This window comes from Alligator mississippiensis, chromosome 12 (genome assembly GCF_030867095.1).
Source record: "Alligator mississippiensis isolate rAllMis1 chromosome 12, rAllMis1, whole genome shotgun sequence".
In the NCBI taxonomy this organism is placed as follows: Eukaryota; Metazoa; Chordata; order Crocodylia; family Alligatoridae; genus Alligator; species Alligator mississippiensis.
The window spans coordinates 64,422,359-64,924,547 of record NC_081835.1 but is presented as its reverse complement, the minus strand read 5'-3'; the positions used below and the strand labels follow the sequence as shown (position 1 = coordinate 64,924,547).

Genomic DNA, 502,189 nt, shown 5'->3' with positions numbered 1-502,189 from the left:
GGCCAGGGGGGCAGCTGCCAGGCCAGGGATCCCCACGGCGCTGCCCCGAGGAGCAGCGGAGGGATGCAGGGGTTTGTACCTGAGTTCAGTGGCCCCACGCAGCCAGATGTGGGTGCTGAAACGCCTTGGCATTGGGCAGCTCGGGGAAGCTTTCACCTAGGAGAAGCATCACGAGAGCTACTTCCTGGGCACAGGAAAAGCAAAGGACTCCTTTCGAGGGAGGCGGAACGCGTCTCCTCCGTGGAGTGGACGAAAGTTACCCGGCAACTTTTACCTCTGTTACACAAAGGAAACTTTCCTCCTTTTTGTCAGAGATGCTCACTCCATTGAAATGATTGGCATACTGGAGAGCTGAGAAACTAAATTGTTTATACACTAATGAATAGAAGCTTGATTGCAAGATCCTGTTTGGAAAATTATAGTGCTGAATTGAAGCTGTACAATTACATCCAAAATGCTGCATATTCATTTCATCTGCTTTGCATAGAGATTAACAAGCGAGCCCTGAAGCAGACTCTGAAATTAAAGCTAACACCAGATTTAGTCACAGGTTACAAACTAAATGGCATTGTTTGATGGATATGAATCTTTACCACCTGCCTGCCTGATGATTGCTGCAGCTTACCAGACAGCAAAGGGAAAAAAAGTTTCTTCCCATAAAGGAAGCACAATAAAAATGCTGGATTGTAACCGCGTCCCCCCAGCCCTGAACGCGTTCACTTCTGCAGCGTGGCCCCTACAGCCAGCTGTCTTCCAGAAGGCTTGTCACCTACATTTCTACAGGCCTTCTCCATCAGGAGAATGGAAGGGACAGTATTTTCTACGTGCTTGAATAAGAGACCTGCCCCCCTTCCATGGAGCCGTACAATATGGTCTCAAAATCCAGCTGGAAGGGTATCGAGACAACCAGTTCGATCGGAGCCATTTCCCGTGTGTCCTTTCTAAAGACCCCACTCGGTCTGATCCCCGTGAAGTTCGGCAGGACTTCCTCGCAGGGCAGCGCGATGAGCTGGAGATGGATTCAGACCGTTCCTAGAGCGTGAGTTTGCATTGGTCCCAGATGCTCGTCCGTGCCTGCAGATCAGGGACGAGCCCTGACTTGGGGGCAGGCTCCTGGTCTGCCCACACGACACTGCCCAGCTAGCAGGCGCGGCGCTCGGGGGCAGCTGGAGGGCAGGAAGCAGGATCCAGGTTCATAGGCCCATTCTGCACTTGTCCCCCCTCCTGAGACTGTCGGTGGCACAAGGGCTCAATAGTGCCACCTGGGACATGGGCGCACGTAGTACTTGCGATCCTTTGCTATCAGCCACCAAGCAGCCAAGAGATGGGAACTGCTTGAAACTGTGGCCTGGGCTGGGCAGTGCAGGGGGAAATAATCGTGGGGGGGGCTCTACCAGGTCCCCCGGTAGAGCTTGATCCAGAGCCCATTGAAGTCAATGGAAGGACTCTGGACAGCCCTTATGCTTGACATAAACGTGCATGCACATGCATGTCTGCACATGTGTGCACCTTGCTTCCCAGGTGTGAGACCGGGGGTTCCTGCGGCAGCCTCCCTCCTGTAGCCCCCCATCAACATCTGCAGGGTGTGAAACCCACCCGGTGCTTTTGAGCCAGGCAGCGTGTGACAGAGCGGGTCTAGGGTGTGTGGTATCCTGGGAAAGGGGTGGGGGTTTGTGCCAGCTCGGCCCCATCCTCATCCACCTCCTGTGTGCCCAGCTGGTGCACAAGGCCCTCTCCGCTCACCCTGGAGCCGGACCAGCTTGTCTGCTGTCCGGCTTTGCCCTCGTTCTGTGCTGGCCCCCGTGTCGCAGGGAGGGGTGCCTTGCTGCAGGGCACACTGCTGCCTATGCCATGCCGTAGCGTCACCTTGGCTTTTGTGGCGGCTGCCCCAGGAGGCCTGCGGCGTGGGTGCCCATCAGCACCGCAGCTCTGGGCGGAGAACGCGGCCCCTCTCAGGCCGGGCGCTCCAGGGCATCGTTGGGTTTGTGAGCACGGGCCGCGGTGCTGAGAGCAAGCACCTGCAGCCTTGGCTCTAGGCCAGGGAGCAGGATGGGCTTGGGTGGGCCGGGGCTCGGCAGGGAAGCCGGCGCACCCATGCTCTCGTGCCCAGGAAAGTGCCCTCCGTAAGACTTGATACTCGCAGGGGTTGAGGTGGGGATTTGGGGCCCGTTCTGCGGGGAGCTTGTGCACCTTCCTCCTGCCAGGCAGGGAGAGCGAGGAGGGCAACAGGGGCTTATTGTGGGGCTTCATTTCCACTGCCTTGTGTCCGTCCTGCGAGCCCCTCTCTGCACTGGCCAGGTGCAGCCCGCCACGTGTCATGTCCCCATCCCCGGGGCCAGACTCCAGGGCCGCGCCGCGGGAGGGAACGTCCATCCTGCAGCTGTTGAAGGAAACCCACAGCCTGCTTCCCACGGGGAGGCTGCCTGGGGCTGGCGTGGGCAGGACGCTCGCTCTCTCGGCCTCGCCACGTGGGTGGTGGCGTTTGCTGCTGAGCCAGTGGCTTGCTCGGGAGAGGGGGCACGTGGAGGCTTGCACAGATGGCCTGGGGGGCTGCCCCAGCACAGACTGTTGGCTAGCCTGAGCGCTCCACACGTGCACCGAGCTAGCCGGGAAAGTGGAGCAGGGCTGACCCCTAGCGGCCCCGTCCTGGAAGCCTCCACGTGGCCATCAAGTGGCACGAGCCACGCTGGTTCCCAGGCAAAGTGTGGATGCAGATAACTCTCTGGGACCTGATATGGGGCAGGGAGCTCGGCTGCCAAGGGTGGGATTTTGGGGGTGGCCCAAAATGCTCTGGTGTGAATCGGAGCAGTTGTCTGCTTCCAGCCCCTGTGGCCACGAGCAGAGCAGAGGTGCAGAGCCTGGCACCCGGTCCTGGCCAGGCAGGGTGATGTGGGAAGCAGGCAGCATCGTGCCCGGCAGGCCCATGGCAGGCGGTCAGCCTGATGCCCGCAGGCACTGGCCTGGCCTGGACGCTCGGCTGCAGTTAGCAGGCGCTGAGCGCAAGCGGGAGGGTGCCCGGGCAAGGGGCAGCTCTGAGTCGGTGTCTTGCTGGCAGCACGTTCGGCATCTCTCCTCCAGTCCGCTGGTGCCAGCTGCAGTCGCAGCTCGTCAGTGACATCCCATTAACAGTGGGGAGAAGGCGGGAGCCAGCGTGGGCTGGACAGGCCCTTTCTGCAGCCAAAGCAAACCCTGATCCTGGAGTGGCCGGGGCTGCGGCCATATGCCCTTGAGAGCCGAAATGGAGGTGGAGGCAGCATCATAAACCCCCCCAATGCCCTGGGCTCATGCTGGACTCGAGCTCGGTGCCATGCTGCAGCTACAGCTGGAACGGTCTTGGATGGAAACAGCCCCGGTCCAGGACAGCCGTGCTGAAAGGGGCCCTGGCGAAATCGAGGTGAGCGTCTGAGGCTGCAGCAGCTTGCAGGCCTGTGGCAGGTGCTGCCTCTGTGACGGGCTGGCTGGCACTGCCCGCAGGCCAGGCGAGCTCCTGCCTCTTGGTGCATTTGGCCGACATTGCTCCCACCTGGGTCCTGTCCCCGTGCTCCCTTGCAGGGGGACCCAAAGCGCAGAAGCAGCACCGGCTGCGGGCACCAGAGCACTGGCTGCAGGAGCAGCACAGATGCAGCTTCTAGGGCAAGGTCCAGCGGGTAACAAGCAGAGACGTGGCGGGAAGGGCGATGGCTTTGCCCTGCAGCGTTTGTTCCTGCAAACATCAAACACCTCTGGGTCTGCCTGTCATCACCCACTGGGAGAGAAAGGGCCAGGGCTGCCTTGTGTACGACCCTCCCCGCTCCTGTCTGCACCATGCTAGCGATGCCCCGCTACCAGCCGCGCTGTGCTGGGCAGTTCTGCTGACAACGACCCCGGGAACAGCCCTGCTCCATCACTTGAGTTGCAGGGAGGGGGCCAGACCCCTTCCTGCAGGCATGCGGGCAGGTGCAATGCTGGCTGCCACCACGAGAGAGCAGGCTGTGCCCAGGCTTTCCCTGTGCATGTGGTGGTGCAGCTGGCCTGCCCCGCTCCCCTTGGACCCGCCACCAATGTCAAGGTCGGGGCGCATCTAAGCAGCCCCCATGTCGCTGTGGGATGGAGCGGTGGCTTGCGGGTCCCCTCCCAGCAGCTGAAGCACAGGGTTTGATGCAGTCCCAGCCCCAGCGACTGGCACGCAGCAAAAACCACCTTTTCCCCACGGAAGTTGGACACGTTTATTTCCCGGAGAGGTCTGTTAACGGGCTGGAAATGCACCTTTCCTGTCTGGTGTCCGGCAGACTGCAGCACACCCCAGCTGGGGGCTGGCGAGTCCGCGGGTCAGCACGGCTCTCCGGTCCGGCCCTGCCTCGATAGGGACTGCCTGCGAGGCTGGGACTTCCCGCCCAGGCTTCCAGGTGTGAGACGGCAGGTGGACCACCATGAGCCGATGATGGTCTGGTCGCTCTGGGCCTTGTGGAGCTGCCAGCCCCGAGCTGTGCTGCTTTCTGGCTCCCGATACCATTGCTGCCCATCTCCATCGCCCGCCAAAGCCTTCCCAACCTGAACCTCCAGCACATTCACTGACCCACCTAGAGCAGCCGTCCCGGGGCTGGGACACAACTCTTGGTCCCCGCCAGCCTGCAGCAGGAGCAGTGTTGGCTGCCCCGCAGCCCACCACATCCATGGGGCAAGCTGCGGCAGAGACGCGGCAGGTGACATAAAACACACTGACAATGCAGCTTTGCTCTTAATAATAATCTACAAGTGGGGGCAGTGGGAGAGGCTGGTACCACCCCGGGGAAGGCTGAACGGAGCCGCGTGTGCAGCTGGCTCTGGCGCACACTGGGGAAGTCTGGGCTTGGAGGGGCCGAGAGGCCTCTGCTTCCCAGCTCGCCGAGCTCTGCACCCACCCGCCTGCCCTGCTCAGTCTGCAACCAGCGCCGAAGCCCGTGACAGTGACGGGGAAAATGCTTGGAGACTGGCTTCCAGTGACCTGGAAAATGCTGGTCACCGAGGCCTGCAGCACGCGGCACAGGGCACTGCCAGTCTGGAGTCCCCGCATCTCGTTGCCTAGGGGTGCGTCCCGGGGGCTGCGCTGGGCTGGTGTTAGCCCCACGAGGGGCTGCGGCAGTACGTTTGGGCCTTGGCAGTCAGCTGGCCCAGGTGTCCAGGGTGCCCGATGGCATCTGCTTGTCCTTTGGTATGTGGCAAGGACCCAGCCAGGTCGCTGCAAGCCTGGGATGGGAGCTGTGATGGCAGCTCCTTTGCCTGGCAGCCCAGCTCGGCCACAGCTCCTGGGGGAAGCTGGTGCAGACAGCGCAGGGGCGCTGCATGGGGACAGCCGGCCCTGCTGCCCTGAGCAGAGCACTTCCCGGGTTGGGCTGGCCCCGGGGCCACACGTGAGCCACCCCGTGCCACGCCAGGCTAGGCAGGGACCCTCCTGGGCCCCGGGGCCTCATCCGGCTCGTTCTCCAGCAGCTCGTCCTCCGAGAAGCTGATGTGCAGGCAGGTCTCGTTGCCCACGGAGAACGACGGCGTGTTGTCCGCGGCACCACCTGCACTGCCGCAGTCTGTCCCTGGGCTCCCAGGTCCGGGCCCGCCCGCGGGCTGTCGGCACAGGCCAGGCGCTGGGGATGCACGCCCGTTTTGCCCCACCCGGTCCTTGCTCGGGCCCCCCTGCAAAGGGAGCTGCTCCGTGCCGGGCACCGGCGTCCGGGTCTCGGCGCCGAGCTCGGAGCCGCGGGGGCTGGCGGGCACGGTGCTCTCGGGCTTGGCCTCCACCTCCAGGCTCGGCGAGGTCTTGCTGGACCGCTTGCGCAGGACGGGAGGGGGCGGGTTGATCTTGGGGATGGGCTGCTGTGGCCTGGGGAGACACTTGAAGCTGAGAACGGGGGACTCCCAGCCCGGCTCCCCCAGGACCTCTGCAGCCTCCCGGGGGACATTGGATGCTGTGCGGCGGAGGCATCCCCCGTCTTGCTCCAGCCTCTGGCTGCGGGGGTGGCTACCCGGCCCCCTCTTGCTGCCCACCCCGTCCCCACGTGCTCAGAGCCGCCCCCACGCAGGAAGCACGGCCCCGGTGCCCTGCCATACCTGTCGTCTGTCCTGCCACCGGGATCCTCCGCTCTCTGCCTGCCCGTCCCGTTGGGCAGCACGCCGGCGCTGACCTCTGAGCCCTCCACGCTCCGGCCCAGCCCGTCCTGCCCTGCCAGGCCCTCATCCCCGTCCTGGGGGTTTGGGCGCTGCCGGCCCTTGTCCAGGCTTAGGAGGTTGAGGTAGGACTCGCCGGTGCCCAGTGAGCTGGGGGCCACTGGGCTGCCCAGGATGCTGGCAGGGGTGGAGGTGGAGGGCAGGGTCATCTCCAGGCTGTAGTGGTTCTTCAGGTTCAGGGACAGGTTCTGCAGGGACCGGTCGACTGCCGACACACAAGGGGAAGCCTCTGGGGTTAGCGGCTACGTGCCCCACAGTGCCAGCGCTCCGGGCCGTGCCCTTGTGGGGCTGCCCCGCATCTCACCTGGGTGCCGGTGCCGCACCTGGACCTCCAGCTCCTTCAGCTGCTTCACCAGCAGCGAGACGTGCTGCAGCAGGTCCCGGTTGGTCAGCAGCAGCTGCCGGACCCTGGCCTGCGCCTCGATGCGGGCGGCCGTCTCGGCGGCCAGCTGGTCTTTCAGCAGCTGCACCTGGCGGGGCAGAGAGGCGGCTGCGTCCCTTCCCCCCGGCTGCTCGAGGGGCTCCACGAGCCTCCCCTTTACGACAGCTCCCGGCGAGGGCCTGGCCTGGAGCAGGAGGCTCGAGGTACCTGAGCACCGAGCTGGGGATCCCCAGGGCAGAGGTGGGGGGGACGCAGGGGTCTGTACCTGGGCCACGGCCACCTGGGTCTGCTGCTGCTGCTGGAGGAGCTGGTGCTGCAGCAGCTGCAGGCAGTGCTGCGAGGCCAGGGGGGTCGCGGAGGCGGAGGAGCAGGGGCTGCCAGGGCTGCGTAGCTGCTGGGAGACCGACGGGCACACGGAGCAGCTCTCAGCGTCCTAGGCACAGAGATGCCCTTACCAACGGCTCTGGCCACTCCCGGCTCCCACCTGGAGCCTGGTGAGATTTAGGCCTGGGGCCGGGCGGTGCCGCACGGGGGAGCTGGAACGGGGAGTCGATGCCGGGACAGGCCACTGGGCTGAGCCCCGGGACGTGCCGGCCATTCAAGCCCCTGCAACAAATCCCGCTGAACCCAGGCGCTGTCAGCCCGGCGCAGCAAGGGAGGGGATTTTTCTGAGCAGGGAGAGGCCAGCTCTCAGCCAGGGCCACGTTGCCCTACCTTCACCGCCCCGTGCGGGAGCTGTGCTCTGGGTGATCGGCGGGGCTATCGGAGCACGTGGCGCTGCCCGGCTCCGTGCAAGCTGGGGCTGTCGAGTGTGGGGTGATGCTGAGGAAGTGTGGCCGCCCTGCCTGCCTTTGCTACGGGCTCTCCAGGCAGCGGGGCAGGGGGGGAAGCAGGTGGCCGTGGGTCTGGTACCCTGTGGAGCTGCAGGAGCAGCACTCGGAGCACGGCCCCCACTCCCGCACCGTGTTACCTGGCCGTTGTGGTCCATGAGAGCCAGCCCAGGCTTTGCCAGTCCCAGCTCCTCCCGGGTGGGCAGCAGCTCACCGGGGCCCCGGTCGGAGAGGCAGATGCCGTCAGAGTCCACATCAGCATCATCCACCTCTGCCATCTTGGCACCCTGCATCTGCAGAGCTTCGAGCGAGGGAAGAAAGCACATAAGAGCGTCACGATGCCCGGGGGCCACGCAGACGGGCTGGGAGCGGGGCTGGCGGGTGAAGGCAGTGTCTCCTGGAGGACCCACCTCCAGCTGCGGCAAGCATCTCCAGGTCTGGTCTAGTGACCAGCTCTGCCTCAGGGATCGAGGCTGCAGGGGTTTCTGCCACCAACTCCCCGCGCAGCCTCGGGTGGGCTCCTTTGCCCCCCGAGGCTCAGCTGCAACCGGTGACCCCCTGCGATGTTTGCACAGCGCTCTTACAGGTGCAAGCATCCGGGGCAGCCTGGCCTGCAGCCTGTGTCCCCAAGGCCCCCGTCCCAACCCCCAGCCCCTCTGCCCTGGTCTAGGAGAGCCGCGTGCAGGGCCGAGAGAGAGGCAGCTCACCTTCCAGCGGCTGCTCCTCTGACTTGTCGCTGGCGCCGTCCGCCTGGCCGTCGGCGCTCTGGAGCGTGTGCTGCAGGCTCAGCTTGTGGCACACCTCGAAAGCCTGGCCCACCGTCCGCACCACCCGCATGGCCTGGCTCTGCAGGGCGAGACCAGAGGGCAGATGTCTGTGGGGCAGGGCTGGCATGGGGTCCTCTCCCATCCATCTTGCCATGGAGGAGACACTGGCAGGCAGCAGTCTGATGTGCATTGCCTCATGCAGCTGCTGCCCCGCGGCCTGCTGATGGCTGGGAGGAGGCGTGCTGGGCTGTGGACACCAGCCGGACTCCCCAGCTGCTTGCTCTCCCTGGGGGGGACGGGGTCTAGACTATGCCTCCATCTCTGGGCAGTCAGGACGAGTCATAGTTTCATAGTTGGTCGGGTCGGAAGGGACCTGAGCAGATCATCAAGTCTGACCCCCTGCCATGGCAGGAAGAAGTACTGGGGTCAAATGACCCTGGCAAGATGTTCGTCTAACCTCTTAAAGACCCCATGGTAGGAGCCAGCACCACTTTGCTTGGAAGTTGGTTCCAGATCCTAGCCGCCCTGACTGTGAAGTAGCGCCTCCTGATGTCTAGTCCTCGGCAGACTTCTCCCCTTAGCTCTGCCCCGTGCTGCTTTGGGGCAGGGGACCCTCTCCTGCACCCTGCCCACGGGCCCGTACCCCTAACAAGCTCCTGGCAACACACACCTTCTTCTTGGACTTGAAGACGTTGCACCTGAAGGAGTTGTTGGCACTGTCCCTTGCGATGTAGCTGAAGATCTTCAGGTCCTGCGAGTCGTGCGACACGTAGAAGATCCTAGGAGAGACGGGCACAGCACGAATGAGCAAGAACCCACTGGAAAAGCTCATTGAACCAGTGAGGGCTGCGGTGGCTCTGATTGCAGGACACGCAGGCGTCTCGTGGCATCCCAGGGGACGGGAGGCTGCATGCTGCTCTCCTGACCACGGGCAGAAATGCCCGGCTCATCTAATCTTCGCAGTCCCGAGCACCTAGCCATTCCCCTGCTTGTCTCGGTCCCCTGCTCTGCCGGGCCAAGGATAAGGCAGCCAGATCTGAGAGCAGCAGCCTATCCACTGCACGGCTGGATGGGGCAGAGTCCAGGGAAAGGACCCCCTGCCTCAGGGGCAGCTTGGCAGAGGGGCTTTCCAAGCACCCTCGCGAGGGCATGGAGAGCTGCGTTTGCAGAGCGAGTTGATTTCTATCCTAGCTCGAGACGCAGCGAAGAGCAGAGAGAAGCAGCCTGTAGCACAGGCCCATTATCATCAGCGCCAGGCAGATGGTGCAGCACAAAAGGCAGCTTCCCTCTGCTACATCAACCGAGGCGGGTGAATTGGCTCCATGGCCCATCCACGGCTCAAAAGATTTTCATCCTCCCCAGGGGCCTGGCTCCGCTGCACAGATCTTTTCTTTTCTTTTTTACCTTTTATTCCAGGCAGCTTGTTTTATATGGTGGAAAATGGGCCGGTGCCTTTCCGCTCCGCATGCGGAGGGAACCGGAGGCACAGATTTGCATCTTTACCTTTCTTTCCTCTGCCTCCGCACATCATTTTGAAATTTCAATCGGGACAATTATCAAAAGCACTTCCCTGGATCCTGTCACAAGCGCCTCTTCCGCGGTGATTATTTTAGGAACAATCCAGCGTGTTGCTAGAGAATCTAGTGAAATTACTCTCTTTGCCTGGCAAACAGCCCGGAAGCGCTGAAGAGCGCCGGGAGAGAGGTAAAAACACAGCAGCGTGTTCCCTCGGGACCTCTTCCCGGGCTGAAAACGTAGGGCATCCTGCCTCGTGCTTTTGCAATTCCCGGCTAGCAGATCTATCGGCCCGGACCACCTCAGAGCCCTCAGAAAGGAGGTCTGCTTGGTGGTTTGCCACCCATTTCTGGGCACTAAACCCTGCTGTTCCCTCGCTCCTCCCCTCCATCCTCCCTGCTGGCACCAGACTGCTGCGGTGCCCCAAACACCTTCCTTACAGACCGCCAGCCCCAAAACCTCTCGGCTTTGCCTGGCTGCGCTTAGGGGCAGGGTGCTAGATGTGGGGCTCACAGCTGCAGGGTGCCGGGAGCGCGTGGATGCCCACCGGGCAAGGGCAGCGCGGTCTGGGAGCTCGAGATGGGTCAGCACCTTGTGCCCGCAGAGCCCTGCTACAGGTCCCGCTAGGAAGGAGAGCAGCTGCGTCTTTCTCCAGGTGGACAAGATAAAGGGCGGGCGAGTCTGGGCTGGGAGGCAACCAGTGAAGGAGTTTTCTCCTGGATATCGGTGCCTTGATGCGCTGCCCCTAGCAGGGAAGGCCAGTGGTTTTCACCTCTCAGCCCAGTCCCACCCCCTCGCCCCCAGTTGCTCCTCGCCTGCACTTATAACGGGGGACTTGTTTTCAGGTAGGCTGTGCTAGGTGATGCGACGGGGCCTTTAGGAAGCAGGAATTCAGCAGCGGTGTTTGTGTCGTCCAGGCCTGCCAGGCAGGCGGCACATCAGCCTGCAGGAGCCAGGCTGCAGGCGGTCGGAGATGTGGTTAATTGCCTCGGGTGCGGACCCTGGGCCACGTACCTGTAAACAGGGTCGTGCATCACCAGCATCTTACTCTCGTCCCAGCTCCATTCCTTCCTCTGCAAAGAAGAGGAGAGGGGGCATAAAGCACTGCAAAAGCTGGATGCCAACCCCTGCTGACCAGCAGGCAAAACCCAGGTCCTGGTTTGACTGTCGGGGACGAGCGCGGAGCTGAGCGACCGCAGGCACGAGGCCTCGGCAGCATGGGGAAAGGGCTGGGGTTGCAGGCACGGGATCGGGACCCAGGCCTGGCTCTGGTCATGGAGGACCTCCCCGCAGCATGTGCTGCTGGACACGGGCAGACACGGCACAGGGTTGCGTGGACCCCCAGGTCCTCCCAGCCCACTCCCTGGGAGGCGCGCGGAGTCCTACCTTCTGCTTCTTGCGCAGAATCACCTTCACCCCGTCCACGGAGACGATGAGGCTGACTTTTTTCTTCTTGATGTTCTTTGCTTTGAATTCATACTACGAAGAAGGGGAGGGGAGAGAGACCGGGGTGAGCAGAGATGGGAAGTCCTGGGGAGAGACCCCCACCCCGCTCCTGCTGACGGGCAGCTCTAGTCAGCGCCAGGTTTACGAACCCGTCTTTTTGTCTGGTCCCGCGCTCGCCGCTCCACCCCGCTGCGCACAGCGTGTGCAACTGGCACGCCGCCAAAGCCGCGGGAGTCTGGGGTTTCATTCAAAGTGACCCTTTTAGCGGGGAGAGGCTGAGCTCAGTGTTGTGGGCCGCTTTGATGGAAAGGGCCAGGTTTTTTGTCTGCTCTTCGTGGGCGCTCCGTGCTCGGAGGCAAAGCAAGCTGGACAGCAGCCCTGGGTGCGACTGCCCCAACGGCATGACTGCAGGGCAGGGGAGCATGTTGGCAGAGGCTGCGGTGCAGGGTACCTGGGTGCTGGGCAATGCTAGGTGGACAGCCAGGGACACACGTGGGCCTTTCAGGCAGGTGGAGACAGCCCAGGCTGCCTGGCTGGTGCTTGCAACCTCGCAGAAGGGGAGCAGCCGCCAGACTCTGCCGGCATTTGGAAGTGCCCATATGCAGCCCTTCAAAAGTGCCGGCAGGCCTTGACCCTCCGCCAGAAGCGCTGGCAGGACAAGCTAGAAACCTATGGCTTGTGGCAACTCCTGCGTCCTTGTGCTGCAGCACGCGGGGAAGACAGGAGTGGTTTCCCTTTGGAGGGAAGACTGCGATGCAATTATCCCGGCCATTTCTGCAATCGCATCGACCTCGAGGGCCTCTTTGCCCCCGGGGGAGTCCAGCCCCATGTCTGCAGGTGCCTCCCGCTCCCAATCCCATCACAGCGAGGAGTCCTTGCCTTTGATACAGCCAGCAGAAACAGCCACGAGACCTCACGGCTTTGTGTATGGACCCAATCCTTTAGTCGCCTCTGAGGCTTCGTTTTGAAACACAAGTCTCGTGCCCAATATTGAGTTTTCCTCACTCAGAAACTGGCCTCCCTTGGCCAGATCTTTGACCGGCTTAAGTCAACCGGGCCCCGTCAGAGCCAGTATTGCTGTCGTGATCTCCTCTAGCTAAACAAAAACGCTTTGGCTTGCCTTGATGTAGAAGTTACCGCAGCTTGAAAGCAGGGATTATAAATCCCCATTTTAATAGCCTAATAACATAAACTGCGCTGTAACGGAGCTGGGGGAATCAGCAAGGGAGCCATTGCTGGGACGGCCTGATAGCTCCATCCCTGCAACCAGCAGCGCGGAGGCTACCGATGTCCACGTTACGTGGGCTGCCACGCGGCTCAGCTCCTCTCCTGAGCCTCAGCAACACAGGAGGCCTGTCGGTCTCCATCGCAAGCCTCAGCCCAGAGGCTTGCGCTGCCTTCAAAGGCAATTTTCACAGCTCAGCGGCTGTGAAAGCCTCTCCTGGCTCAGAGAGAGGATGGCTTGCAGCTCGTTACAGATTCAAATCACTACTCGTTTTGAAAGGGGCTACATTTAAAACAGGATTAAAAAATAAAAAAGACCCAGGGATTTGCTGCCTGTGGTTGCTCATTTGCACCTTCAGAGAGGCACCACGTGTGCGAGGCCAGGGGAGCGTTTTCTTTGCCTGGGCGGCAGCTGGAACAACCTGGGCTGGACATTTTTGCTTCTAAAACTCCCAGAGTGCCCCCATGTCTTGTCTGGGAGATCAACTTTCTATCCCCGAACAAGCCCAGGGGCTTCATCCGCCTGGTGTCCTGTCTAGAGCAGAGGCGCAGGCGGCTGCTGCGTAAGAGGAACGTGGCTCGCCCTTCTCCTCTCCAAGCGTCTGCCCCCGGATGTTGGCAGGGGGCTGCCCTCACGGTGGCTGGTGCTTTCCTGATGCGTGTGGATTCACACAGGCGTCTCCCCCATCAGCATCACCCCCAAACCAGACTCTGCTGCAAGGCGTGGGGTACGGTGATGCATGACTCTCACCCCTGGGCTCCGCGCTTTGCCCTGGGGCTGGGCAGGGTGAGGGGCACTGTCTGGTGGGAAGGGACTGTCTAGGGGTGCTTAGGCACTGGCAGGGATAGCGTCACGGCCATCGCTGCTCCTAAACCTCCAGCGCTCCAGCAGGCCCACGGTGTCGGGCACCACCCCGATTCAGCAGCAACCTTTTGATCTCCCATGAATTACTGCTGGGAGACCAGCTGTTTAAAAGTCTATCTATAGCCCCGGCACGTGTGAATCTGCAGCTAAATTTGCGAGACACGTTCTGCTGCGAGTGCAGGAGTGAATGCTAATGGCTGCGGGGGCGCGGGGCCACAGTGGTGGCGCGGTTTGAAGTCCTGGGAGACCGCGTGAACTTCTCGCACGCTCAGGCGGTGGTTGTCATCAGCTGCATCACGCCCTCGTGCGCTGCGGCCGCACCCAGCCCCTCGCTCCTGACCCGCCGCCTGCTCCCTTGTCCCAGGCTCAGGTGACTGTACAAGTCTCCGATGGGGCCTGCGGCCACAGCACAAATCCTGCTTCATTCCCATCGTTGCAAGCAAGGTGCAGATGCAGAAGGGGAGAGTGAGCCCATGCTGCAGAGCGACTGGGCTCAGGGACCGGAGCACCGCAGCAGCAAGCGGGGAGTGCAAAGATGTGGCAGGAAATGCATGCTGCATCTGGGCCCTGTGCATGTGTCTGGAGGGGAGACAGCCTCCCCTGGGGCAAATGCCCTGTTCGGTGCCACCCCCCGCCCTAGCAGCAGTCGGGTCCTGAGCAGGCCTGGGACAGGGGTCCTGCATGGAAAGGGTCCTGGCCAAGAGCGATTTTGGCAGCACCTAGGGGGTGCTGAGACTCTGCCAAACCACGTGGCAGGCCTGATCCTGCACCAGCCGGAGCCGGCGTCCCCTGGTTCCTCCTTATCCACCGCCTGCCTTGCCCCCTCAGCCATGCAGCCCAGACCCGCCTGCCACGGAGGCACTGGAGCTTCACTCTTCACCTGCGCTTGGAGCCTGCTCACGACCTGTGAACATCGATCTGAGCAGGATGGACCGGGGCTGGGACTTGCCAGGTCTTCAGCTGGAAGCAAGATGGGACAGGGCAGGACAGTAGTTGACCTGGCATCCAAGCGGCTGAAGCTCTTTGCATCCTGAAATGCAGCTGCAAGGCATCGAACCCTCCCGGTCCGGGGTGGCAGCACTTTGCAGGGGCCCCACAGTCCTGAGGGGCAGCTCCAGTTCAGCCTGAGAGGCCCACGGTCTCAGGGCACGTCAAGGGGTGCCCGCAGCGCCGCACTGGGGAGCTGCATCAGCTCAGGCCAATGCTTCCTGCTCCATCTCTGCCCGCAGAAGCAGGCAGGATCCAGCATCAGTCACTTGGTTGCTTTCTTTCAAGTGAGAGCTTCTAGGACTACCTTTGAAGTGCCTGTAGCTCCCTGGGTTTATACGACACAAACTGCTCCAAAATGGGCTCAAGCTAGTCAGCGTTATCCCCTGCAATGGCAAATGTGCACTGGTGTAGGGGACACAGGGCATTCATGGGTTAACTTGATCCTGGCTCTTTGGGCTTCTTTGTCCCTTGGCTATTTTCCCCTGTTATTGAAATGATATATGAGTTTCTTCTACATCTGTCAAGGTTACCGAGGATCAAATGCCCTTTGGCCATGTTCAGTTTCCTTGCCAGCTCCAGGAGCTCCAGAGCTGTTCTTCTGGACCAGGCAGGAGCTAAAACCGTGTTTGGACACTAGACTAGCATTTGGAGAGGCCAATAGGCACGAGTAGGGGTCTGTAGAGAGAGGTTTGTCCAAGCTCAAGAGACTAGCTGGGGGATATTATAAGGATGAAAGCCAGAAAGGGGAACTGCCTTGTCTTTAATTTTGCAGCTTCATTAATCTCCAGTGCTGCTCTGTTCTAGAGGAAGCCAAACCTCTAGAAACCCTTCTGCATTCATCTGTGTGTAATGCGCTGCCTTTCCCGTGGCCCCACGCGCTGTTAGTGTGCAATATTAACGGACCTGAGAGCCAAGAGCTGCACGAGTAAAAATGGTAATGGAGCTGGGTGATGCATATTTCATCGGCTAATTCCACCCAAGCAGATATAAATTACACATGTGTCTGCCAGTGAAAGAGAGCGGACTAATGCGCATTCGAAATGACATGCGGTAGCTAGCCCCAGGAATATCTTCCAGGAATAGGAAGCAATGCTTAAGGTGATTAATTATGTCAGTGGGGCCTTCGTTATGGAAAGGAGAATATCATCATAAATGGAAAGGCCTGTGGGGCTTGGGAGGTGCCCCTGCCCTTCGGGGCTAGTCTGTGGGGAATCACCATAGCCGCTGGCACCCAACCCAGCACGTTGCAATCGTCAGGCAGGTGATGTTTTTAAAGCAGAGCCAGGGACGTACCAGAGCCTGCTTGGACCTCCGCACAGAGGCTGGGTCACCTCTTCTGAGCCAGCAGCTCCGCAGCATTTTAGCTGAATGGGCAACAAAAATCTTAGTAGGGTTCACTGAATCATAAAAAACGAGGGTTGAAGGGACCTCAGGAGGTCCAACGCCCGAAGTTGGAGTGTTGTAGCTGTGATGGTCCAGATCCATGCAGGAAGCAAGGGGGATTCCTGATAGTAGCTTTTATTGGACAAACTGAATACACGGGAGAGATGTCAGATGAGCTTTCAGGCACTTTGCTGAGGATTTAGCTTTCAAGGGACCTAGGGACAGAAAGGAAGAGCTGGCCTGGTGCTGCGCCAGACATCAGCGGCTTCGCGACGAGAAGCGTCCTGCTGACGGACACGCTATTTTCTTCCAGAAGACTGAGCCTCCACCCCGTCCCCAAACGTGCCAGCTAGACGGCCCCAGGAGGTAGGTGGCAAGGAGGGGCAGACCTGTGCGGTTCTGCCCCGTTCGGGGAAGGGCTGTCCCCAATCCCCGGAGCTTGCTGGAAACCTATTTGTGCTCCTGCACCTAAGTGGGCACCTTGTTGTGCTGCAGCAAGTAGCTTATTTAAGCAATGTGAAAAGAAGCCTCTCCCTCCCACGGCCACTGCAGGCAGGAGCCTCAGGGGCCAAGGGGTGGCTGTAGATGCTAACAATGCAGAGACGCCTAAAGCATTGACATTAATGGAAAGTTCCCCGTTCTGAACCAGGTTCCCGCGGTTGTACACGAACCTGGAGCTACCCTGCAAGCAACGGGTGCCGGTAGCACCAGCTCTTGGCTCTCATGTTAGAGAAGCTTCAGCTCCAAGGGTTTGAATGGGATAGTTTTTAATCCCATTAGTTTCCCCCACATCTTTGAAAGGAGCAGACGGCTGGAGCCGGGTGATCTTACCAGCTCTGCCAAGTAGCTAAGGGCTTTCATTCCCCCACCCTGCAGCACATCGAGCTGCCCAGGTCCTCTGTCCTGGGAACACGGAGCGAAGGTCGTTAAGGCATCACGAGGAGCCGGCGTGTCATAGTCGGAGCTGGTGCTCGCAGTCACTGGGCAACGTGCAAACAGACCCTCCTGAGCATGCAGCAGAGCACAGGAGCGCGCCTCCCATCCGGCGGGGAGGGAGGATTTATGAGCCTTGGAAACATAAAGCTGTCCAGCAGAGAGCAGAAAGCCAGCTTGGAGCACAATGGACGCGGGGAGCGCTGGGCAAAACCTGAATAAGCCCTTTCTTCTTGTTCAAATCAGCCCCTTCCACTCCTTGAATTATTACAGCTCCTGCAACTCGCTCCCTGCACAAAAGCTGCCTACCGGGACCACGGCCTTCTGTGGGGCGAGGCTAGCACGTCCCTTCCTCTGGTCCCTCCAGAGACACCCGGCCTCGTGCCAGCTTCATGCCTTCACCTGTCCCAGCGCAGGAGCCTGTGATTCTCCCACACTTCAACTGGGCCCAGCAGGGCTGGAGGACTGGGCCCTTTTCCAGCAGGTCCTTCTCGGTGACCTGGGGGGGCGTACAGCGATGAAACAGCCTCTCCAAACTGAAGCACCGCTTGCTTTAGGGAGAGGAAGAATGCACTGGAGGGAAAGTAGTTGTAATGATGCCCGTGTAGCTTAGCTAAAGCATTCCCACCTGGCGGTGGAGACCCATGCACCTGGCTTCTCCAGCCGTCCCAGCCAGGTCCCATGTCTGTCTAGCAGTTTCCCCTCCCAAAATGACGCCCCTTGTCTTCAGAAGGAGGTGATAAATCCTGCCCGAGCTCCTCTGTTGTTCTGTGCTCGCAGGTCTTTTCCTGTCCTGGCTTCCACCAGCTTTGTAGTTGGCCAAGTAAGAGGCAAAGGCTAATCGTCCTAAAGATCGCTTGCTGTTCGGGGCCTTATCTCAGGCCTTTCTTTTCCTTCCTGCCTGTTTTTCCAGACAGGCCTCGTCTGCATGAACCCTGTATTCCCAAAGAAAACATCTCGCCACCCTTGCTGACAAGTGGTGTTCCTGTGTTCGTACAGAACAACTCCCACATCCATCATGCTTGCCAGGTGCTCCGCCGGTGGGAGAGCAGAGTCCCTTTGCCTCCTTTACCGAGTCTGCCCTTCTCCCCAGCGAAACGGGGGCCGGGTTTCACGAGGCAGGCAGCGCGGCCAGGCACAGCAGTGTCGCGAGGACGACCTGGCCGCAGGTGTCGTAACTGCAGTGTCACCTCCATCCACCCAGAGCCTGCGTCCGGCTCTGCTGATGCTGGGGTGAAGCTACGGTCCTCGAGCAACGGGGCATAGACGCAGCCTCGTGTGCATGCAACAAGCCCAGAAATGCGCTGGCTCATCTCATGCGAGGCAGGAGGGTCGAATCCTGCTCTGAGATGGGGCGGGGAAGCCCTGGGAGACTACAGTCATGTCCAGCAGCTGGGGAGTGGAAGTGACAGCAAGCGAGTCGGAGCTGGGACCGGGACTCCTTGGCTGGACAGTGTGCGCCCGTCTCTGCCAGCATCCCTACCAAAGTCCCAGCACAGCATTTCTGATGCAGACATCTGCCCTGACGGGCTGGACTGAAGCCACCGCCTTGCTCCAGGTTGGCTGCTGAGCGTGATCAGATGGAGGGAGGCTTGGGCTGCTCATCTACGCTGAATTAGATTGGGCGAGCGGGAAGTGACCGGCAGTGTGGCTCTGCACCAGCCCTGGGCCTGCTGGACACTGCTGGGTGCTTCCAAGTGCCCGTTACGCCTGTGGACGCGTGTGCGAGGAGGGCGCTAGGCTGCAGCACACACAACCTCATGGGGTTGCAGAGACCCCCGCTGGTGCTTGCTCCTCCAGTCTGGAAGCCACAAGCCAGCGGGAGCCAGACCAGCTTTCTGGACCCAGCTCTTCCTGCAGCAGCTTCATGGGTGGATGTTGGGGCACTGCCAGCCTGGGTTGCTACAGCCCCTTCCAGTCAGGGAAAGCATTGGCTGGGATGCTGCACATCACGGGCAAAGCCTCCCCAGGGGCTGATGGCCGAGGGAGGCTGAGGTCCCCAGGAAGCCCATGTTTGTATGGTAGGAGGTCAGCAGGAGATGCACGCTGGAAAACCCCCTCCTTCCGGGAAGTGGCTTGCACAGCTCATCACCCCTGCCAGGGCCTGTGCCGCCTGCTCCCATTAACACACACCTTGGACAGGAGCAGCATCCAGCCGTGGCGACTCCACCTGCTTCCCCAAAAAAGGGCCTTCTGCAAAGCTCATCCTTCCTGGCATTTCTGTGAGTGGGGAAGGCATGACCCCATCTTACAGCCCAGATCATTGAGGCACGGGGCGGCTGAATGACGCGTGAAGCTTGTGCATGCGGGGGCACTGCCCTGAGCGCTGCTTCCTCCAGGGCCTGGCACTTCATTCCAGCTGCTGGTCCTCAGGGGACCCTGGACAGTGCCTTCCCTGTCCCAGCTGGGTAACTGGGGCAGCCCCCCCGACGCTCGAAGCACCGGAGAGGCTCTGCAGCTGCTTGGAGGGAAGGAGGAGACGTGGGCTGCGCGAGAGCCAGGGACCGCATTTGTGGCAGGAGGACGGACTCTGCCGAGGTGAACGACCTGGTCTCCTCCGCAGGGTGCGGCGCTGCCCGAGAACAAAGGGTTCCCGGAGGCGTCGGGAAGGGAGGCGCTGGGCTTGGGCGCTGTCTTGCGCAGCAAAGGGAAACTCCTCTAGGTTTCTAAACTGACTAAACCGGAGCCAGCCCGACTGGCTGGTCAGTGCCGGCCGGCCCTTCAGTTTGGGCACGTTCAGCTGAAAGGCAGCGACAAAATCCTCTTTAAACGGCCTCCCTCTGCCTCCACTCCCAAGACAAGTCCTGGAGAAGGCAAGCGTGACCTCTGTGAAGGAGCGCGGGCACAGCTGTGTCTGCAGCCACCCCCTTTGCCCCAAGGAGACAGCAAGGTGTGCGTGGTCCCAGCAAGGGGGGAAGGCCGTGAGGTCCTGGACGAGGGCCGCACCCCTTCCTCTGCGCCCCTTTCAGGAAGGCTGGGCTGACAGCAGCCTTTTTGTTGCTGCAATGCTGCCAGCTCCCTCGGAGAGCCCCACGCGAGGGGTATCATCTGGCCTTTTGTGCCTCTTCGACAAAAGTCCTTTTGTGGGACCATCGCTCCCAGGAACCCCCTGGTCTAATAAGGACCCACACGCAGCCGGGTGGTAATACCGCCTCACCGGGACCATTTCACTTGCGGGGGAAGGATCTGGCTATCACGTCCCCCCTACTCATCTATGGGGACATCTGGTAGAGCGGGGGTGGAAGCAATGGCTGGGGGTGAATCATTCATGTCTACAGCCTCAGTTCAGGGTGCCCAGCACCTTCGTTTTCCATCTGATGGCTGCACAGCGCCTTGCACGAATGAATCCAGCCTGAGCCAAGCTCCTGGTGGATATGCCCCTATGGTAGACATACCTCAGGCTTGTACCCTTTCACACTCCTCTAGGCTGGCACTTGTACAGCCCCTGGCACAACAGGGCCCTGATTGCAGCTGTATCCTCCGAGTGTTCCTGCAATGTGCAGAAATATGCAGGAGCTGATCTGGGGTCTAGGAAGCCGTCGCTCCTCCCAGAGCTCCCCCTGTGCATCTGGGGACTTCCCTGCCCCCCCCGATCACAGTGACCCCCTTGTCAGCCAGGCATGCAAGCCTCAGGGGAAGTTCCTGGGGAAGGGACAGCGGGTAGCTAACGAGCTCACTAACACCGGCTCTGGCTGGAGCGGTCAAGATGCAGCGAGAATCCTTGATGCTGCCGTCACGTGGCGGTGCGGAGCACGCTAAATAATGCAGCACCTGCATGCATGGGTGCAAGGCTGCTCTTTTAGGCCTCATCTTCCAGGCAAGGCCTGGAACGGCAATGCCAGCAGGTCCGGCCCTTGACCTCTGGCTGCGGACTTGGCACGCAGCAGTGGTGGGGAACAGAGCGTACTCTGTTCAGGGGGCCGGGTGGGCGCTGAGAAAGCCAGGGCTGAGGTTAGGGACTGTGCAGCCTGGCAGGGGCTGGCCTGTCTGGTCACATCAGGTCAGGCATGATTTCATAGACATTAGGGGCTGGAAGGGACCTCGCAAGATCATCGGGTCCAGCTCCCTTGCCATAGGCAGGAAGTCTGCTGGGGTCAAATGACCCCAGCAAGATAGATGCAGGCAAGGAGAAGAGCAAGCCTCCCCGGAAAGGCACATGGGGGGCAGGAGAGGTGTCAGGTGAGTGCCAGGCCTGGCAGTCAGGCGGTTTTGTGCTGGCTTGTTAGCCTGGGACAGGCAGGGTGTTGGGGCGCCTGGACGGTGGGATGCTGGAGAGGCAGAAGGTTTCTCATGCAGGGCCAAGGGCCGGCCTCTTGTTGAGCCGGAGCCAGGACAGCTGAAGAGCACCACATGGACACGTTCTCCGCCGTGGGATTTCGCTCTCCCCCAGGGTCCCCGCCAACATCGCTCCTTGGCTCTCTGCAGCAACAGCGGCGCAAGCCAGAACATCTCAGGCAGCATGTGTGTGGGCGTCACGAACTTGGACAGGACAGCGCGCAGCTGCCTGGAGCGGTGCATCAGGCTGGGCGCTGTGGGGCCTTCAGCTGAAGAGTCCATCCTGCCCCCTTGCGTGACTGCTGCAAACGTTGGGGTCCATGCCCCGCTCCATTTCCAGCTGCAGCGATGCAAACTTGCTGGAGGGAAAGAGCCGGCTGCGTCCTGTGCTCTCCTTTCAGCAGTGCCTCGTGGCTTCTGCAACCGTGGCAGGGACCTGTATTCACTGTGTAAATGATGCACGTATCCCTGCCCCATCGTGAGCCATGATGGTGTCCTTAGATGACCTCAGGTTAGGCCTGCTTGGCATCTGAGGCTGCTTTGCTGTGGCCCCTTTCCACTCCCGCTAATTGCTCCTGACCTCCGAGGCCTCTTTACCACGTGGCTGATGTGTCGGGCCGTTACCCCTTCCCCGGGAATGCTAATGACACGGGACGGCAGCACCACCCGGTCACCCAGGAATGATTAACTCCAGCCTGCATTTCCCAGCTCCTCGGCCCTGAGCTTAGGTGCAGGGAAGCGAGACAGGCAAGAGGCTGGTGTGTCCCCAGAGGCGGCAGCAACGCGAGCGAGTAAAGGACTCCATGGCTGGGAGCCCTTGCCCCCGGGCACTAGCCACACCAGGATTTGGGTTCTGCTGTAGGGAGGGGACAGCGATGGAGAGAGCCTGATCCACACGGCCACCCCGTGGTATCACGAAAGGGCTCTTCCCCTCGCACGCCAAAGCAAAAGCCCTGCTTTCCCGTCACCCCATTGCTCCTTCCAGGGGGCACAGCCCAGCTCCTGGCTTGTCTTCCCTGATGAAGGCCTGCTGAGTTCACCAGGACAGAGGGCTTGTGTTGCATGGACTCAGCTATTCCCTGTAGCAATGGGTTGCACGTGCCCTGACCTGCACCAGTGCTGGGCACCCCGGCCCCAGCCCTGGGCAGTTGCCCGCTCATCCAAAGAGCCCATCTGGCCTGGGAAAGGCTGTTGTGAGAGCGCATTATAGCCACAGCAACAGGGGACAAGAACTCATTTCGTGCCTTTTCGGAGTCCCTGCATCCCCACCAATGCTATTTCCGCCCCCGCTGCCCCCCTTGCCGCTGAGAAGCGTTACTGAGCGGCTTTATCAGCGGCATTTGCTGCAGACCTGAAGGAGGTTGTCGGGCATCTGTGCAAAACAGAGCAAAAGCAGGAGGGAGAAAGCAAGCACAGGTCGAAGCCCTGTTCTGTTAATGGCCAGCGTCCTTTGCGGCCACTTTCCCATGGGACCCACGCAGAAGGAATCGGACACACGGGGCCCGAGGCAGAAATCGCATCTACAAAGGTGCCTGTCCCCAGAGCAGCAGGACCAGCATCTTCCAGGCGCAGGGCGCAGACTCGCTCGCAGACAGGAAGGAAGAAGGCTCCTAGCTGACTCTGGGTGGGACAGACTGAAGGAAAACCTATTTAAAAGCAACCCTCGCTCGCATCCACCAGCTTCCCCCTCCGTGCCTGGATCCTGGCCAGTTGCTCTGGAGTTTGCAGGCCCCAGGCGACAACCTCAGCCAAGGAGGCTAGGAGCCAGGGCCACGCTGGCAGGAGAGATGGGATGAAGGCCGCCCACATACACAGGCTTTGCTCACCTGAGCCCGCTGCCAGCGCGACTGTCCCTCGGACGCAGGGGCCTGCTCGTTCGTGCATTAACCAAACACACTTGCTATAAGTCTGGTTGCCACCTCAATTACATTTTTCCAACACACAGACAGAAGCCGGTTTGAGCCAAGATTGACCGTTCCACACTAATGTCATTTGAAAGCCATGATATTCCATCCTCCTGTGCCTCTGCAGCCTAGAAATATTAGTGTTGGAAAAGCCACTTTATTTCAAACCAGCTGGAAGGTCTAGAAGAGGTCTTCTCCACCCCGTCCGTGAATCCAGGTGCTCCTGCACCCTGTAAGATGATTGCAGTGCTAAGGCTACTTTGCTTTACAATCCAAAAGTACCTGCCTCGTTGCATTTACCAGTTTTAACGCTGACTGAAAAGCCCTCCCTTGTTCAGTTTGGTGCTAACAGTTTAATTTAACTTTTATATGTTTAACTGCTCTGTGTATTAGCCTTCAGCTAACCCCGATCCATCAAGACTTCCATGCAAAACAATGTTAGCATGCGTGACGAGTTCCACCCCCTCACTTAAGAAGCCATCCGGTTTTCAGCAATGCAAGGAAGACATTAAAAGGTCACTGTTGCTTAGAGATTACACATTTCACTGGCTGATCCCTCCATCCATCTGTTATCGATGACATGCAGCCTCCTCTCTGAATAGGAGCTCAGGATTGAGACATCCAAAATGACCAAAAAATTTAGGTTTGTGGGATGTGGCCACACAGAAGGGCCTACACTCCTCTGTCACAGCGGTGTATATCCCCCACCCCCAAATCCAGCGTTAAACAGAGGGCTGGGTGAACAGAAACAAGCCCAAGGGTTTTACACTCATAGAGCAAAGCGTCGAGAGAATCGGTATTCATGTTCAGCAGCAAAGGGTCTGTAGAGCTGCCCCGTCTTGGGCAGGAGCAAAAACAGGGGGCGAACAGAAATGATCAGTCAAGCGAATGAAAGAGGGATGCGAAAGCAGAGAGCAAGACGCCGCTTTGCAGCGAAGCGAGGATGGACTCTAGGCTGAGCGTCAGGACCCTCCAACTGGGCTCTAACAAAGTGCTTGCAGAGGCTCCCTTTAGCACCAAGGAATTCTGGGAGACGTAGTCCCGAGAGGGATTGTGGGAGTTGCAGGATGCTGCAAGGCATGCTGGGAAAGAACAGGTAGGACTATATAAAGCAACTGCCTGTGGCTCAGTGGAGGAAGGACCAAGGGATGCAAAGGATGGTCTTCTCCATGGGAGCAGGAGCAGAGCAAGTTGCACAGACCGTGAAGAGGAAGGCAGATTCTCCTGTCTGCGTGTGCCCAGCCACTCGGCCAAGGAACAGGTCTGGGGAATGGGCCCATGGCAATGGTGGCTGTATGGCTTTGGTTAATAGCCCCAGTGGCTGACTGGGAGGAAGCCTTGTGGACCCCATCCTCTGGGCATGGGGAAGGCAACGGGACTTCTCCCAGAGCCTCTCTCCCCTGAGATGACCTCTGTGTCCGGTGTAGGATGTTCTGTCCACACCTGGTTTCCCCTCCTACCAAGGGGCGGCAGGGAGCTACAGTGCTGACAAAGGAAGGGAAAACAAACTAATGAGGGATTGGGGCTAAAACTGACTGCAATTAACACTTAATTAAGGTCTTAAAATGCAATGATTGACTCTACCTTTGAGGGACCTGGCTCAAGCAATTAGCCTAATCATATGTGACAGCTTGAAACCGCATGAAATCCCTATTGCCACACATCTGACGGGCCTTGAACTGCAGCGGAGCGGCATGCAAAGGTCTGCGCCCTGTGCTGGTGGCAGACCAGGTGACGGGACCAGACGCGCTGCCCGGGAGCTGGGTTACCGCATCGCCTCCCTCCTCTCTGTGCCGGTGGCTCGCCGATGCCCCGTTGGCTTCCCCTGCCGGTCCGTCTGGGTGACTAATTGTCCTTTTCCGACGCTGCAGCTCTGCTCTGTCTGGCAGGACATTGATTGATAGCGCTGATCAATATTCTCACCAGACGGAGCAGATGGCAGCCAGCGTAGCGCAGACAACGTGCCCGCCTGAGGTGTCTCGTCCACGGGGGATGAAGGTGAAAGGACAAGTGGAGCCAGGGAAGGCATGTGGGTGCAGCTGGCGGGGGAGAGAGTAGCAGGGAGGTGGTGGATGAATGGAGACCCCATCAGTGAATTGCTGCAAAACCCCCTTTCCTGCCCCTCAAGTGATGCAGGCTGCTTGCTAAGAAACAGCAGCATCTCCGTGGCTCTTCCCTTGGTGCCCGTCCTGTCTCCAGACAGGTACGACGGCTACGTTGGCACCTAGACGCTCGGCAAATCTTCCAAGTCCACGTAACCTGCTAGCACTGCCTTAAACCGAAGCTGGCTGCCTGTCAGGAGCATGTAGCATCAGATGCTAAACTACCCAGCCAGACACCTTCTCAGAAACCAGCACGCCTCTCGCCTGCGTTAGCCGGATTAGTGCCGGTGCTATGGCTGGATCAGTGCAGTTCTCCGATGCTTAGCCATCGTCTCGCTGAGGGGAGAGCAGGGGAGCAGCCAAACTTAGATTCATAGATGCTAGGGTCGGAAGGGACCTCAATAGATCATGGAGTCCGACCCCCAACTTGAGACACTGGGTTTGTTAAAAGGCGATGGGAGGAGAAACGTGGGAAGGAAGTCAGCAAGTCACTGCTCTTGTAAACAGGAGTGGCTAAACGGCCCTGGCTCTACTTGACAGCACGGCTCTAAGAGCGCCAAAATGTCACAGAAGTCGTTGACTCGGGTTTGAGGTCTGTGGGACCACAGGTTTTTAAATCCCAAACGAACCTGAGTGCCCCGAGAGAGGAACAGCAAAGCCTGGAGAGCTCTTGGCAAGAGGCCTAGGCAGTGGGGGTGTGATGGATCCTCCTCGGGGCCAGGTGTTTTTGGTCCGCTCTCCATGGCCTCTTCAGCAGGAGACCGTGGTGGATGCGCTGCTCGTGGCTGGGAGAGTTTGATGCTCCGAGTGCCTCGGTTTTGTGCAGGGGATCGTGCCTCCTGCACAGCTGGAATCTGGGCTGCGCCAGCTGAGCCCCTACTTCTGCCCCAAGCCACAGGTGGAGCCCACGTGGCTCCATCTTCCATCCCGTCCCCTTGGAAGGGAGCAGGTGGCTGGTCCCCACGCCGTACCTGCCTGGCCACGGCACTGCCTGCAGAGGCACTGGAGATGCTACCACCTGTGCTTGGGAAGGGAGGGCTTTGCACCTCCCAGGTCTTTGAGCGCCTACAGGTGCGGTCCAGCCTCTTCCCAGCTCCGAGCCTGCACCTGCTTGGAGAAGCTGCCTCGTGACTAGTGTTTGCTCCACGTGCGTCCCTGTGCTCCCCCCACTTGGCCTGGGACCTGCAGAGCCCTATGCGCAAAGGGCAGAATCCTGCCCACTAGCTACTACCTAGAAAGCATCGGGGAGCAGAGATGACCCAATGCCCCTCCCCAAAGACTTGCTGTACCTCGGACTTCCCCTTGCACAAGCCAGGGTATCTCTCAGAAAGAAACAGAGGGCCTGCAACTGCAGGGAGGGCTGGGCGATGCCATTTCTATGCAGATGAACCCACTCTGCATCCAAGAGCCAGCTCTCGAAGGGCATCACTGCCCTGGCATGCAGAAAGGGCTAGAGCGCGAGTGTTCCCAGACGCTTAGCCCTGGATCACCTCGGGCAAGAGAGGAGAAATTGTGCAGCGACTGTGACATTCATCCTCTGGAATCCAGGTTTCCTACAAAGCCATTAGTGCAAGTGCACTTCCCGATCAGGCCGTCTGAGCTGTGTTGTGGACTGGACTCCACGAATAACCCGCAGCTGGAACCACAGCGGCCTGCCGGCACCATCTTTCAGGTCTTGCTGTTCTGATACCAACCTCATTTCATCACCCCTCTTGTCACGGGGAAAGGGAGCAGGGGACCGCTGGGAACTCGGAGGCTCATATAATGACATGGCAACTGCATGCAGCTAATAATCCACGGAGAGGATTAGCAGATTCGGATGTGTGTGTAGCTCTGCATAATGGGGGACTTGCAGAGAGCATCGGTTTCCCCTGCTCTACCCATTGTATTTGCACTCTTTTTCCTTTCGCTGAAGGGAGCGTGATCGGCAACAAGGGTTTCCAGCTTGTGTTGCCCGCGGGCTCTGACTGAACATGCACAAATGGCTTTGCTGAATCGCGCTGCAAGAATTTGTGGGATGGGAGCAGGATCTCTCTTTGGCTATTTTGCAATGGTGTCCTCAAGCCCCTGCTGCACAGAACAGCCTGTCGCTGTAACAGCAATGTCGCTGTCCCAGGATGCAAGAATTGATGGCTCTGGGACCTGGTTCCTGGAAGCAGGCGGCCCGTTGAGCTGGGAGGGTGCCCCCGTGCCCTGGCACTTCTGTCTGCCGCAGGAGCAGGGCGCGAGTCACGTAAAGCTGGGAAGGAACAGACTGGGCAGTGGGCTGTGCAAGTGGCTGTGTCCTTCATTTGCTCACCCGTGCTAATTTAAAGGGAGGAGCGTGGGGGGAATGCTCAGGAGTGGGTGGCCGGATGTCTTTTCCCACATGGTGACAGTATGTACTTAGCCACCGACTGAAGACATGGGATTAGACATGGGAGTGAGCTCTGAACCTGCACTTATTGCTTCCTCTGAGCAACAAAGGACTGGAGCAACCAGCTCTGCCAGAGCCTAGGAAACCAGCTGGGGTGGAGCGGGCTGGCTCCGGGCACTGGGACAGAGTCTGTGTAATGCAGGGTGGTGGCAGCTAAGTCAGCACGGCGTCTCCTGTGATCCAGTGGGCAGGCACCCAGGAGAGCAGGCTCGCCGGTAATCCTGGTGACCGCTCCAAAGACTGGAGGGAAGAGGTCACACAGCACAAGCTTCTTTATGCCACCCAGTTTGCTGGGTGCTGCAGTGGCGGTGACTGGCTGATGCTCCAATAAGGCAGTAAGAAAAGGCGAGTGGTATCAGTGGCCTGTGCACCCCTGCCCTGGGTTTCCCCCTGCTTGTAGCTGGGCCAGCTCGGAGTTTAAGACAAGAAGTCTAGCGCAGGCAGGGCCTCTGCGTGCAGACTAGCACTACACTGCCCACATCCTGTGCCCTGCCTGACTGTCTCGACAAAGATCTCCTACTTCATCCTTTATCACCTAGGTTTTATTGCCAATGAACTGGTTTTGAGACGGTAGCATCTTCTGTTCAACACAGCCAGGAGGTGTCTGAATGAGACCCTGCAGCACAATCCATATGATATGGAAAGGCATGCCATGCCCGTTAAAGAAAGACTCAGGAGGCCTGATGTAAAATAGTGTGATAAGATTAATGGATAACCAGCCCCTCCTGGTTTTGCGGGTGCTGCATGCTCCACGTACAGCCCCAGCCCACTCCTGCACTGCCAAGATTTGAGGCTAGAGATCAAGTCATTCATCATCCCAGCAGCAGTGCTGAAGCAGCCATTGTCAACAGTTGCTAGGAATTGCTATTAAACACCTTTTATCTTTTGCTTAAGAGTGTTATCCACTTGAGGACCAGAAAAGAGCCTCTCTAGCAAAGCTATTTTGAGGCTGACGAGCCAAAAATGCAATGCAATCAAAAATACACTAATGATCATCACAGCATCTTAGCCACCCCAGCAACCATCATCCATTGCCTCTTGCCTATTCACTTCCACCTTTTAGGATAGTTGGACCATTGAGACTGCTTCTGCACTATGTCCTTTGAGCAGGGTCTAAGCTTTTAGTCTCTGGGCAGGCGGGGGCTGGGGAAATCTCATTTCTGCACATGGCTGGAGATGAATACATCGGCTCTCCGGCTGATTACAGGCAAAGTTTTAAAAAAAGCACCGTTCTCCATGAAATTAGGTGTTTAAACACCGAGGAAAATGAGGGTAATCCCTTCTGAAGGCTTTAAATTCAGGACTCCAAAATCTGCTTTGGCTGATGTTGGAGACACTTCACGAACAGGCTCAGAACTAAGACCCGCAGGATTTCAGCTAGGTTAGAAAACAACAGACCTCAGCCTGGCCTCCGGGCTGAGGCTCGGATGCAACAAAGCTGCACTTGAGAAATCAAAGCTAGTTTAAGCTACAATGCTAATAATCACTCCAGGACTCTTCCCCCAGCCCTGCTGCACAACTAGGGGTGGAAATGTGCTCGTACTAGTCATTTCCGGTACTAAGAACTGCAAGCTGGGAGCTGGGGTGGAGAGGGGTGGTTGTACTCGGAGAGAAACCAACATCTTGAAGAAGGTAAAGGAGACGGGACTGGTCTCCCTAGCTCTGCCTCCGAAAGGACAGGGCTTGACGCAGGGTGTCTGGAGCTTGGCTAGAAAGCAGCAAAGAGTGTGGAGCAAATTGCAGGAGCCAGAACCAGAGGGGCTGGAGGCACAAAATGGCTCCATCGACATGCAAATATAATGCGGCCTCCCCTTGCAATGGGGACCAGTGCTGTCGGACTCACCCGAATCCTTCTCATGGCTGCAACGATCTCCACACGGCTGTTGGGCCTCGGCACGTCCAAGCTGCCGATGTACTGAAAAACACAACCACGAGATGGGTCTAGAACATGCAGAACAGGAGGCAAAGTGGCCCTGGCATCTTCAGAATAAGCAGCAACTTTTGAGTAAGCTAGTCCCTGGGCGGCTGGGTTTCTCTCTCTCCCGGTGATAATGCTATCAGTGCTGACAGTCCTTCTAGACTTGGGATTGCAAAAGCCAGCTCCTTCCACGAAAGCACATCTTGGTTCCTCTGAGTTGTCAGGGCTGATGGGAGTCCTATGTAGGAGTTTAGATTATGGATTGCATGGGATGATTTGGACAGGGCTGATCCTGCCTCAGGCAGGGGTTGGACTAGATGACCTCTGGAGGGCCCTTCCTGCCCTACCTCCCTATGATTTCTTTGACCTCCCTGCTGCCTTTCTGCTTGCCTAGCTGAGTGGAGCTCCCCTCTTGATCCCAGAGGGCAGGCCAGAATCTGTATCCTGCACCGCTCCCTCTTGAACCAAGAGCAGCTTCCACCTGCAACACCAAGTGCCCAGCTGAGCTTGCACGGGCATCTGTGGCCTGCCTGGGTGCTAAAACAGACTACATTTCATTGCAGCTCCTTAAGCAGGGGTGCTGACACTCATGGCAGATGGAGGCCTGATGACAGCAAGCTAGTGTGCGTGTCCAGCCATACCTTGGCTGCCTCCACAGCATCTAGTATTGAGCTGCATGCTGGATGCCCCGGGCTGGCAGGAGACCTAGTTCTTGCCCTACGCTCCCTATGGCGAGAGCGCTGCCACCTCACGTGCCATCACAATCTGCTCATGCACGTGTGCCAGGCTGGCTGAGCGGGGTGATGGGAGCAGTGATGCGGAGGAGCTGGCCTGTGCCACGAGGTTTCAGCTGCGCCACAGCGGGCACTGCGAACCACGCGCAGCAAACCCGCGGAGCGAGAGCTGCCAGGTACCAGCAGCAAGCGCCGCAGTAGGAAGCACAAGCGGCTCATGGCTTGGGGAGATCCCATGGATGGAGGAATAATCTGCGTGGGGCAAAGGGCCAGGGGCTGATTTCACACCTCCCGTACACGCTCTCCTCCTGCAACGAGGAAGCGGGCTGGGGAGAGCAGGGAGCCGTCCTCCAGACCCTGCGACTTGCCTTGGCAGGGGAATAGCCGAAGCAAAAATGTCGGTTCCCAAAGCCCTTCCCATGTGTCCTGTCATTACTTCACTGCTGCTGCGTGCAGCCCATCTTTCCACACGGCTACAGCAGGCAGCCTGCCTTCCTCCTCCACGTGAGTCGGAGGCGGTGGCTTGAAAAATGCTTAGTTTCTGCTGTATAAGAGTACCTGGCTCATGAGTCAGAAGGAGTTGCTGTAGGGTGTGGGGCGGTGTATGCTGTTGGACTTCTTTTGTCAGCAAGTCAGGGAAACCCTGGAGAAACCTGACCTGTCCTCCTGGCTGAAACAAGTGCTGCTTAATAGGCAGCTCTAGTGCTCTCCTTGTGCACATTCAAGTCTGCAGGTTTTGCAGCACTGGGAAACCCTCAACTGGAAGGAGCAAGGGACCTGGTGTGGCGTCTGCTCTGCAAACCCAGGTGTGACAGCTTCTCACACCAGTAAGTGCTCTGTTCCCTGGTTTTTTGGCTGCATATTTAGTACTTTCACCTGTCTAAAAACAAAATGAGCACGGACAGCAATTTGAAAGATCATCTGGGTTCACTAGAGCATCCTTTTTAAATGCCTCTACCTCCTCTACAAAAGCCCTTGTCTGGATAGCCCGGTGACCTACTCTCATGGCTCAGGAAGGACTTTCTGAGCAAACAGGGAGGAAAGGATGGGACTGGATCTCCCAGGATGGGGAAGGCACTTGCCAGGATCCATGTCAGCTGGCATCGGGCCCCAGCTGCAGAAGGATACAGCCTGCAGGGTTGCAGACGGGGCATGGGGGATTCGATGTAGGGAGGTAGGCTGATGCCTGGGAACCCTCCCACCCGTCAGCAATGGTGAGGAGTCTGCACCACCTACAGCACAGACCCATGGCAGGGAGAAGAGCCAGTGAGAGCGGGGACCTTGCTCTCAAACACCTTCCCACAGCCCCACCTGTGACCGCGGCTGGGTCCCCTGCAAAGCCCCGTTGATTTCTGCGGGCTCCGCAAAGGTAGAAGAGTCCACCCACGTTCACCTTGCTTGGCTGAGGTCTTTAGGGACAAACATCTACTGCTCTTAAGCTCAAGGCAGCGCGGCCCAGTCCTGACCCTGGAAAAATCAGCTTGAAACGCTGGCAGCAAGCAAATGTCACTTAACAAGCAAGCCACATACTAAATGGCTCTGTCGTCCTAAAGGTTGCTGCCTGAATGGCATACCCACAGGAGTCTGTGATGGGGAAGAGAAGCCCATAGCAGAACTAAGTAAAAAGGTTTATTAAGGTAATCTCTCTCCTAAGGTCTCTCTCTAGCAAAAGAGGCAGCCGTCCAGCACGGAAAAAGCAGCTAGAGAATTACACTCGAGCGAGCCAAGCCCGTAGTTCTTCCACAATCTCCACGTATTAAAAGCACAACCTCATTTTAGTTGCTTTTCTTTTCTGGTGCGTGTTTCCCTAACCGCGCCAGCGCCCAGCGCAGCAGATGCAATGTTTGTAAGCATTCAGACCCCCCTCCTCCCCGAAGAGCTAGATTTGGGGGAGAGATTTAATTGCTCGTCTCCCCCATCCTAGAGAAGCACACAGCTCCTTCAGCAGGAGAAGGAAACGGCACAAGACCCCCACGTTCACGCCGCCGCTGTCCCCGCAGCCTGGGGGAGGGGGGTTAAGACTCCCACTTCTAATCTGCGTCAGGCCACCTGCGAGGGGGCGAGAGCTCTCCTCTCCGCCAGGCTAGAGGCCGGCCCCGCAACCCGCCCCGACGCGGTGAGGCCTGGCTGCTTTCTGCGTGAAGTCCCCCCGGCGCCGGCTCGGGTAGCCAGCCTGCTTTTCCAGGAGCCACGCGCCTCCCCGTGAGCACCTGGCCTGGGGGGCTTGTCCGGGGCAAGGCGCGGGCGCGCATCCTGGTGCAGCGCCCGTGCCCGCGTCCCTGCCACCCGATGTGGACCACTCGGCAGGCAAGCAGCCGGGGCCCGACCCCAAGCGCAGGGAAGCCGGGCCGGGCTGGGATGCTCGGGGCCCCGCAGACCTGTTGCGGGCGCGGGGCTGACCTTGGCCTGGAAGGCGATGCCGTGCTGGAAGGCTTCCTCGCTGTGCAGCGGCACCCGCGCGTCGCAGCCATCGTCCACCGGGCTGTAGCGGCTCCGCGCGGGCATCCTCCCGGGGCCGCGCCGGCTGCATCCCGCACCGCGCCGCCGCGCCCGCTCCATTGGCCCCGGCCCGCTCCATGTGATGCGGGGGCGGCGCCGGCTGCCCCGGGGGAGGAGCGCGGGGCTGCCCCGTGCCGCGCGCCGTGTGCTTGCCTGCGCGCGTGTGTGTGCGCGTGCACCGGGGGCAGCTCCCGGCCCTGCCGCCCCGCGTGCAAAGCGCCCGCAGCTCCGGGGGCTCCCTGGGAGAGGCGGCTGCGTGCCAGGGGCTGGGTGTGACTGTCAGTGTCGCGGTCACTACCTGTTTCACACAGGGCGTGGGGCATCCGTGTCTGCACTGGTGTGGTGGCTGCGTGTGTCCTGCATCACTGGGTGTGACTGTCAGTGCCGCGGTCACTACCTGTTTCACACAGGGCGTGGGGCATCCGTGTCTGCACTGGTGTGGTGGCTGCGTGTGTCCTGCATCACTGGGTGTGACTGTCGGTGCCGCGGTGACTACCTGTTTCACACAGGGCGTGGGGCATCCGTGTCTGCACTGACGTGGTGGCTGCGTGTGTCCTGCATCACTGGGTGTGACTGTCGGTGCCGCGGTGACTACCTGTTTCACACAGGGCGTGGGGCATCCGTGTCTGCACTGGTGTGGTGGCTGCGTGTGTCCTGCATCACTGGGTGTGACTGTCGGTGCCGCGGTGACTACCTGTTTCGGGCAGGGCGTGGAGCATCCGTGTCTGCACTGACGTGGTGGCTGCGTGTGTCCTGCATCACTGGGTGTGACTGTCGGTGCCGCGGTCACTACCTGTTTCGGGCAGGGCGTGGGGCATCCGTGTCTGCACTGGTGTGGTGGCTGCGTGTGTCCTGCATCACTGGGTGTGACTGTCGGTGCCGCGGTGACTACCTGTTTCACACAGGGCGTGGGGCATCCGTGTCTGCACTGGTGTGGTGGCTGCGTGTGTCCTGCATCACTGGGTGTGACTGTCGGTGCCGCGGTGACTACCTGTTTCGGGCAGGGCGTGGAGCATCCGTGTCTGCACTGGTGTGGTGGCTGCGTGTGTCCTGCATCACTGGGTGTGACTGTCAGTGCCGCGGTCACTACCTGTTTCACACAGGGCGTGGGGCATCCGTGTCTGCACTGGTGTGGTGGCTGCGTGTGTCCTGCATCACTGGGTGTGACTGTCGGTGCCGCGGTGACTACCTGTTTCACACAGGGCGTGGGGCATCCGTGTCTGCACTGACGTGGTGGCTGCGTGTGTCCTGCATCACTGGGTGTGACTGTCGGTGCCGCGGTGACTACCTGTTTCACACAGGGCGTGGGGCATCCGTGTCTGCACTGGTGTGGTGGCTGCGTGTGTCCTGCATCACTGGGTGTGACTGTCGGTGCCGCGGTGACTACCTGTTTCGGGCAGGGCGTGGAGCATCCGTGTCTGCACTGACGTGGTGGCTGCGTGTGTCCTGCATCACTGGGTGTGACTGTCGGTGCCGCGGTCACTACCTGTTTCGGGCAGGGCGTGGGGCATCCGTGTCTGCACTGGTGTGGTGGCTGCGTGTGTCCTGCATCACTGGGTGTGACTGTCGGTGCCGCGGTGACTACCTGTTTCACACAGGGCGTGGGGCATCCGTGTCTGCACTGGTGTGGTGGCTGCGTGTGTCCTGCATCACTGGGTGTGACTGTCGGTGCCGCGGTGACTACCTGTTTCGGGCAGGGCGTGGAGCATCCGTGTCTGCACTGACGTGGTGGCTGCGTGTGTCCTGCATCACTGGGTGTGACTGTCGGTGCCGCGGTCACTACCTGTTTCGGGCAGGGCGTGGGGCATCCGTGTCTGCACTGGTGTGGTGGCTGAGTGTGTCCTGCATCACTGGGTGTGACTGTCGGTGCCGCGGTGACTACCTGTTTCGGGCAGGGCGTGGGGCATCCGTGTCTGCACTGGTGTGGTGGCTGCGTGTGTCCTGCATCACTGGGTGTGACTGTCAGTGCCGCGGTGACTACCTGTTTCACACAGGGCGTGGGGCATCCGTGTCTGCACTGGTGTGGTGGCTGCGTGTGTCCTGCATCACTGGGTGTGACTGTCGGTGCCGCGGTGACTACCTGTTTCGGGCAGGGCGTGGAGCATCCGTGTCTGCACTGACGTGGTGGCTGCGTGTGTCCTGCATCACTGGGTGTGACTGTCGGTGCCGCGGTCACTACCTGTTTCGGGCAGGGCGTGGGGCATCCGTGTCTGCACTGGTGTGGTGGCTGAGTGTGTCCTGCATCACTGGGTGTGACTGTCGGTGCCGCGGTGACTACCTGTTTCGGGCAGGGCGTGGAGCATCCGTGTCTGCACTGACGTGGTGGCTGCGTGTGTCCTGCATCGCTGGCTGTGACTGTCGGTGCCGCGGTGACTACCTGTTTCGGGCAGGGCGTGGAGCATCCGTGTCTGCACTGACGTGGTGGCTGCGTGTGTCCTGCATCACTGGGTGTGACTGTCGGTGCCGCGGTCACTACCTGTTTCGGGCAGGGCGTGGGGCATCCGTGTCTGCACTGGTGTGGTGGCTGCGTGTGTCCTGCATCACTGGGTGTGACTGTCGGTGCCGCGGTGACTACCTGTTTCGGGCAGGGCGTGGAGCATCCGTGTCTGCACTGACGTGGTGGCTGCGTGTGTCCTGCATCGCTGGCTGTGACTGTCGGTGCCGCGGTGACTACCTGTTTCGGGCAGGGCGTGGAGCATCCGTGTCTGCACTGACGTGGTGGCTGCGTGTGTCCTGCATCGCTGGCTGTGACTGTCGGTGCTGCGGTGACTACCTGTTTCGGGCAGGGCGTGGAGCATCCGTGTCTGCACTGGTGTGGTGGCTGCGTGTGTCCTGCATCACTGGGTGTGACTGTCGGTGCCGCGGTGACTACCTGTTTCGGGCAGGGCGTGGAGCATCCGTGTCTGCACTGACGTGGTGGCTGCGTGTGTCCTGCATCGCTGGCTGTGACTGTCGGTGCCGTGGTGACTACCTGTTTCGGGCAGGGCGTGGGGCATCCGTGTCTGCACTGGTGTGGTGGCTGCGTGTGTCCTGCATCACTGGGTGTGACTGTCAGTGCCGCGGTGACTACCTGTTTCACACAGGGCGTGGGGCATCCGTGTCTGCACTGACGTGGTGGCTGCGTGTGTCCTGCATCACTGGGTGTGACTGTCAGTGCCGCGGTGACTACCTGTTTCACACAGGGCGTGGGGCATCCGTGTCTGCACTGACGTGGTGGCTGCGTGTGTCCTGCATCGCTGGCTGTGACTGTCGGTGCCGTGGTGACTACCTGTTTCAGGCAGGGCATGGGGCATCCGTGTCTGCACTGGTGTGGTGGCTGCATGCCAGGGACTGGATAGTCAGTATGACTGTCGGTGTTGCTGTAACTACCCGTCTTGGACGTGGCCTTCAGGCTTGGGTCGCCAGCCCATGCAGGCAGCCGTGCTGTGCTTGGCCAGCCTCTGCATGCTTGCTCCCGTGCATTACTTCCGTGTGGCGCCCAAGCCCCAGTCCCTGCGTCCCAGTCCTCCCAACTTCATCCGAGCTTGGACAGTCAATGGGCGGATGGTGGCGGCCCTGAACCCTGGCCCACGATAGAGGTTTCTTGTTTAAGGCAGGGAGCAGCAGCTTAAAGAGCTCGTGTTGTTTCAGCGTTGGCGTTCAGGCACCGAGGTTACTAGCACTTCTGGTGGGCAGCAGGACTAGGTCGGCACAGTGATCTGGTCGGCCGGCCTCTTCTCTTTGCTGTGCTTTTCCATCTGTCTCGTCCAAGCTCCTCCTCGGTTATAACCCCGCATTGCATCTCCTGCCGCAAGGCATGCAGATTGCTCATCCTCCTCTTATTCACCGGCTCCAAGGTGGGTTCTGTTTCATGTATGAAAATAAGCTCTCCTCGCCAGTGGATTCCTGGGGATCGGTCTCGTCTCGTGATTGCTTTTCACACGCTTGTTTGCTGACTGCGCAAGACGTTTCTGCTAATTATGAAAATATGGAAACAAAGTCTTACCAAGCTGCACAACCCCCCAGGAAAATGTTCCGAGTGATGTGGGACACATGGGAAGAGATTAAGTTCTCTGGCATCCTTCAGCCAAAGCCAAACCAAGTGGCTGCTGTTTAGTCTACCCAAGTGCTTTGGCCTTAGCAGCAGTGCTCAGCTGGCAGGGGAAGAGAGACTAGTGTAGCTGCAACTCATGACTTGCCATGGTGGTTCCCAACACCCTGCCTTTGGCTTCCCTTCAATGCGGTGCATCCGCTCCGTGCAGCTTGGGCTGCTGAAACATCGGGTCCCTTGCCTTTCTACAGTCACTAGCACACGCGTGCGGGAATGCGAGGGACCGGGCGTTGTCTGGAACAGCTGGTACCTTTAGTCTGATGGGGCTGGTCCTCTCCTGAAGAGGACAAGCCAAAAGCCCCGCTGTTCCCCAGTGAGATGCAGACTGGAAAATGTTTTTGGAGCAGTGGGGAAGTGGAGGGTGAATTTTGTGGGGATGCTGAAAAACTAAAACTGGGGTGATTATGAGTTCAGAGTCTGCAGCTCCAGGATATTTTCCATTACAACTGAAATGAGGTGTGTAATTCCCTGTGTTCATTAACTTTCCAGGACTTTTCATCAGGCTCAGCTGCTCTAAGGTTAATGGTTATGTCTGTCTTTGGGACTAGTTTTCTGATGGCTAAATCTAAAACATCTGTTTGCTGAAAAAAATAAGACCCTGGCTTCAGCGTAAGGGAGAGAGCTGCAGGCCTTCCCCTCCAGAGACCGAAGGTGGGAGAACAGCAGGAGCTGAGAGCAGGCGACAGTCCATGCAGACAAAACCATCCTCGCGTTCCCCTTTGTGACCCGAGCGAGACGCTTGTGTCAGGAGGAGACGGCGGTGCTGGGGTCAGGTGGATGACGCAGTCCTGTTCGTTCACAAAGCATGCACGTAAAGCCTTGTTCCTCAACACGGGAGGGGGCAGAGAGGAAGAGATGATTTTCTTGCTTGCGGTTCTGAGCCTCTTTCCAGCCAGTGCTTTATCCAAAAAGCATTCCCTCTTCTGGCTCTTTCTCAGGATCATCCTGCCTGGGCTTCTCGGGCCACGTCTGGGGCTTCTTTTCTGTGCGCTCCTGAAATGCTCTTGCCTTTTCTTCCTCTCTCTCACACAGGTGCAGTGCATTGAACCTGCCGGTCCTGTAGTCTTTGGGTAGATGTGGTATCTTTAATTAGACCAACTATAGTTGGAAAAATTGTTCTTTGCAAGCTTTCGGGCACAAACGCCCTTCTTCAGGCATAGGGAGTCTGCCTCAGCTGGGTATCTCCAAACCCATCATTGCTGCAGGGACCTGCACAGTGGCCTTTGGTGCCTCCCAAGGGCGCTGCAAGCTTTGAATGGAAGCCAGGTTTGGAGTCAGGATTTCCCCCCCGCCTCCTCCTGGTAACCTTTTATCCCTGTCAGACACATTACTAGATTCTGCACTGCAGAACTACATAGATTAAAACAATAAATAAGACAGGGCTTAGCAAGAACAAGACAAGCAAGGGGCATTACTAGGGAAAATCTTTATTGCAGCACTCTGGCACATTCGACTTGGACAATCTGAAAAGTCTCAAAGTTTTTACGCTCATCCTAGCATATCAGGCTCCTTCGGCTTTGTCACAGCAGTTTCAGAAGCACCTGCTAGCGCACCCCGTCTCCAGTGTAGATCTGTAGTGAGGAATCGGTGCTGGACAGCCCTTAGACAGGTGATGGCACTTGCCGTTAGCGATGAAATGGGCATTTTCAGAGCAGTGCCTTGCACCGTGTGTCTGGTCAGAGCATGCAAGCAAGCACAGTGGTCCCTCTTTAAGGCTGCAGGTTGGCAGAGGGGTGGGTGCAATGGAAAGGGATAGACCACTAAGTTACAGGCTAAAGCGCAGCAGTTTTATAGCAGAGAGGGAATAATAAAGTGAAGTATCGGGCTTGATTGGAGTCTTTCACTGACTTTGAGTTTGAATCAGGTCGCTCGTTAGAACAGTAATTAAAAGCTTGGGGGGAGTTGTTAGTTTTTTCCAATCTGGTAACAGAGCCAATGTTTAAAGCCCTTTCCCACTGCAGAGCACAAGGGATTGAAGGACGTGAGAGAGGAAAAGGACCTACCACCCCCATGGACTTAGCATTTTGAGACTGGACGTTAAAACCCCCCAAAACATGTCCTGGTTGTATTCTCAGAGCTTGGGACAGCTCCAGTTGGTGAATGTCTTTTTTTTTTATTTCCAATTAAATACTTTACTCAAGACGTTAGTGAAACAAAAGTAAGCAGTGCTGTTGAGAGAGAGAATCTGTCAGCCCCTGGATGTAATCAGGCGGTGATCTTGGACCTGGGGGACGCATTCACAAGACACATGCACTAGCATTTCCAGCCAGCTGCTTGTACCTTGGACGCCCTCCTCAGCCATCACGCAAAGCCAGAGGATGAGGTATAGGTCCCCTGCCTCGCCGCTGTGCTTCCTACCCCTAGTAGACGGAGCAGAGAGCTGGAAGCAAGGAGGGCCCTGAGCTTCTCTCCCTGACCTTGGTCAAATGAATCGACCTTGTGCTTGAATGAAGCCGGAGCACTGCCCACAGCTGAGTCCAAGCTTTTCTGCGGGCGTAAATCACCAGCATAAAGACAGGTGAACTAGTTCCCAAAGGGGCTAAATGTTTTGACCCTGGGCGGTTCCTGTTTCACGTCGGATAACTCCCTTCTCCGATTTCCAGGATGGTCAGATGAGAGAGGAGGATCTCGGTTAATCCTGGGAGCACCCAGCACGTCTTGTAAATACTGCGGTGCAGCTGCACTGAGATGGCACCGCTCCACGCTGGATTGGGTTGGGTTACAACAGGACAGACGCATGTCTTGAGCTGCGCCGGGGAGTGAACTGTGGAACAGGCTCCCACGGCGTGAGGGTTTCATCCCTGCCAGCCCCCCTCGGTCCATGCCCGGCGTGCGCTCAGCATGCCGAGGTTCCCTTTGGTTAGGCGGTCGCGCCAGATGTGTGGTGCTCGAGGAGAAACAGAAGCCGAATGTCCCGAAGGTTGGGATTTCTAGCGCAGCCAGAAAATCTGCCCATTACAATCACAAGCCTCTTTCATGCATGGCTGGGTCCAAAGTTCTGTACAAGAGGATTTAGGAATGAAAAATGTCATCTGCAATTATGCATATTTTCATCATCTTCTATCATGCAAATGTTTTTCAGAAGTATGCAGCAAACGTTTTGTTGGAATATGTAGGTCAACCACAAATCTTGAACAGCCTAACATAAACACTGCGAGCATAGGTTTATGTAAACCAATTTAAACCCAGCCTGGGAAGCCTAATTACAACAGAGATGTTTCCCAAAGAGAGACTGTGTTTACCAAACAAGTTTTCCTCTGACTTCTCATTTTATAAAACACTGTTTTCCTGTTGATCAGGAAAGGTACAATTGGAAAACACGCCCGTCGTGATTACAGGAGGTATTTACTTCAGAGCCGAGTGGCTAGTTCTCTGCAGATAACTCGATACAGTGGGTCTTTGTCCACGTTCACGAATTTGCCGTGAAGGCCTCTTGGTTGTAACTTTAGTCCTTGTTAAACATGATTTACTGAATACTTGATGCAATAATTCTCATTCGTAGCTTGGAGGAGGTTACTTGTGTGTGGCTGTTTTGATATAACTCATGACTTTGATTGCACGTTTTACGATGCTTTTAAATAACCAGCTTCTGGAGTCCTGTGATTACCTGATAATCTCAGCTTCCCTGCTGTCTAGGGCATGGGTGGCATGAGGCAGAGACTGGAATCGCCGCCTGCCTGTTATTGCCCCATGCCCCGAGCCTGGCAGCTGGCTGACTTGGCATCCCTGTTTTACAGGTGCAAAGACTGTTAAAGTGGGACTGAAACGCAGGCTTCTTCCTGGGCAGATTTCTTTTTCATTAGGTAAGTTAATGGGACAGCTCTCTTGCTTCAGGGCATGGGATGCTGTACTGACAAGTGCATGTGGGTACCCGTGCGCTCCGCTGTGTCAAACCTTGTCTCGCTTATCAGGCTGTCCCCCCACCTACAAGAGCCGTTGCAGCTACTGCTGCCCTGAAGAGATTCTTTGGGTAAAAACAGTTCAGAAGTATTTTTCCCTCTGTATACTCTGTGCATGTGCCAGCATATAACCCTGGCTAGACCAAGATTGCTTTCTGCATCCATCCGAAGGTGGGAGTCTCCGGGATGCTTAGGAACACACAGACATGGGCGAAGCAAGCAGCTGCCTGGACAGAAAGGGGGCCCCAAATGGTCATTTCCCCCCCCGCATTGTCCGATAATTATTATCATTATCTCTAGCAAAGGGGGCCAGGTACTAAAAGTTTGCCCGGGGCTGCCAGGAGTCTAGGTGCGGTACTAGGAGCACATGGTAACTTTCGGTTTCCCTTGGACTTGCCAGAGAGAGGGCTTTAAAATGAATGCTCTGCTTCCTGCCGCTGGATCTAACCTGCAGGATATAGCAGGATGCACGCTGCTCCTGCCACTCCGTTGCTACCGCCTAACTAGGCCACCTCCACTTTACCCCTTACCTTGCACAGCATGAACACTATGTACAGGCTGACTTCCTGCAGCACAGTGCCTACCATCCCCTTTTATCTCAACAGGAAATAATGGTTTCATCCATGCAGACTAATGCAAACCAGGTATCTGGTGTATCGCCGTAGTAGATCATTAACTCCTTGGAAAAATTGATTTCTACAAATTATATATACACAGATCCTCCTTCCCTGCAATCATTTTGTTGGATGTTTCCATTGCTCATGAGACTTGTTGGCTTTCCCATGGTTTTCCTTCATTATTGCTGGTGTTTATGGTGGTGAAGTGCTAGCATGTGTTGCAGAGGACTGGCCAGGAGGGCAGGCAATAAAATAAGGAGCCTTTCATTTGTAGATTGGCTGTTTAAATGTGGCCCTTGCTAGCAGTCTCAGCAGTTGCTTCCGTCTGGTGGCTACTCGGTGACTGGTGTGAAAGGCATTGGTGAGCCAGAGCTGTGTCCTGACAGGTGTTTGCAGACAGACGCCCTCACTAAAAACACCTATCCTCCCCATCAGTGCAAGTGGTGGTGGACAGCCTTTTGGGCAGTGTCAGCAGAGTGGTCAAAGACTGACTGGACCTCAAGGAACTGAATCCCTCTCTTCTTAGAAGGGATCCACCAGGAAAGGGCTGGGATGAATGGTTATTAGTTTAGGATGCTAACCCTGTGTCGGCTGTGTTTGATGGATAAAAGATGCCAGTCCCTGGGTATGATAGAAGGTGTTGGACAAACACTGCTGAAGTTTTCATAGATTCATAGATGTTAGGGGCTGGAAGGGACCTCAGAAGATCATCGGGTCCAGCCCCCTGCACCAAGCAGGAAAGACAACTGGGGTCAGGTGCCCCCAGCAAGGTGACCGTCCAGTCTCCTGGACAGTTGCACAGGTCAAGAGCATCCTTCTGATAGCACTTCCTGAAAGGACCAAAGGATAGGAAGAAAAACGTGGGGAGACCATCCGTGCCCTAGGTCTTTTCCATACCCCTGACTTTTCCATACAGTCTTTTCCATACCCCTGACTCGGGTCCGGCTCAGGGCTGCGGCAGAAAAGTCAGGATCTTTGAGGAATCTGTGAGATTTACATGAAGCGCATGTACTGTTGTAAAGCGACTAGCATGCAATCAGTTGTGGCTGCTGACTGTGACAGAAGGGACCGGGACCTTTCCCTGCCTGGTCGTTTCTCCTTGCGACACCAGGTGGGACGCACTATAAGGCCGTTTTCAGTTTGTAGTCGGAGCTCTGCAGGCTGCTGCGATGAGACATTACCAGGCTGACGAAGCCTCGTACTTTCAGCTGCGCTGGCCATCTGCGGGGAAGGGTCTTTCTTCTTCCGGTGTGGGCAGCATCACGCGCTTAGTGGGAACGCTGTCTCTTCTCTCCCTCTTCCCCGCATCAGGCAGCAGAGTCAGATGAGGGTGGGAGGGCAATCCCGCGGCTCCCGTGGTCTGATCTCACGGGCTAACTCCGATCGCTGTCTGCTCGGACCCCAACAGGCGGGATCTTGATTTTCCTGGAACTGTTTGTCCTTTTCTTTCCCCTTCTAATCACTGCCTGAGCACTTACCCCATCTTTTTGTTACGTTTATTAAAATAATTCCTCCTCATTTCACGTTTCAGCCGTGTCCCCGTAGCACGGAGCAATTCCTGTTACAGGTGCTATGTCCCAAATTCTGATTAGTTTTATATAGATCCTTCTTTCTGACAAAATGTGATGGATTTTAGCAGGAGGCTGTGTTCTGCTTTCTGTACGAGCACATTTCACAGATTGCAGCACCACCTGCCGGCTACGTGACACAGGGCACTCGGCATTTGCTGTTTTTGTATTGAATGTACTATCCCTAAAGGGTACATATTTTTGTTACCATTAAAAGTTGTTCTTGTGGGACCATCAGGTGTTTGTCAGATTTCCCCCGCTTCACTAATATTTTGACAGATTTAACGTAGTTGCACATGGGACAAAATCTCGTGGTGTTGAGTCATTTGTTTTTATTATAAAAGCCCCTTTTCTATTTCCTTGGCATACTTCTGACCCCCTGAGGTTGTTCATAATACTATTTTAAAGCGATGGTAGAAGTACTAGAAAAAGCTGGTCTTGTGCAATTCCTAATAAAAACACAATGTTTAAAACACACAATTTTGAATAGTTTTATTTTTTCATTTCGGCTTTTTGCGTAAATACCATCATTCCTTTTGAACATGTGTATCCTGCTTCTGCAGCTCCTTGAACCACCGTACCCACGCACCAACTTCTTGATTTCAACTCTCAGAGCCATATGCACCGGTTCTTCATATACTGCTACGACCGCGTACCTCTGCTTGGGCTGCATCTATACAAACACGGCTGACTTACTGCTGAGACCTGGTGAATTCCTGTTTTGTGAAGTGCCTTGACAACCTTGGAGAAAAGCGCTAGTCCATTATTTGAATTGCACCGTAGATTACATCTGTCTGCTCGTATACAGGAGTAAAGCAACTTGTCTGCCCGCACTAAATTTTGCTATTGCAGGGCTCCAGAAAAGTCAGGTAAGGCAGAGAGAGGGAGTGCCCTGGCTCTCCTCTAGTATCTACCTCCTAGTCGTGACAGCATCCTGTCTCTCTTCATCTGTTTTTATCAGCGTGTAAAAGCTCAGCTCCATGGTGCCTGGAGGCATTTTTTTAACGTCATCAAAATATACAGCGGATGGCTCTCCGTCACCCAACATCAATCCACAGCAGCACATAAAATAACTCCCTTTACAACCGTAGGACCTCGTAGGTAGGAACTCAGAGGCCTGGGAGAAAAGGTGGGCTTGCACTGTGCTTGAAAGTACTCCAGCCCAGGGAGCAGGGCAAATGCCAAAGCCCAAGACCCTGCTTGAGACCACCATGCTGCCAGCCCCCGTCCACACACAAGCGGACTCCCTCTGTTTCATGATACAGCTGGTGCAACAAGGCACCATCACACCCTTTTCTAAAGGGTCTTTCTGCTCCTACAACTTCCTACTCGATTTAGCGCGTGGGCTGTCTGCTCACTGCCCAAAGGGACCCCTTGGAGCCAGACAGGTACATCCTCAAAACAGCCAGATCTGTCTCATTAGGTGCTTATTAAGGCTAGGCAACAGCCAGCTCATTTCCCAAGCGACTGTAGACAGCTATTATCATGTAATCCAAGAAAGCCAAGTCCAGTCAGCTATTTTAAGCGACAGTTAATATGGAAATAGCTAAAACTCGGTTAAATAGGGGAAGTGAGCCGTTCAGAGGAGATTTTTATAAGAGCCTAAGAAACTTCAGAGCCCTTCGAACTCGACGTCTCTGAATATTTACTTCTCTTGTGGGATGGGGTCACGCAGGACATTATTCCTCAGTAAACCCAGAGAACCGCACCGCTTTGGGATTTTGCACCTTCCAGAATTATTATTTTTAAGCAGGCAAAGAACATGTCTGGCTGCGAGCAGAGGCTGTTAGTGCAGGATGCGTCGTTTCCCTACATCGTTCAGTTCTGTGAAAAGGAAAAAGAAAGCCGTGCATTCAGATGATGTGCCCCAGGCGCAGCTGCACTTGCTCTGCCTTTGCTTTAGACTAATGGACTGTGTTGAGGCTTGTCCAAAACCAGCCTGGAGTGGCTCATGAGAAAGCACTCTTCTTTTCCTATGTTACCCTCCCCTTCCCCATCTCTTCTCCTTTGTGGACCATCTTTCAAAGCCGGAGAGCACAGGTGCATTACTCTGAAATCTGTCAGGGGGCGGTAATCGGGGCATGGGGCTTTACGTCTTTTGGGAGCATCTAGATTTTTAAATCGGACCCTCAAAGCAAGAGCTTTTAAGAATCTGCATCTGGGGTGAATCCTCCTTGGCCGGTAGGCAGCCCCGTACCTAGACTTCGGGCAAACTTTTAGTATCAGGCCCCCCCTTGCCAGAGATAAGGATAATAATAATCAGACAATGGAAAAAAATAAATAAATTTCGGGCCCCCTTTCTGGCCCCCCGGTTTGCCCATGCCTGTGTCCGGCTCTGCTTCTAGGGACCGCTTTATTAGGAGATTGCCCCTCCCTTGAATGCAGCTGTTCACGGCAAACCGTCAATTTGTAGGAAGTGAAGTATCAATGGCGTGCGATAGGGTAGGGGGAAGCCTCCGTTCCTTGCATCCTCCGAGCTGAACACTTCCCCACGTGAGCCCTCCCACCAAAGTGATAAAAATGAAAAAGCACCTTCCTGTGACTCAAGTAATTATTTCTACGCAGCTAAAGAGATCCTGCTTGAAGTGGAGCGCAGGTCCTCAGAGCCCCTTTAACAGCTTGTTTTCAATTAGATGTGACAAGTGGATGGTGGCAGCGCACCGCTGAAGTTGCCCATTAGGCCTAGTTTCAAGGCAATTTTGTTCACGTTTGGCTAAGAACTTGTAAAATCCTCAGTATTTAGAGTTCTGTGAGCATTTAGTGTGCTCATTCCCGAGCTGCTGACACCCCACTGGGGACGAACATCTACTTAACTGAGCCGCTGCTCGCTTTCTTCGGCGTTTTAACTTCCCATTTCCAGGGGACCAAAAGTTGTTGTAATGTGAAAGGGTAAAGGCAACTCTCCATCAACCGATCCAGAAAGCGTCTGGAGAGATCACATGTAGTGCCTTGCCAGAGTTCCCCCTCCCTTGTTTTTAGTCATTATTTAATTGTCACTGATGTCAAACTGAATCGCCATGGTTAGAAGAAAACAATGAAAAATAAGACAATAAAATCTGTGCAGCTCATGTTAGGTGGGCAATGCTGCACGGGTCCATTGCTTGTGCTATGGAGAACCCTGCTTAGACGTGATGGCTGGTCGCCGTGTGACAGCCGGGAACGTTTCCCGGCATCAAATTCACATTTCCGCAAAGGTCTAGGAGCAAAGCGCTGCCCCTTTTTTTTCCAGGGCCCCACTTTCCAGTCCCTGTGCACAGCTGCCTGTCCCGGAGTGATAGGGCTGGTGTTTGTTTGTTGAGGGAGGCTGTTGCAGGTGGCGGCCAAAGCTTTTCATGCATTGTGTTTTGCGTGCATCCTGGTGTGCATGTGTTGTGTTTTGCGTGCATCCTGGTTTGCATGTGTTGTGTTTTGCGTGCATCCTGGTTTGCATGCATCACACAACTTTTCCCATGCCATGGCAAAGCAAAAGAGCTGGTTTGTGTGTAATGGGCCCTGATGTGAAGCCGATCTCACGCAAGCTGGGGGAGCTCCTGGGACAGGCAGTGCCCACAGCATGTTCCCACGGGGATGACTGGAAAAGGGCCAATGTGGTCCCCATCTTCAAGAAGGGGAGGAAGGAGGACCCAGGCAACTATAGGCCAGTCAGTCTCACCTCCATCCTTGGCAAAATCTTTGAAAAAATTATCAAGGCTCATATTTGCGAGAGCCCAGCAGGACAAATTATGCTGAGGGGAAACCAGCACGGGTTCGTGGCAGGCAGATCGTGCCTGACCAATCTAGTCTCTTTTTATGACCAGGTTACAAAATGCCTGGACACAGGAGGGGAGGGGTGGATGTCGTATACTTAGACTTCAGGAAAGCCTTCAATACGGTATCCCACCCCATACTGGTGAACAAGTTAAGAGGCTGTGACGTGGATGACTACACAGTCCGGTGGGTGGCGAATTGGCTGGAGGGTCGCACTCAGAGAGTCGTGGTGGATGGGTCGGTCTCGACCTGGAAGGGTGTGGGCAGTGGGGTCCCGCAGGGCTCGGTCCTTGGACTGATACTCTTTAATGTCTTCATCAGTGACTTGGACGAGGGAGTGAAGTGTACTCTGTCCAAGTTTGCAGATGACACAAAGCTATGGGGAGAAGTGGACACGCCGGAGGGCAGGGAACAGCTGCAGGCAGACCTGGCCAGGTTGGACAAGCGGGCAGAAAACAACAGGATGCAGTTCAACAAGGAGAAATGCAAAGTGCTGCACCTAAGGAGGAAAAATGTCCAGCACACCTACAGCCTAGGGAATGACCTGCTGGGTGGCACAGAGGTGGAAAGGGATCTTGGAGTCCTAGTGGACTCCAAGATGAACATGAGTCGGCAGTGTGACGAAGCCATCAGAAAAACCAATGGCACTTTCGTCATGCATCTGCTGATGCACGATAACAGATCCAAGGAGGTGATGCTTCCCCTCTATCGGGCGCTGGTCAGACCGCAGTTGGAGTACTGCGTGCAATTCTGGGTGCCGCAATTCAAGAAGGATGCGGATAACCTGGAGAGGGTCCAGAGAAGGGCAACTCGTATGGTCAAGGGCCTGCAGACCAAGCCCTACGAGGAGAGACTAGAGAACCTGGACCTTTTCAGCCTCCGCAAGAGAAGGCTGAGAGGCGACCTTGTGGCTGCCTATAAGTTCATCACGGGGGCACAGAAGGGAATAGGTGAGGATTTATTCACCAAGGCGCCCCCGGGGGTTACAAGAAACAATGGCCACAAGCTAACAGACAGCAGATTTAGACTGGACATTAGGAAGAACTTCTTCCCAGTTCGAGTGGCCATGGTCTGGAACGGGCTCCCAAGGGAGGTGGTGCTCTCCCCTACCCTGGGGGTCTTCAAGAGGAGGTTAGACGAGTATCTAGCTGGGGTCATCTAGACCCAGCACTCTTTCCTGCTTATGCAGGGGGTCGGACTCGATGATCTATTGAGGTCCCTTCCGACCCTAACATCTATGAATCTATGAATGACAGGTCCGTTGGAGCCGTCCCTCCAACTCCCCTGGGCTCAGGGATGCAGCACCCCAGGGTGCCTTGAGCTCCTTCCAGGGGTGCCACGCTGCGTTAGCCACGCGGCAGTGCTGGATTGCGACATGCTGAGGACCTACCATAAACGATGTCCAGCTTTAGAGGCCCCATACGATAAAAATAATCCATGAAAAATGGATTTCGGTGAAATTTTAAGAGGAATGATTGTTATTTCTGCACAGATTTATGAACTCAAGATGAATAATAAGTGTGGAGTCACGTCTGTGTCTATTTTTGTCATCTTAGAGTGAAAACGCCCAGGTTTTTTTTCTTCTTCTCTCGTATTGGGAGGCCCTAAACCGTAGCTTAATCCTAAACCGGGCGCTGCGGTGAAGGGTGCAAACGTGATTCGCTAGAGACTTCCAACAGCGCTCCAAAGCTGGGGCCTCTCTCAGTGCTTTGCAACAGGAACAGCCCAACCAAACCCTGCTCTGTCACTTTTTTGTAGGCAACTCCCCCCCAGGGGCAGCTCAGGGCTGGCATCCTACACACAGCCCCCAGCTTCCAGCCACAGCGGCCTTTGCCCGCTTCCAAGATGGCTGCGGCTCCTACCCTCCGCCTTATGGAACGTGGGAATCTCCGAGGGCCCTGCCCGCTCCCAAGATGGCGCCCATCACGTGGGCCTGGCGCCCGGGGTTTCCCCGAGGGGCGCGCGGGGCCGTCAGCGCCTTGTGACTGTGCTTGGCCCCGCGCGGCCGCCGTCGCAGCCGTTGCTAAGCAGGCCGCGGGGCCCGCATGGCAACGGGCGAGGAGGCGGCGGCCTGCGCGGGCCCCGCCGCCGCCGCCGCCCCCCAGTGATGGAGCCGCCGGGCTCCCCCGCCGCGGCCCTGCCCCCGCGGCCTCGGGGCGCGCCCAAGCGGGGCCGGGGTCGGGGCCGGGCCGCCCGGCGCCCGCACGTTACCGTGGACAGCTCCAAGGCCAAGACCTCCCTGGAGGCGCTCAAGATCAGCCTGCGGCAGCTGCGCTGGAGGGAGGTGAGCCCCCGGTCGCGCAGGCTCTGTCACGCGTTACCTTTATGGCGCGTTGCACCCCAGGGGGGGCATGCACCGGGGTCTGGAGGCTCCCCCGGCACAGCTTCGGGGCTGGGATCGATGGCTGAGGGGTGCACGGGCTCTGTCACACGTCACCTTTATGGCGTGGCGTGCCCTAGGAGGCCGCGCACTGGGGTCTAGACACGCCCTCCCCCCAAGGGTTGGGTTTAATGGCTGAAGGGTGCACAGGCATTGTCATACGTTACCGTTATGGCGCATTGCGCCCCAGGGGAGGCATGCACCGGGGTCCGGAGACCCCTCCCGGCACAGTTTTGGGGCTGGGATCAGTGGTTGAGGGGTGCACGGGCTCTGTCACACATCACCCTTATGGCATGGCGTGCCCTAGGAGGCCGCACACTGGGGTCCGGACATGCCCTCCCCCCAAGGGTTGGGATTAATGGCTGAGGGGTGCACAGGCTCTGTCAAACGTCACCTTTATGGCGTGGCGTGCCCTAGAAGGCCGCACACTGGGGTCCGGACACACCCTCCCCCCAAGGGATGGGATTAATGGCTGAGGGGTGCGCAGGCATTGTCACACATCACCTTTATGGCGTATTGCACCCCAGGGGGGCGTGCACCAGGGTCTGGAGACCCCTCCCAGGCGCAGCTTTAGGGCTGGGATTGATGGGTGAGGGGCTCATGGGCTTTGTCACACATTACCTTTATAGTGCGCTGTGCCCCAGGGGGACGTGCATCTACTCCCCTTCCTCCCCCCAGCCCACGGCTTCAGGGCTGGGATCTATGGCTGAGGGGCGCGCAGGCTGTCGCACGTTACCTTTATGGCACACATGTAGCTAGGCCCCCCCCCACGTGGTCACGCCATAAAAACGGCTCTAAAAAGAGCCCGGCGGGGAGCCTGGCTGCGAAAAGCGTGGTGTGGTGTGGGAGAGCCTCCGCTCATCACCAGCGGGCACGGCGCAATAAAAGGCACACGTTCAGATGAAAGCGGGGCACAAACCGGCGCGACGTGCAATTTCAAGCACAAACTTCTTAGCGGCAGAGTCGTTTGGATCGTGCAATCGTTGCTTTGTGCTTTGGTCTCCATTTATTGCGCGATTCATCCGTTTGTCATGTGAGAATTACTCGGCATGGGCGGTCTGTCCGAGTTTATTGCGCGATTTACTCATCCGTTATGTGATGATTACTCTGCATGGGTAGGCGGTCTAAATTTATTGCGCGATTCGCCACTGAATCGCGTCGGATGGGTAACGTGGAGCGGGGCCTTTGGTGACTGTGCCCGGAAGGGATGTGTCTGTATCAGTCGCCCCGTACCGGGGCTGTAGAGGAGGGGGGATCGCGGTGAGCGGGGGACGTTAAACGAGCGGACGCGGGTCAGAATGAAGATCATGTTTAAAAACGCGCTGTGATAAACGTGGCAAGGGGGTTCGGAAATGTTCCCCGTTGCACGAATTGCTGTATTGTGAAGATGCTGGACACACTCCCAGCCCCAGTGGCTTCGTGGTTCAGGCCACCGGAGCTGTGAGTGTAGCCAGTAACTTCCTTAAAAAAGGAAAAGGGTAGGGTCGGAGGAAACGGAGCGGCACAGGGATGTCATCAAGTGGGGGGACGATTCGTATTTCTTTGCAGAGCTGGAGTGTAGAGCCCCACTTTTCAGCTCTGCGTGCTCTTCCTCGGCCCGCTGCCTTCCTCCCATGGGGCGACGGCAGCATCCCGCTAGCTCTGTGGAGGCAGTGGTCTCCTCCAAGCACCTCTTCCCTTCCTACGCGGGAGTCATTTCACACGTGGATCTGCGGAGTACCATCCGTTCCATGCTCCTCCTAATAGAGGGGTGTATTCATAACCTCCAGAAATCTTATTTGGGAGTGTCTGATTTGTCCACTGGTTTTTAATGCACCTAGTAATGCAGACAGACTTTCCCTCTCTCTCATGAATAGTGCAGGTCTCCTTTAGTTTAATTGTACGTACAAATACTTTTGGAACGAGCTGTATTCTCCAACATAATGTTGCTCTTCTGATTCGCATTGTATTGTTGCCCAGCTGTAAATGCATTTTTAGGACGTTTTAGAAATGACATCTCATGAATAGGCCGGTGGTGTGTTAACTGGAAGAGGTCTGAATGCTTCTGATAACCTTTTTGTTTAACGCTTTTTATATATATATTTATTTACGGGAACATTGCATAACACGGATTTGTTTCTGACAACTGCCTGACTGTTCCTGCGTTTATATTCATTTTCTCCCTACAGTACTATGCTGTTTATAGTTGTTTTGCCTGGTATGCGTGACTGATAACACCAGTTAGAAAAGCTGTATTGTATTTGAAGATTCAGAATCTGCTGTCCTAGGAAGTAGGAAATTATTTTGTTTAGATTTCAAGATGAATGAAACATTTCAAGTACGGATGGTGGTAAACCGCATGTGCCAGCTCCTGCTATCATGATGGGGACCAAGAGTGAAATACTTCCCTATTGATTTCAGTGGGAGTTTAGCCAAGCCCGGATTTCAGCTTATGTAGGGAGAGGAATAAATGGAAAGAGGTCTCCCCAATTTTAGAGGTGAAAGAGACTGAGTGTGAAATTGGCTGGGGGAGTAAACGGCAGTCTGTGTGCTGGATGCTGAAACTCCCATTATCAATAGACTTGACGGGTGGCACTGGACCCATAGCACTTTTCCCAAGTGTTTTATTGCAGCCTTTCATTATTTAAATCCTGTTGCAGAATGTCAGATTCTCATTAAAGCTCCAGTTTTCTACTTGTGCCCATGCTGCAAAATAGCAACAAAAGCTAACCGTGTACAGTTATATCCTGATATACTTGTTCATTCTGACACCAACACCTAAGTACACCTGCCGAGTGTTCATCAGCAAGCTCTCTCAAGTCTTTTTTTTTTTTGTAGGAAAAGTGTGGGACAGGTCTGACAGTTTCTTTTCTGTGCTTTCGTGGTTAAGGTTTGTACGCTTGCAGATGTTTCTGTAATGGGCACTTCTGAAATTCTAGTAACTTATTACAATTAATCCTGCAAATGACACTTGTAATCAGCCAAATTTACTAGCTAATTTTAGGTCTTCTGCTTCTTGATGTTTGCCCTGTTCTGTGCCTGGGTCCCCTGGTTGCTCTCCATTATGTATTCTGTCCCAGAAATGGAACTGTTTCACACACCCTGGTTCTCCCCGTGAACACAAACATTATTATCAGCATTCTCCTTCCAGCTCTATAACCTACAATAACAATCACTTCAGTTCCTCTTAATCTTTATTTGTTTACTGTCTCTCTCCATATCCTTTCCTCTCCACCCATTAATTTTGTCAATATTTTGTATCTAGTCTGCCTTGCTTCCCCTGTGGGCTTCTTTCTTTTTTTCTTAATAAAGGCCGTTCAGCCAAATAGTGAATCTTAACACATTTGGCTGTTACACTTATAGTCCATCATAATTCATTCTGCTCAAGCAAGTCCTCATAATGAATTTCTACAGGTTTACAAGCCGTTACATTGAAGAAGGATAGCTATATTAACGTGTAACATTGTCTTTTGTCTAGGTTGTTCTCCTAAGGATCTTCTGCACACAAATTGCTTTGTGCTTGAAATAAGCTTACAAAATGACCTGCTGTTTTAAGATTACAGATGATTTGTGCCTACTTTGCATGATGTTCTTCCACAGTGTTACTTCTTTCTCGGATGCTATTACTTCTAAGTGACTGACTGGACTTTATGAGCCCAGGGGCTCTATTAGAGAACGCAGGAATCTGCAGGGATTGTTAGACATTTACTAGATTAGCCAGAGGCATTTGTGATCTTCTGTTGGAACTTCAGCATGGGAATAAGATTTAATGTGATGGAATCATGTTAAATGAAGCAGACACCCAAAATGTGTGTATGTGGGGTTGGGGGAGGAGAATAATGCATGAAAAATACAAACCCTGTAGTGTAAGAAAAGCTTGAGTGAGGGGGATTTGCTACTCTGGAATGCCAGCGAGTTAGTTAAGTGAAGTGATCATTATCTGAGGGTGACCAAAGATGGTAATTACGTTATAGGTAATCCCCAAGTAAAACGGTGTTGAAATAGTTTTTGACCAATCCACTTGATCCCTACCCCCAGCCTGGGCCAACCATATAAATACCAAGAATGTAATTTTAAACTTTTAAAAACATTTTTTTTAGGTAACTTAAATGTCATTATCAACTATATGACCACGTACTCAACACTGGATAGACAATAGGGAAGAACTGCCTAACTATGCAAACTCTTCCGTTCGAGCATGTAGGAGAAATCTTCCTCTTCAGAACTAAGAAGAGGCTGTTGTACAAGCTGGGGATTTCAGCTGCTTAGATCTGGGAAGGCAAAGGAATTTGTTTGAAAAATGTTGGAGGAGAAAAATTTCAAACTGATAAAATGCATGTTGTAATTTCCACCAAATTCTTTATGTTGCGCCCACATTAAAATCAGTCTAACAGTGAGATTCTCTCTGGGAAATATCAGGGAAATGCTTTGGTTTTGAGGAGCTGGAAGCTGGCTGCAACCTTAACTATGGAGCAACTAACAGATACCAATGGGCATTTTTACACACACTCCGGGAGTGGGGGGGATGCTTTAATTGGAGCACCTCGAAGAGCCACTCTAATTAAAGCACCTGGAGCATTTCATGCATCAGCTTCTCCATGCTTCAAGATGGTGGCGGGGGTGCTGTATCTAAAGCTTGTTGAAGGAGCTTTAGATAAAACACCTCTGCTGCAATTTTGAAGCATGGGGATGCTGATACACGAGACATGGAGGCTGGCTGGAGTGCAGTAATTTTTCACGCTTCAGCAGACTTGATTAGTTGTTGTAATTGCAGTGTGTCGGAACAGCCTCCTGGCTCGTGTACAAGGCACCCTATGAAAATTGCTGGGATAGCGCAGCAGGCCTTTGCACTGGACCTTTGAATAGCAGCATGGATCATATTTAATTGCTTCCTCTTTAAGGATCAGATTCTAGTCTCTAAATACTCAATGAACTTCATCGCGTATCTTCAAGAAATTGGTCCTGTTGCTAGGCAGATTAAAACTGGTTCCATAGCATAGAGAGATTAGTTCATTAACTCCCGTGTTACATTTATGATGCTGATGCTAGTATTAGCGTGCTAGCTTTAGTGTTGACCGTGCGATAGTTCATGGAGCTCTATAACGGGTCTAGAATTAAGTGGCAGCTGTTAGCAGCGTGGTTGAGTTTTACCTTAAGCATGGGCTGTCAGCTTCTCTAAGAAATGAATGTAGCGTATGTGTTTCTGATCTTTTGTGTAATCAGCCATGAAGAAATTTTCTAGCACTCTGTTCCTGGTCCATCTTGATGGTGACAGTTCTCCTTAAAGGGAGATGGAGTGTGATATAAACTAGTGGTCTGATATTTCTAGTGCAGGAGCAAGTGCATGTCTAATGTAAAGAGACAAGAGTGTTTACATCTACAAGATTGGAAGCCTTATTTTTTGCAACATTTCCTTTGCATTAGTAACGTTCTCTGTCCAGAACTCTCTATTTTTGCTAACGAGTGCCAAACGCCATTCACTAACCCGCATCCAGCACCACTAGTTCAGCAATATGTCACTCTCCACTGCCTCTCAGTTCCTCTAAAAATAACTCCAAAACCTGGCAGTTTTTTCTTCATTATAAGTAATTTTTAGGCCTTCGTGTCAAGTGATATAGAGGGCAATCTCTAAAGTGGCAGAGCTTTTTGACACAGAAGGTTGTTGCTAGTGGAGAGAGTGAAAACATTCCTCCGGAGAGTCTTGGTTCAAGGAGAGCTGATTCTTTGAGTGTTGCTGTGCAAGCTTACCCAGCAGCGTTTCAGCCAAGCATAAAGGAATATTTACAGAAGCTGTACTGAAAGTAGGTAACTTATCTAAGTGTTCGCAGTGTCTATATCAAGGCCCTTGTGATAGTAAAATAAACATGAGCTAAAGAAATGTTAAACATGAGCAAAGAAAACTCCAGGAACCCAGATGCAAGCACCTTATCAAAAGGACAGTTTGGGACAGGGGAGCGGTGCAGACCGCTGACTCTCTTGTGGGCTATTGAAGGATATGGGGGGCCTGGGACAAGATGGAAGTGGAACTAACTCCCTTGGCCCCAACCCAATCTGCAGGGCCCGGCATTGTACTCTCACCTACGTGTTTCTGACCCCCTCTACCACCTGGTGTCCTCTGTTTCTCTTTCTCTTTGCGCTTTTCTTCAACTACCCCCTATTTCTTACAACCTCCCTTTGTTTCTGTTCCCTGTTTCTTTTGCTCCCTCAATCCCCTATGTTCCTTACAAGGCCCAAGCTTCTTGTTTTGTTTTGGCACAACATCTCCCCGGTCCATCTCTGCCGGTGCCGGGAGTCAGCCAAATCTGCCATTCCTGATGCATTTATAAAAACCAACTCTGCTGTTGAACAGTCCAGGACAGTTGTCCTCTGCTGCCTACCTCTGCAATAGTGGTTTAGACAGGGACGTCTACATTTTATGGGATCATCCTGGCACTACACTGTAGCTGGTGTTATTTCCATTTATATGTTTCTCCTAGCCCGTTAATCCTTTTAGTCCCTGTTAGTCTTCTCCACTGGACTGCAGCTCTGTTAAGTACTCTGAGTGCTTCCCTTTTCTGGCTTCAGTGCCTCGCGGTATTTGCTTTAGCTTTATTCTTCCAAATTCTGCGTAGATCTGAGAACTAACTTTCTTGAGAGCTGCAGAGCTTAGGGGCTATGTGGTGTTGAAGCTCGTGGTTATCCAAGCCCGCAGTTTTTATGAAGGATTGGGATATCTCCTGAGATCTCTGTAAGATGAGGTTTACCTGTATTGATCAGAATATATTGCACTGTGTTTTCAGTTATCATTTGCTTAAACCTTTGCCAGTCTTTGAGAGTTTCTCATATTGATTTCAGACTGACTGTTACATAGGTTCCTCAGATGATCAGAAGCCTCTCTTTTATTAACCTCGTAGGCATCAGAAGTCTTCCTTCATGTTTTGTGCCATCTTGGTTGTGTGGAGCGGCGTTGTCCCCTGTCAAGGAACACTGTCTCAAAGGGTGGGAGCACAGGCTTATGACGCACAGTGAGGTCTACTTCACATGGCTGCCTTTTGTTCATGGTCCACAATGGGAATGTTTGGGGGCTAGACACATCCTATTGATCCTCAGGGATCTGCTGGCAGGGGGAGTTAGCAGCCAAGTGGGAAGAAATGCCTTTGTTTGTGCCTGATCCACTTAGAACCTGCTCCATTGACTTCCATGCCCATATCCCCTAATCCTCAAAGTGGTGCGGGTGGTAAGTGGTAGTTGGTGCCGCTGTGCTGTGCAAATGAGTGTTGTTGCGTAGCAAGTTGCAGCCTGCAGTTGCCCCTTACACTTCCAGCAAGGCCAGGTCTGTCTCGGTACAAACTTTTGCTGACACAGCTATGCCAACTGGGGGGGAGTGGTGGAGGTGATCCCTCTGCCAACAAAACCAACTAATGTAGATACAGTTACACCAGCAAAATCGTGCTTTTTTTTTTTTGGTGGTGGAGCTTATTTCATGGTGGAGTGGAGAAAAGAGGTCAAAATAGGCTGTGCTGGTGAAAGGTCAGTTTTGCTGGTATAACAGGGTGTGCAAGGAGTACTTTGAGAGTAGAGTGTTACTAACCAGTAAAGCACTCCTGATCTAGACTTGGGCCAAGATTTAAAGTATCAATCTTAAGTGTTTTATAGTAGTTCAGATTCGCATACTTTTATTCTAGCTCCCACAGTTTCCGTTGGATGCCATATTTTTCATTCCTGGTCTTAAATGGAGCTTTAAAGTCCTTTTGGCATCAAAAGTGCTACTTAAATCTAAGATTGTTACCTTATAAAGTATCTGGCAGGTGTAATCAACCTTGTGGACAGTTGCATTGTTTATATCTGAAACTTCATTGAAAAATAAGAGACACAAATCTCTGTTGCCCACATATAAATGCTCCTGCTGACGATGAAAAACTGCAAAGAAATACAACTTAATGCTTCCTGCTTTGTTTTGGCATCTAAAATTTGTGTTGTCATCAACCGTTGCAAGGAAGGGTTTAGCAGAGACATAAAAGATGAATTGATTTAAAAAAAAAAAAATGCCTTGCAGAACTTTGAAAAGATTCCCCTTTCTCTGTTTAGGTTCCCACACAGCACTGGGCTGGTAACTGTAGTCAGGCGGACTTGTGTACAGAAGCTTTGCCGTGTAGGATTAGTTGCCCTTTGGGCAAACAAAGCCAGGGAAGGGATTGTTGTTAATCCAGTGTCAATAAAACAAGAGGGGGAAGATGTATGTAGCTATTTCACTAGTTATTTAAGAAGCACTTGGAGGTAGAAGACTTTATTAAGTATTGGCACTTTTCTCTGACTTGTTTCATCTTGTTTTGAAGTATTTATGAAGAGTCAAGGTCAAATCAAGATATGTGGGAGTGTAATGCCCTCCTTGTATTTCTGATTGAACTTGTTGCACATATTAACTGCATTGCAGCTGTTTGAATCTCAGCCTAGGTTCCATTTCTCTTAAAAAAACCTGATGATATAATTGTTACTGAAGACTTGGCAGGTCCCATCCTCATTGTTTATACACAGTACACAGAACACAAATCATTGTGCTCTGCTTCAATGGCTTCTGTAGAGCTTATATTTTCTGCTATTTAAATGGCACCTGATGAAAAGCTTATTCTTGCTTTGAGAGCTTTGAGTTGTGCAGGTTGAATTTATGTATACCTTGGCTCAATTTTTTTTACAATTGAGTATGATTTAGAAATCCATATTGTTTGCGCAGATGTAGGTCCAAAAAGGAACGAAGGGAAGACAATTTAAGGTAAAAAGGAACATTCTCTCCAGGTTTAAATGCTTTCTTTTGTGTCTGGATTTCCTGCTTTTTACATGCAAGCATTAGGGTATAGGTCTAGAGGATGTATACTCCCATTTTCCTCACTCCACGATCATTTTTCTTGATTGCGTAATGACTTTGAACCTTCTCCTATTTGGGCTTGCCTTTTATTATGTATTGGGAAGCTAATTTGGCAATCTTAGTACTTCCATGTAGGGCATTTGCAGCTTGCTATTTATCCCAGAACATTTTTCCTGTGAACTTGTACTTCTGCATTCAGTTAATTTGAATGTCTTCAGGGTGCAGACAGTAGCCCTTGACGATAATCTCTCTTCTCTGCTTGTGCATTGCCCAACACCTCTCTCCTGCCTTGAACCATTGGGCACTATCAGAATACATTTAGCGGAATAATCACTTGTTGGGGTGAAAAAGAGAAAGATCCTACAGACTGTCCTACTCTTAGTAATAATGCCTCAGTCGGTAAAGAGAGGATTGTTTGGTTTTTTTCTGCCACCTTTCTCTTCTATTGAGCAGGAACTGCAAATGGAGTTTGAACACCAACAGAACGAGCTATGGGCTGTTCTGGGAGGTGTATTCTTCATCTAGTGCAGTTCCTTGCCAGAATCATCCCTGTGTAAAACATTCCTGCCGTGTGTTTGTCTAACTTGCCCCTCAAGACTTCCAGTGATGGAGAGTCCACAGCCTTCCTAGGTAATCTGTTCCCATGCTTAATAATCCTCACAATTTAAGAAGAGCTTGCTAATATTCAAACTAAGTTTCCCTTGTTGCAGTTTAAGTCTGTTACTGGGCTACTGTGGGCACAGAGAACAATTGATTGGCATCTTTTCTTTTCTTCCTTTTTTTTAATAATGGTCTCTTTTGTATTTGAAGACTGTCATCAAATCTACTCCAGTCCTCTCTTCTCCAGATTAAATAGTTTCCAGTTCTTCCAACCTTTCCTGGTATGTGCTGTTTTCCAGACCTTGGATTCTTTCTGTTGCTTGCTGCTGGATTCATTCCATGTTGGCCAGACTTTTTTTTTTTTAAATATTGCCCAAATTTGGGCAGGGAGAGAAGCAGGATGGCCAGTACAGCTCTCCATATTTCCTCCATTGTAGCACAGAAAATCAGCTTCCCCACTTAAGACATGCACTCCAATTTTGGAGGGCTGATTTTTGGGAGAGAGGTCCATGTGGTAGGTGAGTATATATGGAAACTTAAAAAATTCTTGGCAAAAGGAGTTCAGTGTACATTAATACCATTAATTCTGAGGTTATTTCTTCCTCCAGAATATAACACTTTATAGCTTGCTCTTTAGCTTACTTTCTTGTCCACATTTTTAATTTTTTTTCCCCCTAGCCTCCTCCATCCTTTCATTATGTTGCTATTACAGTATTTGATTGAGGGTGTTTTGTATTAGTTTTAAGTGATTACGACACATTAGTAGCCCAGTCTCTGAAGTAGGTTCTTATTTACTGAAAATTTACCTTTCTGACAGGAAGCAGTATAACATATGCTTTTTTTGGTCCAAGCCTTGGATTCTGAAATCTGGTTGCCATAGTTACAGTGACATTTGAAAATGGTTTTGTTTCAATGGTATTGCTGCACCATTATACAAATGCCTAAACTGCACCAACCCGATGCTCTAAAGATTTGTGTGCACTGGGAATTTGCTTAGGAAACCCATGTACCCTGAGCGCAGGAACTGAACTGTATAGGCCTACATAAGAACTGTTTTTAAACAGTGAAATGAACACTAGAAAAGTAGAGAAAATTCACACAGTGACCTTCAGTTTCACATATTCATAAGAAGAGATTTTTTCATCTGAAATTTTAGAAATTAACTTGGTTTCTGCAGTGCCCTTTCCAGGAAGATTAGGGTCCCCTGTAAGTAAAGTTGCTGGGCTTTTAGCCAGATATCGCTGACCATTGTCAGTTGTTCTTAATTATATCTCCATTATGTTCCACTAAATATTTGTTGTAAACCTAAAGATGAGCTGAAAAGTTTGTTTTGAGGGGGAGAATACAGTTTAGGCTCCCAAATCATAGTAGCCATAGATATTAGAATGTATTCAATTGTTATTCCAAAATAAACAGCCAAATTATTATTACTTGCTTGCATATTCCAAAATTAAAGTAGTCTTTTGCTTGTCACAGTTGGGATTCTTGCCCACTTCCTGATGCAGGGCTTTCTCTTGTACTCTGTCCTCTGTTAGAGGATTTTGTCAGCACTTCTGTAAAGAACACAGAGCCCTGTTTTAAGCAGCTTTCCAGTTGACCTCAATGCTTGAGGCCTGCTCGAAGCACAGAAGTGGGCCAGTTTAACTGGATGCGATATTGCAGTCAGCCAGCTAAGCTAGTGCAGTTTTGCACGTGGATGTCCACTTTCCTGTTGTTTAACATATGTAAAAGTGTCACCATGCAAAATTGCATTGGGTTAGTTGAACTGATGCAATGTCACATCTTTAGGTAAGCTGGGGGAGCTTATGTGGATGGACCTTCATCTGCATGAGCTTCTTGCTGCCTCTGGGTGGAAGCACAAAGGAATGTATGAAAAGAGGACTAGATACTTGTCTGGATGAGGTGGAGATTTTTACTGATAAGAAATTTAAAGCCTGTTAAGGTTGCATCTTCTAGTGAGGAAGTGTGTTGAAGCTTTTTCTCCTGTGGGTTTTCATCAATGCAGTTATGCTCATCTAGACATACTCAGTTCTTCCTTGATTCTCCAGTAACCTTGGGAGGAGAAGCTTCTCTCTCTTTTACTATGAGTTGCCTTTTTGGGGGCTGTCAGCCATCTCAGCACTGGGCTTCTGGGAATAAAGCAAAAAAACTCTAACAATGCTTGGTGAGGCTGGTAACTCGGATTACACACTGCAGGGATCTAACAGATCCCAAGCAACCATAGTCAGAAGAATAATGGCAGAAGAACCAATGTCAGAGCCCGCATTAGTGAGATGTTTCCCAAGGGCACAGGTAACCTAGCACCTCTTTGCTTCTTTAAAATTGCAGGTCTGTTGTGTGTGGCTGTGAATGGTCAAGAAAGAGTGCTACTGGGTTCTGGAAAGGCTGTAGTGGCATGACCAACAGAAATACAGATCTGTGACTAATGCTAGAGTCCTTTGAGCCTGATTTTGTTTTTATTTTGACTGTAAAAGATAAAAATCAGACATTTTCTGAAGTTCTTGTGCTATGTGTCCATAGAGCTCCACTATCTCTCCTCCTTTCTGTCACATAAATCAATAAAAGCAATTTACGAAAGAAACAGAAAATGTGATTAGACTGTGATATTGGGCAAATTTCACCCCTTGCGGAGCTGCATGGAAGTCATTGGAGTTGCATTAAGGATCTGTTTGCCGTCTTGTGCATTCTCATGTTGCATGTAGGAAAGCTGCATTTCCTCCTTTTGCAATTACTTTAGAACTAATTGTATCTGGGGCAGGCTGATTTGTCATGATGTAGGAAAGAGTCAGCTGAATGTCAGTATAGTTGGTGTTTTTGTATCTTCTTCTTTTTTGCTGCTGTCCAAATATAGATATAAGGACTTAAGCCTTTTCTGCAGTGCTAGTCTATGCTTAAAGTTGCAGCTAATTTTCACTATGAGGTTCTCTTTCAGCTCTAACACTAACTTCCCTCAAAACAAATCACCACATGATCAGTCAAATTTCACAACAAAAAGTGGCTTTATCATTCCAGCTCCATTAATAAAATAGTCTCGGGCTTCAACACACTGTGATGGGAATTCCAAAACTCTAATGTATCATGGATCCGTAGACCTTTAAAATGAGCTGTTAAGATTTTTACTAAATGATATATATCAAGAGCAATCAGTATGCATTCAATGGCATATTTTCACTTTGGAGCAAGTAATGGATTAGTATTCAGTTCTGGTGAGTACTGCAAATAGGATGGGATGGTAAAGAGTGATTATGACAGCAGGGAACTAGGCAGATCTTTCACTGTTAATTTCTAGTAATTTTTTTTCCCTCAAAGATGCATACACGTTTTATACTAGAAAGATATTTTTGGGGTGTACATTGGGGATAGTAGAGGACGATTGGCTGAAATGCTTTCAACCTGTCATCAATTTGATTAATTATTACTTTTTAAATGATTTGGGAATAATTTTACCCTTCAGTGGATTCCAAAAGATCATTATGTTGTATGTCATCCACGAATGTGATGTAATGATAAGATAAATATGGACAAATTGATTGTAGGGAAAGAGCTTTTCTTGTAACAATGTGCAATACCAGCATGATCTGTGAGAGACCAACTTATTGTTTTTGCCACGTATGGTAGTTGTCAGCAGGGATCCGGTTCTCTCCTGTTTAAAATGAAATAGCACTATCTATATCTATTAGTGGCGTTTCATTTTAAATCGCAGAAAAATGTGGATTTGGGGTTACTTTTTTAAATCTGAAAATTGGGGATTTTTTTTAATCACGGAAAAGTGTGGATTTGAGATTAAAATGAAATGCCACTGTATATAGATATACCTATAGAGACATATATTGACATAGTAGCAGCATTTCATTTTAATCGCAGAAAATGTGGATTTGGGGTTACTCTTTTAAATCCAAAAATTGGGGATTTTTTTGAAATAGGAGAGAACCAGGATCCCTAATCAGGGGAAGAGACTGTCTGCTAGTTTTATCTGTGTTTGGTTAAAGTTGGTTTTATTTATAGAGGCAAATTCATTACTGACCAGAGAGAACAATACCATGTGTGGAGATGATGCTAAGATTGGTACATCAAGAAGTTGCAAAAGAAAATGGGTAATGGGCACGTTCAACTTTTTTATTATCAGATGCAGCAAATGCAAACAATGTTACTTAACTTCAGTTTTATTCTAAATTCCTGTATCGACCGTAATAGTTACATCCTGGATGTTGTGCAGGGGTGGGGCTAGCAAAACACGTAGCAGAATTAGTGCAGACCAGTGAAGTCCTCTTAATGTCATTAGAGTGGGCTATTTGGTGTAGGCTTTGTCTACACAGTAAACTGACTGCATGATGTCTTTAAACAGGCTGTGCCTCGTTGCGCCAGCTGTTTCCTAAATCAGAAGCAGCGTAGACACATGTGTATGGCATCGCACATGAGCTGCTCTCCTGCGTGTAGAAATATGCCTTTCACCATAGGGAGCAGCCTGGTTGGAACAGCACTGCGTGCTTGAGTGCTGCTGCGGAGCACGGTGCGTTCATGGTGTAGGCATGGCCTTAGTGGATCAGATTATTGAAATGAATCTGATATGCCAAATGAAATAGCAGATATAAATTAAGCCTCTGCCCTTGAGTTTATTCATCTTTCTATAAATCAGCCCATCTAGATGCAAACACTTGATCAGCAGGAAAAAAAGAAGCCACGTACGTCTGAGACAACATATCCAAGCATTGAATATTTTGTTTGTCTAACTATTCAGTAGAGGCAGATAGGCATAGAAATAATTTGAAATTTTATGCTAGGAAACTCTGACTAGAAGCCAAGAACATTTAACTTGTCCTGTATCAGGATGGAACAGACTGATGTGATCTGTGAAACGGAGTTTCAGTTATTGCCTTCCAATCAAGGAGGAGAAATAGGGCAGCTTGACTGTGATTGATAAAGTTTGTCAAAATTGTGAAAACAAATCTGCTCACTCAGTGCCCTCTCTTGTGGTTTTGTTCAGGCAAAGATCTCTTTATTTAGACTTGGGAGGCATATAAGAAATGTCTTGAAGAGTTGAGATTAATTAAGGACAGGCTTGAAGTTGTTTTGAACTGAAAAACCTAGACTGGCTCCTCTGTGCCTGTTGCATGTCCTTGGCACAGGAGCAGAAGAAGAGGCAATAGTGACTTTAGGTCACTTCTGTGGCTCCTAAATTCTGTGAGCTGGTGGTGAGCCCCAGAACAGTGCTTGGTTTCACACGGGGTAGATCTGGGGCTGCTTTCTCTTCCACCAGCCAACTGTAGGTACAGTGCCACAATTGTCTCCTTTCCTCCGTTCCTTGGCATTAGGAGCTGGGAGTGGATAGAGGAGCAGATAAAGTGGCTTCATTGCCCAGCGTACAGGGGCTCCTGAAGGGATTAGTTTAAGCCAGGTTTATATCTGTCTTGCCCTGCTAGGCTGGGCCCAAAGTTTGACCTTTTGCTTATTTATATTCTTATATAAAATTAAGGTGCACACCTTGAAGAAGTTGCACTTCATTCAGAAGCGTAGGGGTGTCCTTCCCACTCTTGGTGAAACCTAGTTGTTGAGTTGCTTAATTACTCCCTGATTTGCCAAGAACAGCGACGTCCCTTTCCCTTGTGAACCGTTGAGTACCTTTCCGTTGTAAAATGGCTGCGGTGTTCCAGCCCGGAGGTGCTTACACTTCATCTGTTGTGAAATGATTTCTGTGCAATGTTTGTAAAGTGCTTTGCATTCCTATGCAGATGAAAGGTGCTATATAAATGCAAATTTCATTCACTTCATTTCAATTTCATTTAATAAATAAATAAATTGCTCAAGTTTTTAGTGGGAAGGGCAATCTGAGACCCATCGCTGAATCTATATTCTTGGATATACCTGTGGAGAAAGGGGTTAAGGCCACTGATTGTCTTTCGGAGCCTAACGGAATTAATTTTCACACATACTAAAAACACATTTTTTTTCATTGCAGACAGAATAATAATGAAATGAGTCAAGAATCCTCTAGCTCTGTTTATGTTGTGCATGTCACCCCCATGAATTAGGAAAAGGAGAAAATATGCAGTCCTAAATTAGCGTTTTAATTAATTTTCAAAGCTATTTACTGAATAAACTGAAATTTTAATTAAAGTTGCAAATAAAGGAACCAGTTCACTTGAAAACTTTATCAAGTTTTTTTCCTTTTGCCTAAAAGCGTTCGGTGCTAATAAGGATTTCTTTCAGAGAGTGAAATTAAACTTAACAGTAAACAATGAGAAACTGTTGCAGAATATAAGAGATTATTAAGGCCTTCATTTGCTGTAAAGTTTCCTTTTAATAGTTAAATTGTTAGAGGAATTGCAAGTAGAGAATACCAAAATGTTACTGGATAGCATCTGAAAACTGATGTAACGGGAAGCAAAATCATAGCACATTTGTTTTTTGCAATGATTTCATCTTATATTCCTGCCATAATACAGCCTACTTTTGTGAATTTGTTACAATACTTATTCAGTCATGGGGAAAAATTAAAATTTTGAATGGGTAAGAAATATTGTGTGGCCCTCTTTGCTCCCCCCCCAACAACAGCGGCCCTAAGGCAGGTCTTTAAAAAAATACTGCATGCATTTTGTCTAAACAATATATTTACTTCACTTACTATATATATGAGAGAGTGAAATGTTGAGGATCATCGTTCCCTTTTTGATAGGAGGAATTGGATGGAATGGAGGAGCCTTACCCTGTTTTGATCCCCTGCTTAACTTTTTGAATGACCTAGCTTTTGATAATGAGCACCAGCATTGCAGAGTAGATAATGATGGAGGAATTACTTTCTCGCAAGAAAAGGGCTTCTTAAGTATGCCTAATGCTGTAGGGATAATTACGCTTCTCCCTAAGTGAGAGAGATTTAGTAAACTTATGATTGGTCAATTTGCAAGATTCTCTTCTTAACTTCAGTTAAATTTTTTCTGTTTTTTTTTTTTTTTTTTTTAAGAGACCATTAACTTCTGGAAGCGATGAACAACAATGGATTTCTTGTTTCTTCTTTATACTCCAAGCTAAAACTCTGTCTGTTTGCTTTTAACAAAGCTATGAATTATCATGAATTATATGTGGCACGTGATTTGTATAGCTAATCTCTCTTTTTAACACTCCTGTTGCATCTTTTTTCCAGTGTCCATTTGGTCGGCGCTTACCTTGTGATATCTATTGGCATGGAGTATCGTTTCATGATAATGATATATTCTCAGGTCAAGTCAACAAGTTTCCAGGTAATTGTCCTTGCGTTATTAGTTAAACAGTTGCTTTTAAAAGATGATCATTTAACTGTTATGTGTACCACAAATGACATGGGCAGCCTCCGTGTGTGGCATGCAGCAGATTGGGCAGGGAGCTGAAAGAAGAGTAGTGGATCGGGCAGAGGAAGGGGATCGGAGTGGCATTCAGGGAGGGTCCGGAGCTAAGAGTCTTCATTAATCAGAAAGTAGATTGAATTTTATTAGTAGATGTTTAGAATTGTGAATCCAAAATGATGACAAAGCCAGAAGGGAAATGCAGATCACCTGTATTACATGAGAACCAGATCCAGGGCTTTTTATATCTGGACTCCAGTGTCCAACTAACTGATGTCCAGATCTAAAAAAAAAAAAGCATCAGATCAAATCCTAGTCCCAAAGAAGGGAATGGCACGACTCATTGCTGTCACCAGGACTAGGATTTGCCCCATTGTACTATATTCTTGATGTTTGGCAAGCCATATATTGGAAAAGGTTCTTAAATTGTGGATCATACCTTATAAATCAATAATAACTAAATCTCTTCCTAATATGTGGTATGAATGCCAGAATGGATCAAGGTTTTAAGCGGACACTAAGGCTGCTTGAAGAGTGGAGTAGTAGATGTATGCATACATTAATTAAAAAAACTCGAACATTAGATTATGATGAAAATGAAATGGAGAAACAGTTCTTGTGCATTCTGTAACATCAATACAAATGTTGCCTCTGCGGGTTCTTTGGCTTTTGTTTTGCTTTTTTATGGTGGAAACAATCAATTTTATATTGAACTCTGGTCTGTTTCTGGGAAGAGCTCAGAGCACAGTTCTTTAGATGGATTTTTTAATATTGAAGAGTTCATGTCAGCTCTCATTTTATTATGACTATTCTACTTTTTTAAGCCCCCTTATTTCTCATTTAATCCCAGTCTAGATCCCACTAAATAAGAGCTAAGAGCTTAGGGTATTGACTTATCTAAGCCCTTCACTTCAGATTTATTGCAGCGGTTAGTATGCTGAATGAGAAACTCCAGATATAGAACTTTATGCTCCACTGACACTGACTTTTTTTCCTGCTTGTGGACAATGCACCTACAGCTTGTAAAGTGCTGTAGTTTTCTGGTTGTTTAAATCTCTTGTCATGTGCAGTATCTACCTGAGCTATATCCTGTGTTCATGTGGTAAGCAAGAAGAAATGAACCGATCAGCGAGGTTAGAGAGATACGGAAGTCCTTCCATAATGCATTGTAACTCCCAGGAATGTTAACAGGACCCAGTCCTGTGATCTTTTCAGCACTTTGTGCAATTTTTCTTGCCACTTGCAACTTCCAGTTATTTTCTTCCATGGGAGTCTAAGGCAATTGGAAGGATGGAGGCGATTGAACAAAATAGACTTCAAAGCTGCTTATATAAAAGGAAACGTTTTTATCTCTAACATAATTGTTGCAATGATGGTAAATAATTAGAGATAATTCCAGTGTCTGGATCAAGTGTTGTCTCCTGTTTCTGGCATGTCAGCAAAATAAGGTAAAAATTCCTGGCTGAAGCAGTATGTTAATCATTGTTTGGACAAGAATATTCCTTTCTTTATTTCCTGTGGCAGTTTGGACAGCTAGCTTACAGCTTTCCCAAACATACAGTGCTGAGTGCAATGCAAATAAATCCCCAAGGAAAACTTGCCCAAGGAAAATCTTCCATTACCACGACTAACTAAAAATGTGCCGCTTATTTTGAAAACAACGCCCATGCTTAAATGTATGGTAAGTAACAACATACCAGCTTGCTTTACTGTGCAGAGCAAGGCCTAAGTGAATAGTTTTCAGTGCTTCTAAGCACCATATTTTATTTTCCCCAGGTATGACAGAAATGGTGCGTAAAATTACCCTGAGCCGGGCAGTGCGAACAATGCAGGATCTGTTTCCTGAAGAGTACAACTTCTATCCCCGCTCCTGGATTCTGCCAGAAGAGTTTCCTCTCTTTGTTGCTGAGGTATATCACTTTTCATCGTGCTCTCTGAACAATGTTGCCGGTAGGCTATTGTGGCCTTGTCATTCCTTATTACCTTTTGCTTTCATTTATCTGTTAGATTATTTAAAAAAAATGGTGATGTTGATTCTGGGGAATATATCTTTTTCCATTTGCCTCAGATCAGGTAGGCTTGGTGAGCTGCCTTTGCTATGCTGTAGAAACAATAGCAAAAACACTACATCTCCCCCTTGACAACAAACGTCGTGTTTGAAATTAAAGCCAGCAGAAATGCAAGCCCCTTTTTTCCTATGTATTTTACTGGGCTAAGAATGAAAGAGTATCGGGAGGTCTGTGGAATGTGACATCTCACCAACTTCATTATCACTGAAGTCTTTTTAGTTCATCCAGGCTGTTGTATATGAACCCTTCAAAGCTGAGTTTCTTAACCTGTATATTTTATATTATATATTCATGTCTTCCTGCATGTGGAATGAGTGTCTGAGTGACCTGCCAGACTGTATGTTTCTTTTTTAAATATTCCAAATGTAATAAAACTTTTCATAAAACTCCAAACTAATTAAACTAGAAGTTGTATAGCAGTTTCTGGTTCTGTTATAAAATACTGTATATGTTTATTTTAACTCTGTCTGGGTTACCCACTGCATCCTTGCATTCTGCAGTATCCTCCACTTGGAAAAGTGAGCGGAAAAAGGTACGGATTTTATTAGCTGTCTACAGTGTGTATGTCACTTTACTGCCAATGAGGTTATTGTATTAGAGAGAAACCAGAGGTCACCACCTAATACGTACTCCTCAGACATTTGGGATGATTTGACTGAAACTGTATTAATGACCATGAAACTAAATGAATTTTGTACAGTGTCTTTAGCTTTGTTACTTCAGATACAAGGTAGCTTGGTTAAAAAAAAAAAGGGTATAAACTGCAGTCAAATTGGGGATTCTAAGAGCTGAGCAAAGAGAGCTTTGGGCTAAACTTCCGAGTGCTGCACTGTGCTTCCAACTAGGATTCCTGTGGGAATTCTGCTGATTTTTAATTATAATGCAGTAATTTTTTTTAGGGGGAGCAGCACTGCAAATGTCTCCTAGCACAGTTCAGTTTATAAGAGCAATGTCCATGCTGTCAGCAGGTGGCACTGTACAAAAACAAATAACACAATAAGCTCTCATTGCAGTGGAGAGGGTTTTTGGTTTCCATTCCAAGAACAGCAGATGTCCAATAACACATTCCTTGGAGTTTCCTTTGCATATGTTCTTCCATCTGTATTTGAGAAAAGTATAGTTCTTGTTATCAAACATTATATTTTTATGCCGTAAGAGTTTATGTTCTACTTAAAAACACAAGAGCACAGAATTGAATAAAACTCTGCCACTGTGTAGGTCTTTGGGATGAGATTGGGGGTCCTAGTCCCTCAGAAGTTCCAAGAGGAGTTCTCTAAGCTTTGCTTATTTAACTGTTGTATTTAAAAAAATAAAAAAGCCTGCTGGAGATTGAAGTCTTCTTCCTATCTATTAGTAGGTATAGCACAATATATTCAGTGTCTGCATTGTAGGCAGACCTTTGGAGACTGGTGTGGGGAAGGTTGTATAGTTGCACCTGTAATTTATAGCCTGTGTAAACTCACCCGAGATGGCTTATGCTAACTCATGCTAACACCAGTGAAGATGTGGTGGCATGGAATTCACCCAGCATTTCAGTCAGATTTGTACAAGCTATCCTTCAATGACTTCACTGATATCAGTGGCTTGGGAGTGTCTTGTCTATACTTGTTCACTCTGCAACTAGGAGTTGTAATTATAACATGTCCTAGGAGTGAGAGGTGAACTCATCGCCATTCATATTGAGTTTAGTAGTGAGGGAACTTGTCTCAAAGAGCTAGACTGAGACTGGGTGAGATGCTGCTTATCTCTATTTTAATAGATAACCTAAAAGTGAAATCTGTGAACTGTTTGGTGACGTTGCTCCTCCTTGCTGAGTTACTATGCGCTGCCAAAATAAAATTACCTCTAGTATGTCTTAATACTTATCGAGTTCTACAAACAGGAGGCTAATGCTTATCTATCTATCTATCTCTCACTTTCTCTGAACCAGCCAGGGGCTACCAACTTTTTTCCATTCTGTCTTCCCTCAACTCAATTCCTACTTAGCGTGGATATTCATTTTCCAACCCCCAGTTTTAAAAACAATCAATGAGAGAGCTGCCATCTTGCTAACTTGATGTACATGGGTCTCTGGCTAGGAAATACAAGCTACATTGTGATTGTATGAGCATCATTTATATGAACCCAAACTGGTGGCAGGTATTTCTGACAATGGTTTTAAAATTTACTTTATTCTATCGATATATATTTAGCTTTCTCAAAATAATATAGCTGCCCAATACAATTTGTAATTTCTCAGATGGCAGCCACCTCAAGGAAGAAGTGCCATTCTGTTTGTTCCCATATAGCTAGGTCTATAGACTTTTGTCTTGAAGCTACATAGAGGTTTAGAACTTCATTTTCATATTTATTTCAAATGGTGCTATCTTTCACAGACTTTGTACCTTGAAAAGGCTTGTTTAGGTATTTTAAATGGGTAATGCTACTTTCATTCACAGAACTCCTTTGTAAGGTTTTCACAGTTTATAAGTCTCTCAGAAGTTTTTTGCCATAAATCTTTCATATGTGATTGCTGCTGTACCTCAAAACGTGGACTGCCAGTATCTCAAAGTATCAGAAAAGGAGGAACAGATAAAGAAATCTTTTGGGGATTATGCAAAAAACTATTGCTAAGTACTAAGAAATAATCTGTTCAAACCACAGAGCCAATGGTAAATTCTCTTTTTAATAGGAATGTCTTATTCAAAAGTTTGTAGGCTGGGATTCAAACCAGGACCTTGATTACTTTCCTGCTGTCTTGTACTGCCTCTGAGCATGATGAATAGGCAGAATTTGATTAATTTTAATAAGAACCTAATTTAAACATTCCAATTTTTCAGGCAGAGCTTAATTTTGGTGGTTTAATCTGTTCTTTTGCTGTTAGAGACCTCATATATGTGTTGGCATGAATGTTATAGTCTTTGTACATTCAAATCTGCCACATCTTTTTAAGTTTTCTTTCCAAATCATCCAGTAAAGATAACCTATGTTTTTCTGTCAAAACCTGTATAAATGTGGCTTCTCAACTTATACTCAAGATAACGGTGTCCACAAATCTGTCTATGCAGCTTTTTCCTGGAGAATCTAGATGTCCAACTATGAGTGAAAGAGAATATCAAATATTGTAGCCCTTTTTGTGGTCTCTCTCTCTCTCTCAAAATATTGGATACCCTTTCAGATTCTGAGACACTTTCATTTTAGGGACTGGTACAGACATACAGTGGTTACTTTTCAAAGGTAACCTAATTTCATTTCTGTAGTGCACCTGTGTCCTCCCTTAAATCATTTTTATTCTGCATCAATTTTGTAGGAACCTGCACTCTGAAGGGGCTTGAGGTATGTAAAGATACCACTAAGACTCTGAGTCAAGGTACTTTACTGCATTAGTCAAATAGAAGATGTTAAGATCAGTCTGGACAAAGCTGCTGCCACACTCTTTTTTTCCCAAATAACCTGGAATACAATTTACAATGTGGTTGGAATATAATATCCAGCTTCATACTTTGGTTTCTGTGGATTTTGGAGTAACACATTACAAAGTTTTGTCATGTTCTCACCTATTCTGGTTTGCTTTGGAAGCAGTGTCATGAGAGCGACATTTTATTTGCACTTTTGCTCAAGAGAACATGGCTGGTATTTAAACCAGAGCGAATCAGTTCTTGAATGAGCATTATTACAGAATGAAAGCTGTCTGCCCCACCCCCGGATACACACACTCTCCTTTCTAAACGACTGATTGCTGTGTCAGTATAGTGCTTCAGGCTCTGGTTAGTCTTAAGTACCCTACTCTTCCCACTGTCTTGACCCTTAGGCTAATATGTTTTTTAACACCATTTACTCCATCCACACTAGGTAGAAAGCTGTGCTAAAATTGTATTACATTGTTTTTCAGACATAATGCATAAACCTTCTAATGGTGTGGGGGCTGACCAAAAATGCCCATGTACTTTATGCTGTATGTTTATGCTAGTTTTGGAGAAGCCCTTCAGGCATTTCCTTCAAGACCACAAATCTGCTTTCTTGAGGCCGATCCGTCCGGTGAAAGACCAGGCAGATTGTTCCCAGATTAGATCCCTGATTTCAAGATTTATTTTTTCCTTGGTTGGCACATATTAGTACCGAGGGACTGGAAGGCCAAATAAGAGAGTGCAGGGCGGAAAGTAAGGCTTTGAAGCATGCCTGGAAATGTGGTAAAATACTTTACTGGATTTGAAAGGCAAACGGTTGAGAGCATGTATAAACCCCAACATCTGTCCGCTTCAGTAGGCTTGGCGGCATGTCCACGTTGGTAGAAAAATGAGGTCCTTTCCAGGGCAAGTGAATGGATTATGGAAGGAGTTAATGGGATTGTTGATCTTTAATAACGCAGCAAACCAAATTACCGTATTTGGCTGCGGATTAGTACTTATAGCAAAAGTGCTAAATTGAGTCCTTGGACCTGGTTTTCCATAGAGGAACTAGTCTGACTATGTGGGTAGGATTCTTTTCTCATTCTAAAGTCTGTCCCGATATTTTTTTTCAGTCATCACATTTTCATATTATTCAAAAAGTCTTTTTTAAAGAAGGGAGAGGTGGTTTATGTGGTTGACTGTGTTGCATCTCGTCTCAGACAAAATGGGTTGAAATGTGATTCATCTGCCTGTCTAGGAGGACTGTTCATGTCTTCACTGGCTAGGGAAATAACTGATTGCGTTTGATTTTTGGAGCGTGTCAGAGAGAAGCTCTTTGCTGAGCTCTGAAACTAGCAGGTTTGGAGCACCTGGCTTAATGGTGCTACAATTCCCTGGTCTGTCTGCAGTAAGCAGGTGCTTTGTTCTGGACTTGAACAGCAGTTGAAGTGATTGTTAAAATACAGTATTGCAAAGCAGGTTGCCATTGCAGTTGTCCCCAGAAAGTACTATTCTCCTTCAGCAGAGAGCTGCTGCAGCTGAACAGAAAGAGCCCAAGGCAGGAGCAGCAGAAATGGGGAATGGGAGGCATATTGTCCCTGTGCTTCTAATGCAGCAAAGCCCTTTGTTCACTGCCCTAGTAAGCCATGATTTGCACTGTGTGTGTGTCTAGGAACATAGCAGGGCATGAATGTGAAGGCTTATCAAATATCCCTTTCCTAACATTAACTTTGTCCAGGGTGAATTAGAAGGTTGGTGTCTCCTACAGAAACCTTTTTTGTCGTTTGGGGGGTAAAACCATCAGTGGCCAAATCTTGCTTTCCTTACTCATGCAACAAGTCCCATTTAATCTTATTTTTCCATACCCTTTAGTATAGGGTCAAGTCACTATCTGATGCTGTCTTGTGCCTCAAAGTGACCTGCCATTCCATTAATATTATCAGTTGTCCATGTGCAAATCCTAACTCTAAATAATTACATTTTAATTCACACTACAGCAAATGGGAAGGTTGAATGGTGGGACTCCCAGTAGAGGAAAACCCTCGTTACACTCTGGAAATCTCACAGGTGGGATAACAGCATGGACCAGCATAGATGGATTTTCTGATGTAGCCGTTAGAAGGCCATAGTCAGCCCTGAGAATCCCAGCGGTCTTCGTGGAAGTCTGCGTTCCTCGCGGTCTAGTTTTTTCCCACCTGGCAGTATCAGGACTCATTGTGGCAATCCATTGATTTGACTGGTGCCTCAGAATACAAACTATCAAGGAAAAACAATTTCCCACGCTACTTTTGTGAACTTGTATAAAGCAATAGCAGCAGCCACTCCCTGCTTATTGCTAGATGATTTTAGGGAGTGTAGCCCTGGCAATTTACTTCTTTCTCTTCCATTTTCAGATGTGTGAGTTCAGAGTGTGTCCCAATTGTCAGTGGGATTTCAGTAACGTGCTGGGCGGTGCATTGGTTTTTGGCCAGAGAAAAGTGGTTTCAGACTCCTGTGCATGGAGAATACTGTGGCCAGCTGCAGGACCTCCTGGACTTTCCTGGCTGGCCCTCCATGTTTAGGCTCCTGTGGCTGAATTTCTCAGCTTCGTCTCTCAGCAGTCATTCTCTTTTCATGGGAACTGGCATTGTAGACTTCTTTTCTGAATAGTGCAGCATGTGCCCGAGTGTGTTTGTTATTTTTCCCTCCCAAGTAAAATTATGTGCGACTGTAATGTTCATGAAGTTTGCTGGATTTATAGTCTTGGAGACCCTAGTACTGTAGCCATAGTACTAATACAGCACCGAGAAGAACAAAACTTTGTACAGTTGTACTTTGAGCTGGATGTAAAGGGTGACATGATGGCCCATTCTTTGTCGCCTGTTCAGTTCTTGGTTTCACTGCTAAGACTACCAGCAAGGTTGCCAGTGGATGCCAAACTTATTTTTTGCCATTCCTGACATGTATGTTAACAGCTGGCCTGCTAAGGACACTTTCCAGTCACCAACAAGCTTCACATGGCAACAGCTTTTGAGCAGTAGTGGGCGCGTCTGCACAAGACGCTAAAAGCCCAGCAGACTAATTCTGCTGCACATGAGTGCATCACGGTGAAAGCTGTGCTAACGCGCAGTAGAATTAGGCTACTGTGCATTGGCATCACGTAAAAAACATGCGTTGGCGCTACTGCGCAGGAGTGCCAATTACAGCTCATGAATGCACGTGTAGACATGCCCAGTGATGCTGCTTTTGAATGGACTGCACGTGTTCAAGACTCCCAAGGCATCTAGTCCCCCAAGATGGCTCGACTTATCTTTGGCAAACTTAATACCTTTGAGGCATGTCAACTTTGGTAACTTAAAAATATGCCTATGTTCTTTCCTTCCCTTGCAATGTGTTTGTAAAGCATGTCATATTTTATGATTCACTTTTATTTTGGATTGCTCTGAATCTTTCCTGATCCTTTGCTCAGAATATTCTCTGTCCTTATTGAGGCTTCTTACTAAAAACTCAAACTATAGAGACTTATTACTTGTGTACAAACAAGTAAAACTTAGGTAGTAGCAGTTATTCATGTAACATGAGGGATCCATATATCCAGCAGATACTGTCAGGTGCTCACAATGACCCAGTTACTACTTTTTTTTTTCTTTTCTCTTTGTTGGTCCTACCGCTCAGAAATAAAGTTGAAGCTTGTAAGACTTTACTTTGTTTCTTGGGTATGTCATAATGTAAGCAATTTAGTTGGGGTGATTGTTCTCTTCTCTGATGTAAAAAATAATTTATATTGTCTTTGAAAGTGTTGATAGAAGATATGCAGCCTACAAACATGCAGATTTGTGCCCAGAGATTAGTTATCAGTGTCCTGTTAAATTCTGATTCACTGTGTCCAATTGGGAATGATGTTAGCCTCCCAACACTTCTTGCTAAATGAATATATCAATTAACAAGTGGTGTTCAAAGGCTAAGTAACCCTATTACAATAATTATATTTGGTCCTGCCAAGTATTAATGCAGTTCTTTCCAAGTGGAATGATCTAATTTTCTTACAGATAAGATAGCTGGTTCTTTAGGGAATTAAAACTGGCCAGATCTATCTATCTATCTATCTCTTCTCATGTCAATATGCAAAAATCACTAATGGGCCTGGTAGAAACTCCAGATTCAAATACCTTCAAATTTTGAGGGCTAGCTGGATCCTGTTCAGAATTTTGCGATTCCCATTTGTTTCTCACTCCTGATGTTTTATGCTTGTATGTGAATAGACATGTCTGCAATTCTCACTTGTTCCGTTTATGGTTTTGAGTTTGAGGCCAGGTTTGGAAACCGGTAAGGCTCCGAGTGCTTACAGACATTGATAGGCCACAGGTGGAGATTTGGGTGGAACTGCTTCCTGTATTTACTGAGAGGGTCTAGGACCTAGCACTTAAGCCATTGTGCCAAGAAAATGGCCACGTCACGGGGTACTGGGGAAACAAGGACCACGAGTAATAAAGGCTCACACTGCAAAAATGCGTTGCAGCATAGACAAAAGGGCATCTGCTCCACCATAAGGAGTACGCAAAGCGGCCACCTGGTTCTGAAGCAACGCTCTTGGTACATGTTAGGCAGAGGACTTGCTTTCATCAGCAGCAGCCTCCTCTCTGGGAAGGCATGGCAAGCTGCAGTGTCAAAATGGATTGGTGTTTGAAGCATCAGCTTTTTAAGGGAGACCTTATTTTCTTGTTATACTTTTCTCCCCTAACCTTGCTACCTCGGTGACTTGCTGCTTCATGCTGGCTTATTGAGAGATGCCATGTGACAGGATAGAAAATTTCTTATCTAATAATTTCCTTTCTAGTAAGGGCATCTCCCTTTTAACCATCAGGATAATCAATTCAATTGTCAAGATGCATTTTTTGCAATGAAAAATTGTGGAATATACACAGTCCTTTCCTGGAGGCAATCCATTATCACCCATTAACAGTGAAAAGCACTTGACATAATTCTTAAGAAATCCACACCATGCAGATGCAAATTAGAAGCATTTATCTTGAGATACAAAGTTATCCGTGGAAGAATTAGCATTTATTCTGTGTAGCTATTTCTCTAAGCATTTTTCCCATTTAAATCTGGATTTGTTGCTTGTTGTTTGTTTCGAATCCCCACCATTGTTTGCAATCATCCACTAGGGGGCAACGCGCATCGTACCGAGCCAGTGCAATAAGGAGACATCGGGGAAGTAAATTGAAAATCTAAGAGCTGTGCTAACTGGGGAAAGATACAAGGCTAGGCATGTAATGCATTTGAGATTCAACCAAAGGTTTTGATACAGTATTAAATACCATCAAACTCCGGACTTACTTTCCTCACCTTGCTTATTTCACACTATGTATGCTCAGAGAAAACATATGAATTGTAATCTGCTAGCAACAGATTTCCTTAATGCGGAGCAAAACCACTGCCAGCAGTTGCTGAAATGAGTGGAAAGAATTTTTCTTTGTTCATGTTGATCAGAAGACTAGTAGTGAAATGCCAGGCTGTAATGTACCTTTGGTGTAATTTCCAGGAAGTAATCAGCTCCAAATGGAAGAACAGAGGCAACTGGTCACTGGAGATGCACATGGTATAGTCTGTTCAAAGAAAGAAAATGTAGGTTTTGGTGATGTATTTGATTGTTAGTGTCTCCTAGCTTATGCAGTATTGTCTCTCTGGTAACAAATCACTCATTGGTGGAAAATGTACCCTTCTCATTTCCTGCCGTGATTGGTCCCAGCAGATACATGCCTCCTATAAAGTTGTAAATGGGTATCTCAGGAAGGAGTGATAGTGGGAAGGCTTAAGTCACTGTGTGCATAACACTCCCTATGCCTGGAGAAGGGTGTCTGTGCCCGAAAGCTTGCAAAGAACAATTTTTCCAACTACTTAGTTGGTCTAATAAAAGAAATCACATTTACCCGAACAACCTTGTAACCCCATGAATGTGCTCTAAAGTCCATGCCACATAACTGATGGTACTGAGTCTTGATAGTCTGCAGAGGAAGTGAAGTTGTGGCAGCAGAAAATGCTTGCAGACTTGACATGTGCTTGGCAGGTGATGAAGAAGATGGAGGTTTCCTATAATCATGAAGAAAAGATAGAGATAGGGGGACACGCCTCTTGATGCAGAAGCCTGTGTTCCACTCTGCATGATGCTGAAGCATTGCACGAAGAGAGATCACTATCTGTCTTCAGTGAGTAGAGGGTCCTTCCTGTGCCAGCCCTCCTTGCAAATTAGGAGTTTGCCTGACAGTCTGAAGTGCCCATCTTTCTTAGCCTCAACATTATGCTGAGGGTACGCTTTCAGATTCCCAGCTTTTAAAGCTGTGTCTTTTTCAAATGTTGAAGCGCTGAGCTCCATTTCAGGAAAATAAGTTATGACACCAGTCTCACTGCTGCTGTACCCAGGCTATGCGGTATTAAAAGCCCAAATGAGTATCAGAATTATTGTCTGATGGGAAGAATGGGGCAGATGCATCTCGTATTGTTTAAAGATTTCTGCCAACTTAGGCAGTCGCTTTTGCATCTGTTGTGCTTATTTCATGTTTTGAAGATTTTTTTTCTTTGTTACCATTATAGCAATTCACTAGATTCACGGCTCTGTGTTGTGCCCCAGCTAGCTTTGGAAACACAGCTTAAGAAAAGGCCATTTATGTTAATGTTTTTCAAGTCTGGAAATGAACCGACTTCCTTCTGCAGTGCTTACAAGCAAAACAACTGGAGTTACTTTCATTAGGGCTGGAAACGTGCTTTCATCCTTTAATACCACATTGCTGTTGCTAGGGAAGGTAAGCACTTGGCAAGAAAGTCTAGTGCATGTCTTCTGATTAAAACATTGGTTTGCACAAGTCTTTTTGAATAAAGGCACAACACAGACTTGTGTTTTACACGTTAACTTTATGGACTGGATCTAGGTAAGTGTTGGGAAGAGACTTTTTTCATGCCATTGTGGAATGATCTGACAATCAGACTGGAAGACAGTCTGGGCTCTTGCTGGTGGGAGTGTTGGATAACAGTGGATGCACAGTGTCTTCAGGATGACAGAGGATGTAACCCCATACCCAGGGGATGTAACCTGGTGTAACCCAAATTGAATAAAAATCTCTGCCAGGCAGCTTCCTTTCTCTCAGGATTGTTTGTGTACAAGGCTGCTTGTTCAGGCTTCATGAGCCTCTCCTCCTGAGTAAGTATCAGATGCTGCACAAAAGCCTCGTCTCCAAACTAGATCTGTATTGGTGAGTCATGTCCACAATAGCAATCCTCATTAATAAGAAGTGTTTCAAACAGAAGCGTCACACTGTGCTGGAGGGAGGCTTTTGGGATCCTGTATACAACAAGGTTTTCTCTAGCTCGGTATCTCCCCATTCACCTTATTTGTCTGGTCTTGTGTATTTGTCAACATAAGTATCTTCCACTCTTACCTGCATTATACTTACCGCTCCTTGCTGTCGACGCGTAGTTTTTGCATGGGCTGCTTGTAAGTAGGATTTCTTTTGAGATGTCATAGCACTGAAGTTTTTCTTTCTGCAATAACCAAAGAATTCTTTCCCTGTATTTCATGGCCCTTGTTAACATAATTATCTTCTTCCTTCCTTTGTAGGTTCGCATGATGAAAGAAAATGACCCAGCTTGGAAGCCCACGTTCATTGTGAAACCTGACGGAGGATGTCAGGGGGATGGAATCTACCTCATTAAAGATCCCAGTGACATTAGATTGGCTGGAAACCTACAGAGCAGGCCAGCTGTTGTCCAGGAATACATCTGTAAACCACTGCTGATTGACAAGCTGAAATTTGATATCCGTCTCTATGTGTTACTGAAATCTTTAGAACCTTTAGAAATTTACATAGCCAAAGACGGACTCTCTAGATTTTGTACAGAGCCCTATCAAGAACCTACCCTCAAAAATTTGCACCAGGTATTTATGCACTTGACAAACTATTCACTGAATATTCACAGTGGGAACTTCATCCATTCAGACAGTGTAAACACTGGCAGCAAAAGGACTTTTTCAAGCATCCTCTACAGATTGTCTTCCAAAGGGGTTGACATCAAGAAAGTGTGGTCAGATATCATTTCACTGGTGATTAAAACGATTGTTGCACTAACTCCAGAACTGAAAGTTTATTACCAGTCTGATATACCAACAGGAAAACCTGGGCCAACTTGCTTCCAGGTAGGTTAGGAATTTTGATTTAGATGGTGCATTCCCATGAGAGTGCATCACTTTCTTTGCTGTTTTCCTTTCTATAATGAAATTGGAGTTCAGTTATTTTTGCACATGGATTAATTTTCTGTATGTTAAGTTCTTTTCATTAAAGCTTTCTTGTCATTCTGTTGTTGATTGGTAGTGGGGAAAGTAGCTTTATGCTGAACAGTGCCCCTTAAACATTCACAATCTAGAGTGCCACTAGAGGCACCTTACCCCTACTCTGAAACAGCTGCCCTGGGGGCTTCTGTGGGTTTTCAATCAATTGTAGCTGTGTTCACTTCACTAGGAAGCTTCCAGGTGGTTGTGCTGAGCAGATTCAATGCAACACTGATGCTACTAATTTCAAATCTTGTTTTATCAAAGGATGATTATAGTATGTATATTTAGATAGAAGCATTCTGAAGGTCACTGATGACCAAAAGGTACGTGCTGACAGGAAGGGCCTACCATTTATTTAGCACATTTCCTAGTGCTATTTTTCTGGTTTCTTCCTGCCAGATTTTAGGATCTGGGTGACCGTCTGTATTGTGCACATGAAAGACTAACACTGGTTATTGCCACTCCCAGAAGTTAGGTGGTCTGTCACACTATGGTTTCTAACTGACCCATTCGTTTAAGTGCTTTTATGTCTACTCTGAACATCTCATTAAGTTAGGGAAAATGTCCTCCCTCTGCTTGGGATTTTTGCTGTTGGTTTTTGGTTTTTTTTTCCTTTTAAGAGAAAAGGAAGAAAGTTGATTTGCATGAAATGTCCAACATCACAAGTGACCTTCCAGAACTGTAATTTGGGCAGGTCTTGCCAGAAAAATAGGCACAGGCTATGATTATATTAGCAAACTCTATCATTACAGTGAGAATAACCACTGAAGCAGCAATTTACCAATTAGTGTCTACATCTACAATAAAATGCTTTGCTGATAAATACATCTCAGACTTTTTTTTTTCCTTCCCCACAGCAAAGAGCCACTAAACAGCAACAAACATGTATCCTAGTCGCACATAATAACTAGATGAATCCAGTGGTTTCCTCTGTAGAAGAGTAGTGGGTTTTCATACATGCTCATGGTCCCTTCCAGTTTGTTAATAGCCTCCAAAAGGCAGCGTTCAAGGAGCCATGTGCCATGCAAATCATTGTGTTTGCTGAAAAAGTATTGTTATGGGCAAAACAAGAGAGATTGTGAAAATACAGGCAGTTTAATTTCCTTTCCCTTCTCCCCCACCCCCATCAGCTGCATAGGAGTGGCAGGTGCGTGTTACTGAATAATCTGGTGAACTGGAGACTGTGGTAGTCCCAGGTTACCCTCTTTTCCACAGTCAATATTCTGAACAAGATCAGCTAAAACACCAAGTTGCATCAACCAGTTAAGGGCAAGCAGGTGGTGTGTCCAGTGAGATTCTTTCAGCGGGGGACCCTCTGTTTCAGAGGTCAACTTGAAACTATTTATTATGCCCAGAGGATGCTTAGATGGCTCAGCAAGGCCAGGTGGCCATACCAAAGAAACCCTTGAAGAAATCAGGGCCCTGTCATGGGAGGTGCTGTATAGATATGCTGAGAGAGTCCCTATTTCAAAGAGCTTATTATCTAAGTATCTAAGCAGACAAAAAGTGTAAGAGATGGGTGAGGAAGTAAGGCATGGATCAGGTCAAACAGGAAGTCTGGGGCAGAGCCAAGAAATGACCCCAGGTCTTTGTCTTAAGGAAAGAATGAGAAGAATGAGTATTTCACCATTAAGTGTGGCAGCCTGCCCACAAGTAGTTAAAGTTGTTTATTAAGACTTTGAGTGGGAATGGGGTTTTGGCCTGCCTCTTCTGCGGATGCACCACCTCAAGTGTGGGGGTGAAAAACAAAGAATGTAGGTAATCTTCCTGGGCTGTCCTGTGCCATCGATCAGGTAGGAAAACAGTCCTTTTGGATGGATACAGCATCTACATAGTGCATAGCAGGAAGCAGATTCTCTAAGAGGCACTGGAGAGGGCGAAAGTAATGTTGTATTGTTTGTTATGCACAGATTTTAGGGTTTGACATTCTCCTAATGAAAAACTTGAAGCCTATGTTACTCGAAGTAAATGCAAACCCCAGCATGAGAATAGAACATGAACAAGAGGTAAGACCTTTCAGCTTGACAATGACTTTGGAATATAATTTTTTAAGTTTGGCTTTTTTGGTGTGTTTTTTTGAAAGATGAAAGCTGTCTGCTAATATGAAACTGGTAAGGTTCTTTGTAATTTTTTGCTTTGCAGTCACTGCTAATCTTATACTCTTGAAACATGACTTATTGGAATTGTGAAAGCTCTCCATCATCTCTGTCATAAATATATTTATTCAACATCCCTTGCAGTTGAATTTAATTATATTTAGGGAAATGCTAACCATTTCTTGTTTTGTTTTTGTACTTAATATAAATGGTAAAAGTGGTGGCTATGATCTTTTTCTCCCATTTTTTTTTTTTTAGGGGGCTTGACTAAACTTGTCATGTCATCTTGAGTGTATTAAAAGATCATTTTTATTAAAGTATTCTGTCATTTGTCACTGTATATTTAAAACCTGTGGGCTATGATTAAGACTTCAGCAGCTATATAATAAATAAGCAGCAGTTCTGCACTGAACACTTGTATCCTTTTGCAAATTAAAGCTTTCTCCAGGGGTGTTTGAAAATGTTCCAAGCCCTGTTGATGAGGAAGTGAAAGTAGCTGTGATCAGAGATACTCTTCGTCTAATGGATCCATACAAAAAGAAGAAAAAAGATAACCTGTAAGTATTTGGACTTCCTTTTCATTTTGTCAGCATGATCTAACCATAATCCTAATAATGAAACAAATCTTTGGGATTTTACAGCCTCCCTTTTAAACTTTTTCAGTCTTTAGCAAAGTAGTAGAATGTGGTATAGGAGGTACAGATCTAATTAAGTCTCCATGGCTTCTTTTTCACACTTACTATGGTAGTATTTGATGACTTTGTTATTTTAATAACTTGAACTGATATTCGAGCAAATAATCTACTAATCCACACTAGTTAGTTTATAGATTTGGTTCCCAGGCATCATCACTGATTCAGTCTTGAGACATATGTTTGCATATTCATATGTTTTTGAGTCGCGTGGTATGCTGATAAATGACTCGCCATATCTGAGCTGAAATATGTGAAAATTTTATGTAAAATTGCTCCTTTGTAATGAATGGATACAGGGTTTTTAAAAACAGTTTACTGTATTCATTGGTCAGTAAGTGGAATACAAGCCTTGCAATGGACTAAAACAAGGGCGCAGCTACACATTGCTGTATGGCGCCAGTGCTACGATGCCTTTTGGAAGTACTAAAGCATGGTGCAGTATGGGCAGTTACATGATTAGCAGGCCACTATGGCGACGTAGCTGGTGATCACATGGAGACCCACAGGATCACTAAGTTGCTGTAGCACACTGTAAGGCAACACAGCACATCGCTACATCTTCATAGGGTGGCGACGTAGAGACATGCCCGGGGAGCCTTTCTGAAATGAGTTGCATCCCATACAAACGTACTAGGTGTCACTGGGTATTTATCTTCACTATGTTGTTTTTTGTGTATATATCTATATAGATATATCTATATCTATATCTATAGTGAAGATGTATGCTTCTGCAGTTAGGTTGACAGTCAACCACAGGGAGGGGAGGAGAAATAGGTCATGGGATCCTGAGTGTCCACGCAGCCATCACTTTGGGAAGCCTCCTATTTTGGCTGGCCTTGTCATAGAACGAGGTAGGAGATTCCTTGTCAGTATAAAGAGAATCTTCTTTGCTTTTTCCAGCTGTATGTAATAGTCTGCCCTCAAGATACCGTATAATAGTTTCTCTTCACTATTTTAAAGTAAGAATTTGCCTGGTAATGGGATTTTGTATTGGAGCAAAAGTGATGCAGCTTGCACAGAAGTGTTTATGGTGGGGCAAGATTAAGAGGAAAGCACAGTAATGCTTTCTGTTTCAGTGAAACCCTCGTTTTAAGCAATTCCTCAGATTCATGTAAGAGGGAGTGGTTTTTCACTTTTTTCACTTGCCTGTAGGCTCGTTTCTACTTTACAATATCTGTCTTGTCCTCTTCATGTCACTTAGCAGGAGCTTAAACATGTAATTCATATTCTATGATGATTTCAAGGACAGTCTTACTATCCTGGTATTGAAAGAAGTAGCAGAAAAAGTAGAGTTGATATGAAGGTACCTTTTGTACAGCTGGTAAACTCATAATATTTGACTTTCCAAGGAGCCATGTGATTTTGAGGAAGCCTTTCTTTAAAGTATAGTGTTTTTATGCTCATTTAGTTGCTGTGCTCAGTAGTCATGCTGACATCAGGAAGCAGTCTTTCTCTGGTTTTGGCTATATCAAATGTTAACCCTTAATATTAAGTATATTTCAGGACTCTGGGCTGAAAAATGGATCTTGTTCTTTATGTAGCCAGCTGTATCCTCTTTTGTTTAATCACTGGTTATTCCAAACATTTTATAACTATATTTAAGTATAGGATAAGAGATTAAATGTACAGTTACAAATAACTCAGTCAGCGGAGAACTGCAATATGTGCTTCGGATGTTTGCCCAAATGAGAAATCTTTTTACAGCACATTTTGACTGCAAAATAATTTATAACAGGATTATCCTGTGATGAGATAAATTATTGTCTCTTCACAGCATGAATTCATCATTTCTGAGGATAATCTGGTTACAGATGATGTTGTTACTGGGTATCTAGGTATCCTTGCCCCAAGACATTTACATTCATTGCTTCCCAGAGAGATTTTTTTTCATATCTGATCTGTGTTCATAGCATGTTTAACTTTTCATCTTGATGAATAGGAATTCAGGTAAACAGCTCTCTTTGCATCTAGAAAACATTTCTCCTTTATCTTTATGTACTGTATCTTGATCTGATAATTGCATATCCCTGCTAGAATGTCTTTTCCAGAAGGATTTCAATTGAGGATCAAGACGTTTTCATTGAAAACGTCAATTGACGGTAAGCTTGTGTTCGGAGTTTATACGAGTTTCTGGACTCAGGTGCTAGGATATCAGTACAATATGGTTGAAAAAATCCATTGCCCGGTGGAGACGGGCATTCAAAGGTTGAACAGAACTGTCTTAGAGACATTGCCGGTGTTTCAGGGTGGCTGATTTAGGTGGGGTTTCTTGTGAGAGGAGTGGCTCTTTGTGCAAGCTTCCGACTCTGGGGCCTCATTTGGATCACATACACAAGGTTTAAGCCAACTGAAAAACACTGGTCTAAAACACTTGTGGGAAAGGAATCGAGCACCAAATGCCTTTGTGCTGTTGTTAATAGCAAACAGTTTGCTGTTTTCCTTTTTGTCTCTCCCTTTCTGCCCATTTCAATACATTTCAATTGGTTCTAAAAATGTGCCTCCATTCCCTTTTTCTGCACATCCCTACCAGTTGCTACGAAAAGCTGACATTTGTGTTAGGGGGCAGTTTGAGGATTAGGGCAAAATAAAGTATGAGACCCAGGGGATTAAGCAACATTGTCTATTCTTTGCAGTATCATTGCTAGTCCAGTTCCTGTTGACTGCATGTTTGTAACTGAGAGCAGAATTTGGCCCCTTCAAGCCAGACAAATGACACGCACAAGCCTGTTTTGAAAGCCACCCATTCATCAAACACCCTGGAGTTTAGTTTTAGTGATAAGTTGTTAATGGACATTGATTTAAATAAAGTTTAGCATGGGATGTAACGCCCAGTTTGAACACTTGGGGAAAAATTGAGAAAGAAATCACTAGCTGCAAATGAGCTGCATCTTAGACAGGTGAATATTCTGCTGTGGGGATGGATTTGATTTCCCTCTAATTATTTCCTAGATTAAAATAAATGAAGCATCAAAATGAAAGTGAGTTTTAGAAATCATCCCAAAGCACTTCATTATCAGGAAAAATTAATAGGTCAGAAATATTCTGTAGTTTAATTTCTTTTTTTGGTTTGATGGAGCTTTTTTTTTCTATGAAGCGATATACTACATTGAAACTGTGAGTTATGCAGAATCAAAGCAGTGCATTTATTAAGCTGTACATCCTTACTGAATTTCTCTGGCAACATTCAGACTTCAGATCCACTAAGAGCCAATTATTACCTTCACATTGCCAATAATTAGCAATTGAAAATGTACAGCCATCCAGATGGGGTTCAAGTAACTATACTTAAATACTTCTGCTAACTATGGTTACAGTGTGTGTACTGAATTTAAAACTTGCTTAGTGTTACGGTTCTTCACTTTTTCAGTTGAGAACACGTTCGCTCTGTTGGGTCGGACCAAAGGGCCACCTAGGCCAGTATCCCTGTCTCTGACAGCAGCAAGTAGGAGGTTCTTTAGTGTAAGAAACAGGGCTAGTGATCCCTCTTCTGCTGTACCTCCTGAGTTAGCAGCAGTGAATCTGCAAACACGTATGCTTACAATTCAAGCACATATCCTGTGTAAATACGTATCTAAAATTGCACAGGTGATTATGTGACTGGGGGTCCATGTCGTATCAAGCGACAGAGTAGATTTCTTTGTCCTCTCAAAGCGGTGCCACTTGTTCCTGTATGCCATAAAAAATCCAGGGACTCAAAACAGAGTAAAAAGTAACATAATCTGAAAGGAAGGAGCAGAACCACTATGGCATGCTCCTTCCCTTTCTCCTGAGCCCTGAAAGCCTTGCATGCAGACACCCTGGAGCTAGGTACCGAGTATACTGGAGATGCATCCTGAGCTGGAGGAGAGACCTGGGGTGGGCAGTGCCCGCAGCATGTTCTGTTTAATCCTGGCAGAAATCCTCGTGGAAGTAGCTGCTCTGCTTTGTTGCACTCCGGTCCCTTTGTTAAAGGATGGTTACAGAAAAGTTTCTGGAAGAGCTATGCAGATGGGAGAGGAAGGAGCTAATATACTGCTTTGAGATCCCAACCTACAGGTTTGGAATTTCTCTTCCTGTGGATCCCCAGACAGCTTGATTAGGAATTTATGCATGTAGACCCGAGCTTCAAAATCTCCTTGCTCCCGAGAAGAAAAGCGGGTTGCAGCACCATAAAACTTCCCTCAGAATACTCTATAATGCTAGCCAGTATGTGCTATTTGACTGTGACTAGGGAACAAAACCCCCCCCAAAAAACAAGGGAAAGTCTTATCACAATTAATGCAGATGGCTGCTAATCAAATGCATGTTTTTGTTGCTGATTTCTCTCCTTTTACTCTCTCTCTTTTGAAAAAAACAAAAATGTGTCTAACTAAAAAGATAACGGTAAAGGGTATGGAGAAATGCTCTTGTTAGGAATTTGCAAATAAATTCTCAAGAGCCAAAGAATCAGGTTTTCATTTTGCCCTAGCTTTGGTTTCCAGGCCTAATCCTCTTTTCTGTAGGCATCCTTAATTCAAAACCAGTGTTTCCCTCACAATTAGTAGAAATAAATAAATTAAATAAAGCACTAATGAAGCTACTAATCCGTTAGTTTCATTTTGTGCGGCAGTATTGTTGTCATTGATTTTAAGGTCTGAAGGGACCATTGTAATCGTCTAGGCTGACCTCCTGCATAAAACCAGCCATAGAGCCCCACGCGCTGGGTGCATCTACACGAAACGTTTACTGCAGTCGGCTAATTAGCTGCACAGTAAGTGTCTCAGCATCTACACATGCGCCTCTATTAGGCTGGAGTAAACTAATTTACTCCGCAGCAGGATAATACTTACTTATAAATGCAAGTACTATCCTGCTGCGGAGTGAAACTCCACAGCAGTGCACGTGTCGATGCTGGAGGGGCTGGTTGGGGCACGAGGGTGCTTCAGCATGGAGGCTGCTTGCCTGCTAGCCCTGCTCTGGAGCACCCTCAAGCCCTAGCCAGCCCCTCTGCAGCACAATGACCCAGGGCCAGCAGCTCTGGGCTGGCAGGCTAACCTCCAGGGTCCTCTACCAGCCGGGGCTGCTTTGATCTGTCTTCACATGCTATGCATATATAAACTGCAGAGCTTATTGCTCCAGAGTTAATTGCTCCCAGGCACATGTTCAAACGGTGTTCCCAGGAGCAATAAACTGCAGAGCAATTAGCTCTGCTATTTATTCATGTGCAGTAATATCACGTGTAGATGCGCCCACTGATTCCTAAATTGAGCCAAATAACCTGTGGCCAAGAACCTGAATTTGGAACTCATCACTTATGGCATTTACAGATTTATCAAAACCTTTCATTATTTTCTTGTGGGATGATATTTACTGAGTGAATGGCCAGCAAACATCCTGTACTATTGATTTCTGGTTGTAGAACCACTACATGCTTCCAATTCCAGAATTGCAATTTAAGTAATGTGTTTTCTAGGTTTTGTTTAGTGGCCAAACTTAAGATATACTGAAAACATTGGTCTCGCACCAACTTGAATAGGTCAAAAAAGGAATTAGATTAACGTATTGAAGATAGATCCATCTGGAGCTATTAAACATAAAGGTGAAGGGTGTAAGCGTGGGTGTCTAAGGGTGTCGTCTTGGGACATCCCTAAACATACAGCTGGGAGGAGCTGACGTAGGATTCATCACTCTACACATACCCTGTTTCTTATTCTCTCACCTAAAGCATCTGCTGCTTTGCTGCCATTGGAGACACGATATTGAGCTGGATGAATCTGCAGCCTGATCCTTATGTTCTTGTACAATATTTTCACAAAGCCATCAGCGTGTTCTGCTGTACAAGATTGAATGTAGAGTCCGGTGTAAAACAGTGACAAAATATGTATTTTGGTTGTCATATTTGGGCTATACATGGCATCACTTAGACTTTTAGCCTCGTAGCGTGTACGATTACTCTTCTGTATCTTGTAATATTAGTATGATGTGATTTATAAAGTTCCCTACAGGTCAATTTTATTTTGGTTCAGGTACATTTCATAACCTATTTGAAGTGAAAAAAAATGACTTGATCTAATGGAAATTTACACAACTAAATAGATGGTCTAATGATGCTAAGCCATGCTGAAGTAAATCAACTTTGCTCATGTAAACAGCAGTTTAATTAAGATAATCATTGATGCAAATCACTGTTCAAATTGTGCCTCCAATTGAAAATCCATTTCAAAAGGTTTCGCAAACTTTTCCTTTTTTGGTACCTAATTTTAAGCCTCCGTAGCGGCAATAGTAAAAGGTTTAAATTAAAATGTGTAATAACCATTGCTTAATTGCAAGCAATTTATTCCTCTTCAAAAATGCATTGGTTTTGAAGACAAGAGTGTAGTCTTTTAGCAAACTTAAATGTGAATAGCACATTTTGCATATTCTCCATCAGATGTTAGAGGCAGATTGTTTGACTGGTTTTTAATTGGGAGCCATGTATATCATTTAGAGTGTGTACACTTTAAACATCTTTTGAAGATCATTCATATTAGCCTTAGCTTCTTCCTTCCAGCACTAATGATTTGCTTCCCCGTTGTGTCAAAAGGAAATATTTGCGTCATAGTTTATTAATGCTAATTAGCCCAGAGAAAATAAAAGATTTGTTCTTCATAAAGTTGTGCTGTTATAGTAATCCATATTTATAGTTACTGTTTAAATCTTGGTGCTTATTCTGGTTGCCATTTACGATCATTTGGATTTATATCCTGACATAGGAATATGCTGAATATTTTTCTATGGAGCTGAAAGCGTTCTCTTCTAACACGGGAAACATGCATAGTGTAATGACACATTCATTATTATCGAAGATATGAACAGGTCATGGAATAATACCTGCCTTTCACTTAATAAAAATGATGAAGGTGCAGATCCACAAGTGTCATAATGCCTTTTATTCAGCACTAAAGTAACCAGTGATGATAACAGAAATGAAATGCTTTAGAAACCAAGTGGAGTTTAATCTGTGGCTGTTACAAAGATGATCAATGCACTATGCCCATAAAAATGAGTGTTCATTATGTGGTGTGATCCTGCTGTTGTACTGTTAGTCTGTATTACTTCTTGAGCGCTCATTGTCTGAAGAGACTACTGCCATGCTTTTCTGTTTTGAATGCAACCTTGAAATAAATTTATGCTATTGCGGTTAATTTTGTGTTCTCCAAAGATGCCTGATACATGACGCTCCAGCCCTGTTCTTTGGATGCTATCACTCTGGCAAATGTCACATACGAGTGACTCTCTTGGAACAGGAAGGGCCACAACGGGAGATGTTTCAAGCTTTTTGGTGAGATTGATATGCAAACATTAGTTGAAACCACACTGTTCAGAGAGACGCGTTACAATACTGATGTGCATCAGGTGTCCCTTCCCATTCCCCCCTCCAAGCCAATATGTAGTTAGGAAGGAAATTTCAGTTAAGGATTTGTTGATCTTTCTGCACAGAAAAATCAGAAAATAAGTGGCGTTCCCACCCCCCAGAGGGACAAAATTGCTTCTCTTGCTGTGGGACAGCTTTGTTGGCCTCTGGGGGAGGAAAGATATACTCTGGATTGGTTGAGTCTGGAGAAATGAATTTTTGTTCTTTATTTGTGAACGCTGTACTAAAGGTGGATATCATGACAACCTCCCTGAGCGGCTGCTGTGGAAATAACTTAACTTATCTCAAGCTTGGGGGTTGTCAGATGGTAAGTCAGTTTTCCTCTGTTTGTGACTGACGGGCCTTGTTCTGCCCCTGAGCTGTGAGCCACTGTGATGGATCTGTGGGCCTTTCTACTGAAAAAGACATTTCTAAATTTCTAGACACATTTTTTCTGTTGGGGTTATTTAAATTACCTTGTTCCACATCTTGCTAGTATAGTTAATGCCATGATGCTGAGAATTTATATGGCCTCTGATATTTGCATACTGTATTTGCATTTACCTTTTCAAAAAGCAATAAATCACCTAGGCTGTTGCATTTGTTTTATTTTTCAGATAATTTTCAGTCAGTTTCACAAATTTTCCCCTCCTGATGCTTGAGTAATGTTTAAAGGAAACGGAAATAAGGACTGCAGAAAGGCATCTCTGTGGGATAATTATCCTCGATTTTGATGAAAATAAACACAGTAGTCGCTGCCAAGAATTATTTTATCTCACTGTCCATATTTCTGAGATTCAGAATTTAATCAGTCTTCAAAGATGAAATGCTAGTGTACGTACTCATTTCACTGCCTTCTACCCCTCATTTTTCATTTTAAAGGTTTATTTAAACAGATTTGTTTTTTGTTACGAAGTATGCATTTTGGCTGTTGCAGTATACCATGTTTCGGCAGTCACCCAGATATTTCTACTCGTTGCATTGCTAGCTTCTGTAGAGGACAGTCTACCAGTCAGTAAGGAAAGAGGAATATGAATTAATTTAAAAACTGTGCTGTTATCACGGCAGCCAGCTTTCCAAAACGTAACCGATTTTGTATCTACACAACTGGAAGCTGTCACAAATCTCTATGCAGACATCACAAGATGAGCACTCAGTAAATTAATTTATGGGGAGAAGTCATTAATAGAAATACAACATAAGCCTGCAGCATCCCCAAGCAAATGCTGTGCTGTCAATCTGTAAGGGCAGCTGTACTTATTCAAGACAATAAAACCCTAGACCAGTGCACTTTGCTTAATGCTTTCCTTTTCCCTTTAGAGGCTATGAACCCTAGTGCACTAGTATGATGGTTTGTGTGAAAGTAGCACTTTCTCTGCTTTGAGCCGGGTTTTCTTTGGCCTGAGCTGGCTTTAACTACAAGCATGACTCTTAGTATCCCTGCCTGCTCCTTTGAGCTGGCAGTCACTCATTTCTGCTTTGTGCTCCCGACACACAGACCACATTCACTGACCAGTTTTGTGACCATCCTAGGGGATCAGTCTGCAGGGAGCTGCTAGACCAAAATCTTATTTTGACCAAAATTTATAGCACAGAAGATTTGTAGCCTTGTATTACTTAGTTTTTAAGTTGACCCCAGTAAAACCCACAATGCTAGAATCATTCTTGCCATTAACATCTCTAAACTGTTTCCAGGAGGTCAGGTTCATCTGCTAAAAACTCCCTCCTTGCTTAAGGAAGTCAAAGAGTCCTCAACAAGCCACTCGTCTCTGCTGTCAGAGCCATTTTTTACCCCCAGTTAATGCTCCTTTTTTTTCCCTTCAAGGAATAGTCCACTTCATCTCGAAAGAAAATAAATCTGCCGGGATAAATGGGTTTTACAGTTAGAGAGCTGAGCATGATATGGAAACCATGCTGTGAACACAATGGAATGAAACGAGAGAGAGAAAATTAGCAGTCATTTTGTACATTGGAGATCATTTAACACCAAAATCCCCTGGAGCCCATAGTATGACACCATGGTGTGCTACGACATCCTGTTCATCCTTGTTGCTATGCTAGATTTAGAAATAGGTGCAATACACATTTAAGGTATTGAATCTATGTAAAATAAGGAAGTAAAGGCATGAATTAGAAGTAATGGGGCTGGTCATCACTGCAGTGTTTCTTGCGACTCCATTAGATGCAGCAGTGAATTAATCCAGTATTCAAAAGGTAGACCTTCTGGTGCCCTTTACAGGACTAATTAACAAACTGTTAAATAGTCCATTTGGTTTAAAGAACTGGGGCTTAAGATAGTTGAGATTTTTCTCTCTGTTGCTTAACACTTTTATGTTAAACAACTTCCACCTTTATATGCCCAGAACTATTCTCAGCTATTGTATTGGAAGCAAATGAGTGTCTAGAAGTCCTTTAGGTCTGTGTTCTGCTTGGGTCCTTCAGCAGGACACAGGCAACATTTTTGGGTATCTGGTTCTTCTAACTTAATGACTCTCCTGAATGGCCTTTTTGAGCCACAGATTAATGCTTCAATCTGTTCTGATCCTCATGAAAATCTTTGTTCCTTTGCTGTCCTGTAGAAGTTGGGTCAGGTTTCCAGCTTCTAAAAAAATCCCTATCCATCAGCTCTTCATTCTACAACATATTTTTTAAGTGCAAAAATACTGTCCATGCTACTCTATTGACACTGCTCATTCTTACCCCATTCATTCTGGCAAGCAACTTCATAGGTGAGTGGGCCATATGGAGGAAAGCATTCGATATCAACCTTTTGTCTCAGTATCGTTTCAAGTTGACGCGCAGAGACTGTGATGATGGGTAACGTTCACAAACTACGTCCATTAAGTCTTGAGAAGCACTGATCTGAGTGCGGTCTCTGCAGTCTTGCTCTTCCATTCCAACTCCTGCTTGTCACTCCCTCTTCCCTTGATGTTTACAGGTTTTTCAAATAGCTCCCCTCTTCTGACCTCCTGCAAATTAATTCGTGTGAAGTGGAGGAGGAACAGTAGGTGCTAGTGGTAGGGGGTCGTTTCACAATGGCGTTGAAAACCATTTAGTGGTAAGTGCCCCGCAAGTTGCTTACTGCTTCAACAATTCATATGGTATTCAGGCAAAAAGTACAGCAGATAATTTGCTGCACACGCCTGGCAGCAATTGAATGATGATGACATTAGAGACGAGATCTGCTAATTGAGAGAGTGGGATATGGACAAACATACATTTTAGCTACTTTAAAAAAAGGGAAGGGCTGCCACTGAGGAAAGCAAATGACCTGATAATATCTAAATGTTTGCAGAAGCTTGGAGCTTGTAGTGATGCAAGTGAAAAACCGCCTCAATTTGACCTGGAATGGGGTTAAACTTAGTGTGGTTTTGCCACACTTGTATCCCTACCTGAGTGTGTAGGTACACTAACTGGTGCAACATAACAGCTTGTATCCGTTTTTGTTATTGATCATAATTGTTAGGTCTGTTTATGCCCAGGGATTGTTTTGTTTAATGGTCTTGCTTCATATTTAATCTGTTAATTTTTTAATGACCTAAGAATTTACTCTTCAGGTGCACACATTGAGGCAGCAATGTATTTTCTTAAAAAAAAAAACAAAAAATCAGATGTGGCACATGTATACTAGAAATGTATTCAGCAATCCATATGAACACTTTTTTTCTTTATCAAACCGTCAGGTTATTTTGTGATTAACCTTGAACTAAGACTCGGTAGATGCAGGTTAAGTTCCTGCCGCAGACTTTTTCTGTGACCCTGAGCATGTCACTTAATATACTCTGTCTCCGTGCTCCATCTGTGACATGGAGAAGGTCCGTCTTGTCTAGTTAAATGGTAAGCCTTTCAGAGGAGGGGCTCTGTATTACTGTATCAGGGCCTGTTCTGCTGTGCACTGCACTTTATAGACATATGTGCGGTGTGCAGCAGAACAGGCCCTGACACAGGTGCTGCTATGGTACAAATACTAATTATTAATAACCGTGGGCTGCATGTACTAATCTTGTGGTAAAACTTAATTTTCTGAAAAAGAAAACCTGAGATAAGATGGCATACTTCGCTTGGCTTCCAGGACTGCTACTGATCCTTCTCAGAAGCCTTTTTTTTTTTGCCATCTTGGAAGTGGTTATCGCTTTGCTTATGCTTTTACACCCTTTCTTTTTTCAGTAATTACCGCACAACATACTTACGGGTATTGCCTGCACAACACCTTACGTTGTAACCTTGCATGCCATGTTGAGCAAAGGTTCTTTTGGACATTACAATTAAAAAAAAATAAAATAAAAGGATTATCTCTTCAGTCCACACTTGGTGAGGTTATTTTCAGAAATTCATTCTCTACTTGACAGTTCTTTGCTCTTAATTAAGCAAATCGAGGGACTCCTGGAATGTCACTAGAGCTCATGAAATCTGTGCTTGGCAACAGATTCATTTGTGATTATTGCTATCTAAATTTTCACTGTTGTGTAGGAGTGCTGCTACCCTCAGTCCATTTTTCTGCAGTTTATTGTGTGCACTGACTTCTGTACAGTGTCCTAAACATTTATTTATTTTTTTTACATAAACTCTCTCTATAAACTCCTCCTCCTACAGAGAGAGTACATTTAGTTTTATTTTAAATCTCTCAAATGACCCCATATTGAGGGACAGCTGGAAGTGCCTAGAACGCACCCAGAAAACAACACGATGACAGGCCCAGTTCATTTAAAAATTTTAATGGACAAGAATTGATGTGGGTTGCAGAATTTTAAAAGGTTTAGTTTTCAGCACTGAAATTAATTGGCCTAAAAATGTAGCATGCTTTTTCAGTAATTGGTATGCAGCAGTGCCCCTAGCTCTCGCATTCACCTCAGTCTGTTTTTATGTTATCAGATTGCAAATGGAGACCTGTTGTCCAATTAGGGTTGAATCATAATGTTTTGAGAAACAGCTAATCTAATTAATTTTTTATTGGCATCTGTTTTCCTTCCCCCCCCCACTTTTTTACTCTAGTTCTTACTAAATATTAAGGGTTGAAAATGAACTATAGACTGTTACCTTTTAAAAATGAAAAATGTACTTGTGTAATCTAAAATGATCAAAATATAGTGGCATTTAAATCACTTAGCTATTCATACACTTATTAGATTTTGAGTTAATCATTAAGAAGCCTTTTGTCTTCCTCTTCTTTCCCTTTAATTCTCAGAAGGAAAGCAACCCCAACTACCTGCCTCTCTTCCGCTTGCCTCCTGTACCCTTGCCACAAGTATCATCTGTAATCCATGAACGGTGCAGAAACTGGGGTGTGACCAAGAATAAATAAGAGAAGAGAACCAGGGCACCCACTTGAAAGTGCATAGAAAGTCAGTGGGGCCGCAGGTGTCTAAATGAAGGCAGAAGATAGTTTAGTGTGTATAGTAAATTGAGTGTAGGATTCCTTTACTTTGTGTCTTTAATGCTGAGTCTGAAGCAACTATGCAGTTTTTCAAGTCCTTATAACCAGGCGTGGTGCTTAGTAACTTAACTAGTCCTAGTAACTTCAGTGTTCCTGTAGTAATAAGCTTGGCTAGGGAGGGCTTGTGGTATTGGGTGGTGTTTAACTTTTGAGGCCATGAATGGAAGTTGTAGACATTATTTTTCAGAAGCTTTTGTTCTGAAGTTGGTTGAATCTTAGGGGAGCTGTTCGTTTTCCTCTGCCAGATACGAACTGGAAAGCAAGGATACTGGAGCAGTCAAATATTCAATACCAAAATATTTAAGGGTAGAAGTGCTGACACTGCAAAGTGTCTGTGCCTCCTTCTGCACTGCGCTTTCCTATTATTTAGTAGCCTATTATAAAGTATTTAAATTAAACTACCAATATTTTTCATTTAAAGCTGGATTTCTCATTAGAATTCATCAGCTGTTTGCAAAGGATTTCTTTCACAGCCCTGTGATTGAATATAGGTTTTGGGTTTGTTTTTTTTTTTCAAATGTTAATAATAATTTTAAATTCAGTATCAATAAATGCTGATGTTGCCCGATCTAGGCACCACAGGATAATCCTGCTGTCTTTACTCAAGCTTCAATACAGCAAAGTACTTAAGTCCATGCTTAGGTGCACTGCTGAATAGAGACGGTTAGTTAACTGCAGGCTCAGCCTGAACTGATGGAAGCTTCCACTGAAGCAGGTGGACTTTCTAACTAAATAATGTCAGGAATCTGGCTGTGTGATATTTGTTTTCTTACCTGGTTTTATGATGAAAGCAATAAACTGTGTTTAGGCTTACCATTGCAGAACTGTCATCTTGGGGCATTTGAGAGAGAGAAATCACTGCTGTCCTTAGGGTCCTTTAGTCTTCGCTTCTCATCCAAAGAAGGGTTTGCTTACCTAACGCAAGAGACAAACCTTCAACGCTGAGAAGCGTCAGGGCTCTGGCTTTGCAGACTCAACACCAACGTCTCTTCCGTTGGAGGAGGGTTAGCGTCTCTGGATTTAACAGTGGTTTAATTTCTAACTAATATTCAGTTTTATCTCTGGTTGTTTCTGGTGTCTCTGCCCCACTGGCCTGGGCATCCAACTGTAAAACAATATGTTTTGCCAAAGTGGGTTAATTTGGAAAAACTGAAAATGTTCAAACTGCATTTAAAATTTAGACTGTATTTAAATCTACACTGGGGGTGTCAAATACATCAGGTCCAGTCTGCAGGCCAGATCAAGCCCACAGACCGGCCCCATGTGCTAGATCCACTTACAAGCTCCCTGGACCAGCCCTGTGTGCTGAGAGCCGTGTGTGGCTTTAGCCCAAGACCTATGGACAACATAGCAGGCTGGATGATGGGGCTTCACAGGGCAGATCCAGCCCATGGGCTGTATCTTTGACAGCATGACTTAGACTGGACCCAAACTGAACCCAGTCATGCTTTGTGAAGCCCCATTGAAGATGTTGGCATCCCTTCAGGGAGAATTGTAGCCCAGCATGCTTGTTCTACAAGGAATCTGAGTAGCCTGTTGGGAAAGTAACTTTCTACCTATGAAAGTTATTCAATTAAAATGTAATTTGTCCCTGTTACTGAGAAGAAATCATTCCTTTTCTTCCGCACATATTCTGCAAATGCCATCTCATCTCTTTCTCAGCCATAATGTATTAATCACGGCCTGTCTGGTGTCCAAAAGGAGAAGAAAAATGAACAGATGTTTTCTCTGTTAAGGGAGCTGCTCCATCTTTATTTTTTAATTTCATACATTTTTAAGACTGAATGCTGTGTCTTCTTTTCAGGCTCTGGCATAATTTACTCCTTAGTTTTCAGCATAGAAAGGTTGCAGCATTTTGAAGTTAATGAAGCATGTTGCCTTGTGCCTTCAAACTTCAAGTGTGAGCCAAAGACTACTGCTTTACTTGCAAAAATAGGCCCATTGATATTCTTTTAAATGGATTCCTTACATGAGGAAGGTGAATAGAGTTTAGCTCTGCGTGTCAATGCATTGAACCCGGCCAACTCTCCAGAGCTGCAGATTCTTTCAACGTGAGATTCTGCGATCAGCAAAAGGGGATCTTGGCTTCTGCTTACCACCATCATCTGCTCTAGCTTGCTAGGTCAATTATTTGATTTCTTTGGACGAGATCTCCAGTGGTATGAAATGGATGTAGGTCCCTCGACTTATACAAGCTGAAGATGCAGCCCGTCAACTGCACTTCCTGGCAGGTAGCTCTTACGACTTCTGGGGTCTGACAAGTCGTATTATAAACCGCCAGTGTAAAATAGGTTCATGAGTGAAAGTTGGTTTACAGAATCTCATCTTAGAAGCATTATCTAAAATTATGCATAGGGCTAATGACACTGTCCGAGCGAGGTTGTCTGGTGCAGGACTTGGTTTTTCAGTGATTTGTAGCAGTGCCATACTTGCAACTGTTTGGGCTAAAATTTTCCATGCCTTTGCTGAATTGTGCGTGTGTGATATTTATTTATTTATTTTTTAATTTAATTTAATTTAATTTATTTATTTATTTTTGGAACATTTCAGTCAAAATATTTCAGCCGTTTTTAAGACTGGGGGGATATGTGTTTGGCTCACATTAAAGAATTCAGGTGATGCTTGAAGTTCTGTTACCTCTGTGCTTTGGAGCAGGACTTGACATTTGCCAGAAAGGTGACCTTTGTGCCAGGGATAAATGTCTTTTGCCGTGATGAGGAAAATATACTCATATTTGACAGTTTTTATAAGATGTTGAAAGAAGTGCAGTATGGACCTGTTCAGTAAAAACCCAATAGTTTTTCATTTAAAAGTTCCTGTAAGATTCCATCTTAATTGCATTAGCTTTAACCCAGAGGTGAGCAGGATTTTCTTTGCTGTTGTAACTCTGGGTTAGACCCAGGCCCTGGAACTGGGAATAAAGAGTTTTCTTTTCTGCTGTGCTCTCCGTGCCCCTGCTGCTTGCTCATTCAGCTGAAGCAGTATGGAGGAGGAAGCTGCCTGATTTGAGTGAAGAAGGAATTATGCAGCTAGACAGGGGGACGGGTTCTGCTTGGGGGACCAATGGCCTTGGAGGCTGGAAGAGGAAAACTGGGACTGGGAGTAGGGGACAAATAGATGGGGAATGAGCAATGGGGAGGCAGGCACTGGCTGGGCAAGGGGCTGGTGGTGGGTACCGGCAGCTCAGCGGTAAGCAGTGCGGTAAGGTGAGACAAGTCTAACAGCCTGGCTGGACAAGGAGACTGATACTGGGAACAAGGTGGAGGAGAGACTAGGACTAACTTGAGCAGTTTGAATGGGTGAGATTATCTTCTCGCCCAGCGAGCTCTGAGAAGAGCTGGGTTGGAGACTGGCCCAGGATGGGCATGGGCTGGGTAGCTTTCCATTATGTGGGCCATGTCCATTCCGTTCATTAAATGAGGCAGGGGCCATATGGGGGGAAAAAAAGGTTTCTCTAATTCTGGCATTTCTCTTTGAGTGTTCAACTTTGCAGCCATAACAGTTTTATGTGGGTTGCTGCGTGTGCTTTTTGGCTCAGATCATGCATATACATGTGTGTGGCTGTGTGTAACAACACTGGGGCGAGGGGTGTTGTGGAGTACATATAGGAATGAACATATAGGCAATTCAGATGTCCTTTTGTTTTTATTCTTGAATGTCAGTTTGTGTTACTTGGAAACAGCTTTTACAATCTGTGATCAACACATGTGATCACAGATTGCTAAGGCCATTTCCAAGTAACACAAACTGATATTCAGGGATGGGGGGGTGGAAAGGAAGGGTGGGAGGGAGAGGGAGAAAGCACAGTTTTTGAGCTCGTAGCTGTAAATAGGCAGTGCAGAGGGGAGGGGGCGGATAAGCCCTTTCGATCAGCAGCTGTGTGTCCTTGGACAGGAAGCACCAGGTGAAGGATGCAGCAGCAGGATCTGACTAACTCCCCCACTGAGTGGTGCTCTGGACTGTGTAACGCGGTGCTTGTTGTACATAAGGCTGTGCCGTCGTTTGCACACTTGACTTGACCATGCCCACAGCAGCGTTGTTGGCTTTGACTGATGGCAGCGCCAACTTGGAAACTGCTCTGCTTTTAAACTAAGTGGTGCAAATAGTCCATAATGTAGTCTAGGTCTTAATTGTTTGAATTGTCAGCAGTTTCTGGTATATGTAATGATTTCCCTTTAATATGCATGTACAATATGCATATCTAGTTTATCTTGCAATACTTTTGCCTAGTCAATCAGTATCAAAGATGGTATGAGTGAGGCTTTATTCTTGGAAAAACCGAGAATGATTTAGATAGAAACCTTTTAAAATCCTTTGCTTTTTGCTGGCTTCCTAACAGCATCGTGTCTTCCTATCAGCCTCTTGCAATGGTGTTAATATGACAGGCTGTCACACAGTTGGGAGTTGGAAGAAAACCTAACAGTGGTCCAAGATGGCCTTATTGAAGATGTGAAACTGGGCCTGGTGAGTCTCATCAGTCTAAAGTCAATAGTTCAGTGGAAGAAAAACGCAGAACACTCCCTGCTTCATTTAACACTGGAATCTTTGAATGAAAACTGTTAGTTTTATTCTTTAAAAAGATTAGTTGGGGGATTCTGATCTTACTAAGGGAAAGCTGTGAATTGTTTAAAATCAGTGGAATATAGTACTATCACAATACATTTCATAAAGGGCTTCAAAAAAGAATTGAATTGGAGAGGCAAATACAATGTTTTACTGTAAGGCTGATTAACTGTTAAATATGAATATTCAAGTATATGAGTTGTAGTACAGTAATGAAGAAAATTACATTTACTTTGAAAAGGTTAAACATTTAAGCGATGCCTGTTCACACTATAATGTTATCTTACCAGCCTGTCTTTGTTACCCTTGAGTCCTGATGGCAATTATAGATCTCGAAACTGCCTTAATATGTTGAATACAGTTGCATTTTATGATTTTTTGTATGCAAAGGGAATGTTTTAGTCATTGCATCTGCCATAAATAAATGTATATTTTTATAGTAGTGTTACGTAATGTCGTAGCCACGATAGTCCAGGAAATATGTGAGAGGCAAGAATTTTTGTGGGTGATCTTTTTATTGAACCAACTTTTTATCAGTCTTTTAATGAACCAGTTGCATGGTTAGGATAGACCATGCAGTTGGTTCAGTAAAGGATATGACCCCCCAAATCCTTTCCTCTCGTTATATATGTCTTGGAACTGCTTGCCGAATGATCTTATTTCAGGTAGTTACAGTATGGATTAGGCTGGAGTCTGCGTCTGTTTGCCCACTGTTCTGGATAAGGAGAGAATGCTTTTTTTTATATATGATAAAGCAGTGTGGTATTATACATACATAACCAACTAAAAAAGATTAGTTGGTTATGAAAATAAAACAGCCTGTGGTAAAATCGGATAAGAATCTGTGCTACATCTATAAAGCAGACATGATACAAGCCATTGGTAATTCTCTACTGTGGGTTTATCAGACTTCCTGACACTTAAATAACCGAACAGAAGACATAGAGATTGTAGGGGACTTGTGGCCCAGGTTGCTAAGATCAACTAGAGTGCCAATTTAATTTCCGATATGTCTTTCTCCATAGAACAGTCTTGCAGTTACAGGAGAGGAGTTTCTGTGATCTAGTAGATATTTTTCCTCTTTTCCTTTTGCACTGACCTTTATGTCCTCTACCTGCATTTTTAGCTTCTATTTGTGGTCTTTTTGCTTCAGATTAGGGCCCTGTGTTTCCCCAAGTTAAGAGCCTTCCTTTGCTGGGAATAGCAAAGTCTGCTAGAAATAATTCTTTTCAAGTATAATGCCTGTGAGCAAAAGGCCAGGACCCTGTCTTACAAAAACATAGGCCTTTTTTATATCTTGGGTCCCTGCCTCCCATCACTGAAAACAGCCTCTGTTTGTCTCGTGCACCTGAGGCTGGTTTTGACTCTGGAGTTTCGGTTACATGAAGTGTGAAACTCTTGACCGTGGCCTTGAATCTAGGTTGTTAGTCTACAGGTGTCTTCAGAAACTCTTAATATGGCTGTGGAAACGCAACATATCCATTTTGTTCCCACAAGAATGGCACAGTTCATAGACACACTTATTTTAAAAATATGGCTGCTGTAACCTAGACAATGTTATGATTAATAGATCAGCCAGGTGCAGGGCTAAGATGTATCACCTCACATATGAGTAAAGGCTACAAATCATTTCCATAGAATAGGGCTCCTGGGCCATATGCTATTGCCTTATTAATGCTGGAATAAAATGGAATGAATTAATGAACGGGCAGGTATTATATACATAAGCCCCACTACAATGTTTTTTGAATACAAATGTTCTGTAAGAATTGGCTATTTGTAATGTATTAAGATGTTGGGTTTAAGAGTGGGACTGTGTTTATTGTCATAGCAAATAATTTCTCAATCTTGGTGAAGTTGCGAGTTACAGAGCGAGTTTAATGATATTATAATCGCCCCATGTAGTTATAAGAAATAACGCTCTTCAATTTTGTATTTTCATTTGATGCAAGTTATTAATTTACTGTACTGAGCATAAAAATGCCAACTCTTTGATATTGTTAACTCTCAGCAAAGAACACTCCATCTTTTGCACGACGGGCTGGAAACGGTGCCTCTTGTTGATTGTATCACAGAGTAAAGGGACTCGGCTGCATGTCTTGGGAAAAGACCCAGACATGTTCAAGAGCCCTCTCATCTCTGCCATTAATTGGAATTTAAGTAGAAGTAGGTGCATCTTTTCTTAATGAGTTTTGGCTATTTCTGAACATCATCAAAGCAGGTTGCACTGTTTTCAGGAGATCCTCATTATTCTGGAGAGTTTCTATGTACGTATCTATTAGTAGGCCCTCCCACTATGGTCCTTCTGATGCTAAAGACCAGGAAGGGCTGTAGAAAGTATTACATGCATAACCTTAATTCTGCTGACTTCCAGTTGCAGTGATTCAGGGGGATAGGTTGTAGCCATGTTGGTCTAAGGACATAGGCAGACAAGGTTCTTTGGGTAAATCCGATATCTTTTTATCTCTGTTTTTTATTATCTTTTATCTTTAAAAGAGATATCGAATTTACCCAAAGGACCTTGTCTGTCAGTTGCAATGATTAGTTCTTTTGCCGTCACCGGAGGAACTGACAAATCTTTCAATCTCCCACGTCATTAAAAGCTTTGTTTAAACTGATATTTGTTCTGTGATCTAAAGATCTCCCAAATTCTCCATGTAAAAATATGCCTGGGACTCTGGCGGAGAGGGAACTCTGCCCATGCTGTGCCGCAGTCGGATGGCTCGGGCTGCAGCAGAGTCCTAGTGCCCGCTTGCCTCTGACCCGAGGTGAGTCATTCCAGCCCCCATGCCAGAAAACATTGCTAACCCCTGCTCTAAGCCATCACATGGGAACACATACTGCAAGCTGTACATCTGTTGATGTCTCTTGGAGAAGAAGGGGTTGAAAGGGAAGAAGCGGAGGCAGAATTAAGACCAGATAAAAACTTACAGGTGAATTCTGGTAGAATTGAGGAATACTTTGGTTTCATGGCATTGCATGAACTTGCTACTCTGCTGCAGGCTGCTACTTCTACTCATACCAGGGTTAGTGGAGAACAGTTTTGAATTCAAGTCCTTGTCCTGTAAAAACTGCATGGCAGTTTTGACATACTTGGGTAGAGTGCTTCCACTTCCTACAGCAGCTGAGGGGAGATTGGGACTGCAAGTTTGGGTATGATGTGGGTCCAGAAAGACTGTTTTAAATGAAGACATCCTTTCCGTCAGTCTTCGCCGTGATGAGTTTAGCAGAGAGCTATTGCAGCAGACTTGTCTGAAGGGAGGGTGAGCGAGCTGATCTGATTTTCAGTGTACTGTACTGCTGCTTCAAAAGGAAAAATGAATGGCCCTCAATTTGTTTTATTGCAGAGAACAAGCAATGGCTTAGACTCCCAATTTAGTACCAAGGTGCTTCCAGCAAATCACAGCTTTTTCTAGTACTTAAGGTGTTTATAGGCTTGAGGAAATGATAGCTATGAACTTTAGACATTGTTACAAAACACTCTTTATGGTATTTGCTTGGAAAACGTTTCTGCACTCCTTTGAGATGTGCATAATATTCTCAGTAAGAAAATGCTTGTCATTCCAGAAGAGAGTTTTTTGGGCAGTATTCTGGGCATTATCCTCTTGTTTCTCAAAAAGAAACATCCCATTTGAGTCACTTAAACCCCCATTCTCAAAGCAGGATGCAGGGTTTTTTGCCACTTGACTTTCATTGACTCTGAGTCTTTGCTGGAATTCTGCATTGCCCTGGACTTCTGGAGATCTCTGTCTGGCGTATGATTACACTGAATGACTACTTTGGTAATCACCTTTGATGGCTTTTTCCCCACTCTGAAGGCTGGCTTCACTTTAAATCAATATGGACATCCATGGTAGCTGAAAAAGAGCACTTTTCTCCACATAACTTTCCTTTAGCTTACGGGAGTATAATATGAATTTTTGGGTCAAGAAGTTGAAAGCCAAATAGTGCTAATATTCTGGTAAAAGACCTATTTTATCAAGACTATATTTTTTTCTGTGTCTAACAGAGATAATGCAAGTACTTATTTTGTTAGCTCTTGGCTTTAAATGTATGTGAAATGAATTAGAGTGGGAATGAAGAGATCTTTTTTCTGATTTTGCAAAACTTTATTATTCTTATCAGCTCCAGGCCATCAAAAAGTTGGTCATTCTCAGATACCACACATAATGAGTTTGAATATTAGGCCATAACCATGTCTGGGAAATGTTTACTTTTTCCCCCATTTATATTCACATCATAATGTAAAGGGACTGCAAAGTAGGATTTTAAGGGACAGCAAAATTAAGTGCTTGGGATTTTGGCTTGACTTAAGCACAAGAACTGAGCAGAAAAATAAAGTTTCCCCTCTTACAAATATCCTTCAGGTGTCAGTTCTGCAGTATCCTGGTTTTATTACATCAATCACAAGCAGCTTAAGGCTTCCAAAAACATAGTCACAGACAGATGTTGAGCCTGTCTGGGGATTAGAAATATCCTCTTCCATTAAGTATAAATTAACTTAATCACCAGGTATGAAAGATAAGCAGCACAAACAGCATTCCCTGAAGCTTTCATTAAAATTAAAATTCTATTTAAAACTGGGCTCGTATTTTCTATGACTTGATCCCCCTTCAAAGAGATTATATCTGCTGTAAATTTTTACAGTGACAGAGTGACAGAAATTAATGTATTGGGGGCAGTGAAGTACTATATAATTTAACTTCTATTGCTAGTCTTATTTTAGCAAGAGGACTGATTTTTGGTCTGTTTTTGTTTTTCTGTATTGAAGTAATAGTTGGTCTCTACTTCCCATGCAGCCTCCTCAAACAAAAGGTGTAAAGCTATGTGATTAGCAGTGCAGTGCGTGTAGCATACATAAAGGGCACCCTTTTAGTGGAGGGTGTACTGTTGGGAAATGCAGTTGCCATGTTTCCCGTGCCACTGAAGAGCATTATAAAGCTTTTGTGCTGCAACATGGAAATGATTCCTCTCCAAAAATAATCCTTGTGTGGAGGAAGTGTTGTCTTTCTCTACCTAGGTGGTGAGCTAATTTAGCATCAGTGTAATTTTAAAGCATGGTAAGACAGTTGAATTGCTATTGGGGCGTCCTGTGTTTTGACTTTAAAGCCTGTTATTAATATAGAGACGAAAGGAGTTGTGCAGAAATGACAAGTTGCATAAAAACAGAAAGATAGAAAGCACAGCAGTGCATATAATTTAAGATATCAGTCCCATACTAACAGAAACACTTCTAATAAGATCATCTATCTAATGAGGAAAAATGCAAGTTCTGGGGACCAAATTACATCTTCCTTGTTCGAAAATGCATGTTTATTACAGCAAAATAGACTCTTTAAATGCATTCCCTCCCATATCATATTATTTACTTACTTCCACAGGTTCCAGAAACATGCTAAGCAATGTTGCCTTAAGCACGCAATGCAGCTATTTCATTGCTAGTAATAAGCCTTTAGCTAGTATTCATTCTGTTCTCATTACCTTTTTAAATAAGAAAGTTAAAGAAGTCATGAATGTCATTTTGGTAGTAGCAATAAGACCCTGCTTTTCTTTAGAAAAGGAGTAAGCAACCTTTTCTGGCAGCAGGTCGGAGGCGCGTGGGCGCTGGGGTCTGCCTGCTGCCGCTTGCCTCCGAGATGGCATCAGGAGCATGCCCACAGCCAAAGCCTCCTGCCGCTCCGTGCTGCCAAAGCCGCACGTCTGCGGGCCAGGTCTGGCCTGTGGGCTGCAGGTTGCTGAGCCCTGCTTTACAATATTGCATCTGAGTATTTCCAACTGGATTTCACACATTAATTAATTAAACCTTCCGTTAGGCTGCGAAGGGAAACCGGCAGCAACTCAGCGCTGAGTCGGAAATAGATCCTAGATTGCTGCTTTTTTTGTTTTGTGCTTTTAAACCACCGCTCGAGCCTTACACTTCTCCGTCTCTGTGTTTGGGGTGCTGTTGTACTGATGTCTGTCAAGTCACCACAATTGCTCTCCTGAGGCTTTCTTAATTAATTAGAACCATTCAAAGTGTTTGGATATACTCTTATCCAGTCAGACTCATTCTCTGTGCCATTGGGGATGGCTTAGCACTCCAAGAATTGGGTTTGAGCTTCTGTAACTGTCTAGAAGTTCAGGTTCAGGTCTCTGGAGAGTCAGCTCAGCCTGTCATGCGTGCATAATAGATGCATTGACATCTAGACATCGTTTTGTGCATGTGTCTTAAATGGACCTTAAAATAGGTCCTGTTTTCTCTGTTAGACGTTAAACCTCCAAGCAACTTAGCTGCCCAGGACAGGATGGATTTGCTCCGCTGTCCTTGACTGAGTGTATTAATCACACTTAGTCTGGCAGTGCCAACCAAGAATGAGGTCCCTTGGTGGTGGGTGTTGTACAGTGCCTGGTGTGCTGTGTTGGAAAGCGCATCTGCTAGGTAGAAAGAAAGGTGAAGGAAAAAGAGATGTTGCAGGGAAGGGAGAGAGAAGGGTGGGATGGGGGGAAGCAGGTCACCTGCAGAGTGTGCTTTGCTGTTGGTATGTAAGGAATAGTGTTTTTCCGGGTAGCACTTGCTGGTGATTTGCAACATATACATTCCTTCATCGTGTGGATGCCTGACACGCTTCTTAGCTGCGAACTATGTCCCTTTGCAGACAAGGGGTGCAGGACAGCAGGTGAGCTTGTCACAGATTTGATAGAGAAGCCCTGTTGTTCTTGCATAGTGGGAATTGGCTGTAATGCTTTCACCCCTCACCTCGCCCCCCTGGTGCAGCACAGGTCAGGGTTTCAGTCCTTTAACGTTGTAAACACTCATAAATGACATTTTAGGAAAGCAAACTTTCGCAGCCTTTTGTTTTCTTCCAAGCGCTTATTTAATCTTTAATGAGAGTGGTCTTTATTTCTGTAATAAATTCAGCCTATCTGGAGAGGCAGCGGAGCATCGCTTCCAGAAAGGGGACACAATGTTCGTGGATCCTGTGGAGTGTGGTGCGTAGTAAACAAGTAATACCCCTGGGATGGAGAATGGAGAGCCTGTAACGAGCAGACACTGTGCATTAAAGCAGCTTTGAATGTTGATGCACTCTGCAGGAGCCCCCACTCACTTTTGCTTTTTAAAGTTTCATAAATTGTTTAATATAAAGAAAGTGGCAAGAGCATGGGGCAAATTTGAATATATTTGGGTCCACCTAAAATGTATTTATGATGGGTGACCCATGGAAACAAACTCAGTGGTCTGCTTTTCTTTGTTTTAATGTGTGCACACAACCACACACACGGCGGCATCCTCTCTTGTGGTTTGTGTAACGGTAATGCCCAGATGCCTAAAGGCTGAATTAGTTATAGCGATGTGCAGCGTGACAGTGCCCACATGTGTAAAGCAGCTCTGTGCTGTATAAAACCAGTTAGACATGGTCCAAGCCCCGAAGCATTTGCAGTCGAAATAAATGGGGCTGCTTTATTTCTGGAGTCGGGCAAGACCTGAAAGGTAGGGATTTGAATATATTTGAGTGCTTTACTTTCTTTTGGGAAATTGCATCTCTCTGTTCCGTATGGGTGCGGCAATAGCATTTGCAGTGCAATCTCCCGTCACTCCAAACACACTTCCATTTTCCATTCGCTTTTCTAGTCCAGGCCCTTCTCTAACTGTTGCCCCCACACTGCCCCCTACACCCTTTTTTTTGTCCTCACCCTCCTTTCAAAACAATATGACCATTTTTAAAGCACTCCTGACTCAGTCTCATACAGGAGAGGCTGCTACCTACCTAATGTTTCCACTGTATTATGTCTCTGAATAATAGAAGTAACAGAGCTACGGGAATCAATCAGAGAAATGCATTAAAATTTAAAGCACCAGCCCTGTTATCTTCCTGATTTACTCTTGTGCTAGATTGCCCTGGACGCAGTTAACACGTGTTCTTTTGTTGAAAGATGTGAACTAGGAACGGATCTGTTGGCTTCTCCCTCTCCCTCCCCAAACACCCAGTGTACACAGCATTGCTCCATAGTGTAATAGTCTAATGGGGAAACGTTGTGGAAGTTTCATCCACCAGCTATTCAGGAAATTGGCTGTTTGGACAAGAAGAGATAAGATCTCAAATCATAGAATAATTCTTTCAAATGGGTAAGGACAGCACAATGATTGAACAGAGTAACTGCAGGGATAGGCTCTTAGCACCCTATAGAAACCATCCAATGTGATCTCTGAGCATCTGAGGCATAAATGAGGGGGAAATATCGTAGGCGTCTTCAACAATTCTAGGTATAAAAGCGTTTCTAAACCCAGATAGAAATGGACAACTAATATTTCATGTTTGGGGAGAGGGAGAATATGGACCAGCACCTCAGCTAGTATAAACAGAGCCCAGTTTTGTATTGAAAAGCTTGTAATACTTTGTTTAGGTGCTTGTTCGTATTTGGATATTAATTGGGAACGCTAAGCAGCTACTCCGCAAAAAGATAACTAGGTAGGTCTCGCAGGAGAAACACGAAGGACATCTGAGGCCCTGCCTGAGCGGGAAGGGAAGCGTTTGAGCAGAAAGCAATGGGACTGGCTAAAAGAGGCAGAGAAGCAGAGGTGTGAAAGCTGAAATACATCTGTGAGAGACGAGGCAGTTTGAAACCAAAGAGGGATTTATTTTCCCCCCCAAAATGTTTTGGTTTTTTTTTTTAAACGTCAGTTAAGGAACATATAGTTGTGCAGAGGATTAGTTCAGTGAGTTGATTTTAATTGTTCTTCCTTTATGTTTGTCAACACAACAGCTAATCCTAGAGCTCTGCCTGCGTCCAGTTTTATAGCAGCTGTAAGGTATTCCATGAAATGTGTAAGAAATATTTTGTTTCTACCCAAGCATTGAAGAGGCTTCTGATGAGCAGAAGACAAGTGTCTCATTACCAGTCATGCAAAGGGGAAGAGAAACGCAGTATTTTAATGCCAAGTAATGTCCTCCGTGGACAGATGCATCCTGGGGTACCTTACCATGAAAGAGATTTTGTCACAGGGGAAAAGTGAAGAGAAAGGTGAGGTTTGTTTCTGCTGTATTTTCCACATTATCTTTGACTCAGCCTGGGCCTCCTGTAGGAAGGCAGGGCTACCTGATCCTCCGACTGGACTTGTAGGAGTAGGTGCTGGCTCCCCTGCATAGTCCCTCTAAAGACTCCTGCATTTGGCCTTTTGATTTGAACATCTAAATATTTTATTCAGAGTGATTATGCTCTCTGCACCCAGATTCAATTAGAAAATACATTGTAAACCCGCTTCCAAGTTGTTCTGAAGTACAGCAAGGATGGGTTATTGTGAATGAGTGCAACCCTCAAAGCACGTTAGAGCAGAAGTGAGGAACATTTAGAAAAAAAAATACAGCCATCAAGAGGAGAAAGCAAAAATCTAGGAAACTGCAAGACTTTAGAAATTGGTCTAAAACAGCTTTTGAAACTAGCACACAGCTTTTGTTTTGGATGGAAATTAAAGATGCGGAGAGCCTAATGTTGAAAAGTCTTAAAATCCAGTTTGAGCTGTTGGAGCTCTGTGCTGCTAAGATCTGATGTTTACTCAAGTAAGTACGTGACAATGAAAAGGTAATTTTTTTTTCTAAAGGAATTGGCTCCTGGTTTCTGTTTCCGGCTCTGCCACTGGTTTAACTTGGTGACCAAGGCCAAAATAGTGGGAGCCTGACTTTCATATGTGAAGAGCACGTACAAATTCCTGGTAGTAGTAGCAGAAGTTCAAACTTTTCAGCATCTCTGGAAATCAAGCCATTTGCATGCCACTCCCCCAGTCCTTTCCCCCCCCAGGTCTGGAACATACTCTTTTTTTAAAAGGTGGCAGTAATTACTTCCTCCAAAAGGCTGGTGTTAAACTTGATTTAATATTTATAAATTCTTTGAGATCCTTCGATGGAAGTGCTATGTCATAATGAATTATTTCTGCTGGTGCAGTTCCTGGGAGCTCTAGTCTCAGAGTTGGCCTTCAATTTGCAAGTGCTGTACAGTACAGATCTGGGATGGGCCTCGCCCTCACGGACCCTACGGTTTAAAACAAGACAATAGGTGGAGTAAGGCAGTATGGATCACCAGATAGGGAGTGCTCTCTGCACACAAGCTGCCTAGCCATTGTTGAGCTTCTTGGAAGCATGAATTGCATATATGTTGAACCTGCGTCCTGTAAATACTGATGCCTTCTTCCAAGATAGCAGGATTGATAACGGGTACATGCAGGATACATTTCCTACCAGTGGAAGATTGCACGAGCTGAAGCTCGGTAATCATTCTGCTTGGCGAACCAGGAATCCTGTATTACAATTATTTGATTTAGAAGCACCAAAGGTACGAGCGAGCATCATAACATTCCCTCGGTAGGCTCCAGCGTGAGCACATGCGATAGCCTGCTGTGTTGTCTTCCAGCTGCCACACACACACACAGTATGCAGGCAGGACAGAGAGGGAGTTCCCTCAGGTAAAAACAAACCTTGCCTGTCCTTTCTTTCCATCCATTCTGTTTTGGTTTCCAAGTTCTCTGTGTTGCCAGAGAAACAAGCAACAAAGGTTGGAGGTGAGAATTGGTGCCACCCTGTTTAAAGGCTAGGCTTCAGTCTCATTGCTTAGTTTATGCAGTGTTTTCCCAGAACCATCTCGAGTCCAGACCAGTTACTGCTGGTGAAGTGTTGGGGATCATGCGGGTGGCCTCCTCTGGACCCTCTCCATGCTGGCCACATCTCTCCTGAAGTGCGGCGCCCAGAACTGGACATAGTACTCCAACTGCGGCCTGATCAGTGCCGCATCGAGGGGAAGGATCACCTCCTTGGACCCGCTCGTGATGCATCTGTAGATGCATGACAAGATGCGGTTAGTCTTCCTGACCACGTCCCCACATTGGCAGCCCATGTTCATTTTGGAATCGATGATGACTCCAAGATCTCTTTCTGCACTGACGAGAAGGGAGTTCCCCAGCCTGTAGGTCTGCTGCTGGTTCTTCCTCCCCAGGTGCAGCACCTTGCACTTGTCAGTGTTGAAACCCATCCTGTTCTCATCTGCCCACCCCTGTAACCTGTCCAGGTCCAGCTGTATCCTGTCCCTCCCTTCTAGTGTGCCCACCTCACCCCAAATCTTGGTGTCGTCAGTGAATTTGAACAGGGTGCTTTTCCCCCCTCGTCCAAGTCGCTAATAAAGAGATTGAACAGTGCGTGCCTGAGGACCGAGCCCTGGGGGACCCCACTGCCCACATCTCTCCAGGTCAAATAAGACCCATCCACCACCATTCTCTGGGTGCGGCCCTCCAGCCAGTTTGCGACCCATCTGACTGTGTAGGCATCAGTGTCACAGCCCCCTAGCTTTTTAATGAGAATGGGGTGGGAGCCAGTGTCAAAGGCCTTCCTGAAGTCCAGAAAGACTACGTCCACCGCGACACCTGCGTCCAAGGATTATGTGACCTGATTGTAGAAGGCCGCCAGGTTGGTCTGACAGGACCTGCCCCTAATGATCCCATGCTGGTTGCCCTTGAACATCGTCCCCCCCCCCATGGAGAATGCTTTGCATTCGAAAGCTTGTCAAAGTCCATCCCAACCAAGCAGTTGGTCTAATAAAAGCTATCACCCACACAAATCCTTACTCCTCACGTAATTCCTGGTCCATCATGGCTACAGCATCACTGCAACACCAAGAAAACATGTTTAGCTTCAGATCAACGTTCAATTTGTTCTTAACACGACCGGTGGCAAAAGCGATCCCACGCCACACCTCTGCAGTTCTTAGCTATCTGTCCCGTGCTGCGTGCTGTAAGATACTCGGATGCTACAATGACAGGTCCTGTATATAAATAAATATACAAATGTCAGCCTTTTGTGGATGCTACAAATAACTTGAATTGCTGATTCCCAACAAGTAAGTGTTCTACCCAAACTCACAGAAATGTAAATACACCAGTAAATCCCAAATAAATTAAATTCTGATGGATAATGTGGTTTTCAAACAAAACTGACAATTTTTTTCTCTCTGAAATGCTGCCGGTAAAATTGTTTTCTTACTGAACAAACACTCCTGTCTTCTATGGTTGGTTTAATTATTTTATCTAGATGCTGCTATCAGTAAACATGTCAGGGAACTTCTCGTTTTAATGAGACCATAATATTTTGTTCTTAGACCTTTGCTATTTATTTTTATCAATTACTAGCAGTAGATGCATTCACTAATATCAAAAGGCTGAAAGACTTTGTGGAGACATCTGCGCAAAGGCTATCTGAAATATAAAAAGGAAAAACTTAGAGTATTTTAGGTCACTGAATTATTTCTTATGCTCAGAAGATAAATGCATTGTGGGGAGAGATGAAATGATTTGGATATAAATTGATAAAAGATAGCATATGAACAACATTGCTATCTCTGAAAACGTTCTACTATTATGAGATGGCTTTAAAGACTGGGCTCTGATTCGGAGCCAGTTGTCTGTCAGTGGTGCTGTGATTGTAAATTTTTAGTGTACGATTTAGCTTGGCTCCTTGAAGAACAGGACCATGTCTAATTCTGCGCTTTGTACAGCAGAATATTCTTGAGGTACTTAAATAATAGTATTTCATACCAAATATCAAAGGCACTAACTATGGATATGGTAAAACATTGCATCTCTGACTTAGTAATCATTTTTTCTTCATGCAGATATTGATTTTTGGTTACTTTTAAGGGTGAAATCCTGGTCCTGCTCAAGGCAAAGACAAATTTCATGTTAGTTTAGCTTCAGTGGGTTTCTGAAACCATGCTCCATCTGGATCTGTTTTCTGGTGACCTGTCTCTGACTCTGTGTTTCCTTTTCACCTTTTACTTCTGATTTTGACTGACCTGATTTATGGGCGTTATCCTTACCTCTCTTCAGTAAAATATAACATTATATTAAGAATCAGGAGAGGTTGTTAAGGGGTTTCAATGTCTTTAATACGTAAATAGCTACAGTGAAAACGAGCATCTAGGTTTAACACGCATATGATCAACCTTTGTGCAAGTTTTTAAAAATAAAATTGAAATTCCCCACTGCTTTGCATGACCAAGTCACCCAGCCGCTTTGCTCTCTCTCCCTCTATCTGCTGCCTTTCCGCTGTACGCAGAGTTCATTTCAAGTTATCTGGCCTAATGTTCAAAGCTTTCCATGGATTGCCCCTGGATACCTGGGAGATTGTCTATCGCTCCTTGGCCATGATCTCCTTTGGCAGCTACTTCCGTTAGGATAGTGAAACGTAGCCAGATTGGGGAAGACTCTGTGAATGAAGGAAGCAAAATGTTCACTGGGGTAAATCTAACCTGTGGAACTTGCTCCCTAAGAGATGAGAACGACCACAAACTTTGCCACTTTTAAAATTCAATGCCAGGGCAATCTCTAATTTTTGTTTTCCCTAAACAAGTTATCTCTGTGCAAGAATAGGTGTGCGCACGTCTATGCATGCATCCCTGCTCTAGTTGTCTAACCACTGAGAAGGAAACTAATATTTCTCTTTTTTTTTAAATTTTATCTCTTGGGAAGCACTCATCTACTGCATTTATGTCAGAGAATAAATAGATTCTTTGTGCAAAATCCCCAGTATTTTTAACTGACTTAGTATAGTCATTGCTTCGAGAATAGAGGCTCAACAGAGGGAGTAATTATAATTTAGAGTTCAGAACACCGTATTTCCTTTTATTGGCTAAGTGAGTCCACTGATACAAAAAAATGCTTAATTTTAACTTCTAGCAATGCCCCAAATATTAAATATACTAAGTGAGTATGCTTGCATATATTAATATAGATACTCTTACCCAGTTCTCCTCTGAACTTGACAGCTAAATTTTTAGATACTGGTATACAAAATGTTGTGAATGTTGAAGCCTTTAATTAGTAGTTGCAAATTTGTTTGTCCGTTAGCAACTGGTATTTGCATAAAGATTAAGGCCAGTCAGAATGGAGAGGGTATAATATAGATGGGAAACATTAATAAATTAGTAATCATGTATAAAAGATAAGTAGTCTTGGATGTCATTTCCATAAGCTTTATTAAAATTGAAATTCTTTTTTTTTTTTTAAGATGTGGTTAATATTTCCTCCACTGTTGATCCTTTCTAAAGTGAGATCTGCCATGAGCTGCAGAATTAGAGAAATTAATGTATTGAGGTCAGACATTAGTATGTAAATTAAACTTTGCTTTCATTCAGTGGGGCACCACAAGCATTACATTTATATTTGACCTTTCGTGCGTTTAGCCTGACTCGGCTATGTCACTTAAACAATGAAGTCTAAGTAAGGTCTCTGCAAAAGGGCTCTAGTACCGCACCCAGCTGCTTGCAGGACAGCCCGTGGCGGAAGGGAGTCTGTCTTCTTGGAGGCTTGCTCCATTGGTATGAAAGTTCTCCGTGTGTTTCCTGGCACAGTGTTGTACCTAAATATGATCTCGTAGCAACTTTTTGTGTTTTTTAAGATTAAAACATCAGTCTAGGAGCAAACTATTCAGTGCCCCATCAGGTATCTTAGCTGGCTGTTATTTCTATTGTGATAGCACGACGAAACCTCTACTCCCCAAGTACTGCACAGACATACAAGACAGAACGACTGACTTCCCTGAAGTGCTGATGGGTTTAAGATGAGAGAAAACAGGTGGCTACAATAGACAGATGGGGAACAACAGGGAAACAATGAAGTGACACCAATCAGCATAATAAGCAGTGGACACAGCACACCAGCTGCCTAGCCACTGTCAGGCGTTTTATGTGTTGTGGTAGAGGGAAGCACTGAAGGGGACAATGCATTGGCTTTGTAGATATTTCCGGGAGCTCATTCCATGCGTTAGGGTCAGTAAAGGGCAAAGGAGACAGACAATGAAAGCTAGCATCTTTTGCAAATTGGAATCAGGGGTTGATGTCTAGTACTGTATAGGAAATGTATAGAGAAGGGTCAACGTACCAAATGCCAAGACATGGCCCTTTGAAGGAAAACAACTCTTCTAGCCCACCCCGTCCATCTAGGCAAATCATGGGCACCCTGTTGATTCCCAGATGTGGGAAATACTTGCCTTGAAACAGGGCAAGGAAGGGGCCCTAGGTTGGCAGCCGAGAACGAGGACACAGCGGTTCAAGTTGCTTGGTGGAAATGCATTCATTAGTGTTGTGGGAACGAGAGCGAAGTCGCTGGCTTCAGGAAGATGATTCCTCAAGTAGCAGCCAGTAAAGATTAGAAATTATTTGGTTTTCTACCATTTTTTATTTCTACATTGCCGTAGCAAAATCTTGCAAATGAGACAGCACTATCCTGAGGTCAGGATTTGCAAACCCCTAAGGCTGAAGATAAATTCTCAAAGTCTTGGAAAAAATGAACATAGTTAACAACCTCTTGTTTTCTCATCAGGGGGCAGAAAAATGTTTTCCTGGTTTCAGTAATAGGATAATATTGAAATAACTTGGTGTGTTATAAGGTACTTAAAGCATATTGTGCCCTTTTGTTATTCACATAGTGTTCGGCATGAAACATAACTGCAAGGGTGTTTGAACACATTTTTAGGGCATCAGTTCCAGGAATATATATTATTAATCACTGCTTGGAGGAGACTGATCTGTAAGCTGTAGGTATATATCCACCCACAAGACAAAGTAAGCTGCTGCTTTCATGATATACCCAAAGGTTGGAACCACAGCATGAATATGTTCAATTTTCCTCTGCAGGTTTTTAAATTAAAAAGTTTGCACTTTTTAGTGACAGTTTGTTCTGCAGCCTGCTCTTGTCATGGCAAAGATGGTAAGTGAGCCATGAACAGACTTGGAGGGAAATCCTCATGGATAGCCCCCAGCAACAATTCACCACGGGCAATTGAAAACGCCAGGTAGGATCCATAAAGGTCTCTACATGATTCGTTTCCCCGCATTTTGGAAGTGGCCTCCCCTTGTCCAATATCTGTCCATTCCTTTTCAGTTTAATTATGACACTCTCTCTAACCAGGGAGTATTAGGGATGTGGAGCTCTGGAGTTTATTCCAGACTTTGGTGCAACAGAGCGGCTCTGAACTTGAGGATGTGAAAGCACAGCTTGGCTCTTAGTTGGGTCTTGGCCCAGAGTGAGGGTCTGTGCAATTTAGGAAGTTTTAGGGCTGGGAAGTTCTGGTTTTGGTTGATTTGCCAATACTGGGACTTATCCATTTGCATTATAATAAACTTCATGTTCTCACAATGGCTGTAATTTTATATGAGAGTGATTCTCTAGGCTGGGCCAGGCAGAGTGCAGGTATGCATTACCCCACAACCTGGTTCAAGGTTAAATAATGGTGAACAAAACAAACTTTTGGGGGACTCAATGATTACATGCATTTATGAGAGCACTGTTTTTGCTGTTACAAGGTTCCTCCTAACTAGCAGCAGAAATAAGCCTGCACCACAGAACAAGGAGAGTATTTGGCTCCATGGGTGAGATCCTGGCTGCATTCATGTCAGTGATTAAATTCCCCTTGTCCTTGGATGGTCGGGATTTCATTCCACGTCTCTACAGATATGCGCATTCTCCATTCCCACACCTTTGTTACGTGGCATTGGAGCAGATAAGCAGGGAACTTGAAACTTGCCTGCATTGCCTAGAAGTATGGCTAGCGTTTAATCCTATGCCAGTCTTTAGCACCCAGTTATGGGTGTCCTTGAGTACAGCAGCCTTTTGCATTGTACAAGGCCTTCCCAGTTCAGGGCCTGACTGAGGTTAGTCCTTGGGTGCTTGCTTGGAAGATACTTTCAGGAACAGGTAAAATGGTGGAAAATGTCATTGGGAGCCTTGATTTATGAGGTTTTGGCCCTGGGTTTCTTTTTTTTTTTTTCAGTGAAATATTCTGCTATTGCTCAGTTAATTCATGAATTAATGCCTTAAATGGAGATAGGAATCCTACCATAAATTGTTGGTCTCTTGTGCTTCTCGAGCTTGCAGTATTAACACCTTCTCTCCTCTAATGGGCAGGTCCTTACAGTGCTTTTTGCCATTCTTGGACTGGATGACCCTTTGAGAGTTATGTCCTTCAGTTTACCCTTGTGCATAAATGGCAGATGGCAGCTGAAGCACAGAGAAAATGCAATGGTGCATTGCAAGCAAGTGCAATTCATCTAGCAGGAGGGCAGAAAAGTGTGTTGTGCACTGTTCCCTTACAAAAAAATTTGCAGATCACAGTGAAACTCTGTCTTTATCGACTGTATGTCTAGCTCCAACATACTTAGCTAGGCAGTTTTTCTTAATTAGCTGCGATGAAACCACCTTTTTAAATCCACCTGAAATTTATACACTTGGGTGGTATAAATCTTCATGAAATAAACCTGGACCAATTTTAGTATCTGTGGCAGCAGCTGAAAATGGAACGTCTGGTGTAGATGTTCATCGGTAGGGTGAGTATGTAAAACAGGCAACTTCATTGACTAAACCTCACAGGTATGAATGAAAACGCTCATGCTCATTGCTTGCAAATACAAACCTTTAGTTTCTAGACCTGCCTGGTGTGTTTTTATACGTAGCATTTGTTGAACTGTTTGAAATTCCAGATCTTGGATATCATCACCACCACTGCCACTTTAATTAGAGTTGTACTACTTAGGAAGTCATTGGGCGCATCTATGTGGGCACATCTACTGCGCGCTATTGTGGGGGAAAATACGTGCAGTGTCAAGACTGCACAGTAACAACTGCATGTTCCCCTCCACCCCGTGCTACTGCACAGTAGTGTCAGCACCTGCTGCCGCTACGTCACCATAGTAATGAGCTACGGCGATATAGTGTCACATGTAGACACGTCCTCTGCTAACATAATATACTGGGTATTCACCAGTACACCCAAGAAAGCTGTAACAAAGAGCCAATTCAGAAGTTATTAAACCTTAGCTTTACTATCCCATAGAAATAACCAATGAAAGAGAATTAAAAACAGTTTCACACCTTTTTATTTGATGTGCAAGATGTGTCAACGAAGGGTCGGATTAAGTGTCATTGTTCAGAACAGTGCATTAGGAAAGTCTATAAAGAATATAAGGATTTAATACTAACAATGAGACATTCAGCAGTGTCTGCAAAAATAAATGGGTGTTTATATAGTTTTAAAATAATAACAAGTGTTTAACAGCTACTCTAGTGCAAGTGTCAAGCAGTGCATTGGTTCTCAGATATTTAGCTCGGAGGAAGTTTGTGGGTTACAGGCAGGGCATCTAGAAGACAGAGGAAACTCCTAAGTGACAGCTACATTGAACTCAATAGCAATGCCTCTATTCTATCATGATTTAATAATGATAAAATTATAAAATAATGATAAAATCATAATACAGCCTCTTTGTTTCAGTTTAATATATGAAATGCCCCATCTCTGGAGATTGCTAGCGTGCTGTTTCAGGGCAGTGGACTCTTCTGGGTATTACTGGGCATGTCTACATGAGACGCTTAATGCGCGTAGACTGGTTCTACCGCGCATCAGCGTGTAACGGCAAAAACCGTGCTAATGCGCAGTAGAATGAGTCTACTGCGCATTAAGCGCCATTGCTACTGCACATTAGTGCCAGCTACTGTGCATTTATGTAGTACCTCATATTAGAGGTGCTAAACTTAATGCTCTGTAGCAATAGAGCATTAATGCACATGTAGATGTGCCCACAGTCTGCAACAATTGTAATCCTGTTTGTGGGAACAAGCAGACTAAATGAGGAAGAAATTTTGGTAGTTTGAGTGATGTGCGTGAGTGATGTAAGCATGATGGTCCAGAAAATACGAGGCAAGGAATTTTGTGGGTGATATCTTTTATTGGACCGACTGCATGGCTGGGATGGACTTGGACAAGGTTTAAGATGCAGTGCATTTGACCTAAAGAATGCACTCCATTCGAAAACTTGTCTCCGTGTATCCAGACTATGTGGTTGCTCAATAAAAGGTGTCACCTATAGAAATCTTTGCTTCTCACACATAAGACACCTTTTGTTTCGAGTTGTGGCCACATAGAAACCACTACTTTCTCGATCACCGATACAGATATTAAATAGCTTCTTGAAGGTAGAATCTTTACAATGGTCTGAAAAGCAACCATAAATCACTACATGCTTGCTTGCTTGCAGGTATGTATAACCATCACTGCCTTTAGTGCACTTCGAACCATGTGTGGTATTAATAATCAGATTGACAAAAAGAAAATGCATTTTCAGTGGTTGTGTTGATCGCAGAAATGTTACATAGATCAAATGGCGTCCTCAGACAGAGGGCAGTCTGCCATTGTGACCCCCAATGTTGCAAAGTTTGGGCACTTCTAAAAAGCAATTATTTGCATTTGATGTCTCAATAGACTCTCTGTGCTTTTTAATTTCAGCTTTCCAGATATCTATATGGACACAAAGCAAAGATTTCCTTCAATTTCAGGCAGCTTCCCACGATCAAGTCTTCGGTTTTCAAAATATGCAGTAGACAGGTATTGCATTGATGAGGAGCTGTGGTTATCTTTAGAGGGCTAAGTCTGTGCAAGACAACTACTAGTAAAATGGTGGTTTTGGGGCTACAATTTGTTAGTGGCCAGCTAGTGTATCTTGTAACACGGGGGCAGAATAGGGCAAAGATCATCATCGAAGTATGGCCACCAGAGGTTGTAATACAAAGAGTAAGAGTGTCACTTGACGGATCCCTATGATGGAATAACATTTGACCAGTAAGAAAATTACCAACTTTAAACTGTCTCCTTAGCACAAAAGCTTTTAGGGTGGTCATTTCAGCAACAGTTTGTGGTCCTTTCAGCCACTTTGCTGTTTGGATACAGAGCTCTTCTACAGTACAAATTCACTGCTTTATGAAAGAAAATAAGTTGAAATGGGATGTCAGCTAATTCTCAGATGCAAGCTGTAGCTCACAGGGTTGTACAAACTTGCAAGCCAAACCTAATTTTCATGAAACAGTGCATGGTAGATGTCATCTTTAATAAGGAAGTATGGACTTGCAAATCAGGATTGCATGTTGTGAGCTGTAGACTTGGCAGGCCACTCTTTCTTAATGATGTGGATGCTGTTGGTAATACTTCAGCCCGCCCGTATGAGTGAGCCAGACTTGGAAACTAGTAAGCATTAATACCTACTTGAATTGCCACCAAGTTGATCACTCTAACAAATTACTTCCAAAGCTTCTAAAATTAAATAATTTAAGAGCTAGCAGCAAGCATAGACTGCCATCAAACAAGGCTTTAATATTGTTAGACTGAAAGTATCTTTGGCTAAAATGGATGATTCATGGTGTTACTGGGCAAAATAGTCGTGACTGCTGTTAACAAGGGTTTCCTGAACAGCAGCAGTTCACCAGAAATCGTACAGGCCTAGCTCAAATGAAGGATAAGCTATGACCTTTATAAAGCAATTCACAGTTGAGGGAGGCAGGTGCAACAAAATCCAAGTTTGGGATTCTTAAATTCCTGAGGAAACCTTCTAAAAAGAAAGATGAGCAGTATGTATATCAAGATCTAATCTGCTTCTTGGGTATATTTATGCCTTCTCTTTGGCAGCTTCCGAGTACTCCGTGTACTGTGGAACCACCACCAGATCTTGCATGTGAAAAACAAAGCAAGTGATAATTTATTCAGTTTTTTTGCTTTACTTAACTAAAAACAAATGTAAAATTATCCTTATCTGCTGTGCCATTTGCTGGACAGAGGCAGCAGCATCTTCTGCCAGCCATCTCTCCAGTGCCAGCCTGAAATTAAAGCTCTGTTTTCATTATTATTTTTTATTATTTAAATTTTATTCATTTACTTTTGTGTGGTTTTGGAAATCACTGTGAAGAACAAATCCTCCAAGTTATGCCAGCAATTTAGAAATGCAGCCTGGTGGGAGTTTTGGAAATATCTTTAGTTTTTTTCTTTTAAAATGGAAATCTTTTAGCTAGTGCAGGAAGATCTGAGTGTATTTTGTCCTTTGTCCAATCTCTTGATGAGCAATGAGCTTACATACCATACAGACTGTTGAAAAATAGCAATTACATTTGAGACCGTCAGTGAAATCACCTTCTTGACAAGCTTGTATCTTTGGATTTCTTCTTTGATGGATCTCCCTATTCTTACTTCAATCTATTTGCTTATAGCTATTTACAAGACCGTATATAAGATCTGGTTGTTTAACACAGTACGTTGCCCTTACATACATGCTGTTGCGAAATGTATTCTTGCCTTTTATATCATAGCTTCCTTTCTATTTAGTAATCCGCAGCATGGAAGCTATATACAAAAGAGGGGTGTGCACCTGAATACAGTTTCAAGTCAAACTTACAGTAACCACCAGTTGATTAAGTTGGTGATGAGCGTGCAGGTTACAAGCCAGCAGATGGGAAGATCCATATGTATGAAGTCTTGAAAAGCAACTCCCTTGCCATATTAAGCATAACCTTTACAGGCACCAGTTTCAGGGAACAATTTAATCACTTTTGCTTCCAGATATTACAGACGGGGCTTTGTTTCAGAGCAGTTACAGTAAGAGGAACATAATAGGAGCACCTCTGTACAACGTATTTGGTTTAGAGTCTTCCATTTCTTAAGAAATTGGTCACATCTCGAACTATTCAGCTTCAGTGAACGCATCATGGCTGTGTATACAAAAACATACCATTATCTCAAGCATTTTTCTGAAACAACAGTCTTGTTCCAAGAATAGATGCTTTGTGAAACCCAGCATGACAGTCTCATCAGAGCAGGCAATGGCCTGGCATTTACAATTACGAGGTGCTCAAAGAGGCTCGACGCAAATGTTTGATATGGAGAACTATTGTGAACTCATCTAAAGTACAAAGAACACTCTATATACTTTTACTCATTGCTGTCAGATAGTTTCTTCTTCAAGTTCGCATGGACAAAGTAGAAGAAAAATACCACGAGCCAGCGTTACGTTTCTTGATCAGGGCAAATTTTCTGACTCGGCTCCACGTGCCAAGCAGTTGCATCTATGGTTGCAGCAGACTGCACTGTCTCAAAAGTATTCATGCAGCCATTCATCTTCTGCAGTTGGGTGCCATCTTTTGCAGGTGTAGGTACTTGCGTGTGTAAAAGTGAATCTATAAATTTAGACTTCAGCTTCAAGCTGGGCTAAACATTTGGCCCTGAAAATGCTTGCCTAGCAATTAACATAATGATCTTAGTAACTGGGTTTTCTTTCCTTTCTATTTTTCTATAAAGGAAGGACTGCAGCTGATTTTTCTGCAGGGTTTCTTTTATTCCATAGCAGTTGTCATAAGTGTGGAGTAAAGACATTAATCATTAGGAGCAAAAAAATTGTTATCCTGCCATTTAGCTCCACAGTTTTCGTTTTGGCAACACCGTGGGCCCATCATTACACCTAACATCCATTATCCAGTTCCCATCCTTATGTTTGTTGATATTGCTTTGGCACATGGACTATAAAGGTGTGAGAGTATAATATTACCTCACTTGTGTATTCTACTCTAGGGGGCATGATCATGCTATTCTGTAATCTGCACAAATGTGCTGTGCTTTTATGAAGGCATTTCATCCTCCTTCATACACGTGTAATGGCTTGGAGTTGCCTCATTTCACTACAGATTTAAAATGTGCATGTCTGCTGTTCATCTACAGCGGGTATTTCATCTTTGCCATCTGACGTTTCTGCGACACTTGGAGAAAAAACCTGCAGACTGCAGCATTGAAATCTCTTTTGATTATGCCTGGGGGTCATGTTGATAGCAGCGTGGTCTAGTGGACTGAGAACAAGCCTAGCGCAGGAAAAGGCTCAGCTTTAATCAGCTCTGTTGCTGGCCCACCCAGCTGAGTAGGGCCAGCCACTTGACTCGTTCTTGGCCTCGCTACTTGCTCTGAAAGCTGTGGAAGCGTACAGATTGACTTAATTCACGCGGGTGTTTTGCCCAGTGTTTAAATTGGGTAGCACTTTCAAGATTATGTCACATGTTAGGGACTCGAGGGACCCATTCCTAAATGCCTGAATTGCTCTTGAAGATGGGATTTGGGAAACTAGGCCATTTACGTCTTTTGAAATTGTTCAAACAGCACTTCCAATGCAGTGCTTTTCTGTTGTGTCCCTTGCTTTCCGTAGGGTTGTAACCGTGTTCCACTTTGTGTGACTTGTAGCACTGTACTTTGTGTAGCACGGCAGCCACAGTGACATTACCAGGGACCTTGAAGGAGCCTAAAATGGAAAAGCAGCTCAGTAAAAGCGGGTAAAATATAACAGCAGAAAGGGAAAATTAAATTGTAGGGAAGGAAATCTTGTATCTGTTAAGCATGGTCATGAAATGGTTGCAACAGGGCTAGACGAATCTGTTCCATCTCAGAAACTGCTTGAATAAGTCAAAAGATACAGATTTACAGTATATTTGACTTTAATTTTTATGGTACTGTAGGTGTGTAATGGCTGTGTTGATTGTTATTCTCTGCTTGAACTGAACTTTATGAGGAGCACTAAATCTAGTCAGGAACACAAAAGATCAATGTAATAAAAGCAGTAATTTCTTACTACCCTAGTGTGAATTATACTTATCCTTGATGATGGGCACTTATAAAACTATTGGAAGGAAGATGAAAACTTGAATATGCTTAGTGGATGCCAAATAATTATGAGCACTGTTCAGACTTCCTGAATTTAGGATGAGTGTAGCCTTCAATTATATGTATATAAAAAAAAAAAAACTTAAAAGACCCCCCCCCCCCCCAAAAAAAAATGTTTTGTGCTGCATTTGTTGGAGAACATCATTATCTGTCTCAGCTTTTGCTGTACAAAGGATGTCAAGCAAAAAAAATACCATAGCTGCCCTGATGTGGTTTTTTAAATGGTATTGGGGGTATTTTCATGTTTGTATACGTGAGTGTCTTCTGAGGTTGTATATTCTTTGCAACTAGCACTGGTATGGCTTGTATTTCCCTTAGGTCATGACTTCATTGAAGCTTCTGGGCATTATCCTAATATATAAGGGCCTAATGACTCTATGTTAAGCTCTTGAAACACGTCCCATGGTGGTATTTGTTTTTACAGCGATGCAGGTTGGATTGCACCAGCTTGTACACGGATGAACTTGGCCCAGCCAAGCAGGGAGCTTATAATGAGGCTCAGGTTTGACCATTCTGCAATTGGGGTTTTTTTGGAAATTTCTGTCTGTTGGATTATGGGTTTTGCAGGACAAGGTGTTTTAAGGGCAGATTCAAAGGGCTTGTCCACTTGTAAGAAGAAAAACTGTTTAAAGAGAGCTATTGGGGGGGGGAGGAGGCGTGCAGGAATCTTGAAACATGTCATGGTCCTTAATACAAAAATACCTACCCATATCACTTGTATAGTTATAATGAGCAGCATTAATGAGATGATATCTCTTATAATGAGGAGTATGTGCTTTGTAAGTTTGCAGTGTTTTGCATTTTAATTCTGTCCCTGACTGTGCATGTAAAATTACCCCAGATACACAGGTGACGTTTTTGAGGGTCCATTATAAAAGCAGACGTAGACCTCAGTCTGGTCTGGGGCAGGCTCCTAGCAGAGCTCTCGTTTGTCTCGCACGTTTGTGGGGGGAGATTTGCCACCGAGGGGTGCAGAGTTCCTAGATTTCTTTTGCTCACTTGCATGGTCCGTCTTCTGTTGCTTGTGCTCATATGTCTACTCCCCTGGTTTTCTCCCAATGTCTAGGGCAGAAGCTGGGTGAATTGCATGGCCATATCTCAAAAACGTCAGGGTCTCAAGTGGCTGTCACTCCATGTGTGCCCTGTATGGACAGGTGGGCTACGAGGGGACTCGGATGTATAATGTGTTGGTTGGAAAGGCAGAAACAATCCCCATTCTGGGGGGCAGTGAGATTGCATTTGCAAATTCTTAGTTAAAGTTTCTTGTAGCTTTTTTAGGAAACCACACTGAGATGAAATGTCTGGTGCCTTGTTTCTCTGCCTAAGCAAGAGTTTTTTTTGTTTTTGTTTTTTGGGGGGGTTCCCGTTTTAACTTGAATGGAGAATTTTTTCCTTTTTAAGAACCCTTTTTAGTTCCTTGATTTGCCTTCCACAAAGGTTTTGTCTTTTGGAACTGGAACCTCGATCGCATAAGTTAGCCTTCAGGGTCTTGTCCGAGAATTTTAGGGCGTTCTTCCGCGTCGGCCCGTCAAGCACCATCAAAAGCACCGTTATAGATTTGACTAGCTTTGAGGCCTGTTTTGAGCAAGGTCACATGGCATGATGGTAAAAATGCTGCCCTGGTGCTAAACAGGTGGTGAGAGGATGTCCCAAAATGTACATTGCACTTACATCTAGGAAGGAATGGGTTTGCTGAGATGGAAAAAAATGGTTGAGAAGTGAAACAATAAATAAATGCGGAAACCAGTCTATTGTGCACATGGCAGCTCGGTTACCTTGCTTTTAGGTACGGTCTGAGCAGCTAGCTAGCTAGCCTTCAGCATTTATGTAGTGATTTACATTTGCAAAACGTTAGTCCAATAATTAATTAATCCTCACAACACCCCTTTGAGGGATGTAATTAAGTATTATCATTCCTTACCTACCTTTTTCTTTCCAGAAGAGGAGTGTTGGACCAAGAGGTTAAACAATTTGCTGAATGCCACACAGAAGGTCATTAGCAGAGACCAATTAGAATTTGAGAGGTGCTGGTTCCCAGCTCTCTTCTATTAGTCCATTAGCCCATGGTACTCGGTAATTGCCCTTAGCGATTTTAAATGCATGCAGACATATAAGCAAATTAAAACAAACATATTGTGTTTGTGAGATTATTCCAGTAACGACACAACTGTAACTTGGCGAAATTGCGTGCAACTTCTTCCCGTGTGCCTTGGCATGTAGGGTCTGTCTGGAAAATTAAATATAAACCCCTCTAGTTTCCAGGGTTCCCTACGCACATGCAGGGGCGGGAGTGGGGGGGAGCGCCACTGACAGCTGCTGGCTGAGAGCCACATCTAGTGAAGCAATACTGCAAGATAAAATATGGTTAACCGCATGCAGCAGCATTTTTGAAGTTTGTAACAATCGCTGGTAAATCACTGCCTGACGTTTAAAATAACAAAGCCAAGTTATTTTAGGTACCTGATTTATTTTTAAGGAAATGAGCTGGTTCCCTCTTGTAAATCGATGAACATTACTGTATACAAACCTACCATATAGATTAAACAAAACTTGATACGCATTCAACTGTTAAGGAATTTAAAAGTTATCCAATCTGCAGGCAGTACGTTTCTTATGTTTGCCAAAACTGGAAAAGAATGTAGCAGGCAGTCTTTTTAATAACTCAGTCTGATATCTGGTAGGTAAGGATATCGTAATCATAAGCAAATGATTTGGAAAGTTAGGGCAGGGATGCTCAACCAAGGTGTCACAAGATCCTTTGAAGAGTGCTGCGCATTATTAGCACGGTTAGGCATGCAAATGCCTATACATGATTCACAAGATGAACGCAGAGATGTCAAACGAATCCAGAGGGTCAAACCGTATCGGTCTTTCTGAGGTCTTTGCAACAGAAGAGTTGTTTTTTATTATTTTTCTGTAAGCAAAAACCAAGTGAAAGTTGAGGCCTGGCATTTACCAAAAGGTGTCTTGAGTCTACAGAGGTGGTGAGCCATGGAGCTAAGGTACGTAGAGAGATCATTCAGTAACGTTTCTGCAGTCACAAAATGATCGAATGTAATTTGTAAATCATATTTGATCCTGCCTATAAGTAAGGAAAACTGAAGTAGAGAACATGCTAAGTAAGGGACAAGCCAAATTGTTCATCCTACGAACGTTAATTCATGTAGAGCTCACACATGGCTTAGAAGATTTTCATCTCAAACTTCACTGATACAGTAGAGGTTTAATTTCTTGTGGAGATTTCTAATGTAATTATTCTGTATTCCCTATCCAATTAAGCACTTTCGCCTAATAATTAGCTAGATACATCTTCCGAGCTGTTAGAATAAATATAAACAAGTCGAAAGGAAGGCAGAAATAAGCCAGAAGGGTTGTGGGACTTGATAGCTCATGGAATTTTTATCAGGATACAAAGCCTTTTATCCTCTAGGTCTCAGGTTCAGATTCCCTCTAGATGGGTATTGAGCAAAAATTGTTACTTTTCTGATTGATCCTGGTGCTCTGCGTGAATTCGTCGATCTCAAGTGAGTCATTAGTGAGCACTGGTTCACCTTACAGATATCATCACAAATAGGTCCTGTTTGAGTGGCCCGCTGATGCTAAGCAAATAAGGAGCAATACTATAACTCCTTGCAGCCTGAAGGCCTCTGCAAACATCACACAGAAATAATTAACATAAAAATGCATTAAAAGATCATGCTTTAATAAGTGTACCGGAGTTTGCACAAAACTTTGGGCCCAAGCTACTCCCCTCCCTAAGAACAGAAAGGCTCACAAGTCTAGAAGTGAAACACAGCTTTTCTTTCAAAATAGTTTTGGAAATAGCTTTTTTCCAAAGTCGCTCTTTCCAAAATACGTCGGCAAGGAATGCTGTGCTGCTGTCACTAGTGGTACTTGTGGAGAACGGTCGAGTGTAGAGGTGCTTGTCCGTAGAAAGAAATTTCTAAATAAGCATTTGGAATTGGAAAGCTGAAGCAAATGTCAGATGTCAGCATTGCAAAAAGACCCCTCCTCTGTGTTTAAAACACGTAAAGACAGCAGAGAGCTTGGCAGCAGGATACTTTTGGTTCATTTGTTAGCTCTCTCTCCTGCGGGGCCATAAGATCACGGGTCCAAGTTCCACTGAAGGATTTCAGTGCACGTGTATGCAGAAAACTCGCGCACTGGACTACAGGTGCTAGCAGTGTAAGAAGTCTCGTCCTTCGCATGCAGTGCTAAAGTGAGGTCCCTTTTGTACATCTTGCTGGATTATCCAGGGAATGCAAAAGTCTTTCGAAGAAGATATGGGAAACCCTCTCATTGGAGACGCTTCGAATTAGGTGGAATAGTGCACCTGAGCTTGTAGCGCGGGACTGTACCTCACTGGCTGTGGATGGGCTCAGTGGCTGACTGGAAGTTGAAGAAAAACCAAAGATCCAGGGTTGGAGCAAGCCTTTGTATCCTGGCCAGTCTCCCTTGACTTAAGATCCCCGGATAGCCCCTCTCCTCCCTCTTCATAAGCAAATGGCGGAGAAAGAAGTCTGCGTCTGTGAGTGGGTTTCACTGGTTCTGACGTCTGGCTTTTCTTTCTGTTGGGACACAGCTCACGTGCCATGACTATAACACGCAGTACACAACCGTTGTCTCTGCATTCAGATTTTAGCTGTGGTTCTTAAGTTAATTTTTGCTGCTGGGGGCCCCCCCCCCCATATCACAGTAAAGTCTTTTTATGTTGATTTAGTCAAATATGATATGACTCTGGAGCAGGATATCCTTGCCAGTATAACAACAAAGATCCTTAGCCTCATCCTTAATCCCCATTAGATTACAGTTGAGCAATAAGAGAAGTCGAGTTATTTCTAAACGGTAGCTTTTGACTGTCCTTATAACGGGTGCCCCTCCACCTCCATCCCGACAAAGGCAATCTCCTGGAAAGCGGGTGGGTGAAGAGTGATGCAGGTACAGTGATGATTTGTGTATCAGTAACCGAGCAACAGGCAGTGCTCATTTACTTGGGGATGATATCATGTTGTTGTTGTGCTGGAAACGAGGGAGCCGGGCACTAATCGCCTGCCCTTGGCTCGATGATTATTGACCTTGTGCTCCCTGTGGCCCCGGTCTGAGTTGTGATTTGATTTCTCCCCCCCTTAAAAGAAGTGAGTATGAAGTTTTGCGATCTGGAATCGGAATCGCTTAGCTGTGACGTGGCTCTGTGCTGCTCACACCTGTGTTTTGAACCAATGCCTTTTGATTTTCTGGGGGCAACTCTGCGTTATGTTCGCTCTAAACTAATAACTTGCTGCGATAGACTGAAGGAAACGAGGCCACAACGAGAGATTTCCCCCACACACGTGCACAACATGAGTGGCAGATGGCACTGGTATGGTGACAGTGGTGGGGCTGCTAATGCAGGATGAAATGAAGTCCTTTCTCCAACCGGTCAGGTAGTGACAACGATATGATTTTGAAGCAGTCGAGAGAGATCACGCATGTGTTCTTCTCAGGTTTCAATCGTCTCCTCCCTAAATAATAATAATCGTGGATGCGAAAGGTAATAGAGTTGTGTTCTTTGCAGCTTGTGAACCTTGGTAGCCAAAATGCATGTTGACAGTGGAGAATTATCCGTATACAGCTCCTTTCACCCTATAACACTTTTGTGTTTTGTCAGACTATGCAAAGGGATTGATTCGCCCACCTCCAGAGTGAAAAGGTAGCAGGTGTTTAACAGCTCACAGCAGTCTGCAAACCAGTTTAAAAGGAAGAAGAATATAGTATCTGTTCGAAATGGCAGGAGCAATTTAGGGAGGCAGGATCTGTCTGAGCAAAATGGGACCCGTCCAGGATACCCAGGCTAATATAACCATTCTGTATATAGAAAAGTCTGGCCATCTTTGCCTTTGCCATTTTTAAAGTATGAGCTGAGACCATATTGCTTGATAGTGAAATGAAGACATGATAGAGCTGAATAAAAGCCCTCCTTCAAGAAATACTTTGTTTTTCTAATAGAAAAAAAAAGACATGAATAATAATTTTGATTTCAGTGCACAGTGCGGGTTTGGGATTGACTAGCGTATGGTCACAAAGCTCTTTGCAAGCAGTTGTGGGATTTGTCTTCTGTAATAGCAAAAAACAAAGCCGTTAGACTTGCAGATCTGTGGGAAGTTGTGTGCGCGTTGAGTTTGAAAGGCACGTGGCTGTGAGAGCACTGAAACCACACACAACCGTGTACACGTCTGCTCTGTCGCTGGGCAGCATTGCAAATCTGCGCCTTGGCAAAAGTCCTTGATTTGACCTAAACCCCTAAATTAACACAATTTCTAAATAACTCTGTTTGTGATTACTTGTGTATCTGGTAAGTCTGATAATGAGGGATAATCTTCTGGCACTCGCATTGCAGATACAATTCCTCTATCTTGTTCACATTCTCCACGTCACCTCTGAGTCTATTTGGTATTCCTGCTCTGTCTGGAAATGCATTTTCCCATTCATATCTAATAGCTTGAATCACTTGTTGAGTGCAGTTCGTGGGGATTGAGAAGGCATTTATATTTGCAAGCTGTGCACTGAGAAAGGGGAGGAGGAATAGAGGTAGCAGCTGGTGTCATGACCGAGGACCGGTTAAGAATTGGGAACAAGGTGGCAGACCAGGCTTGCGGCTCTCAGAGCATGTATGGGGCACAGCTGCCAAGGGTTAGCCATCTTCTCTGCTTTTCCTGCTGACCTGAATCTTTCCAGCTACACCAGAAATGCACGCGTCTGCCCCACAGATCATTAGAAATCTCGATCCTTCTATTTTGGAGGGGAGACATTTTCTTTTAAATGGAGGCAAGCAGCTGCTTATTTCAGTTTACTTTATTCGATTCAAAGACTTGCCTAAAATTCCCAAATTCAGCCCCAGAAAAATCTTTTAACAAGCCATGAGTAAGTGAGTGGTTGTCTGGAAAACCTCCCTGATTTCCAGAACATACTGAGCATTTTACTCATTGGCATGTTAAATTTTAAAGCCTGACTCTGCTTGTGGAAGGGGGCTGGCAAATGGCTCCAGCTGTGACTAGCTGGTGCCCAGGTGGAAGGGATTAACACCCCCAGGCAACCAGATGGGCTGCAGAGCCAGCAGAGCCCTGGAAAGGGAAGCAGGCAGCAGAAGAGGGTGAGCTGCTCAATATTTCAGGAGCCTCCTGCCATGCTTTGTCTTTGGCTGCCTGGGCTGTTGCTGCTTGGAAGTTATTTGCCCCTTTTTGCCATCTGGAAGGTAAGAGGAGTGTATGTTCCCTGTTGTCCCAGCTGTCTTCCAGGCACTTGGGTGTCTTTCCTCCCACTTGCAGAATGTGGTATAGCGATGCTCCCCATTCGTCCATGCAGCACAGTCTTCCTTATGCAAGCTCTGGTCCCACCCTGCTTTCTGCCTTTTCCTCCAAAAAAAATCACAGGACCCGTCCAGTGCCAGCTGCCCTTGTTCTGGCTAGTCCTCTTTGCTACGTAGCCCTAAAGCCACGGGCTCCTGATCTCCTTGGCAGTGGATTTTGGATCCCTGTCCAGCTTGGTTTTGGCCTTAAGCATGCCAGTGGATAAGTCACTCACCTCACTCTGGCTCCTCTTCTGAGCTGGGGGGTACTTATTGTAATGGTTGCTCCCAGCACGCCCGTGCCCCTGTTCTTGCAACCTGCTGCTGTGACTCTGAGCTTTGCTATTTGAAGGCACCTGTTGTTTTTGAACTGCTGATTCACCTTGGGGATTATCAGTGGGAGTAACTCTTCTGCCCTGCCCAAAAAGCTTCATGCCTGTGAGTGGCTGCATCCCTTCAGGGTTGATTTCTGGAGGGAACGTGCCCCTGGGACGATGCAGTAGCAAGCCCTGGTGGTCCTGTTTGAATGTCCTGCACAAAACTGGATTTAAAATGTTTGATTTGATTTCTGTAATTTCTTTAAATTTGCCTTCTCTTTTGGTTTTTAACTGTCCTTTTTGTTAACTCAGTGTTGGAGGACTTCTTTCTGCGTCCTACTCTTATTTAAATGTTACCGAAAATGTTGCTAAGAAGGGGCAGGGAGGCCTGGGAGGAAACGCATCCAGGGGAAAAAAGAAATGAAATGTAGTAGTGTCCTAGTGTGATGGACCTAATAAAGCAGGTTGGTTTCCAGGCCTCTGTATTTTTCTGGCAGGTACATTTTTACTAGCCCTGCTAAGCTGCATTGTTGAGTAGTATGCAACTAGATCTTGACCAACAGTTTGGAAAGTGACTGTGATGTGGGATGCCTCCGCTTTCGGATGTGTGACGTGAGGGATCTTTCAAGAACCTGACTTTTGGAAGGTGCCTGCACGTCCGCCTGAAAATCAAGTTCCTTTTCAGATGTCTGTTGAGCACCCAATAATCACTGCTCGGTTTTGAATATCTTGGCTCTTGCAGTTTGGCATTTGGATTGGTAACTACATCTCTGATTGTCGCTAAGAAATTGCTGTGGGATGGGATCTTTTCCATCTGATTCACCAGGTTGAATAAGGCAGGAAGTAGCTAGGAATTATTGCCTTCCAAGATCTACTTGGTGAATTGATGACTTCTGCCTAGCAGGTGATAAAGACCCATATGATCCAAAAAAATCATCACTGGTGCTATCTTTGATAGTTTATACTGGATGGGATGAGTGTGGACTGCGAGTGACCAGTTCGCTGTAGAGGTGGGCTCTCCTAGTCACGGAGAGAACTCGCTCGGCCTTTTACCTTCTCGGGGCCATTGGACTGAAATTTAAAAAAAAATAAAATTAAAAATTAAAAACCCAAACTTCAAACCCTTTGGAGAAGTTGCATGTTTCTCAGGTGCTGAAAACCGCAGACTCCTGTTCACTTCAGGAAGATTTATGGGTGCTCAGGACTGGGCATTTTATATTTGTGCTGAAATATGAATTAAGGGTCCTTATTTTGGGCAGCCGAGTTTGAAAACTGGGTCCTGTGTATCTTTTCCCTCTTGTACAACGAGTATGAGTATAAAGATTTCTTAAGCCAGGTATCACTTTCTTGTTCTTGAAACTTTTATAGACAAGTGAACAGTTTGGTTTTTTTTTCCCCCCTGATTTTGTATAAAATTGCTTGCACGGCTTCTTCCTGCTTAGAGCAGCTTTTTTTCTTCCAAGTTACTGTATAAATCTCTGAAAATATGATTTTATGATAAAAATTGCTGACAGAACCATAGTGAATTGATATAATGTTTTACAGTAATACCCTTATCACCAGGTACAATTACTTTGTGCTACAGATCTCAACCTTCTGAACCTGCATCGGAAAAGAAAGAACAGCTATCGGAAGGAGGATCAACAGACAAATTGGAGCACGATAGCAGCAAAAATCCAGAAGCCAGCTTACCTTCCCCTTGTCTTAAGCAAGTGTTTCCGAAGTATGCCAAGCAGTTCAACTACCTGCGACTGGTGGAGAGGGTAGCTGCCTTGTTCATCCGCTTCCTGGGAGTGAAGGGGACGACGAGGTTGGGGCCAACAGGTTTCCGAACGTTTGTAAGGTGAGAGACTTGAGATTTGCCCCAGAGAATTAATTGCCTGAAGCAATAACGCCCAGTCTTTTTGGGTCAATGGGTCACTGCCAGCCCTTAAAATGTCTTGCACCATTAGCAATCGGGACTTGTGGTAGAGGTGATATCTTTTACTAGACCAACTAGATTTTTTTTGTCCCCCAAAAATAAAATAAATCTTTAATTTGAAAAAAAAAATAAAAAAATTTAAACAATAAAAAAAAAAAAAGAATTTTTTTTCCCCCAAAAAATCTAGTTGGGTTAATAAAAGATATTACCTCTACCACGAGTCCTGATTTCTATACAGCTGCTACCTGGATACCTTGCACCATTAGCACATTTTCATTAAAAATGAGGAGGAGCCTGTTGTGATCTGCAGACCATTCACTCTGGCTTGGAAACTGCTAGCATAACATGTCTCACAGGATTTTAAGACCTCAAGGCCCCAGGAGATTGTGCTGCTTTTATGATATGGCAGCTCTCTGATAGATATGGAGCCAGTACTGAAACACTTTGTTCCAATAAGGTCAGTAGATTTGTCCAAAGAGAGAATTTCCTTCCTAAGTCTCCTTGAACTCGTGAATGCTCTTGTGATGGGTAATTACTGAGATAAGTATGTGTACAGGCTTCTCCTGTAATTAGTCTGCTGCCCTCCTTGACTCCTCATTGTCCAGTATTAAAGTACGCAATTGCACGCGGGAGGGAGCTGGCTGCCGTCAGTGCGGGATGGTACAGCATCCCTCGCTGAACTGGAAAGGAGAAAGCTCCAATTTTTCACACAGTTTGCCTCGGTACTTCTCAAGGAAGGGAAAGGAAATGACAAATGGGCGACATTGCCTTTGGCAGCTGTAGAAATTGTCGTGGCTCCACAGAATGAAAACTGTCTCTCTCGCAGAATAAGTAGCTTGAGAAGTTCTCAGAAAAGGGGTGGGGGAAAGCACCTCAAAATGCCCTTTGAAGCCATGGATGAAGAAGCAGGAAAAATACCTGAGAAACGGATAGACTTGTCACTGAGAAGTGTTTTTCAAAACTTGCCAGTCTGTATCCACAGCTCTTCAAAATGAAAAGACTGTGTCTTCCTGTGCTTATCTTCCCATGCCAATTGATTGGGCTGTTTTTAAAGCTATTTGGTTGGTGAATTTAGTGTTTTGCAGTTAATCTTCCTTACAAGACTCTCTCTGTAGACAATTTTGCTTTAAATTTCTGCCTTATTATAAACTAATAGTTTGATCCTAGGCCTTTCTCTGAAAATACAGCATATGTAACCGGCATGAGCAATGGAGGGATTAACATAGAAGTACTAATGTGAAATACCCTTGCAAAACTGAACTGTCCTCTATTGTGTACCTCCCAGAAAAAGGGGAATGAGGAAATAAAGATAGCGTGCCCAGTCTTAACTCACTTTCATGGTGTCCATCTCTTGAAATGCGCTGCAAGAGTCAGCCATTGGCGTGAATTGTGCTAATATCTAGCCAGCCTTGTGGTGTTTTCCTACCTGTGAAATATGGACTATCCTAAGTATGTTTACTTCATTTCCTTAACTATATAAGCCGGATACTCCTAAATCACTATCTCAATAGGTACATGCAGGCAATATGAAGTATCAATATCTAGTAAGCACCGTTTTCTTAAGTTGGCTCGAGGTGCGCTAACTGACCCTGGCCCTTTTGGAAGTTTATGATGCCGCCCATACTGTACCATATGCACGGCGCACAGTTACTTTTAGCTGCTACTTTGCCATAGCGGTGTGCTATAATGTGGGAGTGTGCTGCTACGGCAAAGTAGCTGCCGGTCCGGTCATGTGGAGATGCACAGCCCGTTGGTCATGTGTAGATGTGCCCATTGGATTATCCGTTCAGATGGGAAACATCCAGTAAATGCAGAAGGGCAAAAAAGAACAAAGCATCTTTTGGTGACGTATGAACTGGCTGCCCAAAATGGTTAAACAGAAGTCCAGGGAGTTTATTCAGAGCTGACACTTCAGTGTGTTTTTCTTGAGAGCACCCACCCAGTTTTAGCTTAACTTCTCCCCCACTACAGCTTTTTCCAGCTCGTTGATGTACTGTTTGAGTAACTGAGACTCCTTTTTTGTGTTGAAAGAGCAGGTGTCAGTAGCGGAGGTATGCCTTAACTTAGGGGAATGTCTAACCCTTCTGTTGATGTTTGCCCATCCTCTCGTACCTTTGGGACATGTATGTACCTGGGACATGCATACAAAGCCTGTGGCTTTGGAGAGTTCTGTACCAAGATAAAAAAAGTTGAGCATCTTCTTTCACGGCTTTCAAAACATTGTGCGAAATGTCAGTCTGGTTCTGCTCTTTGTTTATGTAGCCTACAGTCCTGAACTGTTTCGGGTTGTTGCTCAGTTGTGGGTTTTGTCTGCTGGCTATATAGGCATCCTAGAAAAGTTATTATTCCTTCCCATATTTGTATGTAGAAAAGCAAGTCCTGGGACACCATAGCATGCATTATTCAGATATCACAAATGAGGAAAGTAATAGCATTGGAGAGGAAGATGATTTCCTTTTGCAGTTCTTGTTATTTAGGTACGTGTCTAGCTTTAAGGAAGGCAACAGATGGGCATCAACTGACCCACAGCTTACAACTGTATTCAGAAAGTACGCTTATGCCTTTATTCCACGGCAGATCTATGACGTGGAACAACTGTTCATTGCTTCCGTGGTCCAGATTAACTTGTTTTATCTCTAGTAGACCATAGGATTGGGAGTGAGGTTGTGTTGCAAAATTAGGGAAAACAGACTATTGAGGTCCGATGACTTAGATCTGCTCTTAGATGTGTCTGCATGCCCTGCTGCTGTCGGCTAGGAGAGAGGCTTTCCGAATGCCAGTCACTGATGCATTGTGCACTAATGATTTTCATTGGGAAATTGCAGCGTGCAGGGGCACGGAATTCAATTTATTTTTTCATATACTTTTTTATTTGTCATTTTCATTGGGGTTTTTTATGGATATGCATGTTCCATCATGATAGCAGTATCCTATCTTCTGTCTGTCACCAACTATGACAAAAGGAATAAACAGCGGGAGCAGATGCTCTCTTGAAGTACAGAGATCCTGTTTCCATGCAGGCACCTTCAGCATTCAAGAATGAATGAATGAAGAGAAACAAATAGAATTATACAAATTACAGAGGGAAAATATGTTGGGGCATCTGCTCCATCCACAGGCCAGTGCCTCACTGTTCCCTGCTGTGCTTTTTCTGCTAGGTAGCCAAGTTTTGAAGTGATCCAAGCTTTGCCTCCACCACCATTGGTGCCTTAGATACCTTGGTGATGAAAATACTGATAATATAAAACTCAGGATGGATAGACAGACTCACTGAAAGAACTCGTTCTTTTCTGGCCTTTGATGTTTCTTCATTTCCTCCTTTTTCAGAAAAACCTTGACTTTTTTTTTTTTTAAGATCTATATTGCATATTTGCTCCCCTCCCACACTCTTTTTCTTTTCCAAGAATCCTCCAGTAAATGTGTAAGACATTCTGCCCTTGTTACCCACTTCAGAAGCAAGACAAGAGGTACATCCTCAAGGGAGCAATGGGACATCAGTGTCTCCTATACATGAGAGTAGGTGGCTTCAGACCCGTTCATACTAGTTGTAGCTGATCCAACTGAATCCTTACCTAGTGGTTGCAGCACGTTTAGCAGGCCGTTGGATATGCCATGCAGATGTATGCTGGCACTTCCAGCGGATCAGCAAGCTTCATTTGGGGATGGACTTGTAAGAATAATCCCTGGAGAAAGCTGTTTGTGACAACTGGTCAAGCCGTATTTTAATTGAAATTGTTGAATGTTTTAATCCCTTTTTATTTCCTTTTCTTTTCTCTAGTAAAACCCAGCTAATTGAAAATCATGTGCGGTAGATAGCTAATCCTTAATCTGACCTGGTGCCTCTTGTTCTCGGCATATTGTCGTGTAATTGAATGCATTGAATTTTCAACTGATTTAGATGCATGGCAATAGCCAGAGCACTCTTTTTTTTTTTTTTTTGCTTAGCTCCTTCTAGAAGTGCCGTTGTCTGGAAGCTGTGTGCCAGGCATGGGCAACCTGTGGTACAGGTGTCACAAGTGACACGGGCAGACTGGGAAGGTGACAAAGGGTGGAGGGCTAATTTGTGGCACGCCTGCCAAAAAGGTTGGCCCCCCCACTGCTCTACACAAATGCAAAGGTGAGTTGTGTGTGTGACAGGTTTTATAACTGAGAACATGCAGAGCTTTCTCTGTTGTACCCTTACGTGTGTATGAAATAAGCACTTGATTGACTGGTGCCTGGACTTCGATAGCCTTGTCCCAAGCTCTGCATGTCTTCGTGCTTGCTCATCTCCCTCCCCTTAGCCTTGGAAGTAATCGGAGTGTTTCTCTTCCTCTTTGTTTTGTGTCCATTTCACAGGAACTGTAAGCTGAGTAACAGCAACTTCTCCATGGCCACAGTCGATATTCTCTACATTGATATCACAAGAAGGTGGAACAGCATGGGGATGGACCACAAAGAATCAGGTAATACCATTTTGTATTGAGGATGTAAGTGTTCCTTTTGATGTAGGCTTTGCTCACAAGTGCACACCATGTTTCTAGTAAAATCTGTGGAAACAGACCACGTGCATCTCGGTGGAGAATTCGGGCTGGTTATATCATGGCTTTCCTCTGGCTGGAAGATGGAAGCGCTAGTCAGACCTGGCTTTCTGTAGCCCTCCAGACTTGTACTGGCCATTTTGCAGGTGTAGTTTTGGGTTGTGAAGGGACGCTTCCTATCACTTGCTCCTGGAGTCATCTGGTGGCTGAAGAATTTTGTCTTCTAGTTATGTGCTGAACCCCTGGCATGCATCAGTAACCTCCTTAATACACATTAGAGTACCTTGTATCTATATTTACAGAAGCTGATGTTGTGAAACCTCACCCAGGCCCTCCAAATCCATAGTTCCTTTAAAAACATTCCCCGTGAGTTCTCAAGTCTATTGATTACAGCGTAATTAGGTGTTGTCCTGCATTATGTACTAACTTGCACAGTCTAACAAACAAGAGGCTCATTCAGGTGCTCTGAGTACACATATTTAGTTGGTTTGTTGGTTAGGTCTTGTTCCCAAATTGAGTTATTTTCAAACAAATCCATTATGTGGTTTTAGCCAACTTTCACATATTGAGTTTGACACAAGACTCCTCATTCTCCTTACCTTTGGCTTCATAAGTGAGGGAGGTACAGTATGTTCTAGCAGAAACTTGCACTACAGCTCAGCTGTTAAATTGACTCCAAACTTAAATGATTTGATAAAAAGATTTTTTTTTTTTTTTAATCGAAAGAGAAACTCATTAAATAATAAAATTCATTGGAGCAGCAAGGTGGGTGTTCTATCAAGGTGCTGCAGACAGCAGCTAACTTACTGCAGCTTTGTTGGCAGGAGAGAGAGGCTTAAATCCAAACCTTTGAGGGTAAGTGTGCATCTTAATTATCATTTTAAGGTCTAAGAGTTCTCCTGCTCTAAACCACAGCTGAAATTTTGCTGATGAATGAGTAAATTAATACTAAAAAACCAGCCCCCCCTCTAAAGCTGAATATGTATGGTAGCAGAAACATGCATTTTTGATTAAATTATTAAATAGGGAAATTGATCAGTGGTAGAGTAGGAAGCTATTTTTCAAGTTTATTGCTTCAGACTAGCATTACCATCTGGCCTATTGTTAATTCTGGATTAGCTTTTCATGTTTTGTTTGCATCTTAAATTGCTATGTATAAGCAAAAGCTGTACAAACTGCTCCTGTAATGTTGCTAGCACTGTTTTTTTTTCTTTTTGGTTTGTATGTTTATTAGTGTTTCTCTGTTTTGCTGACCAGAACATGATGATGCAAGAAATTTATTTTGCTCCCCGCTGCTTCTCCCAGACCTACCCTTCCTTGTCTTACCCATGCAAACTGTATGCTTAGGTTCCACTTTTGGTCTTGCTCTCCCTTCTTACGCAGCCAATTTTGTGTTTCGTTGTATTGCATCTCACTCTTTCTGCTCTACTGCTTCTGCCAGCCTCAGCCCCACTGTCTTCACTGTTTCCCTCGGGACAACCCCTGCATGGCACCGGTCTAAGAAAAGCCATGCTTTTGTGCCCCAAATGCCTTTTCTTGATGCCTTCATGTAATCAGCAGTGTTCAGTGGTTGGACTGACAGCTTCTGGGCAAAGTTCCTAATTATTTCTACAATTAAGAAGCGAACCCCCCACCCTTTACTGAAAGATGGTGGATACATGAAACCGTTAGAACAGTTGCCTGACTCTTTTAATTCAGTGTAATTTATTAAATCTGTCCGTAACCTCAGGTGGATCACTCGGTGGTTCCCAAACCAACCTTGCGTAGAACCATATCTGCGATAGCTAGTGATCTGGAGAGCCCAACTTTGGACAGACTAGGGGTTTTGCTGTTTTGGAAAGTCATGAACTAGTTAAACACCCCAAAATCATAAGCCGCACTTGGTAATTGTGGTCATTTGGTACCTCTCTCCCACAAAATGCATTGAGACTTCTTTTCATGTTGTGGGGGTTTTGTTTCCCATTCTGCTGAAGTATTAGTATCAGTGGAAGTATTTAGTATGATCTATTTATACTGCAAGACTGGAGCTTGATTGTGCAAAGTGCTACACGCAGTAACAGTCTCTGCTTCACAGAGCTTATGATCTAACAATACCATTCATTTCAGCTTTGCACAGGCAGAAAAATGGGCCCTAAAAATGTCCCACATTTAAAATGCTACCTTTATTCACACCGCTTTCAACTTTATATACTGTTCAACTCTAGGTACCAGTATGTGACACACATCTGTAATGAAGCTGTAATGGGATCACTTCTCTTTATGCATGCACAGAATTTCCAATAAAGTTAATGAAAGTTATGTGCATACATCTAGGGAAGAATAAACCCCTAATGCCTGATACTTGTATGAATGAAGATAAACCTGTGCTGAGAGGCACTGGAGCTAAACAGACTCCCATCTAGGACTTGTAAAGCAGGAAAGAATTTTAAAGACAAATTAAAATCTCCATTTTCTAAAAATGATTACATTTATTTTAAAAGTAACTTCTTTTTCTCTGTTGGATTTTTAATACGTACTCTGGACCCCAATGAAACTGAATGCATAGCTCTAAATACGCTCGCTGTTGTTCTTGTTGCAATTTAATTGTCACTTCTATTAAAAATGTTAAAAGCTGGGGTTTTAATATCCACATGTAAATGTTGTATTAGGAAGGAGAAATGTGAATTGGTAGCTTGCGAACCAGAGGGGCTTGGAACCCCTACCTACACACGGGCAAATAAAGAAAACAAATGCCGAGGAGCGAGTCATGCAGAGGCAGTTATTAGATGCGCGCTCTCCCCATCAGTCATTGCTCTTCTGGTGGTTTTCCTGCAGACTCTGGTAAGGAGCAGAAGCGCAGAGCGGGAGGCCTGCCCTTCGCACTTTTGTGCAGAGAACGTGCACCCTTGGCAGCCCCGAGCGCGGGCTGGGTCGAAGGGGGAAGGTGCCTAGGGGGTCGCTACACACATACACTAATCCTTCAATGGGTATAAATGGCAAAGCAAAGAAGACCTCAACCACTCCAGTGAGTGGGGGAGAATGGCTGAGTCTAGATCAGGGTGTGATGGTGAAAAAGGAAGAGTAGAAACTTTGTTTTCCTGCATTGCTGTCATGCCTCCCACCCTTCTGTCCTAGTACTACCCTTTGACTGCTCTCTCCTTAAGTTCCACTGGTTCCCATGTGGCATGCACACAACAATACCAACTAGAGAAATGAGCTGTAAACTCCTTTCTCTGGCACTCCTGCTGCATCGCGTGCTGCTGTTGCTGTCCCACTACAGACAGACACAATCTCAGTGTTCGTGCTCTGTAAAGCACTGACCTCTGTGTCGGCACGTAAGAAATAACAGCAGTGATAAGCGGAGGTGGTGAGCTGATTTTTATTGTAGGCTCTCCAGGTAGCTGCATTTTTATTTATTTATTTATTTTTGCTACCCCCCCGGGGAAAGCTGCACTACTTTTGAATACCTAATGACTGCCGTCAGTCCAAGTTATGTTGATTTGTCATTACAGCTCATTTTACAATCTCTCTACATCCAACTTACGAGTTTAAAGCACTGCATATGTAAGTCCTTAATGCTCCTGAGAAGCTTTCGTGAGACTTGCACCCACTTCCGCCAGGGGGAAATTTAGCCCAATGACTTCCCAGCAGCAATCAGCTCGAGTCAGCTTAAGGGAAGGGTTATTAGTATGGCCACGCTAGACTGAAGATGGGAAAGGACCTGCAATAACCATGTTTACAGGCTCCTGCTTTCCTAATAGGAAAGAGCATTGATCCACGAGAGACTGGGAAGAGAACCCGCTGCGAGAGGGCTCAGGCTTGACGCAGCAAAGATCTTGGTGTGACACATGCCTGAGCATTACTGCACCTCGCCTCCCAGCAAATGGGCTGTTTTTCGGCAGGTGAAGAATTGCACCCCTGCCTTGTTTGTGTTTGCATGGGAAACAGTTGTTTAAGTTGAAATCTGGCAGTGAAAAGGGTGTCCAAGCAGTGTGAGATTAGGTACACTTATTTCTGCCTCCCCCAGTGACTCGCGTGTATCCTGGACGAGTCCCTTGGCCTGTTTCTGCACCAGTCGATTGGCCTGTTACAGGCACGTGAATACTGCCCTGGGGTATGGCAAGGCTCAGTTCTTTCCTTGGCCCATTGCAAGAAATCTGTCAAAATGCAAGGACCAGGGTAGTGGCAGTTGGTGTAAATTCCCCCACCTTTTAAGTGGTGCTGCAGTTTCTGTCCCCATTTTTTGGGGGTGGATTCTGTCTTCTGCAAGTTTGCACATGGCCTTGAACAACAGGGCCCTGGTGCTGAGTGGGGCTTGGGTGGAAGCGCTCCAGCAATATAAATAATAAATAACTGTGATTGGGTTTTAGGTGCTGTGGGAGGCTCCAGGAAAAGGTGCAGAATACAAATCAAGGCAGGAGCAAATTCAGCAAAAGTTTTGTCTTTCGGGCTCAGGGTATTTTTACGTGTTCCCTCTTCAAATGTTCTGGGGGGAGAAAATGTATATGTAATATTCCAAACAATCCTGTATTAGCACACTCGATACATTATGGACTTAATATTTTTGTGGCTTCACACGGAGACGTTGAAAGCAGTTTTATCTCTGTAGAGCGGTCTCCGATAGACTACGCAGACATCTGCAGTATAAATCATTGTTCCACCTGGAAAACAGACTGCTGTATTTAGCTGACTTGTTCCCACTCTAAAGGTTGCTCTGCGTTCATTCCCTCTCCCTACCCAACAGTGTTTTCATAAATTCCTTTCGGAGGAAAACAAGGCAACTGAAATCTCAGCGTTTTCCTCTTTCCTGAGTGTGACGCTTATCTTTTGCTCCCACTAAAGAGTAGGCATTCTTTTATGTAATTACTTTTTCCCTGGGGTGAGAAAGTAATCATGGATTTGAGTACACGCTGATAACCTATGAGACCCTAAGTTGAGTGCACGTGCACAAATCACTGGGATAACATTGGTTTTATTATTTGCTATACTTAAACTTACAGGAGGGTGTTCTTCCTCCAAAATCTCTGCAAATCTAGTTTTTGGGGGTTTTCTTTTTCTAATTTGTTTTAATTTGAAATGTTATACTCAATGTTCATCAGATGACTGCTGTACTAATAAGAGGCTTTTCAATATTGGATAGTGAAGAGACCACTTTGGCCACATTTTCTGCTACTTAACACAAATTGCATTATGCATTTCCCTGAGGTCACTAAAAGGAAAATTATTTGCTTATAAGAAGCTATGGTTACTGAAGATGGACCCTAGTTTTCTCCTATTAATTATCTTCTACATTTTAGGCCTGTAAAATAAGCAACAAAGCTGCTCGCTCTTGTATCGTTCCAAAGTATTATTACTATAAATGTTGTCCTGGTATGCATCCCTTGGAGCGATTTGTTGAGGCTCAAGTGGAAAAATTAAATGTACCCCAGTTCTCTTAAATTTCTATTCCTTTGCTGCTGCCGTTAAAATAGCTGGCGCACCTTCCGTGCACCAGAGCTGTAAAATTCAGGCTTCTTGAACAGCCACGTGATATTTTCCAAACATTTCTAGTATAATTCTCTTGCTGGCCCCAAATCCCTACATGTGCATCTGCATAGGAGTTGGAAGTGGTGCCTGTAGACTTGCTGCATGGAGTTTGGGATTTGTCAGGTAGGGAGCTGTATTAAGAAAGGAAATGCAGATTTAATTCGTCACACAACACGAAATGGAAACGAAATAATGAAGGCTTTGCTACATCGTGGAGATGAATCTCACTTATTTCTCATGCTGTAGGGTCTTATTTTTGGACCTGATGCTTTGTAGCAGTCACTTTTTTACCTTTGGGGGAAAACAGATCTGTGACTACTTTAGTTTATCGGTATATTTGTATCATCGTGTTGATGGTGACATAATACAGACTAATGCAGATTGGCACAAATGAAACATTTAGTGATATAGAATTAATTGTAACCATTGGTCCCCAATTCATTAAGGCGTCCCTGTGCTTAAACGCTTGATCTGACACTAGATTTCTAGTGCTGACCACATACAACACCGGGAGCTGTTGATATTCTGCATTTTTGGGAATTAGCCAGGTTGTCTCAACCTGGACGCCAGAATATGGAAGTCCTCCCCTCCCAAATTGGTGACCGCTCTATAAAAGGTGGCCAGGTACAAATTCAAATGGCCACTTAGGAGAAAGACAATACAATGTGGCTTATAGCCTGGGTTTTATGCCTGTCAGTATTTTAGCTAGCTTCTGGATGATGTAGCCAAAGAAATGTTTTGTGTTTGCAAAAAGGGTGGGAGACTGTTAGCAAATAATAAGAGTTTTTTAAAACTATTTTAAGAGTATTTAGAGTCTTATCTTCTATATTTCAAAATATCGAGATAGGATTACCTGTTAACAGGCTCCTGCTCTTTTTATTGGAGTATGGCAAGGGCTTCTTTCTTCCAGTAAATAATGAAGAACGCGGCAAAATGTGTCACTTGCTAAAGAAATCACTTCTGCATAATGCGTTCTCAAAACGTGCCTTATGAGCAGTTGCATATTCTACACATCTGAAGTTTCATGAGGCGATTACAATGACTGATTAGCTGGTGCTGGGACATCATCAGATTAACAGAAATACAATTTGTCTCTATATCTGGAGAAATAGAAATAGGAAGCTTAATGGGAGCCCAAACCGACCTTTCGTTCTGGACTAGCCTCAGTTTGCTAATCACCATCCTTGGCGAGCCGGCTCGTCTGTCATTTGATGAAATGAAGAAAGGGCACTACTGGCCGAGAGTTATTTGTTAGCATGGGATTTAGTGCATAATGATCTGCCTACCTGCTCTGTTCACCTCCTTAGGCCCGAGACGCATTAAATTGTCAAGATAGCAGAGTTCAGAGGTTAGTTGTTTTTTTTTTCCAGTAATGGTTTAAATATTTAACTTGTAATGTAACTTAAGCTCTACAATTACTATCATATTCAATATAAAAATGAGGCCATCTGTTCCTGACAGTTGTTCAGTAGCTTTTATGAAAAGAAACATCAGTTTCTTACTGGACGGTTGTTCCCATATCGAAAAATACTGTTGCCCTTTGGCACGTCTACACATGCATTAACGCACCATGGTTATTGTGCATTAAGTTTTTAGTACCTGTAATAACTAAATGTGCACTAGTAATGCCAGCGCACCCCTCTTAAGTGATGTTAATGAGTAGACTAATTTTACTGGGCACTAAGCACGTTAGCACGGGTTTTGCCACGAAGCGATAATGCGCAGTAGAATTGGTCTACCGCACGTTTAATATCTCGTGTGGGGTCCCGTTGGCACCCTTGTTAGCAGCGAAAAAAGGATTGGAAGGGCTGGTTAGGATTAATGCCCTCATACGGATAAAGGCATCCTGTCCAGGTCAGGAGCATGCCACAGTGGGAGGTTGTAGGAATCGGCTTCCCCCTGTCTCGGGGGTCAGTCCTTGCTCTATACAAGAAGCTAGCGTATTGGCTAACAGAGCTGTCCAGCTGGTGTCTTCAGCTCTTCAACCTAGTTCAAAATGTATTTTTCTTTAATGATGATGATAATGTTGGTGAAGATGATGATGCTACATTGTCCCTGCGTGTACATGTTCCTTCTGTAAAGGATAAAGCTGTGCAGTCTCCATCCTTGGGACTTTTCAGGAGCTGGCTGGACAGACCCTTGGCCGGGAGGTTTGCGTTAGGGATGCTTTGAGCTGGGGGCTGGCCTAGATCACCTTGTGAGGTCTTTTTTCCAGCTCTACTGCCCTAGGGTCCATGATATGGTTGTATTTTATTTCTAAAGTAGCCCTTTATCTCTTTCCTGCTTAAGCACCAAGTGTCTCAGTGATTCACAATCACACTAGAAGGTGGCCAGGTATCACACCTGTACAAGTACTTGTATATTTCTGAAGATTTAAAAGTGCCTCACAAATGTTAATGAAGCCTTTCCCCCTGTGAAACAGGCAAGTATTATTTTATCTAACTTAGAGGTAGGTAAGGTATAATATGCAGTGGCTCTATACATAAAAGATAAGATGTAGATCAGGCATGAGAGCAATACATAAAATATATTGCTCAAAAGACTGATGGAGGCAACATGTCTAGGACTAATATTAGAAGAGGAAAAAATTGAATGTATGCTACAAAGGAAATAAGTAATCATACACTTGATTATGTCCACCTTGCTGCACTCTCCTCGGTCCAGCTCTGCTGTGGTCTCCTTTGCAGACAGACCAGGTTTGCAGGTGCTCTGGGTACTGGTGGACAGGGTTTGTTTTTTCCATGCATGAATCATGTGGAAAATTTGCAGACTTGCTTTTAGAAGCGGTTCATTTTCAATTAGCTGACAGAGCTTTGTTAGCAAAAGCAGGTGAGTTGAACAGGCAGGTGACTCTTCAACCCCAGCATTTCCAGATTCAGGAATTACTGGATTTGCTTAAAGCCTCAGTGAACCAGATGGCTTCTGGAAAAAAAAAAAAAAATAGAGTTTAGTATTTCCATACATAATCACCTCCCTGAGACGTCTGTGGTGATGTGGCCTTGAGCTTGGCCTGCCTCCAGTGGTAAGCCACGCAGCAACTGTTATTCTCGTTGTAAAACAGCAGCATCCAACTTTTTTTCATTAAATGCTCTGCATGAGTGTCACTTATGGGGAGGTAATATATATGCTACCAAATTGGCCCTGTTTCTCATGTTATAGCACACCATGACTGATAAAATAATTTACTGAGCCGGCAGCTGCTGCTCTTAGATAACCCAATAATTTCTTTGCAAGCTGTTTCACCGTAGAGCTTGTAACTGACCCCAGTTGCTGTCTCAGTTGAGAGGAAATGATATTTTGGACTGTAATTGTAATGTTGCAGGAAAAAAAAGTTTCTTTTTTAAAATCAATAAACTTAAATTAAGTGTGTTTTGTTTTGTTTTTAAAACCTTAACTGCTTCACCTAGTTAGTGCACACACTTAAAACACAAGTTGGATATAATGGTTCCTTGTTGCTGGCATTCCTCAAAGATACAGCAGGGCCTGGGTCCTTAATTAAGGATTAAAGGTGGTATTGCCGCACGATTCTAAAATGCCGGAATTAGCGCGAGCGTGCAGGCACTGTGTCGTGCTGTTAACGAAGCGCAATCAGAGAGCGCTGTAGGAATCTTGTTTCTGCAGCATGTGGCTATCGGAGGCTGGCTGCTCGTCGGGGCAGCAGAAAGGCTAATCTTTGCAGGGAATCTTTGGCCGTAGTCCGCTTGCCTTTACTGCATGCTTCAAGAGCTTAGGTTTCATGCCATTAAAACAACCCCACTGCGTTTCAGTTCTGCTCAGGTTAAGCAGAATATTTTTCCTGATGCCAGTGAAATCGCACTCTCATCTGGGGGATATGAAAAAAGGGAGTTCAGCTGTCCTCCGCACAAGTAAATCTGGCCTGCTCTATTCGAGGGGCACGTGGGGTATTTAGCTCCTTCAGATTCAGTGCACCGGAGATTAGAAGTCTTCTGTTGGCTACATCCCTCTTACCATGAGAGATGGACCACTCTTCGGATAAGAGGAGCAGGAGGTTAGGGGTTGTGCTTGGGTAGCAGGGCTGGCAGAAGCCTTAAGTTTGTAGGCAGCGATGCAGGGGAGGGCTCTGGGCCTCGGGTCAGCATCCCGCAGCCTTTTGGATGGAGGAAACCTCTTCTGGTTATAAAAGATGTTGGGCATTTCTCATCAAAGGAGGGACGTTTAACCCTGGTGTTCAGCTAATGTGGTCTTAGCTCGGGAGGGATGAAGAACAGCGGAGGAGCTGGGGAAAGGTCTCTTCTTATTGACTCGTCTCGAGTCCCCTAAGGCACGACACTCGAGTCAAAGTCCCAGTCTTTAGAGTTATAAGCGTTAGTGCAGCCAATCTCTAATAAATGCAAAACCACTGCAGCAACAGCAGCTTTCAGAGGAGCCAAAGAGAGGATCTGCAGAAAAGCCAGAGCACGCTGGCTGCCGAAAACCCTGTTCCAGTGCTTGGCATCCCCGTTCCTTACGTGCCAAGAGCAGAATAGTCTTTGCATGTTGACAGCGCAGGTTCCCGTCCTTGAACTCGGCCTGCGGACAAGGACTGTGCGCTAAGCCCAAGCCCCTGCCTCCCGTGTGTGGTCTCCCTTAGCTGGGAAAGAAAAGCAGCAGCAGGAGCGAAGGATTAAGACACCGAAAGCTGTGCCCTTGCACTTGCAACAACTCAGGGTGTTCACAAAAAGCGCAAAGGGAGTGTTGGCAAAATGCAGATCCCTTTGCTTTTGACGTGTTCGTTCCCATCCAGTAAAGGGCTGTAAAGGTGTTTGTCTGGCCTGCGTGAAATTCCAGTTCCTGGTGGAGAAGCGTCATTATAGCCAAAGCCGCTGCCATGACTGATGCTAATTAGTTGCCTTTTCAGAGCCTTGGCAAAAAGGCTAGAGGGGATGCATGGTTTAGGAGAACTCGCTTCTGCTTTAGTCAGGGCACTCATTAATGGGGAAGCTGTACAGAGCCACAAACTGAAACAACCCTCTTGTTTGGGGACTGTTGATACAGGTCCAGCTCTAAAAGTCCGAGTTTTGAAATGACACTTGAGTTGCACGTATGACTAGTTTTTCCCTTGGGCAGATTATATTCCCTGAAGCTCAGCATGTTGGTATGTGTCAGACTCGGTTTCAATTTAATATTTGAGGCGACAAGAATTGGGGCTGATCTTATGTCAATTCAATTTTGCAACCCTTTAGAATCAGCAGTTGCTATAGCAATTTACCTCTCGATGGTAGGCTCTGGGGTCAGGCTGATGCCTGTATATCCTTGTGAGCATCTTCGATGCTCAGGAGCATCGCCTGTCTATAACTCACCTTGGGCGCGTTGGCTTTTCTGGTGCACTTTAAAAAAAACAACAACTTTGTGCTATTTGATTGATCTATCCAATACAAAGAAAATGTCATCTTTTGGTCTTAAAGGACAGGCAGAAGGGTGTTTTGTTAGCGAAGGTTCGAGGCAGCCACAGCTTGAATTAAAAAAAGGAGCTGACTAACATAGTTGTGTCTGTATATCCGCAATCGCCCACATGCCCAGCCGCGGAGATGACAGGTGCTAGAGAACGGGACACGTTAGACTGAAAGGACGCGGGATGGGAGAAGTCTGCCCCTGATTCTCATGTCAATTCTCTCCTTATTTGAAGGGATGTGCTTGCAAGCCTTTGTGGAAGCTTTCTTTTGCCTGGCTCAAAAAAGATACAAGTCACTCCCATTACATGAGCAGGTGGCCACACTGATTGATTTCTGCGAATACCAGCTCGTCACCCTGGATGAAAGGCGCCTCGTTTGCAGCCGAGGAATAACGGAGCGGCGACCGGCACTCGTCACCTGCCAGCCAGATGGACTTCACCTCACCCCCGCTCATCACGCGCCTCTCCTCAACCGCACGGCCGCCACCAATAAACTTGCAGATTATAGGAGTCACCGGTTGTGAGGGAGCCGCTCCGTCGAGTTGCAAACGAACGTCAGGGCGAGAAACAAATCCCCGTATGCGTGTGCTGCAGGAGGCAAAACACGGGTTCCTGGGTTCTTCCTTCTGCTCATCATGATTATTTATTGCAGCTTTCCCTGATTTATGCTTTTCGGAAAGGATGGCTGCAAGCTCCCCTTTCCTGGTAATGACCCTCAGCAGCAATGGCCATTATTTATTATTTCCCCAGTGAGCATACAATATAGCTGAAATGACATACTGCACCTTTTATTCTGAGTTTATGGGAAATCATTTATGAAGACAAAGGGGCAAAGATATAATGCTACAGTAACCAGCATCATGGGATTGATAGCACGGACTGGGAGGCGCAGCCTCGTCAAAGGCGTTTCACCTTCACTCGCGTCCAGGAGAAGCCACTCTTTGAGACCAGAACAACACACTTTGGAGTTACAACGCGTGCCGTTGTGAAACCAAGTGGGGAGGTGTAAACTGTCAAATTGTGTGTGTTGGAAAACCCAGAGCTCAAATTATGCATTTAATCAAATTTTAGGCTTTGCTTCTATGTTGTGTGGATTTCATTTGAATTCTTGTTCATGCAGGTATTGATTTTTTTTTTTTTGTACGTGGCAGGGCAGGCCAGCAATTATACTGGAGAGAAATGTATTTATTTGAAAGTTAATTTTAAAACACAGAAGCCCTAAATACTTTAGGGTCTTTTTACACAACTTTTGTCACCCCCACTGCTGTTTTACTTAAAGGCAAGTGGTTTCAAGGGACCCGGTGCTGCTCACCCTCGCACGGAAACAGCCCCGTGCTGATTTGAATGTGCTGACATGGGCAGTGCTGAGCGCACACCTTGCAGAGAGAGCGGTGCAGGTGCACACCTTCCCTTTCCTTGACTCAAGGGGTGTCTGTGTCAGGCCGCTGGTGAGTAAAGATGGGCTGGATCAGACTCCGAGCTGCTGGGTTTGCTCTTTGCAGCTGGCAGTGGTTTAGGACCTTTCCACTAACATTTCCCATTTGCATAGGCCCCACTCACATGCATGGAGATAGTGTAATTTGCTCTATAATTTTTGGGGTCTCATCCCTTGGCATGAACATTGGGGCGCTCTGCTGAAAGCCTCAATGGTCACAGGCAAGGAGGTCTCAGGACTGAGAAACACAGCACCAGTAGATCCCCTGGCACTTGGCACCTGGCTTTTCCACCAGGTATCTTGCGGAGTTAAGCCCAGAGCTCCTGATGCGGAGATAAGTGAAGTCAGTGGAAAATTTCCATTCATTTCAGAGGGCTTTAGATCATGTCCTTTCTGAGGCCTTTTTCTCAATATTATGGCAGACCTTTACTTAATTAAGTTGGCTGAAGACCTCTAGAGCGGCATCTCTCAACCCGTGGGTCATGACCCAAGTGGGTTGCAAGAATATATGAAAGGGTCACGAACAAACTTTAAAAATGGATTCTCCTTTAAAGGAGGAAAACATGGGAAACTGTTTTTTCCTTTGCAGGCAGGCAGAGTTTCAGCCTGCGAGGGGCTGCTTGGGGCTCTCCCATGCCCCACACATTGTGGGGCTGGAGCACGGGGACACGGGGCAACAGGTCGGGAGTGAGGGGCACGGGGTTGGGACTGGCCAATGATGTTTATTAAAACAAAAAAAAGGTTGAGAACTGCTGCTCTAGAGCAGATCCCCAACTGGTGTCAAGTGATCCAGCTCCAACGGGGAGCTTTCCAGGAGTAAGGAGGAAAAGTTAATCCCCCACTTGGCCCCTTGGGGTAAGAGAAACTAATGCAGTTCTTCCTTGCAGCATAGTACTTTATTCATTACGTGTGCGCTGGTTCTCCACTTCACTTCCTGTTACCTCATAGCCGGGCATTGCAGATAAGGACAGCATCGCTTTTAAATCTTTATATTAATAAATATTTAATGGCCACTATATGGCTCTTCCTTCAGAGCCTGTTTTGGCCAGCATTCAGCAATGTAATTAATATTCTTTCCCAGTGCTGCACTGAACAGTGCAGGGTTACTTTTTCAAGTGTCAGGTACTGTAACTAATGGATTTAACGGTGAGAGGCTAAACTAATTGCTTTTTCGGGGGTTTTGCTATCACATTTGAACCAAGAGAACTTAGAGCTGAATCCGCATCTCTGTGTAACAGTGCGGGCTGTCCCTTTAAGGGGGAACAGCCTGTCCTTGGCTAAGAGGGGAGTTAGAAAAGAGAAAGCAAGTGAAAGAAGCAGGCTCTGAAGGGAAGAGCTTGTGCAAGGACAAGCCAGGATGCTGTGTTGGGGCTAGAGCAAAAAGGGACTCTTCTCCTTGTGTCTGGGAGAGGACAGAGGATTTGGTTTTGTTATTAGCTTGCTGAATTTGCTTTGGAGAACTTGCTGAGGAGCTCATAAGGGAGCAAAGTCTCCTGTAGAAGCCAGCAGGATAAATGCCCTGCTTCCGCTCTTCCTCTTAATGCCCTTAACTTTGTTTTAAAAAAATCTGAATATTAGCACAACAGCGTGTAGCAGAATAATTGGCCTTTTTTTAAAGCATAGCTATAATGCATGAATGCTGGACAATATTAATTGCACATAGGACTAGAAAGGGCATCCTAGCCCATCATAGTCAGTCCCCGGGTCTGCAGCCTATCCTTGAGCTTCTTGCTAAGCACAGTTATGCAGTTCACTTCTATCCTTACAATAAGGCACCATGAGTCTTTCTAGTCTGTGGTCTCATTGTTGGGAGAGCAACCTGAGCATGCATTTGAGTACCTTTAAAACTTCAGTACTGTTGATCAAGGAACTTCATGGTATCACTGCTATTGTAGGAATGCACTTCATCATCTTACTGCAAAAACTTGTTTCTTTATTTTATTCTTTAGAACGCAAGAATGAGTGCTAAATCTAAAATTCACCATGCTGCAAACAAAGTAGGATGGCTCCAGGATGTGTGAAGGCTGCCCAGTAGTTGGGGATCAGCCTTACCCTTGGAAAACTTGGGTTCAGTTCCCTGCTCTGTCCTGGTCTTGGAGAGAGCTGGGGCAGGTTAGTTAAGTCTCTCCCTATCTCATGGAAATGGCAGCACTGTCCCATTTTTGAAGGGTGTTTTGAAGATCAAGCAAAGTTTGCTTTGCATTCATATACTATGATGATGCGGGGGCAGGAGGGGAGGAAGGAGCACCTGAGAGAGGATGTGATGGGCCATATTCTGTCTGGAATTACACTTCTGCAACCAGCTTCATGCATATTTCATGCAAGTTTACCAGAATAGTAGCAATTATTTTCTGGATTTCATTGATCAAAATTGTTGCTATTTGCAAAATGAGAAATCCTAATGTTTTTTTTCTTCTCCGAATGCTGTGTGTGTGTGTGTGTGTATCATTTGTGATCCCCTCCATAACCAGAACTAACTAATCTTTGGGCTCCAAATTCATTTAGGAACTAAAATACCCGAACAGGTCCATCTTGTCCAGCATATACTGTCTGATCGCAGTAAAGCTGAATGAGTCCAGACGAGTTGCACATGATGAAAGAAATCATATTCCTGACCCCCCCAGGGGGGTGATCTTTTTTTTATTGATTTCCATGGTTTGTGGACTGGTGCTTGATATTTTCATTCTGGATAATGTAACGGCGGATGATTTCCTTGCCATATGGAGAGCTAGCTAACCTTGTTGTGGTGGTGTTGCTGTTGTTATGCTACTATTATTATCATGCCTGTTGCTTACTGCAGCGCGTTTCACAAATGAAATGTTGCATAAAAATTTCCTTTATTCATTGTCGTTTTGTTGCCTTTTCTTTTCAGAATACGTCCTCTTGTCCTTGGGCTGTGGGGAAAAATAATTGGCATCAAGCTCTGTCGCTCTAGTAGGCTAAGCAAGACCTTCTCTATGCCATCGATTGTTGTTAATTTTGCTAGTGTATATTTTCTCTCACTTCCTTTTTCAGGTTTAAATTAGTCCCATTTTTTTGGGGTCTCCTTTCAAAGAAACTCATCTACGCGGCCCTTCTAATCAGCAGTGTTACCTTTTTACGGACCTCTCCTACTCTTGTTACAGATTTGAATCCGTTCTGTTTGAATCTGTTATCTGAGGTGAGCTCATCCCAACACTCGATCTGTAAATCAATTGTCATACTATTTCTGTGTTCTGCTTTTCCCTCTTTATCTTGTGGTGAAATAGTTCAATAGTTTTCATGGGCCACGTTACCTGCACCTGCCGAACCTTGCTGCCGAGGCTGCTCTTCACCTGTCAGTGCTGCAAAACAGCAGAAGCTGGTTGGTCTGTTTTGACCCTGTCGATGACCGTCTTGTCTCCTTGTAGACATATGAACGGTCACAGCCAAACACCTGTGGCTTGATTGCGAGCATAGCTTTGACCTCCTGCTGATTTGGCCTGTCACTGTGCCTAATCACATCAGTCCTCCTATGGTACTGCTGAGATTTGTGCTGGGGTCTCCAACCATACGTTAACAAATGGAATAACTTGTGTGCGGCCTGGGATCCTGCAAGCTCTGACTATGTTGTAAACCCAGAGAGACTTATTGTAGAGCAGCCCCCACACAATGAGAGATGGTCTTCACCTTACCCGTAGTAGGTAACGCAGTAGATGTGGAGTAAGAGGACATGAACCCCCTCCGTAATATCTCACGTGTCATATCTCCTCTGAACGCGACTTCTAGGGAGGTACGTTTCCAGTGCAATGAAGGATGTAGCAGCTTGACATTCATTTAATGTCATACACTAAGTCCACACACAGTGCTGCCCATCTCCCCATCCAGGCAAAATTTAGAGTTGATGCTCTTGATTGGAGAGAGAGCTGTTTGCAGCTTGTAACTACCTACATATGGCAATCGGTGGTGGGGCACATACAGGGCAGAGAGAAGACAAACGGAGCCAGTTAGAAACGGTAAGAACCAAACTATGTAGCAGCACTTTCATCTTCTTGCCTGCCTGTCTCTTTTTGGGACAATCTTTTTCTCCTCGACAGCCAGGCAGCTGGAAATATTTTGTGTCTTGTGCATGTAAGAGAATAGTTTTAGGCTGATACCACCACCCTCAGCCTTGTTTAAGTTTCATAAAGATTATTGCAGCATGAAGATAAAATGCCAAGCTCCAAGTTTTGGCATCTGTCAAAACAGATGAAGCTGAAAGCATCGTTTTTTCCTACTTTCATTGTAATATATTTGAAGACATTCACAAGTTGAAAAATGGTTACTTCTCATTTTGTGGCATCTGGCATTTGTCTTGCGATTGGCAGTGTGTTACTAGAAAATAGCTTTACAGTTTCTCTCATCTTGTGATTGATGTCTTATAAAGACAGTCTTATATAAGAGTTGGACTTGAAATGTTATGAATGTGAATGCTTTTTCGTAGGTCTTTCAAGTGGTACAATCCATGCCCGGAAATAACAGTTTTTCCCTATCATAGGAGCTGTTCCTCTCTCTAGGTGAGATAAATTAACTACGGTACATAATAAACTCAAATGAGGTGTCTCTGTATTTTCCCAATCTTTATTTGCTCTGATGGGCACAATGTAGACTTTCATACATTATAGATATTTCTTGCACATGCAGTGTACCTGTTTTACCTGTGCTTTCAAAGGACAAAAATTGTTTGCAGAATACGCCGAACATCAGATAACCTATCACTAGTAACTAGTGTTCATATATTTATGAAACGGCAAAACTGTGCGCCATGTTATTCTCTGGAAAGAGTACCTAGAGCAAAGCTTTTCTTTGGAGGCTTTGTGAGAAAGTTGCATTCCTCCTCCCTCTCCTGTTCCTTGATGCCTCCATCTGTGGACAACCCATCCAAATGTTGTTCAGTGTTCAAAGCAAAATGAATTGGACATAGTCCTTGGGTTATTGTAGCCAGCTTAAAAACCTGACCAGTGGGCCGGGGGTGTTAATTCAGGACATGAAAGTTAACATGCTGATGTTGATCACCAAGTCCCGATGTGCTGTCCTACGGTACAAAAGCAATTTGACTGCTGTTTACCAGTGAAAGCTGCAGGCCTAATGAGCATAACATAAAGATAAATGAAGCCTGAGTTCATCACTGCAGCCTGGATTTAAGTAGTAAAAGCAGGACTTGGATCTGACTTGCAACCCAAGATCCCTCCTTAGCTACGAGCCCACTCCCCTGCCCCACAGGGGAGCTCTGAGCCCTGTCTGGCCCCTCCAAGTAGCTGTCCCCAGCGCCCCCGTGCCCATGCTGGGCAGTGCCCAAGCCCTACCCCAGCCCGGACCACCAGACTCAGTGAGCAGCTGCCTCCAAGTGTGTGCACCTGCATGGATGGGGCTGCCCTGGGTGCAGCCTGAGCATGGCACCCCCAGCCCTGCTGCCCCAGGCAGGGGGCTGGGCGTGGGGCAAATCTGCCCTTCCCCTGGGGCAGAGGGACTTGTCAAGGGCTGGGGGGCTCCGGCCGCTGCCAGCCCCAGGGCTCATCTTGGTTGCATGTTGTAGCCAAAGAGCATTGGGGAACATGAGCTGGGGAGCATACCAGTGCCCTTGGGGCAGCCTGTGCCCCAGGCACCGAAGTAGCGCTGGGATCCCATGGACATTCACAGCCCAGCAACTGGGTGCACGGCGAGAGCGTGTGCTGGGACAGGGCTGAGCCACTGGGCCTCGCTGTCCTGGCTTGACCCAGAAGGTGGGAACCAGCCACGTGGGTGCCTTGGAGAGGCTGGGAATAAAGATGTGGGAGGGAACGTATCTGAATGTGCCTTTTAGATGGGTTCAAATCGTGTCGTTAGCCAGTGAGTTTGTGCGTGTTAATGGTTGCAGGGGTGCTTTCCTCTTTGTACAACACACTAAAACGCTGCAGAAGCGGGATTTGAACTCGCATTAGTGTCTGGCAGAGGGAGGTCTCTGACCCAAGCTATGTGCTTGTCCTTTTTTGTGCTCTCAGGGTGCGGGTGGGCCGTCTTCCTCCACCTGAGACTTAGGCTGGTTCTGTCCATGCCGTATGTGCTGTATCTTTGAATTCCCAGGCTCTTCTGGTTGCCTTAATGTGAAGAAAGCAGAATAAGAACGCCTGGGTCTGTAAAGCAGGTTGCAAGCACCGGTTCAGGGAGCCTTATAGAAACGCAGAACGTAACCAGCCGATCGCAATGAACCGATCACGCTGGTGCTCCTGCAGCTGGCTATTTGGGGGGCTTTTACGTGGAACTTAAGTCGGCGTGCGGCGCAAGCGCACCAGAGACCCCCTGTACGAGCTCTCGGCTTCCCCCATGGACCTTAATGGTTTCTTGGCAGCCGTCAAGGCCCGTTGTGTAAATATCTATTTTAAAACGGGGAGTGTTTTTAAATCCAACGGATTGCACTTAACAAAAAGCTTTTATGTCTTAACTAGCAAATCTGCAGCTAATGACACTGCAGAAGGTGGAGCGGACTTCCCTCCAGTCTCTCCCGGACTCATCCCTGGGTCTGGGGACCTGGCAGTCTGCCTAATTAGCTTCTCCAAGGTCACGTGAAATCGGGTAGAGCCAGCACTGGGGGCCATTCCTCTCAACGCACAAATTTGCCTTAATGAACAGAGGACCCAAAAGAGCCTGATTCTGCCTGATATGTACACAGCACGCACTGAAGTCGGCCTACCAGCCAGTGGGGGTTGTGGAGGAAATTACTGGTGAATGCACACGAGAGACAGCACGTCCTCGATGCCCGACCTGTGTCCCTCGTGTTCGGGGGGCTCTCTGCACAGGGCGATCCTCAGCCATTTGGCAGCGTAGGAGCTGGGCTCAAGTAAGACTCTTTAGAACAACTGCTGTATTGTAATACCATGGGTACGTGCAACATGATGATCTCGCGAGGTCCCTTCCAGCCCTAACGTCTAAAACGTGCGGTAGAGATTTGTATTCTTTCAGGACTACTCGCCCGGCACCGTTACCGGACACATGCAGCTTGTGGATCCAGTGGTATCGAAGAGCTCCCTAATATCAGATTAGTATTTACTTGTAGCTGAGCTTTGTCAGTTTGTAGTCTTGAATTAATCAACCTTTTTCCTAATGATCATTCTCGCTGTTCATCGGCGAGGAAGGAATAGGCTGGAGTAGCCCCATTTGGCTTTTGACATTATTAACGGCTGTCTGACAGCTCTGCGAGCTCGCAAACGTGCTACTGCACAGATCATTAGCTCGGAACAGAAAGACGTTTTTGAAGAGACTGGCACATCTGTTCTGCCCTGTTTCCTGTTCTGATCTCCATCATCTACATTAGTTGATCAAAGTCTCATAAAACGTGGTGCTGTCTGCTTATCTGATTAACACTATGAGATTATGAAAGTTGCAGGGATGGTGTGATGTCACGGATTAGCGCGGCATCCTCCCAGAGGAGATGCTTCCGACTTTGTGCGTCGGATGTGAATTCTTGGGAACACTTGAAATTAGGGCTGTATTTACAGTTGGCTTTATTAATGTTGTTAGAGTGATCGTTAAATTAGAGCCAAGGTCACTAGTGACTTGCAAATATTGTCAGAAGACGCATTTGTAATAAACCCCTGACAAATGATGCTGTAAAAGTTTGTGCAGCAGCTGGGACTGAAGTATAGGGCCCTTTCCTCTGGAGGACCTGAGGAGCGGAAGAGAGGGAGGGGAGAGGTCACAGCTGTAAAAAGGCAAATACAACTGGGTAGAAAAAGGTTTTGAAGATGTGCTGCTCTCCCTACCCCCTCCAAAAAAAAAAATTACACAAGCTTTTGGGATGTGAAATTTTTGCATCTTTTGGTTTTGGCATCAGGACTTCTTCCTCTCTTCTTCCCCTTTATCTGTCTTTTCTCCTATCCCCATTTTGTTCACGGACCCAGACCATCCCTCTAGCAGAGGGCTGGGCTAGTAGTGGAGATGCTGTTTGCCTTCAGCTTCTGTTGTTGGTCCATTGGCTGGCACCGCTAACGCGTGGGGCTGAACTGTGGCGGTAGCGTGACTGGGGAAACCGCCGACCTCCGGGCCCCCACCGGACAGGCGTGTAAGGTAGGGACTCTTCCCAGACTGCGGGGCAGCAGGCATGTTCACTGCCAACGCAGTCGTTGGACTTCCACAGACCCGGCTGCTGCGGGTGTGCAAGCAGACCCACGTTCCCTTTGCACGCCGGTCCCCAGGGCTCCTGCCTTCCCAGAACAGTGCTTGGAAAAACTCGGTGCTGGAAAGAGGTGAAACGGTAAAGCAACAACACGGTGAGTGCCAGCCACCTGCTCAGCAGTGCCAAGGGCCAGCGGGACCAACTAGCTGCTTTCCGCGCCCCTGACAGCACCCGCCGTCTCCGTCTCCCCCTTCCCTGCGCCTCCCCTGCATCTCGGCAGCGCGCGCTGGATCCCGTGGGAGGCGAGCCATGAGCACCGGTGCTGCCAGATGTGGCCCCATAAATCCCGGGGTGGTGCTGAGGCAGTCCCGTGGCATTTCAAGGAGTTTCCTTTCAACTTTATTTATTGCCATCTACTTTTTCTGTCATGGCCCTTGTCCAATCTTGCCTCTGCTCCTGAATGACGCGGGAAGAGAAGCTGCCTCCAGCTTTGACGACTGGAGTGCAGTGAAGAACGCGCTGTCGGGCCACGGTTTACCAGAAGTCCCAGCTGAGGACCCCCTTGCATCTCCCCACCTGAGATGATGGGGACAGGACCTGGTAAATGGTGCATCCAGCCTTCGAGCTGCCTCCGATGAGCTCGTGGGCTTGACTCTGGTTCTGCAGAGGACGTGACCGCGGGGGGATTGGCAGCGGTGCCTTACTGAGCGCAGCAAACACTTCAGCACTGGTTGCATGATTTCCCTTTGGAGTCTGCCCTGTTGTTTGGGCACTTAGTCCCATTAACTTTTTCCTCTTACTGCAAGCCTCTGCTGAGGGAGAGCGCACAGCCAGGAATAATCTGTGGGAAGAGGTGCAGGTGGGTGGAAATGAAGGTCCCTTGGCATTGCACCTTGGCTTGGGGGCTCAAAATGGTGGCAGGCCCTGGGACCCCAGTGCACAGCGCCGTGGGGAGGAGGGTCCCCAAACCTGGGCCGTGGTGTGACCTGTTGGTGCTTGAGCACAGGGAAGCCCTGCAAACCCAAGCACTGAATACTTGTTGTGACCCCAGTAGCTGTCACCCCAGATCTGTTTTGCTCAACTCCCGGGGCCAGTGGAAATGCCAAGGGACCTGTGTGTTGTTGCCAAAAATGTTTTTTTTTTTTCCTATGAAAATGCTGCTTGGGGGAAAAGCTGCATTATTCCACCAACCCCCCCGTGGCACACTCCTCCTTCGAGCCTAGACCCACGTGCAGAGGAGGCCCAGGAAGGAATAGCCTGAACCCATCAGCATGGCACGCTGCACCCCCTGCACGTGCACCAGAGGCCCTTTCACCTCGCACCTGTTTAGAGTCCATGGAGATTATGGACTGGGGACAAGGCAAAAGGGATCGCCGAGCTGGCCCTGCAGCAGCTGAGTGCTCCGCCTCGACGAACGTGGCTGTTAGCGTTGCTGATTCCCAACTGTGAAACATTGCGGTTGAAATACGAATAATGGCAGGTATAACAGAAGAGCAGCTGCAGACTGACCTAGGAACGTCACCTGAGCATGAGAGGCTAAAACAGATGCTAGATTTCTTCTGGGAAGAGCTTTTTATTCTGGGAATCTATAAAGAGAGTACCTGTGAAGTACTGAGAACACCTCACCCCCTTTCCCGCCTGATAATTGGGGCTGATTAGAGTTAATTGCCATTCAAGCTGGGTATGTAAGTGACTGCCCCGAGCCTGTGGGGCCATCAGAGCCAGGACAAACCTGGAGAAGGTTTCTGATGCTCGGGAGAAGCAGAGTGCTGCTCGCACGTGCCGCTCTGCTCCTGCGCTGTTACTGATGGCCATGCCGGTGCTGGAGGGGTTGCTTCTCCGGGAGGCAAAAGTCGACTAGATATTGCTCTTTGCCAACTGCTTGGGCTGTAGCCCGCTGCACACATCCTGCTGCTGTCTAGCAAAGCGTCCTGAGCATGAGCCGTGTGAACCCAAGCACACGCACCTTGCCCCGTCCTGTTGTGGCACGTGCTGCGGGTGCCTTTCTGCCTGCCCTGCTTCCCGCTGGCCTTCAGCACACTGGCAAAAAAAAGGAGAAAACCCAAAACTTGGCAGTGCCCAGATAAATGCATCTGGTCTCCTTCTCGGCTTCATTTCCCTTCCCTTGGAAGAGATTGCCTCACATGGTACTCAGCTGAAACCTATTACCTTGCATGCCCAAGCATATCATATTGAATTACCTGGATCCCTAGGCCTGGAGTGTTTGCTAATAGCTAATGGCATCTTTTCAGTTTGAGGTGATTTATTAGAATGCCCTTTTCTTCCTTGGTGCAGCAGGGGTTGTGTGCTTGTTCTTAAGCAGAGCTCAGCGAGGGCTGCGGGGACGAGGGCCGGCGTGCTACGGCGTAGCCGGCTCCGTGCCTATCCAGCAGCAGAGCGAAAGGCCCGTAGGAAGCGTGGGCTTCCTCCCTCTGCTCCCTGCCCCACACCTGACTCATCTCACCCGCATCTCCCATCCTCTGTCTGCTCATGGGCCCTGCGACTGCAAATGTGGGAGCCCAAGGGGTTGGAAAGCACCTGGCGCACAGAGCAAACCTGTCCTTGCGAGGAAGGGGTCTGGGCAGCTTCTGTCCTGGGTGGTTCTCGTGGGGCAGGCAGATTCTCCGCAGCCACTGCTGATGTGACATCTGCCCGGCGCAGCGTGAAAATGGTGCGAAATTGCTTCACCGGCCACTGTCAAAGACGCATTACAGCGCCCTCCCCGCAATCCCGACATCCTAAAAGCCTGTCTGCAAGTCTCTGCAGTGCTGCTAGCAGGCCGGTCCCTGATCTGTTCCCGGTCAGGGCTGAGGGGAGAGGTTGCAGCGGGGACTGGACAGTCGAGCGGGTATGCAGGCAGTTCTGGGGCTTTATTTCTTAATTGCAGGGACTGGTTTGGGCCAGACGCGAGGGCAGTCTCCTCCTTGCTCTCTTCTTGCTGTAACCCCCACGTCTCTGCTCGAGCTGCTCTGCCGCTGGCGGCCAGGAGGCAGGAGGTTGGATTTGCATGGATGTGGGTCTGGGACCCTCCGTCCCGTGGCTTTACAACCTGAGACCAGGAACCTGGGAGCCGATTTGCCGTGCTCAGTCGCTGCAGGAAGGGCTCAGGATGTCGCTGTGTAATCGTCTGGTGTCACGGCAGTAATAGGCAGCGGAGGGCAGGGCTAATCGTGTCCACGCCACCCAGCTCCTGGCTCCGTCTTCGAGGCCGGGTCATTAGTATGGCATCTTCCTTCTCTGCAGCCCGGGCCCGCAAGGCACCTCGCGCTCTCCGAGCAATTCTCGCTCATAACAATGAGGGGGGAATATGGATTCCAGGCGGAAAAATATGTCACTGTAATAAATCAAAGTCAATCAACATGGGACCTCCGCCGTTCAGGTTTCATTCCTCCAAGATGTGGCACAAAAATCAAATGGCTGCGGTTATTCAATTACAGCTCATACCAGCAATGGGAAAATCCAATAATGTAAAGGGCCTGCATCAATATTGTCTGTGCCCACCATCAGATGGGAGCAGAAAGAGAAATCATTGCAGGTGTCCAAGTCTCCCCCTCCCCCCGCTTCTTTAATATCCAAATAACCCAATCTGGCGCTTCTCTCAGATCAATAACAGCACCGGGCACCTAATGACAAACTGGAAAACATTTTCTCCCCCAGTGAAGAGAGAGCGTCTCGAAACCCAACTTGAGATTGGCTTTGATCTTAATTGACTTGGACACCAGTGGCCTGGCACGTCGCATGAAAGCAGCATGCGGCCGTCTCCCCTCCTGTCTCTGCGCCGCGCTGGTCCAGCCTCTGTTATCGCTGCTCTCCCTAACGAGAGCCTAAAAATGCTGCATTTGCACCTGGAGCAGCCTTTCACGTGCAGCAGTGTCGTGATGGGTGTCGTTCTGATGTGGGTGTACAGCACCGGGCCCGAGCCCATACCCTTTGGCTTCAGCAGGGTCTGGTAGGGATGTTGGGGTGTACAGCTGACCTCATGGGATAGTCCATCTAGAACCGGGCAGCACTGCCCGTGTGCCAGGCATGTTCCAGATGGGGTGAGCGCCAGCCCCCTCAATCGGGCCAGCGCAGAGCTAGCTGCAACCTCCTTCAGCAAGGAAGAGCGGGAAGCTGCTCCGCTGCTCCTGCACCCGCGGAGATGCACAAATTCTTCCTCATTTCCAAATAATCTAGAGCTAGACCACCTATTGTTGCTTGCACTGTAGCTTGTGTCCTGAGCTTCCCGGTTCCCCCATAGGGAGGTGCATCTGCTGGCCTCCGCTTGGTGCGCGAATGCGGCCCTGAAGAGCTCCCAGTGCCGAAGGGGTGAACGCACCTCCTGAAGGCATGTGACTTAGCTGTGGCCACCTTGGCTGGTGCAAGAGGGAGCTGACAAGGCCGTTCGAAGGGAGGAAGGGCTCTCCAGTGCCGCACGCAACACTTGGCCCTTCCTTACAGGGTAGCACTGATGACCACCTGGGTTAGGACCTCATCTCCCCGAGCCTGTTCCCGGCATCGTCTCTTGCCTGCTGCAAAACACTTCCTCGGCCAGGGTCCCCATCCCGCTCGGGTCAGCTGCTCGCGCTCCTCTGCCGCTACCAGCCCAGCTGCTGCCATAGCCGTCTCCTGCCCCTTTGTCAGCGATGGGGCCTGGTGCGCCTTCCTCCAGGTCTCGGCTCATGCACGAAGAAAGCTCTCTGTGCTGGAGGACGCTCTCGCCCAGCTTGGGGATGAACGAAACCATAAAGCCCGTGACCTTTCCCCACGCCTGTGAGGAGCTGAGGTGGGGTGGCGTACGCAGCTGTCCGCACCCACGTGCCCTGCGGGATGCAGTGGGACGCAGAGCCGAGCCAGGGCCACGATCCTGGGAGCACGCGCCCCGCCGCTGTGCGTTAAACGCGCAGGACGAGGGAGCAGGGAGCCACGAGATGGAGGGGTAGAAGAACGTCCTGCGTCTGGAGGAGCTGCAACGGCAACATCAAGAGCAGTTCCCAGATAATCACCTAATTAGAGCAAACGGCGAGCTTCTACTAATGACTGTTTCTCCTCTCTCAGCCCCCTTCCTTCCCGCTCGCCCGTCATTATTGACTCCTCTGGCGGCGCACGGCTGTATTTTCCGTCGTCTCCAGGGCCGGGGCTTTGGAGGTTCATTTACCGACTGGCTGCAGAATTGCGTCTCGGCGAGGATGTTTGCGCTGGGATTTATCCCAGCCGAGTTTGGGTTGCCGCGCACGTGGGACGCAGGCTGCATTCAGACGAGGAAGGGAGAGGTGGAGAGGGAGCAGAGCCAGACGGCTGGCAAGCAGTTGTCACCTGCTGGGTTTAAACGTGCCACGTAGGCATGAAAGACACGTGCCATCGGTCTGCGCGCGAAGGGGCTGAGGGCTTCGGGAGTGCTGGCAAACATGCTGGAGTCACATCAGGGTGGGAGCAGATTATCCCATGAGAGTCTGGAGAAGATGAACTTCAGGCCACATGAATAAGCCCAAGCATTGCCGGCCCTGCAAAAGACGGGGTGTCCTGTGACTGTCATTTTAGGACCTGGCGCCTGTCCGTGGGGGCCCTAAGCTCTCCGCTCCAATACAGATGTGTAATCCCTGCTGTGCAGCCACCTTGCCACGCTGCTGGGAAGAGCCCTCCTGTCCTTCCTCGGGGACGAGGAGCGAGAGCTGCCAGGAAAAGATCAATTGGGACCTGGCAGGAAATCGCTCCGTGTCAGAGGCGAGGTGGAAACTCACTTAGAGGCTTGTTCCAGGCGGCTGGCTCTGGAGAAAGCTGCCCTGCCGGCCCTGCAGAGAGCGATAAGGCTGCTGCGTGTGCCCCTGGCTGGCTCTGCTTTCTATCCCGCGCTGCCGAGATCAGAAATACAATTAGAGGTTATTGAAACCTGGACAGCTGGGGCGGGAATGGCTGAGCAGCAACTCTGGGCAGCGCCATCGAGAAACATCTGTCTTAGCCGCAGGACAGGCCCCGCAGCACGTGCCCGTGGGAAATGCCCATTGCAGGCCTTGCTGGGAGTCTTGGCATGCCGGGCTGGGGGGCGAGGACACGAGCAGAGCCCTGCTCGGAAAGCACGGTGTCCCCCAAACAGCCACGTCCGGGGGCTTTTCCTGGCTCTCCGGAAACCCGCACAGGGTCACAGGACTCCAGGACCTGCAGCTTTACGGAGACCCCTAGGCACGGCGCTGCTCACATCCCTTTGCAGGAGCCGGCCACCGTGTCCGTGCCCCGCGTGCCCTCTGCCGGGGGCAGTGCTCTGCATGTCCTCCCCGCCAAGTCCAGCAGCCTGGCTCGCTGGCATCGGCTGGGCTGGGCCGGTCACAGCCGTGCCGCTTTGTCAGGGGCGTTCGGCGCTGCCCCGGCCTCTCCCCAGCACCCCTTCTTCCTGGAGCAGGCAGCCCTGCTTCTTGTGCAGACCGGCGCAAGGGGCCGGGGAAGAGCGCTGCATCGCTGCCATCCTCGGCTGTAATGGCTCTTTCTCTTGCATACGAAATTGGCTGCAAATCCTGTAAGGGTTTAATTACTAGAACATTATTAACACTGATGAAGTTGGGGCTGGAGTTGCTCTCCAGATTAAAAAACCAAGCCTGCTGCCCCCTCCTCTGCCTCTCCCTCTGGCCCGTTTGCAATTCGCAGTCTCATTTCTCCCAGCCTTGCCCTTCTGACAGCCAGCGACCACGCCGCAAGCCTGCCGGGGCGCCAACACCGCTCGCTTCCAGCCGCCTCGCGTGCCGAAAGCTGTCAGATGTGCAGAGATGCTCTGGGTACGTTCAGCGGAGGATTCAGCTCGGCTCTAATGAAGCTATAACTCAGACCTCTGAAGGATTTTTATTCAAAGCAAGGTGCGCCTGACTCATCGCTGTTCGAAGCAGGCTGGCGAAGCTCCGCGCTCCTGGGCTGGCTTCCTCTCCTGCAAATAGTTCCCCTGCTCTAGCGTCTCTCTCTCTCAACCTTCAAAAGCAAAGGCGAGAGGGGAGATGCCGTGATGATGGTTTCAGCCCAGGTGGTTTCATGGACCTGGCAGGGGAGATGCCATCTTCTCAGCCTTGAATGGACTCGGGTGTAGTTGGAGGCTTGCGCTGCGGCAGGCTGACCCCTGAGAGAGTCCAAAACACCTCCAGTGCAAGGGTCTGGGCTACACAGTTTATGGCAATGGGGGATTGATCTTGGGCTCTCCCTCGAGCTTGCTTCTTCGGCCTTTTGGCTCAGGGCAGGTGAGACTAGGGAGCATCTGAACGGCACCTGGCCTCCGCGTGCCGTGGCAAGGAGCAGCCGGGCCAAGCGAGCCCGGCTCCGGCATGCCCCGTCCTAGCGGGGAGCAGCCACCTCCGCTCCGAGCGCGGCAGCGTAGCCAGAGGCGCGCGCCGCGTCGCCAAGCAGCTCGAACCAGCCAGGCTGTCTCCCTGTGCTCTCCAAGGAGCTAATTACAGGGATGTTAATGAGGCGCAGGTGCTAACGCTTCCTAGGATTTTAATGACTCGCCTGCAATTCTTCAGCCAGCTCTTGCGGCGCGGCCAAAGCGAGGGAGCTGTTCGGAAGGGGAGGGGAGCGCCCACCTTAGGGCAGCTCCACGTGGGTAGGATCGGGCCCCACTTGGGCTTCAGTCCGGGGAAAGGGGGTGATCCTGCCTTGCTCCACAGGACCCCCACTCTGTTCCTCGGCGGATGCAGCCCGGAGAGCTGATGTGTGGGGAGCGGGTGGGCGCACCTGGCACGCATCGCCCTGTCCTTTCCTTTCCCCCAAAGCACCCGTGGACGGTCCTCCACCGCTCGCTGCACCCTGGTGCACGGCTCTGTGGCAGTGGGATCTGGCGTGGGCCACTCTCAGGGAGGGTTTTCCAGCTCTTGCTTCTCCCCAAGAGCGGCTGGAGGTGCAGGAAGGCCGTGGGCTGGCGTCTGGGCTTGAAACGCCATTGCCTGGGCTCCACTGGGTTTCTGCCCGAGCCAGTGCATTAACAGCGCCAGCGTTACAGCAGCACGCCTCGCAGCCAAGCAAGCCTTTTTTTGGGGGCTGGTTTTCCGCTTTTGGATGCTTATCTCACTGGGGTGATCTGACCCCAGCCGGCTTCCTGCCCCTGGGACAGGGGGCTGGACCCGACAATCTCACGAGGTCCCTTCAGCCCTAATATCTATGAAATCCTTCTTTCCGGTTTCTTTCCCAGGCCCCGGGTCGCTCTTGCGTCTCCCGGGTGGGCGTCTGGGCAGCTGCAGAGCACCGAGGTGTCGGGCACTGCCCCGAGCTGGAGGCACGGCACGTTTTCGGTGCATTCCTGCGAAGTCCCTGGCCGCTGGGAAGCGTACGTCTTCGCAGGGTTACAAAGCACTTGCAGCTGCTGCGTGCCCACTGGCTTGACCTGCCCAGGTGTCCCCTGCACCGAGGGTGACCCACGTGCCTGTCCACGGCCACGTGACCCCTGTGATGCCGGGGTCTGGTGGGGGCAGCGGGTGGGCTATGTCCCAACCTCTGCGCTGTGTCCAGCAACCTGCAGGCACAGACCGGATGGATGCTGAGCCCCTGCCATTAACCCTCTAGTCTCCCAGCACCAGGCCGCTTTCCCAGTCCTCACTGGTTTCCAGCTGGAACATATCAGGCAGCGTCTGCCGAGGCACCGAGCTAACAATAGGCATTTATTTCTTATGATTGGGACATTGAGCAAGGAAGCTGTGAGCCTGGCGCGGGGAGAAGAGGATGCTAGATTTGGAGAGAGCAATCGGGGATGGGGGCGGCATTGTGAGATGCCAGTTCGGAGCTTGGGCTGCAGCCTCCAAACAGTTGGATGAAAATAGCTTGGTTGCAATACAAGAGAGGAAGCGGGATTATCTGCAGCACGAGGCTGAGGCGTTGTGCGAGAGCGCTGCAGCTGTGTGGGAGCACGGAGCCAAGGCTAACGCCGCCCGCTGCCAGCCCAGGCTCCCACATGCTCTCCACGGCACCTGGGGGGTGAGCCGGCGCCTCTGGACCCACCGCTCACTCGCCTACGCAAGCTCCTTGGGGACCGGGCAGTGGGATAAGCCCATCGGCCCCAACCAGCGGACCCAGGTGTGGTGCTTCGTGCCTGGATATAGGGGACTTATAATGAAGTTAAGAAGCAGCAAGTGCAGCTCTGCCGGGGAAGTTCTCCATCGCAGCACGCGGTGAACTGGGGAACTCACTGCCACAAGCTGCTGTGGACACTTGGAGCGAGAGCCTGTTCAGAAGGGGAGGATTAGCTCGGTGCCTGCAGGAAAGTACCAGCCGCAGGGCTTTGGCGTGGTGGATAGGAGTGCATCCTCTGAACCTGAGCTCCCAAAACCTCAGCCTGCTGCCCTGGGAGTGGAGCAGCGGAGGGGACTTCTGCACGTCCTCTTCGCCCGACCCCAACCACCCAGTCTCTGCCCTGGTGTGAGCCAGGCTGTTGGGGTGGCTGGGCCTACAGGTGGGCCAAGTGCATGGCCGTTTTGATGGCCATCTGCCTGTTTTAGGGTCTGGGGGTAACAGGTCAGCACTCTTCCCTTGCCCCCCGAATGCAGCTGCCTTCTCAGATGCAAGCTGACCCCCTGCTTCCCCACTCGCAGCTCTCTGGGGGCCACAGCTCTGGCTACAGCAGAGGCAGGGGGTTTGGGGAAGCCTGCTTTGCTGCAGGGTTTCCCTGGCTGCCCCGGGGGCAGCCACGGAACAGCCCCTGCCCCGGGCACTGTCCCTAGACCCCGTTGGGCACGAAGGCCAGCTGTGCTCTGGGTGCCACCCGCACTGTCCCTGCTGTGAAGGCTGGTGCAGGGCTGAGGGCCGCGACCCTAGAGAGTCGCTGGGCTCGTGGGGGCATAGCTCACTAAAGATAGGCTGCTGCTTCTCTGGGGTGAGTTTTCCCTTTACTGCAATAGGGGGTGAGTAAAGCTGGAGGCTTAACCCCGTGCACGTGTGTTTAGCACTGCCTGCAGGCTTGCATCTGGCTGCATGGCTCATAGCAGCCCAACCCAGGAGCAAAGGCCGGATCCGTCAAGGCTGTTCTTGACCCCCCAACTCCCCCAGCAAAGTCCAAGGGGCTGGAGGGAAGTCTGGAAACAGCCTGGTTGAAAAAGCAAAGGGCCTGGGGAAGGCACCCGGGCTCCGGAGCGAGCACAGCCGCCTGTGTCTGCAGAGTGAAATATTGCTGCTGCTCTTTTATGTGTAAATTGGTTTGGGTTCATCCATTATTTAAATAGCGACTCTTCTGTATTCAGGAGGAGCCGTAGAATTTCACGGCAGCTGGTTATTCATCATTACCAAGGCTTTTGTTTTTACAAAGTGATGCTATGTGAAATGCGGCGTTGCGGGGAGCAGGGCTGGGGCAGGAGCTAAGCCAGGCCTTGCTTGGGCAGGTGGCGCCAGGGCAGTGAATGGCAGGGTTACCGGCCTGGTACTTGCATCCAGCTTGCATACACTTGCAGGGCGTGCATAGGGCAATACAGGGCAGCTGTCAGGTTGGGGGTGATTAGCTGGGGGCCAGACAACTGGTAAGGGCTTGTTCGGTGCCAAGGGGTCTGTGCTGGGGGCAGAGGTGTGCTCTGGTGGGTGCACCTGAAGGCTCTGCCCACGTTTTGATGCGTGAACACCTGACACCACCAACCGGACTGGTTTTCCAATGCAGGAGAACCGTAGTCTGCCACCCGGGTGTCTCTCTAAGCGTTTATCCAGCTGAAGCATTGCTCCCGCTCTTCCTCTTGTGTGTGACCGCCTGCTGTGTCACTGCGTTCCTACGCTGCTGCTTCCCCTGATGAAATGCACTGGCAGCAGTTGTGTGTGTGTGCACGTGCATGCATGCATTTGTGGCCACACGTGCATACACCCGTCTGGGTGCAGTTCTGGGTCCCTTGGCGATGCACGACCTGTTAGCCCTGGGCAAGCGGCTGGCTGGGCAAGGCGGGGAGGCAGCAGCAAGCGCCGTGCTGACGCTGCACGTAAAGCACGTCCTAGGCCTCCGGTGCCTGGCGAGGCGGCCGCGTGCTGATGTGCTGCACTGGCCCCCCACTGCAGCGCAGTGAAGCACCCACGCCGGCACAGCAGCGCCGTGTCGCCTGGCTCCCCTCGGTGCTGCTGTAACGAGCTCCCCTGCGGTGCCAGTTCTGGCCCATGCATGGGGCGACAAGGCTCGTGGTTCTCCTGGTTTAATTGTGAAGATGTTTTAAAGCACCTGTCAGCACGAGGGGAGTGGGGCGGCATGAGAGCGCTGTGTGCTTGGAGCAGGAGCTCCTGCCCTAGGCTTGGGGGCAGGCATTAGCATCCGTGCCCCCGCAGGGCTACCGTCTCTGGGCTTTATCTTGGGCAGAGGTTTTGAAAGCCTTGCGTGGGATGAGATAGTTGGAGCTGGTGCTGTTTGGAGCAGGGGGTTGGAGCAGATGATCCTGAGGTCCCTTCTGGCCCTCATTGCCTATGATGCTACGCTGAATGCAGCTCGGCACCCGCGCTGCCTCGGCGAGCTCGGGAGCGGGATGGGACAAAGCGGGTGCGTCACGGAGCTGGTTTGGGGATGGCGCTTCGCCGCCCCACCTCCCAGGGAGCACCTCGATCCTGTAGTGGACAAGAGAAGCCGGCGAAGGCTGGCACTGGCCGGGACAGCGCCGTAACCCAGTGAGGAAATATACTGGCACGCGTCAATAAAATAGCTAAATAAATCTTTAATATTTCTAATTGCAAATGTACATAAATTGCACAGCCACATCATGTCTTCGAACACCAACGACTTTCTCTGTACATTATTACATAGTTTAAAAGACGCTGAAGGAGGTTCAGCAAACACTTCCACTGCTCTTGGTTTTGTTCTGGGTTTTTTGTCGTTTTTTTTTTTTAAACATACTTACAAAAAAAAAGGGTTTCATTTCTTTTTTTTTGTTTTGTTTTCTTTATAAGAGGGATATAAAACATAGCGACTGCTTATCAGGAACAAGGATCAGCCTAAGCAGACAGACAGAGAGAGAGGTATATCTTAAGACACAGTGATGTATGGGAAAGGAATATGTGACCATGGAGACTGCACTTCGGGGTACCGGTAATTGATGCAGAACCACATAAAATTTACAGCGATGTCACAGCTCACGTTGCCTGTGAAAGTCAATTGGTGAGACTGAAACCCTCTTCCAGCACACGCGCGTGTTAGGAGCCTTGTGTAGCGTCCTCTCGGACCGGATTTGGTTGGGAAAGCCTGTGCTCAGCATGTTTTTGATAGGTTTACGTCTTCCCCTCCTCACCCCAACCCAGCCGGGCTCCGCGCCGGCGCCCAGCCAAGAGGCAGGACGACAGCTCGGCGATGGGCGCGGCGGGTACGCTCGGCTGATGCTTGAGGTCAGGCCGCGGCTACAGACATGAGTTGTGTGGCCGACGCTGCCCTTCCTCATGGGGCACGTGGACCAGTCCTAGAGCCTGGCAGAATGGGACCCCCCTTAGCTTGAGGCAGCTTAAGGACACTAGGCACCCAAGTGACGTGTCTGCGGGCGGAGGTGGCCTGGGATACAAGCCCCGAGGGACAGAGGATGGGCGAGGCCTAGCCCATGGTCTGCGGGGAGCTCCCCCCACCCCAGGGCCACGGCAGGGGTGCTGCTGGGCTCGGGCTGCCTCGCGGGGCAAAGCCAGCGGCTACGAGGGAGCCGGGCTTGGGGGAGTGGACGACGCGACTGTCCTCTGGGCAGAGCACTGCCCTGGTCCTGCGGCATGCGGCTGCCTGTCAGCGAGCATCCCCACCTCTGCTTCTCCGGCCTGACCTCCCCGTTAGGGCTCGCGGTGCGCCCACAGGCCTCGGCAGCGTCAGAGCCGCGCTCAGCCACGGCGGCAGAGAACTGCCTCTCTCCAGAGGAACTCGGTGATGGGATAAGGCCACTGGCCCCTCTCCCTGCCAAAACAGAGCGAGTCCTTGTGGCTTAGGTTTTAAAGCAGGGAATTGGTTGCATGAGCAGATGCTGTGATGCTTTGTGGGGCCCCGGCATATCCAGTCCCTTTGCAAAATTCCCAGGGAGGCTGCCAGCCCGTGGCTCCCTGCACAGCCACGTGTGTCCAGCATCACATGCAAACTTATACAGGTAAGTCCAAAAACCAGGGGGTGGGAAGGGGAGGGGTATGACTGGCAGTGCAAGCAGGTGCTATAAAAACACCCCTTCCCCCTGTCTAAAGACAAGGCTACAGCCCAACTGCAGAGTTCCCTGCTCTCTTTTAGGTGGAGCCTAACGTTTCTGTGCAACACGGAAGTGACTGCTGGGAGTGGCTGTTCCCAAAATGGGACTGCGGGGACCAGGCTAGCCCTGGGTCTTTGGGCACAGAGCCTGGCCCGTCTGCTCTTATTAGACCAGAAAGCGGCCCTGACCCCACCGCCTCCCTCGTGCTCTCTCTAAGCCCCAAAAAGCAGCCCTGGGCCCTGGAGATGGACCAGCCCCCACATCCTGGAGCCAGATCAGGCTCTTCCCCCACCAGATGGCTGAGATCCCCGATCTGGGTCCGACCTGGCTGGGCTGAGCCTACCGCCGGCATAAACAGCAGTACAATACAGTCACGGCCCTGCGCCTACAAGCAGCACGCGCCTCTGCACAGCTGGTAGGTAAGGCTGGCACGCCACCGGCAAACACCCAGCGCGGTCACAGGGGCATCGCCAGGCTGGCATCACGCTCCGTGCTGCACGCGCTCCCCGGTGCCCGCAGACCCCGAGCACCAGCGTGAAGCGTGCAGGTCATGGGGTAGCTGGGTCATGCTCTGCTACTGCATGCACCTCCCCAAACTGGCTCCAGGATGATAGGACCCCTGTGAGGTGCGGGGCTTGGCCAGATCTCATGGGGCACAGCCGGAGGCATGCACCCCGGGCCTGGGCATGGCGAACACATGCTTTGGAGCAACAGTAGACATGGGCTGGAAGCAAAGCCTCGGTGAGCAGCGCTCGGGGCTTTGAGGTGGGTGGTTTCAGACCTGGATCCAAGCATTGCTGGGGGGAGGTGGTTTCTTTGCTAAAGAGAGATTTCCTCTGGACTGGGGAGGGGGCGCGTTGCACTGGCTCAAGAAACTAAACAGCTTCAGCAGTGGGTGCTGGGTTTGGCCCTTCTGCGGGTCTGGGGGCTCATCGGGAAGGCCTGATGGATGGCTGTCTGCTTTCCAAAAAAGCAACGCTGGGCTCTAATTTGGGAGCCTGGTGTTACCCAGGAATTAACCTAGTCACTGAGAAGCCAGGAGAGCGGTGCCTGGGCTTGTCGGGGAACCATGGGGTAAGAGGACCTGTACTTCGCTTCAGCACTCGGCAGTTGTTTTGTGGCTTTTGCATCCTCCCCACCCCCCTTTAATTCTTACGGACCACGCTCCTTTTGCAGCCAAAAAGTTTCCTAGCATGTCCACGTACGAATGGAAACCAGTTCCTGCCTCCGCCCCCTGCTAGCATTGTCATCCTTGCATCCTATTTGTGTGCGTCTCTCTCTCGAGAGCTTCCATCTCACAGAGGACGAATATTTCAGTACTGGAAAAAAAAAATAGCCGGGTTTAAAAAAATACATCTCAGGGCAACAGCTGTTTAAAGTCATCTTTTTGCAGGGTTGGCGGAAGGTATTTGACACCGAGACAATGGTGGATAAAAGTGCACATACCAAATTGTTCACAGTACCCTGTATGGTCCTAACGTGTGTGGGTCTTTCTCCGCAGTAATTCTGAGTGTCAGTTTTGTGAGCTTCTTCAAAGCCATCTCTGCTAATGCTCCAATATGCAGTGGTGACCTTACTTGGCATAAATATTTAGTTATTACTTTCCTCTGAGGAGTTTCTTTTTTTATGTTGGCGCCAAGCTGTGAATTTAAATCAGGAGATGGGCCGGCATTCCTGATGTGTGCAGACCTCTGTGCGCAGCCACGTTGTTCAGGTATCCAAGGACCGGAGCTGCCGCGGGTGCAGCCACCTCTGGCCCGGGCCGGGGTTTCCGGGGGATAGAGAAGCTCTTTTGGAAAAAAAGAAGCTTTAGGCTTTAAAACAATTGCTTCTGACATAATTCTTTTTTTTTTTTTTTTTTATGAGCCTGAGAGTTGCGGGACAGCATGGAAACACAGGTTTTGAGTGGCAAACTGCAGCTGCTAGCACGATGTAGGAACTGTGAAGCTGGAGGTGGTAGCTACGCTAGGCAGAATTCAGTGAGTGTCCTAGTCCCTTCTGACTGTACATTTAAACATGGCACTGGGGGGATCAGGACAAGCATACAGTAAGCATATTACGCGCTTGGTGGAGGAGAGGCAGATGTCCTGTACACTGTACATCACATGTCTCAGTGAAATCATCTCTCTGGGTCTCGGTAGGAAAGACCTGCTCTGAGACCGGGATTCACAAAAGAACTAACTTAAAAAAAACCAAAAAAGAACAACAACGAACCTGCACTGGCAGCAGGTCGGTGGCATAATCCCCCGTTAAGGAGGTGACCCCTCCGCTGAGCAACGCGCATCTGCATGTGCCGAATCTGCTTGTTTCAGCAGTTAGGAAAGTCTAATCCTGGCTTATGTCTGCACAGTGCTTCCTGACATGGGGGTTTGCGGTGGCTGCTGCGGTTCCTTATGACCATGTTTTACATTCTTCGAGGCGGGGAATTTCCATGCAGTGCTCACTCCCAATTTAAAGAGGACAGTATTCCAGAAAATGGGCTGATTTTTTTTCTAATGCATACTGTGAAAGAAAAGAAATACAATTACCAATCTTTATGGTTCTTCAGGGTCCTTGTTTTCTGTTTTGTTTTTTCTCCTGAATTATTAGCACAAATCTTTGCACAGAACAGACATCCCCACAAATAACCCTTTCCTCTTCCAAACCAGCAGCCACACCCTACGCAAACGGGTTCCTGCTTCCCCTGAGTCCTACGGGGGCTCTTTGCTTGAGCGGTTTGCAGGTGGCCCTTTGCTCGCAGCCCTGCAGCTCAGGACCTCGGGGAGGTGAGCCGGGGAGGGGTTTGCTCTGCCCCCTCGCAGGAAGCCTAGCGAGATGCTGCTCCCTTGCAGTGCAGGCCGTTGCCCTCCATGCTTCATGCAGGTGGTTTTAAAGGAAAGGGAGAGGAGAAGCTGCACCTAGCGAGCCCCCTCCCCAGGAGCCCCCGCTGCCCCGCAGCTGCAGGCCGGGCCGCCCTGCCTTCGCTTGGCTTGTAATGGGTGGTCAAAGGAGACGGCAACGGGAAGGACCCGCGGTCCAGCTGCCGCGCAGCCCCCCTAGGTGTGATACGCGTGGGCTGAGCCTGGGAGCGCGCGGGCCCGCAGAGGGAAAGCCTGGAAAGGACTCTGCGCCACCTCGTCACGCTCTAAGGCACCTCGAAGTGCTCTCTCCGGCTCTACCTCGCCGGGTAGGCAGCTCCCCGGCCCTCCAGAGACGTTCGGGCTCTCTGCAAACGCTAGTTCTCGTGGGCGGAGGTTTTGTCATCTGCTGCGCACTAACGGGCGGGAGAGGGGCTCAGCACTTTTCCCAACCAGCCGCTAGCTTTCCCACCAGCAACCTACCTATTTAACACACTTTAACTAGCCTGATTGGGGCCAGGTGCCTGGCGCAGGCTTGGCCCCGGGCCCTTTTATTTCGCTTACTGGAATGACCAGGCCTTTATTACTTGCCGGGAAGAACTGTGAGGCGTGTCCTTTGGGCAGTTTGAGAAGGAAAAGGTTACTTTGCTTAAACATTAAACACTGACTTAAATCCAACAGTGACAGCAATTCGCAAATATACGGGGATTTCCTTATGCCACACATTTCACACAGCTCGGTCTCGCCGTCCCCTCGGTGCGCCGGCGTTGCGACTCCCGCAGAGGATCAGTCAAGTGCGCCGTCCGCAAGGAGCTGGTGTCTTGGAGGGGGGGCGAGCAGCGGTTCCCAGACGCGCGGCAGCTCGCGCCCGCTGCTGCGCGGTCTCTCCGGCCAGGCCTCCTCTCCTGCAGCAGCGCCCGCCGCGGTCAGCAATTGCTGCTGTTTCTGAATTCTCCGTTCTCTGTAATCTGCAATTTAGTTGGGTTTGTGGGGGAGATCCCGTTACGTGTCTGCATGCTGTACCTCTCTTTCAGCTGAGTAAGGGCACTCATTAACCGTGCGTTGGCCGCATCCAGTGAAGCAATGCGTTTCTCCTGCGAGCAAACAGAAAGGGGGGAGCTTTCAGTGCAAGCGCCGGCACCCGCTGCGTCCCTGCCACCGCGCGGCTTGGCAGAGCGGGGCAAAGCCGCGGCCCGGTGCCGATTCAGCGAGCCCAGGAGGGGTGTAGCTCCAGACACCGGTTCAAGGGGAGACTGAGCAAATGGGGCCAGTTCAGGCCAAACACCTCTCCTCCCTGCACTAGTGTGACAAGCCATCGGTGCCAGTGCTAAACACGTGGCCTCGGGGACTGATGCGCTGAGCTTCTAACCGGGGAGCCCCGTCTCCGCCCTGCTCTCGAGACACCTGCTGGCTCCTGCCATCGCTATGGTGCCACTGGGACTTGCACGGGCTACCTGAAGGCTGCCTGTAGCACAGAGACATCCTTCATCGCCCTCATTCTGTGGTGCTGGACTGAGCCAAGGGCCGTCGGCCCCTCTGCCCCTGGCACGGGCGACTGCAGCCCTCTCCAGCCTCTGCCCATGTCCCGGGAAGCGGTCTGTAGCAAAGCTGACTCCTGCAGTTAGTTGGCTTGTTTTGTTGGGTGCACCTTGTGACGGATGGGCATCCCCTGGCCTGGTGACAGACCGTGGCAGTGAAAACCTTGCCTGCAGGCCTCAGCACTGGCCTGGAAGAGGGAGCTCAGTGCCACTAAATGGTCTATCAGGTGCGTCTGTCCCATCACGACCCTCAATGGAAACCAAGCAGCCGTGATGGCTGGGCTACTGCAGGGCCTCGCTGGGGCTGCCAAGCTCCCTGCTTGCCCTCCTAGGGTGAGTGGGTTCCTCTCCCGGCCCCTTGGCCAGCCCCTAAAGCCCCATGGGGGCTCATTCATTATGTGCTAGCTGACCCCGAACCGAGCAGATAAAGCCGTTTCTACCATTCTTCCACTATGCAGAAAGGCACCGACCGAGCAGTCGTGAGTCCCCCAAAGAGCAGCAGTCATGGCAAGGACACGATGCATGCTCCGAAACCCAGTTCTTCCCCTTGCATGCAAACGGCAGCGCCAAACTGTTCTTTTTTTCCTTGCAAGTAGCTCATTAAAATAAACTCGGCCACCTCCCAGGGCAAGAGGGGTGCCAGGTGTGTGGCTCTCACCAACTGCAGAGGTACATGCTGGCTTTAGGACCCTGCAAAGGTATGACAAGGACTCGTGGCTGGCACTGCAGCGCTGGCCCTGTCTACCACAGGCGGGTTACTTTCCTTTCCTGTCTCAGTTTCCCCCTCTGCAGAATGGGGATAAAAATCTAGCTCAAGCACATGCTGAGCAGACACAAAAATACTGTTCATAAAGAGATTCAAACGCCTTATTTCCTGCGCACAGGCCATGTCTGGTTTGCTCTGCAGGGACCCCAGTAGGTTAGAGACACAGGGACTTGCTTTGCCAGCACAGCAGACGCTCGCCCTTTCCGGGCTGGCTTCACTCTGCTGCACTCACCCCCTTGGTTGCCCAGGGGTTCGGATAGCCTTTTGGCCTGCCTCGGTAGGGGTTTACATTTCACTTGCCAAAGCTGGCGTCCCACAGCCCCCCACAGCTGGGCCTGTTTTCCACTTGTGAGTCTGGGGCACCACGTTCGGGGTTTCTGAAGGCAGAGTGACACGAGGCTCTGTGGCAACCGCTGTCACTTTAACCATCACCGCTTGTCAAGGTAAGACGGCGATTCTGCCGTGGGTCTGACCCAGGGCCGAGCACGGGCCGTGGATCCGTTTCACATCCGCACGCAGCTCGCTAAAACTGCAAGAAAGGACCCCGTCGGATGGGGCCTTGCTGACTCGCATCTTTCCTCCCCGAATTCTGCGGGTCGCACCAACACTTTGACATCTCCCCACGCCTTCCTGGCCTGCTCCGTCACGGGCTGCCATCTGTCTGAGGCACCCAAAGGCACCTCTGTCAGCAGTCCTGCAGCACAGTGCCACGGCCAGCCGGAGCAGAGCAAGGCGCTCGTTGCTGGAGGAGCTTGCCCGGAGTTCGGGAGGGCTAAGCAACATGCCTATGCAGCCTCAGAAACAGCCGACCACAAGCAGACCTGCTGCCCACGTGGCCCGGGAGGAAGCCAGCGCTCTCACTTCCCTGGTCAGGCTCCAGGACTGAGTCCTGCGGCAGCTAGCACTGCTCTCATACCTCCTTCCCTTGCCCTGCTAGTCTCTCCTGACCCTGATAACCAAGAAGCAGAGGCTTTTTCCAGACCGTGTCAGTCTGATCTGCCTGCACATCTCCTGCCTAAAAAAAGCCTCAGCTGTCGAGTGAAGGTTTGCAATACTGAGCAAGGTTAGCACTGGGCTTTGCATGCAGCATCTCTATCGGTACCTCGAAGTACGAAGTACAGACTTAGTCCCAGTCTGACGAAGCTAGGCCCAGCCCTACGCTCAGTCCTCCACCCTGGCCCATGCACTAGACCACCCTACCTCAGCCCATCAGACGCAGGCAAGCGGCTGGTTTGCAGGCTGCAGCCGACACATCTGTGCCAGCTGTGAGCAGACTCCCCGCTCTGTTCGCACACTGGCCGTACACACTGATTTACAAGTGCTGAACAAACCACTCTAGTGACTGCTTCCTTCTTACAGCTCTTCCTGCTGTCGCCTTTTCCATGAGTTGCACAATACGGCCGTCAGGAATGGCGACTGAGCCGCTCAGCTACAACACTGGCACCTGGGTGCACACTGTGCGAGGCCAAGGGGACCCTGATCACGGCTTGTGCGACCTGCGGATTCAGGCCAGATTCAGCCTCCGTTTCTCTGCTTTACAGATTCAGCCTCCTCCTGCTTGTTCGCAGCAATAAGTAATGATGCACAAGGGGGGCTACACAGCTGGAAGCTGAGTGCCGTGTCAGCTAGAGAACTAACTTCTAACATTTGTGCCTGGGAGAGGATTTGCTGCCAACAAATTGTATTTGCTGCCAACGAATGGGAGCCATGTAGCTGCCCCGAAGGTGCTTGGGTAAGAGCCCCATGCTGGCAGATTTTCCCCACAGTCCATTGGGAAGTCTCTGCACACAGCTGGATCCCACACCCGGCCCGCTAAGGGAACCGCCTGCCTTTAGCCTCATCCAGAGCCTTGCCCTTACACCCATCTCCCTCTGCTCCAGATGTGCACCCACAACGAGACTGAATGGAGAGGGAACATGGAGGAACCATCTGGACCATAGTCTTCCTCTACACAGGTACTCTAGGGCCACCAATTTTTTAAAGGGTGCCTTGGTACACAGATGGAAGAACTGACTTTTAATGCCCCTGCGATTTCTCCTGCAGAGAGATCTGTCTGCATCTGCCGCTGGGCTTTGATTATACTAACATCTGAGAGTCGGGGCAGCAGTGCCATCTTGTCTGCACACAAGGGAGGATCAGGAGGAGACGGGCTTTCAGCACTAATACTCAGTGCTGTTGCTTTGGTGGGTTTAAATCCTATCTGTCTAAGGTTACGGCAATGCTGAGATGCTCCTCTAATCCTCTAGATCCATTTCGGCCTGTGGTGTCAGAGAGGGGGTGGGAGCATCACTGCTAACAAGACAGTAATCCTGGCGCGACCATAAAAACCCCACAGCCGAGCCCCTTTGTACTCGGGGGAATGCGAAAGCAACCACGTCCCCTGGGCTGCAACGCAGCGTGTGTGCGGAGCCCCCCCGTCTTCCCTCCAGCCCCCCCGAGCTGGGCAGGAAGCGCAGACTGGGCACATCTCACCTTGTCTGGGCCTGGACAAGCTGGGTTTTCCTGAGCGGGAGGATGTGTCGGTGGCTTCGGAGGAGAAACCCAGCAAAGATGCTGGTGCCCTGAGGGCTGGGACGGGTTTGAGCAGACTGCTGGAGCCTCGGGGAAAACTCAGTTTGCGGGTGACTGCTTCAGGGTGGATGCTGAACCAGAAGCCACAGAGAAGGAGCCCACACGCGTGCGGGCATCCCTGCTGGGAAGCAGGGCTTCGTGGCTGTCAAGCCCAGGTCCCTGTTCCCTCCTCAGTGGACTCTGTCCCACCCCCCAGATCCCGTGCCCTGGTCCCCTGCCTGCCACCTGTCCCTGACACAGAGGAGATTCAGGCAGGACACCAGGAAAGCCTCCCTGCCCGTGTAGCTGGACTAGCTCACCGAGGGAGGTGGGGATCTCCATCCCATGTGGACGGTAATAGCAGGAAGCTGGGTGTAGCTGAATCCTGTCCTTGAGGGGGGTCACAGACCAAATGACCTCTCATGATCCCTTCCAGTCCCATGCCATCTTTTCCACTCCCCCCTTGCATGACCCGCTCTCCTGTCCCTCTTAGATCTATTTCCCTTCTGCCCCCCACTTCCCATCCTTTCTGTCTCTCTTTCACAGCCCTGTGTGAAAGCAAATCCAGCATGATGATCAGTGCATCGTGCTGCAATCCACCCCGGGGTCAGCTCGAGCACCAGTGTAGCACAGCGCAGCCACAGCCATGGCCTGGGCAGAGCGTGGCCCCCTCTGGTTAGCGACCGGGGGCTCGTACGTGGAGGACACGCGTGCTGTGGCGTGGTGCTGGGGGCAGCACGTACCTGTGCATCGATAATCTTCTGCTTGGAGTCCACGGCTGCCTGCATTTCTGCATGATCTTTCTTTAGTTCCTCCTCCACCGACATCAATCTGGCAACAGGAGAAAGGCGCGAGCTGTCAGCGTCCGCGGGGCAGGCAGCGAGCAGAGCTCCCCGCTGCAGCTTGGGCCAGACAAGGAGCCCTGGAGGCCGAAACATCCCCTTTGCCCCAAATCAAGCAAAACCCGGATGGCAGCAGCACCACTGCCACCAGCATGACCTGCGCCTGCCTCGGGGGACAGGTCAGCCAGCTCAGGCTCCTTTCCCTCTGGCAGCATCTGCAATACAGCTGTGGGTCTACCAGAAACCAGGCTCAGCCCCACCAGCTCAACTCACAGGCCCCTCAGCTGTCAGCTGGTACTGGCTTCATCTTACCGTCATCCCAGGCTGGGGTTGAGCTATGAAGCCCCGGCCCCGCAGGTAATGGCTGTAGCAGCACAGCACTGGGCTTTGCTCGCCCCCATCTCAGTGGCACGGTGCATGTTACACCTAGCACACGCTAAATGCACTTAAAATGTGAGCAGGAAGACGCGTGCCAAGTGTGCTCATGTTGTAAAGCGGGGCTGTTAGTCCGGTACAACCATAAACCAGCCTCCTGGGGTGAAGGGTATATATTACTTCCTTGCTCAACACCAAAGGAAGCAAATCTCTACCTGGAAAACAGGCGGTGTGCAAGGCTGAGACAGGGCAGGGGAGGGCCGCTGTGCTGCACCTCCCTCCCCAAGGGGGTAGAGCTGCCCAACGCTTTCCTTGGGCATCACAAAGCACCAGAGACCCAGGGAACCTGGACCTGCACCTTTCTGGTCGGGGAAGGACAGGCACAACCGCCTGCCCGGGGATGCTTGCTAGCTAAAACAAGCAACAGATGCACCCAGCCATTTCAACGCTGCCGTCTCCTGTTCTGCTCTGACTGGTCAAGAGGGCCGGGGGGGGAGGGAGAGTCAAAGCGACTGACTGCAAGAGCAGAGCTGGTCAAGCTGCTCCAGTGCCTGGCACCAGGATGCTGGTGCCCATGTACCTGTGGGCTGGGGACATGCGGGAGGCAGACAGGCTATTTATGGTGTCGTCAGGGAGCTTGCAGGGGACAGCAGTGGTGAGCGGCCCGCAAAACGCTGACTACGAGGACAAGAGCTAGTGGTGTCACTCAGGCTACTGAAAGTGTGCCCGGGCAAACAGCAGAAGACTGTACTGCCATGGCCCCCGGGGAGCTCGGCTGTCTCCAGCTTCGAGTACTATTCAATGGTCCATGAGATCTGCTGATGTCTTTGTCCCACCAGCGGGTGCCCAGAGCAGCACCCTGCGAGTCTGCAGCCTGGGAAGCCCAGACGGGCCTGGGGACCAGACCAAGGGGGCTCTGATCCAGTGCTCGGGGCACGCTCCAGCATCTCTGAAATGCACCCCGGAGCTGGCATGCAGCACGTGCAGCTCACACCCTTCCCTGCTTATTCTTTCCTGGCTCCTCGGCTCAGGGCCCGCTGCTCCTCCCTGGACAAGAAAGGTCCTAGGTGCTGCACCGGGGATGGGAGGGCGCAGCGGGGAGCTGCAGGGCGCTGCATCTCCTCCCCGGGAATGCGGCTGCGTTGCTTGGAAAAGGGCCGGGACGGGTTTGTAATAAACCACGTCACGCGGCACTTTGCAGCCGGCCTCCGCCGAGGGCTGGCTCCACCTTGGCCAGGGGCTTTGCCACGAACGGAGGATACCAGCCTACTGCTGCTACCAGCCGAGAGTCCATCCTTCAGCCCAACAGGCCGGTGCTGACGGCGCTTGCACGATTAGGCTTTGTTCAGGAGAGCCCCACCTCAACGGTGACACTGGCCCTGAGGGGACCCGGGCTCCCAGCCCCAGGGAAGCGGCTGCAGCCATACCCCACCCCGCACACCGGGTTCAGCAGCCCCAAATGAACACTACCCCCCTGCCCGCCTCATACCTGCTGATGATCCCCTTCATCTGGATCTCTTTATCCTCCTGCTGCCGGCGGAGCCGCTCCTCGCTCTCCTCCAGCCGGGCCTGGTACTCCAGCACCAGCTTCTGCGTCGTCTCCTCCTGGCACTTGAAGCGGCTCTCGTACTCCTCCAGTTTCTTGTTGGAGATGCGGAGCTTGTCCTGCAGCACTACCAGGTCCTGCTGGTACTGCGGCGCCCGGGGAGAGAACACAAGGCACGTTACCCACCGGGCTCTGCCTGGCCGAGGCGCTCCGGCAGCCCCGCCTCGCCCCTCTCCTCGCCTTAAGACTAGCCGCAAACCCGCTAAGAGCAACCCTGCGTGTCTGCTCGACACCTCCTCCTCTTCCGTCTTCTCCGAGCCGCGCTAGGAGCGGTGCCGCGCTTCCGCGGGGAGGCCGGGTCACTGGCAGGTGCAGAGAATGGACGTTAGAGCAGTGGGATGGCAAAGGTGGGCAGGGGACGGACAGCGCGGGGTTAGACGCAGCCGGGGAGGCAGCACCAGGGGCCCGTGGCTTCATGCACCGGCTCTTCCAGTCCGTGGCAATAACTGTGTTACTCTCGGCCTCCGGCAGACACTTCCATGCACGTTCAACCCAAGCGCTCATCCGGCTGGCAGGCTAGGATGCATCGGCCCCCCACCGGTTAAAGGCAGGGGGATCTGCACGAGTTGCAGTGGCCTGAGCCCGGGGAACGTTTCTGCTCGTCCACTCTCAAGCGAGCCAGGCCGGGGGAGCACTCCCATCCTGGCCAGGCACTGATTTTCCATCCCGCCGGCGGGATCAGAATTGCCCGGTCTCAGCAGAAGAAGGTCTGGTGCATGAAGCCAAAACCGCACCCACTGGGCTGTACAGACGCACGGACGGAAGGGGTTTTATCAAGGTAAACGGCAGCAAAAGAATCACACAACATCAATGAACGGGGTTAGGGAAACAGGCTTTTTAGACTCAACAGAAATGCGCTCAGCTGCTGTCGCAGTTCAGCGTTCAGTCGAGCTTGCTTGGATAAAGGAAAACTCCAGTGTATAAATATTCAATGGAAAAAAAAGATTTTAATTTCAAAGAGGCGGGGGGGACTTCATGAATTGCTTAAAAGTGCACTAACGACGATAGATTTAGAATAAATAGCACGCGAATGGGAAGCTGCCATCATGACAAGTTTGCAATATAGAAAAATAGCTCAATTTGAACTTCTGTTTGCATAAAGGCCGAAGGTTTTCGGTGCTGATATATGTAAAGCTCTTTGGATACGTGGTGTTAGGTTGATTTTACATGGGCCTGGTCGAGCGGAGCAGCTGTCCTGCAAGTTTAACCCTAAAAAAAAGCCCTGAAGAGCTAGGATTTGCTTTTCGGTCGCTGTGGGCATCGCCTGTCTCGGGGAGACGCTCCAACAGAAGCAGGTTTCCCCCAGGTTAATCCCCATCCCCAGTGTTAAACTTGGGGAGCATCACTCAAATGGCAGCTCTCACAAGAGGGAAAAGCCCGCCCTGTGCTAACCAGCCCATCACCGCGTCCTGAAGTAACTGTGACCCAGGCGGCTTGGAAATTTATGACGGGCTTGCTTTTACCGAGCCATAAAAGCGTTAGCATGGCGGCAGGTAGCGAGGGGAGCGATTCATTCGATCCTCCTGCCGGGGCGGACGCCGGGCGTCACAAATCACTGTGGTTTTCCTTTAACAAGGCCTTTGCGGGGGCACGGAGACGACACAGATCACACACGTGCCCCGGAGGGGCGGGGGAGACGCAGACGCCCGCGCGGTGCACGCGGCCGAGGAAGTCAGACAGAGGAGGGTGGCTCGAACAGGAAAGATTGAATACCTACCCTAGGCTTAAAATAGGAGCAGCGTAAGTGAGCTCAAATGATAGCAGGAGAGGCCTCGGGAGAGCGGGGGAGTCGCTCCTGTCTCTAGAACACTTGTCTCATTCTCGGTTACCATTCAAGGCTTACAGTCGTGGGGAGAGAGATTATGCTAATGAAGATCTTTAATGCCAGTGACTGATATGACAAGAAAGTAACAAAGGATGCTGCATGGGAATGAGGCACCCCGCTCCGGGGTGGGTTTTGGCAGGGAGCGGGGTTTACGGCAATGCTGCCGGACGTCTTAATCCTGCCCCGGTCTGCGGGCGCCGGGTGGGGGGGCCCGCAGCATCCAGCCTCTCCGGCCGGCGCGGGGAGCAGACTCCACCTGAGGGGCCCCCTGTTAAAAGTTGAGCCCATTTCACTGGGGAGGTTTGCAGGGAGCGGGCGGTTAGTGAGGTGCAGCGGTCAGTGGCATGCAGTCTCTCCTGAGCACGGCGTGGTCTGCCTGTGGATCGGTGCTCGCCGGCACGGCCTTCCCGCGCTGCGCCCTGCTTCCCTGCCCTGCCCTGCCCTGCCGCGGCTCAGCCAGGCCCCCTTCCCGCCACGCGGTGTTAGCCGCTCCGTCGCTAGCCGCGGGGCCTGCCGGGATCTCCGCTCCCCTCTCGTCACCGTTTACGTGCATCGAGAAGAAGCGCGCTAGGTGTCCACCTCTTCCCACGCTCTCTGATCGGACCGGCCACCGCCGCCCAGGTCTGTCCGTGCAGAAAGAGACCCAAGGGGGAGAAAGGCACCGCTAACATGGGTCACGTTCTCCAAGGCAGCCCCACGTTCATCTTCCTCTGGAAGACGGGAGACGTCTCTTTGGGCCTCCCTGTCCCTGCCGCAGAAAGCCCTGGCGCTTGGCTTGCACTGGAGAGCTGACAAGGCAGCCCAGAGAAGGACGCCGCTCCAGGGACAGCAGCAGGTCGGCGTGATGAGACCAGAGCATGGCCCCAGCCGGGGGGTCCCACAGAGGCTGGGGTGAGCCTGGTGACGGTGCGACCCGGTCTGGGGGCGTGAGACAGAGCCGGCTGCTGGGAGAGCTTGCAAAGACCTCCCGCCACCTACTGCAATTAGCACGGCTGGGCCGGGAGACTGCCGACAGGCGGTCCTAGCTCCGGGCGCAGCATCAGCGCTGCCCATCCGGAGACTGCTACAGGCGGCATCTTCCTTACCCTGTGCCCGAGACATCTGGACTCCTAACCCCGCTCCCTCTGCTCCAGCCAGGCCCACGCCGGCCTCCTCCCTGCTGCGCTCTCCTCGGGCTCGTCTGAGGGCACAGGCAATGCCTCGCGCTGCCTGCAGCCATGGCAGCCGACCTCCCTGGATCAGCGCGCTCACGCTCAGCTTGTGGGCTAATCTCTGAGCTTGGCTCCACGGGCACGAACCTGAAGCCTCATGACCTCCAGGGCAGTCGCATCAGACTTGCGCCACTGCAACCGAGACAGGGCTCTGGCCCCAGCCCTTGGAGCAAGCTGACGGCTGCTGCAAGCTCGGAGATGGCAGCTCTCCCTGGCCCCCGTGCTCCTAGCGAGCTGGGAGGACCGTGTTTCCTAAAGGAATAAAGCCCAGCTTTGTGGGTCCTCCTCCCTGCTGCGGGGTGAGAGGGAGGGGAGCGGCGCGGGGCAGCAACAGGCTCCCGCATGACCTTGCACACTAACTTCACCAGCCCATTCCTGCCCCTTGTCCCCGCGCGGAGCCCCGCCGCGCCCTGTCCCCTGCGGGCGGGCAGCAAGGCGCCCGGAGACCCCGGTCCCTCCGTCAGGAAACTCTCTATGGAGACACTTGCTTCCATCCAGTCGGGTTTTACCTTTTCTGCTTGGCTGAGCTCGTGCTTATCCCTGTGCTTGGAATCTGGGTCAATGCTCTCATCTTCTACAAACTGCATATTCAAAAGCCAAGCAGCAGTGCGGTCCAGGGCATTGGGGTTCACAGGAGAAGGGGCCTACAATGAGACATACAACCACGACAGAAGAAAAACGGTAACAAAAATGGACATGAAGCCATAGAGAAGAGAAGAGAGCGAGCGTGCGTGCGGGTTCCCTTCCAGCCGTGGCCCCCGCCGGGGAGGGAAGGGTGCCAGCTCCCCGAGCGGTCTGGGACCAAGCGTTGTCACGTCCCTCCAGCTGTTTTCACCTGTTCCCGAGGGGCCTTTTCAGGCAAAGCTCCCCCTCGGAAGCCCCCATCCAGCCGACAGACCTCCGTGGCTGGGGGGGGGGTCTCGCGGTGAGAATTAACCTACTGCCAGCAAACGAAAGACACACCTGCCAGCTCTCCTTCCAGCCCCCCACCCCCTCGAGCCTGGGCAGGGTCTCCGTGCCTCCAACGCCCAGCAGTCATCCAGGTGTTTTCCACGCACATTGCAAACTCCAGCTGCAGTAGGGGAATCTCCTGCTTTCCCTCTACCCGCTTGTCCTGGCTCCCTGCCATCTGTGATGGATGCACCTGGCCAGGAGGGGTGCAGGATGCTGTCCCGCTTGGTGCTGTGCGAAGGACGCTGGGATTTCTCAAGCCTTGGCAGTGCCAATAACGCGGGAGTTGGCCCCTCACGTCCTGCCATGTTTTTTTCCTCTGATCTCAGACAGCGCCCCAGCTCGGCGCAGCTCAGACTCAGATTCAGCGAGAGAAATCATGCAAAAAGCTGGCCGTGCGAGCTTCCAGCAGGGACTCGGGCCTTCTAATGAAACGGCCACTTGACAGGATTTGTTTGCTGTCAAACAGTGTTAAACACGGCTGAATAGGAACAAGCAGTTTCATTCTGACTTATGTGCCCTGGTCACACACGCAGAACATGCAGACTGAAGCTGGGAAAGGCATCTTGTGGGGGGGAAACTTTGGGGAGAGTGGGGAGAAGGATTTGCAAACACAGTGCCTGGAGCTTTCCTGGGAGTCCCTGGGCATTCGTTCGGCTCAGCAGAAACACTGTGCAACGGGCCCCATTGCTAAACAGGCCCTGGCGCTTCGTAAAGCCCAACGCCCTCCCCACGTTACGAGCACTGGACCTGATTACACAGACACCTGTACGCGGCACGCTTGTGCATGCCTGCACTCACGGATCAATACACCGGACACAGAACCGCTCCCAAGCAGATGGCTAAAATGGCCTGTAGCGGGCAGCCCCGGTAGAGGGCTCCACGGGTGCCTTGGAAGAGAGGAGTGGTTACGCCCGTCCGGTTCAGCAGTGCCTGGACCTAGAGGCACCTTTGTGCTGCGCTGCGAGTTACCCCCGTTCTTTACACGTGCATTATTTCAAAACATCTCTGGTTGAGGTACCCTCATCCTTGTGTAACTCATCTTTCTACGGGAGCAGTTTGAAACCCGGCCCCCCGTATCAGCCTAGGAAACCAGGTCCTACGTCTGGGGACAGAGGGGAGACTGAACAGAGACAAACACGTCTTCCGGCTTCACAGGGACCCCGAGTGCTACCAAGTGCCTTTGCTTCTCCCTGCTCCTCCACCTCACCCGTCCCAGACTGCATCTGCCGGGGAGGCTCGAGGACACGACTGACAAGAGGGGGAGTTTCCGGGAATGCCACAGATCGGGCGAAGCGGTCGCAACGGGACAGAGACTCCGACACGGCGGAGGTCCCGGTCCTTGTCCATGAGATGGAGTCGGGTTGACGGTGGCATGGGATGAGCAGCTTGCACACGGATAGGCAAAGCAGTGACGGGATGGCGGGGCAGAGCAGAAGGGCAGCGCGGGCCGTCAGCACCCTAGGGTCGTGGCTGAATTCACAGCCCTGAGACAGCCGCGCGCTGGCGGACAATACGGACGCAGCCCGTGCTGTGGGGTGACAGGAACTTCGCTGCTCTCCTCTGGGGACGGCCTGTGTCTCCAGGTGGACAGAGCATCATGGCAGAGCCAGCCCCCCGGCCATGCGTGGTGCTGAAGGGGGGACTCGAATGCCAATCCTCCCTCGCTCCAGAGCTCGCCCCCAGCTCCCCTGCCCGCCCCCAGCTCTCCGCGCTCAGCGGGACCCCCGGGACTCACCTGCTTGTGCATGGTGCGCTGCTTCATCTCGGGGCTGTCGCCCTTGGAGGAGGAGGACTGCTGCCGCAGACGGGCCCCGCTACCCGGCCAGTCGGGCGAGGAGGACATCATGCTCCCACTGGACGGGCGCTGGTACTGGACCGTGTTGAGCAGCGAGGGCGGCGTCCTGCCCCTGGTGACGGGCGGTGGGGGCGGAGGCGGCTGGTCTATCCGTCTCTGTGGCCCGGCGCTGTTCTGCCGGGGCATGGTGGGCTGCCCGCCCTTCTCCGTCAGCGAGAGCTGCCGGCGGGCCAGCTCCCCCGTCCGCCGGGCAAAGTCCTCGGCTGCCGCAGGTGCGACGAAGCCGTGCTTGTTGGCCGTCAGCTCCTCGCTGTTGCTGTGGGAGCTGAGCGAGCTGTGGCACTCCGAGCCCGAGTCCGCCAGGCCGCGGGGCGACAGCGGCAGCCCGGCAGCCATCTGGTACACCGGGTTTTGGAAGGACAGCGGTGCCAGGAGTTGGGGCCGGCCAGGAGCGCTCTCGGCATTGGGGGTGGTGGGGGTCTGGCCGACCCGGCGCACCGTGGCCATGCCCGCCACATTGTTCTGCTGAGTTCGTGTGGTCCATACGCCCTGTAACTGCCCGATGGACAACTGACTGTCATTGAGAGAGTCAGCAGTCCCGGGCGCGTTGGCCCCGCCGTCCAAGACGCGATTGTCCTGCAAGTCCACCATGGACAAACTCTTGCTGCCATTGGACATCTGCACGTCAGGCTCATTGGCCTCCGAATAGCTGGAGCTGCGGGCAGGGGAGGGCTGGGCCCCAGCAGACCTTGTGACAAAAAACAAGTCCTTGTTTTCAGGGGTGGGAGACGGTAACCGGGTGAAATCTATCAGACTGCAGGGAGACAAAGGCACAAGGGGAAGGGGGAAGAAGAGAGAAGATCCGTGAATGCTACACTGCAGCAGCAGACCGCTGGGGAAAACGGCGTTGCCAGTTGGGTAGACACAAGCCAGCATGCGGGGGCTCTGCCTTGCTCCATCGGGGAAGAAAAGTCTGGGTAGAGGAGGGGGCAACACGCCTGGAAGTACCCGTGCGCTGCTGGGCTGTCCTCCGTGCGAGCGGGGAGGCATGGGCACCAGGGCTCTGGCGTGAGAGGGCATGGTGAAGAGCAGGAGGACACAAGGGTCTAGCCGGGTGCAGGACAGAGGCCCTGTCGGGACGTGCTCCATCAGACACTACAACCGGTGTCAGTCATCCCACCCAACACCGGCCCTTTGCTCAGGTCCAGGCAGACGGGCAGGCGGCTGGGGAAATCCACAGGAAGAGAGCAAGCGAGCGGACTCTTACATTGCAAGCGCTCGGGGGCAACGATTCCCTTTGTGTACTGTGGCGTTAGCGTCCCACACAACGGCAGGCACCCCGGCAGACTAGGCACCTATGTGCTACCACACTGCAAACAGCAAACAGCCCCCGTGGCGGCTGCTCTCCGCAAAAAGGCAGACAGCTCAGACAGCTGAGGACCAGTCCCCCGCTCCTCCTGCCGCCCCAGGTGGCTGCATCGATTTGCAGTGGCTAACACAGAGAGGGCTTTGCAGCAGCTTAACGCAAATGCGCCTCTGATCAAAGACGGTGCGTTGGCGAGGCAGCGTCGGGACCGGCGCGCGCCGTTCTTAGGAGCTCTCCCTGGCTCAGCATGGAAACAGCTGTACCCCACGCTGGGATGCATTAGAGATGAAAGCTCTGAGTGGAGCCAGTCCGGCTGCCTCGCGCCATCTTTCATCCATAATTAAATTGTTAAATAATGGGTGTTGCCATTTGAGATCCGCTCTGCATCTGTGTGGGCTCTGATTCACCCTCCACCAGCACAGGGACAACTCCCCAGATAGGTCTGCAATGGAGTCCGCGCCCCCCACAAATGCTATTCCTCCCATCATGAGCCCAGCTGGCATGCATTAGGGGACTGCACCGGTGTGTTATTTCTTGGGGAAAATAGCTAGGGGTTTGGTGCATCAGTTCTGATATAACACAGGCAGGGCAGGAGGAAATCCCTGACCCGCAAGCTCCTTGCAGAGGGGGTTCAGGTAGCAGCCAGGGATTTAGATGTGACACCAGTTCAGTGCCCCGTGAGCTGGACAGGCCCAGCCTCGCAAACCTTTCGCGGCCTGGAGCTCCCAGGGAAGGTGAAGGCCACTGCATGCACTGTGTATGCTCGCAGGACGGCCCTCTCCAGTGCTCACAAGAAGAGCCGGGGGAGCGCCAAGCTGTGACCGCAGGCTGAGCGGACAGGAGAGCAGTCCTGGATCCCAGGCTCCTTTTGCTCAGCACCTCACCCTCCTTGGCGGGCAGCACCAAGAGAGCGGGTCCACACCCAGGACCTAGTGCTCAGTCTCCTGGAGGCTTTCCTCCCGACGCGGCGCAGCCTCAGGCTCTCTCGCACATGCTCTTACCCAGATAAGTCATTCTCTATCACCATTTTCTGCAGCCCCGCAGAGATGCTGTTGCCAGCGCTGGGCGTGGACGCGGTGTGGTCGGCCGTGACCGAGACCTGCACGCATGCCGGGTTATTGAGCGCCGTGTTGACGTCCCTCAGAATCCGAGGCAGAGGCCCCAGTTTCGTTGCCATTGCCTGGAGAGGAACAGGAAGAGGAGTGTTTGCTGCTGCTTTTCCATGTAAAGGGAAACCTGGGCCCTCAGCTGTTCATCCACACCCGTGTGTGGGCCTGGGGCTGCCTTGGGACGAGGGGGCAGGGTGCCTGGAGGAGGCACGTGCTCCCTTGTGTGTTTTGAACAGCACCGAGCAGGCTCACGGAGGATCCAAGTGCAGCCCGGGCGCTCTCGACCTCTGCAGCAAAAGCTGCCATGAGGAGGCACATCCAGGCCCTTCCAAGGGCAGTTTGCTCCCTGAGGCAATAGCAAGGCCTAGTGCTCAGAGCAGGGGACTGGATGGCTGTGGTTTCCAAACCCTCATCCCTGCCTTGATTTCACCACAGTGCAAAGGATTTGCTTAGACCTGCTTGCATCACAGAGGCTGCACGGCACGAGCCGTGCTGGCAGCAGGCACGGAGGCTGCAGAAGTGCAAAGCGCTAATGGCTGGAGCTGGCACTACCAACACACGCCTTCCGGGGAGCCAGTACTGGCCACTCCTGCAAGCAGTTTGTGTGCCGAAGCCGGGCGGTATGGTGCGCACGAACCCCCGGTGACTGCCCGGGCTGGCCCCACGCGCACCCGCAGAAGGTACCTGTTCAAGCTGAGAAATGACCTCCCAGAGCAGAGAGTGCAACGTGGACAGTTCTCGGCCAAGGTCGATGTAGCCTTCAAAGCCAGCTGTATTGGAGATGGTCTCGGGATTGGAAATTTCCAGGAGGAATCGCTGCATGTTCGTCCATTCGTGCTCCAGAAACTGGTTCATAAAGGACATATATTCCTCTTTGCTGCCAAATCTATGAATGAAGACGGGTACATGGATCTTAGACAGAGCCTGTGATCATTGAACAACCCATAAGGGAACATCCCGTACAGGAGCAGGTCTAAGCCTTGCTTCCAAAGTCCTCTTCTCTTGCTGAGCCTTTAGGATATCCAGTGATCGAACACACTGCTCAGGACCCAGGATCATTTAGGGCCTAGGAAAACACTCATTCAAGTGGGATCTGGACCTTGGAAATCAACATGAAAGCTTGACAGCAAAGCTGTGTTTGACAGAGGAGCACATCTCACCCCGTGCTGAGGACATGTCCCTGATAGCCAGTGAATGCTATTGCTCGCTTTCAGTTAAGGAGCCCATCACACTAACTGTCACCCCGGGAATGGCCCGGAGGTGAATGAAGATGAGCCAGGAACCCTACAATGCCTCATCTCCATCTTTGATATCTGGGATGAAGAGGGGCTCAGAGAGGGCTCACCCTCTGGTTTTGCAGACCAGAGGTGCCTGAGCCCATAATCCAAATGCCCCTGAGCTCTGGAGCATCTCCTGCAGCTGGAGGCTGGTTCTGCTTTTGAGTCAGCTCTGTGTCAATGCCAAACACAATAAAGAAACAGAAGCTTTACTTGGGTTTTTTGGACTCAAGCAAGCACCTAAGATCCTGTGACCATTAGGACCTAGCACTGGGGCTGGCTTGAGCAGCCATTGCAAATGCACAGACTTCTCATTCCCAGCGTGTTGCTGACCAGCGCTGGAGCGCACCTGCCTGTCCCAGCCTCTGCCACGGGCAAAGCGACAGTCCGCAGCTGAGCGCCGGGATGCTGCAGCCACCCCGGGGCACCAGCAAACGTCACTGCTCACAGCCCTCCTGCCAGAGCAGGCGAGCCGCGTCTCCGCTGTCTGCACGAGAGAGACAGCGTCTGTTCCCGAGTGTGAAAGCTGGGAAGGGGCGGATGTGCCTGGCATGCGAACGCCTTGAGAGTCAAGCTCCGAATACACTTACTGCCAGGTAAGGAGAACTCGAAATGGAGATTTGAGGGTCTCGCCGCCCTTTTCTTGGGAGACTTTGTGCTCAAAAGCTCATCTCAGATCTCCCCCATCTATGCAGCTGGTCCAATAGAAGATATCACCCCCTTAAATGCCCCTGCCCCTTGCATGCTGCCTGGACTATCCCTGCTGCAGCATCGCTCCCACACTGCCTTGTCAAGTCAAGCATGCTTGGCTCTTGGGCAGAGACATGTCATCACGGTCCCTGTTACAGTAAGAGCAAAGCCAAGATGCTTCAAATGGCTCCAGAAGAGTCGGGGGCGCCTTCCTGCTTTAGAGCGGAGGGCAGGCACTGGGCTGAATTCACAAGCACTTTCTCTCTCAGGTGTAGACTTGTTACGAGTCACAAGCCAAGCGAATGCGGTGTCTCGGCCAGGCCTTGAGCTCAAACCCAACAACAGGGCATGGCTAGCGGCTCAGGTGCATGGACCGCTTGGCAGAGCCCGGGGTACCGCTGAGAGTGGCTGTGGGCACTGACGGAGCAGGCTGCACCCGGGACAAAGCAAAAGCAAGCCAGGCTGAAGGCAGGGCAGGCCAAGACTGGGGTGTCCGGGCATGCGCTCCACGCACAGCCTAGCTATGGCCAGCTGAGCCTTGCTGCCTCTGCGTTTGTAAGCACTTGAAGCCAAGTAACACGAAGCACCACTTTGCAATCGGGCACAGGATGCCCCATCCCTTTGTCACGGACCCCATCCTCCTGCAGGGCTGGATTCTTCTCTTAGACTCGAAACCTGAAAACCTTTGAGTAAGGGGCAGGGCAGATGCACAGAGAGTGCCTGTCAGCCGGTGTAACACGCTTGCATGTCTCCTTCCATGTGCGTGCATGTGTGCCCGCGTGGCTGGCCGCCAGGCTGCACATTCGACCCGTCTCCACGTCTAAGAAGCTTTAGACTGGAATTGTCCGTGCCCGTTTCCGAGAGCGCATTGGTTTGTTATCAGAGCTCAGGATAAGGAGCTCAGAGCGTCTACCAGAGCCGGTGGAAAGATTTTCAGAAATCTCTTGCTTTGTTTCCACCAAACCCCTGCGCTTAGCTAGAAATTGATAGCTTCCCCAGCTCCTTTTCATAGCCTCTGAGTTCAGAGAAGCTCATTTCAATAACTACGGGGGTCACTGAGCTCAGTCCAGGGAGAAAAACCTTCCCTACATGTAGGTCCACTGACACTGGCGGTATCTAGGGTTTGGTCAGAGCGGTGCCTCCAGCGAGACAGCTAAAATCCACATGCCTTTGCTCATGTCAAGTGAGGCGCCTTCTCTACCAAGCCCAGCCAATTTAGAAACCAGGCATTTCAATGACGGCCAATCTGCCGCTCTGGGGTGAGAACAGACCGTTGCCCATTGTTTTGGAAACTAATGGGCGTGTGGCTGCAGGGCACCGACCTTGCAGAAGCAGCACACGTGTCTGTGCAAGCCCCCCTACCTAGGGCTTGGCCGAAGCCGGCAGCCTGGCATCCAGCTACCCCGGCTACGGACTGTCCCGCAGCGGGAATTCAAGCGGCCCCTCAGTCTCTGCGCAGCGGTTTCCCACCTGTGGCTGTTCCTCGGTGCAGTGCAACAAGCAGCTCTCAGCCCGGCCCCCACATGTGGCACTAACTGCCCCCCCAGCTGCTCATTTTGGCAATCCCAGGGACCCCCGTCTCACCCCACCCTGGTCCTGCTTCCCTTCAGGTCCCTGCCCATATCTCCCGACTTCAGGGAGAGCGGGGTCCCCACGGCTCAGGCTGCGGTATGCTGGCAGCGTGGCACAGGGATGCCTGCTCCGTGCTGCCACACAGGACAGAGGCCTTCAAGGTGTGCGAGCCCAGCACCGAGCACGGCCTTCAAAACCGACGAGGCTGCAAGTCCGCCTTCCCTTCGCGCTCTCCCAGCTCAGCCCTCGGCCCCCCAAACTCACTTTGCAAAGTTGGCGAGGTTCTGCGTGACCTTGGCAATGAGGGTCAAAGTGCGTGCAGTGCGGTCGTCGGGGTACTCCTGGAGGAGATTGAAGAGGGAAGGGGACATGATGGCTGGACAGAGGAACCGGAGGAACAAGGAGGCACTGATGAGGCGCTCGCTGATATCCGGGCGGCCGCGGTTGCTGCACTCTTGTCTCCACGAAGCAAAGACCTCTTTGAGCTCCCTGGGGAAGACGCTGCCAAGAGAAGCCGGGGCTCGTCAGTTCAGGACTAGGCACCTCGGGCTGCTCTTGGCAAGGAGCCGCTGGGTGCTCTGCCGGCCAAGAGGAAGGATTCACCTACCCAAACCCCTTTCCCTCTGGCACGAACTCTGGCTCTTCACCACCAGAAGCCTCCATCTCTACATCTAAGGGAGGAGCTCATCTAACGGACAGCAGTAGTAGGTCCCTACCCTCTGGGGGAGTACCCAGGGGACCGTATGGGAAGATTTCCGGCTGCTAAAAAAGCAGACGGGGAACTGGGTTTGGGACTTGAGGCCCATTCATGCCCATTCCCGGCCAGCTCCCTGGGCCGGGTGTTTGGCCTTAGCATTAAAGACCTGCTGTCTTGCGCCCGCCCCGCTGCCATCTTCCCACCTGTGCTGCTGATCTGCTGGATACACCCACCCTGAAGGGACGCTGGACAATGGATCCCACCGTGCCACGGCCAGTTGCTGGCACAGGACCGGCACTCCCAGGAAGCCAGCTGGCCCCACGTTTGAAAAGCAAAACGATTTAACTACAGCACCCCGTGGAAAGAAACAAGCCCAGGACGGAGAGGGATGGGGGTTTCTGCCCACAGCTCACCCGAGAGCAGTCAGTTTAGCCGACAGCAGCAGCCCCGCTCTCTGCAGGGCCCAGAGGGAAAATGCACGGAGCGTGCTGCGTGTCCTGCCTGGCATGGGCAGACAACACCACACAGGCTACACCCGGCCTGGGACGCTGGTCTGCCCCTCCAGACAGCCCCGGGCCCAGGACAGTGCCACCCATCAGCCAGGGGCTCTGACCTGGAGCGTGGCTGGGGACAGCTCTCCGGCTCCGTGTGCTGCTCCCGGGCTCCAGCAGAGCCAGGTCTCGGGGTGCTAACAAGCAAGTATCCCTCCCAGCACTAGCACTCGGGGGCGAGACCAGCGCTGCCCAGGGCAGAGGCCATAGGTTTGTCAGGCTCGGCTGCACCTGAGCTCGGGACCGCTGGGTTTCATGTCCCCTCCCGGTTGCGTGTACCCTGCATCCGAGCACCACGCTACAGGTCCTCGGCCACTGAGTGACCCAGCAGGCGAGAGCTCCCTGCCCCTCGGCCAGCAGCGCGCTCCGAATCCGCGTCCTCGCTAGCTCCTGCCCATCTGCTTCTGCCTGCTCACAAATGTTCCTCCTCCGTCTGCTCCGTCTCTGCCCATCTTGGGCAGCCCAGGGCTCTTCCCACTTGAGACAGCAAAGGCTAGTCTTAGGCACGTAGACTGGATGGAGCCTGCTCGCTTGAGAAAAGGAGCGGTCTCAGCCAAAAGCCCAGTGTAGCTGGGATCTGCTGCCAGCACTGCCCATGCAAACCCAGACCCCCCTGCCCCGAACCCCCTTGCTGCAGTAGACCTCACACGGTGGCTGGATAAATCCAGCTGCCTGCCTACAAAGGAGCCGAGCCCCAGTGCTTTGTCTCTCTTGCCCAGCAACGCTGGCAGATTTCAAGCCCGAATGCTCTGGACGGGTCGAACGGCTACTGCAGAGCAAACCTCCACCCCACGGGCGCCCGCAGTCACGTGCAGCCCCGGTGGCTCTCGCAGGCTGGGAGCCTGGAGCCACTAAACTGCGCGGCGACGGATGGGATGTGGTTCGCAGCGAGGGCCTTCATCAATCACTACCAGCTTCCCTGTAACAAGCTTCCACACGCCAAATTTCTGCTTACACTGAAACTCTCCAGATGTCCAAATCATGTCGTAATTATAACAATTTTCAGTTATTGTAGACCTCTTTCCTCTCTCTCCCCTGCGGATGAATCTGCAGACTCTATTTAAAGCAAGATCTTTAAGTACGAGGGTACCTTGGCCAATCCCAGATGCCTGTCACCCAATTAAGTCCTCGAGAATCACTGAGAACAGCATCCCGGTTACTTCACCCTTTTTCTCAAGGAATGGCTGAAGAGGCCAATTCCCTGACACATCCTTCACTCCCCCTGCGTCACTTGTTGAGCCTCTATTTAGACTGACTTCCTAGAGCCCCCTCAGTTATTTTTAGCTAGTTATTAATCAAACAGGAAATAATCTGGATCTCTGGCTCCTTTTCATCTCGCACGTGCCAGCAACTGCGTCTCAAGCACACACGTGCCCGTTCGCCGCCTCGGCGCCCCCAGGTTTGCAGAGACACTGACCAGTAGGAGTTGATGATTTTGCAGAAGGCCAGCTCGCAGCACATTTTCAGGTTGCTCTGATGTTCGGGAAGGTCCGAGGACGAGCACTTGCTGGGATCCACCTCGCAGTTTTCATCGGACTCGTACAGCGCTTTGATAAACTCCCCTGCAACACAGACAGAGGTGGCCTCTGGTGACAAGGCAGAGAGGGATGCTGCAAGGCCACGGGTGTAAGGGTTTCACCCAGCTCCTGGCACACGGGTGACTAAGGATGGGGACTGCAGGGTAGGAGGACGTGGCTGGGCCCGTCCTCCTCCAGCCAGCTGGAGAGCTGTCTGGCAAGCATAGCCCGCTGTAGCTTGGCTGGGTTTGGAGCCCTGCTTTATGGATCGATACAAGAAGCCCCAGCGGGAGGCCTGGCTTCCCCAGCACTACTCCACGTTGGACAGGGTGACACGAGCATGTGGGCTGCACCCCTGCATGGTCACTCTGCCATCGGCTCGTGGCATGCGGAGGCTGGAGACGGGGCCAGCCAGCCCCAGGACCCTGGGATGGGCTGCTGCGCCCCGTGGGAGCTGCGTGCAGCTGAAGGAGAGACCCCAGAGGTAGGCGTGCTGGTCGGCTAGTACGACAGCATCACACCAACGTGGTGCCCAGGCTGCCCTCTCCAACGCCCCCGCACGGAAGGACTCGGGCAGGGCTTGGCTCCTTCCCTGCCTGGTGCACAGTGAGGACAAGGCACCTCCCTGCTCAGCCCAAGCACTTTGCCCGGCTCCCAGGGAGCCTTGGCCTTCCCCTTCCCACGCACACCCCACGGTTCGCCTACATATTTGCTCCCTTCTGTCGCCCGGAACCGATTTTAATTATTCACCAGCGAGCCCGTCCAAAGTATCTGCAGCTCGAGCAGGGAGCTTGGAGCCTCTCTGCCTGCCTGCCTGCCTGGAGGTGATGCCTGCTGTTATTATCCTGCCCTATTACACGGTTTACAGGGAAGCACCATGCGCTGCTGTATTACCCGGTGACACCAAGATGAATCGCTTCCTGATAAGAGACCTACGAACAATCATCGCCCCAAACAGCCAGCAACCCCTGCCACCACCTCCCGTGCCAGCCGAAGGCAGCTGGGGAATAGGCACTTCTTGCCCTGGCAGGGGACTAGCCTGACAGCCTGGCCCTTCATTAATCTCCAGATTTTTTAGCATTTTGTAAAGGTAATCTCCTCGCAAGCCAGCCGTCAGCTGCAAATCATTAGACAGCAGGAACAAATCGCATCCCTCTCTCCCCTCGGGGGCTTGGACTGAATCTGTTTGCGGATCCTTCCATCCATCTCCAGACCTAAGATTTTTACCCCGGCCCTTCCAGCGTTTCGGCACGAATCACCCCACCAACCCACTACGAGGACCCCGGCACTCAGCCAGCACCACAAGAGGAATTAGTGGCCAGCCAGACAGGGAGGGTCACACGTGCGTGCACCAGGCTGGACCCCTGTCCCGGGGACCCTCCGGCCAAGCCTAGGAGACTGGCTTCCATGGGAGACACCCCTCCTCCTTGACGTGCAGTGCCGTCCGTGCATGGGGAACTCCTTCCCACCCTGCCCCAAAGCAGGAGGTCTGATCTGGGGCTGCAGGTGCAGAAAGGCTGCCCAGAGGCAGCCGTGTTTAAACACCAGCATGGGGTCTTCTGACAACTCGGAAAGCAACAGCCGTCACGCTAAACAGAGCAATCTCATCTGCACCCAGCAGGGACTGCGGGTCAGGGATGTGACAAGCCGTGGGTCAGCACTGTGGGGCGGCTGGATGCTAAGGCAGAAAACCTGGTGCACAAATGACCCCTTAATGCACCAATTTGCTGCCGCCTCTGCAAGCAGGCTGAAGATCCTGCTGTAGAGAACCGAACACGGACTTCACCCCAACCCCGCACAGATGTGCAACGGCGACCCGGCCGCCTGCACGCCAGAGCATGCGGCGCTCCAGCTGGAGCCACGTGGTTTGGCTGCGTGGCCTGCTGGGAGGCATAGTCCCGAGGCAGATACTGGGGCCCTGCAATCTGCTCCACATCATGCCTATCTCTTGTAGGCTGCAGGCTCCTGGCATCCTGACAGGGCTGCTGTGATGCCCCTGGCAGCACTGAGGCCAGACTTCAACACCCTCCCCTGACACCAGGGAAGGTGACAGACGGCCTCTCGCAGACCAGACCCAGCCTCCCACCCCAGCTCCCGCGTGCACGTACCTAAGGCATCCTGCAAGTATTTCTGCCCCACGAGCTTCAGGTACTCCTCGATGGCTTTGGTGGCCAGCGTGTTCTCCCGGAAGATGAGGTGCTCGTTCTCCCCGCAGCGGTCCACCTCAGACATCATGAGGTCGGTCAAGAAATCCTGAAACGGAAAGCCCGTGGTAGGTCACCGCGCGCTGTCACCGGTCCTCCGCTCTGCTCTGCACAACGGTGCCTGGCAGGGTGCGGATGCACGAGAGCTGCTGCTCTGCACAGAAAAAACACTGCGGCTCCCCCTGCCCCTTCCCCAGCTCCCCCCACATCCCCGTGGGAGAGACACGCCGTCTACGTGCACCATTGCTTAGCCCCTGGAAAAGCGACCCACCCAGTGATGGCAAGTCATTAGCACAACCACTACTGTCACTTAGGCCCTGGTTTTAAGGGTGTCTCCTGCTAGGCTCCCTGCTTGTGGGTGCAAATGTCTCCACCATCTTCTGCAGCTGCATTCAGAGAGCTGACCGCACCGGAGGGGGGTTTCAGTGCCTAGGGCTGCACCGGTGAATGGCTAAAAAGAGAGCCCTGAAATGCACTCAAGTGCTAACAGATCTTAGGTGATGCAGAGTCCAAAACTGAATAAATCCCCACGGGAGAACCCTTCAAATCCAATCCTACCCAAACGCCTGCTGCCCGCCACCCCAGGGAGGACCGGCTTGCTCTCAGCAGCGGCACTGCGATGAGGTATGTCTGAGAGTTGGTTTTCCGTGAAGACAACGTGTAGTTTCTGGAGGCGCTTTTCGGAGCTGGTCTACACGCGCATCGTCCCTGATGAACTTCGCGTGCAAACGCTCTCATCTGAAAGCGGCTTAAAGCAAACAGAAACAAATGGCTCTTACTGCGGTATAAAAGCATTCGCACGCAGAGACGGCGAGGAGTAGGCAGTCGGGAAGCCGTCCGCGGGCAGGGAACGGTTCCCGCGCTCCGAGCTCAGGCTGTCAGAGGCTGACACTTGATGGCTGCAGTCCAGGGAGTTTGGCATCTCAGGATGAATGCGGGAAGTCTCCGGAGAGGGTGGACATTTGGTCTGAGCTTGTATCCAAAGGCCCTTTCCAAGCAGACTGCCGGTGAGCAGATTGGGGAAGGAGGAGGCACCTCCAAGTGAGCCAAGTGGTTGAGCAGTGCCAGATTGACTGCCCTGGAGACCGTCGTCCTCTGTCCGCAGGGCGCTGACAGCGCTCCCCGGGCTTGGGCCCGAGATAAAGGGGGCACCGTCAGGCTGTCTTCAAGGGAGACAGCCAGCTCCAGTCACGGTGGGGCATTTTGCCTGTGGACACCTGCTCACCCAGGTGCGCTCCAACCGGAGCCAAATTCCTACAGACCTAGAGAGCGGCCCAGCCCGACCCTGAGCTGCTTTAATCCGCCGAGGTGCTGCACTTCTGGGCCCCGTTCTCCAGACAGCACACGGGGATATTTATTGTGGGAAAACACAGAAAGATTGATAGCGGCTCTGCAGTCCCGAGATATCCAATTGCTCACACGCAGACTGACAGCTGTAGTGCAGCTCATTGACCGCCGTGATTGATAGCCAGCACTTTGCTTTCCCCTCGTTAGGGAGATTAGACATATTTACAGGACATGGAAATCAAATGTTATTCAGTGATACCTTAACATGCACCTCCATCTTCCCCGACACCCTGTCTAAAGGCCGGGCTCTCCGAGCAACTGGCTGCGTGCGGATTCAGACCAAAATCAGTTCGTGGAGGCTCCTTTCACCGTCAGGTCTGTGAAGGATGCAGCCAGGAGACCTGAACACACGTGCACGGGATTCAGCAGAGAGCAAGACCTTCCCTGCAAAACCGGGAGCCCGGAGCAAGGACTGAAACGCCAGGTGACCCCAGGGAGGGCCGAGGGGACAGGAAGATATTGGGGTGCGTTGCAGGTCCGTTCACCATCCCGATGGGGATGTGCAGTGCTGCCGCACAGCTGGGCCCTGCCCCGCTCCTGCGCTCACAGGAAAGATGAGCTTTTTACAATCAGTATCCTTGGGAGGATCTCTTTTGACAGACGCGCTCGCTGCCCGGCAAGCTCTTGGAGCCGGAGCTCGCTCTCTCCTTCCCTCGGCTATTTTCTCTGCGTTTCACCCCCTTTATCAGCCGAGCTGGGATGAAACATTAAGCCCCTCTCCAATCCCGGGAGCTGCTATCTGTGTAACACCATCGCCTTTATCTGCCCGGGTCTCTCCCGGGCTATGTTTCAATTCCAAGCCTGACACAAGGTGCTGATTCTTAATTAGCAGCTGCTGACCTTGGCTTTCGCCTGATTCTCTTTCCTGCCACTTTCCCAACATACTAATTATCTCAGGAACGGGGAGTTTTAGCGCTCCGCTCAGCCAAGGGTTTGCTTTTTTATTTTGTCAGTCGAGGACCTGGTTGGGAGCAGGGACGCCTGGGGCCCGCGCTGCCGGAGCCCCGGGGCTGTAAAAGCTCCGTCGACCACGGAGCTAACGCAGAGCCAGGCGACGAGGCCCAAGCCACGGCTGCCCTTGGAGCGCGAATACAAAGACAAGCCCCGGGTCCTCTCAGGGACGGCCCAGGCCAAGTTCCAGCCTGAAGCCACGAGAAATTCGGTGACTTCAAAAGCTGAGAATCCAAAAACTGAAACAAAAGACCCAAAAGACACCAGAGCTGAGAAGACAGCTGGGAACTCCTTGCATGGACGTCACCTGGTACCGACCACGGCCTGCTTGGAGACTCGTGGCAGCCTGTTTCTGGGAGATCACCCAGCCTTTGAGAGCCCTGGGTGCTGTCTTCTGCAAGCTGGCCCTGTCCCCATTCCCAAATCAGAGCAAGCAGGCATGAGATCCAGACCCGAACGTACCCGCGGGGCCTGCGACGCGATGGAAAGCTGTCCCTCGCCTCGCTCCTGGGCGGGCTCCTAGGGTATCCTGCCACGTCACGCTGCGTGCCATCCTCCCGGGCCCGGCCTCCCAGGACAGGCACGAGCCGGATCAGCTGTGGGTCACTCCGCCGGACCTCACCTTCCAACCTGCCAGCAGCTGGCACGCGGCAGCCAGAAACAGCAGGCACGCGGCTGCAGAATCCCTCCCCGGGCCTCCCTCACTCGTACCGGAGGCTGGATAAATGCTATAACAAGAGCAATAAGGCTCCCTGGTTCGGGAGGAGGGGGCTGGTTTCATTTGGGCTCCTGACTATGGAAGGAAATAATACACTTGATTTCACTGCAGTGGAGTGCGGAGGGAAGGGGGAGGCCAGCAAGGAGAGTCAGAGGCTGCTTAATAAACGATTAAGGGATTTGCTTCAGCCTGGACCCAGCCGAACCTGTGCAGCCCCTGGCACGGTGCACACCCAGAGACGACGAAGGCTGGAGGCTCGGCCGAATAGATTGAGAGCACGCTGGTGTACTGCAGGGCTGGCTCCCCCCGGCCTTTCAGAGCAGCCACGGGGCCCCCGCACAGGCCAGCTGTGGCACACGCGCCGGTGCTTCCAAAACAGACCTCCAAAGAAATCATACAATCATACGGAAGTGCATGCAGTTATTAAACGGCCTCAGTGGCAATGAGGCCCTCTGGGACGTCTCCTCCTGATCAGCTGTGATGGGCGCTCGATACGGTCCACGAATGGCAGTAACGCACCTCCGCGTTCCCAAGGTTGTGACGTGACAGGTCAGTCAGGAGGCAACCACCTTTCCAGAGCACCTCACCGAGAGCATCCCCGAGGCTGACGGCCTCCCCCCAACCCACCCCTGAATCCCACCGCTGTGGACTGAGTCAGCGGCTGCCCCAGCCAGTGCTGAGCTAGTGCCCAAGATGCACAACGCGCACCCACGCAACGTGAGAGGAAGGGCACACTCAGCTCCCCATGCTCACCTGAAGGGAGCTGGGACAGCCCGAGATAAACCCCACCCACGCCTCAGTCCCTGGATGATGCCTGGCCCCGCAGCCACGGAGGCTGGTGTCACATGTGCAGCTTAACGCTCGCTAAGTGCAGTCAGGACATGAGCAGATGCACGGTCGAGCCGTCCAGCACGTGTCCGGGGGGTTGCAAAGCCGGTCCCTTGCAGGCGAGGGCTGTCTCCAAACCTGTGCCAACTTTAACTGGTCACCCTGAGACGAGGCCCCGAGCTCACAAGCAGCTGCAAGAACGCCCCCCTCCAACCCGTGGGGGTGGGGGCACACGTGCTTGCACGCACATCCAGGTACGCTCCCGCACCTGAGAAAGATGCCGGGAGACGAGCAGTGGGATCCCACAGACATTTCCTCGAGACCCTACTGATTTGAGCAGAAAACAGGAGGCCTGCCCGTGGGTTTCTGGAGCCACCCTGCAGGGAGCGGTCCAGGTCTAGGGGTTGCTCCCATCCCAGCCCACACGCGATGTCCCGCGGGCCTGCGCACACAGCGAGGACGCTCTCGCCGTGCTTGCCGCAGCAACGCGGAGCTGTCCCCAGCCGGCTGGCTCTGCCATCGGGAAATTGCAGCACCTGAGCTCACCTGTGCTGAGCTGCAGCAGCGTTTCCCGGGAAGGAAGGGCTGCTCTGGAGGCACCATCGGGAGCCAAGGCCTGGGAAGATGCAGCCGGCGGAGATCGCACTTTTTAGGATTTTAGAAGCCTGCCCCCTCCTGGGGAATAATCGAGGCAGCTTCCTTGCCTTTTGGGGATATGTTCGTAGCTGGATGCACGAGAGGTTTAAATAGTCATTAACGCTAATGAGTCCTATGACCCCTGCGCGCCCGGCTTCAGAAATGCACCCCCTTCCGCGTTGGAGTTTATTGTCTTAATATCATAACGGACCGATGGGCAGATTGACTTTGAAATAATAAGGTTCTCGGCATCACGAGCCTGATTAATAGGATTGACTTAACCTTAAGAGGATTGAAGCGATAATGGTAATAAGCTTGCCAGTTATTTCAAATAGTGGGCCCCGAGTCCAGTGGGGACGGCAGCGTGGGAGTGAGGGGAGTGTCACGACTGCAGTTAGGAGCGGATAGGACTGGAGATTACACGTGTAGTAATGCCAGGAGGTGTCCGAACGTCAGTGTTTTAATGGTAAGAAAACAAGATGCCCTTTTGCGGCACGTGCCTGCTGTCGGGGAGAAGCAATGGCCACCCAGGCTGCGGCCAAATAGAAATGTGGGGACCGGGGATGCCACGGCCTGGTTTCCTGCTTCGTTTGGTATGCGGCTATTGCACAGGACAGGCTGTGCGGGCAGAGCGGTGGCTGCCATACCTGTGCCATTGGGGCCAGCCCCTCCCAGGGCAAGTCTCAGGGCTGGGCCCTGGCCCCCGCTGTCCTCGCCAGCTGTGCCAGGGGTCCCTCCCTTTCTCTGGCCCAGGCCATCCTTTGCACAAGGAAGCCAACACTGGGGGACATATCTTCAAAGTAAGCAGTGTGGAGCCCGTGGCTAAGGAGCAACCCAGCACATGCTCCGGACACTCGTGGCCAGTCAGATTCAGGCCTGATGCAATTATAAGCCAAATTTGGAGATGAAAAATCCTTAACCCCCCTCTGCAAACTAAAGCAGCCGCCTGGGGCTGTGAACACTAAGTGTGTCCAGGACAAAGACCACGGGAGATGCTCTGGGAGCAGCTGGGCTCAGGAGCAAAGAGCAGCCCTGGGAGCACAAGTAAGTTGAGTCTCGATTCCTCTCGCGGCAGCCGGCATTCCTTTGTCAAGGCCCCACGCCTGCCACAAGCATGACAGGATGGCACGCGGTGTGGCAGGAGCCTACCTGAGGCAGGTGTCTCCCCCTGACCCTGCCGCAGCGACACGGGCTTCCGAAACGGCCCTCCAGATATGCCCCTCCCATTCCTAGATATGAAATGGGATCCAGATGGCAAAGGAGGCATCTACTCTGCCTCTTGCCCCAACACAGGCAGGGTAAAACTGAAGCCCAAATGGCAGCCCGGTCACAGCGTGCATCCCCCAAGCTGGACAGACCTGCACAGTCCACAACCCAAAGCAGGGCCTCGGAGTCAGGACCTGCTGGTCCTCACCCCTGGCCGCCTACTGCCCATCAGCTGTGGGCCCACTCGCCTGCCACGCCGCTAGCCCAGCCCTGAGACTGGGGCGTGGCAGACTGTACAGGGCTATCACGCAAGCTGTGCAGTGACCCAGGACGGGCATGCTTACGTGCGGTGGTGACAGGGAGCGAGAGGTGGTGGGATGCCGCATGGCCAAAACCGTGCAGAAAGGGGACACGGGTGCAAGAACACAGACGCCCAACCTTCAGTCCTAGCCACTGCATCACGCATCCTGGGATGTGCACGGAGCAGTCCCTTCCCCAGTGGGCCATGCGACTAGCCCCATTGCCTTCGACAGTTCAGAGAGTTTGTCCACCGGTCTCTTTAAAACCAGAGACAACACTTACGGCTTCTCTTGGGGATAGGGAAAGCAGTGATGAACAGGATAATGTGGAGGCATCTAGAGCAGTGACCTTGCTTATGGCATTAAAGAGCTAATTGAAGGACTGAAACATTAATACATCAAATTAATGTCCACTAAATCCACATGCGCTGGCTGCGTCCAACATTACGAAAACAATCCCCCCAAGCTGGCGGCAATGGTCCCTGAATACAAAGCGCTGATAAGGAAGGAATGGTCCAGAAATGCCTACGCGTGTACCGCACAACGCCAAATGAAATAACACTTATCTCTGGAGCTGCCACTCACCCTATCTCTTCCCTTTTCAACCCACATAATTATTGGCTGTAAAAGGGGAAGAAGGGGGGGGATTTTTTGTGCTTATAAAACTGATTAAAGGCATAATTAGCTTGATGACGGCTGCTATAAAATATTATCAGATAGATAAACTCTTTGTGGTGGAAACGCCACAGCTGCTGCCAGTTATATACATGCCAGGGGACAGCCATGCTCTTGGGCTCAGACCTGCGCCGCGGCTTCTCCGAGTTAACCACCCTTCCTAGCAAGAGGGGCCATCCAAGAGAAACAGCCGACTCGGGGGGTTATATCGCCCTTCTCAAGCTGTGCCCCTGCTCGTCGGGCCTCTGCCCTCTGCTCCTAGCAAGTCCTTGGCCTGTTGAGATGCATTTCTGAGAGCGCTGTGTCAAGCACTCGGGCTGCTGACGTCCTCCACGTCTTCATTCTCCACATTCAAGCAGCATCGCAGCCCAACCCGTGCTCTGGCCAGGTCCCCACAGAGCCGCAGAGGCGACCAAGTGGCCTCCGAGTTGCGGTCTGCTTTGTGCCCCCGGCATTTCCTCGGAGAATAATGGAAAAGGAGAAAGCAAGTTGCTTCCAGAAGGCTGGCTGGATAGAAGACTAAATCCTGAAGCCCAAGGGAGGCAAATCTTCCCGGCACAAACAAATAAGGACGCAACTTCATTCCTCATTTCCATGCACAACACGGGAAATATTTATTACAACTAAACAGCCAGCTTAGCTGGAGCTTTGTCGGCTGGGCCGCCCGCTCCGCCAGCCACTGTGGGAAGGGAGTTTTTATATGTTCACGTTCCTCAAAATGGTTCCAGTATTATTAAGATCCAGGCAGGGACAATCTGGTGATGCTCATTTAAAAAGAAACATGGACCACGACAGCAATGTCGCTGGTCATAACAAGGCTCCTTTCAGCTGGGCACGTTGCAGGGATCTCAGGATTAAATAAACTGCAGGAGCTCCGGGAAGAAATATTATATCAGCTTTGGCGGCGAGGAGCGGAGCAAAGCAGCAGCAGAGCCAAGAACAGCCCCAGCAGCCCCGGTCCCCCTCCGAGCCACCAGACCACGCGCTCGCCTCCAAGCGCAACAGTGCTATTTTCAGGCCAGTCTTTTCCCCAGCATCGAAAGAGCAGAGGCGGCTGCACCCACGGCAGGAGCCGGCTCCATATGGGTCCTTTCCAGGCATTCCTGCGCGGGGGCAGCTCCCTGGCCCCGGGCTGCTTGTGCTTTCGGCTTCAGCACAATGCCCTGCCCTTTTCTCCCCACCTATTTGCCTTGGCCACTTGTCAGGGCTTGCAAACCTCCTCCTGATATGCACTGAAGCCTCCCGTCACCCTGCGGAGGGGGCACCTTCTCTCCTCCGCACGCAGCGATCACAAAAAACACCGCATTTTTTTTAGGCACTGGCATTTTCCATCTCCAGACCTGCGAGAGGATTTGACTCTGAGAAAGCCGAGCTCCGAGGAAAGGGAAGAAAGGCAAGAGGGAGAGAAGGGGAATCATCGCCACCTGCGCTCATGCAGCACTTCTCAGGGCCTCAGCATTAATGGTCCTGCCTTCACCCCCTCCTTGTAAACCAGACAGCCGGGCCAGGATGCTACGGCTGCCATGCTGACGCTCCCTGGCGCCCGCTTCCCTGCCCTGACCCACACCCAGCGAGGTCTCCATCAGGGTTGAGCAGCTGCTCATCGTGCCCCCGAGATCTGAAAGGCCCCATGCGACTCCTTGCATCCCCGCCACGCTCCTCCTGGCTCCACGGTTTCATCCGCAGCTTTTACAAAAATGGGGGAAACTGAAGCACAGTGCAGCAAAGTGACTTGAACAAGTCCACACAGCGAGTCAGTAGCGGAGCAGGGAAAAGCACCCCGGATGCTGTGCGCAGGCACAGGCAACCTTGCGCAGGCCTGAAGGAGGAAAGCAGCCCCACACGGCCATGGGGGAATGTGGCCGCCCTGCACCAGATGGGCACAGGGACCTGAACGCCGCCTGCTTCAGGAAAGGATTAAGCCATATTTACAGCAAAATCAGCGCTGGACACGGCGGCCTGAAACAGCGCAGGAGCAATTAGCAGCTAACGAGTCTGCACGGATAGCTGATAACCGCTGGACGTTTAGTGCTCACTCTGTTTTTAATTGCGGCTTTGCAGCCAACAGCCAACAAAAAGACCTTGATCAGCAACATTAACTGCTGGTCATTTATTACCGCGGCAGTGCTCGCTTGCGGAGCGCCAGTGCGGGCACCACCTCTGTGCGAGGAGGCTCCCGCCAGCCTGGGCTGCGTGCCCATGGGGGCAAACGCAGCACGAACCCCCGAGCAATCCAGCTCGGACACCAGAGAGCAAACTCTCCCCTGCCCTGTGGACGGATCACAGGGGCTTTCATTGGCTCCAGCTCCATGAGCAGAGAGGGCCCTGCGTGTCTGCGGTGCTGGGCGGACGTGTCCCAGGCTAGCGCCACGTGGTATCAGCGCGGGTTACTCTGCACAGAAAGGCACCAGCGCGCCCTCCGTGCCCCAAACACGGCACGGCTCTGCAAGCGCCCCTCAGGGAAATGCAAACAGCCGCCCAAGCCACGAGACAAAACGGAGTCAACGAAGCTGTTCCTGCTGCGGGCCGGGGAGGAGGGAAACAAGAGACTGCCGTTGAGCACAAGCGAGAGCTCAGCTACTGCCCTGCTACAGCTGCTGCACACTGAACCACCCCCCAGCTCCATGTCACAGAGGAACTAGATCCACACGCACCCTGGCAGAGCCGCACGGGAAATGAGATACGTCATCTGGACCAACTCCGACGAGGCTCCAGGAGCTGCCAAGGGAGGGAGGGTGCTGGAAGCAGCCATCGCCCTGCCGGACAACGGGCGGACATTGGGGAGCTCCACCCCGGCCCAAAGCAGCCCCCAGGCTCTGCCCCGCCAGCAGCCAGACTACGGAGGCCTGGGACTTGTGGGGTCACAGATGAAGCCCCCTCCAGCCCGAGCGGCCTGCCCTCCTCTGGGCAAGGAGTTGGAGCCACGAGCTCTGTGAGGTCCTGGCAAGGGGCTGCCCCCTCGGGCAATGGTGCGAGGCTTCAACCCCTGCTCCCAGGGTCTCTGGACCCGTCGTGGTGGGGGGCATGCACTTGGCTCTGCCAGGTCCCCACGGCCTCCCGGCACAGGACACACATGATCTCGCTCCTCTGCCGGCTGGCCACGTCTCCTTCCTCCATCAGCTGCTCACGAGGCCCCGCCAGCCAGCTCTGGCGTGCGCCGAGCGGGGCGTTCTCTCCCCTCCGCTCTCCTTCCTCCTCTGCTGATGCTTGCCCATCTTCTCTACAAAGGCTCCCATGCTCCAATAACTCCCGCTTCTCTGACAACTCTCTGAAGCCCGTGCTAAATGCCGATGGCAGATGACAGGCAGCGGAAGCAGCAGCTCCACTTAGGGGGAGATTTATCAAGTCTGTTCGCTTCCCCCGCGGAGAGGCTCTGGGGGCGACACAGCGACGCAGATGCCCGGGTGGGAACGCGCTCCCCTGCTTCCCGAGCTCCCAGGGCCTTGCCCCCAGCAAACTGCAGAGCTCCCTCTGTCCTTTCCTCGCTCCCGCTCTCTCCTCTTCCACACGCACGCCGAGTCCCCGCTGACGGGGCTGGTGCCTCCCTTTGTGCCGGTACAGCAATGCTGGCTGGCAGCGGGGCGCGAAGATATCGGTATACCAGTGCGAGCCCCGTGCAGCGGTGGTGATAGCTGTCACCAGCCATGCTTGCTTGGCCTGGGGCTCCGGCACACGGACAGGCCTCTGGGCTAGCAAGCCATTTCAGTGTGGACGAGGCCCTGGCCAGCGATCACAAGTACAGCATGCCCACGCTGCGACACACGGCGGCTCTTCCTCTCAGGTGTGGCGTTCTGCCTAGTGCCACCACTGACCACGAGCCTTTTACACGCGGCACGGGGACAGTGACGGCAAGGACTCTCCTGCATGGGACAGAGGGAGCTGGTCTGCACAGCTTGTACCTTGGGGGCACCAGCAACCCGGCCGGCTCCTGCCCAGCTGTCCCAGCGCTCCCTGTTCTGAACGGGCGCTTGCCAGACACTGCATGTGCTCCAAGACAGCCTCAGTCAGCAACACCTTCCCTCGCCAAAGACAGGAGTTGTGGGCCCCCGGGACGCTCTTCTATGACAGCCCAGTTATAATGGGGTGCTTGAGGATGGCCCTGAGCTACAACGTGCACGCCCGGGTGTGAATTTCCAGCACCCCGAAACGGGACGCAGGGGCACCCCTCAGGCCTCCTGCCAAGGGCAACGCGCAGCTGGCCCGGGGCTCTTACCTTGGCCTTCCCGGTGCTCTGCAGGATGTGAACCAAGGCCGAAGCCATCTCCTCTTTGTTCTTCACGCTCAGCGCAGGCTCCAGCACAGAGCACAGCACCATGTAGTTGTTGGTGATGTACTCGGCGAACTCCTTGTACATCTCCATGGGGAGGATGCTCATGGTCTGGTAACGGGACTTGATGCGGATCATGGGCCCTGCAGACTTGCCTTTGCTGGGGTTGGGGCTGACCACGGGGTACCATTTCTCCACAAACTGCCGGCCCGTGACAGAGCCCACGGGGATGTTCACCTGCCCGATGAAGTTGGTCTTGTCTTTCTTCTTCTTCTTGTCGGTCTCTTTGTACAAGTGCACGGTAATGTTCTTGAGTGATGGGAGGTTATTAAATTCAAAGTGCTCCCCCCAAAAGACATTGTCAGTTTTCAATTTACAGGTAGTTCGTGCGTAAAGAACGTCATCCAGGCATAATTCACACAAGTACTTTTTCTTGGCTGGCAGGTCCTTGGCTTCAATAATCCATAACTTTAACATATTCTCTACCCTTCTGCTGTTGTCCTGGAAAAGACACATACAGAAAAAAGGTCAAGTGAAAAAGAAAACAGCAAAGGCATAAACAACAAAAGCTGAGAAACGAGCTAATTATTTCCGATGTGCTAAACAAGCAGAGGCTTAATTACATTTTATTTTAAGGAAATACTAGCTCTTTGGAATTTGCATAATAATGCTGCTTATGTCAATTTTGCAAATATCACAGTGCTCTCCATGTCTACCGGTGCCAATTAATATAAGGAACAAGGTAGATAAAACCCCTCCAAATTAAAAATGCACCACTGCCAACTCTACTGCCAGGGGGCTCGCAACGAGAAAAACCAAAAGCCCAGGAAGGAGCCTTATCAATAATTAAAGCCTCTTGCAAAACAGACGCTGTATTACAGGTGTTTCCTCCCTTCTGCTCTGCCATTGTCCTGTACTGCCACTACATTTCCTCCTCCGCGGGAGCGACAGAGGAACCCTAAAGTGCATGCAAGGGTCGCTTTACTCCTGAGTGGAAAATCACCACCTCTGGGGTGGAAACGAGCAGCTGCTGCCGCTCCGTTCACTATTTTAGGGTAAGAGTAGAGAGTCTAACTGAAACAGCTGGAGGAACTGAGACAGAACGAGCCACATGGGAACCCAGCATTGCTGTTCTTATTCAGTTGGAGAAATTTGGCCAGGACCAGCTTAACCCCATTATAGTGAAAGATGATATGGATCTTTAACGATCCTGTTTCTAAGCCTCATCCAAGGGAGGGAGCTCTACAAGAAGCAGTTCTTGGACTTGTTAGACTCGAGGCACCCCTCCTCAGGTTCAAGGCGCCCCTCAAACCCCCTCTGCGACTTCTGCAAATTGAGCAGCACCCCATTTGTTACAGCGCTTACCTCCGTGCAGAAGGGCTGGGCAGTGGGCATGAGGGAATGGCCTGGTAGGGAGAGCCTGAGCCTGCCCCGTTACCCTGGTCAAGAGGCACTGCTTTATGGTTTCAGTGCCAAAGGGCAGAGCTCCGCTACCGAGTCTGTACCACCCTGTGTTTTACTTAGAGGTCTCCCGTTACAGCAGCAACTTGGCTTGACCCTGCTCAGCGTCAGGGCACGGACAAGAGCGACAGTGGCCGGAAGCTCACAGAGGGGTGTGTGGGTTCGGGCAGGAACTTACACAACAGCCCCAAAGTCCAGGACAAAAATATCAAATCAGATACGGAGAGTTTGCGTCAGTGAACGCGGCATCAGCGAACAAAAGAAGGAAAGCCTGCAGAGTCAGCAGGCAGCGGCAGCCGAGATGGGGGCACGTTTCCAAATGCAAGCTGGCGTAGCAGAGGTGCAGAGTTCCTCCCTGCCTAGTTGCTGCTCTAGCAACACCAGTGGGAAATGCAGTCACCCCCATCTTTAAATCTCTTTGCAGGCTGCTAGTTTTGGTCTCGAAGCAAGGGCACCTGTGGGGCTGCTCTACAGGTACCGAAGCAATTTGAAAGGCAGATGTTGGCGCCTCCGCTTGGTCTGGTCGCTGACCGCGAGGGCTGTGTGAGCAGCATCCTAGGGCCCCAGCCTTACGTGGCGGTGTCTGTGCCCACGGCTACGTGCCCCCATGAACAGGAGGGAAAGCACCCGGCCCGTTCGTGTGTCTGATATGTCTGCTCAACAGAACCCGGCTTGATGATGAAGCCACGGCAGTGGCAAAACCTTGCGCTTGATCAGCTTTGTCCAGACCCTTGTTCAGCAGGAAAGAGGCAGTGGTGGACTTGATTTGAGGATGACTTTACCCTCAGTGGGAGCTGAGGATGCATTTCGGGCATCCCGGTGTCAGCTAAAAGAGAGGATCTTGCTGCTGCTGCTGCCTGAAGTTCAGATACCGGCAGGAAGTGTTTGGCCTCCGAGCCTGCCCGCTGGAACGGACCATGCACTAAGCCCATGTTCCTCTGCAAACTCAGAGCACACATGAAGACTCTGCAACTCTGGTTCTGCATCTTGACAACCAGCATTGCAAACCCCAGCAGTGCCAGGAGAGGGGGCTGTGAGGATTAATTAATTAGGGCAGTGTCCTGTCCTGCAGCTCTGGTGACAGCCACCCCTGACAGCACCCTTGGTCCCACACGCTCCGAGCGTGGAAATCACTACACAAAAGGCAAGCACCATTAGCAGTGTCATCGGTGGTAGGACGAGCACAAAGGTTCTCATGGTTTGATTGCTGTTCGGTGACCGACCAGGAGGCACGTATGGGATGGTTGGAGGGGGGGGAAGAGGGCAAGAAATAATTGGCACTTTCCTGTAAATATAATTGGGGAAGAAAGTAATGCAGAGAAAAGCTGACCCACAATGACACTTCGTCACTAAGATGACAATGCGTCCCCTGCTGCTCCTATGCACTGGGTTATAAAATGTAATAACGAGGAGCAAACCCATTACAGAGGCCATTCCTCAAAGCTGCTACCTTATTGGGGTGCACAGCACGCCGCAGGTTCTCCATCCATTTATCTCGCTCTGCGGCAGAACGACAGGAGAAGCACTTGCTTCCTGATGAAGTCGTCACCTGCGTGGAAAGGAACAGGGTTATTTCTTGCCTGATGCATTAGGGACCTTGCTTCGGGCCTGGGCTTTGAAAACAAACAAAAAAAAAGCGCCAGGGAGCAGCCTCAAAGGCCGGTGGGCAAGCGGGGCAGCTCTGAGCGGCTCAAGGGGTTGATGACAGATGCTAACTGCACCTTCCTCCCCGCTTCTACCTCTGTGGCAGCCGGGGGAGATGCCACAGGAGTGACTGGAGCTTTCCCAGTGACCGGCAATCCCTCTGCGTCTGACATCCCGTAGGCCACCCAGTTTTGCAACCACTGAGTGAGAGAACAGCCCCGAGGCAGGTCCCTGGAGAGATGGATCAGCATCAGTGTCAACAACCAGCATCCCCCTGGGTCCAGCCCAGCATCTGCCATTAAAAGAATTCCTCACCTGTCCCTGCCCAGGGCATCCTGGCCTTGAATTATTCCTCCTCCCCACCCTCCCTCTCCTCTGGATGGGCTACCAATGCGGGTCCCGATGAGGCCCAGAAGGATGGTCTAGAGCAGCGGTTCTCAACCTTTTGGGCTCAAGGCCCCCTCCACCATTCCTGGGAATTGAGCAGCTTCCCATTTCAAAACCTGGCTGATTTCGAAGGAGGGCAGTGAAAATGGTTCAGGGGCTGGGGCACACGACTGGTGAGGAGAGGCTGAGGAGCTGGGCCAATTTAGTCTGCAGACGAGAAGACCGAGGGGGATTCAATAGCAGCCTTCACCTCCCTGCAGGGGGGCTGCAAAGAGGATGGAGCTGGACTGGTTTCAGTGGGGGCAGATGGCAGGACAAGGAGCAATGGGCTCCAGTTGCAGCAAGGGAAGCTGAGGTTGGGTATTAAGAAAAACTCTCATGAGGAGGGTGGTGAAGCACTGGGACCGGCAACTCCGCGAGGTGGTAGATGCTCCATCCTCGGAGGCGTTTAAGACCCAGGTAGACAAAGCCTTGTCTGGATGATGTAGTTGGGGCTCGTCCTGCTTGGAGCAGGGGGTTGGGCTGGATGTGACCTCCCGAGGTCCCTTCCCACCCTCATGCTCTATGCGTCTATGATGCATTACTGTGCTTAACTCCTTGCAGTGGGGCTGGGCAGTGGGAGCAAGGAAACAGCCGGCAGGGACAAGTCTGAGCCTGTACTTACCTGCTTATCTCCTCACCCCTCGTATCACCCTTCAAAGGAAATCGTGGCACCCCCAGGTGCTCCAACCCCTGGTTGAGAATCACTGCTCTAGAGGAGCAAGGGGCAGGGACAGAGGTAGCATGCCCAGCCCAGGGCTGAAAGCAGAGAGGCTGTGCCCAGAAGTGCGATGCATGGCCCGTCTCCAGGAGGGGCTCCTGCCTCTGCTGTCCTGCTTATGTCCCCAGCTTGGATCTCCTGCAGGTGCCAGGTAAAGGTATCTCCAAGCTTTCAGGCGCCTCCTCCTTCACCCAACCCTCCTGCAGCAATTGCACCACGTAAGAAACAGTCTAATAAAGAGTTACACAGCTTCATCTGGCCCTCAAGGCCTTAACATATTGTAATTGAGAACTAGAGTCATTTCCACTGTGGTCCAGGAGCTCTGGCAGTTTTTCCATCCCTTGCTCCCAGCCGACGGACATCCAAGCCTTGTGGGAGCTCATCTTTGCAGGCAGAGATGCGAAGGACACTATCACGCTTTGCACTAATTACCGCACTTTGCGTGAATGACTGCGCTGGGTCCGCGAGGGCCAGTCATGCACCCAGGCAGCCTCTGCCCAGCAAGCTGCAGCTTTAAAATAGCAAACGCCAATGCAATATGCATGGTCCAGCTCTCGCCTTCAAGCCCTGCTGGCAAATCAGCTGGCTAGGACTGTGGTCTTAGGGGTTCCAGATGGCCGATAAAAACATCGCTTAGCTGCCCTGACCTTCTTTGCATCTCTCCAAATCCAGCCATGCTCTTCCTGAACATCCTTGTTTGCAGGCCAAAGGTCCCGCGCTTCGCCACGTCCAGTAACTCCCCTCTTCCCGCTGCTCCCTCCATTGCCACGCTGCAGGATTCCTCACCCTTCCTCCTCCCCGCCTTGCCGCGTTTGCTGTCCTAAGCGGCTGCCTGGGTCAGCTGCATCAGGGAGACACGAGCTGCCCTGGCTTTGCACGTCCTCCAGGAGGTCCATTTTGCTCCTCAGTCTGCAGTCGGCATCAGGCCAAGACTCTGCCCCAGCCCAGCTCATGACCGGAGGTCCCAGGTACCGTCCGGGTGGAACAAAAGTGAAGAGAAGAAGCTGGCGTGCCTTCACCAGAAGGATGCAGCAGCTCTTGATATTCCAGTTGGTTTCTGGGGCATCCACTTCGCCACCGCTGGACCAGAACCAACGCTTTCCCTCATGCTGCCACTCATTCATGCTGCACAGCGTCAGTCTGAAGAGCCCTCTGGCACGGCTGTCTTCTGCTGCCAAAAAGGGGCCTCCAATATGCACAGGCTTTGTTGCATTGCCCTGCCCTGCTTTCTCACCAGGATGCACCCGCGCTTCCCAAAGCTGGTGCTCCTCAGCATCCTCCTGCAAGAAACCTGGTCTGCTTCAGCCTCCAGTTGCCTAACCCCAGTGTCCAGCCCTTCGGGGGCCCTGAGCAGTCTTGGCCCTGTGCAATCACATTCCTGTTGCCCGAGGCAGAGGCGGAGGCAGCTTTGCTGAGTCTGTTGGGATTGCTCCCAGAAAAGTCCCAGAGGCTGCGTTCTGGGCTGGTGTAAGGCCCACGTGTGGCCTGACGGGAACTGCAGAGCTGCACCACGTTCTCACGGAGAAGTCAGGACAACCGCTGAGTTACAAGCGCACGGACTGCAGGACCACCCATTAATTACACAGTTACTTAACAAGAGGGTTTAGACTTAAATAACAGGGAAGAACTAGCAATCAAGCATCCCTGCCAATTGCTCGGTAATTGCTGGAGAGCGGGGCGTAGCTACGAGTTTGGACAGGGCTTCAGGGACCTCTTCTCGTTCTACCCCTTTAATTAGACTTTGGGAAATCCAAAGTGACTGCCAGGAAATGCAGCCCATACACCAACGGAGAGGACCAGGCACTACCGATACAACCACATCACTGCATGGCACTTGCCGGGGCCAATGCTGCAGCCTTCGAGGAAGCAAAACTCCCCCGACGTTCCTGGGAATTCTGATTAAAGGCTGGATTTGCACCCGTGCAAATGAAGAAAAATTTAGTCCTCATCCTATCTTGTCTGTTAATTAGGGGCCAATCATTTACCAGCTGCTTAACAGGATGTATATCCACTGTATTTTATGGCCACATAGAAATACACGTCGGCATTGATTTAACATGTAACAAATACCTTATTCAATTGCAAGTCAATGCCACGCTGGCTAATTAGTCAAAGGGCAATTAAAAAAATAAATGCTAGCCTTTCCTCTTGGAGTGATCACGCTTACCTGGGGGATTCTTCAGTGTCAAGACCAAAAGGCCTGCAGCCCTATTTGGAGTTGAAGGTCGTGCCTCCCGCGTCTGACTGCAAATATAATTTTCCCTAGATCTGCCATAATGCCTGGGCTCGGACCCGAGACCTAAATATCACGTGGCATTAACGATCTTCAGGGGCTAGTCATTATTTGCACATAGAGCATTCTGTCCATCTCAAGACTCGCAGAGTTGGTTAAAATGATATTAATTTACACGGCCAAACTGAATTAATATAACTGATTTGTATTCATTACTCCCATCCCTTGGATGGGCGGCTCCTCGAGTTAGACGAAAGGATTTGGTGGATTTTGTTCGCACCTGAAAAACAACACTGGGTTTCTTAAAGCACATCTGAAATGCGGTAGCCTGGCTGTAACGACAGTTCATAGCTCTGCAGTTAATTTGGCCGTTTCAGCTTTAATTGGCTTTAGGACCAGAAGCTGCAGCTCCCAGCGCAGGCCAGGGGGTGGGTATTATCATGCCCATGTCACAGACGGACAAGCCAAGGCACGCCGAAGTGAAGCGACTTGAATCCTAACCCGACTGTCCAGCTCCTGGTCGTGGCTGGCGTGTGGGGACCCTGGATGGCCACGAAAGGGGCTGGGGAAGGACTGACCCTGCAGCACGTGCTGCCTCCTTAGCAGATCATGCTGGCTGGGAAACGGTTCCTCCGTTAGCTGAGGAGGAGGAAGCAGCTCTTCAACAAGTGATTTGAAAATCTGACCGCAAACAAAGGCTCTGCACGGCTGGCGGCACGAAGAGGAAAGTCTGCTGCACTAAATCAATGAGAAGAAGAGCCAGGTTCGGACACAGTCAAAGCAGGTGCGTTTCCGCTCATTCCAGTGCGCTGGCATCGACGTACCCTCAGCCCAAGCCCGGCCCTCCTGAAGGCGCCGATAACTAGGCAATCGGCTGCCGAATGTCTTAATAAGCAAGAGTTCGGTTCACCGGGAGAAAAAATGCCCTGTGCCTTTAAACAGCCAGCTGCTTCCCATGGAGTCTGCTGGGTTTTTTCCACTGCAGATGGCCCTGGCTCCTCTCGCTTGGCTTGGCTCCGCTGCCCGGTCTGTTCCCATCCTCAAGTCTCCAGCGTGACTCCATCTGCAGCTGCGGCGAGCCCTGCTGTTCTGCTCTTTGGAGCCGCGCAGTTGCTGCCTTCGTGGCTCAGCATTGGGGGGCTGCCGCGTGCGGCGTCCCGGGTCACATGCGCCAGGCAGGCAGGAGCGCTATCAGCTTCTGGAGGAGCAGCCATCCACGGCGGCAGACGAGAAGCCCCAAGTGGGAACACTCTCAGCCCTTCGGGCCACTTCAGCCACCACTGCTCCCGGGAGGCTGCTAACCGGGCCCGGGCCAGCTGTGACGGGGGTTGCGTGCGGGACCCTGCCCGCTCCCCGGATGCAGCAGTGAGAGGGGAGGATGATGAAGAGGAACAATCCAGGCAGGGAAGCCCTGGCTTCATCTCCCAAGGCAGCATCTGGCTTCTCAGTCCAGGTGAACAAAACTGTCCGGCCCCAGAGACCCTCTCCCTCCCCTCCTCACGGCCAAGCCTTATCCACTTGCAGCGCCTCCATCACTCAGTGGACAAGACCACCGTGGTTCCCCCTGTCTGGGTGTTTTTGGCAGCCCCTTCTCACCTGCCATCGTTCACACTGAGCTTGTGACACAGGTCCGTATGCCCCAAAGTGCCACGTCTCTCAATTCCTCTCCGCCGCCAGCGCTCTTGTCCAACGGCGCCTCGGCAGCGTGGGCTGCCCTGTGCTGAGCTCTCACCAAGCGAAGCCGACGGGCCACATGCGGGGACTCTGTCTTTCCCACGACTGAACCCCGATACGTATGCGTGCCTGAATAACAAATAACCAGACCCAACACTAAGAGGCCAGAGCGGTGGACACTCGTGTACAAGATTACTTCCTGGTTTCCACCCCAGCAGCAAGACGGATGCTTGCAACTAAATGCGTGCTGCTGTTCTCTAACTGCGTGCGGGACTTCAGGGGTGGACTCTGCCGTGCGTCTCAGCCACGAGTCTGCTCCCACGTCTCCAAGCCTCACTCGCTGCTCTTCCTCGTCTGCCCTGCGCTGTCCCAGCTCCTCCTAAGCCTTTGTCTCTGCCGGTCACGTGGAATTAGGTGGCGGGTTTGGGATGCGGACGGCATCCATTAGGGATGAGACTGAGACCTGCACGCTCGCTTCGCTTGTGACCTGACGCAGGGCTTGAATGGGGATCTCAAGAGATGCGGGAGCGGTGCATTAACACATCCTGCCACGAGCTGTCATCTTAAGTGCTTCCCGCTGGAACATGGCTGACGATCGGTGATAGTCGGATGTCTGCTGCGTTTCCTGACACCGTTTCTTCCCACCGCAGGATCCTCAGAACAGCAATTAACATGCTCTTTTCTTCCCGTGTGCCTCTTCTTTATCAGACTCACTTAAAAATAAAGCACTCTTTCTCCTCACAAGTGCATGATTTGTGTAATTCCCCTCTCCGTCGACTTTCCACAAGTACCGCTCGCATCCCTTGCTCTGCTCTTGTGTGCCGAGCCGAATTGGTAAACAACTCTTACGTTATGGACGTCACATCTATTTTCCATCTAACTTCATTTTATCTTTCTTGAGTGGGATGCAATAGAGGCTGCCTAATTTATAAACCACTGCTCCTCCTGACCTGCCGCGCTTGCTCAACTCCAGGGCGAGCAAAAGGCACGGGAAGATGTCTTCTACCGACTTAGGGACTACGGTGGCGGCTCCGCTTGTTGTCAAAACATTTCCCGTGTCCCCTGCTCACGTTTTAAGAAATACCTTTTATTCATTTCAATCTGCTGCTAATTTGGACAATGCAGGAGTCGTCGGCCAATTTCTGCTGCCCGATTCTTCGCTAATTGACAGACACGAGGCTGTTTTCTTGCAATGCAAACTGTCACGGGAGCGTACCTGTTCCTGTCGCTGCCTGCTCAGGCATGACCTGATGCCTCCCATGGTTTTGCCTTCCACCCCTAAACAGAAATAGGACTCCTGTTCTTCACAGCGGCAGGGATGATCACCTGTGGCTGTGAAGAGGCGGCTTCCCTGTTCCCTAGACAGGCACAGTGCTACGCGATATAGCACATTGCTTTTTCCAGTGCGAGACAGCCGAGTCCTATATAACAACATGCTGCATAATCATCTGGTGTGCGGGGCTGTGCGGGCACCACTGCTCTCTGCAAGAGTCCTGCTCAGGCCGTTACGCTGGCCCCTGAGAGAGGCAGCAGAGGAGGAGGCTGCAAATCCTGAAAGACCAAAGCTCACAGAGACTTTCCTTTCATTCAAGCCACAGAAACCAGAGGTTTTTGGATGACAAGGTCCTGATTTCCGTTCATACGGCCAGGGGGGTATGATTTCCATGTGACCACAACACAGAAACGTAGGATGTCAACATGGCAAGCAGCAGATCAAATATCTGCTGATGCTCTTTCAGTGCTTGGGACCCACTGCCCACGGGGACATGCTCTGCTGCTACTAGGACGTTGGGGCCCCAGCTCTCGTTTGGTTGGCATACCCTTATACGATACAGTATAAAAACCAAATCAAACAGCAGAACCCCCTGCCAACAGCAATTCCCACCACAGTGTTTCCTGGGCAGGACACGTACCCACGCCCTGCTCATCACATTGCTACGCCCCGATGCCATGTGTCAGGAGCAGACTCCGGAGTGAATGCAAGAGCTTCTTACCTCAAAGCAATAGTCCTGTCCCAAAATGCTACTGTGGACTGGTTTGATGACCACCTCCTCCTCCATGCTGAGATCCAGAGCCTCGACAGCACTACTGGGACTGAGCAGAGACTCGTGGGAGCGCGATTCTTTCAGTCTCGGCATTAGATGGGATCTAGAGGAAGAACACGAAGACGTCAGTGGATACTCTCGGGTCCCTCCCAGGTGCACCGTTTCTGCAAATTACGGGCACGGAAACAAATGGAAGGTCGTTCCCATACGTGTGAACTGCAGTACGGTCCTGTCTGCACCTTAGCAAAGGGGCTGGACTATAAAGGGGGCTGCACTAAAAATGCCGAGCGCAGCCTGCAGTCGGGTACGTCTCCAAACGTGCACGCAACAGGTGTCCTTGCAAAGGATGCTGTGTCTTTTTGCAAGGATTGAACACTGTAGCTCTACCTCCTCGCACTGCGATCATGGTAGTTAAACAGGGTTGGGTCTCGTTCATGGATGGGAAGTGCTCCTAGCTTTAGCTTATGGTACTGCCACCGAAAGGAGAGAGTTTTCATGAATGCTGAGGGGGGAAAAAAATGAATGGGCCTGTTTTCTGTTGGACTTTATATCCCAGTTGGGCCTCCCAGTCTGGACACAGAGCTGAGGCTGGTGAGCTGCAGGGAAATGCCAGCGCACATGGCGCACCACGCACCGTGCCACTGAGGTGCTGCGCGTTGTGCGAGCACCATCGGCCCCACGTTCGCGTCATGGGGGAGCCGCGGCTGGACGAGCGCGCTGGGACTGTAATTACTCTGTGAGCTGGAGCACTCGCTCCATCTATTATGGACACAGCGCTGAGAAGGGGAGAGCAGGGAGACAAGGACCATGATAACTCTATTGATCCATCTAAATGCTCTGGAAGCCCACCGACAGCACTTAGCAGCAGGGGAGCCTGCAGACAGCGAGGAGTACACCGTTTTCATGCAAGGCGATGGCACGGGGAGTGTTAAGGGAAGTCAGGAGGCACGGGGATACAGGCAGCCCAGCACCAGCCGGGAAAACAAAACTCAAATACCAAAGGGCAGGGGAAAAAACTGAGAGCGAGAGAAACCATCCCTTTATCAACAGTCTGCACAGCACCGAACGCGGCTGGTGACGCCGGATCTCAACCGCTGCGACTCCAGTAACTCTGACCTTTCAAAGCCCTGGCAAGAGGCTCCGAGCTCCTCAGAGAGGCCGTGCGTCTGTCTGGACAGGGCGGCATTTAATCTGCTTCCAAGGAGCACGCGGCAAACCGCAGCCTGCGCCGCGAGCACTGCCTCGCACGCACACGGCAGTGAAGTTCACAGCACGTCGCGTCCGACTGCTGCCTGCGACTGCACTGAGTTTCCTCGTCCTTGGGAACAAAGCTGACCAAAAACACACTGAGAAATGTCAGCGCGGCATGAAAAATTCATAGCTCCGAGTCAGTCAGATGCCAAGCGGAGCCTCAAAAACAGCCAACAGCGGAGCCTGACAAAAACAGGTGCTTTCTGAACTCAGCCATAAGGGTCCATGGCATCAATGGGCCCCAAGGTAATAAAGGTTCAGACTCCAGCTGGTTCATCCACTTGAAAGGGCCGGATCGGCAGCCCCGCAGCTGGGAGCCTCTGGTTCTCTGCAGAAGGGACGCAGCGCAGACCGGCACCGGGCAGCACTACCTAAGGGTTAAAGCCGAACTCAGCCGCCAGGGCCGACGCAGTGCTTTGTGCTTGCCGTCGGGGCTGACAGCCGGTGCCGATTGTGGCGGTATCTGTTAATGCGTCTGCTCGAGAGCCAGGCTAAGGCACCAGCCTCGTTTCGCACAGGGCAACTAGCAGAAGTCGAAAACCTCCTGTCAATACTGACCCGTACGGGATGAGAACCAGAGCCTGGGAAGCAAAAGGCTCTCCAGCCCATTAGCAAGTCTTCGAGCTGTCCACTCACCCCGAAGTGCCGGCGCGAAAGAAATTGATCTTCGAGAGCCGAGCACTATCCCGCTGTCATTTCCCCCGTACTTTGTGGCAATTTAATACTATTTTCAGAGAAAAGGAGCTCGCATCCTTATTCCCTAAATGAGACTGCGGAGCAGCTCTGATGGGGGAAGAGAGAGCTAGTTAACCCTGGGTGCTGCACAGCCCGGCGAGATGTGTCTGGCAGGTGCGGAGCTGACAGCAGAAACCAGTCACCGGGCACTACTGAATTCACATGCAGGACTTTTACATGGAGTCTTCATTTTTATAATATAGGGAATTTTAACCGATTTGTACTGGTGTTTGTGTGTGTGTGCACCCATGTGTAAGAAGTACTAATAACACGAACCTTGCACGCAGCAAGCATCCCGTGATATATATATATACACATACACACACACACACACACACACACACACACATACATACACACACATACACACCACCGAGGCTGGACTCTGTTTTGTCGGTCTTTAAATCAAGCAAAAATGACAAGATAAAAGGAGACGATTTCCTGCGTAGATGGTCCAGGTGCAGACGAGAGTGTGGGAATGCACATGTCCGGGGGCCACCTGGCAGGGAGAACTAACTCTTCATGCCACAGCGTTAACTAACGCCGGTGTGTGTCCGAACGCAGTTTAAAACCGCCACGCTATAAAGGCAACCAAAATATGTCCTTACCCAGTCCAGCAGAATGCATTTCAGCCTGGGCATCCAGAAATTTGGGGTTTTACTGAGATGGGAATTTATCCTAACACTTCAAACTGCTGGGGTACTGGATTACTCGGGGAACCAGGTCCTAAGCCGTTCCGGCGTTATAAAGCCCTCCGCACATAGGTAGCGGGTCAAATCCAGCTGGTTGTGCGGGGTGTGGAACGAGTCCAGTGGGCCTCAGCCCGGCATCCACCAGACAAAAGGTACGGATAAAGATGTCATTAATCAGCATCATGCGTTCACAATCTCAGAGATGATGAGAAAAACACCAGGCATGAGTGTTGACTATGTGGGCTCTTTTGACACAGGTCACCAACTTGTGAACTCTCTAGATAAGTATCCTAGTCTATGAAAGTGTGCGTCCACCCCGCTGTCTGGTGGTTCACCAGCACCAGCACCACCTGTGCCTTGTGTGAAGGCAATGAACTCCCCGGGGCGATGCATCAATCCAGCGACAGCTGGCAGCGCCCAAAGTGCCGGCTATGGGGAACGACCCGCCGTGGAGTGCGTGGGTCTGTGCTGGATGTCACGAGGTTGCAAGGAGCATGGCTCCTGTTCACATTCATGCCCAGCCCCAGGAGAGGAAAACTGTCTCGTGTCCTTTAACTGGCAGCTCCACGTCTGCTGCAGGGACCGGCTTACTGGAAGACGCTGCTCAGCCCTGTCTCGGTTCCCGCAGACTCCCCTTTTGTATTCACAGGCATCAGAAATTCCTGCTAATGCTGTGATCTGCTTGAGTGACTCATATGGCAAGGGCCTTATTATTCTTACTGAAATGATAACTCAGCCTTCCTGGCCATTTGGGGAGAGAGAATAAAAGCCAGCAACGTGCGCGTTACAGAGGAGGCAGCCGAGAGCACCAGTACTCCTAGATCCAGCTCTCAAGAGCATAAAGGAGCTGGCCTGAACCCGCTCTGACGGACGGGGGCAAGGGCAGCTTGAGAGCAGAAGGAGATACGTGAGCAGAGTCCGGGTTGGTGCAGAGCGAAGGCCCCGCTAACATGGGGCACTGGCACACCCTTCCTCCACCGAGCGCTGTGGCAGGGCTGGAAGGAGGGACTTGCCCCCGTCCCTACAGGTGACTTTGGGGAGATGGAGACCTTCGCAGTACAAGGTCCACCAAACCCACCTCCCAAAGCGAGCACGGCTCTGCAAGGCTGCAGCCGGCTCAGAGGCAGAAACCCCGTGGCCCGTATCCCTAGTGCTGCCCCGACACCGATGCAGAGCAGTGACATTGTCTTCTCGCCACAATGCCTGCGAACCGACCTCTCCCCGGCATCCTCCCGCGGCCGCCCCAGACCCTGGCGACCCAGACGCTTCAGAGAGCATCTGCAGACCACAAGTCGCTTCCTCAGCCCGACGAAGGGCATTTGTACCCGAAAGCTTGCTCAGAAGAATTTTTCCAACTATCTGAGTTGGTCTAATAAAAGAGATCAGATTTACCCAAAGGACCTTGTCTGCCTGAGGTGTCCTCTTCCCCCTCCCCAGCCACATCTGAGCCCAGCCAGGGCTGCCCTTTCACAGCCTGCCGTGTTCCCGTCCCCACCGGGGATCTCGGGAGCAAACCCAAGGAGGCTGCGAGGTTTCTGCAACCGCAGCACATAACTCACCAGCTTGGAGACCGCCCCGACTCCCCAGACCGCACGTTTGGTTTGTCTGGCCACGTGCCCTACTGGAATACCCCCTTCTCCATCTCTCCAAGGCTCAGTTTAAATGGAGGGGGAAAAAAAACCTCTCAGAAGCTATCACGTCAGCTCCAGAGAGAACTAATAGCATTGCTGCTCCTGGCACAGACTCGGATGTCCTACAGAGAGGCAGCCAGCTTATTAGCTATTAGAGGAGGTTTACCACCCGAGAGCAGGGAGAGAGACTGGGTCCCCAAGCGTAGTAGAAGCGATGGGACATTTTGGTGCAAAGCAGTTCGAGCCCACGGGGCAGGACGGGCAGAAGCAGCCCGCCTGACCAGCGCCCAATCTTCCGGCCAGGTTGTGAAACCTCGGGAAGGGGCACTTGGAGCTGCGGAGGTTTTAACACCAAGGTCCCTGCTGCCTCTTTGTACGAGGCGTAAGGGGCAAAAGGCGCAGGATGTTCAGCCCCAGGGCCTGGCACAGCTCAGACACTGGCATGTCCACCCAGGAGGTCAGCCTCAAAGCTTATTCAAGAAGTGGACCCCTCTGCCGAGGCCACGGCAATACGAATGTTGAAAGCGGGCAGCTCCACGAGCATGCACGGGAGCAGCTACTCCACCTTGAATTCACACCCCGCCTTACTGCAGCTCAATTCCTGTGTCCGGACAAGCCCTCCGAGAGGCAGCACGGTGCCCGCCGGGTGACTCTGGTGGTTTTACGGCCATCATTCGCCTGGTTTTGAAAGCATTTCCTTGTTGCTGCGTGAAGCGCACACACACGGGAACTAACTGGCTATGGGCAGAGGGGACTAGATGCCAGGTGCTATCCAAACGCATGAAGCAAAACTGAAATGCTGAGGGAAACCACCGTCCCCAATCTCCGCGCCCCTTGGGAGAACGGCACAAGAGCGGTTCTGCGAGAAGAGCGACTTCGGAGCCGAAGGGGTGCTTTTAATGCCAGCGGCAGCACCGGCCTTTGCAACGCGAGCACCTCTCTGCTGAGAGCAAGGCCAAACTTCGCATCCCATTATCAGTCTCAGGCCTGCCGAGCTACAGATTTTAGCCGTAGCGCATTTCCTGGTCGGGGAAGCGGTAGCCCCAGAAACACGCAACACGCACATGCCAAGCCACCTGTCGCGGGCTAGCGATTCTCCCCCTCCCGGCCATCCGGGGGGAGCGCCAGGGTATTCTGCCGTCTCCTACGTGCATGCTGCCTCTGCGGGGCGCCTCGCACGCAAAAAAGCTGCAGACCAAACCAGGGAGCAGAGCGGGGAAAAGAATTTGGCTCTGGCGATCTCCAGGCAGGGGATCGGGGAACGTTTGTTACGACCGAGCGCGAAGCGGACAGCTCCGCGGTACCGATCCGGAGGAGGATTTCACCAGTTGCAGCAGGGAATAAATCAAATGTTATCCTCTTAAGTCGTCACCGGCTCCGCACGCGCCCCCTCCTTCTGCGGCTCGGGGAGAATCACCTTTATCTGTAGCAGAACGGGACTTACGTCCTCCACACGCAGCTCCAGCTAGCAGCAGGTGGGGCGATCACGTTCCAGCTAGTAGCGCACGCACCACCCATCCTGCGCGCAGCCTTCCCACGGCCGAGCACCGCTGGCCGGGCGAGATCGCATCGCTTCTGGCTGGCTTCCGGTTTGCTTCCTGAACCCTGCGTGGAGCACTCATCCACCGCATCCCCACTGCCTCACCAGGCCGAGCATGTTGCTTGCGCTTAACAAATAAATAAATCATATTAAACCGATGTTACGGGAACATCTGAGACAGCCGCAGCACGAATGAACCTGCTTTCTGGAGATGAAAAATGGCTTTCTGTGGACAGGCTGCTATTTTACGGGCTAGACCTGCGTGCACATGAAACAGCATAATAAGGCTTGCTAGCGTCCTTCGCCCCAATGCCCCTCTCCTTGCCGCTGGCCACATCCTGCCCCGTAGAAGAGGCTGTGTGTCAGAGGCACCGAGAAAGTCTTTCGGGCTCTATCGGGATGAAAGGCACTGCTGCGTTAATGGGCGATGCTATTTCTAATTGTTCACTTTAATCAGCGGCTTGCTTTAGAAGCTGGTCACCCTCACCTACACGCAGCACCTTTGCGATGCAACCCGCCGGGGGGGGGAATGAAACACGGCAATTCCTCCTGCCTGGCGGGGCTGCCCTCGGCCTCACCAAGACGGGGGAATACTTCCATACAAAGGACCCGGGCCGCTCCACGAGGGCTCCCGGGCTTGATCCTGCACAAGACGAGCTTTCCCTAGCCCCGAGGGCTGGCTCTGGATTTTTAATCTGTTGCATTCCCTTGGAAACGGCTGTTTATTGGCTTCACAATTGGCGAGGTCCGTCAGCGAGAGCCTGCCGGGGAAACGCGCTCCCCCCAGCAGCGAAGCTGCCTTGATTGATTTGTCATGGGCAAGGTGAGAGAAATCACGCCAAGCAAACGAAGCGATTCGGGAGCAGGAAGCAAAAGGGAATTCAAACATGTCTTTCACTGTCAGTACTCCGAACATTACCGGTAACCGGAGAAAACCAAAGGCTATTTTTATTATTATTGCTTGTACAATACGGGGTTTTGACGCTGGCATTATCCCTCGTTATAACCTCCTTATCAATAGAGACGGGTTTTTCTAAGCAGCAGCAGGCCTCAGTCTAGGAGCCCATCCCACGAGGCTGGCAGCAGCAATACCCCGGGTACCGCTACTGTGCGCGGGGGAAGCCTCAGACCCGCCGTCCCTTGGGTTAAACACACGGGATCCTACGCGCCGGCCTTTCTCCAGCCGCCAGAAGTGTCTGAACCAGATTCAGAACAGAGGCAGCAGCACAACCGGGAGACGCGCCAGGGAAGCCAAAGCAGCTGCACGGTTGTGAGAGCAAAGGGGGGTGATCTGGGCATCTGCCCGGCAGGGGTTATGCGCAGCCCCCTTGGCACCGGGCGCAAAGGCGAGCCAGGATTTCCTCCTTGCTCATGAACATCATTTCACTGCAGCCGGGCTCAAGAGGCAGCAGCAGGGGAGGTAGAAAAAGCAAGCCGGGATCTGCTTTATGGACTGCCGGGGAGGAAAGAAGTTGGCAAGCCACGCTTCCCTCCAGCGCCACAGCGCCGGCTCCAGATGCCTGAACACGGCCTGCTGCTTAAGACAACGATGATGCTTTAATAATGAATAGGAAGCCCTGAAACAGAGGGGGTCGCCGAGGAGACTCCGCTAAAAATAAGCAGTGTCACGGGGAGACGCCGGCTGCCATCGGTGCGCCGGGAGCTTCCCCAAAAGCCGCGCCTGGTGCTGGCAGATCCGCCCGAGGTAGCTGGAGCTCCCCGTGCCCGGGCAGGGCTGCCGAGGGATGACGGGTCAAGCTGCTGCTCCATTTGTACCTCACCTGTGCACGGCAAGCCAGCGGCATGCAGCTGTCCTTGGCGGATGCTGATCCCCCCACAGCCCTCCTTGCTCTGGAAAGCCTCTCCCTTGGGTGCTGCAGACCCCCGGGAGAGCACAGCGTCCTAAAGCCCTCGCCAGCCTGGGCCTGGTCCTCTGGGGGCTCTCCCGCAGCCCCCACGCCAGGCCCTAGCAGAAGATCCCTCCCGCTGTCCAGCATGCAGGGATGCCAGTGCTCTCGGTCCTTACCCAAAGGGCCAGGCTGGCAGCTCCTCTGCCCCGCTCCGGCCGGCTCCCACATGCCAGCTGTCTCTTCTCGCAGGAGCCGTATCAAAATCCGGCGTCCTCGCCTCCCTCGGGAGGTTTCCCGCTGCCCCTCTCCCTCCTCCTCCGGCACAGCCGAACGAGAGATGCAAAAGCAGCTCCGGCTTCAGCTCAGCTCCTGGCGCTGTCGGATTGGCTGCCGTGTAGCTGGGTAGGAGAGCTACAATCACCGTAAATGTCAACACGAGCACGGCTCCCGTTGAGCGCTGCTGCGCCGGCCTGACACGCCGGTCCCCACGACACAACCGGAGCGGCGCGGCACGGCGCGGCACAGCGCTCCTCCTGGGGAAGCAATTAAGCCGCGGGGGAGCGGACCTGCCTTTGCCTTCCTCGGCTGCATTCGGTTCTGCTCACGGGCAACGCTGGAACAGCCGCAGCCCAGGAGCAGGGCCAGCGCGCGGGGAAGGTGGAGGTAGCTGCACCCCAGGTATCACCGAAGCAGCTCTGGCTCCTACCCAGCGGTGCCGCTGCTCAGGGCAGAGGTGGCCGCGAGATCCACGGCGCCTGTTTCGAGGGGGAGCTGTGGTGGGTGGCAGGAAGGGACAGCGGCGCATTTTCCACCCCACTCACATCAGCTTCACGGAGCTGTGATGCAGCCGAGCCAGACGCAGCCCAGCACGCTGAAGCGAGGCAGCATCGTGGCACAGGCCAGGCGTCCAGAAAATGCCCAGGCAGGTCCCTGGAGCAGCCCCCGAAAGCCAGAGCACGTGACTACATAATCAGCGGTTGGAAAACTGTGAAGGCTGCTTGACCCCAGCTCGGAGCCCACCCTCCGCGCTTTCCCCGGGCTGCTCGTGCCAAGACTGTCCCGGTGACCGGGACGGGCATCACCCACTGCCCTTTCTAGATAAAGCATCTCTAGCAGGCCTCTCCCTGTGGCACGGGGCACCATAATCTCCTGCGCCCCAGACCCACACCCGTGTCCTGTGCCAGGATTCACAACCCCTCGGCGGAGAACGCCGGGCGGTTCATTTGGGTTGCTACAGCCCTCCCGAGGATGCTTCGGTTCACACCCCGGTTGGCAAGAGCCTCTATTTTTGCAAAACCTCCCGTCTCCCGGCAGCCATCTCCTGCACAGTCTGCCCGAGATGAAGCTAACAGCCGGGAGAAGGGGAAAGGAGCAGCTGACTCCCCAAGGATGAGGCTAATGACTGCCTCCCCACCCCAGGGAACGCTGCAGCTTTCCTTGCTCCCCCGGGAAGCCGAGCTACTGACCTTGGCACGGGCCCTGCCTGCGCTCGCCGGATGCAGAGCGCAGTCAGGACAGAGCCCGCGGTGCCCACCTAGTGCAACAAGTCCTTTTGCAGGAGGTGCCCACGGGCAGCCAGCCGCGGCTGTGCCCAGCTGCAGTGGATGAGGACAAACTCCCTCACCACGTGGGCAGCTTGGAAAACAGCAGGCGAGGAGAGGGCAAGAGAGAGCTGGAGAAAGAGGGAGAGATGGCAGAGAAGGGGAAAGGCCACCCAGCTCGATGCACCCCCCTGGCTCCCATCCCCACGGCGCACGCTGACACACTCCTGGAGCCAGACGGCTGCCGCTAGAGCAGCACGTTCGCATCCCTGGATTACTCATCGAGAACAAAGTCTGAGTCTCCCGTCACCGAGGAGCCGCCGCGCAGCGCTGTCCCCCGAGCAGTATTTATGGCTGTTTCCTTTCCCACTTCTCCAAGGCCCCCGCCCGTGTCTGCAGCAAGCTATAAATCCCCTGGCGAGCAGCAAGGCTGCCCTCCATCGGGAGAAGCCTCGTGGCTCGCCGATGCCACAGGAAGGCCGAGCGCGGGGCTGAGAGCCGAGGATCACACCTTGCCCCACCAGCTCGCGCAGCTCCACCTGCCCCGGAGCACAAGCAGCCAGGTCACACCCATCCGCTCCTGTGGCGAGCAAACACGCCAGGTCCATGCGTCTAGAGGAGGAAGCAGACACGCTAAGGGCCGCGGCTGTGACCGAGGACTAGGTCTGCTGCTAACCGAGCACGCGATAGCAGGCAGGTCGCACTCCGGTACCCCTCAGCTCCAGCTGCTGGGGGTGCTGCGAGCTTCAATCAGCGTGGCTCAGGGCTGGGGAAAGGGGCGCGCAAAGGCTGGAGGACTTGCACCAAAGGCCCCCTCCTCCTCCCGGCTCTGCTAGGTCCTGGAGGGGCCCGTCCTCCCTTCTGCCGGCCCGTCCTGGGGTGAAGAGCTGGCGGGGCTTGGGCTCTTCCCTCTCCCTCCCGGGGCAGTTCCTCACCCTTTGCAGGCAGCCCCAGGGCTCAGAGGCAAGCTGGACGTCCTCGCTCTGCTCCTGGCTCCCACGAAGTAGGGCACCAGCATGAGCCGTGCCTCGAGCTTCTGATACATTGCTCCGGCAGCCCAAACCGATCAGCACTGGCTTGACCGACCAACCTCCTCGCTCCCAAACCCCCAGGTGCCGAGGAGGGGTCCTTCGCGAGAGAGCCCGCAGGGACCGCGCATGCCAGGCTGGGCCTGGGAGATCCCCGGCGGCGGTGGAGCAGCTCCTGCTGGGAAGATGACCGCTCAAAAGGGAGCCCCCGTCTCCGGGACCCCACTCTTGCCGCAGCCAGGCGCGTGGGCTCGCCGGGGACTGCCAGTGCCTTGCTCTCTTGCTTCTTATCTCCCTGGCCACAGCAGACTGCTAAGGGCAAGTTACAGTTTGACTAAACACTTTTATCTTCCTGGCAAGGCACCGAGACGCACAACCTGGACTTTGGAACGAGTCCCCGCGCCCTTGGGGAGCAGCGCGCCAAGGCAGCCCGGGCCGGTGGAGACAGGTGCCAGTCCGCCCCGTGCCAGCACTGCGCCTCTTGCACAACCGCGTGTGTTGTGAGGATGCTCAGGAAAGCAGCCCTGGGCACGGACGCGATTCTGGCCCTGCTCCGCGGCAGGAAGCCAGGCACGTGGGCGTACCTTTGGTCATCCCATTTCCAAGCACAGCGGGTGCAAACAAGCCCAGCTCTGAGAAAGCTCTGCTGATTTCTGCCCCCAGGTATTAGAGCTGGAAGAAAACCAGGCAGGCGCCAAGTAATCCACCCCGTCTGCTCACGTGGGATTGTCCCTGGCATTTCATAAAATATCAAACGCCAGGGACCGTCCAGTCACGAGCCCGGGGGTTTCCACGGGTCCGGCAGGAGGGCAGACTTCAGGGAACTACGGTTTCCAGTTAAAGCACGACTAACGCACCCCGTCCGGAGAGACCTGCCCTGAGCTGCACGTGCATGTGTGCATGCGAGGGGGAGGAGGAGCTGGCCGCCGGGCTGGTCTCCGTGTCGAGGGAGCTCCTGCCAAGCGCTGCTTTGAAGAAACCGTGCTCTGTGGACTCAGTGCTTAGACTGTGCAGCAATGGGCTTTATAGCAAATCCTGCTTCAATCTGTTAGTCATAAAGTTCCTAGCACAACTTTATGAAGAGCCAGGGCTTGTCACGGTGTCCTTAAGCCAAATCTTCACCTCCCTTCTCAGCTGTGCGCTGTGATATGTGCTGGCACATGGTCTTTCCACTCCCCAGAGGCCAGTGCATTTCTGTGGTGTTATATGAAGCTGTAAAACACATTGGGGCTTGGTGCTATTACTATTCCTCTTATACCTGCCTCGGAGCACCGTCATCAATCCTCACCTTCCGTTTCTGCACTTTCCAGTTACTCACAGGTTTCTTTTATTCACCCATTCAGCTCCCCGGTATTATTTAAAAGCACCGTTGCAAAAAGAGATCCCCCGTGCCCCTCGGACCCCGAGCAGGGGAGAGGAGATTTTTGGCTGGTGCGAAGCCAAAGTTTGCTCTTGTTCCCAATCGACAGGCTTTTCTCAGCCTTATCCAGAACACTATTTCCTCCCTGGCTCTGGGCACTTTCTCTTTCCACGACTAATTCGTACTTGGGTTACTCCGCATGTCTCAAAGCAGCCAGGGGCGGATGGCAGGATAAGTCAGTCCCTCTCGCCAGCTGGGAAATTACCTTTTCAGTCACTGCCGTGTTGACTTTTTCCTCGGGTGTTAAAGCCCGAGCGCATTCACTTCTATTGGCAGCGATGCCTGGGCTTTACAATCACACCCTCGATTAATAAAGGAAGTGCAATCAGCTGACCCGAGAGGTTGGAGCGGGAGGGTGGGGAGATCCACCCTCCAAAGAGCCAGGACTCAACTCTGGTTTGGGAGCCAGAAAAAAAAAAAAAAAAAAAAATCTAATCCATTTTTATATATATATATATATATATATATATATATATATATATATATATAAAAGCTCAAACAAGCCCAGGTTTCTCAGTAAAATTAAAAATGAGGGGGTTGTTGTGGCCCGTGGGGGGTTTGCTCCTGCTCTTGGAGCGCCAGGGCTGTACAGGCATCGCCGGCCGCGGGCATCCTGGCACCTGGCTCACCAGGTCTGGGCTCCAGAGCTGGAGTACGACGGGGGGGGGGGTCTCCTGAAGCGTAGGGCTGAAGACGTGGGTTTGCTGTTGCGGGGTACCCCCGGGTCCGGGGCTCCTGTTTCTGCCTCGAATCTGCCTGCCTCAGTCCTGGCAAAATCAAGCAAAGCTCCACGCGAGCGCAGCTGGGGGAAGGACTTTGTCACCGGTTTTGGGGCTGGGGTGACAGGGCACAGCTGGGGCTTTTCTATGAGCCTCCCGGGGAGTTAACAAGACGGCCGGGGCAGAAAGAGAAAGAGTGGGAGACCCCCGCCCAGCCCTCACCAGCCGTCTCATTGAGTCACCGTCAGCTCGGCTCATCTAATTACCCGGGACGTCTTCTCCCACCCTACTCAAGGTGGTGTCGGGCCGCACAAACCCCTCGCTTTGCCTCTCACAACTCAGGACACGTGCCTGAAGGGCTGCCAGAAGAAAAACCACCTCTGCTCCCCCCGGCGCAGTCACATAACGGGGACGCCCTCCCCACCTGCCACTGGGTTGGGCAGCGAGACGCCCAGCGTCCCACGGTCTCAGGACCGGTGAACAGCAAACGCCCTTGACTGTGCCGCGCTTGTTTATTTTTTCCTCCAATTCATTTCTAGTTAAATAGTTAATCCAGAGGTGAAGGGCACAGAAACCACCCAGGTCCTGGAGATTAGAGAAACAATAGCGAGATACAAATAATGGATTAGGGGAAAAAAAAGATTGCTTTGCCAATGTTTTTAAAAATCTGCCTGGTTTTCACAGAGGCAGGGCGGCACAGGTTTAACACCGGGCAGTTGGTGCTTCTGGAAACTGGACGGTGCATCAGTGAATAGGAAAACTCAAAAACTCAACCTCGTTCAGGCCAACAGCTCTTCATCACTGGCTGCACTCTCGGGCTCTCACGCGAGGGATGAAAACACACGTCAGGGGAACGAGTCCAGCAGGAGCCGCTACCCGCAAAGGTCAGGGGTGCAACCTCGGCCTCTGAACACCCTTATCCCTACGACAGCCGGTGAGTAGAGAGAGCATCACGGGACCGGTCACGCTACACAAGCCTCTATCGCATCCGCTACCTGCCACCGTCAGAGACCACACCCAGCTCTGCCCCGGCGCAGCAGCTCGTACGTTATCGAGCTGTTGTGTTCGGGGTGCCAGCGACGGGTGGGAAAGGAAAGTTAAGAAACTGCTTTTCACGATGATGTATTTCTAAATCAGGAACTCTTTTCTCGGGACCAGGGCTGGCAAATCTCCTTTTTCTCAGAGCCCAGACCCAGGCCTGCCTGAACCTAGTGCTAGGATCACCACCATTGCCTCAGCGGCGCGACCCAGGATAGCAAAGCAGAGCTCACACTAACAAACACTTGCTGGATCTGTTCGGCCTAAACTACCCGCTGGTGCCCATTTAAAAACACGCAGTCTTAAGGACAACAAACCCAAATGAGCTTATTAGCATCTAAATGGCATTTTGCATTGGTTTGTCTTCCCTAATAAAAAATATTTGCATATGCAAAACCCAGGGTTTTACAGATGGTGGCTGAACTTGGAGAGCGTCCCAAGAAATTCAATGTGTTGTCCCTCCCTTTGCTCTAGGTGAAAATGATAAGAAAGAAAGAAATGTCTTTAAAAACCAGAATAAAAAGTAAAAAGCAACATGTGAATGGTCATACACGATGCTCGTGACAGCTTCCTTACGAGGGACGAGTGTTTGTTTCATGCACAAGCTGCTATCTCAGATAAGAAATATATGATTTCATCGGGGAGGTGGCAATCAGGCCTTGGCAATGGCGTTGCACAGCGCTGGGACTACGATACTCGTGTTTTCTTATACCCACTTCTGCTTTTCCTCGTTTGTTTTTTTTAAAGGAAAACCACCTCTCAGAGAAACCTAAAGGTTAGAGATTTGTTCTGACTGGAAACAATTTACCCACCCAGGCGTGCCTACCGCAAACCCAGCACCGAGAGAGAAAGCTAATTCCTTCCCATTGCCTGCTAGACAGACTGCTTGTTCCTTTTATGGGTAAAAAGCCACATCCTCCTCCTCCTGTGAATTCAGATGGAAGGAGAAGGGTCATGTCTATTAAACCTGTGGTTCTTTACACAGTTTTCGCAGCGAAAAGAGTAAGAAACCGGTTCCAGATGGGCTTGGGACACATCCTCTGCTTCCTGACACTTGCTAGCTCGTGGCGCAGCACATAAGAGCTCTTGCTTGCTGCACAGGATGCTTGCTGCACTGCTGCGTGTTGTGATCTGGGCAGGGCACGGCAAGCTGTTTAAAGGGGACTGTAAAGCTCCCAGGAAAGTTCCCACAGATCAAAGTACTTGGCTGGCTGAATACTCCTAGCCCTCGAAGTTTGCCTTGTGAGCTCACCTCCCATGTCTATAAAAGCCACATGACGCCTTTCCACTCCAGCCAGCAACAGCCCTCGAAAGGCTCCGCCTTCACAAACCGCTGCAAACTGAACTCAGTTTTCATCGCCAGGTCGGTGTCTCCGAGAGCAAGAGGATGTGCATGACTTCTGCACCCAGACGGTCCTGCTTGCAGTCGAACATGACAGTTTTGACCCGAGTCCGACTTCGGTCCTCACAAGAACAAGCTGCAAAGCCTCCCGCAAAGTCCCTGCCCACCCCAGAAACAAATGCAGTTCTTAGAAACTGCGGAAATGTATATATATATACACACACACACACACACACACACTGATATCTCCATTTTCCTTCAGTGGCGTTCCCTAACAGCCCATTTCTAGCAGAGGATTATTTCCCCTGATCAAGGCAGTCAGCGAGCTGAACACAACTTGGAAGGGACGACGGGAGGAGCTTGGCTGGGAGTCCCAGCAATTGCTTTAGAAAAGTGCCTTTGTTTTCCGGGCTGAGTCCCACTGCTCCACGCTCCTGGTCAGGGACACCGAGCACACGCTGCCCATGCTGGAACGGGCGCTGCGCGCAGCGGACTGCAAGCCTCGTTACCAGACGCTCCCTGTAGCTTCTGGGGCAGTTGCTTTCAGAAGAGATGCTTAAAAAAATGCCATTAAAACTTACAAAACAGCAAAATAAAACCTCCTAAAAAGTCCAAATCCCAGCACTGCCTTAAATTAACTGGCTGTGGACACCTGCGAGGTGGACGTGGATGAGCACCCGGCTGAGGCCGCACGCTGGGCTCATCCGCAGCCCACACCTGCTGCTCCCTTCTGAATGGCGACTAATGAACACAATTAAGGCGAGGAGGTTTGCCCAGGCAGAAAAGGTCAGGCTGAAGGCCCAGGTAGGAGGTGCAGATTCAGGAGGGCTCATCAACAACCGTCCCATGTAAAGACTAAAATACTTCAATTTACTTCAATATGTAAGGATGGGAGAGTCTTCCTCCAACTCAAATACAGACCCTAGTGGGAACAGGTTGCACCAGGGCATGGGGGAGGGATCGAAACGCGCTCGAGATCAGGAGGAGAGCACATAGATGCTAAAAGGTTTTGGAAAGCCAGCACCGAGAAGGATCTCAGAACAAGAGCAATGGGGCAGGCTAAGATCCCTGTATAGCAAAGCTGAGCTGGCGCTGGGGTCTGACGGGTAAACGAGACGCTGCACGGAGCCAAGAACACACCACGGCTGCCCGGGAGTAAAGGTCCCCTGCCCGGCCTGGGCTTTGCACCCGTGCAGCTGACATTGGACTCTGGCCTCCGGTGCCTGCATTCAGCAGAAGGCCTTTGAAGTGCAGGATGCTCCCAAGGTCGCAGACTCCCCCGTCCCCACCCACTCGAGCTTGTCCCCTGGCAGGGGAAAGCCTGCCCGAGCTCGGTGCTAAGGTAGCGCTGGCCTCCCTCCTCTAGACAATTCACCCGGTGCAAGGGAAGCTGTGAATCAGGGCCACTGGCGGAGTCAGTGGGAAGAGGTGGCAGACACCAAGAGCCACCCGTGTTGCCGCACCTATTTTTCTGTGCAGGCTGCAGAGGCAAAAGGACATCCCACCACCTCTGGGGATTGCCTCCAAAAAGCCCTTGCCAGCACGGACGGGTTGAGACTAGGCTTGAATAAAGACCGAGACAAACGGCGCACGTGTCCGCAGGTGCTGGGTCTTCAACGTACCAGACTCGCTGCCCCAGACCAGCCAGCTGGATCTTCAAGCCCAGCGGCCTCCCTTGAGATCCTTTTCAGCAACCCACGCGCCGTTCCCTCTCTGCCCAGGGGCGCGAAGCAGCAAGGAGCAGCGGACAGACCCTGCTCTACCCCCCTGCAGCTCTCAGGTGGGCAGGGGATCATGCAGGGCCAAGGGCAGAGAGCGTGTTGGCACAGGGCAGCGCTGCCCACCCGTGAGCACTGTGCTGAAACGGCCAGCGATGCGGGCAGGGAGCCAGCAGGAAGAGCCCGGGGACTGCGATGGGCTGCGGGGCCACGGGAACAACTCACCTGCCTCCTGCCGCGGAGCTGGCTGCGCGTGCAGCCTCCCATCCCCGCCAGCCCAGCAGGCAGGAGACGGGAAGGCTGCTTATATACCACGTCGGTGGAGGAAAACCGAAAGCAGCGGGTTAAGGGCCGAAGGTATGAGCCCCTGTCCCAGAAACACCACGAACCAAAGTCCAAGGCGCTCACAATCAGTCACAGACGCTTTTCCCGTCAGAACAAACGGGCTGCCGGGGGTTGTCCCATCTGTCCTGGGCAAGCAAGGGGGGGACTTAAGGACGGGCCTGCTCCCTGTCCTCACCTCGTCAGAGCCCCAACCCCTCCGCCAGCGAGAGGGGACAGCAGCGAGGTGGACGGGCATGGGGGCACCCCACAAACGGCCTAGGAGCGGCTGGCCCTGACGAGCCCTCCATGGCCATCCCTGCCCAAGCACACTGGGTTCAAACGGGTGACCAGCGTGTCCCAATGTCAGCGTCCAAGCTGTCCAGCCCCCCCGACGCCGCGTTTGTGGCCACCTGCCCTCATCCGTCAGCCTAGTCCGACCACTGCTGCCTTCAAACGCAACCACGTAGGCAGGCACGATCCCCCCGGAGCTGGTCACGTGGGCGTGAGTCACTCTGGTCCCTGGCTGGAAGGCAGGGCGCCTGCCTCGGCCCTCGGGACTCTCCATCCATTAGGAAATCATCAGCTTGTCAAGGGGAATTACATGAAAGGACTCCGACGACTCACGAGGAACTGACTACTTCCTACCACTGAGTCACTCCATAACCTCTGGTCGCATCCCATTTGCATACCACGAGGAGCAGCAATTGCATCCCTCTGGGGCCGTCTGCTGGAAGGGGGCAGAGCACCGACGGCGCTGAGCAGACAACCAGCAACTGGGAGACGCGCTTGCAATTTATGAGCATGGGTCAGCCCTCAGAGCACCGACGGGGAGACAAATCCTGGCGCTCGGATCGGCTGATCCTTAGGGAGAGATGGTACGAGGCCACGACATGGGCCCTGCCACCGTCCCCATACAGAGGGCAGGGCTGGCCGCGCCGCTGTATCCAGCCTGCACGGTTCTGGATAGAGACCAGCCGCCGTAGCCTTAGCAGCTGCCACGCAGCGCAGACAGGACGTCCGAGAAGCGGCCAAGGGCCTTCTCTGAAGCGCCCACAACGTGCCGTGCAAATGACAGGGCGCTCCTGGAAGCATCGCGCTTCCTTCTCAAAAGCCTGCAGAGCGGGTTGCAAGTCCTGCTCCAGCCCCAGAGGTCCGTGCTCCTGCCCAGAGCACCCAACGCTGTGCACCCTGGGGTCGGTGCCACGGGATCTCCTCTGTGACCGCTATGGCCTCTCCGCTGTGACTGCCAACCAGGGCAGGAGCTGGCACCACCAGGGCTGGCTCGTCCAGCGGGGGTGACTCTTAGCCCCCAGACAGACGGACAGGCCGGCTGCTGAGCATCTCGGTCCTGTCCGATCCGGCCAGGGTGGGAAGGCCATGCATCCACCGGCCAGAGCCTGCTTCCATGAGTCCTGCCGAGGTAGCAAAGCCCTTGCAAAAGGGGAAGCGTTTTCCTCCCTTCTGTTTTTGTCTTAACAACGACCAACATTAGCATCCTGCTGAAAAGAAAGCAGAGGCCCCAGGGGATGCGGGCTCCAGCTCCGAGAGCCTGCGTGCAATGCATTAGCCCTCACCTCGCCTCTCCCCATTTGCTCAGAAAAAACGTGTGCGCATCACCCAAAGGCCTGCCGGGAAAGGGACCGGGCTCGGCATTCACTCTGCTTCCAAACCACATTGTCTAGACTGAGCCAAGGAAAAAGAGAGGTGTCTCGATGCCCAAGAGTCCAGGCAGCCCCATCCTAGCCATACCAGCCATTCCCAGAGCTGCTGCCAGGCCCCGTGGAGACAAGGCCACGTTTGGCTTCACAGGGAGCCGAACAAATATTTGCTCCTCGGGCGTCTTTGGTCCCTGCTCCCCTTTCCATTCTGCTTCGAGCTCCCGGTCCGGGCAAACTCCACCCCACCCTCAGCCAACCAAACCTGAAGACATCCTCATCCAGACCCGTGCAAAGCGGTGCTGGCGTTTACAGAGCCCAGCTGTCCCGACCTGACGTTCAAGAGAAACCCAGGGCGAACGCGCTGTCGGGAATCGAGCGGGGTGCGGGAAGGTTCAGACAGCCCTTGCGGCGCAGGAGACCTGCGCTCGTTCGGAGACGGGGAAAAAATGAGCAGAAACGCTGGGCTGAAAGATCACGGCCCAACGTAGCCGGGTGTTTGCACATCCCACTCAGTTCTCAGCTCTGGCACCGACTGGCTCCGTGACCCTGAACAGCCAACGAAACCTTCCTGTGCCTCAGTTTCCCCAGGCAGTACAAATACATCTAGCAACCCAGGCCCTTCTCACAGACGGGCCAAGGGAAGGAGCAAACGTTGGGAAGCCACTTCAAGGCTTCTGGACAGAGTGCGGAGGATCACGATGGTCTCTCTCAAACAATGCCTCGCGGTACCTCAAAGGAGAGCGACGCTTTCAGGTGCCTTTGACTGCGGAGCTGCACGAGCAGCTTCATCGTGGCTCGCGACGCAGTGGGATCCAGACTGAGCCTGAAAGCCAGTATAGCTGTGCACCGTGCAGACGTCCTCCACGTAATTTAATAAGTCTCTCAGAGGGCTGGGAAGCGTGCTGCACGCTGCATTTCTGACTCCGGGGCTCTTTTATCTCGGCTGCGTTTTTTTCCTGCTCCCCTCGCTCCCTGACAGTTTCAAGATTTCTGGCATCATAACTGCAGCCCGGCTTGTCAAGCTAAACATCAACAGAGACTTTAGCTGTACGTGGGAAAGGAGGGGAGAGATAAAAATAGCTATTAACTCTGCTTTTAGAATATTAAACACACAAATGGTTTTGCTCCAGCAAAAAGAAGGGGCCCAAGACTACTTTACCCTGGGGCAACACCGGCATTTTCAGCGGTTACGCTCGACTGGGGCTAGATCCTCCCAGCGCACGGCCCTACCTCCAGCGAGCAAGTCCATACTCCAGTGGGGCCGAGTGACTTCAGGACCGGACCGGTGCAACTCAAGGCAAAATCAGCTGCCTTTATCCTGTTGTCTAGCAATCTCCCCAAACTGTAATGCAACAACACAGTTTGGTCTCATCTAACTCCAGAGAAACCATTTCTCAAGGCACATCCCGGCCACTAGCATCGCAACAACAAGTATGGAAATGTCTGGGAACACTGGACGCTCTGTTTCGGGGAGAGGGGGCACGCCAAGGCGGGGAGGACAAGAATGTGACCTCGCTGGACCCCAGCATGGAGCTCGCTCCCTTCCCTGGCTCTGGGAACACAAGGCAGAATTAAGCTACCACCAGCAAACCATTAAACCTACATAGAAAAGGACCCCAAACACTGCAAAAACACAAGTGTAAACTGCAGGGTCGGCGCACATCATTGCAATATTTCCCCCATGCTTTGAAGAAACCTTGCAGAGCACCGGAGGAAGAGCTCGCGGTGAATCCCAGCAAGCGGCTGTTTTATTGCCCTGAAACACTTCTCCAGCCTCGGAGAAGACTTAGAGGAAAGAAGACAAAGAGCGCGATCCCCTACGGCGACCTCGCTGGATGCAGGAGCAACCTCGGCTCTGACCGTGCGATACCTGCAGGAAGTTTTCGAGGGACTAGCAGGGAAAACAAATGAAAAAGGAAACATTGGTTTAAAAGGGAGAGGGAACACGACCCTACCCATTTAGTCACTGCCTCTCTGCAGAGGTTTCTTTTACGCCATTTGGTATTTGCTGTCATACATTAGGAGCCTTTGGATATTCCCGTCAACCATAAACTATTCCCTTTGAATAAGTGAAGCGCTGACTGTGGCTTGGGAGGAGAGACGCAGCTAATTCCTGCCGCGCTGCACAGCGGGGCTAGAAGAGTTCACGTCTCACTTCACTATGGACAGACGTGCCGCACGAAAGCATTTCAATACTGACGATCGGACGGGCGAGACGAAAACCTCGTACCCAGCCCCGAACCAGGGGCACGGCACACGACCGTACTCATAGTGATGTCAGCGATCGCTCTCCACCGCCCCAGGAATAATCCCCGTTGCTCCATCTGGTCTACGATCAAGCAGCAAATTTAAACCCGCTGTAAAAGGGCAGCGGGGTTTAAACCGGACCAAAGATGAAGCCATAAGTGCCTTCAGCGGGGCACATCCGTCAGGCAGAACGGTGCCTTTCACCCGCCTCGTCTGCTCGCTGCAACTCTAACGAGTTTAAAAAAAAGAGCTGATGAAGGGATCAGCAGAATCATTTCTGACAAGTTTCCCTCGGTCTGAACACAGCAGTCATCCAGACGCTCCCTCCGACTGTTTAAGCGCGTTGGGATACAACACCCGCGCCGCGTAGGAACGGTCTAACAGCAACAAGCAAATTAGGGAGGCAGTGGTTGAATGACTTTCCAGGACGTGAACGGATTCAATTGGGCAGCAGCAGCAAAGCTATGCCTAGCGAGGTGCTCGCACCACCTCCGCACGACACAAAACACTTGGAGCAGAGGCACCGATGCCTGGCGGGGAGGGGGGCGTTCGACCCCCCGCACCTGGGATGCGTGTCGCATGCGTGAGGCTGGCGAGCCCACAACAAAACGCTGGCAGCCTTGGCTTGGGGATGGATATTCATGCCCTGTCTACGGCTAAAAGGGAGCAGCGCTGCAAGTTGAGCCGCGGCATTGGCGCTGCCCGAACGGTGCCTTGTGTCTACACAACGGTGCTCCACCTTTTCTCGCGGGCATTACGTGTGCTGATCAGGTTTGATGCCTAGACACAGACCTCTGGCTCATTGCAAGTTAGCCGCGTCTTCTGATCGCGGAGGGGTATTTACACACCCACTCCACACCACGGCTTGCTTGCCTTGGGAGGTCCCCGCTGCTTCCAGTCATCGTGTGTTGGGATCTGTGGAAGAGGCACCTCCGTGTCCCAGACCGTGCTGGGCCTGCAGGAAATCCCTTGGACAAAGCGGCAAATCCCCTGGGCAAGCAAAAAGCTGCCTACTCAATGTCCCCATCGATGTTCCCCACTGGTTTCCTTGCACGTGCTTTCTCCGCCGGTCCAGGCGGCCTACGATGAGACGCAAGGTCTTGAACACGCACGGTTGGTACCAGACCTCTAGCCAAGGAGGCCTGGGCAGAGCAGCCGCCGGAGGCCCGCTCGGGTAGCCAGCAGGTGAACGTGCTGCAAAACCCTTCAGGATCCCCCATCCCCGTTCCCAGTCTCGGCTGGTCCAGGCAGGAGAAAAGCTCTCCAAAAGGCAGCTGGCTTGCACGGCATTGCCATCACCCCCGCGGCGCTGCTTTCCCCTCAGACGTTCAAGCCAATCAACACACGCACTCACCCTCCTGCACGGCAGGTTCCCCACTGCTTGTGCAAGTGCAAAGTCCTTTGTTGCTCTCCACCTCGCCCCGAGGCCGAGGGACAAGAGCCGCCAAGGTTTCCCATCCCGGGCTGCCCTTACCAGCAGGGCGGGGAGGGAAAGCCGTCTTCGGCCGGACATTTGCACTGCTGCATCAGGAAAGAGGAGACTTCCAAGACAGGAATCCATTTGAAGCCCCATCTCTGAGCTCCCTCGTCGGGTCCTAGATTACGATTCAGCGGGAGGGAGGGAGCAGGGAGCCTGCCCTTCAATTTCTCAACAGTTGCTTAACTTAAATCCTTCATTCTGAAGATAAGCACTAAATCAAGCTCGAGGAAAGAAAAACTCATTTAATCAGAGGGAGCCAAGTTCAGAGTGCGCCCAGGGTCGGTATTATTGCTAACTTTCACTTTGGAGGTAGAGCATTTAAGCATAATCCGTGCCTGGTGCAGAATGCCAACAAGCTGGTGTCTAGCGCTGCATGGATATTTTCCAGCAATAACTGGATTTTAAGCTCTGCTTTCTCTTCACTTTTTTTTTTTTTTAGCCTAATATTGTCGCTGCAATACAAGGGAGGGCCAAGCAGAGCGTGCGGGTTTAGCCGAGGCCACACCACACAGCAGGACCCCGCAGTAACACCCCGAGGATTTCCTCCGCGAAAGCTTTGGAGCGACAGAAGGCCGCCGTGTGCTTTTCACCCAGCTCGGCTCAGGCCGGGGGAGGCCTTTGGAGCTGAGCGAGGATTATGCTACTAGTATGCTACTAGTGCAAGCACGGGCGGTGAAGCAGACAGTAGCCCACTGGGATCGTGTCTCAATGCTTTGGTTGAAGGCGCCTCCATTTGCACGGGCATACCCTCCAACCAAAACGTAGAGGGGTCCCAGCAGAAGTCAAAGGTCGAATGACAGTCCCGGGGCAATGCTTTCACTTCCCGTGTCTTATTCATTGTTGAAGGTAGAGAAATATGGATCCGGCGCCCATCAGAGTGAATCAACTTCACTATTGTCTTCAGCGAGTGCAGAATCAAGATGGCAACACCTCCACCAGGCCCGCCGTGCCATCCAGCTTGACTTTATCCCTATCCTTGCAACAGCCAAAGCTGCAAATGAGTTCCCCTGAATGACACATACCTGCAGAAGCAAAATCTCCATCTTGCACAAACAGCAATTTCTGCAGAGCAGTGCAAGGCCGAGGTACGGCAGCAGCTTATAATTGACTCAGATAAGCCTCGCCGCTCTTTACCTGCAGCAGCGCAGCCCCGAGAAAGGTGTGAAATTCTTCCTTACCTGTGAAGCCATCAAAGACATTCTCAGAAAGGGTTTCCAGTTCCCCACAAATACACAGAGGCGCCGGGGTACGAGGTGAAAGGCCCAGGGACGGGCTGTTCTGGGTCCTTCTCCTTCGCTCTGCCACTGACTCACGGGGTGACTCAAAAGCCAGTTGTTTCACTTCTCGGTGTCTTGCTTTCCTCATCATAAAATATTTACGTAACTCTCCACAGTGTTGAGAGGCTAAACTAATTGAAGCTAACGAGTGCTACAGAAGTGCGGGGTGTTTATTACAAAACCGCCAGCACCCATGGGAAATGGCTTTTGTGAGGCAATTTTTCATTCCTGGATGTGAATCACCTCCACCAGCTTTTATCACTAGCACCAACCTTCACTGTATTGTCTGTACAGACAGAAGCAGAAAGCACCAGGGTGTATATACATCCCAGAATATAACCAACACCTGTAAGGATCAATAGGAGCGATGAGAAAGAAACCAGTGATAGAAACAGGGACCAGACCTTTGCAAACTCCTTTCACTTGCCAAGCAGACACACCTGTCCATGCTGGCCCGGCTCCCTCATCCTAATCCAGGCTGCTCCTTTGTTCTGGTTTCTCCCACCTACAAATATTCATTTTTCCTGATAAATACTAATAAATATAAGGAGGAACCAGCGCAAACTTGCCCTAAGGCAATTGGCAGAGCTGGTGGGTTTGCAGGTCAGGTCCTGTGCACAGTATCTGGTTTCCCCTCTGGGTTCAGGGCACTTCCACACACCTGTAGACAATCAAGAGTTTCCTGCTACACAATCTCAGCTGCTGAGGACCTTTGCGCCTGTCAGGGGAAAGGTGGAGCAGTTAACGACTCACGGTATAGCCAGTCTTTGGCTTTGCAAGCACCTGGTCGAACCTGCACTGATTTCTGGCTGGAAGCCGCTGAATACCCCTCTGCACAGGTGGGCTGGGGAAAGAGCTTCCCTCTGGTTCACGATACAAGTTTGGGTCCCAGTCTGGGGTCAGCGAAAGCAAGTAGCAGGGCACACTGGGGCCAAAGTCAGCATTGCACTGCACCTACCTTACGCTGGCGGCAAGGCAAGACCGGAAGGGAAATGCTACTGGAAATGCTTGGCAGGGAGGGATGGGGTGCTCCAGAAAGGGAGAAGCGGTACTTATGCTAAGAGGCGATGCAGGCACAAGAACAAAAGGGTTTCCACCGGCCAGGAATAAATGTGAGTTGGCGCAGGAGAAGGTTTCTACCCAGCCAGGCCCATACGCAGCTTTTGAGGCAGTGTTAAGACGAAGCCCAATAAATCCGTGAACGGGATTACAGGCCACGGTCAGCTGCGCTCGCAGGAGGCTGGACTCAACGAGCCAGGGCATTCCTGCCAGCCCCGCGGACGAGTGGCCCAACAGCTGCTGCGGACCCTCCTGGGAGACGGCCAGCACACGGGGAGTCCCCGGCAGGTGCGGACAACACGGCCGGTTCTCCGACACGCTCCGCAGACACGGAGCCAGGGGAGGGACGGGCCGAGCTGGAGACGTCCAACAGCCTGGTAGTGGCTACCGCTGGCCGCCACAACGGTTCAGTACAGAGAGAAAGTCAGGACAACCTCTGAGGATGCTCCTTTGCGGCCTGGCCCTGAACCAGCCCCACCAAAACCCCACACAGAGATGACATAAACCCATCTTTGCACCACTGCCCGAGTCCCAGCACCACGAATCGGCCCTGACCTGGGCTGGACCTGACACCCACATGGCAAAGCCGGCGTTTAGTCCCTTCATCCCGGCACCAAGTATCTCGTTTCAATTTAATTTCACAGTTGTAATGGATTTTTCAAAAATATTCAAGAACATATTTACTTTCCAACATCTTATTTCCTTTCACATTTGAAAAAACTTTCTATCTAATCCCCCAAGTCATCCTGCAGTCTGAATAATTTCAGGTTTTTAATCAATAGCTGTCAGACTTGTCAAATTACTTTAGGGACCACAAAGCAATTTTTAAACATTCATAAACCCTCATAGAACAGTTAAGTGCACTGAATTTTAAAAGAAAGAGGAACTGAATAACACTGATCAAATAGGATTATATTCTGGCAAATTATAAATTAGTTTTTTATGAATCATCTCACAGCTACTTATCTAGTGCCAGGCTTTCACTGCCTGTAGGAAAGAGAGCTGCGTGTTCACCTTTCGAGAAAGAAGCCCTTTTTTCTTACGCTCTCAGGCACCTCCGTGGGAGCAGGGTGCAGCCAACTTTTTCTGCTGTCCTTCAAGAAACAACATCATTAGCTACTTCGGGGCTCTCGGAGGCTATCGGCACTGCTCTACGAGCCCTTCCCGGTAAACCACGTTGGTGCAGCAAGGCGAACGGGGGGTTTCCTGGAGTCGTCCGGTCCCTGCTTGTGGACATTGCAGCTTCATGGCAAAAATCACATTACACTTTTTATTTCTGATCGCTAAGATGATGGTGGGAAAGCCTGGTCTCCAGCAGGTGTGCGAGGGCTGGGTCACCCAAGCCAGAATGACTTTCTGTAATGGTGCTGAATATAGGAGCGTCAGCCCTGATGCATCATCCCCGCCAGCCCCCTGCTAGCACTGCCTCTGCGGCCACGCCGCTCCAGGTCCGCGCCGTGAGCTACCACGATGTCTACACGTGGCACCTGCACACGCACCCAGCAAGGTGGCGTTACCGGAGGATGGGTCTTGTCTTTGCAAATGCAGTCGAGCTCGACTGGGACACTCTCACTAGCTAACAGGCAGGAGGCACATGTACAGCTTGGCTTTGCTTTCCAGCCGGTAACACTCGTATTAATAGGAAAACTGCATTGCGCGGAGTTAATGACTGCCAGTAAATGCAACAATACAGACTGGGGAAGTCATGACTGAGCCGTGGGACCATTACAGGGCTGTGTGGGAACCCATGTGAAACTAGCTGTTAGTGCCAGTTCCCAAGGAAAAGTGCTATTATCGTCTCAAAAATCTGACTCCATGCATCCAAGGGGGATGAACCAGCCACGGGTCCTGAACTCTCTTGTGCCCTCTAATGAGGTTTCTTTTAGGTCGGGACTGGATCACGCTGACAGGGCCATACGGAGAGCGTGCACTGCTGTGGCCTGCGCCATACCCGCTCCGTCGATGAAGAGAGGCCAGCAGTCTCTAGCGGCAGCAAACACCTATTGCCAGCCCTACATCTGCACGCAACGTGTCATCACAGCACGCTCCCTAATTTCAAGGATGCGGCCGAGACGAGGAACATGAGGCAGCTTCTTGGCTCCATCAGGAACGTGGGAAACCTTCCAGGAAAAAGCACAGCTCAGATCACAAAGACGGGACTGAGGAAGATCAAAAGAACGGAACATTTTTACCCACCATAAGCAGAACGGAGTCCAAATCCCCCTCCCTTGCCCTGCCTTCATTGCCCTCCAGCTCAGCCTTCATCTTCCACTTCCTTGGGAGCAACAAACACTCATTTGTGCCTTTTAGCAGTGAAGCAGCGAGGCCTTCTTCATGCAGGGGGGCTCCTTCGATCTTCAGCGCGGTGCACATTTCGGTCCCGGTGCAGGGACCGAGCACAGCACACACGGGTTGTCTGGTTGGACTTTCGAGGGCAGTTTAATCCCAGCTGCTGCTGGAGGTGTACTGTGGCGAGCGGGGAGGCATTTCTTTATTTCAGCATCTGAAATCAGAACCGGAGCAGGAGCGGGGACCGTGCTTGTACGAGGAGGTGGCCAGCAGCAGGCACGCTCCCCAAATTAAAAGCAAGAGGCTTGTGCCAGGCGTGGACCAGCAAAGAGGCGGGTTGGTCTCACGCTGGTACAAGTCAAGAGGAGGAGGTTTGGGAGATGGAGGGCTGCAGGTGCAGGGGGGGGGACACACAGTGATCTGCAGCTTCTGCTGGACCATCGGCATTTCAGTGACATCCCTGCCGTCCCCTAGGGTCCGCGTGTAGATGGACCCGAGTCGGATTCCCAATGCTCGGAAAATCCCCTTGCAATAATTACTTCTATTATTCTTTGCTTGTCGCACTGCTCCCCTCCTTCCCATCCTGCAAACTGCTACCGAGCGGGGCACAGAGCACGTTCTCCTGCTCTCTGATCTGCGGCAGCTCTGCTGCCCTTTGCCAGGACGTTCAACTTTAAACCTGAACCCTCTGCAAACAACACCGTGACTTTACCCGTTACTCATTTCCTGAGGCTTCTGGCTGCTGCCGACAGGGATGGGACGGAGGTGACTTACACAGCTGGTTCAATACGGCGACAGCCCGCGATTGCTGAGCACGTGCAGTTTCAGATTCCTAGGACAGGATATTCTCCGCGCACCAATTCGGTATCCACGTGGCCTGGTTTCTGACAGCTGTGCCAGATGTGTACGGCCAGGTTCTGGAAGCCAACTGTGTTCAGAGCTTGGAAAACCTTGTTCCCAGAACCCGGCCTGCCAACATCTGTCCAAATCGCTTCCTTTGCCTTCACCTAGGTTTTGTCTGTAGGTCTGGAAATACTTAATGCAAACAGCTCAGCCCAGGAAGAGAAGAGAGAGAACAGCCACTCAGTCAAATCCAGGAAGAAATCCAACAGCATCGGACCGGACTAGCAGTAATTTGAGTTGCCCTCGTTTGTGGTACAAGTTGAAGAGGCAAAAACATTTCTGAATGAAGAAATATTAGTAAGTCACAGATGTTTTTAAGGCTTAGCTTGCTTCCTCTTGGGTCTGGGCTCAGTAGGACTGGCAAGCTAGTTATTACCCTGCAGATGTACCCCTGGGAATGTATTATTTCCCTTCTCTCTCATATCCACTTTATTATTATTTGTTGTTCTTCCCACTCCTGCTGCGAGGTGTAAAAATCAAATACTCTCACCCCACTGGGCTAATACACACGAGCCGGGAAGAACTTGCATATAATTACATGTATTGTACGGTCTAGCCCCGAATAATACCCTTCCAGGACCTAAAAACACAGAAGTAAAGAACATGAATAGGACACTAATCGGATCAGTTCAGCGTAAGTGGCAAATCTGACATTTCCTTTCATCTTCAATCATTAACCCCGTGCGTTACACATACACAGGGTGGAGGGGGGGGGATGATAAAAATTCACACATTTCATTACTTCCCTGTAATAATAATAATAAAATCAGATTGCTTTTTGTCATGAGATAATCTGTCCTGGGATTTGTTAACCTAAATTTAATTAAGGGAATTTTTCATTAAATGCAAAATTAAAGACAAGAGGCCCTGATTTTTGCAAAATGACGATGTAATGAAAAGCAGGGATTTGAAGGGCATAGAAGATGGTGCAAGACAACGCACGGAAGGAGGCAAGAGCAGTTTCCCCTCGACATCCACAACAAAACAGCCCCTCCTAAGACACAAGCACGTTAGGAAGATGGAAGAACTTACCATCGCGCAATCTGTCCTCCCACACTTTCCAGAACCAGGAAGCAGCATTTAATATAAACTCCAAAACCCATGGCAGGAAGTGCAGAGATCACGCTGCGCCTCTCTTTTTCCTCCTTGTATGGTCTGAACAGCTCTGATCTGTAAGCTGACTGTTGGCCCCAAGCCTGAGACCCCTCTGGTCTCAGCAAACCGTTCCAGTCCGGTCCACTGGGAACAATCAGCACTAGTTAAACAAAGACTATATTCTAACGCCATGCAATGGGCTGTTAAAGGGGCCGTGCTCCAATTCCCAGCTATTCCCAGCTTCCAGGCGCAGGACTTTTTAACCCCACGGACAGCAGAAGCCATGGAGAAGCTTGCATTTTACAGTTAAAAAAAAAAATTAAAAATAAAGAGCTTGATGCCTCCCAAAGCCAGGGATCACACAAGGGGAATCGGCACAGGTTTGTTGCCAATCTTGTCCACCTGGGACATCTCCAACTCCGGTGCTGTCAGGTGGAGCTCGGGGTGTTAGAAATGCGGGATCAGATCCGCCGTGTGCAAAACTGACGGGGCAATACTTTATCTGAGCCACCCGAACAACCAAGCCACCCTGACTTTCTCCAGTGTCTTTCTTCACAAAGCACTCTCCAAACTGCTGTCTTTGCTCTGCATTTGTACAGCCCCTTGCACCAGGGCGCTGGGAAAGGCCAGGGGAAGAAATCGTGCATGCAGAGCAGCGCTACAGGGCTAAGAAGACCCGGCCAGTCCATTAAAAAAAACACAAGACCAAAGCCATTTGAGTCCTGATACCCGTCCCTTGCTCCCAACCGGGCCCGGGGTTTTACGCCCACATTCGTCCCCCTCCGGCCAAACTGATTACGGGAAAGCAGAAGCACAGGTGAGCGCACGCAAAGTGCTGTAAAGCACACGAAGAAAACAACCTGAAAATACGACAGCGCAGGAGTCCTGAAAACATGCACAGATGTGATCTCCAAGCTGAATCTCTCCCCGCAGCCCTCGCACTGTCCTCAACAGATGGGCAGATACACGGTCGGTGGAACGGAGGCATAAAGAATTGATTTGGCAAAGATCAGGCAGGAAGAAAGGGCGAGGTGTAGGAATGGGGCCCAGGAGTCCTGGCGCCCGGTCGCCAGAGTCAACCATTAGGTAACTCAGCCGCTCGCGTTTCTGCTCTCGCGCTGTGCCGGAGCTCACCCAAAGGCTCTTTCGTTGCAGCGAGGGGCGTGGGCAGGTGCTGGTATCTGTTTTTCAACTACTCATGCTTATCTGTACGTGTGGATGCATTTTAGGAGCACTGCCGATGCCTCGGGGAGCTGTTTGGTGGCTGGAAATAACTAGTATCTGGCGGTTTGGTTCCTGCCCGACGACAAAGTCAACAAACCAGCTCTTGCTTTACTTTGGAAGAAGACAGAGCGAACGGGCAGCGCACGGCCGAGACCCGTGGGTTCGCGGGGAGTCCCGTTAACTTAATCACCAAGTTCTGTTTCTCAAGCCTCCGCACATCTGCCATCTCTACAGCCGTCTTTGAAATCGCTCGGCACCATCGTCACACCCTGTTTAAATTCACCCCAGAAGGGAGAGCTAGATTGGCCATGAAGTATGTCCGGCGTCTACTCTCATTCTCCTCCTTGCGGCCCCGAAGACATTTATCGTCGCGGTGGCACGGTGTGGCAGCTATATATTCCTAGAGCCACTTCATCTCTCTCCCGGCCTTCTCCTAAACGCAGCGGTGGGACTAGAAATAACTGGCTTCCCCATCCCGTTCAGCTTCCATGCACACTGGTGTTAATGGGCACAGGCTTTAAAACACGAAACTGCTTTTCACAGCCGAGTAACTCCAGTTGCCACTGCCTAGTCTCGTCGCAGGAGCAGTAAATAAACCAGGAACACTGGCCCTTTGCCTCCGGAGAAGGATCGGTGTCACCTTTACGGCGAGGCAGCCCAAGGGCACCGGCGGGGGGAAAGGGCCCCTGCTTTTGATTGCACTAAGTGCCCCGGGCGGCGGAGAGCTTTCTGAAAGGACACAGCGGAGAAAATGCCAAGCCCGGTGCTGGAGGGCAAGGCCCATCCCTTCTCAAGGAGGCAGCTGGTGCGTTGGCGGCAACGTCTTCTACGCCACCTTCGTCAGGGAGGAACCAAACCTGCATCACGCTATTCGAGTCTGATGAAACCCAGAGCAGCGATTCCTCCTGCAGAGGCTGCGTGAAAGCTCGGCCCTGCTGGCAAAGGCTCGGGGCTGAGCGTCTTCCAACGGGCTTGCCCAAATAGGTTCACAGCTGGAAGGGACCTTACAGGTCGTCGGGCCCAGCGTAGGGCACTTCTGTATCCTACCAGGTGTTTAACGTGTGACCCAGCAACACCCTTCCCTGGCCTTGCGTCACCAGTCCCCGCTCTGTTTTGCGCTCGGACCGAAGAGCATGGTCCTTCGTTTGCATTACGTTCCCACGCCACAGATCCCATAAGCAGGTCACGCTGGAGGGCTGCTCCCAAAAGCTCGGGGCTGGGTGCACAGCAGACTCCCGACGCCCCTGTTACGATACCAAACCTGCTTTAGGACTAGGGTTCCTGGGTAAATATTGTGAGATCTGGCCTTAACACGCTCACCCTTATAATTAATACCAGGCTTAGCGTGTGTGAAAGCTAAGAGGCCTCCTGGGCGCTTGATCAAGGAATAACCTATTTAAGGGCCGTACTTACTGTGTGTCATGGACGTGCGTTTAAAAGGGTCTCTGGGGCCCAGCTGTTCGGCTTGAAAGAGCTCAGATGTCCACGTGCAGGCCCCTGCAGTCAGCTGATCAATAAAACAGATGGGCAGGGAAGCGATTTTGGTCTCATTTCTATCCATCTCTCAACTCACCACGAGAACGTGCCCGAAGAGAGCCAAGGTGTGACGAGAAATGAAAAGCCCGCCTGACAGATCGCCGCGGCTCTCTCCCCAGCGCCACTTCCGCCGACTTGCAAAGTCGACCCCTCCTTCATCAGCACAGCCCATTGCAGGGCCAAGTCCATCGCTCCTGGCTTCCACGAGCGACCTTAGAAGAAAGGCCGTGCGGTGTTTGTTACAGCCGTTGCGGCCAGCCGCCCCGAGCACGAGCCTGGGAACAGTTTCAGCTATTACAAGTATGACACAAGTGCCACCCGAGACTGAGGACTCGCCGAGCTCTAGGCATCACCCGGGCCCCAAACATCTTGCAAAGTAGACACTCTTCTCTGTCTTGGGATGCTTAACTTTTGCCTCAGTATTTCTATCTGTGAAATGGAAATACTGCTTGTGGTTGATACCTCACAGGGCTGTTGGAGGACGAGCAGGTCGACATTCGGTTAGTGTTACGTATGTGCTAGGTACTGTTCTCACCCAGGCCGGCAAGGAAATGAGGAAGCCCGCATGCTGCTTTTAGGTCCGTTTCCCTCAAGGATATTTGGTAAGACTTATCTTTCCTATTGCTTTCATTGCTCCCCTTGCCCTGCACCCCAGACCAGGTCCTTCATCCACGCCAAAAGGAGGTAAAACCTGATGTTTCCAGAGAAGCTTGCAAAAAAGAAAAGGGAAAATATCACTGCTGACCCTTCCCGCTAGGCATGTTGAACCCTCAGGCCTTTTAATTCCCTTTCTGTTCATATTCCACCAGCCTAGACTGCTCACCCAGAGATACTTCTCTCTTCACCCCTCTTTCTCCTCTGGTTTACATCCAGCCACAGTGCATTTTTGCTCCGAGCTGGGTGATGAAAATTCATGTTGATGTTGCACTATGATTTAGGAGTCTCTCCTCCCCTTCCCATGCATGGGTGATTCTGTTAGCTTTAATAGGAGTGCAGTGGCAGACATGTATGAAGGGGAGAGGGGCCACTCCTCCGAGACTAGCACACAGGAATCATCACAGAGCAACCCCTGGACTCCCCCTGCGTTGCTGTGTCTAGGTCTGCAGCCGCAGGGCAGCTCAAGGACTTCCCTTATTTGCTACTTAAGACGCGGGCATGTCATTTTTTCTTATGCTTGTGAAAAAATAGGAAGGTGGAGGCCAGATAAATCAACTTGATTCTGCGGCTTTGCGTAGACAGAACAGAACCGCCGGCAACTTTTTGTTCTGTGGCACCATCAAGAAAGCAGGGAGGCAGCGCCTTGAAAAATGAAGTGCCTCTTGAAAGAGCAAACAGTCTCTTTATAAGCACTACATGTTTCAGAGGGCCCTCATACAACATGCAGAAGGTCTCGGGGTAGCGCAGCGATGCAAAGATGAGCCAGCTGAGCGCATCCGAGGGGAAGTCTGCCACAACAAGGTAAGGAGCTGTTCTGAACGCCCAGCTGGAAATCCCAGCCCGCTGCCCCGGGAGCGCGCGGAGCACGTGGCTCCTGTCCCACGACCTCCTCCTCCTCCTCTTCAGGTCGCTAGGGACAGAAGTTGCACATAAACCGATTAAAGTAATCAGAAACTGGTATAAACCTGTAACAGAACAGAAGTTCACTGCACATAAGCCGGTTTCAAAATGGCTGAAACTGGTTTAAGATGAGCCTGGTTGACTGTAGTATCAGAATTAACTGATTTGGGTCAAACTGGTTTATGAAACGTCTGTCCCAGACCCCTTCCTGGTTTAAGTTAAATCAGAGTCCCTCAGCATCCCAGCATGCTTTGCAGCCCTGGGCTGGGCTGTGCTGTCTGCTCTAGCAGAGAAGGGTGGTGGGGGAGGGGAGGCAGGGACTACCCCTCAAGGCAAACCCTGGCTGGGGGCTGGGGCCATGGAGGGGGGCTAACCCCCCTTTCCCCAGTACAGCGCTGTCCTGCTCTGCTGAACTTACTGACACTTACTGCTGGCTGCCACTGTGGGCTACAAATCCCAGAGCCACCTGGATGCAGGAAGAAGAGGTTATGAGCAACCCTGCAGGGTCCTGCTACTGTGATTCTGGACCACATATCCCAGAGACCTCAGGGGCAACAGGAAGAGGAAGTGAATACACACCCTATGCTGGCTATGTGCCAGAGAAGCGTGCTCTAGCGCCCCCCAGCTTCCAGCCTGAGCCACTGCAGGCATGTGACTGCATTTCCTGAATCAAAAATGAATGTGTCCAGGTGTTCCTCAATTTAATCTCTGCAGTTCAGACTAACTTGCAAAGACTGAATCGATTCAGCCTCGGGCTTTTTGACTGTCTGGACGTAGCCCTGAGGTGCGACATACAGGCAGTCACCAAACCCAGGCCCTGCCCTCATGTTCACTTTCCAGGCCCGCATTGTGTTCATGTGCAGGACAGGAAGAGGCAGTCAAAAGGTGCCGTGAGTCAGTAGGAAACAACGGTCTGGGGCTCCGTCTAGGATGAATAAAAACACGGCAACAACAAAAAACCTCCCAGCATGCGGCCCGCCAGAAAACAAAGGACATTTATCTATATATAGACATGCTTTAGCAATGGCTAGCACCATCTGTTAAGGGGAGGGGAGACGGGGAATTAAAAGGGTATTCTTGTATCTGCCCAAAATAGGGAACGAGGGGATAAGCCTCCTATAGCGAGAGGGGGAGAGCAGGGTACCGGGCCTCTGAGCACCAAAGCACTCTCTCTTGCTCGGGGTGTCGCCAAGTCATTAAAGCAGCAGAGCGGGAGTCGGGCGTCCTTGGTCCTGTCGGCACTCATTAGGCGTCACGCAAAATCCTTGTGCTTACGTTACAGGGCAGTCGTGAACCTGAACTGGCTAATGACTGGAAAACTCTCTGGGATCCCTTACGGAAAGCTGCTACAGAGAGACAGCACTGTAGCCTTATCCTTCCATTACCTGCCTTTGTATTCCCTCTACATGCATATATACATACCCACATATGTGTGTGCGCACATTATAATGTATATGCAGTAAGTAACATAACACGCATCTACAATCTACAGATACACCCCACACATGCGCAGGGCCCAGCCTCGTCTCTAGGATGGGCACAAGAGCCCGCGAAGGAGGATGTCAGCTGCATTGGCAGCTCCAGCGTCTTTAAAGGGGCTTCGAATATTAGTCAGCTTAACCGGAGCTCAGCTGAAGTAGGCCCTTTTAACAAGCTGGACGCTCTAAAAAAGCTTGAATCACAGTGAAGTATGTGTGTGACACACAAGATGCAAGCAAACAGCCGTGCAATGCACATGGACACGTGTGCACGCACTTGCACCCGCACAGAAGCACAGACTAAATCTCATCCTTCTCGTGACAGATGTAGCACTTGACCTCAGGGACTTTGATGTTTCTTTTCTTGCTGCCCCCTGCAATTAAACTGCACTAACGACTACTCCAGAAAGAGAAGACACGTCTTTCCTGGACACACAGGGCTGGCACCAATTAACTTGGAGCGTGGTGGGTTCTTCCTCCTCCACAAGGCAGTGTTAGTTTTATTTCACGTATGCCGCGAACCACTGATGCGTGCGAGGCATCTGACACTCCAAACCTGCGCGCGCACGTCACCCGCTCCAGACCCAAACTTGACGACTTACAAAAAAAAGAAACCTTCCCTGCCGACTCCTCCACCCAGAGCAAACAAGGGAAATGCCCCACCGGTTAACACAGCCACGGGCTGCTGAACGAGCCTGGGGGAGCGAGAGACACAGCCTTGCTGCAAGCTTGATCGAGAGTTTCTTGACGCTTGGCATTCCTCCTAAACCCGCAGCTCCTGGAGTCACGTGACTATCAAGCTCTCCACTTCCTTTTTTAACTTCCTAGCCCCCCTGCTTGTGCAGAAAGGCTTGGAAACGTGACCCTTTGGGGCTGCAGAGCCCCAGTGCACACAGGAGGAGCACAAGGTTTCCTATTTCTTATCATTTCTTCCCCGTCACTCCAATCAAGGGATTTTGGAAGAGACACACATGAGGTCTGAACACCTGGGGCTCACCCCATAGGGACACTGCTTAGACTGCACCCTCCCTGGGGCAAGGACTGCAACTCCAGGCGGGGGGAGGCAGCTGACAAGCCCGGGGGGGCATCAATGCTGCTGGAAGCCCCCGGCTGACCATGCAAGCCCCCGAGGAGCAGACACGTTCCCCTGGGGCAAGCAATCCCTCTCGTTTCAGTGAGCAGATAACGACAGAGACACGATCGCTGGGATTCAAAGGTCTCATTGTCGGACCAGCCTGTTTTTTTGCTGAACACCACGGTTCCCCACTGCGAGGTAACCAAAAAGCGCCCAGTCAGCACTGGCAATCCGTGATTAATTTGTCGCAAGCCGCTTTGCTCTCCGCACATGACAAAGCTCATCAATTCTCATTTTTATGGATGCCGCTCTGGCCAAGGGCGCAGGCTGGCAAGGGGCTGGCACGTGCGGCAGGCATCCTGGGCCGCTACCTGAGGATGCTCGCTGAAGTGTGCAGAAGCCCAGGCCCTGCCGCCATCTGCCTGGGGTTAACCCCAATTTACCGAGGTGGCCTCACTAACTCACTGCCTCGAGGATGCAAGTGCACACGCACACACTCAGGAGATACTCACTACTTACTGTGCAGCAGCTCACCGTGCACAAACAGCAGCAAGCTGGGACTTAGCAAAAAGGCCCCTCTTCAGCCTCATTACGAAAAAGCTGCCTTGAGGTGTTATTTGGAACGTGGTTAATTAATTCTCCAGCTCCTCGGGGAGCTCCCGGATGAAACGGAGCCTGCACCAACACTGACCCGACAAGCTGTGGGAAGGCCAGCTCGGCAACGCTCTGTGCAGGAAGCAAGCCTGCCTCTGAAGGCTGCGGAGGGGAAGTGCCCGCTCCCAGAGTCATGGAGAGGGGAAAGCACCAAGCCCTGGGGACTCCTCAAAGAGCGGTCCAGCTATTGCCACAACGCTGGGGGTATTGCCTAATGCAAGGTTTCGCCACAGATTCATCACGTGACCCAGGGCAAGTCACTTAACTTGGAGCGAAGCAATCATGGGCTGTGATCTGGGCCTAACGAAGAGCTGTCTCCAGCCGTGGATACACCTCGACACTACAACAGGTAGCGCCAGTGATGCACCACCCAGCATTTCTCCTTGTAAGGCAGTACCGAGCTCCCAGCCCAGGGCGTTAATGGAGAAGCTGCTGCTGAAATATAACCGTGGTCCATGTGTGCTCATAGACAGTCAAATCCTACCTTGGAAGGAGCTGGAGTTGCTAGCCTGGCTCTCCTGACCAACATCCACCTTAGCTTGCATTCGGCTTTTTCAAATTCCCTCTACAGCCTCGAGGAGAGCAGACTTTCCCTTGGCTTTGCATCTTTAACTGAGCGCTAAGTGAAGCCAGCCCTCTGCCCGAAGGGGCTCCTTCATCCTTGCCAGTGGCGAGCACTGAAACAGAAGATCCCTGGTCCCCAGCAGCATCCAAGAGTGCATTCCTGCCTCTTTCTGCGCGACGCCAGCTGGGGGAAAAGCCTGTGCGGTGCATGTACGCACACCACGACTAAGTGGCTGGGGCTCAATGCATTGTCCATAACAGAAGGCGCTGTTTCCTTCCCACATCTGTGCCATCATTCAAGCCTGTACATAACATCCTGGCACGGACACCAACTCGCCACTTTGCAACCGATCAAGGGGCAGAGATGCCAACACTTCCAGCCGCCTGTGCTTTAGAAGGGAGGAGTTTGCAAGATGCGTCCCAGCTTCTTGCTGGCAACATCCAAAGTGAATGGCCAGAGACTCCCTAAAAACATGGCTCTCTGCCCACCATTTTCAGGCATCCTCGTTCCCCTCTTCTTCCTCCCTTAGGGACCAAGCCTCTGGCCACCGGCCCAGACTCACTTCAGCTGGTGAACCCGCTACTCACTGCTCGTCTGACAAGAGCGAGGTCTCCTGTGCAAGCGGCACTACTGACTTTCATTTTACCTTGAAAAACTAACACGGAGCAAATTAAACTCTCTTCACCTGCCCGAGCCCAGTGCTAAGAGTCTACCAAAACAGGCTGCGCGGTGCCAAGATTTAACAGCACTCCAGTCCGTCCTTTGCATCAACAGGTCTCAAAATGCCGGACAGGCATTCGTGTCTTCAGCTTCCCCAAATCCCCGTGAGCTGTGCAAGCGGGGGTCTACAGGAATCACTGCATCAAGTACTGCAACGCCGCAGAACACGGCAGCACCTCGACAGGGCACAGCAATGCTACACACCTGCCTAAAGCAGGCAGCAAAGGATCCTGGCAACGTATGGGAGGGAATGGATGTCCCCAAGAGGTCACCGACACACCCCATGCTGCACAAACACTTGGGAAAAGTTCAGGGCAGGCCCATTAACACGCAAAAGGGACACGCTGCTCAAATTCTTTTGCTGGAGCCGTTTGATCATTCTGGTTTCCAAATCTTTGCCATCAATCTCTTGGCTGCAGCCCAGCTGCTGGGCGTCCTGTTTGCTGGCTGGGAGCGGAGTGCACGCACGCTTCCCATCCGGGAGAGCTCCACCTGCGCTGGCCAGGAGCGCACCTGCCTGCAGAGAGCACCCCTGACCCAGTGCTCCCCATCTCAACCCGCAGCCTGACTCACCGCTGCTGGAACAATGCTGCTCGCTCCAGCTGGCCACGAGGCAGCTCGTGTCCAGGAAAGGGCTCTGCTCTGCACCTCTAGAGCAGTTCTGCTGACTAAGCCCTTGCTCATTTCCTTCTCCGGTGCAAAAAGTCTGGAAAACAGCCTGGATCCCGCTGAGCCCCGTTCAGCTTGGCTTTCCAAGGAGACCCACGATAGGGACGATAAGCGCCTTACGGAAATGTAAGCCCGTGTTACTCCTGTCGCCCACCACGATGCTCTCCGGATGCCTGGTCACCTGCTGCACAGGGATTTCCGTGCCAGTCTGGTCCGAAGGGCCTCCCTCGAGTCGTCTCCAGGTGCTGGAGGGGAACATGCCCCATGCCCCGGGGGAGAGCGCCCATCGCGGCGGACCCGCTGGGCGGTGCACGCATCCTGTTGCTTTTCAGCGGGGGGCTCTCGGTCTAGCTTGGGAAGGACCCGTGGCCTTTAAAGGGGAAGGGGCAAAGGGAAGGAACAGGGAGCACACGTGGTGCAGACCCACCCCCGAAGGTGCCAAGCCAAAAACCTTTTGCGGCACTAACCCGGGGCTCAGGTTTTCACTCATCCTCCCCCAGATCTGATATCTGGAGGTGCTGAGCACCCACCATCCCTGCGCGGTCAGCACCTGCGCCTTTCAAACAGGTGTGGGGTATCGAGAGCTGAGGCACCCCCACATTGGTGGCCGATTCGGGAAACACGGGCATCCCTTCCCCCTCCCGGCCGAGGCAGGAGCAGCTCTTTGGAACAAGCTCCGCAGCACGGTGGGCGATTGCATCTTAGATGATTAAATCCATCATCGAAATTACAGATGCCTGAAACGGTGGAAGTCTAAGCCTGCCGCGGATGAGGGCGGTGCCGTGCGATACCCTGCAGAGCCGAGGGGAGCATTTTGAATAAGAAAAGGTGTTATTCCTGTCACTTTAACAGCAGCCGAGAGCTCACAAAATTACCGAGCGCTTCCTCTCCCCGCACACGATCTTCCCAGTCTCTGCAATACGCACCCTAGGGCCACGCAATCCGAGGAAGGAAGCTGTTAGGATGAAAAATAAGGGAAAAAGCCACCGGGCGCTTGCACACGCACGCAGCAGCTCGGGCCTGCTGGGGAAGGAACAGAGTCGAGCACGCACGGCTCCCGGGAGCACGCAGGGAGCTCACTGTTTTCCTGGAGAGCGCCGAACTCCCCTTTGTTTACCACGCCGCTTTTGCACCCGCTGCACAAGCGTCTCCTCCTTTTAATACTGTCAACTAATGAGGCCACCCGAGGCAGCGCGGCCTCTTAGGAGTCTGTCTGGGTTGTTTTTTAAAGCCTGAGCGCGGAGACGAGCGCTGAGGTCATTCCCGGGGACAGCAAATACTAATTGCTACAAGCTGGCTTGTGCCTGGGGCCCGCGTGAGCCGGATCCCCTGCGAGGGGCCGTGCTCCCATCCTGCCGTGGGTGCTGGCCACGCTCTCTCGGGGCCCGGCCCCAGCCCACGCTGTCCACACCGGCCACGGGGAAGCTCTGAACCGCCCGTGGCCGGGAAGCAAAAGGCAGCGAGCGGAGTCAAATCAATTTGCCTCTGAACGTTAACATGACTATTAATTACCACTTGCCCGGCGAAAACGAACGGTTGGAAATGCCAGGCTGCGATTTAATGTGAACAAATTCAAGTACAGCCGTGACCTTCCCCTCCGCCTCGCGCCTGCTGCTTCCCTTGCGCCCCCCTCCCCGAGCCTCGTCCTCATCCTTGGCCCCCACGGGCTCATCTCGCAGGAGGCAGCGCCAGCATCCCTATACGAGGGGTGATGCTCAGGCCACGTCTCAGGCCGGGCCCCGCGTCCCACTGGCTCCCACGAGGGGCTCGACTCGAGGTCAGGATTCACTGCTTTTAATCTCTCAGCTGTACAGATCATGGGAAACACCGCGATCCTCACACCTCCGTGAGACTTGGTTACTTCTGGCAAAGAGCAAACACCGCAAAGACGAAGACGGTCTAGCCACGCATCGTTCTGCAGGCGGCCTTTGCCGTGGCGCCGCGTTTCTCAACTCCCCTATCTTGGCTTTAAATTCAATGAGAGGCGGTGCAAACCCCGATGCGAAGAAAAACTTTCACTGTTTTTATTTTAATGATGCAGACCCCGGGTCTTGCAGTTTGCTTTTTCAATCTTCACCTTCCTGCAGTGCTGGGAGCACAGCAAGGGGGACGGGAGTGATACGAGAGGGGGTGCCAGGGGAGGGAAGCCTTCTCACTGGGCTGCCCTCCTGGGAACGGAAGGGGGAAAGGAAACAAACTGCACAAATGGCGACGGATAAACCTGGCTTGAAAAACCCCGGCCAGGCTCAGAGTCTCCGGAGGCACCCACAACGCTAGGGAAGGGCAGGAGGAGGTTTACCTCCACTGCCTTCCTTCAAAGTCAGAAATGATGGACAGCTGCCACGAGCGTACCCACCCGCAAAACCCCAGCGTGCACGCAAGTCCTCGGCCCCTGCCACCGTCTCGGGAATTGTCCACCTCGTCTGAACGCTCCAAATTGTGTATAGAGCATTTTGCTCGCTCAGCCCATGTCTCCCTCCGTATATGTGCATGTGCGAACCATGTCTCCCTCTCTATATGCGTGTACCGTGTCTCCCTCTGTATATGTGCATGTACGTACACGCTGACAAACCCAATCTCGTGCCTCTTTCCCTACAGGTTCGCGGGGAACACCACTTAAGCGAGTTGTTTTCGCACGGTTATTCCCCTTGCCCTTCCTGCGTCCCTCCCTCCCGGTGAACATGTCTGGAGAAAGCGTGGTTCCTTGGCTGACGGCGGCGGGTGGCTGGAAGCGCAGCTGCCTCTGCCCCCACAGGCCGATTCCACAGGAAGCAGCACAAACATCTGCATCGTGGAAGTGGCTGCTCAACTCGGCCAAATCCCCGCGCCGAACAAACCGAGCCTCCGGACTGCAGCCGTGGCAGGGGCTGTAACCGCCGGCAGCTCGTCCAGGAAAAAACAACCCGAAAAACCCCAAACCGTGAAGTCAAAAGACTCTAAAGAAATCACTCGCTTTTCAAATCAACAGCAAGGTCCGGAGGGTGCAGGGAATACCTGGTGCTCTCCCACTCCCTGCCTCCATAACGAGCTCTAGGGCGGTGCTGGAAAGCGGAAAGCGAGAGGGCACTTACCTAGCTGTCCTGGGGGTGGAAAAACCAGCGTGGGGCAGAGACGGGACCGCGGGCTCCCAGGACACTCAGCTCCTCCGAGTCCAGCACGGTTCCATTTTCTGTGCGCAGAGCCCCGACGCCGCGCTCCCTGTGCTCTGCTTGCCTGTACGAGCTGATTTCTGAGCCGCCTCCTGCTTTCCAACTCCAGCACTGCCCAACTTCCTCTGCAGCTGATAGCCGGATTATTAAAGTAAACTGACTGCTGCCCTTTGTGAAGGGAGGTGCGGGGAGAGCGAGGGAAGCCCAGATCCGTCCCTTCTTTTGTAATTCAAACCCTTTCTTCAGCTTCCCTGATTGGGAGGAGAGGCATCTGCTCCCAGCCTTTCCCCAGCTGCCGAGGCGCTCACGCAGGTACTGGCTCTGGTCCAGACTGGAGGAACCACATTGCAAATCAAATTTACGTGACAAAGCAGCTCAGCTCTAATTAAACGTAATCTAGCCTGCTTTTGTATCGTCTATAATTAGAGCGGTACAGCAAACACACGGGGAAAGGAGCGGGGGGACCTGCCCACGGCTCTGCGGGCGGGCACATGTAGGCGCGCTAGGCTCTGCACGCCTCCCAGGAGCTAAAGACTTCCATTAGGCTGTTAGATAATAGACTCCTGCCCATTTCCAATGTGGAAATCTCCATCGCTGCCCAAGATAATTGACTGATCAACAGCAATAGCAAGGGATTTGGTTGCTCCTGGGGGAAAGCGGCGTCAGCTCACGTTTCCAAACTCCCCATGAGAAGTGGGCGCTTGCCCCTGAAACCCATCAGCAAAGCATCGAGACTCTTGCCCACGCGTTTGTGCGGGGATGGGCAGGTACATTTTCATCATGTCCCGACCATACTTAAATCTTTAAGAGCTGGCGCCATACAAATGTGGGGCCTGCTTCCCGCTCTTTGTAATTCACCCTTTAATGACAGGAGGTGCCACCAGACCAGGTACGGAGCACTAACTGGGCTGGCGTGCGCCAGGGAAAGCCTCCCGATGGGAAGGAAGCGTGGTCTTGTGGTTACAGCACTGCTCTGGGGCTGCGGCTCAATTCTGGCTCTGGCACAGCCGGCTGGTGTGACCATGGTCACTTCTCTTCACCTCGTTGTGCTTCTGCACAAGGGGTTAATAATATCTCCCGTGTCTGCACGTGGTCTGTCTCATCCGCTGGGACTGTGCAGTGCTCAGGATGGGGACAGTCTCTGACGGCGCGTTCCTATTTAATGGGGTGGATGAGAAGCCCAGTGCACGAACTGCTTATATCCAATGCTTGGGAACCGGAGAAAATACAAGAGCAGCTTGAAAGACCCGTTCCTTGTCCTGCCTTAGCTGCCGCTGCCCTGCCGTGGGGGCAGCCCCGCTTACATCTGCTAAAGGGAGCCCCGGCTAGCTCTCGCAAAGGGCCTAAATTATTTCCCCTCTCCAGGAAAACCCTGTCGAAACCCGAACTTTTCCTATCAGCTCTGCCTGGACTAGCAACGCACCGTCAGCTCTAGCGTCAAGACAGAGTGCTCCTGTGCACCACGGTTTAATTTCCTAATGCAGTCCAATGGCCAGGCAGGCTGTCTCCGCTCAGAAGATTTTAATTCACTCCATCAATTCAGAAATTACAGCCAAGGACAAAAGCGGAAAAGGAAAATGGACTATTCTGCTCGAGTTCCCACCATCACAGAGAACAGGGGCTGGGAGGGAGCTCGGGGGGGGGGTCACATCCAGTCCAACCCCTGCTCCAAGCAGGACCAGCCCCAACTCCATCATCCCAGCCGAGGCTTTGTCTAGCTGGGATTTAAAAACCGCCAAGGATGGAGATGCCACCATCTCTCTGGGTAGCCTGTTCCAGTGCTTCACCACCCTCCCCATGAGAAAGTTTTTCCTAATATCCAACCTCAACTTCCCTTGCTGCAGCTTGAGCCCATTGCTCCTTGCTGGGAGCAGTCCAGCGCCATCCTCTTTGGACCCAATCCTTCCCTTCCCCCCCCAGAAAAAGGCTGTCACACGTCTCATCTCGGGCGTCTAAGCACCCCCTTGGTGCTGACAGCAGATTGCTGGCACGCACGGCTAGTTCGTCTTGCACCTTCCACGCAAACTCGAAGGAGGAGGAAGCTGAGACTTCCGACTAGGGCACAACGCATCCTGCCCCAGGGAGACTGCTGAGCAGAGGTGCTGGGGGCTGAGCCGCCTTTGTCTGGAGGATGGAGCTGGAAGGAGAAAGCAACCGAGGTGTCTTCTGTTACGGCGCTGCACAGCGTCCCGACCGGGCGTCAGCAGCCGGCGCGAGACTCACCTCGACGAGGCAACTTCCTAACCCAGCACGTGACACTTGCACAGCTCGCCTGCCAGACACGTGGGCGTGCGGGCCTTCGCCTCCAACTCGTGTTTAACCTGAGCTCAGTTGCTCTGGCACCAGAGCCCTGCCGTGTCCCAAGCTGATAGACAAGAAATAAAACCGTCTTTGTAGATACTCACAATGAGGCAACAAGGGCATGAAAAGGTCAACTGAAAAGGAAACAACATTTCTGAGGATGCATTTGCAGAATAACAAATGAGAAGAAGCCAAGCGGGGCCTGCGAGCCTTGCACCAACCTCGCAGCTGACAGGCTAGAGCCTGTTCTCGCTGAAGTCAATGGCAAAGCTCCCGCTGACTTCCGCTGAGAGCAGGATTAGGCCCTTTGTAAGCAGCTTGTTGCCGTTACCGTCGACTGGCACGGATCTGGAATGCTACCAACGGGGCATTTCACTGTCGAGAAGGAAGTAACAATTTCCTATTAGCCTGAAGAGCAGGAAAATCTACTGGAGTCATGAAGAGCGCGTATAAATTATAATTATTTGACACAGGTGCTGTGAACACAAACCATAGCTACAATTCCAAGCACAAGCACATGCAATTAGCATAATTTACGCCGTAAGTGCTAGGTGTTCGAGGGATGCCGACGCTTCGTCGCGATGCAACAGAATCGCACGCAACGACACGCGAGCGGCCTTCAACCCACCGGGGTCGAAACACGTCCCACCGTGTCCTTCCTCAAATGGGTGCCTGCTAAGGAAGGGGTTGCACCGACATGGGGAAGGAAATCAAATGGAAATTGTCTAAGCCACTGGGTTTTGACCTTTTTTCATTCGCAGACCCCTAAAAAAATGTGAATAGAGGTGCGGACCCCTTTGAATTGTAGGTGTGGGTATTTCCATGCTTTTGATTGATCATAGTCATCTTTTGCAACCCCCTAAAAAAAATTGTGAATGGCAGTGCGGACCCCTTTGAATGATGGGGGTGGGTATCCGCATGCTGTTGATTGATCTTTTCGTCATCTTTTTCAGCCCCCCAAAAACATTCCAAAAGGAGGTGCAGACCCCTTTGGATTGTAAGTGTGGGTATTCACATACTTTTGATTGGTCATAGTCGTCTTTTGCAGACCCCTTAGACAGTCTGCAAACCCCCAGGGGTGACCCCCGTCAACGTTTTGACTCCCCAGCGGTTTGAAGGCCCCTTGTATATAATGTTCTATGTGGTTTGTGCACTGGTCCAAGCCGTCGGGAGCTGGGGGTTACCAAATATAGCCCCTGGCATGAAAACATGCAGCCAGTCTAAGACTTCCAGTGGCAACAACCAGCAAAGACGGTCTTCTCTTATTCTTATTCCACCACAGTCCTTTCTGCTTCCAGCCTTGCACCTCTTAAGCGATCGCACCCTATCCCTTGTGCACGGACTGCGAGCTCGCTGCAGAGCCCGGCCCGGTGGGACTCGGCCCGACACTGGCCTTAAGGCACCAGTGCAACCTGACAGCGGAGCACGAAGGTTGGGGCGGACGGCTGTCCCGGTGTGCAGCTAGCACACAACTGTGCGTGATGGCGCTGCTGTATGAACACACAATGCAAAAAGTCAGCTTCTCTTCTCACGTCTGCTGGTGTGAACCGACGCACTTGGTATTTACACGGATGTTACCAACGTACTCAGGACTCATCCTGGTACAACAGAGCAGGGATTGCCCCCATGTCAGGGCACCCCCGCCCCATCCTAAGACCCTCTCCCAGCCGCTGGTGCCACAGCAGGTCCAGGAAGAAAGTGCCCAGACACATTCGTATCTCCTCGCTGCAGACCATTCATCGCTCTTTGCCTGGAGGCAACAGTTAATTTAGAACAAGTCAGTGTGGAGATGGCAGTTTAAAATCCTCTTGAGGATTGCCCCAGGAGAAGATTTTGTCCTGCTTCTCTGTAGCCACTCCAGATTTCAGCTGAGCCTCTTTATTTTGGTTTCAGAACTTGCTAGGTATTAAAAATAGAAATGGCCAACTAGGTTATATCGAGTGCATTCCCCGGCCAAGGAAGGATTGTCCCCTTCAGCCTATTCCCTGGGGCTTTCTATAATCACAGAAATTAGTGATGGATAAAGACTAGGAAGTCAGCGGGTCCGCGGTCCCAGGCCCAAGTTGTTTTTCCATTCTACCTTCATCTCGGTAGGAGAAGCTGCTAATTTAGAGCCCAGGAGAACGAAGAGTCTCTGCTTTCCCAGCAGGTCCTCAACAGATGTGAACCCTCAACCCTCCCAAACAGGTCATCTGCTGACCAGAACTGCTCCCGAAAATACTTTTTTTTTTAAACAAAATTTTTGTGTGTCCCCAGTCAAATCAGCCAGATCCGTTCCAAATCCACGTGAATCATTCACAAACCATATGTGGCCCTGCTACCGGCAAGCATCCTCCACCCCCCAATACTTCCAAATCCTTTGGTGGGCATCCTACGGGCAGGCCGAAGCCGGGAGGCTTGGGGGTCAGATGCCCCCGAGCTTTCCGCACCCTCGGCCGTAAGGCTGCAGGAGCAAGCTAGGGAGGAGCCTCCCACGTCCATAAAGTGGGTTGTAGTCGACTGGAAGGCAAGGCGGGAGGGAGTCCCGTCTGCAAGCAGACAAAGGTGTGACCCTCCACTATTCACTGCCATTTTAATTGCATTGCCGGGGTCAGGGCACAGCCCCACGCCCCGTTCGCGGTTCTCCCCTGCCAGTAGGAAAACCACCCTGGTATTGCCCCTGCCAGGTACTCCCCGGTTGGGAGGGAGGTGAATATGAACTCCGGGGGGAATTAAATCAGACCAAGCTACACGTTGGAGTCCGGGCTCTGCTTCCTCGGGGGTTGCTCAGTCCTCGTTGCAGCCTTTCCAGGGCAGGACCTTGGCTGAAAGCGTTTCACCCGGACTCGGAGTCGGTCCACGCCTTTTGCCAAGGACGCTTCACGGAATATTTTGGAAAGCAATTACCTTTCAAATGTTGATGCCTTGCTGTTGACAATGGCTGACATGCCATTTATGTAAATTTGGAGGGTGCTTAAAGAGGGTGTTTACAAGCAAAACACTCTGTTAAAAGTCTGCCTTCATAGCAGATAACAAGGCTAAGACAATGACAGATTTCATTCCTCCAAGCAGTCAGAATTAGGCTCCTTCCCATCCCGGCTTCCCTGTGTTTATCCAGAATGCTGCGAGAGAGCAGGCACCAATATGCAATTAATTGGCAGTCTGCGAGAGCATATTGCCGAAAGATAAACAGAGTGGGTGATTGTGTCATGTGTAAAATGGCTGAGCGCTGCAGATGTAGAGCGCTGACCCAGTTCAAAAAAAGTAATTTTTTGTCTTCTTGAAAAATAATTGTATTTAAATGACTACAGCTTTGCGCGCTCCCTCTGGCCTTCAAGTGTTTTGTGTGTGTAAGCCGTTCCAGGTTTCTTCTCACCCTGAAAGTACTCGGGTAAAATAAGAGTTTATTGAAAACTTTTATTGCTGATGCCAGTGGAGTGTTTCATTGGGAGGAAGTTTTTCACGTGGTAGCGCATTAGGATGTGGTGTTAATGGTCTTCATTAACTACAGAGAGCGTTTTGCAAGCAGGAAGAGAGGCAAGGTGCTGGTCCAGAGACTCTCGCTCTAATGGGGAAGCAAATGAACAGCACAGAGATGGGATGTGCAGAGAGCGCGAGCAAGGACATCAGAGCTTGCGAACATCAGAGGACGAATGGATGTTATGGATGGCTTTGGAGGAGAGGAAGGGAACATCTCACGTTGGCAAAATAGGGCGTGATCCTAAGGCCTAACCCATTCCAGCTCCCAAACCTGGGGGACACCGTGAAAGAAGACACAAAGAGGACACGAATCTAAGAAAGGAAACGAAGAAATCAAGAGGGAAAACTGAATGAGTTTTAAGGGACAGGTATTGAGACGGAAGAAGTAAGAGCCGAGATGCAGGGTGAAGCCAGGGAGGACCTTGGGGAAAAGCAAGGTCACTGCAGAAGGACCTTGGGGAGAAGGAAGAGAGGGGGACTGAAACTGGGAATCATCGTGATACATTGCAGGACACAAAAAGCCCAAAGAATATACTGATCTAGGCAAAGTCAGGAGCATGTGCAAGCGCCTGAAACCGCAGAGGTTGTGCAGCTAGTGAATGGATTAATCAAGAGGAGCACATGCAACATGATCAGAGCAGGGGCAGATTTGGCCGAGGTTTCTGGATCAAGTGGAGGGCAGAGATGCCAAATAAAAAAGCCACCCGCTCGAGCTGGTGTGAATCCTTAGACCTCGTTTTCTAGACGTTTAACAATTCTCTGCAAATCGCAGCAGCTGCCCCAATAGCCACTAGGTATAATAGGTCACGAAGAGCTGGCCACCCACACCTATGGGGCTCTCGTCCCTTTTGTTGTCTGAGGGTATTTGGAAATCACGACACGGATGCAGGTGATGAAGAAATCTCTTCCAATTCACTGTAAAGGGCCACTACTGACATTATCACCGTCCTGCGGATGCCTAGTGCCGGACCCGGCTCCGCACCCCCGTGGTGAGCGATGCTGCACAAACACAGGGCACAAAAGGATGTTCTCGAACCAGACCAACAGGATACGCTGGAGCGTTCCCTTACCCCGGCAGCCGACCGAACAGGAAAACGACTGCGGCAGAACTTCGTTTTACCGACGAGAATCACCTTTTGCCTTTTCCTCAGCTCAGAGGGTGAAACCAGCTTGGTCTTTCACCCGCAGCTTGTGGTCTATGGGCCTCATTCTGCTCTCCGCTAAACCGGTGCCCTTCCAGGGCCACTCCACGCACCCGGAAGCCAGTCCCGTTTTGCTTTCCGGGCTGTAGGCACCAGCCCAATGCAGACAGGTTTGGCTTCCAGACGCAGGGCGAACCCATCCCTGTTGTTTGCTCGGGTTTGTTTTTTTAAAATTCATGTAGACCAACATTTTCCTACTTGGATCCCAAACAAAAGGCATGCCCAGCTGCGGCGCAGACTGGAGTGCCAACGAAAGTAGCGCCCGATAGTCACGCTACTTATTTAAGTGCCTGAGGATGGCAGCAAGCGCCTTCCCCTAAGCACGCAGGTTTGGAAGCGCGCCTTATGTCTTTGAAGAGGTTTCTGAACGCATCCGAGTACGTACCCGGTCCCGTTCTCGTCCGCTGCGGGACATCTGGGCTCTAAATCGGGTTCTCAGTCCGAGCCAGGCATGCCCCACGACCTTGCCAGCAACAGGTCTCCAACTCGGCAGAAGTCAGAGGCACAGGCGAATGCATCGTTCTGCACAAACGTGCTTTCCTGAACCGGGGCCTAATGGTTTCCTCGCGTCCCCCTGGTTTTTGGCAGAGGGAAGGAATCTTTTTTTGTCTCGTGTCACGAGCTGCTTGGCAGTGCTGAGGTTTGCTTCAGTCTCTCATGATTTTCCTCAAAGGAATGTACTGCAGTAGCCTACAGTGTTTGATTTTTCAAACCACAGCGAGTCAAAGGCTGCTGAAAGGCCTGCCTCCAATTCTGCTGCCCTCCGCATTTTGGGTAGGGCCGCAGGAGCCCTGCGGCACACTCATGCCTGTGGGTAAAGCGACAGCAAGAGGACACTGAGGCACAGCAGATGGATTCACCACAAGGCTGGGGGTTTTTTTGTTTAAATATCTGAGGTTGATCCCTTGGCAAGAGGCCATGGGGACCTTCTGCCTCGCCCCATCCTTCTCCTATAGCCAAAATTGACTCTCAGGCTAAGTATGAGACCAGGACTTACATAACATAGTTTCCCGTATAGCAATGGAAAGCATGAGTGAAACGTGCCCATATACCACAATGCCAGCAACCCTGTGCATGTACGGGGAGAGAGTAATTTCTGGAGGCCGGCAAAGCTGCACATGCTGTTGAAATACACATACAAGAGACAATTTATGGACCAATAATAATTAATGGAAATAAGCAATAACCCAGTAATTATAACACTCAGCAATTGAACGCCATCACCTAATTAGCCTGCCCGATACCTTTGTGAGTTAGATATTGTTATAATCCCTATCCTACCGGTGGAGAAACTACGGGGGCCTGCAGAAGGTCGGGGAATGTAAATCAGAGGACCAAAATGCCTGGCTCTCGGTCCTGGCCCCAGACCACACCTCTCTTGAGACTGATTTTATAGGAAGAGGGAGGATCATGGAGCCCTTGTTCATCCAGACCACAGCAGTGGAAACCCAGATACGGTCTTTAAAGGGAAGTGTGTAGGTGGCTGATTGCAAAACTGTCAGAGACAGCTGTTAAATCACGTTGGACTGAAACCCAACGCGAGCCATCACCCGGGGCTGCGGATGTGCCAGCGTAGGCTCAGCTTGATTCACAGGAAGGGACTCCGTAATTCAGAAAGGGCAAAGGCTAGGAAAATTTCCAAGGCAGAGTGAAAATGGATGCCCTCTGTTCCCGCAGGACAATCAGCTGCCTTTTCCAGCTGAGGGATGAGGTGATCGCAAAGGCCAGGCGGCGATGAGGAGGAAAAGCCTTTGCGCTCATGCAGGGCTGACGGACTGCCCCCGCTCAGGAAGGAGAAGTATTAAGCGGACAAGAGCCTTCAGGAAAAGCTGAGCTGAGTCCGGTCCTGCAAGATGCCAAGAATCCTCCACCCCACCGCGTTTAACGGGGACCCAAGATGCCCAAGGCCTTGCCACGTGGCGCCGTACTGAGCTGAAGCCCTATCCATGCTCCAAAAGAAAAAGGCCCATTAAACACTGGCCCAAGAACCGTGCTTCAGTTGAGTGCTGGTTTCTGCAAGCACGTAGGCTCACTCGATAGCACGGAAAAAAGGAAGCAAGAGGACGGCCAACCAGTGGAAAACGTAAAGATCTGGGTGTTGAAATGGGTGGTAGGCATCATATAGAGCCTACCACCTCAGGGATGTTAGCAAAGAAGAATTATTTCTCCATCAAGCTGCAGGATATACCCAAATCCTGACAGGCGAGGTCTCTTGTTGGTTGGACCAACCGCATGTTTGGGACAGATTTGGACGAGGTTTCGAACGTGGTGTGTTCTTCAAATCCCGATGTAAGCAGAGGCCTTGCTATTCTAATACACAGCAATGACTTCAGGTTTCTGCGGGGCCCATTGGAAGCAATCGGCATCCTTACTGAGGACCGCCGGAGAGAACAGGACAGGCTGGCGATACAAAGCCTGTCCAACAGCCGTGTTCCCAGAAGACGGGGCCTAGGGCAAGACAGATGTTCTGAATCCACTGCATCTCTGCTCCGCGGCCCTCGGATCCAGGTGTGGGACAGCCGGGGGCGCAGCTCGTGTCCGAGAAGATGTGATATTCCCAGGCAGTTGTGGGCTGCGCATCCCTGCTCTTTGGCGGTATCTCCGTCTCAGAAAGAAAGGGAACGTGCTGTTCGTGCTGCCAAAGGCAATCTCAGGTCTTGCTGATGACCAACCATCAGGGCTCAGGGGGACATTTCAAACTTGCACTTTTCCTGACACTTCCCCAAAGAGGAGTGCGCATGCACTAAAGAAATTCAAATAAGGCAGGTGCTCTGATTTGGAAAGGAGCATCTTTCTCAAGATTGACTTGCCTGGATATGCAGTGCACCCAGACACTAGCATCAGGTAGGACGTTTCCCTCCAAGGCCTGGGGACGAACCATAGAAACACAAGAAGCCATTAACCAGTCACTTTATCCCTTCATCCCGCACAGCTCAGTGGCTATCACTGTACAGGAACGGTACCGGACCATTTACAGACATGTATAAATTTCGCTTTGATTGCTGTAAGCCCTTGGGGGGGAAACAAAAGCCATCAACTGACAGGACTATGTGCAGCTAACTTGACAATGCAAAGTAATTTAATAAAGCACCACTCCAAGAGGAATACTGTGATGCGTGCCTGCAGTTTGGAGCATAAGCATAACCACTGATCTTACTTGTTAAGGCCAGTTATCAGTCACAGGATCACAGACAACGGGGGCTGGAAGGGAGCTCAGGAGGTCACATCTAGTTGAACCCCTGCTCCAAGCAGGACCAGCCCCAACTACATCATCCCAGCCAAGGCTTTGTCTAGTTGGGTCTCCAAAACCTCTCTGTGTAGCCTGTTCCAGTGCTTTACTACCCTCCTGGTGAAAAAGTTTTGCCTAATATCCAACCTCAACTTCCCTTGCTCCAACTCCTTGTTCTGTCATCCGCCCCCACGGAGCACAGTCCAGCTCCATCCTCTTTAGATCCACCCTTCAGGAGCTGAAGGCTGCTATTCAATCCCCCTCCGTCTTCTCTTCTGCAGACTAAATAAGCCCAGTTCCCTCAATGTCTCCTCACAAGTCCCTGAACCATTTTCACTGCCCTCCACTGGACTCTCTCCAATGTGTCCACATCCTTTCTGTAGCGGGGGCCCAAAACTGGACACAGGACTCCAGATGTGGCCTCACCAGTGCCGAACAGAGGGGAAGAATCATGTCCCTCGATCTTCTGGCAATGCTCCTACCGATGCAGCCCAGGATGCCGTTAGACTTCATCCCAGCAAGGGCACATTGCTGGTTCATATTCAGCTTACTGTCCATTGTCACCCCCGGTCCTTTTCTGCAGAGCTGCTGCCCAGCCAGTCCGTCCCCAGCCTGCATGAGACTGCTCCCTCCCAAGCGCAGGACTTTGCACTTGTCCTTGTTGAACCTCACGAGCTTCATTTTGGCCCAGTCCTCCAATTTGTCTCGGTCACTCTGAATCCTAGCCCTGCCCTCCAGCATATCTACTACTCCCCACAGCTTGGTGTCACCTGCAAACTTGCTGAGGGTGCACCCCATCCCATCTTCCAAGTCGCTGGACCATCTTGTAGGTCCAGTCCACGTGTCTGTCCATCTATCTGTCCATGTGTGGCTGAGAGTGTTGATACCACGTCGCCACTGAAGGGAAGACCCTGCTTTGTTTTGCAGGACCCCAATGGAGAGTCAGGGCAGAGGCAGAAGCGTTCACTTCCTACGAGGGCACCTTTCTCCTAGCTTGGCTCTAAAAGGGAACATGCCGATGCACCTGAGCAAGCTGCTGAAGGGAGGCAACGGGGAGAAAAAAAATGCCTGAGCAAAATGACATGTTGATAAATAAAGACAGCGGCGAGTTCAGTGGAGGTGTATGCACTCCGAATGCCAACAGCGAAGGGATTCAGCAGAAAAACCAACGTGAGTCTGGAGAGGGGCATCTGGGTCACTTAGCTTGTCTAAAAACTCCAGCAGGTAGGCTACTGAAGTTGGGCAGAGAGAGTTACTGCCACTGTAGACAGCTGCAGGCACTTTTTTTATATTCCTTTACCTTGCAAGCTGTAAGCTCAGAGCCTGAATTATTCAAAGCCTACCCTATTGACAGCTTGATTGAAGCAGCGGTGCACACGCATACAGAGGCAGCGGCTGTAGTTTTCCACTATGTATGCTGTATTCTGCTTCCTAAGTGCATCAAGTAGACAATTACAGTCATTCTTCATGAGCCCAAAAGGTACTGCCGCGGAGCCACAGTGTGCCCTGGGAAATAAAGGCCTTTCACAGAGGCTCCCTCTCATCTCCAGCTCTTTAAGACAGAAGATCTGGTAGATGGGCAGCAGCCAACCCCTTTTGGAAGGGAATACTGTCTACAAGATGCATTGCTTTGATTATCCTGTGGTCTCACCCAACGGCTCGGATTAAATGACAGTCAGGCCCTGAAGGAACCTGATGATCAGAAATGTTATTGGGACGGATTCCCCGGCTGTGTGTCACACCGTAGGCGGGACACAATTCACTAGGTGCATTGTGGGGAGGTTTTACATGTGCAAACAAAAAAAATAAAGTAAAAAATAATCGATAGCTGGATGCTATACAGCAGTTGTGAGGATGGGTTTCTGGGCAACCCCCCTGGCACAGCCGGCTTGCCATCCGCTCACCAGCTCCCCTTTGCTCTGGCCGTGGCATGGGGTGGGAGGCAGACATCTCCCAAGTGCAGGAGACGCAACAGCCAACGGGTAGGGGAAGCAGCTTGGCTGAGGACAGACTTCTTTTGGCCAAAGTCTGAAACGATTAAAGGAAAAAGATGTGGTAGAGATGTTGGAGAACTTTGCCCCAGTAACGCCTGACGGACTGACACTTGGCCACCTTTCCATCAGCTGCCCAGCTTCTCCAGACGGCTCCATAAAGGACACCCCGACCTAAGGCTAGGAAGGCGCCTTAACGGCCACAGCGGGACACGCACAAGCCGATCCGAAGAAAGTCACTGGGATGAGGTCCCTGCCACTGCAGATGTCCAGCCCGAGCCCCATGCACCACTTAAGCCCTACTTAAAGCCACAATGGATGCTTTCATCCCATCCCTTCTCCCTCGTTGGGCTCAAGCAGGATTTGCAGGTTTCCTGGCCTTATTCCGGCCCTTTGCAGAGCCGCGAATTTTCCTTCCGCTGCTGAACAAGCCCAAGGAGAGAGCACTGAAAACCAACAGTGGTACCTGCTCCCAGCTATGCCTTTCGCCATTAAGAGAAAACATTCTTCATTAATCCAGGCTAAAGCTGTTCGAGTGAACGTACCACTTGACAGACTCAATATTTCTAATGAGAGCTGACACTGCCAGTGCTGAAAATCAGATGGGGAAAAGTCATCAAACAAGGAGAGTAATTAAAAAAGCATAACTGACACTGGTAAACAATGGAAAAGTTGTTGCATTTTGTTGTTTAAACCAACATCTTCATCCCCCAAACACAACGCATACACGTACGCACCAATGCCTCTATTTTTAAAGAAGTCAGATTTAATTAAAAGGAGCAAAGAGGTTTTTCTCAATGTCAAATGTGCGCGCCTGTGGGTATGTGTGTGCACGTCTGTGTGCGTGTATATTATATTATATATAATGTGTGTATATTATATATGCATTAAATATAGGGAGGTCTGCTGACACATCTAGCTAGATGCATATGCATGCACCCACACAAACATGAGCCAAGCCACAGATTCAAACTTCATTTGCAATGTTCAAAATCTCCCAATGCCTCTGAGCACATAAGAGGGTAGTTGCATGAAACCAGAGTTTCATGGGAGAAGCATGCCTAGGCTTGGAGAAAGTGCCATCATTTCTGTGCTGGGAAGAAAGGTCTTTGCTGCTTTAGCCCTCCTGTGGGGACAGGAGATAGCAGGAACACCTTCCCTCCCCAGCTCCCTTCACCCTCAGACAAGCAAGACCTTAGTATCCACTATGACTTGTCCTCTGCAGACTGCACCTGTACATGGGGACAGTCTTGTTTCAGTGCTGGAGAGACACCTGCCATTTCCTGTACCAAGGCAGCCTGCTCCAGAGGAGACTCACGACGGGGGAGACACTAACCCTACTGTAGACAGCGCAACATTCCCAAGATCTCACCCAGTTCATATAGCGAGACTTCACTCTCGGCGTCTCTTGGTTGACGGTTTTATGGGTGCAAAAGGAAGACGCTGGCTTCTTTACTCTTCATTTCATCTGGGAAGAGCACACACCAACTGCAGAGGCTTCCTCAGGCTGACGAAGGGTTTTTAAACCCAAAAACTTGCAAAGAAGAATTTTTCCAACTATCTGCATTGGTCTAATAAAAGATATCACATTTACCCAAAGAACCTTGTCTGCCCATGTCCGTAGACCAACACGGCTACAACCTGCATCCCCGGAAAGGAAGACACCATCTCACTCAAAAAAAAAGAGAACCGACTAAGAAAAAGGATAGCGCACACTTGTCATCTGACGCTATTCTTACATTGCCATTATCATCATCAAGGACAATTAAAAGAAACAGCCACACCAAGTCAGCCAATATGAAGATGGGATGGTTTTTCAATGACATTGAGAAGCAAAACGTTCAGCAATTTGACTGTTTTGAAGGCACTTTGGCCCTGGGCTCGGGAGCCAGGAAACCAGGCTGTAATCTCAGCTCCGCTGCTGGCTGCGATGGGATTGAGACTCAGCTCTCCGCGCACGTTTCTCCCCCCATGCAGCGAGGATGGTGATGAAATTCTCCATGAAAATTGAGGGCCTATCAGATTTCAATTGGCTCTCTTGATTCACCTTTGAGAATTAGGGATGGTCTAATGCGCTGAGCCTAATTATGGTGAGCATTGTTATAACCTCTCTCTATGGCACACTACTACCCAAAGTAATGTGCACAATCATCCGCTTCGCAGATGCAATTGCCTTCAAATACACCAGGTACAACTCATGGAACCACTTCTGAAAACCGGCCCTGATATAATTATGCAAGTGGCACTTCTCTGTTGCTAATGTTGCCGGAGAACAACTTTCCAGAACAAAGTGTGTGAAGGCTGAAAACAAGCTGGATATACTGTTTGGCAAATCAGAGCCTGCGGCAGCCCGTTAAGACATCTGTGCCTATTGTGACTATGATTAATCTCTCGGATGTGCTCCCAAATTCAAGGCTTCAAAGGCCCTCAGCTGTATCCAAGCACTGCATCAAGCTCCTATGCTACTGGGAAATGAATGGCTCAAACTTGAGGCCACGGAAGACAATGGCAAAACTCCCACTGATTTGAACTGTACAGGAACAGGCCATCCATGGACACAAGCCTACCAAAGCCTACTGCAATCCCCCCATTTGTTCCTTTTTCAGCTGCCATCACCCCTCATCTGCCAAAGATTTGTTCTTGGCAAGGCGCTCTGGCTGCTGGGGTGACCCAGGGGCACTCCAGTTTCCACAGCAATGTCCAGACCGACCAGAAGCATTAGCAGAAGATCTGTGTCTGGCCACAAAGAGAAAGGCTCCTCATACGCTGTCTCAAGAGAGGAGAGACAGAAGGCTGTGCTGGGCCACCAGCTATGCGAATGAACACATTGCTTGAGATGGGGCTGCCGAGAGCCTTGAGGAGCACAGGGAACTGGGAAGGGGATTATGGCGCTTGACAGCTACACTGTGGGTTCAGATACAGTCCTGGATGCTGTACAATGAAAGTCATCATCACCTCCTCACAGCTATACGTGGTCTGTATGAAACGAGAGAGGTCGCAGCCTGGGGAAACAGGTCATCACATCATCTATACATACCCCCTTGCTGGTCAGAGAGGCCAAGAAGCATGAGCCAGAGACAGGCAGGGCCATGGTCCGTCCTGAGCGGGGGCACCTTCAGCCGAGCCAGGGGCTTTGGAGCTCTGTTGTCTCGCACTCTTACCCATTACTCGATCATTTTTTAAAAATTCATAGCGATGTAACTCAGTAACATGAGGACGGCAGCAGCTCCGCAGAATGAATCCCACAGCCCAGCTAATGAATGTATTATCTTTCCAGTAATTTAGTATAAGCAAGTGGTTTTACTGCAGTCATCATAACTGAACCCATCACCAGCACGTCCTCTGGATGTCATTAGTAAATAATAAATGAAACCAGCCAGAAACAGGGAGGGAAAAAATACATCTCAGGTATTTTGGAGCACGTTGAAAGGCCAGTGGCAGTGACAGGCACAAAAGGCAAAGTCTAACAGGGCAAGCTCTGGGGACCGTCACCTTTTCAATGTCACGGAGGCAGGTAGAAAGAACAGAGGCAGCCGTCGCGGGCGCCCTCCAGGTGCGCAGAACAACCAGCAGGAAAGCCCAAGACCTGCTGCCTGGCCGGTGAAAAGGACACGTCCTCTCGACGAAAGAGCTGGGAACGCATTGCTGGGCACGCCGTCAAAACAGGGGTACGAGCAGCGCATGACAGCGATGGTGCCAGCATTCACCAGCTGAAGGTCAATGTGTTTTTACTGCCACTCCTCAGAGGTTTCTCTTAACACTGTTTTAATTAAGTTTTAGCAGCGTTGAAAGCCCTGGAAAGCAATGCCCCGTTCTTAGTTGCAAGGACAGGTAGCAGCACTGACCATGCGATGCCCCTGTTAAAGCATTTTGACGAGCACCCCTGCTCTGACCCTTCTGACTTGTCTGGCTAGTTCCCGTCCCCTTGCTCCTTCCTTGCCCAGTGCAAGGGACTTCTTCAGCAGGTCTCTGGCTCTTGCTACTGATCCAGGAGGCCTTGGGGAGACAGGACAGGTGCACAGAAAATTGAAGAGCTGAATCACAGGAGGGGCGTACGACTCACTCAGTACTGTGGCCTCTGGTCCAGGAGAGGCTGGGGTCTCCTGATCTCCAGTAAGGAGCAGGAAAAGGGGAAGGACGTTAAAATGGGAAAGGGTTTGCAGCTTGTTCCCTCCCAGCTTGTTCTCACAGCCCCAGGGTGATGCGAAGTGAAGCAAAGTGTTTCAAAAAAGTGCAGATGACAAGTCCAGGCCATTTTTCCCCCCTGTGACACTAATTGCAGTAATGAACAGTCCTCGGAGCTCAGGCCACAGTCCCCAAACCCATCCGGCAGTGTCAGGCCCTGCTGACAGTAGAGCTTTCTCCTAATTTAGCCTCCCCTCCTGCGCACATGGCAACTCCTGGAAGCACTGACACTTCTAGCCACTGCTTTTAAGTCATGCAGATCGCTGCCAATTAGTGTGACCGCCGGCACTGATGGGAGCTGAATGGTGTGGCCAGAGCACGCACAGCGCTGGCCTGGCCCTACCCTGCTCCCTCTCCCGGCCAGCACTCCTTCCAGTCGAGCAAGGCTTGCCTCGGCTTTGTTCTGGTTACTTTTCCCCGGGTGTGCAGGATGTCGGGGCTGGGTAGCAGGAGGACCTCAGGAAGTGCAGGCCCCGCACATGCAAAACCCGATGACCATGCTGCACTCGCTTCTCTTCTCCTCCTTCCTGCACATTCAGTTCCTCACTTCGGCGCCTGCCACACGTTACATATATTACACAATTACCCGGTGAATCGCACAATAAATTTAGACCGGCTACAAGTGCAAGGTAATGATCATACGATAAAAAATGTCCACCCAGCTATACAGAGAGCCAACCAGCTACAAAAAGTAGTGCTTGAAAATGTGTCAGAACTTGATAGCTGGTTTCTATCCAGCTTTTATTTGAATACGTGGAAGGGCCCTTACTGCAGGGGCTGGGCTAGCTCGGCTTTATCCAACACCGAACCTTGCTCCTATCTCCTCGGCCCACTTTGCTCTTCCTCGGCAGGGCGTTTGGGAGATCTGTGAACCTTCCCACCCGGCCGGCTCTGGGGAATCGGGAGCCCGGTTCAGAGCGCTGCCAGACAACTGGGATCGGCATCGCCTCCTTTGCTCTCCCTACCCCACCGCACCACACCCAAGACACGCACGCACTCAGACATCCAGGATCCCATGCCTCCCTCCCTCTCACGGCTAGCACTGGTGGCCATATGGACATCACGGTGCTTATGCCTTGCCTGAAAACTCTCCAAGGACTGGGGGCACAATGTGCTTCGGCGAGGGCCTCCATCTCCATCGCTTTGCCCCCCAGCAGTATAGCACAAGCTTGCCCTTCTGAGCTCTACCCCAAGAAACCTTGGAGCAGATATAAAGGGATTCTGCTTCAAAGCCCAGGTAGCCCCCCGGAAAGATTGAGGATGCGAAGATCGAGGACTGAGCGTCACGGCAGAAAGGAGCCGACGGGTCCGTAAACCATGACGTGCTTCTCTCCAGAGGCACGTGCCTGTCCCTTTCCTGTGATGAAGGTATTTTTGCCTCTCTCTGTTCCCGCTCCATTGGCCTCAATCGGCCCTGGGAATGATTTCTGACCTTACACTACGCGAGCGCTCCCTCACTGCTCCCACGCTTGTCATACTTGGCACCTCCCTCAGGTCCACGGTCCGAATCCTTGAGGAGGAAAAATGGATCCAAGGTGCCACTTGGATCCAGAGCAAGATGTGGCTCTTCCCAACCAGGGTCTTCAGGGGAAGGGTAAGACTGTGCCCCAGCCTGATGGGCACAAGCCAGGCCACTCCAGGGCATACCCTTTCTCTGTACCCAGCTACTTCTCCCGAAGCCACAGCAAATCCTCTGCCGCCCGTTGCCCACAGCCATATGAAACACCCCCAGTGACAACGCACTTGGGGAACAAGCTTTCACAAAGCCCCGAACGACCCCACGGTGAAAGGCGCTACCAAAGGTGAATGCTTACTGCAGTACTTCTAGATGCTGCTCATGCCGCTGCCAGAAGAGATGGCTCAAGTGCCAGCTGCCCCACCTGGGACACCCCTCGTTAGGAAGAGGGGGCTCCCGGCTCTGCCTGCTAACCAAAGCCCGTCTAGGACCACAGGATTGAGGGGTACAGGTCCTGTCACTGGGACCTTTCTGCATTAAGTGCGTAGAAAGTGCATCCCAAATCCAAGTGAATAAATAGCCAGCTGAGCCTCCCTCTCTTCCCCAGGGACTTCTCCGCTCATCTCCCCTCTCCCTGCTCTTCCTCAGGCTGTTTAATCCCACCTGTCCCAGGCAATGAAGCCCCCCATGGCATCAACCCGCAGACTTCAGGACAGAGCCCTGGTTGACTAGCCAGGCCTTACACCTGGCTTGCTGTCCCCTTGGACGAGGCTCAGCTTGAGGCACTCGCTGCCAAAAAGGGACCCTCTCGGAGTTGCACTCTCTTCGGTTGCCCTGGCAAGCAGGAGCTAAAAGATGGTGGCTGGAAATTTTGGTTCCTCCTGCTGATGAGCGAAGAGTCACATAAGACCTGCAGCGTGATGGGACCGGTGGCTGCAGCCCCTGGGAGATGTCGGGTCCCATCAGCCAAAGGGGGTCACGCAGGCCTGGCTCGAAGAGCAGCTCTGCAACCTCCTAATTACCCCAGGCCCAGCTGCACCGCGGCCCTTCCGCTGCCTCCGGGAGCAGGTGCTGCTACAGATCGCAGCGCACAGAGGCACGAGAACAGTGTCGGCACAAAAGCGACAGAACGGTACGTCAGACACCGCCGTAAATGAGAGGCGAGAAGTAACACGCTCACAGCTGCCTCGGCACAAAAGAGGGGAAACTCCAGGGAGGATTCACAAAGCTCCCTGTGACCGGACCCGGCCTCAGCATGGAGGGAGGGAGGGAGGCCCTGCCAAAGTAAAGAGCCTGTGCTTCTGCGTCTCGCCTCTGCCTCCCGGGACCCGAGGGCATTCGGCGCCTCTGGGGCATGCTCAGCGGCTGACAGGCTCGAGCCTGATGTTTCCAAAGGAAAATAGGTGTGAGATTTAATTGTTGAAGAAAGAAGAAAACAAGCAGCGAGAGGGGAAAGAAATAAAAAGCCTCAAAACAGGGGCCTGAAACACAGGTAGACCACAGGCAGGGCCAGCGCAGCCTGCCAGGGGGAGAACACCGGTCCCTTGGTTTGGTTCCCAAAAGCCAGTCCAGACGCAGTGCCGGGGTGCTCAACCTCCTCGTAAACGGAGAAGGATCCCGCTCCCTCCACCCGAGAGAGACATCCGAGCTTTCTCCCGTCCATCCCTCTGGGAGCGGCAGCCTCCTGGAGTTTGGTTGCAGCTCTTATTTTCAAAAGTAGGACACTTGGAAATGCACAGTCCCGTGGCAGCAGAGAGGCTATTTGCCCCCCTTCTCCCCATGCATCAAGCGCACCGCTGATTTTCTCAGCCTCACGCAACCCCAGATGGACTCCAAGGTGCAACAGGTGTTTCCAAGGGAGGCTCACGTTCGGACACCTGGTTCGGAATAAACCTCTGGGAAGCCTGAAACCGGGATCCATCCCTTTGCCAAGCTCCTCTCCTTCCCATCGCTTGCTCACGGTGGGGTGGCAGTGCCAGGCCTTTGGCATTTGTTTCTGTTCAGAAAATGGAACTTATCTGGTTGGGAGCGGGAGGGAAGGAAGCCCGTTTCCCCGCAGTTGAAGGTGCTATGTCTGTAAAGATGGAGCTGTTTATTGGCCTGGATTTTCCCCGGGAGGTTGTTTTGTTGTTGTTGTAACGGTTGCAGATTTGGATCGGAGGCATCTCTTCTTTCCTGACGGTTGCTGGCAGCGTGCTGTGAAAAATGTGATTAATTACAACGTGACTACACACGCACCGAGCAGGCGGGGCGCTCTCCGCTCCAGCTTTCAACAGAGACGGGCCTCCGCCACGAGTTCAGATCTCGATCCGGGTCCTGGGACGCTGCAGTTTTTGGTGGAGTGCCTCGGCGCTGCACAGCTCAGGCTGAGCATTTGGAAGTGGGTCTGATCCCTGCTGACAGGCACTTAAAAACAATAAACCAAAGCTGCCACGCATCCTGTACACACAAAAGACTTTGCATGGGCGTTAGAAGCAAGGAGCAGCATCCTGCACGCCCCCAGCGGGATGCTTTCCACTTTAACAGAAATTTTAGTTCCCAGAATATGCACAGCGCGGTGAGACTTTACACTAGCACAACACCGACTGGAGCTCGCTCTGAACAGCCCGTGGAAATCCTGGAAGAGCTTCAAAATCCCACCCCCCAGTCCTCTCAAAGAGAGAGACAACTTGTACTAAACTGAACATCTGAATTTTCCAACATCGACTTAAAAGGTGCTCCCGAATCTTTAAAGACTGTGTTTTAGAGACAGTTCAACTCAGGGAGGGCTCAAAGTCCCCCTTTGAAGAAGTTAAACTTTTTTAAAACAAAAGAAAACATTTCTACAGAGCTCCAAGGTCGCAGAGGGTTTGCGTGAAATGTTTTTTAAATCGTGACTTGGCCTTTCCAAAAATGTAGATGCCTGTTAATCTAGAGCATCACCTTGGAACGAAATATCATTACCAGGAGAAAGAAAACCTAGGCTAGAGAGAAAGATACGTCCGTAGAGAAAGGTTGGGAGCAGCCGCGTGCTGTGAATGTGGATGAAAGATGGGGTCCTTAGTCATTTAAATGTTCATTCTGAGTTTGGCTCGTTTGCAAGAGGTTGGGCTTTTCATGGCCTCCTCATTCTGATCCTCAGCCGGGAGAGGGAGGAAGAGGAATGAGAAGCATTATTATTAATGGTTTTCAGACGTCTCCCTCCCACCACGTATCCGCAGAGTCGGTTATTAGCTGCATTCTTCCGAGCTGAACCTCATGCGATTTCCCTTCCCGTGTCTCTACCCCTCGCCTTCCCTACCTGTGGGCTCCCTCGCCTGCACGCTCCTATAATGCGCTCTTCGCTCCTGCCTCCATCTCGCTCGTGAACAAGCCCGGGTCTAGCACTGAACCTTGCAGCATGCGGCGTACAAAACGCCTTCCCCTTTTGATAACCACGAGCAAACCGCAGAGAGACCGAAACAGCCACGGGGCTGGGGAGCTCTGAAACCGGTAACGAGGTCAGGAGATGTCTGCTGCTGGTAGAATAAACTAGTGACTTTTCCCAAAGCCCTGGACACCGGCAGCCCTCCCCACACATTCATTTTCGAACCTGTTTCGCTGTCAAGCTTACAAGCAAATGTAGCAAGAAAGAGTTGGCCATTTGCTTCTTCAAAAATCAATATTTCCCTGGTGTTAGGCAGGAACACAGTCTATAATAAAGCCCTTAAACTGATAAACTGGAGGACTAAGTCATAAATTTAAGCAGCGCAAAGCCAGGACGGTAGGTTTCCAATGAAACACTTAAGGTTTGGGTCATTTTTACAGTGTTTATATATATAATCTCCTTGAAAAGACACTGAGGTTATTAGAGATTATAACTCTGGCTGTAAATTTATGTGACCATACCTACTGGAGTTTTCATTCTAATTCAGTTTTATTCATTTTATTACATGCAGATAAATTCCAGCCAGGAGCTGTGTGACATACCGAAGTATTAATTCAATAGGCACAATGTTACGTGCAAGTGGATGAGATCTCGGGTCCATTACTAATCCTAGGAGCGCAGCCTGCAAGCCAGCACGGCCCTACGGCACCGATGCGCGGGGCTCGGCGAGGAGGAAGGAGCCGTAGGAACTACCCAAGACTGTGTCCAGCCTCTTCGCCCCATGGAGGCCTCTTCAATCCCTCCTACAAGAAGGGACAACTGGTGAACAGCTCCAGAAGAGCCAGCAGCACCGACTCTTCAGGCCCATCTTTTTCTTTGGCAGGTGTTTTGGAAAGAGGGTAAGATTAACTGCCAGACTCCATGGATCTCATCGATCTATCAATCCCGGTACAATAAACAAGATCGGCCTGACGTGGGAAGCATTTTGCTTAGGCAAGAGGTCAAATTGTGCACGCTGCAATCAGACAGAGGAAGGATTTCTAGGTCACATAAATCACATGCACTCCTGCGAGGTCGAGACAGCGCACCTGCTCATTTAGGCTGCGACAGTCCGGATGCAAGGGGGGAAAGTCGGGGCCAATTAACGGATGATGCCAGAAGCCAAAATAACGGCGCGCAGTGCAACACAGCTCAGGCTGGGGCATTTCAAGCAAGTTAAACAGAACTGATGGGGACCGCACGTGCCGTATCGAACCACTCAACAATAACCAGAGCAAGCAGAGACAGAAGAGACCTCTTAGATGCCCGTATCCTCCGGACAACATAGACGTGTCCTCTCCAGCACATCCCTGGGAATTTGGTCAGCAGCACCAGTGCTTTCACCGCTGCCTTTGGGAGTCTTTTCCGGACTAAAAAAATCAGAGCATTCGGAAAACATCTGCACGTCCAGCTGCCTCAATTTTCCCTTCCCCACCTCGTCCCGCTGTTTATTTGTCCATGACCCACCCTCAATAATTTCCTCCACCTCCTCACTGTCGACACCCTTTTAATAGATGCTTATGCAACTCACCCTTTGTTATCCTGCAGCCCATCTACATTACAAAACCCACTAGTTTCTGTTGCTGTTTCCACGTGTTCTCCATCTTGCCCAGGTCTGATTTATATGAAGGCACGTCCGGTATCCCACCTACAGTCATATAAACATTGCCGGATGAGGGACATTCAGGCCTCCGCAGCTGCAGCACCAGGCACCACCGCCTTTCTCTCTCGTTTTGCTCTGTTTTTAATATAAATTTGCTGTGCTGCCTCCTATCCAGCCTGTTAACTACTCCCACACCTAAGGTTTTTTTGTCAGGACTGGATTTCAAGCACCGCTCTGTGCTTGGGATCACGTCCTTCTTACCCAGGCTGCATTTCATTGCATTAATTACTTTTGTACTTTTTAATTTCTGCAGGTCCAGGTGAATTCCCCCTCTGTTCTGTCACATTCACGTTTTTGCTTTACTTCTTGCATTGACTATACTAAGGTCCTTCCGTGGCCCCGTTACCATTGTAGCGTGGCCTTGCCATCTCCGAAGTCTTTACATGCAAGATTTACCGGTGTGAGGCAGACAGGGCAGTGCTGCATGGAGGGTGGATGGAGACAGCGGGAGGCTAAGTGATGCAGGGACAAGACCCAAACCCAAAGCAAGTGTCCTAACCACTGGATCAGGCTTTCTCTCTGATAACATGCTGTGCTTGTAGACACAGAGCTAGGACGAGGGGCAGAGCGATCTCCCAAAAGGTTTTGTTTTCGTTTTCTCGGAGCACGTATAGCAAAGCGTGTAGCATCTCTGAGCCCTCACGTGTCCTCTGCTGGGTGCAGGGCCTTCTCCGGGCACGCATGCAATAACTCCTTGCGGCACTGATGAACACGCACACGTGCATGCGAACTAACTCTCCGAGAGGACCATGTTGACAACACCGTTGCAGCAGCCCGGCAGACACATTATTGAGAAACTGCAAACGACTGGGAAAAAGCCAGCCATTTAAAAACAATCATATTCAATTATCATACCAACGCAGAGAAGGGAAAATAGAAACATTGGAAGACGAGTATAAGAGGACTACTAAAAGCATCATTATTAAAAATTGATTTTTTTTTTTTTTAAATGAGCAATCTCTGCGTAAGCAGTCTCGGCTGGGAACGAGGTTAATGCAGTCTGATTTCACACAGCACTTTTTAATGCACTCGGCAAAAGCCTATTCCTGCCACGAAATGCCACGCGCACAGCATGTGTGCCCCTCAGACATTAAAGAGAGATCACTTCTTTAAAAAGAAAAACAAAAAACAAATGGCATGTCAGCACAGCTGCTGAACACGCTACCTCGCGGGGGGATCGATTCCTCCGTGCTCGGAGCCTGCAAGTTCAAACAGCAACAAATAAGCCTTGCCAAGTAAAAAGGGGAGAGCGCCTTGAACAGCGCATACGCCTGGAATTTGACTCCTGCACCGCCGGAGTCTCTCCGCGCTGGCACCCGGACACCCGAAAGGCCAACGCACAGAGTGACGGAGGGGCCCGAAGCATGAAAGGGATCTTGGCCCCCCTTCTTTGCTGCTCCGTTCCCCTTGGTCCAGCAAAGGAAGCTGCAGAGAGATTTCACGGTGGAAGGACAAAAAGGACCTGATTTACACATGAACAAAATGACAGTCAAAGGTGAGTTCAAAAGAATCCCAGCTCGGGAAAGAAAGGCAGCCCACCCTCCCCTCCCCGCGCTCGCCAGCTGCAAACTGAAGGGGAAGCTCTAAAGATCCAGGTCGTTTAGCAAATTCACCAACAAGGACCCAGCTGTTCTGGCAGGGCCACGGGAGTCACTGGCGAGAGAAGCATCGTGGACTGAGCGTGCCAAATGTATGGGGTCCTCAGCCTCAATTATATATAACCTTACACCGTTATTACTTCATCTATTGAAAGTGTGTCTTTAAGATTCATCCGCTCGTACATCTAACTAGACTGCTCGTACATCTAACTACACTGGCACACAAATAACACAGTCATTTTGTATACAGGCCTGCTACTATTCTGGTTTAACATGTGAAGGCTGCTCTGGCATTAAGAAAACAAGGGGGAACCTGATTTCCCATTCATCTGGGATTTGGGGGGGAAAAAAACTAGAAGGCTGTTTTGTTCGAATGAGGAGCAGGGCTTAGTGCAGAGATTCACCGAAGGTTAGGCCTGGAGGGGACCTCGGGAGATCCTGGGGTCCAGCCTCCCTGCTCCGGGCAGGAAAGACTGCGGGGTCAAATAACCCCAGCAAGGCGTGTGCCCAGTCTCCTGTGGAAGCACGTTGCAAAATATTCCACAAGAAGCAAAAGTCCTAAGAAAATGACATTTTCTCAGCATTTGATTCCTGAGCTAGAGGGTTAAGAAAATGCTCCTTAGAGAGCGTCCATGAACGCGCTCTGCCAGATTCAAATGAAATAAATAAAATGTGCCAAGGTCAAGCAAAGGTGGCAAAAGCATTAGATGAACCAGCCACACTTGGCCCATTTGGGAGCTGACCCATAGCCCAGTGCTAGTCTTTTTCTTATCTTTCTCCTGCTCCGCCGCCGTCATTATCATCCATTAGGGATGTGATTTTATACTGAAGTAGCTTAATCAGTACCACTTATAGTGTAGGCATTGCTCTGTTGATCTACATCCTGGTCCAAGACACCTTTCACATCCACTACAGAAACGTGGCGTGCTGGTGTAAGCACCACGACATCCGCGTAACTGGCTGGACCGCGCGGGGCGCAATGTGGGCACGGAGACAAGGGCTTTCTAGTGCCATCCATCACCGCTGAGCGCCGTATCCATCACGTCTGCAGCAAGAGCAAAGTCCTCATGGATTTCACGGAGCCTCTCTCATCTCGCCCTGCTTGAGAAAGGAGGGTTTTCTTTTTTCTGTTTTTAAATTATTTTTAAGATGATTTCTCATTTTTTTAACATTTTCTGGGTGTGAGATATTGCCAAGCTAACCTACCAGCTGGCACAATAATTTTCAGTTTTGACTTACTCGAACTCAGTGAAACTAGACCTGCCCAAGGGCCCAACTCCTACGTGCTACTCACAAGGCCACGGTCCAGACTGCCATTTACTTTTGCTGTTGTTTTGACCTTTCCTGCACCAGTCTTACATCAGCATAATACCACAGGCTTTAGATAAGTAACTCCTAATTTTCCCCAGGATAACGAAAATGGAGCCCCTTGCGACCCCTGGTGATACACGAACCATCACAGCGTGGGGGCAAATATGAAAGGAAACACTGACAAATAATCCTGCATCACAACACACCACTTTACATCCCAGCCAAGCAAGCAAAATAGTTTCCGACTCAGATTCAACACTTTTTTTTTTTTTTACAGTGGATTATGTCCCCTTGCTACGCGCAGACTGTCTGTTAATGTGCTCATTACCACATTAAACATTTTAAAAAGAGTAAATTTCCCCAAATTCAAACATTGGCCTGGAGAATACATTTTTTTCCAAGCTATTTTTTCCCCCTCTGTGGAAAAAGATGTATCCAAATGAAAAAAGAACAAAAAAGAACCACAAAACATCAGGAAGTTCCCAACGAGGCCAAGTTAGGAAACACGACATTTCCAGACACGGATGAACTTGTGCTGGGGGAAAAAATAGGCAGCTGTGTATGTTTTTAAGTCCAAACCGGCCATAAGAGAGATGTCCTTACAGCCACGCTCCAACTGAACGACACCGTCCCAGCAGCATCCTCCTCATCACGTAAAGGCAATCCCTTAAACTTGTGAACGCGGACGCACAGCTGGCAACAGTCGCTCTCCAGTGGACAGTTTATTCTCCCCTTCTTTTATAACTACCCTGAAGTAGCTGAAGACATGAAGCTCCAATCTTCGTTTCAGTAATGTGGACGGCGACCGACCTAATCTAGCGTTTTGGTTATTTTGAATTGTGTTGAAAGCCATCAAGAGCGTCGTCTTACGTGGACGATGCCAAAGCACAACAGGTTTATCCAAAGCGAGTCCCGAATGTCCTTCAGCTGGCAGCAATGCGTCCCAGGAAGAAATGTGATCAGGTTAGACACGAGCTGTATCCAAAGGCTCTTGGATGGATTAGTCCATAGGAACAGGAACGCCCGTGGGACAAAGTTTTCTAGCTGCCTAAGCGTTTGCACTGCTCTCATCACTGCGTTACCTGAGCATCCTTGCTCGGTGCAAGCACAGAAGAGAGGATACAGGGCAAGAAACGATGCCAGTGGCGGTGCTAGCCATCTCGGGACGCTGCGCAAAGCATCTCGAGTCCGTCTCTCGGCAGTGGCGCGCGTGAACTGCGCTCCCGGTCCCCTTTGCACCCGGACAACACAGCCCGAGCATGCCACATTTCTTTTCCATGCCAACATATATCTGTCTCATTCAGAAAGCTGCCTATCCCTTAACAGTGTGCATTTTCCAATAAGCTTTGTTGTTCTGCAAATTATGGGCTATAAAGAATTAATGGCTGAATATAAATCAAATCACTTCACTGAGAGAATACGTGTTTTATGTGGTGGAGCTTCTCAAAGAAAAGTAATTAGTTGATTTGGCATTTTAATCTTCAGAAAATTAAAGAAGCAATTTTTCTCCTAAGAGGACGTGTTCGAACCCACAAACACAATGTCGTACTTTCTGGAATTGGATTAGAAAATATAATTTACTAGTTAGATAGCCATCCGCAATGGGCTGTCTCCACACTTGCCATAAGTTTCTTCGTGACTAAGACTTCACAAAAACACGCTGTATTTTACTTCCCCAAACCCAGCACATGGGTAGTCCTCTTCGACTTCCTTCCCAGGTGACTACCGCCTGGGAATGGGTACAAGGGGGCCTGGAGCACTTAGGATCTAGGTCAAGTCCGTGGGTTGACAGAGGTAAACCAAGCGGGCATCTCTGATGTGATTAAATTGAGGGCTGCAGCCCTCGATACGATCCCCGAAGCCCACCACCATCAGTGGCACCAACTGGGCAGTCGTAGCCCTGGCTCAGACTCCGCTGCAAGCCCAAAAGAGCGACTGGGCCCTGACCCGACAGCCTGGGGGTAGTACGCTGGCACGTGCGTTCGGCCAGAGACTTCTTCGCGTCTAAACTGAGTCCATCTGGCAGCTTTCATAAAGCAGCAAACACACATCACACACACAAGCCCCCTTTTCTCATGCCTGGGTCTGCAGGAGCAGACAAGACCACTCCGCGTTTCCGAGCCCGGAGGAGCTCAGGCAGACGGACGAAGATGATTCAGGATGATTGACCCATCTCCAGGGGTCTATTGCATAAGATAGCATTGCTTTGCTGTTTGCTTTTTGTCCCTAGCTGCAACGTTATTAATATTTCAAGCCGGATGGCTGCTTTGTGCTGGGAAAGAGGCTAAGGCCTGCTGCACTGCTAAGTCCCATTTGCTCCATAAAGTGCCCTTACGCCTTGCCCGTGTCATGGAAACGACTCCACCTTACGCCGCTCGCCGAGCTCCACACATTAGCACCCTCGCTGCGTTTAGGAGACAAACCAAAGTCATTTCCCGGCTATTCCCATTTCGCTCGCAGTGCATTTGTGCTTGCGCTCCCCCTACTCCCCAATAACGACTCATTTAACAGCAGCAAGGCAATTAGGCAGGCCACGCAATATTGATTTTCTAAGTGAGAGAAATTCAGACGCAAACATTGTTGCGTCTGGAGCATTACTTAAGGAACGTCCCTTGCAGCCTCATCTCGGCTTGGACAAGGGCCGAAAGCAGAGAAGATGCTGGAAGGGGAATAGAGGGTTAGCTGATCAGACTGATTTAAGACGATTTCTCTTAATGCCCACATGGGTCTTTGCAAAATGCTTCAGACCGGCTACATCCAGCGCAGATGTGACATTCTCCTAATAAGCACCTCTGTGTGTATAGAAATACAGTTAGAGAAACGCGAGCCGGCTTTATTGTTTAGTATCATACCACCCACCTGAATAAAATAGAGCCTGACACATGCCATGAAGAATTACTTCAAGGATGCAAAGCCCCGAGGCACTAAAGCCCCGTTTGTATTCCAGCCGCACTAGCCAAAAATCACATAAATAAATAAATAAATAAATCATCAGCACGTCTCCTCTGCCGTGAAGGGATTTTCCAGCCATTCAGACGCGTCCCACTTTGCCGGCATAAGCTCTGTTATTGGACTTGCAAGGGCAGCAGCGAGGAACAGGGATGCAAAGCAGAGACAAAGCAAACGGCAGAAACCTCCGTGGAGAAATCATTCTGATTTGCCACGTTTCTGGGTCCCGTTAGGAGACGGCGGCGTTTGCGGCAGACCCGAGCCCCGGCGTGAAGAACAGCAGCACCCCCGCCATTTCCGCCGCTCTATATTTAGCGGCAGCGATTACTCAAAACAGGATTCAAAACGTTGCCCGTCTGCAGGCTCCGAAGTGGGAGTGCATTTGGAAGCTGGCTGCCTTATTTTGGTGCCGTTTAGGATAAAAGCTGTAAGTGCTGATTGTTGCTGTGGAAAACTGGTCCCTTGAATGCCGGGAGGCAAGGACAGCGATGGAAGGAGAAGGCGGGATGCGGACGCGCGGGAGATGTCCACCTTCCCGCGCTGTCCAAGAGACACCCCGTATCCAGAACACCCTCCCGTAACTCCTCCCCAGCCCCCCTTTGAAAATTAGGGCAACGGCGTCTCTTTTAGATGAAACGAAGATGCATAAAAGCAGGAAGCGGTGGAAGGCAGGCTGTTTCCCTTCGCCATCCCGTAATGGGGTATACCGTACGCACAATTTTTCACAGGGCAGATGCCGACAGCCGGAGCTCCGCCGACTTCAACAGCGCTGCGCCGGCTGACACTAGCTCACCATCAGAAAAAGGGCCGCGTGCTTTTGATGATTTACTTTGCAAGAAACAAGTCGCGCTGCTGTAACGTGGGTTATAGGACAGAGTGGCCGGAGCCGCTGGGATTTGCAGATCGGGAGTCCTGGCAGAAGCAACATTTTTGAAAGTTTTGGTTTGACCCTCCCTTGAGTTCACATCACGGTGTGCGGCCGGCCTCCACGGCTCTCCGAAGTCTGGGCCGGCGAGGAGGAGCTGTGTGAGCAGGAGGCCGTGGCAAAGCCATCGTCAGCAGGAGCGCGGGGAGCCAGACCCTCACGCAGGCAAATGTCTGCAAAGACCGGCGTATTAAGGAGCCTGAGATAACGAGCACATGACAGAAAAGCCCAGCCTACAGCATCTTTGCAAACAGTTCAATTAAAGTACTGACGACCATGGCATGGGCACGGAGTTGGCCGCTCGGGTCACGTTGTGCCGTTTCTCTCCTCTGACTGGAGTACACGGTTTTCAACAGGCAAACGAGGAACTTTCTTCTATAGATTTTCACGCAAGCCAATGCCGGTGCCGAAGCTTTTGGGATTCACGAGCACGGCAGCTGCCGCAGCAATGAATAAACTGACCACGTGGACAGAAGTGGAGCCCTGTGTTTATTAGTGCAAATATTTGCTCATTGCTTCTTGCACTGTTCAACCACCTCTAATCTCCACACAGGTTATCGTGCAGACCAAAAGGCCCATCAGGTGCTTGGGAGACTCAATGTGGTTTCACGCATTTCCAAGGGTGAACTCAATCAGCAGAAGAGTCACAGGTTTAACTGAAACGGGGCATCCCCGTTCCTCCGACGGGGAGCGCCGAGAGCAGGCGCTAAAGGGAATCTGTGCAAGTGCCAACCCTGGTTTAATCCCATGAGCGTTATGGACTGACATTTAGAGGAAGGGGAAAAAAATGTAGCATGAAGGAAAGTGTCCAGAAAAACGACTCCAGGTGCCAAACAATAGTTTTACAGCCTCTAAGTGACACGGTTGGCGGTTGTAACAATCACACCTGAGAATATAAAAATGCCAGACATCGGGGTGGTACAACGCACGCCAGGCTCGGAAGGTATCGATTCGTCACCCCAGGCCATTTCAAAAGCACACAGCCAAGATCGAGACAGGATGTCACATCCAGATGGAGAGCGAAGTGGCAAAGAGGGAAGGAAGGGACAGACCCATCCCACAACTCCCCTTCTCAGTGCTTGATTCAGGGAAGCGGACTAGTGGGACTGAGTCCTGGACTGCTTTGCAATTTCATCCCAGAAAAAGTTAATTTTCTCACATTTCAAACCTTGACACCAGGATCAGATCACCCCAGGGAGACGGTGAGCAATGGGTCGCAGCGCCCTGGGCTCCCGGAGGTCACCAGGCTGAGTCAGCAATGGTCCAAAATGGTCATCCGATGGCTGTTTGGTCACCTGGGTGGAAGTCACTTGGGGGAGGGGGGTAGCAGTCGGGTCTCAGGGCAGGTGCCTTACCATGGAGCCCCCCCATCTCAGCTGGCACTACCCCACTCCCACCCCAAAAAGCTCCTGCCCTGACCCTGTGGTATCACCGTATTGACCGGTCCCCGCAGGCCTGGGTCAAGGCACATCTGGCTGGGTGGGATGGGGGACGCTACCCCTTTTCACTGCCACCAGCGTGCCTGTTTGGTGCGTAGAGAGAGGAACATATGCAGGCCTGTCAGTCAGCCCTGAATTCCCACTGTGCACAGGGGTTTTTTTAAGTTGTTCTTGGAAAATGTCACTATTCATTGTCAGAAGTTCCTGCGATGCAGTAACTCTCATTACGCCTAAGCCCTTTCAGCGCAGAATAGCCACACACTGATAACCTGAATATATTTTCTGCAGCTGCTGTTCCATAGACCGCACTCTTGTACAGTCAGATTATTTTGTATGCTTATTAGGCCCATTATTTTATAACTCATCCCTCTGTGTAATGCCGGCTCCATATCACTCCGTTTAAATGAAAAAATATGTGGCGTTGAAACGAGCACACCTGGCGATTCCCAGAGATGGAGGGAGGGGGGGAGACACATGGGGGGCAGCTCAGTGTCTAAAGGGCCAGACCGGGGCCAAGCTGCAGCTCTCCCCGTGCGGCCAGTTACCCTCCTGCCACCCCCTTGCACGCACTGTCTGTGCCTGCTCCTTCGGGGAGTCGCCCGTCCGGCCTCTGCCGGCTATCGGCCTGAGCCGGTCCCTCAAGCCTGGCGCTCTGCCCGTGCCCTGGGGAGAGCGGTCCCAGCCGCGGCTCTGCATCGCCCCAATGCGATCTGCTCCTGCCCCCGGCCCCGAGCTGCCTCCACGGCTCCCACGCATCCGCACGCCCCGTGGCAAACACCTGGCAAGGAGAGAGGTGCCCACAACCCTGGTTTTGTTTGGCGGGGCCTTTCTGCAGGCAAATTTGATTGACCTTTTATTCCCCCTCCTTTCTTTTCAGGCACCTGAGCCCTCGGGGTGGTGCACTACCAAACTGCCATCGATGAGCGGCTATTTATCATCATCACGATTCATGCCAGCACGCTGGCATCAGCAACTGGTTTTCCTGCATCGACATCCAAGCAAGACACCAGCTCCCAGCAAGAGTCACAGTCTGACAGCAACAGCTGGCCCGCAGTTAGCAAGCAGGAAGGGGCCCAACTCACGAGGAGTGAATGCTGACGGCGAGTGCCAGGACAGCTTTGGGAAGGGGAGGAAGGTGTGGTTTCTCCTTTGCGATAAGGCTTCTCGGACTCCTCCAGACATGCTCCATTCAGTCCCTGCCCTTGTGAATAACTACCTGCAGATGAACACTAAAGCCGCCCTGATGGTTAGAGCCCTGCCTGGGTCCGGGATGCTGCACTAGACCCATGGATGAAGGAGCTTTGGTGACACCCAGATCTCCATGCAAGCTTCGCGTCTGTTTGTACGTGACGGGCCCAACTAAACCCCAAGTGCACGACAGAGTCTGGGAAGAGCTCACTTCCCCGTCTTGCAGCTCTAGCCCCCTTGCTAGCTGCTCTTCTAGCCATCCCACTGCTGTCTGCGGGCCCCGGGAGAATAGCTGCCATTCTCGCCCGGCCTCACGCTCGGCACTTCCCCGTCTCCCAGCTTTCTCCCCACCGCGCAGGTGTCTGCACTGCCCAGCTCTCCGTTTCAGCTCTGTACCTCAGGGGCTCTGGGGCCAAGGAGCAGGCAGGCAGTTGCAAGGAAAAACAGTCCCAGCACCAGCCAAAGCACCTGACCTCCATGCACGCAGGAACCAAAAATATGTCAGTGCTTTTGAAACAACTGGTGTAGAAAAGATGCCTCCTCCACAGCCAATGCGGGGGGATGCGTGCAGTGCATTTATTAGGAAAAGCAAAAAACAAACAACCCCCCAAAAAACAAACCTGAGAGCCATGGAAAGCTTTCCACAGGAAGAGGGAGAGAAAAGAAGGGGGCTGCTTAATTGGAAAAGAAAAGGAATAAGAGGGGCTGTGATAGCGGCTGAGTGAATAATGAATGGTAATATGGGAGATAAATGGGCTGCTTTTGTTTACCATCTCCTAGCAGGAGAGAACAGACAATAAAACTGAAAGGCAGCAAATTTGAAACTGATAAAAGAAAATGATTTTTTTTTTTATACAACGCATAATTAACCTGTGGAACTCATTGCTACAAGATGTAATTGGGGACAAAAGTTTAATAGGATTCAAAATTAGATTAGAAGCTTATACAGATAATGAGAACATCTGCAGTTATGATCTGGGGTGCTTTTTTTTCCATTTCTCTTTTAGAAGAGATACCGTGACGCTCTCACGCTGCAGGGCACACGCCGCCCACTAACAGACAGGGGTTAGGAAGGTGTTCTTCCTGCAGCGCCGTTACTCCAGAATTCTGCAGTACAGGCTTGCCTCAAGGGCTGCAAGCATCTAGCACTGATCCAGACACTGGACTGGATGGGTCGCTACTCCGAGTCCGTCTTCCCGTTCCTACTTCTGACAGACCCATGCAAAACGATGAGCAGAGCAACTTGCCTCTGCTTGGAGGAAGAGCAGGTTTTGAGTACAAGCATGCCAAGTGAGGAGGCTGCTAGCCCACTGCGTATACGAGACACGAAAGGTTCATCTTGAGGGATAAAAAAACAAACCAAACCCTTTGCCCATCTCTAGCACCTTTCATTGGTGTATTTAGAAGTGCTTTGCTCATATTCATTTCGGGGTCTCCCAGCACATCTGGGGCGGGCACATTATACAGGGGGGAAAAAATCAAGTAAAGAAGCTAGTCGAGGACTTGCCCAAAGCTGCAAGACAAAGTCACTGCAGGGACCCTGACACTCAGCCCCCTTCTCCTGGCCTGTGGAAATGGAGCCAGGAATAACTAGTCAAAGGATGGGGGATTGAGGACACTACTGTTAGCCAGACCTACAGCCCTCGATGCCTCAAGGAGCTCCCAGCAGCAGAAGGAGGTGTGAAAGCAAGAGCTACCTTAAATAAATCTCCCTGCGCTGAAGGTTTGCCAGCCTCTTCCAATGCATCCCCCTGGGTCACAACTGGGTTTCTCCATGGAGGGGCTTCCTCACCACCTTCCAGCCATCAGGATAATTATCTCCAAGTGCGGCCCAGGCTCGTGTAATCAAGCAAAGCCCCCAAGGATTCAGCATCAGTGAAGCTGTTGGCTAACATTTCTGTAGCTACTCGACTGGGAATCACGGTCCTTGCACTTCTCTAATCTGTCGCACGGTGACTCTCTTGCAGACAGGTAGATTTCTGCCTACCTGAGAAGGCTTCGGTGTCCGTTATCACCCTGATTAGCTCTGCAGGGCTGCCACAGGGCAGCACGAATGAGCTCGGCCATGGCCCAGCGGGCACATCAGAACGAGGAGTGAAACCGAGAAATTCTGCTTCCTTATCTCAGGACAGGCTGTGGTTACTTTGGCGGGCCGGGCTAAGGCCCATGCATCGGTAAGCAAGCCTCACTCCCCACAAGGGCTAACCGCAGTATTGTCTGATCCGAACGTCTCTGCGGAGGGGATTCTTCCTCTTGCATGGGACGCCTCCGCTCCGGGGCTCTACGTTCTTGCTCAATTTTAAAGTCCAGGCTCTAATATAAGCATACAACCAGAATCTGAGCAATTGCTCCGTTTCCTGCCCATGCCCTGCCAGCCTCCCGCTTTGCTCCCTAGTCAATAAGGTCTGGATGATGAATAATAAATCCAGGGGTGGCACAGAGACTCCATGCAGAGTGCCTGCTGATGCCACACACTGTTCAGAAGTTGATGGGTAATGTTATGCAGGGACCCATGCATCACTCGACGGGGAACACCCATCAGGCCTAGGATGAGCCTGCTGGTCACAACCTCTTAAGGCTGGAAACACATTGCATGAAAAGTCATCGTGCCAAAACTTAAAAGCTAATGCCTGCCAGTCGTGGGGAGTGCGTACGCAGCGGTCACTTCACCACCCACCTGGAGGAAGGGGGAACGGGTACAACCTGGCCCTGCCAACATGCGGTGCCTGCCCTTACAACAGGCGTTACAATTAGCAAAGCTCAGAGCCTGGGCAGCCTTCACGTGTTGTTGGCTGAGCACGGAGGTGGCTACTCTCTTTGTAAGGGTCCTGTCCCAAGCCTCAGGGCCCACAGCCGTCCAAGCACCAGGGTTTTGAACACCTGGACTTACTTGGCTCACTTCTGGTTTCCAGCTGTGCCCAGGACTGGAGCCGTGGAAGCGACACAGAAAAGGTCGGTCTCGTCCTAGTCTCGCCACAGCCTCTTGCCAGGGAAAATGCAGCACCGGGTTGCAGACGCACGGCACCTGAACAGCATGGAGAAGGCTCTGAATAGCCAGGCTTCCCGCGGCGCTGGGGCCACACTGGACCCTCCCGAGCGCAGAGGGTGGCAGGGTGGGAGGCACAGCGGCCCGGAGGGAGCTGCACAGGAGACGCTACTCCTCATCCGGGAAGCGTCATGCTCCGACCCAGAAAGAAAGACAAAGCCTGCCCGAAGGCGCCGGCTCGCTAATTGGCAGAGACGGCACTTGGCCTTCGTTAATGCCCGGGAGGATTACTCAAGCACACACACGGGGTGGACAATGGATGCCATCATCTGATGAGATCCCAGCCAACACAGCGGCATGAGCTAATAGCAGCTAATGCCCCCTGACCTTTTGCTCTTAATTCTCAAAGGGAAGTGTGGGGGAAGAAAAACCTCTCAAAAAACCGAATTGCTCGCAGAGAGGTTTAGCAACTAGTTGCAATCATGTCCATGGTGGAACAGAGATCCCCCCCAGCAAGGACAGCACGATATTAATTATTCAGGCTACAACAGTTATGCAAATCCCTTGCTAACAACCCTTGCAGGACAGGTTTGCAGAGGGGCTCTGATGGGGAGGGAACACCCAAACGCCTGGAATAAGGGGCAATCTCCCCCATACTGGCTACAGAGCATCGCAGGGTTACTTCACAGAGCCAGCAAAATCCCAGAGACGCTTGGAAACGTATGTGAAACGAGACAGCCTGACATCAAAACCTGTGGGTTTATCATTACGAATCCCTTACTGTTTCTATGTGCCGTGTCCGATACGAACTGCATCGCATAGGCAGCCGGGGCGCACGAAAGCCAAACTCACCACAACTCGTGCCTCTTATTTTGTTTCAAAACAACTGTAAGTGGTTTTAAAGGCTGTTATTTTAATTCCTGCTCAATGCACTGGCATCATTAAATTAAATTCCTGCTTCTCTTTGTCACTGGGAAAACAGAGGTCTGAATTTTACTGAAAAGAACGGGAGCAGGACAATAAACACAAATATCACTGCCAGGAAAAACGAGCTCATCATCTTATTACAAGAACATTACCCGTGCTGTAGCGTGATTCACCTGATATCTCCCTAATGATAATTCCAACTCAAAGGTGCCCTATAATAGATGCAGGGCTGTGCTGTTAATGTGTGCGGTGAGGGGAGGGAGAGGAAATTTTTGCCCAGCTTTTCCCTTCCAGTTGATGGATGAACTTGACACAGTTATTTCATATTCACAAGTCTTGAACATCATTATATCCAGCACTCTGTACAGCTAACAGCCGGCAGTGAGCTCAGTGCCCGGGCTGCCTCAAGCTACAATCAACGGATTTCTGTGCGTGGCCACCGCTATATGAAATTGGATAACAAGATATACATGTCAAGCATCTGCGTCTTCTGGAAGAAGCCTGAACAAAGGCTTGCAAACACAGCCCCGGCTCAATTGCTATATTTCCATTCGCAACTTTTTTCTTTTCCCCCTCGCACAAATTAAGGTCCCGTGGAATTTAAACAGAAGAGAAAACAACGGGATTAAACTTGACCGTCCGCATCCCCTCTCTCCAAAAGAGCAAGACGTTTGCCCTGGTTGGATTCACAGGGAAAGACCACAGCGAGACAGAACCACGATCATTGCAACAGGGACTGGAGAATTTTGCAAAGCTTAATAACGTTCGCAGTGCCCAGGTTACAAATGAGGGGAGGACTGGGACAAAGCTGAGCTGGCGTTTCGGCGGAGGCCCTCGGAATCGTTAAGAGTAATTAATTACCAAAGCATCAGGTTCTGAGGAATTCAAGCTTTAATTAAAAATAAGTGCCTAGAAACAAGCAAAAAATGGCTTCTAGCGCTGCGGTGCGAGGGCACAAGCACGTGGGCAAGCATCCCCTGTGCTGTCCTGCCAGGGCACAGGTAAACCAACAGCACCAGCACGTCCGTGGGGCATGCCGCAGCCCGGGTGCCCTACTGAAGCCTGGCTGGCTTGTTGGGTAGAGCCCCAGCTCACTCCACCTCTGGAAACAGCGTGCGTTTCAGAAACCGCTGCAAGGGCAGTCGACACGAGACGCTTCCCGCACAGTAGCTCGATAACACTGCGCAGTAGTGTGCCGGTCAAAAACCATGCTAATGCGCTACTGCACAGTAAGCATCACTAAAACCCGTGCGCCGGCACTACTGCGCACTAACTGTCCTTACTGCACATTTCGTTAGTCTTCCATTAAACGAGTACCAAACAAATGTGCAGTAACTACTGCGCATTAATGAACGTGTAGACATGCCCCGAACTAAGATGCTGTGCTCATGCGCCCATCCAGCAAGAAAGCTGCTTCCCAGTGGCTCCAGCCAGGGCCTCTTCAAGATGCGGTTCCCCGCACTACCCCTGGAAGAGAAGGAGGCAGAACTGCTAATGCTCCCCTGTTGCAACTGGTTTAACTCAGTCCCTCCCAGGGCACCCAGGAGGGGCACGAACACACTTGCCCCTTTTCCCCACCACTGAGGCATTGCACGACAACCCGAGAGTTAATCATGCTATTAAAATGCTATTTGGGTTGCCTCCTTTTGCGGGGTCAGCTAGTAGCATGGCTACAAGCACCAGCCAAACTAAGTGAGCAGGGGTATATTTGTTTAATACAGTGTACACACACTGTGTGTATACACACACACACACACACACACAATACAACAGGCAGGCACAGTGCTCACAAATTCTGCAGACTGCCAACTGAAAGGACTGGGTAAACCAAGGCAAAATCTGACGCACAAAGCCACCCGGCCCCTCCTAGCAGGTAGACAGCCCATTTCAAAGAGGGAGAACAGAGGCAGATGTCAGCAAAGCGACCCGCTCGCCTAAGGCTACGCAGAGCCAGCGGCAGTGCGAGGGGTCGAACCTGAGGTTCGGGATGCTCAAGGCCCGCTGGCCGTCCCCCGGGGCTCATCCTAGCTGCTGCATTATCCCGTTACGCACGGCACCTGTTTAGCACAACGCCAGCTTGCCTACTGCCATCAGTAAAATAATGATCTGATTATGCATGCACTGCTTATACAAATGCTCCCAGGCACGGTCGAACCTTTGCCTGGCAAATGCAATTCTCAAGACGTCCAGATGCAATCCGGCAACAAGAAGTTACACAAACAAGGGCAAAAGCCCAGCTCCCCCAGCCGGTTTCCTTTTCTTTCCATAGATACTGTCTTTATGCACCACTGTTGAGACATGAGATCATTCGAGAGGAGCTGGCAGCACATGGCTCGGCTGTACGTGCGCGGCGCGGGGAAGGAAGCCGTGCAAAAGAAGCCTCCTCCTGCTGGTCGTGTACCACACCGGAAATAATCCCTCATCATTAAGCTGATGCAGCGTGTAAGCAGGCGTTGGAGTTGCCTGTCAGAAACTGGTGTAAACAACGCTCGCCCCTTTTCCAGGACAGGCGGCGGGTTTGCAAACAGGCTCCAAAACGCCCGACCGCTCTGCTGTGAAAAGACAACAGGAAGAGACAGCACTAGACAGGTCTAGCCGAATGCCCGAGGGACTGCCCGCCTAAACCTCCCGTGGAGAGACCGCAGGGCTGGGGAGGTTGGAAGTGCTCCGTCTTCCCGCCCGTCATTCGAAAGACACTCTGGTTTCCAGACAGGACCGTGCTGGGCAAAGTGCGAGGAGCAGCATAACCGTGGAGGTACGCACGATGCGGGACAATGCATGATTCTGGGACCCGGGTAGAAACGCTTTGTTTAAAACCAAAATACATACCAATTAACAGAGAAATACAAGACCGACAACAGCCTTTTGCAAGAGCTATGGTGCAGGGAAGCTACGTTACTCCACCCTGCAGCTCTGGGGGAATCATTAATGAAGTTCTCCTCATCTGTAATTTTCACCTTTATTAACATGAATAATAATGCCCCGACTGCCTCCTGTGTGGGCCGGTAAAAGACTTCAGAGCACATTTGTTTATTCCCCGAGTCGAGATTAATAAGCCCAAACCAAGCAACGAAAACCGCAGCCAGCCACTGCTATGCTCTGGCTTGTACCAAAAGCAAATTAGTGGTATAGAGGACTTCAAGGAGAACATCAGCAGCGCCGGAAACTGTCTGCTTCGGACTCTTAGCACAAGGGATGAGGACAAAATGAGTGATGGATATGGGCTTAACCTCTTTTAACCCTCCAGGTTAGGCTCGATATACGGTAAGAGAAGACCTTTGCCAGTCGGTGGCTGATAAAGACTTGGCAGTGGCAGTTCAAGTCCAGCGCTCTACCGTTCTGGTCAACACTTTTAAACATGTAAAAGGAAAGGAAAGTCAACGCACGAATTGACCGGATACCTCACTGCAGGAACAAGGCACGCCGCTGGACTGACTTAGCAAACGTTCGTCCAAGGCTAGCCATCTGCAGCTGCAATACAATGCTTTGATTACAAATGTGCAAAAGTTAGAGTACAGAATTAACTTTCCCGTATTCAGTGGGTTTGGAGAAATGTAGCTTCACGCTACGCTAATTCGGTGCCCTCGGTATGAAAACTCCCCATTATGATGTCTCATCAAATTACAGCCAACAATACAAGGGTATCATCTATATCCTCGCACAACTCTATATTTTGTAATTAAGCAGGACACTGAAACAATGGCCTTGCTTACGGAGAGAAGGTCAGGGATGCAAACCATATTTTTTCAAGCTAATTGTAAGATGCATGAAGCCAATTATCACAGTCGCACTGCATATGGCGAAGTAGGAAGGGTTTTTATCATTTTGCTAGATGCCTCCCAGTCAAGTCAAAGTGTCAGCGGGGCACCCCATGGGGTCACGGCGCGCCGCTTTGTTCGGGCTGCTAGGAAATTGGAAAGGGGACAAACGGCAGAAGGGGAGACTCATTCCCCCTACCCCCTCCACTTATTTGTTTTTCTTCCTTCCCTGGGATAATCTAGCTCGGCTTGAAAAATGGGCTACGGAGAAACCCAGCCTTTCACTCAAACGCACCGGATATAAACTCCCCATTGGAGCAGGAAGTCAACCTGCACGAGGAATGGAAAGGAAGCGCCCACCTACTTCTGCGTGAACGTCAGACGGGCTTCCCTCGCACACCCATCACTGGCGCACGCTCGTGTGCCCGCACACACCCACACGCCCAGGCAGGGCCGCCTTAACAAGGGGAAGACGCACAACCCACCATTGCCTCGGGAGATCTGGGAGAGCACCTTGTTGTTCCTAGCCGGTCTCAGCTTCTCCCGAGGTTATTAGCTGGCATTAGCAGAGGGTGGTGCTGTACTGCCCGAGGGGAGTCGTGCAAAAACCGTGTCCCTACGAGGAGTGACAAGAGCACCAATCTGTGCCCTTCCAAGCTCATTACCGCCTGCACTCGGTTCCCTCAGTCAAAAAAAATGAAAGGCGCGCAATGCTGATACCGGGCTGCTCTCCGCTCCCCGGCACCCTGACAACAAACGCTCCCGGTGTCGTTACTCATGAAGAATGAAGCTGCTAATTCCCCACGCCGCGCTCCCGCAATGAATCTCCAACCAGGAAACTTAACTTAAGCAAGAGGTGCCCCCGTCATCCGTCATTAACCGCAGCATCAGATCAATTCCAGAGGGGAATAAATGCCACTGTCGACATGGGAGAAACCTAGGCTGCCAGTGCAGGACAAGTTTAGCGCATCTTACACAGCTGACGATTTGTATTTCTTCCTTACAAGGGACTGCCCTTTGAAATCAAGCTACAGACAACCCCTTCCTATTAAGAACAACACTGCTTTTTCAGTACTCGAGGTCCCACGTTCTGCGTTTACTTAATAGCACGAGCAACGTGACTTTTCGGTGGAGAAAAGCGAGCGTCCCCTCCTGTACTTCTGTAACACTCTTCTCTTGTTCGTTTTGCTCGAGCCTTCCAACATAACCATTAATTAGAGACCAGTAATTAACTTTCTGGTTCAAGAAATATTTTGCAAAGGAATCGCATTAAAAGGCTGATTTGCATATTTCGAGACAAGGTTCCCTTGAAATAAATGCAGGTAGGATAGGAGGCCAGCAATCTTGTGATTGTCCTTGAATCTCCGCCACATTATTGTTCGCTGATTGGAGGGTGGGAGCTGACACTATCTAGTGCATGATAAACAGGCCCTATTATCTGCCAAACACTCCCTGTTCCTTACTGTCCTAAAAAATTATATTTTGCATTTCAAACCCTTGCTGTTGATAGGGCTAAATGCTTTCCATATAGGGCTCCACCACGTCTGACAGCCTCAGCAACGCCTGCTGGAAGTAGGCTTGTCATCATGAAAACCGTGGGCCTGTTTGCAGGCCTTAGTCCCCTCTTCACTGGGCTCCCTGCTTTTACCTGCCTGAAAAACCTCACCGGCTACTGCTATTGAAGTCGGTAGCAAAAGGAGAGAGCGCACTAATCGCACTTCCTAGCACCGGTCTGAAAGCCATTCATGCGTTCTGGGGGCTGCCGGTGGCCTAGTTTTGCCTTGTGAATCCTCCTCCTTTGCACAGGAAATAAAATTAATTTCTGAGACTTTGCAGTGCCAGGGCAGAGGCCACCACGTTCCCATCAAGCCCAACTAATTTCACCTTGACTTATAATATTCTGGAAGAATAAACACACAAGAACTTGATCTAAAAAGATCTCGCTATTATAAGCTTAGCTTACTAACCCGGCGCAGATTTTTTAAATGACATACTTCATACGTTGCTGGATAAAAAGGAGCCTTTCGAGTGTTTGAAAACCCACAAAACTGACCTCTCTAGCATAGGACTAGGAATTCGTAGCTCACGGGTTGTACACAGACTTCCCTCTCTGGGGGTAGCAAATAAAAAGCTTTAATAGAGAAAATAAATTAGGGGGGGGAGAATAACACTAGTGCAAGTCTTTGGTGCTATTAATTCATCACCATATCCCTTCCAAGACTGAGGCTCATTTAACAATCGGCCATATGCTCCAACTTTCATGTTGCCAAGAGAAAGCATAAATGGCGTGTTATCTCCTGGAATTATGCAGAGAAACTTGCAAAATAATCACAAACCTCAGTAATTTAGAGCATCTCAGTTTTAAACGAGTTCCAGGCACACGCAGAATAGTATCTTCAGGAAAGATCAATATTGTAATTACACAGTTTAGGGTTTATCCCAGAATAACAAGAGCCAGACAAAATGAAGCTAAAAAATTAAAAAAGAAAGAAACTACATCTCACCAGGTCAGTAAAATCTGAGTGTATTCATGCAACGAAGATTCAACTGTCCTAGCGCCTGCCTGCTTCTAGCTTCCAATGAGGTAAATATAAATCTAAGCTGCAAATAGGAAATATGGGGTGAGAAGTCCAGGGACTTGGTCCTGTGTGGAGTTTTAGCTGCCGCCACCACTCAAATCACTATGATCCATGTATGTAAAAAGAAAACTATCCCCAGCCCAAAGTCCCAGCTCCAGTGGTGAAACCCTTACAGGCATGCCCCCCAAAGCCCATGAACCCTCCCGGGACCCATTCGGAATAAAACCACATCTACGTGTTAGTCTTTTATGGGGATTTACTACCTCTGAAGTTTGTTCTTCCTTTTTAAAATGCGCCTCCCCTTGCTGAAATAAAAGTCTAGCGTGGGCTTATAGTTTAGTCCACCATTAAGAGAAACTCAGCCTGTTTCCCCTCTGGGGAGTCGCTTCGAATTCGCCCTGACCTGGGAAAGCCTGAACGGTATCATTACCAGACAGCCCTCTGGTTGTTTAAAGGAAAGGAGCTGGGCAGGTCTCATCGTAGTCCCAAGAACTAGGTGGATGCACAGATACGAGCTAGCCCAGCTCCCTTGCTAGCTCACGTGAGAAGCTGGGACGAGTCATGAAGAGCTTGTCCCCCTCGGGATGGCTTCTTCAGCGTAGGGCGGTGCAAAACTCACGGTACTTCTGCCTGCGCTGTGCCTGTACCAACCATAGAAAACCTCCCTCGGCTTTGCTGACGATGCGGTGTCTTTGCCAGCACTAGGACGGGGTGAGCTTTTTAAATGTCCTTCTTTATAGTGACGAGACCCTGCTCTGTGACCTTTGTGACAACGACAATGTTTCCAAAAACACTTTGGTGGCCAAATGGGGGTCTTGTCTTGCACCCTCATCAGGAGACATGACAGCTTGTTCTGCTCGGGATGAAAGCTGTAGGCATGTCGCACACCAACAGATGGTTAATTATTTCCATTTTTATTGCAATTCAGCTCAAAGACAGACCAAGCGTGCCTGCCCTGATGTTAGCAAGCTTGGCTGCCTTGCCAGTTAGCGGAGGGCACTCTTTGTCCTCAATTTCTTGATGACCATACCAGTAAATCCAGCCTCCCACCACCATGGCCCATCCTCCACTAAACGACCACCCAGCAGCTATGGACTGTCATTTGCACCTGAAGTCGGAGACTGTCAAGCCAGTCCTACGAGGTAAAGCTCTGTCTTCAGGACGCTGTCTATAGTCATTGCACCAAACAAAGGGAAACAGAGAGATAGCTTTCCCCTCTACAGTGAAGGCCCGTTTCAGTCCCACCAAAATCAAGGGGACTTTTGACACAGATTTCAGAGGAAGCAGGATCAATCCCACTGCTTATAAACTTCAGTTTAAAAAATCCTACACAAACTCTTCTCCCAGTCCTGTGCAGAACATGCTTTTAAAAGGTCAACATTGCAAAAGCCATCAGAAATATTTTAGGACCAGTCATTAACGACCACAGCAAACTAACCCCCTGGGTTTTCCAGCTCCGCTCTCCCAAATCTGTCCTCGACAGTGTCCTTCGTCACGTACGTCGCTGTAGAAATGTGGGTCCAATTAAGGACAGCCATGTGCCAAATGCTTGATTTGTGGCTGGATCTGGAGAGGCCACTACGAAGATGAACACTCGGCGTGCCACGATAAAACTTTGTCAGCCACGGTAATAAATCAAGAGGCAGGAAACCTTGTTAACAAACAGCTGCTTTAACTGAATGAACCCTCCTTTAGCTCTAATGAGCAATTTGACTAGCCAACAAATTGACAGGAGAGCTCTTTCCACAGACTTCATTTAGCCCTCGCATTTTTACAAATTGATTGTGCCAGCCTAATGTTGGGATTGGGTCAGAGCCTGCCACGCTGGCTCACGCTCGGTAGCACTACCGTACACCATCAGTCGTCCCACTGAGATCAACAGGGTCTCTCGCAGAACAAGGTATGGAGGGTGAATAAAAATGGCAAAATCTGGCCTGCGAGGCAAAGCTCTTACCTGACCCGACATCCCCTCAGCACACCTTTTCCAAACCTACAGCACGGCAGGCGGGAGCTGCTTCTTGCCACTTCCCCGCCAATGCAAAATCCAGCAGGGCGAGGAACGCAGGAAGCCTTTGCTACAAATCAATGCCTTGTCTGCCTAACTAGGGTATATTTTTCTTACCCAGGCCTTTGGATTTGTCAGATATTCTACCGCTGGCCTGGATTTTACTAAAATATACTTCCTTTAGCTTCTTCCATTGCTCCAAACACAGTCCCAGCAGGGTCTAAATTCACAAATAAATGCCTGGCAATAGCAACGTGGACAGGAAATGGAAGTGGAAGCAGAAGCGGAAATGGCAACCTTGGTATGTGCCACGTAAGCCCCAGGCAACGAAGGAGCACACGTTTCCAACTGTCAGCCGTCTCAAAGCAGTGCCCAAGCAGCTCTCCTTGACCAAGAGGAAGTCTGAAAAAGCCAGGCTGCTGATGTCAAATTGATGTCACATTAACGAGACAACTCTGCCCCAGCACCAGTGAAACCCTGCCAATATGTCCCATGTTCAAAAATGGGCTCTGGTTTGGTTTTTTAATTCTGTAATAAATCTCACACTCTCCCCCTATTCCAGTACTTCACCCCTTGCTGCTTTTGCACTTACATCATTTATTCACGTTTGCCCCCATGCACTATTCCAGATCCTCCTCAGTAAAAAAAAGACATATGGTACATCTGTTTAGATCTCCCTGCCTTCGCTGTATGTGCGTATCGTGCGCAAATCATCTTCTAGCTGGCTATCGTATATGCGTAGGCGACACTTTATCTATTCATCCACACGCTGCGTGCAGCTGGATAGGCAGGATATGTGAGAATCAAAGGAGAAAAGGAGCGAAGAGGCATAACTCCCAGCACAGGTCGCGACACAAAAGCAAAGTAAGAAAATCTTTCATGATCTGCTATCCCAAACGTTGCAGCCGCACGGATTGCAAGTATATGCATCTCACTGCTCCTTTGTGTCAGGGCACCTCTTTACTGTATGAAGTCTGTGAAGTCCTGACACCCACAAACAGTGCACGGTTACTGCACATACACAACGGAAATCGGGGAGCAGCTGCCTGGATGCACGGTGCAGTCAACAATCGCATGTTTAAAAGGCAAATGGTCTGAACCAAGATGCTCCTCTGAAGGATGTCTTGCATTTCACAAAACCCAAGGAGGAAGCGTGGTCTGAAATGCGCGCATCCCAAACCCCACCTACTGCATTTTTTGGAGACACGGGGGTGTTCAGGAGGGTTAACCATCACAACGAAACCCTTGGGGTGTGGCTGAAGGGCTTGGCAGATATCGCCATGTGCTTTCTTCCACCTCTGTAAGTGCCAGTGCCCTATGTGAAATGTTATTTGCTTAAATTGTTCCTCTGAGCCTGCTCTCAAAGCGATCAAAATAAAGCTATCATCAGATGGACCCCGACGGACCAGGGAGAGCACAGAGGCGAAGAAGTGACACCTGCACTAACAGAAGGCTGTAGTTTTCGGTTCCTCAGCTCACACGCACACAACTCCCCGGGGTGGTGCTCGGGGCTACCTAATATCACCTTTAATCTCCCCTGCCTGTTTTGATCTGCTCCGAAACCCTCCAACGGCCGCTCAGCGACCCTGCGAACACCAGGGCTGCGGTGGGTCTGGGTCAAACCGAGAGCAGACTCATGCCCAGGGCGCCCTGGCACTTTTGCCCTGCAAGAGCAACTTATCCACAAAAGGGAAAGGGCACGCAAGTTGTGAGGCTGAAATTGCGATGACATCTTGGAGACTGTAGCCTGCTCTGCCAAGCTGCCGAAAACAGCCGATTCCCATATAGAAACGAGCCTGCCAGCTCGATTTTCGAGGTACAGAGAAAGCAGCATCGCATTTGCCAGCTCTCCTGCTCAGAGCAGCAGCTCTCCAGGCACATCCCCTGATGCCTCGGCGATGCCTGCCTGGCTCCGCGCACAACACGCTGCCCTACTTAAAGCCTCTGCAAAAATCCCAGCCGAGGCAGCGAACCCGCGCTGCTCTGAAATATTGCTCTGCGCTGCCCGGCACAACCCTTTCACTTTCACAATCCAGAGAGATGCTTGTAGGAAACGCCAGCCCCGCTACAGAACGGTCCGGGCGGACGGCTGGCACCCGGGGGCTTCAAAACATGATGGCACCCTCCACCCCCCGCCCCCCAAACACACACACGAAACCCAACGGGAAAGTTGCCACTGGCTTTTCAACCCAAAACGCCCCCACGGCGGCTTCCAAAGCAACGCCTGGGCCACGGCAAAGCCGCGACAGCACGTTTCCAACCGTTCGTCTACATCCTGCTCCGCGTCTGGTCTTCACTGTTTTTCACGCCTGGCGTTTTCTTGGCACTTTATTACTATTGTTTCACTCCCCGTAGAGATTCGCACTGAGGCTGAAAGGTCCCCCTTTCACAAGCAAACATTTGGTTTGTCTCCGCGGCTGCTAACGGAGTCAGACCGGCCCGACTCTGACCTCGATCTGCGAGTGCCAGCTTACATATAAGTTGAGCTAGACAATATGCGTCACTGTGTGTGGGGGAACGAGGGAGAGGAACGCTCCGGCATATACACTTACATAGCAGATAAAGGGCCATCTTGCTTTCTAACCTCGCCGAGCTCCGGGTGAAGTGCCGATCAGAAATGGAGCTCACCCCGTCTCGTTCTGGTGGCCATCTGCCTCCCCGCTAGCCAGCCCGGGTCAAACGCTCGCTCTCCGATCTATCCGCACGGTCCCCGCAACACGTCCTCTCCCGAATGAAAGATCCTGTCATAGCTCGGCCGGAAAAAAACCCAGCCCAGCCACATACTGAGAATCCAGCCCAATGAATCGAAGGGGGTCCAGGGCTGGGAAAGGTAAGAGGATTTATGGAGATTACAGTTGATACTGTTAAATATTATTGTTCACCGAGTGTGTGACCCAGTAATGCTTAATGTAGCACAGTCTGCAAGCACCTCCCTCTCGTCCTCATCCACATCACTAGGCTTCGGCAGCTGCATCTACGTGCTATTTGCATGCCGGTGCCTGGGTTTAGGATTTATTTAAAAAAAAAAACACCAAACAACAAAAAAAATCAAGTCGATGGGCTCCTGACCACATGCTATTTGACTTGAAAAGGGGGGGGGGGGGGGGATTTGCACAGTGCACACTTCAGCAAATTAAAATTCCTCCTTCCTGAGACGAAGCAAACCAACCTCGACTGCATGTTTGGCCCTTGCTCCGAACACAATGCGTGCAGCCCAGGAAAAGCAACCCCCCATTCGCATGCAACGCGCACGTCCGCGCACAGGAGCGTCCTCTTACCTTTCATTGTCCACGCTCCTGAAGCCAGGTAAAATGTGCCGGAAGCTGCTGTTCCTATCAAGCTTGGGCTGGCTCTTTGTCCTTTTGATGGAGCCTTTAAGCCGGCGGCTGAGGAACCCCTGTGGGGTGAGACAAGAATACTAAATTATAACAAAAAAAAAAAAAAAATCAAATTAAAAAAAAGATTAAAAAGGGGGGGAGAGAGCACGAGCCCTGAACCTGCTGCTTCACACCCAAGCGCGGCTCAGCAAATTGTTCTCTCCAGCTCCCTTCATCTGCAACGGCTGCAAGCGTCGCTCATTGTTGTCAGCCCCGGCTCCGCGGGCTCCATCCAACATCTGCTCCCACCGCTCGCGGAGGCCAGGGAGCTACGTCGACGCGAGACTCCCCTAAGCCTCCGTTACCTTGGCAACCATCAGCTCACATAAAAATACTGTCTGAGAGACAAGACGAGCGCGCTGCAACTCCTGGCGAGATGCAAAGCTAGGACTCGGGGTCCTGTCCGGCGCTACCTGGCACCGCTGCACGGACCGCCTGCCAGGCTCCGGCACGGACCCGCACCCGGGACCGGGACGAAGAGACCGATCATCACGGACTCACCTGCTTGCAAAGCCCCCAGCCAGGTCAGGGGACTTCCACGGAGCTATGTGTAAAAAAATCCTCCCTCCGCTCCTGCAGCCCAGAAACGTGCCGTTCCTGAGCAGGTCACCCGGGAGGAGAGAGCAGCTCGATGCTGGACAGAGGGATGGACGCTGGGCAGCCTCCCCCGTCCCACCTCCACCTGAAGCCGTGGTTCCCGCAGTGCTCTAGAGCAAAGCTAGCCTTCCACGTCTTCACAGCAGGGCTGCTACTGTATTTTTTTGCTCATTGTTCAGAGTTAATGTCCTACATAATCTGAACATCACGTTTAATCTCTCAGCTAAGTAAGGCCATAAAAAAACCATCACACGGCCATGGTGCCCGGCACTTACGTGAGAATGGGCTACGGGGTCCAGGCAGGGTGGTCTGGGAAAGCAATGCAGCATTTCAGAAAGGACCAAAAATGCAAGGATAGGAGCCCAGGCAGTCAGAGGGGAGGCCGAGTCCCTTGGCCGAGCTTGGCAAGCTCTTGCTCTAGCGGAGACCGAGCCTGTCTCTCCGTCTGAGCCCAGACCCCTCTGGGGGCTTCCCTCGTGCACCGAAGGGGGGCAGCCTGCTTGGCCCACACAGGGACTCTCACGTGCACGAGGAAAAAGGAGCAAAAACCCCATCACCTTTTCACACAGGCAACTGCGCCAGGCTCCTATTCTGCCCCAGCCCTGAGCCTACAACCTGTTTTAGTCCATCCTTGGATCTGCGCTGCAGTCTCTTCAAGGGGCTCCTACATGCACCCCTAGGCCTCCCCGCCCCGGGGAAGTTGTTGGCAAGAAGAACGACGTGCCACTTAGCCACGCACAGCCCTTCATTTTGTCCAGTTTCAGATGGAGACCCGCTGCCCTCCACACCCCATCCACGGGGCAGATCGGATCTCCCCGCGGCCACGTCCTGTGCAAGCTCCTAGCCCCAAAGGGACTCCCTACTTGGCAAGTGTCAAGAAACCCAGAGACGCAGAGAGCCAGAAGCGTCTCTGACTTGCCCCACGGCCAAGGAAGAGCAACATCGTACTCACGAACCAAATAATGTTTTCAGATGCAGTGGCCTGATTGCAAGGAGATGATGCTGGAGCCCTTTCACCTTTCCATCAAGCCTGTTGGATTGTGAAAAAAAGCCACGGCAGCATTTCCTTGATGGGAAGTAGCGGAAAGCCCCCCAAAAAGGAACGGGAGCCATAAACCCGGGATCTTTTTTTTCATGAAGTCTCATCTGATTTTATGCTCCCTCCATTGCCTACAGGCTTGCTTGTGCCCCTACCACTCTCCCCTGACTTGCTAATATTACTCTTCATCGTCGTGTCCTTCCAGCATGCAGGCAAGGACATTACACCCAACGGGCGAGATTCACCTGCCTATGGAGTCAAGAGAATTTAGTCTGTGCAGCGGTTTCAGCTTGTCCGCTCGCTGCCTTCCTCGCACCGCTGTGGGGAGGAGGAGGAATCATTTTGCCACGTCATACAATCTTCCTGGCATCATTATTCCTTTTGCTCTTCCCTTGGAGGAAAGATGCAGCGATGATCTCTTGATTACAGCACCGAATCGGACCAATTCTCTATTAGATCCGGTAACCTGCAACGGGCAATACCTGATGTTGAGGCCAAAGGAAAAACTGCAACTGGCCGATTGTGTATTCTTCCCCAACTCCTATGGCAATCAGCTTTTTCCTGGACACAAGAGACTGGCTTGTTTTTATCTCTGCCAGCCTAGCTAGAAATATATGTCATAACATTATCCAGACAATTTTTAAAATCCAGTGACAGCTTTTAACTCTGGACAGGGAATGGAGAGGGAGGAAAACGTGTATTTTCTGTAACAAATGATCATGGCTTTCTCCCACTATCTTAACGTTTCACATCTTGACAATTGTGAGATGAGTCGAGCAGGACTTGGAAATTAGAATTTAAGATTGCAATAAGACATTACATCCCTTCTGTTTCCCATTGTTTTTTACATTCATTGCCACCAGAAGGAGTTCACACTGTGCCATTTTCAGTTTTCATTGCCGGCTTCATTGGGAGAATGAGATGTCAGAGATTTTAATGCTGGTAAATTATCACACCATAACAACACTTTTCACTTACGTAGCGTGTATCATTCATAGATAGGAAACTTTGCAGAAGTGGGGAGCTGTTATCTTCCCTGATTTTGATAGCGTGGATAACTCAGACATGGACAGAGGAGTGAGTCTGCCCCAGGCAGCGCTACTTACCTTGCATGCTTGGTGTGCTTTCACGGTGAGCTAACAACGGGACCCTCTGCTTCTCTGTTTGTGACCTTGGACTCCAGTGTCTACACCAGGGCAATGTCTATCCATCAGCACTACCCCCTCCTCTTCCCAAGCGTTACTGCAGCTGGCTGCGAGGTGCTGATAGCTCGATTAATGTGTCCGGCTGCCCTTTGTGCGCTGCTCATCGTGCACCAAGAGCCCCGGGGAGCAGGGGCTCTTTCTACCCTACCTTCCCGCCATGGGGCGAGCTTATGAAGAAACAAACACAAGGACCCGTTTTGCTACTGCCTTAAAAAGAAGACGATGAGACGCACAAAGACAGCTAGCAGGCCACAATACATAAGACAATGCACAAAATCAGGATCTCTCCAAAAACCGCCAAAGGGAAAGTCAAGAGAAACTACAACTCATGTCTCGAAGCCCCCGCCCTCGCTGTCATTCATTGTGGGCTCTGCAGGCTGTGATGCTACCGAACAGTTACAGCAGACAGTTTCTCTCCCTCCAGAAATCTGCTGCTTTATCTCAGTAGCAATGTCCCTTTGTGTCCGCAGCAAGTCTCCACTTGCTCCATGGGCCACCTTGCTTGGCACTTCTGGTAGGCAGCGGGGCTACGGCTCTGTTAGGATGCACCAAACTCAGGGCCATGCCTTGCAGCATGCTGTGAATGCTTAGCACAGCAGGCCTCAGTCTTTTTAGACTTGACACCCCCCCTGGAAAATGCTAGCTCCTAGCTTTCACTCTTTCTTTGACTACAGAAAAGTAATTCAAGCAATTCTTCTGTTGCAAAGACCACGGCTGTGAATTTCTGTTGGAAATCTCTGGGTTTATCTCGGGAAATACGTTTGCACCCCTAGCAGTGCTAACATTGCACAGCCCCCTGTGGCACCCTTGAAAGGAGCTCGTGACACCCTGGTTGCAAATATCTGGCTTAGCACTCCCCCTGCAGTCAGCAGAGATGCTGCCCCTGCTCAGCCCGGCTGACTCTTGTCAAGGCTTGATAGGTGGGGAAAAAGCAGCATTGGGCATGTCATGCAGTAACAGGACCAGGTACAACCAAGAAAGACTCTTGTCCAACACACACCAGATGGCCTGGTCCTACCACTACGGCCCTTAGGACAGCAGTGAAAAGCTGCCTGAGAAAGAGGCATCCATCCAACTCTGGCCAGATGCACGATGCATCTTGCAAAGTTGCCTAGAGAGCTGCCATCCAGGCTGATGCCTGCGCAGGGAGCACAGGCACGGAGATGCATTAACCCAGAAATACAAAGATGCCTCGGTTCCCTGCTGCGCAACCAAGAGATTTAGCTTGTATAAAAGTGCAGGGCCTTGCTTTACTCGCTTTGTCTCCGCACATGCAGCCCAAGCCCAGAACAGAACGGTCCTAATCCGGGGAGCTGCCTGAAACTAGTACAGCGTGCCAGAGGAGGAAAAAAAAGCATCGCGGTCCTTTGAGGAGTGGCTGTTATCTTTATCCACTGAAGCAGCCGCTGCCTCAGAAAATGAGACAGGCAAACTTCAAAACAGGACAGTTAATGCTGATGAAATCTCAGCTCCTGCTCCTTATGCAGTTGGACAAAACCCATTCATAAGCAGATAAGACACCATAGGTAGGAAAAGAAATGTAGGAAGATGAGCATGAAATCAAATATCATCTCTTTATTAGAGTTGGGGGAAGAGAACTTTCTCTTTTTAACCACTTGGGCCATCCACCTTGATATTTATAGCCTGCTCAGAGCCACAGGAACATAAAACTATATAAAGCCATATTTGAGGTTCATCTAATACCTGCATTTCCATGCATCCCACACAAATACTGAGCAGATAGAGAGGGTATTTATCAGAGTCTTTGAGAAGTCGAAGCTCTGTCCTTCCACATGTGCTTCACACTGGACAAGTTACAACTCCAGATGGACACAGCCAAGTGGAGATTTGAGGGCAGCACAAACCGTAGTCTGATTTTTGCTTTGGTAAATCTAAGTAAGTTTTGAATTTGCTTCTGACTCCCACATCACTAAGTGAACCCAAGAATCTATTTTAAAAGGCTTTTTATAATACATGAGTTACTCAAAGTAACAAAAAGATGGGCGTGCAAACAGCAAAATGCCAGCCATAATTTAATAAGCACTTGTTGCTATGGCAGAGGTCTAAGACAGTTCACAGGATGCCCAGTTTCTAGATCGGAGATGATTTTGTGGTCAGGGCAGACATCCAAGTCCAAGTGACTTTTTCTACGATCTTGGGCAGGTCTCTTAACTGGGATGGGTCTCATTTTATTCTGGGTGTTCATATCATGAGCAGAGAGAGGTGGTTATCCATGCCAGTCTGGAGTCAGGCAGAAGGCAGGGTAGAGATGCACCTTACAGTCTAACTACATAAGAGATAAAGTGAGCATAAGCTTTTCCTTTCACAGCATCTGATGAAGTGAGCTCCAGTTTATGGAAGCTTATGCTCTCTCTACATTTTATTTAGTTAGCCTATAAGGCACGTGTCTACCTTGAATTCGTATCATGCTCAATCACTTTGGTAGCTGAGTCTCAGATTCTTACTGAGACCATATGCTCTTTAGGTAGGAATCCCCGTTTAGTTTGGGGTTTCCACTGCCCCAGCATAATGTGGCCCAGTACATGATGGAGGTTCCCAAATGCTCCCAATTTATGAGTAAATAATGAGGGGGTAAGAGTCCTTCCCTACTATACGCTGTGAAGCTAAACTTTCAGATGATATTTGAAAAGGGAGCCAAATGAAATGCATGCTCCAGTACAGCTAAAGACTAACGATGCTCTCCAGGGCTAGGGACAGACATTACACATAAACCAGTTTAAGTGATCAGAAACTGGTTGAAACCTGTAATAGAACAGACACTCAGTGCACATAAACCAGTTTGAAAATGGCTGAAACCGGTTTAAGATAAACCTGGCTGAAGGCAGTAGCAGACTTAACTGATTTGGGTCAAGCTGATTTATGCAATGTCCGTTCCCGACCCTATACTCTGCCCATAAGCAAAGCTCCGTTCCCAGAGCCATTTGCACTCATGAAAGACACCAGAACAACACCCAAGTCCAAGTTACTCTGAAATGCAAGTAACTTTTTCCATGCAGGACTGTTCACAGCAGGATTTCTATTGCTTAGGACTCTCCCCTTTCCAGCATACCTCAATCCATCATGGGATTGTCATACATGGGTCTGTTCAGAGTTAGCAAGCCAGCGGGAAGAGGTGGCACAGCTCATGCGTCTCACAGCCATCGTTTCAGGGTGTCTGGAGTTTCAGGTGAACTGCCCAGCATCCCATCCACATTCCCTATGGGCCTTTAGTGAGAAGAACTAAAGGCTTCCTTTGCAGCTGCTTACTTTCAAACACAAGCTTATACTGGGGAATGCTGTGTGGCAGGCTCTACAAAAAAGGGGTGGCTTCGTGAAATGTGAAATGGCACAGTCCAGCCTCTGGCATTAGAGAACGAGGGAAAACCAAAATTAGCACTGCTGGGTACCGGGTTGCAACAGCAAGTAATTAATATTTGCGTTGTGACGCAGCTGGAGATCCCTGGATGGAAGATGCTACAGAATCACAAGATGTTATTAATTTAAATGAACAAAAAGTGAGTGTCCAATTATCCTCGTTATCTTTAGAATCTGAAATAAAATGGAAGCTCTTCTCTGGGCAGCATTTGCTATTTGCTTGTTACCATGACAAAGATATCTTGTGCAGAACTCTACCATTAGCCTTGTAAAACATGTCTGCATTCGACTCTAACAGCGAGCACAAAGACCAGATAAAACCCAGGGTAAGTGCGGGCGTTAAAAGTTTATCCCGCAAGCCTGAGAACAAAGGCAAGTCATGACATGGACTCCTGGATACAAGCAAGTCAAGGGATTTCATGTAGATCAATGACCTTCAGGGATCAAATGCCTTCACGTCTGTTTAGAGTATAGGAGGCGGGGGCTGGAAGGTGCCGTGTGTGTGTGTGCGCGTCTCCTTTCAAATAGATCATATATAATTTATTACTGTTGACTCTTTTGATTTGAACTCGTAAGTTAAAAGCTGTTCTCCCATCACTGTCTTCCAATTTTGCTCCTGTCGGAAGTGATAAAGAACTCAATCCATGAATTTAAAAAGCACCCTCCGCCGCATCACCTTTGCAGGCGTGCGTGTCTCACGCAGAGGCTCTTCGTGCTCGAAAGCCATTCTGCCCAGGCACACCGCTGGGGTACCTGATGGGGAATATCGATTGCAGCCCTACCCGGGAAATGAAAACACCATCACCCAGGGGAAAATTCCCATCGAGCTGAGCTAGAAATCACGTCTGCTTATTTCTCAGGTGACAAACTCTCCGATTCAGATGGCGGGCCAATGTCCAATTTGCTCTGATCGAGACAGGTGATGCTGGTGCGGAGGCAGACGGGGCTTCACACATGTCAACAGAGCATCAGCTGGAGAGAAGAAACAGGCACCTTAACACTACTGGGCCTAGAAAGGCGGGCACCTACTCACCAGGAGAGGCTGACACGTAATCCCTGAAAATCTGTATGTGCATCCACGGGGGCAAGCCCCCCTGTTTGGTGACGGTGACACTTCCATATATCAAAGTCAGTTGCCTCTCCAAGCCCATGGGGCACATAAAGGAAAGTTTTGTGGAGGTGAAGGAGAGGTTCCTAAGCCAGGTGAATGGGGAAGAGGGGGGCATCCTCAAACATCAATGTTCAGCGACTCATAAAATCTTGATGAGGAAAAGGAAAGCTTTTCTCTCTCATACACACACACACAATTAAAAAAAGAGCCAACAGCCTGGAAAATATGTGCAAGAAAATTCGGTGCGTCCACTGATGGATCCCAAAGGGAGGGCAAGGCCTGCCTCCCCCAGGCACTGCAGCCCAGCGTGTGCCCGGGTACCCAGACCCCCAGGGACAGCCATGAAGATAACGGTCCAGGAGTACAAAGTCAATGCCTGCAAGCCAAGCCATAAAACAGTCATGGCATGCAAGAAACAGTGCGTGTTGTTAAGTGTTGCCTAGCAACAATGCCCTTTTATGGTGGAGATTAATCAAATTTGCACTGTCATTGGAAATACTTAGCTCAGTCCATTGGAAAAAAAATAGACGAAGAAAAAGCACCCGTGTCACAGAGGTCGCTAAAGGGTTGGCTTGGGTCTGGCCAGGGGCACGAAAACTGGAGCGACATTTAGTGATATCATTGGGGGTTAATTAGGAGGTGGGTGACTAATGTAGGCAAGTCTCACCAAATCACAGAGGAAAGCGAGCGGGTCACATCTTGTCCTTTCCATTCCCAGAGCCCTGGCAGGGCTGTTGCCTGCAGCCTGTTCTCTAAAGCCTTCATCCATCCGCTCTCCAGCGCCTCAGGCAGAACGCTCCAGGGATTTTGCTGCCAAAAAATTCCTCCCCCGCCAGGAACTTCTTCCTGATCCTTGGCCTGAAAAAGTCCTTTGCTCAATACCCACCCGGTACATCTCTCCCCGCTGTCTCACAGCAAGCGGCTGCCCGTCTCCTTGGCACCTGCAACTCCGGGTCCCCAACCTCCGCCGTCTCCTCCTCTGTTGCTGACCAGGCAAACGTTACCTATGCTTGCATCTCCATGATTTTTCCTGCAGAAAGGCCAGGATTAACATCGAACCCATTAAGCTAGCTCTGAAGGCCTGACAGTTCGCAAAGGTGGCGACCAGATATTGCAGCGAGGGGTCCAGAACAAGACAAGGACTCACTGCCAGGGAGGGGTAGGGGCAATCACCATCCCAGAATGACCCAGTTCGTCTATTTGGACTCTTTTGATTTTCTAGTAAAACAAGCCCAGCCCTGCCCGGCGCTATTTGTTCTCCGTTCCGCAGTGATCTCACGGTCAATATTTCATACCCAAACAAGGCAGATAAATATTGAGGAGGAAGGCTGGAGAAGGGGAATTGGGCAATTGGGGATGACTGATACAGGGCTTGTCATGCAGGTAGAGTATGAGTGACCTTGCTGAACAAAACCATGGTTATCTACCTGAAGAGAAGAGCCCGTTGCAGAAGGCGGTGCCCACTGGAGCCGAGAAGGACTTCCCCGCAGCCGGGCGAGACGGCCTTCCCGGTGGTGTGCTGGAGTCACAGGGAGACAACCAGCTATGGGGGAAACTGTCCTGACGCCAAACTATTCTTCTCTGCTTCACCGTCTTCTGTGCGAGGTGAGACCAGGTCTCCAAGCGCAACCACACCGGCTCTCTGACAGGCACAGCAGCCCGATCCTGGCAAGATCTTGGAGAACCTCTTGCAACTCCTGATGTTGAGGCACGTTGCACATTGTAGGAACTATTCTGGCATCTCACCAGGTCAGGCCCCCCCCACGGTCTCGGCTTGCACTGGGAATGAAGGAAGAGGCCAAGGGGCTCAGGGCTTTGTACTCCTCTGCTCTCTCCTCAAAGAACTGGTATCAAACTAGGGCCAGAGCATCAGTGCACCTTGTAACAAATGTCCAGGCAAAGTGAAGATGATGGCCAATGCAGATGCCTTGGTCCTCATCATCACCCCTTGCCAGTTCCTCTCTTCAGGCTCTAAGGTCTGTGGGTCAACAGCTGATGGGGAGCTAATTAACTCCTCCGTCCGAGTCTCCAGAGTCTGGTACGGACTCCCCCCAGAAGTGGTGCAAGCACCTACTCCGGAGACCTTTAAGAAATGCTTGGATGCTCACCTTGCTGGGGTGATCTGACCCCAGCTGACTTCCTGCCCCTGGGGCGGGGGGCTGGACCCGATGATCTCGCGAGGTCCCTTCCAGCCCTGATGCCTATGAAATCTATCTGACATCTCGATGGTACTTCTAGGAGCAAAGACTCAAGGTGTGAAGGAGAGCCCCCCTCTTCAGCAGCAGGCCCCTCCGGGGTACGTGGATGGGGGAAGAGGACTGGAACGCTTCTGTTATCACTAACGCAGGACTAAAGACAGGCCTTGGACCTGGGAAGCTGCGATCCTTCCCGAGTCCTAGACTCACATAGCGCAGTCTGTGAGGAAAGAGCAAGCCCCAAATGCAAACAAACCAGCTTCCTATCCGGTCCAAAAAGTACGGAGCTGCCAATCCGTAGGAGTCCACGCTACGCAGCAATCTCCACCGTTCCCCAAGATTGGGCCGCTTCCCCGCCATACGGCACGGTCTGGTGCACTGAAACCCATGATCGCAATTACTGAGCAGCTCGTGACGCAAACAGCACACCAGGAGATAGAGCAGGTTCAAGTGGAATAGTAAATAAGCAGCAAGAGAACGTTTCCTCCCTGATGGTTTAGTGCATTGCAGGCTGCCAGGCGGCTCTTCACACGAAGCCGTCTTCAGCCAAAAGGAAGCTGGCTTTGGAGAGGTGTTTACTACACACTTCCCATCGCAGTCTGCAACGGGCAGTGCAGAAACCCAGACGAAACAGAAGGGAGTAAACGCCTCTCACATCCCACTGCCACTTCAGCCTATCTGGGGTCCATGAATGGCAGCACGGATGCTCTGGAGTGGATGCCACAGGATAAGATAAAGGAAAAAAAAAGAGAGAGGTACTGAAGAACAGTTGAGCTACTGAACAATAACGGCACTGGATCTGCCACAGCCAGGCACGTTTGATGCATGCCCCAGTGTTGTTTTCCAGCCTGTAAGTGCAAAGAAAGAAGGAAACGGGTTGCTGCACTTGCTGAGCAGGCCAGGAATCTAATAGGAGTAGGTGCAAGTCTGTTACCCCGCCTGGAGTCGTACCTGCTAACTGGAGCCTGCACGCGGTCAACAGAGATTCACATCCCAGCATGAATCACTGTCTGAAGGCGAGTGTCATGGTTTCACTGTCGTCCCCAGTGGACATCTGCTCACACCGTAAAACTGGCAGCCAGGCCAGCACTGAAATGGCAGAAGCTGCTAGGCGAAAGGATTCAGGCATGCTGGGGGACCAGGGGAGTGCGGAGATGCTATAATGGGAGATGCCAGAGACCCAGGGTGAAGTGCAGTGGCAGCGACGTGGTGGGAGAAGCCTCTTCTTCCTCCTGAACGATGCCCAGCTCCTGGTTTCCTAAGCACCAGGTCTGAAATGAACAAAGATGCCTGGGTCCTGCTCCGAGCAGGGGTTGGACAAGATGTGACCTCCTGAGCTCCTTTCCAACCCTCCTTTTCTATCATTCTGCATACTGGATCTGACCCGCAGCCCCGAAGACAAGCCCAGGCAGCAGCCACCTGAAAAGGAGGACTGACAAGCCAGGCATTCGCATGGAACTTGCTGTGGTGGAGGGGGAAGGAAGTCACTTGGGAACTTTGAAAATATTGTAAAAACATGAGACTTTTCAATAAAATCAGGACGTCAGCGGCCGTTACCCCAGCAGGTCAGGAGGGAAGCTGCACTGGCTGGCAGCAAAAGAGGCCTTGAAAGTAGCAGGTGTGATGGGGTAGAGCTGGCCATCCTCATGTCACACGGAGGAAGCTGCCCTGAACACCATCTCAGATGACACAGTGGAAGGGGATGTGGCTGCCCAGCCCTTGCAAGCCCTGCAACATCCAGGGATGCCCAGCGACACCCATCTTCACACAATGCGTCTTATAATGGGTCATTATGAACAAGTCATCCACCCTTCGTGAGGTTTCTCGAAGGACAAGACCCAGAGGAAACCACCAAATCTTCTGGGCTCCAAGAACGGAAAAGGGCCAATGTGGTCCCCATCTTCAAGAAGGGGAGGAAGGAGGACCCGGGCAACTATAGGCCAGTCAGTCTCACCCCCATCCTTGGCAAAATCTTTGAAAAAATTATCAAGGCTCACATATGCGAGAGCCCAGCAAGACAAATTATGCTGAGGGGAAACCAGCACGGGTTTCTGGCAGGCAGATTGTGCCTGACCAATCTAGTCTCTTTTTATGACCAGGTTACGAAACGCCTGGACACAGGAGGAGGGGTGGATGTCGTGTACTTAGACTTCAGGAAAGCCTTCCATACGGTATCCCACCCCATACTGGTGAACAAGTTAAGAGGCTGTGACTTGGATGGCTACACAGTCCGGTGGGTGGTGAATTGGCTGGAGGGCCGCACCCAGAGAGTCGTGGTGGATGGGTCGGTATCGACCTGGAAGGGTGTGGGCAGTGGGGTCCCGCAGGGCTCGGTCCTTGGACCGATACTCTTCAATGTCTTCATCAGCAACTTGGACGAGGGAGTGAAGTGTACTCTGTCCAAGTTTGTGGATGACACAAAGCTGTGGGGAGAAGTGGACACGCCGGAGGGCAGGGAACAGCTGCAGGCAGACCTGGACAGGTTGGACAAGTGGGCAGAAAACAACAGGATGCAGTTCAACAAGGAGAAATGCAAAGTGCTGCACCTAGGGAGGAAAAATGTCCAGCACACCTACAGCCTAGGGAATGACCTGCTGGGTGGCACGGAGGTGGAAAGGGATCTTGGAGTCCTAGTGGACTCCAAGTTGAACATGAGCCGGCAGTGTGACGAAGCCATCAGAAAAGCCAATGGCACTTTATCGTGCATCAGCAGATGCATGACAAATAGGTCCAGGGAGGTGATACTTCCCCTCTATAGGGCGTTGGTCAGACCGCAGTTGGAGTACTGCGTGCAATTCTGGGCGCCACACTTCAAGAAGGATGTGGATAACCTGGAGAGGGTACAGCGAAGGGCAACTCGTATGATCAAGGGCCTGCAGGCCAAGCCCTACGAGGAGAGACTAGAGAACCTGGACCTTTTCAGCCTCCGCAAGAGAAGGTTGAGAGGCGACCTTGTGGCTGCCTATAAGTTCATCACGGGGGCACAGAAGGGAATTGGTGAGGTTTTATTCACCAAGGCGCCCCCGGGGGTTACAAGAAACAATGGCCACAAGCTAGCAGAGAGCAGATTTAGATTGGACATTAGGAAGAACTTCTTCACAGTTCGAATGGCCAAGGTCTGGAACAGGCTCCCGAGGGAGGTGGTGCTCTCCCCTACCCTGGGGGTCTTCAAGAGGAGGTTAGATGAGTATCTAGCTGGGGTCATCTAGACCCAGCACTCTTTCCTGCTTATGCAGGGGGTCGGACTCGATGATCTATTGAGGTCCCTTCTGACCCTAACATCTATGAATCTATGAACGGCTCACTTTACCCCTTTGCCTTTGAAGGGAAAATCAAAGAAGAGTGAGGCGTGGGAAGCCTGAGTGGGTAGAGCAGGCTCATCTCAGTGCAGAGGGCCGCTGGGATGAGGGGTTTGGCAGCACATTAACCACCTGTATTATGTTTAAAGAGGATTCTTTCTCTTCCCACCCCCAACACCATTGCAGGGTAAAGGCGAACATGCACATTGGCAGATACGAGGCTTGGAAATGAACCCACACTGAGCTCATAGATGATTTTCCCCAGTCACTGCAAGCTGAGTGCATACCCTCATTTATTTTTAGCACAAATCATTGGCAGTATCCTCAGCCTCCTGGCTCTTACAACTGGGAGACCAAGTAATGGGGAAAGGTGGAGAGTCACCGAGATGCTATGCAGAATTTAAAGCCAAGGCTGTCAGCTAGCATTTCAGCAGCATCTTCCTGATCTGAAGCCCTGATACATCACTTCAGATCATCCAGACAGCTGGGACAGGGTCTGTGGGACGCAGGCAGGTATAAACCCCTGCACTTGCACCTGTCAAGGAGCAACCGCATGAGCTGGGCAATTACCTGGCTTCCATTCATAAATGTCACTTCTTGTCCTTGAAAAGGCAGAGGTGCCTGGGATGATTGTGAGCACAGTTTTAAAGGTCCCTTGATGGTCTGGCACTGTAGAGGAGCTGCACTGACTTCGCTTCTTCAAAATCTTAGCTTTGTTAAAGGTCTTTCCTCCCTCTTATCACTAGGAACGGCGTGAGATCCTTTCAGCCCCAGCCAGGATAGAAAGCAATAGGGGGGAAACCAATTACTTGACTCCTAAGAAACTGCAGAAGGATTTTTCATGCACTTTTGAAAGAAACATCCTCCATGGATTAGCACCACGAGGACCTTACAACTATAAAACTTTAGCTAAGTCCCCAGCTGCAGGAGCTGCAGAGCTGAAGCATGCCCCAGCACTTTGAGGGCACACCCCAGGGTGTTCAGTAGATGCAACTGTTTATGACATTAAGAGTTTCAAGTATTTGACTTTCAATAAATCTAATAAGTTTCACATTTACAGTCTCCTATGCACTGTATACACAGGAGATTTATTTTAAAATGGAGAGCAATAGATTCCAATCAGACAAATGTTTTTGAAGCCTCAGATAGAGAGAGAATGAGTGCCTTTTAGATTAAAAGGGATAATCCCCAGCTGACAGAAAATTATTCACAGTCCTATAAATCTAAACTTCTACAATACTTTCTGTAGCATAATAATGACTTAAGCACTTGATATCCTCTGTAAATCATTACGTCCATCCTGCTTTTAAAATGTGGTTGCGATTTCACTGCAGATAAAATAAAGAATTTATAGGACGCGGTAGCAATGGATATTTGGATTCTAGGTGATCCCATTCAAGCATGAAAAGCAACCGAACTCTGCAAAGATTAATGGTTTCTATCACTCAGACTTTTTAGAGAGGGCATCCAAGGGAAACCACCTGCCTGCTCCTCATACTTCAACCTTGTGCACAAGGTGCCGCGATATAACCCGGTGTCCTGCTTGCTGCGATAAGTAACTCGGCCTAAAGCATGTGGCAGCCGACGGCCTGACCCGCACCGTTCAATGCTCCAAGCAGCAAAGAGGCTTTTAAGAGCTGCACCTTGGGAAGCAGATAGGATTTGTCAATAAAAATGCAGTCACTGAATGCTGAGGCCTCTCCATAAACTCAAAATCAGCCACCAAGACAGTGAAAACGCGAGTCCTACTTCCACCATTCACCGAGTCCCTAAATTTTCAAGACGGAAGTGAGAGCAGGAAGGCACCTGATGACTAGATAAAGCATGCGATCTGCATGGTGCTCCGGACCATATATCAAGGCAGCAAAAGTGACTATAAAACATGCTCCTGAAACATTTCACTCTGTATCGTACTGCTACTGCGGGGAAATAATATTTATTTCTTTACGCCTGCCCAACAGAGCTTCAGGGACGTTTACAGCAAAGGAAACCAAACCTGCAAAGGGCAACTAGAATAAATGCAAACAAATCACACAATAAAACAAAACGAAAGTGAGATCCACTAACCATAAACCTCGGCTTCACTGTGTTCGCTAAGTGCCTGCCCAAACAGAAACGTTTTGCATTGTTTTTTTGTAGGCATCAAAAGGGAGGGCTTGTCAGAGCTGAGGACCAACCGCTGAGAATGACCAAGCGGACGTGGTGTCCTGATGGGACCTGCAGGAGACTGCTCTTGGCTGACTTCAGGGACACAGGAGAGAAGGCAATCCCCTAGGTATGCTGGTCCCAGGCTGTTTAAGGCTCTACAGGTCAAACCTAGCATCTTGAATTGCACCCGGAAAGCTACTGGGAGCCAGTGCAGACACTGGAGGACTGGAGTTATGCACTCTTACCAGCCCACCCTGGTCAGACGGCAGGCCACCGCATCCTGCACCAACTGCAGCCGGGTTACAATTACTCTGGTTCCCAATATTTCTGGTTCCATATACCAGACCCCTAACCTCAGAGTCAGGACCATTAGGGCTCAGCCATAATGCCAAATCCCTCCTCTTCATCACTGAAACAAAGCACGCTGCTTTCTGGAGACAACGCACTAGGTTAAACTAATTCTTCATGCATTACCAGCAATGCACATGTGCACTGACACAGCCAGTCCATGGAAAGACAAAAGAGCCCATGTGCAAGAAAGCAGAGGAAGCTGTCAAAGTGAGCACTGCAGGACTGTGGAGCAAAGACAAGTGTCTTGGAAAAGAGAAGGTGTACACGTCTGTAAAATGGCACTGGTCTCATCCACAGCTACATGGCAGGTCAGCAGAAGAGCCAGGATTGGAGCTCACAAGTCCTCGGTCCCTTGGGATGTGACTGCCCACTAACCGTCCCTCTTAGAAACCCGGGCATCAGAATCTGTGCGCAGAGCTGTCCGAACTGGGCAACAAACCTATCCTGGAAACAACCATTTCCATAAATCTGTTTACCCAAATGTTCTCTTTAAAGTCCACTTTTGCTCTATGATACAGAATAAAATGTTTCAGGAGCATGTTTTATAGTCACTTTTGCTGCCTCGATTTATGGTCCGGAGCACCATGCAGATCGCATGCTTTATCTAGTCATCAGGTGCCTTCCTGCTCGCTTCCATCTTGAAAATTTAGGGATGCAGTGAATGGTGGAAGTAGGACTCGCGTTTTCACTGTCTTGGTGGCTGCATTTCACATTTATGGAGAGGCCTCAGCATTCAGTGACTGCATTTTGATTGACAAATCCTATATGTTTTTTAATAACATGACTGTTATAAAAGCAGCTGTTAAGATGGTAAATTTTAGAAAGCAGTTGGTGGCCTACATGTTCAGCATAAAAAAAATGATTGCTACCCTTTGACTATAAGGCTTCATTATGCAATTTTGCAATAGAAGTTACTCACTCAAACAGATGCTAGTCGCTCCAGAAACACTCACTACATTTCTGAAAACTGAACTGGAACATTAGTATTCAGATATAATTACATTTGCTATCAAACGAGAATGTTAACTTGTGTCAGGTTAAGCTGAGCTTTAGTGCAATTCAGCCAAAAACACCAGGCCAGTCCTGTCCTTACCAACTATCTAGTCATGCCCCAGGCAGACGCAGCGAAAATACGTTTCTTTAGACACAGACAAACTTATTTCAAATCTCAGCTAAAATCACAGAATATCTCAAGCCAAATATCAGTTGGTTCGCTTCCTGCTTAGATGCAACTTTGCGAAATGAAGCAGCGAAGGGGACAGAACAGATTCCCAGTGAAAAAACCAACCTAGCACATATGACAAACCCAGACAAATACCGGCGCTGCTGTGAGGGGGTCTGCTGCTCCGAATAACACACAGCACAGGCTACTTTCCTGGGGAGGGATCCGCTGGGCTAGAAGGACAGAAACTGAAGGGTGGTTTTGCAAAGCTATGAGACAACTTTCAACTTTTCAAGCTCCACCCCTAGTTAAAACCGAGACAAGGAATAAAAAATCTGTATGGACACGGTACACGCACGGGAAGTGAGAGGCGGGGAGATGTTCACGTGCATCCCCACCCACATAACAAACATGCAAAAGCTCATGGGATGGTCTCATCCTTCCATGATCGTTAGATCGCAAATATTTAATCAGTGAAGTAAGTTGAAATGCTCGGGGAAACCCTCTGAATCTCCACACTAGCTATTTCCCCACCCTTTTCTTTCCTCCTAGCTTCACTTTCTTTCTGAGCCTTGTACCACGTCCTGAATGGGAAGATTTTGCCAAGGGCGGGTGGAGGTACAGACCCCGTTGTCAGGGTTTAGCAGCGATTATCGTATTTTCCACCTAATTATTTGTAGTGGATTTGATACATTTAAAGCAGGATTTGTTCCCCAGCAGGAAATTCTCAATTGAAGCAGGCAGATTTACCTCTCATTTATTTTATTTTATTTCTTTCCTTCACTGTTCTCCAATCACTTGGTAATTACCGGAGAGAGCTGCGTTTTAAATATGGCTGCAGTCAGAAGACAAGCTGGCAAAAATGGCTTTGCTGTCACTCGGTTCCAGCTAGACACCTTGCTTATTATAGAGGACCCCGGCGCCTCCGTGTCCCCGGTGCGTAAAGCGGGGACACCTTCCTAACTCGCGTGAACAGCGGGAAGTCTCATTAATATTTGCAAAGCACTTTTTGATTCTGGAGTGCACGGTGTTAGGAAAGTGCAAACAGCTTGGCATATTTTTATGCATTGCAGTCCTTCCTTCAGTATAGATTTATCCTGTCAACATACCTGTGGGCTGGGGAAGAGCTACCGAGGCCCGGGGAATTTAAGCCAGGGCTGCAGAATTTCAAGCTCGTGCCCTCCCTACCTCCCTCTGCAACAGCTGTATGTGCCACGTCCAGCTGTGTCAGAAGGTCAGCAGAAGCCTATCACATGAGATTATCATCAAGACAAGAGCCCAAGACTCCCCCAGGCTCTGTAACACCTGTGCCCATGCAGTACCTAGCGCCTCCTCCATAGCAGCAGCATCCCTACCAACCTGCGGCCAAATCAGACTATCCTGAAGCACGGGCATGAATCCTCCTCTTCCTCAGGATGCACAGTGAAGTTTGACATAGTTTTGCCACCTGGACCATGCCAACCACAGCTAGAAGTTTGAGCCAAGCTCTCAAGGCTTGCAAAAAAGGCTTTAAGACCTAGCTTCTTAGCAATAACTAGCCAAGAGCCTCTCTCACTGCTGGAAAACAGAGATGCAACCCCGAGCTCGGGGCCGGGGGGGAAGATGGGCCGTCCACAGCACTCGACTCCCATGCAACAGGGTGGCAGGCATCGCCACAGAGGAATATTTAGGAAACAAAGACATGATTTGCTTCTGAACTAACTCCCTGCGTGTTTTGAAGGATGTTGCAGGTAAGATACTATCCAGCGTAATTACGGAGTGAGATAAAGACCGGATAGCTCCTGGCAGAGCGTCAGGGCCTTGGGCCATGCAAGCGCCTCGGAAAAGGCGTTATAGCTCCCACCATCATTTTGTCAAATTATCCTTGATGTCTCAGCAACCATTATTGGCATTCTCTGGAAAAAAGGGGGGAGGAGGAGAGATACAGCTCGTACTTTCAGAGAGCGCAGAGCTGGGGAAAAGACGCAGCGGAGAGGGGAAAGCGAATCCTGTTCCCATGGCAACTCAAGTTTGAAATAGTATGCAGAAATCAATGTCACATTAATGCGCGCGCACGCTCCAACCGGCAGCCAAAAGTTACTCGACTAGACGCATTAAAGGGCCCGAGTGGAAAGGAGCCCAGCTGGGGACACAGGGCCCCATCCCCAGAGACATCAAGGGGGTTAAACAGAGGTGCTGCACGTGGAAGGAAACTGCTTCAAACCAATTTGCACATCTACACATGTGCTTTAATGCACATTAGCCTATTTTAATGCGCATTAAAGTGTCACGTAAAAAGTGCTTTTTACTTGATGCACATTAAAATAAGCTAATGTGCATTAAGCATCACGTAAAAAGCATGCACTTTAGTTAATGTACATTAAGCCAGGTTAACGTGCATTTTCCTAGTAGTTCACAATGGAGGTACTAGATTTAATGTGCATTACCTCAAGTGCGTTAATCGAATGTGTAAATGCACCCTATGTGCCTGGCTTGGGACAAAAGTGGCAGTTCTGCTGGGCTCTGGCTCCAAAGAAAGCTCAGCCGGTGTAAAGCACCCAGGGCTGGACATGGCCCTGAGCACCTTTCGGGGACACGCGGCCCTGGAGAAGTGTGGAGCACAGACCGGAGGTCACTGGTGAGTGGATCAGAGCTCGCCCCTTCATTCCTGCTGCAGCACCCGGGCTTTTCCCGCAGGGACTCAGGGTGAGCCATCTCCACCAACAAAAGAGATCACAGCTCACGGAGTGCAATCAGAGCCGCTAGGAAGACACGAGTAACATTGCAGGAACAGCTTGAAGATGTAGGGAGAAGTTGCGGACAAAATCAACCGGTGAACAAGTCACACGGAGCTCTCAAGCAGAACTGTAGGCAATCACTTTCTCTTGTCTCAAAGGTGCGTTTCGATCCGTCCCTTTAACCACCAAAACCATGCCTGAGTGCAAGCAATGGAAAACATTAGAGATGGCGGGCTTTTTCTTACTCTGAGACTCTCAGGGTTGAGCAAATGCATCCACAATAGCACAAGGTAGCCCTCGGCACCATTTAAGTGGTCTCCTGAAAGCACCGTGTCAGTGCCCGCAACGCGGGGGAAGGCGCCAGATGAGCTGACTGCACCACCGCGTTTAGCTGAAACAGAACTGCTTACCTACGGCCGGGACAGAAAGGTAAATAAATGGACACAACCACACAGCAGTTAGTTATTTTAAGCAATCAGCTAAGGTCTTCAAAGGCTTTGGGATCAAAATTCAGGGTCTGTGTGTATCATCTGCACTTCACTCGTCTTAGAGAGATGAAACCGGGCTAGTTCTCCCTTCTCTTCCCAGGCAGAGAATGTGGTAGTCCTTGCACGTCCAGGGCAAAATACTTCCATAAAACATCTATCTATCTATCTATCTAGATAGATAGATTTTTTTAGAAAATTACACCCAAGCATTTCTATTAAAATGACAGTTTGGAAATCAATCTTTTTTTTTTTTTTAAAGCTTTATATGAATCAAATTGTTTTGTGATGTGAAAATATTCCAGGAAGAGGGTGGGGTTTATTAGTTTGTTTCCAAAAGTATTTTAACATTTCCTGAGCTTGGAAGCCAAAAATAATATCTGACCTGATACACATGGCATTTATATTCAGCTGTGAACACAGCAGAAAAACAAACAATTTACTCTTTAAGATGGACTTTGCCCGTTTTAATTAATTTTCAACATTTTGTTTCTACCAGTAACCAAAGGGGTTGGGCACCTCTGGCATGTCATCTCAGTTCTTCCATATGTGAATGGGTGAGTGACCTTGGGTGAGTCACTTAATCAATCCGTGACTCAGTTTCCCCACCTGTAAAATGCACACGCTGATTGATACGTGGCAGCCTCGCAGGGGGCTGTAAGGCAGACTTCATTCAAGTTTGTGAAGCACATTACGAGCTTCAGATGAAAGGTGCTAGAGAAGTGCCAAGTGCTATTACTGTAATTATGATTCAATACACCCTGATCAAAAGAGTGAAATGTGAATTAGCATTTCCTATTAGCCCTACTTATAGCCTAAATTTTAAATGCTCTCCCCATGGGCTCCTTCCATGGAAAGGTAATTTATCTGGAACAGTTGGTGTTTCTGGCATGGCGACAACGGCTGTGCTACGCGAGGGTGGGGAAGCGGTTGGGCCTGAAGGAAGATGGCAAACATTTCGCAACCAACACCGGAGACTCTCCACTCTCCCTGCCAAAGGCCAAGGGCCACATTTCTGCAGACAGGGCTGCTGCTGGGCTCACCGCAGCCTCTTCGCCAACACGCCCTTCCAAGCCCCCCAATATTTCTTTGCAGACAGTGGGTTTAACTGACCAAGAGGATGGGGCTCTCCTCTGCAAAAAGGGAAAACCAGGGGTATAGCTCAGCCTAGCTCCACTGACGGCACCAGAGCTGTGCTGATTTACCCCCCCGTGCGGACTGGCCCAGTCTGACAAAGCCATGATGTTTTCCCTCCAATCCCAGGGGACATTCACTAAAGTTGCCTTGATTTCTTTCTTGCCATGGCAGGGGGTCAGACTCGATGACCTGTCAAGGTGCCTTCCAACCCTACAAACTATGAAACTATGAAACTTAAGGGAATTTCAGTGCTTGAAAGCGAAGTCCTCTGCCCATCCCCTGACCCAGCCTGGTGTAGTTGGCAGCAAGGCAAGCCTCTCCAGCTGCCCACCAAGCCTCTCAGACCCCAGGGCAGGTGGGAGAGGGCAGCGTGGTGTGCACAGCGATGGTCTCTTTGGCCTTTCTCCTGAGGATAGCCAAGCTGCAAGACAGAGTACGGGGACCCGCGCACCTGTTAGTGCAGTATGCGGGGTCCAATCCATCAAGTCAAGTGCCTCGAGTCACAGGTGCCACCAAAGAGCCATCAGATGCCAACTGCGCCAGGCCATTTTCAACCCTGTGCCATCCACGCAGTGCAGACGGCAGGCAAAATCCTCCGCTGCAGCTGTCTGGACAGTCCCTGCCCGTGTAGAAAGACTCGCGTCTCCAGGGGTCCCAACCCCAAACCATTCGTGAGTGCTGAATCGCCCACCCCAACAGGGTTATCGATGCATTAAAAGAGAGGTAGCCCCACTGTCTGAATTCAGCAGCTGCTGTCGATAAGTCTGCACGTCTCCTCGTTCTGTGAAAGCATCCACTGGACAACCGCAAGCCCTGATGGGGAGACCTCCCTGGAACATGTTCAGTTCAAAAAGGGAAAAAAATCCATACTCTGCCATGCTATGTCCTTTCAGTGAAACAGGTCACAGCGCAATGTCTTTTATCCTGTCACTCCTGTCTCCTGTTTGATGCACATAATAAATCCGCAGTGGGTTCAGCAGCAGCTCTGTGCTGAAATCTCCCAAGCCCACATAGCCTTAACCGTGAAGGCTGCGAGAGCTCCCACAGCTGGAAGCAGCTCAGAGTTCACTTGCTAAAACTTTAAAGGCACAGGGCAGCATTCATATCACCTGATGAATTAAAAGCAATTGGCACCAGTAATACAGGTAATTAAAAATGAAAGCATCTATTTCTTTGTCCGCGTGGGACACATCTCTGCACTTCACTCGGACAGCGCAGGGACGCTCTCCGAGTCTTTCATTTTCTCTTTAGCGCCAATTCCATTTTCTGATTGACCAGCCAGCGTCAGGTAATGAAGAAACCGGCCTTTCTGTTTAAGGGCAGGTTTCTGTCATTTTTTTCTTTTAACATAAAACCTAGCTCCTGGGCCTTACCTAAGAGAATTCAGTCTGTGCGTCGCACGCAGAATGAGACAAGCCATCGCAGCACAATATGCCAGCAAATTTACATTAACAAGGCAGGTTACAGGAAATAAGGAGAGTTTTAAGTTCAACAAAAAGTGACAAAAAGTTTGGAAATGCAGGCAACGAACCTGGGCACTTTGGTCTGGGGAAGAGAGACCAGGATGCCAGACCTGCCACTCATTCACCGCTATGTGACAGCATCCATCCTAAGAAGATCCTCCTGAAGCGGCGGGGGGAATCCACAGAGGCCAGATGTAATTAGAAGCCAGTGAGGCTAATATCAGAATCAGGCACGGGGAATCAGAAAGCGAGAAAATGATTTCAGGAGACCCAGTCCTGGCGTGGCTGCGAGATCGTGATAATGATGCTTAATTCTTCCTGTCCCAGTCGTTCCATTTGTAAACTGGGAGTCATGGTACCTAGCCACGTTGATAGCATGCGTGGTGATCCCGTGATGAAAGCAAAGCATTATCTGGGGGAGATGGCCAGCCAGGTGATCACCAACAGTTCTTGCAAAACTCAAGCAACCGCATAAGCTCAAGACGACCGCACTTTTGCTTCCCGTCCCAAAAATGCCCAGAAAGGCAAAGCCTCCAGGCATCTCCCATTCCACAAAACGGTGACTGAAGCCACAGATAAATTCTCTAAGTAATTTACATATAATTTCTCGCCGCTGCTAACACTCGTTATCCAAATTCAGTTGCCGTTGACAGTTTAATGATAATAGCTTTCTGTTTATATATCATCTGTGATAATGTTCCTATTCTCCTTAAATTCAATCCCCAGTAAAAGGGGCGCTCTAATGTATGCAGCCACAGACCAAAATGATAGTAATTTTCCCTTCTAGTTGGAATGGTTTAGTAAACAATTACATTTCAATTAAAGATAGGGTGCTCACGCAGAGGGAAGCACCAGTTTGCTCCATTCAGCTCTCTCCACAATACAGGACAGCAAATTCTCCCAAGAAAAGTCAAGCTATTAAAATATAATTTCTATGAACGCATTTAGAAAAATGATTGGAAACTAAATGGCAAATTGTGTGACAAAAACTTTAAGAATCCCTTTAATATCTCACCCATAGCAGCTCTAATTGGGACGCCATCATTTAAGATTATGTTCAGTGGAGGGGAAGGGTAGAAGAGGTTTCTTGCTTTCATCTCTCCAGGTGTTTCTTTTTAGTGGTACCCTGCCATTAGCACTTAATATCTCATTCCTTGGGGAATTATAAACCAGTGAGGAGGAAGGCTAAGTTTTCAGCTTTACTAACAGCATCCTGTGAAACACAGCCCAACCGGATACTGGCAGTGCCAAGAGATGCATTAAGCGTGCAAGCAGGACAGAGGAACTCAAACCAGGAGAGGTCTGCCCGTTTCCAACTAGCAGCACCGTGTTGCCAAAGGACCTAAATGACACTGGAACAGTTTGAACTGCAGAAGCCTTTTTGAATTTTTACTAAGAAACACAAAATTCCCTTGTGTGTGTGTGTGTGTATATATATATATATATATATATATATATATATATATACATACACACACACACACACACACACACACACACACACACACACACACACACTTATATATACTAGGACGCAATCAGATCCTACAAGGACTTGGGAAGACTTTTGAGAAGAATCTTTCCAGTCAAAGAAGGTCCCTTTCCATCACCTCCCATGCAAAGATCACCAGAACACATAACATTATCATTTCTCATTCCTGTTGTGGGAGCACCTGGGAGAAGGTCTCCACTGTGCTGTAAAAACATACAACAAAGACAAATCCTGCTCTAAACAGCATGCAGTCTAGGTACAGGAAAGAGCCAAAAAGGCAGGCAGGTCGTGGAGCGCAGGGAAACAATGAGACAACACGGGTCACCACTCCTGGCAATGGCCAGATGGAGGCTGCAATTATACCACTGACTTCTGCTGTCGCTGCCTCTCTGATAAGACACCCTCCTGTTCTCTAAGCTTGCAATTAAAGAATTTTTTTTGCAAAAATCTAGTTGGTCTAATTAAGGATATGACCCCTACCATGAGTCCTGATTGCTGCTTCCTCCTCTTCTCCATGCACATTTCACTGAGCACCTAGCTTACAGGCTACATGTTTACTTCCTAGGCTGCCAGGCATCTGACTCATGATGACTTTGTCCAAACTCTTTCTTTGAAAGGAAAAATGTAGGTGGAGTTTTCCAAGAGTTTTTCACAGGTGTAGCTGCCTGGGTAGGAAGATGCGTGCAGCCAGAGGACCAGGCTTTAATGAAAGCAGTCAATAGACGGCAGCCTGCTAATGAGCTGGGAGTGAAGGAGTGACCTTCTGACACTGGGTCATCCCGTCCTAACTCACTGCCAGGTCTGTGGGTTAACTTTGGAGCCAGAGTGTTGTGTGTGCAGTGGGGTTGCTTGCTCTCCAGTCCCCCTGCTTGGTTTATTAAACAACAGCACAGGTTTCAGTCTCAACCTCTTCCCTCTGCCTCAGGACAGACCCAAGAGGGAGAAGAGGGGAGTCCAGTCCCTGCAAGGGCTTTCAACACCAGTCCAGTTATTATCACCTGTGGCCTTGGGGCTTTATGACGTGAATCCCTGCCCAATACCAACCTGACATGAGATGAGAACAACTCAGGACTGCTACTTGGCAAGACTTTAAAATGGCCATCTCTTGCTATGGGGCCCAGGGACTTACAGCCAATCACTTGATCCTGTCAGTCCCCTTGCACTCTTTTTTTTTTTCAAAATAGCAAGTCAAAAAACAGCACAAAGTGCCGTTTTTATAGACACTGTTGTCAACAGCAGGTTGGGATTCCTCGTTGGAGGGGTCTGCTGCCAGCAGATATGCAACCGTAAGAGAGAGACGCACCAAAACTTTGAACTCTGCAGGAGTCTTAGCGGACCAAGACGTGCTTCCACGACAGATTTGCTTCCGTAGATATGTCAGATCCTGTAAAACAGCCCCCAGTGACTTCAGTAGGGCCAGGATTGAACTGAAAAAGGAAAATTGAATGCATTCTCTGAATATTAGGTAATTGCTTCGGGGGCAGGAAGGAATCCCCCATTTCACGTACACTATAACTGGTCAGGGCAATGTCCACTGCTGGTTTCTTAACCAGATGCTGGCTGGAAACACTGCCTGCAGCACTGAAATCTATTTTCTTATTGCTATTCTTAGGAGGCCACTTTCAATCACTAGGATGCTGCATGTTGAATTCTTCACTGTCTTCACTGAAATATTATAGAGAAGTACTCTGGGCCACAAAGAGCCACAAAGGGAGAAGCAAAGCAAACCACACACCAAACAGCCTCCAAGGAAGCAGATAAGAGCCGCCTGGCTTTATTTTTAACATATTGCACATACTTTGGGAACTCACGCAGTCCTGACGTGTGCCTATGCTGCACAGATCTGCCAAGTCGGTCAGAATTGCATTAGTAGTGAGGGACGGTCCAACGTACAACAGCCTCAGATGAGGCAAAGCACTTCAGACCACGGGTCATAAAACTGCGTCAGAGGTTGCACTCAGCTCTGACAGCAAACGCTATGAGCACGGTGGGCTATCAGGAGGGAAAAAAAGATCTTCCCATCATAGGATGGACTGAAGATCCTCCTGACATTATACAGCAGGAAGAAACACAGCCTCTTAAAGACTGGAAAGCAGCCCTGACTTTGGGCACAGCTAACCCTTTGGATGTCGCAGACGCTGAGTATGCAGACTCATGCAAGCATAAGCACTAAACGGAAAAGGTCAGCTAGTCTCTCCCTTTTTCTCTTTGCCAGATGGAAACACTGAAATGCAGGGACGCTGAGGCTTTCTCTTTGAAGCTCCTCAAAAGCAGGGAACTTCTAGTGCTCGGCCATCGAAAGAATAAGAGACCAGCACACCCCCATCTCCTGTTCTCCGCAACCCGCCGCAGGAGCCTGAGCAGAAACTCAACCAATTCCTTGGACTGACTGGCAAACTGCAGCATGGGGAGGGGGTGTTTCCACCCTCCCTTGGCTTGAGTTTCAAGCAAATGAAAGTGCAACACAGAGGAAAAAAAAAGCCAAATCCATTGGCTCCCGAACACCCGGATCCCTTGGAGACTCGGCAGCAGAAGGATGGAGATGTCAGGGAAGAACAATCAGCTGTAAAATATGAAAAGCTTACGACATCAAAACCTACAAGCAGCAGGCTCAAAAGTAATAATCCCATTACTACTAAACTAAAGCACTAATTACTATTCCCAGTGGCAGGAGTGGACTGACTGCTAATGTTCCTCTTCTGGTTAATGAAGGAAGGTGAGGCAGAATATATTTCTTCTGGCTGACATCTGCTGAAATGTGGGTGGCCATAAAAACTATGCATGTAATGAAGCCATTCATATTAATGGAAGTAACATTCTGAGGGCTGAGCAGAAGCAGAAGTTCGATGATAGAGTACGGTCCTGCACAGAAGATGAATGCTAGACCCGACTCTGTGTAGGGCCGATGTACTGATACTTCCCTACAGAAGATGGAGCCCAAAGCGGGCCACTACACCATAGACAAGCCGTGTCGACAGAATAGCCTGAACTGGCTAAAGATTGGGAATGACATGATTGAAAACACAATTCATGACACCACCTCTTGGAGCAAGGATAAGGAGAAACAGAGGTCTATTTTCATTGACCATGCGTAAGCATTAAAGGGACCCCATTCCCATGTAATGCATAAACACTGAAGGGACCCCAGTGCAGTGAAGGTGCGGTGCTTGAGGATCAGACGTACAACTCACCACGGTGCAGGGAGTTTGAGCCTCCTGCTGTAAAAATAGCAGAGACCAAGAAGCAACACGGGTTTCGGGTTCGTTTTCTTTTCTATTTTCTTCTGCATGATTCACCCCGAGTTTGAGACAGGGAAGTAAGCTGACTATCAGACAGACTAGTTGTCCACGCAGCCTGCACCCACCAAGCTGAGGACTGCAGGGTTTTGGAAAGAAATTCAGTTCTCTTGGCAGGGAAGCGACGTGGACATCACCAGACTGATGTCAGAGGGAAAGTACTTTCACATGTGCTGATCCCTCTGGGTTTAGACCTAATTGAGCACAGCCTGCACCATCCCAGCACCTTGAGCACAGACTGTTACAGAAATGCAGCGCCTCCGCCCCACCTGCTGGGAATCCTAACAAATAGCCCAGGCCCTGTTCACCGACTTTGCTGTTTGCCATTAATTAGGTAGCTCACAGTACTTAACAGAACACACAAAAAACAAAGGATCAATGTTTCCAGGCCCAGACAAACAGGATATACCTGGCAGCAGTGCAGCACAGAGAGGTGGTGAGCGAGGGGGGCAGTGTAGATAACTGTCCAGGTCGTGTTTTTTGAAAGAGAAATGTGAAAGAAAGCAGAGCACGGGTAATTAGCTTACAAGGAGGCATGGCGGAGGTGCAAAGTGGAGAACAGGAAACGGAGATTAAGGAAGCCATTAGAAGGGGGATGCAGAGGACAGCAAGGGGCAAGGTAGGGAAAGAAGAGGTGCAGTGTCAGCGAGGTAAGGAGAAGCAGGACAGCTGGGACGTGCAGACGAAAGTCCTAGCTCTGCTTGCTCCCCTCTCCTGAGCTCGTGTTTGCAGGCATGACACAGTCCACACTGTCTGTGCAGCCCCTACCGGGTGTCACAGTGGTGCAGTTCAGGCTGCGACTGGGGAAAAAGAGGCAGGAGCTTCAATAAGGGTTCAGTTTTCTTACAGTAGCACAAGTTGGAACAAGGGGAAGAGAAACAGGAAATATAGCTAGCAGCAGTGAATGCCATGGACTTAAATCTGTCTGAATTCCCTTCAGAGGTTCCCGGAAAGCCCCACGATGGTTCTAGTGATTTTTGGCAAAGCTATTTTGTACAGCGGAGACAGTGCCTTTCCTTTACAAGCCTAGAACAGCCAAAAGTAGGTGATGTTTCCAGTAGGAGATCAGCTCTGCAAGCTTGGAAATTCCCTGGCTTGAACAGGAATTTAGCTGGGGCCAGTGCTTATCAAGTTTTGCTCTAACTTAACTCTTCAGACTACCAGTGTAAGGGTCTAAGACTCCTTTAGCTCCGTGTGTACTCATCCCATTGTGTCTGCAAAGTGTAGCTGTGTTTGACCAGCTTAGATATAGGAACTGTATTTCATAGAATCACAGACAACGGGGGCTGGAAGGGAGCTCAGGCGGTCACATCTAGTGCAACCCCCTGCTCCAAGCAGGACCAGCCCCAACTCCATCATCCCAGCCAAGGCTTTGTCTACCCGAGTTTTCAACACCTCCAAGGATGGAGACTGCACCACCTCTCTGGGTCACCTGGTCCAGTGCTTCACCACCCTCCTAGGGAGAGAGTTTTTTCTAATACCCAACCTCAACTTGCCTTGCTGCAGCTTGAGCCCATTGCTCCTTGTCCTGTCATCTGCCCTCACTGAGAACAGTCCAGCTCCATCCTCTCTGCAACCCCCTGCAGAGAGCTGAAGGCTGCTATTCAACCCCCCTCAGTCTTCCTCCCAGACTAAATAAACCCAGTTCCCTCAGCCTCTCCTCATCAGTCACGTTCCCCAAGTCCCGAAACATTTCCATTGCCTTCACTACCTTTGATTGCTGGACTCCATTGTGTCCACATCCTTTCTGTAGTGGGGGGCCCAAAACTGGACACCGGACTCCAGATGTGGCCTCCCCAGTGCTGAATAGAGGGGAAGAATCACTTCCTTTGATCCTATGACCTCTCCCAAAAAAGGGAGAAGTATAGGTCCTCTGTTTGTACACTCTGGACCTAGCATGAGGTAGAGTTCAGTTGCTACAGCTGTCAAGTCTAAATTAGTAACTTAGCTTATATTGGGATACATAACTGGAGAATGCTTACTTATATACGTGCTATATATATAGAAATGGCTTGCATTAAGGCACAAATTTACACACATTAATGTATTCCCATTTCACATGGCCTTCCACCTCACCTGAGGGTCTAAAAATGCTTTTCAAACATTCTCCCCATTATTCCCAGTTTGGAGAGGAAGGAACTACAACTGGACCTGGACAGGTCACAGGGGTGGGTGGATGAGAATAGGATGGGATTCAACACTGACAAGTGCAAGGTGCTGCACCTGGGGGGGAAGAACCAGCAGCAGACCTACAGGCTGGGGAACTCCCTTCTTGTCAGTGCAGAGGCAGAAAAGGATCTTGGAGTCATTATTGATTCCAAGATGAATATGGGCTGCCACTGTAGGGACGCGGTCAGGAAGGCTAACCGCACCTTGTCATGCATCCACAGATGCATCACGAACAGGTCCAGGCTCCCCCTCTATGCGAGATTGGACTTGATGATCTGCTCAGGTCCCTTCCAACCCTACCAACTATGAAACTATGAACTAAGGCAGTGGAGTGAAACAACGTACCCCAAACTGACAGACCCAGTCAGTGGCAATGCCAAAAAGAGAAAGAAAAGTTACTTACCTATACAGAAACGGCAGTGCTTCCAATTGTATTGCGCACTATCATATGTACACCGACTACCGTACATATATTTACTCTACTCCTAATGGTCACGAGGTGCATATCCATTCAGAATTGTGTGTGTGTGTGTGTATGTATATATATATATATATATATATATATGGATATAGATATGGATATGGATAAGCACTCAGAAAAATAACTCGGGTCTTCTTTTGCGCAGTCATTGCTCTAACCGTTGCCATGGCCACCAGGTAGCAATTACTATATGAATGATACAGTACAGATATATACGCATATGCTTGCATATATGATAGCTGTGGAGTGTGCGGGCCCACATACACTCATAAAATTAGAGTTTACATATGCAAAACAGGCTCTTTCAATCTACCAGGGCTGCAAGCATCAGTGCATACTTTTGCAAGCAAAATCAGGGATGCTCCCATTTTTTGAGTTTGTGCCATTAGGTTTTCTTTTCTGTCTCTAGCTAAGTGCCCCATGGAGTGCCCAGGCCTGTACAGCCCATGTGGCAGACAGAGAAAGTATGTACTCAGCTCTGCCTCTCTCGTACAAACAAATACCTGTGCACAGTGTTATGCAGCGTGCAACAGCCACATCCCTGTTGAAAACGTGCCCTTCAACGTGCCTCGGTCAGCGCTGAGATCAAGTCCGTATCTCTGGCTGTTTACACTTTAAGCATATGCCCTCTTTAGAAAGCACCTGAAAATATTTCTTTCATAAATTATTACTACTGGAGGTTGCCCTCAGCTGATTATGAATCCTGCCCTCCTTTACACACATGTTCCTTATTCATTAAGCAGAAGCAGGTCCAGGGTGAGGATGCATTTAAAAAAATTGGCGTCTCTGGCTGGATCATTATTGCCTACTTTAAAAACAGTTTATTTTGCTCCCACTGTTGTACCTCCATTTGTCAACAAAGCGGGAGCCCGAACTAACTAATGACCAGGATTTTATCTTATTCTTTATGGAAGCCAGTCCCACAGGTGGGAAGTGATAAATCTATGTCAGAAGACTACCAAAAAAATAAATAAATCTACAGGATGCGAGAGAGAGGAGCTAAGCCAGCGAGGGCCACGGAGGGGGACAGTGCAGGGACCTCTTGCAAATTTTAATGTAAGAAGAAATGAAGATGGTTCGGGCCAAATCCGATTCCCACCAGTCAGGCAGCTTCAGCAATCCTGTTCCTCCCTGTCCGACTCACTGAAAAACGAATAATGTGTCTACCTGTGCAACGCACTTACATCTTAGCCTCAGAAATAACTCACATGCGGCAGTGAGGAGGAAGGGGACCAGCCCCTCTCTCCCACTAATGCTTTTTTCAAGGACTCGAGCAGGTGGGGACCTAGCACCTAGACACAGGTCTAATCTGGCCCTTTCATTTTAGACCTCACGAGGCAAGACAAGGGCTTCCTACAGATAGCATCCGGCACACAACTCTAACCCTATAGCCACACAGAGGCTCGTCCCAGCATGGGTACTTGTCTGGGCCAAGTCTGCCTTTGGCTTTTGTAGAGGACTTGCTGTCAGCTGTGCTTCCCTCCTCCCTCCAGGTAAGGCTATTCCACCATGGGGCTCAGGCTTGGCTCTGCCACTAGCTCACGGTATGACCTCTGGCAAATCTCTTTGCTTCTTTGGGCTTCCCCGTCCCTTGGTGCGACAGGGATGCAACACTAGCGCCCTACTCCTGAGCGGCGCCCTTCTGAAACACGTCAGGTGTCTGCGCACCTCGGTCATAGGCCGCTGTACACAAGGATGCACCGATGCACAGCGATGCCCTAAAAGACAATGGTGGAGGAAATCAGTAGAGATCTGTTTCTTGCTCAGTGGGAGGGAGTCTCGTCTCCTCCATGTGTTCAGAGCGAGGAGCAAGGAGAACAGGCTGTACTGTGCAGCACCAGACTGAAGCACGCCCTGATGCATATGCTGTGCTTCAAAGCATTCACAGGTGAACTCGCACAAACAAAGCACCGTGGCAAATCTAGTGAGCTTACCGGGAAGTCATAGACGTCCACTGGCTGCTCAGAGTAGCTATTAACTGCACGTTTACTTAAAAATAGGCCACCACACGTCACCCTCAACTCCACCTCTGCTCTGAGGATGCAGACCAAACCCCGAGAGGGGATGAAGTTGGAAGGAGATACTCACCGTGACCCGGAACGGCGTGGTCGCGGTGGGCTCCATGGTGGGGTTTTTCTCCGTGACCCCGCTGGGCATGCTGCGCCTCTGCCCGGATCTGTCCGGGGGGGACTCTGCGAACAGCAAAGAAGGGAAAGGACAATTAGTCGAACACACAGGACCTCAGGGCAGCATAGGGATGGATGTAAACTGTGGGGACGTTAGGCATGGCTTCCTCCTTTCAGACGCGCTTGCAAAGAAACTCCGCCGTGCTTGCTCCTGTTCCACAGGCAGCTTAGTGCACGTTTCGACAACAGGACTTTCCTACTCACAATGACACCCCCGCGAGGCCGGCGTTACCACTCCTCCCATTCTGGAGATTGGCAAGGAGAACAGGTACAGAAGCTAAGCGGCAGTCATACACAAGTTACAGATCCATGCACATGCAGGCTGGGCAGAAGCAGCTGCTGGGGTCAAAAGCACAACTCTGAACTTCCGAGTTCCCTTCCTAACTCTGCCAGTGACTTGCTTCGTGAATGGAAACGAGCTCTCTGACCCCTCTAGGTCTCGGTTTCCCACCGTGGGTAGGGACACGCGCCTCTCTGGCAGGGAGGATGCTGAAGCAGGACTCGGGAGAGCCGACAGGGTGTTGTGGGAGACCTGGAGGGAAGGGTCCCGAGAGAGGCGCAGAGCTGGAACCAACCTGTGGTGCTTTGCCAGGTATATGCACAACCCCCGTCTGCAGCACCGAAGGCTGCAGGGAAGTGGCTGTATGAGCGAAGTGCCACAGGAGGGTGCTGGTGCTTTACCTGCACTCCAGACCTCTCCACGCAGCTCTTGCTTTGCATTGTTAAAGCACCAGCGGGGCACCCCGGCCTGTCCAGGGATGACGCAGTCTGCAGACAAGGACCTAAAGAATCTGCCAAAGATTCATAGGGAAGGCAAGTGTCTTTAAACACTCTGACAGCTAGAAATAATGGGCCAGCCCTGTTAATGAATACAGCTGGAGCCCACATGCATGGGGCAAAAAAGCAGAGAGATCTATGCAAACCCTATTAGCAATTCACCTCCATTTTTCTAGCGCTCAGAGAGGGCGCGCTGGATGCTTTGAGCTCTGCCGGCTCCTGCCCTCCCGTGGCAGCGCATGCCTCCAGCCCGGAGGCACTGTGGGATCACAGCCACTTCTGCACAAAGGGAGACTTTTCAGAAGAGGCGGCGGTGATACTCCCAGCCCATTCCCGCCCGGCAACAAGCTTCTCGCAGCGGAGCAGAAAGGGAACAAACAGCAAACCAGGCTTTACATCGCCTGGCCAGGTGCAAACTTGGTCAAACTGCCCGTCTTCTGCGGGGTCTTTGGTTGCTCTTGCTCTGACCCCAGGGAAGGTAGAGGCTCTTTCAGCAAACCTGCCCTTCAGCAGGGAAGCAGGCACTGGAGAGCGGCATCAACTCAGAGGCGCCTTTCTCCATGATCTGAGAACCAGGTGGCACTTGAATGAATAAAGTGCGTTTAAAGCCTCGAGAGAAGCACCCGGCACTTCAAGGGAAACAGTGACGAACAAGTGTTTGGAAATGGAAAGCAAGAGGCCTCCTTTTTGCAGGGATGGAGACAGAAGCCGGGCGCACGTCGCCGCGTGATCCTCTAGCGGTCCTTTTGGACCGCCGAGCAGTCGGCTTGACACGTGCTCCGCATCGGTGCAGCGGAGCGGTCAGCAGGGAGGGTAACCCGGTCCACAGCATCGGAGGAGGACACTAGGTCAGGTTTAGGACACTTTGTCTGAAACGTGACCAAGCCACACGCAGCCAAATACACGGCTAGACACTGCTAAGCGCCTCGCAAACGAATGGAAGCAGAGCTGGGTTTTTCAGTAATCTGTTTTATTAGATCTACTGAATAGGTGGGAAAGATGCTAGGTCAAGCTTCTGGGAACAAAGCGACTTGAGGGAGGGCACTGTGTGCCTCCAAACTACTGAGCTGGTCCAATAAAAGATATTACCAAAAATCCCTTGCTTCTTGAATACTTCCTGAGCTATCCTGGCTACAACAGCCCTCCAACCTTGCTCGCAAATGAATGCCTCTTAGGTACACAGGGGAGGAAGTGGATGAACTGAAAACCGAGACGACAAATTTTATTACGACCTCAACTCTGAAGGGCTCTTTTATTTGTTCACATCCACTGGGGCTGGAACTTTACTTAGCCAGATCGCTCCCTTTCTACAGCCTGTTGTTATAAAACCACATTACGCTCTTTGTGTTACTCAACTAACAAATCTCAGCGGCCTGGAGAATCCCCCAGGACTTGCGAAAGGGAAGAGCGCCTGAAAGAGCTGTCCTGGCATTTACTAAACAATTTAGCATCCAAGCAAAAGAAAGGGGTGCCTCAGAGCGAGGCCAAAGAGGAGCTGCTTCACCGGGCTGCCCCATTTCTAAAACGACCAGTGTAAAGAAAATGAAAAGAAACGCACCAGGTGCGAATATCATTCGAGTACAAGATTTTGCAGGCAACCCCTCTGCTCACAAATAGGATGACGTTGTGGCGCGAGGCAAGACTTTTTGTGGGCGATCTCTTTTATCGGAAGATATCACCCACAAAAATTCTGGCCTCTTGAGTATTTCTGGGGCCATCGAGGCAAAAATCCTCACTTCGACACTACCATGATGTTACTGCAACTCATGGCTGGGAATGACAGGTGGCTTGAAGAAAAACCCCCGTTTGCAAAGGGAAATCCCTGGCGTGCTGTGCTAGAGGGAGGCAACCGAAACTGGAAGAAGCCGCGCTTCTGAATGTCTGCAACAACACGCCTCACATAACTAATGCAACTTAAAGGCCCTTTGTTCGCCCATCCTCTGCCCTCATCACGTGGGCAACGTGCAATTTGCCGCAATCGGGTGCTGGCAAGGGCTCTCGCCAGTGCCCTTGGCTGGACCGGGGGAGAAGTGAATAACGGCCGCAATCCCATGGGATGCTTGCCGAGAAGCAAAATAAACCGCTGCAGAGGGACAGACCGTGAGACTCTTGCTACGCACCAGGGCCAGCTCAGTGATATCTTCATGGCCTGGGACGCCCATCCCAAATCCCGGCAGCAGCTAATTCATAGCACGGAGAACCCCGTGCCCAAACTTTGAGCGAGCCGCTGCTTTCTTTGCAGAACGAGTCCCACGGCGTTCCCACCTCTCCCGCCGATGCTCCCACATTCTGGGGTCAGAGCCCTTTTCTGGACTGCCACGAAGAAGCCGCTTGTTACCGCTGTGAACCCACTCTCCAAGCGGCAACACGGGAGCTGAAGAGGCTGTTTTGTATGTATTGACCCATCAGAGCAATGAATGGGCATATTATAAACCACTTCTCATGCAGGCAGCTTGAGCATGGGAGTGGAGGGGCTAAACTAAAAACAGCAGCAAGAAACCCCGGCCCCCGAGGCCTGCACGACACAGCCCTGTGCTGTCCCCAGGGCCGAGCCTGGGGCTCAGGGGGACAACACCTGCATGCAACCATCACAACACTCATGGCTTATAGCACAATGGCTCGTCGGGTCAAAACACGCAGTCATCTCCTTTTCTCTTTCTCTGAATCTGCTTAACTTTCTAACCATGCAGGTCAGCAGAAAGGGAGAGGTGTAGAGATGAGCCAAAGACCCTGTCTCAGCCTCGAAGTCAATTTGGATCCAGAGCAGCTTGCTCAGGGGTCTCCAGAGTTGTCAACACAAGGCTGTACCCCAAAAGCTCACCCGGCTTTCAATCCAGGACCGGAAAATAGCCCGCGTTTGGCCTGCTGTGCAGAGGCTGCGAGGAGGGGCTGCCTCTCCTCGCTATTTCCTTGTCTGCTACCTGCCCTTTGGGAAACGACCCGGGGCTTTGGGATGAGCCAGGATCTCGGGCTGGGAGCCTGGCCTGCGGAAGGAAGCAGCTCTGTTATGGCTCCCTATGAGACGAAATTAAGTCTTACAGCACAAGACCGAGGAAGACTCCCGGGTCGGGCTTGTGGTTTTGTCTCCGACTCACGGTGCGGCCCCGGGCACCTTGTTGCTCTGCTGCTCGGGCTCCCCGCCTATAAAATAGGTGCAAGACTCGCCTCTCTCACAGGCGAGCAGCAAGACCACGTTAATTAATGTCTGCACATCTTTCTTCAATCCCCAGATGAAAGATTCGGTGGAAGGGCAAAGCATTATTGCAGCAGCTAACCACAGAGCGACCTTTCCAGAAGCACTTGGTGCTATCAAATGCCACCCTTTTCTCAAGAGCGGGGGAATTTCCATGTACATTGGATACCATCCTTCAGCTGGTCGAAATGGTTGGATTAGACCTTCACTCGTCCATTTACTGGCTCTAGATCAGAGCCGATTGGGGGACTTAGACGCACAGTATCTCAGGGCACTATTCGCTCCCCAAAGTTCTCGGCATGTTATTAACTTAAAACCTCCAAATCTCTCCTTTATGACACGGATGGTCTGAAAAATCACTGAAGTAACAGTCTATTAAGGGAGGATTATAGGTGCAGGCAAACTGGATCTGAAAAATGATTCCTTGGGCGTAACAAGGAAAGCCACATCATCAAACAGCAGAGATGCAAGAGGGCAGAGACGGGTACCAGCAAAAAGCGATGGCTTCCTGGCTCACTGATGTTTCCACTGGCCTTTGCTGCTTTCTCCCTAGCGAAGGGGCCAGGCGGAGTAGAAATGAGCAGCACAAGGGCTTTGTCCACTTGCTCCTGGGCAGTTAGATCAGATCAGGCAGGCAGGGATGCCGTGTCTCAAGACAACCCTGGCAAAGTGCTGAGCAATGAAAATTAAGCTGCTCGGGTCACAGTTAGCTTTACTCCTACTGCACATGATGAAAAATCATTACCCTTTAGCTGTTTATCTTGACCCCCCTCCTTCTCACCCATTTCATCTCTCACAGACCTGGACTATAAGCTGGCTGGGACGGAGCCTGAATATTGACTGAGGTCTCTGCTGCCACAGTAATGATGAAGGAGCAGCAGCACCATTCGCGGGTAAGGTAAAAGCAGATAAGACCCACTTCTGATTCCCCAAGAGCTGCACAAAGCTGCAACGTGCTTGGCTTTGCAACGGTGTTAAGGAAGATTCTCAGTCAAGATGAAAACGAACTTCCCCCAACTTCGTACAAACAGGAAACCTTTCCTGCAGTTTGTCAAATCTAGACACGATCTACAGTTGGGTTTACAGTGCCCTTCAGTGTCCATCAAACTTCAGCAATGGAGATTGAAAAGCTTACTGACGTGCCAACTTTACTAGCACTTGTATAAGGAAATAAGTAATAATATTTATAACTTTACAGATGTTAAAGTTTTTACAGGTTCGCAAAGTAAGGCCGGTAAAATAAAGACTTCTTTATCTAATTATTATCTAATTCACCCCCCAGTGATTGAATGAGCAGATTAACAATCAGTAATCCTCACCACAGCTTTTCTATCCCCATTTTTCAGGTGGGGAAGTAATTACGTAGCAGTTAAGCAACATCGCCGAGGCTTGCAGAGTGTCAGAAGCGGAGCAGAGTCGGGAACTGCTGGCTCCCAGCCTGCTGCTCAGCCTACTCAACAACACTGTTTTCTTGTACAGAAATCAAACCATGCCAGTACTACCACGGCACAGGTCACAGAGCTATTTTTATTGTTCCCTTTCCCCTTGACAAGTCCTATTTTGCAGTAGCCTCATCTGCACCTGTGATTCAAAGCTTGTCTAAGTGGAAGTCAGCAAGATGACTCCCGCGGTTAGGAATTAAATGCACAGACTCTTATTTGCACCCATGAGGCTGTCAGTTTGCTTCTCTGAAATCTCCATATAATTCATGTTAAACGAGGGGCCAAGAACCAGCCAGTGGAAGAGGCAGACAGCAGAGACAAAGGAAAAGTTTCAACATGAACCAGCTGGAATGAGCAAGTAACAAGCAGATACTTTCAGACAAGTGCTCCCTGAATAGGAAAAACTTTGAACGTCCAACGAGGAAAGCGGACACAAGGTCCAAATGCATGCCTGCAAAGCCAACAAGAAGCAGCGTCACCCTTCACTCACCAAAAGGCAGCCATGCTGGTCTGCAAACCGCATGCCATGACACTCCGACCAGGGCAGGAATAAGAAAAGATGCAGAGATGATGACTTCATCCGAGGCAGCGACAAGAGAAGTATGAGAGGAATGCCGGCCAGGCTAGCAGAGGTGGAGAGGCACTGCCGGAGGCCAGGAGCCTCGTGTTGATGTGTTTTAAGGAGCAGAAACTTCAGAGGGTAATAAAACTTCACCAGTTCTCTCCCAAATACCAGAGAGCTGATGAAGTCCATCAGTCATGGAGGCTGATGGGAGAAGGATAATGTATGCAACATTCCCCAAAGGGTTAAGCACCGCCTTGACCTTCGGGTGCGATCCACCTATGAACGTTTGTTCTCATCACCTGATGCTTCGTTATTTTCTCCCCATTGGTTTAGTGTTTTGACACTCTAGGGCCTGCCTTGGAGATTTAAAGGGGTGGAGTTTCGGTGAAAACAGAGAGAACTGGAATTTCTTGTCTCCTGTGCGAGTGGTTGCAATTACACACAGCTGAATTAATCTTATCTCCTTAATGAACCCACGTGTTGTTATTCTGCTACCTAATTTCTGCACTGTTTAATGACTCTTCACTACAAACACACCCAAAGAGAGGAGGTGGCACTATGTTTGGAGGAAAAATGCATTCATTCCTAGTAGCTCAGACACCATCGGCAAATGCAAAGGGACCCCTGGAAAAGGGGTGTCTGTAGCAGCAGTAGGATTGTGAATAAGAACAAACCTGCTGAAGAGTGCTCCAGAGACACCCTGCAGGGATGGCCAGAGGGTTGTACGTGGTCGCATGACTCCAGGAAGAGGAGGAGGGATCATGGGATAAATGGAAGTTCAAGACATAACTAGGTAATACTGTTAGGCAAGGAAAGCAAAAATAAAATTAGAACTTTTTAAAAGGAACCTGGCATTTTGGGAGTCAAATGAAGACTGAAAAGAGTAAGTATGCGTTGAGTCAACTCTATTTTTGTAGACCCATTAATAATTTAATATGGGATGCAACGCAGAGATGCACAAAATGTCTAAGCCCAAATAGACTGTGATTAAATAAGAGCTGGAGCAGACTTGTGCAATAGCTGTTATCAAAATCTACACCCATATCAAGCACCTTTCCTTAACTGCACGGCCCAGGAAGAGAAATACGGATGTGCAAGTATCGATACGCAACAATCGATGCCTCAAAGATCCATTTGTCTCTTCCACTTGATCCCCTAAAGCAACATTGTAGCCATCGTTTCACAGAAAATTAGCTGTAAGTTGAATCACTATTTGGCAGTAAAATTGACTTTGACATAAAAACAGTTGAGAAGCAAAAGTTTAGGGCAGTTAACAACGCCCTGTGAAAATGAGACTTAGCTCAAGTTGAAGGTAATGAATATCCAGAATGGATATTCCCAGGGATAATGAAAGCCTCTGTTGGAAAGGTCACCGCCACTTTTTATATTAGAATAAAATTATTTCTTCCCCCCTCTTGGAATCTGTAGCTGTAAAAGGCCCTTTTCCAAACCAGAATTGGGTGGTTGCACGCGTTCTGCGGCTCTCCTGTACCGGAGTCCATGTTTCACTCCTACTTCATTTAATTCCCCAAGTGGAGGCTTCAGCTTTAATGTTCTCTTCTTTTCATTGCATTTTCAAACAATTAATGATGCATGTCACAGATGTGTGCCTTTCGCACAGCCCATCAGACAAGAAACAAGAACAACTTAGGGCCATTTCCCAAGACACCCTCATTCTGACTGATTCTCAATATCTTCCATGCTGCTCTCAGACCCAAATGATGCAGCATTAAATCGTTAGTGGCTGGCTGTCTTGTCTAGTGGTTAGTGCTTTGTATCGCCAGACTCAGGTCCTGACCGGATCTCCATCCCTTCGAGAGTCCTCTCGGCAGGGGAGAGCGAGTCCCGACTTACTCCACAACCCCTCCACCTCGAACAGAAACACACCAGAGTCCGGGCCAGTCCTGCCCCAGGCTGAGCGGCGGACAGGCCAGCAATGTGAAGTGAAGGGCCTTCCCAGTGCCGGCCAGGGAGCGGAAAGGAGCAGAAGTCACAGAAATCCTACATCTACTTTGTCTTCTATCACTAAAGGCTGCAAATGAAAAAAAAGAAATTGCCCGGCTATTTCCTGGTCTCGTAAGTCACAGGATCCCTTAGGGGAAAAGAAAAGGCCTTATAAAGCAGCTTGGCCCCTTCCACACAGCATCCTGTGTGCACCAATGGTCCCCATCACCTCGAGATCCGCGGTGAGTGAGGCCGAGAAGAGCTCTGTGTGGTATTCAGTGCTCGTTGTACTGGTATGACGTTGGTATTGCTCGTAAACGGCCCTGAATCCCAGGCATACAGCTTCTAACCATCTCTCTATTCAGCTATCCCTCTCTTCTCTTATATCACCTGCTGAGCTCTTTTCACCTGCACTAAAGGCAGGTGCTTATTGTGATACGTAGATGAGGTTTGTTTGCCTTTTTTCTTCTCCCTTGCTGGGCTTTTGCCTACCCCAATTTGGCACCGTGCCCCTTCCTAACGAGCTCCACGAAGTTTCCAACTTACAAATAGGTATTCGTAGGATTTTTTGCTCGTCCCCAGAAACGGGGCACGAGGCGGGCTGCTCTGATACAACAGTAGTTCAGCTGTCTCACTAGAGGGAGCTAAAGCTTTTTTTTGCTAATGAATCCAACAGCAAAGCAACCGAGAAATCGGGAGCAGAACAAACGTTGCAGAGCATGGATGTGATGGCTGTGGGGGAGATGGCAGCAAACAGATTCTGCAGGTTTTTGCAAGTTCCTTGCCTGTTTATTAAATGAACCCCTGTTTTATCTTTATCTTATACCCCTGTCGGTGCCTTACTGCTGGAAAGTTCACAGGAGCGATGAACTCTCTATGTTCGAGGACAAGCCTCGCCTACGTTCAGATAAATTCTATGAGCGAGGACGACAGACAGGCTTTGTGATACTCTGCCGTAGCCCATTATATCTTCCCAATCACACTGAGGGCTGCCATCGCTACATACAACTCTGCAGGGAAGGGCACGGTGCCACACTCATGCCTGCTGCACAACTAGATCTTCTCACGCTACCTAGGAGAGCCATTAGAGATGTTAATGCCTCACTTCCCGTTGCCTAATGATAGTCTCGTAGGGCCTCATTCTGCTGTCAATGAAGTCAAGAGGAGTTTTGCAGCTGTTTTAAGACAAGGATCAGACACGTTTGTCAGCTAAGACTACTCCATGGGGGCAAGGAGGAGGAAGAAGAAAGAAGGGAAGAGAAACACAGGAGTGACATAACAGAAATGGGAAGCACAGGCACGTCCCAGCAGGAGAGGCAGGGAAACTTCCCCACCGACTTCATTGCAATTGCTGCCACAAGAACCAGATGTGAGCACAAGAGAAAGAACGACCCGGCCCCACCATGACAGCGGAGCCAGGGGGAGAGCGTGTTGGACACACTTCCACCATACGCCATTACAAATGACAAGCAAGTTGTGCTGGCTGAGCTACCTGCCTTACAAATGCTGCATTTATTCTCTACCTTGTGTTTTAAACTGCATTAGGGGACTTTTATTCTTTATTTATCACTTCCCCAAATAAAATATGCATGATATTTATCTTGCTCTGATGCAATACCTAGAGAACAAATTCGCTGTCTGCTAACAGCGTATCATTAAAGGCCTTTTCTCCAGGGGAAAATTGAAATGTAGATCAACCACAGCCTTAAAAAATACATCAGGACATGACGAAATGCTAGCTTGGTCGGGGACCAGAGGAGGGGAACTGTTAAGTGCCCTGGTTGAACTGGAAGGCATGAAAAAGTGAACTGGAACATCAGCTTCCTCCTAGGTGACAATAAAGATGAGCTACGTTGGAGAACAAGAAGTCAGCTCTGGGGAGATTTAAATTAGATTCATCTATCACTCTTAACATGCCCGTGAAGATTCAGAACGGTTACCACGCTGCTTTCTCCCAGCACTCAGCCAACACGGCTGCAGGTTCCCAAATAAACCAAGACAAAGAGAAAACCTTGACACTGGTACTGATCTGCGCTTGCACACAGACATTGGAGTCATCTGCTAGACCGCCTGCAAAATGCCATAGGGGCAGGGCACCCAAACCGGTGAGCGAGATGAATGGAAACCCCTGTCTTCTGCAGCCGCAGTCCCATACGGACTTGAGAAAGGCTGGCAGCATTTGGCAGCGCTCTCTCTTACACACCCGTTGGAAAGTCAGGTCGTTTGGCTGCTTAGCCAGCCTGCCGTTAAACTATCCGAACGTTGCACCACGCAGCTGGAGGATGGCGTGTCAGGCCTGCTCGCCTGCGCGCGCGACTAAATCGCTCTCCGGTGGATACGGCAGAGCTGACTCAGGTCCTCTGAGGCTGCCCATTCATTCGAGCTCTTGGGATTGCAGAAATTGAGCTTGAAATCTCACAGGGACAAACAGTTATTGCTGTATTGTTGGTCCATTTGCTTTCCGTCTTGACTGCAACAAAGGGAATTTCGAGGCGGTTGCAACGTACGCAGATCATGGAGGAACAAGAGGGTCGAGATTCCTAAAGTTTCCAAAACTGGGAAAGGTGCAGAGCTTGGTTCCCGTTTCGGATGGAGGTTAAGGCTGGTCCTCAAGTCGTCTTCTTCCCTCCAGCTCTTATTCATTTATCAAACCAGCCCACCTCCTAACTGGACAGGCTCCTAAGTGCCCAGTGCTCCAATTAGGAGGGGGGTTTTCAAGATGCCGTCTTTAAATTTCATAAAGTCTGTCTTTGTAATGGGTTCTCCCTGCTAGGGAAAGGCTGCAGAGCTCAAGTTTCATCCTGGAAACTCCAAGGACATCCAAGAGGTTGTGAATCCAGATGAAAATCACACTCTCCAGCTCCCTTTGATGAATTTGGGGTCTTTTTTTTTGAGATTCTCTTACAGCAGCCAGCTCAGAGGCACACTACACGTGGGCTCAGAGGAGTGCGTCTGTTTGCCAGGTACAAAGCAGACACGAACCTTTGCACAGTAATTATCAGTCTATTTTTCACTGTAATGTGCAGCTGCTGCTGACATAGGTCGGCACGTAGGCAAAATGTAAAATAAATAAATAAATAAATAAATCCCGCATTTGTGAACGTGATTCATCAGGGATTTGACTTTCTACAGCAAAGAAACAGATGTTCTATTGACGGCACTTCATTAGAGAAATAAATGGGGTCGCATACATATCTCTATTCACATCCATCTGCATAATATGAAGGCCAAATATGATGATTTTTAAAGTAGAGCAGTACGTGCAATTTTAATAGTAGGATTCAAGCTTCTCAATGCCCAGAACTGATCAGGCCAAGGAAAATGATTTTAACTTTTGAAGAAACTGTAATGCAGTCCTAGAAAACGGCTGGCTGGGATGTAATAAATGGTCACTCAGGGCGGCTATCATCATCAAAATGAACCAAATAAAATAAAGAACTTCACAGAGCTGGGTGCTTGTATTCGTTGACAAATGCTGGAGGAAACTTAAAAAAAAGTTGTGGAAGTGGAAGACAGTAAAGACAAAATTAAAAATTAGGAGCAACAACAAAGAGTTTGGAAAGTATCTTTGAACAACTGTGCCAGAGTAACTACAAAAAACCCAAAATAATGTGTCTTTTTTTCCCCAGTCGGTTTCTCTTTGGCACTAAACAGCACTTTGTGCAGAACTAGCTCTACTGTTTCCCTCTCCCAATTTCTTCCTTGATGATGAGACTCCTCTACACAGGAAAGGATCAGAAACCACCTCCCTCCTTTTTATTTATTTATCTATTTATCAAGTACTAAAGCAAGCCGAGAGATACTGCTTATCAGATGCTGTGCCAGAGACGGGCATTTTTTTTAAATGATGTACATTTGTAAATGTACAGACACACAGTACACATAAACACGGAGACGGCGTGTGCATGTCATGCTAGTTACATGTGTGCAGTGCTCCTGTGCACTCAGCTGTCTCCTCACACCCTCGAGGTGGCCACACGTTTAAGTTCTGTGGGTCCCCAATTCCATCTGCTCTTGCACCCATTTACGATGGCCCATCTGCCATTGCACCCATTTATGAGTGCCATTGCACAGGGGAACCACCACATGGTGCCTTAGCGTGCAACTCCAACACGTCAAAGAGCAGCATCAGGTCCATTACATGCCCTAGAATAAAAGGTGCCATCCAAATCCAAGCTACAATTCTATCTTTAAAAGGCAGGGACTGGGTCTGTCCCATGTAGGTGGCAGGCTGTGCATTTTCCCACAGCAATAGAGGCTCTGCTCAACCTCTCTTGCACTCCAGCCATGCCTTCTCCCTCCCCAACATTGCCCCTGAGCTACACAGGGTAACGTCACTACCTCTCCCAGCTTCCTCAAGCAGCGAGACCGCCGCATCAAGGGAATACCCGACTAGCTAGCACGAGCTAGAACAACGCCTTATACCCTGTGCGGAGATGGAGGAATCCTGTCTCAAGCGCATAACAGCACTGCACCTGTAAGTGTGAGCGTCTGCTGCTGTCTTGCTAGAGACCCAAGTGGACTCCTGCCCCCTGACTTCAAGCAGCTTAATAAACTGTGCATCTTTCTTCCTGGCTGATAAGCTCTGGACCAAAGAGAATCAGAGAAGGGAAAAATACCAATGAAAACCACCCTGTTCAGCAGGCAGGTACTAAGATGCTCTGCTCCCTATGGTCCTCCTCCTGACACGTTGGCCACTCTAGACTTAACAAGCCACGGGGCATTTTAACAGGGCTCACTGAGGAACGCAAGTAAGGGGGCACAGCAAAGTCCAAGGCCTCCCACTGTACCCACCCTGCACCCTACCTGTGGTCGCTTCCCTATGATGCCAACCCCTTCCCGGCTGCATGTACTTGCTCTCGATTTATTTAATAACAACTTGAATTACATGGTTTAAACAACTATAATTGGCAGGGAATTTGCAAATGAAACACTGGGGCTTTGAAAGTCCATTTTCCTTGTACTTGCCCTGGAAAAACATAACTACGTACAAATAATTATAATCAACAATGAAGGACAGGGCATAAATATGTATCAGAAGACAGCGTGAAACGTAGAAAGTGCCTCACGAAGTGTCACCGCAGTGCATCTCACATGTCATGCGGAAAAATGAACAACATTATAATTACAAGCAATTCAGTCCCGGCATTGGATGTATTTTCATAGACTTTAAAGGCAGAAGAGACCATGGGATCATCCAGACTCACCACCTGTATATCATTGGTCCTTAAATTGCCACCCATTAGCCCTGCACAGAGCCCAATAAGTTAGGGTTGAGAAAGCTCTGGCTTTGGAAAAAACCCACCTGCTGCAAAAAGTAGTGCCACCCACGGGAAGCCAGGCCTAACACCTGGATCTCTTGCTCCTGAAAACACACTTTTGGTTGAGCGAGTAGTAAAAGGAGGCCTATTTTCTGTCCTGTGAGCCAAGCACTAATGAGGAACATCCCTCGCTCATACACACAAAGACAAGAGCGCGTCACCTCCCGAGAGACTCAGCAGAATCTCTCCGCTTGACAAGACCGTTGGTCGGCCAGCTGAAAGATGTAAGAGGCAGAAAAAACTTCTTGTGCTTCTCTCTCCATCAGGCAGCAAAACTGCAAACGTACATGAAGGTTTCAGTTATGAGCAGACTCGCACTGCAAGCAAGACGGATCTTTTTCTCCATCAAACCTCCCTAATGGCAATGAAAGAGAGGGGAGAGAGCAGGCGAGCGCCGGCGTTGCTACAGATAACGACACGTACCAAGAATAGACATACCGCACACCATTCGAAACTTTAAGCCCTCCTCACCCCCAGGAACCAGCACGTGTCCGCGTGCCCCAGGGTACCTTTGTGATCATCAGTGCACTACACTACAGTCCCCAGAGTTTGTAGTGACATCCACAGTTCACCTGCAAACAGAAATGTCTGATAGATTATCGCTAAGGCTGAAATGGAAGACACTCGTTAGGATGGTTGTGAACAGACTTCCCACGGTCTGTCCATCCCGGTTTGGAGGCAGACGTGCGTGTCATCTATTCCAACATCGCCACCCTGCGTTTTTCCAAACTTCATTTGGGGATTGTTGTTTTAGTCACTGCTGACATGCAGCCAGCTCTGGGGAGAACATGGCCAGTGCTGGACAACCTGCACAAACACTACAAAACAGGGCAGGAAGTGAAGGATACTTAATCCCCTTTGGAGAGATTAACGCACCATATCTCACTCTTAGAGACTCTCAGCATTCGCTCTACATTCAGCTGGATGGCGATGGAGACCCAAATTATTTAAACAGAAAGAACTGCGCATTCTCATTTTAAAGCACAATAGCCAGATCAAGAGTCTCTCCCACTTAATGGCATAAAGGTAATAACTGTTAACCTTCAATTACTAAAGATGCAAAGGGAAAAAATCTTTCATTTAAAAACTGCTCATTCAGTTGCCATGGACACTGCTTAATAATGAAGGATGACTGTTGCCTCGTTACTATAGCAACCCAGAGGCTTAAGGAGCATCCTGTAATTTCACTCCAGACACCAAATTTTACAGCAGGCCACCTATCGCCACGTTCAAATACTTCAGAACAAGTCCAGGCTTGATCTCTGACACTATGAGATACGCACCGATGCAGAAATGCTGTCATAAATGCAAAGCGCGAGGACGCGATGCAGACAGGAAACCCGCACGTCACGCAGATCGGCTTCTCGCAAAGAAACGTAAAGCACTTTAAAAATAAAACGCCGCTGAAAAGGAACCTGCCCTACTCATCAGGCTAAACTTTGATTTTCCTTTTTGTGCTCTCGTTAATGCCGGCAAAGTCTAGGCAATTCCTTGCAAGAACAAAAAATGCTTCCGTGCCCGTGCAAAAATAGTTCTGCAACAGCAGCGCCTGTTGCCAATACTCACAAGCAAATATCAGGTATCGGGGCACCCTCAGCAGCCCGGCACTCAGCAGCAACCCCGCAAGAGAGATGCGCACGTACAAACAACAGGGGAAGTGACTATCAGGACAGGATTGCAGGTTCAAGCTTCCCACGGATCAATCTAAACTCAGGAACATAGCATTACCTTTAAGGGCTATTTAAAATCATACCGGGCAAACCTCATTCCCTAACTGTAGCATCCTGCACGGCATACGAGCACACTAATTTTCCTGCAGGCTGCTTATCTTAAGCTTTGATGAGCATGAGTAAATATGTACCCAACCACCACCCCAAAATGAGGAAACTGGGCTAGGCACTGGCCCGACACAGCCATGCTCCTTCTTCTGAGTCACTTGGAAAAGACTGAAGCAGGCTGCTAGCAAGTGTCTGCAACATGGTGCCCGGGGGTGCCGCTACCTGGCACAGGATATCTACTGCGTAGACACCCTTTACCTGCGTGCCCAGCGTTTATGCTGCATAGGGGCAATGAAATGAGCAGGCAAGCCTTTCCAAAATGTCTAGACAGGGGCGCCTCTGCCTTGTGCAGGGGGCTGGACTAGATGGGATCACCTGAGATGCCTTCCAGCCCTCCTTCTCTAAGATCCTAGCTTTATGGAAATCTACGTTTAAACTTTCCCCTGCAGGGGGGGGGAACCAAGCAGGCAACCCTGACATAACACCCGAGATCCAGAAAACTCAAATGACTCTGGACAAAAAGGGAAACTGCCCAGTCTAGCTTCACGGTCTCCAAGACAAGAGTAAATGAAAGGATTATTAAATGCCTTCAGTGCAATAACCAGAGAGATTAGTGGTGTGCAGACAGACTTTCAAGGGAAATCCAGATTTAAAGACAGTGGAGCTTTAAAAGACAGCTCTGTGTGCAAGCTGTTTTGCCTGCCAGTGCTGGGAGAAGACACATTTGCTTTAATATATAAAGAGCTGCTGACACCTCTGTATTACATCCGTTTAGGAACGATTCTCCTTTGAACCCAGGCTCTCCATATTTCTTCCCTCCCCTTTCCCCCCCTCTTTTATTACCAAGGGCTTTTAGATAAAAACAGGTTCTGCGTTTCCCTGGAGCAACTCATCTACTGCCATTCATTCCCTGCCTGAAGTTATCAGCCTGTCTAAGCAAAATTGTCAGGGAGAAGTGACTGAAGTTACAACCAGAGGGAAAGAACGCCGGGTAGAGAAATAAGCAAGAAGGGGGGGGATAAAAGGACAAAAACCATTCTCAAAATTGCCAGAGAGACTACAGAAAAGTGGAGACTGTTTTAAAACATCTGCAGCTCAGCACACATCCCGAATTATTGTGCGCTCCTCGAGTCAGGGCACTGAGATGTGGCATTGAGGTACGTAACGATCAGCTTTACTAGTGTTTAAGACTTGACATTGTCCTGACTACATACCCGCCTTCCTGCCCAACTTGCATGGGGACCTGCCTTTGCAACCACTTCTTGAATTGATGCTAAGTGTGTCAGGGACTCGCATCATTTTCTCAGGAACTGCACGATATTTTACGCTTTTCTCAAAACCTCCGCTCCTAGAATGATATCGCAGGCAATTCTCGTAGGAAACTGCACAATTCCCGGTGTGTAAATAGGCAACGTGGCCTAGCTGCTAGAGAAGGAGACCCTAAATCCAGACCCTTGGGTGGTTCTCCCCACTCGCGGCAGGGAGCACGGTCTCCAGACCTCTACCGGCTTGCCCTGCCAGTGCCCACCTGTGGGTCTTTATGTACAGCGACCTGTAAAATGACAGCCCCGATCTACCTGAGCCAAGACCTCATGAATGCACATCTGTAGATGTTTAGAGGCCTTGGCAGGCAAGGTGCTATAGAAGGGCAAAGGGTTGTTGTAAGGAGGGTACTGGGTTGGGTCCTGTTGGGAGGTCTTGCCAGCACTATTATGGACAAGTAAGCCACACTGAGGATGTCAGGACAAGACTCCCCCTCTCCCCCATTCCCCCTGGATCCCAGATTCTTCCACCAATTCTGCTTCCTTCCTACCCGGACCTGTAACCCTGCTTCTCAGCCTCCACGCGCCTTCGGACACAGCAGCCAACACCGGGTCAGGCCAGCTGTGCGGCCCTACATAGTGCCTCCCGTATGCTAACTCATTCCCCGGCGTGCTCCCGTCTTCTTTTCTCTTTCCGTCTTCTCCCCCAGCCCCCATCCCTTCTTATCATCTCTCCATCCAAGTTCCCTACCCAGGAAGTCTCAAATCACCAGCTCCACAGCTCTCCCTTTTTAATTTAACATGAGTGTCAACACATCAGGAGCAAAGGGCAGACAAGGAGGAATAAATGAAGCCCAACAGTGAGATCTTGTCACTGAAAGGGAAGGGAAAAAGGGAAACAAAGAGAACGGAGGTGTTAACTCAGCCTGTCAAAAGCGAAGAAAACGACTGACCCAAAAATGAAAATTTCAAACAAACGGACGAACCCCGCTCCCCCGGCCTGTCAACCTCGCACAGTTTTATGTGGAGCACGGCTTTCTGCTCTGGACACTAGTGGCATTGCAGCTCGGGCCTGCGTGGCTGGGAGTTGGGGCATGGGGACCCCTGCTCAGGGGGTGATGGGAGGAGGTGCATTTGGACACTGCCGATCCTAACGTCCTACCCACGGTTTTCAAGTAAGAGGGTACCATGCATCCACCAGAGAGGCCATGGCCCCGCTGGGGCTCACTCCTGGGGTCCACAATAAGTCCTGCCTTTGAGTATGCAAACCACCATGTGAAAGGATCAGCTCTGGACTCCCGACCCAACAGGAATCTGCATTGGTACCAAAGAATACACACGCCGATTGACAGATTTCTGCAGCCAGGATTGCTGCTAATCAGGACGATATGCATCACCAGGGGAAACCCAGAGACTGGAAGAGCAGCGGGTACCATCGATCCAGACAGAGCAATGCAAGGGAGGCTTGTGCACTAGTCCCCCCCGCGCCCCGCAGCCAGCCCCGGCCACCCTCGGAGCGGAGATGCACTCAACTCCTTCTGAGGCTGCGTTTCCCAAAAGGACTACTGAGATTTTTACATGGCTTTCATGCTAAAACAATTTGTGGATAAAAAAATCCACTGCCATGTGCTGCTCCCTAAGTTATTAAATCAAGTGCTGATTTTTATTAGACAATTAAGTATTGAACAAATAGTGCAACTCTCAGCTGGAACACAATGTCTAAAAATAACAGGGCTGCCAGTGGATATTCCCTGCAAACGGAAGAGCTTGAAACATTTCACAAATCTTTTCTATGGGCAGCTGTCAACTACACCGCTAACAAGCTCAAATGAAACGCCACGAGAGAAAGGGCCCAGCTAGAAAATGCCAGAGACAGGCTTGGAAAAACAAAGCAAAGATCATTCACACTAATTATCAAAATGTGCTGAGCCGGACGTTTTCCTTTTCCTGATATTTAAGGACATCACCCTGGGAAAAAGAAATGTCGCTAATACTAAAAGCCATAAAGCTGGACTTCCCTCCCCCGCAGGCAAAAAGACTTGCTGTTTTGGAAAGGTTACCAAAGGCTATTTTTTGGGGGTGGAGGATTTAGACCCTTGCTGAAGGAAAGCTTAAGTAGGCAAAGAGAGGAGGATAAAGGTCTTCTGCTACCTGGTTAATCATGGCTAATGGACGGCCCTGCCCCTCTCCCACTGACTTGCTGCTGGGGACGGTGACCCGACCAGCTCGAAATCAAGGAAAAACTGCAAGTCTGGACCTGGGTTGCCAGTATTTGGTGGTCTCACAGGCTCAGAAAGGTGGCCCGTTAGTGTAGTCCTTTTTGGATTTCCAGCACCCAGCCGCTGGCCCGCTTCACCTCGATGCAGACTGGTCTATGGGGAGTAATTCCCTCACTTGCTCCATGAGGCTTTTGGTTGAGGTCAGCACAGACCACCTTACACTGGGTCCGGCCCCAAAGGGAGGCAGGTAGCAGCCCCTCACTTCAGCACTTCTTAAGATGAAGTTGCAGATCTGTGCAAGACGTAAGCCAGAAGCACCCGACTCTGCCCAACCGAGGGCCAACAACCAAACTGCAGAACTACACCGTGCTCACCGTTGCTTTGGAGGATAAAACATAACCTCGGCAGAAGGCTGGCAAGTTGTGTCTTGTCACAGTCAGCTCTCTCCAGCCCTGGCTTCCTTGGCACATGCTGCACTACTTCTTTAAAAGTGAGTCACTGGTAGAGGAAGATGTGCTGGAAAGGAGATATCACTCCTTGTCTTGTCAAATTTAGTAGGATATGAGTCAGAGAACAACGGTGAAGCAGGAAATACCCACGTCAAGCGTTTTGTTTCTACCTCTTGCCTACCTAGCCAAATAAACCATCTGCAGAGGCACCTTTCAGTTTGCAAGGGTCACACAAGGTATTGCCGCAGAAAGAGTTTCTTTGAATAACAGGGTATTCTTGAGTCACGCAGAGCACCCGGAAGGATGCCTCTAAGGAGCTTCTGATGAACGATTTGGGACTCAGTCCAAAAAGCAAGGATGACAAAGACCAGAGATAGAAGTGCGTGGGGAGAGATGTGCATTACAGCAGGAGTCATGCGGTTAAGCATTATAGGCAGGTATACAATTAAAGTTCAAATAGTAGTTTTGTACTGACAAGGATAACAACGGGCATGTTATTATGAGCTTGCAGAAGGACCGAGCTCTCGGCAGACATGTTAATGCAGGAGCATGGGAAAGAGCAAGGAGGGCACTTGAGTGCAAGGGCTGATCTGAAAGAAAATGTAGAGACTGTGGGTCACATCCTTTGCTCCTGGGATCTCAAAGCTCTCTGCAACTCTCCAGTGAAACCTGGTTTCATTGGAAAACACAAATTTGATAGAACCATGTCTTCTTGCTGGAACATTCATACCGGTTTCAACACAGATGGGATTTCCGGTCCAAACAAGAGGCAGTCCTGCTCATCCCTACCAGTCAACGGTGGGTCCACTCATGTGGGATGTGGGAGACCAGAGCCTTGAACTTCAGGTCACAACAGCCCAAAGAAGTGCCCAGTAGGTAGGTGATGGCTGCTCTGGGGTGGGTCTTGATTTCAGGACCTATTCTCATAGAGGCTGTGAACTGTAGTCATGTCCGTGAGGTTACGCTGGTGCTTATTTGAATGCCTGTGCCGACAAAAAGTGGAGGGGCTGGTCTTCGCTTCCAAGATCTCACCGTCTGGTGTGATCGAACGCTGGGCTTTGCGGATGATCAGACACTCTTCTCTTCCCAGCAGCCGTCAAAGGAAAAAGGGAGGAGGGGGAGAAGCCTGTTTGATACGAGGCCTTTTTGTGGTACAGCCTGAAAAGCGTTTGTGATAAACAGGCATCAGCGCGAGACATTTAAGCCTGAGGAGCTGACATAAGTGCAGCCTCAGGATCACCAGATTTCAGGATCAGGAACTCAAACTGTTCGGAAATTCTCAGGGCCCCGGCGCCAACTGGTTTCTTGCAGAGATTAACAGCAGGGGGAAAAAAATCCCAGTACAGACCGGCAGATTCACGGGAAGAACCTGCTGCCATCTAGCTTTTTCACACCAGTCAGCAGCTCATAATTGCCGAAGTCTTTGGGAATGACACACAAGAGGGGTGTCGGGGGACCATCCTGTCTGGGAGTTTCAGCAATGCCAGCTCACTGCAAAACTTTGGTTCCCGTGGTGGAAGCTGGACTATAAAGTTGGCCTGTTTTAGAAAGCAGGATGCTACAGCTCTGCCACATGGTGCCTGAGCAATGAGGGAGCAGTTTGCAAGGAGGTGTGCAGGTCAGTGGATGAGGATGATAGAGAACTAGATGCACGTTTCATAGACTTCATAGACATGAGGGCTGGAAGGGACCCGTGAGATCATCGGGTCCAGCCCCCTGCCCCAGGGGCAGGAAGTCAGCTGGGGGCAGATCACCCCAGCAAGTATTTGCTTTCCATACTTTCCATGAAGTATAGAAAGCATCTTAAGAGAGGGGATCTGCTAACAGGGACTGCTGAAGGGCTAGCAATCCATGGGGAGATGCCCTCAGGTAATCAAGTCAGGGGCATCTTCTTGGAGGAACGGGATGAAAGCAAGCAAGAGGAAACCTTTACGTGTTTCCCGCACAACAGACTGCAACGACACCAGGTGCACACTGTTAGACTGCTGTTCTCCCCTGAGCCAGAAAGAAGAAGCATTTCTGTTTCTATTTTAAGGCCCTGCCTGTCTCAGGACATTTAACAATGATCCTCTCAGCCCATCTTCCAGTCTAAGCAGGTCCATCCCTCCTATATGTTACCTCTGCTATCAGGAAGCAGACAGGAAAGACAAGAAGGCAAGAATCAGAGAGGTCAGAGACAGAGACTAGGAGAAAGGACATCTGGGGTCTAGTTCAAAATCAAGGGTTTAGTCACTAGGTGCTTTTGGCAAATCACTTCATTTCTTCGTGCCTCGGTCTCTTACTGCTTTAGTGGACTCACCTATATTCCTGTCTCAGCTGTCCCGCTGTCAAACAGGCAGTACCGACCAATGGGCAGAGAACAGGACGAGCACTCGGGAGACGTGGACCTGAATAGCAGCTCTGGCACTGGGCTGCCAGGTGGTTCCAAGTCATCCCAGCACCTGCCAATGCCTCAGTTTCCCCATTTATAAAATGGGCATAATGAGACTGACTTCTTCTGTGAGGCACTTTGAGACCCAGTGAGTAAGAGCTCTACAGAATAGCCAGGACTATAATGATTATGATTAACACTGTGCAAATAACTTTTGGCATGCTGGCAGCCGTGGGGGAAAGTCTGAAAAAACACTGACCGAATTTTTTATATTTATTTTAGCAAGCTAAAAAGTTGAGGAAAAATCCTGTTTGAATTGAGCAAACTGCTCGTCGATTCAAAACACGATGCTGCTTGCACTCCCAGCACTATTTAAATAATGCAGCTTATTTTTTAAATAAAATCGAGGGGAATTTCAAAAAGCCTTCTTTGAACAGGAGAATCAAAACGTTTCGTTTTTAAAACACTGAAACAAAAGGGTCCAGCTCTTTCAGATTTCTTTTCCTTCCTCCCCAACACAAGCAAGCTGGCAAAGCCGAACCAAATTCAAATGTTTTTGCTTTCCCTGAACGTACATTTTTTTCTTGAAAATTTTTCAGCCAAAAATGTTGCTGATCTCTAATTATTAGATATGCACAGCAGCGTGGGAGGCTGAAATAACAAACATTTACAAAGTGCTTTCACATCTTTGCAGGCACATTTCTATATATTATGGATGCCTTCCAAGGGCTGCTGATTGAAATGGATACTCAATTCATCATTCCTGTGTTACACCAACATCACTCTATTCATTAGGCCTCTTAAAATTCAGAAGTTGGCCCTCATTATACTAGAACAGTGATCCTCCAGGCTCTGCCCTTACCTTCCATAATGGATGATTTTGGGAAACCCGTTGCGTGTCATGCTATCAGCTGCTTTCCACAGTTTTCCTCACCATAACCACAAACTTTGTCACTGTGATGCATGCTCTGAATGGTTTAATACCAGTCAGATATGGTGTCAGCACCAGAGAAGCAGAGGGTATATTTATACTGTGTAAAAGCCTCGCGATGACAACCTCTAACGAGAATAGTGCAATATCTCGGTAACTAATTAACCAAGACACATGGCAATCTGCGCTACCATGATAAAAGCCAACGTACTGCTAAAGCTGCACAGTTTTTATTGCAGCTTCTGCTATTTTACCACTGGTATTTCACAAGTCAAAGTGTGAAATGATGCGTCCAAAAATGTGCGTGCAATTCCACGCTTAATGTGTACGTGCATTTACCGCGAGAAGAGGGTGGTTTCCATGCGCACCGCCCTGTGATGGCATGCAAATATTGTCAGCCGATGTACAAATCAGACACGTTATCATGCTGCATGTTTGCAAGTCGAGCTGCGTGTGCCTAGCGGGGAGCCTTGACCCGTTCATGTTTACTTTTCTTACTTAACACGACTTACGGTTTTGTATAACCTCCTGCCAGAGAACGGTCTCACAGCCAGAGGTGCTCCTCACACGGGCTTCACGCACCTCCGTAACCTCGCTCAGCTCAGACTACCCCGGGGCCTTCCTTTGTTATATTCCTGGGAAAAGTCTTGCCTCTGAACTTCCAGGCTGAGCAGAGGCTGCTGCAAGCCAGATTTCCTCAGAGACACTTAGAGTCCACAATGGGCACCATCTGCAAGGGTCATGAATGGCAATGAAGCCATAATTGTGCTCAGGCAAGTTATAACTTAACTTCTACTGAGAAATAAATGGGAGATAGCAACCGTGTTAAAAGAGGGCAGAACTCTCAGTCCCCAACGCTACTCGTTATCTTAGGTGGAAGCAGAAACTTCGTTAGAGAAACATGTGCAAGATGCCAGCTTGTTTTACCTATCAGGGAAGCTTGGTATCATTTTGTTATTAAAAATCATTTAGGACAAAAAATGCTCCGGCCAGGATTTAAGGATCACTTCTTAAATCTATGCAAGCCAGGCAATCATTAACCAGTTTGTTGTAAATGTTCTAGAAATCCAGCCTGCGCTTCAAGGGTGATTGCTGCAATGTGGGGGTGGATGCACTGTAAGTCTTTGTTGGTAACTAAGTGGGTGAATCCCTGAATTAGATGCAAGCTTCATCTCAGACTCAGTTAGGGAGCGAGGAACAGCGCTACGGTGCTAAAGTCTCGAGGAGGAGATGGTGAACTTGCAGAACCCTTGCTGGCCAACACCTGTTCTTACTCTACGCTCCTAATTAAGTAAGAGCAGAGATGCAAGGGAGCAAGCCAGAGGCCAAAGAGCTGCAGGCGACGAGCAGGTGCTGCTTTTATAGGGAGTTTTTCTTCCCCTTCCCGAGCCCCCCAAGAACCTTCCAGTACCGTTAGCTGCCTCACCTGGTAGCAATCATAATTATAACCATGATTCCTCACATATTTGCACACATCTTTGAGCAGAACAGATGGTCCAAAGAAAGAAAAGGACATTACACAGGGGTTTTTTTTCTTCTAATCTAACTGCTATCTATGCAGCTTGCCCAGAGCCCCTGTGGTATGCATAGCCAGGAGATTTCAGGCATCATCATTATTCAAACACAGATTAACAACAGGGGGAACCTGGCTCTTTGATTTAATGGGCACTCAAAACACACAGGTTTGAATACAGTGCAGGCGGTGAGAGCACCGGTACAATGGATGCCAACCTGCAGCATGCCTCGCTAGTGCAACCCGGCGGGCCTGCTCCCTGCCCGTGCCCATGCCCCCTCAGCCTCCTTTGGGAGATTGCTTTACAGCCTAGCAGGGCCATTACATACTGGAAAATATTTCCTGAGCTCGGAATTGAATTCTCCACTGCTTAAAACCCCACCAACGCCTCCCTCCCTGCCCTAGCCACCAGGCAAATACTGTCCTTCCATGACCTGTGCTGCCCTTCTCCACACCCAGAGGAAGGACATTACCGCTGAGCTCGATGCAGTTTGCTGAAGTCATTACAGGCCCCCTCCCTGCAGGAAGCTGCAAGACATCACCTGTTCCCACACATTATCCCTGGCAGGGCTGCCACGACAAACAGCTGCCAGCCCCGGTCCAGTGAAAGGCATGGAGGAGATTCTCCCTCCTCAAATCCTCCTCCTCTGGAGAGGCTACAAGCAGCCATCTTCTGCTCCTCCAGTATGGTGCTTCTCAACCAGGGTGCCTCGAGATCCTTTCCAGGGTGCCATGCAACGTTGGCACTGCCAGGCATGCAAACATGATGCACAAGATGAACCCAGAAAGGAGCCCATAGTATTAAAAACATTCTGCCCTGCTGTGGTCTTTGCAACAGAAGATTGACTCTCTTATTTTTTCTGTATTCAAAAAACAAGTGAAAACGAAGAGCTGGCATTTTCCAAGTGGGGGCCTCGAGTCTAATGAGGGGTGCCTCAAGTCTAAAAAGGGTGAGGGCCACAGCTCCAGCGCTTGCTCAGGAAACACAGCGTGCCTGGCCTCTTCCCTCAACCGTGCAAGCCCCAGCTGCTGCCTCAGGACATGTTACCAGCCAGGCGGGCAGCTTGGACTCCACAGCCGAGCAGGGCTGCTTCCTGGTTGCCAGTCACACATGTGGAGCCCGGAGCCGTCGGGAGCTGGCCACGGGTGGGGAAGCAGGAAACAAACACAAACTTCGCATCGGCACTTTTTCTTCCTTCAAACGCTCAGGTCTGGGGGCTGAGCAGGGTCTGGTCACACACAGCAGGCAGATGCATCCCTGCCCTGTGGGAAGGAGCTAAGCCGGCAGCAGGTGGTGGCACCTGTGCTGCTCCAGCTGCAGGGCTCTGCCACCCAGGAGGGTGCAGCAGGGACAATGGCCAGTGATTCAGGCAGGGCAGGAGGGAGGGAGGTGCCAGCAGAGAAGACCCCTTTCCCAGGGAACGTGTAACAGCTGGTTGACCCCCCCGTGTCCAAAAGCAGACTAAAGGACCCCCCCAGGTCTGGGTGCAACTGCTGGATCCAGCTGCTGGCAAATCCCTCTTGCTGCATTGCATGGGACTGCAGCCAAATCCCTGGATGATGTGGTTAGTAAAGCACCAGCATCCTGCACAGCACGCCCATGGCTGGCTGAGCAGATCCTAGCTCAATCTTGCAGGATCTCTCTACAGTATTTATGAGTCTCTAATAGCCTCATATCACCTGAAGATACCTTCCCTTGGGGGTGATACCTGTGAGCCTGAGATACTCTATGTCACTGCTCAAGGCTAGGTTTGGTGCCACCGTGAAGTGCTTCACTCTATAATGTTCAAGCGCTGCTCGTCCACGCTTTACGAAACGTCATGGCCACCCGCGAGTCCTTCCAAGAGATCTTCGGGAACGTGGGTAGACCAGAGAACAGGGACCAAGTGCAACTTCATCAAGCGGCCTTCAGCTTATCAATGGGACCTCAAAGGCAACCAGTTCACCATGTCTGAAAACAAAACCCCCAGTACTAGAGTCGTGCCACTTCACACTGGTTAATGCTGCCTGAGCCCACATAGCTTCCAAATTCAGGCCAGATGAGCATACAAACCTCAGCACCTCATCCTTACTTGTGTGCGCTCCTTAGCCATGCTACAGCTCCCACCTTCATGAGGCTGCTTGTTCATTAACCTTCCAGTTAGGCCAGACATCTCAAGAAAGGTCCGTCTCATGGTTGTCCAGTACTGCCACTACTAGCCTCTCTAGGCTGCACACTGGGATACTGGGCCGAACCTGCTGCATTTTAATTTTAGTCACTTCTCACCTCCAGGCCTCTGTTTCTGCATCTCTTAAAATGGATGAGTCAAGAAGGATTTCTTACCCACTTTGCAAAGCACTCCAAGATCTACAGATGTGAAGAGCTACAAAAGTGCAATGGATTATTAAGATCGCACCGGTTAAAGCCACGAACCCCAGTAGCACCCCGCATAAAACCAGAAACATGGAGGAGGAAAAGTTATCTGTTATTTCCTGATCAGCAGCCAAAGGTTTTAGTCAGTTCAGCTCTGGTTTCTAATCAGCACTAGGGCAGATTTCAAACCAATCTGCCTGCATCTCCCTAGTATCTCCCAATCTGCCTAGCATCTCCCTAAATATTTCAGCCCGCATTTGAGGCAAATGGTGATGGTTAGTCCTTGGTGGGCTATTTATGGCAGCGAATGCTTCTCGCCTTTCCCAGTAACTGAAATGGCGGTGAAACGTTTTGGTTGTGAACGATTTACAAATAAAGCGGGGAAAAGGAACTGGTACGTGCTAACGAGTCTACAAACAAGCACCGCTCCCTGCCAGACAAAACAGGAATCGACCGTGGAAAGGAACACGCCATCTACTTAGAGGAAAAACTGAGCTAGTTTCCTTATAGTTTCCCGAATAATGATTCAAAACACTGAACGAGTTCTTCCAGGAGAAGAACCAGATGGGAGGAGACAGCAACCAAGCAAAAACTTTGGGGCCAAATTCTGCACTCGCCTTCACCGCTGTGAATCTGACTCGACTCCAGTGAGATCAGCGTAAAACCATTTTTAACACCAGCAGAATTGGGCCTTGGAGTTTGGGGTCAGTTATAAACTTCTTTTCACACAGCAACAACAAAAATCCCTTTTAAGGAACGGCTTTGAGTAATGCCCACCGAGAAGCCCGAGACCTTTTAAATATGCCTGACCTGGCACAGAAGAAGTCATGCACAGCCCTCCTCCTCTGCCTCCTGGAAAGGCATTTCAACAACAACATGACTCAGAGACAGAACAGGTCACTTCTTTTAGTGCTTTAACTTTAGGCACAAGCCGCAGTAAAGATTTATTCCACATGGGAAGAGAAAGCCAGAGCAGTTTATTTTTTTAAAAGCGTGGCTGGGTCATTAGCCGCCTGCAGTAGGATGAATGGACCGCTCGACTGCGTACATCCCAAAGACACATCACTCTCTGGACCCAGCTCCCACTACTGAGGAAAAGCATATTCTTTTAGAGTGAGATTTGCTAAAGCGCCCAGGTGACTTTGGGATATAAATCCTGGGAGCTTTCACTGCGACTTAGGAGACTGAGTCCTCAGACTCCTTGGGAAATTGCACGTTCAGAGGCACGCTGCGTCAAGGCCCCTGGAGGTGCTCCGTGGGGAAAGAAGAACAAATTCTAATAAGGGCTTTGCATTCAGATTGCATAGCTTATTCACCAAGCTCAAAGTGATTTAAAAACATCAATTAGATCTCAAACATCCCAGGGAGCTAGGAAGGCACTGTTACCTTCGTTTTACAGGTAGAGGAGCTGAGGGACAGGGAGTGGAAAGGACTGGATGTCAATGTAGGGAATAAAACCTCCGAGTCCTGACTCCTAGACCCACGTCCTTATTGTTACCTCCACTCCTGGCCCACAACACTGCCCAGGCAACTCACCTGTCCCAAAGATCACTGTCAACTCTGCAGCGTGCAGGTACACCTATGAGCACTTGCACCGGTCATTACCTCTAGCAGCAGACCTGGCTGGTAAGCAACAGAAAGCATGTCTTAGCACTTTAATTAGATGGAAGTTTGATTGCAATTACCCCGGCTAAGTGGCCTGTTCCGGCTCCGGGATCTGCTACGCTGTCTCTGAAGTCGTGACCTCCGAAGCAGTCGGTAGTAGTAGGATGGTCTCCCAGAACTTTTCCTGCTGTTCACTGACATTTTTGTATTGATTTCACACATAGACACATGCACGCGCGTGCTCAATCTCCCACTCTGACGCAGCGGCAGCACTTCCAGCGTTTATTGGAGTGGAAAGAGGGGGGGAAATAGGAACTCTCCAATTTAGACATTTAAAATAAAATGAAAAGGAATAAAAAAAACCCTCCGCCAACAAAAACCTGGCATGGAGTGCACTGTCTGAGCAGGGAAAAAACTCGCAGCCAGCAAGATAAACTGTACTAACAACTCCTGCCCCCAAAAAGATAAGCCTGTTGGAATTGGAAAAGGAAGCCTGAGTTGGCCTGGCCTCTTGAAAAGTGAAGAAAAGGCTGGACAAAATCCTGGACTGGATTGCCTCCACGGGACGGCCACATCTGATCAAACTGCACTGGAAAAATCAGATGGTTTCCTGGAGGAGGGGGAGGGAAGGGAAAGGGGCTGCACTGCCCTGGGTGCTAGCATGCTTGCACGTGCCCCTGGCTAGCTGATCTTTGCAAAGATGAAGTTTAAGGCAGCTCTGTTTGCAACAAAAGGTGCCTAGGTCTTTATGAAAGAGGGGCTCGAGGAAGGGTGTAATGAGTTCCTTGCCATGGGACACATGTTAATCATCAAGAAGCAAAAGCCCCGGAAAATGAAGTGAAACTTGAGAGGGGAAAACTTTAATTAGAACTTGACTGAACGGAGCTCTAGACTCCCCTGGAGGCCCTTTTCCTTTCAACATTGAAACTGAATTATAGCACATCACACGAGATAAAGAAAGGAGCCTATTTACCACTCGGATTCTGACTGCACGGGGGAGTCCGCCTGTGGCTCCTAGGGCTCAATAGCATTACATTTGAATGGGCACTATTAATGTTTCAAACCATGGAGAGAGGAAGAAAAAAAACCCATGCCAACTAGCTGTACTCCCTGCATCTCCCATTTCAAAAGCGGAGCTTAGAAGCGACTTACCTAGTCCTTCGTCCAGGCTGTCACAGCATCCAGCAGAGACGAAGACGTGCCTTTGGTCACGGGCATGGACATACCCCGAGAGAAGAGGAATGGCGGTCAAGGAGCAAGTGCATTAGCTGTTCTCACCGAGGAGTCAGTGTTGGCATCCCAAGATCATGAAAAACCATGAGAACTCGACAGGGGATGAGCTGCCCAAGTGTGGCATTTGCACAGCGCCTGCCTGCACTGGCCCAGCCTCACCTGGTCTGGGTACCAAATTGATCTGCTAGAAGGTCGGGGACAGAAGAGGCTTGGAGACAGAGCCCTGCTATTTGCCCCATAAGCTTTCACCCCTGGGGTAACCTGAAAGCTTTCCCCGCTGCTGCCTGTGCTGTACCTTTCCTGGGAATAAGCAGAAACTGTGGGTTTCCAGGGCTCCCAATCCAACACCTCTGACTGGTGCTACATTCACTTCAAGAAAACAAAGAACGTCTTTAATGCCACTATTCTCCAACCATCTGGGTTGGCCTAATAAAAAATATCAAATTCACCCAAGGAACCGTGTCTGTCTTTAATGCCACCGTGCAGTCTCCCAGCCACCACTGCACTCCAGTCTCACATCTCAAGATGCCCAGGTCAAGCTGGTCAGGGGATACATTAAGATTTGATATAATTTAGAGCTTCTGATCAAAATACTGAGAAATGAAACGTTTAATTTCTCTGCTAAGAAAGCCCAGCCCATTACAAAAAGCGAGTCTCAGTCATTACAGAAGTCCAGGCCTGGTTTTGAGGCCTTGCATGAGGAATTCTGCACTAACTTTTCGACAGCGCAGGAATGAACCAATCAACATGGCAATGACAAGTTCAGGTCAAGTAGGCAAGATCACAGCTGGACAACAGAGGACTCTTATTGCATCTTACTGAGGGGGAGAGGTTACCGAGTGACTTTCCACTGCCTGCTTTCCACCCAGCTGCACCGTCACTGCCCGAATTCACACAGCAAACTGGGACAAAGAGGGATGAGCCGCAGTTGCTATATTTTAACCACCTAACATTACACAGGAGAGAATTTTTTCACCATTCAAATAGGTTAGAAGGGACCAAATAAATTAACTTTAAAACATTTTCCAGAAGAACTCAGACTCATCTTGACTCATATGTTATCCATTCACAAGAAGTGATATGCATACGATAGGAAAATCCCAAGCTATCTGGACTTCAGCTGGCAGATCTGACTGTTCAGATATTTCCCTCAGGCTTTGTGCCCTAGATGATGAGCTGGGAACCTCCTAAGAAGGATGGCCTTGCAGGATGAATGGGAGCTACTGGCTTGTGTCAAGCAAGAAATGCCTTGGGAGCAGTTGTTCCCAATAGCATCTCATCTCGTTCTCCCAGTGGCATTCCCCATAACCCCAACACACAAATGGACACAAAAGCATAAACAAATGATTTGAAAGGTTCGTCCAAATTCAGAGGTTTGAGAAACATGAAGTTACCAAGCCTGCTTTTGTTTAATCAGAACTACTTAACTCAGTGACCGTCCATCTGGGATGGAGTGAGAGAGACGGACATTTAGTGCTCTGTGAGCAGGTGGAAACGATCAGGAGGTGTGTGCTGATGGGTCTGCAGCCATCATGCATTTATTCAAGTGCACTTAAGCATCTGTTCTATATTTACCCTTTTTTTTTTTCCTTTTTTACCATCAGAGGTACCTTCAGAGATGGCCATGCAGATGACCATAAAACAGGACGAGTTAATGAAGGGCTATAGAGTACAATGACAAGAGAAGGGAGCCCTACAGTAAGAGCACAAATAAGTGGGAGTCCTGTTAGAGTTTTGCTAGACTGCCTCTGTCTTTCTTGCTCACTTTGATGATTGCTTGACGGCAGAAAGTTCAGATACTGCATAGGAGTAGGCAACAAGAAATGACCCACCTGGGAGGTAACTTGGCTGCTTTGGACCTTTCCAATTAAACAAGAGATGCTTCTTCCTCACGCCCATTTTGAAAGCCACCTCCCAACACCATTTCTTTTCTGTGCAGATGAATCTGGTGCTTGCAAAAACAGCTAGATTAACAACCCTAAAGAAAGATGCCTACATCCAAAATGGTCTCTATGCAAAACCAGTTAGGTAGTGGCCATACAAGACTTCCTACCACAGCCCTGCCAATGTGACCTACTCATTCCTCCAAAAAAGAGGAGCTGAGGCTTCATGGGCTCACTGCCAGATCTCACGATGGGCCGGCAGAAGTCCCCTGAATAGAGAGCTGACCCATGACACAGAGGTCACTTCAGAGCCACCGATAAGCAGTGTCATCTGCAACGAGGGTAGGGTCTACACTATTTAAATTTAGAGCAGATTGAAGCTGTCCTGCCTTGCAGGATATGGCATTTGTCACACGGGCCTGCTGCACTTTCTACACCACTGTAAGCTGGATTTATTCCATTCCTTTGCTAAGACCTTACAGGAGCTGCAGAAGTGTGGGGTCAGCAACAACAGTCCGCACTGGAGACAGAGGCATAAATGCTGGCTTGTTTGCTTTGACATCAAGAGCAGCGCGCACTTGCCTGAGGGTTGTCTCAGCTACAGAGATGCTGTTACGTCCATCTCTGGTGACAGAAGATGCTTCTCTCCAGTTTTACTCCTTTTTCTCAATCTTTTTTTTTTTTTTTTTTTTTTACTTATAGTTTGCTACCTGAAAAATAACCACTGGTCTTCAGCACGCCCATTCCCCAGCCTCTTCAGTCATCAGTCTTCCTCCTTTCTCAAAGGGCTGTAGAAGAAAACCATCACCTCTTGCAGCCGTCTCTGCTTCTGTGGAAGGGGACTCACAATCTTCATTCTCATTCTTTATTCACAGTGCACAGCCGCTGCCACCGTCATGACTGCAGGGACCCCAACAGGACAGGGTATGACAGTCTGTCACTTCACATCCCCAGTTCGTGTGACACCTCTACTTGCCTACAAGTCTAATGTCAGTGATAGTCCAGTTTCTTTTGGATTCAGGCCCCCGTTCACCAGGAACTGAACTGAGAACTGCCTACATCATTTTGCCTGGGATAGAAGAGAGCATCCATGAGGGGGCAAGGTCAGTCTTCCCATCTGTGCTGAACCAATGAAATTGAAAAGGAAAGTTTCCAAAAAAGCCCCCAAATACACACACACACACACACACACACACACACACACACACACACACGTATATAAAATGTAAATGTTTGCAAATGCAGTCCCCTCTGGGGTGAAACGCAGCGTGTTCCAGAGCTGCACAACACAACTGCACCGAGGTGCAGAAAAGGAAGTCAGAAATAAACTTTGACTTCAAATTTAGAGCTAAAATGCAATGCTTAATGTTTATAATAACTGGGCTGTACTACTGAGAGCCCAGGATAGATGCTTGCTGTCTGTATGCTGATAAAACTCAAATGTGAGTGGGGGAAAATAGTAATTATTTATGTTAGATGCATGGAAAATAGTAAAGAAAAGCAGTGGGGTAGGAAGGCAAAGGGGAGGGACTTGGGTCTGAGAACATAAACATGGAAGAGAAGTCTTGGAAATCTTACAAGAATAAAATGACTCTTCCTACATAGCTGCTCCCTACAGAGATGTATTATTATTAATTATTATGGTTGTTGCTGTTATTGTGGGGTCCCACAAGACCAACATCCCGTTGCGCTGGGTGCTGCACACACACACAGTAAAAGGTCTGGCCTGTAGAGTTTGCCATCTAATGAAGACGACAGGCACTTTGTGGGAGCTAAGAATCACCCCTGTTTCAGAAGTGAAGCACACAGTGACTTGCTCCAGGTCAGGATGGGAATCGGAGGCCGTGCTGGGAACAAAACCCAGACCCTGGGGGACACTGTCCAGAGCCTCAGCCAGCCTTCCTCTCTGGACAAGCAGGGGTGCTGTCAGATACGGGCTGACAGGTGTTCTTGCATACATCAGTGTGACTTAACAACGTACCACCCCACTGTCCAGATGGGTTTAAAACTAACATTTCCCACTGAAGTGCCTAAAGTCAGGCACTCAAGTGCCTCAGTTTCCGCCCAGAGCTTCTACTGACTTTGAACAGTCGAAGAATGTGGGAGTCACATGAAAAAGCAAGTCAGGAGGCTCCACAGGGCAGCTGGCATCCCCATTTCTTGTGCTGCCTCATCTAACCACTAACCAACCTGCCTCTCCATCAGCACGATAATTTTTTTGGACCATAGCTTACAGGTTTGTGTGTGCAACACGCTTCCTCCCCAGGGCAGGAGCTCAGTCCAGGCGGCAGACTGACTCCCAGGACGGAGACTGCAGTAGGTAAACACAAGGGCAGACAAATACGTTACTCACTGTGCCGGGAAAAATTGTATTGCATGGCAAACACCACAGCAGACAGCCACGTGGGAAGCGTCACTCAGCCATCACGCAGGTTACAGTCACACCAAGGAGAGTCTGAGAACCGAACTGGGGATATTTCCTGAGCGGTGCAATACACTCGGGGCCTGCCAGGGAACGGGGACTGACCTCGGAGTAGGGACATGCTTCCTGACTCTTTTCCAGCAGAACAATAGAGCTAAAGAACACAGACCTTTCCAGGTTGATATCTAACTCCAGCTGGGAGAGACCTGAATAAAACTCCAGGTCATTCATGCTACACTTTACTTCTACCAATGTTTACCACCATAGGAAGTTCAAGTCTGATAGCTTCATTTGTATCCTGTGTATTCATGACACCGATCAAATTTCAGGCTAGCTGAGGTGTGTGGTATGACCCCATAAATTGATAAATATGTGCCAAGTCTGATGCAGGTCTTGGTTAAGGAAGATCTGCATCAGGTCTTTTATTTCCCACGTAGAGAACTGTCAAAATGAAATCTGAAATCTCGCCTATCTTAGGCAGGCTGCTGCTTTAAATGACAGAGATGCGAAACAAAGGGACATGAGCCTCTGGTGTGAAGCACATGCACACAGAGCATTCCTGCTGCACAAGAAAACTTTTTGTATTGCAGAAAAGAGGAAGAAAAATGGAAAGTCCCATATTTGCTTTGGGTACAAAACTTCCTGGCCCCATACGGTCTCTGCAAGTGGTTGCTATGAGGCTTCATTCAAGTCCAATCGTTCTCTACCGGGATGTTTTTACTAAAACGAAGCTTTAAAACAGTGATCCACTGAGTGATTAACAGGGGACCTCTGACTCATGGCTTCCAGGTATCTCCTGGTTCCTTCACCAAGAGAAAATTAAACAAGGAGCCTCCTATGACCTCTGCAATCAGACCTAAGAGGTTTCCAGTGAACTCAATTTATAGGCAACTTGAATGTGTTCAATGAAACTCTTTTGCTCATTCCCCCAGCCCAGCTGAGCCAACAGCGCTATTTACAGGGGTGACCTAACAAGCGGACTAAAACAACAGCTTTCCTCCTAGCAGAGGGATCCAAGCAGAAAGAATTCCTCCTGACATGTGATAGTACCCTTAGTTTCTTTTGTGCTGAATGAGAAGTATGTAACACCAAATACACGGCCTGAAACTGGTGCATAAGACAGATGCGCAGAATCCTCTTTGCACAGGATTCTCCTCTTTGAACAGGAGATTTTGCAGAAGGTTGCCCGAGTTATCTAGCAAGAACTGACATCACCATTTTTGCAGTCCAGCTGCTCAGAAATACATCATTTACAAGAGCAGAAAGGGGTAGGAACAGAGGGGAAAAGTTCCCCGCCTTTTGGCTAGCATCTGCCAGAACGTCCAGGACAACTTTCTTCCAAGGAAGCTTCATTTTGCTGGGGAAAAAAACAAACATTTAATTTTACTAGGAACCCAAATAAAACCAGGGCTTTTATTCCGGTCACCACATAAGGAGGTGGTTTATTTGCAATCAAAACAAAAACTGAAAACTTTGAATATTTACAACTTGAAAAATGGCCAAAAATGAAAAAAAAAATAGAGAATTTTTCAAGGGAAATGAAGATTTTTTTTCGTTTCAAATTTTGAACACAACTTTTTTTTTTTTTTTAAGCAGCTCTCAAAGGCCCCAGCATCTGCTTTTTGCAGAAACATGTGGGCTCCAGGCACTCAGCAGCCTTTTCCTTATTATTGGGTTCCTACAAACAACTTTAGGGAAGTCCAGGTAAATGCTGGCCAATGGGTTTTCTAAGACTGACCATGAAATAGATTCCTACAGATGCATGTGGGAGGATCAGCTGGAAAATAAGTCAGTGTAAGTTGCTTGATGGCTGGGACTGAACCTGGGGCTAGCAAGAGGAAGATCTCAGAAACTCTGCTCTGCCAGATCCGCATGTGTATTTATCCAGCGGTCTCTAAACTAAAGCTGCAAGGACAGAGAAAGTTAAGAGGAGTTGAAGGGACCCGGTTTCAGGTTTTATTGGAACTTCAAGTCTAAACCAGTTAAAGTTTGTAGCCTACGAGTCCAGCTTGTGCCAGCAACTGAATCTTAACCAGTGCATCCATCCCCACAGGATGCAATGCGTCCATCTTCATTATCCTACTCCCAGTGGAACAAGTCTCCTTGGCATAGAGATGGTTAGGACCTAAGTATACTAAGAGCAGAGAGAGTGGACCCCAGAGCAGACAGTAGTGGTCCAAACTCCTGCTTTCAGTCAGTCTGCGGCAGTGATGGAGAGATCATGGAAATCTCCCAGCTAGGAAGGGAGAGCAAGGATTCAGAAGAGAGAGATGGAGAAGGTCCAAAGGGAGAGGGGAGCTGGGAAGTACAGGATGCCCGGGGAGCACTGACATTCAGGTGGATCTTGGCAAGTCCACTGTAATGCCAATACCTCCGGCTATCAGTGCTAATGTCGGTAACACATGCATACACTGATCCCTGCCCATGCTGTGCAGACAAGAATTAGACTTTTTATATACTTTGTGATTTGCAAATTCTTAGCATAAAAAACTATGCCAAACCCAGGTGAAGAATCTAATTATCACCAGAATTATGCATTCTGTGCTCACCTCAATATAGAAATTCATGTAACAAAAAAATCCAACACCCTAAAACTACTTTTTTACTTTGTATTTCAGTGCTAACCTTGCTATCAGATTGCTGCAGGGAATGAACAATTTCATAAAAGTCCTGCATTCAGGCTCCGTATGACAAATGTATTAGTTATTATTAGCAGAAATCTCTCAGCTATTTTTTTGAGAGCCCTACCATTGTGGTTTCCCTGTGCGGCATGATGAAAGGTCAGGAAAAATGATCAACCTTGCTGCAAGTTGCTACAGGGCATTACTACCCTTGTCTGCTATGAAATCCATTCAGCTTTAAATACCCAAGGTAAGAAGAAAGGTTTCACAGGTGGTCTCAGGAAGCTTAACAATTCACTTCCCACAGAAATCATGCTTACCTAGTCTGCAGGAACTAGTGCTGCTGAGATGGAAAGCTCCACTTGGATGACCATCCTCTGGATATGGAAATACTTCTAAAGCATAGAGTAAGGACACAGGGGATTTGCACGGCAATATGAATCAGTGCTTTCTTGTACACTGCATCCCATGTTAACATCATGCTGGAAGTGGCATCGATGTTGACAAGTGAAATGAAAGATTAAATTGTTTACCTATGGTGTGTAAAAACCTACTGATGAATTAATAAATGAGATACTTCCAGTTCATGTGTAAGTGCCCAATAATCATCTTATACTTATGTAACAAATCACCAGCTGATGTACACAATGCAAATTGAATTTCTCATGTGATACATGATTTTCTTCCTTTCCCTGCAATCTAAGGGTGCCTATACACATGCAGCGAGGCTGCTACGACACACTGATTACACGTCTAGGTGCCCCCAGAGCCGCTCTAATTCAAGCGCCCTCCCCGCTCCTGGAGCATGTGCATAAACGCCCTGAGTTGCAAGCTACTCTGCAAACATGGATGCTGCGTGCAGGCCATACACTACTTGCTACTTGGCATCAGATTACACTTTTAAAGAATCCCTTTTGCCAAAAAACTCTTAAATCTTCAATCCTGGCAGTCTTATGCAACTGTGTGCCTAGAAACCATCATGCGTTTGAAAAGGACACCCAATTAACTGGATCAGACTTGAAATTTGGGCATTGTTTAAATTTACAAAACCAAATGGAAGCATTTGCATCAGGTTTTATATTTCCGTGTGAAGTGTTTTGTTTGAATTGAAACCTTTCCCACAGAGCGAGGAAACCCCAAGACGGAAGCTCAGGGCTACAGTGTAAGGAAAGTATACCGAAAGTGCTCAATCTATTTTCATTGTGTGACTTCAGTGGAAGGCAAAAAGTGAACAGCCTGCCTAAAAGTGTGAAAAATAACCTCAGGGTTTTTTACCGCGCAGGGGCGTGAATGTTGTTAAGTGCATGAATTTTACCTCCGCCGCAAGAATAAACATCTCCCCCACGCTGCCGGCTCTTCGGGATCAGCACCACAAACCAGCCAGTCCGAACTCTAGTCTGACCCCCCAGCCCTACCATCTGTGATGGCACTAACTCACAGAAGATATAAAGTAGGAATTAATAGGAATACAAGTTATAGAAGAACACTAATAGGCCACCCAGTCATTCCCATTCGGTGTCAGCAGAGCACTTGGGTCGACAATGGGCTTTGCTGCCTTTTCCCTGCAAGCAAGACATTCAAATCCAAACTGCTCCCTCAAGCTCTCTAGGAGTGATCAAGATCTCTCGAAGTGATCATCCCCTCACGGCTATATCTAAACACCTCTTGTACACACACTGCGATGACCTTCTCAGTGGTCCTAAAATTAGAGATGGAAGAGAGCTACGCTAACAATTCCTCTATCATGTCTCATATGCCACGTCCCCTCTTGTTTGAACTTCCCCAAGCAACTCCACTCACCCCTTTTCTTGGAGTGATTACCCCACAGCCTCACCACTTCTCCATATTCAGCATGGTTTCATCACTGTTCCTCTCCTAGTGTTTTCTCTTTCTGGCTACTCTAAATAACGCCTCTCCTCCTTATAGGAACATGTGCTCAGACATGCTCAAACTTCTGCCGACACCCACCTGATGACTGCTGGACAAACTTCTCCTAGGGCATCGATGTGACCGCGGTCTTTGCCTGGCTTGTACAATTCATTAGTTGAACTGATACGCTAATACGTCGTGGTTGGTGTTTAATGTTTGTGAATATTTTGTCCATTGCAAGCACAGTACGGTCACTCCTTCAGCAAAAGCGCTGTCAATTTAAAATGATTTAAAATGGGAGCTTTTGCTATTATTCTTGATGAACTAAAACGGTGGAACAGACAGAGCACAGCGAGGCTCGCATGCGTTCGGACTGCTAATGAATACAAGCTGGATCCACGGGGTCACTCTCCGTCCTTGATACGCGGTGGTATGGCTGAGTTGGGAGAGGGAGAGTGGAGAGCGTGGAGGGGGAGGCATTATTGCTAAGGGGAAAGGAAAACAAAGAAAGACTTAACGAGCGCAGCACGCTGACTATATGGTAAGTTTGGCTGGACAGTACCGGTGGGGGCCCCGGCATTCCTTTTGCTAAGGGAAAAAGGCATCTCAAGGGACTGGTAGTGCGATATAAAGGTTTCCCCAGCTAGGTGACGGGATGCCAAGCCAACTGCACCATTACAGAGCTTAGGACCATTCCTGCTGGGTCATGCTTGCAACCCGACTTCAAGATCCCATCTCCGACAGAGGTCGGAGCTCTCTGCGAAGCCTCCAGACTTAAGTTTCCCTCTAGCGGACCCTTACCGAATAGTCTGTTTCTCCCCGACACCTGGCAGTGATTAGGGGCTGCCTTAAGGAACAGTTTTCTTTTGAGGCCTGCTTGAAGCTTGGTTGCTGACCTAGGTGCAGTTTGCAGTGACCGTTGAGGGGATGCACTGGAATTGCACCCGTGAAGGCATCGACACACCACATGCTCAGCTTAAGGATGAAAGGAGGGGATGGGCTATGTCTGTCTATGTGGTCAACCAGCAGTGGGGTGCCCTCAAACACAGGCCGTCCCCTACACCACAAGCAGTGCACCCTGTCTCGGTGGTGCTGTGGGCAGGTGACTCGTTAGCTGAGAGTTGGACTCGGGGCATCGTCCTGTACCCACTCAAAGCCCCGCAGAGTCGCAGCTGCCATTCAGGAGGCAGCGGGGCAGAGAGGGAGGGTGCTGCTGCCTGGCACAGTCTGTTTGCCACATAAACGTGGCACCAGTCTCCGTGGTCTGCCAAGTCTGCTGAGACTGCCAGGCACAGGTATTTGCGAGGCAAAACCCCGGCAAGACTTGGTGCTCCCTGCCTCAGCCCAGACAGCTGCCAGCGAACGAGCCCTTTTGATCGCGGCCTGCTCCGTGCTGAGGGTTCCTCGTACACTCGTTATCTTTCCTTGCAGAGAAGAAAGTGCAAAACACCTGCTAACGCTCCAGACTCGGGATTTCAAAACACTGCTGGCGACTACACAGAAGGAGAAGTTTAACTTGGCTTGGATTAAAATCACTGCTGTGGGGCTGCAGGGTTTCAGGCACTGCGCACAGGCACACATCAGAGGAAAGGGAGACCTATTAGATCAGCCTCCCACGAGCTGACGCCGCATTATTGTACACAGTAGAGTACCCATGCAGCCCCACCACGGGAGTAGCACGCATGCTCGCCATGCTGGAGTGGCCATCTATTCCTTTCTAAATCATCCCCAGGACAAGACGGGAGAGCCTTTTGAAATGTAAAGATGCTGTAATGAAATTTGGAAACAACATATGGTACAAATATCAAGCATGAACATCTCTTCCCATCTCGTGCATTTCAAAGACTGTGCAAATAGCACTCTTCCCCACTTTTGATCCTGCAGCCAAAATGAGTCATCTGTGAACAATTATTCTCTGGCAGGGGCCCGACCGTTTGAGAATGAAAGGAAACACTTTATTATTGAAATAACCAGCGTGCCAAGCTAAGAGGAGACTACATAGAAAACTTAGAGCCTGTCGCTTCCTATGTTGCTGGGCTAAAGAAGACAATGAAGGCAACACTGTTCTCAGACGCTTGTTCATGTTCAGCTCCAAGAAAGGAGGTGTAAGACAGTGAGGAAGCACAAGCAGGCTGGTGGAGAGCGTGTGTACAAGACAGGGGTGGGAGCCCATGCTAGGAGAGCCCCCAAGAGAGAGGCAGGCTGCGGCTGAGAAAACCCCGGGTGTCTCGGGCGGGCTTTGCCCGTGGGAGTTGCATCCAGATTAGGGGAGCAGGAAGTCAGAGACAGGCTCTCCCATGCTGGTTTGAGATGAAATCTGAAGCTCTTATGGAGCGCCTGAACAGCAGCTTGACCTAATGGGCAGTGCTGAGAAGGGCAGGGGAGATGGCAAGCCTCGGTATTTGGGAAAAATCAAAAAGCACCCGACTGGCCAAGCCATGCAATACGAAGGAGGAACGTGGATCTTCTATTTACAGTGCAATTCTGCCTCCGGTTGCAGGGAGCCTGTCATCAGCCGTGCAGAGATAAGACCTCAGCGGTGCTTGTAGCAGTGATTTCTGCGACACGCGCATCTGGTTACCAGAAACTGATAAACATGCTGCATGTGGGCCATTAAATAGCCAGAAGCTGATACAAATGAACTACCGAAGGTCAAAGAATTCCCAAGGCAGTCTCTTCTCTCCTTCCAACAGCAGCTTTAAATGGACAGTGTGCACTCGCAAGGAGACCTCGGCCTGGAGCAGCTGGCCTGCTTGGCACTTGGTGCATAGAGGATGGGAGAAGGGGTCAGAGAAGGGCCTGACCAGACCAGATTTTGCACTCTCCCATTTTCAGTCCCAACTCACCACCAAGAGCAGGGCTCGAGAGGGAGTCTACGACCAAGCTTGCTGATGCTCGGGCATCACGTGCAAAACATAGGCTGGAAGCTTCCCGCCTGCCTTCTGAAAATCAGTTTTGAAAGCCACAGGAGCGGGTTACACGGAGCGTGCAGAGGACACGGGTGGTGCCAATTACTAAAGCAAATTGGTCTGGCAGGCCTAGCACCTTGGGTGTAAACCACACAGGCAGCAGTTAAGGAAACCTGGAAGCAGGCCGGCCCGCCGGTCCTGGGGATGCTCGCTAGCAAAGGCAGGGAGCGACTGGGGAGGCCACACTCCTGCTGTCCCACGGAGGGGAAGGGAAGGGTCACAGACAGACTTTATTACTCTTGGCAGCTGACCAAGGAGTGCTATTAATCAGTTTTGCAGCACTTCAAATACTGCCCCTCCTTCAGGGAGCCCTGGATAGAGCAAGAGCCATGTTTATTGTGCCAAGCAGAAGGCAGCAGACCCCAGACCCTCTAAGCCCCATTTGGCTCCAGGAGTTCCCGTAGAGCTGATTGCACAAAGGCGCTTTTTCTCCTAGCAGCGGTCTGCGGGGTCAGAGGTGCAGTCCTTCCCAAGCACGAGCCTAGCCAGCTGGGTAGTACAGCATTTAAACAAGGAGGCAGCCTGGCAAACACCGACAGGTTGGAAGGTGCAGATGGCTTGCAGGGGTGCTGAGCGCAGACCTTCCAAGTGCACGGAGTTGCCCCATGCTCCGAGCCCCTTTCATACTGCATGCGGGACGAGATTATGCAGAATCCCAAAACAGGACCTCCGGGGCAAAGTGCAACCCCCTGCAGGGATAGAGGGAGTGGGATCTGGTGGACAGAGTCATTTGGACCATGATCCCAGTCGCCACTCACTTGACCACTGAATTTGGGCATGTCTCTTAAATGCTCTGCATCTCAATCTACCAAACTAGATGTGAAAATATCAGCCTCTCTCCTCAGGCATCTGATGCTTTGACTGAAGCTGGAAGCACTGCCAAAGCAAGCACCAGGAGAGCAAAGCTTTCTGCTCTCGTTCTAGCTTGGATTGACTTACCCCTTCTTGGTCCTGCTCCCCTGGTTCTTGCATTTTTTGTTTTTAATTGGATTTGAACCCATATCCAGAAGGTATGGAGGGGTCATAAAGCTTTGCTCATCAGCAGAAATATACAGGCATGCAAGAACAGCGGCGTTCATCCAGTGGCCACTCTGCTCTTGGGAGAAAGGGGGCTCTATCCCACTCGGGGGAAAAAAGAAAAAGAAAACCCAGGGTTTCTTCTTCCCATTTCACTGCACTTCACAGTCACTGAAGTAAGAGCCCAGAGTTTTCATCCTGGAGCAGGATGGATCTGTATGGGAGGAGGTGACCCAAATCTTGTTTCAAGGCAACAGCAGAATAGCATCCAGGAGGCTGCCCTGCACTTTGGAGAACAGCCTGAAGCTGTAGCAGAGGACCGAGGGAAACTTTGAACACGGCTGTCAGGTAGTTAAGACTGGTTAAACTGGACAGTCAAGCGGCAGACCAGCCTTGTCTACACAGAAACCTTGAGGAAGTCAAGGCAGATCAGTTCAAGGTATAAAGTCAGTGTGCATAAGTTAGGGCATGTCAAATCCCCATGTGGGTGGGCTCATTCAGTAGCAACGTTTCTTTAGTTCTCTGCAGTTTAATCCTCCCGAGATGATTTAAATGCTGAGTTTTCTACACTGACTTACGCGTATATTTGAAACCCCTTCACTTCCCTGAGTGACCCCACGGAGAGGAGTCTTCAGAGCGCACATCACGTTAGCTTTGCTCTTGCAGCAAAGGCTCGACAAACAGATTCAGCTACAACCAAAAACAGCGCATGGCTTTTGCTCTAAAATGCCGACAAATCTGCCAAACATTTTGTGCAGAATCCCTGCCCCAAGCCCAACCAGGAACGAGAGGCCAGCTCAGTGCACGCAGCCCTAACAGTCCTGACACTGTCAGGAAAACCAGCTTGCTCTCAGAAAAGGTAGGCAGGTTCAACAAAACACTATAGAAACCAAGTTGTACAAAACCTCTGACATTGGTCCCGATCTACATGGATCACTAAGCCACGGTCTGCATCATCTCTTCTAATCTGATGCTCTACCATCAGGCTCAAACATGTTAGCGCTTTGCAAGGCTGACAGCCCCGAAGTCCTGGCCTGCATGAAGCACTCAAAGGTACCACCGTCCACAATGTTTGCACACTTGCGTCTAAAGAAAGAGCGGCCTTTCCTGATGGTCCCGTCCAGGTCAGAGGAAGGTTTGCTCTAGTTCTCCATTCATTTATTTATGGCTTCTGCGCACAGCCTGGATACACCCCCCGCCCCAACCCTTTAAAGTGCTGTCTCAGTATGGTCATGGCTCTTCCCCAGCAGTTCTCTTCATTAGTAGCCTGGCTCCACGTCAACAAATCAGGCGCTGCACTTTCATCCAACAGGCCCTCCCTCCGCATGGGTCGTCTCCCTGTCTGAACTTCCAGATGCAGTCGGGAGAAATCTGAACAAACAGGCTTTGGCAGACAGGCACTCAAAGCCGAGACACGGGACTGGGGGGGATCAGCTGTGACGATGCCGCTTGGCAGCCCTGCGGTGCTTTTCTTGCCATGACCGGTCTCTACAACTCTGCTGCCCCCTGCAGGAATATCCTGGTCCTCATTAAATAATAAAATCCCGTCTCCTACCTCGTTAGCGTGCGCGGGCGCGGGGCACTCCACTGGCCCAGGAAACGTTGGCTAAGATGCAGTCTGGTTTCTAGTTGTGCTCACATTTGGGACCTGTAGGCATCTAAATAAACCCAGATATATTAGACTCGGTTTCTTTCCTCTTCCCCAAGGTGGAGCTAAAATAAGGAACTTTTTTTAAAAATTTTCCAGAGACCAAGAATTGAAATACCATGATTGGAGCGGACCTCACGTAATCATTCAGTCAAATGAATCTTTCCCTGAGTGATTAAAAATTGTCTTGGGATTATACTAGCAGTATGTACCAGCAGCTATCCCTACACAAAGCACATGACAACCATCTTCTTATCCCCATTTTACAAGGGGGGAAAATCCAGCAAAGAGCAATGAAGTGAGGCCTCACAGCAAGTCAGTGGAGTTTTCTACCATTTATTCAGCCTGTTACTACACTACCACTGTCTCAAAACACTTCCCTATTTCAGAAAGTCCCTGCCCTGAGCTGGTTTGGAAGCTGAGCTTAATTGAATCAGGACTTGTGGTAGAGGTGATATCTTTTATTATTAGACCAACTAGATTTTTGCAAGCTTTCAGGCACAAACACCCTTCTATGTGATCTATGTGATCCTTCTTCTGTGATCCTTGACTAGATCACAGAAGACTGCACCCTTTGTGCCTGAAAGCTTGTGATTAAAGCGTTTTTTTTTTTGCAAAAATCTAGTTGGTCTAATAAAAGATATCACCTCTACCATGAGTCCTGAGTCCTTTCTACCTCTAGACCAATACAGCTACAGTCTGGAGACCTGAGCTTAACTGAGACATGTGAACCACGGGGGAGTGGTATGGTGACATGGTGAGAGCATGGCTCAGCCTGGGTTAGTTCTAGCCCACCAGTGGCTATCCTAGGCCTTGGCACTATCAACACAGCGACAACCCTGACGATTGCCTTGCATGAGTTTCCAGAACATCATTTCACCCACCAATGAAGTGCAGCCACTTCTGGGGTGAACCCTGAAGATATTTTGACAACACGGAGCAAAGCAGCAGCATCGAATGAACACTGCCTCAGCGTCATTCATATTGGCTTGGGAAGAGAAACACCTACTGAGTCACCAACAACACCTACCTACAGCAGCAGGGATTTCCTTAGAGGTCTCCCAGCCTGGAAGCTAGTGAGCCAACTCCGCTTAGCATGAGAAATAGGACTAGATCACGGAAGATTGCAGCTAAGGTAGGAAAATGGTCTCAGCCAGGTCCATGTACATTAAAGGTTGTCAGGCATTGTTCAATGTGTAATATAGTGTTATGCTGTATTTCTCCAGTGTCAGAGAGAGGTTGTAATGATCCAAGAGTTAGATGAGAGGCAAGGATTTCTTCCGGTGATCTCTTTTATTAGACCAATTGCAGAGCTGGATATAGTTAGACGAGCTTTCCAATACAAGACATTCTTGATAGCTGGTCTAACTCTATCCCAGCTGTGCAGTTGGTCCAATAAAAGCTATCACCCAAAGACATCCTTGCCTCTCATACTTATCCAGCAAATCCAACGTACTCTGAGCTGACAGGATATGGTTGAGACAACTCTGAGGCAGTCATGAAACTGGAGGAAAAAGGCTCTTGTAATGCCTCGTGTCCCTTAACAAGCTTCCCAGGCTCTAAAGTCCTTTTTACAGGCCCCATTTGGAACTGGTCTTCTCCACTCTCGCTTTGTGCTACTGGATCATAATCCTTCCCTTTTTTTTTTTTTTTTCTTTCCTCTAACTCAGTTGAAGAGAAATAAACTCACCTAAAATTTGAAGTAATGGCTGGATCACTCAGGGTTAATCCTCCCTTTTTATTGTCTGATTGCTTTCGTGCTTAGGGGTCATCTCTTTCTGGCAGCAGAAACACAGCTTAGGCAGCAGCGAGGTAAGAGCAATTGCTGGCTTTTACAAAATTTGCTTAGGCCCATCTGCTTTCTGTTCTTCTTGCCCCCAGGCAGGAGATTTCCATTTAGAAAGTCACATCCATCAGTTTTGTCTGGGTCTGCAGAAATCAGGGAATTAACACGATACCGGAGTGTGATTGTTGTAGGCTGCCACGTGGTTTGTAGAACAGGTCAGGTTAACAAGGGCTGTGCACTGGACTCACAGGACGCACGTGGACAACAGGGCAAAATGGTGTTTTTAATTCTAATTATTCCTTGTGCATTTAGTGCCAGCGAAGGGAGCTGGAGTCAAAGACCAGGCGATTTTATGCCCAGATGAGTAGAGCACAAGCATCCCTCCAGCAGCACTGCCACTCAGCACCAGCCAGAGCTGAACCACCTGCAAGACTGGGGGTCTATGGCCCAGTCCTATGTTGGCCTCAGTGCCAGCACTGGCACCCCCTGTACCAATTTCTGCCATGCACATGCCATGCGGGCACCGGTCCACCAGGACCACCACACTCCATGAAGGCCTTTAAATAGCCATCATCTAGTGGCTTCCTGTGGTTTCAAACTCAAAGCCAGAGGTAAGCAGTTTTCCATCCATGGAACCATTCAGACCCCTTTAAAATAAAAATTGGGGGGAGGGGAAAAAAGCTTTTTAAATTTTGAGAGTTTATTAATACTAAAAATATCAGTTTTTCCAGCAGGTTACATAATCCCCTTCATCTCTGACTTGCACCTCACAACTCTCTCTCCCCTGGGGAAGAGTCGGAGATGCAGATGACTCAGCCCCCTTGCAGATCAGCCCTTTGGGAAGGGATAGCTTGATGCGTGTGGAGCTGTGCCATTTTCTGGTTTAATAGGACATGAGTTTCCACTGACAAATTAGTCAACAAAGCATTGAGGACTCAGGGTTGGAGGCATATACTGCTTGTGCAGTAATTAAGATAAGTGATGGGAAATTGCATTAAAGATTAACAGTGCTTGTAAATGGACTGCTAGGAATGTACAGGAAAAACAGGGAATACCTATGCCCTTCCAGCAGCTTCCAGAGTCCAAGGCCACAAAGTCAACAGTAAGGGAGCTGGAAACCAGCTGGCAGCAAGCAGAGGGTACGTGTCAGCCGAGAAGGAAGCCGGGACAGGCTCACGTTCTCTGTTGACCTTCAGATCCTAGAAGCTGACCCTCCAAATTCCCCTCCCAAGTGTAATCAGAACTCATGGTAGAGCCGATATCTTGTATTAGACCAACTAAATTTTTGCAAAAAAAAAATTCTCTAATTGCAAAATTTCTTTGTCTTTTTTTTGTTGCAAAAATCTAGTTGGTCTAATACAAGATATCACCTCTACCACCCGTCCTGATTGCTTTTGCCTCTAGACCAATGTGGCTACAACCTGGATACCTCCCAAGGGTTGCATTATTCCTACATCCGTACTCTTATTCCTAATGACCCTCTAGAATGATTCTGTTCTTCCATGATCGGGATTTCACTGCATCTCTCTTATCTGTTGGCTACCTGATCATTTCTCTTCTCTCCCGTTTTCATTTATATAAGGAGTTTTACACAAGCTTTTCTTCCATCTGCTACTTAGCTCTGCTGTGTCTGGGTCTCTCCCAGAGACCTGGGGAAGGGCACTGTGATACCCCAAATCCTAACCGTGAAGCGCGTCCAATACAAAATACCATCTGGAAGAATTCTTCGTTCCTCTAGGTCGTTCTCACAGTCAGATTCCGATTTACTTCCCGGTAGCCAGAAGAAAAAAGCCCCCTTGGCAAGAGGGGTTTTCAGGGACTGGATCCTGGCTGAATACAGAGCTCCGAAGAACTGGAAATAAAGGCAATATCCAGCTGTTTCAAGTAAAAAAAAATATGCAGGTGACAATTGGCTAAGCCTGCTGAGCCCCAGCCAAGCGCCAAGCCCTGTCACATTCGTCTACCGTCACAGAGCAGAAGGTTCAAAGCCGAGCCGGAAAGGTAGAGCCAGAGCAGGAGCCTTTGTGGAGTCTTTTGGGGGCTCCTGCTGCTGCTCAGAAAGGCCCACGGGGACACAAAGCTCGCTCCCCGTCAGGCCTTTGGTGTGTTGCCTATGCCGCTTCGTGCTGAATTCTCATTCTCCATGCAAACCACTGCGTACACTTTCCAGTGGTCTTCTATGAGCCTGTCCTCCCATCTTTCATTTTCACTTCATTTGATCTTGGTTATCTACACACTTCAGCAGATGGGAAGGTCGGCACTGAAATAATTCCCTCCCCCCCCCGTCCATATGAATAAGTAATCGCGCAGAACTTGTTTATTTAGATATTTTGTTTTGTAGTTTGGTGATTTATAGCCCATCAAATAAATTTACTCGTTTTTCAAAATACTGCACACAGCTTTTTAATAATGTATTTGCTTCATTGTTTCTTTTCCCCCCCAAGAGAAATCAAAGCTTTGTCGTATAAACAGAAATAATATTCCCATATTACAAATTATCGGAGGGGAGGAGTTGAGAGACGGCTCAAAGTCCCGTGAATTGGAAGCATCAACACTTGGGGGGGGGGGGGGAGGGGAGAAGCACAAGGGTGTTGAGAGAGGGATGAGATTTTGCTATAATTCAATTACTGCTAATTGAACATGTATTCACCCCATTCAAGTCTGTTCTTGAACCACTGCTTCTCTGCTCTCAGAGCCTAGCAGCCATGGAAATAGCCAGCAGGGAACCAGGATTAGCGTCTTCCTTTTTTTGGGAAGGGGAGGGGAAGGAGGGCCACCAGCATCTCACAAAGCTTTGGTCTCCTATTTTCCAAAGTGCCGAGAATGCTTTTGCCCCTCTCCAAATCTTTCACCCGAATCAATGTCTCAGCGACATGCAAAGATTTTACAGCACCGTCAGGTGACTCTTTGCAGCCCGTGAATACAAGGGTGTTATGAAGAGTGCTTGGGTACTTAGGGCCGCATGACTGACATATCTCACCAGCTACAGGCAAACCCATCGTATGGGCTGGAGGTCAAGGATGCACGTTTGCAAGACACATCAGGTGCATAAGCAGCCTGCTGGCAGCTGAGTCCTGTGCCCAAATTGGAGCTGTTTTTAAAAAAAAAGGAAATAGGACAGTGTGTGACTGAGAGCGCAAGACGGGATCTGAACGGTGCTCCAGCCGTGGCGGACGGGCAGCATAACTCTGGGCATGCCTTTGATCTTCTGTCTTCTGATCCAAGGGCCAAAACCGGAATAATGCTCCACCTCCCTGCCTGCAGTGCCCTTTGAAAGCACGAGGAGAGTGGCAGAGCACTATTAGGAATACAGCAGGATTGTGACCGGCTGCCTCCGCAGCCGCCCACCTCCAGGCTAACTCCGGAGCCCACTGCGTGGCTATGCTTCATTCCCCGACAGCTCCCCCTTTTTCGAGAACAGCGGGCAGGCTGCTGCATACGCAGCGTGCCTTTTGACAGCTGCTGCCTCCTCCTGGAGCGGGCGAGGGGACAAATCAGACGGTTCCCCGCTGCCCTCATCGCAAGCTGCAGTGACCCGTGTTACCGGCTTGCTCCCCATCCACAGCCGCACTCCCGCACGCAGCGGAGACCGCGGGAAGGGGCGAGAGGAGGGGGTAGCCGACTCTCCAGGCTGGCTGGGGAGTGGGAGGGCCAAGGAAAGCTGCTGGCTTCCTGCCAAGGCTCTGCACTCCAGTTTCTCATTTTTAGGTTCTGCTCTTTGCTGGAAAGTTCCTGCTTATACTCTGGAGTTTCCATGGCAACTGCATTTCTTGCCTTTCTTCTCCAGTATTAAATTTTTTATTTGGTTTCCCTTCTTTCCAAGACAAAGATTTTTGTTTTTCTTTTTTGTTGTTTTTTTTGGAGGGGGGGCGGGGGGGGGGGGAATGTTAATTGTTGCCTTCGCGGGTAGTCAGAGATGTTATTCAAAGGAGGGCGGAAGGAGGAATTTATGCCAACAGCTCTGCAATTGGACTGAGCAGCTGAAGACACCAAAAAATATAGTCATCAAAGTGAGGATAGCGAGGGATTCCCCAAGAGCACGTCCATTTTTCTTGTCTTTGCTCCCTCTACCACCTTGCGCACGACAGGGTCGCTCTGCAGACGTTGCTGCTCAGCACCACATCAGACGCTCAAACCCTGCAGAGAGTCTCCCCATAACTGCAGAATTGTGTTTGTGCCCCAAAGCTTGCAAAAAACTTTTTTTCCCCAACTACTGAGTTGGTCGAATAAAAGATATCGCATCTACCCAAAGAACCCTGCCTGCCTGAGGAACCGTACAACTTCATTTTTTGCTGGGCGGCCTTCCCAAAAACACATGTGCCATTACCACAAAAGTCACACGCGTGCCACAAAAGGAGGGGTGAGCATCCCGGTCCTCAGTTGCAACACCAGGCTCCAAAAACTTCAGCCACGAGAGAGTGCCCTTAGCTGGGAGTGGAGGCAGCAAGGGGAACAGAAGATGCATTACCTTTCAGGGGGAAGATACAGAAAGGAGGGAGCCTGTGCTGTAAAGTAAACTCATCTGGGTTTTTTTTTGCCAAGCAAGGATCAAGTTGATTTGGACCTGGGGCAGACTCAAGAGGCGGAAAGTGTAATCGTGGCAAAGCCCCTCCGAATCCAGCCCGAAGGTTCAGTCTGTGCAGACCCGGTCTGTAAGCTGCAGAGCGCTGGGCTGTCCTTCCGCTTCACCGCACAAGCCTCTTCCTACATCTGAATTCCCCACCACACTCTGGCCATCAACTGACCTTTTGTATAGATGCAGATTACAGGGGTTGGAGTCTTATCTCTGCCTGGTGGGGTTTCAAAGTCAATTCTTTCAGGATTGAATAATTAAAAGCAGCAAAAACATGGTGTTTGGCTCATTCGGAAACACAAACAAATCTGTCCATGGGCGCTATCTTGTTTGCAGCACATGTGCACAGATTTACATGAAGGACTAGGGCTAAGTGCTCTGTTTGTTTAGATTTTTCATTATTCACTCCCCGAAGTATCCATTAAATGCACTGAAAACTGGGCAAAACTACAGCTTTAATGCTGGGTTGACCTTACGATCTCCAACAACATCCCTTTAATGTAATCAGGGTGTCTGAATAATGTTACGGCCTGCAAAGGCCCCCAGGAATACAGCTTAGTTGAATATGCTGAAGGCTGGATTGCTATCTGGGAGTCGAGGATGATTTGGATGACATGAAGGCAGCGAGATTCAAAACACAGGATCTAGATAAGCACCTTAAATTACAGCTGGGTGCTCTGATATGTTTCAGAACGATAAAAATTAACCCCAAAATATGGGTGGCCTCAACAAAGATACCAAATTTAGGATTTGTCTGATGCCAGAGACTTACAGTGATGATGTGGGGCTTGCTCCATCTGCAGAACGCTGTGCAAACATTAACCAACTTAATCCCCACCCAATATGCTGTGACATACCCTTTTATTGTTCCCAGTCCACACAAGAAGGCAGCTTTCCCCCAACCACACACAGGAGGAAATATCAGAGAACAGATACAGAACTGGGGGGCTCTCAGCTTCTGCATTCAGACCAGACCCCCCTCCTCTTGCTGAATTCCTAGCCCCAATGTACATCTAGCCCAGAAAAATCACAGGGTCTCATAAAAAAACTGGCAGCATGGAGCATGGTTGGCAGCCAAGTTATTTTAATTGTCTCATACCAAAAACATCTGCCAAAACCCACACTGTAAAATCCCATTACAACATGCACTGGGCACAAGCGCCCGATCTACTGACTTAGCTCTGCGCCAGACCCCCAGAGCTCAAGTGAAAGTTTGAACTTTTTCTCATCTCCAGAGCCGAGCGCAGGCACTGTGCTCCTCTCCCCCAGGGCTGCTGGGATCAGAGATTTGGGAGAGCTGCTGCAGGGCGCAGCCCCCAAAGCTGCAAACATGAGGCATCTTTCATGTGGGTATGGGCAGGCTTCACGTCTCCGCTGCCTCGGTTCCCAACACCAGGATTGATTTAGACAGACAGTGGCTAGCTCAGCTGCTGGGATGAGATGCCAACATCCAAGCAGCCCTGTGCTCAGCTCTCTTGATGATTTGCTGGCTGGACTACAGAGGAGGCAATAATTCACGTATCTGTGTGGCATGACTTGTTGGTTGCTGTTCCTCATCTGTAATTGCAATTAAAAAGCTCTGATGATGGATGAGCTTTTCTAAGACAGACAGAGCAGCAGAGGCAGCCTCATTCAGGGGTGTTAGTGGGAACCTGTCTGTAAAACTAAATTCCCCGACCCCACGCTCCGCTGAACAAAACCAGACGGTTCTGAAGTTCAGACAAGACCTGAGGGACTTTTGGGGGGTTCATCCTGCAAAATACTGCTTTGAGGCAACAGATATTCATAAATTCAGGTCACGTTTGGCAAAGAGTTTTAGCCAAAAAAGGAAAAAAAAAGAACACGGGAGAATTCAAAAGATGTCATTTTTACTTTTTTCAGAATGAAACTTTAGACTTGTCACCTTGAAATTATGGTTTCAAGACCAAATGTATTTAAACATGAGAACAACAAAATAACTCCATCCTCCTGAAAATGAAACATTTTGCTTTGGGTAGAACAAACCTCCTCATTCTACCTGAACCAGATTTATTTCTGCCTGTTTTTTGGATCAGATGCTCAAATGAAAAACAGGTTAAATCACGCAGATTGAATTCAGATATTACCTCTCCCCTTTCTGCTTTCCAGGAAGAACCAGGTGTGCCAAGTATTTGAAGAAAGGCCTTATGAAATTTGCCGGTTTGGGGTTTTTTTTTCTGGTTGACTGGGGGAGAGGGATTTATTATTTTACAAGATTTCATAGACATTTGGGCTGGAAGGGACCCTGAAGGATCATTGAGTCCAGCCCCCTGCCCCGGGGGCAGGAAGTCAGCTGGGGTCATAGGATCCCAGCAAGATAAACATCCAAATGTCTCTTGACAGTGTTCAAAGTAGGTGCCTGAATCACCTCCAACGGCGGGCTATTCCAGACCTTGGGGGCTCAGACAGTAAAGAAATTCTTCCTTATTCCAGCCTGAAATGGTCACGGAGGAGTTTATAACCATTTGACCTCGTCATCCCTTGAGGCGCACTGGTGAACAAATGTTCCCCCAGATCCTGGTGAACCTGAAAGATGCTCTGATCCTGCAACTAAAAGTTTGAATGACATCCCCAATGACAGCTGCGTGAGAAGCACTACCTGGAGGTGGTCTCTCATCCTACAAGGTGCAACCACTGCACCCCAGTATGACATTACTACATTCCTCTCTGTACCCCAAGCTCACAAGTATACCATCCAACCCTGGGATGCTGCCTCGTCAGGGGCACCATGGAATATAATTGCAGGTGGTTATTGGCTAGACAGGAAAACATACGTGCATTGGGCAGGGGCCGGCGGCTACTATAACAAATACCGGCATCATGGAGAATGGGGGAGCCTAGGGGAACAGATTGGCAAGGGAGCCCAGGCAGGGGAGAGATGCCTACAGACAGTATCAAGAGTCAAGGAACCAGTTCAGTGTTGGGAGACTGGCTAGTGCTAGACAAATATAATACATATAATTTGACTACGCCGCACACAAAATGCCACTTACAAAACCCTTTGTAAAAGGATGGCACTGGAGGTGTACAGGAAACATGGTGCACAGAAGTGGAAGAAGCAGATCATCCAAGGAATGGCAAGGGAAACCTGCAGGAGGCAGCTCTGCTGCTTGCTTGGCATCATCTAAGTTGTCTCTGTAATACCTATATAGACCCAACAGGCACCACCATCACCTCCACTCATGCCCCTTCCTTCAGGGACGGCACCTGTCCTCCCTCTTCTGTAGGGACAAAAAAGTGCAGAAGCTGAAACAAGCTAAACTTTGGTACTGCCTTTTAATCCCAAACTCTTTAATCACTGGGTGCCCTCTTGATCTCGTTAATGCTTCATTAACTTGTTGTTTCCTGAGATAGTCCATTCATCCTGCTGCATTCCCCATTTAATTTTATACTTTTACACTGTAAGCACTTGCTTACTGCCGATTCCAGCATCCTCCATCTTGATGGATGTGTCTGTGTGTATGTTTATGCACACACATGTGCACGGACACACACGCATGTTTCTGCTTTGCTGTTTACTATGACATTTCAATGGTAGCAGCTGAAGTGGATCACAACGTATTACCCCCATTCTTTTCTCATTGTTCTATGTGATTTCTATGATCATGAAAAAATTACTTTGGGAGGCTTAATTAAGGACCATACAACTAATGAGCAAGTTGTTGAGCTAAACTGCACTTGATGAACTCAACTACAAGATGAACATGAAAAATGAGCATGGCTGGTGGTACACAAACAGTAAATAAAAATAGTATGATGCTATGGAAAAATTGCAATTTGCCGTATAAAAAAAAGTATGTATTGATCAGTACCCAGGAAAAAGCTTAGCGGGGAATTCTCCAAGCAAGGAAATGCTAAGTCAGGTGGCTTTTATTCCTACCTTAGTCTCTACTGATCCAGAGCTATAATTTGACTACGCCACCCACAAAATGCCACTTCCAAAATCTCTGTGTGTTAGTTATTACATTTTCCTCCATAAATATTGCTTCAGTTCTGCTGGAGTATGAAGCTGAATTTTATCATCAGGCATCAGAGCCCAAGTTTTTAGAAGAAGTAGCTTTTTTGAAAGGAAAAGAGGTAAAGGAAAGAGCTCTTATTTTTTCTCTTACTCATTCAGTCCCCACTGCTGGCCAATGAGTATTGAATTCTGCGTGGGCTCCTGTGGCATCGTATGCTGCCTGAAATAGTCTGGAAGCAGAAGGACTCAAGGCAAACTGGAAGGAATACTGAAAAGCCACCCGCTGTCCATAAATAAAATCTGATTTGAGATGCAGGAAGCTACTCTGAATTGCTTGCAAGTTGGCAGTTGAAAAGAAAGCTGTTCACAGGCCTACACCACAGGACTTTTTGATGTTCTGCGACAGACTTTCTTCTTTGTTCCAGGTTGGGTAGATACAGTATACCCTTTCACTACACCGACCTCTGATTCAGCCTGCTCTCGCCCTCGTTCCTGGTAAACTATCATCTGGACATGGGACTACAAGCCAGCAATCCCATCTCTGAAGTCAACTCTGGCACATTATCACCTGTCTGCCTGCCTGGCCTGCCTTTTGCTACGTGGAACATGGGGATCAAATTGTACATCGCAGGCAGACTGCTAGGATTCGTTAGCTAATGTTTGCTGAGCAATCTGAAGATGAAGCATCCTGGAGTGTCTTTGTGTATTTATTGAGTGCCTAAAACAATGGAGATGGGTCTGTAATTGGGGTCCCTCAGCTCTTAACACTGCTATTAATCATGCTTATTACAGCAGAAAGGGGCAATGAAGAATGGCGATCTGGGGAGGTAGGTGCTGCACAAAACACAGGCAAGCGGATGGCTTAGGGGGGAATAGAAAGGGAACTCTTAGATACATGGAAGCCAAATGGATGGGCTCCCAAAAACCATCAAGCCTGATCCCCACAGCCTCTCGGGGAATGACAGTGATATCGTGGGAACAAGGCTCCCTCCCCTTTCTACTGCCCTACCTTAAATGTGGTTTCTCTGCATTAACACAGGTCAAGGGACAGTGTGGGATGTGGGACTTACGTGAACAAAGCAAGCAGACCTGGACAGGTTGGACAAGTGGGCAGAAAACAACAGGATGCAGTTCAACAAGGAGAAATGCAAAGTGCTGCACCTAGGGAGGAAAAATGTCCAGCACACCTACAGCCTAGGGAATGACCTGCTGGGTGGCACAGAGGTGGAAAGGGATCTTGGAGTCCTAGGGGACTCCAAGATGAACATGAGTCGGCAGTGTGACGAAGCCATCAGAAAAGCCAATGGCACTTTATCTTGCATCAGCAGATGCATGACGAACAGATCCAAGGAGGTGATACTTCCCCTCTATCCGGCGCTGGTCAGACCGCAGTTGGAGTACTGCGTGCAATTCTGGGCGCCACACTTCAAGAGGGATGCAGATAACCTGGAGAGGGTCCAGAGAAGGGCCACTCGTATGGTCAAGGGCCTGCAGACCAAGCCCTACGAGGAGAGACTAGAGAAACTGGACCTTTTCAGCCTCCGCAAGAGAAGGTTGAGAGGCGACCTTGTGGCTGCCTATAAGTTCATCACGGGGGCACAGAAGGGAATTGGTGAGTTTTTATTTACCAAGGCGCCCCCGGGGGTGACAAGAAATAATGGCCACAAGCTAGCAGAGAGCAGATTTAGACTGGACATTAACTGTGAAGAAGTTCTTCCTAGAGTGGCCAAGGTCTGGAACAGGCTCCCAAGGGAGGTGGTGCTCTTCCCTACCCTGGGGGTCTTCAAGAGGAGGTTAGATGAGTATCTAGCTGGGGTCATCTAGACCCAGCACTCTTTCCTGCCTATGCAGGGGGTCGGACTCGATGATCTATTGAGGTGCCTTCCAACCCTAACATCTATGAATCTATGAACAAAAAGATACTTCAAAAGGAAGAGGGAAAATGTTACCAAGAAACTCCCAAGCCCAGTGGACTAAGGCCACCACTGTAGGCAGCCAGCCCCACTGCCTCAAAGACTGATCTACAGCTGCACCCCAGATCCTGGCAAACTGCATCGCTGCCCTAAATATTCCCCCAACCAAACTTTGAAACTTTTTAAACACAGTGCTGTTACCATCACACCTTCCCAATAATGTCTATATTTGAATTGCTCTCATTAATTTCCTGGGGTTTAATAGAGCACAATCTTAAGACGATTTATTAGGAAGATTAAAATTCAGAAAATATGCTTCTCCGTGCTCTATAAAGCACGGCAAATTTATTCTCCGCAGTCAGTAAAATCCTGCTGCCTAAAGCTGTGCAATAACTCAGCAGAGCTTGAGCAGTAACTGTGGGACCCTTAAAGCAGAGCAATTCAGATAATCAATTAAAGCGATGTTTGGCCCGTAGGGGCCAGCTGCAGATGCTCCAGAGCCTAATGGGGCCTCTGCACCTGTGGCAGGAGGAGGGGGGATGAGCTAAGCAACAGTTTGCAGATTTCTGATCCAGCTCTTTGCAGCTGACCTGCCAGCCCAGTTGGACCATGGTAAAACACGCTGGGAGTCACGCTGGCCTGGTGAAGTCCTGCCTATACAGCGAGGATGTCTTGAGGGGGTAATGAAGGAGGAAGCTCATTTCTAATGCATATCAGCTGCCAGCTGTCTCCGCTGGCTCCGATATTTTCAGCAAACTTAAAATGCTCAAAGGGGAGGCTTTACATTTTAAGCACGCAAGTGTTCAAGTCAACATTGGCTCTCTATGAGTCCTGGTGGCCTAGTGACTAGAAAAAACTGGCCTGGTTCCCACACTGGTCCCTGGTGTTAACCTGCTGGGAAGCCCGGGCACGCCACTTCGTTATGCTGTGTAAGTAGGAAAAATGATGCTGGCTTCCTCTGCCATTTGCGCTCAGATCTCTGGATCAAACGCTCCGTAAGAGCAAGGGATCACAATGAGTGCCTTTAAGCCTGGAGGGCAACTAACCTCATCAAGTCCATTTTCAAGCAAAAACACACAAACAGCCCTTCCACCTGCTGCAGCCAGAAAACAAAGCAAACTGAACTGAACGTGATGACAGCATCTTTCCGAGCTCCTGGGAATCAAAGGCAACAAGTTGTACACAGATCTGTGTAACGGGATTGCATCCTGGCTGGACTGCCAGATGGAAATGGCAGAAAGGCAGTAAGTGCTGCAAAACATCCTGGTTCAAGACACAGGTCGGCAATGCAAGTGCACACAACTTGCATGATCCGAAATACGGCTCCTGGTAGGTAAGCAAAAAAGTGGGTCGCACTAGGATGGGGGGCGGGGGGGTCACCATATGTCACTTAATGAGTTTTACACCTCTGCTTAGGTACCATCATGGGTCTAGGATCTTAATTGTTTTTTAATTAAAGACCAAAACAAAAACAAACTTTGTTTGCTAGATTTTAGGGCACTTTAACAAAAAGAAAAAACAAAAAAACAGTGTTGAACTCCAACATCCAGGCCAAATTCGAGCTCCAGTCATTTACATTCATCCTCCTTCAATTCTCTGTGCAGTTTCAATTGAGTATATCATTTATTACCATTTCTTTTCTAAAAGGTCCTCTTGCTGTGCATGCAAAAAAACTGCACATTTCACCCCTACGGGTGGCTACATTTCAGCACTGGGTGAGCCATTTGTATGTCATTTGCAAGGCACTTCTGGATAAAAAGTGTTAGAGAAATGTAAGCTATTTTTAGGGTGACGTATAGACTAAGGAGATAAATGGTCATAAATGTATTCACTAGTCCACAGGGAAGCACTTCCCTACTCCATCTCCTCACCTACTAGTTCACCACCACGGGTAGTTGTTCGAGTGCCATGACTTCAGTCTTGGCCATGTCACCTCTGCAATCACACACGTACGTGCTATATAATACATCCTGGACCTTGCTTAGGCAAAGAGTGGAGGTCACACAGTTGACTGAACCCTTACATTAACCAGAAGCAAGGCTGAAACCAGACCACGCACTGCTGAAGAAACCGGAAGACGATATGAATGTCTTGCTAGGGTCTGTATGCTATTTGGGTTAAAAAATGATGCTTCAGCATTGGTAGGCAGGTCTCCTTGCTAAAGGCTGACTGGCCTTTAAAATGAAGAACCAGCCTTTGGAGGTGGTTCAGCACCGAAACAAATTGCCTGGAGAGGATGTGGACTCTCCAGCACTGGAAGTTAAGTGCAGGCTAGACAAACATGCATCTGGGATGGTGGACTTTGCACCTTCTTGAGGTCCCTTTCAATCCTGTTTTTTACAATTCTGCATTTCTATGCTTTAGACCTAAAATTCTGGGGAACAAAAAGGGTTTTTCCTTACCAGATTGGGAAAGGGTGCATAAGAACCAGAAACATGAAGATGTCACCAGACAGTTATAGATTACCAAACACTGCAAGGATGATAAGGTCAAAAGAAAATAAGTGCCTGCAACTTTTCATTGACAATAAAAGATGACTTTTAAAGCAGCTAATTTGCTAAGAGAACATCATCTTCTACCACAACAGATTCCCAGACCAAGGATGTGGGCGCACACCTCAATTTTAGAATGGATACAACAGCGAAATAAAAGAAAGATTTATTTAACATCAACATATGGGACCAACGGGCCACTAGCCACTCTACAGAATAACGCGTGTAATAGAAAGAAGGAAAAAAATACACAATGGTGACACACTACGTCGCCATACAGTGCGCTACAGCAACATAGCAATCACATGCGTCTACACATGATCACCAGCTACATTGCCACAGCGGTGCACTCCTCGGCTATAGCAGCCACTACAACAACATAGCTGCAAACTCTAAGCATGCGCTGCCTGCAGAGCACAGTAACAGCCCATACCGCGCCGTATTTTAGTACTTCCAAACGGATGCACTAAAAAGCGGCACCACAGCAATGTTTCCATACGGCAACAGGTAAACGCGCCCAATAAGACCCAACGATCAAGACTCAAAATAAGAGAGCAGTTAATAACAGGCAACTTCATCTGAAAAATGTCAGTGAATTATTTTTGCTCCCTTATTAGTGAAAATACTTCTATTCACAATAAGCCAATTCACACAACTGTTTCAGCATCAATATAAAACTGCTCTTAACTTCAATAAGAATTGTGCCCGGATCAGTATCCTCAGATTTGGGTCGCTCAGGGCTCAGTTCTGCAGTCCTCTCTCATCTGAAAAAAAATGTAACCAACTTCAATCATTTTTAAAGCTACAAACTCTTCAGAGCAGAGACTGTATTTTGTTAGTGCTGGCCTGGTATCTATCTTACAGGTGAGCACTTTAGTAAAATAAACTGACACGATCGCCTAACAAAATCTAAACTCCTGTCATCATCTAATTTAGCACAGATCCTTGGAGGCTGAGATTAGACCAGCAGGCAAAAAACTTGTGCAAAGATACAAGCGTAGTCTTTTTCTTCCTGATTTTCTAGACGTCGTTTCCTCCTTTGTTAGCAGTATTTTTCTAAGACTGAGGACACCACATAACAGTGACCGTACAGTTGTCCTGCACTGCATGCAGGAAGTTCAAAAGCTGCATCATTACAAATTTGCTGGTAAACTAAAGATTTGGTTGCTGGACCCAAAGGCTTTATAAAACACAGGTACATTTCTTCAGTACGAATCACTGGATGTAGTTTTATATATTCAGACTGCATCAAAGAAAAGATACAACAGCAAAGCTTTCTACCAGCCTACTTGCAAAACAATTAAATTGTCTGAAGCTACCTGTCTTATGAGAGGCAACTATTATGGGGCTTTAGGACATCATTGGCTGCATACCAATAAACTTGTTTTATACACCGAATAAGCAATACAGGCAGGTGATAAATTGCAAAAGTAATGTTACGCCAGGACTTAACTGTCTGCTGAGTCACACTTTACTGCTCCAGCATTGTACAAAACAGCCCCTGCTTTCTTTACTAATAAAACATGGCATTAATTACTCAAAATAAGAGAGGCCTTGAAAATGTGCTCAACCAGTGTATGTTGCTGCTAATATTTAAACAGATTTCCCCCCCCGTAAAGCTACTTTAAAGAACTAAGCAATTGTGTTTGTGGAGACGGTCGGCTGACCTGCGTGCAAGGGCTTCTACCAAGGTTTGTTTGGGGGGTTTTGCACGGCAGCAAAAATGCTGTAAACCCAGATCTTGTTCTACCTAAATAGCCAAACTCCTTGTCGATGGCATTGTTCACCTTGCCTGTCTGACTGGATTCACGATGGGAGAATCACTCAAGTTCACAGGCTCAGTCCAGTAACCTAGAAGATGAGGTTTGGGTCCAAACCTCTCAAGTCCGCAGTTCTCCGTGGGGCTCCCCGGGTTTCCTGCTTCCGAGGCATGTCGGGAAAAACCTGGCCGTTGTAATGTTAACCTGGAATCAGGAGCGATGCAAGTGCAACTATTTGGGTTGGTCTAAGAAAAGATATCAAATTCACCCAAAGAACCTTGTCTGCCTATGTCCTTAGACCAACACAGCTACAACCTAAACCCCTGCAACATGGAAGATATCGAATTCAGCTATCTGAAATGGAAACTGTACAACATGAAAAAGATTAGAAGGGTTTTTGAACCTGAAAGCTTGCTTAATAAATATTCTCCAACTATTTGGGTTGGTCTAATAAAAGAGATCAAATTCACCCAAGGAACCTTGTCTGCCTATGTCCTTAGACCAACACGGCTACAACCTACACCCCTGCAAGTGCAAAGAGACACTCAAGGGTGTAGGTTGTACCCGTGTTGGTCTAAGGACACAGGCAGACAAAGTTCTTTGGGTAAATCTGATATAAGAGGCATTCAATGCACCAATGTTTGCCTACAACACCATACTTTGTAGACCAGTGTCAAGTCGACTAAGGTAGAGATAAGATGGCTTTACACTGGCATTATCACTTTAATACCCTGGGATTGTTTTTTTGGTAAGAAAGCCAAAGCCATGAAGGGACATAGCTCCTAACAAGCCTGTACAGACCAGAGGCTGTGTTACTGCAGGCAGGGACAGGCACTACTCACATTATAGAAATTACTCCGGAGAACTTAGGATCTGTGCGACATTCACAGAGCTCAGACCAGACTCTTGTTATAATCACCCGGGGCAATCGTTGTCATTCACAAGAATGAATTACAAATTATGCTAATCAGCTGGATTTCCAGGAGATAAAGTGGGATTTACCATGTTCTAAATGGATTCCCTCTGAGGATAAAACTGTGGGAAGATAAAGACAGCGTGCGCCAGTGAGAATTCAGAACCGAAGTAAAGGAGAGATCATTAATGAAGAACGTGAAATGGGAATAAACTCGAGTGCCCTGTTATAGAGCACAGGCATTTTCCAGATTGTCAGCCAGACTAAATGTCTAGGAGGTAGATGTCTCTAGCCTTCAAAGGGTTTTACAACCATGACATGCCACTAGATCTGATTTAGCAAAAGCAAGGAAATTCAGATTCAAGTCAAAGCATTGAGACATAGATAGATTTTTAAGGTTGTCTAAAAGGTGGGAGTATGGGTATTCTTACAAGCGTATCAGTTTTATTCTGATGCTGCCTTTAACTTGCACCGTGTGTCATGGAGAAAACTGAAAGGGTCTCAGACCCATCATACAGTAACTATTCAACCTGCAAGGTGCAGGCACAATCTTGGGTCCAGTGCTGTCCATTTTTGCTGTAGCACACAGACATGGGAGCAAAGGCCACCGCTGAACACATCAGAAACCTGCACCCTGTATGCCTCCAGGGGGGGAGCAGGGGAAGAAAACACTCTTTCTTCTCTGCTGATAGTCTGTCTTTCTAAAGCTCCTGGCACCTGAAGGGCTCGGTCACTTTACACACATTAGTGAGGTCGGAGCAGCCTCCCCCCTCAACACACGCACAACCAATGAGGTCCGTTATTCTTGTGCACAGGTGGTGAAACAGGTAGAAGCACGTGCCTTGCCCAAAGCCGCAGAGGGAATCGGGTGCAGACACAGGTCGGACTGCAGAGTCCTGGCTCCAGGACCGGTGCTCAGACCGCTAAAGTACACCGCTGTCTCGCCACTGCTCAGGTCCAGCAACAAAAAATACCCAATGTGTGCATTATAGATGACATGCAATAAATAATCTGGGAGTTGCCTGCTCCAAAGATCTCTAACCAGGCTGTCATGCCTAAATGTGGATGAGGATCCAGGGCAAAACCTGCTACTTCTCCACAGAATGGAAGCATTTCCCCTCCCTCCCCAGGGGGCAGGGCTGACTGCCCACATCTCTTCCTGACCCCCTAAATGCTCAAGTTTGGCCCCTGCTAGTTCAAATGCCGTCCTAAATGCATTAGCATCCAGCTTTACGCCACCAGGAAGCCTGTTTGTGGGCTGTTTCTTTATGGTTTCCACAAAATTATTTGCGCCGGTCACTAAACAGCGGAGACGTTTAGCATCCAAAATGACATTAAAATGGCTGACAGGCTCTCCAAAATTAACCATGTGCCTGTTTTCTCTGCAGTTTGTACCGTACACGAGCAGGCAATGCAGTTGGCAACAGGAATGAGGAGATTATAGTGATGGCTATAAAACTTGATAGCTGTTATCAAATGCATCATATGGCTTATGATCCTGAACACCAACTACTTTTTTAAGATTTCCACGCTCGTGCTGGACTGGATTGTTTGCAAAGCAGTCTTGTCATCACACTTCACAGATCACGGTTAGCACGAATAAGTTTTGAGCCAATCTTGATTTTAATATCAGGCAGTGAAACCCACTTAGAGAAAGGAATAAGTTAAAAGAATACATTTGCTATTCACTAGGCTGCATTGATAGCAAAGATGTTTAAAGCCAGTTTTTTGCTAAAGGAATAAATAAAGTAAAAAGAGCCATTTCCTCAAATGCTGAAGCAGACTGGTTATCCCAAACTATTAAAGGAATAAATCTAGGGAATGAAATAAATCTGCCACGTGCTAGCTTGGATCAATGACAAATGGAGATTTAAACGCGGGGGTGTGAACTTTACTGATCAATGGAAGTGAGGCGCTGACTGACAACACCGGCTATAGCGCCAGGCACAAAGGTTTTTCCCCGCACGTTTGTCCCAACATCTCCTTGTTAGTACACCGCTTCTCTGGAGTAACGTGAACACCGGCTGTAATGACTATAGTGGATCCTACACTCTAATGCCTACGTATGCCTCCTAAGCCCCCAACGCAGCTTTATATCCATTGAACAACATCCCCAAGTGTTGCACTGGGCAGTAAGGAAACACAGACAGTGAAGATCAGAGGAAGCAATAATTGGCATTGAAAATCCCATCCACTGGTTTACTTAGCGCAAACCAAGAGAGCTGTAGAAAAAGAAAAGAAAGAAAAAGGATGAAAAACAAGGGATCCCAGAAGTGTCACAAAGCTCCAAAAAAAAAAAAAAAATAAGATGTTTATGTTTTAGCATAGAGATAATCCAAGAAGCCCCGTATTTTTCCAGCAATTAGGTGCTAGAAAGCTCTCACAACAAAGCATTTGGATAGAGGCACTGATGCGAAGGAATCTTCGTTCTGACCTCCAAGAGTTTTCTCATCATTTGTTTGTACATTAGAAATGCAATGTTTGTGCTGAGGGTGGAACGCCAACCACGTGCGGCTCACAAATGCAGCATGAAGATTAAACATAAAAGAGGTCTGTGAAAAATAGATGACCACAAGCATCTTGTTACACACTGAAAATCTCAAGTTCAGTGTGAAATGCCAAAGCAAAATGTGTTGAAGGGGGAAGAAAAAAAAAATTGCATGCATCTGTTGTCTCAATATAAACTTTTCAAGAGTAAAAACTAGGTTTCAGCACGGGCTTGATGATCCTTGGCAAACGCATTCTGCAGTAACTTTAAAAGGTTGGGTTCATTTACAAAGTCTGTCTGCTTCTCACTCATAACTAGCCTCCAAATCCTTCACTTCCTTCCAACTGCTATCTAATCCAGGTGATAAAAGCCTCAGCAGTATTACTCTGGTTTTGTGAATGCTTCTTTACCATCTTCAAACTGCCAGAGTGATGTTACAGGTTTCTCACAGACCTTTGTAGCACAATAACGGTCTATATCAAGGGCAGGCAACCCCCGGCATGCAACGGGAAAACATTTTGCTTGGCATGTGTGCCTGGGGGCGGATAGTGGGGAAGGGGCCGGGGCCGAGCTGCCACAAAGATCGGGCCCCTAGTGGCTCCCCCGCCACCTGCCCCTGGCATGTCATCTTGCAAGTTGATGTGGGTGTTTTTGGGACTCTGCCCAAAAATGTTTCTGACCCCTGGTCTACATGGGTGCCAAAGCACATACGAGGAAGAGAAAATAAAATGGGAGGTGGAACTAAGCACAGGACAACTCCTCGGTCTAGGATATTTATTTGTATTAGACACCGTGATCAATTCTGGATGTACTCAGTAGATCTGATGGAAGTTGGCATAAAGGGACACCAAGTTGTGCTTTGCCCTGCTACTGTCATCAGTCCCAAGGCCACTGTGACCATTGGGGCACCTCAAATGCTGCAACAACCCTCCTCTGCACTGATGAGGTTAGTTGAGTTGCTTTGCATCATTGGTGATTCTTTGGGCAGAGTGACCTGGTGGCACCCATCTCCTCTCCATGTATGGATGCCCGTGGACTCGCAGGGAGCTCATCCACCCTTTGACAGGTCTTGTTTTCAGTCCTGCTGGGTGTCCACACACCCTCCTCAAGCCCAGGTGGGAGCATCAGTTTAGTCTCTGACAACCCAACCATGGACCAGGCTGTACTGGTCATGGTACCAGAGAGCAGCCCAAGAGAGGCCTGGCCTGATAAGAACTACTTATTTGCATCACTGCAAATGGCTTAGACCCAGATCCACCAAGCTATTCAGCATTAAAATGATGATTTAAAACCATTTAGATCAGAGGTATCAAACTCATTCAGGCTGGAAGAGGGTCATGGGGCCGATCCGTGGGGTGAATCAGATCTACAGACCAGCCTCCTGTGTTGGGTCCGGTGCGGGCGCTGCATGCAGCCGTCTTTAAAATTAGAGCCTTGTTCTCATGTTGAACTGCAAAAGGCCCATATTTTCTTGAATCAGCTATGCTGGCAGAGCACTCTCCTCTACATCGTTATAATATTGATGTCCGAAATGTTTGGACTTCAAGTCTTTGATGATTCAGATGATAAATAATTGTTTTTAATTAACGGCTGTTGATTTAAAAAGCATCTACAAACTTCACATCAAGGGCAAAAAAAAGGACAACAGCAAAAGAACGAGTCTGGATCTCTAGGAGATACTTAGGAATTCAATTCAACACGCTTAGCCTCACCCCTTCAAATTAAACTGATCAAAAATGTCTATAAATCATTCATTTGGGCTCAGAACGGAGCGGGGGGGCGTTTGTGTATCGATGACGTCACTCCATTCAGCCACGGGGGAACTGCGTTTTTTGGCAGTCAGTACTAAGACTTTTAAAGCGTGTCTTTATTCTAAAAGCATCTGTGTTGCAAATGAACTCTCACACTTTTGCAAAAGGCACTTTGTTGATAGGGAGATTTTTTTTTTTTGGATTGGACAGAGACAAAACCAGACAAATTTATAGAAACAGAGGCAAAAGTTTTCCTAGATCTTTCTCCTTCTCCACCCTGCAAACTGTGTCACAAATCATTTTCTGTGTCCAATCGTTTTCTCAACACATCAACAAACATTTTTGGAGCTCTGTAAGCCAGAGAGCGGCTGTCCTCCTCTGACCTGTTTTTCATTCTCAGGCTGACACCTCCGCAATTTCTGGCTCCGGTAGAAGTGGAAATGTTGGTGGGACACTACAGGAAAAGTTGGAGCACCAGTGCCTCGCACGTGGCCGCGTACTGGTTGGCGTAAGCAGGCCTCCGTCCAGATTTGCCAGCTCACAATGTCTGGAGAAGCAGTGTTATAAGTTGCTATCTAAACTCTACGTTTATTGACACTCTGGTGCCCATACCTAGCATGGCGGCCTCCGACGTCAAAGCCTGCTCTTTACACGTGGCGGAGCTCAGCTTACCCCGTAAATACTCCAAATGGGTTCTGTGACACGAGACATGCTTCGTTACCACTCTGCTCCTGACTTCCCCCACCAATTTTCTAGCCATCCCTTCAAGAGGGATGAGCAAAAGGTCTGGGAAGTCCTTTCCCACCCGAGATCTTCCTCCCAGCTCCAGGTCCCCAAGTCTCTCCCTACCACATACCCGAGAACCACAGAAACGAAGGGTGGTAAGTCCCAGCAGGTCCTCGAGACCAACTCTGTACGCACCAAATTGTTCTCCACAATATTTCCCTAGAGATTTTTCTAGTTTGGAGAAGAAGCCCTGAGCACTTCTCTGGGGAGATTACTGGACAGTCAGATATTCCAGTTTAGGGATTTTACCAGATAGGAAGTCTAAGTTTTCCTCTGGTTAACGTTCCTCTTTTTAATGCTCCCATTTATATTCCCCTGTGACATTTCCTTCTGTGTGGGGTTCGGATGGTTGTCACGTACCCGCTCCTCCATTTCTCGAGATTTATCAAACCAAAGGAAGGAGCCCGTGCACGTTTACCTAAGCTACGGGAAGCAAGTGAACCCTACTTCTGTTTCCTTCATAGAGCCTCCAGCATTTCTGCTAAACAAATGTCAGTAAGGAGTCAAAATAGATGGCCCTGGACTGAGACAGACATTCCCTGGCCTGGCTTGTAGATTTTTCCCCCCTCTCTCTGTTGCCTTTTTTTCCTCCACTATTTAAATTTGATCTGGAACAACACTCTAAACTGAAAATGCTTTTGGAAGTGCTTCAAGGGAAACTACTGAACAGTTTGAGATTCTCTTATGATCAAAACTGCAAACGGAAATGAGAAATAAACAAGACTTTAAATATGACACAAATCAACCATGCACCAGGCCAAGCGTTGCCAAATCATCAGTGTGGTATTAAGCCCAATTAAACTGAGCGAGAACGAGGGCAGACGGGGATTAGAACAAACACATTTAACATATTCACAGAGTTAGGTAAGATCTCCCACTCTCGCCAAAGGAAAAAAAAAATATATATTTGGAGAAGAGTTTGACGCTTTTCAACTCTCCCTACACAAGCAAGATCAGAAACTGATAAACGGGCAAGTTTCCTTCTTGTTAAGGAACATGAACACTTGTCCATTTTACCTGCTGAAGATAAGAGGGCAGCTGACAAGATCATAACTATTATAGAGTATTCAAGATGGAGAGAAGTACTGTACCATGATGACAGGACATCAAGAGGAAGGAATATATCATAGCATAAGGAGATGGGCTTTTAGTCCTCTAGTATTACAGTCTTTTCAATGGTGTATACGTTATTTCTGCTTGGATCCATGTTCTTTACAGTGGAAAGAAACTAATTATTATCCAACTGGGGATATGTTTCTGTGTGTTGGGTTTTTGATTTATATTTCATCGCTATCCTACATCAAAACATGTACATACATAAATTAGCTTTAAATATTTAAGGACATTTCCTGATGCTGGAGCCATTTACAAAGACCATGATATATTAAATACTGGGATTGAGCAGAAATGATTTACTCACAAAGCATCAACATTTTCAACAACATTTATACCTTGGACAGTATCAAGTTGCTTGCATAATTCATAACTTCTCATAACTCTCCTAAGCCGACGCTAAAAATAAAATCTCTGGAAGACAACTATATTTTAAGATATAGTTCTTGTCTTTGGTAGCCGAGATGGCTTCTTAACTTAATTAAGCGGCAAAGTAATACGAGAGAGACTAGAAGGAAAATAGAAGTGTTATAAATCCTAAGCTAAGTTTCTGCAGGAACATTTTATTTCATAGCAAATGGGAGAAAAGCACGTGGTGGCAATTCTCTGTTGCCCCCTTGCTAGAAAGAAAAGCACATTCCTGTTGCAGGATGACAAAGAAAACGGGCTCAGGCTGCCTGTTGGTGGGCTAGGATTTCACAACTGTGACATCTTTAAAAGCAAGGTGCTGGAAGGCCACCCCATAACCCTCAGAAAAAAAAGTGTCCTGGTACTTTAATACACGGGCTAATGAAGCTCTTTGGAGAGGTCTGCACGAGTCGGATGGGTTTTGTTTTCCAGATAGCATCCCGTTTATGGCAGCGTAATCAGTGTCAAGGGACAGGCAATGGCAATTAGGTCGCTTCTACAGCATCACCATGCCTGTTATCAAAGAGGAGGTGGATGAAACGCAGACAAGCTGCACACAGAAGGACTTCAAAACCTCCTATGGCAAATGATTCAGTGTCTTAGGTTCATGGTATACATACACAGGGGAGGGGGAAAGAAAAAGAGAAGAGGGTGCATTTGTGAGGAACAAACACAGTGGGAAAGAGCAGCTGTGTATTTAATATTGATGTGTTTACTTTACAATTGTCCAGGATCTATAAAGTGGATTTTAAATCATTTAAATTCTCAGATTGTACAATTGCTTTTAATTCTGGTGTCTTTGCAGTCTCCTCTCCCCAAAGCAGAAGGCATAGGTTGGCTTTTTTTTGCACTAATATTGGCACATGCTTTGTAGGGCAGCTAGGTTCTTGACTGAATGCTGAACGAAGCCCAACGCCAATTTATTTCCCACCTTGCCTTTTAGAATTCAAACATGAGGCAGAAAAAAAAATTGCCTTTCCTACTAACACATCTAACACGTAAATGCTTTCGAAGTCCAGTGTGACCTAGTGCAAAATAGCTGCAGGACTGGCAACTCATCATGGAAGGGGTAACTGCCGAGACAGGCATTAACATTTATAAACTCATGCTGGAGGTGTTCTTTGGCTGGACTGTTCCCCGGTGGCAGTAAACCTAGCAGTTTCAGAGAAAGAAGTCAAAATAGTACACCAGCCTAATGAGCTTTCGGTGATATTGATGTCTGCGCTATGTTGAGCAGTGGTATCCAGAGAGGGGGCTTTGATCATTAGCGTTCTGTGCTTTGATTTCTTCTTGTTTTTGTTATATTAGAGGTTAACATCTTGAAGCGATTGCTGGGCAGGTAGAACTGCACCGAGATCAAAAACCTGGAGGACCCAAAACTCCTTATTTGCACTCATGTACTCCACTGAAGTCAATAGTGTTACATGCACATAAAACCAGAACAGAGTTCACAATTAGGCTTAGAGACCGTCACTATAACTGCAGTTGGGCAGGTGACTTAAGCAGTCCCACAGAAGTCAGAAATTTCAGATATTTTCCCTGCTCCACATCAAGATGCACCCAAGGCCTTCTGCAGAAATATCAGAGAGAGATGCAGAAAACCAAGGTTCAAGTCTCTCCTCCAAGTCCAATTGAGGACTTGAACCATCGATTTGCACAGGTGGATGCTCTCGTCATCTGGCTGGCATGGGATGTCTCCCTCAGTCCTTCCTATTGGAGCTGGTCCACTTTCTATAAACCACCAAAAGATTCACTGGACCAGGACTTCATCTGCGGTCTCCCCACATGCCCGACTGCTATCCAGCACTGAGCTACTATCATTTCCTTGATAGAGGACGGTTTCTTTCTGGCCAGAAATTCCACGTGTGTGAAAACCAGCATGCAAGTTTCCATGTAAAACATTGGGCGCAACCAATGCTTTCCAACTAAAGGCCGCTTCATCAGGAAAATCCTGACGGGCTCGAATAATAGCCACAAGTCCACATGGACCAACATTTGAGTAGAGATGAGATGAAAAATAGGTGGCTGAAAACCAGTTCAGTTCACATGAAAACGAGCTTGAATCTTCGTCCCAAAACAAACAACATGCAAGAAAAATAGGTGAGTTTTTGCCTTTTTTTCCCCTCCAAAAGTCATTTTAATTCTCTCGGGCTCCTGTTCTACCTGGATCGAGGCAGACAAGAAGCAAGCAAGCGAACTAACTATTACCATCCCAAAGGAGCAATGTCCAGAAGTTTAGACAGTGCAGAGGAGCAACATAATTTTGCAAGGCTTGCCCCCAACTATTCTCATTCAGCAGTTACTCATGTGCCTAATATGCAATGGTGCTTGCTGAAGCCACACCAACCAACAGCACACTTCCCTGCCCACATAGTCTCTTTCCCTCCCTCTGCAGAGCTTTCCAAAACACAAACCAAAGGGGTCCATTTTCAAAAAGGGGAGTCTCTCGTTCATACTTTGTGCCCTCAATGCACCGTGCAGCAGCCTTGCTGATCACAAGCACGAAGGAGGACAGAAAGGCTTCTAACCAGGTTCAGTAAATTTGCAGCCACCAGAAATGATCAGTGTAAATCTCACCTGCAAACAGGCAGGCTGTCACTCCAGCCGGGCAGCAAATCTAACCTTAATACAATTGAGCTCCATTTGCTCCTAATGAATTACACTGGCACTGGAGCCTGACCAAAGACTTATCTTGGCCAAGGAGACAGATATGTCCGTATGGTGTTTGGGGGCTTAATCTATTAGCTTCCTCCATTCTCTGATGCTCTTCCCCTCCCAGCTTTTCTAGAGCAATCATTTCTCACAGCCCTGTAAGTCAGAGAGATCATGCTGTCATTAAGCTCCCGATTAGAAACAGCCCGTGTTGGATGCTTCCTTGCAGAAACTTCTGGTCCTAGCCTTGGGAGCGGTCTGCCCTTTGGTAGCTCTTCCAAGTTCAAGGACCCGTATAAACGGGAAGGACTCTCATCATGACAGAGATGGAGCTCTTCAGCTTATAACCAAGACAACACAGCAGAAGTGCCATCGAGCTGCGATTCTACCTTCTCTCCCACCAAATGGGGTCTCTCTTCAGAGAGAACGGCCCACTGTAGGTCAGGCTGTTTGGGCATCCTCTTACCAAAGCCTCCACGGCTAAAACGCTGCTTAGCACTCTCAGAAGAAAGCTATTTCAAAGTATGCCGTCTTTCACTCCTAGGGCAGACTGGTAGGGATGGGAAGGAGGGAGGCTGCCTTCTTTTGTAGCATGGGGCATGGTCCTTACATGCTTGGAAGATCCCTGGGAATTACCCAACTACCTCCCTGCCATTGCAGTCCGGGTTTTGGTGGCGCTCTCATCTCCTTTGCTTTTATGTAGGGCAGATTACCAGGTGTTCATGATGTAGTTGTGTACAAGGGCTTCAAGGAGCGATCTAGGCAACTGCTTGGGCCCTGCAAACATAGGGGCCTGGACTCAATGGCCCGGGGTGCCCCTTCCAGTGCTGTGTTCCCATCTCCCACCTCGCAAGTCCTTTCTGTCTACGGTGCAAATTCCCCGAGCTCTTGTCTAACCTGGCAAAGAAGTCTATCCCCCCCGAAAGCCCTTTGCGAAGAACAGCTTTACATTCTGCACTGCCTTTCAGGTTCAACCCTGGCCTTAATCAAATTACCCTTTGCTGTCTCAGCTCCCTCCCTGGCCAACCGCAGGTCCATATTACAAAATCACCACAAGGAGCATGGCAAGTCTAGTCAGGAGAGGCCAAAAAAAAGTGAGCATTCTCGGGCCCGAATTAATTGCAGCCCAGAAAAGAGGTGTAAATCTCCAGGTCATGGTTCACAGGATTGCTAACGTGGTTCATTGCTTAATCTCCCGTCGGAGCTCTTGGCACAGCACCCAGACATCCTTTCACGCCTAGAGAGGGGCCTTTCAGTCCAAACACTACCAGCCACAAAGTGTATCCGTGCAGGAACACAGCGCAGGCAGCAAGCAGATTAAATGCCTCAAAGCAAACACCAAACCCCTCTAGTTTTCAGCCTACGGTACAAAGTGCTGCATACTGGCTTGTGAAGTCCCCAAAACAATCTGTTAGAAAGCAACGCATGACTGCTCAAGTGCCAAGCAAATCTGATTTTATGTAGCCTCTTAATTTGTTTAAGCTGTAGAGTTTAATCACAATTTTGTTTTGTTTCCTGAAAGTCTAATTTCAAGTCAAAACTTTTTATTATTATTGTTTTACAACTCAAAGAAACATTCAGGTTTTTTTAATAACTTGCCTTCAAAAATGCACACAAAAAATGATGCCACCATGATTTTTGTTTGTTTTTTTTTAAGTAAGCCTGAAGATGACAATTGGCATCATCAACATCGTTTTACAGCGTGACCTAGAGTCTTCAGCTAAGGTTCACTGCTCCCTTCTTCTATGCACTGTCAACACTACACAGCAAGACATCTTCAGAGCAGCTTTCCAGAACAATACTTAAAAATAAGAAATCCATGAGGAAAACTAGAGACACAGGGACAGGAAGTGATTTGCCCAAGTCAGTCGGTGATAAAAATATAAAATACAAACTCGGTAAATATTTTTCAGCAAATACTAAATTCTCACACACCCTGAAAACAAAATCAATATTGGCCAACTAATATTGGCTTAAAAACATGTTTTTTTTCAGGGCCAGACTGACAACCCAGAAGCAGGGGAGACCTGGCGGTGGCTCCCATGGTTTTGCCCAATATCCCAGGATAGGCCATTCACCTGGAAGGCCAATTCCTTGCAGTCCATGGTCCAATGACTATACGAAGCAGAACAACTTCGACAGGAAGAGAGGGTAACCGGACCCCAGTAGAGCAGGGCACTCTCCTGGGAGATAAGGGATGTCACCCGAGGCAAAGGAGGAAACTGAATCCAAAGTTAAGCAAATGTCTTAATTACTGCTCTTCTGGGTACACGAGGAAGTGTCCATGCCTCTTCCTCACCTATGCTATGAGTGGTATCCAAGCCTAGCCCGTCATTTCCACTGTTTTGCCCTAGTTAAACACACCCGAAACAGAAACAGAATGCTCTGTATTGGACCGGATATTGTGCTCCATATGATTCAGAAACAACATGTTTCCATTTGAGCAAGTTAAAAATATCAATTTAGATTAAACCAGTTATGTTTTGTTTGGCTGTTGTTGGGTTTTGTTTTGGTTGGGGTTTTTTTTGGGGGGGGGGGGGGAGGGGGTTTGCAGGGGTGTTTTGCCTGGTTTTCTGGTTTAGAAGTTGATCCAAAACCATCAGTTATTCCTCAGAATGGCTCTGAGGTCCAAAATACCATACCTGTCGGTAGACCAAACTGCCTCCTCTCGTCCTAAGTCTACTTTGGGTCCTTATCTCTACTTGGAAAACACGGACTCCTGCAGCTGCCACTCGTATTTAAATTGGGCAACATGACGCCATGATCTTCACTTCTCCGTCTGAGGACATCGCAGCTTGAGGAACTCCTTTTGCTTGGCTGCGTACTTACACATGTGCAGAAGAAATAATCCCCAGAGCATAAAACACTGGGGCAAGTCCCAACAAAAATAGCAGGTATCCAGATTGTACCTCCTTGGCAACGGAATACTTAGGTATAAATACCTAAGAAGAGCTGTCAAGATAATTCAATCAGTGCGTCTAAAAGGTGCATCTCTATCCGGCCTTCTACCTGACTTCAGACTAACACGGCAAACCACTTTTCTCCGCTCAGTCCAGAGAGTCGCTGTGTCAGACCGGCCCATTCCCGTCTCAGGCAGCTGGGGTATACAACTGGAGTGGGACGTGGTTTGCTTGTCCCATAATACTTTGAGATATCTAAACTTTTCCCATGTCACGTTTGGGTGAAAACAGGCTCTTTTCACAAAACCAGAGAGAGGCACTCGCTCGCTCCAGTCAAGTCTCAAGAACTCACCTGAGACGGGTCAAGTTTCTGCTCCAATTCAGCTGAGACAGACTTGGTCTCCACCACCCGAGTACCCCGACTCCCAGGCTGTTCCAACCAGGAACAGAGAGGTGGGTAGCCACGTTAGTCTCAAGTCAGGCAGAAGGCAGGGTAGATACGCACCATATAGACTACTAAAATATACAGAGAGAATATAAACTTTTGTGAACTCAAACTCACTTGATCAGCATCTGATGAAGTGAGCTCGAGTTCATGAAAGCTTAATCTCTCCTATCTATCTCTCTATCTTATTGAGGTATATATCACACCTAACTGCTGAATTAGCGCAGACCAGCGACAAGCCGCATCGCTACCTGCTTTTTGTCCAGCCAGGAATTCCATCCCAACACAGCCAACTTTTCCCAATAAAAAGACTTCATTCAAAAAGTTTTGCTTTTGAACAACTGACATTGTCCCACCAAAAAAAAAAAAAAGTTTAGTCAAAAAACTCTCAGGCAATTCAAGTGATTAACCTCTCATAGTGAAGCTGCAGACAAATACTGGTTAATTGTGCATTAAACCAGTGGACGTTCAAGAGACTCGTGTTCAAATATGGCATTTGGTTGTAAAGTCCTTTCCCCTCTTGGCTTATTTAAGGGGAAAAAAGAGCAACTTGCAGAAGGTGAGGCTGGAACAAATATCATATATATAGACCCCTTTCCTTTCTCCATTTTATATGCTCTAATATAAAACGTTTCCCTTACAATATGCACTGCCACATGGACATTTCTCTCATCAGCTCAGCTTAAATACAGTAAAATTACACGATACCAACAAGGTTGAGTGAGCTGGAAAATAGCTATTTGGCTGAAGTAAAATGACAGTGGAGCCTTCAGCAAACAGAAGGTAGCAAACCAGACACGCACACGGCATGCCACGCATGTTTTGCTGGCTTTGAGAGCCTTTCCTTGGGACAGACGACAGTAATGCTGAACAATTTAAGTTATGGGAGAAAGGGCGGTCTAATGAAAGGTCAATATTTCAAGTGCCCCCTGCGATGACTCTGCCTTGTACAGATACAAGTGATTGGTTAAACTCTAATCTTAGAAAACCACTCATTCCAATTTCAAGGAGAAAGAAGGGGAAGAAAAAGAAACTTTAGTGACATGCAGAGCTGAAGCTAGAGATCAGCAGCACTCGTTCAGGACTCTCCGGCCATCACCTTTGCTCCCAGGTTAGGGTCAGGCCTGCAGTCTTGTGGCTAAAGAGATGGCTATAGTTAGTAACTGCGGATATTGACAGTCTGCACCACCAAGTCATCGTTACACGGGCTTCAGAGGGCTCGGAAACTATATCCAACTCCTTTCAAGTTGGGAGTTAAAGTCATGCTGCTTGTTTGCTTCTCTGGACTGCTGCCTAAACACACCTGTTTTCCAAAATCATCTTTAAACAAAACCGATACCTAAAATTCAGGGAAATAAAGGGTTATAAACAGTTTGCTTTGCACTGGCATCAAAATGTACACTGTCATAAACATTCACTATTCCTACTCTGGGCAAAGTTTGTCTTTACGACCTACAGGAAAACCACATCTACACAAAAGAGCAAAACCGTAAACATCCAAGTTAGCTCCCTCCAGCCCCGCTCCTTTTGTGGGACTGATTAAACAAACTGTGAGAAAAAACCCCACACCATCTGATCCTCTCGGCCCCTGCAGGAAGCACCCATTCATTTACACACGAGGTGCCCTCCTCCCCAAACAAACAGAAAAGCAGAGAGCTGGAGACACTGCCCATACTGAAATTCGGTTGTCCCAAATACCTTACCTTGATGCACAAGTCAGATTCTTGGAACTAACATCTCAAAGCAACTCGGCCGTTCCATCGCGCGCGCCGGAGCCAAAAATCAACTGGTTTAAATGGCATGCAGCTTTGTACTGGTTTGGTTTCCCACTTTGTGCACACTCTGAACCGACAAGAAGCCCACGCAGAGAAAAAGAGGTGCAAGCGCTCTCGCTCGTCGAACAAAGTTTCTCAGGAGGAGGGAAAGAAAATCCCAGCCGCAACGGCAAGTCTGGATCCGAAGCAACAACAAGAAAAAAAGAAGAAGAAAAAAAAAGGGAAAGCTTGCTCCCCCTTGTCCGCACTCCTGGCTTAAGGTGCCTCTCCAGGCAAAATTCAGAGACTCGCAACTCGTCGGAGCAGATGGTATTCACACATTAGTCTCCAGGAGCAGGACGCCCTGGGCCAATAAGAGGGCAGCACTCAAAAGCCAAGCGCTTCCCAGACTCCGTTACAGTTTCAATAGCTCCAGCACAAGATGAATGACTGCAGAAAATGAATAAGCAGGCAAAGTAGAAACACGCCTCCCTCCCTCTCCCCCAGTCACAGAGGCACAGGCGGCCAGTTCAACAATGCCGGGTGTGTTAGACGCTGGCTTCAGGATGACAAATGCACCTGTTTATTTTCTGAAACCCCAATCAGCCATCACATTTTCCCTGTCTCTCTCTGCAGTGTTCTCAAGTTAATCTTGAGCTAGAAAAGCCCCAGTAAGTGCTTAATCTTTGCATTTTGCTCCGGCAACTGCATTAAAGAACTATTTATAAAAGTCTTGTAAGTCACACACTCAAGTTCAAGTGGCAAGAAAGGCTGCTTAATATCCCAATCCTGAAGATAAGCACATGCGCGCTGCACCAGGCACATGAGTGCTTCCAAGGAAGTCGATGAGATTCCTTCATGTGCTTAAAATTAAACCCACGGATAAATGTTTACAGGGCTGAAGCCTAACTTCGCATCCATTGTTGCGAACAGCACAAAAGAAGAGCAGCTTCATTTGCAAGACAATCTCTCGTGAGTAGATTAACATTTCCTGCTATCTCATCTCAGATTTACGGTGGGTATTACAAAATTCGACAACAAGAGCAAACAAAACCAGAAAGCAAAGCAGTGTTCTCACTACCAACCTCCAGTTGAAGAAGCACTGCTATCAGCAGCAGGACAAACAGAGCCTAGGAAGATATCCCCGACCATAGAGTTTAGCTTGCAAACCACAGCCAACTGTCCCACCCCTGATCACTTTGGAATACAGCTGTGAAATGAGATGCCGGGCCTGTGCTGACAGCTGCAGTTGAATAGTAAAGGAGGACCTGCTAAACAAAGCAAAGTTACTCGTGGAAACAGCTCCCACTGTAAAGGCAGGTTTGCCCCTTTGCAGACAACGCTGCCCTTGCCAAACATTACTGAAATTCTCCAGATTCTTGGGACAGAAGAGGTTACAAGGAGATAACACGGTGTTTCATGTCGCTCTGCCAGATCTCTTTACAGTCTGCGGGGCCATACTTTTACTGCTGCCACTTGGATTTTAACTCTAGGTTAGCTGAAACCGTGCTGCAGAGAGATAAGCGGAACTGGTTAAAGCAGGAAAGCTGTTTGGGATGGGAAACATTTTCCTAGCTCTCCCTGGACATTTTCAGATCTTTGGCCATGGCTGTAAATTGATCCTGTGCATTCCTGTCTGACACGTGAACTGTATGCAAACCTTTAGAGATACTCTCTCTGCCATAAGTAATGCTGTGAGAGCATTTCGGCAAAATACAGGACCAGTTCCATGGCTAATAAAATATTATGAGCTCGTTTTATGATGATTGTTTTCAGTCGCATCTTTCGTCCTCTCTAGAAATATCATGACAATTGAATTAGCATCCTACTGTCCTTCCTCCAAAAACAACATCAGGCTCTTATCAGTGTGGGTTCAGAAAATGCCAAATCTGGATTCAGAGGCATGAAGAAGCTGTATGAGGTCTGACCAAGCAAAGGAAGCTTTTAAGGTCCTAATCACTACACATTACTGCTCACAATGTTTACTGCTTTTTCTGCAGGTATAAATATGCACCCCCTTCTCTAGGTTAAGGAGAAAAAACAAAACCCAAATGTAAGCCTGCATAAGAAAGAACACAGTTTATTATTCCTTCTGCAATAGCTGCCTTAATCTACATCCAGCATTGCCCCCACAACTCGCCTCCTAGGCAAGAATGTAAGAAGTGGAGCATACAGAAAAGAGAGTCATACCTAGAGTTGGTAGAAAAGCAGAGATTTCCTGGAACTTCATTTCTGCAGAAGTGTTCTGCGCAGCTCTTGTCACACCTTCAGCTCTACGCACCGCTCTGGTAGGGGCCCGGCCACTAGCTCTCCTTATGAACTGAATGGGTTCATGGGAGGTGAAGAGGATAATCTGCCTGACAGTCTTCTCACATTGGTGCTGCTGAGAATGTCATTTTGGGGACCGCAGCCCTGCAGCACGCTAGGGAAATTGGATATGGCACTTGCTCTGGACGGCTGGCCTGCCAAGGGGAGTTTAATTGATCTTACCTCTGCCTTTGGAACCAGTATAGCGCTGCTTAAGTGGAGCTTTCAATGGAAAATTAAATTTGCAGATATTCCATGCATGAAACCTCCATGAGCTTCCAGCTAGAGATACAAGCAGAAGGTTTTGCACAATTTGGCTGTTGAAACATGAGAAATATTACATTATCCCCACTTGAGCCACAGTCCTGCAAGCTGACGGGACACCTACAAGCCCTTCTATAGACATCCAAACCACTATGGATTTCAACAAATTAAATCTATGTCAATAGATCCATTTGAAGGATCAGGTTCTTAACCATTTCAGTAGCATTTCTCCACAAAAAGGATGTGGAGAAGCTTGAGAGAGTCCAGAGAAGAGCCACGCGCATGATCAGAGGTCAGGGAAGCAGACCCTACGATGACAGGCTGAGAGCCCTGGGGCTCTTTAGCCTGGAAAAGCGCAGGCTCAGGGGTGATCTGATGGCCACCTACAAGTTTATCAGGGGTGACCACCAGTATCTGGGGGAACGTTTGTTCACCAGAGCGCCCCAAGGGATGACGAGGTCGAATGGTCACAAACTACTTCAAGATCATTTCAGACTGGACATAAGGAAGAATTTCTTTACTGTCCGAGCCCCCAAGGTCTGGAACAGCCTGCCACCGGAGGTGGTTCAAGCGCCTTCATTGAACACCTTCAAGATGAAACTGGATGCTTATCTTGCTGGGATCCTATGACCCCAGCTGACGTCCTGCCCTTTGGGCGGGGGGCTGGACTCGATGATCTTCCAAGGTCCCTTCCAGCCCTAATGTCTATGAAATCTATGAAGCTATACCTTGACTTTACCAAGAATTTAGATATGGTATCCCACAACTTTCTCACAAGCAAGCTATGGAAGTATGAGTTAGATGAATGGACTGTAAAGTGGATAGAAAACTGGCTGGATCATCCGGCTCAAAGGGTAGTAAATCAATGGTTCGATGTTTAGTTGGCAGCCGGTATCAGGTCGAGCACCCCAGAAGTCAGTCACGGGGCCAGTTTTGCTCAATGTCTTCATCAACGACCTGGAAGATGGGATGGAGTGCACCCTCAGCACATTCACCGATGAGACCAAACTGAGGAGAGTAGTAGGTACACTGGAGGGCAGGGCTAGGATTCAGAGCGAACTTAACAAAAATCGGAGGATTGGGCCAAAAGAAATCTCATGAAGTTCAATAAGGACAGGCGCAGTCCTGCACTCAGAATGAAACAATCCCATGCACCGCTACAGGTTGGGGACCGACTGGCTAAGTGGCAGCTCTACAGAAAAGGACCTGGGGGGGTATAGTGGACAGACAACAAGCTAAATATGAACCAGCAGTGTGCCATTGTTGCCCCGAAGGCTAACGGCATACTGGACTGCGCTAGTAGGAGCATTGCCAGCAGATCGAGGGAAGCGATTATTCTGCTGTGTTTGGCACTGGTGAGGACACATCTGGAGTACTCTGTTGAGTTTTGGGGCCCCCACTACAGAAGGGATTTGGACAAATTGGAGAGAGTCCAGCAGAAGGCAACAAAAATGGCTGGGGGGCTGGGGAACATGACTGGCGAGGAGAGGCTGAGGGAACTGGCCTGATTTAGTTTGAAGAAGAGAACACTGAGAGCGGGATTGAAAAGCAGCCTTCAACTCCCTGCAGGGGAGCTGCAAAGAGGATGGAGCTGGACCGGTCTCAGGGGGGGCAGAAGACAGGACAAGGAGCAATGGGCTCAAGTTGCAGCAAAGGAAGTTGAGGTTGGATATTAGGGAGAAACACTTTCATGAGGAGGATAGTAAAGCACTGGAGCCGGTGACCCAAAGAGGTGGTGGAATCTCCACTCTTGGAGAATTTGAAGACCTGGCTAGACAAAGCCTTGGCTGGGGCAAGATAGTTGGGGATGACCCCGTTTTGAGCAGGGGCTTGAACTACATGCAACCTCCTGAGGCCTTTTTCAACCCTCATTTTCTATGACTAGGAGTAAAACTCCCATCAGACACTGCTTCAGCTGGAAAAGTATTGTTTTAAAGAGAATTTCCATTAAACGATTGTTTCATTCTGTGTCTAAATATCAAGCTGCTTGAAGTTACTCTAAATAACCATGCAAGTTCATGTGCTGGAAGTGCAGGCAATTTACTGTAACTTTTATTAAGACAACCCAGGTAATGTTTCATCGTAAAACCAATGAGATTGCCACAATTAAGTTGCATACTTCATCACATGTTGAACGATGACTATGTCGGCTCCCTGGTAACCAGCGACAAAACCAGCTCTTGGAGGCTTCGCCAGTAATATCCACAGCGCATACTCTAATTTTAGGTTATTCCAATCCAAGATCAGAAGAGGTGATTTGTTGTAGACATTAACATATTTATTAGAATCACGCTCCATAGAGTAGCGATTAGATGAGCCCACAATTGCTATATAGCTTTTCGTTTCAAGGAAGTCAGCTGAAGTTCATCTGCTCGGAAGAGTCGTACTCATACCTAGTAATCACATGGAATTATTTTGCTAATAACAGAGGTTCCTTGATACAATTTAGGTTTTAAACCAAGGAGGTGCCTGCCCAGAATAATCAGGGCAGCAGCAGCTAGTCCAATTTCTAGCTTGCGATAAAAGTTGGAGAGAGGAAGATTCAGTCACGGAAGCTTAAGGCTGCTACTTCATCACAAAAGTCCTCCAAGCAGAAAACGGAAAAGCCTCTCAGCCCGTTTAAATAGAGCAAACCAGGGAAGCAGAATGGGAAGGAAGTGCAAGCAGGAGCATTTCAGGGCAGCCAGTCGAGGCTGTCAGACCCCAATACAGGCCAGGTGACACATCTGTGTGATCAACTCATGCCTTCAGCAGAAGAATATCTGAACCAGAATATCAACTTACATCTATGGGCACTTGTATACGTTATGCATTGCTTAGATACACGTCACAAAGTGGTCGTAAAAAAAAAAAATCACTGTTTCCCTAGATTAGTCATGTGCAAAAATACACGTTGACATGCTCCAGTCAAGACTGCAGAGAACATGTCTACAATTGAAAGCCGCTGCCCCTCGAGGCAGCATTCCCCACACTGCCTGGACAGCACTGGGGTCGAAAAGTATGCATTTGCCCCACAGGCAGAAGCTGTAAACGAATCAAGATGCTAATTACGATTAGTGATAGCTGTGTCCATCCCAATTATATCTGGGGAGCTCAGTCAGGTTGTCCAGCGGCGAATGCTTTAAAGGCTACATCATCATTTTGCACGACCGTCACTGAGCCGTGCTGTGGAATTCTGCACAATCTAGAAGAAAAGTGAAAAATTATAAGTGGCATCTGTCTTAGAAGAACTGCTTATTCATCCCCCCTAGATGACTGTGCTGCATTGACCGAGCAAGCCACACTCTGTCCTCCATTAACAGAGGAAACATTGGAAGACTGACACAAGAAAAAATGGTTTCCCTTGCTTTTAAAACCCCTGCAAGTACTTGCACCCTCACAGACTTTGGCTTGCTCCAGACCTCTCATCCTCCTGCCAACCTCCCCAAGCATTCTTCCCGCTATGGGTGCAAGCGTCCTCTGCCACTTGCAACAGCCCCCCGTAATGACATCTGACTCCATCTCTGCTGGCAAATCTCAGCTGAAAAGATCTTGCACGCTGGCCCCACTCCCTGCTGCTGCCGTCGCCTCCACATTAACACCGAAGGATGCCGAGACAGCCAGTGCCACAGATCTGAGGTGAAGCAAAGCTACAGAAGAACATTGACTGTTCTCTGTGCCTTCCTTACATTGTTGCATGATTTTAAAATAAAGTTGGTGCTGGCCCAAAGGACTTTGGGATTCACAATCAGGGTTTCCGAATCCCCTAGACAGGCACAGTGCCTGCTGCAACAGTGCTGGCTTTCTACATGTATTCTCACCAGTGTACATTGGCATTTCCTGGTGACCTTCCTCCTATGAAATAGGAATATCACAATTAGACCCAGATGGGAAACAGAGGGAGCAATTACAGCAGAAGCAACTGATGCACAATACCATAAGTTGCTCTCCCCTTTCCAATGGCAGAACTCTTCATCTGCCCACACCCCCAGAAAGCCAACCAAGAATAGTCAACTTCCACCGTGCATCTGGTCTGTGAGAGAGCCAGGTTCAAGTCCCAGCTGGGCCATTCTCCCATGCAGTAGGTGAGTGCTGGAACCATCGGGCTACTGATGCTTTGTGAATAAGTCACTCTCAATGGTTCCTGCTGGAGCAGGTTCATTTGGTATTAAGTATTCACTGGGATAGAGATTTGAACCGGGGTCTCTCACATGCCACTGAAATACCAAGCCAGAATCTCTTGACCAATGACTACTCGATTATCCATATTAAGTGGAATGCCTCCAAACCAGAAATTATTTACAGAGCGTCATCCCAGAACAGCCACTTGCCTGGTGGTAAAAGCACTGTTCAGGATCGGAGCTTGAACCTGAGACACCTACATCCTAGATGAGGTTTTGGTTTTGTTAAATCACCGTTTTTTCCCCCCCCGATTACATTTTTGCCAAAAAATCCCATGCCAGTACAATTCCATTGTGCACATGGAGCTAAATCTTACTGCATTTCTACACACTGACATAACTGCAATGTTTTTGGCACTTACATACCATTTAGTCTCTAGTAGCTACACTTATCCAGCCTACTCAGCATGCTCAGCAGAAAAGTGCAGGGCTAGGGCTGCACAGATGCACGTATCTGGGACTCAGAGGAGGAAAATAATCCAGAGGAAAAGGTAGCTCAGAAAGATGGATGCCATCCTGAAAAAAGGGGAGTCTGGGTTCTGGCCTTTGCCCCCATTTACAATGGGGCCGAATTTTGCCTGAGGCTTTTTATTAAAAAAATATGAAATGCAAAGGGCAGTGGGCCAGCTTCACAAAGAGTGTCAGGGACACACTGGGCAATGCTTAGCGCACGGCTTGGAGGGTAGAGCCCTATGCTGCGAAGCAAAAAGACCAAGCTTCAAAAACTCCTTCTCAGCAAGGAGGGGGAGCCTAGAAACTGGTTCTCCTGCTCCTGGCCAAGTGCCCTAATCACTAGGCTAAAGGGCGAGAGTCCTCCCTCCAAGGACCACTTTACCCCAGGAGGTACATGTGTGGCTAATGCTACCATCGGTGGAAACCGAACCCAAGTCGTGCCTACGTACCAACAGCTGCACTTATGGGGCTACCCAATTGCCACGTCCGGGCATAAAGGTGAAGTAGCACGTAGCCTGCACTAATTCTACTACAGAGGGGTCTTGTGGCATTTCTCTGGATTGCCCACGCTTGACTGGTAGGACCCACCATCTCATTCTCACAGTTCATAACAAATACAACTGCTACTCTGGCCTAGGCTTCTGCAGTATCCGGAGATGAATGGCTTTGCATTTCATGGTCCGTGCCCAGGGCCATTTGGTTGATTCCTGCTCCCCCACCATGCTTACACTTTGATTTCCTTAATGACTGAATTATTTTGTAGCTTATTGGGTTTAACCTTTAGACCTCTGCCTCTTTTTAAAGGCTCTGGCATAATCACAAACAACTCAGACCCAGACCCTGGATGTTTTCAATTGCAGTACAAAGGAGAAGGTGAAGGATTAATAATGGACACAAAGAGTTACCAGGGGAAAAAAAGCTCCAAGTGCTGCCACCTCATTTCGTCGCCCACTCATTCCTTTTGCTACCAACTCAAACAATCACAGCTGTAATACAAGATGTCTTCAATAAAATACAAGACCTTTTATTTTATATACACTTAGCAACCCCCTTTCAGCACCAAAATGGGCCTGCCTCTCTGCAATGCCTGCAGCAGAGTTTTCATTTGCAGTTAACAATGTGCCTCTAACATAAATGAACTGCGGGGAAAAAAAAAATCCACAAAAAAAGAGCATCCTACACAGGGTCTAGAACTTGAAGGTCCGTGGGCTCCAGGGAGCTGCCGGGCTGTCACAGAGGAGCTAGTCTCAGGCAGGGGTTGGGAACTGGGTCCCTCCCATCCCTCCATCACTTTTTCCCCCTATACTCCCTTCAAAGTAAAATCACTAACGTGTGCTACAACAAGAAGGGGCTGGGTAGGGCAGCCCAGTGCACATTATGCATTCACCATCACTTCCCAACGTGTGAATAACACCATCGTTCAATTTGACGCTCAGAACCTGGGCAAGAGACTTTGGAGGAGAGAGATGTACTTGCTTACATGCGCAGGTCCTTTAAATCCAGGTGACTTCCTGCCCCTGGGGCAGGGGGCTGGACCCGATGATCTTCCGAGGTCCCTTCCAGCCCTGATGTCTATGAAATCTATGAAATTTCGCCATTCGCTCCAGTGGGAGTTTCATGGGCATTAGGAGCCGAGACATAATCCTACTTCCTGCTAACAGTTAAATCAATATATAGAAGCCCTTTTGCAAAGGCAGTTACGCCAGCCCAGTAAAAGTTTGCCTTTAACAGTCTCTGCCCCTCAAGAACACAGTAGTCACATGAAACAAATCACCGGTTCACTAAGCACATGCTTAGCCCAGAATTGAATTGCAAGGTTGATGCCTTTCGAAATCCGCTCTGCAGATTCTGCGCTGTCCCAAAAAGACATATCCATCCATCTTACATTACTTGAGGTATCTCAGCTAGCAAACACAATAATTTAGCATGAGTTTTGTCCGGCTTGCTACCGTAGCATTTAGAACTACGGGTTAGAAACAACCAATGCTCTATAATACAATGCGTTTCCATGATCAGTTATGCCTAGCATCCTGCTCATTTCCAAGTTAGCTACACTGGAAATAAAACCCAAAAAAATTAAAGGGACATCCAGTCTTTCGCCTACACAAGACTGTTAGAAGAGCCCCTCTTCATCGGTCTCTTTTTTGATTCTTTGCTCTGAGAATCATTATTCTTCGTTCATATAGCTGAGGTACTTAAATTATTTAAATCCCCCTCTGACTGCATTGTTCTTCATTATGCAACGCTCTAGCAATACCTGTACTTTTGGGTACAAGATTTCCATTACCATGATGTAAATGGCCGCCAAGCAGGTAGGCAGCATGCTCTCACAGGTAAATGGATAGGTTTGGATTCGATTGTGAGCTCAGCCACTGACTCCAAATGGAAATATGGACAGCTGAATTGATCACACTGCAGCAACAGCAAGAAATGTTCAGACTTCAGGATGCTGATGCTGCCACCGCTTGCCCTAATACACAGTTAAAGGAGAAACCACATCACCTTCTGTCCTCTGGCATCTCGCACAGGCTCTCCATTAATTTTGTGATTCAGTCCAAAATTGCTCTTTGATAAGGTCAATTGAAAATGTTGGATCTAACCTTTTTTTCTATGGATAACTGAGTTTTTAACAAAATGAAGTTTCTATGGAAAGTATCCGTCTCCATGGGAAAGCTAACTTTTCTTTTTTTGACAAAACACCTAGAAACTGAAGTTTCTGGCTGCACAGTCTCAGTTTGTTTTCACCAAAGGTCAATGATCTTCTCTAAAAAGATTCCAGCCTGCTCTAATTAGCAACCTCCCAGGGTACACACCATCTTTCTCTCCTTGTATTTGTCTAAGTTTTGCCACAGCTCAGTCTTTCCTGGAGCTTTCCCCTCCTCAGCCCCTGGTACCTTGAATGGCTTTCTTGTATCTCTCTACATCGAGAACACTCCAGCTCACTTACAACCCATCTCATCTCTCAAACACTCCCTTACATCTGCTGTTACCGATTATCAAATCCTGTATTATTTCCATCCAGTTCTGCAGAGCCACTGGGAATTTAGATGATGTGCAAGATGCCACACTTCGCTAGTCAGTGCAGGGCAGAGCCCAGAATTCTTGTTCTGCAAGTGTTGAAATATCAAAGAGGGGTTTGCTTCACATTGAAAGTAAACCTCCTGGCTCTGCACCAGGTCACCGGGCAGTCAGGTGAGGTAGCAAAAAAGACACCCAACAAAACTTTCAGAAGATTCAGCAGAAAAAAAAAGAGGGAGGTGTTCTACAGAGCCCTGATTTTGTAGAATCAGCATTTTCTGAACAACAAGAGAAACAAAACACAAGATTTCTGCCAAAAAATGTCCAACCGACTGTACCAGGCACTTCAGTTATTTACCAGAGGCCTCGCTGCCTCTGTCACTAATTGAATGTCCCGGCAGTAGGTCTGCTGTGACTTCTCTGTATATTATGTCATCTTCTTTTGCAATCAGGTGAAGGGGTTCACACATCCATGTTCTCACTCCAGATGTGTCAACAGCTGCAATCTCCTTTTTTCCTGGCCAGGGCAAAAACCAACTTTTACTTAAACTCATTCAAAACACAGCAGCAAGATCCTTCTCCTAGCTGAGTCCTTCCTTCTACCCCTTTAAGCACCAGACAACTTCCTTCCTTTGCAGCCCTTCATACCCTATCTCTAATCCCTTGTGTGGGCAAAAGCCACTGCTTCGCATTTCAGTTCTCACACAATTCCTACCACCAGTTTTCATTACCCATTAGCCACATTTTGTACCTTCAGCTGTGCTGTCCCTTATGCTCTACGTATTTCATGAGATCTTTAGGAGATGATTGTCAGCTAATGCATTTTTTAGCAATGTATGAACAACACCATCAGTGCAGCTACCGGGTCCTGTGGCAGCATGGTCTAGTGACCAGGACATAGGATTTGGAGTCTGGAGATTATGGCTAGTTGGCTACCCTGTTGCTGACTTATTGAGTAGCCGCAGGCCAGGTCTTGGTAGACCTCAGATTGCCCATCTGTAACATGAAGCTGGAAAGGTCTGCAGCTAAAACCATTAACATTTGTAAGGCCCTCAGCACTGCTCGGATAGAAGACGTGCTTACACCCAACATATTATTACTGTAACGGTCCAACCCACGTGAACACCCGACTCTTGGGCTTGGAAGCCTCCTTGGCAAACAGCCTAATCAAACCTGATGAAAAATATCATGGTGAAATGTCTGGAAGTAGCTAGCTATTTATTTACTTTATACCCCCAGTGTACAGTACATTTGTCAGACATGGAATTAAAGCATCAGCCACATCTATCCAGCCTTTCTGGCCATCTGGAGTAGCGGGGGCTCTTGTCCAAAATCTTAGCTGGGCATGGTACATGATAATACCAGACCAAAGGTCTTAAGGTTGAGTCATCTCGTGTATGCATGCCCTTCCTTAAAAATAACACTCGACTGGCTTTTCGCCAAGCTTCAGGGCTCTCTCCTCAGCCAGGACTCAAAAGATTTCTACCACAGCTTCTCCGGTTTCTGTCTGTGTTTTCTGCCTCTGGTGCCTTATCAGTTTAAAAGCTTCTGACCTATAAATAAGACCTTGGAGCGGCAGCTGTAGGCTTTAATTCCTCATCATCCTTGGCTCCTTGCAAATTCCCCATTTTCTCTCATTTAGAAGAGACATAAACAAGAAAATCTCAGTTCTGCACCCTATCTCCGCACCAGCATCTGAAGAGACTTTCCCTGCAGCATCTATGTACAGAATATGCCCTTCTTTGCTACAATTAAGTCCTCATCGCCCAAAATGGTGCTGATTTGCTTAGTGGAATCCACATCAAATCCAGAAGCGGTTGCTCTTCCCTTCAATCCTGCAGTACTGGATCCACAACAGATAGCTCGGACCACAAGAGTGTTGTGGTTGACTTGCAGAAGTGACTCTTCCGATGCAGAAGGACAGCAATGTTCCAGTGCAGCACCATGCTTCTGGACTGGCTTGCTTTTGGATGCAACCTAAAATTGAAGCCTTGATCAGTTCTAGTTAAAGATCCTCTGGTTTAATTCCAAGGCTACTAGTCTGGGTATTCAGGCCAAATCCTGCTCTAAGTGATTACATTCCAGTCACCTAATTTGCCTTGTCACTTTAATGTATATGGTTGTTTTTCACTGTTTTGTGTCCATAATCTGCTGCCGGTGCTGTTGTAATGTTTCACAGATAGCCGCCTTTCAGCAGGGGGAGAAGCGAAACGATTCCCTGTGCACCACTGTTGTTTGTAATTCTGCAAAGGACCAGGAGATTTGTAAAAGGTGGTATGTAAATCATTACACAGTAATCTTCCTAATCCCTGGTCTCATATTTCCCAAGAGTTTTCTGCTTCTTTGATACTATTCCACACTTTAGCAAAGCTTGATTGGATCCTTCTGTTTTCCCACATACTGTAAATTATACTGAAATTAGCAGATATTGCTCATATCTATTTTTAAATCCCTCCCTGCTGCCAACCAGAGCTTTGGGGACAATAGAGGATTCCAATTACATCCTCCCACCTTTTTCAAGTGCTTGGGGTTTGTTCTACTTGTCATATATTCACAGACGTTTCAGATGGATTATTTATGACCGTGTTCCCAAAATGTTCGCTGCCTTCCATTATTTGCCACATATCTGGTTCATTTCTCTGGAGCACGACCAAACTGGCCTCTTGCTGGCTGCTCTGTGGGAGAGGTAGGACAGCAGTCTAGCGTTGCTCCAGAAATACACCCATTAGTAGCAAGGTTGCTGCTACTTTCAGACATTCACAAGCAAATATTCCCCAGCCAAGGCATGGTATCCGAGTCTCTCACCACTCCTATTGCAAACACTCCACGTTGTGCTTGTCCAGGCCTCTCCACAAGCTCTGGAACATTTCTCCAAGGTATCCTTAAACTCCTTCAGTCAAACCTTTCTTTCTCTGTAAGCCAGAGTGAATAGGTATGATTGTTTTCTGGTTTTTTGTTTTTTTTTTTAATTAAATGACATCGTTCTCATGTAGACGCTCATCCAAGAATCTCCTAACAGGGCACACTTGATGAAAAAGCAGAGGGTTTCTCTGGGCTAAATGTCTCGATTGCGTGGAACGCAAAGGATACTGGATTTCCATTCCACTCGGGTGCACCTTGTCTTCACGGGGCAACTTTGTGGCACTGGACTTCAAAAATCAGAACGGAACCAGGAGGCAAATAAAGACGGGGCAAATACAGATCGTCCGTATCTGGCTCAGGGCCAAGTGAAACCACGAATGCTGCAAGATAACAAGCTACAGAGCTGAGGAGAGGTGTGCATCACTGGTGCCCTTGTGCACAACAGAGCTAAATTTACTTTCATCCAGGAACTGATCCTCATTTGTCCTCTCGGATTAGTAAACCGTTTCTTGAGCCCCGCTCTCAAGCACATCATTCCTAACCTCTCCCTGGACTCTGGGGCCCTGGTGCTGGAGATGATGTCAGAACGGGAAAGAAGCAGAGAAGAATGCATGCCTAACCGTCTTGACACTTCATTGTTCTCTGCTAGCCTTAGCCTTGAAAATAAGAATGTGCTAAATGTTACAATACACTCTTTCAGTTTAATAAATGGGTCTTGAGAAAAACAACCAAATCTCCTACTGCCTCTGCTAATGTAACATACACACCACGCACCTTGCTAAAGGATTTTGTTGCTCAGAAATACTTCCAATAAATCTCCCCTGCAATAATATTCAATGTTTTATTAAAAGCTTTTCATACAATGACTCCACTGCAAACAAACAGAGGCAAATATTATAAATGGGGGATATTAATTTTTAATGATCTGTGTCAAGGGCCACATTACAGCACTATTTGATCACCCAACATTAGTTTAATATGCTTATTCTTTTAGTTGCCAGCTCCCTGCCCCCCCCCCTTTTTTTTTTCTTTTTTTACCATTTTCTCTCTGTGGGTAATAATGAGAACAGATCTTCAAAACAGAAATCAAAGGATGGAATTTGCTTATTAAAAATGTCCTTTCCCAATATTTATTCTATACAGACTCCCAGGCCTATGATTCAACAGACTTAGGACATGTTGAAGAGGACACTGTGGAAGATCAGAAGCTCCAAATTTCACATGGCTTTTTCCTTACAACTTTTTTGCAAGGTGCCTGGCCCTGGGTATTTCCTTTTTCCCTCCCCCTCAAGGAGGGCATCGGCACTTCATGTTCCCTTTCAGAAAGACAGCCTTCGCCCGTAGCTTAATGTTTGTGAAGATGTCTATGAAAAGCCAGTCACCATACCTAGCCTAATATCCACCAGCAACCCTGCCCCAGCATGCCAGTTTGCTCGCTGCACCCAGCTACACACAATACCGTCTTCAGACAATGACAGTACAGTTCTTCACCGGTTTCCCTACAACATATCAGATCTCGGTACATTAAAAGAGTCTCCCTCAATATCTGCCTTTTCTCTACTATTTCTCCATCTGTGACCAACTCCCATGCCAGCCTGCAAAGTCATTATTAACAACAGAAGCACAACAACAAAAAGGATCTATCCAGTGGTGTGCTGGGCAAAAGCAATGTCCTTTCTCCGTCATACCCAAGTCCAAATTCACCAACTAATCTTCTCAGAGTAGGAACCAGGTTCAGGTTCTCCCCAATTTGCCTCCCACAGTTTAAGATGCTATGTAGAAATAGCCAGTGTTCAATGACAACAACTTTGCTTCCCCAGACAACACCTAATGGAAAAACCATGCCAGGCATTTCCAAATAAACTGCAGTAGTTAAAACAAAATATACCTATATTTGAATAGACTCTGGACCCTAATTTCTCCTGGGCCAGGAAATTCACAGTGGGTAGAGAATTTGTAGAAGGCAGGGCAGAGATCTGCACCTTATAGACTAACATGGCTAACTACCTCTCTCTGCAGAAGGATTTGTTTTAGGCTGAGCTTCATTTGCAACAACAGTAAAAATTAGACAAGCTACTTGGGGGCTTTCAAATCCTCCCACTGCTGGTAGATGAAGAATTCGCTTTGCAGATCTTCTTGGAACATTTAAATTTACTTGCACATTTTAGAAAATATACGTATCCCTGGAACCAAACAGCTTATTGTGCTGGTTAGCATCTGGCCCTGGGAAAGCTGACCCTGTCTAATGTTCCCCCAACACTGCACCGAATAAACCTCAGTCCTAAGGTTTAATGCCTTTTGCTGTTCCAGTCCTGATCGCACCTACAGGTCTGGCAAAAATACCTTGATCATGACCTATGTTACCCCCACTACTCTAGTTGTAGGATCCAAAGCAGTTCTGCTAATGCGTAATTACTTCTGACCTGCAGCCACACTTTTATTTACCAGTCCTTGGCACATATTCGGGTCTCTTAATGCACCTCAACAGTCACCTAGCCCAGGATTTTATTACTGCCCTAATACAGATCGATTCAGTCATTTGCTCAGTTGACATTGTGTTTCAAGAATCTAAAACAGCATAAATTTTGTGTTGCAATACTTCAGTGTCCAGACTTTGGGAGCCTGCATTTACGTGCTGTTGTGGACTTCAAATATAAATTGGTGCAAGCATTTACTCCCTGTGCAGGTGGGTGCAACTGCACTAAAGCCCACGGTCAGATTTAGCCCACATGGTTGTTTAAGATGTATATTTTTTTAAGTTATAATGCATCAAAAATCTGAATTTGTCCCACACAGAAATATTGTCAGGACTCACAAGAGACCAAATTTAGAGGTGATCCAGTGTAGCTGTAGCTTCATAAACACATGCAAACTATCAGAAACGACAATGAATGTACAATTTGCAGATGCTTGGTGCACAATGATATCATTATAAATATACAGAAATCTTCCACAACTTGTGTGAGTAGCTGCTGAGCTGTCACCGACTCCTGGAGTTGCAAATGGCCACAGCACAAAAGAGAGAGCTGCGGCTCCGATATGTCATCTCGGTGAAATGGGCAATTTAGGGTTATGGTTTCAGAATCAGCACATTCTTAGAGCAACATGTGTTCCAAGAAGAGTTCTTTGCATAAGAATCAAATAAAAGGAACAAGCTGGAAAAGCTAAAACTAGTAACCATCTATAAACAGCAAAACCTTCTTTTGGGCTCCCAAGTTCCAGAAAACAGAGAGGGAGTGTGTATGTGCGTGTGTTGCAAAGTCCTTTAAAAAGGTTTTTCAGAGACCAGCACTTTCAGGACAGCTCTCCGCAGACAAAGATGTTCTGAAGCTAATACAAGGAGAAAGTTGCAGAACTTTTGAATCATTACACAAACCTCAAACCATATGTTCAAAGGATGGCAAGTACAATAGCGAGTGCAAAACCACAGAGCAAACTGAGAATTAATTAAAATGGGCTTTTCCCTGGTTTCCATTTTTTTCTAGCCCCCCTTATGTCAGGGTGGCTAATGTCCCAAGTCTCATTTCTGCCCCCCAAAGAGAAGGCATTATCAAAGCAGTCAATCCTTTCTCTGCAGTGTCAGCTACAAGTCACAGTATACCTGCAATGTGTCTTCACTGAAAAGCCGGGAGCTGCATTTGTTTTAAAGCAACACTCAGGCCTGAGAGAAGTAAGAGATGGAAGACTTCAGTGTAGACTAGAGCATCCCACCACGGCCTTCCAACTAAATTCAGCCTGGCACTATGAGAAGATGACAAGGCTGTGAGAAAGAAAGATCAATTCAGGAGGATATTATTTCCAAATATTCTCCAAAAACGGTTCTTCCTGCTTTAATGGTCCATTTACCTCAAGGCTAAAGTGACATTGGCCTCACCTTGCGCTCCAAAGACCTCTCGATGATGAATCTAGAGCAAATGGGTCAAAAATGGCACATCCGTTTCCTCTTCCAGCGATTAAAGGGCTTCTCATCAACATTCTTGGAACCTAGAGAAAGACTTTCTTTTTCTGAGTCACAAAGGTGTCCAAGTTACGGTTGCTTCACAAAGCATTCGTTTTTGTCACGTGGGCAAGGCAATAAGGTGAACACAACGGTATTCAGAGGCCAAGTAAATTTATAGCAATGCAGTGGATGTTTGAGACTGAAAGGGACAAAGGGGCCTTTCCAAGAAATACGGCTGCAAGAAAAAAAACTTCTCAACGGGGAAAAAAATCTCTCTTCCCAGGCACTCTGCTGGCAGCACTGTGAGGATTTGGTATTTACTGAGTTCATGCAGAATAATGTGCACCATGTCACAGTAACTAACTGCTGCGCAAGTCTTGGAAAATAGTTTACATGTTGCCCATGCAGCTGGGGAAACAGGCAGTGACAGATCTCCTTCCACCTTCTTCCTGACCAACTAAAGCAATGGCTTTGTCTTTATTCTATACCTAGGATAGCTTAAATGAAAGCAATTAAAACTATAAACAAAAGGGGGTGTATGTGAGAAGAGAGACAGAGACAGAGAGAGCGAGAGAGTGCAAGAGCGAGAGTGCACATTGGATTCACTCTGTTGCCTGGTACCATGAATACTTAACAGTCCCTAATACTTCATATTTTGAATACTTCCCTCTGCCTGCTGCCTTGTTCAAATATTCTATAGCTAAACAATTTTCTTCAGGATTGACAAAAACATTTCAGATGTCTCCAGGGGAAAGAAGGAGAAGGAGAAGATTGTTCATCTTAAAATATCATTCTATATTTAGTGAGCTATTATGTAAGAAATTCATATTTGGCCAGATCTGAAAAACCAAAGCTAAAAGCTATATACCCTGAACTATGAGGGACATTTTATTTGGGGCTCTTGATACCCAGATTCTAATAATGGGGCAGGCAAGACAACATTGTGGTACTTGTAGTAATACAGACCCAAAACACACAGGAGGTTACTTCTATCATCTTTAAACTCCTTGCTCTAAAAGAAGAAACTTGGACTCACTTTATGTCCTAATGGGCTATGACTAGATGTGGTTTATGTAGATGTTGTTGCTTGCAGGAATAAAAAGAATAAACTTGAAGTTAATTGCAAAGAAAGAAAAAAATCAGATGGAAAAGTACAATTATTTCTTCTTAATCTTTAGGTGCAATTATCATCCTTGGAAACAACCCAGTTATTTCAGACTATCCAACTAATGCATTGGCACAGAGCCCCAAATAAACCAGTCTTGCCCATCCACTTTGGACCAGCTAACTCCTAACATAATTTAAATGTTTCCTCATTCCCTTAACCACATGCCTTCCACAGTTTCAGGGATCCTATGGTCTGAATAGGGCAGCTGGGACACACACCCCTGAGGACACAGGGTTATCCCCAGAGAAGGCACTGAGGGATTTCTCCGAGTAGCCCGTAACCACATCTTTGTGAAAAGTGGGGAGCAGAGGAGGTTGGGGGTTTCAGAGCATGATCCAGCAAGGCACCAAAGGCACAGAATAAATGAAGTTCTGACTCATCTCTAAAATTACCATCTCACACAACTTTAAAGAAAATTGCAAACAAGCTGTCCTCAGAGAAGCCAATCCACTCTATTAAAGGGGATGGGATGGGGGGGGGGGGGGGGGGGGGAAGGTTTGCAGCTGCAGACAACTTTTCACCCCAATTTATGCTGCTCATCTGCCTTCCACAGGGACCAGACACCACAACATGCAGCACGTGAGAGGCTATAAATCCAGGGAACGGTTGCAGTTTTAACCATGGACTTTCATTCCAGGGTGAATTCATGTGGTCTCCATCTAAATTTATCTTCCTAACTAAATTACCAACTGCGCTGCCTTTAGCAAAGCTTTCTGCAGACAGAGAGACAGTTTCCGAATGCTCCATTTGACAGCACAGAAGGTACAAAGTTACTTCTTTCCTTATTGGCAAAAAGAAAAAAAAAATAATAATAATGCCACCCCAACCTGCATAATATACAGTGTGTAAGTTCCTCTTCTGTCTGCAAAGACTGTCCAGGACACAGGCTGATAAGAAAGAGCACTGATTCGACGTGATACATTGCCTCTCACAATACCCCGCACATCTCAGCCAACTGTACGTTTATCTCCAACATTTCCTCCCCATAAACAGTTATTCTAAGATAAGGTGAAGTACATTACCACATCCATTTCTATTGATCCATGCAGAAGACAGCAAAAAATGCATCCCTAACCCTCTGCCTTAAGTAACTATGCTACTCACTCTGCCTTCTAGCTTTTCTTTTTTGTATGTTTTCTACTTCTTACCATTGGAGTTGTCCTGGTCCAAGGGATTATCTGGCTCCATTACTTCAAATAAAAGCATCCAACATGCAGTTCTCCATGCAGCAAAGGCATAAAAACACAGCAGTTGCCTAAGCTGATTCACCTGATTTATGAATTAGTGCTGCATCCATAAGAGGCTGTGTTTCTTCTTTTGTATTACATCTGGCTGCTTTTCCAACTAGATGGCTGGGTATTACAGCATGCAGGCCTTTTTCCAGCATTCTCTTAATGCATTATATTTAAAGTAGCAGTAACCTTTTTCTCCCCTCCCCCCTGGACTAAGTTAAAGCAGTATAACTAGGCTGAGCTGGCAGAGAGGAGCTCATTCAGAGCTAGACCTGCGAGCCTTCTCCGATTGGTGTTGCTGCATAAAGAGAATGACTGATACAATAAAAAGTAAGTGGGCTTGATACAGTACGGTATGCACTGCAGAGCATCGCACCAAAGCCAGAGAGGTCTTGAGGGTTTGGGGAAATGCCTGGTAGGAGCCTCTAGTGCCCACCCCTTCACACACACATAAATTGTGTGTCCCGCTCCCTGCTACAATCTTTTATAAGCCTGGATCTCCTCCAGCAATAGCCGGCTCCCTCACTCGGTGTATAATAAACTCTGCCATTCCCCCGTGTCCCCAGCGCTGTCTCGGAAAGGAAGGAGGCTGCTTGCAGAATGAATAGAGCAGCCACTGCCTGGCAGGGAGGGAACTCGGTGACTGCACGGCCGATTGCAACTTGCTGCAGCAAAGACCTTCTGCTGCCGAGTTTTTTGTCCTATGCTCACCTCCCTTGCCAAGGAAGCAGCTGTTGCAAAGTTGGCTCTTCAACATGCCTTCAGCAAATGGGATTGGGGACAAGGGCAGACTACACCAGAGTCATGCAGGAGGTTTCAGTACAACCGCAGGCTCCGTCTCTGCCGAGACAGTTCTACAGTGCTGCGATTAGGAGTTAGGTTTCCTGGGTTTGTCGCTGGTTCGTCCATGGTCCTCAAATAATTCACATCACTGCTGTCTGCCTCAGTTTCCCTATCAAGAATATAGTGCTGTCCTAACGGCTTCTCTCTCAGGAGTGTTGGGGCATTTCTACAGTAGGGCTGAGGAAGGGTAGGGTGGACAGTGTCAGGGAAAAGGCAAAGGATGCATGCATGACAATGGCTGGCCAAGTGGAGCCTGCTTTCTGCCTGGGAGTTATTAAAGGACCACCTTTGGTTTGATTTTTAATTTTATTTTGAAAAAAAAAAAAAAATCAACATGCAAGCTGTTTGAGCCTAAAATGCACATGGCCCAAACCACAGCATCACCTGCGAGGATTGTGCATTCAGGAACGCTGGAGCCGTTCTACAGCCCCCGGGGTTGCAGGGTCAATTTTACTGTGACCCCAGGACCGACTCCCACAGAAGCATTAAGCAAGCCTCCCCTTGTGTGTGAATGCTTCGGCTTATTATCCAAAGCAAAGATTTTTCCCCATCTCTGTAGGGTTTAGCATACTCTGGGGTTTGTACGGCTGCCCACATGGGAGTCGGCACTGAATACCTACTGCAGGAGGCCCTCTGTTTTGGAGCTTCTGGGTGGTGCAGTCCTTGGTAGCACATTCTTTTACACAGTCATGTAAGCAGTGCTTTAGAGCAGACTATTCAGTCCTGGCACTATATGCTGTAGGCGGACAAATGAATGGCTGGCTGAAGAGAAAAACATGCAGTTCTATGTGGAGAAATTAACCTTGCAGGTTGATGTGACCGTACTGTAATTGTACCCTGCAGAAAAGCATTCAGTGCTGTTCTCATGGCTTATGCCATATCAGTACGAGAGAAATTCATTTCCACCTATTTGTTTATATGAATGCAGGAGCATATGGCCACTGTTAACTAACAGGGTACAAGATCTCTGGCTTGGTCTCAATAGCATTACTACAGACCCTCTGCTCTGGCTTTTCACAGCCCACGCTCCCTATGCACTTTGCAGCTCCTTCCCTTATCCTGCTCACTGGCACTAAGCAACCCCCTCCCCCAGCACCTTCCCCACAAAACCACCTGCTGCAGTTAAGCATCTCTGTGACTACAGGAAAATGCCACCCTCTCTGTTAAGGGTCTTCGACCTGGCTTGTGCCTCTGCACTGAAATCCTGGCCCAGATGCCTATCGCAAAAAGGTGCGGTAACCTCTGGCTGGAGCATCTTAGCATCCTCCATACTGAGTTAACTAATCCCGAGGATGGTAAGGTTGATTCCAGTTCATACTTGTCTCTACAAAGGCCTGCAGGAACTTGTGTGTGCATGCACACACGCACGCATGTGCGTGCATGAATAAACCACCAGCAGATTCCACCTATCCTGTGAACAACCATCGTTCAAAGCGCTTAGCTCCTTGGATGGTCATGGCCAACGGTGTCCTGAAATGACCAAAGTCCCTGTCCAGCAGTAGAGCAGCTCCGAAGCATAAAGAGGAAAGATTCCTACATCACATCCCACCCCTGGAGCAGACAGTGAGGATGTATGATGTACCATGAGGACCCCACTGTGCAGGTGCCCATAGCTCTCCTTATATCAGTCTGTCACGTTCCAGATCACAGCTGCAAAATGCCATTCCTCCCCTTAGTTACATGACCCACGGCATCGCGGCACCCAAGACTATGACAGCCGGCCCAAAAGTCCACTTTGAAAGCAGCCACCCAAAGTCCTGATCAGAACGAGACAAGTACATGGTACTCTCCCAGAGATGTGACATCAAGGACTTCAGTTGCATGAAGGTGATCTTCCAGCCAGCCTGTTTATTTCTAGGGTTTTGCAGCATCTAAAACATGATTTATGCAGTTTGGATTGTGATGTATCCATGGGACTTTCTGGGCTCTGCTGCTCTGATCAGTATTCTGGATCCAGAAATGACTCAGCCGTACAGTACCCAATTTCTTTTCTCCCATGGAGCTCAGAGCCTGGGACCTGGCTGCAGCTGTGCACCCCCCTAGTAAAACCCTACATTATAATGTAGCTTTACTTGGCAGGGTATTTTTCATTCACACTGTCCCGAAAACTCAAAATAAGAAACAAAAGGCAAAGAGTACTTACATAGTCAAGTCAACGGAGATGCTTTTGGCTGAGATATGAAAGCAGAAGGGCAGACGAAGGGATCCAGGAAAGCTGTCAAATGGTGGGGGAGGCTGAGGAAGAAGTCTCTTGCATAGGGATGCACAGAGGAAGCTAGTGCTAGATGAGCCCATGGCAGAGGAGGGCGGTTTCTAACTGGATCCTGGAATAAAATGGGGACGCAGTGCCCCAGTCAAAGGATGAGATGTGGCCTGCTAAGCTAGAAAAGCAAGTACTGAGACCTAGGAAGATGGGGTTCTGGAGAAGCACCATCCTTCTGGAGAAGTCCCTCACGAGCAGTCTTTTCCAAGGGAAAGTCATTTGGCTGCTGGCGACGGGTCCGATTTGCTGTCTGCACCTTTAACAGCAAAAGGAAACTCATCAAGGCCATTTTTAGACACCCCCTAACACTCCAGCAGATCCAGAGGCTGCACAGCTTGAAAAACACTGAAGCTTCACGTGCAAGGAGGAATGACTACAAGAGCTGCCAAGACCAACATGCTGTTCCCTTCCCGTTGTTTAAAGCAAAAAAGAAAAAAAAAAGAAAGATTCAACCTTGTTCCCACTGAAGTCGCTCTCTCATGCACCATCTCAACTCTCACCCTGCCCTGCTCTTCCATTTGGTTTTCATTCAGTACCACCCCAAGGAAGGGAGTTTGGCTTGGAGGAAAATCTCTACTAATATCCGACATTCTCACTTTGTCCTCACAAGTTTTTCAGGCACTGCCATTAGGAAGAGCAAAGAGCAGAAGAGACATGGCTCGTGCTTCTCTCTTGCCTGCAGGTTTAGCTAGCTCCAAGCTAGATTCCCAAGGAAGTTAGTCACTGGGTAGCACGGTGATTAAAATGCAAAGGAAAACTGGGAGGCTACCCATGCCTTCTGTTTGAATACTAAGTGTGTGCTACAGCTCCTGAACTGGACATGTATATTTTCAAGGATGAATGCGTTAATGTTGGCAGAGCCATTATGGGGCATGGAGGAGGGGTAGCGGTAGAACATACCAGGGGCCTGTCTTCCCTGGGCAGTAATTGGGAATGCATTTAGTGGATTAAAATTCAGAGCACAGGTTTGGTTCAAAGAAGAATCTAAAAACTAGTTTGTTTCACTGAGTTTCCCAAGCTTGCAAACCTGGGCTAGGAGCAGCTCTCTGGTGATATTTATGCCCTTTACAGTATTTCCTGCTTCCAGTGAAGCTTGAAATACAAGTGAAGCCTCAGTCACCAAGTTTCATCACCTTTCACTGCTATCCAGAGCATGGAAATGTGAAGGAGATAACAGAGAACAATGACGGTTATTTATACCTCAAAAACTTTTAGTTCAAAGCTGAGCCGATTCCCATTTTACCCATACTGTTGGCTCAGACCGAGCCGTGGTCCTAGCAAGGGTTAGCCCTTAATCTGCCAGAAGAAATGGTGTCAGCCTCTTGGCCAGTGCCGTAGACAGAGCTCGCAGTAAAGGGACAGTTGTCAGGTCCTCTTCATTTGAGCGCTGCTAAAGCCTTGGGATGGCTCAGAAAAGGAGCTTGAGTCATGATTTCAAAGATAAAAGGCCAGTTGGGAGCCCAGGACTTTGATCACTGGGGATGCTGTAATTACTCAAGCTCTGAACAGAGAAACTGAAAAATGGAACAAGGAAAGTGATTTTGTTCACGCAGTCAGATAGTTCAGAATTGCCTCTGTCCATGCCGGCTGAATCCTAGGAAATGATCCAAGCCTGCCGTACTAATGAGTGTGGGACCAGAGGTCTAGTTAGCATACTTTCTGGAATACCTAGGAGGTTGAGTACAATGCAAAACTTGGATTTTTGGAAAACTGACTCTTCAGGGAAGGAATTCAGAAATGGATGGAAAGAAATGCGAATCTAATGTATTCTGGTTTGGTCTAATCAGAGCATCTTCTTCCCTGGATGGCCAGTTTTATGCAGGGTGACTGAAAAGGAAGTTCAGTGTAATTGCCAAATGTCTGCATTAATTTTGTTGTTCACCCTTTTTTGAACTGGAACCCGGTTATAATTGAGATGTGATGTAGTTTAAGCAAGTTGGGATTTGTAGTCACTAGTTCACTCCTATTTCTTTCCATACCTGCAGTACACCTTTACCAAGCAATGATGTCACTACTCATTCTGACCATTTTTCCACACCAGACACTGAATTAGAAGTCAAGAGACCTGGGGTCCTTTGCCACCAAACTGCTGTGACACTTTGGCTAAATCACTTCAATTCTTTGTGCCTCAGTTTCCTCATATTTGCACCTCTTGGTAAAGCACTTCTCCCTGCAGAGGAGAGGCGCAATGCACAGTAAATGTGAAGTGGTATGTTACAAATAGGAATTAAATGGACCCTGATATAACTGCTTTTCAGTCAATAAATTTTCACAATAGGGAGGAATTTGGCCTGCTGCTTGTTGCCTTACATATAGTACCTGTCGAAGGATCATATGGAGGACAGCAGAGACAGAAGTGTCTTTTTTTTATGGTCTGTCATTTAAAAGGACAAGCAGGAAACACCCATTTGTATGAAGAGACACTGGCAAGGATGCCGCCACCACGGCCTGTCCTTCTCCAGAAATACTGACTAGATACGTAAAAGGACCATGCAAGGATAATTCTACCATTGTACCTGGCAACTAATCATTCTGGTGTTACAAGATACACATGTAACTAATACCCCAACCGTGCCAATGTGGATTACAGACAAAATATTATTTCATGTAAACCTTTTGTGAATGGGGGAAATCATCATCCCCATTTCACAGATGGGGGAAAAAAAAAAATCAAGGCACAGAAAAAAGTGAAATGATTTATCCAAGGTCACAAAAATCATCGTACTTTAAAGATCAAGAATTCTGACTCCGATCCCTGTGCTTTGAGCACTCGCCATCCCCAAGTACAGAGCACAGTACAAGTGTAATGGTCTATTTGCAATGGGGGCCAGCCTTTTCAGCAGGTGTGCCACAAATTAGCCCCACACCCTGCGAATCCCACTCTGATCCCCTCCCCCACCTGCTGCTCTGCCCTGCCCTGCCCAAACCACTGCTCCACTTGCTGTTTTCTGCCCCTGTGCTCCCTGAACATTTCACTGCTCTGCTTTCTTCTGCTCCCTGCTTCATCTGCTGCGGTGTTGCCTGTCCTCTCCCCAATCTGCCTGCATGCCGTGGGTCTATTGGGTATGATGAGAGAGGGTCTCTTAGACAGGTTCCTCGACTAAAGACTAAAAACTCCATTATGTAAATAGCATTTCTTGCTATCTGTAATCAATCAAACATTTGCCCCCACCCTCAGGGAATGTATTTATTACAGAAGGCCAACTGGAGACTAGGGGCTGCAATTCTGTTGTTGCAACTCAATTACCATCTGATTACCATGTGAAGAGAGGAAGCATTCCTCTCCATGAATTTCTATACAATGATTGCTGAGACAACACTCCAGCTCGAATAGCATTAGTCAAGTGAAGTCAATACCGTTTTGCACTTCTATAGCACCTGCCAGTTAAGGACAGCAAAACCTCATGAATGACATTCAGCCACACCCATGAGTTTTGGGCACTGTAGCAGGGACTGGAGGAGCCCGTTTCTGCTACAGCCAAGAGTCTTGTACCTGCACTGACACAGATTGCTGTCAATCTGCTCTCAGCATGCCATGTGGTGCTGCCATTCCCAGTGTGGGAGAAGGGTTGGGACTGGACAGTTCTCCAACGCTGAAAACAAGGAGAAAATATTAAGCTACCTGATTTGAAGAAAGGAATGAAAAAAAAAAAAAAAAAGGTTCCGGTTGCTTTTCCCGTTGTGAGGTGGGAGAGAGGTACACCACTCTGCCTGCTGCTTGATGCAGTCATTATTACCCAATGTAACAGATCAGCATGACGCCACTGCTGCCCGCCACCGCACAGTCCTGCTTAGAAGCATAAATTTGTATGTAGGAGGGAACGATGAATGCAAACAAGTTGAGAACTGAGCAAAGCACAGACCTGCTTAACAAAACGCTTTGCCAAGGTTACTGGGGGGCGTCAGCAAAGCCTTCTCTTTTGTGAGGGCTGTAAAGCAATCCACAGAAGGCGAGCAGCCCATAGCTCTTCTGAATTGAGTGGGTAAGAGCATTCGTTTCACCGGGCAGCTTCTAAGAGCCACGGATGATGCCTGGGGCTCGTTCAGATTGAGGTCCTGGAGGGGACAAGCATGGCTGCTCCCACCCCAGCCCTTTATACAACGGCCCCACTCTGACCAGCTTCATGCCTGTTCGGATTGGATGCAGTGTCATTTTATCTGACATATAACCGAGGCACAAAAAGTGTCCTTGGTTACTACCATAGAGGGAGGAAGAGTCCTGCCTCATCAGGACTGAAGGCAACTCAGCCACGGATTTGGGATCAAGTGTACCTAGCAATTCTCAACAAGGTCTAGTCTTCAGTGTAGAGACTTGCTCAGATTTTAGTCAGACAAAGAGATATCTGGGCCTGCATCTGGCATGCCTGGCTTGTTAACATCCCATGGGGGTTGAGCGACTGGTAGAAGGTTTGGTTTATAAACCTTCTCTGTGGGGTAGAGTGGTTCACTATCTATCACGTTCAAACAACAGGCAACTCCCTGCACCCTCTTCAACTGCAGAGGCCAGCAGAGTAAGAAGTTCTCTAAGGCTGTGAAATAGCTCCATGCCATAACAGTTTTGCACGTTGAACAAATCAAGTGCCAGCCACTGGCACGGACTCAGACACCTGCTCTTCAGCGTGAACAACACTGAAGAACAAGCACTAGCATTCCTTCTCATGGCAGCATCTCCCCCTGAGCTACAGGCTTCGGAGACACCAGAAGTGAGAAACGCCATTATGGAATGGGCATAAAACAATACATACTACGCAGGATGCCACAAAGCAGTCTGATGTTGCCAAGGAGAAACATGCCATCTTGAAGAAGATGGGAAAACAAGTAATGCCGTCAAGGCACAGTGAAAAGTCAGGACAGCTACCTCTCACTGTCGTACGGTTCAAAACTGCGGCAAGTATCTTTGGTGGAGTTCTAGTGCCAGCGTAAGAGAGGAAAACCAAGCCGACTCCTGGGCAAAGACAACAAAAGGTCTGCAATATGCAGAGCACTGTGCACAATTGACTAGGCTGTCTATCAAGACTCTACCTTAGTTGACTTTACAGATTCCTAACTACTTTTGCTCTTGTTTCCTAGGAACAGGAAAAAAAAGAGGCAGTTGTTGATTTCTCAGCTACTTAAAAAAAAAAAAGAAAAGAAAAATTTCTGCAGCAGCTCTCTCCACACTCGGGATCCACAAGCAACACATTGCGTTTCTTTGAGGGACAGACAGCCCTAATGGCTGGGTTTCCAATTGGCAATAGGATGAACAAACACACACATAACAGCTATTGAGGCAATAATATAAAGTTAATAAACAATAAATAGCAGTGGAAAGCTCCGTCCAGAGAAATACCAATACAAACGTTTGGACACTTACCAAAATCCGCCGGGACTCCCAAAATGGGATTTGTAATCTTATGAAAGCAGACTCTGAAGAAGAGCATCTATCTACATCCTTTCTGTTGGCAGTGGGCTGAAACTGCAATGCAAACAGCTCCTCCAAAGGATTTTAGATGCTTCCATCAAACAGCAGAGTCAAAGTTGTCAGAAGTTGCAGAGGCAATCGTTTGGGATGAGTCCTAGGCGAAGGTTCAGGCTAGAATAACTATCTACCAAACCAATTCATACCTTCTTAACAACTGCAGAAGCAACAGCCCTGTGGGAGGATTTATTATATAAATCCCTTCCTGTTTCATCTTTTCTTTCCTCCTCCAGACATATGGACTACTTTTGAGTCTGGCTATTTCTATATGTTGGTTGTCGGCTGTTACGGGGCTCGTGCTAATTATTACTTTTGCTTCTCCAATTAAGAGCAAGATGCTACAGCTTTGGACACGCTCCTGGGTAGTGTAGGCAAGTGCACAGATATGGGGTTCCGATTCATTTGTTTGTGACGGGTTCGTTTGCATCACCCCAGAGTTGGCCTTGAACAAAACCAGTGCAAGTGACTTGCTAGAAACCTTGCATTTGGGCTGAGGGCTGACAAGACAGCTCCAAGACCCATAGGGTTGGGGAGAAAGCCAGCAAGACCTCTTCCCCCTCTGAGTGCCTGCAAACCAGCAGAACATTTCAAGCGGAACAGAAGGGATCAACAACACATTTCTGCAGGAGAAGAATTTACATACCGTACGCAGGTTCTGCGCACGTACAACTTAATGACAGGATAAAAAGCCCAGGCAATATTTATTCGCACAAAGAAAGTCATCTCACCTAGAAACAGCTGTATCCAGGAATCTCTTAGGCTGCTGGGCTACCTGCAACAGGCTGGCTCCTTCCACTCTTCTCTGCTCCATTTGCCAATTCCCATCTCTCTCTTTCTCCTTGCTTAGAAACGTAGCCAGTTGTCTTCAAGATCCAGGAGGCCCTTCACTTCAGTAGCCTTTTTGGGGAAAATCATTGCACGTGTATCTTGAAATCCTCACAACAAAGAGACAGGATCTCAGTCTAGTTTTTCTGTTTGTTTTGGTGTTGTGGCTTAGACCCTGAAAGGAGAAAGACACACAAGAGAGAAAGGAGTCTTCTCTTGTTTCTAATCAATCTTACACCAAATAGTTCAACAAGGCTCACCACGACAAGACCACAAAATCAGGTCTGTGCACTGTGAGCACCCATAAAAACCCCATCATCTCACTGCAATTGAGGTAGGTCCCTACCCACATAGCCAACTGGAGCAAGAGGAGAAATGTAGGAGGGCAAACTCCAATTAGCTGTGCTGTGGTCTACCTAACACAGGAGCATTGTGTGATCTTTAACAGCCATATAGCAGTGAGGATTTGGGTTTAGCAATTCATCAAGAAGTGCTCCATCCAGCCTCACAGCACCCTGCCCTCCCTGCAGTGAGACACTTGCTATTTCCTCATTCCCTTTACTTTTGTGCTCCACTGTTTTCCCCTGCCAAGGGTCTCTCTCCACCCTCTCCTCCGCAGTCAATCCAAACGTACTGATCTCTTGCCAGCATCTCAGTAATTATTCTCCAGGTATCCTTCCATCCCGTCCCCTAGGGGCTCAACAGCCCCCCGACTTGCATCATTTCTCTCATTTACAGCTCCTTATTTCTGAAAAACAGCTCTCCATGCTCTCTTTCTACACTTCACATTTGAAAATGTGTCTAACTTTATCCCAACCATATAGTTGGTCCAATAAAACACCAAAAAAACCTCTTGCTTCTCATCTCCAACACATCTTGGAGTTCTTTGGATTCCTTTCGTCATTAATTACAGTAGGTCTCTTTCCATCTCAAGGATTTTGCTTCTAATCACATTTGATTTCTCACTTAATTCCTCCCCTCCGACAGTTCTATTTTCAAAAACCTCACAGCAAGGGCAGCTGCAAGGGAGACTCAGGAAAAGCTCATCAAGAGAAAGTTGAGATCTGTCATTTCCTTAGATGGCACAAAAGGCAGGGTAATAAGAGAGAACATTTCCTTCTGAGGTTTGCCCATTTCCTGCTCTGACTCCTGTGCGGTAACTCTCTCCACCCTTTGGGATGTTTTCCTTTGTAAAGCTGAAGTTTTGACAGGCACATCTCTGTTTTGCTGCATCAGGCTCAGCAAAACAAGGCTGAAGGTTTCTTCCCCGAGGCTGCTAATATTTGGCTCTCCCTTCAAGGAAGCAGCTCTTCTCTGGATTCACGGTTCTCTGTCCTTGGTACAAATGGGTTCTCAGTGAAACCCTTGCAGCTGTTGCACACGAAACGCGGCTGAAATTTTCTTGGTTCTCTTCAAGCCTTCTCCCTCGCCCTCTGTGGTCCTCCCTGTTTCCTAGAGGACCGTCTAAGTCACGGCAAGCTCCTGCAGGTCACCACTCTCCTGGCTCCTCTGCAGAAGAACCTTCCTCCTTCCTGAACGTCACCTCTACAATGTGAGCGGGCAGACCTTTTTAGAGGCAGCTCATTTTCAGGTGATGGTCGTGTGATCCTTGGTCACCAACTCAAGAGCCAGAGCCTGGGGCTTTACCCATTCATGCTGTCTTTCCTGTCTTTTGCCCGAATACAGACTTCCGCAGAATCTGCAGGTGCGTGGATGCAATTTCTGTTGCATGATGGGGTGTGGAGTAGTTGCAAAGTCTGAATCCAGATGTGGCCTGTTTGAAGCTGTGCAGATTAGTTTCAGCCTCTTACTAGAAAGAAATTCAAGCACGGGCCTTAGAACCAGTAAAAGGTCAGTTAAAAATCTTAACACTGATAGGAGTTAGGTAACTCATAGAAAATTAGGGTTAGAAGGAACCTCAGGAGGTCATCTAGTCCAACCCCCAACCTATAGGTCTAGGAGAATAGGTGCCTCCCTGAAGATACAAGTTCTCACTACTGGAACTCCTCAGGCTTGTTCTTCCTTTCACTCAATGTGGAGATATGGATCCAAATCCAAGTGAAACCAATACGAATTTTGCCATCGATCTTGATGGCAACATAATAGCAGCAAGTCCTGTTTCTTATCTATTTTCAAAGCTCCCCGAGTCCACACACAGTCTTTGTGATCTGCGCTTTATAGCTTGAGATTCTTCATCAAAACCTACCACCCAATTCAGGCAAGCAGGCACCCTCTCCACTGCAACAGAGATGCAACAAATCATTACCGGTAATACTTTTAGTGGCTCAGTTCCAGGTTCCCCAATATTATTCAAGAGAGATGACAAATGTTCTTCCTCTGCTTGCAAGCTGCCAAGGAGTCACACACAAGGACCTTTTCTAATGTAACCCAAGCTGGAAGTCCTTGCTCTGCTTGCTGCTCCATTTTCAGGTTGACTTTTCTAATTATTTTGAAGTCACATTCACTTTTATGTAGTAATTCACTTGTCGGCATTTCCTCTTTGCTTGGGGCCCCATATGGTTCCCAGTGAACCATGGTGGCTTCTGTTGTTGTTCTGACAATTTCATTTTGTTTCAGCGATAATAGGATGCATCATTCCCATCTGGGGTTTTCTTCCAACACCTCCTCATTTTCCAAAAAAAAAAAAATTTTCTTCTCATTCGAGTTGATGCCAGTAAAATTTTGTTCCATTCATTTTTCTACAACCTCTTTGTTAGACCCCACTGTGGGAAGGGCATGCATCCAAGTTAGCAGCTAGCTAAGCTTCACAGAGGCTGATGTGAGGAATGGATTTGTGTATTATAATCACTCCTCTAAGGGCAACAAGTCATGTGTGTGCCTGCTCACATCTATAGGCATAACATACATTGGGAGGTGCCACATCTACTCATCTCAGTAATACACTTAGAACAGCTGCTGCCATAAGACACCAGGAAAGTCTGAACCTTGAAGCCTCTATACCAAGCCTCAGACTTCTACTTCAGCTAAGAGTAACTCCAGTATCTAGGAGCAGTCGGCTATTGTCCTATAGGTACCCAATTACTTACAGAGTACATACTGCACTTTCATGTTTCATGTACAGAAACAGACCTCTTCAAATCAAATATTTAATGCTATGTCTGTGCAAACATGCTCATATAAATACTGCAATATGATATAACTGCGGTGTATCCCATTAAAACGGTCGAGCTGGGCTTTTTGCTGCATCTTAACTCCAAGCAGCTGCTGATTGTACTGGCTGTTCCAGGGAGATTCTGGCATTATCTCCATACACATGCGTGCCCCCTCTCCCAGCGAAACATCCTTCACCCTCACCCTGCTTCTGTCCTTTTTAAAAGCTGTCAGAGAACATCAAACGGGGACTTTCAGTTCCAACCTAAGTTCTTTCTCCTCCTTTTTGGCAGCCTGCTCTTAGCTACTTTAACAATGCCCCGATTTCCCTTCTTATCCTGTCGCTGAGGTCTAACAGATTTCTATTATCACCTTCATTTGATACAATCATTTCAGAGTTAGATGAAACTAGCTCTGCCCAGCTCTTGGAGATGCCTCCTCTGCAGCAGTTACTGTGCACAGGCTATAACGACCTCTATCACCCACCTCATCTTGCTATCAACTCCATTACCATCATCTTGCTGAACTCTCCCTCCCTCCTAATTCTCCAGGCACAGTGGGGTATCCCATTTTCCCGGTGCCTCTCTCACCACCATCACATTATGTGCACCTTTGTAAGGGAACACATGGGTTCACAGCTCCACTGGCTCCTTTCTTTTGATCTCTGCCTTTATGGAGCAACAATTTCATTTCCCTTCCTGCACCGATCCTTCACTCGCTCGTGATGTCTTAGCAACATTTCGTTCCCATTCAGCAGCATTCATCATTAGCTTCTCTTTTTTCTCACTTTCTTTATATCCCCTTCCCACCCCATCTGCTAATTTAAAAGGAAATTGCACGGTATTCAGCATTATCAGCCAATCTGTTTACTCCTTCCCTGTTCAAATGAAGCCCATTTCTCACACACTGAGCCTCTCTGTCTCACCCCCACATGCACTATTATTATGCTCAAAGCCCATATTTTCTGTCTCATGCCACCTAGAGAGCCAGTCATCCTCACAAACCCTTACAGAGGCGCAGAACTTCCAGAAAATCTGTCTTTCTTCCTTTAATTAGATAGGACACAGGAATAGGTGTAGGTGGGGGGAGCTCTAGGGTTTGCACTTTCTTGTCAGCTCCCCAGGTAGCACCCAGGCATTAGAGGCACGGGCACCCATCAAGAGAAAGGGGAGCATGCAACAGTCTGGCCACTAAAGGAGCAACTTTCCCAGCTGCTGCATGCCCCGTGTCCAGACACCCAAAGAAGGCTATTCTTTAGCAGAGCATCTCTGTCTCATGAGGAAATAGCTCTCCAACCAGCCACAATTTTCCTTTTTTCAGGGTCAGTCGATCTACTCTTAGCTATCACCTTTTGAAGCACCCCGAGTCTGCTCCCTCCTTGTTTATGTGGGTAGTGACTTACTCAGCATTACACAGCTCATGATTTCATTGCCCAAAGTAACTCTGATTATGACCTTGTGCTCCAACTCCTTAAGACAGAAGATTAATTATACAAACCTCTTCTGATGCCTATCAGAGTGGCTAATGGCAATAATAAAATGTTAAATATCCCTTGGTAGCAGCATCTTGGAAGGCTGGTGTATCTGGGCATAGTAATCACAACAGATATTAATGGCATTTAAAAAAACCCTGATAAGAAAGGCTTATTAGATTTACAAAACTGGCAGAATTTCTCCTCGTGATTTACTGAAGTAGATTAGCTAGGCATCACCCTTTCGAATGCAAAGTTCAACAATGTGGTTTTTTAAAATTGTTTTTTAAAGTGAAGGAAGCTAGAATTGCCCCCCCCCCAAATATCTATCTACATCTATCTAGCAATAAGGCAGCCTTTTTGCTAGCAAAGGTTATGTAGCAGGAAGCTTGACAATTTTTTCACTTCTCAGATTTATAATGGTCTTGGTTTGAAATAGGATAAACGAACAGGATAGCTAAGGTTTCACCTCTGTAAATACAATGCTTTATGTCAGTGGCATATGCTGGGAAAATCATGCAGGTTGCACTGTGCATAGACTCCAAGGGCCCAGCTCTGCTCTCAGTTTGGCACCAGGTCAACAGGTCTACTCACTTGCATTCAGGTGCACATATATATGCTAAGGTACCTTGCTTCAGATGGATTTTTTAAGTGCAGAGCACCCCAAAGTCAGTGAAAGCTGCCCCATGCATAAAATGGCAGTAAGAGCATGAATGCACTGCCACCAAAGTTCAGAAGAATCGAAAGGAAAAATGAAATCCTCACCACCTCCAGGAATGTTGTCACTATTCTTGCAAATCCTGAGTTATTTGTGGAAATAAAGGGATGTGTGTGTGATGGGAAAGGGCGCCCACGATTACAAAAAAAAACATTTTACTGAATGTTAGAGCTGACTTTCTTCCCAGCTGCAGGAGGATATCAAGCTGCTATATTGTATGTTGCTTAGCAATGTAATGTGGGAAGCAACGCTGCAGCCCTTGGTAACATCATTGCTCATTGAAATGCTCGTGAAATATTACATGGGTTATACAGAAGTATCATAAAGTTTCCTAGCAGGATGAAGACGGAAAAGAGAGCTGTGAACGAACAGGACAATAACTCCAACGATGAGAATGTCTCACTGGTCTAACTGAGCTCTCTCTCCCCATCTCAATAGATGGACCGCAACATTTTGCACAGAGTTGATTAAACATTTGAACAAACCAGAAATTAAAAATCTCATTATAAAAGTTGTTTACAGTTATATGAAATGCCACAACATACTGGCAATTGAGTGTGTGCCCCACTGACTCCTGGCAGGTGGACTCAGGTTTGTTCAAATATATGCCAAAGTCTATATTGCTACCAGTTTAAGAAGATTTTGCTTTAAGCTCAGCTGCCAAGCACTTTTGCTTTGCAGGAGGGTCAGATTTCCAGCTCTGTTGCTGTGAAGTTCAGGGTGACAGAACTGCAGCAGTGGAGGAGGATAAAGCAGTGATATGTTTGCTCAATATAGTTCATGCACACACACAGCCCTATGCTAAAAACCATAGCCAAGTGAGCTACTCTGACATTAGGAAATGCCGGAATGAAAGCCGTCTGTGCAACCATAATTTTGCCCCGTGCTGCAGGTGCATTATGACATTGTATTTCATTACCTGATCACAGGATCTTTGCCTCCTTCAGCACATGGAACAAAGAATGCTTACTACTTCATTTTTTTCCTCTTTGTTCAATGTGGACTCTAGCTATATTTAGAGCACGTGAGAATAAGAATGACTGAATTCCTCATGGGATTTTTTTTTTTTTTTAAATGGTATTCGTCACTATAGCACCTGCTTTCGGCTTAGGTAACTTTTCCCACGTTGTATAAGAGCCCTGCGTATAGCACAGACGGGGACAGAATCCAGTTCCCTAGGGCAGTATTCTCACCTTTACCATCAGACTGGTCTTTCCTCTACCTCTAACTCCCAGCCTCATTCATTGCTTACCTTCCAAACGCTGCATACGCTGAGGGACGGGTCCTTCAGACAACAGCAGCTTCGCTCTGACATCCTGATTTGTCCCCAGAGTAGATCCATCCCGCGCAAACATTAAGCCCAAGGTCCTGTGGGAAGATAAAAAGCAATCATGCAATTAAGTACTGCATCTTAATGCATGTGTGAAAGAGTGCGATTAAAGTGGCATAGAAAACCTTCCTTCTGACATTTTCCAAGTGCTTGATTTTGAAACCCAAACTAACCTTCTTTTAATATAAAATTTTGTATGTATTTGCCTGTTTTTAACCAAAGGAAGAATAAGTGATAACAAATGCATTTTTCTTTATATATCTGTAAGCCATTCCCCATCAAACAAAGCAGCTTAAAGTGTCAAAGTAAAGTAACCTTCTATTGTTTCAGCTACAAGACTCATTACATTAGCAGGTAGCCAGGGAAGACTGCTCCCCCCGGGGAGGAGATGATCTGGTTGTAGTTGGCGAGTGCCCAGCCCAGTTCTCTTTCTTCGCTATGGGAGGGATGATGGGACCTGGGGGGAGCTTGGGGCCACCACTGATGTGGCAGCAGCTGGATATGCTTCTTCCCGGGGGTTCTAGCCAGCGCATATTTGTGGGTGTGTTGCTGGCAGGGCCATGGGCCCAGCTTTACACAAGAGTGCTTGTGTTCAACTCATTTCAGGCTGACAAGCCACCCTTGGGCAGCACAAGTGAGAGAATGCACCGTTCACTTCAATCTGAACCATTTCATGGGCCCTTTCTCTGGCTCCAGGCCCTTCTGCTCACTTCATTTCAACAGCAAGCAAGCAAAGCTGAGAGTCAAGTAAAGGGTACAAAATACTTTGGGAATGCAAAGTGTTAAGCAGCATAAATATAGGGACAGCCTCTGGCTCTCTGGTAGCCCTGACAGATATCTATATGCATGAGAACAAAAGACTTAATTTTTTTCCACACTTATTTAATACCAATGTTCTGAGAGGATTGTAACCCTCATTAATGGTTAAGTCGCACGAAGCTTTAGAAGAGTGCAAGTTGGTTTTGGAATGGTTACCATGGAAAGTTTGGGTCTATCTTTAGTGAATAATAGAGAACAACATATGTTTAAGTGCTTCAAGTTAGGCACCTTTCTGTAAGGAGCCTCGTCTGCAATATGCCTGTTGTTTGTTCTCCAGACTAGGCAATTTTTTAAATTATTATTTTTAAGGCTAATTAGGCTAGAGGGGCACTCGCAGAGGAAGACTCTGATAGCAGACCAGCAGTTGTCCTAAACTCTCCTGGGGTTCCCATAGCCCCTGGGGCTATCTTCACAGGACGCTTTGGCATTTGTAGATTTGACAAGGGCTCCGGTCTCTCGGTCTGAAGCTGTAAAGAGACTTGAGACCTCCAGCAAAAACAAACAGAATTGGCGCACAGCAGGATCATGGAGCTAATCCTGTCAATTCGGCACTGACCCACTTCAGCCTCTTGCAGGGGAAAAGCTGCATTCCTGGGACAGGTCCCAGCACCTAAACCCGTCTCCCAACGCCCTCCTGGGTTTGTTAAATGAGGTCACTGCACACCAACATACGAAATGAGGCATGACAAGTCATATCCAGTAGTGCTGTTTGTAGCTCCTGTGCCAGTAAAACCAGCAGGACTACAGGGGCAGCTGCTCCAGAGGAATGTAGGGCATGTTACAGCTACACTTACTGGGGAATCCTGCTTGGAGGGACAGGGAAGGAGCTAATTTATTGGGCCAGTGGGGATGGATGGATGGATAGATTAATAAATAACTGTTGATAGATAGATATAGATGGTCTTTAGACAGATAGATTGTCTATGTCTATATAGTCTTCAGACATACATCTCAACACCTATTCTGGCACCTTAGACCCTGCCAGAGCAGAGCTTGCATCAGGAGCCGCTCTAGTGCATTCAACAGGACCTTCTTCCACCACCTTTTCTCTGCAGAAAGAGCCACTGAAAGAGCCTGCACCAGAAGTTAGCACAATGAAGACAGCATTCACCAGGCTGAATACACACACAGGAAACCTATCCTTCTTGGCTGAGACCCAAGCAGGTTTCTACACGCTCCATATTATAAATGTTCTACTTAGGATCACTGCACCCCAAGTAACGACCGTGACTTTTAGGAAACACACTGCTTTCACACTCAGTTCTCCCCAACAGACCAAAGTTACCAGGCTGCAGACAGACGTAGGAGTGTATCTTGTGTCTCAGTAAAGAATACCGAACAGCCATAATAGAGCCCAGGGGCCTCTCCAAGGAACAATTCAATATTCCCTTTTATAGTATCTGGCATGAACTCGCCACAGAGTTTATTCAGCTTGAATTAACTAATGGATTTGAGCATGCTCTTTAACAATGAGGAAAGACGTTGAGTTGCAGTGACGGCAGGGTTACACTAACTGCAGGGTTACAGAATGCTCTGGACAAACCTTCTCTACTAATTGAGTATAAAAACTCGACTGGCTGTTCCCTAAGCTCCAGGACATTACCACTTTGCATTTCAAAATTAGCATTCACAAAAATGACTGAAAGGTTGGTTAAGAGCATTTGTTTTCCTTGGCAAGGTCATGGGGAGTATTTTTTTTCTTTATTAAATATAAGAAAGAAAAAGCATCCCGGTGTTGAAAGGCACCAGCATGTCACAAATGGGCCAGCCACAAAAAGCCTGGATGCTGAAAACCCAAACCCTGGCAAGTTCAGATCCAGATCAGAGCTTTACAACCCAACTCGCAATGAAGGGGAAACCGAGCAGCCACAGTTACAGCCCAAGACCCTGCCCTAGGTTTATGCATAGGTGTAAGGTCTAAAGCAGCCATTAGATTATCCTCTGGTCTGACCTGCTTCATAACACAGGCCATAATATAATTCTGTGCTGAAGGCAGAACTGCCTGCTTGTTTGGGTTGGTAATACTGAGTCTTGCACCAGGTCCAAAGTCAGGACCTTACAAGATTAAAAACAATTAAATAAAACACAAAATCCCCAATTTTTGGTTAAAAAAGCTAACCCAGTTCACATTTTTCCATGAGTAAAGTGAAACACCACTACACATATATCTGTATATTAGCAGTGTTTTATTTTAATCATGGAAAAATGTGGATTTGGGGTTACTTTTTTTAACCAAAAATTGGGGACTTCTTTAAAATCAGAGAAAACCAAGATCCCTGCTTATAACCCTGCAGGGCTTGACAGTAGACCATCAAGTTCCAATTTAGGATCTGCTTCCTGTTCTTGACAGGATAACACAACATTTGCTTCCACCCCAGCAGGTCACACAAAATTAGGTGTTTGCTCTGCAATGCTATTATGTTCTGAAGTGCTGGCGTAGGTTGTTTTAGAGCTAATATCACTGGCTCTAATTGTCCTTTGCTTCACAGGCTTGCTAGCCGGGCTCACAGGCTAAGATAAGCTGGTTTCCCTGTAACACGTCTACCAGACAGATACACAACACTGGTTTGTAGAAGAAAAGCTGCACTGGCACACGTTCAGCATGGCTTGCTGAACTTACTGATGGTTATGCGACCATCACGCTGGCAAGCCCATCAAACCAAACCACACTATGCCCTCTCTTTCACACACATTTCAGCAGTCTCCAACTGTGCTCTCTACCTGAATGCCTGGATTATTCAAAGACCTCCTTAATATTTGAATGCAATTTAATTGCTATTCAACTATGGGAATGAGAGAAAGGGACAATTCAGAGTTGTCAACAAAAGTAAACTCTCTGCACGTTTAAACTAACAACATAAATTCCATGGCATTTCCTTTCCCCTCTTCCTAACGGCACTGTGAATTGTTTAAGTATTGCCTACAGTATTTGCACAACTAGCTTATCAAAGCAGAGATGGCTCTTGTCTCCTGCTTCCAGCAGCCTCCCCACCGAGTTGGATTTCAATACCTGAGAACATTAAAATGACACTTTTATTCTGAATGTTAACAGGGGGAAAAAATAAAATAAAACCCTCTAGATTCCCCCTCCAGACAAAAGGGAGATTTCAATACACTTTCATGTGCTCAGGAGATGGACAATGCAATTTAAAATGCCATATCATAACAGCCATGCTAGGGTTCAGTCTTAGAGGAGTTGAATAAAAGCATCATGGTTTTCAGTCCACTTAGAAAGAAACAGAAATATCTGCAGAGCTTTATAAAAAGCAGAGAAATATAAGGAAATATCCGCAGTTACAATCTGAACCATTCAGCTATTTATTTAATATCACAAAGGCGAGTTCTCCTGCTCGTGGAGGTGGGATATGGGAATCCTCAGATTAAGCACACAGAAGCAAAGCAAGCTTCCCCTACTTCAGCTTGTTAACATGCTGCAGTCTTCACCTGTTGGGAACACCCCTGGGCTCAGTCTCTGTGGCTCATCTGCACTTAAGCCTCTGCTGAAATTCCAGCAAGAAAAAGAAACTTGCCCTGTGGAAATGTGTTACCCCCTGTACTTGGAAGTTGACCCCTACATACACAACACACACTCTCCACCCCCCTTCCTTATGCAATGGGACAGAAATAGGACACACAATAAAGCTGACAAATTTCTTCACAGAATTAGAAATAATTGACTGGTGCTTAACATACAATTAGAAGCAAACTGGCTGAGCAAGGTAGAGGATGGGATGGCAGTAGCCTGGAGTCGGTGCATGTATACGCAGCATGCTAATAAGAGTGGGCTACAATGGTATTTAGTAAGGTTTCAGACCTAGGAATCAAATCTTCCTCTTACATGAAGCTTGATGCAATTGCTCATGAGAAGGCCTGTTCCATACGGGAGCACAGTCCTACCCCATCTCAGGCACCAATTTGCTTAAGGCTGCTCTTGTACCAGGGCAGGCCATCTGAGGAGGGCAGTGGGTGAGGGGGTACGGGTATGGAGACAGGTGTGCAGGTACACGGATATACAGCGTGAACCATGTAATGGGTTTGTAGTGTGCTTTGATCTGCCAAGTGAACCACAGGGGCCGCTTGGCAGAGTGTTGAAAGTGGGGATATATGTTTGGGGGGGGGGGGGGGGGGGGGAGTTGGCCAAAAAAACAAACAAAACAAAAAACACCCAAACAAAAAAAAACCTTGTACCCACATCTCTGTGTCCCAGGCCCACACAGCAAAGCAGAGTGGCAAACTGCAGGCTGGCAGAGCGACCTGGCCATCCTTTCTCCCCATGGCATGGGTAAGCATACAGCTGGGTGGTGTGCCCATCCACTCCCTTGAATACCCCGTCCCGTATCTGCCTGCTTCCTCCCCACACAAGAGGGCCTCACAAGCATCCGAGCAGCAACAGCAGGGAATTACCCTTGCAGAGCAGCAAGAAGGCTCATTCATAGCTATGCATCCTGGAAGCATATGCTCTTGATCCTCAGGAGGTTTATGACATATGACTGCATATTCCTAAATCGATGCTCAGTAGGTGGCTAAGTGTTGAGGACACCTCATGGGAAGCAGTGCCGTTTGTGCCCATATTTTAGCATAGGTGTTTAGGAAGGAGCCTTTCCTCAGCACAGATGACCAGTTATACCAAACTGCAGAGCTCCATGTGGCAGTAAGGAAAGAAAGACTTGCCCAGGTACCAGTAGTGTCCAAGATGTAAAGAAGAAGGGCTGCATTCCCCCTGATCTCTCAGTTCCTCTTGGGAATCAACATTTCCCCTCTGCAGGAGCCATGCTTATGCAGGTCCGGACTAATTACAGGGCTCTTTTTCCAGGATCACACTTGGCTCCAGAAGAGGGGTCATTTGATGACTTCTCCCGTTGAAAGCAGGTCAGTCGCAGAGGGCAGCTTTCCCATTCCTCTCTGCACTGGCATCAGAAGCATGATTTTATCACGGCTTGCCTTTGCCCCTTATATCATTAGCTTGAATATTTCACATGTCTTTGAATGCCTTTAATTGGATCCCTCCAACTTCGTTTTCTAAGGTTCAGCCACATGTTCATGGTGCCTTTGCCTTGGCTCCCTTTTATCTGATCTTAAATTAAGATCTATTCCATGGCCTCTACGCCTTTAAATGGATTTTCTGGTTAAGGGTAAGTGAATGTATAATTCAGCCAGAAGGTTTTTCATAACAGGGCAGTCTTATAATAGATTAAAAGTGACTATTTTCTATTAACGCAACCCCCTTTTGGATCTGGAGCTTCAGAGAAGCCGATAGAGACAGACCTCTCTTTATTCCTACCTTTAATCTCCAGGAAATTCTTTCTGTTTCAATAAGATTCATGGTTCTTTAATTTTTCTATTTTAATTTTAACAAGTTGCAGCACAAAAAAAAAAAAAAAAATGGAAAAAAACGGAGAAGTTGGCATGATATGTCTGCTCTCCACCATGCCATTTAAGGACACAAAAAACTGTATTTTAATAAGGAAGTAACATCTGATTTAAAGGTCAATTGCTCAGAGTCAGTTTCAGTCAGTCCTTGCCCAATTCACCTCCCAGGCCATGTCAGAGTTAGAGAAACCCCTGGAAGTGTGGAGCAGCTGCAAGGAAAGAGTGAAGACCTCTGGTGAACTGAGTCCAGTTCTGGGCCCCCACTACAGAAGGGATGTGGACACACTGGAGAGAGTCCAGCGGAGGGCAATGAAAATGGTTTGGGGGCTGGGGGACAGGACTTATGAACAGAGGCTGAAAGGACTGGGCTTATTTAGGTCTGAAGAAGAGAAGACTGAGAGGGGGTTTGATTGCAGCCTTCAACTCCCTGAAGGGAGTCCAAAGAGGATGGAGCTGGACTGTTCTCAGTGGGGGCAGATGACAGAATGAGGAAAATGGGCTCAAGTTGCAGCAAGGCAAGTTCAGGCTGGATCTTAGGGAAAACTCTCTCACCAGGAGGGTAGTAAAGCACTGGAACAGGATATCCAGAGAGGTGATGGAGGTTTTTAAGACCTAGCTAGACAAAGCCTTGGCTGGGATGATCTAGTTGAGGCTGATCCTGCTTTGAGCAGGGGGTTGGACTAGATGACTTCCTGAGGTCCCATCCAACCCCCATTGTCTATGATTCTAAAAGCAAGACCATGGCCGACTTCCACACAGCAGGACCTGTCACCATCAATTAACATCATTTACTTGGTTTGTCACTGAAAGCCACTCTAATACTCATCCTTGTTCTTCCTTCTTACTGAGTCAAGACTTTGGAATAATTCATCTACTGGCTGGAGGGAAAGATACACACCTCCACAAGAAGTGGCACAGCAAACCACCTGCAATGCACAAGTTCAAGTGTGGCCGGTGTTAGGTCAGGCTGCTTAGCATTTGGAGGTCCAAGACCATCACAAGAGACCTTCACAAAGGCCTACATAGCATTACAAACCTGAGCAGCTGCACAGCTCCATGGAGTCGCATCTATCAAGGGTAACTACTTAGCTGGCATGGTGTCAATTTTCTCCCTTGGGTATCACAGATATAGAGAGGAATGGGGTGATAGGGGCTGGCTGCATGCCCTTTACCTCTCCACACCCATTGCTAGTCCAAAGATCACACAAAACAGTATATCATCAGGGTCAGAAGCTAAGACTTTTCTTACTGCCAAGCTCAGAACAGCCACTGCAACTTCCCATAGGAAAGCAGAACCCTGGAACTGCATGGGCAATTTCTACAAATAACACCCGAGTTGCAGCCCACACTATTACATGAAGTATTTACTGATTAATCGAGCAATATCACGTTAGATTGTTTTCCTATCTTGCTACAAGGATTCTATGCACAAACACAGGCCTGGGATGCCAAGGAAGTTATTTCAGCTGTGTAATTATTATTTTCAAAACTAGATGCCCAAACCACACAGTCTGTGCAATGCATTTCTCCACAAGTGGTGGAGTGAACAAAGCTACTGCTGCAGTCTTGGTAGCATCATTTGAGGGGAAAAAAAAACAGGTGGGCAGCTGCCAGTCTAGCCAGGCATCATCAGATGAAAGCTGGGATCAAGAAAAGTTAGATTCCAAGGTTACTCCAAAATGCTTCTCATCCCTCATTTTAGCTGCTTGCTTATAGGAAAAATGCTAACAAGGACCAGTAGGCCACATGCTACAGGGGGTAAATTGATGCAGAGGAACAAAACAGCTAGGCCAATTTGGACCTAATGGATGAACACATTTTAATTACTTGTCTTTGTGGCTGAGTGACTTCAGGGCTTGTAAGAAGGTGCCAAACTGTCAGACGTGGACATTTGGAGCCTAGTTTATCACAGCAGAGGAAGTTATAATGAAAGCTCCCTCCACACTGACTCCCTGACAGGTCTAATCTCTGGTGCAAACTGATCACCTGCAGTAGTGAGTTTAGTTCCCCAGTCCATTCCTCCCCGACAAGAGTGCCACACAAAAGTCTAATTAGGGCCAACCTGAGATACAGACAGCTGCCTTTCAGGCTGAATTCAGACCCAAATTCATCCATTACAAGGGCTACTAAAGAGCCAGTTAAATAATAAATTCCAGTCACTAATAATCTGGGTTTGGTTTACCCAAAGAGCCTAGAATCAGAAGGACCCCTACACCACTGGCAATTCCCTGCGCCACACAGCTCTTCACAGAACCATTTTAAACCATGTTTGTTGGGATTCATTTAGTTCTCTGCTAGGGAAAGTCAAAAGTCAACCAGCCTCAGTGGAATGGCAAGAGGACAGCAGCCTCATAGCAGATGCAGACCAGCAGTGAAAAAATTAAGATGTTATTTCTTCCACAGGAGAGGAAGAAGATGCCAGCAATGCTCTCTTTGCCAGCTACGTGACAAAGTAAGAGGTGAACTGATCCATGGCAGATGCCGGGATGCGATTTCCTCTTTGCCACACGGGCTACAATCTACAGCACTCCCAGAACTAGAGCACAGTGACACAAAAGGTGCTCATTGTACTGAGCTGCACGAGGTTTTGGATGGCACAGAAGGAGGTCTCCTCTCCCATCAGTGCACAGCCCGCCAGAATACGAAGGGGGTTCTGCAAGCACAATTATGCATGAATGGAGCCCTGCAATATGGGCCACGGAGACAAAAGTGGGATAGCAGCATTTCAGCAAAATGCCTCATGTTAAAAGATGGCACTAGTGCAAGCTTCTAAAGACACTGTCACTTTGGGTACTGTAGTAATAGCTTATTTGTTTAGCCCTTTAGCAGGAAGTCTGAAGACACCAGTTACAGCACCAGTGTATAGGACATTTTAATGTAAATTATACCTTTTATTATCTTCTTGGAAAAGGCTTAAACTCCCTCTTGTGGGCAAGTTATGGAAATCCTTGTTATAGCATATGCAGTTTCTAGATCTGAACAAAGATTTTCCAGGAGCTCTCTCCATGCCATCCCACGCGGGCTGCTCCTCGAACATAGAAGGACATGTCTGATGCATAGCCTACACATGGGGGAGATGGAAAGAGTGTGTACACCACACTGGAGACTCTTTGCTACCCTAAGAGCAACTGCCCCAGACAAAGGTGACAATCTTATACGCCGCAGTTGGTGGGGCAGGTTACTGTAGAAGTAACATGCATACCCCCAGGAGTTTTAATTAAACCCTACAGCAAGTGAAAAGGAGAACAAAGAGGAAAAAATACCACAGAAAACAAAACTAACTTTTTCAGGAGAGGCAGTCCCTACAAAGCAGTGTTTCATCACACTGACAGCACCACCTAAAGTATTACCCCAGTCATCCTCTCTCACACCAACCACCCCTCCTCCCCACAACATCCATGTCCCACAAACTCACTTACTTGTACCTAGAGCTAAAGAGCACTTCTGATTCACTGCAGACGGCTGTACTGACTTACTGCAGCCATGTAACACCAAGTGCTGACGTCCACAGCAGTACCCCACAGAAATGAAACAACAGCAATACTGGTATGTCATGTTTTTCATCCACAGATCTCAAAACCCTTTCCAGAGGCAGAGAAGGAGAGATCCTGCAATTACTTGCTGAAGGCTGTGACATCCAGTATGTCAATGAAATAAAAGATGAGGCTAAAGTGCCAGTCCCCTGCTAGCACACTGAAGTCCTGCGGGTCCTGCCTCTCCATTACAGCCAACATCACACACCCAAGGATGGTTCTTCCCAATTGCCTTAGATTGTCCAACATGGGGCATATATCCCACAATGACAGGATGGACACAGAGGACCTGCAAAGGGAGGCAGAATTTACAGCCCAGGAAACGTTCAGGTCCAGAGCCCATCCATAAAAATAAACTTTAATGTCCTTTTTATCTCTTGAGTTCTTTCCGATAATGAAGCTTTATAGTACCATAGGGATCAAAATGTCTTTATTTGGTTCAGCTGATCAAGGTTATAATAGTTAAAAGGCTCTCTAGTTACAAACAGATCTCTGTTGTATATCAGACTAATAGAAGTCCAACTTCTAAATGACCTATAGATTTGCTTAGAAAGAAATCAAGAGAAAAGAACAGCAGACTGAATGAATGCACCGGCATTAGGCAAGTTTCTCACCACAAAAGTGTTTCACCTGGTCCCACCTGGTGAAGGATGCTTAAATCCCAGCTGCCGCATCGCTCTTATTCCACACCTTCCTTCTCTTCAAGCAGAGACTGGCTATTGGGCTGAAATGTATAGGGATTTCTAGACCTAGGCGGAGGCACTAAGTGCCACCATGCAGGAGAGCTGGCCATCTCTTCATCCCAGCACCAGTGTACAAAACCAATCTATATACCCCTTGGGTCACGCATGCAGGCTCTTTGCCCACAGATGCCCCACCAGCACAAAGCTCTTTCAGTCTTGCTGACCATCCCTTCAGGATGAGATGGGTCTGAGATCTCACTTTTGGTACCCACTTTTACTCCCTATAAGAACTAGCCATCCTCCTCACTAATCGGTCTCTTCCTTCAGGGCTTTCTCTCTCCAAAAGCCAGCACCCACCACCCATAGTGGCCAGGGCTTGTTGCAAAGGGTTGACCAGCCTCTGACTGATTGACTTGTCAAAGGGTTGGCCACTTTATTGTACACAGGCAGTACTTCAGCTGTAGTCATACAGCATCATCTCACAAATACAGTTATTTGCAAAAAACACAAAATTAAAACACCATCAAACATGACACCCTTTCAATTCTCCATCAAGGAAACTGGCTGTTCCTTCTTTTTTCAAGTGCCGGATACACCTATCCCAAACCCCTTTTTGCTACAACATGTAGGAGCTGGACCTTGAAGAAACTGCTTCAAGACGATCCAAACACTGCAGCCCAACATACAAACTTTCAATGCCTGACTGTCTCTACTTAGCCTGCCTCACAGTGGGCAGGATGTACCTACCCCTTGTTACAAGTGTTGAAAGTACCAACAAATACATGCTGGTTGAGATGAGAAAGAGCATATTCTTCCTGGGCGAGTAACACTATGACCTCCCAAGAGAGAGGCTGTGCTTTGATTTCAGCTCCAATGATTACCCGGCATTAAGGCCGATTTTGAAAACTAATAATGCACCCAAACACTGTGTCAAACCTAGGACAGGCAGCTAATGAGTTCTGACTGGTGGAAACATGCCATTAGCAGCTGGGGACGACCTTCCTCTCATAGCGCCTCCGGCAGTAGGTGCACCGGGCCCCATGGAGAGAAAGTACATCCAAAAGCACTTCATCTAGTTCTGCTGTTTGAAAGATTCACCTTGGTAATTAACACAGCAATCCTCCAGCAGAGTGGTTAAGCCAAGCAGAAGGCATGAGAAATCCAGCTTCAGGCAGAAGCCCTCTCCTTAATGGACTGCACCATTTTTTTAAGTTATTATACATTGCTTACCCCCCACTTTACCATTCCTAGATCCAAGGAGAAAGGTCAAAAAGGGAGGGTGGCTTTAGTAAGAGATTACTCAGCTTTTCTCCATTTGTGTCACAGTTAGAATCGTGTTTTGCTCACACATTTCTGGGGTCATTTAATCTCTTCTGTATTTAGAAGGGCCTGTGGTTCAGGATCCCTCTTGCCCTATTGCACACATGCAGGCTGTATAGCCTTGGGTCTATGCCTTTGTCCCCAACTACAAAATAGGTATAACAGTATTTAATTCCCCACCTCACAGTGGGACAGTGAGGATTCCTGAGGGTTTTTAGGGCTGGCTCCCACTCTGACTGCTCTTGCATTTCTCTACAAAGTACTCCATAGCTCTATTTGCTCCTTGCACAACGTAGATTTGTAAAGTGGGGAAAGATATGGAAGACAATGTTGAGCCTCATTCAGGAGTTTAACAGCCCTCTGATGACTTATACCAGCTGAAGGGCTAGCTCTGTCCTTTCTAGCCAGAATCCTTGGTTCAACTGAGCAGATGCTTAAGTCACACTGGACACACCTACACGAGACGTTTACTGTGCAGTAGACTAATCAAGGCCTAGTTCCGGAAGCCTTTCCTCCCCCCCCCAGTTGCAAGCATGAAAATAACTGATCTGTCCCCCAAAGTCACAACTTGATCCTGGGATGAAGCTGCCTGAAATACAATACAATTTGCTGAAAGAAAATTAATCCTTATGTAAAAATCAATGAGGTCTTAAAGACTATATTAAAAAAATGCCAAGATGAACTGACTTAGACCTTCAAGACATTAGCTATGTAGAATCGGGTCTCAATGGGCATGTCTACATGAGATGCTTTATCATGCAGCAGACTGATCTGCTCCTCAGTAAAGCATCGCCATCTACACGTGTGCAGCAATTAGGGCGCAGTAGACTAATTTACTGCACTGCCAGATAGACCTGTCAGATACAAGGGGTAACCAGCAGCACAGTAAATTACTGCACTTAAATGCATGTGTAGACAGTGACCCTGGGATTAATTTACTCCGATTCAAATTCAGCCAGAGTTGCATTAATTGCATGTGTAGATACATCCAATGATAACATGTGTTGTTTAAATGTACATTTTATTCAATTCCCAATGAATTGAGGCAAAGGATTTTATAACTGATGAAAATGGGGACAGAGATGGAGTGAGGTCTGAGCCCCAATTCCAGGTTGCAGGGGGAGGGGAATTTTATGTCTCTACATTACATATTGAATCTCCATCACTCCTGCTTGTCTACTTCCTTCTAGCAGCAGACTGCTTCTGGAGAACATCCACAAGGATTCAGCACACTTATGCCTCTTGCTTACTGCCTGAAGCATGCTACCCAGAAAGTGGCACCCTTGCCTAGAGGAAACTGGCAGGGATCTCTGGTAAGGACACCTGACAGTTCAAGTAAGCCATGAAATCCAGTTTGGGGGTTCACTATGCATGGATCAAATTTGACTCCCACTGACACCAAGCCGTTTTTACTGAAAGGGTTACAATCATTAACAGCTAATGGAAAAGCCAGGCCTGGGACTTGGCATTGAAGGACAGTCAGCAAAGGAAGCATACTGCGAGTTAGACAGCACCTGATGCAAAATGCTGCTTGTCAGGTTTGACATTACACCTCAGTAATTATATCCATCTCAAAGAGATAGAGTTTGCCGACAGTGAATCACAGCCATTAAAGCAGGATAAAACCCGCTGGGAAAGTTTGTCTGCATCAGTTTAATTGGGCTGTGTCCATCATTAGGATTATTACAGCCTATGACATCTCACCTATTGAAATCAATTTCTCCCCCCCCCTCCCCCCAATCCTCCCTCCCTCCTCACCTCCTCCCACACAAATTTGGAAGGTTGTTGTCCCACAGTCTAAATTATGTTTGGCCAAGGCCTAGAAGGTGTCAGGAGTCCACAGCAAAATGTATGTGAGCATTCAAGCTTGCTGGTATCTCACAGCATAGTGGACCCCACATCAATTATGCTCAGAATCACAAAGCCACTGCAAGGTGGCTGAATGATGCCATTCAGGACGCACCCTGCTCAGGGAGATGCTATTTCTGGGAAACTGGCATGTTCTCACTGGTGGGCAGAATTTGTATGGAAGGAGGCAGCTGTGCCATCAACACAACAGCTCTTTTATCCAGGTACTTTCTCTCTCTCCATTGTATATTTCTCCTCCTTAAGTTTGAGGTGAAAAAGCAGGTAGATTTTTCCAGTGTAGAGGATAAAAACTATTTAAAAAAAAAAAAATTATATTTTTGCATGAAATGTCTTGCTATTTCATTTTAAGCAAAATTTCATGTCCTTTAAATTTCAGCTTTTGGTGAAGTGTGACAGTGTTGGTTTTGGCAAGACATATGTGCAAATATTCTATTTCCAATATTATGACTTGCTTTTACTCAGCTTTAGGCTTATTTACACACACACACACACACACACACACACACACACACACACACACACACAAAAGAGGTCCAATATTTTTTTAAATGACATTTTCATGAAACAATGAATTTGAGGCAGAAGTGTCCCCAATTTTGATGCTTCTAACCAATTACAAGAACACACCACCAAGAATACAGACTGCATATCATTCCTGCAAGGATTATAAAAGCAACACTGCACAAACACAGCTTGTGCGCACAAATGTCAAGAAATCACTTTGTTTCGCTGCCATACCTGGGAACCTGTTTGAGATGCCAGTCACCCAAGATTTATCATAATTTTTCTCCACGTGCTTCAGACCCAGGGCAGACGGAAGTGCAGAAGTGATTGGCAGGCAGAGCTATTAAGCCAGGTAAGCGCAAGGGATGCCTAAAAGGCATGGAATGACTGGTGCCATCTAAAGGCTAAGAGAAAAAACACATGGAAGGGAAGCAATTCTCCCATGTGTCATTGGCTTTCTGTATGCAAGATGAGTCTTGAGGGAGAGCAGCTAGCACCCTCCATAAACACTCACCCCTTTCAGTATTAGAGCTGCCAAAATACTTATTGGACAAAAAAGCACTGGACACTACAGTCAGTGTTAATGCAACAAAGACCTTGCAATGTGCATCACTCTCCCACCCCAGCACAGCTCTAGCCCAGCCCTGGACATCCACAGGGTCCTAACAAACCAGTGACCACAGACATTGAGACGTGACTCTTGGCTTTCCAAACTGAGTATGCATCCGAGTGTGCTTGGTCGTTCTTTTTGCAGCTGTGAGCCCCATGACCTGGAGAACAGGAAGCTTCCTGCTCTCACCTGGCCAGACAATGCAGGTAGACGGGCAGTCAACCTAGGAAGGAGCTCTCTGCTGTGAAGAAAGGGAAAAAAACAACTGAAGGAGCCAGCACTCATCTGCATTTCAGTTATGTGATGGTTTATGGTGTCTTGGTTGAAATACAGTTACAATTTTGAGCTTGGGGGATAAGAAAGTGCATTCTTGGACATCAGAGCACAGGACTGCACCAATTGTGCCTAGGTGATGGGGTCACCATCTTAGGTGCATGTGTAAAAGTGGAGAGAGGAAAAGGGACGCCTGCCGGGCATCTCTCTCTGACCACAAGGAAACGGAGAGGCGGATTCTTCTCTGAAGATTCAGTACAGTATTGAGACCCTATCAAAATCTCTAGATTGCTGGGCATTATCTAGTCTGCCAGGCTTCTGAGTGGGGGAAATCAAGGTAGCATTACTTGGTTTCAGGAAAAAGAAGAAAAAACAACGCACACACACAATTGAACTCAGATCTTTTTGCTTGCAACTTCATATGTAAAAAAAATGAAACAGCATGATTGCCAAATAAGTTGCCACTGCCTAGCTCATTCTTATTTCTTACAATCCTGTTCCACCTGTGCAAATGCACACTCATTCTAGTTTATATCTACCAAGATGTATGCTGAAAACTGAGAGGATAGGACATATAGTTAGACAGACAGTAAAACTGTTCTTAGAAGACAGCATATTTCCCTGTTGTTATTTTATCTATCACCTAGTCATCAATTCTTCTTAATAACCACTTATTAGGAGCCCTAAAAAAAAAAAATTCAGAATTTTTAATACCTGCGTTCAAAAAAAGCAAACAAAAAACCCCACAATGGGATAATTATTGCTTGAATGACAATTGATTTTTAAATTTATGCTTGTGCAGCATACTGAGTGGATGCCCTTAATTCATTGGCAAATTGATCCTCAATAGACACATTTAGCACTCCTCCAGTGTCCTTCTCCATCAATATATCATTTTTTTTCCTGCCGTTTTTCCTCACTTGAACAGTAGGTAATGATCATGTTCCCTCTGCTGCAGATGCCTTCTCAAAGATCATGCCCACATGAAATTGGTATTCTTCAGACAAATTCTTAGTTGGTTACTAATGTCTGGCCTGTGCTTGCATCTTGACTGCACTATAGACAGATCCCAGGCAATCTATTGTATGTGGCAGGAAGCAGTCACGTCTACTAATCTGTTCACTGTCAGAGTATTGTGCCACCTTGTAAAGCAGCATGTCTCAAACAGTGCTCTCGGATTCCCAACAAACCTATCTAATTCTACCAGCCACCAAGCCTGATGTGAACAAGGCAGCCATGGCTGACTCTTACTGCTCTGTGTGCCAGGAGAGAATTTGCTACTGAAATGAATGATTTATAAATAGGACACTGTCGTTACTTTTGCACTGCTTTTTTTAAGGAGCTCCAGGAGATCTTTGCTCTGTCTCCGACACCTTTAAGTTGAGCAGAAGAGCCAACACAGCCAAAAGGTCTTAAGAGCCCCATGTTTGAGCTGAAGAGGATTCTCACAGCCCAGACACTGGGGCAGGCAACCTTAAGGCTGCCTCCCCAGGTGCAAAGAGTGGGACAAGCACCACCATAGATGTTGTGAGCAATGCTGCCATTGAAAGGACACCCAGGGACATTGCTTTCAATCAGCCATGGCTGGCTGGATTATGCTCTAGTCACTCTAGCTCTCCCCACAGCCCAAAATTGGAAGGGCATAAAGGCATTTTAAAAGGCGCTTCAGCATCCTTCCCTTGGACTGCAAGTTGTGTGTTGAAGCACTTCAAGGGGCAACAGGGACCTGTTCTATTCACCATGTGGCTCTTGCCTAACCCTGCATGAACATGACCCCTTTACCATTTGTATTACTCATCTAAATACTAACCAAATGCCAGGAGGTGGCAACAAGGTAACCTCCACCTCTACAGTGTAATGATGTTAAGAGGAAGGTCCCTGGTTCTTCTCTCACAAGACCTACTAGTTTGTGAAGCTACATGTCCACCTAAATGCCTAATTCTGCAAATTGAAAGCTTTTTGAAAATATTTTGCAAAAAAAAAAAAAAAAAAATGTTTAGAGGGTTGTTCAATTTCAAATGTTTTTCTTTAAAACAGCTCTTCTATCGTTCAACAGTCTCTTAGGACCGTTATTTTTTACTTTCTCTTTCTGAAAGTAGAGTACATGGGGATGGGCACAAATACAAGGAATCTGAAGATTTCCCAATGAATGAGATAGTAAGACAGAGTGCGTCAGAAGCAGAAAAATAGTGCACCAAGATCTCCCCCTGCACCGATGTGGAAGTTCAGGCAACAGAGTTCCCTCTTATGGCCAACTTCTGCTTTTGTTAATGTTTTGCATTACATTCTTCCCCAATTTCTTGCTTGCTCCACATAAACTATTCAGCCAGAAAGGGAACCCACTTGTTGTCACTGCAGCCAAAGTCAATGCTACTCTTTGAAAGGCTGGTAATGGAGAGCAGAAATGTGGGAAATTATAACGAAATCAGGCCATGCTGCCTAGAAAAACAGCAATATAGTTGGGCACTATATGAAAACCTCCTCTGACAATGTGCAAGTAATGAAATGCTCTAAAACAGCTGATGTTTGGAGCTACGAAACAGCAGATGGTATCATGCAGCTAATATTCTACATGAAACGCAAGTGGCTTTAGGGGCAAGCTGACATCTGCAGGTACAAATGAAACATAGAGGATGACTGCCCATGTCATGCAACAGGATTTACCAGATCCCCTTACATTTGCTTCTGTTTAGTTGGTATCATGGCTCCTTGGCTAACTAAATCAAAGTAAAATATTCCTGTCCATCTTTCTACTGCACGTCCATGAGTACAGGCTTGTGCATAGAGAAGTAGGATTAATGCAGGAATTGCACAGGGTCTCTGCACAGAAGAGATATGGGTAGGCTAATATTTCTTTCTAAAGCTACTGGTACCTGAAAGAAAGAAGCACATGAGAGAGACTAGCAGCAACAGCTGGAGGACAGATGGCTGCAGTCAATAGCCCAACAAATAATGCTCCCATCATTCCTGCGCAAAGAGCACAAAGCATAGCAGCCCATAACACAAAGCCTAACTGCCATTAAAGCCCCACTCAGGACCAAATTAGAAGAATACAGTGACTTATAGCCTTGTACTGGCCCTCTGCATATGTTCCTGGGCTGTCACCTAGGGTTTCTGTCAGGTGCTTTGAAGAGGCTGTTCAAAATCTGCATGCCTGCAATATGGAAACCCTGTAAAAAAGTCTACCCCCCCCCCCCTTTTTTTTTTTTTTTTTTTTTTTAATATTCTGCATTCAAACTTTCACTTGCCAGCTTTTACTTGAAAGCACACGTGCCCTGGCAGACATACCAAGGATGCCATGGGGATACAATGTCAAGGACTGTTTAAAAATATATTCTGGTGCATATCTTTGGGAAGAGAGCTTGAACTAAAAGTGTGCATGAAGGCTTTCCGGTTTTTTGTTACTATGCAATTGCAGCAGAAACACTCAAGGGTACTGGGGCCCATTAGGTGCTTGCAGCAGCGCAATTTCACAGTATAAAATAATACACTTCTTTACAAGATGTGAGGACCAGCAGGCAGACAACTGTTCAGGCCTCTTTCTTTTATTTTTACTTATTTATTTTGCAACTCTATTATACCTCAAAAATGTGCAAATGGACTTTTTAAAAACAAGTTTCAAAGCAATTTGCTCCTGAGTGGACACCTCGTTTACAAGAACAAACCTCTGCAGCCAAGTAATAAAATCCTGAAAAATGCAGTTTATAATGGAAATGCTGGCACAACACTAACTACTTCAGCATAATGAGCCTCAATGTACACAGTCTGTTCAGCCACTTTGAGGTTATTTTTAAAACTATAGGAAAAAGAGCCAAAGAAGGATCCTATACACTAAGAAATGGAAAAGCAGATCCTTTCCAACTACAAGAGGACGCTAGCTAAGGAAAGCTCAAAATGTCTTTCCATTAAGATTTAGTCCCTGGGGGGATACAAGGGAAAGTAAGCAATGACATTTCATCCATGGTTTGTATAATCCCATGTCTGCTCCAACTTCTATTTAAGTCAAAGGGAATTTTACTAACAATTTAAATTACAAACAAAAAAGAAAGTTAACCCCTGTGGGAGCAATGGTTTAGAAAGTGATAAGCCAGGGGTTACCTCTGTCTCTGTAAAAGAATGTACACCAGCACCGTGGAGCAGTAGTTCTCAACCTTTTTAGATTTAAGACATCCCTTGGAAAATGCCAGCTCTTAGCTTTCGTTTCTTTTTTTTGGACTAAGGAAAGAACTCAAAACCCACAATGGGTCAGGGTGCTACTGATGCTATGGATTCCTATTTGAAATCTGTAGGTTTATCTTGATAGTCATGTGCAGACATTTGCACACCTAACAGTGCTAACACCGCGCAGCACCCCAAAGCACCCTTAAAAGGACCCTGTAGCACGCTGGTTGAGAATCACTGTCTTGGGGCATTTCTCAACCTGTGGGTCACAAGAATATATGAAAGTCATGAACAAACTTTAAAAATAGATTCTCCTTTAAAGGAGAAAATCATGAGAAGCTGTGGCTTTTCCCTTGCAGGCTGGCAGACTTCCAGCCTGCAAGGGGTTGCTTGGGGTCCCCCCCTACCCCACACATCCACCCCCTGCACCACATACTAGGGGGCTAGGGCAGAGGGCAGGAGTGACAGGCACTGGCCAATGTTTATAAATGGGTCCTGGTACAACAAAGGTTGAGAACCACTGCTCCATCATGACACAGAACCCAAGCTCATTCACCAAAGCCAAAATGCATCCAAAGTGAAATTCATCCTGGGCACTGCAGGCTGCAGCCTGGGGACCTGATCCAAACATCACTACATATACAGAACTCCTGGCTATGAAAGCAGGCACCGAGTTTTGTGGACAAAGATAGGCAAGATCAGGTCCCCAATCGGCTGGCCCTTGACAATAGTGGCCTCTGCCGGCCAACCACATAAGCCACATCAGCTGTTCTAATAGTGGCTCCCTTCCATTTCCTGGAAAGAATGGTTTATTTGGGAGGGTGCGCCTGAATAACTAATACCTTTGTCCTCAAGTAACTGAGCCGGTCTTGCTTTTCCAGCATCATTTTGCCCCTAATCTCTCACAACTAAATTCTCTACAGCTATGGAAAAATTCAGCTGCATGAAAAAGCAGCAAGTTCTTCTGACTAGTTCCCAAACTCTTTATAGAGTTCATAAACTAACCGATTGAAAAAAAAAAAAAAAAACACACCAAAGGAAACATACTGAAACCTTCTGACAGGCCAGAATGTTTTAATAAAGGAACAGTAGTGACCAAAAGGCTTTCAGTGCAGGAGACTAGTTGCAGTGTCCCAGCCTGTGGCTTGAAAAAGCTGATCAAGATGAATGTCTACATAGAAAGTTTCTACATAGAAATGAAGGACAGAGATTACAGAGTGCTGAATTAGTAAAAACCGTGGACGGGGGATATTGGCCAGACAGTGCATCTCTCTCTCGAGGAACAAAACAAACCCCTCCAATCATCAACAAGCCCTTTATCAACGTACCAGTGACTCTGTCTGACTGCCCTAATGGGGGGGTTGATTTCATTAGGTAGGATCCTACCCAGGTGAAAAAATGGTATGTGGCTCCATGGGAATTTTGCTGGAGGCTATTATTGCAGGACTGTCTCAGGAGAGAAAGGGATAGCAGGCTGACTGCTTACCCCACAGCTAGCAATACCACTACTTCAGTCAGTCTGCAGATACAAAACAAAACAAAAAAACAAACAAAACACATCATGGCTCATTAGCAGAGTGCAGCGTCCAAAAATAGCATTTTTTTCCCCACATTTAACCCAACATACAAGCCAAAGAAGAATCATTCTTTGCATCATTTGGCTGTAATGGAACAATTGCTTAACTGTATACAGCAGCGCCACACAGCAGGTTAGGGTAGGAGGCAGGTAAGAACACCGCATCCAAGTGACACTGCTGAAGTGACGTAGCGAGGCAGAGTGCAATGACCCATAAGTGGAATTTGGACACGACACAGGCCAATGGCTGATGTGGAAGTGTCATGGGATCTTTACAAGAGGCCAGGTTTGTCACTTTATACTTTAGCTAAGAGACTGTAGCTCCCTGTAGCACCAGAAACTGGCCCAAGATTCACTGAAAAAAATAAAAAACCCCCAAAACTTATTTTAAAAAGAAATGAAAGCATCACTTTTTAGCACTGTGGATGTCCTTTGGAAGGCTCCTACCAAACACTGACCCAGCTCAAATCTGCTTAATTTATTAAAAGACTTGAGCAGAAATAAGAGTCAGAGGATACAAGAGAATAAATTTTTGGGAGCATCTGGAGAGTACTTTATAAAATTAAATAACTTCTCTTGATTTACTTACACTTTTAAAAACAAATGAAGGGGGGGGAGAAGGGGAGCACAGCACCTAGACAGATTATTCTGTTTATGCCCTAACCAAACTTCTCGTCATCGCATAAAGCTGCAAAGCAAAAAACAAACAAAACAAACAAACAATCTTTAATTGTTATTTTAAGTAAAACACCTGACTATAATCATCTTAGAATAAAGGCTTCCTGCTCAACAAGTTTGAAAATATGGCAAAAATTAGCCCCATGGAGAAACCATAAAGCAATTTACCTGTCAAGGAATTTCAAGATACAGTTCCTTTATGGTGCAGCATCATGTGGCTTCCTCATGTTACTTCAGCTAGGAATAACAAGAACAGATGCACTGGATATTAAACTGTCTTGCTGAAACAATAGAAATAAGGGTGCAATGTTTGTTTCGTACAGCATCCTGGAAGCTGAGCAGCTGATTGCATGATAATAAGAGAACAATGCTTGCAGAGAGGCAAGCAATAAAAAGTCATGGACTAAAAAGCCATCCTGACAGCTTTAGAGAAAGCTCAATTAACAGCTCTTAGAAACAGTGCTGCATTACTTTAGATTTACTATGTACATCAATATCTCCCTTGAAAAGTTCCCTTTGTGACAAATCTGGTCATTTAAACATTATCTGCACCAAATTTATTTAGCCTTCTATCCAATGCTATCTTTTCAACCAAATGAGCCAGTTAAGAGGCCACAGGATTTGCTTTAATCATTTCTATTTGCCTTCCAAAGGATATCATCGCTGATACTAAAGAAACATCTCTCTCCATTTGATTACTTTCTCACCAGTTTTAATACGCAGCACAATATTACACATCATATATTTAGTGTATTCTGTCACAATTTTAATTCAAACCTTAATAACAGCTTCATCACCGTTCCTAGTTAAAGATATATATGGTGTGTGAATTTGGCAGCTGCCTCCTTCCCAAATCCTCAGAAGAATTGAGAAAGAGGCTTTAGAACATATCAGGGAAGTTTTGTGGCTAAGGAACTATGTTTTCCATTGCAAGGCAGAAAGTGCAGGCTAGCCATTAAAGTAGGAGTGCACAACTTAAACTCTATCAAGGTGTATGTGCAAGGTACACTTTCCCATTGAGAGCTAGTGGGACCTGCTCTAAAATAATGCAAGCCCTTAGCCCACTTGCGAGTAGGAAGCTGGATGGCACGTGCAAGCAAATGCGTTTCCCCCTCCTCTTGATGGCAGGTCCATGAAGTAAAGAGACAGAATAGGGAAGGTATGCATTGTCTGATGCCTGAAAGAACCTGCCAGACAATGTGGCCATTTTTTTACCAATATCAGGATATTTGCATGCCTCTGAGCTATTTCCTGCAACAGTACCAGAGCTGTATCCCATGCCATATACTTATTACCTAGACCGGGAGGGCCAACCTGCAGAATGGATACCACAAGTGGCATGGGCAGCCTCTGTGTGTGGCATACACCAGATCAGGGAGGGAGCAGGGAGCACAGCGGCCAAGAGGGCAGGGAGCAGAAAGCAGGGCAAAAGGTCAGGCAGGGAAAGGGGGATTCGAGTGGCACCTGGAGTGGCCCCTGGGAAGGGTGCAGGGCTAATTTGTGGCACATCTGCCAAAGAGGTTGGCCCCACTGCTGCAGACCCTGCAGACTAGTTCTCCTCAACTTATGATTATGCAGGAGTGACTTGTCCAGCCAAGGCCTCAGCCAGTGCTGCAGAACTGGCCTCAGTTAGCGAGCCATCACATCCTGCTGCTGCATCATTAGATCTACAGAATCAAGCATGTTACCTTTGAGGACAAATTGCTTCCTTGCAGATCAAATTCTCTTCTTGTCCCAAGACACTAGGACACCAGCAATAGAGGAAAAGGAATTATTATTCAAACTCTAAACCGATGGAGATTTAGAAATTGGCCAGTTTCTTACAAGACACAGGACAAAGACAAAGAGGAAGGGAGAGATGAGGGAAAATGCAGTGACATGTTTCAGACCCTCAGTGACCCCACTAGGTCAGGTTTCAGACTTGTCCGTACTTCCTGTTCTCACTCGTTGTACTCTTCTTCTCTTTCCCAAGAGGTGTTCCAGGGTCCCAAATGCTGCTATACCGATTAGGCTCTCTGCCTCTTCAAAGTTAAGTTATAAACCAAAAAAGGGAAGAAAAAGCCTTCTTCCAATTTAATAATGCAGTTAATGTTTTCAAACCCTTTGCCAGAATTTCACTTTGTCTTGCATCCTGCATTAGTATCCTGAGCTCTGGGGAGATTGGTTACATAAGTGCTCCTGGGATATTACTATAAATACAAGAAGTGTACCATAAAACACTAGAGACTTGTCTTTTTCTTCTTCCGTCCTTAAGACCCAACACTAGAACAATTTTAGTCAGCTAAGTGAATGGTCTTATAGAACTGAAGCATCATCATTATTTTACAGAAATGATGACCGTTGACACTAGACCTATTGCCATTCATGTCTACACAATGCAAGTGGTAAGTTTTCTTTTCATTGAGTCATGCCTGCCAACGCAAGTGTCCAAATCAATTGTGTTTGTATTACAAACCAAACAGGAACATACTACCGGCTCCACATAGAGTAGCAATTTAGACCACAGCAATGAAGAAACTGTTAGTTGTTTCTCAACACACATTTTTATGGTGAAAATACCTGAACTTTTGGTTTGCTCACCAGCTGTTGCCAGGACCAGAAGAGTACCCTGCAGCATTATATGTGCAGCGCAGGTGATAGAATATAACATGCAGTTCCCACAGGAACCAATAGCAAAATGAGGTCTGGATGTCAGGCAATATTTCTAATGGAGCACAATTTAAAAAGGAGAAAGAAAAAAAAGTTGGAGAAGAATGACATGGGGGTGGATGCTCAGATGCTGCAGTCCTTTGTTCCAACACTAGGTGGGAAAACCCTTTCCTTTCCATCAAATTTAAATTATTCTTAGATGTAAGGTCCCAATTCAGGAAATAACCCCTGCCCAAGCTTGTATTTCAGCATGTTCTTAATTATAGACAGTTGTAAGTGCCTTCATGAACTGGGACTTGGATATAACATTGGTTTTCAATTATGCTCAGTAGAAACCAAGGGATTGTAAACCAGCAAAACACAAATAGCACTATAAGTTCCACACACTTAGTCCAAACTATCCAAATCCTTTAGGTTTGCAATGCTGAATTTCAAATCTCATGAAGAGATTCTTCTAAGATGTCTATGGCTTTCTGCTTCTGGCTAGACATCACCATTATAACTCTTGATGTGTTACATTTGGACTGTAACGTTTGATCAGAGATGAAACATCTCCGGAAATGTAAACACAAGGGGCTGAAAATAAGTTTATCTAACTTTATCCAACTCTCAACACCATAACTAGCTCAAATTTTGGGTCTTTTCCTTTGTATTCAAACTGCTGTCACTTGTGAAACAAATGGTGTGCTTGCATCTCCAAGAGACACAAAGTACGTAGGAGAATTGCTTAATGAATATTCTGAACCCCACAATGACCTGGTCCACAAGTACCATCTCTGCAAATATACTAAGTCACCCTGAAAAATCCAAAAATGTACATAAAAAGGACAGAAGATTCTTGTGAATTAGATCCCAGGCTATTCCATGCTTGCTGGTTGCTAGCCCCATCTGTTGCTTTATCAGAAATTGGCACCAGGCAGGTGCGCAAGATTCCTTTTGTGTGAGTAAAAATAGACAGCGTACGTTAGTATTCAGATATTCTTAATTCAATATTTTTCCTCATTAGAATGAAAGTGCGAATACATATGTTATTTCATTTGCTCTGACAGTCAGTATTAGAAGACTGTCAAAGATGGAAACAGCTTAGCCTCAACCAATTCTAAACACAACCATATGCTATTTTCATAATGAAGCTATTTGTATGGCCCATGGAATTGTGAAGGAATTATCACAGCTACCATGGAGGTGCCGTTGACTACCAAACAAAAACTTCATTAAGTGAGGATCAGTATTTATCACAAGCTGCTGAAGAACCCAACAGCATGCAAGGCTGAATAGATCGTACTTAATGAATTCGAAGGCTGTGAGCTGACCTTTGCCAACCGGGAGAGTTAAATCAAAAAGTGTCAAGATGTGGGTTGAAATAGCACAACAGGTAAATGAGTCACATCTTTCACCTCTGGAAACTAGGTTTCACTTATGGCAGGAAGAATACATTTGATAGTCTCATTAGCAAACTATAATCCGCATCACAACTTGTGCATATCACACAATTCGGCATAATTTAACTGGGAATTTGTTCTGTAGACGCTCAAAGACTGGAATAGCATGGGATGCAACAGGTCAAAATTAAGAGGGATCAGCAGAGCTGATGGCAGGCAAGACTGGAAGGACAGAAATGCTGGGGATTAGGACTGAAACCCAGCAGAAACGCACAGCAAAAATTTGTACCTGCATGGTTATGACTGGTTGTAGCCAAAGATATTATGTCCTCACTTTCAGACAAAGTGGAAATAAACTATAGAAAGCTGACAGTGACTGTATGGAAACATGCTATGGACACACTGAGTGCTGGGTTGCTGGTTCCAGCCAGCTGTCAGCTTCAGAACTAGGTCACTAATGGTATTTCTTGAGAGTATTGTCACCTTGCATTTAGATGGCACTTTTCATCCAAAGCACTTCATTAACTATCCATTCAAAAACCACTTTGAAATATTGATTTTGCCATTGTTGTATTTATACCTTCTGTCTACCCAAATGAGAAAGGACAGCCAGATTGTTCTCGTAGAAACCTATCAGATAGAACCTAAACTTGAGTTGCCATAGAAACAGATCATAGGTCTCTTGCTTTCCGTCTCTCTCAAAATCTGTTCATAAACTTCTAAGTTTACTGAACATCAGTCCTACAAATGCTCCAGCTCATTCTTTGTTTACTGCCCTTCTGCCACTTTGCTCTTTCACCAAGAAAAAGGGGTGAGAACATCTAAAATTGAGCTAGACTACTGTGTGCCTTTTATCACCATGGGCTTGGAGAGCCTCGCATAAATTCATTAACGTATCCTTAAACACCATTCTCCCCCCACATTAAGGAAGTAGCAAAGAAAGGGAACTTAAGCACGGAAAAATTAAGTGCCTTATGCCAGGCCACACACCCCTTGTCTCCCAACTCCTGACGGGCAAGGCCATCAGTCTAACGCGATGCAAGCTTTTATTCATGGTCATTTTAAACATGTTCTCCAAACAAAAAAGCTACAGCACAAAAACCGAGGTACAGAGCCACTGAACTGCAACAACAAAACCTCCAGTAGGGCCCACAGTCCAAAGAGCAGCACTGCATGTTTTTCTTCCAGCACTCCTATCTCCTAAAACCTGACAGCAAAGTGACAGCAGAGGGATTTAAGATGAGAAAAAGCAATGGTAAGTCTTTGCACTCGTGTGCCCCTTTTCATGCCAGGATCCCAAAGCATTCCATAAATAGTCATCTGCAAACCTCACACTGATCCTGAGGAACCAGTGGGTGTTGTTACCCCATTTGACAGATGAGCAAACGAAGGCACAGAAAGAGAAGAGTAACTCGCAGCCATCACCGTGGCCAAGGTATTGGTAGCATCCCTGCCTCCCCTGCTCTTTACCTAGGCTGGTAGAGGCCAACCTTTTTAGCAGATGCATCACAAATTAGCCACCCTCCCCAAGTGCCACGCCAGTTCCCTTCCGCTGCTCAATCTGCAGCTGTGCTTTCTGCTCCCTGCTTTATCTGCTGCTGTGTTGCCTGCTTCCTTCCCAATCTGCCACATACCACACACAGAAGCTGCTCATGCCCTTTGTGGCACATGTACCCCACATTGGCCACCCCTAACCTAAGCTATGCTTTCTGGCCTTTGGGGTGAGGTGGGGCGTGTTTTGTGGCTGCACTATGGACCTTCCATCTTACACTCCCGTCTTGCACAGGGGCTTGCGTGAGAAGATAGCTTGGCCGAGTGTGGAAACTAAGAGCTCCGAGTTCCTCTCTTTTACCACTAGATCTCTTTTATACAAGTTAAAAAATAATCAATTAAAAATTAATCCCCCCAGTGGGGCTATAATACTTAATGAAAGCAGATTAGGGCATCACATTTATGTGAGATTTGGGAAAACAGACCAATGTTTAGCCATGGATTCTTTATACACAGACGTATTGCACAGCTGCCACTTGGCATACATATATTTTTGAAACTTAAAACGCTTAGGCATAAACAAAGAGATTCCTTCTCCTTCGCCACACGAGCCTTTGGAGTAGCTGAGGCAGAGTGCACAACTAACCTATTATAGAACAGAATTGACCCAGAACCAGCTAAAGAGGAAAATCAATATGGTAACCTAATTATCATGATTACATGCATCCAATAAAAACCATATGAGACAGAAATCAAGCTACACTCAAGTAATGTCTTTTTCTTTAACCTCCTTCCAACTGCGGTTGCCTGCTTTGCTGAATCATTTAAAAATCTGAGACAGACCGTGGGTCGGCGCAGTGGGAGACAGCTGCAGGGGCACTGCCTATATCTGGTGCCCCTGTCCGCTTTAAGGAAAAATGGCTACAGGTTCAGGCAGACTCCACCCCAGGTATTGCTACCAACTGGCAGAGTCAGATTTTGAGAAATGACTTTATATGCGAGCATGACAGCCTGTAAAGCAAGAGGAACTTAAAGAAGTTCTAATCAATTGCTTGTCAGCATACTTTTTTGCCCCCCTGTAAACAGCACCGGAAAACCTTAGAAACTGAAAATCCATTTGCTTTCCAAGGACATTATAGGTATCATCAAAGTTTTATGGCAACAGAAGAGGTCTTCTCACTCCTTGCTCACTAATAAGAGACTGCTGGTTCTCAGATGTTGGGGTTGGGGGTGGGAATTATGCCTGAATACACACAGGTGTCAAGATCCTGCATGATGTGCAGCTATTTTAAAGCGCAAAAGGGACTGACCAGTATTTGAGATACATATCTAGTAACCACTAGGTGGCATAGCTAAATAGGAAAAGGAGCCATCATCTTTTCTGTAGTTTTCTATGGAAGCCTAACCTTCAAGTGTCTAGTCTAGTAGTGCTTCCTTTACAAAAACAGAATCACTCCCTTAGAGACTCTATACCTGCCTTCCCCCGAGCTTGTCCAGAAGCCATCAGAACTACGTGCAAAATTTTCTCCTTTAAGCCATCTTGGAAAATAATTAATTCAGCCTTTTGGGTGACAGGGAGAGAAGGAATACGTTGCATATTATGTGACAGATTTGTCACCCATGAGCCTGAAGAATGGAGAGAGCAGCTGATATAGTTGTGTAATGTCTCATATAACGTTTAATTTCTGCAAGGCAATAGGAAGGCTTCGTTCACCAGGATCTTTGTGCCAAGGCTGCATTTGTTAAAGTATTACTTTAGAAGCTCAGCAAAATGGTAGGGGTTTTGTCTGCAAGGGACACCCCATAATGGTATTTTCCCAGAGGGACTGCCTGCAGCAGATGTTTTGTTTAGAGAAAAAAAATTCCCAAAATATGTTTCCCTTGCAAAACAAGTAATTTATGGCATAACAAATTGTGTGTGTGTGTTATTTTTGGAACTGTGACCCTTTTGCATGAAAACCACATCAGCACAAAGTTGTCATAGTCTTGACATAGTCTAATTTACTCTATGTTCCACTCTTTGCACTACAGCATTATAAAACTCTTATTATCAGAACAAGGGTCTGCAGTAATAGCTTCTGAGTAGGCCATCTTGAATCTAGATCACAAACTCCAGACCTGAGCAGTTTGAAAGCCAAGATGTGCAAGAAAGCTATTGGTAACAAAATAGCTGTCCTGTTATCAGTGAAGGTAAAATAAAGATTAAAAGTTATTCTCCAAAATAAGTAGCTCAGCCTTACCAGTAATAGTACAAAGCTGCTATGCAGAAAACCCTTCTTTACCCACTACTAGTAATCTTCATATGCCTTTTAGCAAAGAGGTTAATTAGCAGTAATTATCTGTTTGCATAATTACAAGAGTTAATAGCAAAGAGAAAATTCCACCACAATGTGTTAACCAGGGGTGGCCAACCTGAGGCACACATGCCACACATATCATAGAAAGCCCATGTACATGGCACATGACAGACTGGGTGAGGACAGGCAGCACAGCAGCAGATAGGTCAGGGAGCAGAAGGCAGAGCAGCAGACCAGGCAGAAGTAGATCAGAGTGGTACTTGGGAAGGATGCGGGGAGAACTCATGGCACACCTGTTAAACAGGTTGGCCCCAGCCCCTACTGCGTTATATCATGTACTGTGTACTACAACTGCAAGGTATCTTCTGCTCACCTGTGTTACATCGGGTACTGTATGACGTTCCCCAATACGGCCATTACTTACTTGTTGGCCCTTGTTTAAACACTTGCATTGTAAAATCCTTACAGTACAGGCTGTCCTTTTGTTTTAAATTAGGGGATTGGATATGTGGATAGGATATAGCCAAGATTACAATTCTTACTCCTAGGTGGAAAGGTGTATTAATTAGGCCAACGTTAATAAATATGAACACGTGTATAATTTGAGTGAGTATTGCTAATGAAACGTTCATGAGCTTGTCTACAGGATACCAAAAAAGGGAAGGAAAAAAAAATTACAGGCGTCTGGAACTTTATTAGCTAAAGAGACTAAAACAAAATTAATGTGATGCTGATCCTCATAGCTGCTAACTGGCCAGTTTCCAAGAAAGAATGAGTCAGCAACACAGCATTGTTGCATATCTCCAAAGTACAGTAGGACCAAAGGTCTCTAAACAAGCCAGCTTTATTTTCACCAACTTTATTTGTTGGAAACAAGGATGAGAAGTTGGGTCGGAAAGTTGCATGTGCACAAAGAACACAGCTAAGGGTGGGTGGGGGTGGATAAATATCTACAAGAGCATGTATTCTGGACATTTCTCTAGCTGGGATATAAATGTTGTAAAGTTGTTGATACTCCCTGCATCCCGGTAACAGATGTATGGTCATTCTGCTGTGTGGCAAGTGGCCAGCTGCAAAGAGAGGTCCTCCACATCTCCTCTACCTAGTTGTGCAGGATCCCAATGCCTGTGCCACATAGCCCAGCAGAGAAAAAGCCTGAAGTGAGAGCTATAAACCCAATAAAGATGTGTGAGCCTCTCCAGCACCTCAGCTATCTGTTGCAGGTGGATTCTGGTGCCCTCAAACCCAGCAAAACTATTGCTCTACCAAGTAACTTAACATGATATCTCATTTTCATTAGTGTCTTGAGACAGGAAATAACCACTCCTTGCAGGGGGAAAGATTAAGGTAGGATGCCTGGAATCCAGGCCACATCAGAGCACATATAGACAAGGAGGAACAGCTGCAGTAGAAGTACTAGCTGCAGGCCATAGTGCACTGTTAACCAATTTGGGAGGAACATCAAGGACACCAGAGTAGTAGAAAGACAAGTATGTGTTCTCACATGGGGAGTCTGGGCATGGAGGAAGACAGCTGAATTGTATCCAGGCTGTTACACATGCAAACATGTCTGACCCTGCTTATCTGTGTAAAACACAGATAATACAGTATTCTTCAAGCAAAATAATCTTTTTATCTCTAGAACACATTCAAGTTGGAATCAATCAATATTAAGGCTCTCTGCTAAGTTCCACTCTGAAGTAAAGAGACTTATGAAAAACCCGAGTTAGAATATGCCTGACAACACCAATTCCTCCTCCACAAAAATTTATATTTCTGCATTGGTAGGTGTGTTACATGAGAGATAGAGACTAAAAAGAGACAAATTGTCAGCAAAGGCTGTTTATGGGGGAGGTAATTTATGAGCTAGTTAAAAAAAAGAATTTTGATGAGATCTGAAAACAGTTTTTAAAATCATAGCAGAAAGGAAATCTAGATGGCACAAATCAAGACAGATAAGTTGACCCTGAAAAAAAATTAAAACCCATGGAGTGATCCAGCTACCAGAGATGCTTCCCCCTCTCCTTTATATCAGTGGTTCTCAACCTTTTTAGACTTGAGGTGCCTCACATTCACCTTGTTGCACCCCTTCAAAAAAAACGCTAGCTCTGACTTTTCATTCATCTTTGGACTGCAAACAAAGTACTAGAGCAATTCTTCTGTTGCAAAGAACTCAGAAAGACCACAACATGTTTTAACACTCTGCATTCCTAGTTGAAGTCTCTGGGTGAATCACACTTGCACACCAAATAGTGCTAACATTGCATGGCACCCCACAACACCCTGGAAAGAATCTCAAGGCACCCCATGGTACCATGGCACACTAGCTGAAAAAAAAAAAAAATAAAAAAATCACTAGTTTGCATGGCTGCGTTATATTCATGTAACAACAGTACATTGGTGTTTACCTCCATCAAGCCTGTCAGCAGATGAGAGTCCTGCTGGGAAAAGGCTAAATGGGTTCACCTGGCTCACTGGAACTAGCATAATGAACAACCCATCTAAAACAACAAAGAAGAGATATAGTTAGGTCTTGTGAAAAAGGATGCAGAGAGCAGCAGTCTGAACAGATCTGAGAGAGGAAGCTTAGATGCAGACATGCCCTGGGAGAAAGGGTGTTAGCAAGTTAGATGTTATTTTTATTACTTCTTTATTTTTTAATAAAACCAAACCTCAAGAAGCACAAGTGAGTTTTCACACCGGGAGGACTGAGTTTGGAACAAGCTGGCCAAGGTGCCTGTGCCCATTTGTGCAATAAGTCTTTTTTTTTCCCCTGCTGCTTAATTTAAAAACAAAACAAAAAAAATCTTAGAGCAGCCAGAGAACACCTATTACACACAATAACTATTTCCTTGAGCTGTATTTTCTAGTAGCTTAACTGCTGGTGCTAACAAAATAATTAAAATTACTAGAACATTCGCTATTTATAAAAGGACTGCCTGAAGGTCTCTGGGCACGTAATGTTCTATAAATAGGACTGTACAGTATTTAATGGAAACGGAGCAGGAAAATCAAGACAAAAAGTATTGTTATTAACACTAAAGAAGAAAAACACCTTATTCCAAGAAATACTGTATTTAAAATGAAAAGAACATTTGGAACTTTAGGAATTTTCCGAAGCAAAGGCCTGGGAGCACGAATGGCAAAGGGCACTGGAATAGCCAAGCAATTCAATACTGGTCACACTCTCCTGGTCACAGTTATTCTACAAGGAGCATGAGCCAGTGGAAAAGCTTCCTATACATAGAGAGGGCTCAGCCAGCTAAACAGTCATGTTTAGGAAGAAGCAGAAACAAAGGTATAAACTTGCTTATCCATAATATGTCCCTAGTAAAAGTGAGCAGGTGGTGAAGTACCAACCACATCATTAAGGAGAAAGGAGAGGACTTTATACAATTATATTTTGCTTTTGTAAAGCCACCTGTATTCCAGTATTTCTGAAAATCCAAAGCAACCTGGCCCAACAGATACAGATCCTAACAGATGGTACGTAGGTACTTGAACAGTTAATACTTCTACCTCGTAAGGAGATTACCAGGTTAAAACCCTTGGTTTGTTTGTGCAGGTCCTATATTATATATTCTTCTCATGCTGGTAATTTTATGCAAAGAAATAGTGTAAGTCTTCAAAAGTTTTATATTTTCCAGTCCTTATATCTGCATGACTTTTGTCAAAGATCTTTAATTTCTGGCATCATTCTTTTCAGCCTGTGCTTCTCACAGCAAACACAGCACCCCCAATGGCTGGCTGTACAGCTATAGATCAGGATCTTCCAAGAGAACCAGTTCCTAGAAATAAGTTAAAGCCTTTCCTTTCTGCGGTCATCACACACACTCTCATTACATTTTGACAGGCCATAGAGACTCATCAAGGTAAAAAGTTTAAATAAAAATGCTCTATGAAACTGTGGAATTAAGATCCTTTCAACCAAATTTCTTGTGTCAACATCAAAATGAAGAAAAATCTGTCCCAAAATGGTAATCATTTGTGGCTAGATGTAGTCATTTCAGTTGGATTAACTGTTTAAAAGGATGTTTTTTTAGTGTGTAATTGTTTTTTATATTCCTGTTGTCAAACAATTTTCTTTTCAGGAAAGTTGTTTGTATTCCCACAAGAAAGTTAGTTATACTCTGAATTCAAAAAAGAAAATAAATAAATAGAAGACATTACAGTATCCACATACAAGGTTATATAGCATGAGCCCCATTGCCCTCCAAGTCCAAATCCTAAACTGGCTGCCATAGTAAAGCTAGGTAAGGAGGTATCAAAATTGTATGTGCTAAAGAGGATATTTGCATACCTGTTGCTTTGAAAAGGAGCAGCGTAGGAGAAGATAAGATAAGAGCAAAGCAGCTAGCCAGCAGTAGAGCTAGGCATGTTTCCAGTTCCTTTGGGGACAGGGCACAGCTTAGAAAGCCCTGCCCTAAGGCACTTTCCTGGGCTAAGTACGGACAGTCAAAAAGCTGGAGGTTGAATGAATTCAGTCTTTGCAGGTTAGTCCACTACAGCAAATGCTCCGTTATCTGGCACCCGTGAGAAATGGGGGGTGCTAGATAACCAAATGTGCCGGTTATCTGAGAGGCGTCTTTGCCTGGTTGGGCAAAGATGCCCCTCCTGCTGCATCCAGCGCATCCACATCTCAGATTAACCGTGCCGCCCCTCCTGGTGTCAGTGTGCCGGGGGAAAGGGAGGGGGGCTCCGTGCAGGCTGCTTTCCCCTGGGCTGTGGGATTCGACAAAACCAGAAGTCCCACTTCTGGTTTAACTTTTGCTATGTTGACTGGCGTAAACCAGCATGCCAGTTAATAATGAAGTGCCAGTTAACGCAGCTTTTACTGTACTACATGCAATCAGGCTTATCTTAAGCCAATTTCAGCCATTTTGCAACTGGTTTATGTGCACTGAATGTCTGTTTTGTTACAGGTTTAAGCCAGTTTTCGATCACTTAAACCTGTTTGTAATGTCTGTCTCTAGCTAAACTGGTTTAAGTGATCAGAAACTGGCTTAAACCTGTAACAAAACAGACATTCAGTGCACATAAACCAGTTGCAAAATGGCTGAAATCGGTTTGAGATAAATTTGGTTGAATGCAATATCAGACTTAACCGATTTGGCTCAAGCCAGTTTATACAATGTCTGTCCCAGACCTTTGTGTGTAACTTCTGTCCCCAGCTCCCAAAGAGTTTTCCAGGCTGCAGTGTAGCGCTCACTAGATTCCTTGAACTCTATCAGTGCAAGTCAGATTAGGGCCTAACTAGTCCTCAGCAAAACAGAAACTGAAAAAAAAAGCAAAAAAACCAATTATTCACACAATTATAACACTGAATAAATCAGAAACATGGACTTTAAGACCCAAAGTATCTGTAAGCTACTAATAGCTCTAGAATTCTAGTAAGAATATCACAATTTATGGACCTAGGAATTGTCACATAGTCAATGCTCATTTGCAGCAACACCTGATAACAGCAGCTACCTCTTACCAACAACATTCCTCCTGGAAACTTCTTCAGAAAACATTCCCTATAACAGCAACAGGTATACGTAGTAGGGCAGTAACAGGGTGTTACTACCAGACAGTAACTGGGTATTACTTCATGGTCAATACTTAGCTGCAGAGACAAAAAACTTGATGGTTCAGGCTGACAGTGTTTGACACCTTCCAGTAAATAATCTTAGGGAGAAAGGATTAAGAGAGCTCTGCTAATTTACTGGCAGCGAAACAACTGGACTCTTCCCAGAGGACCTGGTAATTATTCAGGGCTGGCTGGCCTCCAGCCCTTGAAGAGGCAAGCCACCCTGGTACAGTTCCTTATTCTGAATTTTGCATGTATAACAGTCATCTTCTTTTTAAGAGGAAAGGAAAAAACTGGAAAACCCCCAGAAGTGTAATCACCTACGATAAATCAATCAGCACACACACAAGGAACGCTGGATTGGTACCTCTATTAATCCAAACAAAGGAGTAAACCCTTCCTTTGTTCAAAACTGAACTCCACTCTGACCTGAGTTTTTGTTCTTCTCTCTGTTCTTTTGGTTTTCTGATTTTGGGAGTGCTTCCACTGAAAGTGGTCCTCCCTTGTTTCAGAGAACACAAACAGTTCTGAGCATATTGGTGATTTTACATGTATATGAAGATCTTGTCATGTCACTGCATCTTTCACCCTAAATAGATGTTTGAGGATGCCTGCTACATCATGCAGTCTAAAGACAAAATATTTACTCTTCTACCATAGCTGAGATCATTTAACAGCACTCAACAGACACCTTCCCAACCCTCCCTTTTCTGCAATGGCAGTCTTAAAAAAAGGGCTCCATGCACCATAGCTAAAGCACCTAGCACCACAGTACCTAAGAAACACACACCTTCTTGCTTCATGAACTGGAGAGAAAGCCAAGCAGTGTAGTACTGAAGTGCACTTTTTAGCTTCATAGATGTTAGGTACCAAGTTGCAAACATTCACTGTAAATTGTCAGACTCCAGACATATCTATCTATGGTAATCTTGCCCCAGCAGCACCCGCCTTTCCCCACCTTGTGAAAGATCATTACCCAAAAATTAACATGCATGTTTCAGCCTCAATATTTACAGACTACAGAAAATATCTATGCCTTAACTGTGCCCCTTCATTAGCACAATACAGCTTAAAGCAATTTTTTCTTATTAAACCAGCATGAATCATATGACAGAAGTGGCTCAGAGACACAAAGATGGAAACAAAATTAATTTTAAACCAGCATGAATCATATGACAAAAGTGGCTCAGAGACACAAAGATGGAAACTACTTTAATTTTAAAGGAATATGAAAACTAGGACAGAAAAAGCTATGCCCACCCCCAAGTTACCTTCCAGACTCTTCCAGAGAACTGCAAGTGCTCTACCTGCTTGTGTCACAAAACTTGGTACAGCTTCTGCAACAGGATGACCTGTTCCACCTGGGAATCACCAAGCCTTATTCAGCTAGCAAGCCTAGTTAAGACATGATCAATCACTTAATAAAAATCTAGGAAAAAATATATGAGAGGAGATACAGGCGGGAAATAGACTCTTCCAGCAAACTTCTGGGCAATAAAACAGACCATGTGATGGTGATAGATAAACTCTTTTGCCAAACTTTTATAACTAAAGAACAAAATGGAGCCCTTCAGAAGTGAGTGTTACCTGGGCAGAGGAACCCAGCCAGCTGCTTACACTCAGGCAGCTCGTTATAGGCTCCACCTGTTTTGCACAAACTGACTCTCCTGATGCCTTCAACTCTTTCCATCAAATCCCTGTTCTTCTACACATCTCCTCTGCACTCATTTCTGCATCCTCCAATGCCTCCAGTGTTGCTTGGAGTTTGTTTTGTTTGGTGTTTTTTTTTGTTTTTTTTTTAATTCCTAGTGTGAAATATCAAAGCCTTTTTTCTGAATTGAATTATAGCCCTTTAAAAATCAATGACCCGGTTTGACTGAGAGGGCCTGGGATGACGGCTTCTTTGACAAGTGAAACAGCCATTAGCAAAACCAACTATTTAGAGTTTATATATGAATACTTAGATGTGGAAAAACCCATTCCCACACAGGAATGAACCTCACCTCTCGATAGTGAGACCTGGAAGCTGGTATTGATTGCGTGCGCACATCCATGCCTGCAACTGCAGTGTACTGAATTTGCACCATGAGAACTTCGTGCACTCACGTAGTAGTACCAGAAGGTGCTGTGGGAGAAGGCGCTCCAGGCAGGAGCATGAGAAGCAGTGAAGAGAGTGGGACAGAGGGTGGGAAGCATAACAGATCTGCAGGAGGAGTGGGAAAGTATTGCACCTGCTGGTTGGCTTGCTGTTATGTTCAAGGTACAGTCCTAAGGCCCTGTCCTACCTTCAGTTCAAAGCAGTGGAAGCCAACAACAGCACTATCTTGAAGGCTGAGAAAGATGCTGTCAAACAACTTGTGAAAAATTGGTGCTGCCTTGTTTTATTTCTATCCCCCTTGGGCTGGTTATTGCCCCTAAAACAAGGATTCTCAAGCTTTATTTGGACTTGAGGCTCCCCTTGGAAAAAGCCAGCTCTTAGTTCTCGCTCATTTTTTGCAGACCAAAAAATAATAGAGCAGTTTTCTTCTGTTGTGAAGACCTCAGAAAGAGCACAGTTATAGGTTTCTTTTTTTAAATCTCTGGGTTTATCTTGTGAATCATGTCTGTAAACCTTACACTGCTAACATTGTGGGGCACTCTGCAGCACCCTTGAAAGGATCTCAAGGCACCCCAGGGTGCCTTGGCATCCCAGTTGAGAATCACTGCCCTAGACATTGGAAAGTACTATATAGGCAACAATGACGCTATAAGAAAGTAACCTAGATTTTTTTAAACCAAGATATGGAGCAGAAGCATGTTATGGAAAAAAGGTAGGATCATATACATCCTCAAGTGGCATGGTGCCACCATTGTACTGGCAAAAAGTCTACTTTTTCTTTATATTCTGTAGGTCTAAATAATCTATAAATAGGGAACCTTCCATTCTCAAGGACATTTTTAGACTACTATACCTTTCAATGCATACCATTGTGGAGACAGACATGAGAAAATGGTCCCAAACACAGACTGTCTGGATGCAAGCCCAGTTTTTGCACATTCCTGTTTTCACGTTATTGATTCCAAACTGTATTTGTTATGTTTCCACTGAAAATAAACAATCCCACAGTATGAAAATAGCCAGCTGAAATTAAAGACAGGCAACTGTAACAGTAAAAAAAAGTTCGGAATTAGCACTCTGGTTTTGTTTAAAGTTTTAGATTTTTAGGGAAAACTGATCCTTGGCAATGGAATAAAAGTAATACTTAAGTTCCTAAATTATGTGCATATAGATCTTCTGCAAATACTTCTGTGATGTGAAACATCTGTCTATATAAACTAAGGCCCTGATTCAGCAATATCCATAAACATGTACTTTTAACTAAAGTTAAAGGCACATTTAATTACACTGCTGAATTAGTGTGTGAGTACATACATCTATGGTTAACAAACATGGATAGCACACACTTTGGATAAAGATAACATGGCATATGTCTTTGGGTCAGTAGTGTGAGTTATAAGTGATCTGCCAAGGAAATAATGTTACTCACCAATTCTGTGATCACTCCCCTTTTTTCTTGCTTTGGCACATTCAACCATACTGCAGCTAATATTATTTTGCCCAACATTGGGCATGTCACCACAAAATGCTTAATGCCCATTGGACTAATTCTACTGCGCATTAGTGTGGCTGACAAAAACTGTGCCAATGCACTAATATGCAGTAGATTCAGCCAGTGGGTATTAAGCATCACGCAAAAAGCATTCATCTGCGCTAATGAGCAGTGGCTTTAGTCCAACGGGCACTAAGTGTCACACAAAAAGCGTTCGTCTGTATTAATTTGTAGTAGTGCCAATTATGGTGCATTTAGTACCTGTTATTACAGGTACTAATGTAATGCACTATAATTATGGCAGACAAGGTTCCTTGGGTGAATTTGATATCTTTTAACAGACCAACCCAAATGGTTGGAGAATAGTTATTGAGCAAGCTTTCGGGTTCAAAAACCCTTCGTCAGGCTAAGGAAGCTGCAGCAGTTGGTGTGTGCTCTTCCTGGACGAAGGGTTTTTGAACCCGAAAGCTTGCTCAATAACTATTCTCCAACCATTTGGGTTGGTCTAATAAAAGATATCAAATTCACCCAAGGAACCTTGTCTGCCTATATCCTTAGACCAACACGGCTACAACCTAAACCCCTATAATTATGGAGCATTAACGAACATGCAGATGCACCCACTGAGCACTTTGCGTGAATCCTGGTCTGAAATGTCTCCATTACTTCTATGTGTTATTTTTCAGCAAGTTCAAACTCTTAAGAGCTCTATATGTATAATTCCCTGTCTGCTTTGTTCCCCATGTGAAAGGATTGATTTTGATTTAAGTAAAATGGACCTATCCATAGCTTTGAAAACATCACTCTCAGACTGTAACCTTTGTGTGCTTTTTCCCATTGTCTGGAAAAGCTTTACTCTTCACTTATATCAGTAGTTCTCAAACTTTTTTCAATTCCAGGCCCCTCTTAGAAAATGCCAGCTCTTAGTTTTCACTCATTTTTTGACTACAGGAAAATAACAGAGCAATTTTTCTGCTGCAAAGAACTCAGAAAGGCCAAAGGCCACAAAAAGCCAGAATGTTTTTAACACTATGGATTCCTGCTTGAAATCTCTGAGTTGACCTGGTGAAACTTGTTTGCACAGCTAACATTGCTAACACTGCATGGCATCCAATGGCACACTAGCAAGGATCTCAAGGCACCCCAGGGTACTGTGGCATCCTGATCTAGAATCACTGCATTGTGTTAAACAAACTCTCTCCATTGCATTAGCTTTCTTCATTTCATCATTCTTTAATTTGCCTCATGTTAAACTATGAAACCTTTTCATATTAACAATCAAATGTCCAGATGTATTGCGTTGTCCAGTGCCCTGTACACTGATCTGTTTTTTACTATTTAGATTAGGAGCTTTTGTGATGTCTTTGTTAAATGCCTGTCCCACAGGTGTTTCATAGTTTCATAGTAGGTAGGGTCGGAAGGGACCTGAGCAGATCATCAAGTCCAAACCCTGCCATGGGCAGGAAAGAGTGCTGGGGTCAAACGACCCCGGCTAGGTGATTGTCTAGCCTCCTTTTGAAGACCCCCAGGGTAGGGGCGAGCACCACTTCTCTTGGAAGTTGGTTCCAGCTCCTAGCCGCCCTGACAGTGAAGTAGCGCTTCCTGATATCTAGCCTGAATCTACTCTCAGTCAATTTATGGCTGTTATTCCTTGTTAATCCCAGTAGTGCTCGGGGGAACAGGGACTCTCCCATAGCCTGCTGGTCCCCCTTGGCAAGTGTACAGACAGCCACCAGATCCCCTCTCAGCCTTCTCTTGTGGAGGCTGAACAGGTTCAGGTCCCTTAGCCTCTCCTCGTAGGGCCTGCCCTTCTGCCCCTTGATCATGTGAGTGGCCCCTCCTCTGGACCCTCTCAATGCTGGCCACATCCCTCCTGAAGTGCAGCGCCCAGAACTGGACACAGTACTCCAACTGTGGCCTGACCAGTGTCACATAGAGGGGGAGCATCACTTCCCTGGACCTGTTCGTGATGCATCTGTGGATGCATGACAAGGTGCGGTTAGCCTTCCTGACCGCGTCCCTACAGTGGCAGCCCATATTCATCTTGGAATCAATAATGACTCCAAGATCCTTTTCTGCCTCTGCACTGACAAGAAGGGAGTTCCCCAGCCTGTAGGTCTGCTGCTGGTTCTTCCCCCCCAGGTGCAGCACCTTGCACTTGTCAATGTTGAAACCCATCCTGTTCTCATCCGCCTACCTCTGTAACCTGTCCAGATCTAGTTGTAGCCTATCCCTCTCTTCTAGCGTGCTCACTTCTCCCCACAATTTAGTGTCATCTGCGAACTTGTGCTTTTCACCCCCTTGTCCAAGTTGCCGATTAAGTTATTGAATAGTGCGGGCCCAAGGGCTGAGCCCTGGGGGACCCGACTGCCCACATCCCTCCAGGTTGAAAATTACCTGTCCACCACTACTCTCTGGGTGCGCCCTCCAGCCAATTGGCGACCCATCTGACTGTGTAGGCATCGACAACACAGTTGCCTATTTTTTTAATGAGGATAGGGTGAGAGCAGTGTCGAAGGCCTTCCTATAGTCCAGAAAGACTACGTCCACCGTGACACCTGCGTCCAAGGCTTTTGTGACCTGGTCGTAGAAGGCCACCAGTTTGCTCTGACAGAAGCTGCCTCTAATGAACCCATGTTGGTTGCCCCTAAGCATAATCTCCCCTGCTGGTCCCTTGCATATGTGCTCCTGGATCATTTTCTCAAAGAGCTTCCCCAGGACCGTGGTAAGACTAACGGGCCTATAGTTTCCTGTATCCTCTTTCCTCCCCTTTTTGAAAATGGGGACCACATTGGCCCTTTTCCAGTCCTCTGGCACCTTGCCAGAGCACCATGAGTGCTTGTAAAGCTATCCCAGGGGTCCCGCAATGACCTCTGCCAATTCCCTAAGCACTTTGGGGTGGAGGTCATCAGGACCTGCTGATTTGAACATGTCCAGTCCCTCCAGCAGTTCCCTGACTAGGTCCCCTCTCACCCTGGGCCTGGATGCGCCTCCCCTGGGTCCATCCAGAATCCCAGTGGGGGAGATGTCCCTGTCCCTCCTCAAAAAATGGAAGCAAAGAATCTGTTAAAGAGATTAGCTTTGTTGTCTGGTGCTACCACCAGATTACCAAGCATGTCCTGCAGAGGCCCTACGTTACTTGGTACTTTCTTTTTACCCATCATGTATTTAAAAAAAAAAGGACTTCTTGTTATCTTTGATCTGGTTGCTATGGAAAGACTAAATTATAAACCCAATACAACTGAAACCTGAATAAATATAATTCATAAGCTAGAGTTACGAATTGTTGCCTTCTGCTTAGCGTTCTCTCTTAGCTCATCTTTCTGTCTGCCCCTTCTTATCTTATTTTTTAAGTCCACTCTGCCCTGTGCTCTAATTTCTGTGTCATTTTTTTCCTTTGCTTGGCATCCTGTTCTCTTTACTCCCCCACACATTCTTATGTAAATTCCCTATTTCCTCCTATTCTATTCCTTTATCTGGATATCCCACTACCGTGCCTCTCAGACATTTCCTGGACCATCACCACTGTAATAAGACTCCAGCCCTACTACTCCATTTCTGTCATTTAATATATGCAGCAGACTTAAAAATGCATTGCATGTGGAAAATGGAGTTCAGTGTTTACAGTATTTCTCAAGTTAATTTGAAAACTTTGTCCCTTTTTTAAAAATCCCTGGGGCCCTCTTCAAGTTAGAACAAACGGGGTATGTCTACACATCGCCGTATGGTGATATTAGTACTGCGCTGTGTTTTAGTACTGTTTTAAAGCCTAGGGGCTTCCTAGACCTATCAGACCTTTTGGCTGGAAGAAGTACTAAAACATGGCATGGGAGCCACTCATACTGTGCCACATTGGCAACACACATTTAGATTCACTGGCTACGTTGCCATGGCAGTGCACTGTAGCCAGGCACTGCACCGCTACAGTGACGTAGCCAGCAATCATGTGTAGACCCATGTGACTGCTACATCACCATAGTGCACCATACAGCAATGTAGCATGTCACTGCATCGCCATAGGGCAACGTGTCGATTCGCCCACTGAGTATTGCATACTGGACCATAACATACTACCAGCTAAGAGTCATTTTATGTAATCCTATTAATTTCATTGGGACTGCCAGGGTTTAAAGGCTACATCAAATGTAGTTAATTTTCTTTACCTTTCTTCTTCAAATATTCTGGCAGGGTAAACAAATTAATCAAATTGCCCCTCTTCTTATAGCACCTATACAGAAGCAGAGATGGCCAGCATGGCATAGCTAGCACAATAGCCCAAAGAGCTCCTATTGAGAAGACAACCTACTTCCCATACTATATCTTTTATTCGTACGTCTACATTAGCTCATGCCCAACAGGCAAGTCAAAGGAACGTTTGATGTATAATAGATCACGGAACTCCAGGAAGACTTCTTTGTTTAGAGTTTGTACAGCACTACATGCATCCCATTTCTTAAAGACTACTGCCAAATAAGGAGGAGAAAGAAAGAAATGGTATTTACCTGTTGGCACATTATAAATAACAGTCTTTCACAGGGTAATTATAATGCTTGCTGCAGGCAAGATTTTTCATTGTAAGGCTCCTACTCAGGAACAAATTGACTTTTTCTTTTTACTATGTTTTAATTTATTTAAAATTGGTTGCCTTTTTTTAACATAATGTAATTTGCTATTTCCTCTTGAAACAAAAGACTCAAAGGCTTCAGAAAGTTAAGTAACTAATTCCTGGGGTTTTAAGCAAGACTTTTCTTAGTCATTCTCTCTTTAAACAAGTTGACATGGATATGTAATATTTCTTAGACATGCAGCAAAGACATGGAAAATAAATATGTAATATTTCTTTTCCATGCACACATACATCATTTTATCTTATTTACATACATACAAATGTATATGCATCTGTATTCCTTTGACACAGACCCTTTATACAAACACAGTTTCCCATGCAGTGGTTGAAACAATAAGGGATCACTAGTTTCATTCTCTTTAACTGTGCAGCCTAGAGTCTATGATAAATAGAATTACTGGACCAAATTCAGAAGTGGAAAATGGGTAGTAGCTGGTGTAACTTACACTAAAATAAGATTAATAAACTAGGGTGCCACAGCACTCAGGGGTGCCTCAGGGTGCCTTGCAATGTTACCATTGCTAGGGTGTGCAAACATGATTGACAAGATAAACCCAGAGTTTTTCAATAGGAATCCATGGTGTTAAAAATATTCTGATCGGTTTGGTCTTTCTGAGTTTGCTACAACAGAAGAATTTTTCTATTGTTTTTCTGTAGTCAAGAAATCAGTGCAAACTAAGAGCTGGCATTTTCTGAGTGCTGCCTTGAGTCTATCAAGGGTACCTCAAATCTTAAAAGGTTGAGAACCACTGCACTGAGACAGAGGAGCACGGTTGTGGCAGGAGAAGCCAGCTGGAGAAGCTGTAAAGTAAAACAAGAGAGGGTGTTTTATCTTGCTTGTAAGATAAAGCAACCATCTTTGCTTCTTTAATTCATTAGGATGCACGCAATCCAGTCGTTTTGAGCCTATGGAACTTTATCAACACAAAGTGATTTAAAAAAAAAGTGAGACTGGGATAAGAAAAGTCAGCGTGTTAAGTTAGACCCCTTCACTGTGATTTCTAGGTCTGTTCCCTCCAGTAGGAGAATTTGAGAGAACCTGGCTCTTCTTAGCCACACATTCTCAGAGAACCAGGAGCTATCCCAAAGGAAAACTAGCCGGTCTGCTATTCCACACTTCTTCTTTGACAGGTTCCAGCAAAAAAAAACATGCTAAAATAGCTGGATTCCCTTTGTGCCTCCCTTAGGGATGCTAATATCTCTTTTGTTTGCTAGGCCTCTGGTAGTCCTCCCTATCTTCTGTATTTCAGAAGCCACCAGAACCCTGCCAGAGCAGCAAAATATATATGTAATTAGGCCTTGTATGTGCCATGAAAATGGTATGCATAGCAATTTGGAATCTACCATGCCTGTGTTATTTCTTCCTATTATGTTTGCTGTGTAAAGAGCAAAAGACACAAATTAATTCCTGAAATCCTGTGCTAGGTAAGCATCGGAGAATTGAATCTTCATATCTGCTCATCCTCTTGCCACGATCCCTGAACTTGATGAAGATTTTTTCATGTGAAAGATTACCCCTTCTAATCAGATCCCAGAAGAACAATCTAATACAAATGGGTCAAATCTCCACTCACTTTATATCGTGAGCACGCATGCCACCAGCAGCAAAAAAACAAGAACATTAAAGCAACTGCGCTCCCTGTGACATGCCTGAAAATAAACTATCCCAAGAGTTCAAGCAGAGCGCTCTACTGGCAGGAGCTTACTGGAAACTACTTATATCCCCAGGGCAAACCCAAAGCACCAATGGGTTTAGAATAAGATCATCTGCCTCTGGGGAAAAACGGTGTTTAATGCCTCACTGACATCTAGCGGACACTATGCAAATTGCCCTCACTGTTTTCTGCATGAGTAAGAAAGCCTCTGTCTAGAAACAGGTATCACAGAGCTGACAATCAAAGCACAGTGCAGAAATAATCAGTATCTGTAAAGCATATGCTGATCGTATAATATCTATAAACGATTTAAAAGGTTATAACTGCATCCCGCAGAAGAGACAGAGGAACTGTCTCCATAGCAGAGCTGCCCCAGTTCAGTACAATGTGTAATGAGCTGCCTGTATTAAATAAGAGTATAATGAGACTGGAACTCAATACAAGTATGTAAAACAGGCTCTGTCAGAGATACAGAAAAGAGCTGAGGAGTTAGACTTGAGCATTTGGATTGGGAGTGACCCCAGACTGCTGATGAGTGTGAAACCCACTGATATTTTTGCTTTCAAGATTATTAGGGATTAGAGATAATGAAATTCACTCAATATCACACTTGCCTTCTAAGTATGTCAAAATCCTGTTCCTCAGCCCTTGCTATTTACTGAACTTTATATTAGATAAGGACGGAAAAATTGTATGTCCATCAACTATCATTATTTTAGGAAGCTATAAGCTTTCTTAGCAGGAAAAACATTTAGACCTCGCTCATTTCTATAGTTTCTTCTGTTTCTTATGAAGTGGATAAATAAGGAAAGAAAAGAATGCTTTGAAACATTTTCATTATTTTGAATCTGTGTTAGACATTGCCATCACAGACTGACAGACTTCCAATGCCCATTTCTTTCTAAAATATTCCCACTCCGTATAACAAGGATTTTTGTTGGAATGCACTCCAGTTTGATTTTTTTCCAAAGGAATCCATTTGAACTTTGAGAAAAGAATTCAAGGTCTTTAACATGAGCTGAAAACTGAAGAATTGTACCCTCACCTGCTCTGAAGTCAGGCCTGGTAATTTTTCCACTTGTATTTTTTCAGCAACAAGCCAAGACATTCCATTTTAATCAGTGGGAAAATGGCTTTCTCAAATGCAATAAAGCATAAGAGCAACACAATCCCTTTCAAAATCATTTGCAAAACTTCTTAAAGTTTGGGGATGCCGTTTAGACTCAGAATGGAAGTAGCTACAGATGGTATCACTTCCATTTAATACCCACGTTTTACATGGGCCCTTTACTACCTGAAGAGCAGTTTGGTCCTAGAAACTCTTAACTGGGAAAGCAGAGAATTCCCGTTATTTTTCAATAATCCATGTTGTTGTTCTAGCAAACTACTATAGCCACAGAACAAAGATCAAAGTATCTGGCTCCAAAATATATTTTTTTAATGAAGGGCCTTATTAATTTAAAAGACAGCAGAATAGGTCTAGCTTGAGTAATAATTAAGACTACAGTAATGTTTACAATTTAATAAAAGCAGAATGATGATGCACCTTTATTTACTTCATTCACCAGAAAGATTAATTTAATTATAATACTTTAATTAAAGTTAAATTGTACAATTAAATAGTATGTGGAGACAGCAGCACAACCTATCATTGTTCCTGACAATTCCAATTTTAAGACCTCGTTTTGAGTTGCCCAATTTTAACTATTTTGGGCTGCAGTTTTCCATGCCAGGTGCCTGCCTCATTCTTTTGAATTATTTTGGAAAAAATCTTCCAAAATGGTCTAGCTGTTTCTGAGAATGAGGTGAGGGGGAAATATTGTTGCTTTTCCTATGTTAAAACAATTCTGGTGACCCTTTTCTTTTAGGAGTTCTAGTGCCATCTTGAAATTTGACAAGGACAAAGATGTAATTTTTGCCATTCCATGAATGTCTGCTCAAGTCTGACCATGTTATAATAAGCCTTTGGGCAAGATTTCATTTCACAAGCGCTGAATAGAGACTTACTATATAGCTTTGCAGCTAAAAGCTTGGAAGATTCAGTTGCATTGAGTGTGCTACAGCTGGCTGAGCAGGACTTTTTGCAAAATTGCTGTTCCGGCTGTCAAAGGACAGACTAGATCTGGTCTTAACATTGAAAATCTCTCCTATGTTCAGTGCCCCTCCTGCTGGTCCCCAAGCTCTGGGCAGGAAGTTGTTGAGTGCTAATGCAGAGAAGACAGGAGACAGACCTGGTCACGGAGCAAATTGTTGTAGGAAAAGGAGGGAGAACCTAGAAGAAGGGATTTACAGTTGGAGAAGAAACTGGGACTGGGAGGCAAGGGATGGGGAACTTCCCACCTGATGTTCAACACTGTAGTATCTGTGTGAAACTTTATTCAGCCCTCCTGTATAAATGCATTATGATACAGTCTTTAATTACACAATCACATACCTTTTCTTCCACAGATACCTCGCCTCATCAGGGTAGAATACAGTAATTTTAGGAGCAGTGAATCAGTATTTTCTCTTCTTTGTTTAGTATGTGGCTGTGCATATTATTTAATGCACATTCTTCAAAATCCACCGCTGAACATGAGCTTTTCTGTGATACTAGAGCATCTGAGCGCTTTACAAACTTTAATGTATTGATCTTCACAACGCCACAATGGAGATATGGCATTATCTCCATTTTTGTACTCCACAGCCAAGCAACAGGGAGATTAATATTTAAAAAAAAACACACTAATTCGGAGAATTACCCTAGAAACCATATTATAGGCAAAGTCTAGTTTCAGTTCTGGGTTTGACTGCTGTGGGGATGGGATATGTGTTGTACCATCACAAAGAGGGGCTATGAGGGAAGGAAGCACGCAGAGTCTGGTCATCACTAGGCATTTTGACAAGCTGTAGCACATTCCGTGAGAACAGAAACTGGAGAAATTAGCTTCTGATATCTAAAATGTCTCTACTGAACTGGTGCAAACTAGTTTTTCAAAGGCTTACATCTTAGCCAAAGTGGACTTTCACATATACAGCAAAGGACATATCCCTGACCTAACGGCCAGATTCTGCACAATTTCAGGTCCTTCCTTCAAAGCACAGAGGTCATTTAAACAAAAGGCCACCAGAATTTTTTTCTATCATACATACAGCAATGCAGTTTTCCCTAGCCTTGTTTTTGGAAACAGCTGAATCATTTTATCATAAGGGATGGGGGCAGGGGTTGATTTAGTTTTGTTTTTAAACAAAAGGCAGCCTTAGGCAGCTGGCTGGGATATAAAATTTCAGTCCAAATGGTTCAAGTTGTTAAAGGTATAATTTACTGGAAACAAGGTCTTACAATAGCCAGTACTGGCAACCTTAATAAAACATGGTATAATCATTTTGCGTAATATACGTAATAAAGTGATAATTTTTAATAGTTATTTCAATTTAATCCCTCACAAATAATTTTTAAAAGGCAACTATTCACTGTAATATATAGGCACCAATTTCAACCAACATCTTTTTATACTTAGTGTAATTTTATACTTTGGGATAAAAGGCGCTATATGAATATATTATTACCAATAAAGAATTACATTCTGTTCTCACATTTTTAGTCTGTTACCATTTTAGAAGGTTTTTCATTGCCTGTAAAATGGACCTGACATAAGTCTTTCCTTATAACCTGAGCAATAGCAGATATTTTTTTTTCCTAAGGGCAGTAGAGGCTTTAACTACACTATTAAGTGGTAACATGTTGTTAAGCAAATTGGTATAGCTATATATTTCTATTTCTGTATGCCGTTATTAAGTGTACTTTTTTAAGAAAAAAGGACAGTAATAATAGGATAGGATTATAGGATAATATAAATCATCACTACATAGGGTAAAGAAAAAACACATATACGAACTATTAATCAAAAAATTAATTTTCTAACCACTATGTGGATGTAGTGTACAGCAGGAGACATGAGGTGGCAGCAATCGTCCACACAATAATATCATCCTCTGTGTTTTTCCAGCACCAATTAGTACTACTCCTTTCAATGGCATGGCAAAACTTTTACTGACTAACAGACATGGAATGGGTCCTCTTTAAAAACATTAGATAAAATCCTAAACTTCAAAATTCCTTGAGTTAAACACCATACTACTATCATTAAAGTGATTAGTGTGTAATTAAATGAATGGGACACTGATGAAACACCATGACAGCTTGATATTTTAGATCCGTGTGGTCTCAAGAAGGTATCCTCATGACACCACATTTTCCAGTATGCGAGCTGCCATCCAGGGTTTTCTGGTCAAGATAAAGCAACATAAGCTGGGACATATCTCCATGTTAGGTATCTGACACCTGTATGTACTGTTATCCCTTTTGGACATGGTCATGCATGTTTTAAGTTTGGTGGGCTTTTGTATAAACCACACATACACTTGATACTTTTTTGATAATGGATGGTAAGTAGTTCCCTTGTTGTATGTTGGTTGCTTAACAAGTTGTACCCATTGACTTTCTGTTGCTTCGTGGATGCCTCCACATGTGATATAGTGGTAATGCTTTGAGTGTCTCGAAGAAGTGGCCTGGAATTTCCATTCATGCACAGAATATCTTCCAAATGGCACGTTGGCAGATGATAATGATAAGCTTTGACCACTTCAGTTAATATTTTAGACATAGCATAGAACAGAGAAACCAAATGTCTCAGGAGATTGGGTATTACCTGTAGAGCACATGCAGCCCAAACTCATTAGTGATCATAAGTTGTTGTCACCTGATAGCTTTTTATTGAATACATGTTTGGGGTGTGTCACACTACAGCCACACACAAACAAGTGTTCATGCCCCATAAGCTACCACCAGGCTTGGTATTAAACATTTCCTTAGTATACAGGCCTAGTCATGAACAGCATTCTCATCCTCACCGATGGTCTCTCTGGTCAGACTTGAAGTCAATTCACACAATGAGGCACCAGGTTTTGGGATCCTATAAATTCTAGTGTGATAATAGCAGCGTGATCTTTTATTATTGCTACTGAAATATCACAGGGCTTTGAGTGAATACTGACCCGTGCAATCTGAGAGCTCTATGGAAATAATAAGTCACAAAGGGAATAGGGATGCCTCTCCCTTTTCTATCAGACATCAATTTCCTTCCTCCTTGTGTGTAAACAGAAACATAACACTCTTTGCAAAACATACATACCGGTTCTGAATGTGTTGTCAGTTCTCTTTCTTCTATCCTCTGGGACGCAACCCCTGTAACTTTGCATGGTTTAAGAATGTGGCGTGACAAGGGAGACACATTCGGTCTTGAAAACGGAAGAAAGAGGTGCCCCATCGCATCATTCTGCACAGAGCTTCACATTAGTCTGAAGTGGGTCTGTTCATGGATGAGGCATTTTGGTGTGTCATTAAGTGAAACTTTTCCCTGATGCTGCCTCTACTGTGCCTGCTCAGCAGAGAGTCTCCGGGACTGTTCCTCTGACTTTGCAGGAACCACAGGTGAATTAATACGAACACCTAAAAAGAAGAATCAAAGACTACCAGCTTGAGAGCACTATACGACTGCGTCCAAAAACACACAGTAACATTTCTCCAAAGACAATATTCTCAAACATACTCATAGAGACAAGGACAACTGGAGAGCCAAAAAAATTAGTAGGACCCAAAGACCAGGAGACAGAGTGATAGATTTGTCTTTATCTTTATTTATTTGTCTTTATCTTTACTTTTGCCATAGCTGTTCTATCACTACTTGGAATCCTTCTGGAATCTGTTAGAAAAATGATGCAATTATAAATTCATGCCAATTGATGATAAGCAGAGATGTTTATTAGGCATCTTTGTCCCAGAGGGAAAAAAAAAATTAGTCATGCTCTTGCTGTGATGCTGTTCAAATAATCTGGGGATTAACATACTTCAGAAACCAGTAGCATTCGTTTTAACTTAAAAAAAAAAGAAGTAAAAGAAATCACCTATTCGTAGCTAAGAAGCAAGCCTCCTTACTGCTAAACTAAGTGCTCATTTGTTTCATGTAGTTACAAATCCCACTGCCTAAATATAAAACTACTTTCCTTGGTTTTATTTGCCTAAAAGCCAGAGCATTTCCAGAAGAAGAGTCAGACAAAAAGTATTTATTATATATCATTATCCACGTTAACTCTGATTACTCTAACTGTACTGAGCTCCTATACAGAGTTTTTCATTCATAGATCTCAAAAGAGTTTTATAAAGGAGCTAAGTACTATTATCTTCCTTTTGCAGATGAGTAAGATGAGATAAAGTGACTTGCCCAAGGCTAGTAATTTACAATCTGAATATATAATTATGAGGCAATATAAATGCATGTTTGTCTTCATCACTTTTACAGCTAAAGAAAACATGTATTTCCTATAGCTTAAGAATTGTTACGAATATTCACGAACCATGTATACACCTCTGTCGACTTCTAATGCAGCCCTGGTACAGAGCTCAGCCTTGACATGTTTACAGGTGCAGCACACTGCGCAGGAGCACTGGTGCTGAGCTGAGTGTATAACTAGCTACCTGCTTCCATGGGCAACTGTTGTTACTGTGGGATAAACCTTGAGGAAAAGCAGCAAAGATCAGAGCTTTCTTGTCTGCAAAAAAGGGTGTAGCATAAGAAGCTTATTAAGGCAAGCAAGGGGTTTGTCTTCAGATAATATTTCTGTGAGAGAGAGTAGCAGCAACGAGGCTAAAGTTGGTTCCTTATTTCCAGTTCCTGGGTCCTTCACTCCCAGTTCCTGGGTCCTTATATTCCAGGTTCCCAGTTCCTTATTTCCAGTTCCTGGCCCTTTTTGCTTTTTCAAAGCTAATCTTCACACAATTAAAGGTTGTTAGTGATAAATAAGACAAGCTATAGTTAGAATTTAATCAGAAATGTATATTTACTAATACAAATTTAAAATA

The 502,189-nt window shown here is 48.8% G+C and overlaps 3 protein-coding genes across 22 annotated transcripts; 1 reads left to right on the top strand and 2 right to left on the bottom strand.

Annotated features, from left to right (window-relative positions):
- Positions 1–4,191: 4,191 nt before the first annotated feature.
- Positions 4,192–32,481, bottom strand: LOC102569093 (carboxyl-terminal PDZ ligand of neuronal nitric oxide synthase protein). Of its 2 annotated transcripts, XM_019475754.2 has the most exons (11): positions 32,262–32,481; positions 29,053–29,124; positions 11,058–11,150; positions 10,686–10,744; positions 8,827–8,935; positions 8,097–8,235; positions 7,530–7,690; positions 6,825–6,992; positions 6,482–6,647; positions 6,061–6,382; positions 4,192–5,833 (listed from the first exon to the last, which is right to left on the bottom strand). In XM_019475754.2, the coding sequence occupies exons 1-11, from the start codon at positions 32,418–32,420 to the stop codon at positions 5,395–5,397; spliced, it is 1,887 nt and encodes a 628-aa protein (XP_019331299.2). In that variant the 5' UTR covers positions 32,421–32,481; the 3' UTR covers positions 4,192–5,394. The 2 variants fall into 2 exon arrangements, with proteins under 2 accessions (XP_019331299.2, XP_019331300.2); XM_019475755.2 differs by lacking the exon at positions 6,825–6,992.
- Positions 32,482–48,256: 15,775 nt separating this feature from the next.
- Positions 48,257–178,853, top strand: TTLL11 (tubulin tyrosine ligase like 11). 4 transcript variants are annotated; one of them, XM_059715713.1, is made up of 9 exons: positions 48,257–48,565; positions 65,221–65,317; positions 67,175–67,308; positions 78,430–79,005; positions 81,051–81,146; positions 81,675–81,793; positions 132,034–132,291; positions 136,708–136,814; positions 178,651–178,853. In XM_059715713.1, exons 1-9 carry the CDS (start codon positions 48,389–48,391, stop codon positions 178,782–178,784), a joined length of 1,698 nt encoding a protein of 565 aa, XP_059571696.1. In that variant the 5' UTR covers positions 48,257–48,388; the 3' UTR covers positions 178,785–178,853. The 4 variants fall into 4 exon arrangements, with proteins under 4 accessions (XP_059571696.1, XP_014459198.2, XP_059571697.1 ...); XM_014603712.3 differs by lacking the exon at positions 178,651–178,853 and adding an exon at positions 148,021–152,065 and having other exon boundaries at positions 48,258–48,565; XM_059715714.1 differs by lacking the exon at positions 178,651–178,853 and adding an exon at positions 136,893–139,628 and having other exon boundaries at positions 48,259–48,565.
- Positions 168,906–486,925, bottom strand: DAB2IP (DAB2 interacting protein). 16 transcript variants are annotated; one of them, XM_059715709.1, is made up of 19 exons: positions 486,688–486,925; positions 450,552–450,667; positions 443,903–444,174; positions 443,070–443,271; positions 340,014–340,117; positions 308,105–308,223; positions 218,776–218,929; positions 211,534–211,632; positions 208,569–209,123; positions 197,600–197,744; positions 195,392–195,536; positions 192,991–193,227; positions 189,872–190,073; positions 189,080–189,258; positions 186,653–187,526; positions 184,473–184,607; positions 180,811–181,013; positions 178,848–178,935; positions 168,906–174,344 (listed from the first exon to the last, which is right to left on the bottom strand). In XM_059715709.1, the coding sequence occupies exons 4-19, from the start codon at positions 443,134–443,136 to the stop codon at positions 174,177–174,179; spliced, it is 3,474 nt and encodes a 1,157-aa protein (XP_059571692.1). In that variant the 5' UTR covers positions 443,137–443,271; positions 443,903–444,174; positions 450,552–450,667; positions 486,688–486,925; the 3' UTR covers positions 168,906–174,176. The 16 variants fall into 16 exon arrangements, 14 of the variants coding, with proteins under 14 accessions (XP_059571692.1, XP_059571691.1, XP_014459235.1 ...); XM_059715708.1 differs by lacking the exon at positions 486,688–486,925 and adding an exon at positions 472,194–472,262; XR_002086447.2 differs by lacking the exons at positions 443,070–443,271; positions 443,903–444,174; positions 450,552–450,667; positions 486,688–486,925 and adding an exon at positions 367,915–368,394 and having other exon boundaries at positions 168,906–172,202; positions 172,628–174,344.
- Positions 486,926–502,189: the final 15,264 nt, after the last annotated feature.

Excerpts from the sequence above, each read along its gene's own strand:
- LOC102569093 (XM_019475754.2), bottom strand. The coding sequence starts at position 32,420 with ATGGAGCGGGCGCGGCGGCGCGGTGCGGGATGCAGCCGGCGCGGCCCC. Across the intron at positions 6,993-7,529 it reads TCATGGACCACAACGGCCAG|GACGCTGAGAGCTGCTCCGT; the intron begins GTAACACGGTGC and ends CTCTGTGCCTAG. Across the intron at positions 6,648-6,824 it reads CCCAGGTGGCCGTGGCCCAG|GTGCAGCTGCTGAAAGACCA; the intron begins GTACAGACCCCT and ends CTGCCCCGCCAG.
- TTLL11 (XM_014603712.3), top strand. The coding sequence starts at position 48,389 with ATGGAGCCGCCGGGCTCCCCCGCCGCGGCCCTGCCCCCGCGGCCTCGG. Across the intron at positions 81,147-81,674 it reads GAATAGAACATGAACAAGAG|CTTTCTCCAGGGGTGTTTGA; the intron begins GTAAGACCTTTC and ends TGCAAATTAAAG. Across the intron at positions 81,794-132,033 it reads AAGAAGAAAAAAGATAACCT|ATCTCAACCTTCTGAACCTG; the intron begins GTAAGTATTTGG and ends TTTGTGCTACAG.
- DAB2IP (XM_014603746.3), bottom strand. The coding sequence starts at position 368,056 with ATGTGTGAAATCAATACAAAAATGTCAGTGAACAGCAGGAAAAGTTCT. Across the intron at positions 211,633-218,775 it reads GACAGGACTATTGCTTTGAG|GTGACGACTTCATCAGGAAG; the intron begins GTAAGAAGCTCT and ends CTTTCCACGCAG. Across the intron at positions 190,074-192,990 it reads AACCTCGCCAACTTTGCAAA|ATTTGGCAGCAAAGAGGAAT; the intron begins GTGAGTTTGGGG and ends CTTCATTCATAG.